The 576,716-nt window shown below is 42.2% G+C and overlaps 2 protein-coding genes, 2 non-coding genes and 1 pseudogene across 12 annotated transcripts; 4 read left to right on the forward strand and 1 right to left on the reverse strand.

Annotated features, from left to right (window-relative positions):
* The first annotated feature begins 2,010 nt into the window (after positions 1-2,010).
* KCNJ6 (potassium inwardly rectifying channel subfamily J member 6) lies at positions 2,011-265,601 on the forward strand. 3 transcript variants are annotated; one of them, XM_032865328.1, is made up of 5 exons: positions 2,011-2,076; positions 2,885-2,925; positions 83,659-83,710; positions 197,124-198,044; positions 263,774-265,601. In XM_032865328.1, exons 3-5 carry the CDS (start codon positions 83,686-83,688, stop codon positions 264,097-264,099), a joined length of 1,272 nt encoding a protein of 423 aa, XP_032721219.1. In that variant the 5' UTR covers positions 2,011-2,076; positions 2,885-2,925; positions 83,659-83,685; the 3' UTR covers positions 264,100-265,601. The 3 variants fall into 3 exon arrangements, with proteins under 3 accessions (XP_032721219.1, XP_032721216.1, XP_032721217.1); XM_032865325.1 differs by lacking the exon at positions 2,011-2,076 and adding an exon at positions 2,539-2,689 and having other exon boundaries at positions 2,727-2,925; XM_032865326.1 differs by lacking the exon at positions 2,011-2,076 and having other exon boundaries at positions 2,539-2,925.
* LOC116872426 lies at positions 147,289-147,485 on the forward strand (annotated as a pseudogene).
* A 98,774-nt stretch (positions 265,602-364,375) lies between the features above and the next one.
* On the reverse strand, positions 364,376-509,575 carry DYRK1A (dual specificity tyrosine phosphorylation regulated kinase 1A). 7 transcript variants are annotated; one of them, XM_032865330.1, is made up of 12 exons: positions 509,460-509,535; positions 456,936-457,021; positions 405,408-405,604; positions 398,971-399,090; positions 396,713-396,901; positions 392,352-392,499; positions 387,567-387,853; positions 384,919-385,065; positions 382,942-383,082; positions 373,397-373,703; positions 372,792-372,916; positions 364,376-367,686 (listed from the first exon to the last, which is right to left on the reverse strand). In XM_032865330.1, exons 2-12 carry the CDS (start codon positions 456,943-456,945, stop codon positions 367,066-367,068), a joined length of 2,292 nt encoding a protein of 763 aa, XP_032721221.1. In that variant the 5' UTR covers positions 456,946-457,021; positions 509,460-509,535; the 3' UTR covers positions 364,376-367,065. The 7 variants fall into 7 exon arrangements, with proteins under 7 accessions (XP_032721221.1, XP_032721222.1, XP_032721220.1 ...); XM_032865331.1 differs by lacking the exon at positions 509,460-509,535 and adding an exon at positions 508,745-509,438 and having other exon boundaries at positions 398,971-399,063; XM_032865329.1 differs by lacking the exon at positions 509,460-509,535 and adding an exon at positions 508,745-509,438.
* A 58,646-nt stretch (positions 509,576-568,221) lies between these two features.
* Positions 568,222-568,329, forward strand: LOC116872433. The gene has a single exon (XR_004383639.1). It is a non-coding gene; the product is annotated as a U6 spliceosomal RNA (small nuclear RNA).
* Positions 568,330-571,548: 3,219 nt separating this feature from the next.
* Positions 571,549-571,734, forward strand: LOC116872435. The gene has a single exon (XR_004383641.1). It is a non-coding gene; the product is annotated as a U2 spliceosomal RNA (small nuclear RNA).
* Positions 571,735-576,716: the final 4,982 nt, after the last annotated feature.

Genomic DNA, 576,716 nt, shown 5'->3' on the forward strand with positions numbered 1-576,716 from the left:
GAGGGAGCTAGATTGGGTTGTAAATTGCCACAATCAATAGTGAAGAAAAACAAGATTAAACACAGCACATGACACTCAGTTGGGATATTTCAGTTTGTCAACTCTGCTAGCCCCCGTTACAGTCTGATGTGTTGGGGAGACTCCAACCTCGTCCGTATAAAAGAGTCGATCAATCCTAGAACCCACCATCTTGGTCAGCTTTGGAGTACTGACCTACCTAGAGGCGGGAGAAGCTAAGGCTTAAAAGCCCCCCTTGGTACCCACCCAACACTCCCCCACCCTGCGGTCTTGGCTTCATCAGAAATCATAAAATAGACTTTTAAGTGAGATTCCAGACATGCTGAACACAGTGTAGCCTAACAGGGCTCTTGGAAGCTCAGAGAAGCTGCAACATGTGGCTGGGAAGGACAGCTTGCCTGATTTCCAGATGCCACCGAGACTCCTCTCAGTTAACACCAGTGACAGTCACTGCCTGAGATCTCTCATGAGTAAATGAATTCAGTTAAACCTATTGCTCTTGTCTCTGGCTTTGGCCAAACCGCACCCCTCCTCCCCGCCTTGTCATGCTAGTATGATCTGCCTCATTCAACACAAGCTCTTGCCCATGTGCAACCCACAGCACTCTAGCCAGTTTCAAATTAAGGGAGAAAAAGGGGTTATTATTCTCTCTGGACTTACCTACTTAGTCTGAGGTCTTGTAAGAAATAAATCTTGAGATATCCTTCTGTTGGTAAAAATGTATCTAGTCAAAATTAGGCGTATCCAGAGCATCTCCCCAGATAAAGAGAATGCTATTTAGGCAACTAGAGTCAGTGTGAGCTGTTCCTTTAATGCTGGAGGGCTGTTTCCACCGAAATCCTGCTTCTTTCATACTTGCTTGGGGATTCCTCAGGAACTGTGGAGTCCCACTCTAAGACAATGACTAGATCTGGGAAGCACTATGGAGCGTAAAAATCACATATTAACCATCCTACTAAGGAAGTAAGGGCAAGTGAGATCACAACCTCTCAGGGAAAATCAGCAACAAATACAGGCTCACAGGCGTTTGCCCTGTTGGCATGGGTGATTTGTGTATAGCCGTCGATGCAAATTAAGGCAAACACCTCTCCACACCGAAGTCATTTTTAGAAAGCAGACAGCATTCTTGAAGGGCTGAATTGCTGTGTAACTACAATGCATAAATGTAGAATACAATGATCTTGGAAATAAGAGGTCTCAACCAACCCTTTCTCTGGAATAGGGTCATCTTGGAGATAGAAATTCTGTGTCTTAGGAGAGGAAAACCACTTTATAAAGTGGCAAGAGAAGAGCCAGATACGAAACTGTTGTTAAAATATTACTAGTCAGTGGTACTCGTTGCTCTTAAAATTTGTCAATCGATTTATTCTCAGAGAAAAGATGGCATAAAAGAGTGGAGCTTACAGAGATAGAAGCAAGTTGTGGAAAAGCTTTGGAAACGTGGTAAAACTGTTTGCAATGACCATAAGAAAAAGAGCGTGTGCAGAGGGGAGCTATGTGAGGTGATCTCTGGAATAACAATACAGAGCGAGTTAAAAATCAAGGGACGGGATCGAGTAAGCAATTACCCAAATCCTGACAAAATTAACTTGAAAGGCAAGCTGGGTTATGCATGAAAAAGGTCAGTGTCCCTTTCTTTGTTTCCAGTGCCCCCGAGAAACATCGGGGTGGGATGGGATGGAGCAGCGGCGGGGCCCCCAGCTGCGGTGGACAGCACGGACTGAACGAAGCAGCGGGCTGGGCTTCCTCGGGATCCACGGAATACTGACCCCCCAACCCCGCGGGGCGCGGCCCCTCACGCGCCACCCCGCCCCAGGGGCTCGCGGCGCCCCCTCCTGGGCACGTGCACACTGCGCGCTCCAGCTCCTGAACCCAGGCTGACTCGGTAATTTCAGCCCAAGGGAGACAGAGGCAAGACCCTCTTTCTGGTGCTTTCACGACACCTGAAAGATGGAGCCCCTCCAAGCAGCAGACACAAAGTGATCCCAGAGCTTCGGCTCTTTGCTGCTGTCCAGGCTCTTCACCGGGAATAACTTACTTAGTGGCAGAGGAGGAAAGGTGGGAACGGAGGCTAACCCCAAAGTCCCCTAGCGTGGAGCGCCCCCACGTCTCCAGCTTCATTTTGGAGGGGTGGGGTTTGGTTCGGTCGCCTCCGCTCCGGCGCGGATTTGGGAAGGGGCCCGTGCGGTGTCCCCCACCTCCGCCCCAACCCGGGGAAGGGTATGCGCGGTGGGTGGGCGTCTCCTGACCTCGCGCTCCTCCCCTCCGCGTCCCTGCCCCCTGCCTCTCCGGAACACACTGTGTGGCCGCTTTCCTCCAGCACGCGGCGCTGCGCTCGCTTTTATCCGCGGAGCCGCGCGGGTTCGTGCGCGGCCAGCGGGCTCAGCCCGTCCGCTGGAATTGAGGAGCATTCATTGAATCTGCGGCTTTCATGACGTCTCTCTGCGTGGCCCATCACTTTTCTCCCAGCCGGGATTTTTTTTTTTTTTTTTCCGCCACTCTTGCTTTTTTTTCCCCTTCCCTCCACCGGTCTGCCGTCCGCGTCCCTTCCCGACGCACACCCCTCCGCCCCTCCTGTGACCCCGCGCCCAGCCCTCCTCTCCGCTCGCGGCCAGAGGGAGCCAGTTTGCAGACGGCCGCACCTGGCCGGAGAGGTTGGGCCGGTGGAGGGGTGGGGATCCGCGGGAACCGGGAAGCCAGACCCAGAGCTGGGTGCACCGCCAGGAGAATGGAGACTCCTAACAGCCTCCCGGGGCTGATGTGAAATTTGACCATCTGATTCCAGCTTGTCTTTCCTTTTCTTTTTATATTTTCTCCCCTCACCATCCATCGTGTACTCAATTATCAAATCTTGCTCCGTTCCAAGAGGAGATCATGATTGAGTGAAACCACCCTGTCCGCAGCAAGGTAAGCGGTGCGCTGAGTTGCTCGAAGGCGAGAAGCTGGCACAATCTGGGCAAAACGTTCCGTGCCCTCGGGTCTCCACCTCCCCCTCCCCAGTCTCCGTCGCTGCATGCTCCACGCTGATGAGAAACATGATGCCCAAGTCAAGGGAAAGGCGAGGGAGAAGCCGGTTACATAACGGAAGGGAAATCTGTTTCATAGGGTTTTCATTAGCAACTGAAAACTCGCAAGGGGGGCGGGGAGAGGAGGGGGTCTGCATGCCCCGGGCACAGAGAAACCCAGGCAGTCATTGCAGACATCATTTCAACATACGTTGGCAAAGAAGAAATGCACTGATTAACTGGTAGGGGCGGCTTGCGGTGTAGTCATTTACAGTTGGGAAAAGCCCATTGTCTTTATGGAAAGCTGTATCCTTGTTCTTTGCATAGAGGAGAGAGACGGAGACGGAGACATAGAACATGAGAAGGAGGAAAAGGAAAAGTGAGGGGTGGGGAGAAACCGGCAGAAAATGGGAAACAATAACTTCTAACTGTTGTCTATCAGTAAAACCAAGGATGTGATATGATGGCTACAAACAGTGAATAGGAAGCTCTCCCCAGAAGTAAACTGAATTGTTTTGTAACTGGAAGGGGAAAGAAACCCTCAGATGAAATGAGATGTTTATGGCATTTAGGGGGTTAGACTAATCCGCTGACTTGCTTCCTCCTGGGTATATTTTCATTTGCATGAAGACATTAAGCCTGAATTAGTTTTTTAACAGAAATAACATTAGTATTCCCCAAACCCAATAAAACCTTGGGTCAATCCACAGGTATATCTCTTGTACCAACCTCAATATGGAGAGATGCTTAAGGAGGAAACATGGTAATAGGAACAGCCACAGATATGGGGTGAGGTTGATGGAGAAACAAAATACCAGAATTTTCCAAAGAATCCCGCCTCCACTCCCAAAAAAGGAAGAGAGAGAAAAAGGGGGGGAAAAACTCCTGTGTTTAGGAGTTGGAAATTCATTATATGTTTAGAGTGTCTCCTGCTTGCTTTTATCTAAAGTCTGATGGTTCAGGGGACCCCCCCCCCCACCATATAGGTTGTAAATCACATCTCTACTAGCTCCTCACCCTGCCTACCTTTCTTTTGCTGAAAAACAGAGGAGTGGGATACCCAGGAGCTGATTAGAAAGAAAAAGGGGCTTGCTGTAGTCAGGGCATAGCTAACTAAGCTTCGCCCATTTTGCCTGGAGAAAGAAAAGAGCTGAGTCTCCATGGCGACCCAGGTGGGAGGGGAGAAGGCAGCTCCAATTACAACAAAAAACATTGGACAAAACTTTCCCAGCTTCAGGCGAAGGAATAAGCCAGTCAGGTATTCTGTGGAGGGTCCCAGGGTATCAGCAGTGCCCAAGTTCCTGCCCGCCACCCGCAAGGGGGCTTCGAGAACTGGCCGGCACCCTCAAACCTCCCAAAGTTGTCCAGAGGCCACGGAGATGGTTCAGGCAGCAGGTTTCGGATTCAGCACCAAGGCCAGAGCACAAGAGCCAGGTTCCCACCTCCCAGTTGACTACCCCTGCGAATGTTATTAGCTCCTTTGGTGACAGAAGCGATCACTTTCTGTAAATGAACGGATGTCTTGCCCGTGCAGAATCTGGATATCTGATTATCCACGGAATTGCGTGGGACAGAGAAGCTTGCAAATCATCCATTTCACGCATGGCGGTGCATCAGAGTAACTATTCAAAACCGAGAACACTGAAGCAGCAAAAGATCCAGGTTGAACTGAGAATGGAGAATGATCCTGTCCTCAGGGAAGCAGAGGGGTGCGGGGTACCCACGCACGCATGTACACACACACACACACACACCCCAGACCAGTCTCTAATGAGAGTTGTCTAGTTTCAGCCAAGTCCCTTTGGTTTCAAAAGCATCCATTCATTTCTTACCCTCTCACTGTCCTCTGTACTTTTTGTCGGGCTTAGATGACAGAAAGACTGTAGGAGTGAGACAGTGAGACAGCAGTTAACCAAATCCTTTCGAGGGGTCCTGGAGGGCAGAGAAATAAAATACTCTTAGTCCAGACCTGACAGACTTTCTAAAAGAGCTCATGAGCTCCAGGAAAGGGAAGAAAGTATGCTAGTGAGGTGAGAAGCAGTAACTGTATCTTTAAGGCAGCATGTGAGTAGGGCAGCTACATTTCGAAGGTTGTAGGGCATAGGAAACTGGGAGACGAGACGGAGTCACTTCTCTTAATAGAAACAAGGAAGAAACTGTGCAAGAGGGGAGGATTTATTTTAACTCAAGTTCTGTTTCAGCATTCATTGAGAGAAAACAGGTAAGTCTCTCTTGCCATTCTGCCTTCACCTGGGGCAAAGCTGGTCTCTGTCCTGCTGTCCTCATCTTTGGTCTTAAATCCTCAGACCCCCAATACAGATGAGGAAAAATAGTGGAGGAAGGTGCAGTCACATTTCTAATAGACTGTTTTTGTGAATAGCATCCAGGTGTTACAAGGTACGGTTTGAATTGCAGAGCCCAGTCAAAGTTTGACAACTGGTTGGAGATACTGAGTGCCTTTACAATACACTGTGTTGCTTTTCTCTTTTGAAGATGCCCTTGTGTGTGTGTGTGTGTGTGGTGTGTTTAATCTTGAGCTGGTTCTGCTTTGTTCTCTCCAAACGAGAGCAATCCTGGTTTTCTTGGCTGGCTTTTGCAACTGTGGCTGTGCCATTGCTTTCTAAAGGTGATGTGTGCAGAGCACTCAGGACTTGGTTAAAGCAGTGTGCTTATACCTTCCAGTTTTTGTTTTTTATCGTTTGTTTTTCATGATCTCTATTGAAGGCAGAAGCAATCTATTCCAAACCTGGTTAAAAGACGAGATGTTACACTATTTCTTCCATTTCAGTTCCTGATGGATATTGATAAGTTTATCCGTGATGTAATTTATTAAAAGAGTTGCTATCTAAAGTAGAGAGAAATGGTGCATGGAGTACTGTTAGGACTTGAAGCAACTATACCTTGGCTTTTCTCCATCTCATATTATCAGCAGAAGAGAAGTAGAGATTAGTTATGAAGATAAAGCCATATAAGAATATAGGTCATTCAATAAAAAAGATCATTTATCATGTATTTGTGAGTTCTAAAGCTCAATTTCTCTCACGAATTAAAAAAAAAAGATGGGAATATAAATGATCTAGGTATAGAAAATTGTTTAATCAATTATCTTCAGTTCTGGTAGATTCTATGTTCATATATTCGGTGCTAATTTTTCAAACTAGGACTTGCTTTCTTCTTCTTCTTGGGGGGCTAATTGCTAAGCAAAGCATCATTATGTCCTAATGACAGTCAATGGCATACTCCAAAATAATTAGTCTACCCATTTCAAGTAAGATTTGTTAAGGAGACTTAAAATTAATCCCTGTGCACTGGGAACATTTTTTATAATATTTTAAAAATAATTTTGACACCTAACCCTGGTATTTCCTAAGTATCATTAAATAAGGTATATTAACTTTTATGACCCAGGTCTTTATTTAATACATAGGACTTATATAGACTCTTTCCTTTGAGTATAAAGAAATGTTTTAATTCACTCTCAAATTTCCCCCCATCTTACAAACTATATCTGCTTTACAGAATAAAAGAAAATAATACATCAGAAGAGCTGTTTAATAAGCAATAGAAAAAAAATTTATTGGCAATTAAAAATAAATAATATGCTCTTATTGAAGCTTAACCCCATTCACTGATTTTCATAGGTAGAAAGTGCTGCTTTTTTCGAATGTTGAATCTTGGTTATGTGAATCTTCACGGAAATAAGATAAAGCCTCCTTATCAATATGGGCAAGTAGGCAAGGTGAAGCCCTTTTTCAATAACTCTTACAAATGATATGTAAGAATATGTAGATTAATAAGGGAAAGAGACCAGAGAGCATCAGAACAAGGGGAAGGAAGCTAGGAGGAAAGGCTAGCATTTAAAGCTACTATATTTTTATCAGCATTAAAGTAATGACACTTCTGAAACCAAGGATTTTTTTGTTTGTTTTTTAATTCATTGTAATAGGACTTCAAGGTTCGTGGAACTGAGATGTTTAAATGTAAACAACTTTGGATTTACAGCTTATTGAGATGGCATTTATTGTTTCTTTCCTTTATTTCAAATGTCATTTTAAATATCAAAGGAGAATTGATTCACTCTGGATTTTTTCAGAATTATTAAATTTAATATCAATTAAAGGGAAATGAGTAGTTAAGTTGAAAAATCATCAAGACACTTATCGAATTAAGGTTTTCTTTCTAGTTGTAGTTTGAGTGTTCAGGGAGATAAAAAAAAATAAAATGCAACCATATGGGATAATACATTTTATAACATATATTAAATAATTAGCTCTAGAAATAATTAAGATCCTTAAAGAAAAGATCATCATAAGCATAGTTAGTGCTCTAATGATACTCTGATAAAGTACTAGAATATACACATACTTGATATCATTTTATTAGCACTAATTAATAACACAAAGTTATTTCTCTCAAATAAAGAAGGACAACGCCATCTTCTTTTTTCTGAGGTGTAATTGATGTATAATATTGTATTAGCTTCAGGCATACAACATAGTTACTTGACATTTGTATACACTGTGAACCAGTCATCACAGTAAGTTCACTTACCATCTATGACCCTACAAAATTAATACAATATTATTGATTATATTCCCCATGCTGTATATTATACAACCATGACTTACTTATTTTATAAGTGGAAGTTTTATTTCTTAATCCTGTTCAGCCAGTTCATTCCTACAAACCATCCCCACCCCCTGCAACCACCAACCTATTTTCTGTATCTATGTGACAAGGTTTTGTTGGTTTTGTTTTGTAGATTCCACATGTAAGTGAAATCATGCAGTACTTGTCTTTCTGTGTCTGATTTATTTTGCTTGCAAAATACACTGAAGACCCATCCATGTTGTTGCAAATGATAAGATTTCATTCTTTTTTATGGCTAGGTAATATTCCATTGTAGATATACACCACATTTTCTTTATTCATTCATTTATCAGTAGACACTTAGGTTGTTTCCATATCTTGGCTTTTGAAAATAATGCTGCAGCGAACAAAAGGGTGCATATGTCTTTTCAAATTAAAATTTTGGATTTTTCAAATAGGTATCCAGTAGTAGAATTGCTGGGTCTTATAGTGCTTCTATTTTTTATTTTTTGAGGAAGCTCTGTACTGTTTTCCACAGTGGTTGTGCCAATTTTTGTTCCCACAACAGAGCTCAAGAGTTCCCTTTTCTCCACATTCTCACCAACACTAATTATTTCTTGTCTTAATCATATTAGACATTTTGATTGGCATGTGGTCTTTATTTGCATTTCCCTGATGATTAGTGATGCTGACCACCTCTTCTTGTGCATGTTGGCCATCTGTATGTCTTCTTTGGAATAAGTCTATTCAGATCTCCTGATCATTTTTTAACCAGATGATTTTTGTTATTGAGTTATATAACTTTTTAAATACATTTTGGATATTAACCTCTTATTGAATAGGTGACTTGCAAATATCTTCTTCCATTCAGTAGGTTGCCTTTTCGTTTTGTTGAAGGTTTCCTTCACTGTGCATAAGCTTTTTAGTTTGATACAGTCTCATTGTTTATTTTTGGTTTTGTTTCCCTTGCTTTTGGAGACAGATCTAAAAAACATTGCTAAGACCAATGTCAAGAAGCTTACTGCCTATGTTTTCTAGAAGTCTCATGGCTTCATGTCTTAAATTCAAGTTTTTAATCCAATTTGAGTTGATTTTTATATATGTTATAAGATAGTGGTCCAGTTTCATTCTTTTGCATGTAGCTGTAGCTCTTCAATTTTCCCAGCACTTTAGTGAAGAGACTGTCCATTCTCCATTCTATATTCTTGCCTCTTTTCTTACAAATTGACCATGGATGTGAGGGCTTATTTCTGGGCTGTCTGTTCTGTTCTTTTGATCTATATGTCTGTTTTTATGCCAATACCACACTGTTTTGATTAATACCAATTTGTAGAATAGTTTGAAATCATGGAAGATGACACCTCTAGGGGCATCTGGGTGGCTCAGTGGGTTAAAGCCTCTGCCTTTGGCTCAGGTCATAATCCCAGGGTTCTGGGATCAAGCCCCGCATTGGGTTCTCTGCTCAGCAGGAAGCTTGCTTCCTCCTCTCTCTCTCTTTCTCTCTCTCTCTCTCTCTGCCTGCCTCTCTGCTTACTTGTGATCTGTCAAATAAATAAATAAATAAAATCTTTTTAAAAAAAAGAAGATAACACCTCTAGCTTTGTTCTTCTTTCCCAACATTGTCTAGAATTATTTGTTCTAGTTCTATAAAAAATGTCATTAGAATTTTAGTAGGTATTGCATTGAACCTGTAGATTGCTCTGGTTATTGAACATTTTAACATATTAATTCCTCCAACTCATAGGCATGGGAAATCTTTGCATTTATTTATGTCTTTTTAATCTCTTTTTTTATTTCTTTTTAAATTTTTACTTAAATTCCAGTTAGTTAACATACAGTGTAATATTAGTTTCAGGTGTACAATACAGTGATTCAATAAGTCCATACAACACCCAGAGCTCAGTATACTAAATGCTGTCGTTAATCTCTATCCCCTAATTTCTTCCACCCCCCCACCCACTTCCCCTCTGGTAACTATTAGTTTGCTTTATATAGTCAAGAGTCTGTTTCTTCGTTTGCCTCTCTCTTTTTTCTTCCCTTTGCTCATTTGTTTTGTTTCTTAAATCCACATTTGAGTGAAATCATATGGTATTTATCTTTCTCTGGCTTATTTTACTTAGCATAATACTCTCTAGCTCCGTCCATGTTGTTGCAAATGGCAAGATTTCATTTTTATGGCTGAATAATATTCCATTGTATATAGAAAGCACATCATTTTTATCCACTCATCAATTGATGGACACTTAGTCTGTTTCCATAATTTGGCTATTGTTGATAATGCTGCTATAATCATCGGTATACATATATCCCTTTGAGTTTTTTTTAGGTCATTTTTTAATTTTTTAAATTTTTTTGTGTTATGTTAGTCACAATACAATACATCTTTAGTTTTTGATGTAGTGTTCCAAGATTCATTGTTTACCTATAACACGCAGTGCTCCATGCAATACATGCCCTCCTAAATACCCACCATCAGACTCACCTATCTCTCCATCCCACACCCCTCTAAAACCCTCAGTTTGTTTCTTTGAGTCCATAGTGTCTTATGGTATGTCTCACCTTCTGAATTCCCCTCTTTCACTTTTCCTTTCTTTCTCCTAATGTCCTCCATGTTGTTCCTTATGTTCCAGAAAAACGAAACCTTATGATAATTGACTTTCTCTGCTTGACTCATTTCATCCTCCAGTCCCATCCATGTTGATGCCAAAATTGGGTATTCATCCTTTCTGATGGCTGAGTGATATTCCATTGTATATATGGACCACATATTCTTTATCCATTCATCTGTTGAAGGGCATCTTGGATCTTTCCACAGTTTGGCTATTGTGGCTATGTCCACAATATTGGGGTACTTATGGCCCTTATTTACACTATATCTGTATCTTTGGGGTAAATACCCAGTACTGCAATTGCCAGGTCAGAGGATAACTCTATTTTTAATTTTTGGAGGACTCTCCACACTGTTTTCCAGAGTGGCTGCACCAACCTGAGTTCCCACCAACAGTGTAAGAGGATTCCCCTTTCTCCACATCCTCTACAACATTTCTTCTTTCCTGTCTTGTTAATCTTTGTCATTCTAACTAGTGTAAGGTGTTATCTCAATATGGTTTTGACTTTAATTTCTCTGATGGCTAATGATAATGAACATTTTTTCATAGGTCTTTTAGCCATTTGGATGTCTTCATTGGAGAAGTGCATGCTTATGTCTTTCATCAGTGTCTTATAGTTTTCAGTATACAGGTCTTTCACCTTACTAGTTAAGTTTATTTCCAGGGATTTTACTGAGTTGAAGAACATTTCCTCTATACTAACTTTGTTGAGAGTTTTTATCATAGGTGGTTGTTGAATTTCATCAAATGCTTTTTCTGCATTTTTTGAGATGATCATCTGATTTTATCCTTCATTTTGTTAATGTAGGTCTATCACACTGATTAACTTGCAGTTGAACCATCCTTGCATCCCTGGAATAAATCCCATTGATCTTGGTGTATGATCCTTTTAATGTATTGTTGACTTTGGTTTGCTCATTTTTTTGAGGATTTTTCATATATATTCATCAGGGATATTGGCCTATAATTTTCTTTTTTTGTAGTGTTCTTGTCTGGTTTAGGTATCAGGGTAACACTGGCCTTGCAAAATGAGTTTGGAAGCTTTCTCTCCTCTTCAATTTTTGGGAAGAGTCTGAGGATAGGTATTAAATCTTATTTGAATGTTTGGTATAATTCACTAGTGAAACTGTTTGGTCCTGTGCTTGTGTTTGTTAGGAGGTTTTTAATTATTGATTTAATCTCCTTACTGGTAATCAGACTCTTCAGATTTTCTATTTCTTCTTATTCAATATTGGAAGATTGTAAATTTCTAGAAATGTATCTATTTCTTTCAAGTTTTTCAATTTGTTGGTGTATAATTGTCCATCATAGTTTCTTATGATCCTTAGCATTTCTGTGCTACTGGTTGTAACTTCTCTTATATTTCTGATATTATTTATTTGAGCCTCTCTCTTTCTTTCTTGGTGAATCTAGCTTGAGGCTTGTCAATTTGTTTCTCTTTTTTAAAGAACCAGCTCTTAATTTCACTGATTTTTTTAAATTGTCTTTTAGTCTCTATTCCATTTATTTCCACTCTGATCTTTATTATTTTCTTCCTTCTACAAACTCTAGTCTTTGTTTGCTCTTCTTTTCTTAGTTCCTGTAGAAGTAAATTTAAATTGTTTGAGATTTTTCTTATTTCTTGAGATAGGCCTATATTGCTATGAACTTACCTCTTAGAACTGCTTTTGCTGCATCCCATAGATTTTAGTATGGCATATTTCTATTTCCTTTTGTTTCCAAGTATTTTTGCATTTCCCCTTTGACATCTTCTGTGACCCAGTAGTTCTTCAAAATATATTGTTTAATTTCAGTGTTTTTATAGGTTTTTCAGCTTTCTTCTTGTAATTGATTTTTAGTTTCATACCATTGTGATTGGAAAAAATGCATGACATTATTTCAGTCTTCTTGTATTTATTAAGATTTATTTTTGTAACCTAACATGTGATCTAGGCTGGAAAATATTCCATGAGCACTTGAGAAGAAAGTCTATTCTGTTGTTTTTGGATGGAATTGCTCTGTATATATCTATAAGTCCATTTGGTCTAATGTACCATTTAAAGCCAATATTTTCCAAATTATTTTCTATCTGGATGAGTTATAAGTTCATTGATGTCAATGGAATGCTAAAATTGCCTACTATTGTTGTATTACTGTCACTTTCTACCTTTAGGTTTGTTAATCTTTTTTTAATATGTTTTTATACTCTTAAGTTGAAGATATAGCTATCTATAGATAGAGAGATATAGCTATCTTTATCTATACCTATAGATAGATATATCTATATATCTGTCATAATGCCTCTCTTTATCTTTTATATCTTTGTCTGATATAAGTACACCTATACCAGCTTTCTTTTCATTTCCATTTCCATGAAGTATCTTTTTTCATCTCTTTGCTTTCAGTCAATGTGCATCCTTACTTCTGAAGTGTATTTCTTATAGGTAGCATATAGATATTTTTTTAATCCCTTCAACCACTTTATGTCTTTTGATTAGAGAATTTAGTCCATTCATATTTAAAGTAATTATTGATAGATATGTACTTATTTCAATTTTGTCCATTGTTTTCTGGTTGTTTGTAGTTCTTCTCTGTCCCTTTTTTTCTCTTTCTCTATTCCCTCATGGTTTGATGACTTTCTTTATCATTGTGCTTGGATTCATTTCTCATTTTCTTTTGTGTATTTACTCTAAGTTTTTGGTTTGTGATTACCGTGAAGTTCACATATGTCATATATGTATAAAACAGTATTTTAAGTTGATAGCAATTTAAATTTGAACACATTTCAAAATTCTACATTTTGACTCCCTTTCTATGTTTTATGTATTAATGTCACTTTTTATATCTTTTTTTACTTTCTGTATCCCTTAAACTATATTGTAGTTTTAGTTAATTTCACTACTTTTGTCTTTTAACCTTTTTAGTGCCTTTATGAGTAATTAATCCACTACTTCACTGTATATCTACCTTTTCCAGTGAGGTTTTTACTTTGTGGGTTTTTTTTTTTATTATCAATTAGTGCCATTTCTTTTCACCTTAAAGAAGTCCCTTTAATATTTTTATAAGGCTGGTTTAGTAGTGATGAACTCCTTTAGCTTTTGCTTATCTAGTAAACTCTCTCTCCTTCAAATCTGAATAAACTTAATATTTCTGTTTCCTCATTTTTTTTTTTGACTGTTTGTTTCTATGTGTTAGGCCAAATAGCTACTTCTCATAGGCTTGAAGGAGTGGCCTTATGGAGATGATAAAGCTTCTTGTTCAACCTTGTCCTAGTTCTTGGTTGTTCCTTGAAACTTTGTGATGGTCTAAGCTGCCTGAGTTATTATTAATATGCCCCTATTCTTGAGGATGCACTGAGATTTGTCAGTGTTCTAAGGGGAAGAATCTGTTTAACATCTAGTTTGAAGCTAATTGAAAGCCAGACCCCAGGCAGTCATTTTTACAATATGTAAATATATACAGTTTTGTGGGAATACAAGCATAATCCCTGTTGGCCTCCAGATCAAGAGATCTGGAAGTCTCCACTGAGAAACAGTTGCAAAAATTGGGCCTTCAGACAAGTGTATAAGCTTTCCAGGAAATCTCTTTGAGCTGTGGGTAAGCTAAGGGAGTGCATGATGGTGGTGTCTCTCTGCTTTTGTTCCTTTTTAGCCCCTTGGATGTGTAGGAAACATGAGGCCTGTCCCTCAGACTGACGCTCCAGGTTTCAGTAAATAAGCCCTTTTCACAGGAGGACTGAAGTGTTTCTCTGCTGTCTGTGCAGTACCCTAGGGTAGTGGCCCACCAAAAGCTATCTTTCTACTTGTTACAGTCTTATAGAGCTCTGGAATGCCAATTCTTGTGGCCACCAAAGTCAGGTGATCAAGGAGTGTCCCCTGTGTGGGTTGAATGTGCCTTCTGACCTTAGCAAGGCAGTGGAGATTGTAGTGTCAAGCAAACCCAATGGTTTCAGAAAGGTAGTGGGAAAATATCTTGTCTGCACAATCCTTGAGCTTCAGCAGTGCAGCAAGAATGTGCCTTCTCTGAGTGCACGTATCAGCTTTAGGCTAGGAGTAGGAGAATGCTGTGACCACCAGCACTGCCAGCCCCAGCCAGGGAGCAGGGGAGTGTTGCAACTGCCTGCACTCTCTAGTCTCAGCAAGCAACACAGCAGCTCACTCTGCCCTTCCAAGCAAGTTAGTGGGAGGGTGCTTTGTCTGATTTCACTTGCCTGTACTAGCAGGCTAGGGGGAGTGTGCAACAGTGGTGTCCTCCAGCACCTTCATTTCCTGGGAACATCTCAACTGTGCCCTGCCCCTCTAGCAGATGTCTCCAGATCAGCAAATGAATCTCCCTCACATATAATCTTGGTACTTTTCAAACTGCTGCTTTTTGCTTGGTCTGGAGTGATTGAGACCATACCCCAGCCCTCTAAGAGGGGAATCTCAGTTTCCTTATAGCATTTTGGGACTTCCAGACATCAGCCTGGTTGTTCCCCAAGCCAGACATTCTAAGGGCTGTCTTTCTGGTACAGCTCCCAGAGGTTAGGTTGCCCCATGTGGGGCACCAACCTCTCACTCAAAAAGAAATACCTCTCTGGTGAGATCCTTATCCACTGTGTGTTGCTGCACTGAGGAGGGGAGTAGGGGGGGGGACCGTTCTTCAAGACTGTGTCTCTGCCTCTCTTATCCATCTTAACATGGTCCTTTTATTCCTTGTTGTGGAAAGCAGTTCACCTAGTTTTGAAATCTTTTTTCAAAAGAAAATGATCCATATGTAGCTGTAGATTTGGTGTGTCCATGGGAAGAAGTGTGTTCACAATCTTCACATGCTGCCATCTTGGTTCCTATGTTCTTAGGACTATGTCATCTTAAAAAGAATAAAGAATATTCAGTATTCCCTAAACTGTCTGTAGCCTTGATCTAGCCATACCTCCTAATCAATTGTAGATATTTGTTTATTTATTACTGAACTGACTAGTTATTCAAACAAATCTTGAGAGAGTGATTTTGCATCATGTTCAAATGACCATTCAAATCTTTATCTTGTCTGGATGCATTAAGGCATCAATCAACTTTTCTAATTACAATATATGACGTTAACCCCACATTTTTAACAAATAGCTCTTTAAGTCATGTCTCTACAGATTTAACCAAGTCAGATTAAGCCCCCAAGCATCTTCAGTCTATGTGCTTAGAACCAGAGACTATACAGTACTTGTTGTTCTTTTAGAGAACAGTTTTTGACTGATATTCACCACCAGTCAGATTCCTGGTCACAGAGACGTGGCTTCTAGTGTGAACACTTTACAAAATTCACCAGTAAGTGGATCTATGGATAAAAAGATCCAGATCCTTGCCAACAATTGTTTTGTGGCACTAAATCTGAACATATTATATGCAAAGTGAGAGACAAATCTATAAATAAAGTTTGAATCCTGGTGCTGTTGCAGTTTCCTCTTTAAACTTATAGGCATCCACTTTCTCTTTACCCAGGATGAGAGCTGATTTTTTTTTTTTATGATGCTTTAATTTTCCTCATATCATCCAACAGGAATGTATGTGAATGTGACATTGTGCTTGGGAGGTGTTATTCAGTGATGATGAACACAGGTTCTAGCATCTAACTGCATTTGCATCAAGCTCTAAGTATTAGTCAGCTTTTACTAGCTTTGGTGCAGTAACAGCAATCTCAACATCCCAGTGGCTTACAAAACAAAGGTTTATTTCTTCCTCAAGCTTCATACCTTTGCTGGTCAGCTATGGCCCTGCACTCCTGTATCTTTCTCATTCTGAGATCGAAGCTGAGAGATCAGTCTGATTTGGGGCATTCCATGCTAGCCTCAGAGTGGAAGGAGAATGCCACATTAAGCAATGACTCTTAAAAAGTCCTGCTCAGGGATGGTTCAGGTTATCCACTCACAGTCCGTGGACCAAAAGCAGGTCACGCGTCATACCAGTGCTAATGGACAATGAGATGGAGATGCATATGTCTCCCACTGAGGCACCTACATTTAACAGCAGGTACAGACATATAATCTTCTTATGAAGAGGGAAGTCAATAATTGGGGACAATTATATAATCCACTACACTCATTACATGACCTTGCTCCACTTTAATCTCTTGGTTTGCCTATCTATAAAATGAAAATAAGGGTGTCTACTCCAGAAATGTTATGAGGATTAATGTGATACTGTAAGGTTCCTAGAATCATGTTCAGCACAAAGTATGCACTTTATAAATAATAGATGCTGTTATTCATTTGCTACAAAGTGGCATTAAATGTGGTCCTCAGTGAGGCCATGTAGACTGTATTAATTAGATAGATGTTGTAATAGAAAATCCCTAAATCTCAACAGTTTAGCAAAATAGAAGGTTATTTTCATTCTGGTAAATCTAACTGCCTGGTACCATAGAGGAACCACACACAGGAGATTATTCATGATCCAGGCCCGGAAGTAACATATATCACTTCTGCCATGTTCTGTGGCCATACCTAACTGCATCAGTAGCTGCAAATTGTAGTTTAGCTCTGTGCCCGGGAGGGAAGTACACTGGTGGGGTAAGCATTCTAGAGTCTTTGGATAGATATCCATTTTTGTTTTGTTTTGTTTTTTATTTGTCAGAGAGAGAGCACAAATGGGGAGCATCAGGCAGAGGGAGAACCAGACTCCCTGCTGAGCAAGGAGCCCATTGTGGGACTTGATCCCAGGACCCTTGGATCATGACCTGAGCCAAAGGCTGATGCTTAACAGACTGAACCACCCAGGCGTCCTGATATCTAATGTTAAATATGCCGATTTGACTATTTTATTTATTTATTTATTTATTTATTTATTTCAGTGTTCCAGAGTTCATTGTTTATGCACTACACCCAGTGCTCCATGCAATACGTGCCCTCCTTAATACCCACCACCAGGCTCACCCAACCCCCCAACCCCCTCCCCTCCAAAACCCTCAGTTTGTTTCTCAGCATCCACAGTCTCTCATGGCTCGTCTACCCCTCTGGTTTCCCCCAGCTCTCTTCTCCTCTCCATCTCCCCATGTCCTCCATGTTTTTCCTTATGCTCCACAAGTAAGCGATTTGACTATTTTAATACCAGTGTCTGGCTTCAAAGAAATATAGCTAGTGTGGGTCAGGAAAAAGTGGGGCAGGACAAATGATTTGTCCCAGTGGTGAAAAAATCCAAGGTGGAAAGAGTGTTTTGTTGAGCTCTTGTTCATTCCTCAGTGAGTACATTTTTTTTTTTTAATAAATTAGTTGGGGTCTTTTACTTTGGAATGGGTGAATTGGATGCTTACAAAAGAAATGTAAATTTATATTGTTTGACTTCTATTAGCTGAGCCATTAAAGTAGACACAAAGAAGAGTTGACTTCACAACCCTTGCTTGGGAGCAAGTTTCTGATCTTAACAGTTATATTCACATCGTGTCTAAGAATGCTCAAGAATTAATGTGCTATGGTGAGTGCTGTGAAGTGTGTAAACCTGGTGATTCACAGACCTGTACCCCTGGGGATAAAAATATATTAATGTTCATAAAAAATAATTAAAAAATGAAATTTAAAAAAAAAAGAATGCTCAAGAATTAGATGCCGTCTTCCAATATCTCAAACTTGCTGTTGATTAGCAATTTGCATTTTGTCTTGAATATCATAAACATCTGTAAGTTAGACACATGCTCTAAGTTTAGGGTGAATTAACATAACAATTGTTTGCGTTTTCCTCAAAATAAACCATGTAATTTGTAAATAGTCTCTGAGAATTCCTGCTTCCCTCCAGGAGAGCAGGTACCCTTGGAAACTAAAATCTACACCTTCTCCCTGGAAGGGAGACACAATCTAGAAAAGATAAGTATCAGGTGAAGACATATAAGAAAGCTATGAGAGAAAGAGCCAGAAGAAATATGGTGGCAACCCATGATGCTTCCAGCTGTCCTCATTCCCCACCCTCCAGGGTGGGTGACAGAGCCAAAGTCCATTCATGAAGGGCCCAAAGTCACCAACCTGGAATAATGACTATCCCTAATGTGTGCTAGTCCTTCTGTGGGGCAGCTATACCACATTAGAGAACTCTTGAACACTCTAAATATCTTGCCCTCCTAACATGAATAATGTCTTAGAGTAGAGCTTCTGATTAATGAAGAGAGTGTTTTCAAGGTATATTTCACTACTATCTCCTTTCATTTCAACTTAAAATGGACATAACCCAACTCAGTCATGTGCAGAGAGGAGCAATCAGCATGGTAGGGAAGTCCAAACCATGTAATGTGGGAAGAAGATGAAGGAATTGTGGATGCTTCCCCTAGAGAACACCTAGGTGTAGGGAGGCATGAGAGTTGTTTTCAGGTATCCTGATATTTTAAGATAAAGGAGGGATTAGAATTAGAAGGGTTCTGATAAGCTCTAAGAAATACAAGTAGGACCCAGTAGTGGAAGCTACAAAGTGACACATAAAAAAGAATCTTCTGCAGTCAGAGCTGGGAAGAGGCAATAGGATCTGCCCTCTCCACTGGCACAGCTGTGAATTCCCCATCACTGGAAGGCATAAAGAAGCTGGGGGAGCATTGGAGTGCATGTCTTTTGAAATCTCTGCCTCAAAAAGTACTTGCAATTCTCCTGACAGTGGTGACCATCTTCAGGTCAGTCAACATATCACACTGGACCTCAGCACTCTATGTGACCATGGCTTTATTATTGGGGAACTACCATTTCTCTATAAAAGAAATAAGTTCTATTTCGCCAAATGACACTTTGGTCCATACATGAAATGTGTGGTCAGTGAGAGCAAGCCTGGAACATAGTGATCACGTGACTAAGCTACAGGTCTGTTGAACTCCCCACCCATGGGAAAGACTTACCTCTGCTTTATGTTTTCCATACAGTTCTACTCTCAGTCAACATACAGGGAATGAAATAGCTCTTTGGAGGCTTCTCACAGTGCTCTAAACTTATTTGTGAATAGCCTTATGTTCTTTTTGGAGTTGGGACTCATGACACATCAGCCAGAGTACATTTCAGATTCGTGGACATCTCTTATGTGCCAAATATGATGCTAGTAAGATAGAATTCCCACTCCAAAAAAATCCAGTTTCGGTAATAGCAAAGAAGGGATGGATTTCTTTTTCAGCTATATCCTGAAATCTCACCAGTGAATACTAAATATATACACACTGCCTTGAATTTTCATCAGCCCACCTGGTGTGTCCAGGCCGACAGCAGGGAAGTATCTAAACAGAGAGGACACAAATAGGGAGGCAAATAAGGAGCCCATAATAGGTGTGCTGTCAAAAAATGTACTCCTTCATTGAGAAGGAGGCTGAATTAGGTGGCTCCCAACCTCAGCAGCAGCTAAGGAGTGTTGAACCCCAAACCAACATCACTCTTGCCTCCTCTCTGACCACAGGTGAGTCTCTGGACAGAGAGAAGCATCAGAGCTGACAGAAGTCAGTTTAGGCCAGTGGTTCCCAAAGTGTGTCCCTGAACCTGCAGGAGCAGCAGTGTCACCAGGGAAACTAGTTATAAATACACATTCTCAAGCTCACCCCAGACCCCGTGAATTCGAAATTCTGGGGATGTGGCTAACCACTTGAATATCACCCTTAGGAATTCTGAAGCACAGTAAAGTTTAAGAACCACTGCCTTAGATTGTCTTCAAATTTGCTTTGAGGAGGAATCATAGAAATTTTCCTCAAACTTCTCCCTCTTACAGGGTTTTTCCCATAGTTTAAAAAAAAAAAAAAAAACTTGCTCTTCAGAAGGCCTGCACAGCTGGAGACATGACATGCCTGCCCTTATCTTCCACCCCATGAGCAGACCTAACCTGGACTCAAAGCCTAGAGGAAAAAGACAAAAACAATAGGCTTTTGTTCCAACAGATAAAATATGCACAATCACACTAAGTGGCAAAGATTATGGACACAAAGCAAGAGCTTCTCTGTTGCTCTCATTGTATAAATAAACTGCTTAGTCTTCTGGAATTCCAGTTAATCCAAGCAGAAGTTTTCTAGTACTTATTGTAAATTAATAGTCTCATCTATTATCCTTTGAATAAAAGACGCCATCAGTGAATAAGAATGGTGTACCCTCGAGAAAAGCGACATTACAAAACACTGAATAGAAGGATTACCATGGCAAACCTCTATGCAGTCAAGTGATGAATAATAAGGTTATGTAACATTCACTTTTACTTAAAACCTCTCTTGACCATCTGCATATTTCCATAAACTGACCTTTAATGGCTACACCCTGAATGGTCATGCCTCCTTGCACCAGTCAGTCAACAAATCTTTAATGAGTATCTACTGTGTAAAGAAGACTGAGGCGGAAAAGGGAAGGAAATTTTCTCTTAAAAAAAGAAAATCCTAAGTCCAGCCCTCAGAGGCATTGGACTTTAAGGAAATAAGAGTATCAGTGAAACACTGTACAACACAAAGAAGCATAGCATTAAACAAGAGAGTGCTGGACTTTAAGTAGAGACTATTGTCAGTAGGGAATCATCCAAGGATATGGTGAAATGTGAGGAGTCTTGGAAGAAGTAGGGTTTTGATGGGAAAATGGGAAGAGGGCTTTCCAGATAAGGATTCCCATGTGTATCCAGGGAGTATTGGCAATGAGGGTTCATCAGGCAGAGGTATGGTCCAGCACACCAGGGAGGAAACAGAGAGCCATGCTTTGGCATAGAACTGGATGTTGTAGATCATTGAGCATTAACTGCTTTGATTAGAGGCTGAGGGGCGGGGAGGACACACAGTAGATTTTAATCTGGCAGGGTGGACTTGAGTGGAAACAGTGGGATCGGGACATGGCTGGACACTGACAGGAAGAGAAGAAGACCAGAATATGCTTAGAGTAGTAAACTGGCAACAGTACAATCGCTTCACTTTAGTACCTTTAGTGGTGCCGAATCAGATTCCTCATGAGCTGGGAGACCAGGCTGATGATGGGTTCAGCTCAAAGAAAGCTCTGCCATCACACTCCATGACCAAGAGGGATCACATGTGGCCACAGTCCAGGTGCGGAGTGTTGAGGTGAATAACTAAGAGAGAGCTGCCACTTGTTACCCTCATGTGCAGGCAAGGAGCTGTGGCATTGAAGAGCATGTCTTCAGGGATTTGTCCTTCCTGAAGCACTGAGGGGGATGCCAAGCATCACAAATTGGTTGCTTGTTAATCCTGAAGATGAAGGGACCATTTTATTTTGTGATATATGATGTAGGAAAAGACATTAGTGTTCAAAGCCAATGGCCAAAAAAGAATTCTTGAGATGTCTTTGGTGCAAAAAGGTGATTTTATTAAAACATGGGACAGGACCTGTGGACAGAAAGAGCTGCACTGAGGTCATGAGGAGTGGCCCATGATATACTTTCAAGTTGGGAGGGGGTTAGGGATAGTGTAAATCTCAAAGGAATTTTGGAAACAAGGTTTCTAGGACCTTGAGGGGGGGCTAGCTATTGTTGGGAAAAAGTCATTTATTACTGTATAATAAAACCTTAGTCATGAGACCCTTCAGATGTATATCAGTGGGCCATACGCTTGTGGGATGATTGCCAACACGCTTGAGGGATTTGGAGAAAAAGGAAATTTCTGAAGGAATTTTTATATTAAAGTAGTCTTATAGGATCCTGGGGGTCAGGCTAAAGTTGCCTTTTGCCCTTAGCAAAATATTAACATCAAAGCACTTGTGTCCCTAGAGGAAGGTCGCTCTGCCTGTTTCAAGGACTTGACAATGGGCTTTAGGTCGTAAGGAAATTTAATACTTTTTCTTCTGCCTTTGTTTCCCACATCAATGTTGAGCAGAGAAGGGACAGGACTCCTTTCTCATTTACAAAACCAAGGTGCTTGATATTCATCTGATAGTCGTTGGCAATAGTGTATGTCAAACTGCAACATTTTCTTTGCCCGTGGAGTAAAAATCACTTAACCATTTATGGAAGTCCCCGAGGAATTAGCCTGGCTCTGAACGGCAGGGATGGAGGCTCAAGGCATGTGGCGTCTTAGATGAATCCTCTCAGTACTTGTCACTAACCTGGAGCTCCCACTGAGCTGCCACCAAAGAGAAAACATAAAATGGGTTTTACATGGACCTACCTTAGTCTAGGAATAACCTGAACGGCATGACCCACTTCAGCACAATATGAGATGTGGGTCAGATCCAGAGCTGCAAAATAAGGGAAGACATTTTTATAAGACCTCAAAATCATAAAAATGATGAGCTGTAATATCTTTCTTTCAATGAATTTTATTTTTCAGGGAAATAGTTTATTTAGCGTGCACCATGGAGATAACAGGCTTCATTCTCTGTCCCCGCTATGCGCATCAGTGAAGTTTATGGGAAATTAGCAGGGCTGAATCTTTGTGAAACTTGGCTATCGTGGGGAGAACAAAGAGGTTATATTGGGCACTGGATAATAATAGTAATTATGTGGGGTTCCCAGATCAGGAAGTACATCTCTCTTGAAAATTCCTGGTTATAAGTAATCACCAAAACAATACCAAAGTCCTCCATAATAGCTCACCCATAAAGTGTATGAAACCTGGATTTTAGAGCAGCTGATAGAGAAGATGACACGGGGGTTATAGTGACCCATAGAACTAGTCTGGGATAGGAGAATTTAATTAAAATCCACTAATCATTTTCAAATAAACTAATTTTTGTTACTCAGTTAATAAGATTTTCTTAAAATAACCTATTGTTAAACTATTCTCAAGCTTTTTTTGGTTTCCTCTAACTAAAGGAATGTAGATTTTTAGTAGTAGTACTACTAGGAAAGTGGATTTTCCTTCTGTTGTTAAAGAAGTACGGGGAGGTTCTTAGCATTGAGGATGGACCCTGAGTGTCTTTGTGAGAACCTGTAACCTTCATTCAGCTGCCCAAGCTCTTACGATTGAAATTACTGTTGTAGTTCATTCCTTTAGTCATATAAGGAATCTGGACTCAAGCACTAAGTCCCTTCTTTCCTTGTTAAGTTTCCAGAGGAGTTGTTGGTATTGCTTGAATAAAGTGACCCCGGATACATGAGGAATGGTAAACAGAGCACCCACTTACGTGGTAAGCTCTGCACACCATCCTAGCTTCTTCCTACACCCAGTTCTGGACACAGGGCACCTGGCTGAGCCATTTGTGCCTCATATGCCAACCACAAAACAGATCAAAACACTTCATGCTTTACAGCACCCACAAGAGTTTATAAATGACCAACAGCATGAGAAAAGACAAGAAAATCCTACTGAGTTGGCAATGAAAGGGAAAATGTGGAGTAGGGCCTTAAGCATAAGAGAAGGATCTCAGATAGTGATGGGAGGGGGAATGGACAGTTGTTTCTAGTAATAAAAGAGAGAGAAAAGAGCTCTCAGATATGTGCCCAGATCAGAGAATCTGACACCCTAAATTTGCTTTAATAGGAAGGGAGCATCAATTTTTTGTTGTCATCTCAGAGAAACCAAAAGGATAAACCAGTGGCTTCTTGAGTTAAATGTCCATGTCACTAAAACTGAGATGCCACCAAAATTCCAAGTCATGCCCTCACCTGAGTTTTTCCCTGTCACTTTGGCACCATTCCATGGGCCTCATCGTGCAGCTGTCTACACAAGCTGATGTGTACATGCTGGCTTACTTCTCTGCTGGGCTCAGACCTCCTCCCCAACAAGGGTTAGTCTTAGACATTACTGCACCCCCTCTGTGTTGCTCCCCAAGAGTTTCATCAAAAAACCATTCAATAGGTGGCGCCTGGGTGGCTCAGTGGGTTAAAGCCTCTGCTTTCGGCTCAGGTCATGATCCCAGGGTCCTGGGATCGAGCCCCACATCGGGCTCTCTGCTCAGCAGGGAGCCTGCTTCCTCCTCTCTCTGACTGTTTCTCTGCCTACTTGTAATCTCTGTCTGTCAAATAAATAAATAAAATCTTTAAAAAAAAAAAAACCATTCAATATATGGTGTTTGAGTATTATTTTTATAATGCCTCCACATTCTGATTCCAAGGAAGCTGTTGGACACTATTAAAATTGTTTAAAAAAAACAGGGTTTGTTTGTTTTTTTTTTAAACAAACACAGATTACATTATTCTGTGTAGTCTGATTGTAGCCATCTCTAAAAATTCAGCAAGAACCCACTGAACAAGAAATAAAATGCCCATATTCTGTATTTGGAGGCCAGAGGGGACACATAAGAGGGAAAGAGTTTTTTCTTCTCTTGGAAACCTTTACCAGTGAAAACATCTATTTTAAATGTCACTCAAATGCAATATTTGAATGAAAGAGGGAAAGGAATGAAAATGTGTTTGAGATGGGGCAAAGTGAGTGACATGTACTTCTCTGAGTCATATAAAACTTTGGAGCTCAGTCATTTCCAGGTCACTGGTTTCTGACATGTCTGTATCGGTATTTATATTCTGGATTGCTTTGAAGATCTTCAAAACCTAAGCCCTCATGACGTTCACCACAACCACATTTCCCTTCAAGAAGCCCGAAAGACTGGAGTTACCTCTGAGTCACACGGTAGAATGAGATTTAACAGACACTGAGCTCTATCAGATGAGTTATTTAATTTCTTTCTATATCAGGTTCATAAAAAGGGATGATTCTAGGGAGAAAGGCAATAAATTAGTAAGCTGTCTTTCCCATCCCCTGAGGAAATGGGAAATTATAATAAGCGACATAATGATTTGACACTTTTTTAAATGCCAAGTATACAGGGAGGCAGGTGCTACTTAAAGCTTCATTGGTAAGCCTTTAAAGGAGGAATAACTCTATGGGTAGAATAATACCTCAGCGACACCAAGGGCTCCCAGACCAGAAAGAATGAACTGTCCCAGCCCCGCTCACTCATCAACATAGGGAGGTGAGCTCATGGTTTAGAAAGGTCTTTCACAGCTAAGCTTGAAATCCTAGAAATCCTAGATTGAAATTCTGTTTAATCCTGGGTTGAAGAGATAATCAGATAATTCACTTAAAACCAGAACACCCCTGGGGCATCTGGGTGACTCAGTCCGTTAAGCATCCAACTCTTGATTTCAGCTTAGGTCATAATCTCAGGGTCCTGGATCAAGCCCCACATTGTTCTGTGCTCAGCACACAGTCTGCTTGGGATCCTCTCTCTTTTCCCCTCCCCCACCCCTCCTAGAGCTCTCTCTCTCTCTCTCAAATAAATAAATAAAATCTTAAAAAAGAAAACCAGAACACACCATTCTTGAAGTACATTCAACCATTTAAGTCTTACAACGACGTCAGTACTGAACCTTATGAGTACAAATGAGTCTCAAGATGTGGTTAGGCAGACGTGGATGGATGGGGGTGCTCTCTGCGTGTTTGCTTGTATAACCCTGCATGTGTGGCTTCTGTGCAGGCGGCACCCTTCAGATCCACCCTGGGAAAGACTTCTACCAGTGGAAATGGATAGATGGTGTATCTTGGGTTGGCCTGACCTCTAGAAACCAAACTTCTCTTTCTCTGAAAGTTTAAACTTGCCAGTTTTAACTCTCTCATTGTTTTAACATTTCTACAAAGCAAGAAATGTTTACTGCTACTTTAGAAGGTAAATAAATGGTGACATGAAAGAAGTCTGTGCTTATACAGCTGGACTAAAGGCAATCGCTACCATCAATTGATTTTACCCGGGTATTTCTCCCTTATTTGTTGTACAAATAAACTATGCACAATGTAGAAAAATGTGAGAATTCAACTAAGCTAAAAATGGGAGGGGGGAAGGCAGGGAGTCCAGCAGGGAGTTAGGAAGGAAGAAGGGAGGGAAAAAGGAAAGGGAACAACACATAAAGTAAATACTTATTTATTTTTTTAACTAAAAAAAAGGCTTATTTATGTTTTTTAACTAAAATCGGATCATTTTATACAATTTTCATTGCCTGCCTTTGTAACTGATAATACATCCTTAACTTCTTTCCAAGTCAGTAACTGGGAGGGTTGGTACATTTGTTTGGTTTCATTTCCTTCTGCTGTGAGCCTCACTCCCTGCCCCTCAGCCACCTCACTGATGCCCCTGTCTGCTCTTAAACAGGAAAGGTGCTCCCTACCTCCACTCAGGCCTCTCACTCCAGTTTCCCTTTGTTCCACTGAATCCTTATGGAATTGCCACCTTTTCAGGGAGGGCTTGCATTTCCACTCTGTGTATCTATGACCATACAGATCCTCCACTCCACTCCACCATCCCTCCTTCTGAAATTTAATTTCTTGCATAGTATTTACTACCTCCTGAGATGCTGTATAAATTAAATGTTGATTTCTGTTATTTTCTCTCTCCTGTTATTACAGGAAGCTCACTGTTATTACTGTAAGCTCGCTGGGAGTGCCGTTTTTGTCTATTTTGTTCACTGGTTGCGTTAGAGTTCTCTAGAGAAACAGAATATATACATATACACATACACATATATATGTAAAGATTTATTATGAGGAATTGGCTCATGCAATTCGGGAGGCTGGAGAGTCCTGTAATGTGCCATCTGCAAGCTGGAGACCCAGGCAAATGTGTTCTGTGACTCAGGCCAGGTCCATAGCCCTGAGAACCAGGAGAGCTGATGATATAAATCCCAGTCCAGAGGCAAGAGAAAATGAGATGAGATGTCACAACTCAATAGTGAGGCAGGGAAAAGGGGAAAAATTCCCCCTTCCTCTGCCATTTGTTCTATTAGGGCCTTCAAAGAATAAGAAGATGCCCCCCATATTGGGGAGAGCAACCTACTTAGCTGAGTCTACTCAGAGGCTACCCTCATTCCAAAACACCGTCACAGACACACCAGAAATGTCTAATCTGGGCACCCCAGTCAAGCTGATACATAGAATTAACCATCATGCTGAGGTATCCCTAGCATCGCGAATGTTGCCCAGCACCTAGGAAGTACTCAGTATTGCCGAGTATATGTTGAGCATCATTGTCATGGCTGCATTGTATGTAATCCTGAAACAGATTTACTATGTAGTTAGCACATCCTTAGTTTCAGACAGGTGGGTTGTTTTCTGTTTTTGTTGTCAACACTGCTATTATAAATATCCTACACACACTGCATTGTTGTAAACACCATATCAGAACGTTTTATTAGTATAAAGTATATAAGGGCAATTGCTGGGTAAAGGGGTACGTGGTTTTTGAAAGCTCTTGTTACAGTTCACCAAACTGCCCTCTAGAAGGCTGTACCTGTTTATATATCCCCCCAGTGCCTTAGAGAAGGGCCATCACTAATCTTCTGGTTCACTGACCCAACAACCAACCTAACTGGATGCAAGGATATTCAGAGACACTGGGCCAGGGCCTTCTCAGCCAAGAGAACCCGTGCACACTGGAGCCACTCAGACACACAGACCAGCCCGGTTATGAAAAAAGAATTATTATCAGACATTGAGCAAAAACATTCCTGTGGTAGAACTCATTCACCACCAATTTTCAAGTCACGTCCCACTCATTAAGCTGATTGATTCTCACAAGAGCCCGGTAAGGAATGGCGCATGCTGGTGTCCCATTTAGTAGATGGTGAACCAAAGCCAAGTTCATACGATAACCAGAATTTGTGATCAGAGCGGAGAGTCCCAGCATCTGGCTCGTCTTTGAAATTTTTTCAAAATTCTCCCAGATTTTATTAAGACCCACTCTCTTATCGATATTTACCCTGGCTGCCCAGATCCAAGGGGTGTTCTCTGCAGGGGGAGGTTAGAGGGACAGCAAAACTGCGGTGGTGTATTAGATTCTTGAAGTACTATTACAGTGTTTAGATTTGAGGTCTGGAGAGAGAGGCAAGACAGAGAGAAGAAAGGGAGAGGGAGAGAGGGCGGGGAAGAGTGGGAGAGGGAGAAAGGGAGGGAGAGAACAATCCAGTGAGGGGCAGTTTCCTTAACAATAGCTTTTGTGGCATCTTTGGCCATATTTCAGGGCCGAAACACTTTCTGAGTTCACAAACTATTATTAGTCTTGCACGTACAAAATATCATTAGAGAGATGACATGATTTCTCCTGAGATTATACACAAAAGACAAAAATCTCTTCCTCTTGCCAACATGGTTCCAGCGACCCCCTCCCTGCTGCACCCGGAGCATCTCAACATAATATTTTCTCAGTAGACAGAATCATCCCTCCCTTTATTAGTTGATTTCCCCCTCAAGCCATAAGTGCACTCATTAAATGGTAAGAGATTTTTACTTCTTAGCAAAAGAAAAAAATTTTTATTTTTATCTGTCTTATTTTAAAACACTGAAAAATACTTTCTTGTCAAAATAGGATATTTATAAGTTTTGTCTGCATTCAAACTTCAATGAAGAAATAGTGAAAAGATGACAATCATTGTTAACATCTATAAATTATGCATAAACTAATAGAAAAAGAAATCTCTCTCCCTGTCTATGGCTTTCATTTGTAGGAAGCATGGTTACAGAAATATTGTAGTGATTCCTGTCTCCCAATACCCCTGGTATCCAGTGCTTTGGCATTACTCACATTTTACAGATGGAAAGACTAAGACTGAGAAGGAAATCACTTTTATCTTGCAGCCGTGCATGATGCCTGTAGATTACGATCTGTAACTACGTCCACCCTCCATACCCTCTTGAGAACAATTTAAAAAAGAAAAAGCCAGTAATACAATTATTGACATTTTTTTAATTTAAAAGAAATGAAATCTACTGGGAACAACTCTTGAAAGGCACTTTGCAGTGGCCCATCTGGAGTGGAATTTTCCATGATCAGTAAAGACTCTAGAGCCAATATGATGGCCAAATGAAAAACAAGAGATTGCACAGATGCCAGGCTAGAATCAGACAAACAGTGCTCTCAGACAACCCTGGCCACTCGGGCCACACAGCGCTGTCAGGTCTGTGCTACCTCCCCACAAACAGGGGTGCTTCTTTAGAGCCCCCCAAGTGATATCCAAGAGCATCCAGGGTCAAGAACCCACAGTAGCAAGCACATACAGCCCAGGGTTCAAGGTTTTCTTTCATGGCAGTAATGGGCATCTTGTCTTACACTTCTCCACGAGCTCCGGCTCAGGAAATGCCTCCCCCTGAGGCTTCTTTCTTATCTCAGTTCCTTGGCAAACAAGGATTGGGTCCTGCTGGATCCTAGACATGTGTCATGCTTGGGAACCAGAAGACAAAGCTTTTCTTACGGATGGGTGGAGCAGAGTATTTCTGTGGTGCTGAGGGGATTCCAGTGCTGGGTACAGAGCAGCTGTAAGGTCTGCAGAGGCCTCCAGGGAGCCAAAGGTTAGAAGGCAGCAATGCCACTGGATGAACATAGGCATCTAAGGTAGCAGTGGGAAGGGCAGAGCAGTAGGATGGGGAAGCAGAAGGCATTGCGCCAATGAGGTGCAGCCCAGAGAGTGGGTGTGAGGAAGGCACGATGGGGCAGACTCCAGGGACCCACTGCTCCTGGACCAGAACCCTAGATTTCATCCCAGATGCAATGGGGAGCCAAAGCAAGATTTTAGGGAAGACAGTAGATTGGACAATCTCATGTCTAGAAAAATGATCGTTGTGTTTCTCCAATGGTGATATCAGTCACAATATTTAATTTGTCAGTAAGACGGACAGGAATAGAGCTTATTTTTAGAACCAACATTTCCTAGCGCTCCCAGTTGTCCCCGCTCCTGCCCAGAGCACCTTGAAGACCTTGTCTGTGCAATCCGCATCGGAGGGGTTTCTCCCTGAGCAAGCGGCATAAGTTTGAGCCAGGGAGCGCTCTTGACATGGGGTGGCCATTCACTTCTACCGCCACAGCAGCAGTGGCTTCAGGCTTCTCCCTCCCTGTTGCTAGGACCTCCCCTGGCCGAGGCTTGGCTCTCACTGAGAGTTACTGCCCTCACACGTTTCCTGTGCCTGACTGTTCTCCCTCCTTGCTGGGCTGAGACAGTATGGGGGTCCACACCCCAGCCAGTGATCTGCAGGGTAACAGAGGGCCCTCCGTTCAGAGCTGTCGTCCAAAGATTTGGAAGCCAGAGCAGCCTCCTGGAGTGGAGAGAACACGGTCCCGAAAACTGTCAGTGCCAGCGTTTAGATATTCTGTTTAAATCCCTTAGCAAGATGAAGCCACAGAATGTTGGTTCCTGCAGGCACATCTCCGGCTTCCACACTCACTGGATTCCCTCCTGGCTCTGATCCATCCCAGCCGGCTGCCACAGTTCCAAGATGAATTCCCAGCGGTTCCAGCAGCAGACGCTAGCGCCGTCTTTTCCTTTTTGAAGCTCAAGTTCATCTTCCGAGGCTCACCTGTGCTGTCAGCACCGGCTTCGCCCACCTCGGGTTTTGGCAAGGATGTGTCTGCCAGCGTGGTGTTCCCCGCTGCCTCTGGGCCCAGATCTCTTCTCTCTGAAGGCTGTCAGCTTGTCTGTTCCCCTGACAGACGTTAACTCCTGCCAGAAACAAATGCTGAGTGTTCCCACAAGCTTTGGATGAGTTTGCTCACCCCCAAGCCCACATGGTGCCCCCACTTCTCCTCCAGAACACGGTCAGTCGTGCAGGGCTCTGCCCTCCTAGGCTACAGCACTCTCCAGGTTCACACTGAAGCCCAAGAAATGTCACCTGTGCCCTTTCACGGCACTCAAGAAAATGCACGCCCCCCCCCCCCCGACCTCGGACACTGCAGGCACCCCCCCACCCCCACTGAAACATGACTGAACCACCCCATCAGGTCAGTGAAAAGCCTCAAACAACACGCAAGCATTAGCGTTCCGGGTGAAAGGAGGGTATGTGAAGTTGCTGGTCACAGCAAAGTGCTCAGAAGCATCAGCAGCTGTTATGGGGCAACAGGCACTTATCAGACTGTTTTTAGGCCAGCGACTTCACCCTGGGAAGACCTGAGAAACGACAAGGTTGTACTTTGAGGCTTTATCTCTCATTTCCAACTTTTACAATAAAGCACTGGAACAGGGCACCACCTCAGGCTTTGGTGTGGGACTGAGAGGAGGATGGATGCCCTCTGTCTTCACCTCCCACCCCTTGTCCCTCCTACTTCTCTCCACCTCTGCCACCCTTAGAGAACATCAGGACCACTCACTGGGAAGGTCCACATCTCACAAGGTAGAAGGGATGGAGGTAGAAAGGGCTGTGAATTTGTAACAGCAGATCCTGTCCAAAGAATGACCTCCAGGGGTGGAAGATCAGTACCAGAGGGAGGCAGAGGGAAGAAAGAGAAAGGAGGACAGAGATGCTAGATCAGTGAGGAAGGGGTTAGTAAAGCCAGGAGGCCATCATCAGTCAGAAATGAGGCTGGATCCATCCAAGAGTCTGGTAATATTCCCCCACTAGGAGTAGTCTCCCCAAAGGGGCTGGTAATGAGTTTATATTAAGGTTAGCTGTTCCCCACTCTTTCCTGGCTGATTCTAGACCCTTCCGTTTTCTGAAGAGCTCAACTTGGGCAGATGGTTCTTGAGCATTCAAGCCTTGAGGACAAACCATGTTGCCTCCTGAAACCTCAAGAAGAGCCCTTCTCTTGCTCATCTCTAAATGCCAGGGACTGTTATTTGGGACCCAGAAAAGAGCTGTTCTGCTGTAACATGGAGGTTGTATGACTCTTTTCCTTGCTTAGCACATATAATTTTAGTGAGAAAGTAGTAAATATGACACTGTCACACAATTTATAAGTAATGCGACAATCTCTAGGTCCTTTTGAAAAACATAAAATTATAATCATCACTGTCGTGTTAACAAAAGAAATTTGGAAAAAATATTTATATATTGGTATTTTCTTCCCGAAAACTGCCTTACATTTAGTGGACCCAAGAGTGATCTAAAAAGGTGTAAATCAAATTTTCCAGGCAAGCTAACATTGTATGTCAGAGCTGAAGTGCACAAGTATTGACTTTGTGCCCTAAATTAGTGTTTCTCAAACTTTAACATATACAGGAACCAACTGTGCTCTTACAGAATACAGATTTTGGGCTGGAGCCTGGGGTGGTGCATTTCTTTTTTTTTTTTTTTTAAGATTTTATTCATTCATTTGTGAAAGAGAGAGACAGAGAGAGCACAAGCAGGGGGAGAGGCAGAGAGAGAGGGGGAAGCAGACTCTGCCGAGCTGGAAGTGCAACATGGGGCTCAATCCCAGGACCTGGAGATCATGACCTGAGCTGAAGGCAGACGTTTAACCATCTGAGCCACCCAGGCACCCTGAAATTGTGCATTTCTGACAGTCTCCCTGGTTGTGCTGATGCTGAGTCTATTAAGAACTTCCACTATTTGCTGAGTACCTTGTTCTTGTTATGAGTTTAAACTGACATCAGGGAAGGATGAATAAGCTTCCCAGACCATCTCCCTTGTATTTTTGTGGGGTTGGTTTTTTTGGCTTTTTGGTTTTTTGTAATGGTTTTTTTGTTTGTTTTTATTTACTTTTTAAATTTAATTTAATTTTTTCAGTGTTCCAAGATTCATTGTTTATGTACAACACCCAGTGCTCCTTGCAATACGTGCCCTCCTTAATACCCAACACCAGGCTCACCCATTCCCCCATCCCCCTCCCCTCCAAAACCCTCAGTTTTTTGTAATGGTTAAGGAAAAATTATAATCCTTCTGGAAGTTAAGAAATGATAGAGGATGACAGAGTTTTGATTATACCATAATTTAACAGAACATTTTAGGATTTCAGAGGGCATGATGTTAGAGAGAATCCCAGGGGGAAAAAAAGAGAAAGGGAGAGGCCAGAGTGAGCACGGCTTGTTTGTATCTATTTTTGACACTGCCCTGGGTTGCGTATATAACATCTCTCTGCCAAAGTGGATTACAGGAATTTGGAAGAGGTTATTTATTGAAGTATTTTAGAATTAAGTTCTAAATTTTAAATTTACAATTTAAAAAAAGAACATCTTCAAATGAAACATCTTCAAATGAAAGGACCAAGGAAATTTCTGCTGCTGTCCTAGGGATATAATCCAGAATGCAAGGAAGTGTTTGTTGGACAGAAATGTCAAAAAGCATCGATTTTAAACAAGGGAGGGCAGTCAGCAGACCAGAGCAAAAGAAAGACCTCCCTTTTGCCACCAACGAAAAGCTGCACATGTTGCCCTTTATAGAGAGTTTACTGTAGTAGCTTCTGACGAAAGAAATAAACATTTTTCTGCTAAAAGGGGAACAACACTAAAAGGAATATCCAGGAACTTAATGAAAAGCTGTGTAAGGAACCAGAGGAGTGGCAAAGAAAGCTAAAATTCTTGGGGGTGCTCACCTTCCTGAATAGCGGTTTCTTCTTAAAAACTCCTTAATAATAATATTATAATGTCAATGCCAAGGTCACCAGGAGAACAAGTGGGGATTTCCTTAGACAACTTAACCCTAATGCCCATTCTACACCTCTTTTCCTGACTTATCTACCCATCGTTGCTACTCATCGTTGCTTCAATCACGATCATTGCCTCCACCCAGTTCCCTCATTTATAATAAAGTGTAAATGTCCCTGCAGGGGACCCAAATGAGCAACCTTCCATCTTAGTACAATTGCCCAAATATATTCCACCTTTCTTAATCCATTCATCTCTATCAGATATTTTTTTAAAAGCTACATTTTCAAGACTGATACAGAAATATAGTCTAATACTAATAATATCCATTAAATCTGGAAGTGAGGACATGTGTATTATTTGTCTCTTTCTGAATTTTTTAAATAATTTGTAATAGCTATTAAGAAATGAAGTGGGTGGCTTTATTATTGACCAGGTTGATGACAAGGTTGCTCTCCCAGAAGAGGTGGCACTGAGTCTCTCACCATTACCTGCACCTAATTAGAATGCTGTATTTGACCTGCAGTGGCTCAACACCCTTCCTGCACATTAGCATCTCCTAGGAAGCTTTTAAAATATATACACATCTGCTCCTCACCCCAAACTAATTAAATCAGAACCACAGCAGGAAGCAACTTCTACATTGGTATGTTTTAAAAGCTCTCCACATGGTTTTACTGTGCAGTCAGGCTTGAGAACCATTGGTTTAAAGAATAATAATCAAGGTGCTTTATAAAGGTAGCTGCAAATTCTTAAGCATTTAAGCTCTCTACATGAAAATCTTTTATATTTTTTTAATTACCAGGAACCATTTGAAAGTCATGTGATACATATCCCCATCCTCATTGTCCTACATCCTCTCCCCATCCTACATCTTCTGCCCTGAAGCCACACACTACCACTGCTTCCACCACCCCTCCACATCACCACTACCACCATCATCATCAACACCTCCATCATCACCACCACCATCACCATTACTATCACCACCATCACCATCACCACCACCATAACCATCACAACCACCATCACCACCACCACCATTACCACCACCACAACCACCATCACCACCACCACCACCACCATAACCATCACAACCACCATTACCACCACCACCATCACTACCACCGTCACCATCACCACCACCATTACCACCTCCATCATAACCACCACCACCACCACCACCACTACCACCAACACCACCATCACTACCACCATTACCATCACCACCATCACAACCACCATTACCACCACCACCTCCACCATCACCACCGCCACCATGACCATCACAACCACCATTACCACCACCACCATCACTACCACCATCACCACCACCATCACCACCATTATTACCTCCATCATAACCACTACTACCATCACCACCATTATCACCACCACCGCCATCACAACGACCATCACCACCACCACCACTACCATCACTACTACCATTATCATCACCACCACCACTACCATCACCACCTCCATCATAACCACCATCACCTCCTCCATCATCATCACCATCATCATCATCATCACCATCATTACCACCAATACTATCACCAACAATAACAACCAGGAAAAAAGGGTTAAATATAGAGGTAAGGCACTTACCTTTAATTACCAACTTTTTCATTTGGATATTCAAACCTTTAAAATTCATATAGGAGTGGTCTGGCATGGGGTTTTATAAGCTGGGAGGTAAAACACTTGCAACCTAGGTCCCCAAGGGTATTTTTAGATCTAATTGAGTATAAGAAACCCTAGAAACATTCCCTTTTATCCAAACAGCCTACAAGCAATCAATCTATCAATGTCCCTTTACATAAAATTAAAATACGTGTTTTTTTTTTTATTTTGTAGCATTTAGGTACACATTTCTAAGTAATGCTTAATAATTCTTGGTTTTCTAGCTAGTATGAAAACTTGACAGGTGTAGGCCAATTTTGACCAATGTATAAAAGGTATTTTTGCTACAATTAAAATGGCATACTGTATCTAGTGGAGAGGGCAGAGAAAGAGAGAGAAGGGGGGAGAGAGAGAGAAAGAGAGAGAGAGAAAGAGATGTAGAGATTAAGTTCCCCTGACTTGCTTTTGTAAAACTAGTGTTTGCCTTTTAATTGCCCCAGCATTCTGCTGAGAGGCACCCCATGAAACTATTCTATGAAAACAAAAACGAGAAAAAGTTCCTGCCCTATGCTTCTGCTCTGCTCGTTCCCTCTATAATTCACCTTTCTGGGGTCATCAAACATTATTTACTTAGATTTGGAAGATCAGGTTATACCCTTGGAATTCCTTGTGCTCAACTTCAGGGAGACATTTCTAGAATTTATTAGCTTGAAGTACTGTGACTTGAAGTACACATTATTTTACAGGAAACATTCTTACAAAGTTACCCCCAAATGCCATCTTGCTATATTTGACTTTGTAAAGATTTTTGGGAAAAACACAGTAGGTTACAGCTTCATGTGGGGTCGTTTTGTTTGCTGCTTGCCTGCTGCTTGCTTGGATGGGGGCAAAGTGGGTAGAATTATAGTCTGCATTCTCCTGAACTGTACCCAAATGGTATGCTTCGTGTGTCTGTGGGACATGCAAGGAAAGACCTTTTGACACCCAGAACTGCCAAGTTATATTCCTCAGTGTGTGATTTACATTTGCCTGGTTCCCTTCAACCCCAGGAATCAGAATTCTCAGAGTCCATTTCACACATAGGAGATCTGATTCCCACCAGGAGTCTGCATGCCTCACAGATGGGCACATCTTACCGGGCCAGAGTTCCTGGAGCTGTGTCTTCTGGAGCCTGAGCAGGGCTTGCAGGCAGAAGGATTGTAGGATGTCAGTTAAATACTCTCAGGAAGAAATGGTCCTTTCATATTATGAACAGATTTATAGGGTTCAAGTTCTTTACCTTAGAAAGGTGAATGTGTTGTAAAATATATTTGAGAGAGATGTAAGTTCTGCAATCTGATTTCTCTGAACCTGGCATCCAGAGCCAGGAAGCAAGCAAGACAAATGAATTGCTACAGACTAGTTCACTGATGTGAGTGGAATCAAGTTCTCCCAAAGATATGCCGAATTCCTAATCCCATACCTATGAAAGTAGCCTTATTTAGAAATAGAGCTTTTGGGGGCACCTGGGTGGCTTGGTTGGCTTGGTTGCCTTCAGCTCAGGTCATGATCCTGGGGTCCTGGGATCGAGCCTGGCATCAGGCTCTCCATTCAGTGGGGACTCTTCTTCTCCCTCTCCCTCTGCCCCCTTCCTGCTTGTGTTCTCTCTCTCTCTTTCTCTCAAATAAATAATCTTAAGAAAGAAAAAAAGGAATAGCACTTTTGTAGATGTAATCAAGTCAAAATGAGGCCATTAAGGTGGATCCTGATCCAATAAGACTGGTATCCTTATAAGAAGAGGAAAATGACTGCTGACAGGGAGGGAAGAGGACCTCGGAGGGATGTGATGTATCTATAATCCAAAGAATGCCAAGGACAGCTGGCAACCCCAGAAACCAAGGGAAAGGCACAGAATAGATGTTTCCTTGCAGCCTTCAGGTGGTTCTACCCATACCTTGATTTGGGGTTTTTGAAGCCCCCCCAAGCTGTCAGAGATACATTTCTGTTGTTTTAAGGCACCCAGGCTGTGGTACCTTGTTATAGCAGCTCCCTAGGAAGCAGACACACTATCCAGGAACCTTTTGTCAGGGTCAGCTGCCCTGAGGAAAACCATGAGACACAAGCCTGGGCCTCCCTCCCCATGACCCCTTCTGCAAAAGCCTACCTCCTCCTGGGGAAGCCTTCCCCACAGAACCCAGTGCTGCTCTAGTGAGCTCACCGCACACTGAGCCTTATTTCTCACTGTGAAATGTATGTTAGGAACCACAGATAGGAATCTCAATCACTGAATCACAAAACTGAGAGCGTTCAGAGGTGAGACATCACTTCCCTAGACCTGAACCCTGTACAAGCCCCCATTTCTGGGAAGTAGCAGAGAAACTATTGCCAATTTAAGGTAGACCCAGTCATGTATGATTTGCATGTGTCCTTGAGGCCACCCCCACAGAGAGCTCCTCCCTTCTTGCTTATAGATGCAGGTGGGTTTGGGGGAGGCCAACAGAGTGATGATCTCTGTCCCTGCTGTACCTGCCACCTGGTCCCCAGCAGGACTGGCTCCTCGTCCTAACCTCAGGGTCTCTGCCATCCCACAGCCCTCCTGACCTTCCAGCTCCCAAGGTGTTGGGCTTTCTGGCAGGTTTGCCTCTTCCCTGGGCCCAACCTCAGCAAACCAGGTGAAAAACTGCTCTACCCTGCAATCCCCAGGCTTGCCTTCCACCCACTCCAGGTTTCCGATGTCAAGGAACTGGCTTTTCTTCTCTTTGTGTTGAGCCTCTCCACCTCTCTCCCACCCCAGATAGGGGCTATTATCTCTTTTCTGGTGAGAAAATAGCTGCTCTGTCATCATATCTGCTTTCCAAATCTGAAATTTATAAGCTTTATGCTTCTCTGAGACCCCCAGGCTTTATGCCTGGTGTCTGAAGCCAAACTTTGGAGAACTTAGAAAAAAGAAAAATCTGTCTGACTCTCACATTCCTGAGCCCTGGCTCCCCAGACTGTTTGGATGTCAAAGCCAAGAATGTTGCCATTTGTTCTTACAGTGCTCTTTTGTGCCACCCTTCCCAGAGCCGAGGAGCTTCCACCTGTGGTTTAAATGGTGGCAAGGCAAAGAACAAGGAGGAAAGACTGAGAATGCCATGAAAACATCAGGCTCAGCGGGGAGTGGAGGCTAGGGGAATCACAAAGGATCACCAGCACCCCAAAAGACTGTCTGTAATACCTTCACTGTCCTTTCCCCCCGCTAACCCAGCTGAGCTTGGAGAGCCAACCCCATCTGGAATGGCCTCAGTTTCCACGGACGACCACCCCCCCATCCCTTCCCCAGATTTGCTACACAGTCCCCTGATATCCAGCCACAGTAACCACAAGATGACATTCAGTCTGGCTGGCCCAGCTAGCTGCCTCAACCTCACACAGTTCCTTAATGCTGACTACCCAGGTGGGTTTGCTATTTAAAGCCAAATAAGTGGGAGAGTTTAAGCATCCTCCAACCCTGCCTTCCTTTGCTTTATCCCAGTTTGCCTGACTTTCCCTCCATATTTCCTGGGGGAAAGAAAAGAGAAGCTGTGTCCAAAATAAGGCATTTATTGTGGTGAAGTGTTTGCAACTAACTTCAGGACTACTGCTACTGCTAACCTCAGGACCTTTGCACTTACTGTTCCCTCTGCCCACATCACTTCTTCCCCCCAGGAAATGTGCATTCTATTTCTTCTCAAAAGTTATCTCACCAAAAGGGTGATCTCACCCTAGAATAGCCACTTCATCACTTCCCATCTTCTCTTTCTCCTTCCTTTAATAACAATACACGTGCCATTTCCTGAAACTTACATTGTATTTATAATATGCAGCTATTATTTCTCATTTTTATCTGCCACCAAAGTGTAAACTGTCCATGAGGATAAGGACTTTGCCTTGTTCTGCTGGGTTCCCAGGACCTGGAACAGTAACTAGCACAGAGTAGACACTTAATAAAGGTATGTTGAGTGAATGGTGACAGCAACAACTGAAAATTATATCCAGATTCGAATGGGGCTTGTTTTTGTAATGTGCCGACCTTTGGTTAATAACCGAGGCAGGGAGGGTATCTTAGTAAACACAGAACCTTGTGCTAACTCTGGGGTAAGCTATGATTATAAAACAGTATAATGCCACCTTAATCCTACGGAGTTGGCACAAGTGTTATTTCATCCTGGAGCTCTCCACAAACAGAACTTCACCAAGGGTCTTGCGAAGACCTTGATCATGAGAGGCCCATGGCTGAGCCTAAACAAGCCACAGAACGTGAGGGCACTGGGGAAGGTGGAGGTGGAAGAAACCATCTGTGGGTGAGTTGGGGGCTACGCCAGGGTTGAACCAGGCAGGGGAAAAAGAAAAAAAAAAAAGAGTGAATTTTGACTAATTAAAACAACATAGCCCAAGCGTTTTCTGTGTGCCAACACAGTGTTAGGGGCTTGGGATAGGACACCCAAAAGTCACGATTTCATCCTCAAGAAGCGTAAGCCAGAGGTTCTAGAAATGGCTGTGAAGCTGGAGTGATAGCTAGACTTTGAAGGAAGCTGACATGTGGCGGTGAGCATGGCAAAGCAGCAGGCAGCACTTCCTCTGCTGGGAGGGCTCTCAGCCCTGGTTTCCTCCAGTGGGCACATTCACAGACTTAATCATAGGTTATATTTAAAAGGAGCTTACATGCACGATGCCTTATTAAAAGTGCCTTTTGCTGACTATTTTTAGAGGATATTAATCATGCTACCTTTTGATTTGAAATTGGGACAGGGTAGCTCTAATTACATGAGATTCTTTAATAAGCTTGCAAAGACCCAGGTGACCCAGCTCCAAGCCCATGTTGTTGCTGACCCTCTGCTCTTGCTGTCAGAAGCCACTGGTTAGCAGTGGGGGACACTAGAGATGATGCCATGTCCTGGATGTCACCATGCAGAGCTGGAAACAACAGGTTTCACAGTAAGATGGTGACAGCTGCATACCCTAGTCCACCATTAAAAGCATGACCCAGGCTCTGATATAGAGTTATGTTACCTTGGAGCTTGATAATAAAAGATAAAGGGACTTTCCATACATATAACAAGGCTAGAAATTTTGGCAGCAGGTTGCAAAGTCTTTAGAATGTACTTAGGATCTGCTTTTCTTCTGCCCCACTGTGCTCTGGGAGAATGTCTTGCCCATCACAAGCCATGGTCCCTTGTGTCATGTCATCTCCTGGGAGGGACAGCACTGCCAGGACTCTTCAGTGTGGTTCACGAGCTTGATGGGAGCAGAGTATTTATAAATCAAACGGAACACAATCTCGAGAAAGGGTAGTTTGGAGTATGCAATAGTCTCCTTTTACTATAGCTGCTCTGTGACACATCACCACAAACCATGCTGAGTACACAACAACTCATTTATGACCCCATGGTGTCTGTGGGTCAGAAGCTAGCCGCAATTTAGCTGGGTCTCTGCTCAGGTTTCAGTGGGCTGCGGTCAAGGTGCTGGTGGAGCTGCATTCCTTCCTGGGTCCTCTCACAGACTCATGTGGCTTTTGGCAGAATTCAGTTCTGGGCACTGGTAGGGCTGGGGTTCCCATTCTTTCATTAACTTCAAGCCCAGGACAGAGTTCCACTCCTAAAGCTGTCTACGGTTCCTTACTATGTAGATACCTCTCACCTGAATCCTTCTCTTGTTTCAAATCTCTTCTGCAAGGAAGAGCCCAGTGGCCTTAAGGTGCTCACCTGATTGGGTCAGGCCCACCCAGCATCATCTCCAATCTCTCTTAAAGTCAACTGATTTTCAACCCCAATTATATCTGCAGATTTCCTTTACAAAAACATATAGTTTAGCATCAGAGTGGATTCCTGGGAGAAGGTGTGTATACACCAGGGATAGGGATCTTGGAGAGCACCTTGGAATTCTGCCAACCATGAGACATAAGCACCTCAGCCCATGTCTTCTAGGGTTCAGCAAGCTATTAAACAACAGCTGTTTTTGAAAATTTCCTGCCCCTTTCTGTTGCCCCTCAAATCCCACCCTGAATGGAAGACCAGCGAGCCCTGCTGTGTGTTAAAGGACCCTTTTCTAGGGACCAGTTTTCAACTCAGCATGAATTCTCACCCATCCCTGTGCCAAGCTCTCCGGGTGCAGTCAGGCTGGGGAGGGTATGGAAACACAGCATAGACAGGATCTACCACATGGTGTCATCTGCTGTGCTCCACAAACATGGCAGAGTGAGTGAGGTCCACAGGTACAAGAACTGGAAGGTTTCTCTGACAGTGAGAAACTCTCGACCAGCTGAAGAATAACGGAGTAGAGACAGGTGGAGGACTGTGTAGCAGAAGGCTGGGAGGCAGGATAGTGCGTGGCAGGGTTCTGGTGATTGACAACTGATGATCTTCACTGTTTTATCCTGACTAGAGGTGACACATGCTGTCATTTAGAAGTTCAAGGACTGGTGAGTAGACTGGTAGGGGTTGAGCAGGCTGTGGTTCTCAGCCCAAGGCCAGCTTAGCCCAGACCAACTGAACCCAGGTCGCTGAAGATGAGCCCCAATGTCTGCTTATGACAATATGTTGAGGGGAAAGTAGAGAGAAGAGTGTGGAAGTCTGAGGTTTAGTGGAGATTGGGTTTTGCTTTAGGCTTTGAGTAATCGCAAACGCTTTCTGAGTAAAGGTAATTTGTGACATCAGTGGGCAAGTCGCCACCTTCAGAAGGTGAAGCTGGCAACAGGACAGACAATGGACCAGAGGAAAAGGCAGTAGGCAAGGGCAGAGAGTTGAGGTAGAAACAGAGAGTATGCAGGTAGGTAAAGGCGCCCTGGGAAGCTCAGAGTGGAGGCGGTGAGACCTGGTCAAGGATCCCCCTCCCCTGCTCTTCCATTCACTCAGTAATGAGTGACTGCCGGACTTTCCCCAAAGCCATGGGAGGCATTTACATCACTGACTTTTAGTGCTTTCCTAAGAGAGAAGGATGTCGAGGTGTGGACCTGCATTGACAGAGTCCTGACGATGCGCCTGGCATATCTGGCTCTGTCCAGACCCGCTGGGGATCAAGAACCCAGACGAACAGTTACCAGAGTCAAAAGGTTTCCACTCCAGCAAAGTGGCAATGTGGCTTTAGGCATTTTAAAAAGATGACAACTCTCTGGAAAGTCTTCCTTCCACAGACAGCCCATGAGGCACAAAGTCAAAGAACAGGTGAACCAAGGAGCATCTTCACCCCTGTTGGTTGCAGCTTGACTTCCGGCAAACAGGCAGCTTCCTCCAGGGCCAGGCCTCTGAGGTCACAGCCCAGGCAGCCTCGGGGCTCACGTAGGCTGCCAAATCAGAGTGACTGGAGGGATTGAATGTTCACCTACAAGGACCTCCAAACTCTCCGCTATCAAGCATCGCTAAGGATACATCATACAATTTCAAATCTAAAAGGATTCTGAACAGCTTTGAACACAATTGCCCAAGCAGCCAGAGAAGCGCCTGAGACCACACCACTGGGAAGCCATAGAAGGAGGGTCCAGACTCCTCCTTTTGGAAAAGAAGCAAAGACAGTGCTGGCTTCCCAGCCCTGGAATCAGAGCTCTGACCCTACCTCCCCTCTGTTGGCTGCTTGGTCAGGTGGGACCATCAGGTGACAAGCTCCCTATCCATGTTGGTGGCAGCTAGTTCACCAGCCTGAGACCCGGTCCTGCCAGAGCTGTGGGGTCTGGAGCTATGCTGGGACGACAGTGCCACCTATTTTTATAACGCCTGAGCTAAGAATGGTTTTACATTTTTTTAAAGGTTGAGGGGAAAAAAATATTCAAGAGAGACAACATGTGGTTTGCAATGAATAAATTACTATTAAGTGCTCTATTTAAGAAAAAGCTCGCAACCCCTGAATTCCAGGGCAAGCCTATATTTTCAAAGAATTGCCAAAGGTCGGGGTAGGCGAAGAGACTTCTAGAATATCATGCAGCTATTTGGAAACAGACCTGGAAACTAGGATCCCAGTCTCTTATTCTACTATCTAGAGTGAGGGGTGTCACAGTGTAAAATCATGTGAACACACACAGTCATAGGCACATGCAGACACACACACATACAAACACAGGCACACTCACCCATGAGTGTTCACACATATGCACACATATTCACACACGTGTGCATATCCACACATGATCATACACATACACATAACACGCACATGCACATGCGCAGATCCCACAGACCCTGGGAGGACTTGGCATCAGGACCTATGATCATGAACTAATGACACTGACTTTTCTTTGGAGCCTGTAAAACAGTCTAATATGAAAGCAGTTTGCAAACAAAAGTGCCTCCAGGCAGAGGTTGTTTTTATTAGAGTCGGACTTCTACAGTCCGATGGGTGTTGGCCATGGACTATGGACTTGAGGTGCCCCGGTGACAGCGCCATGACAGATTCCTCCATCAGTAGCAGCTTGTTTATCCTCAAAAGATGGCCTCTTGCTGTTAACTGCAAATTATGGGGCGCCTGGCCAGAGTGAGGAAGAGCAGGGCCACACCGTCTCCGTACTTCCATTAATGAGTGACTTTGCAACCGAGAAGCCTGGGGACACCTGTTTCCAGGAGACCAGGAGGGAGAGGGATGGGGATTCGCTAAGTGTGAGTGGCACAGGCAGCAACACGGTGAACAGAGCACCGAAGTGTGCAATAAAACGTATAGCCGAGAGCAGTGGCTTTGAGACACCGCGTACGCATGCGCTGTAACTTCCGGTGCACATGCGCCATAGCTTCCAGTACGCATGCGCCGTAGCTTCTGGTACGCATTCGCCGTAGCTTCCGGCTCCCATGGCGGACAGGTTTTATCAAACTAGATTTGGACAGAACAGCCCCATTTCCCCAGCACACATATTGCTTATTCAGCACGCTCTGTCCACCCACGTCCCCCTCCGCTATGGAAAGAGGGTAAAGAACCATTCTGGACACACCGTGGAGAGTAGAAAAGGAAGAAAAAGCTTGTGGAGTGAACCTAGATGAAATTTTAGGAAAGGAAGGTATGGGAGCCTCTAAGTGAATTATGTCTATATAGGAAACCCACCTGCAAAAATCACAAGGAAAAGCCTCCAGCCTCTGTTTGGATGTTTCCAAGGACAGGAGGCTTGCTACCTCACAAGGAAGTCCTGTTATTTTTAAGGAGCTTTACTTGTGAAATTCCCCAAAGCACGTTTCTGAGACCTCCTTGTTTGTCTTAGCACTGCGCTGTCACTCCGCACCTGAAGCAAGTCTCAGGATCCAGCTGTCTCCTCATTCACTATGCAGCGAGTGGTGTGTCCTTCCAAAATTCATGACAAAGCCCTAACCCCGAAGTGATGGTGTTTGGAGGTGGGTCTTTGGTGATTAGGGCTGGATGAGGTCAGGACAGTAGGGCTTCCTGATGGGATTAGTGGGCTTGAAACAAAAGGAAAAGAGAGTTCTGACTGTCTGTGCACACACACCGAGTGAAAGCCCTATGAGAGCGCAGCAAGAAGTTAGCTGTCCACAGGCTGGGCACAGAGATCTCACCAGAAACAGAACCCTGCCAGCACCTTGATCTTGGACTTCTCACCTCCAGAATTGTGAGGCATAAATATCTGTTGTTTAAGCCCTCCAGTCTGTGGTATTTTGTGATGACAGTTGGAGCTAAGACACAGACTAAATAGACTTACTTTCTACAACCTTTCTCTACATCGGGATCCCAGACCTTTCAAGTCTCAGCTACTTTCCCTTGGATGTGCTCCAGTGTGTCCACGATGCATGCACATTTCTTTGCCCAGAAATGACACGTACTTCAGTAATTCCCTGTTTTCTTCTCTGTCCTCCCAACTGAACCAGGAGCTCCTTGAGCACACATGCAGACACAGGCTTGCATCCAAATACAGACAAACACAAAACTGTGCTTATTTCCAATGCACCTCGAGTGCTAGGGTCAGTACCGGCTGCAGGGAAAGCACTTAATAAATATTTAAAGCATGCATGAGAGAAGAAATACAGCGGGAAGATGACCTGTCTTACCCACAGACTAAGTAAACTCAAATTTTCACCAGCGGTCTAGGCTTTAAATCATCCTCCTTGGTGTCATGCAAAGGTTGTTTGTCAGGACCCTCTTTTTCTCCTGAGCCATCTCTGCCCATGAGTTCTTATCCATACATTCTCAGAAATCTTTTGGAGTTTGCCTTCTAAAAACTTAGAGGCAGATTCTTGCTTTCCTCCAAGCACAGAAGTCCGTGAGTTAGCAATATATTTCCCACCAAAACACTTCAGGGTCAAACCAGTTTGGGAAACACTACGAGTGGAGAGGCCCAGGTGAAAACACCTACTTTGTGGGACCCAGAATTTTCTAAATGTATTTTCCCAAGGAACTTTGTTGCTGTGAGCAATCTATTAGCCTTTGAAGGGCTGGTATAATGTGGAATCTATGATAGGCTGCTTAGTCTTGCTTAACTCTCTGTTTCCTTCTTCCTCCTCACAATTGCATACCCCCAGTTGACAGGACCACATTCCACAAAGTCCCAAACACACCTAATTTTGGGTGTGTGACTTCAAGTCCAGTGGAGCATCCTCCCCACCCTCCCCACCTCCCTTGAGTAGGCAGAAGATAATGACTTGGCTGATAGCCCTGGAGTGGTCCAAGCTCTGCCTGTACATGAGAGTCTGGGTCTCCCCCAAAGAGGCACTTTCACTGAGTCTCTCTAGAAGTGGGAGCTGGTGTACAGGTGCTTCACAAAAGTTCGTATGACTCTTTTTTCCTGGACAATGCCTGCATTTTGTCTTTTTATGACAGGAAATGAGATATAAATGTTAGGATCTCAAGAAGCCTGTATAAATGGGTCAAAACATCATTCTCCTGCTGCTGCTTGGGCTCTCCAAAGACCAGACCATCCAAGCTTGCAAGAGTTCTGTTGGTTTTTTTTTTTTTTTTTCTGAACATGGGCTCATCCAACCTAGAACTACTGCTTGTCTTTGCTCCCAACCCAGCTTGCATACATGTGCATACACACACAAACACACATCTTTGTGCAAGGCAGACATTGATTTTTTTTTTTTCTAACGGCTAGGCATCTGTGTCAAGCTCTGTAATTTTACTTTGCTTATAATGCTAAAACACAGAGCCCACACTATAGCAAAGGGAGAAGGTGATGTGCCTTAGGGTAACAGGCCTTCCTTGTACCTGGAAATAACCTCAGGTGAACCATGACACAGTGAGCTTAAATCTGTCCTATACTTAAGTGACCAAGTGTGGAGTTAGGAGCAGCCAGTGTTTGTCATAGCTGATCCCCTCACCACCTCCCACTAGGCTACCTTGTTCCAATACAGGGAAGCCTCATAATTAAGAGCTTAGCATTAAACAGAGCATCCTGGGGAAGTCATTAGGAATATAAGTGACACTCAGTCCAATAAGGAAACCCAGCTTTGTTATGGAGATACTTCATGCTCCCCTGTCCTCGGAGTAAACTGTGGTTAGCACTCTAACTTGTGTAAATTTTCTTTAGAGCTGTTCATATATCTGCCATGGCCGTGAGAGAAGGAACTGTGTTTTGTACTGGCTTGCCTCCCATCACTCAGTGCTGATTGTCAATACTGGGTGCCTAGCAGGAGGCAACCAGCATTTATTGAATTACCTTGTTGCTGAAGGTTGGATTCCTTTTGCCTTTCTCAATCATTCCTTCTACAGACTTCACTGAAGAGCCTCCTGTGGGTGAGAAAGATGATTACTATACAGTGCATGTCCTCCAAGGGTTCACAGTCTAGTACTACATTTAAGCATATACACAATCAGTTATAAAACTAGGTGGTATGAGCAACAAGTGAATATATCAGGAGTGCTGTGGAGTACCACCATTTTCAGACTGGGCATGTGAGAGGGACGACAGCTCCCCACCTCCAACTACCATGAAGTCAGAGCTGGTCTTCAGTATGCCCGTAACCTCCTCCCACTTGCCACTTCTGCCTTCCTGTTCTTCCCTCCTCCAATACCCCCAGCCCTGCCCGACCTTTATTTATCCTTCTGTGGTTCAGTGGCAGGTAGAGTTTACAAAACACGCTAAATGCCCTGATAGGATCTCAGCTAAGTAAAAATGCAAACAAACAGACATGATTGGGACAAACATGTTCCCTGGTTTCTGATGCTGGGCACAGCCCCTGGGGAGGGCCCGATGCTACACTTTCTACCTTCCTAGCCAGTTCTGGCCTCCTGCCTGAGCTGTGCTTGGTAAGAGGTGGTTGGTTGACCAGCAAGCCTGCTGGCAGGCAGCCCAACCCATTCAGGGATGCCTAGAGAGGTGTGCACTGAGCTTGTTTCATCACTTGCTGATTTAAAATGCTGCTAAATAAATCACTGCAATCTCACAAAGCTATCTGCTTGGAATTTCAAGTCACAGTGTAAGGAAAGAGATAGAATATGAGCATGTGCGCGTGCTTGTGTGTGTGTATGTGTATGAAACACTCTGTTCCTCTCTGAAGAAGGTAATTCTTTTTAAAAAAAATCCCCATCAACACAGCAATAGTCACAATGGGGTGTGATATTATAACTCCATGCCCAGAAATAATTCAATTATCCTCCAAGTTTACTTAAGTTGAAACTAGCATTTTGTTGTGTTTTCTCCCTCTTGCCTCAGTTATTCAATGCTGAATGCATAAATTCTCACAATGCAGATTGACGACAGGCAGAAAATCACAAAAAGAGCTCAGTCCCTAAAAGAAACCATTTAGCCACGTACTCCTATTGAGGATAGATTCAGACTTGTCCTTTTTTTTTTTTTTTTTTACTTACGCCTTCTTTAAGAAAATCTTGTAATCCCTTTTCTTGCTCTTTAATTTTCTCTTCTCTGACTGGTGTTTTATCTTGCAAAATGTCAAACAAATTAAGTGTATGAATTTCTGGTGTGCTCCAGAGAAAGAGACAGACAATATACACCCACTTTTGTTCTGAAACCTGGTATTCTATTAAGTTCAAACTAAAACAACAGTGTCCAAATCCATAGTCCCAGGAAATAAGGCTCTGGAGAGGGAGGGCAGCGGGGGAAAGCAGCCTCAGAGCACACCTCTGGTCAGTGAGCCTGGATGGGTAGAAACACAGGAGGGTCCCGCAGTGCTTCTGTTCTACCTTCTGTAAGGAAGAGCAAACTCACCTGTAGGTTTAATCTCAGGGGCCTGTCAGCCTAAGCAGAATTAGCTGCCACTCACTCCACATTAGGTTTAGTATATTAACAAAATATCCTAGCTCTTTTCATTTACAAAGCAAGTTGTTTGTGTGAATTTCATACTTGTTCCTCAAGTTTTCACATTTGGGGGAAGAGGCGTCTCAAAGATCAGTGATGTTTTTCCTAAGCACGTTCCTCAGAGACCCATTTTGACGTTATTAGATAAAAATCACAAGGATATTCTTATGTGATCGGTTGTCCCATTGATTATTGACTGGCAGAAATTGCAGATAATGCCAGTGGACCTGCTTTAGACTTTCACAGTCATTGAGATAGACCTGGGGCAGGGGGCGGTGAGTGAGAAGTGTCTCATGGTTTAGTCATCGTAACTGAAGCAGAGGTTGCTTGTTTTCAAACCAGGCGTTGGTCCATTCCCTTTCTTACTCAATCCTGCCACTGTGAGTTCCCTGCCATAAAGGTGTAGCACATGCAAATAGTGTCTGCTTGGCACACAGGTGCAGAACAGTTTCCATAAAACCATTTAATATCAATTTAGGTGCTGAGCGCTTTGGAACATGACTTGCAAGAATTAAATGTTCAGTTTGCTCGGACTTGAACCATACAAGATCAATTAAACAGTGAAACTATTGGTGTTACAGGTGGATGGGCCAAGCCTCCAGCCCTTGCATGCAGTGGTTTCTTGAGTAGTTGAAACGAGGCCACCCCAGATCTGATATCTTTGGTCTCTTGCCCAGTCTTTCCAAAATATATGATTTCATGGATTAAATCATCCAAAACATTGCTTTGAGCTTCAACTTGTCCAACTTCCCTGTTTCCTGTTGGGTTATCCAGACTGTGTACACATGAACCTGCCCATGTACATTTCAGAGTGTGTGCTTGCTTTTTCACCAACCCTCACACATGTACTACTGTGACCAGTGTTTAGTTCTCATGTAAATACATAGGTTTGTCTCTGAAAGCTGTGACTCTGAGGTCACTTCCTTGATTTGAATGTTGGCACTTGTGGGGTGACTTTGGTCCAAGCCACTTAACCTCTGAAAGTCTCAACTTACTCATCTGTAAAATAGAAATAACAATTCCTATCTCAAACAGTTTTTGGTAGGAATGAAAAGAGATTGTGCATGTGACCAGAGCGTCACAGTCTGGGCCCAGTTGAGGGCTGTCATCCCACACGTTTGCACACAGGTCCAGGCTCCAAAGGGCCCCACACTTGGTTTAACACTCTGCTGTCATTGTGTTGAAATTCTTAACGATGTTGAACAAGGGGTCCTGCGTTTTCATTCTGCACTGGGCCCCTCAAATTATGTAGCCAGTCCAGGACCCAGTAAATATTAGCTGATATTATCAATCATTGCCATGGGTTCTTTATTATTTCCAAGCTGAGCACACAGTCAAACTTACAGTCTTTACTCTTATCTTTTGACTGGAGATCCACTCAGCAACACCATTAGGCCTCTGAATTAATCAATAATAAAAAAATATATGTTAGGGCTGAGAGTATCCCACAAGATGAGACAAACGTTGCCTGCATGTCCTGAGGGGCTCCTATGGAAACGGCCAAGGTCGTCCTTCTACCTTTGAGTCTGGTTCAAAGAGAAAATTACTCAGCTTTAACCTCTCATAAGCATTGAAGTGTGAGGCTGGTGATAAGGGAAGACCCAAACAATCAACTGTGAGCTGCCGTATAACCAGCAGCAACTTCAGAAGCATGGAAGCACCAGCCGCTAAAGCCAAGGAAGCTCAGGGCAGAAGCAGGGGTCCTGGAGAGGCTCTACCCTCCACCCTGCAGTCTGGGCTCTTCTGGTCAGTGGGCGATGCAAGCACAGGATGGAAGTAGAGGAGGAAACAGCACGAGAGAGCTTGGCATCTGGACCTCGCAGGAAAGACGGTGCTCTGCACCACTGCCTCTCTGAGAGCAAGGCAGACAGCAGTACCGCTCTTGGACAGCAGGCTTCTGCTTCTAGGTTCTTCTTCCTTTTATAGAAATAATGCCTGTTCATTGAGAGAGCTGATGTTAACTTTGGAGGGGTGACCACGTAGGAGAGAGCTCCACAAACCCTGCATGCACATTTCTAGAACTGCTGGTGGAGATGGAGCAGGCCCACAGGATGGACCCACACCTCCTCTGGGTGGCCCAGTTGCTATGCTCCCCAGCTAATGCCAGAGACACAGGGAACACTTGCCCTTTGGGCATCCCAAATCCAGACCCCATGTGGCCAGCCTGCTCAGCCTCATCCGCATATTCTGTCTGGGATGTTATTGCTCACGGCTCCTTTCACGTCCCAGCAGCTTTGATTCGATTCTGCGCCTGGTTCGTGCCACTAAACCTGGAAGATGTATTCTTTCTTGATGCTTCCTCAGATGTTACTTCACATGTTAGGTAACGAGCAAATTAACCAGCTTCGCTCTCAAAGGACAGCCTCAGACAGCTGCCTTGCCCTGTATTGTCTGTTTAGAGCAACGATGAGGGTATTCTTGCTTTATACATATTTATTTTCATTTGCATGTAAACATTTGTTTGTTTAATAATTAAACACCCTCCCCCCCTTAAAAGAAGCTGAACTATATTTTTGTGGGGAATTCACCTTTTATTTAAAAATCCACACATTTAATTTAAGAAAAATGAAATCCATATGTTTCTGACTTCACTTATCCTAAATCTATCAAAACATTGTAACAGCTGCCTAATGCCCACAAACATTTTGATGTTTCTTAATAGGTTTTTAAAAAGACTTTTCTTAAAAAAAAATAAAAGAAGAAACAGGTGGTTTACTTTGAGAAAGGGAAATATATCCAAACACCAAACTTCTGCTGCTTTGGACACATTTCATGTTATAGACTCACCTCTCCAACACCATTGATCCAGCAGCCTCGCCATCTGTCTGTTTACTCATCTGTCTACTAACACACATTGTTCTTTGAGTGACTTCTAGATTTGAAGAGGGAGCATGACTCATGTATAAAGAATACCCAAGAGTACAAATTCTGCAGGTGTTATTCAGGAAAAAGTCTCAGCCCTGGCTGTTATTGTGCCCAGACTTCTGTCCTCCTGTCAAGGGTAGAGTTGGCCTTGGGGCCTCATCTGGCTCTCTTCCAGCCCTTCCACCTGAATATTCTGCTGGGAAGGTGGGCGGGAGGGGCACAGGGTCTACATCAGCCTTGCACTTCACACCTCAACTCACATGAACCCAGAATACCCAGCCCAGACTTTGGTTTGAGCTCTAGCCTTCATCTGAGAATATGGTGCAAGGGAGAGAACACCAGGGTCAGAGGGGTGAACAAAACTCCCATTCCCTGTCAGCTGTGGCTATGACATCCCCCAAGCCATATTCTTAGTTTAGAAGCCACAGCTGGCCTGACTTCAACTGTCCTGTCATTCCCCACATTAGTTCTTATCAACTCAACTGTCCCCTGTGTTGTTATTCAACTCTTATGCCAGTGACATGCCAGTAACTGTCTTAGGAGCCCTCAATGTCAAAAGGGGACCATGATAATAGGAAGTGGAAAGTAGTGAACAGGAAAGAAGATTCAAGATAGTAGGAAGAAGCCTTAAGCACAACAAAGAAATCCAGGAGACGGAGGTTAATAGTGCATATCGCAGGACTTGGTCTTAGTCTGTGAGACCAGCGGAGAGTTCCCCTGACCCTACGATGAGGCTCACACAAGCATCCAGGCCAAGCTGCAGTGTTTGGGGACCCAGCTGAGGAGTGGGTATGGTGGATATTAGGAACGAGAAAACCATGATGAATAAGGGCATCGCCAGATCACTCTTTGATCTTGGTGGGATGACATCCTCAAAGAGTCATTCCAAAATTTATAAACTTTTTCATCAAATATAAATATGGGATAATAAAGAAACCAAAGCATTCTGGTGTACATTGTACCATGTACACACTCTCCCTCAAATGGCTTACAACCATTTTTAACCCTTCACAAGAGTGGCCCTTGAAGACACAATAAAACAGAATATTACTGAATAGTTTCACTATTTTAATGCACTATGTGGAATATCCTGGAATGATTCTAACAGCGCTCTGAAACCCAGAGAGGCAGTTTTCATCCATGGCAGACTGGGTTAGATTCCCAAGAGGCAACTCGGGAGTGAGTTTGGGTCCCTGCCAGCTAGGTATTTGGGCTTGAGCCAAAGAGATAAATACTGGGCTTCAAGTAAAACAAATGCTTAAAAGGTCTCTTCCGCTTCTGCAATCTCTGTTTAATGGTGGCTGTTGCTAACATTATTGCTTTCAAATCTTTAATTTATCTAACCAGACGCATAAACTTCCTTGTCCATCTGTTTTTTCAGCAAGCCAGGGAAACTCATGAAGTGTATGCCCTCTTTGTTACTGCAACACACATGAGTTACAGGGAAGGGTTAACTCAGCATGTAGCAAAATCTCATTTCCCACACATCCATATAAGAAGTTGCTATGCAAGATGCCCACTTTGGAGACCTGTGGTCTCCTTTTTGAATTCCCCACATCCTCCCCAGGACCTATGTCATTCTGTTTTGGCTTGCCTCTGCTTATGCAGGTGCATTGGTCAACCCCTACTGTCCACAGCACCTCATCCCTCAGGCCTGCCCTCAAGAGAACACAGTCCCTCATCTACACTGTCATTTCCTGAGCCCCATCTTTACTACTTAGTCGCTACTAAAGAGGCCACAGCCATCTGGTCAACCAACATCAGCTTCTTAATGGAAGATGAATTGGCTTTCCAAGATGAATTAGCTTTTTAATGGATCTGAAACAGCACTTTGCTACCTTGTTTGGAAGTATGAATGACATAGGAGTTTTAAAGCACAAAGAAGGACAAAGGTTCTGTGTTACCTGAAGGATGGAATGGTGCTAAAAGCATAGAGAGAACTTACTTACTTACTTCCAGTCATGGTTAGTCATCAACCACCACATCATACTTACACATTGTTCCAACTCTTGATTGGGTTTGAAATTAGCAGAGTGAGCTAAACCCAAATCACACAAACATGTAAAGGCCTAAGGCAAATACTCTTATCAGAATCCAGCTTAACCAGCTCCAAGAATTATTGAAACTGACAACTTAGGAAAATGATTATACATTTAAAACGCAAGCTCCAGCCTACATACCTGAGTTTTTACACCCAAGTCTATAAAAACTTCTCTTGGAATATGTCTATGAATTCATACATGAAAAGCACAGAAAGCAATGCCTGGCATATAATAGGTGCTTAATAAATGTTAGCCATTCTTCAGATCAGAAGAGGGGTCCCATATGAAGAATGTGACCTGGAGTCCATGGAAATGTTGATAGCAACCCTATACCAAGAGTAGTTCATCACAAGCAGGAACTCTGGTTCCTTCCAGGCCCCCACAGTATGTGATTCATTATTTACTCCCAAATCCTCCAGATTATTGACTCACAGGCTGGTTTGACAGTCCCAAGGAATAATTCACTGCCTAGAGCTCTGCTCGGGGACCCACAAAACCTCATCTCCCCTCCCTCCACCCATTTTGGGGCCACTGTGGATTTCTAGCAGCACATGCAAAGTGCACCCTGTCATCATTCCCTCCTTCCACTTTCCCTCCCCTAAACTATGAAAGAGACATCAAACACACAGCTTGAGAACCATGTTTTAAAACTGTCACCCTCATAAACAACTTCCAAGAATTTTCTGTACTGTGAATTCTCAAGAACATTTTTGCTTTATTTGAAGACTGCCAGCTCCTCTTTCCTCCCCACCAGTCTCTGCCCATCATGGGAGCCCACTGTCATTCTGCTTAGACAGGTCTTGGGCTGTATGAGTTCTGTATTGCCCCCACATGTCCCAGACAGATGTTCTCCCTTGGTCTGGAGCTCAGCTTCAGTCTGGACCTTCTCTTAACAGCAGTCCCTAGAGAGTAAGAGAGTCAATACTCTATCTCACTTTCCCAAATGCTCTTCTTGATAATGTGTGCAATTTATTTCATGAAGGCTATTTCTAACACAGCATGCACATATTCAATTTAATTCTGTGATATTGTCCTTAAAAAGACCTTCAGCGAAATTTTTTTAGAATTATGTTCTGGATAGCATAAATCACTAATCACAGATCCCATACAACTCACTCCCAAATTTGCAGATTTCTTTCTCTACATAGCCATGTAGATTAAGAAAATGTAGGATGGGCCCCCCTCACTGACCCCTGACACTGTCACCTCCACTATCACCACGGCTTTAGAGACGACTTGGCCAGGACACCATACTGGTGGGAGACTTGCACTTTCTTCTTCCTTCCTGGGGAAGGCAGAGTCCCCTCCCCTGCCCCAGTGTTTCCATCCACATCCACACAAGAAAGTTAGCAGTGTCTGCTCCCCGGAGCCTGCACTTTCCTGCCCGACCCACCCTCCACAGGAAGGCCAAGTGATGATGAAAATGACCTCCCCCCTTTGCTCTTTGGAGACCACTGACACATAAATCCAAAGTGCAAAATACTATTAATATCTCAGAGCTGGTGACCTTGAATGACCCCCTCCCCTGGCTTTCCTCTCTGTTCCTCTGTCTCATTAGCTGCCTGCTTGTTGTCGTAATATATTTACCATGCAGCCTTCTGTTATTTTTATCATATGGTTTTTCATCATCTGCCGTGTGGTTCTACAAGTGATATTGCTCTTTGCAAGGTAAGGTCTGACCTGCTCTTCAGTCTATTATTCTCCCTCCATTTACTGTCTAATTCACTTCAAATGTAGCTTTTGGAAGCAAGGAAGACATAAACATACATGCATAAACAAGTGTGTGTAGAAATATGAGAGACAGAGAGGGCAGCTAACTCTTCTTCAAAAAACTATAAAAACATCTCTGATATCAAAATCTCGAAGGGTAAGAAAGAGATCTGTATGTCACCCAAAGTAAAAAAAGAAAAAGTAAAGAGTTTCCTTGTATTGATGCTGTCCCTGCTGCAAGCACTTGGCTCAGGCCTTCCAGGGGCTGGTTACCCCTCAGCTGCTCTCACGGGGCAGATTCTTGTCCCTTTGATCTGAAGACAATGCGGCCAGTACTGTTCTTCCCTGTGTGTATCCAGGACACCTCAGCTGTTGTTAGAAGATAATTTCTTTTTTTTTAAAAGGTAAAATTATGACTCTTGTACAAACATAAAATGAACATGTGCCAAAGATTTTATTGAACTCATTTATTAAAAAAGGAAATTGTACAGATGTCACAACAGGTTCAAAGAAGTCAAAGAACCACAAATTTACTCAGAGAACAGGAGCGTTGAAATGTTTTTTCAGTGGGGAGGAAGATCGATTAAACCTCTGTGGACAGAATTTATTTGTGGGTCTATGCAAAAGAATTATTTTGCATTGGTAATTATGATTGCATTGCCATTGGTTCTCTACAATTTACAAATTATAAAAATAGCTCTGTGGCAAAAAACAGCTAAGCAGGAAGCGTAGAAGGGTGTGCTCTAAATAATGCATAGTTTTCCATTGAAAACATCCAGTATTCTTCTTTGTTTATTCCTAAATGTTCACACACAAAGACTGGCTGCCTATTCTCCCTCTTCCATTCTCCTTCTGGCAGCCATTAGCTGTCTTCACTCATCCTGTGACCTCCCACCTTGGCCATGGTGTGACAGCAGATGAATCTGTTGGTGCCCTGTTTGACCAAGAGTCCCCAGTTGACTACTCAACTCTTTCCTATACTGTGTTTCTGGTCTATACTTCACTTACCCATCCTCCCTCTTCCACCCAGTTGCTGCTGGGCAGTGAGCCAACATCCGATCAGCCATTACATCAGAATGTCCCCGACCTCAATGTCCAGCTAAGACCAGCTCTGCTCCTTCAATAAGAACTGCACAAAAGAATTTAAAAGATTAAGGTCCTGGTTCCATGAGGCCACACAAAGCCTTACCTTCTCTTTCCACCCATATATGGAAGCCTCAGGATATGACCTGATTAATTACAACTTCTCCCTTGGGTATCAGTCAAGGTTCAACCAGAGAAGCAGAACCAATAAAAGCATTTATGAAGAAACTTATGGCAAGCTGTTGGCTTCCATGATTGAGGGGCTGACAAGGCATGTCAGAATTCCACAGGGCAGGCTGTCAAGAGGGGGAGACCAAAATTCTCCAGCATGGGCTGAAGTTCTGACTGCAAGTGAAAATTATTTTTCTTAGAGAAGTCTCAGCCCCACATTTAGGGCCCTTTATCTGATTCAATCAAACCCACCCAGGTTATCTAGGAGAAAATCAACTGATTAGAGACTTTAATCACATCTACAAAATACTTTCACAATACTTCAGTTAGCATTTGAGTGAATAACTGGGCACTGTAGCCTAGCCAGATCGACGCAAGATTTGGAAAACACAAAATTGAGTTAAAGACACAAATCAGGTTATGCTGTAGTGGTAAAGAAAAAACACTTGTTTTGTAGTAGTCACAAATCCTGGGTTCCAGACCTGACACTGTCACTGGAGCCACTCAGCTTCCATGTACGTCCTTCATTTGTAAAATGAGATCTCTAGTCTGGGTAAGATACCTGACCCGCTGAACTCATCAGATTGTGTTGTTTTGTATTTGTGAGGGATTGCTACTGATATGTGTATGGGCAACTAACTGGAAACTGGTGTGTGTCTTCCAGGTTACTCCTAATAAAACATCTTCAGGTTTTAACAAATTACTTTAACATAACCTGTCACAGAGTAGAAGTAAATTAGCAGAGAAGACCCTGGGAGGGAAGGTAAAAATAGGAAGATCAAAAGCAGGTGCATGTTATTCCTTTGTCTTCTGACACGTTCAGGGTGAAAACAGTGTTACATGGGATTATGAGAAAAAGTTTAAACACAAGATGTGGAAGTTCATTTCAATTCCATGTCATGGAAATATGAACCAAACACAGAAAGAAGATTACTTCCCAGGTTCCTGTTCTGAAACTCGAAGGCTGTGAGGATATGCCCTGCGAAATAACAGACTCTCACTTTGGAGAATTTGCATGTTACAAAATTTGGCTTTCAACAGAGAGGATGACAGGTTTTGTTTTTTCCTTCCATTTCTTTAATCATGAAAAAAATCACAGCTAACACTTCCAGTATACAGTTCTATTAACCTCATCAGATGGCGGTGAAGAGGAACTGGAACTTAATCATATTGGAGGATATCCATTCAGTGATCTCTAAGGTACTGAGAGAATTCATCATTGAAATACTCCCTAGTTTGATAAAACACACTTATCTTCAACATAAAAAAAATCACTCCCTTCAACACAGGCCCTTGGGTTTTCACTCAGCCACTAAATTCTCAGACACACCATAAACACCAAAGAAACAAGAACCTGAGTTTTCATGTTACCATGTCAGCAAGAACATAGACTCTTAAAGCCCTTTTAAAGATTTTTTTTTTATTTATTCATTCATGAGAGACAGAGAGAGAGAGAGAGAGAGAGGCAGAGGGAGAAGCAGGCTCCCCACTGAGCAGGAAGCCCAATGTAGGACTCGATCCCAGGACCCGGGGATCATGACCTAAGCTGAAGGCAGATGCCCAAACATCTGAGCCACCCAGGTGCTCCTCTTAAAACCCTTTTAAAGGGCTTGCATCAATATAATAAGGTATACAAATTCCTTCTAAGATGGCTCCCCCATTTCTAGAGTGATTAATTTCATAAGCCAGGGTTGCTGGTTCTACCTCTGGCTCCTAACAGAGGTGCTGAGATCTTCAACATGAAGAACAAGTGAGTTCTGAAAGGTCAAATACATTCCCACCTCCTCCACCCTGGGCCTCGGTCTTTCCTCTTCTCTTCTTGCGCCCTACAAAATGGCCAAGAACTGGACATAGATGTGGATGGCACCTGAGCATAAAGAAGAATATCCACAGTTACCTAAAAATGTTTGTGCCTTTCCTGTTCCACATTTTTCTGTACAGTGGTCATTTCTGGTTTTCATGTGAATTGAAGTAGATTATGCCTTTCAGTATCACTTTGAAAACACAGCTCTCTCTCACTTAACACACACTCTCTAACAGTCTGAATATATATTCAAATTCAAATATTCAAATTATATGTAACAGTTACTCCAGCTCTTCTAGCACTCCTATAGAGATATTCTGTGTATGGGTCAGGTTTGGGGTTAAGGATAGGGCTCAATCCAGGACCCACTGAGGGTCTAGCTAGAAGCAGTGAAGGCAAAGAAACCAGGGTCCTTGATCCTCCATGGAATCATGGGGGTGCTAATGACCCCAAAAGCACTCTTGGTTAAAGGGAGATAAAATGGTGTTGCCTGCATTATGAGAGGGGGCATTGACAAGGCATATATCTCCAGGAAGCAGGTACCTTTGGGGAGACCTCTCCTGTAACAGTTCAAATTTAATCATGTGACTTCAGCAGAAGGGTCTCTCTGTCACACCTGAGCCCCAGTCATTTCTTCAAGTCTTTGTCTTTTAAGATACTTAATCACAAACAGCTCGCATGTCTGGGTACATTGTTGTTTACTTCTCTGGAGGCTACATCTCTTCCCTGGGTTGTTTTACAATGCATCAAACAGTGACAAAAAATTGTTTCACTCAACTTCTGACGTTAAAAAAAAAATACCAATAAAATTACAAAAAAAAATTAATGAATTGGACATCCCTTTCCCTCGTCTCTGTCAAACGTCAGGTGCAGGCAGATGTGTGGCTACGGACTGCTGTTCCATCAGCCCCAGAGCTCCAACGCGGTCAGTGCTGCCAGTGACACACTGGCTATGACAAGCCCACGTTCTCAGAGGTTGTCTCTGGGGCTCCCAACATTTCAGGCAGTTTAAGCTCAACCTCCAAACTGTCAATATTGTATAAGCTCCCACTTCCCTGCCAAAAAAAAATAACAAACTCCATATTTTTTAACTTGCTTAAAGAAATAATACTAAGGCAGTAAGGCTTTTATAAATCATAGAACAATTTGTTTCTTACACAAGTCTTAACATATTCCAGAAGGGGAGCCCTTTGTAGAGGGGTTTATAAACTCACTAGCTCTTAGTTCCTGCTAATTATGTGTTTTGTCACACATAGCAATGTACCTATTTTACTTTATTTTTTTAAAGATTTATTTGTTTATTTTGGGGGGAGAGAGTGCAAGCAAGGGAGGTAGGGGGAGGAGCAGAGGGAGAGGGACAAGCAGACTCTGCAATGAGCAGATGGAGCCTGATGCTCAATCCCACAGCCCTCAGATCATGACCCGAGCCAAAAACAAGAGTTGGATGCTTAACCTACTGAGCCACCCAGGCACCCCAAAAACCTATTTTATTTTTTATTTTTTAAAGATTTTTATTTATTTATTTGACAGAGAGAGAGACAACAAAAGAGGGAACACAAGCAGGGGGAGTGGTTGGGAGAAGCAGACTTCCTGCTGAGCATGGAGCCTGAGTGGGGCTGATCTCTGGACCGTGGGGTCATGACCTGAGCTGAGGGCAGATGGTTAGTGACTGAGCCCACTCAGGTACCCCACAAAAGCCTATTTTAATAGTACAGTTTCCTTATGCACAAAAATCGATTTTAGATGTCAACTGCACACTATGAATAAAGCAAAATAGAGTTGAAAAGATTAAAAATATGAATGTCTGACACAAGATGTACTTCCTGAAGATAAATTCTCAAGGACTCAATGATAAAATAGATAAGGCTTCACTCAAGTCTAAACCAGATCTCCAAACCAGATCTCTGAAACATCTAAGTTAGAGTTTGCCATGTAGCCACCACAAGTAAGCGTTGAGGGTACAGCATGTGGCCAAAGAGCCATTCAATTTCTTCACATCATCAAAGGTCACTGCCACGCTCACTTTTGGGGACAGAGTCCAGGTATTAGCAATTGCCGAATTTCAAAAGCTTTGAGCCTAAAAAATTTTTAATTCGTGTTCTTAATAATTTGAACAAAGACAAACAGATCAGGAGCTACTCCTCTAAAATATTAATGAATAAAATAATACAAAATAAAGCAAAGTTTTTATTTTTTTAACTATTTATTTGAGAGAGAGAGAGAGCCCTCACATGCACACACACACACACAAACACACACATGCACACACACACACTAGAGGGAGGGACAGAGGGAGAGGCAGAGAAAATCCCAAGTAGATGCTGCGTGGGGCTGGATCTCATGACCCCTAGACCATGACACAGGAGTCCGATGCTCAACCAACTGTGCCACGCAGTCACCTCCAAAATAAAGCAAAACTTTTAAAGAACACAAAACCTGTTTAACCCCACCCCTCAATTTTACTGGATTGATCTTCCACAATGGTTTTTTCCCAGCTGTTAGTGTCAAGAGCCTAAATTCCTCATGGATATTGCTCTGTGATTAGATGTCTTGAATTCCCCTTATAATGTTTTTTGCCTTTTTAAGAGACTCTTTCTACCTCCTAGAAAATCCCCCAGCTGTGGTTATTGTGTAAATCTGACCCCTTCATCCTTGACTCAACGCTGCTTCTTTTTACAGTGGCAACACATGTGTCACACGCCAGTCAAGACATCCACCCTAACTCTTTCCAATTAAACCCTGGGTCACTTTAAGGTAGACCAGAATTTAAAGTTCACAATCAACATTTGGAGAATTCAACTGTAGTGTAGAGTGAGGTTATCTGATTCTAAATAAGCAAAATATAGCCCTTTTCTACAGCTCCCACAGGAGAAATGCCAACTATTGGCAATTCTGACACCTTATGTAAGATCGAAGCCTATTCTAAGAAAGGCTGTCTTCCAAACTTCAGTCAAGGTGTTGAGGAACAGGGCCAAGGACTGGTTGTTTGATTAGAATGGAGATCCGTCCTTCTGCAAGGCTTGCTTGAACCATCTGCTTAATTGGGTGCTGACCTGCAGCTCTGTTACCAAAAGCCCTGGGAATTCTGCCTCCCTTTCCTTTCTAGTCCCTGGGTCACCAAAGTCCAACATCAGCTCCTCAGTGAAGCTGGTGGTCCCCTACTTGCCTCTGGACAGTGAAGGGAATCATTTAAATTTGGGGGGACAAAAACCAAGATGGAAAGTGTTCTCCTGTTTGGTACTTCTCAAGGACTCAGCACGTTCCTCAAATGTCTCCTCCTTCCAGTGCTCAGCTGCTCTGTACTTTGTGGATACAGGATGGATCGAGGATAGGTAGGAGGTTCCGTCATGCTTTCAAGAGGTAGTAAGACACTGAATACACTGGGCGTAGTAAGAGGGAGGGGATAGGAGGCTCTCCTATCCCTTTGAGAGAGTTACTAAGACACTGAAGTATGCTAACCACACTTCTAACTCCTGCGATAGGGAGTCCACTAGCTCATAATCTTTTTTTTTTTTTATTTCTTTTCAGTGTACCAGAATTCATTGTTTATGCACCACACCCAGTGCTCCCTGCAAAATGTGCCCTCCATAATACCCACCACCAGGCTTACCCAACTTCCCACCCTCCGCCCCTTCAAAACCCTCAGGTGGTTTTTCAGAGTCCACAGTCTCTCATGGTTCGTCTCCCCCTCCAATTTCCCTCAACTCCCTTCTCCTCTCCATCTCCCCGTGTCCTCCGTGTTATTTCTTATGCTGCACAAATAAGTGAAACCATATGATAAGTGACTCTCTCTGCTTGACTTACTTCACTCAGCATATTCTCTTCCAGTCCCGTCCATGTTGATACAAAAGTTGGGTATTCATCCTTTCTGATGGAGGCATAATGCTCCACTAATTGTATATATGGACCATATCTTCTTTATCCATCCGTCCACTGAAGGGCATCTTGGTTCTTTCCACAGTTTGGCGACCATGGCCATTGCTACATGGCCATTGCTACAAGTAGATGTTATGAATTTTGTTCCCCCAAAATTAATATTCTGAAGTCCAAAACCCCAGCATCTCAAGTTATGACAGTATTTGGAGATGGGGTCTTCACAGAAGCAGTTAAGTTAAAATGAAGTCATTGTGGCGGGCCCTACTCCAATATGACTATAAGAAGAGGTAATTGGGACACAGAGAGGCACAGAGGGAAGACCAGGTGAAGACACATGGAGAAGACAGCCATCTTCAAGCCAAGGAGGGAGGCCTCAGAGGAAACCAACCCTGCCAACACCTTAATCTTGACACTTCTAGCCTCCAGGATGGAGGAAATTTTCTCTGAGGAAATAGGTTACTGTGACTTAAGGCCGCTCAGTCTCTGGTGTTTTGTCACCACATCCCTAGCAACATAAAACACCAGAGTGACAGTCCTAAGTGCAAGTCATGAAACAATGAGTAGATAAATACCAATTTTATAAAAATAACAAAATGTTATCCTCATCTTCTGCCTGTAAGCCTTCTAAATGTTTTTCATTCCTCACGATGTTCTCATAGGCTAGGTGTCATATCACCCCCATTTTACAGATGAGAAAAGTGAGTCAAGCAGAGGGAGGTGAAGAACCTGCACAGTGTCACACAGCTTATGTGGTGGAGAGGAGATGTAAACCCAGGCAGTCCGACCCCAGGTTACATTTTCTGTTCCCCTCCACAGTGAAGATGAAAGTTGCCAAGATAAATAAAGTGGAAAAGAAGGCCAGAAAGTGATGGGGGCAGAGGGGATCTCTGTACTGGGTCAGGTGTCAGTAAGGACTTGGAGGAGGTGATGGAGAGAGACATGCAGGGACACAAAAGAAGAACTTCCCTGACAAGGACAATGGCCCCAGGAGGGAATGAGTTTGGCGTGCAGAGGTTGGTATATGAAGGAATGAGTAATACAGGGAATGAAGGAGTGAGTAATACAGAGCGTGCTTAGAGATCCTACTAGGGCTTATAAATCACCTAAAGCTTAAATCTTTTCACAGGCATGCTGGGAAGCCCTCAGAGGCTTTTAAGCCAGAGAGTAAGCCCATCCATCTGATTTATGCTCAAAGCCAACAATCGCTCTAGCTGTCATGTAGAGAATGAACAACAGGATAGCAAGGACACAAGTCAGGAGCAAAACAGGCAAAAAGGGCTAGTGGCTCCAATTAAGGTCAATTAAGTTCATATCTAGGAAGATGATAGGAAATGATCAGTTCTGGGATTTCCTTAGAACACAGAGCACCATGGTCTTCCCCCTGAAGGGGTTAAACTTGTAGAAAAGTGATCACAGAAGAGGTCATGGAAAAACAGGTAAAGGCTAACTTGTGAGATACTGACTGTGAGTGTAATAGGATTCAGGAAAGAAAAGAATCTATGTGTGTCTAGGTTTGGGATTATTTCCAACTGGGGAAGCAACAGGAACAAAGATGGAAATAAGCATCATGAATGTGGTGAGTGGTCCACCTGGACAGCATGGCAGGTAGCCTGGTGCGATGTTGCCCTAGGTGTTCGGAGCCCGACAGCAAAGTGTGTTGGATGGAGTGCATACAGGAAGCCATGGTGGAAGGGAGCAGCAGGGTGAAAAATGAGAAACAATGGGAATTGAAAGACAGAAGCCAGAGCCTAGGATGTAAGCTAAGTGTCTATTCTGTTAGTTCAGGGGAATTTAAATGAAGACACTCTAACATTAAGAGACAAATATAAACGGTAACATAGATTCCAAAACCCCAGTATATTATAACATCATAATTGAAATTTTTGTTTTTACCTTTTCTAAGTTGACTATAATCTATTAAAACCAGGAAATTTCAGACACAAGTAAATCAATAAGACCATTTGTTGGTCTGCCAAAACCCCACATGAAACAGAGATAGCAATCATCATCTTTATCCCTACCACTAAGATACAATGAAACAGTCATCAGGTTGTCAGAAGCCCTAAAATGAAAAACCAGGGCTGCCCCCGATGTAGGTTGCCTGTGGAGATTTAGAAGTACTATATGTATTTTGAAAAAAGTAATAAAAATCCATGTAAAAAGCATAAAATCATGGACAGTGAAAAACCTTCCGTAGCCGCCAGTTCCCAGCCTTCTGTCCCAGAGACAACGCCTGTTAAGAGTTTCTTGTGTATCCTTCCAGAGATAGTCTGTTCATATGTATACACATATGTGTGTATGTGTGTGTGTTTAGATGTACTTGGTTTTATACAGTATAAAAATATAGAGTATATATACTGTCTTAAACACAAGTAGAAGACTACTCATACACTTTCTTTTATAAATAGCTTTTTCACTTAACCACATTATCTTGGAGATTTTTCTATAATGGTTACCTAAAGCTTTATTTTCTTTTTTTATTTCTTAGTGTTGTTACTTACATTAAGCCTTAAAATTATACAAATATTTTTATTATTTTTTTGCCTTTCATTTTATGTTCTGTGTTTGCTTTGCTTTGTTGTGTGTGTTTTTCTGAAATTTGCAAATTTCAGAAGACTAATGGTCTCATTTTGTTCTCTATAATATATACTATTGATTGAATCTATTAACTCTCCACCATAAACTTAATTTAAATTCAGGTTCTGTGATTTTCAACTACATTTCCTCCTATGTCACTGCCTCCTTTTCCTTCACAACAATGTCAGTATTGTTATTATTGTCAGTATTGTTATTTCTAGTTCATCTAGGGTATACCATCATTCCCTTCAATAACGTTCTTGTAGTTTCCTATGTGAATTTTTTAGTTTTAAATGTATCTAATCTTCCTGTCTCTGTAAGGTAAGGAACTGAACTCTCTTTTACTACTATCATCTCTTTTTCTCAACCACCTGAACTTTACTAGTTATACTATTGTCTTGCTTTTCACTACTCTGTTCTTTTCTATAATCATAATTTCCATGCTTTGTCCTTAGATCTGTATGTAAATGAATTCATCATTTTCTGCAAACTTTTATCACTGTTTCTCCATTTTTCTTTCAGGTAGCTGAGTTTTGTCTTCATGAAGTGTCCAAAAAGGCTCAAGGAGAACTATATTCCTTGAGTGCTTGCATCTTTAAAAGATATCTCTTGGGTATCTTTTTGTTTGAACACTAATGTGGCTGGGTATAAAATAGTTTTGCCTCACTTTCTTTCCCTAAGAACTCTAGACCGTGTTCTGTGTCTTCTACCATTGAATGTTTCCAGACAGAAGTCTCAAGACAATCTGGTTTTACCCCCTTCTTAGTGTGTGCTTTGATGCCTATAGAATTATTTCTTTTTCTTTAAAGTCCAGTAACTATATCAGAATATATAACAATGTCCTTTGTTATATATTATATAGACATATAATATATAACATTGTTATATACAATGATGTTATATACAACAATGAATCCTTCCTCCTCCAGGGCATAGTATGTCCTATCAATGTGAAGAATTTAGCTTTATCTGAATTTTTTCTTAAATAATATGCTCAATAATTTTTCTACTAATTTATTCTGTTTTCTTTTCCAAGGACATAAATTATATGTTGAGTCATTTTTGTCTGTAATCCATGTCCATCATGTTCTATTCAATCTTTTTTATAACTTTTTGTTTGTTCATTTTCTTTTCATTTTGCTCTATTTTCTCAAGTCTGTGCTTCATGTCCTTAATTGTATTCACACTCATATCTTTGCTCTTTTGGCCAAATCCAATGTTGCTTCTCTTAACATAATCACTTTACTTTCCTTTTCTAGAACATTTTTATTTTCATACTATTAATTTACCATTTCCTCCTCAAGCAGCTCTTGAGTCTCTGCTTTTAGTTCTTGAAATACTGAGGTTAGTTCTTCACTAGTTATCTGAGTTTATGCAGAATAATTTTGTTGTATTTTCATCTACTCTGTTATAAAATGTTTCTTTGTGTTTCTTTGACAGCTTCTAGTTTGTTAGTTAGTTAATTTGTTTGTTTGATTGTTTGTGGCAATATTTTGGATTGATCCTCTGCTTACTCCTAATGAAGGGGGGAGATCTTCCTGAATCAGCTATCCTTGAAAGGATGGTCTTGATAGCAAGCAAGAGAGCTCTGCAAGTTAGCAGAGAGTCTCTCTGGCTCCATGTGAAATCTAATAGTGGGTTTTGTCAGAGAGTTTAATCATTACATTGCTAGAACTAACAAAGATTGACAGCCACAGAAATGCAACAATCACAGTTTCTCCTTTACTCAGCCATACAGAGAAATTACTTCTTGCAGATTCAAACATTTTCTAATTTTCTTCTGCTTCTTCTAGCCCCTCTGTGGTGTCACACACTGTCCAGGAGGCTCCCAAAGCCAATCATAAAACTTTATCTTGTTGTTCTAAACATCAGTCATACCTTGGATATGCCCCCAGCATGGAGAAGGCAATCCTGTCCAGGCTCTGCCATAGATCTCCAGCATCAGTCCTCCTTCCTCACTGACCACCTTCATCCTGGCCCAATTTCTACTGTATATATTGCATATCCCTATAGACATTTCTTAGTTTCACCAAAAATAATAATTTTTTTTCTGTTTTTTGGTCTCTTTACTATTTTCTAGAAGAGGTGGAGAAGTCCTTGTCTTACCACCTTAAAATTAGTTATCTCCACAGAGAATTATTTAAATAAATGCCTATTCTTTGTTTCTACACCCAGATTTCAATTTAGTGCCTCTTCAAGGGAGCATAGGCATCTCTAGGCTTAAGGAGAGCCAGCAGGCAATAAATATTTTAAGTGCATTTAGGGAAGCATTTAGGGTGCCACCTAATGCTGTTTCTATCCAGAGTATAGACTGATGAACCATGTAAGAGGATCTCAGAATGGAAAGAAATCAAGTAACCATATACCAAGTTGCCATTTACCTCCCCAATGTGGAGACTACTATTGAGATGTAAAGCTGTAGAGAGGAGGCTTATCCTCACTGTGCTGGTTTTTCACAATGGTTTTTTAATTTTGAAAATTTTAAATCAACAAGAAAACAAGAAAAGTCACAAGACTAATGCAGCATTCGGGCTTGTACACTTCACCTAGATTCCTCAACTGTTAACATTTGCCTTATTAGGGTAGTCTCTCTCTTTTGAACCATTTGAGAACTAGGTGTAGATGTCAGGGTACTTCACTTCGCAATAACTGAGCATGTATCTTCTGAGAACAAGGACTCTCTCTGCCTGGTGCACAGGCTGACTTGCTCATCTAGGTAGAAATAGAAAGCCAGGAACAGAGAATCTGGCTTCCAGAAGCACAAAATCACCCTGAGTTGAGAAAGTAAAAGCAGGGAGTAGGGAAAGAGCAAGAAAGATTAGAGCATCTCCAGAGGAAAGAGTTCAGGCCACAAGTTGAAAATAAAAATGCTTAAGCTGGTTGCTGCCTTAAGCAGAGTAATTTTGTCCCCACCCTCACACTAGGGAATATGGCCCAGTGAATGCCACAACATTGTATAGAATCGCCTCTGTGATATTTGAAAGCAGAACTATGTGATTTTAAAGTGCAAGGAGCCTGAAGAACTTCAAAAAATGATGTTTGGACACCCCCACCACCCAAGCTTCTGGCCATGGCTCCCTGACTGATGGAAAAAGCAAACACCATCTGCCCCAGTGCCCAGTCCCAGGAAGGATCCAGCCTTAGGAAAGAATTTTTGCCTTGAGTTCTCTGAATCCTACCTCCACTCCCTCCCCCTTGCCTTCTGCTGTCCTCTGGGACAAAGAGCCTGAACAGCTGCTGCCTGTCAGAGACCAAGGCTCCTGGCCATGCTTGGCCAATAGCCTACCTTGTAATTATTATGGTAGGAGTCATTCTCCCTTTCCTTTGGATAAATGTCAAACAATTAGGAACCACTGACTTGTCAGTGAGCAGCTCATTATTGGGAATACATGCTTTTGAGAAAGATTCACTATGTTTGGGCAGAACTGGGTTTCATGGCTCAGCAGCATGAGAGAGCCATATGAACACAGCACATGGTTATGCAATAACTAGTCCACAGGGAAAGAGGGTCCCCAGCAGATGCAGTCACTCTCTGTTTCTGCCTTTTGAATTGGAAGTTTATGGTTGAATTTTTAGGTCTCATAAGGCATAAGGAAAGCTATTTTTTCTGCTCTATTTAATTTTTTTTTGTCACAAAACCACTTAAACTGCACAAATGATGCAAGCTCACTTTATTCCAACACAGACTCAGAATCGCAACCATCCTCCTCCCTCCCCTTGTTTTATATAGGAAAGTCCCAGGGATAGTCTGAACAGAACAAGGTGAGGATCATCAGAATTCTGCAAGAGGAAGGAGAGAGAGGGTTCTATCAGAAAGGCTTATGAGAATGAAAAATCCATTCCTTCCTTTCCTTTATAGCCCTTGGGTATGAAAACCACATTCCACTCCAAAACTGCATCCTCCCTGAAACACTTAGAATGAGGGCAGACCAGAGTGGCTGAGTAGGAAGGAGGTGGCACAAAGTAGAAAAAGAGTAAAAGATTAAAAGGATAGAAAAAAAGAAACAGAAAAATAAGGGGTTTTTACTTTTTAGTTTGATTCCATTGTGGTCAGAGAATACAATCTGTATTATTTCAATTATTTTAAGTTTGTTGAAGTTTGTTTTTTTAGCCCAGGATATAGTTTATCTTGGTATATATTTTGTGGATAACCAAAAAGAATGTGTATTCTGCTGTCATTGGGTGGAGTTTTCTGTGAATGTTGACCAATCCTATTGGTTGGTGGTGTGCTTGAGTTCCTCTATATCCTCACTGATTTTCTCATGAATTGTCTTAGCAATCTTAGCAATCATTAAGAGAGGGGTGTTGAAGTTTTCAGCTCTGTTTATGGGTTTGTTTATTTATCCTTTCAGTTCTGTCAGTTTTGTGCCACATATTTTGCATTTCTGTTGTTTGGTGCATACACATTTAGGATTGTTATGTATTCTTAATTGGTTGATCCCTTATCACTATGTAATGCTTCTCTCCATCTCTGGTATTTCTTTTGTTCTGAAGTCCACTGTATATAATTATATATATATATATATATACATATATATATATATACACATATATATATATATGTATATATATATAAAGTTATATATATATAACTTTATATATATATATAAGTTATATATATGTATATATATATATATGTATATATATATATAACATAGCTATACCTGCTTTCTTTTGATTTGTATTTGTGTGGTAAATCTTTTTCCATCCTTTCACTTTCAACCTACCTATACCATAATAGGAAATATAAAGTCTGTTGTATTTACCTATATATTTTCTGTTTCCATGGCTTTCCTCCTTATGGTATTCAAAATTCTTTTTCATTTCCTTTTGTTTAGATTGCTTCCTTTAATCATTAGTTTAGCATAGGTCTCCTAATGACAATACCATTAGCTTTTAGACAGCATATAGTTGTGGAGGTTTGTGCTTTATAAACTCTGTCTTTTAATTTGTGCATTTAGACCATTTACATTAGTGTAATTATTAGTATGTTAAGGCTTAAGTCTGCAATTTTATTTTTTGTCTTCTGTTTATTTTCTGTTTTTTGAGTCTCTGTTTACTTTTACTTGAATTTCTACACCTTACTCAAATATTTTTTAGAATTCATCTTTGATTTATCTATAGTGGTTTTTAGTCTATCTCTTTGTTTAGCTTTTTCAGTGGTTGTTCTAACCATTACATTACATCTACATTGCTTGTCTACTAGGACCAACATTTACCAGTTCCAGGAAAGTGTAGAAACCTTACTTCCCTTTGTGACCATTTATACTCCCCACTTTATAACATAATTGTCTTAAATATTTCCTCTATATACATTGAGAATCATGTTGCACTATGCTATAATTTTTGTTTCAACCATCAATATAATTTGGAAAACTCTAGAGGAAAAGGAAAATCTACTGTATTTATCTATGTGTTTGCTCTTCCCATATCATTTCTCACCTTATGATATTCCAAAATCCTTATTTTATTATTTATATTTATTTTTATTTATATTTTTTAAATATTTTTATATTTTATTTATTTTATTTATATTTATTTTATATTTATATTTATATTTATATTTATTATTTATATAAGTTCCTTTCACCATTACTTTAGGATGGTTCTGCTGTTGATAAGTTCTGTCATTTCTTTCATCTGAGAATACCTTAATTTCCCTTTAATTAATGAAAAAAATTTTTTTTTCTGTAAGATTCTAGGTTGATGGCTTTTTTCTTCCAATAAATTTAAAAAAAAAAAATGTTACTACCTTCTGTCCTCCATGGTTTCAGATGGGAAATCCACTGTCATTTGAATTCTTTTTTCCCTAGAGGTAACATGACACATCTCTGGATGCGCTCAAGATTTTCTCTAGTTCTCAGAAGTTTGATTATGATGTGTCTTTGGATTTACTCTACGGGGGATACAGTCAGTTTTTTGAATCTGTAGGTTATTTTCTTTTTAGTAATATTGGGGAAGATTTCAGCCATTATCCCCTTGAATACTTTTTCAGTTCCACCCTCATTCTCCTCTCTTCCTGATAGTCTATGACATGAATACTACATATTTCACTATAGACCCACATGTTCTTAAGGCTCTGCTCACTTTTTTTTTCCAGTTTATTTTCCTCTATTTTTCTGATTGGATTGCTTCTATTATTCTATCTTCAAGTTCACTGTTTCTTTCCTCTGTCCCCTCCACTCAGTTGCCAAACCTACTCATTGAGTTTTTCATTTTGGTTATAAATTATTAGTTCTAAAATTTCCATTTGTTTCTTCTCTATACCTTCTAAACATTTTTTGCTGATGCATGCTATTTCTTCTTTTTTTATTAATTATTTTTATTAACATATAATGTATTATTTTCCCCAGGGGTACAGGTCTGTGAATAGTCAGGCTTACACACTTCCCAGCACTCACCATTTCACATACCCCCACAAAGTCCATAACCCAACCACCGTCTCCATACCCTCCTTCCCCCCAGCAACCCTCAGTTTGTTTTGTGAGATTAAGAGTCTCATGGTTTGTCTCCCTCCCAATCCCATCTTGTTTCATTTTTTCCTTCCTTACGCCCCAAACCCCCCACTCTGCCTTTCAAATTCCTCATATCAGGGAGATCATATGATAATTGTCTTTCTCTGACTTATTTTGCTCAGCATATGGAACTAATACTATCTAGTTCCATCCACGTCATTGCAAATGGCAAGATTTTGTTTATTTTGATGGCTGCATAGTATTCCATTGTATATATATATATATATATATACCACACTTTCTTTTTTTTTTGCTGATTTTATTTATTTCAATTATTATTTTTTTAATTTTTATATACCACATCTTCTTTATCCATTCATCAGTTGATAGACATCTAGGTTATTTCCATAGTTTGGCTATTGTGGACATTGCTGCTATAAACATTCAGGTGCCTGTGCCCCTTTGGATCACTATATTTGTATCTTTAGGGTAAAAACCCAGTAGTGCAATTGCTGGGTCATAGGGTAGTTCTATGTTCAACTTTTTGAGGAAACTCCATGCTATTTTCCAGAGTGGCTGCACCAGCTTGCATTCCCACCAGCAGTGTAGGAGGGTTCCCCTTTCTCCACATCCTCTCCAACATCTGTCATTTCCTGACTTGTTAGTTTTAGCCTGGTGTGAGGTGGTATCTCATTGTGGTTTTGATTTTTATTTTCCTGATGCCAAGTCATGTTGAGCATTTTTTCATGTGTCTGTTGGCTATCTGGATGTCATCTTTGCAGAAATGTCTGTTCCTGTCCTCTGCCCATTTCTTGGTTGGATTATTTGTTCTTTGGGTATTGAGTTTGATAAGTTCTTTATATATTTTGGATACTAGCCCTTTATCTGATATGTCATTTGATGCATGTTATTTCTTTGCTGAGACTTTTTAGTGATGGCTGATTTAAAATCCTTCCCAGATAATTTCAAAATCAGTGTCTTTTCTCATTCACTTTGATCTCTTTTTGATTCTGTAGCAACTGATTTTTTAAATTGAAACCTAGACATTTAGGTGTTATGTTATAAGACTCTGGATCTTATTTAAAACTTGTATTATGGCAGGACCCCTCTGACACCCCTTGGGTGGCTTAAGGAGAATACCACCTTATAACTGCTTATTGGGGTGTCAGCCTCCATTGATAGGGTAGGGGAGGATCCTTGTTACTAATGGGTTGGAATGAGAGTTCAGGCTCCCCCATTGGACCTCCAGTGATGCCACCGTGGCTGCAATAAGAAAGGCAGCCCATTATGCTTCCCATGTGGTCTCCACCATACTTTGGAGGAGTTGCATTGTTACTGCTGAGTACTAATGGGAGTCCTGACTCTAAACCAGAATTTTTTTAATGCTACCTCAGTGAGAATGGGGAAGCTGCCTCATTACTGCTGAATTTGAAGATAAGATCAAGCTTCCCATGTAGTCTTTGGGGGACCCATTACCCCTCAGCAAGGATGAAAATCTGGGCTTCTTTCTCCATCTTCTCTGACACCACCTTGGAAGGCATTTTGGAATCCCTTCTTATAGCCTGGTGAGGATGAAAGTCTAGCCTCCCCACTCATCCCCTACTCTTAGGGTAGGGAGGCAGGGGCTGGGAGAGGGGTTGCAATTTTTTCTGTGGAGTTTGGCTAGAGTAGAAAAGTTAAGGTCTTAAAGTTTTATTTCTAGGCTGCCTCTTTCTCTGTCCTTTCACTAGAGATGGCAGACTTCCCTTGGGACATTTTTGTCTGTTACCCATTGACATTTTTGAGTTGCTGGTTTCTCCAGTATCCACTCTGAGATATAAGAAACGAACAAACAAACAAACAAACAAAAAAACCCTGGAAACTCAACAGCATTTTGTTCCTAACACCCCAAGATCTCTGGGTGGTTTGCCTTCTTCTCTCCACCTTTTTAGTCTCCTTATGTTTGTTACAAAATATAAAATGTAACGTTCAAGAATTTTTAGTTGTATTTAGTGAGAAGCATAGGGAAAACTGCATCTACTTCATCTTCCCAGAAGCTCAAGTCAGGAAAATAATTATAGACAGAAAGAAATAAAAAACAAAAGAACAACAAAAAAGAAGATTGGGATGGTGTTTTCTTATTTTCTTTTCTTCTCAGATATCTGTGCTACTGAGAATCAGTTTCAAGGTTGCAAAGAAAGAGTCACTTTCTCTCTCTTCCCTCCTCTGCCCAAACAGAAGTTCAAGCCGAAAATATGTGGCAAGAGCACAAGAAAATGATATGATGTCTATCAATAAATGTTCCACATTCTCCAGCCCAGGAAATGTCACATTTGGTTATGAAATTGAATTTTGCAAAGTAACATGTTTAAAAATATTCCTCTGGCTTAATATTTGTTATAATGATTGACACAGATAGAGATTGAAGAATCAAATCATATGTCCCCTATACACTTTCTCAGGTGCATAAGTTAACAGGCTGACTTCCTGAGTGATTCCAATAACTAGGATTCTCGGTTGCCTTTTGGGCTCCATTGTAACACAGTTGAGAGAACAAGCATCCACACCACTTCCCTGGATGCTGAAAGTGCCCACAAATTGCTTGGCTTGGGAAGGAGCTACCATTGTGCTCCACTTGTCACCCATATGATTGCGGGATCACCACATGGGTTTTATCCAATGTCAGCTTAGTTTTAAATTACATAATTGGATTAATATCCTATCCAAAAAAACATGATCACAACCCTCCCAAAATCTGTGCATTATCATAGCCTCACAAGGTTGAGCCATGAATGAATGAACAAACAATGATGAAATGAACCACTTCCTTTTCATTACAACCCAGCCAATTCTTGAGGGGAAACATAACAAATGGCCTCATACAGCACAGTACAGCACAGCCCCAGAGGGAGAAGTTGGCTCATTCCTGCTAATGGAAACTAGAGGAAGACAATAAAAGGCAAAAACAAAAAAAAAAAAATCTTGGGCACTGAGCAATTACTTTCTCCAGATAACGAAGAGCCTGCCACAGTACCTTTGCACTAGACTATTCGATAAAATGTTGCATCATTAGACAAACATAAGGTATTCTAGTGACCATGTCAGTCCCACCATTTGACTTGAATGAGTCCATAAGACAGGGTCAACCTGCTGGGTCAAGTGATTATTTTCTAAATATCCCTTATATGTAACTATCCATTTACTAGTATCTCACTGGCCTGTCCCAATCATATTTCTACTTCACCTCCACCAGTACCTCTTCCATCCCTATCTGATTAAATAAAGAAAACATCTCCATACAAACAAAAATAAGAAGAATGAGAGGGTTGTTTTTTTTTTTTTTAAATCCTTGAATAATGACCACAGTTCCTAAACAATTTTAGAAGAGCTCTTATAGATCCGACATTGCACCACTTTCTGGACCAGAAGTCCTTCCAGAATGCTCTGTATAAATGATCAATCAGAAATTCATGTCTAGAAACTCATGACTACTCAAGGAAACCCTACTCATCCTACTCATACTTTACTTTTCTCGACAGATTTTGGTTTTTCTTCTTTGGAAACAAAGGGATCAATCCTCTTTCAGTTTCTTGCTATTCCTGAAGTCATGACTACTGCCTCTGACTTGCTCTGTTTTGGCAGTCATGGTTCCAGGATTGAGAAGTCTTATGACAGAAGTATGCACAGATGCTGAGGTACAAAGAATGGTCACTAGGAAAGGGATAACCAGGGAAAATGTCAAGACAATGTCAAAAAAAATCTGAACTGAGCTCACTAAGACAAGTAAGAGTTAATTATGTAGGCAGAGAGAGCAGAAAGAGGGATGAGGGAATTCAGAGGCTTGTTAGGCTGGAGCAGAGGTTAGAAGCGAGGGGGGTGGGAAATGGGCCTGGAGAGGTAGATGGAAGTCAGATCTTGAAGCTGAGGTCCTGACTTAAAATGGAATGAGGTAGAGCTGGGACTGCAAAAAAGTTATTAGAGACTTAGCATGCCCAGAACTTGGATTGTGGACAAACCAGAAGAGTAAAGGGAAAATAAAGGAAACAGTATGGTATCTGTTCCCCTTCTGGTGAACAGAGAGGGTTTAGCAAAGCTTGTGCCTTGATGAAGGTAGGTGAGAGAGGCATTGGCCACTGTGAGGTTTCAGATCCCTCCAAGATAGCCCTGGAGGCAAAATGAACCCTCAAAATGCTGCTGGCCCAGAAGGGAATCAACAGATTGAGTGACATGAGATGAACAGAGGAGTCTTTGCTACTTCCAAGATTCAGCACTTAGCAGTTGAGTCCTGGGGAGACGGGGGGCAAACCCAGTGCAGATGTGTCTTGGGAGCAAGAGTGCCTGCCTAGGAACAAGTCCACTGATGGTGAACAGGCTCTGCCTACTTCAGCTGCCTGGAAATCCTCTATGCCTTTCTGCAGCCTGGCTCAATATCTTCTTTAAAAGAAACTTCTTGATATGACTTTGGTGATAATGCTTGTCCTACATTTTATGATATTTCCAGGAGCTCTAGGAAAGGAGGAATGAGTCACTCATCCTATTCAAGGAAACCAGCCACACTGGGCATTCATGAAATGTTTCTGGGATGTTGGTGCTGGGAATCTAGAGGTTAGCCTACAGAATTTCAAGCAGGGAAGGACACACACAGAGGTGGCGTTGAGGGAGTTCTGCAGCCATACAGCCCAGCAGTTTTCCAGTTGCTATCCTTCAATCTGTTCCTCTTGGCAAGGGAAGTCCATGTGTTCAACATACTTCCAAGAAGGCATCGGGGAGGTGCTCTAAACCTCTTCTTCCCACCTAAGAGCTAATCCAGAAAGCATAGGTGAATTGAAGTAATTTAGTATAAGCACAGCATTAAATTTGATTTCATTTATTCCTATAAGATATCCTAATACCTCAGTTGCATTAAGGCCCTCCCTAGTCTGGTCAAGATGGCCAGTGATTTCCTCATAAGGAACACAGCAGGGCAACCTATACAGATCTTAGAAAGTGTGTCTGGGTAAGGCAAGGGAGCCCAACCTTTTGCAAAGAGGGCTGTATCACCAAGGGCATCCTTCATGGTCCTCCTTCAAACAATCCCTTCCAGACTTTTTACTGCAAACCAAGAAAAATTTAGATTACTGCAGGAGCCTTCCACTGAGTAAATCAAGGACAAATACTAACTTTCTACATGAAATTGTATTACACTCTAATGGGTGAGTTTTCAATTCTTCAAATCCCTCTGTGCTTGGCTTCCAGGAGAGAGTACGCACTGCTTCCCCAGGGTATTCATGCAGGTTCAGACTTTGGCCCCCATCCTCCTTCCACAGCTTCTAACACCACCCCATTCCCAGTCACGGTCTCCCTCCTGAGCAACTCAGCCTTACACCATGGCACCTGACACCATGGCTCTCCACAGTGTACACTTTAATTTTCAGAGTCAGTCCCCTACCGTACTTCTCATACTTAGCTGCAGTTCACGAGCTACCTTCCATTCCTCAGGCACCAAAGTTCTCCATCCTTACTCATGCTGCTTCTCCACCTAAAATACTCTGCTTTGTGTTTCCCTTTCCCTCATTATTCTTCCTTCCTTCTTGACACATTGAAGCTCTTCCTCTGTAAGTCTGCTCTGGTTCTATGAGTTAGAATTTCCTTCTCTCCTATCTCTTTCTCTGTTCTCTCTCTTTCCTCCTCTCCTCTCTGTTCTCTCCCATCCCACTCATTTCTCTTCCTCTTCCCTCTTCCCTTTGATGTCCTATGGAAGTCTCTTAGTAGCTTCCCCTCAATACCATGTATTACAGCTATGTATGTGTCCCTCTGAGCTCCCTGATTACACTGGAAGCTCCCTGAAGGCAGGTAGAGAGACTTCCCTCCTGTTATATTTAGTTCCCACCTTGTGTAAATCAGTAAATGTTTAAGTAATGGGTGAGCCTAGGAAGGATCTTGGACCTGGGTCCTTACCACACTGCCTCCTGCTCTAGCGGCCTTTGTTTCCAGCCTGTCACTAGTTCTTAGGATTGCAGGAGGCCGCATGGTGAAAAACACAGGTGCTAAATGAAGACTTCTTGTGCTTGACACCCAGCTCTGCTCCTCTTCCAGCTGTATGGCCTGGGGCAATTTGCTCAACCTCTCCAGGCCTCAATCTTTCCATCAGCAAAATGAGAATGACGGTATCTATTTCATAGGGCCACTGTGAGAATAAGTGAGGTAGATGGTCCAGTAATGCACTCAACCATGTTGCGGTTATGTGAAATAAATGTTAGGGATTACTGTTTTTATTGCCCCGAACCATACTTGCATGCTGACAAAAAGCTAATATGTGATTCTTAAATCCTCTGCTTTTTATTTTTCAGCAGCAACTCAAGGCAATATATATGGTACCATTTATACGAACACTTATCTAATTGGCTATTTGAGGATGTGGCATTTTCCTTTTAAATCAGTCCTTAGGTGACCTGCAATGGCATCATGTCAGGAAAGAGGAAGGGGGGTGTTGAACTGGAGACCACAACTGGCCCGTTTATTGAGAATCCTAAGAGCGGGGTGTGAGATTGGAGGGGCTCGGCTTTAACTGGGGGTGAGGTCCAGTTGAGGATACAAACTCATAAAATAACATTACCATTTCCCACTAGATATAAATGTTCCTTTAAACAGTTACAACTTGAAAAAAATCACAGTTTTCTGACGAATATAAGGACATATTTTAGAGAGATAAAAATACCCTAGATGTAAATATGACTGGTTTGAAATATATCAACTATGATGAGTTTTCCCAACGTCCATAAAAACCCTGGGTAGCAGAAAGCAAGGCAGGAGTGCTGCTAACATGCAGACCTCACTCAGCCCTGCCATCCCCTGCCCTCTGTGCAAGGGAGCCCTTGGCATTGGCAGAAGAGCACCCCCTCTACCTTCTCCAAAAGCTTTGCATTATGACTCTCTCTCTCCCTCTCTCCACACCCCCATAAACACACACACACGCGCGTGCGCACACATACACATGCACGAACACACACACACACGTACTCACACACTTCTTAGTCCTAGCTTAGAGCTACAGTCAGTCTCAGTTATAATTGCCCTCATTAAAAACCTCTCTGTCGTTTCAGACAGAAGTATATCTCTGGCATGGTCCCAGTAGAAAGCCACATACTTCTTAGCTGAAACAGAAATGTGGGTATAAATATCTCTCTCTCTCTCTCTCTCTCTCTTACACACACGCACACACACACACATACACACACACACACACACACACACACGCACACACACCAAATTGTCGAGCTTTTATTTACATTCCCAGTATCAGAAGAACACAAACAATAAGGAAATGGAATACCCACTGTCCCTGAGGGTCTATATTCTACCTGAGAAATCCGTATGATTTTAACAACACACACAGAATTTCTTCCAGTGTGTGTGGGCATGTTTTGCTCAAACATGTCATCATGATTCCTGCAAACTTTAAATGTTTCTGTTATTCTATTAAATGTATGACCACACAATTGTAAGTGGAATGGCTTCTAAAGCAAACGATTTCAGCTCTTCAAAGAGGAACTTTGTATTCTGGTGGAGGGTTCTGGAAAAAGGGGTGTGAGGTGCATTGCCACAAGCCATTGACATGATGAGTAGTCCCTGGGAGACAGGAAGACTTGCAACTTCTTAGCCTCAGGGAAAATTGCACTGTTATTTTTGGCACACATGCCAGAGGTCACTATTCATGCTCAAATAGCAAGAACAGGCTACAACCCTCGGTCCTCACATGGTAGCCAAAGGGAATGATGACACACACAGACACTCACACACAGGCATATAACCCTTGGGTGGATTAACACACACTTTCTCATTGGTTACTCACAACAGGCCTGGGAATGAAGAAACACAGACACACTACCTATCCCATCTTACAGATGAGCAAACTGCAGCTTCCAGAGGGTCACAGTAACTGCTTAAGAAATGGCAAAGCCAAATCAAACATCTTTCTAGACCTAGGCTCTTCTCTAGACTCCCCATCTTCTGTACTTCCCACTTGCTTGCACTGTCTCAGACACAATAAACAGGACAAGGTAAATAAGAACAATAAATTTTCAGGCCCCAGTAAGCTCTTTGCTTCAGAATAGTAAGATTCTTGTATTTCTGGTTTTCTTTTAATTCTACAAGGGGTAAACCAGTTGATTATCTCAAATATCAAAACTCTTGCCTCCAAGAGGAAAGATATTTCTTAAGGAAAATTCTTGAAGTGAACACATCTGGTTTTTTTTTTTTTCCATCTTAAAATATCACCAATACTCATAAGCATTTACATCCTCTTCACATAACGACTAGTCTTGGGAACACCTTTGCATACATCAAACCAGGTCAGAAAGAGAAAGTCCAGGAAACTAACCTAAAATGTAAAATGACTTGCTCAGGACCACAGGGCTTTTCAGGAGCAGAGAATTCTAGTCTACCAAGCAGTGCCTCCTAGCTGTGATGGTGGCATTGGTAGGGGCCTCCAGAGAAGGCTACTGGGAGTCAGGGCTTGACTTTTCCAAGGGTCCTGGAATAACAAATGATGCAATGTGATACAAGGATGCATTTGAGCATGAAGTTGTGTAGAAGTAAAACTCAGGAAACATAGTCAGAAGAGTAGGGGAAAACTGCAAAGGTTGTTTTATAACCAGTGGAGTTCTTAAGGATAAATTTGAGAGCACAAGGAAGAAATAAAGTGTCCAGGCAGAGGGAATAGTGATTGCCACAGAAGTAAAGTAGCTGTAACTAGACTGTGAGTGTGTAAGACAGAACCATCCAGCCATGTGGCCTTGGCTAAAAGACAAGGATTGCATGTCTACTTGCTAGACAAGGACTAGAAGATTTCAACCTGGAAGTGCCTGGGTCAAGTCTGCATTTTAGATAGATCCCCAGGGCTGTTTCAGGATAAATCCTCAGTGTTGCAGGTGTGACAGGTGGTAGGTGCAGAGGCAGATGGAAGAGACATTAATAAAACCTTTGAGAGACAGCAGCTGAGGGGGTTAAGATTTAAGATACGTGAAATACTGGAAGCAAGGAAGAAAGAGAGGGAGATGTGTTCTCAGACTTCTGGCTTAGGCACAATGTGGGTGGTGATCCTATAAACTGAAGACAGAGAATGGAGGAAGAAGGCCAGGTATGAAAGCTGGTGGAAGTCTGTGAGGGACAGAGTAGTTTTGAGCATGTTGATCTGGAGAATCGGTTGAACGTCTGGGTGGGGCCATCCAGTTCACAGCAAAGGTTCAATGGAGAGGTCAGAACTCGGTATATAAGCTAGGAAGTCATCGGCCATTTGTGGAATCAGGGATATTTTTGTGGAATACAGAAAAGGCAAATCCAGAAAACCCTGACATGACACTAGGATTGCCATTTGAGGAATCTTGTCTCAATATACCCACAGGTGGTGACCTTGAACATTTACAAGGGAGTAGAGGTTGTTGACAAAAGGAAGAGCCTGGCATGGTGGAAATTACTCTCTGGGCAGGGGTTCCAATTTCCTGGACCGTATCACCATAGGGCCAGACTTGACACTATCCAAAAGGATCTCTTCCAGGTTTAATATGCTGTAATTATAAACCTCTCTCTACTATTGTAAATCTGGTAACCAGCACATTTACTCTGGAGGAAAAATCTTACCTTAAGAAAAGGAAGAAGATTTGCCCGAGACTGTGAGTGGAATATCAATGCTTTATTGGCTCTATGTGCCACGCGGTTGCAACTCTCAACTCTCTGATAATGAGGGAAGGACAGAAGAAATTTAAAGATAGCCATCAGAAAGGAGGAATACCCAACCTTTGCATCAACATGGATGGGACTGGAGGAGATTATGCTGAGTGAAATAAGTCTAGCAGAGAAAGTCAATTATCATATGGTCTCACTTACTTGTGGAGCATAAAGAATAACACAAGGACATTGGGAGAAGGAAAGGAAAAGTGAAGGGGGAGAAATCAGAGGAGGAGATGAACCATGAGAGACTGTGGACTCTGAGAAACAAACTGAGGGTTTTAGAGGGAAGGGGGTGGGGACATGGGGGAGCCTGGTGGTGGGTATTAAGGGGAACACATATTGCATGGAGCACTGGGTGCTATATGTAAACAATGAATCTTGGAGCACTACATCAAAAAGTAATGATGTATTGTATGGTGACTAACATAACACAATACAAATTTAAAAAATAAAATAAAATAAAGACATTCTACAGAATGACTGAACTACTTAAACAGAAATGATTTCTACAATAAGTTATGGTATAGATGAGTCAAACTGAGAGAGCTAAATTTAGGGTTTTTAAGGACCCCTCCCCCGTTGATGTCAGAAGTTTCCATGTAACTATAGGGAAGAGAAAAATGCTGATACAGGCTGTATTTTATTTCTCAAGGACTAGGATATTCAACACATCTGAATAAAAATAGCTGCATTTTCCACCCACTAGCAGGACTGGGGTACAAAAGTTGGCAGGGTCCTCGTATCACAAAAGTAAAGTGGTGACACACATAGGAAGATGGCCAAAACTGACAAGGCCTTATAAGGATATAATGCCTGGAATCAGGGTGCCTGTACTGTGGGGACCTTCACCACATAGGGCCGTCAAGCTGAAGCGATCAGTGATCCAGGATGAGGACCTACAAGCACGGAGACAGAGAATGAAGGAGAATCAGGTCATGCATCAGGATACAGGGAGAGGCCATGCAAGCAGAGGGGTTAAACCAACAGCATAGTTAGGCTAAGAGCTGCAGTGGAGAGTCAACACAGAGCCAGCAGAGACAGAACGAGGTTTCTACAGGTCAAGGATGAGTGTCATTAAGTTCTCATCATGGAGTTGCTTCTCCGCATGAATTGTCAGAAACTGCTAGAGTGGGCCCGTTTTGAAGCAGCCTTAATGCCCTTTCCCGTGAACCTGTGTTGCTGTGACAAGTCCCTTTTTGCCTGTTTTCATTGTCTCCGCTACAGGGTGCTCTTAACCTATCCATAATCATGCTATCTATGCATCTCAGTAGAAACCAGATGGCAGGCTAACTATGAAGGGTTGGATGCCACTGCGGGTAGGATGGTAGATCATGGGTCCTTAGGTCTTTCTGTTCTCAAGGGCACGTACCAGTTTAAGTAAGAGGCATCACACTAATTTCATTGCTATGAATACAGGGCTTGTGAAAATCAAGTGTACTTGTGATGTACAAAGTTGTTTGCTGACTCTCAAAGAGAGTTCTTCTGGTTTGGGAATAGTGGTGCCAGAAGGATGAATAATCATTTTGTTAGCTATGCTCCAACACCCAAGTCATGACACATCCTCTCTAGTGCTAGTTGGGCCACTGTAACTTACTTAGCACTGTACCATGGCCATCGGGAACAAGAAACGCCACCTCTGGCTTCTAAGAACTAAAATATTGATGGCAGAGGAGCTGCAGCATGACCACAGGAAGCCAAGAGTCAATGACACACGTTTCCAGGGACAGAATGCTACAGTTGTTGCTCATAAACAAAAGGTCAGAGGAGGAATAATGACAGTATAAGATAACAAGAAAATATTTTTTGCCTATTGGTTTGGCCAAGATTGAAGGGGAAGAAGTTCTCATGCCACTGGCAAGTTGGCAAGAATGTAAGGAAATAAACACTTTTATACACTGTCAGATCCGATCTTTGGGGGGGAACAATTGAGTAATACATGTCAAAATTTTTAATATTCACACTTTTTGATCAGTCTTAACCCTAAGATTTGTCCTCATTATTTAACAGGACAAAGGCACCAAGATGAGTTCAAGGAGGCTCATCACAGCATTTTTATAAAATAGTGGAAAATCGTAAGTGAATTAAATGGAACTGGCTGAAGAAATTATGGTGCATTTACCCATGATGAATGCCATGCAGTCACTTAAAAACGATGGTGTATTCTACCTTAATTGACATAGAAAGAGTGTGACACGATGTTAAATGAGAGAGTAGCTGACAACATTGCACATATAGTATAGATACACTTATAAAAAAGGAATTATATTTCCATATCCATATGTATTCACAAGTACAGAAATGGGAATGAAAAACATTCACTGAAATGTAACAGGGGTTTCCTCTGGCAGTTTTTGGGAGAGAACTCTATGTTCTGATTTATAATTTTTCATTATTTTTGGAGTTTTTAAATGATGAGCATATATTAGTTTCATAATCAGAAAAAGAATAAGGTTACAGAAAAGTAAAATAATAGTGGCCAATGTTTTGGTTACTGAACATGTTAAGAACCCAAGGAAATCAAAGAAATATGAAGAAACTGAAGAGAACTTTTCAGTAGAAGTGACCATTATTCTTAACAGCTCCAAAGTAATTTTTTTAATTAGGACAGATCTAATTTATATATGTATCACTCTGGCTCTCAAACTCAGTGGGTAATAACCTATATCCCAGTTGAAACAAAATGTTTTCAGCCCAAAATAGATAAGGATATAAACCCATCAAAAGTGATAACTTTCAAAGACAACAGGAATTCAAAAAAAGTAAGACAAAGGAAAATGTATAAAATCTACTTAGCTTTTAGGGAAAAAAGAAATCAAATGATGACAAAAATATCAGCTCCAAAAATACCAAAAAAGCTTCAACAGGAGAAAATAGAAAGCAAAGATTGGCATATGGATGTCAAGATTCTAGTGTCAGAGAGGTTTTGAAAATTGGTCGTGCATCACCAATTATATATATCCAAGATCAGTGTGACAGATACTCCCTTCCAAGAGCAATGGCAAGTTTTTTTTTAATGCCCTAAAAATCTCTTTGCAGTGATTGACTGATCGTGTAGCCATAATATGAGATTTTTAAATTCAGTTCATGATTGGTGACCAAATTCTAATGTCGGAAAAAGAAAGGAAAGAGATAAAGTTGTATTAAAGCCACTGTGTCTATTCCCATCTCAGAGGTATCTTACACATAAATGTCTTTTCTTCTCATCTCCAGAAAAAGCACAAAGAAGAAACCGCAGCAATGGCCAGGTTGACAGAATCCATGAGTGAGTAACGTGAAATTTATTTTTTTAACTTGAAATTTATTCTTTATTTTTGGTTTTTAATGGGAAACCATAAAATCATGCAAAAAAAATCTCTTTCTTCGTGATTATCTCTCTCATCTAGGCCTGTGATCACCAAGGCCAATTTCATATATATTATACTGTGCTGACGTTACAATATGCATTACTTGAAATTCTCCTTGTCTGGAGTTGAACTCTGTGCTGAAATTGTTATTCAAAGTATGGGGTTTTATTTGTAGGTCTGTGTTGAGGATTGGGACCCACAATAATTCCAATTAGTTAAAGCAGATATTTCACAGGCTGGGTAACCTAAAGAGAAGAAAGAAAGGTTTGTCACTGTTAAACCTTTCAGGTGTACTTCAGAATTTTAGGATACAATGATTTAAAAATGGAGTGTTTGATGTGGAAGTAGCTGGTAATGATTCAGGTTTGGAATGGATCAGTGGCATAATGCTCTAAGCTCTTCAGTTAAATAAACAGGATACACAAAGCATTTTTAAAGGAAAGAAGAATTAATTATAATAAATCCCTTCTGCAAAATGAGAAATACAGTTCCATGCATTGAAGTTTGAATATTAAAGACCATGTGGATATGAAATACAGACAATGCAGTTTCTTCCCTTTGGAAGTATACATTTTCCTGGTGATATAATTCATATCTGAAGTTACAAGGGAAGCTTGCAGACACTTCTCCGTCATCATTCAGTCCATGAACACCTTATTAAATTTGACCTGCATAGTTAACCATTAACCTTGCCCACATTTAACTGGGCCCCTGCTTCCTCCTTCTGCTGTTCCTCAAATCATGAGGAACTATTAAATCATGAGACTATTAAAATACAAGTGTTCTCCTGTAGCATACTGAATGAATCCCCTAAAAATCTTCCCCTTTCAAGAAAAAGAGTAATGTTAAAAAGATCTTTACATTGCATATCTTTAATTCCTGGCCCAAAACTGTGCATGATTTCATTTATCTTGAGCATTAATTTTAACCATACAAATGGTGATTCCAGGGGCTGCACAACCCCCCCACAATGTACATGCCTTTCTTCCAATAGTTTCTGTATCAATCCAGCCCTATCTCTGCCCCACCCTTCTTCCTACCTCAAGTCTTGCAGATTACAACATTCCAAAGCATTGGTGACTTGGTTTGAAGAACCCAAAATTGGTTCCCTGTAAGGGAAAGGACCTTAAGTCATGGAATGTGCTCTTCTCAGACTGAGAAGGAAATAGTGAGGTGACCAGTACCATCACAAAACTGACAAACCTGTGTTGTCAAACTATGCAGTGGGACCGTGGACAACACCAACTTACTCACAATCCATGGCACATTCTCAGATTTAGCTCTAATCTCTAAGTCCAAAGTCACCAGAACAAAAGACCCACACAAATTCTCCGAACGCTAGAAGGATCAGTGGCCTGGAACACAGCATCACTGCCAATGAATGGAGTCTTGAGTGTGGGAGAAAATTGAACTGCATGGTGTTGCATGTGAGTTGGGATGCTAACAGTTTTCACAATGAGGTCCATGTTAGAAACTGATGTTCTAGTTCAGTGAACTTTTCAACTCTTCTAACTGAATTGTAAAACATTAAGGGCACTATAAGAGTCAATATTTTCAACATGGTCAGTATTTCTGATAAAGGTGGTCTAATTTTTCTATCTCTATGGGATCCTGATGCATTTAAGTTAGAATTCCCCCCCCCCAACACCACCACCACCACTGGACTACTGATTTCTTGAGTTCCGGTTTCAGGTTTACTTCTGCAATAATTTTAATGACTTTGACCCATGAATCTATTGGCTTAAGAGAATTCTGTAAAAATTGAATTCCAAACCCTTGCGTAGGTGAAACGGTGGAGCCATTCTTCTAATTTGCTTTGTCTTTATGAAAAAGATTACATGGGTATGTTCAATGCACAAGGAAATTTAGAGAGTGAAAACAGATCTTAGAATCCTACTCAACATTCCAGTTTACTGACCCTTACAAAGGTAAAGAACACTATTATAAAAAATACCTAATTCTTGTAGGCACCTGCTATGAAAGTTAATCATGCAGTCACCACTAATAAACATTTCATCAAAACTAAACTCATGAATAATGTTACAAACAGCTATACGTTGATGGTACATAGGAAATCTACAAGGAAGTAAATACATAATTACAAGTAGGGAGATTCTATCCGTAGGCTAAGCAAAGAATTAGCATGCAATTACGACACAATAAGTTTGATGGGAACATCAAATCCATGGCCACTGGGGAAAAGAGACATAAACAGAACCACAAATGCCCAGGACACAATGCTCTGAATGGTTTTCCAGAGTCAGTAAACACTTTGCTTGTTAATCTGCCAAGCAAAAGCCATCTGGTTACTAGAACATCTCTATGTTTAACCAGAATCAGATGGAGATTCTTCTCCTATCACCATGGGGGCCCAATGTGATCAATGGGTATGCAAGTACCACAATGGGGATATGGTATCTTCTCCATCTTCTAGACCAGGGATAAGGAGTATTTTTTCTATGTGCCATTAATCACCACCTCAAAAAAAAAAAAAAAATCTGTGTTCATCTACCAATTCTTTAAAAGGGCAAGCAGAAGACACAAAAATGTTAGCAGATTTTTAAATGTTTAATAAAAGGAAACTTCATTTCATCAAAGCAAGATAACTCTTCAAAATAGTTTTATGCCACATTGTTAAAATGAGGAGGGGGCATGAAAAGGAAGAAAAAAAAAACAGAAAGGAAGAAAAATGGATGTGGAGGAAGAGGTAGACAGTAAAAGTAGACCTGAGAAAAATACAAGGGAAAAAGTATCTATGAGAAAGACCCAGAGATGGAGCTGTTAAAAAGGAAAGGCATCAAATCACAGGGAGCAAAAGAAGACAAGTAAGCATAAAGGAGAGGAGGTGAGGAGAGGTATTAACAGAAAGAGGCTTAGTGGGGTCTGAAATTAGTGGACTGCAAACTTGGATTAACCAGTGGTGGGCTTTCAACCCTTCAAAAGCTATTGATTTTTTACCGCTGCCAGTTGACATTTTAGGCTCTGTCTGCATCTTGGAAATGGATATATTCATACTTACACCACCAGAAGCCCAGTTCCAAATGGTGCAAACAAAACCCACTTTGGAAGAAATTACTCTGAGCTTGCCCATCAGTGACCAGCACTTTACTACCCCAGGCACTAATTGAAACTGAGCTGAGCCTGACCAGTGGAGACTGCCAACCTTGTCTATAAATCATCATCTGGTGACCCAAACAAGGAAACCACACGCTGCACTGTGCTGTCAGTAAAGGTGTCATTGGGGAGGGCAGGGTCTGTCCTGGTCACTGGGATCTAGGTCAGACAGTGACGGTCTAGAAATGTCCCAAGGCATGCACATGGCCTGGGGGCTCCAGAATCTTGGTCTGTATGAGGTACCTCTGTATGTTGTGCTTACATAAGTTTCTGTAGGTAATTCACTTCATAATCAGTGCATGCTCATGTATCATTGCCACACCTCGAGCTCCAGTAAACATGTCAAATACAGCATGGGGAGTCTCACCACATGGGTCCATTCATAATGTGGATTATAACCAAATATCCATCTTGTGCATGGTGATGGGGTTGCAAGGATGGAACAGGTAGGGACGCTGGCCCTGTTGCCTTCCAGGCTGCAGGGCCCTTCCCGGGGCCCCCCATCTGGCACTCTGCTGGCACCCCACTCCCACCTCTTCCTGGAAGCAACAGCATGTCAATGCAGTAGCAAATGGTGCCCAGGGCCAGCTAACCCCAAATGCTAACCCAGGTTGACTTCCTCGGCTTCCTTTTCCACCTGCCCACCTCTCTCAGCACATGTTCCCTAAGCATTTCCTCTGCCATCTGTAGGATCCTTTCCAGTCTTCCCCAGGAGCCACCCCATCAGGCTGCACCCACCCTACCCGCCCTGTTGTCTCCGTGGTTGTCACAAACATCACACACCTGCACAGGAAAGACAAGAGCTGCTCATTTTCATTCTTAGATACACAGTCTAGTGCCAACTATGCCCTGAGTAGCTCCAGGGAGGTCCCTCCCAGCCTGGACAGAGACAAGTGGGCTGTGGTTCCTCCCACTGCCCATAACCAGAGCCAGGGGCCTGTTTTGTAGGTGCTTAAAGATCTTAGCTGTCTGCATTAATGCAGAGGGAATTCCTCCTGTGATGAAAGAAACAGCTCAAATTTAGCCCAGATTTGAAATTGTTTAGTGTCAAAAGAAGTGAAGAGTGAGAACCCGCTACAATCACTGCACATGAAATTAGCTCCATTCAAGCGCAGTGTTTTTTTAATCATTTATTCCCTCCTTATGGAGATGCTATCATAACCCTGGCATTGTGTTAAGGTGTGGAAAGACCAAAAAACAGGGTCCCTGCCTACACCATGTGCAGTGTTTTGGGGAGGCAGGAAACTCACTGCCACCATGCAGAGCAGCACATCCTGGCAGAGGCTGCTGGACAAACATTGCCATTTGAAGGCAGATGTCCAGGCAAGATCTCCCTCAAAGGACTTCCATAAAGGTGCCCAAAGGGTGTGCAGATGCCACGAGGCAGCCAGTGGGCATGTGAGTGCCAGGACCTGCACCCAGCACAGGGAAGGACAGAGGTGTGAGGATGTGGCCAGTGGGGGGAAGAGCAAGGTGTCGATGTGGCCTCAGCAAGGAGCTGGGGCAGGGACACAGCAGATGGCTGGGCACATGAGCCAGTCGGACAGTGAACAAGGGTGCAGCTTGGGTTTCTCCTATGGGGGAGGAGCAGCACTTAAGATTTTTAAGCAGATCAGCCTTTTAGAAAGATTGCCAAAGACCTCACTGTGTGCACTTCTGATCTGGGCAAAGGCAGACAGAGGCAGCCAGGAACTGAGACCGCAGACGAGGGCAGATCAGAATGTGTGAAAGAGGCAGTGATCAGAAGTGACAGAGAGGAGAAGGGGGGATGTGGGGATGCAGCATAGGCTTTGAGCTTTGGGAAGGGAACAGGTGGAAGCTTCCAGGAGCCCTCCGTGCTGGAAATGCCCACAGGAGAAGGAGTGTTTTGAGGTGTTGATGATGCAGTGGGTTCAAATTTGAAGGTACTGAGCTGAGGAGATGTACCCTAGTAGGGCACAGGCTCCAGCTGTTCGGAGTTTCTTTGTCAACACGGTCAGTGTGCCTGTAGGAAAGGTGTCCCCTCTCTCAGGGGTGCAAATGGGCAGCCGTGAACGTGTTGGGAGTGACCAGGATTTCTGCCACCCAACACACACACCCGCACACACATACACACACCCAAATGTGCACACATGTGTATTTATTGCTCCTCTGTGCCACATGTCCACACTGGTCAGGCATGCACTGGGCACTTCAGGATCACCCAGAGGTTCTTTCTCCTCTGTGGCTTTAGGTTCACCGCTATGATGGTGAGAACATGGCATATCAACACTACACCTTAGAATTCCACCCAGAAGTGACACGTGTCACTTCTACTCTCATTGCATTAGCCACAAGCCAACACCACACCCAACCTCCAAGATGGAAGGGGTGCTTGGAAGGAGGATGTACAGCCAGCTCTAACCAAAGATGGAGGGACTGAATGAACTGTATGGTGGAAATGTTGAGAAGCCAGAATGAGAGGCAGGGAGACAACTGACTGCCAAGCAAAGGCAGGGGACCACCATCACCCTAGGTCATGAGGATGGAAGAAGGCGGCATCTGGGAGCTACACAGGAGATGGGATTGCTGCCAGAGGTTCCTCCTGAGGCCTAGAAGAGAAATAGAAATATCCTGAAGAAATATCTTCGAAAAGGAAATGTGGATGGGAACAGCCAAGACAGAGAATTCAGGAAAGCAGGTATCAGAATTTTCCTTGAGAGTCTCTTTGTCCCTTGGTTCCAGGGTTCCAAAGAGGGAGAATGGAAGCATGATCCCCTTTCATGTTCAGCCCATGTGTCCTGTCCTGCTTGCTGGGATATCATAAGCTGCTTACCACGGTGGAGAAAGTGCCCACCTACCCTCTCAGACACGTCATTTCCAGTGCCCCAGGCCAGACCCTCTTGGTCAAGGCGTAGGATTTTAGCACAATGTAGCACACTTCTGCAACCCCCTACCGCATGGGAAGGGACCAAAGTTACAGGTTCAGGCAGACATGACACACAGGCTTGGCCTCCACTCATGGCCAGCCCAGACCTCGCAGCAGGACTGGCTGTCAGGGGCCATGGAGGACAGTTCAGATGGGGGCAGACCTGTTCTTGTATGAAGTCGCTGGGGTGCTAAATGCCACTTTATCCTCAGAGACTAAGCTCCACGGGACCCACCAGATAGTGCTTTTTAAGGCATACCTTCTCCTTTCCAATAAAACTCAGACACTTCGAGATCTGTCCCCGAAGTTTACACTCACACAGGAAGTCACAGCATCATCTCACAAGGGACCAACTTAAAGTCCAGCTCCTTGCTCCTGACTCCTCAGTCCTGCCATTACATGGTCTGTACCACGCTTCATTACTTCATTCTCTAAATGAGCTCCTCAGTGAAAGCCAGCGAGGCAAGCATAGCTGCCTCTCATACCAAGGCAGAGGGTCTTTCTAACAGGGAAGTTTCGGGTCTTTGTGAAGCCCCCAACACTCTGCCTCCATCAGCCCTCTCTAGCAGTGTGCCTTCAGCCCTTCCTGGCTGCCTTGCCCTTCCCCCTCTTCTCATCTGCCTTCCTCTGTGACAGAAGGTGTGTGTCACTGTGCCCATCTAGTATCTCCTCTCGACTCTCCTCCGGTAGTTCCCCAGCTCCCCTCCTTTCATATCTCCCAGCCTCCTGGGTGGATAGGAAGCCAGCCTCAGCCCCTCCTGCAGGTGCACAGATGCTGAGGAGCTACAGGGCTGGGTGTGGGCCGGCACTCACGCTGACGGCTCCAGCCCTTGCCGAACTAAGCCACTCAACCATGTGCTTCTGGGGGTAGGTTCTGGAGGCCCAGCCTAGAAGCTGGTTCTCTCATTCTCCCTTAACCCTGGGAGCTATAGCATATCCCTAAACAACTCACCCAGTCACACTCGCCAGATTGGCTTTGTCATCTTGACTAGTAGCTCGGACTGTTAAAGGTTGACCTACAGCACGAGGGGAGGGAGCCGCAAGGGTGGACGCCAAGAGGGCCCAGCTCCAAGGGGAGCAGAATGTAGATATATGTGGAAGCTTAGGTTGCACATTCAGTCTCCAGGCAATATACCATCTCAGTCCCACTGCTAGGCAGAAAAGCTTCCTTTGATCCAAAGCCGAAGACAGTCAGCAGGCGTTTCCCTGTCTGTGTTCCTCGGAAAAGCTGTTATTTTTTTTTTCCACTATGAGGCACGTGCTTGTCCTTACTGGAAAGCATCTTTTAAATTCAAGGATAATTGCTCTCTAGTTGAGATCAGGGGCGTGTTCAGTGGAATCAGAGCTCCTAACTCTGAGGCCAGAGGGCCAGGAACGGACTTTAGTCCTCCTTCTGCTTAGCGGCCTGATCCTAGTCTCCACGGGGATGGGTTCTTGGCCACCCCTCCTCCCCTTCCCTGTCCCCTAAGGTGGGACTTCTTGCTCCTGTGATCTCCATCTGCCTCTCACTGCAGAGCCTGCCTCCAACAATCGGCTCCTCCCTTGCCATCCCCGGAACAGCCTGTCCTGGAACAGCCTATAATTTAAAGGATTTCACTGGTGGAAACACACACAGCAATGTTCAAAATGGCAAAATGAGTGAATTTCAGCATAGGGTGCCCGACATTTGTATAAGTTATTACTGGTCTTGGTGCCAGTGGAAATGGGGCTAGACCTGTTTTCTCAAGCTTATTTCCAGAGGTCACTTTGACCCCCATCTTCTGATGAATGTCAGACTTGGTCACCAAGACACTCTTCCCTGACCCCTGTGCCTCCTCTCTGGCAATAGGAACACTGTGGCTGGGGTTTCTCAACTAAGGCACCTTTCACATTTGGAGCTGGGTAATTCTTTGTTGTGAGGTTTTGTGCATGGTGGGGTGTCTAAGAGCACCTTTACCTCAACTCACCAGATGCCAGTAGCACCTTCCACCAGTTGTGACAACCAGTGTCTTCAGACATTCTCTGATTTGGCCTGGGGAGAGGCTGGGAATCACTGTTCTAGGTAAAAGCAGGAGGAAGGTGAAACAGACACTAATTACTTTTCTTCCGCAGCAATGGTGGGATTTGCTAGTGGACGGGCAGACCCTCCTGAGACTTTGGTCTCCAGTGTCTGTCCATGTCCCAGCTTCCCACCACTACTTAGTTAATGCAGGAATGGTCAACCTGAGCCACTCCTGGAGGCCACCAAGAGAGTCTGTCTGCCTGGGCTGCCTGACTTTGGGGACAACCAAGCCATTTGTATTTCTATTTTATTGATGATGCAATTGAGTCTCAGAAAGATGGAGTGATTTTTCCACTAATGTTCAAGAAGAGAGCAAGAAATACCACAGCTTTTGGCACTGGCAGAAACTGGAGGGGTGGAAAGTGGGCAGGGGAGGAGGTGGAGACCAGAGTTCTTCTGGAGACTACCAGGGGTGTCCTTCTTTCCAAACAGCAGTTTTTAGGACCTCCCCCTGGACTCTCTTAATAATAATTTTTCTCCCTCACTTTGTCCTTCCAAGCCATTGGTGGTGGAAAGCCCAGCTCTGGGGCAGCCACATCCTCTCTGACCTTCTTCACTGGTTTCCATTTGTCCCCATCTCAGGGGACACCAGTGTCATTGGCATTTCACTGGAGTGGCTTCCTCCCTTGTTTAGGATCACTGGGACTTTGTTGCTTTTACAGAAGGTAATCACACACAAGGCAGATGTTGGAGGCATGAGTCACCATGGCAAATTGGAGTCAGCTGCCCAAGCCAGGATGCTATTTACCATCCACTGCAGCCACAAGCAACCAAAACGCTTTACCTCTGTCTTCTCTTCCAATTCACACATGCCGCAGCAACAGGCTGTGCTCCTCAGGCCCTCTTTGCCCAGACAGTGGGGTGCTCAGATGACATCCCAGAGCTATGGAAGAGCCATGGCTCCCACTCAAGACCCAAGGGCTGAGCTACTGGTCCAAGATGGGGACCCAGATCCCATAGGGAATGGGAAACACACCCACCCCCACTTGCCTTTGCTCCAGCCCAAACTAAAAAAGTAAACAAATACATTTTTAAACTCTCTTCCCTCAGACTTCCTCCCTTGCCTCCTGCCTCCCACCAAATGCCACCCCGTCTCATTGTCCTTCCTCTCCCTCCTCCCACATGCTGCCACCTGGCTTCAAGAGCCTGCTCCAGCCTCCCACCACCTGCCACCAGCTCATGATCCTTCCCCCCCCCCCCCCCCCCCCCCCCCCTTCCCCCCCCCCCCCCACCATCAACTGCTCTGCTAACAACAGATCTCATCAAGGAAGACAGAGGGGGAATGAAAAGATGTGTCTCTCTGGGGCTGGGTCACCTCAAGGCAGACTGTGGGGTTGGGAGTTACGGTCCCAAGCTTTTTTCTCAGGCTGCAGAGCAAAGGGTCCCCTGCCCAGAGATGTGGTCACGAGGAAGTCTGGAATGTAAGGGACAGATGCCCAACAGGACAAGCAATTATGGGCAACCAAGAGTAGGAGAATGTGTGTGTGTGTGTGTGTGTGTGTGTGTGTGGTCTGTGCATGTTTTAGGTAGCCTGAGATAAGGCACTGGAGATGTGAGTGAGCAGATAATAGGAGGGAGCAATGGAGAATAGTGAATTCTAAAGGCTCCAGCTTGAAAACAGAGCACCAGGACTGGCAGGGGACCATGTCCATGACAAGTGCACAGTGTTTTCTCACACCCGGATCAATGTGATCTCTTGGGCAAAGGAATTTGCTTTTCACCTTGTGCAGCCCTCTTTGCTTCATTGATATTCCCAGGGAAGGGAACCCACTGGTCCCTCTGCAGGTCTACTGTCCCTCCCACTCTCAGCCCTGCTCTCCCTCCTGATGACAAGCTGGGACAGGCTGTGGGCTCATCACTTCCCGCTGCCTCCCTGAATTTGTCTAGGGAGGGGAGGCAGGCAAGGGAAACACCTGGCTTCTGGCACTGGGGAAGACTAAAATCAGGTGGAGGTGGGTGGCACCTAGTGGGAGAAAGTCACTTCCAAGACCTCACCAAGTCTTGGCTTCACCAAGAGGAAAGAGCTAAGGGAGTCAGCAGTAAAAACATTGCTGCCTACATTTCTCGTGCACTTTTCTGCTTTGATTTAATCTCCCTCACAAGATATTAAATTTCAGACTCAAAGGCTTTAAGAGGAGGGAGGCATCTTGATTTTAAATATTGACTCAGAGAATTGCTTTGCAGCCCAGAACTGCATTTATAAAAGTTTCTACACAATTAGCAAACATCCCTGACATGCATGCGGGATCCCAAAGAGAGGTCTGTCAGCCACTGTGATCCCTGGCACTGCTGAGTCTAACTGCTCCACATCCTAGCCATGAACCCACTGGCATATTACCCATTCTTCTCTGCAACTGAGCATAGCAACCACCCGGCACTGTTTTAATAATGGGCATAGAATTAAAACTATATATGTGCGTGCATGTGTGTATGTGTACACACACAAACTAATATGTATATTTATGTACATAATATATTATATAATGTCTATAAATAATTGCATTTAAATATGAATCCACATGTGTAAGTTAATAGGTACATTGAAAGTTTATGTATATGTAGAATATATGTTCTTATACTGAAAGCTAACCTAAAAGCATTTAACACAGCAGTTGTCCCACAAAAGGTACTATTATCGCCATACCTCATTTTACTCTTCTCTAGCTGTTATAAGTATATTTATATTGTCCATTTTCATCACCTTGTACTATATCCAAGTCTCTTAAAAAATCAAGGATTATGACACGGTTCCATGATTTTATAAATTGGCATTAGGTACTAAAAATTTATTATTGAATGATTTGGACTACTTGGAGGGTTTTAATATGTGGTGTTTGTTACCTGTGTTACATCTGTGCCCAACATGTGACCTTATGAGAATCTCCTTATGGGCTTCCTTGCTATACATCAGTACTCTTTTCAACTCAATCTACGGACTCTTCCCTCACATTATCATCTGGCACAGATGTGATAATGATGGTGTCCACTCCCTGGACTCATACAGTCCAGCTCTCAAATTTAAGAGAGAGAAAACTCACTTTTGATTTTCTGAAGTCAAACCCAAACCAAACTTCACTCCCTTCCAGGTCACTAGGGATGTTTTTCACTAAGTATTTATTTAACGCAGATCATGGTTCTAGTTCTTACCTAGAACTACATGTCCAATGAAATCAAAGAAAAGAACCCAATGATCTGTGTGCCCTGAGTGCTAAATAATCCCTTTCCCTAGATAATTTTCTCCTCCAAGTTGCTAAGCCCTAGCCTGCAGGGATAGGCCTTTTCTGTTTTCTAGCACACAAGAACGTTCTCAGTTAGATAATGGCTAGGAAGAAACAAGTCTGGATTTTTCTCCTAAAATCCAGGATGCTGGTCTGGATTTTTTTTTTTTAATTCAGAATGCTCTCCTCTTGTATATGTTCCAAATTCTCTTTCCTTGGCTTTAATGAAGGGAAAGGTGTCAGACGCATCTCCAAGACTCTCCCATGGAGAAGGTTTTTTACCATCCTTTCCTGTCAAACTTAGAAATATCACTCTGTGGCCACTGAGGAAAGAAGAAATAATTTCTTGGACAAATCGAGTTGCATTCCTCAATTACTTTGCATGATCTTTCTCTGCATCCTCTTAAAAAAATAATCTGATTTTTAATGTAAATCAGGAGTGAGTCCATCACAAACAATTAACCAAGTAATAGCGAAGAGCTTACCAGTAGGCACCATGAGTGTATGTGGAGGGTGAGGTAAGCTATAAGAGCTCTTGTCTTGTCATAAGAAAGTAAGTGACAAAATTCCAAGTGAGTGGGGGATACCAGAAGACCCCACCTTTGATTTTTTTTTAAACCATAACACATCAGATGAAGTACAACTCAACTACATACTTGTTGGAGGAACCAAGTGTACATTGTGATTTACCAAAGACAAGATCATCCACAAGGATAACTTTGAATCTACTCGCTGTCAAACAAAATGGTAACCATTTGCTCATTTCTGGGCTTGAGTATTATTGACCCCAGAATTTCTCAACACAGAAGCTGAGGTGTGAAAAAGGAGAGACTCATTTGTGGGGGTCCAAGAAGGCTCCAGGAAATCTGGGCCTTGGAGAATGGACAGGCTTTCTTAAGGAGAGAAGAAAGGGTTACAGTGCTGTAGGTTAAGGGGGTGTGGAGAGAAAAGGGGGTGGACATGAGGTGGGTAGTCCTTCTCTTGGAGAGCACAATGGAGGCAGAAGAGCACAGGGGTGTATGGAAAACAATGATCAGGATGTATTGACAAAAGCTGGATATTTTAAGTGGGGAGATAGTTAAAGTCTAGGAACAATGGATGGGGTCAGTGAGGCATTGAATGTTGGATAGGAAGTTTGTAAGTTATCTGACAGACCAACATTTTCTGAAGTATATTCCTCAGGACATTAATCCCATGACATCCTCAAAATCAATTTTTAAAAAGTAGAGTTGATGCAGGGTGTTGGTGACACAATTAATCCAGGAAGAACGTGTCCCTCCACTTGAGATTCCCAGTGCCTACCAGTATTAAAAAAGCTGCAAGGTGCCCGTAGTAAAGAAATCTGCCTAACTTCTGCAGTAGGGTGAAAAATGGACCTCCAGAAGAGATCCACATCGTAATCCCTGAAGCTGTGAATGTTACCTTGTATGGAGAAAAAGTGCGAGGAGGTCTTGGCAAATGTAATTAATTTAAGGTTCTTGACTTGGGTAGATTATCCTTCATTACCCAGATGGGCAATGACATGTACACTCCTGGGAAGAAGGCTAGGGGAGATTTGACGTCACACAGCAGAGCTGGCAATGTGAAGACAGAACAGAGAGATTGGGAGGTGCTTGTCTTAAAGACCGGGGTAATGCAGCCACAGTCCAAGTAGCCCCTAAAGGCTGGAAGAGGCAAGGAGGACAGTCCAGAGGGAGTGTGGCAATGCTGATGCCTTGCTCTCAAGATCTCTCAGCTCCAGAACTGTGGAGAAGGCATCACTGTTGGTTCGTGACACTCAAGTTTGGGTAAATTGTTACGGCAGCCCCAGGAAATGAACACAAGAGAGATATTAGTTGAAGGACTGCTCTGCTTCTGAATTACATTTGTCTAACAGCTATATCATCATAAAGATTACAAAGGTGTCAAACATGACATTAAAAAAAGATTTGGCTAGTAGGAAATGCAGTAAATGTATCAATGGGAATTTTGAATTTTCCTGAAACTCACTGACCCTCTAAGTTGACCAGAACCAAAATATTCACTATTTTGTACAAGAGCCTCATTTTGATGTCAATTCCAATGGAGTAATTTGCACTGTTATATCAGACATAGCTGAAATGTTCATTTAGAAATGGCTTTGACTCTGTAGCCCCTAGGCAGGGCGGCCATCCCTCAGGGAACCTAAGACCAGTAGAGGGTTTTATTATAAAACAAAAATTAATCCATGGAGACTTGTTCTTTGAGAAGTCTCCCATGGTCTTTGAGAGCCTGCTCTGGCAAAGCTGTGGACTCCTACATCTAAAAGAAGGAAAAACATTTTCTTAGGTGAAGCATCCTCTCAGCAAAAGCCTGCTTCTCAATACTGGGGAGGAAAAGACAGTTAAGGACTTTCTTTGGACAGACAAAAGCAATCATGCTTTAGAGGCTATGAAGCAGAAGACTCTGCAGACTTTCAGAAATGAGAGCTCTCAGGTCGTAGAGGCCCCAGAGCTGGTCCAGGGATGCTGGCTACCAAGTGGGGTCTGGCAGAGGGAACCAGGCACCTGGTTGCACCCTGCCTTCCCACCCATAAGGAGTGGGGTGACTGCTACATTCTGATAAATTCTTCATTGTGAAAGAAGTCTAAGGGCCACTCCCCAACTCCCAGACCTTCCATAATGAGAGACTTGTCATCGTCCATGTGCATCTGGATTGTTCTCACAAACGCCTCTCAGAAGGCAAATTCAGGGCACCTGGTTCACCCAGGTATAGTAGCAGCAGGTCACAGTTAGTTCAAAAGGTCTCATCTGAAACACTGTGAGTGATGCACATTTTTAACAAACAGGTGTGACAGTTTCTTGTTTATCGATTCTCCCCTCAGTCTGAATCCTAGTACTGACTCAGATATGCAATCTTAGCTCTGGTTGCTCCTGACTTATGCTAGCCTAAAGAGGTCTTTAAAATGATAATGGCAGGTGCCTCCTTAGCGCAGTAGGTAGCGCGTCGGTCTCATAAAATGATAATGGCTGTATGATAATATAATTCTAATCCAATGTGATTACAGTAAAACTCTGTCATTCAGCATTTCCTGTGTATTTGTTGTGTCTGCCCTTTTGCTGGACGACATGGACCCTATCTATGGAGTAGAATTTACCAGTTGATTAACCAAATCCAACTGACTAGAATCTTCCCATACCTATATACGATACATTTGGGGAAAATAAGAAAATGACAAAGAAGTAATCAGCATGTACCCCTAGCAGTGTGGGCATAAATATTTCTTAACTGAATCCTGAAAACAGAAAGTTTGTTTAAAAATAATAAAATAATTACCCTCTGGTGAGGAGTAACTTCCTGGTTAAGCACAGGGTTCCTTTTTGGGGTGATGAAATTGTTTTAGAACTAATAGTGGGGATGGTCACACATTACAAATATATTAAATGCTACTGTATTGTTCACTTTCAAATGGTTCATTTTATGTTATGTGACTTTCACTTCAATTTTTTTATTTATTTTCAGCATAACAATATTCATTGTTTTTGCACCACACCCAGTGCTCCATGCAACCCATGCCCTCTCCAATACCCACCACCTGGTTCCCCCAACCTCCCACCCCCTGCCCCTTCAAACCCCTCAGATGTTTTTCACTTCAATTTTTAAACATTAAGTTACTTTCCATATTAAGTTCTGGTGTACTGGGGACAAAATAAATTTAGCCATGTCTTCATAAAACTGTGCAACAGAACAGTCCATAAGCCAACAAATCACTGTGTGAGAGAATCCTCTAGGTGGCCATACCAGTTGATAAAACAAAAGTATTTCCAGAAAATTCCATGTGTCCCATCAGTTTATGACCTTCTCAGTTAGAGTATCCATTTCTGTGTCTGGACTGCTTGAAGCCTTTCCCTTAAATATGAAGCCCTCAAAATGCAAAGATTAGATCCTTCAATTCCCTAGGGACCATAGTTCTTTCCATAAGATAAAAATGTCATATAATTGATGAAGACACTGAGGTAAATAAACTACTGGATAATTTATTGTTGAGGTTGGAGGTGCAGGAGGGCAGGCAGGGGTGGACAGAAAAAGCAAACCTGAACCAGAAGACTCCAAATTTCTATGTTGAGGGAAACATTTTTTTTTATTTCTTTTCAGCTTAACAGTATTCATTGTTTTTGTACCACATCCAGTGCTCCATGCAATCCGTGCCCTCTCTAATACCCACCACCTGGTCCCCCCAACCTCCCACCCCCCGCCCCTTCAAAACCCTCAGATTGTTTTGAGGGAAACATTTTTTACATAAAACTCCAAGTTAGGAAACTCAGAATCAAAGGATAAAAATAATTAAGACTGCCATTTTGAAAATGGGCAGAAATCATGTGTCATGATATTTTGATGTATTTTGGCAGGAATCAGGGAAAATCATCAGATAAAGGATTAGGTACTTAACAACAATGCTAGAGGGAGAGTGACAAACTTGTCAATGACAACACAAAGCAGCCTGTGCTTGATGCTGGGGAAATAAGAACAAGCATCAGGAGTGATTCGTCCTGTCAGTTATGCAGAACTGTGTTGTAATGAAACTGGTCTTTGTCCCTGGGTCCTGGCCCAGAGTTTCCTGAGTAATGAATACCTTTGCTCTGACAATAAGGTGACTCTTGATGAGCCCCTAGGTAGCTTCAGGATGGGAGCTGATCCCCTAAAATACCAGGCCTGACCTGAGTGGGGATATGGGGCTGGAAATTGAATTTGTCATGTAGTCAATGATTTCATAAGCTCAGTGGAGCTTCCGGGTGGATAAAGACCTTGACATCCCAAGACGGTGATGTGCCCTGACTTTCCAAAGAGGAGGCATGGAAGCTCAGCTCTCCCAGACCCTGCCTATGGGTTTCCTTTATAATAAAACTGAAATAGCAAGTATAGTGCTTTCCTGAGTTCTGTGAATCATTCTAGCAAATCATTGACTCTAGAGGGGTCATGGGAACCCCAGAATTTATAGTTACTAGTGTAATCAGAAATAAAGATCAAAAGTGCAGGTGGTCTGGGGGCCTCCAAAATGTGAGTGGCCTCTGAAAAAGGGCAATACTGTAGACAACTGAGTGCTTAACTTGTGGGGTCCAATGGCATAGCCAGGTGGTTAGTGGAAGAATTGAATTGCAGTACACCCAGTTAGAGTAGAAACAGGTTTTAGGTTCTTTTCCTGGAAATCTTCAGATTTTTTTTAAGTTTTTATTTAAATTCCATTTAGTTAACATACAGTGTAATATTGGTTTCAGGTGTACAGTATAGTGATTCAACACATCCATACATCCCCTGATGCTCATCACAAGTGCACTCTTTAATCCCCATCACCTATTTAACCCATCCCCCCACCCCACCGCCCCTCAGGTAACGCACAATTTGTTCTCCATAGTTAAGAGTCTGTTTCTTGGTTTCTCTCACGCACTCTCATCTTTTTTTCATTCTGTTTATTTGTTTTGTTTCTTAAATTCCACATATGAGTGAAATCATATGGCATTTGTCTCTCTCTGATTGACTTATTTTGCTTAGCATTATACTCTCTAGCTCCATCCATTTTGTTGCAAATGGCAAGATTTCATATTTCTTTATGGCTAATATTCCATTACACACACACACACACACACACATATCTTTATCCATTCATCAGTTGATGGACACTTGGGCCATTTCCATAATTTAGCTATTGTGATATGCATGTATCCCTTTGAACTAGTATTTTTGTATTTTTTTAAGATCTTAATTATTTTTATTTGAAAGAGAGGGTGAGTGTGATAGAAAGAACATGAGCTGGGGGAGGGACAGAGAGAGAGGGAGAAGTGGACTTCCTACCAAGCAGGAAGCCTGACACAGGGCTCCATCCCAGGACTCCAGGACCCCAACCTGAGAAGACGACAGAGGCTTAACTGTCTAAACCACCAGGCTCCCCTATTTTTGTATTCTTTAGGGAGGTACCTAGTAGTGTAATTGCTGGATCATAGTGTAATTCTAATTTTAACTTTGAGGAAGCTCCATACTATTTTCCAGAGCAGCTGTACCAGTTTCCATTCCCACCAACAGTGCAAAAGTGTTGCTCTTTCTCTGGATCCTGGCCAACATATGTTGTTTCTTTTATTGTTGATTTTAGCCATTCTGACAGGCATGAGGTGATATCTCATTGCAGTTATCATTTGCGTTTCCCTGATGATAAGTGATGTTGAACATGTTTTCCTGTGCCTGTTGGCCATTTGTATGTCTAAGTGCCTTTTCATGACTTCTGCCCATTTTTAATTAGATTATTTGTTTCATGGGTGTTAAGTTGTATCAGTTCTTTATATATTTTGGATACTAACCCTTTACCAGATCTGCAGTATCTAACCCTTTACCAGTATCTGCAAGTATCTCATCCCATTCCGTAAGTTGCCTTTTAGGTCTTTTTATATTGCATTATTTTTTTATTTAATTTTATTTTGTCAGTGTTCCAAGATTCATTGTTTATGCACCACACCCAGTGCTCCATGCAATGCGTGCCCTCCTTAGCACCCACCACCAGGCTCACCTAACCCTCCCACCCCACTTCCTCCAAAATGTTGTTTGTTTCTCAGAGTCCACAGTCTCTCATGGTTCATCTCCCCCTCCGATTTCCCCCAATTCACTTTTCCTTTCGTTCTCCTAATGTCCTCCATGTTATTCCTTATGTTCCACAAGTAAGTAAAACCCTGTGATAATTGACTCTCTCTCCTTGACTTATTTCAGTCAGCATAATCTCCTCCAGTCCCATCCATGTTGATACAAAAGTTGGGTATTCATCCTTTCTGATGGAGGCATAATACTCCATAGTGTATATGCACCATATCTTCTTTATCCATTCATCTGTTGAAGGCATCTTTGCTCTTTCACAGCTGGGAGACTGTGGCCATTGCTGCTATGAACATTGGGGTACAGATGGCCCTTCTTCTCACTACATCTGTATCTTTGGGGTAAATACCCAGTAGTGCAATTGCAGGGTCATAGGGTAGCTCTATTTTTAATTTCTTAAGGAATCTCCACATTGTTTTCCAAAGTGGCTGTACCAAGTTGCATTCCCACCAACAGTGTAAAAGGGATCCCCTTTCTCCACAACCTCTCAAGCACCTGTTGTTTACTGTCTTGTTGATTTTGGCCATTTTAACTGGTATAAGGTGGTATCTCAATGTGGTTTTGATTTGAATCTCTCCCTGATGGCTAATGATAATGAACATTTTTTCATGTGTTGTTAGCCATTTACATGTCTTCTTTGGAGAATTGTCTGTTCATGTCATCTGCCCATTTTTTGACATGATTATCTGTTCGGTATGTGTTGAGTTTGAGGAGTTCTTTGTAGATCCTGGATATCAGCCCTTTGTCTGTAGTATCTTTGCAAATATCTTCTCCCATTCTGTGGGCTGCCTCTTTGTTTTATTGACTGTTTCCTTTGCTGTGCAGAAGCTTTTGATCTTGATGAAGTCCCAAAAGTTCATTTTTGCTTTTGTTTCCTTTGCCTTTGGAGACACATCTTGAAAGAAGTTGCTGTGGCCAATGTTATGTTACAAGTTTTATATTTATCTATTTTGTGCTTATTATATAATCCTTATTTTATATGTCATATTTCAATTTGCCCCTCACCAAACAAGGTGAAAAGCACACTTAAACAGATAAAATTCTGACAGTTTAACTTTGGGATCCAAAACAAGAAAACCTATTTCAGAATTAAAGTAATTTATTTTCATTCAGAATTAAGAATTCTGATAGATCCCTAATGCAATTTTTTGTTCTTTTTTTGTCAAGCAGAAGAAATATTACTCCTATTCACATGAAATTAGGAAGGTAGGTGGGTTTTTTTAACCTATTTTTCCTCTCATCATTTATTCCAGATTTTTCTGGTAGGAAAATTACTTAGAATTTAATTAATGCCTTCTTGGTGACCTGGCTTTCTTGACAGCCAAATGTAAAAGATAAATGAATCAACTTTCAGCAATTTTAAAAGGCATACCATCATTCTTTTAGGAGCCTTTACTTACATCAGAATGAGCAACATTCTGATGAAATGAAAGGCCAAACTTAAGAAGTCCCATAGATTTATGAAAAAGCATAACCACACAATTTTATAATTATACAAATTGACCCTTGTTAAGGGTTGACCCTTGAACTACACATGCGTTAGGGTCATCAACCCCCACCCCTTGACCATACACAGTGAAAATTCACATATAACTATTGACTCCTCCAAAACCTTATGAATAGCCTACTGTTGACCAGAAGACTTGCCAATAACACAATTAACACATATTTTGTGTGTTGTATGTGTTGTATAGTATACTGCATTCCTACAATAAAGTCAGCTAGAGAGACAAAAATGTTACTAAGAAAACCATAAGGAAGAGAAAATACATTCAGAGCACTGTACTGTATTTATTGAGAAAAATCTGTGCATGAGTGGAACCACACAGTCGAAACACATAGTGTCCAAGGGTCAATTGGAGTACATTATTTAATAGGGAATATGGCTTCAGACAAGATTTTCCCCATAAATACACATTTCCTTTCAAATTTGTCACATAGAATTTCAATCTACAAACATTCTCAAACTGCAATCTCTTGCCATGACCACGTTAATAAGCACTTACCATGGTTCAGCTTACAATTTTCCTACTTTACAATGGTGCAAACACAATGTGCATTCAATAGAAACCAGACTTTGAATTTTGAATTTTGTTCTTCATGCCAATAGGAGATACCGCCCTCCCTCATAATGCCGGGCAGCCCCAGCCACAGCGGCTCCCAGTCAGCCCACCCTCAGGACAGTAACCACTTGTGCACCAGCAACCATTCTCTACCCAAGCAGCCATTCTGTTCTTCACTTTCAGTGCAATATTCAATCAATTCCATGAGATGTTCAACCCTTTATTATCAAAGAGGCTTTGTGTTAGATTATTTTGTCGAACTGCAGACTAATATACGTGTTCTGCGCCCAGTTAGGGTGGGCTGGGCTAAGCTGTAGTGTTCAGTAGGTTAGGTGTATTAAGTTCATTTTCAGCTTATGAGATTTTCAACTCCTGATAGCTTTCTTTTTTTTTTCTTTTTTTTCTTAAAAAGGTTTTATTTATTTATTTGACAAAAAGAGAGAGACCACAAGCAGGCAGAGAGGCAGGCAGAGAGAGAGGGGGAAGCAGGCTCCCCGCTGAGCAGAGAGCCCAATGCAGGCCTTGATCCCAGGACCCTGAGATCATGACCTGAGCCGAAGGTAGAGGACCAACCCAGTGAGCCACCCAGGTGCCCCTCCTGATGGCTTTCTTGGGGTGTAACCCTATTATATGTTGGAGACGGGTAACAATGGTGTCTAAATGCCAGGAGTAAATGAATCTAAGAAGCAAACAAAAGAACAACCTTCCATTTTGAGGCAATGACATTCTGAGGTCAGTTCTAAAATCACAGACAACTTAGCACAATTTGCTTCTCAAATGATCTCATCCTCCATTGTTTTCCCAGAGAAATGGTCCAGGGAAAATGTCAAATTAAAAGGTCAAGTTGAAAAAAAATTGGAATCTTTCACTAGTTGCTGCCAGAAGGATCCAGAACAACAGAAGGAACTATAAACAAACACTTAGCCATAACCACTGAAGGCAAATATCCGGTTGGCCCAGGGTGGATAAGATCGTGTGATTTGAAAAACCGTTCAAATATTCAGACAATGATAAAAATACAAAGAAAGCTTTAATATTAACAGTGAGGTAAAACAGACCTGTGAATAATGCCTGTGGATTTAATTTTTTCACCTCACCTAATATCTGTTTTATCCCATCTCTTAATACTTAAAAGTTTCAAACAGACCTTGGAAGTCTCATACCCAACAGTTTAGCTCTCTTATCAGTGGGATGCATGACAATTTTTATCCCTGTCAGAAACAGGTTGAATATCCCTGTCAGATTGAATATATATTGTTTAGAGCCTTAATACCCATCCTCTAATGGGTAAAACTTAAGAGGAGGTGACAGAAAGGTTAAAAAAAAAAAAAAACGGGAATATTTCTCTTGAAATCACCTCCCGTTTTTCAGTGAATTGAAAAATATCATTGTGACAAAAGAACAAGGGAAAACCCATTAGGACCACACAGGAGACCCAAAAAGAAATGGGGTAAGGGGCAGGGGTCTTAGCACTATGGAGAAATTATTTGAAATTGGCCGTATTATAGGTCACCACAGAGACCTGCATTCAGTGGCATGATGGGAGGTAGTGAACCCATTCAGAGTTACATGACGGTCGGAACTTGTGCACACTGAAGCTCCCATGGAGTAAAAACATGGGATTCCCTCATCATTCAGATGCCTCTGGCTAATTAGGAGTCCCGAGGAAGGGGCACTGCCTTCAAAAATGGCATGTTGTGTGTTCTATGAAGGGCCTCGTCAGCTCCCGCCCACCTTTCAGATGATGCATTCCACACAGCAGAGGCCGATGGATTGAGAGGCTGGTTTCCATGGAGATGTTCTGCAGCTTTGCTGGTATTCCCTACAGAAGGGAAAGAAACTGCCCCAGTGCTCAGCGTGCGCACACATACAAACACGCCCGCACACACACTCTTCTCAGCTACACAAACTGGCTATATATATAGCAAGAAATATAAGGTAATTGAAAGGGGCAACTGGTGTTTGAAAAATAAGGACACGATTGGGGGATGTTTTGCAGGAAACCTACTTTTTTTCTTTTTTTTTTTTAAGCTTCTGTAAGCTTTCGATTATGTGTTTAGCTGAGGATGAAAGGAGGTTGCCATTTTGTCTCCATCCTGGGCTCAGGCAGATGGGCCTTCTACAAAGATCGCTGTACCCAAGGGGGCAAGATTTCTCTGAGGGCTGAAGGGCCTGGCCTGGTGAGGAGTTAAAACCTAACCCCATTACCCGCCCCCCCATGCAGGGAGCCAGGGAGACAACAGGATCACTTCCCACAGTAATTGTGTGCATCAACATATCCATATTGGACCAGAACAACATCCATGGTCAACAATCCCTCTCAGGGCGTTCTGGGGGTTTATTGTCAACAGATTTGGAAAGAGCTATGCACAGCCTGAAGGGAATTTCTGGCCTGTGATAGAAACACCCTTGCTTTCTCCATAGAGAAAATGCTTTAGGGAAATGAAAGAACATTTCCCCTTTTATTTGGGATTCTGGTCTCCCATGGCCTCAGCACCACGGTGAATTAGCTGTGTGACTTTAGGGAAGTTACTTGACCTCTCTGTTTCACCATCTGGAAAACAAAATTAATGAATTAGTATGGGTATGGCACTTAGCATGTATCAGGGGCTTTGCCAAGCACTTTATTTTCCCATTAATTTATCACAACAATCCTCTGGGATGAATTTGGTGTTATCCCTGTACTATGGGTGAGAATACAAAAACACAGAGCAGTTAAGAAACTTGCTCAAGATCACACAGCTAGGAAGGAAAAGTCAGTATTCAAACCCAAGCTGTAACCTCAGCTGCTACCCCAGCTGCTTAGCCTCCACACTGTAGCACCTTGTGTAATGCTAAGAGTACTGAATCATTTTTATTCTAAGTGTCTCACGTGCATTCATGTATTTCATCTCAACAATACTATGAAGTCAGTGCTAACAGACTTTCAGATGAGGAAATGGAGACACAAAGAAGTAACATAACTTGCCCAAAGCTATACAGCTAGAAATTGAGGGCACTGGGATTTGAGCTCACGCATTCAGGCTGGAGAGCAACTGGAACCGAAAACCCCAAAGAGTGGCAGAAGAAACCTTTTAGAAACATATGTGGCCAGTGGCTGGGTCTGAGACACATCTCTTGGGTTCAGCACATTTGTGTGAGTTAGCCTGGGGAGGTGGGAAGCTTGACTCTCTGGACCGAAGCTCTGGGCCAGCACTGAACAGAGTGAGAAGGCCCCTACCCCGCACCTCCCCACTCTCTACCCTAAGCATAAATGGCACCTTCTGCATCCCTTCCTGTTGGGGGATCCATGGTCAGCAGATTTCACTGCAAGAGCCACCAAGGAGGCCCCTCTGCCAACCAGCACCACCCTGTCCCCCACCCCTGAGATCCAGGCCAGAGCTACCTGTTTCCAGCATCGAGAGTACTTTGTAACCTCAGACAGTTCAAGGATTCCCACAAGAGTTAGGGGAATGCATTATGACAAACAGTTAAACCAGCTTGATCCCTAAACGTCTCATTTGTGATCACCACAGCATACATTCACACTGAATAAGAACAACACAGATATGGACTGGAAAACCAGTTATTTTATCTCCAAGACTTAGTACACAGAAGTTTCCTCAAACCCGTGACATAACTTCTCCCCCACTCTCCAGGAGGTATTTTAGAGTTGACTGTCACAAATTTAGGGCAGCCTCCTAAAACATCGGGAGCCTCATCTCTCTCTGGTCCCTGAGGCAGTGCCCAGCCCAGAGCAAGGGTCTGAAGGTATTCTGGGAAGGGCTGATACTGGGCTTCCAGCCCCTGGGTACTCCCTGAAGACCCTCCAGAAGTCCAGGTGGGGAAGCCAGTGCTGCTCTGGGCTTGGCTTCTGCACCTGGCTTTGTCCCCTTCAGAGGCCAGCATGGCCACCACCTTTTTCTGTGGTCACCTCAAATGAGGAAGCAGGGGACAAGGACTGGAGGTGGGCATGCAGGAACCAGAACCCAAGTTCCCCGAGATGCCCAGACCCCTCCTCGCTTTGCCTTTGCTCCTGCTGGGGACTCATCACCACCTCCTGGTACCATATATAAGGGGTCCATTGGCCCCTGTGAAACACCTGAACTATTCTGAAACATTGTGTGTGCTCAAGTTTTTAACATGGTGAAGGCTGAAGCCAAGGAAGGGCTCAAAGCTTTTATCAGACCCCCATCCCAAGGAGAACAGTTCCAGAAAACTAAGACCCCTATTCCCTAAAGTCTGGGCTCTGAGTACTCTTCAAAGTACTTACCTGACAGAGTCAAAGGGGTGCTGACTGCTCCACCAGAGACCACCCCAACTTCACCCATGCCCACGCTAAGCTATTGGCTATGTGGAGCCCACAGCCCTTGTCATCGTTTCCTTACCATCCATCCAGATTTATGGGGAGCTGACCGCAGACTCACCATCTGTGTTTCTTAACCTTCTGCGGCTGTTTTATAGACGGGCATTGTCCTAGGCAGAGCAGATGGAGTTAGATGATCTCCCCAGAGCACCAACTTCCTTTGACGTCCTCCAGGGAGGACGTAACCCCATTCTGGATACTTAACCCCAATACCTGACCTAGGTAGCTTTGGGGGCTGCTGAAGGCAAGATCCAGAGATCATATCACATGGTGCCAGCCCCTCCCCACATCACATTCACATTGTAATGACAGAGTGAGGTGACCCTTCCGTTGAATTCCCAGCTCAATGCCAAATTAGATGGACCCCTTTCTTTTTTTTCTTCCAGCTAACCATTTGCAAGAAAATATAGAGTCTCTGAGACTAAATAATGCTTACTCTGCTTAACACTCATCTCTAAGCGGAACACCGGCTGTGACTCTCCAGTGTGACCAAGGGGCTAATGGGGCTGACAGAGTAAGTGTAGCCAGGAGGATTCCCCAAAGGCCAGAGAGACAAGCATTGCTTTATAATTCAGAAAGTAATGTTACTTTCTTCTCAATTTCATGGGAAGGAGGGACCCCACGATGGCCATTTTCCCCCAGTACCTCAGCTCTTCCAAAGCAGGAAACTATTCCTCTCTCTCCACCTGAGTGGTATAAATAGCATTGCCGTCTAATTGTTTTGCCAAATTGGCAGAGTTGCCATTTATCCTTCTGAGACACCTTTCTATTTGCAAAATGTTTTACCAGTGTTGTGTCTCTTGGCTAGTCTACTGTATCCCCTCTGCAGAGTCGCCTCCCAGACTTCCCCAGGTGAGCACTGCCTTATGAGCCATGAAACCGCAAGGAATTCACTGCTTCCTGGCATGTCTGACGTTGGGAGGAGGCTCTGCTAAACCCCCAAAGATCACTTAAGTTCCAGTGCTTGGTAGTTATTAGTTCCAAAGCATATTACACTGGCAAAAAAAAAAAAAAATGGATTAATTAGGACAAACTCTTGCTAATGTATATGAACAAGATAAACTTCCCAATACAAAAACTGGACAAAATCAAACAGGTTATGCACAAAAGAAGACATACAAGTTGTCCATGATCAATGGACACGTGAACAGAAGGCCAGCATCTCCACTGTGGTCTCTCCTTGCCTGTTAAATGGACCAAGATTCTTTTTTTTTTAATTTTTTATTAAAATTCAATTTAGTTAACATAGAGTGTATTATTAGTTTCAGGGATAGAATTCAGTAATTCATCAGTTGCAAACAATACCCAGTGCTCATTCCATCAATGCCTCCCCCATGCCGCCCTTAATCCCCATCACCCGGGTATGCTACCCTGCCACCCACAGCCCCTCTAGCAACCCTCAGTTTTTTCCTAGAGTTAAAAGTCTCTTATGCTTTACTTCCCTCTGTTTTTATCTTATTTTATTTTTTCTTCCCTTTCCCTGTGTTCATCTGTTTTTTTTCTTAAATTCCACATATAAGTGAAATCATATGTATGATATTTGTCTTTCTCTGACTGACTGGTTTCACTTAGCATAGTACAAAGGGGTCAAGATTCTTAAGATTAACAATCCCAGTGGATGGAAGTGGGGAAAACAGGTATTTTCACTGCCTGTTAGATGACAAGTGGATTACCTTCCCACACTTTATCCTGAAGTGTGGAATTGGACAAGTGCACAAAGAGGTATATACAAGGTTACTCATCTCAAGGTTGTTTATAATAATGAAATTTGGAAGCAGACTAAATTTCCGTTAATGAAAAGTTAATTTCTTTAATGTGATATAATTATTCAATGGAATAGCATAAAGCCCTTTATAAGGGTGGTACATATTAATGATCACAATATACAGACATATCCACACCATATACACGAGTGGAAAAGGTATCATGTATAGTGTGATCCTACTAGGAAAAAAATGTGTTTGTATGCATGAATCTGTGTGTGTGTGTGTGTGTGTGTGCACACGCACACACACATGTGTACATATTCACACACCCCCATTGGTATGACTCATAAAGAGATATCTGGAATTATATTTACTGAAATGTTACATTGTTGTCTCTGCTAGTAAGATATTGTACTAGTCAGGGTAGGATAGGCTAAGCTGCATTAAGAAATAAACCCCAGAATGTAATGATCCAAAACAATGGAACCTTATTTTCCATTCATTTAAAGTCCAAATGATAGGGCTAGCCACTCGTGGAGGGAATTCAGGCTCCTGTCATTCTACGCTTTGCCACCTCCAGTTTGTGGAGCCCACAGTCACTTTGGTGGAACTCTCCATTCCAGTCAGGCTGGAGAGGAAAGAAAGACTATGCAACACTGCAAGGAAGGCTCTTAATGAGTCAGCCTCAGGAGGACTACTCATTTCACTTTCACAGCCTCACTAACTACAAGAAGAACTGACATGTCAGCACAGCTGTGTCCCCACAGGGAAGAGGAAATATGTTGAATGAATACCTCATATCTAAGATATACCAAGATTTTCACTTTCTATATTTTTTTCTGAATTGCTTGAATTTTCCAAATGAGCTTGCATTACCTTTATATGCAGAAAAGATTGGAGCACATTTCTTTTTCATAGTCATATTGTCTTCTTTTAAGAGAAAGAATGATAGAAGAGAGAGAGAAAGGGAGACAAGTCAAGACAGTTTGGGAGAGCCAGCCCAAGAGAATGCAGGGGCTATGAGTAATGCAGAGCCAATGTAGCTGCGTATCTGGCTCTTATTCCAGGGGTCAGGGGCTTCTCTTCCTAGGTGCTCCTGCCTCCAACCTCAGTCAACAAGCACTTGGAGAATGGAATGAGCTCAGCCTTCAAACGCTCATCTTTCTGTTTTGATATCTTAGATCTCTAGGGCAGGAAGGAGGATGATAATTATTGAATTTGATCTTTGACACAGTGAAAAATCAACTGCATCATTAATGGATTAGCCACTATCTTTTTTAAAGTGCACAGAAGTCCAGGCACAATCTCATAAAAGTAAATGATTCATGTATTTCCAGAATGGAGCATGGGACAGCTTACTAAGACTTCCTTTGAAGTTTCCAACAGTCCGTCTTTTAGTTATTATTCTTACTCATGACTTTTTTTTTTAATTTCTATTTTTTATTTCTTTTCAGTGTTCCAGAATTCATTGTTTATGCACCACACCCAGTGCTCCATGCAATACATGCCCTCCACAATACCCACCACCAGGCTCACCCAACTTCCCACCACCCTCCCCTCCAAAACCCTCAGTTAGTTCCTCAGAGTCCATAGTCTCTCATGGTTCGTCATACTCATGACTTTTGTATAAGGCAGACTGGGATCCTTTGGCCCCATCTTCAGAATTACATGGTGAAGCTAACTTGATAACCCATCACCAAAATACTTAGCTCTTTTGGGGTCATGCGTGGTATTACAATGAATACTTTTAACATAATGTTCCCATGCCCTATGATAAGATGAATTCCACAAATTTCAGTAGACAATTAAAATATACTCTAAAGTCATCTCACTGACCGGTATTGTTTATTATTTAATTCATGAAAGAATTCACGCAACTCATGCTAATCTTATCAAAAAGCAAAGATTTGCCTACCTTGAATTCTACAGAGAAAGATTTTTGCAAAAGGGAGAGTCCAATGGGCATCTTCTTAAATGTGACAGCTGCCATTGAAAGTCCTACAATCCTTGACGATCGGAATCAAATATTTGCGACTTTTAAGCTTGAGAGACTCATTCCAGGGCTAAACTGTTGTATTTCTTTTCATTGGCTTAATTTAATTATGGCATGTAGTTTTATGTTCATTTCTCTGAAAGCTGTAGGAAAATGGACTAAATCATCCTCAACTACATTAGCAATTGCTCTAATAAAAGTAATTTTTTCAAAGATTATAAAACATTAGTTCAACTACACTCAATGCTCCTGACACGAGGGGTAAGCATACGTCATTAGATCTTAAAAGCTGTTCCCAGTTGCACAGATTGTTAGCAAGTTCAAAGTAAGCCAAACCTCATAAAGATTTAGTGGGAAAATGAAAAAAGAAATAGAAAAGCAATCCTTCTAAATTGTAACAAAAGATTTTTATTTTTTTAAGATTTTATTTGTTTTTTAGAGAGAGAGAGAGAGAGAGCACAAGCAGGGGAGAGGGAGAAGCAGGCTCCCCACCAAGCAGGGAGCATGACGTGGGGCTTGATCCCAGGACACTGGGATCATGACCTGAGCTGAAGGCAAATGCCTAAATGACTGAGTCACCCAAGCACCCAAAAAGATCTTCATTTTTGAAGAAATTATGCCAAAAAGAAAACATCTTGCATATTCTATTAAAAGTTATTTCCAGGGATGTCTGGGTGGCTCAGTCAGTTGAGCATCTGACTTGAATTCAGCTCAGATCATGATATCAGTGTCCCAGGGTCGAGCCCTGCATCAGGTTCCATGCTCAGCAAGGAGTCTGATTGAAGATTCCCTCCTTCGCTAAATGCCCCCTCCCCCACCCACACTCTCTGTCTCTCAAATGAACAAATCTTTTTTAAAAAGTTATTTCCATTTACTACTCCCAAAATAATAAAACAATATAGTCTACAGATAATTTTATGCCTTTACCAAAATGTTTGTCAGCCACTTCACCTATAAATATTAAATACAAAATCTCCTTGGTTAAGTTTAAGGTTTCACTGACTGGTCACAGGATTTTTCTTAGCAATTTATTATTCTCAAAAGAGCTAAAGTACACTATATACATGAAAATATTATTTTTGTTCTACGGATCACAGAAAATGTTTATATTTGTGAATTTATAATCATTACAATCAGTGACTATAAAATAGGGAAATTGATTCTTTTCTTCCCAAACTTGATTTTATAAGGTAAGTAGATCCTGGTCATTTTCCAAATCAACTTGAAAGGACCCCCTGAAGTTTGAAAGTTGTCTGATCAATAGATCCCCTTAGCAAGATGGGGGAAGAAAAACCTTGAAATCCTAAAGATCTGGGTGCTGCTTTGGGCCTGTCATTTACTAAGTGATCTTGGGTATGAGTCCTAATCTGTGTTTTCATGGTAATTACCTAATTCTTAGAAGTGCAGGTAAGAATACTTGTGGCATAAGCTGTGTAGAGAATTAAACTGGACCATATCCCCAGCGCCTGACTCATAGCAGACTTGACTAGCTCATTTCTGTTTCCCATCTTCCTTAGTTGACTAAGGGTTGACAGAGCTAAACAGAATTTTAGATCCTCCACTCTGCTCCCTACAAGGGAGATATCACTTCCTCTCTCTCTGGATCCCTCATTTGTAACAACATTTCCATTTTTTATCAGCCAGTTGCTGGGGCCTTTCAGCCATGACAGTTCATGTGGAAGCAGAAGACTCATTTGTGGGGCAGACATGCCTAGGTCTCTGTGTGTGAGGTTCTCCACTAGGGTTGTATATCAGTTTCCTAGGGTGATTGTAACAAATTATCACAAAATGATTGGCTTAAAATGAACAGTTCTCTCATAGTTCTGGAGGCTAAAAGTTCAAAATGAAGATGCTGGCAGGGCTGTGCTTCCCTGAAACATGTAAGGGAGCATCCCTTCTTGCCTGTTGCAGCTTCTGGTACCCACCGGCAATTCTGGGCAAACTTTGGCTCATAACTGCAGCATTCCGTCTCTGCATCACACATCATGTGATATTCTCCCCATGTGTCTGCACATTGTCTTCCCTTCATGCATATTTACGGGTCCAAATTGTACCTCTTCTGAGGACACCGGTCAATGGATGAGGGCCCACCCTAGCCCTGGGTGACCTCATTTTCCCTTGATCACTTCTGCAAAGACCCTGTTTGCAACTAGGGTCACATTCACAGATCCTAGGAATTAGGACTTGAATATATATCTTTTTAAGAGACCCAATTTAACCCTCAGAAAAGGGGGAATACAGTGGTGACAAAGGCCCTTGGGGGACTCGCCATTAGAAAGCCAGGCTCAGAAAGCAAACATCACATTCAGATGGCCAAGGCCTCTGCCTTGGTATTGAACACCAACAGTGGAAGGAGGCAAAATCTGAGATTGGCAACGTATATTTTCCTCCTGCAAATATCAGATCTTCATTAAAATAACACAGTTTTCAAAATTCTAGCAGAAGAATAGGACCTCCTTGGAACCCTGGTATCACTCCTCAGAGGTGACTTTTTTGTCATATAATTTTTTGTTGAAATATGCCATAAAATTTACACTCCCAAAGTGTACAATTTTGTGAGTTTTTTTTAATGTATTCCAAAGTTGCAGAATCGTCACCATTACCCAATTCCAGGACATTCTATCACCCTAAAAATAAATCCTGTGTCTGTTAGCAGTCATCCCACGTTCCCCTCCCCAGGCAATCACTAAGCTCTTTTCTGAAAATCTGTAGATTTCCTGTTATGGGTATTTCAAATAAATCATATTGTACAATATATGACCTTCTGTGTCTGCCTTCTTTTACTTAGTATAATGTTTTCTAGGTTCATTCGTGTACATACCTTTCTATAGCTGGATAATATCCCACTGTATGGATGTATATTTATCCATTCGTCAATTGATGGACATTTAGTTGTGTCTATCCTTTGGCTATTATGAGTAATGCCTGCTATGAACATTCACGTAGTAATTTTTGTGTGTACATTTGTCTTCTGCTCCCTTCAATATGGACCTAGGAGTGAAAATGCTGGGTCATTCGCTAACTTTGTATTTTAACTTTCTGAGGAACTACTCATGCAGCTGCATCATTTTACAATCCTACAAGCAATGAATGGGGGTTCCAATTTCCCCACATCCTCACCAATCCCTGTTATTGTCCGTCTCTTTTTTGGTGATAGGCACCCTGGTGGGTATGATGTGCTATCATGTGTTTTGATTTGCATTTCCCTAGTGACTAATGAGGTTGAGCATCTTTTCATGTGCTTATGGGCAATTTTTATATCTTCTTTGGAGAAATATCTATTCAAATCCTTTCTCAGCTTTTTAATCAGGTGCAGAACATTTTTGTTCACACAGATTTTCAGCCCAGAAATAAAATTCAGAAAGAGAGATTTGGAATGAAGTGCAGGGCAGACAACATTAGGTAGAGTTCTCTCCGGAAGCATCTTCACTAACGAACACCTTGTCTCCTCCCTCCATACTGGTCCCCATGAAGTCAGGTCAGGGGTTAAAATGGAGAGAACCCAGCCAAAAGGTGAGCCCGATGCAAATGCTGTGAAGGAAACAGAAGTGGATAGAATATTGTTATTTCTTCAAGTGGAGAGTAGATATCATGTGTTCATTTCAATTTGCTATAAGATACCACCGTCTTGTCGCTCTGCCTCTGGTTTGCTGTCTGCCATGGGCAGGGCAATGCCTCTCCGTCAATTTGAGGGATCAGTCATCAGCTGCAGTGGTGATTTTCTGTTACAAATCACTCCAAAAACAAATTCCCTTGATGAAATTCTGTCCAGCACCCTGCTAAGTAGAGACCTCAGCCTATTAGAGTGGCAGGAATGTTGACAGATTTTGTGACTGTGGCCCAGGCAGACTGACTCTTGCCCATGAATCTTCTGCCCACTCTGGCCCCGGCATCCCACAGACTTATTTCTATGGTGGAAGGATGTCTTGTCCTATTAAGTACATTTTGAGATAGCTCCAATGCTGCGTTACGAGACGTGTGGATTTGCGGTCATAGAATCTCAGCCAGAACTGTCGCCGGAAGGAAAGCACTAAAAGGAAGAAATTAAGCCCCACTGTCTACTCAGCTGTTCTGTGGCCACTAAGGAAGAAGGACGGTCCCTGGCAGGATGATGGGTTGATTTGTTGTTCCCCATCACATTCCTGGTCTTCCAACTGGCCCTGGAGAGAGAAATGTAATTTTCAAAATCATTGTCAAAGGCTTAAAGCTTGACTACCTCCCAATGCTGGGACAACAGTGAGCAGAGAAAGCCAACTACTTGAAACTCGACCACCTTCAAAAGGTTTTTGAAATTCTTACTGAGTCTGATAGAATTGAAAGTCCTGTGGGCACTCCTGGGTAAAATACGTCAGGAGTGAAGGGTCTAAGTGGGCGGGCACAGGACAAAGGAGCCCACTGGCCTCTGGGTGGGAAAGTCCAATGTCTGCACACGCAAGTCATTGTGGCCCTGTTACACTGCTGCAGATACCACGTCTCTTCCTCCTGTGCTTTCATTTCTGAGCATCTCTTTCCGGCCGTGGTTTCCTATGAATCTCTAAATGATTAAAACTTTATTTTCTAGTGGGATGATTATAAAACACCTAAATTTGTGTTGTTTTCAACCACTAAGTTTGTAGTAACGTGTTATAGAAGCAATAGGAAATTAATATAGATTCATCCTCTTATGGTTGCTGTGGCCAGAAATCTAACAAGATTGGCCTAGCTGAGTTTCTTGTGTAGATTCTAAAGAAGAATCCATTGTCTTGTGTTTTCCAGCTTCTAGAGTCACCCTGTACTCCTTGGCCTATGGCAATATTCTGCATCTTCAAAGCCAGCAGTGTAGCATCTTTGAATCTCTCTCCCTCACCTCCTTATCGACACATCACCTCTTTCTTTTTCTGGTGATGCTGACTTTCCCTTTTAAGAACCTATGTGATTACAATGGTCCCATCCAGATAATCCGGGGTAACCTCCCCATCTCAAGATTCTTAACTTAATCCTATCTGCAAAGTCTCTTTTGTCCTGTAAGGTAACCTATTCATGCATTGCAGGATCAGACATGGACATCTTGGGGAGGTCCTCTGTTCAGCTTGCCAGTCTCCCAGAACTGAACACCAGGGGATTAGGGACTTTTCCCCTGCAAAAAGTTTGCTTCTTGTTTAGGAAAGAGACCAAAAAAGACCATCTGATGAGTAAATAATGAAAAGATGCTTAGATACCTCATCCTTGTCTTGAATGACCCTTCTCACTAGGGGCAGTAGTTAGCCTTAAAACCCACGCAAAGCCCTCAGCATGCTTTGTGCCCATGAGTAGCTCTGAGGCTTTGGTGTCAGCTCCAGCTGTACCCATTCACAGGCCATATGACTTTGGGCAAATCACACCTTCTCTGAGAATAGTCACGGTATTATTTTATTAACCCACTGGGGTGACAGTATCTTTCGTACCACAAAAGGTGGCTGGGAGGAATAATTTTGAAATAATTTACATGAATTCCAAAATAATTTTAGAGAGAAAGTGTCAAATAAATGTGGGCTGTTCACGGTTATTTCCTTTGTCCTGACCACACCCCTGTGGGTTAGGGAAAAGATGTGTCTCCCCTTCGGTGGTGTGGAGAAAAAAGTCAGAGAACCAGGGTGGAGATCAGCTGTTCAGGCACTCAGGCTTCTGCAGCAGGGCAGTTGTGGGGTGAGGACACATTTGCACATAGGCAGCTGCAGTTGTAAGAAAGAGGTGCATCCTCTGAAAAGTGCTGTGGGTGAACTCAAAACTAAAAAAAAAAAAAACTAAGCTTCCCAGAGTGCTGCTTTGATTTTGAGTAGGATGGAGCTCTCCAGACACTCTCCAGGAGAAAACACATGGGCAGGGCTTACATAGAATTCTAGTGGTCTTCTTAGAGCTTTGTATGCAGTGGATGTTCAGAAAATGGTCATTTAAGTATCAAACCACAAACAGTAAATAAAGCAGAAATTTGAGACTGTTTTCAAGATAACTCAAAGAAAATAAGGACCTTTTGATACACAATATCTAGGAAACTGAGTCCAGATACTATGAAAGAGATCCTTGTTATCTGAGTCCGAGAAGTTGAAAGGTGGAGTCAGGAAATAGTTGTTGTAGTAAACAAGAACACTTTCCAAGGAACTGGCTGCTTTTAGCAACTGTTTCTTCCTTACACACAGCTCTCCCTTTACCACCAACATCTCTCTTCTCTATCCCTCATTGACCCCCAACCATGGCACTAAATCCTCTATAGGTTCTATCTCTGGGTCACAGACAGGTGTAGTAATCCATTGCAAGGGAGTCACAAATCTGAAGTCTTGTAACAGATGCAGGATTTCATGAAGTCACTGACAGTGATCAGGTTGGGGTCTCCTCTGATCTCAGGGAAAGTTATTGATGTATGTTGACCACCCAGAGGTGGGCCCCTGACAACCAAGGAGGTTGTCAGGGGAGGAGGAAATGATGAGGAATGTGGTAAACAGGAAGTGCCTTCAAAGAGAATGACAGCAGATGCCCTTGGGGAAATATAGCCCCTGCACATTTTCGTAAAACTGACCTTCTTTATGACCATCCTAATAAGCTCAGTATGTAAGAAGAAGGCTGTCTGATTAGTGTTTCCAGAAAAATCACCCAGAAGAAAAACAACACTTAATTCTTACTTTTTTTCCAAAAAACTCATGCACAGTTGTAATTACAACCAAAAGCACATCCAAAAGAAGATAACACAAGCTTATTTTCCTAGTTTTTGTCTCAGTTTTCAAGATAAAGTCCCAACAGCTACACCTTTCTTTTGTTTTTGTTTTTCACTATTCAACATGAAAGTACCCCTTTTATGTAAGTAGATTCCCTTGTGGACTCTCCCCAGCCTAATGAGGGCTGCACTCTGTCTTCCCTGTCCATGAATCAGTGTGGAATAAGTGGCCACCTTGCTATGCCACTAGCTCATACCCCTTGGAGATAAGAAGGGTGCCACAGCTCATGTCATATCCTGCCTCAACTAGGTTCAAAGGCAGGACAGAGCAGGAAGGATCTTCTCTTTCATTTTGCCTCCCCTCATGTCATCTTCTGACTTTTCAGGATCAGAAAACACAGCCAACCCCCTAGTTGTAAGGGAGGCTGGAAAAGCAGGTATCTGGCGCTTGCAATCTCTGTTATGGATGGTAGATGGGTTTAAAAAAAAAAAAAAAAAACAGAGAATGCCCATTAGTAGGGAGTCAATAGTGTTGCCACCTTGTTTTTTACAGCTGTTATAACTGTGGGTTAGGGAAAAGATGTGGAAATACAACCACACAAATTATTCACTCTGAAACTCAATATTCTATTGTCCATTCACTCCAGATGGGGTTTCTACAGATTGTCATGATTACAGAAAGAATCTCTTTTGTTTCACTCTTTATAGTCCACACCCAAATCCTTCTGTATGGTAACTACAAAAGGCACAAAGGAGAGTCCAGAGAGGCCACTTACTACCAACAGCAACCATAAGGACTGAAACTTAGGTTATATGGTAAGGAAAGCCACATGTGGGCAAATGGTCTCCAAGAAGACCTGATTGGGGTGAGGATTAGGGGTTGGGGAGTGTGGAAAGTTCTATGTTGACTACCGTAAGTCTCGGTTTTAGAACAAGGAGGGATCTCAGAGACCATCTCATCCAAGCACTTCACTTTGTATAGGAAACAACTGAAGTTAGAAAATGAATTAAGACTCACGTAATTCTGAATTACATGAAGCTTGGTGCTATCTCTGGACACTCAGGTCAGGCTACTGGCCTTGAACTTGCCACCTTACACTTCCAAAATAGCCAGCTGCCTTGCTCCTTGACACTGAAGTTAAACTTTCCTTGCATTCACAGGATTAATCCGTTTTAATATCCCTTTAATTTTGCTTAGTTTTCAGTACACCAAGCTCCTAAGAAAGGTTTGCTTATTTGTCTTGACAGCATTGTAATCTTTTCACCTCCATGCAAGGAAATTCCCTTGTCCTTCGTAAGAAGAGACACCCGACCTCTTTTTGTCCTAACTTCCATCATCCCAACACCTCATGCTGTAGAAACTGTAAATCATAAATGGGAAAGATTCCATAAAACAACCTTTCACTTACTCATAGGTATTGTGGGGAAAATGTCTCCTTACAAATAGTCTTCCACATAACAGACGTTTGCTCCCAACAATGCCAACACTTTGGTTTCATTTTATTATCTTCATAGAAATTCTTGTAGGAAGTGTTACATTTTTCCCCCACCTTCTTTATGTAGAATTTAGACTAGGTGTAATTTAGAACCTTCTGTCTATGACTTTGTGTCTATACTATGAAAATACTTGAATCCAAGACATAGTTATGTTTGAACTTTAGTTCTTCTGTTTCCTACTTTATATCAGTCATATCTGCCTTTAAGTCCTAGAAAAATGGGGTTTGACATGATCATTACCAGACCTCTCACTTGTAGACAGAATTATATGGCTCTTAAGAGACACCCACTGCCTTAATTTTTTAAAAGGTGTTCAACAGCATATATGGAAGCCAACTTACCAAAATAAATATGTTGTTGAAAAATCATGTGTAATAATTAGGAAATCATAATTAACATTAATCGGATTTTTTTTTTACCAGTCTCTGGTTTAAGCACTTCGTCATCAGCATTATTTTGCCTATTGGTTCTAACATTTTTTGGAGGGTGTTATTTTATTATGTCCAATTTACAGATGAGGAAACTGAAGCATAAGAAGATAAGGAACGTTCCCAAGGTCAAGCAGTTATGGAGTAAAAAATCTATAGTTCCAGCTCAGTTTGTTCCAGACATGCAGCCCCACTAACCAGGTCTGTGACAGGAACCAGTTTGATGAAATGGATTTAATCAACACTGTAAAAAAATTGAAATAGAAAAAAAGGAAGAGAAAGTCTTTCAGCATAGAGTACATGTTAAAGAAGAATTATTCCATGGAAATTTTGGGTTAAGTCAATACACACACACACATACACATGTGCACACACACGTATGTCCACTGAGTCACAAAAAATATGTATTTCTACTGTGAGATAACATCAAAAAAGCTGAAGAAAAATGCTAAACTACAACTTCTTTTTTTTTTATTTTATTTTTTCAGTGTTCCAAGATTCATTGTTTATGCACCACACCCAGTGCTCCATGCAATACGTGCCCTCCTTAATATCCCCCACCAGGCTCACCCAAACCTCCACCCCCCACCCCTTCAAAACCCTGATTGTTTTTCAGAGTCCATAGTCTCTCATGGTTCATCTTCCCCTCCAATTTCCCCCAACTCACTTCTCCTCTCCTTTTTAACACATGGATTACCCTTTATTTACGTGGTGTGTGTGTGTGTGTGTGTGTGTGTGTGTGTGTGTGTGTGTGATTTCCTGCCTTCTGTTTATGATAAAAGCGGTGATATTAATTTACTTCCAGTAAATTCCCACTTCAAATGGCAAGTTACATGCCAGCCCTGTCTAAGCTGTGTGACAATGTGTTTAAGACCCCAGGCTCTGGGATCAAACAGTCTAAACCCCAGATTCTGTCCCTGAGTGGCTCAGGTGGTCAACATCTGACTCTTGATTTTGGCTCAGGTTATGATCTCAGGGTGGTGGAATCAAGTCCTGGGTCGGGCTCCGTGCTCAGAGGGGAGTCTGTTTGGTATTCTCTCTCTCTCTCTCCTTCTGCCCTTTCCCCCACTAGCAAGCTCTCTCTCTCTAAAGTAATAAATAAATAAATAAATAAATAAATAAATAAATAATATTTAAAAAAAAAAACAAAACCTGGCTCTTGAACTTCTCACTTGCATACTTTGGGCACACTACCTAACCTCTCTAGCATTAGGTCCCCTTGGAACCAACAGCTCCCTTGTGTTGTTCTGGCCAGAGCTAAAGGTGATAATGCACATTACATGTTTCTCAGCAAGCTTGGCACTTAGGAAGCCTTTGCATTACAGCAGCTCTTGCTCCCTTAACTATACCTTTCACTTCAGAGCAGATGTGCCCATGAAGCGCAAGGTCTCCCAGCCCACAGTGGGAATGAGGGGAGGGGGAGGGAAGAAGAAGGTGACTCCTAGTGTCACAGATGTGGTCTTCTTCATGGGGCGGTCCTTCTGGTTATATCAACAGCCATTACAGCCTACATTATTCCTGCATGTATAATTGAAATAGCCTACTTTGCTTGACAAGCCATGAGAAACCAGCCCCTCAAAAAGGAGCTGTTCCTTAACAGCTAGGGAACATTCTAGAAATAGCATCTAAACCATGAATATTTTCCAACCCCAAATCCCTTCCGGCTTCCTCAGGATTAGCCATTCTACTCAATCCTAATAAATGGAAAGAATGACTTTTCCCAGGCATTAATGGGGTTGACAGTTCTTAATCCCTAATAAGACTCCCAGTAACCCTGAAAGGGACAAGCAAAGTTCCCCACAGGACACCCTTGCCCAGTGCTAATAGCACCACCAGAGCAGCAGTTCATGGCTTTGTGACTTAGCATTTTCGCCAGGCCTCACACATCACAGGACCCTGGTCAGCCTACTTTGCAGAAGTGGCCAAGTGGCTAGGAACCAGTGGATTACCAGGCAGAGACAATAGTCATTAGCTTTAGTAGAAAGCTCCAGAGTTTAGGAAGATGCCTCATGTGTATTTTGTTTCATGTAACTGTGCCTGAAAACAACCCCTATTAAAGTGGACAGACAATGTCACTGTCAAGAAGATAAAAGGGTACAGGAAGAGTGAGAGGAGCCTGGCTTTGGTGTCCTGGTGAGATATGGGGGAAATTACCTATCCTCACCAGAACTCATATTCTCATCCACAAAATTCAGTAATGACTGAACCCAGTGTGAGGTTAAGTGGGACAACCCTTAGCATATGGTAGGTTCTCAATACATCTCAGCCACTGACTCCCTCTCACTTCCTCTTCCTACCGTACTGGAGCCCAGAATCTATGTGCTTCCCACAGTGTAGTATGAAGGGTTGATTTGTTGCTTGAAAATGTTTAGCTCTTTTAAGAGATGGGCAAAGACAGACGCAGTTGTCTTTTTCACAGTAAGTGTCAGGGATGGATACAGAGAGGACAACAGAGTTCAAAGGAAACAAAAATCATTAACTTGGTGATTGATCTGGGCAGATGATGGCTCTGCCGGTGTGGAACCGAGACCACAGAACCAGCACCACCTAGAGTTGGGCGGGGCGGAGTTTGCTGGAGACCCAGGGTTTACATCAGAGGATGATTTACCAATCACAGAGCAGTGAATAAGACAGTGATTGTGGATGCACCAGTGTTTGTGCCCATGGATGGGGGTATTTCTCCACCTGCTTTCCCTTGTTTCATCTTCCGATGAACCTGCTGGTCCAGGAGGGTGCGCATCACATGACTCAACCACTGAAGAATAAAGTCACATCTCTCTGATATCAATAAAAACTCCTGTTCCGTTTGTATAAAGAAAATCAGGTGCAAAAGATAAGGACATTTTTAAAGCAGGTCAAAACAAAAACAAAAACCAACACTTCAATCTTTGCCAATAGATTAGGAAAGCAAGGCTACTTGTCACCTGGAGAACTGTAAAAGCAAAGACAGGGGGGCAATAAAATCTCCCATCAAGAAAAACTTCAAGTATTAGACAGTCATGGTCAAAATCATTCTAGAATTACATGTTCTTTTATATACTCTGGTTCCTGCTTTAATTAGAAGTAATTTATGCCAATAAAAATAACCCTGTCCAGACTGCTGGTCCATCTCTAAAGCTGTTCTTGAAACCTTTCTTCTTCTAGAGGACAACATGTCCATCCCTGCCAACACCCTAGCAAGCCCAGCCACTTGCTCAATGCCCCAGTCACCCCAGCATGGGCTGCGAGAGCCGTGATGGAGGATAGTCAGATGACGATGCAAGCACTTGTTTTTCCTTGGGGCAAGTCTGGGTTCAAGAGCCCAGATCAGAGGCATTTGGGAGTAATGCTATCATTTTTCTTCATTTTAGAATGCACAAGGAAAGCTCCTTTTTTTTTTTTTTTTTGGTCTTTTAATGTAAGGTTAATCAGAAACTGCCCTGGAGGAGTGGGTAAGAGCTGGCGCTGTATTCAAAGACAGAATCCCTCCCCTGACCTCGAGACTGGTCCAGAGGACGCTGTGTGGCTGGAGGACAAGGTGCCTCTCAGGGCTGGCGTTCCAACAGCATCATGGAGCCAACACTTCCTGATGAGGCACCCAATCGGATTGTGAGACAAATTTAAAAATAGACAGCAAAGATCCAGCAAAGGAGAAATCACAACACAAATTGGCTTTTGCAATCCAACTGTGATAAACAGTGGGAAGTAATGGAAATGTAATTGTGGAGCCCTTGGATGAGGCATTATACTTTGAACAGAAAGGATTCACATTAGCAAACCCCAGTATGATCCTCTGAAGGGGGGAGGGTGTTTAGATTTGATTAGCCTTACTGTTCCAGTCCTGTTTACAATTTTCTCCAAATGCTCACAAAAGGGAAGGAAATGAAGAAGTTATCTGGCAAGATTTATTCTTGCCATAATCCTTTCTGTCATATGTAGGTCACCCACAGGTATCAGAATTCCAAATTGCTTGGTTTCGTCATACAGCCTATGTAGTATGATGATGCTAGACGTTTTAATCCTGACTCTGCCACCTGAGGACACCCAACCTGGGGCAAGGAATGTAATCCCTTTAAGCTTCAGGCTCCTCATTTACGAAGTGGGGATCGTAACTTGCAGGAGCATGAGGTTACTTTGAAAACTCAGTAAGAGAAACAAATAAAATATTCAGTGACCCTGCCCAGCAGAAGGAGGGCACCTATAGGTGCTCAGGATTGTTTTCCAGGCTTGCGCAGCATTAAGTGACAGAAGCCCCTATTCCTTCCTTGCTGCTTCCCCCATTTCCCTTCATCTTCCTTTGATGAGAGCAGCCTGAGAGTTGACATCTTCTCCCCAGTGCAGTCAGAGCTGAAGAGGGCATGTCTGTTAGTCACAATTTAAGAAGTCACAACCCATGACCCAAAAATCCGCAGAGAGATATACTGATCCCAGATGTGGTAATCCAAGTTGGGAAGAGGAGACTGGACACACTGGAGACTAGACTTTCATCTATCCCAGACTCACCAGGATGTCAGGATGGTCTTCCCCACCCTGAACTGACCTCTAGCCCTTCCCCCACCCCATCACCACACATTCAGATCTGCAGTGGCCTTTGAGTTCATGAGAGCTATACCACTCTCTAGAGCTGTTAGTCTCCACTCCAACCACAAACCAATGGATATGTGCCCAAAGGGGCCCAATACATTCAAAGATCTGAACCAGAGGAGAATTATATCTACCTGCATCATTTAGGAATTGCTTTGGGCTGCAAATAACAGAGAAGCCTGTGGGCAGTATGCTTTTCTCACATAATATGAAATTGGTGGTAGGAGTGATTATTGACCCAGTCATCCAAAGATGCCATCCAAGTCCTGGATTTAGGCCTTCCTTTCATCTTTGCCAACCTTAGTAAACTAAACTTACATCCTCAAGTTTTTCATCTCAGGGGGTGTCTTGGTCTGCTTCAGGTGCCCTAACAAAATACCGTAGTCTGGTGGCGTAAGCAACAGGAATTTCTTTACTGGAGGTTGCAAGTCCAAAATGAGCATGGTTGGGCTCTGGGAAGGGCTCTCTTCCTGACTTGTAGACTGCTGCCTTCTTTTCATGACCTTTTTTCAGTGCATGTTCATGCAGAGAAAGACAGAGATGTCTCTCTCTTCCTCTTCTTATAATCCTATCAGATTAGGACCCCGTCCTGTGACCTCATTTCACCTTAATTACCTCCTAAAAGCCCTATCTCCAAATACAGTCACATTGGGGATTAAGAATGGGACATATGAATTATGAGGAGAACACAATTCAATCCCTAGCTGGGAGGGAAGTCATTGCCATAGTCTAGGCATTGCCTCAAAGATAGAAAGGAGGAAAGGAGTATAAAAAATATGTCCCTTTTTCAGGAAACAACTCTTTGATGGCCTTCCATTGCGTCCCGGGGTCATCCACAGTTGAAGGAAGTCTTAAAATTAAGAGAGGGACTGTTGGAGAACTGGCTGGGATTGACTGTGTATGCAGCACACCAAGTTTGATATAACTGTTTACCATGACTTTCTTGAGATTGTGAAACAGTTAGTCTTCCAGAAGAGTTTCAATCTTTTTGATGATGAGTCTACAGTAAGAGTCATTTTTGTCTTTAAGGAGTTCTTGATAGACTAACAGAAGAAACCTTGCTATGCACCATATTAGTTAGCTTTTACTATATCAAAAAAAAACAAATCCCAAAAGTTGATAGTTCCATGGCTTGGCAATTTGAGTTGGGCTCCTCTAGATGATTCTTCTAGTCTTGTAAGGATTCAAACATGTATCTAGGCCTACTATAAAGTTGGCTGAGGCTGGCTGAGATGGCTTGTCTCTGCTCCACGTGGTTTCCCTTCCTCCTAGCCTCAGGAGGCTAGCCTGGGCTTATTCACAAGGAACCTGGGCAGGTGTCTGCAGAGGAAGAGAACTGTTACATCTTTACTTCTGTCACATTTGACTGGCCCAAGCAAATCACCTGGTCATCCCAGATTCATGGGGTAGAAGAGCAGACACTACTTGCTACTAGACAAAGCTGCAAGTCACATTGCAAAAATCATGAGGAAGGCAGGGGGAGAACTGTGGCCATTTTACAATCTATCACAGGCCATGTTAGAAGAAGTATGCTGCTGGGGTGCCTGGGTGGCTCAGTCAGTTAAGCATCCAACTCTTGATCTCAGCTCAGTTCTTGATTTCAGAGTTTCAAGTTCAAACCCCACACTAGGCTCCATGCTGGGCATGGAGCCTACTCCTTGGAAAAGAGGAAGAAGAAGAAGAAGTATGCTGAACAAATGTGGAGTAAGAGAAAGAAGGATGCTCCAAATCAGTATTTTGTTGAACTATGTTAGTAATCACTCCCAAAGCAAATTTAAGTGAACTTTCTACACTATATCAAAATAAATGAAGAAAGAAAGAAAGAAAGAGAAAGAAAGAAAGAGAGAGAGAGAGAGAGAGAAAGGAAGGAAGGAAGGAAGGAAGGAAGGAAGGAAGGAAGGAAGGAAGGAAGGAAGGAGGGAGGGAAAGGGGGAGGAAGGAAGGAAGGATTCCAAATTCCATAACTAGCTATGGGAATTGGGCCCCAAGTCTGTTAAATCTTCATGTATTCACCTTCCATCAAAGCAAAAATGACAAGCACTTTGATGAATATTATTTGTCTAAAATTAATGCAGGGCTCTGGAGGAAAACTGGAAATCCATGAGCAGCTTCATTAAGCGATCAATAAGCACTGAATGGTATTAAAACTGCATGAACAAATGCCTTGAGCAATAACAGATCTTTTTCCTCATGTCTGCACATGATTAGTACTTGAGAAATGTGAAAGGCAGACCACAATCCCATTAGCTTTCTGCTCACAACCTGCAGAAAGAAATCTCTCCACCCAGGATGGTAAAGACATGGCAATAAGGTAGAGAGGATCCAACCCCATTATTCTTAATTAAAGGCACTGCTGATGGACCTGTGACCTTAAGGAAAACATTTCTGACCTTTCCATGACTAGGCTCAAACCTATAACTTTAATTAATATCCCTCAGAGTTCTTCTGCCAGTTCTTTCTAATTTTATTGCAGAGTAGTATGCTAATTTTTTTAAGCAAATTCCCTCATGCTTTCAAAAATAATCAGTATCAGATTCCCATGGGCATCAGGCATCACCTTGTCTATTTTATTCCCAGCATGACTGTGTTCATTAAAATTCACTGCAAGTTCCCAAACAAATATGTTCATGTATTTGGGGATTCCAAGACAAACCAGTGTATCTATCCTTTCAGATATGCTGCAGAAAAAAAGCTCCACATATGTGGCTCAGAACGGAGAACACTGTCAGAGACCATGTCCTTATTTCAGAAGAAAGTGAAGTTTCTTGACATTCTTTGGTATTCCCTGATGTGAAAACAGCCAGCGTACTCTGTTCAAGAATCCCCATTACAGGAAGGATAAGCAGGCCCTGATTCTGTCTCCCAACAAGCATGCTGTGGGAATGCTGCATGGAGGGAGGCAGAGATCCATGCAGAACACAAAGCTGCTTGCTAATCAACCACCCTCCACTCCAAACTCCTTCCAGCCTCAGCTCTTCCCAGAGAGGCTTTGGGCGAGTTTTTATACAGCTTTAGGCATTTAGTTTCATACACAGACAATGGGAGATATTTAAGATCTAAAATCCTTTTCATTTGTTGTTTTATGAACTATTTTCCAAGATGCTGGCCTGGATTCAAGGTTGAAGACAAAAATCAGAAGCCAGGTCAACTGAGACCAGAATTTTTTTAAAAGCACATCAACCATGACTCAGAGAATATGCTTATTAGGTCCTACTATGTGCAAACAATCCCTGGAAGGTGCTCTGAGGGAAGCTCTGCTTTTAAGAATCTTACTGTCTATTCAGGGAAATAAAATCTAAATGGAAAGTAATGCTTAACAACCATAGCTAAAATGTTTACCCATCATTTACTCAGTTCCTTTCATCTGCCAGGATCCATGGTGGGCACTTTGGCCATTTCACAACGGCTAGTCCTCCCAACAGCTGATTTTAAAATAAAGAGACCATACCACAAAGAAATTAGGTAAGATGCCCAGGGCCTTAGTGCTAATGAGAGGCAGATCCGAGAATCAAACTCTGCTCCCGTTCACTCTAGCTTTCCTCCACACTAGAAACAGGTGGCATTAGCCAAGTGGAAGTGACGATAGAGAAACGTGTCCTGGTTGTGCATGTGGCCTTGAAGGCTCCCGCAGCCGGGACAGCTGCACTCATGACTGGCCTATGCCTGGCCCTAGTCCCCGATGTGATGGTATTGAGAGCCTTTTGGAGGTGATTAGTTTTAGATGGGGTCATGACTGTGGAGCCTCCAGGATGGGATTAGTGCTCCTACCAGAAGAGGAAGAGACACCAGTGAGGACATAGAAAGAAGGCAGCAATCTACAAGTCAGGAACAGAGTCCTCACCAAGAACCAAATCTGCCAGCCCTTGACCTTAGAATTCCCAGCTTCCAGAACAGTAAGAAATAAATGTCTGTTGTTTAAGTCCCACGATATGGTATTTTGTTAGAGCAGCCCGGGCCGACTAGGACAAACATAAAGCACTTCGCACATTGCCTTTCTACTCTCTAGTGTAAGCACTCAACAATGATAGATATTGTTTCTATTTGTTAAGAGTGCATCCGGGCTAATGCACATGTTTTCCTGTGTCAGCAACACAGAAACAAAATGAAACAATGGCGAAAACCACTCCACTGAGATAAAGCAATTCCCTGGCACTGTCATTCCCTGATGTTAAGATATGGATGCCTACTAGTTATGGGAGTACAACAGTGGGTCTCTGGAAACTGCCATGGGATTTATTTACATCGACCAATGTAAATTTTCCTTGGCTTATACAGTGGTAGTCTAAAATGTCCTTTTCAGTGAGTTTTGAACATTCTCTATAATGCTCAGAACTCACTTGTAACCTGTTTTCCTGGTCCTCCTCACTCTTGGGTGCATGCAGAGTCACGCTAACAATAATAACCTGGTTCTACTGGTTCCTACTGCAAGGCCCCATGCTCGGTCTCAGCCTCTACCAGTGCCCCTTAAGGTCTCCAGGAGACAATCAACAATCTCAGGGCCAGTGCTGTCCCTGGGGCTCTGTGGTCTAAGAAAATGCCTCCTTTGCTCCTCTTTACAGAAATACCTGCCCTCGAAAGGGGCCAGACATGAGTCTGAGGGTTCTTACACCTGAGGAGGTATATCCATAGGCTAGTCCCTAACGATGCTCAGAATCACACATCACCTTGATGGTTGAGTCTTAGAAGACCATATAAACCTACAGTGAGTTTCTGGAGGAAAATATTAAATTCACCCAAAAGAACCATTTTATGAGAATCCTGAGAACATTTCTAAGAGACAAGTCATAACAAGCAGATGGAGAAACTGGGGTACTGGTTGAGAATCTTAACATCCAGCTCTGCCAGCAATTCACACGTCTCTGGAGCCGAGCAGGCATGCTCTGTGCTGAGAAACAGACTCAGCCACTGGACCTCTGAGGAGCAGAACCAGTGACAGCAACCAGAGGACATCTACTGTGATGCAGCACAATGTAACAGTTTGAAAGCTCTGTGCTAACTAGAATGGGGCACCTAGCCTGACCGGCAGGTGTGAAATCACATACCTGTGATGCATGAGGTATTAGCTTCCTGGAGCTGCTGCAACAAATCACCACAAGCTTAGGGGCTGAAAACAACAGAAATGTATCATCTCACAATTCTGTAAGCCAGAAGTCTAAAATCAGGTTGTTAACAGGGTCATACTCCCTCTGAAGTCTCTAGGGGACAATCTTCCCTGCCTCTTCCAGTCTCTGGTGGCTCCCGGTATTCTTGGCTTGTGACCACGTCACTCCAAACTCTGCTTCTGTCCTCACACGGCTTCTTCCCTCTGTCTCTGTGTTCCTTCCTCTTCTTATAAGGACAATTTAGGGTTCACCCTAAATCCAGAATGACCTCATCTCAAGATCTTTAACTTAATTATATCTGCAAAGACCCTAGTTCCATAAGATCACATTCCAGGGTTCTAGGTAGACATGAATGTGGGGGACCTCTTCATCCCTCTGCACATGGCAGTTGGGAAGCCCAAACTTCTCCAGCATCAGAGGCAGGAGGATGGATATGGCTGAGGATAAGAAGGGCCATGGACAAAACAGACTTCCAGCAGGTCCTCACAGTGGGGTGAGATTTTAACATGTGGAGCTGGGAGCAGTGGCTCCGGGCTGGGAAACCACTGACGGTCAGCAAGAGCAGTGCAGGTCAGGCCACATTTTGGACACATCCATGCCCTGTTTGTCAGTGGTGAAGAGTTATGTGTGGAAACAGAATTGTGAGTGGGATGGCAAGAGAAAGCTGCAAAGAAAGGAGGAATCCATGGAGGGCATAAAGGCTGGGTAGAGGCAGACTCCAAGGGAGGCTGCTGTACTGGTCTGCTCACACTACTGCAACAAAAATCCACAGCAGGGGGCTTAAACAACCGGTATTTCTTTCTCAGAGTTCTAGAGGTATCAAGTCCAAGATCAAGGTGCTGGCTGATTCCATTTCTGATGCAATCTGTCTTCCTGGTTTGCAGATAGCTGCCTTCTTGCTATCTGCTCTCCTCGGTACATGTGAGTCAGGAGAGAGAGCTCTCTGTATCTCTTCTTATAAAGACGGTCACCCTACAGGATCAAGGTCCCACCCTTATGACCTCTTTTAACGTTAAGTATTTCCTCAGAGGCCTTAAATACAGAGGCTCCAAATACAGTCACACTGGAGGTTAGGGCTTTTAACATATGGATTGGGGAGTAAGAGAAGACAAAAACGTTCAGTCCGTGACAGTAACAAAAATTATTGATCAGGGAAAAGATACCTTCAGTCAGGAGACCAAGTACTCCAAGTGCTCAGGTGTCAGGCCTGGCAGGTTACCTAGTTGTCTGGTGCATAAGCTCCTTCCCTGTTGGGTCTTGTTGGGTCAACAACCACTCAGTGTGCACTGAGCTCTGTCAATCACTAGGGAAGATTCCTCTCCTAGAAACATCACTGCAGGATTCTTGAGCTCAAGGCACAGCTTTGGCACTGACTTCATGTGACCTTGAGCAATTTCCTCTTCTTTTTTTAATTTTTATTTATTTTTTAATTTCTTTTCAGTGTCCAGAATTCATTGTTTGTGCAACACACCCAGTGCTCCATGCAATACATACCTTCCATAATATCCACCACCAGGCTCACCCAACCGCCCACCTCCCACCCCTCCAAAACCCTCAGTTTGTTTCTCAAAGTCCACAGTCTCGCATGGTTCATCTCCCCCTCCAATTTCCCCCAACTCCCTTCTCCTCTCCATCTCCCCATGTCCTCCGTGTCCTTCTGTAGAACCCAGTGTCTTCCTCTAAAAAATTAAGATGTTGGGCTTGACAGGTTTTTTTGGATGATCCCATGTTTCAAGGAGGTGGTATCTGGGATTTGCTGGGTGACAGGAGGAGGCTACCTAGAATTTAAAATGTTCAGGGCATAAGTCATAGGCAGGCAACCAAGAGGTGGGTTGAGATGGGACAACCATATCATTTATCACCCAAACCAGGTCCAGATTAGGGCCCTCAGGGAAGCAGAGGGGAAAGTCCTGGGCATAATGGAAGTCAGCCACTCTGGGGATCCAGCGCTTGAGAGGAAGGCAAAAGGGCTGAGAGTCAGTCAGCAAGCACAGCCCTATACGTGTATATGTGTGTGTGTGCGAGTGCACCATAGTGCCTCTCCTGTCCACAATTTCACTTTCTTTTGTTTATTTTATTGTGTTATGTTAGTCACCATAAAATACATCATTAGTTTTTGATGCAGTGTTCCAAGATTCATTGTTTATACACCACACCCAGTGCTCCATGCAATACGTGCCCTCCTTAATACCTGTTATGGGACTTACCCATCTCCCCACCTCCTTCCCTCTGAAACCCTCAGTTTGTTTCTCAGAGTCCACAATCTCTCATGGTTCATCTCCCCCTCTGATTTCCCGCCCCCCTTCATTTTTCCCTTCCTTCTCCTAATGTCCCCCATGTTATTCCTTATGCTCCACAAGTAAGTGAAACCATATGATAACTGACTCTCTCTGCTTGACTTATTTCACTCAGCATAATCTCCTCCAGTCCCATCCAGGATCACTTTCTGAGCTTTCCATTGTCCATAGTCAGTCTCGGTCTGGAAGTAGATGATCCTCCCTCTGATGTGTCATCAGGAGGTAAATAGTAGCCTAACATTAGGTTACACGCTTACGTCATTCACCTCACTTCATTGCATCATACAGGCATTTTATCATCTATCATCACAAGAAGGGCAAGTATGATGCCTAAGATATTTTGAGCCTGCTCAGCAGGGAGTCTGCTTCTGCCCTACCCCTGTTCCTTCTCTCACTCTCTCTCTCTCACTCACTCTCGCTCTCTCAAATAAATAAAATCTTTTAAAAAATATTTTGAGAAAGAGACCACATTTATATAACTTTTTGTACAGTAATTATAATTGTTCTATTTTGTTATTCATTGTTGTTAATCTCTTACTATGCCAAATGTATAACTTAAAAAAAAACATAGTATGTATAGGGTTCAAAGCTATTCATGATTTCAGACATTCACAGGAGGTCTTGGAAGGTATCCCCTGCAGATAAAGGGGGACTTCTGTATTATGTATGTATATTAGCTTCCTATCATTCCTGTGACAAATTATCTGTGGCTTGAAGCAACACAGATTTAGTCTCTTAGAGTTCTGAAGGTCAGAACTCCTCAAATCAAGGTGTCAACAAGGCTGGTTCCTTCTGGGGGCTCTCAGGGAAAATCCTTCTCCTCATCTCTTCTGGTTTGTAGAGGCTATCCACATTGCATGGCCTATGGCCTTGCTGCATTCTGACTTCTTTTCCTCTCTCTGACTTTGACCCTCTTCCTCACTGACCTTTCTGATTACACTAGGCCCACCCAGATAATTCAAGATAATCTCCCCATCTCAAGGTCCTTAACTTAATTAAAGGCAAAGTCCCTTTTGCCAAGCAAGATCAGGTACTCACGGTTCTGGGGGTTAAGACATATACATCTTTAGGAGGCACTATTCCAATTACAGCAGGGTGAGTGTTTGCATTAGGTATCCTGTAGGTGGGTGTTTCCAGACAGAAACCATCTGCTCTCCACTGCGGCTGGCTGGGCAGGGCTAGGCTCACAATTGTCACCTGTTAGCAGGGCCTAATCACAGGCCACGTCGTTGGGCAAAGTCCACAGAGTCTTGAGCTGGAAGACTGGATTTGAATTCTGTTCTGCATCTTATTATTCAATCATATGCAAGTGACTAATCTTTCTAGTATCAGTTTTCCAATCTGTACATTGGGGTAACAGCAGACTTCACCCCTGTTGCTACCATAATTAAGTAAGTTTGTGCTTATAAAGGGCTTAGACTGATGCCTGGGTCATGGAAAACTTTGGTGGATGGCACTCTGATCATGTTCCATCCCACAGTCATCATTAGCACGTCATTAGCCCCTCCATAAGTATGAGTTATCCCCTTCTCGTGAGTAAATTCCTGTTCTGATCTCTCAGGGCTCCTGTGTCAAGAATGTAAAAACACTTTCCTTCTTTCTAAACCTAACACTTCCAGGCTCTGAGAACACTTCCCTGTCTGCCTCCACACCCAGCCTCTGGATGATGCTTGTGCGTGAAAATATTTGTCACATAATCAAGACAGCTCAGATACTCTGCAAAAGAGGGGGCTCAAACTTGACATCCCCAGGAGAACATCTGCCATGTCAAGAAGCTTCCATCACCATCCACAATCTCAGACACTCCATCTGACTAAATGCAGGGTTGCTGGCTTGGAAAAAATTGGGCTGTTCTGAGCCTGGTTGTCTTGTGTGACAGACCAGTGCATGAAGGAACCATGCCCCAACCAGCCCCCAAGTGACTGTCCCTCCCTAAGTCACTTCTTAACTAAGGCCTTTGTTGGAAGGTGAGACAGACTTACCTCTTTCATCCTTTCTTACTTCCTTTCGGTCTCTCTTGTTCTTTTTAATCAATCAATATACCTTATTATTTTAGAACAGTTTTAGATCCACAGAAAAACTGAGCAAAAAGTACAGAATTCCTTTTTATCACCTTGCTCCCTACCACAGTTTCCCTGCTAACACCTTGCCTCGGTGTAGCATATTTTGTTAACAGTTTTAACAATGGGGCACCTGGGTGGCTCAGTCAGTTAAGCTTTCAACTCTTGATTTCAGCTCAAGTCATGATCTCAGGGTCCTGGGATCAAGCCCCATGTCAGGCTCCCTGCTTAACAGGGAGTTTGCTTAATGATTCTCTGTCCCTCTCCCTCTGCCTCATTCCCTTCCTCGCTCTTAAAAAAAAAAAAAAAAAAAAAAAAAAAAAACTGTAACACTGTTGATGAGCCAATATTGGTACATTATTATCAACTGAAGTCCATAGTTTACATCAGGATTCCCCCTTTGTGCTGTACATCCTATGAGGTTACACAAATGTGTAATGACGTGCCCACCACCACCATATCACACAGAATATTCTCACTGCCCTAAAAATCCTCTGGGCTCTGCCTGTTCCTCTCTCCCTCCCCTTAGCCCCTGGCAACAACTGATCTTTTCACTGTCTCCATAGATTTGCCTTTTCCAGCATGTCACAGAGTTGGAATCACACAGAATGTAGCCTTTTCAAACTTAGTAATATGCAGTTTAGGTTCCCCATGTCTCTTCATGGCTTGATGGCTCATTTCTTTTTATTGCTGAATAATGCTCACATGCCTTCTTTATCTTATTCTCTCAAGGTAATAATCCTGGTCCATGCTCTGTCTCTAATCCTAAAACAGGCAGAATGACTCCACTAACAAAGGAAGAGCCAACAGTCAGGGACGCGCTTACCCTCTCCCTAGCTCCCCCAACACACACACACACATACACACACACGTGCAGTGAGATGACACAACCTGGTAGGATAAGAGCCCAGCCATCAGCCAACCTGAACTGCACCAAATCCAACAGAACCACATTCTAAAGTCACATACCACACACTGTTACATTTGTATTTCAAGAGCAGATGCTTTGGATGGATAAAGAAGAGGTGGTTCATATATACAATGGAACATTACTCGGACATCAGAAAGAATGAACACCCACCATTTGCATCGACATGGATGCAACTGAAGGGGCTTATACTAAGTGAGATAAGTCAGTCAGGGAAAGGCAAGTATCATATGGTTTCACTCATATGTGGAACATAAGGAATAGCACAGAGGACCAGAGAGAAAGGGAAGGAAAACTGAATGGGAAGAAATCAGAGAGGGAGACATACCAGGAGAGACTCTGGACTCTGGGAAACAAACTGAGGGTTACAAAAGAGAGGGGGTGGGGGATATGGTGACTGGGGGATGGGCATTAAGGAGGCCACGTAATGTGATGAGCAATGGGTGTACTATATATTGCTAATGGAATTCAAATTTTTAAAAATTAAAAGTTAAAAATAAATAAATAGATGCTTTGGGGGCACCTGGGTGGAGGTGGTTGAGCATCCCTTGTCCCTCTCTGCCATTCCTTCCCACCGCCCACTTGTGTTCAGTCTCTCTCCCAAGTAAGTGAATAAATCTTAAAAAAAAGAAAAGAGTTGGTGCCTTTAAGTATATACACTTTTATTTGTGGCTCTAGAAAGTTCTTCTCAGTGCCACATGACTGTGTAGGCAAACCTTCAAAGGTTAAAGCTGTTCCAGAATCAATAGTTTATGTTCTTTTATGGAAATATTAGCCTCTTTTTAAGCTTGTTCCTGCTTGCTTGACACAGAAGCTCCAGGGACCCAAGCAATCTCTGAGTTCCCTCGGGACCCTTGACTGTGTTTTCTTGAGTCAAATCCCTCTCTCCCAGACATCCTCCATGACCGTTCTGTCAAATGAGTGCTAAACCTTTGAAGCAGAGAAAATTCCCTCCCTGTGTGTGCAGTGGGGTCTACAGGCAGGCACAAGGGCAAGGACTGGGCTTTGCACAAGTTCATGGTCCCCACATGGCCAACAGCCAGCTTCTCCCAGTCCTACTGCTGCACCTTGAACTAAACTTGTCAACAGATACCTCAAGATGCTGACCCAAAAGGACTGGAAGAGTATCACTTGCCCCCCACAAAGCTGCACCCACAAAGCTAGGACTCACGTGTGAGAGAGGAGTTGGTTCTGTGTGAAACGGGCCCATGGTACCCTAGACACCCTTTACAGGGCTGTTAAAAGACTCGGTGACTAGGGGTAGGACCAGCACCCTAGCAGGTGAGGTGCTTGCCTCGAGGGCAAAGTTCAAGAGGGCACCAAAAACTCAGGAATCAAGACAAATACCATCTTGAGCCAATAGGTTTAAAAATGAAAATGAATGCCCCCAAAAAATCCATGGTGAACAAAGTATCAACATTTTAAATAAAGGCAGACTCCAACCCAGCACTCGCATGACCCTAAAAATCCGCCTCTCACTGTCCTCACCCTAATTCCAGCCCTAGGATTAAATAATGGGTGTGAACATGCTTTGAAAACTGCAAAGAGCTGTCCAAATGCAAGGCAATATTACTACGAGCATATAATTATTGTAGATAATAAGGTCAGTGACAATTCGGAGAAGAGACAGCTGTGTCTAGATGGACCCGGGTGGTTCAAGAAAGTGTCGTGAATCAGAGATGAACTTTGGCAGACAGGTCGGATTTACAGAAGCAGAAGGGAGGATGGGCCTGGGCCAGCAAGGGAGCCAGAAACAGGCAGGGCCAAGCAGAAGAACACTCACTGCATGTATACCAGGAGGCAGTGGAATACGGGAGATAGATATTGTCGTGATTCAAACAGAAGGTGTGAAGAATAAAAAGAAAGATGGTGGGAAGGGGCCAGAGTCCAGAGGCCTAAAAGAGTCACCAAACAGTTTGGGAAGGATTTAATAGGAAGAGTAGTTTCATGAGCACAGAGTTCTAAAGTCGATTCAAAAGCAAGAACTAATGAGCGGAAGCAATGGTGTTACTGCCTTTTATGTATATAACGTACTGCTCCCCCGTAAAACTAACACAAGCTCATTCTATAAAATGGGAAAAATACAAAAAGAAAGAGAGAAACACATTCAGAATTGTGATATGCTGTATTTCCCTATTCTCTAGAAGGGACTGTTCTCCAGGAAGAGGTAGTTCGGTTAGACGGGTATGTGCAACAGTCCCAGAAACAGAGGAGACTGAAATTCAGGTATATAGAAACTCAAGACATTGAAGAAACAAAATAGTGATAGGTGGGAGGAACAAGGTCTTCCTTTGGGGATCCTCACTCAAGCAAGCCCTGACTGAAGACAAGATCATACCCCAGTTCTTTTCTAGCATGGAAAAAGGTGAGTGGCCTTGACGCTTTGGGTCAGATTTCCCCCTCTTCTTTTCAAACAGCTGCCACCAAACTGATGGTTAAGGACATCAGGAACATTTTCCTGTGCTCCACAATGGGAAGTCATTCCTGGGTCTCTGCCTGGCAAAGAGTAGACACACGCTGGGCTCCTGACAGAGTACAGCCCACTCCCGGTGTGCAGCTCTGTATCACTAGGCTGGCGTTCCAGTCCCAACCAGGGCGACCCTTTGTTTTCCTTTCTTCTGTGAAGGTGAAGATTCCTTCCCAAGCACACATAAAGCATCTCTTTCTATCAGCGGATTCCAGGACCCCTGACAAAAGAGCCAGACTGAGAAGTCAGCACCAGATGCTTGTTTTCCTTTGAGTGAATAGGCTAGATTTGGGTTATATTAGTCCCAAAAGTGACAGCAGGTATGTGGCCATTAACCCTACTTGATGGTAATCCTTAAAAATGTAATTCAACTTATAGAAAAAGATGCCAATTCTTCACTTTAATTAGCTGAGTGTAATACTTAGTATTTAGTTCTCAATAAAGATACTAACCATGAGCTTAACTCTAACTGCAGGACTGCAGCACCAACCATGTCTGCGAGAAGAAAAAATGCAAGTAAAAAGTCTAACAATCCACAGGTTTATATGAAACTACTCTTTATATGAAACTACTCTTCCTATTAAATAAATTTATCTGTACTACTTTATCCACAGGTAAAGTAGTACAGACCAGACATCGGTCCTAAGGGTGAACATGGGAGCGCTGGGTCCACACTGAGCTACATCAGCCAGAGGATGCAGGGAAAGGGAACTATTCACTGGGAAAAGGACAGCAGAGCTAGGACTGAGCAGACGGGGAGCGGGAGCGGGGGGAGGGGGGGAGGGAGGGACAGAGGCAGACAGCAATGGCCTTCATTTGCTAGGAGAATAAGAACATAACCCTGTAAAACTATGAGCTACTTTTATTTCCTGAAACACTCACCACAGACAGTTACTTAACATCTTAAATAATCCTATAATGTAAAAGCTCTATTGTCATTTTACAGATGAGAAAACTGAGACCCAGAGGGATTAAGAAAGTTGCTTGGGGTCACACATTTATCAGGGGCAGAGCTAGGTTTCAGACCCAGTCTTCTGATTCCAGAATCCCTGTTCTTACCTGGTATGTGATAAAAAATGATAAGACATGAATAAGTCATATTGTCATCACATGGGATACGTTTGGTTTGATGAGCAGGGTATGTTGTGGTAAAAAACAGCTTTTAGGAAAATGAGAGAATGACACAGAGGGGTCCAGAGGGTAAGGTAAAGTAAGGAGTCTGGCACGAAATAAAGAGAGCATGGCCAAGGGGAAAAGGCAGCACAGCTGGAGGGGATGTCTCAGACTAGATCTACAGAAAGTAGCCCAAGAATGATGAGGGACTGGTTTCCCAGTGCTGTTAGCCCTGATGCAGGTGTCGGGCAGGAGGCCTGTTTGGTGCCCACATAGGGTGGCTGGAGAGAACTAGAGGTAGGGTCTCTGTGCACAACGTGTTAAATCCCAGTTTCCACGCCAGAAACACAATTCCAAAGGAAAGTCCATCCTCCCCTCCAAAGAACTCACCTTCACGTGGGTGTGCTGTCCCATGTCACCTGGGCACAGAGTGGGTACGTGAAGGGGGTAGGATAAAGGACAGCCTGGACAGCCTTAGTGTTTTCACACCTGCCTCTACCCCGACTCGCTGGGAGGAGAAAATAGCAGCTGTATTTTCTTTACCAGGAGCTATGCTGGTATTGGGAAGACCAAGATAAATAGGACCTTGGGGAGTGACTGCCCAGGACGCGCCCTGACTGGGACCCAGCAAGCTCCAGACATCCTGGACAGCTTTCTCTGGCCCACCTGTCACCTCCCGAATTCTCTTCCATCCCAGGAAGCCAACCCACCTACCCAACCTGAGCTGAAGAAAAACAACAAACAGGGATCATCACCCGCAGGCAGTTACTTGGCTCCTACTGCCTACAGTCGTTACAACATCCCAGGGATACAGAAATCCATAAGGCCCTGAGACTGCCCTAGAGGGGCTACAACATTTGTTAGAGCAATAGTTGGGCACAGAAAAAGATAGGTTTTCTTGCTGATTATGAATTTGCTAATGTATTATGGATGAAAAAGATCTTTCCAGCAAACTCATCATTTTTCCCCAACAACATGCAATCATTTCACAGTATCCTTATTGAGTTAATGCTGGGTTATGGCATATATAGTATAACATAAGGAAATGGCGGCAGAGATCTTCATACTACCAAAATATGTAAATTATATATTTATACTGTTTTAAATGTACTTTATCAGATTTAGTGAAAAATAAAATTTTTTGAATGTAAAGTAAAAGATGTAAAAAGTAAAGATAAGAAAGCCAAATAAACTTCCCCAAATTTTTGGCTGGAAGATAGTAAAGAGCAAAAGAAACATATGCTAAACAGATAAAAACTGGAAAATACTAAGGTGGCAGCATAATCATGAGATATTCTACCCAAGCTTTAGAATTTTGTCTTTTAAAATTAAACCCATTTAGAATATTTAATTCTGCAACATGGCTTTACTTTCTCTTTTTTTTTCACTGTTAGAAAAATCATAGAGTACAGTTTCTGAGTATGATGATTTTAAAATAAATATTAAGTGCCTGAAAACCAAAACAACAGGTGACTTCCATCTGTTGTAACCTATAAATTGGTTGAATTTCTACTGTAAAATATGTATGTAAACACACGTGCAAGTCATGTGCACATGTGTGTGTGTGTTTCTATCAAGAAATCCTAAGAATACAAACCAGAAGATTTCCACTTCACCAACTAGGTATAAACATAGTAATATGTGCAACTAATGATAAATTCTCTCATAACACTGTGTTTCCACTGGGCATCCTTTTGAGATTAGCATACGAAAACTCCTCTCACCTATAATTTTAAAACACTCTTTCATTTTTGATTCTTTGTTTTTATGATAAAATGTCTTACAAAGTAGGGACATTTTATTACCATGAGTCAAGTAAAAGGCAATCTAATATGACAAGATTCTTCCCATTCAGAATGTTATTTATGGACCATAGACATATGAATAAATGTTTCTTAAAATATCTCTCATGAAATTCTAGTGTTACAATACCTGGAGGGGAAAAATGTTGCATATTCAAATAAAATTAGTAAACACCTCGTATTATGTCCCTTTTGGACCTTTGTGCCCAGAAGCATTGTAAAGGCTATGAGAAATCCTGAAACAGACACAGCTCTCTAAAATCATTTCATAAACATACCTGCCCAGAGAAACCCCTGCCTTTTTTTCCCCGAAAAGCATAATTTGGAAAGTTTAAGGTGATGCACATAGAACTCTACCTACCTCAACCAAAAAACATTCACTATAAATGAGGTGATCATTACATTATTTACTGTATATAAGAACTAACCATCTGCAAAATCTCCTTGGATCTAGCAATGCTTCTGTTCCCGCTTCTGAAACTGATGAGCAAATAGCCATCCACGCTCCTACGAGAAGGTTAGAGCAAGTGTATCAGTCCAAGTTTGCCAGAGAAGCAGAATGAGTAGAAGACATATATTAAAACACACTACAAAGAATTGGTTTGTGTAATTGTTGAGGCAAATCTGAAATGGGTAGGGAAAGCTGTTGGTAACAGCAAGGTAGCACTTGTGGTGAACAGAGCATAGAGTATAGAGTATAGAGTGGTGGAATCACTATGGTGTAAACCTGAAATTAACGTAACATTGTGTGTCAGCTACACTGGAAAGAAAGAAGGAAGGAACGAATGAACAAATGAATGAATGGATGAATGAATGAATGAACAGAAGAAAGAAGGAGAGATAGAGGGAGGGAGGGAAGAGAGGGAGGAAGGTGGGAGGGAGAGAGGAAGGGAGGGAGGAACAAATGAACGAGCAACGTAGAACTTGAGCACAGGCAGAGTCTTCTTCTCTGAGGGAAATTTCAGCCCTGCTTTTAAGGATTTACATGAGAGACTGTGGACTCTGGGAAACAAACTGAGGGTTTTAGAGGGGAGGGTGGTGGGGGGATGGGTATTAAGGAGGGCACGTATTGCATGGAGCACAGGGTGTTATACGTAAACAATGAATCTTGGAACTCTACATCAAGAACTAAAAATGTATTGTATGGTGACTAACATAACATAATAAAAAATAATTTAAAAAAGGATTTACAACTGAGTCAGTCCCACATAATCCTTTACTTAAAGTCAAGTAATTATGAAATTGAATAATATCTAAAAAAAAAATACCTTCACAACAATGTCAGATTAATATGTGAGTGAATAACTGGAGACTGTAGCTTAGCCATGTTGATATACCTCAAAGATCCCCACTGTCCACTCCTTGTCAACTTGGCAGTCATACATGTCTCCTTCAACCATACTTGATTTCTAAATAAAGACACAACAATCTCATTTCCACTTAATTGGACACACATATCCTGCATACAACCAAAAACATATTTACCTTTTCCCCAGAAAAGGGTGCAAAGCCCTGCATAATATTCAGTGGTTTTTTGATATTCTGTGCCTTAAATGCTGAGATAGAAAGTTAACTACAATTAATACTTCTTATGTTAGAGGATAAGAGGAGAAAAAAGGGAAAATATTTGTGTTGTATATACATACATATAGTCATTAAAATATTAGGAAGAAATACCCTTAACTATTACAAGTCCTCATTTCTGCAGTTGGTCACACAACCAGAATATCTAGGATGGTCTTAAAGTTAGCTGATTATGAACTGTAATCATATCTACAAAATACCTTCATAGCAACTTTGAGATAAGGGTTTGAATGAAAACTGGGGACCATCATTTAGTCATGTTGATATATCTAAGAGACCACCATCTTTGCTGAGCAGGGTGACCCAAATCTTCATTCATAAAGAGTCTAGATCCTTATCAGTACTGCAAGTATTGGGTTTTGTAGTTTATCGACTTTAATCACACTAAAGACACTGATTTAGAGCATGTACTGCATCTTAGAGTACAAGGTATCTAGCTAGTGTTTTAACTGAATCTTTAGAAGGTCATTCAAAAACCTTTTTTTATTTTAAATTTAATATTTTTAAGAAAAGGCCATTCTACCATTTTGTCAGGCCAGATACTTCAGGATGATAGGGGAAAATGGTAAAATTAGTGATTCCATGAGCATGGGCCCATTACCATTTTTCATTTGCTGTGAAGTGAATTCCTTGATCAGAAACAATGCTGTGTGGAATACCATGATGGTGGGAGAGCCATTCTCTAAATCCATGAGTTCCAGCTTTGGCAGAAGCGTTGCGCATAGGGAAGGCAAATCCAGACTAAATATCTATTCCTGTAAAGGCAAAGTGCTGCCTGCCCCTTCCGTCCAATGTAATCAATCTGCCCCCAGAGAGAAGACTGATCACCCCCCATGAAATGGTGCCATGTTGCAATCTGCTTCTCAAAGATTGGACACTCAGCAGTGGCCATAGGCAGGTTGGCCTGGTGAGTTTCTGACTCATGCATAACCTCCATCCCAATCACCATGGCCTCTTCGTTTGTGGCAATGACAGGAGAACTGGGGAAAGAAGCTGCTTGACATCCACAGAACAGATCATCCTACCTACTTGATTATTAGGGTCTTCCTCTGCTGAGGCCACATTTGGTGAATATTTGCATGGAATACAAACAACTCCACATCCTTTGCTCATTCAAAGAGATCTATCACATACCTCTTCCCCGACCTCCCTGTCACCAATTTTCTAATCATGTTCTTTCCAAGTCCCTGACTATGCAGCCACACTATTTGTCACAGTTCCTGAATCTGTATAACCTCATACCTCTGGCCATTTCTCCTTCCAGGACAACAATCAGGTGTGCTGATTGGAGTTTATACCACTCTCATATATGCCCATCTCATATTTATCACTTCATTTAATAATAGAATGAACGTTACTGTGCATGCCCAACTTTATGGTTTGGTAGATTGGACAATAACCAATTCATGATGTGTACATGACTTAACACAGTAACTTGGTGTCCCATAGTTAAGTGTTCAGTTTCTGCTAAGTAGTAAACCAAAAGGCTTTTTTCAGAAGGAAAATAGTTATCCCAGAGGATGGCAGGGCTTGTTACAAAACGGTAAGAATTCAACTGTGATTCAACTATAGAAGACTGCCAATAGTTTCAAACAGCATCTCTATCTGCCACTGACACTTCAAGCATGATAGGATCTGCTGGATCATATGGCCCAAGTGGCAGAGCAGCTTGCACGGCAGGCTGGACTTGTTGCAGAGCCTTCTCTTGTTCTGGGTCCCACTCAAAACTAGCAGCTTTTCAGGTCACTCAATTAATTGGCCAGAGTAGCATCCTCAAATAAGGATTATTTGCTTTCAAAATCTAAAAAGGCCCACTAAGCATTGTGCCTAATTTTTGTTGTTGGAGGGCCCTGATACAATCATCCATTTTTCACCTTAGAACAGATATCTCAACAGGCCCTGTGCCACTGAATCCCTAGGTATTTCATCAAGGTATAAATCCCCTAAACTTCTTGTGGGAGTTATTTCCCAACCTCTGGCATTCAAGTGTCCTACCAACAAGTTTAGAATCATTGCTACTTCTTGCTCACGAGGTCCAATCAGCACAATATCATCAATTTAAGGAACCAGCGTGATGTCCTGTAAAGGGAGGGGTAATCAAGGTCTCTGAAGACTATGTTATAACATTAGGCTGCAGAGTTGATATAGCCCAGAGGTAGGACAGTGAAGGCGTACAGCTAGCCTAGTTCAAAGCAAGCTGTATCTGGTGGTCTCTATTAACAACTACAAAGTAAAAAGCATTTTCCAAATCAGTAACTGCATACTAGCATACAAGTAGCTACCAAGGGATATGTTAATTTGCTCAACCAACAAAACCGCATCTGGACCAGCCACTGCAATTGGAATAACCATCTGATTGAGCTTGTGATGATCTGCTGTCATTTCCCAAGACACATCTGTCTTTTGTACAAATAAGCAAGTTAAATGGCAATGTGGTGAGAATCAACAACCCTGCATCTTTCAAGTCCTTAATGGTGGCACTATCTTTGTAAACCTTTCAGAAATGCAATTTTTTTTGTTTACTATTTTTGTAGGTAGAGGCAATTCTAGTGACTTTCATTTGACCTTGCCTACCATAATAGCCTTCACTCCATAGGTCAAGGAACCAAAGTGGAGATTCTACCAGATGCTGGTGATATCTATTTATATGCACTCCAGAACTGGAGAAATAACCACAGGTTGGTTTTGAGGACCCACTGAGCCCACTGTGAGATGGACCTGACATTGACCACCTGACATCCATAAGCCCCTACTCTGACTAGACTACTCTGATGGACCGTGGTGATGTTTTGAGTCTCCTGGCATCAGTGTTGGTTCAGACCCAGTGTCAAATAAACTCTAAAATGTCTGTTTATTTCCTTTCCCCAATGCACAATAACCTCAGTGAATGGCTTTGGATCCATCTGGGGAAGACTGGGAGAAAGATTAACAGTATCAAACTTTGGCAATATGCTAAGATCCTTCCTTAAGAGGATCTGGCTCCCCTTCATTTAAGAGGTTCTGGATCTAGGGGACCCTGGGTGGCTCACTCAGTTAAACACCCAGCTCTTGATTTTGGCTCAGGTCATGACTTCAGGGTCATGAGATCTAGCCCCACACTGCTTAAGATTCTATCTCCCTCTCTTTCTGTCCCTCTCCCACTGCTCTCTCGCTCTCTCTCTCTTTCTCTCTCTCTCTCTCTCTCTCTCTGTCACACACACACACACACACACACACACACACACACACACACATATGTTCTGCGTCTATAAACTGGCCCAAATCTGGGAATTGATCAGGGGCCATGATTCTGTTTTGGTAAGTCCAGTTAGATTTCTGTTCATTGACCTAAAACTCTTCCACTCATCCAGATCAAGTAAGAATTTGATAGACTATCCATCTATTTTTTTTCCAGAGACATCATGATCAATCAGACAGTGCCATAGGTCTCTGTGAGTCAGAATATATGATGATCACTGCTTTGACTCCCCGGCCCATTACAGTAACCATGACCATCTTGTATTTTGCAATTAAGTACCCATACTTGGCCCCTGCCACCCTGGGATCCAATTATCCTCACTGCACTTAAGGATTTCAGTTCAGTGGTAGCAGTTACCACTGTAATTTCTGTCCTGCAGAGAACAGTGAGAACACAACTCCTCCGGTATGTTGTGCTTCCCCACACCAACTGATTTCTCATTCTCACGGTGAAGGGAATGTCCTATGGACTCTCCCTGACTGAATAAACAGATCTTGTGTGGTAATTCCTCTTGAACATTCCTATCTATCCAAGCATTTGGTTTCCCTCCTCTACATTGTACTGAGGCAGGTATGACATTTTAACTTCATTTGGTTTAGGCCACTTTTGAGTCTGTGTTTCAGCTCAACAAACCAGCAAGGCTTTGGAGTCCTTTCTAGCTCTCAGATAAAAAACTAAATTCAGAATTTCTGCCTAGGACTAGATCAATGACAGGGTATGTCTTGAAGACATTCAGCAGTGTCTTGAGGCAACCACAGTATAGAAGCAAAGCAGGGCAAACCTCCCAGACAGTGGCAGGAGGGCTCTTTTACTAGCAAAGAAGACTGGGCAGAATTTCGCGGTTGGATATTCCCAGTTTCGTAAGGATCTGCTCATATGTCCCCATTCCAGCTCTCAGGACTCAGTTCTTCACAATCAATTTCCTACTTGCAGCAATTTTCAAACTCCTTTCTCTGGAGTTCTGCAATTTCTCAGGGGAAAAGGAGCGGTAGAGCTCTGGGTCTTACTACTATCTCATCCAGAGGTGCTTGATTTTTACCTATTACAAACATCGAGTTTCTACGTAAAATTGTACTTGGAAAAAGAAATTTGAAAAAAAGACCAAGTCAGGTCGTGAGTTCCTCAGCTAGGAAAGTCTAGAGGCTGGCATAGACACATTAGCACCTTTTGCCCCAACCATGCATTTTCAGGAAGAGTAGACAATTCAGTTTTCAGTTGTAACATGGATGAGCCCTTGGGGTAAACAATTTTTACATGCAGTGCTGTCCAAACCGACATAACATGAGCGCAGCTTAGCCTCAGCCTAATGCCCACACTCCACCCCATACTGCCCCATGCCCTTTGGGACCCTATCACCCACCTGTTGGTCAAGCTGGTCAGCATTTGGTTTGACTTTGGAACAAGCCAACCATACACTGCGTTGGGGCCTAATGAACCCCAGGTTCCCACAAAGGAGGTCACAACACTTAAGTGCACTAACCAGGTAGGAGACGAAGAGCTGAACAGTGCCCTTCACCTGGATGGAGTTAAATCTGTTCCCATCTGTGCAACACTCACAGTCACTTCCTGGGATGTAATCCACAGGCTGATTCTTCATGATTGCTGTTTACCTGTGCTCAGGTAAACCTCTACCTTCAAATAGCTGGGCTTCCCCAAAACATGTTTCCACACCAACTCAGAAGATAAGTGGCCTTTCCATACAGTTGTGTTTTACCATCTCCCCACATCATCCATCTTGTACTAAGAGGCAGTGGGATCTACAAAGCATAGAGAAAAGTCCTGAGTGTGTAGCTTTGCACAGTGGCAGTATCGTAGCCAATGAGGTTTATCTGAGGCGCGATTATTGCTAAAAGTCCTGAGTGTGAATTCCAAGCCAATTTCATACTAGAAGCACTGGGACCATTCTGCTCTGAGCCTGTCATTCCATGTGCTTCTTGGAGATATACCTGCATCAAGAAGCACATATATATTAAATAAATCAAGTGTAACAAATCCATAATACAGTGCCTGTAGCATATCATCAAGATCAGTTCTTACCCTTTTACAAAACAGCAAGAAAATGAGAAGCCTCAAGATTCTGTGTATTATGTAACTCCAACGCCACCTTCCATCTTTTAAATTCAACTGCTTTATTTTGGTTGCTCAGTTTTTCATTTCTCGTCTTCCTTCTTTCTTTAACTTGATAATTTGGTAAGAATAAGGAACTGCCAGAAGTTTTAGAGATACGAGTATAATAACTCCTAAACTAGCTTAGACATTTTCCTGTAGTGTTATTATTATTGTGCAGATTCAGAAGCCAAAATAAAAGCACATGATCCCTCAGAGGGTTCCCCGAATGTCCCAGATGTCCCTGACTGCTGTGTCACACGGTAGACGTCCCTGAGTATCACATCACATCACAGAGATGTCCCTACCAAGTCACATGGCAGACATCCCTGACTGATATGTCACAGAGTACTTGTCCCTGACTGCTGTGTCACAGTGACCTGTATGTGTGGCCTCAGAAAATCAACTTTACTAACCAACCACCTCAAGAAGGATGAAGAGGCTGACATATGGCTGAGACAAAAAAGTCAGACAACTTGCAATGACTCATACAGATGCTTGAAAATAAAAAATCCATACACAGCCACCTACAATATTTTAATTTAAAAATTTTACCCAAGTCCTTTGGAAATATAATTTGCATGAAAACCCACATTTCTAAAAAGGTTTTCAGTTCTCACATATGATTTCCCAGACCTCCAGACTTCTGTGTCTCCTTCTAAGTACAGATCATTTTCAAAGCTTTGGTGTATAAAATACGAACACCGGTTTTGAAATCTAATCGATCCACTACTTTCAGTGGAAACAGGAAACTTAAATTCAAATTCTTGTCAGAGTATTTTTAAAGGCAACTTCAGGATTTGGGGAGGGAGAGGAAAAAAAATCTTTTAGCCTACCATCTCTTTTGTCTGTGTTTCTAGTTTCCCTGCCCTCTCCCCATCTTCCCCTCCTGGCCAGGAAGTGGTGGTGAGAGGCGGGTTGGCAGCCATGACTCAAGTGTGGGAAGCCTCTCCCATGGAACAGTGGAATTTTAGCTAGAGGGTTCAAGGGTCTTTTGCATACCACAATCCTACTCTCTGTTTGACACTTCTACCCCAAAATGTGTTGTCATTAGTAGATTTGAAAGCCAATCTGGAAACAAATGAGGACACATACCTAGGACTTCTAGGGTGGGAATGAGGCCACCTGTATCGCTTTCTTACCCACCTGAACAAAAAATGTGTGCACAATTCTGAAAGCTATCAGATATGATGTTCGGAATTATTCTGATCCCGTACACAGAATACCCAGCACTAAGATATGGTATATAGGGGGCAGGGAGACCCTCAGAATAGTGAGGTTGACCTCAAAAGACTTGAGTCCTGTTTTTCTAGATTCTATCTTCATTTCCTTTCATGCAACAGACAGGCAAGTAAAGCATGCCCCTTCCCTTTGTTGGGAGCCCTCCTCAAATTCTCTCAAAGCTATGTGCCCTTTGGATGTTTCCACTGCGTGGGATCTTGTCACAACACCCCTTCCTACCCAGGGCTTCCCATCCTGTTTTTGCTACCAAAGCTTACTATTCCTGCTTGTTTTTCCTCTGGCTTTTACTCCACATGGACTACAATGGGATCTAATAGGTTAAATATATGAACAAAATCCTGTCAAAACTCCAGACAGGTACTGTGTTACCCACCCCCATGTCTTCTGCCCCTGTGCCTAGTGACAACCCATCTGTCTCCAAAAAGTCCTGTGTAAAACACTGGAGACAGGCCCCTGGAGCAGATATTTAAGGAGAGGTAGGCTGGCTTCCAGTGTGGCCAAACCACACTGCAAGAGAGGCAACCCAGTCCACCCACCCATGAGACCAGCCATGCACACATTTGCATTCATCTCTATCCCAATCCCTCTCAGAAAATAGCTTCCCAGAACTATGCTGTGCTATCTCTAGAGATAAGACTCTTGAACATACTGTGTAGGACACAGAATGAGGGTGTTACATTTAACATCAGATAACTTTGCAGCTTCTAAACAATGGTGTGTTGGTAAACGTTTATCAACAGGCTCTTTAGGAAAAAGAATGTACGCGCATACACACACGTGCATATGTTTATTAGAAATCTTGCTGAACTAAAAGAGGTATAGACATAATTTATGATTAATAATATACATAGTAATTTTTATCATAAATGCCCCAAAGCCAACTGATTCTTACAGAATTGTTTTTAAATTTTTGCTGGACTCCTGCTTCTGCAGCCAACCTAGGGCTGCAACTGACAAACACATATAGATCCAACATGAATATTGGTTGAGATCTTCATTTAGTGAAACGAAGAAGCTGAAGACGCATGTCAGCCTGCCACTCATTCATCAACGTCTTGAGCAACTTCTTTGCTGAATTGAGGCATAGTTTTCTGTACTGAAAGAGCATTTCCTCAGTTTCTTTGTGGTATTCACAATGGAATGGGTAAGGACATGTCATACTTATAAGTATAACCCACATTACTAATTGTTGCCTTAAATGCAGACCAGGATTTCTCAACTTCACACTTGACATTTCAGACAAGAGAATTGGATTGTTCTTTGCTGTGGGCTTGTCCTGAGCATATGGAATGTTTCACGGCACCCCTGGCCTCCACTCACTAGATGCCAGTCCCACTGCCACCAAACCCATTCGTGACCATCTGAAGTATCTCCAGACTTTGTCAAATGTCCCTAGGGCTAAAACTGCCCCTACTTCAAAATCACTTATCTTGACGATAAACAAAACAATCAATCAAACCTTGAGTGATCATGTTTGACAAATTCCATGTTATAAATAAAAACTCCCACTCTGACCAGTTTCCAGCCATCAAAGTGACGTCAGCCTTGGGAAAAGATGTGCAGTGGCACGTCAAAATGCAGTGTTTTTACCATGCAGATGCCAGAGAGGTAAATAACCTCAAGAAGACAGACATGGAAAAGAAGTAGGAAGGTGATGAGTTTTTAGGGTTGATTACATTTGCCTTTAATTTAATTAATTTAATTGTAAGCTCACATAATTTAATCTTTAACAATGACTATGTTTGACAACAAGCTCATAGAAATTCCTGAATATTTATATCAGCCCTCCAAGCCAGGATAGCCAGGACTGCTTCTTCCTGTGAGAAGGTACAGTCTGGGAGTGAGATATTTGTGGTGCCTCTAGACCTGCACTTTGGAGTGGAGTTTTGGGTTTGTTTGCATGATCTGCCTCAGTTAAGGCATGTTCTGAAAACTCTTTCAAAGGCGGAGATCACTCAGTGACCAAGCACATATTCCCCCCTTAAAAACACAACCGGCCAGCAGACTGCCTGGAAATTCATTTGGGGGAGTCCCATCAAAAAGTAACACATTCCTTCAATATTTTCTTCAGAACATGCCAGGCTAACGGCTCCCTGCTCCTTTGCTCCCTCCCTCATCTGCTGTGCTTCCCAGATACTCTGCTAATGGCTTACGCGGATCCATGTTCTCACCCTATTACTTCGGGAGGAGAAAGTCCCTTCAAGCCAACTGCTTTTCTACTCATTTCTACAAGACAACAGGTAACACGGAAAGTAAGGGCGGCAGGTGGCAGCTCACACCAATACCCAGCCCCCATGCCCAGGGGCCACTCCCTCCTGCAGCAGAGGGCCCCAGGGGCTGGATCAGGGGGCTCAAGCAGCCTCCTTGCACTAAGGCTTAGTCCATGGGGCTGCTCAGTACTTCGGGCTCCACCATCCCCTCAGTTGGGACCGAGATGCAGTGAAGTGAGGAAGACAAAGAAGGACCCAGAAGTGGGCCTGGCAAGGACCTTATGTCACACAGAGCCACCCACCCTGCTGGCACACCCTAGCCACACAGAGAGCCAGCAGGGCCAGGATGGGCTCCACAGCCCTCCTGGGATGAGGAGTGGGAAGCAGGACAGAAGGATGTAAGAGGGGTAGCTGTTCAAATGAGAATCATCTTACCACATAACGACAGTTCCATTGCATCCATCAAGCTCCACCCCTGCCTTCAAGTCCTGGGGGCGGGAGAAGAGGTCTGCAGGGCCCCTCCTACAGGGAGCAGTGCAGGCCAGGTGGGGCCAAAAGGCTCTGATCCTCAGGATGGATGACACCAGTCCATGTGCTCTCCAGACACTTTGGAAAATTCCTCTATTGTGATTCCATCCTGTCAGCGGATCCTGCAGATCAGTGGTTTTCGATGACTCGGGGCTTCTCAGAAGCCTGGGAAACCACAGGGAGGAGTACATCATTCACAGAAGCCTGTCCTCATCTGTCATGTTCATTCCTCTGAACAGATTCTGGGGGAGAAAGAGTCCCCTGCTGGAATGAGATTTGAACATCTTCTCAGCCACTGCCCGTGAGAAAGAGCTGGGGATTTCTAGAGATAGGCCCTGCTGGTCCCCACCCCAGAGATGGGTTCATTGCTTTCGGGTGGGGCTTAGATGACACAATTTTTTTTAATCTTCTGGGATCCAAAGGTACAGCAGGCTGGGGATGCTGGCTCACCAGCACTAATCATAAAATGTAGCTACATGCATGCCCAAAGACCCAAGGGTGTGCGACTCTTTTCTAGACAGGGTGCCCATGGCCGTGGTGTTGTCAGCTGGCTTCCTTGGGGCCCCACCCCACATCTTGGTGGCAAGCCCTCTCAGCTCTTGTCAGCAGGTGCGCAAGGTGTGGGCATTGTTGGTGTCCAAGTGTTGCTCTCACCAGGGTCCTTGGGGGCCTCTTTTTTGGAGCACCAGTGAGAGAGGCCAGCAGTCCTGCATGGTCAGCACCCAGAGGAGGAGGAGCCCATTTGCCCCTGAGGCTTGGGCCCAGCCAGCCTGCCAACCCAGGACTGGAAATCTTGGTCTTTAGATTTTCTTAATTTCTAGTAACTTAGGCAGGAAGCCTTGTACCCTTTTCATTTTATGAGTTGCCTTTCATAGTCCAGATGTCTGCCCCCACCCCCAGAAGGCACTAGAAGCGTGGCTCTGGTTGGGCAGTATAGGCAGGGACACCCAGGGCCACAAGCTGAGCAGGGCCCCAGGAAAGCAAGGAGGCCATTCTGGATGGGCTTTTACTCTCACTTAAGCTTCCATAGAACATTAAGCTCTTTCCTTGGGGTCTCTGGTTGAAGGGCAGGGACACGGAGGGAAAGAGGTTGTAGGCTTCTTGCTGTCCACCGTGTACCAACTGTGGACAGATGTTTTTCCAGAGAAAAGGGGAATCTCCTTGACAGAGTCAGACTGAGGAGTGGGTTCTGAACACTCCTGGCATGGGGACACTGCCAGGCCATGTTTTATGGCAGCTACAGGGTCATTATATCCTCCAGGCAACTGTCCTGCTCACTGGGAGGAACAGAAGAGAGAGTTCAGATGGACGTCACAGGTCTCCTGGTGAAAAAGGAGGAGGGTGTGCAAAGTTCTCACCAGGAAAAGATATGAACATTCAGTTTCTCAGATTCTAGGTCAAATCTTGTCCACACATTTGAGAAAAACTAACAGATGGCAAATAAACCATCACTGACCTCATGGAGCTCTAAGTTTCCTGGCTATCCCAAATCCCTCTTAGCTTCTCCTCTTCTGTTCCTAGTGAACCCAGGTCAGGCACACCTTGCTGCCTCCTCCCTGGACTTTATCAGACTCTGAGGTAAAATGTGTCAAAAGTTCAACACAGTGAGCCTGTGTGTACACGCAAAAGTGTACACACACACATGCACATTCACATACATGCACATGCCACACACATACCACACAGAACAGCAACATTCGCTTGCCCAGTTTCATGAGCCTGAACCCAGATCCCTAGGAACCACGGCACATGCCTTTCTTCTGACTCCTTCACCACCTGTCTTTGTCTGAGCCAAGTGTGCCTCTTTCAGCCCAAACACTCCACCCAAGGACCTCTGGCCATCCCCTTCTCAACTCAGGCCTAGCAGTGCCCCCATGCCAACTCCAGAAAATCATGCTGGAAGGAAAGGAAGACTCACTGCTGGCACAGATAAGGAAGAGAGGGAACGAAGCCCTCTCCATTCTGGACCCCTGGTTTGGGACAACAGGACCAGGCAGGCTCTGGTGAAAGGCAGAGGGCTGACCTCGCCAAGTCTGAGAGGAGGTTCCTGTGTCCAAAAGGCTGCAGACAGGGATAAAAGGAGAAGACAGGTGGTGAGCTCACTGGAAATTCGAAGTAGACACAGAAGCGGGGACCCCAGCACATGACATTGGGACCGCCGGCGACCATGAGGCAGGGCTCTGAGTCCCTGCAGGTGGAGTGCTGAAATGAGTCAGAAGGCTGTCTCCCATTGGTAGGGCCCAGATTTGCAACTGGCTATGGAGACGAGCGCCCTAGGCTTCCCTACCGCCCAGTCAGTCCCTTGTTTGGGGTACATGGTCCACAAGAACAGAAGGTTTGGGGGCAGCATGGTGTATGGTTAGGGGCATGGGTTACACAGTTCAACTCCCTCTGTCTGAATTCTGCCTCTCTGTGATCTTAGGTGAGTGTTTTCACCTCTCTGTATCTCTGTCTCCTTACTCACAGAACAATAACAGCCCTCGTTCTGCAAATGCTCCCAAAGTTAGTGACTTGAATAGCAGGAGGCATTATCTCTAGCAGTTTCTATGGGCCACAGATTTGGGGCAGGCTTGGCTGGGAAGGCCAGGTTGAGGACAGCTTTAGATTCCAGCTGATGCTGGCTGTGGCTACAGTCATCAGAAGGCTTGACTTGACTCCCAGAGGCTACAGTCATCAGAAGGCTTGACTTGACTCCCAGAGGCCCCGGGCACAGAGCTGGCCAGTGGGTTTTGGCTGTTGATGGAATCATGAGTTCCTCCTGACATGAACCTCCCTGTAGACCTCCTTGAGCATCCTCACGCCACAACGTCTGGCTTCCTCCAGAAAGAGCAACATGAAAGAGAAAGAGCCAGGCAGCAGCTGCCCTTTCATGACCCAGCCTCAGAAGTTCTGACAACATAACCCCTGCCACATTCTCTTGTAAGAGTCACTAAGTCCAGCCCACATCCAAAAGGTGGGGAATTAAGATCCACCTTATGAAGGGAAGGCTGTCAAAGAATTAAGGATGTAGTTTGAAACCACCACAATGTATTTGATCAGATGAACACATAGTGAATACATAGATAAAATGGTTGTGGGACCATATAAAAGCCAGGAAGGAAAAAAAAAATAGGATGCTATATAGGAAAGACCAGGAGAGCTGCTTATATGGTTTTATTTGCGAAGGCTTTCTGAAGAACCAGGAGAAGCCCATGATGGGGATAACCAAGGCAAGAGCATTCCAGGTGGATGGAACTGCAGCTCAAGGGCCCAAGGAGAGAAAGACCTTCGAGGCTTGTGGAATATCTGTAAGGTGGTACCAGAACTTCCTGAGGCTGGGTGCAGGTGAGTGTTGCCAGACCCAGGGCAGAGAGACAGCATTCCATCTCCCTCCCCGGTGGCATCCTTCCCTTGGACTCCATCTCCAAGTTCTCAAATAATCTGCCACTGCGTGCAGGGTCCTGGCTTGCCCCAGAGCGGCACATTCCAGAACAGTGCGGGGGAGGAGGAGGGCACCAGGATACGTCAGGGACATTGAGGGTGAGACAGAGGCATGGCAGCAAGCCAATTCAGAACCAGCAGAGAAGAGGAAGGCAAGAGCGAGCCGAGGACAGTGATGTGCCTAGAGCCAGTCATCACTCTACGGCCACTGGCCCTGCCTGACCCGCAGAAGTGGGAAGCCGGACCAGGGGATTAACTCCTCCCAGGCTTGAACTCAGACCAGTTCATCACTGGGCTGAGGGCCACACGATGGCCAGGAGGCTGCGAAGAAGAAGGCTTAGACTAGGGTTCTATTCTTACCACATGAGTTCTACACCTCAATTTCCTCGCCTACAAAATCTCTAATACTTAGCAAATGATTCTTAATTATCCTCTGGCTCATGAGAGCTGCCTGGTAAATATTCAGTGATTTTGTGAACTGGTTAAACTGCTAAACTTGCAATCAGCAGCAGTAGGAACATTTATACAATGAAAATCGGCAAACAGTACAAATCAGGGCTTCCCACACACACCCTCCTCCCCACCCCGAACCCCACACCCCCAACTCCACACCCCCTCCACAGAGCTGGTTTACCAGCCTGCCTCTGTGTATACCTTTATTTTAAGAACTGAAGGCAGGGATTGTATTTACAGCACCTGACACAATGTGTCCCCAAACAGCTCCTATTAATCTCTACACTCCCACCAATGCAAACATGACCTCAGCACACCCTTTGGGTCAAAGACCTCAGAGAAGTCACACTGTATCAGCCCTGCAGACATCTGCACACAGCCACCTTCATGGTGAGCCTGGCTCCACACCCTCATGATCCTACTCCATTAAGGACTTCATGCCGAGGAGTCATGGCCAGGTGAAGCATGCCTCCAAAGCAGGCCTGGGGACTCTTTCTTTACCACCCTACACACCCTCCACCTGCCCATTTAGGACCGGAAACTGCCACTTCTCTATATGATGCTAGACTGTCATTCACAGGAGGTGAGCAAATGCAGACATGTAAAGGAATCAAACACCAAGATCTAAGATTCTGAGGCCGTGAAGGTGGTGTTGGTGGTTTTTGTTTTTTCTTTTTTTTAATTTAACTTCAATTTAGTTAACATATACTGTATAATTAGTTTCAGGAGTAGAACTCAGTGATTCAACAGTTGCATACAAGACCCAGTGCTCAATACACCACATGCCTGCCTTAACGTCCATCATCCAGTTATGCCATCTCTGCACCCCTCTCCCCTCCAGCAACCTTCAGTGTTTCCTAGAGTTAAGAGTCTCTTATGGGTTTCCTCCCTCTCTGTTTTCATCTCATTTTATCCTCCCTTCTCTTCCCCTATGTTCATCTGTTTTGTTTCTTAAATTCCACATATAAGTGAAATTATATGGTATTTGTTTTTATCTAACTGACTTATTTTGCTTAGCATAATACCCTCTAGTTCCATCCGTGTTGTTGCAAATGGCAAGATTTCATTCTTTTTAATGACTGTAGCTGTTTTAATTAAGGAATCATTTGCTAAGGGAAGCATTTTGTGGTAGAATTGGATTTTGGGTCTGACAACATGGGCTCAAGCCAGCCAGTTACTAGATGTGTGACTTCATACAAGTTTGTAATATGGGATGATTGCTTTGAAAATAAATGAGATTATCCCTGTCCTTAATACTCACTAGGGGCTACACACACCCACCCCACCCCCCGCCAGTGCTTTACATGGTGCATAGCTCCAAAGCAAGGCAGGCATGGCCTCTGCCAGGCAGGCTGACCTCCCGAGGGGTAGGTAGAGAGCTGTGGGTGCACTCCGAGGGCTGGATGCCCCGCCCAATGGGCCTCCATTTCCACACACGAGTGGTCTTCTTCCTGGGGCAGCAAGCCAGCCATATTCCAAGGACGTATCTCTAACACTGGCGTCTGTGGCCTACACAGTCCATTAAGGAATGGTCTCACACTCGGCGGTTCCATGGTGTAATGGTGAGCACTCTGGACTCTGAATCCAGGAATGGTCTCGCACTCCCCATGTTTATTATAAAACAGTGTTCAAGCTTTCGTTTCTGATGGAATGAACGAACAATTGTCTCTGGTATAGCTTATTTTCTTTGAGTCAATTTTATGCTTTTATTCATTTTTAATGACAGTTCTGCCCAGGTCATAACTGAGGCCAGCAGGTGCTGCATCAAGGATTAGGAGTTTCACAAGCAGATCTCACTAAATCCCCCCAGAGTCTTCAGATGCATGCCACCATTCCTGTTTCCAAACAAGGGAGCTGCACTGCCATCCATCCATCCACAGAACCCAAAAGAGCTTTAATCCAAAATAATCTCAATGAAATTAAGCCTGCTGGACATTTATTTTCCCTCTCAATGTCTACCAAGTGACCACATACAGACACTGAATAAAGACCTCAGACAACCTGTGTGTCCTGCATGAAGTATTCACCCAACACAGAGATCTCCAGAAGTTGATGGCTCTGCCAAGGCCCAACAGGTGCTGTGTGAGAAGTGCCTGGACAAACCAGCAGCCTTCTCTCAACCAACACTGAGCTCTGCATGCCTATACCACTTTCCTTCTCTCCATCCCTCTCACTCCAAGGCTAGACCCTTGGTAGCACCCCTGCCCAACATGGCTCTGGTGAGCTGATCAGGGACTCAAGATAGCTGTGCTTTCTTTCTGGTCCAAGGCAAAGAGAGGACACCTTTGCTGTATCTCCCAGTTATGAACATCTAAACCACGGATGGTGCAGGTCCTCCACCACTTTAATTGCCGCTCGTGACAAAGTGCACATAGATTTGCTTCTCCAAATCCAAACCCAGTGTGTTGTTTTAAAGAAAACCTGGCCTCTCCCTACTTTATTTTTGGCTTTGCTGAAAAAAAAAAAAAAAAAAAAAAAGACTTTCAACTACAGATGAAAAGCGCTCAGGTAGCATTTGAAGATTTGCAGGACTTAGAAAGAAAAAGTCTCAGAAAAGCATCTTCCATTCCTGGGGCCAGCTTTTCCTTATCTTCCCTGAGAATCTTTGTATGTGTGTTTGTGTATTTTTTTAAATTTTCATTATGCCACTGAGCATAGACATTCCAGAAATAGACAACCAGAGACTATAAAAGTTAGCCAAGACCCTTTTGATTCTACTCCTTCTTGATTGTCATTTCTGCTCCTTCCATAACACTAGATAATTCTGTTTGACTTTTGATCAACTAAGCCAGTTGCTTCTTTTCTTAGAATTACGAGGGGGTCTCACGTGGGTCTTTGAAGAATTAAAATTTGTTTCACAGGCAGAATTGCAGTCTATGTGTTTTATTACTGAACACATATTAGAACTGGCTGGAGTTTGCTACCTTGGGAAGCTAGAAGTCCTTCATGAAACTTTGGAAGCTGTGCCATTGCCCAGAGGTGCTCACACATACCCACCCTATTGACCAGGCAATGGTCACATAGGGTCACATACCCACCCTATGACCTGTGATCCTAAGCTGAGGCTGAAGTCTTGGAGACAACTGCCAGAAGGGGAAACAAGTCTTCCCTAATTCTCAGGGATGAATTCCAGGCCTTTCTTCCACCCATCCCAAACATCTTAGGCAAGAAACGTATCAAAATGAGGGATGAGGTAAACCCAGCCACAGCTTCTCACCCTGCAGCAGCAACACAGTGCCTTGCGTCTGTGCTATGATTCCTAGTGTGCACAGCCCCTTCACGTGCATCCCCACTGGAATCTCACTCAACCAACTGTATGGGTGAGGAAACTGAGTCATGAAACAGCACCAAATCCAGTGTCCTGTGGTACAGCACAGTCTTAAACCAGATAAGCCAGAACCACTGGAGATAAGGACAAAGTATGTTTCTTCCTTTGTTTTAAACCTTTACTTATATCTTCAACAAAGTGACACATGTTGGGTGCCCACTAAGTGCCAAGCTCTGGAAAGATACACAGTTCATACCAGAAGCTTTGAGCTATTGTGACCAGACTGGTGTTCTGCTAACAAACTGTGGAATTAGGAAAAAAAAAAAAAAAAAAAAAAAAAACATAAAAAGCCTCCTGCTTATTTAGCTGCCTCAGTTTCACAAAAAGCCAGTTTCATTTAGCTCAAGCAAACAATACTGTAGAGTTACAAAGTTTTGTCTCATTGGGATTCCAGAAGCTCTTTCTGGGGAAGCATCACTATCCTAAAACAAACACAAGGAAAGACAAACAAACAGGAACAATTCTCAGTGACAGTCTGGCATGGACCCTCCTTGCCCTGGAGATTCTCTTCCTCCACAACTGCCTCTTTCATACACCAGACTTAGAGGATGAGTTTACAGATGACATCCATGTCTAACCCTCTGTTGGCTGCAGAAGGCTTATCTATTTCCCAGGCCCCAAATTTTCTTAAAACATTCATGAAAACTAGCTACAGGCATGCCATCTTTGATCTCAGACCTGAAAAAGCAGCCTTATGCTCTAGAGTCATTTAGCACACTCAAGTGTCCAACCGTATTCCCAGTGGAATAAACCAGCCAGGGAAGATGAGATGAGGAGTGACAGTAATGATATCAGATGGCTCAGAGGCTGAGGAGGGTGAGGACTGAGGCCAGGCCCTGCTCTGACAATCGGAGAGCCCCAATGATTCTTTTGAGTGTAGTGTCTTATTTTGCAAAGCTCACCTGTAAAACACATTACAGTGGCAGTGTTCTTTGTTCTGCAAGTAACAGGTACCTCAAATGATGAAAAGTAGAAGAAAGTAGAACAGAGAGCCTTCAGAAATTCATTCTTTCTTAACATCATCCAAGTAGGCCTCCACCTACTTTTTCTCCAGATTTCTCTTTCAGCACCGGTTGATGAAACTGGCGAGAACTTTGTGGTCCTGCCTGATTACCAGGCAGACTGCTGTCCATCTCTCCAGACTTGGCCCTCTGCTTCTATTTTGTTTATGAGGCTGGGACACAGCCTCACCGTGAACTCTGTGCCTTTGCCATTTACAACTAGTGAAGCTTCTTACATCATAGTTCATCTTCCATCAGAAATCTGGGGGTCCCATGAAGAAACACACAGGTACCCTCAGTGTTCTGATTACAGGGCACCAGGGAACATCCAGGATCACAGCCATCATCCAAACCAGGAAATGCTATCTGGGTGCCCCTACTGTGCACTCTGGTTGTTTCAAAAGTTCGGAGTGCCCTGCTTCCACCTCTGGGCATCAGGAAGCCCCCACAGATTTGCAGACACCCAGGCTGCCTTCCTCAGCACGGTACAGACCTATGCCACCAGTGAGCATGTGTTTGCAAGGCAATTTCTGTGTTGCCATCTCAGCCATATTCAACATGCAGCCTGGCCTCTGGGGCTGTCTTCTCGGAGGCCCTGCCCATGCTCCCTGCCTGACAATTTAATATATACCACCTTAGGCTGCCTCCCGAACTCGAGTATAAATTCCTTCCCAGGCAGAGAAAAGTCTTACAGTCCTCCAGAGTCTCCTGTCCCCCACAGTTTGCAGAACTATGAGGTCACACCTCAGTGCAGCTCCTAGACCAGGTTGGCCCGCTGCATAAACGCCAAGGCCCGGAGAAGTGAAATGTGGGTGTCGGGTTCCCTGAGATTGCAGGAAGGCGGTCTGGTCGCCCGTGGCCATCAGGCCAGGCTTCCTAGGAAATGAAGCCTCATCTGTCATCAGGATTTACCAGCACCGATGGGGTCCGGTGGCTCCGGTGATGCAAGATCAGTGGGTCGGCCCTGTCTGCGACCCAGCCTCTCCACCTCTACAACTCTGCCTGCCCATGTCTGCTCCCTGCCCTGCTCCTCTCTCATCCGCCCGCCTCCTATCTCAAAGCTTCCGCTCACTGCCCTCTCTCCGACCCTCCCTCTTCCGCCACACCTACTACCTCTCCAACTAGCTCACACTGACTTCCCCGAGGGAAGACACGAGGTGATCGGCCACCATCCAGTATAGTCATCTCCTATTGGACAGAGCTCCATTTCAGGCCTCCTCATAGGCGTGAAGGTCAGCCGATAGCAGCTACTTTCTCAGTCAGGTGTCCATCTCTGCTCCAATCAGCTGTGAGCAGAGTAGCAAGGCTGCTTGGGAAGGAAAGCGTGTGCTGGAAAAAAACCCTAAAGGGGGTGGAGGGCTTTGCAGGCTCTGATTTCCAGTCTCGTCAGGACGCGGAGCAGCGTGCGTTCCACATGCAACGCTCAGAGGCCAGGAGAGCTCTTCTTCGGGTGACTCACCTTCAGTAGCCATTGAATGTTGAACTGAATTTGCGAAGTAGCGAGAGTCCCGTGCACTGGCCGCCCAATCTTTATGCTAACACGCTCTTCTGAACTCGATGCATTCTGTTCGCGCAGTGAAAATGCCTCCTTCCTTCCCTCCTTTCCTACCTTCCTTCCGCCACTAAGAATACACTGAGGACTTGCCATATGTCGTTGTGCTGGGGCCTGAGAATACAGGAGTCAAGAAGACACAGTTCCTGTCTTCAGAGACCTCCTAACCGTAGAGAGCTTACAGTACAGTACGGTGGTTTGTGACATGTTCCTGCTCTACATCATTCTCCCTTCTGGTGAGGATTTGGGAGGAAGTGTTTTAAAAGGTGCCACAGTCACACTTTTAAACTCAGTACACAGGAACTGAACCGCTTTTAGTCACGACCCTTCTGTGGCACCATAAACATCACATTTCAAGTGAAGCCTATCCTCGGAGGTGGAGCGCCCAGGGACAGCTGGGTTCCCCACAAAGGTCCAGTACCCTGGGTGAGCCGAGCGAGGAAGCACTTCTCACTGCACTCAGCAAGAGCAGACTCACCAAACATGGGAGCAGCCAAACCTGCACTTCAGTCCCAGAGCACTCTCATGTGTGAGTGAGTGTGGAAACAGGCACAACCTTGTACCAGGGTAAGTGCCCACTTCCCACCTCCTCTCCCTGGACCCTGCACTAGCACAGGGGCACACCAAGCCTGAGCTCATCAGCAGTTCAGCAGGTCACACTATCCACATTTTGCTCATAGAATGCCCAGCAGTCCAGGAAGGCTCGCAGAACAGCCACATCATGAATTATTTCTGCCCTGAAGAATTCCAGTGAGAAATTGGACAATTAGCCAGTGTTCTTGACATCGAAGACAAATGCCATGGTGTTCCCCCTGTGTCTGCAGCTCTGTCTCTCTGGTGCTTGGATTTGCTCAAGCTGTCCCGTCCAAATCACAGTATTCCTTCCTGGCTCTCAAAGATGTTCTTTCAATTGTTCACACGTTTCTTCAAAAGGACATCATGGAAACCCAAGTAAAAACAGGGGTCTCTCATTTTAGAGGGTTTGTAGTTAGTTTCATTGATTTTACTAACCCCAAACCCATAACAAGGACTTCTTTGAGTGTGTAACAAGATCACAGCTTTAAACAACCAGTTCTTACCAAGTTTTAGTTTCTAATAAAACTATTACCAAAATGTAGGCTTCTGTGTTTTGCTACCAATAAAGCAGCAAATAGTTTTAAATATATAAATCCAAATGTGTTATCCCACTGATAAAAGTTCAGAGCCGTGACTTTTTAGCCCAGCCCTTACCTCTCCTAAGATAACATCCTACCAATAGTCAGTTCGCACTGGTTGGAGCTCCTTTGGTGACAGGATGAGGCAGAGCAGGCAGGTAAGATTATTGCCCTTTAACAAATGTCACTCATCCTCTGGCACACTGGCTCCAAAGGCAGCAGTTTGTCCTGTTTCCCCTGCTGTCTCAATCCGTTATTCCTTAGCAACAAGATAGAGGACTTGCTTAAGACCATTTTTCAACCTCCAAGATCTTTTAGATTCAATCTTTTTTTTTAATTTATTTATTTTATTTTTTTATTTTTTTATTTTTTTAATTTGATTTATTTTTTATTTTTTTATTAATCATTTTTTATTTATTTTCAGCATAATAGTATTCATTGCTTTTGTACCACACCCAGTGCTCCATGCAATCCGTGCCCTCTCCAATACCCTCCACCTGGATCCCCAACCTCCCACCCCCCGCCCCTTCAAAACCCTCAGATTGTTTTTCAGAGTCCATAGTCTCTCATGGTTCACCTCCCCTTCCAATTTCCCTCAACTCCCTTCTCCTCTCCATCTCCCCTTGTCCTCCATGCTATTTGTTATGCTCCACAAATAAGTGAAACCATATGATAATTGACTTTCTCTGCTTGACTTATTAAGCTAAGAGACTAGAAGTCACTTAGGACCGTGACCCACAAACATGACTTTCCTAGTTCCTTGCAATACAATGAGCTTAAACATGAAGACTCCCTTTACACTGGCCTCTAAATCCTCTTGGAAGGTGGCCAGGACGGGCCTGACATCTTGACTTTGTCTCACAGCACAGAGAGTTATGGCCAGGTTCTGGGCATGGGTGAAATAAAAGTTCCATCTCACACAACCTAGTGACAAATCAAGTCCATGTGTGTTTATTAGGCAGCTCCTGAAGGGTTCCTGGCATGATGCCACATTCCATCCACTGCTAGAAGATGTTTCTTCTAGTTATGTTGCTGTTTGCCCAGCCTCACCCACATACACATCTCTGCCCAGCTGTTTCCCAAGCAAAGTTGCTCCTGGGTCTCCTACTGGCTGCATGCACAAACGCAGCTTTCTCAAAAGAATTCCAATGCCTGCTCCTGCCCTCTCTCCTTGGGCAAATATGCCCTGGAGCCAGCTACATACTTGCTGCTGTGCTACCCAACATAACACCTACTTGTCACCTAAACTGCCCATGTCCCACCTCGAAAACTAGAAATTAAAGGGATTGATCCACACATTTCTAAAATTAATGCCTCCTATCAAAAAGTGTGTGTGTGCATGTATGTGAGAGAGAGAGATGGATGTGAGGGTTAAATATCATTGCCTACTCAGGATTGATGGATTGCTCCTTACCTAGTAAAACAGCACAATGCAAAGATTACCTTGAAATACATAATGCTTAGGTCCCTCCCACAGCTTTATCCCTGGACCTTCCCCTTGTCATTGCAGCTCTGTGGCGTCCAAGTTTAGATCAATAAAACCCCAGTGGGGGCACTCAGACCCACTGAGTTTATCCTTTGTACTACAAAGCTGAGTACAAATTTGAGTAAAGTGGGCAAGAATTAAATTAAACTGCGAGTTCCTAGAGCAGGTGTCAACCTCAGCAGAGCATGTTGGGAATTGATAGCCAGTGGCTGAAGCAGAAGCCCCAGACTAATACTGAAAGAAATCACCTCTGAAACCTTTGGCTGAGACCTGACCTTGTGATTCTGAACAATGCCGTTATCTATTATCAGGATCCAATGCTGCAGTATTTGCATCAACATAAAGCCAAGCTCTGAGAAAAGTACTCAAAAAAACAAACAAACAAACAAGCAAAAAAAAAAAAAAACAAAAAACACTTCTGCAATTTCTAGGGTTGGACTCCTGATGTCAGTCTCTGAAAGTCTTGTTTTCTCCTGTCCCTAAAGCTATTGAGCCCGGTCCCCACCTCCTTGCCCACCACTCCAACCTGTCCAAAACACAACTGAAAACCCATCTCTTTTACAGGCTGGCTCTGACAAGTACGGTTCTGTAATAATTCACATATTCTTTTAGAAAAACTTCAATTAGCCCAGCAGCTGTGGATCGGCTCACAGCTCTCAGGTGCAAGACTTATCACCTAGATTTCCCTCCATGGCACGAAACTGGCGCTGAGTGCCTGCTGTCCAGGGCTGGGGAGCCATCCTGTATCGGGCATTATGGACAGGTTGTACAAATGGCCCAGGAGGCTCACATGGTTCACAAAATGTGTGAAGGGCCTTCTGGTCTACACAGTCCATTGGAAGGTGTGAGAATGTTTGAGCATGGGGTTCACTCCTTCATATCCAGCAAAACCACCAAGACCTTCACTGTGTCTCCCATGTCTCAGCACTGTGACTTAGTGCCCAGGCATTTCCATGTTCTCCTGTGTTAGTTTCCTCATCCTGCTCTAGCAAAAGACCTTAAACTTGATGTATTAAACAACACAAATTTACTATCTTACAACGATGTTGGTTAGAAGTTTGATGTGGGTCTCAGTGGGCTAAAATCAAGTTTTCAGCAAGACTGCCTCCCTTCAGTAGATTCTAGTGAAGAATCCATTTCCATGGCTTCTCTGTCTTCTAGAGATGGCTCACATGACCAGCAACATGGAGCTGAATCTTTCCTGTGCTACAATTTCTGGTTGTCCCTCTTTGACCTCCAAGGACCCTTGTGATGTTATCCGGCCCACTGGGATAATCCAGGATAATCACTCTATCTTAAAGTCATCTGCTTAGTGACCTTAATTCCATCTGCAATCTTATTCCCCCTTGTCATGGAAGCTACCATAGTCACAGGGTCCAGAGATTAAGACATGAATATCTTAGGAAGCTATTATTCCACCTGCTACACACTCCTGCAGAGATCCTGCCCATTCCCTGTGTAATGTTCAGACACTCAGTTCCCCACACTTGCAAACCAGCCACCGTCTCCAGGTCATGGTGTCTCTCCCCTAAGCAAGGCCTCTGCCAGCTTTTCCTGACTAAACCCCAAACCTTCACCCCTTTGTTCCCTTTGGGAACAACCCAACTCTTTGCCTGCCACAGCCAAGGCTTTGGAAATCAAAAAAATGTACTTCTTTAAGTACGAAAAGAAAGTACTTCTCTAAGGCAAGACACAAATCCTTTCTGGACCTCTCCAGAGGGGACAAATACCTGCCCCTTTCAGAGAAGAAGAAAGTTCAGCCAATTTCTTGGTTGTCTCCTGCAATCACCTTCTTGTGTCTGAACTCCTTCAGTATGCCTCTTCCTCCCATTATGCTTGTTTGGGTCTGGAACCACATCCTATTGCCCTGGAACCATCCACCAGGGCTCACACAGTGCTCTGTGCATATGTTCAAATGTTCCATTGATTTCACACCAAGACATGCAACAGTGGAGGCTTTATCTGGGCAAGTCTCCAAAAGTCATAGAAAATATAAAAGAATGTAGAGCTTTGCCACCAATTCCAATAGCCAACAAAATTCTATCACTGGAAAGCTTAAAACTGTTGCTTGGGTTCTATTTGGACACAGTGTTAGAACATTAAAAAAACAAAAAGCTATAGAGCCATCAAAGAGAATAAAGGACAATTTAGGAAACATGAAAAACTTGTAGACTACCACTCCAAAAGTTTGGTCTTGAAGGAAATGACATCATTCATTCATTTATTCATTTATTGAGCTCTTCAACATTTATTGAGCTCTTCTTATGTGCCAGCCCCAGTTTTAAGCTCCTAGTTTAAGGTCACAAGAGACCTCATGCCCTCTCCCCCACCACTCACAGTTTAATCAGAGGGGAATTACTCAGTGCAAAGTGAGTGTTGTGGAAGATAAGGACTTTGACCTCAGTCAGGAACCTGGGCAAGTTAGTGGACTTTACAGATCACCAACCTGCTGGGCAGAAAGAGGGAAGTGGCTTTCTCAAAATTCCATACTTTCTTTGAATCCTCATTTGTGATGACCACTACCCAGGGGAATCCCAAAACCCTCTCCTGCTGCCATGCCTCCAACACGTACCTCCTCCCCACCACCACCACCATAAGCCTGGTCTCTAGTCTTGGGTGTCTTGGGACTCTTTCTGAGAAACATTGCCTAGAAGAGAAGTTGCTAATCCTGTGATGCCCAAGCTATTTCTTGCTGTCCTTACTTCAGGCCCCTCTGCCCCCTTCCCAAGAGGACATGCTTGGTGAGACAAAAGCCCCAGATGAGGCCTCTGAATTTTATCAATGGGACCACTGAACGGTTTATGGCAGCACAGGCACATGGTCAGGTCTAAATGGGAGAGAGCTCTGTGGAAAAGCACGTGGAAGGAAAAGAGCCTGGAACTGTGGCCCAGTCTTGGATGCAACTGCACTAATCCAGACAGAAACTAATGAGGGGGTCATAAAATACCAGAATGGGCTGATGGTTTGCACATGAATGTGTGTTGATGTACAGAGATAGCCATAGAGATGTTCACTGAAATGTTAACAGTGGCTACTTCTGCTGGGAGTGCCCAGAGTGAGGTTTTTGCTCTCTTCTTCATACTTAACACTTTTCTGGGTTGCTTAGAATTTTCTCCATGAGGATATATTATCTTTATAATCAAGAACAAAAAAGCTTTGTTGCTGTTATTTAGTAAAAACTGGCAATGACCCTGAAGAGACTGACTATATAAATGGGTGATGGCCAGACCACATAAATAAAAATAGAGCTCTGACCCACAGCCTGCAGCAACACGCCTGGGAAACCAGCTCCTCATGGACAGTAAGCAACCCAGGAAGCCAACCCGCTATAAGTCAGATGCATCTCTAGTAACAATCCCGGAAGCTAAACAATGAGTTCCATAACAGTTGGCCCCAAGTGGCCAGGACTTGATTAATAACTGAGAGCTTCCCTAATATTTGTTTCTTCTTCTATCTTAGTGCCAACTAGAAAAAGCCAAATATGCACCCTAATTAATCACATAGGATGTCCCGCTGCTAGCTGGCTGCCTACAGTGACACCAGACCTATAGCCTCCATTAGCACCTGCCTGAAGCCCTTCCTTCTCTCCACCATGAAGCTTTCCCACTCCCCTGCTTGCCTTTGGGTCTCTGCCAAAATGCAAGTGCCATGGCTGAGTACCTTGCTGTAGCCGTGGCTGAGTACCTTGCTGTAGCAAACTCTAAATACATTCTAGTCTTGTTTTCTTATTGATTGTGCTTCACTTAATTCCTCAACCTGAACAGTTCTGTTATAGCAGGGATAGCAAAGAGGGACTATGAGGAAAATCTATTAGAAAGAAGTCGTGGGACTTGGGATCTACTGGCAATATGGGTGAAAGAGAGAGGCAAGAATGCCTCTAGCTTCTGGCTTAGGGTTCTGAGCACATGCTGGTGCCATCTCTGGGGTCCTATAAAGGGAAAGAATACATGGGAGAGGTACATGTCAGAGTCTTTAGGAGACAGGAAGCTCACATGGTGGCAGGGGACAAAGGAGGCTTAGAAGACTCTGGAGGTATGGGATAGGCTATGGGAAACCAGCCAGGGATGGAAAGGCACCCCGAGCTGGGAACAGCTGGAGCTATCATCACACTGAGCCAAAAGGTGCAAAGAGAGGAAATTAGATAGAACTATTGAATAAGAATATGATGGTAAGGGTAGGAACTCAGTCCATTTCAGCTCAGCCTGGGGCCTAGAGGAAGATTCCATTTTCCACCTGTCCTTAGATCTCCTGTCAGTGCCTCCCAGGAGCCAAACCCACCAGGAAGCCAGAAGACATGAGAAACCTAACGCATCTATAAGAGCCATTCTCCTGGTATATAGAGCATCAAAGGGGTGCAGGGAACCTCTCTGGGGGCCCGTGGAAAATTGTTAGCCCAGACAGCATGAGGATGATGAGTTACATCTTGAAAATGTTCATTTTGAGGATCCTATGGGAAATCCAGGTGGAGATATCTTGCAAGCAAGTCAACATGACAGCGTAGAAATTAAAAGAAAAATTTGAGTTGCAGAGCTAGTTGTGAAAGTCATCTAAATACAAGGAGAATTTCAGAACAGGTGACCTCTCCCTAAGTGAGGCATGAGAAGAGAAGCAGGCTGAGGACAAACTCTGGGTCTCCTACACTGAAGTGGGAAGACAGGAAAACTTACAAAGAGGAAGAACCAATCAGAGACCTAGGGGAACAAACAAGAATGTCTATCAGATTTTCAGTTATACTTTTCAGCAGTGAGGTCTACCAGTAGATTAGGCAAAGATCTAAATCAAAGGTATAGAATCACACCAAACATAAATAAGACTTGAAGTACATGATGTTTGGGAGCTCTAGGGGAAGGGCAATGAGGGGTTACTGGCAATCACAGGGTCTGCACATTCTTGAACATACTTTTTAAAATAATCCAGCAAGGATTCTTTACAAGACAACCTAGAATAATTGACTTGTGGGAAACAGCAGGGTGACAGACTGAGACTATCAACTCTCAACACAGGTGGTGTCTCCGGTGCTTTGAAGCTGGGACCACCACTCATTCCTTCAGCAATAGATTCCAATTCCTAGTAATTATTGTTATGGAGGAGGAGGAGTAGGAAAAAGAGTGGAAGGGGAAGAAAAAGAGGAAGAAGAAGAAGATGATGATGACAGAGGAGGAGGAGAGGAAGAAGGAGGAGGAGGAGGAAGGAAGGGAAGAGGAAGAAGGAGGGAGAGAAGAAGAAGGAGGGGAAAGGAAGAAGAAGAGAGGAGGAGGAGAAGAAGAAAGAGGAGCAGAAGAGGAAGAAGAAGAAAGAAGAAGAGGAAAAAGAAGAAGAGAAACAAACAAAAAAAAAACTTTTAAAAAACCCTTTTAAAAAATCTTAAAAAGGGGTACCTGGGTGGCTCAGTGGGTTAACCCTCTGCCTTTGGCTCATGATCTCATGATCTCAGGGTCCTGGGATCGAGCCCCGCATTGGGCTTTCTGCTCAGCAGGGAGCCTGCTTCCTCCTATCTCTCTTCCTGCCTCTCTGCCTACTTGTGATCTCTCTCTCTCTCTCTCTCTCTGTCAAATAAATAAATAAAGTAAAAGAAAGGAAATAATCTTAAAGGACAAGAAATCAAAAATAAATAGACAAAGGTATATTTTCCAAATTAAAAGGCTTATTTCTGTTTGCAAGTATTCATTTTCCCAAGAGCTGCCTTCCCCACCTTGCTGTGCACAGCACCAGCATAAAATGTGATCTGTATCTAGTTTCTCCCGCCAGGCATAAATTAGGTTATGGTTGGTGTGCAGAGAGCCAGCACACTCTGGAACAAGCTGGTTAAATGGCCACAGCTTCCAAACTGATGGAAAATTGTTTACACTCATAGGTCAGCAATCTCCCAAACCTTTTCCAATTAGTTGTGCTCTTTTCCAAACCCTTATTAATTTTTTTCCCAATTACAGAGTACTCAAGTTAGCCCCTTCCATAGGCAATCCTTTTTTTTTTCTGACCTGGGACAAGAAATCGGCTGCTCCTTGGCATTAATTCCATTTCCAACATGCTAGAAGGAATAGGCAGAGCTGACACTGGATGTACTCTAAACAGCCCTGCCAGTGGAAGTATCATGCCAGCCACATGTATTCTCTTACATGCTCTAGTATGCAAATTTAAAAGTTTAAAAAAAAAAGTGAAGTTAACATAAGGGTATATTTGATTTAACTCAATATGTACAGAATATTGTCATTCGAACATGTAATCAATATGAAAATCATTGATGAGATGTTTTCCATAATTTTCACATTCTAACTTCAAAATCCCATTGAGTTCACACTTACACCATTCACTTACACACTTGCTCGTTTCAAGTGCTCAATGGCTACCCATGACTGGTGGCTGCCACAGTAGCCAGCACAAATCTATGAGGTCACAAGAGACCAAGAAGCTTCCTGTGCCTTCCTCTGGTGACCAACAAAGGATTCTCTCCAGCAACAGTCACTCATTTTTTTCCAGATAAAACAAGCCCATCAGCCCAACCAGACTAATGAGGATCTCTTTGTTTTGTGTGGATCAAGAAGTTTTCAAAGAGTGCTGGGCTTGGAAGAGGGTTAGCGGCATGTAATCCACATGCCTTCCTGTGTTTTCAACATTATCAGCGTTATCCAAGTCAATGGAGGGTCCATTTGAAACAAACACACAAAATTTTGCCTGGTCCACCTGAGACTTTATTTGAAGAATATTTCTTGGGGTTCAGGGAAAAAGATACAAATAGGAATATAGTGGACCCTTGAGCAACACAGGAATTAGGGGCATTGATCCCTCCATAGTCAAAAATCCACATATAACTTTTGACTCTCCAAAAATGTAACTACTAATAGCCTAATGTTGACTGGAAGCCTTACCAATAACATAAACATGGAAGCCAATTAATATATTTTGTTATGGCATACGTAGTATACACTGTGTTCTTACAATAAAGTAAGCTAGAGAAAAGAAAATGTTATTAAGAAAATCATAAGGAAGAGAAACTACATTTACAGTCTTGTACTATAAAAAAAAATTTTTTTTTGAGTGAGGCTTGGATGGCTACGTATTTCCCCCTTAGGATCGCCTTTGCCATATCCCATAGGTTTTGGACTGATGTGTCTTCATTCTCATTGGTTTCCATGAACTGTTTAAGTTCTTCTTTGATTTCCTGGTGGATCCAAACATGCTTAAGCAGGGTGGTCCTTAGCTTCCAATTGTTTGAATTCCTTCCTAACTTTTTCTTGTAGTTGAGCTCCAGTTTCAAAGCATTGTGTTCTGAGAATATGCAGGGAATAATCACAGTCTTTTGGTATCAGTTGAGCCCTGATTTGTGACCCAGTATGTGGCCTATTCTGGAGAAAGTTCTGTATGCGCTTGAGAAGAATGAGTATTCTGTTGTTTTAGGGTGGAATGTTCTGTATATATCTATGAGGTCCATCTGGTCCAATGTGTCATTCAAAGCTCTTGTTTCTTTATTGATTTTCTGCTTGGATGATCTGTCTGTTACTGAGAGTGGTGTGTTAAGATCCCCTGCTATTAATGTATTCATATCGATATGAATCTTTATTTTGATTAACAGTTGGCTTATGTAGTAAACAAGAAGTGTTGGAGAGGATGTGGAGAAAGGGGAACCTCTTACACTGTTGGTGAGAATGCAAGTTGGTGCAGCCACTTTGGAAAACAGTGTGGAGATTCCTTAAGAAATTAAATAGAGCTTCCCTTATGCACTACTGGGTAAATACCCCAAAGATATAGACATAGTGAAAAGAAGGGCCATCTGTACCCCAATGTTCATAGCAACAATGAACACAATCACCAAACTGTGGAAAGAGCCAAGATGCCCTTCAACAGACAAATGGATAAAGAAGATGTGGTCCATATATACTGTGGAGTATTATGTCTCCATCAGAAAGGATGAATACCCAACTTTTATATCAACATGGATGGGACTGGAAGAGATTATGCTGAGTGAAATAAGCCAAGCAGAGAGAGTCAATTATCATACGGTTTCACTTATTTGTGGAACATAAGGAATAACAAGGAGGACATTGGGTGAAGGAGAGAAGTGATTTGGGGGAAATCGGAGGGGGAGATGAACCATGAGAGACTGTGGACTCTGAGAAACAAAATGAGGGTTTTGGAGGGAAGGGGGATTAGGGGATGGGTGAGCCTGATGGTGGGTATTAAGGAGGGCACGTATTGCATGGAGCACTGGGTGTGGTGCATAAACAATGAATCTTGGAACACTGAAAAAATAGAACAAAATTTTTAAAAAACGTGTTAAATAAGCACACTTGATTCAAAACTCTGTCGTTTACAGATCAACTGTATTAGATTTAAGGTTAGGAATACCAACATTTGTGAATTTATGATATAAGTCAAAAGTTTGCAAACTGGATAAAACATGACTTTTCAAGGACACGCCATTTACAAATGTTGAGTTTCACAGGCAAGGCAATGTCCAGAGAAGAGCACAGATTTCTATTTTTCCTTTTTAAAAAAGAGCAGATGTAATTATTTCATATGTACTTGTGTTGAGAATTCGATCAACTGACTTTAAAGAAATCAAATAAATCTTTGTGAGAGAACTAAAAGGCAAGAATGATTCAGTGCAGGCTGACCAAAGTACACAACAGTGTCAGTGGGCCTCAGGGGAGGAGCACAGAAGCAGGAGAAAATGTAATTTTAAAAGGACTAGATCCCAACTGCATGAAACCCAAATAGCATTGCAGCCCACAGACCACAGGGGCAGAGAACATGAGGCCATTTGTAATCTATGGGCTATTAATAAGTCAGCTCCAGGAGATACAGAAGCTCAAACTGGTCATCATAGTTACCCAGGCTGCCTGTCACCGTTGCCCACGCCAGTTGTCTGTGTGAGCAGAGAATCGGAAAGCTCACAGTCTCACTTGAAGAGCACCATGTAAACACTGAACTAGAATACAGCACTAGAAAGGCCTGGAAGCCCCTGGCCTGAACTCATATTCCCAGCCAGGCCTCCTGGAGAGCTCATCAGATGCAGAGGCTGGGGTGAAGTTGTACAGGCTGAGCTGAGAGTTTTCTGCATTTCTGCTGGAGGCATGTTCCATAAGAAGCACATCTCAGTCACAGATCCTTCCAACCTCAAGCCAAGCTCATTCACCACTGGCTCAAAATGGAGACTTGAATACCCTGTGACCAGAATGGCCTTGATACCCCAGAAAGGGCCACCAGAGTGCTACAGAGGTTCATTGTGCAGTAATTTGTCCCTTTCTGTACAGAAACAGTCCCATCCCAGAGCACTGAGTTTGGGGGACAGAGAGAACTAGCCAGGGCCTTTGCTGGTGCTCAGACCTTGTTCCAGAGCCCACTCAAACTCATGCTCATGAGGCTATGAAAGGGCAGGAGGGAATCAACAGACCTTTCCAGACCTCTTTCCCTTCCAGGACTGGAGACTCAATTCAAGATCAGCTGTGGTCAGACAAGGCTATCACTAGGGAAATTTTCCTCCTTCTAGCAAAGTGACACCAGAAACAAACTAACCAACCAGCAAAGAACTGCAGAGAAAGCACCCTCTTGATTTTCCCTCTGCTTCACTTTATAAATGCATTTTATTTTCTAAGAGAAACCTGCCACCTGCCCTGGGAGAAGGACGATGCAAATATTTCCATTGCCTGTCCAACACCCACAAAGTATTGTAGGTTAAAGTGAGGTACTGCTTTAAGGAGTGAATGAATGATGGGCACAAATCCAGCTGATTTCTGGCCATTCTAACCCCGAATGTGACTTCCTCATCCAGCAAGCCTACCCAGAGGCAAACAGAAAGGGTCCTTCTCTCAGCATCAGGCTCTAACATCGAGTGGGAGCCCCAAGGAAAGAACAAGCAAGTGTTTCCTAAATAACTTTTTAATTCCATCCCTGACATTCCAGTGCCAACCTAGGAAGAGAGTGTTGAGAAATAGAAGTAAAAGTCCAATATCTCAAAAGGGAAAATATGATGCACCCAAGTAATTTGTTGGAAAGTTGATCTCAAAAGAAAAGCTTGGTGTCATCCCGTCCACTATAACAACCCAAGGTGACAACTTGTGCGCAACTTGCATAAGAACATCATTAAGGGTGTTACCTCCAGTCCAGTGACCATGAAATGCTAAAGTCGGTTGAAGCTCAGAGGCATTCATCACACCCACTGGTTATTAAAACATCTGACTTGCCCAATGTTCTAGCCTGGCTCTGGGCACCACTACTGGTGCTCTAGCCCATAAAGATGAACAGCAATAGGTGTCCAGGGAGAGCCTTCCCCAGGTCGGTGATGCGGGGTTCACCTGCCCGGTGCCCTCATCCCTCTCCATCTCCTCATGAGGGTGGTGGCCCTGGGCAGATGTCTCAACATGTTCTATCTCCCAGCTATGCATGTGGTTCTCAGGCTTAGGCAGGTGGAGGGGTCATGACCTTCTCGAGATATCAGAGTTCTGGATTTTTACCCTCTAAAGCAAATTCTTTTTTAGGCGAAATTCACATAACATTAAAATGAATCATTTTATAGTGCATTTCAATAGTATTTAGTATATTGACAATGTCGGACAACCCCTGTTCTCAAACATTCTTACCACCCCCCAAAAGGCCCCGTGCCCATTAGATTGTCACCTCTCTGCCAAAACAACTTTTAAAAGAACATCTTATTTAATTCAAAAAAGTATCTTCCCTCCCCCACCTCCTACTCTGACCTCAGACCAGTTTTCAGCCACAAAAGAACTTGGAGTTCCCCTGGTAGAGATTTATGTTTTATTTATCCTATTGTCCCCAGGGCCTAGTACAATGGTTGGCATATGGTGGGCATGCAGCTGAAGTAGGGAGACCAAAATGGCCAAGATAGAGCGCTAAGCCTGCACTGGGACATTGGGAAAGCATATTTCAGCTCATCTGCTTTAAAGCGAGCTCTGAACTGCATTCTGCTTTCTCACATAGACTCTGCATGAAGTTCATCCATGGCCTTGCTGCCTAGGAAGCCAGTGAGAGGCAGGAGGAGAGAAGGCTCCTTCCATTATGGAATCCTGAGCCCCAAGTGCATCCCTAATGATGCATCCCATCACTGAGGTCCTTGATGCCATTCCACCTCCCCTCAAAAGCCCAGCCATACATGGCCCATGGGACACTGTGATGGGCAATACCATCCCAGCAGAGATAGCAAGCATTTTTCAGGGAAGGGCACTTGATTGTAGCATGTTTTTCCCCTAGGAATTCCATGCAGTTCCAACAGCAACAGATGCTGCTCTGGAGATGAACTCTTTGCCCCTAGCCTCCACCAGCGAGGTGGCATTGGGCCTCATTTAGAGTGATGTCCCTTTGTCCTCTGCCTCCAGCTCTGGGTTTCCACCAAACAAGTCACCTCAAGGACTGTCAATTAATGCAGGCTTTCAGTACCCCTTCCTTCCTGTGGCCTCACACTGTGCTCTCTGGGAAGGGTCAGGGACTTGCTTGGATCCTTTGGAATGGAGTCTGATCTGGATATTACACCAGGATACTGGCATCACCTCCCTAATTGCCAAATCAAAACTGGGTGCGGAGGTCCAGGCGCTCCCTTCCATCCTGAGAGGGGTCGCCACACTTGTGGGTGATGATAAGAGAGATGGGTTGGGTGAAAGTAGAAAAGCACCACCAAGAGCCTGTAGGTAGTTCCCAGCCTTGGGCTGCCCCCATTTCTGATTCTGTGATTCTATTTTAGAATCTTTACTTTCATCCTCCTCTCCGAGTCTAGCAACAGAGTCTAAGCTAACCTCCCATTTGTGTCAGAGACTCTGCCTCTATTTGGATAATATGTCACTCTCATCTTTACTCCTGGCTGAGTGACTGAGTCACATCTCTTTATACGAAGGAGGCAGAGGAGGGCGCAGGTGTGTGCGTGTGCTCATGGAACAATAGGGGTGCTGAGAGTCATGTTGGCAGCAGCATGGGATTCTGTTGGAGGCAAGGGGAGAGCAAGGCACTGGCCCTGAGCAGGTTGTAAGGACAGCAAAGTGTGGGCCTGACTCTCCAATTCCATGTGTATTCCACAAACCTGCAAACCATACATATTTCAAAAACATATTTTCAGAACCTGGCTGTCATGGTCATCCCGAGCTTCAGTGAGTTAAATGAATTCTGGGAGAAACAAATTTAAGCAATTTTATGTAATCATATTATTACCTATAATGATAAAATTTATATATATATATATATAAAAGGATGTCTCAGAACCATTGCTATGCTAACCTGTTCTAGAACTCTCCAGGAGGGAGGCAGAGGAGGCAATGTTTCCTAAACCCATTATTTTATCATTTCCCTTCCCCTTCACCCTCTCTCCCCACCAGCTCTCAGGTACAATGGGATCGCATTGCCCTCACTTCTGGGATGCAGGATTTGATCCATGAGGGTGTTAAGTAAGCTCATTCCAGCTCCTGAGAGCTGATTGTTCAATATTCAGGAATTTTGAGAGCTAGTCAATAGTTGATGGTTTGAAATCAGTGATGGTGAGAGTTTTTAATACCATAGATACTGGTAAATGCTCAGATCAGGGCTCTTTTGTGGGGTTTTTCCCCCACTGTTCAGACACCTTAGTAGCACACCAGTAGACTTAGCCTAATTTATAGAATCTCCTGAACTTGGAGGGGGCTTGGAGGCTGAGGACTCCTCCCATCTTGCTCCCTCCCCCATGCAGACCTTGCACTTGGCCCCCTTTTCAGAGCCTTTGGAGGCCTCAGGCCCCTTCTTGTTTGCACAGACTAAAGGAGAGAAACACGTGCAGGCAGCCACATCCCACGCAAGGCCGCCCCAGTGGGAACACTTCAAAACCATGCCCCCACTCTCAGCCCTAATGCAAGCAAACCCACCACATGCTGTTCACAAAGTATCCCCATCCAGGGAAACAGTTTTCAGAAGAAAAATTACATCCTTGGAGCCTGGCAACACAGAGAACCAGAAACTCACATCCAGCCTAAGGATTCAGGCCCCTGCTTATCAGCATCTCAGAGCCTTTGGTGCACAACACACAAGGATGGATACAAATGAGAAAAACACTTAAAATATAAGAGACAGCTACAAGGGAAGCCGGTGAGGCTGAATGCTCTCTCAGGCAGCTGGCGGCCTGCCATCAGTCAAGTCCCATTCTGAAGACAACCCAAAGTGCTGACACACCCTTACAGAAAACTGAGTTATCCAAGAAATGAAGGTGTAGGTAATGGACCTGAGTGCCTGATGCAGGAGGAGGGAGGCATTTTCTTCCCTGGCACCTGAGGGAGCTGCAAGCCTCATGGAACCGAATCATACATGTAAGTCAATGGTGAGACAAGGCTCTCACCTCAGCTGAAACTTTGCCGAAGGTTTTGAGAACTTATGGCTAAAATTGTATGTCATTTACTCTCCAGAGTAAATCAAGTGCAATTTACTTAGTCGAACAAAACACACCAAGCTTCCTTTTTAAAAGAAATTTCTAATTTCTCCCTAGGGAAAAAAAAATGTGGATAGTAATATTGTTTAGGGTGGAAGGTGGTGGGGTAGGGTATCTAGCAGCCGTCTAAGGACACCAAGATGGCAGGGAAGCTAGGTCAGTGGCTCAAGATAAGGGACTAAGTGGTTATGTGACGACTTGGATCTTGGGACCCCAAATCCAGTGCATTCCCCCCACAGAGCCCCAGCTAAGGGGTTTATCCGAGTGCTAAAACAATGACTGAGGGGAACCTGCTTCTCTTCAAAAGACTCTGAAATACCAACTGCACTTTTCTCCAGAACAGCACAGATTTTATGAGGTGCAAAATGCAGGCCTTTTACATTCTGATTGAGTTTCACTAGGAATTCAAACCACATCTTAGTAAAAGTAATTCTCTTTTATTGATGCAGGAATTAGTGTAATCAGTGAAATACATTCAGAGAACAAGCCTTCGTAGGAAGAGAAGAAGTCGGCATTAATCGGTTCAAAACACGTAAATTTCAAGTGCAAAGTTAAACAACATGATGCCTATAGTTTGTGCATTAAATGTGAAGTCAAGGGGGGGCATGATTCAAGGAAATAACACTTGTCTTGTAAAATGAAACTTACCTTGTTAGAGCGGGTAAACACCCTCAGTGCCTGATTCTCTGCGCCCTCTCCTTTTTTGCCAGTAGCAGGTGGAGTCTCCCAACAGGTGTTTCAACATGGGCACTCTTCATGTCAAAACCTCAATTATGTGGTGACTGCTCTCAGTGAATAACCCAGAACCCTTCTTCTCCTTCTGAAACCCAGTGATTGTCATCCCCAGGACAGGGACAGCAAAGGAAATGAAATTCAATTTTCCACTCGCTGGAATTCTTAACAGAAAGGGATTTGTGGGAAGTGGACTGAGACATTTATCTAAAATTGTAACTCTGGCTAACGTGAGCACTGGAGAGTGTTCTCTCCTCCGCTGCGAGAGCCCATAGTGTGGTGTGGTAGAAGCAAACCTCAACTGGTCTGGCCCCAGAGAATTTACCAGGACACATCACACCCACCAGTTACGAGGCCAGTTGTTCTGAAAGAGCATCCCCTCTCCTCACTGTAGAAGATTTGATTTTCCACAATTTTAGATTCTGAGGGAGGGGGTCTCATTTTTCGGCTATACTGGGGAAGTAAGAAACCACTTGTTCACTTCTCCCTGTCACTCCTCATGCCTCCTCAAAACTAGAAAATCAGATTATTCTGTGAGTTCTCCTAGAGGAATGACCAAATCCATTGGCAGGAAGAAGAAAGGACTGGAACATGTGTCACCATTCTGAGTTGGGCACAGCCTTGTCAGCCCCTCTGGGCCTGGCATGGTGTCTTCAGCAGATAGGATGGGGCTGGTCTTCCCTCTGAGGGCAATGCTTGGCCTCACCTTCCATTCCTTCCCAATCCCCCAGGAGATCCTGTTTGCATCCCTTCCTGAATTTCCCATGGCTCCTTCCCCACCTCCCCATCATTTGGAAAACCAGTCTCCACACTAATTGTTCCCAGCCACTCTACCACCTCCCTCCTTTGCATGCAAACAGAATGCCTCTAGCAGCTTCAGCCCATCATTACCACCTCCCTGGCAGCCCAACTTTCATTCTGACCACCTACTCAGAGTTGCCCGTGCTCTCCTTGCTGCCAGACCCAAGGGCCTCTCCTCTGCCAAATGCACTGCCATGCCCCCCCACCAGTCTGGACTCCTGCTTCTTACTTCCACTGCTCGCTGCTCCTCCCAACCTCCTCCACCCTCTGCTCCTCCCGACAGCCATCTGTGAACACTCCTTGGGTACCCGCGGTCTTGATTCCTTGGTGGTCCCTCTGCACTCTCGTCCTCCGGGCTAGCTTACCCATCCACCCAGTGCCACTGGCTGGGTTATTTCCCATTTCTGTGGTGTTTGATGAACGGAAAGAGTCCTCAAGTTGGAGTCAAACACCCCGGATCAAACACAATTCTGACTGTAAACTTGGGCAAGGAGTTCAGCGTCTCTCAGACAAGATTGGGCACGTTCAGGGTGGTATGGCTGTAGACAGTTCAGCCTTTCTCAGATTAGTGATCCACACAGCTGTATGGAGGATGAGAAGACAGAGAAATAACATGGAGAACTAGAAAGCTCACTGCAGGCACAGAGTAAGGAGTCAATAAACATTCATTCCGCCCTGTCAGTCCCAAAAGACACCAGAATATTCCAAACTACCAGACAGTTAGCTGACACAATAGGTCCTAGAAAGGCTTTTTGAAACCCTATCCCTTCTCCAGCTCCACCTTCCCCTCTCTGGAGTTGGCCCTTACTCCAGGAGCAACCACAAATCGGCCACTCCTCTGGTTGCCTTTCTCTACCCACCAGGGCCATCTGCTGCCATGGCACATGAGCAACAGGTGGGGGACCCTTCTCTCTGCCACTCTTTCCTTCACACACACCCAACATGCACATGAGCCTACCCATGCACAAACACATGCACACACACCACACACATGCACATACCCTTCTTCTCATCTGTCTGCAACAGCAGAAGAGAAACAATCATACCAACCTAAGAAGCCAATGCCTACTGTAGTTTAGATGTGTACATTTCAGCAAGTAGCTCAACCCAATAGACCTCCATTGCCTCATCTGTAAGATGGGTCAACACTTCCTGTGTGGCTCTTGTGTCCAGCCCAGTACTTGGCACACAGTACATGTTCAGTGAGGGTTGGCTTTCTTCTTTTCACACTGAAGGGTCACAGTCATTTCTCACAACCCTCATGATACCTTGTCCATTAGTCCAGCCCCTGCTGACCTCTGTCTCTGGCATGCTGGAACATTCATAATCCTTGCCCACAGTGTAGAATGTAACTGCACATTATACAGGACAGTGTGTAGGTCTGATGTTACCAGGCGGCTCTTAACATCCAGATGGGTCTACCCATCTGTGTCTCAGATTGCTTCTGAATTTCCCACAGTTTCCAGGACAATGTTGAGCTTATAAAACTAGTGATTATTATAGCTGCAAGTTATGTACCTTCTTCGACCCAGACCCTGTCATAATTGCTACCATTTGTTCAATGTCTGCTATGTACCAGGTGCTACATTTGTTTGATTTATTTTTTTCTCACAGTAACCCTGAAAGATAGGTCTTACAATTCTCATTTTCTAACTGGAGAAAATGAAACTCAGAGACAGAAATGGCCTGAACAAATGCACACAGATTGGAGGTGGGAGAGCAGGTTCCAACCCCAGTCTACCTGGGCCAAACACCATCGCCTGTCACCAGGCTACACTGCCCCACATGCATTACGTCATCTAATTCTCCCATCAACCCAGCAGGGTGGCATTGCACCTGTTTTGCAAACAAAGAATCTGTTTTGCAAAGAACGGGTCTCCTGGCAGGGATTTCCCAGGTCTGGCTAACTCCAAGCCCACACAGGAGTAATAAAGGATTCATGCTCCAGAAGGAAACCAGCAAGTCAATTTCCCTGAGGGAGGGAAAGCCTGAAGTAGCCACCACTTCAGAGAACAGGGAAGACACATAGATATACAAGGAGAGCCCAGGCTAGAATCCAAGATCTCAGAGCTCACTCTGGCTCTGCCTCCTGGTGTCAGCAGGCTTCCTGGGTCCTTAATTTTTTCATGTATATCCAAAACAGGAAAGGATGAAATAAATGATGTCCAGGGCTCCAGGACCGCTGCTCACCTGTAAATGCTTTAGAGCAAATGCCAAGGCGTCCTTTCCTCTGAACAGACTCAGGCCTGAAAAGGAGCACACGTGGGTTGGCAGACAAGGCACAGACTGGATTTAGAGCCCTTCTGTTCCCCTTCTGTGGGTACCCTTGCGCAGTGGACAACCCACACAACTGTATGAGGTGGTCCTAGAAGGTTCCCAGTGGTTCTGTCTAAGGTTGTGATTCTTGAAATCCTTTGAGAAGAAAAATCAGTTTTTTGGATGTCAGTCTCCTTCATCCAGACCAAAGTAACCTGTCACTCCTCTCCTCAGAGTATTGAAACTGCACATTTTACAAAGCCATATCCATGCACAGAGCAGCCAGCATTAGTCCTCTGACCTTGCAGTGGGTACTAGACATTCTAAATTTAGGTTCATGTTGTGGAGCCCCCAAGCTAAAATTTTAATAAGAGCCTTTGTCCTTTGGTAGTTGTCACATGTTGCCAGCGGGATACAGGAGATGTTCTTCCACACAATGACACTAAACTCTCCAGTCTCTCTGGATTTCTGACTACAGTTGCCTCCCAAAGTCACAATAGCTCAAAGTACCAGACAAATAAAACCTACCTCACCTTCTCATGACATATCAGCATCACCAGTCCCCAATAAAGCAAAAGACAGGTACTTATTCAAGAAGATGAGCACTGGGACAAGGGAAACTGATTCTGAACTTTAGGCACCACTTAGAACCACACCTCTGGGTTATCTGTCACATGTGTCTCCGTCCTAAATGGGAACAGTAATCAAACAATGCAGGAGTGAGTAAGGCAAGAAAATCCCACCCCATCCTCAGGCTGTAGCATTTTAGAAAAGCTAATTTTCTCCTCTCATTTAGCCAATATATGTGCTTTTCTTTTTTTTTACACAGTTTACTTTTTTATTGTGGTAAAATATACAAAACATACAATTTACCATTCTAACCATTTTTAGGTGAATACTTCTATCTCACTGAGCACATTCACATTGTTGTATGTCTTTCTGAACTGAAACCCCATACCTATGCAACACTAACCCCATCCCCCCACCCCAAGCCCCAGTAACCACCACTCTGCTTTCTGTCCCCAAGGATCTGACTGCTCTAGGGTATAAGTGCAATCAGACAGTATCTGTCCTTTTGTGTCTGGCTTGTTGCACTCAGCATAATATCCTCAAGGTTCATTCACATTGTAGCAGAATGTCCTCCCTTTTTAAGGCCAAATAATATCCCTTCGTATGTGTGTACCGCATTTTGCCTCTCCATTCATCCTGGTGGACACTTGAGTTGCTCCCGCCTTTTGCCTGTTGTATACAGATAGCTGTGTTCATATGATTTTCCTGACTAGTAAGCACGGGGAAAATTTTGCCTGGTCTGTGATGACGCCAAGTTTAGTTATTTGCATTGCTAGATGTCGATTTAATTCAATGTGTCTGCTGAAGTACGGTTTGAAATTCACACTGGAAAAGGAACCAGTTTGAATCTCCTTCACCACAGAAAACCTATGAGAGATGTCTCCAACACCTTCTTCCCATCTTTCCCTCCACTTCTCCATCCCCTTATCCTCCCCACCTCTCTGGGATGCAGTTTTGTCCCTTTTTCTGTATTTATCCAGCCCTCCCCCTACAGGACCTTGGATTGATCTCCAGTCTTTGAAACACCTCACTCAACCACTGCCCCCTTCCTTATAAGGGCAACCTCTCCCCTTTGGCTTCTTCTCAGCACATAGAAACACACACACACACACACACACACACACACACGCACACACACACACACGCACAAGGTCCCCACTCCATCAGCTCCCTCCAGCCCCCTCACTTTAAACACATTGTGTATACTTCTTTTTTCTCACCCCCCTCCCTGAACAATCACCCCTGAACCCACTACAGTCTGACCTTAAACCCCATCACTCAGATGACACCACCCCCCAACAAAATCACCAGCACATAATAACTAATCCCTTTGACCTTGAGAGTGAGAATTGATACAGGAAAAGCAAACAGTAGCACAAGGAAGACTAAGGTGAATTCTGGGTGGGAATGACTGCAATTTTAAAAGGGGGGGGTAAATTTAGTCCTCAGTAAGAAGCTGATCTTGGCACAAAGAGTTGAAGACCCGAAGATACTGGAAAATCATTTTTAATGGCCACTTAGCATTCCACTGATGCTATCTGCAACAGTATGTTTAGCCAGTGCTTGTGGACAGACATTTAGGTTGTTTCTAATTTTTCACTATTATGAGAGAGGCTGAAATACAGCCCCTGCATACAATTGATGGACATTTGTGGCATTGTTCCCTTAGAATAAATGTCTAGACCCTGAATTGCTGATCCAAGGCATCTAATCACTCCTAAAATGTGAGACCTCCTATCCCCTGACCTCCAGGAAGACCTTGTCAGTTACACTGCCCCAAAACACGCACATTCACAATTCCACTGCCTCTCACTTCACATACTGTATTTGCCATTCCTTTCTAATTGCACCAAGTTTAGAGTAAAAAAAAAGTTATTATATTTGCATTGCTTTTACTTGGTTGAACAGTCTTTCCATATGCTTTTTAGCTCTGTATATTTCTTCTCTTATAAAATCCGTATTCATTTCCTATGATCGTTTTTTTTTCTACAGAGGTATTTATTGCTTTTGTAAATTGGGACTATACATGTTATGTGTTGCAAATATTTTTCCTGGTTTGTCGTCTTACTTTTTTAACAAACACTTAAAATCTTTGTACTGACAAAAATACCAGTCTTTGAAAATAGTTTCTGGATTCCTATCATGGTTAGAAAGGCTTTCTCAACTCTTACAATTACAAAAATACATCCTCTACGCCTTCTGTAGGGTTTTTTTTTTCTTGGCATTTAAATCCTTAATCCACTTGGAATTTATTCTGATATAAGAAATAAGGAAAGGACTCATGACTTTTCTTCCAAGTGGGCTTACAGTTGTCCCCACAGTGTGTGCCGAATAACGCCCCCTTTTTCTGACCCCTGGGCTGGAGTCCTTCCTGGCTTCCTGCCCTGCTCTCTCCTCCTGCCCCTCACACCTCTTATCCCTTCCTCTGCCCCTCTTCTTGCTGCTCCTCTACTTCTGACTTCTTCATGTAATCAGTTTCCAGGATCCTCTCTTCTATATCCTCTTCTCACCCTGCACAGTCCCCTCGGGGACTTCTACCCACACCCACAATGGCAGCTTCCCCTTGTGTGCTTGATAACCTACCAAACCTGGAGCCCAGTCCATTACCACTAAGCTTCACACTTGATTTCCCTCAGAAGCACCCACCTGAGTGTCTGCAGACATTCTCAACCAAACAAACCCAAACCAGCATCTTCTTCTACCCCTATGCCTCCAGCACCATCCTGCCATCCCCCAGATGATTCCCTGCCCACACCCCTCCACAGTCACTAATCTCCAAATGATCTTAATCCTGCTTCTTATTCAACCCTAAATCCATTGCCACCTCTTCATCCTCATGACTGCTCCCGTCATCCAGCACCTAGCTCTTTCTCCTCCTTGCTGGTACCCTGTCTCCAGAATTCAGCAGCTCCAGCCTGTGACCTCTTTTTGTACTGCTCATGAGCTAGGATTAGTTTTACATTTTTTAAGGGTTATAAGAAGTTTTTTGAAAAAACAAAGAAGAATATGCAACACACTTATGTTGCCTACAAAGACTAAACTATTTACCATTGGCCCTTTATAGAAAAAGTTTGCCTATGCTTCCCTCTAATCTCTACTCTGCATGACTACCCTCCAGAGGGGTCTTTATAAAATACGTAAAATATTCAATCATATCACTCCCCATTTTAAGAACAATCTCCACAGCCTGGTATAGAAGACTTCGAGGTCCAGCCTGGCTCCCATCCACGGCCCTCCTGGCTCCCTCCATTTCCCCCACACATGCTCTCTATTCCAAAACCTCTGTCATTCCCAAACAAAACTGTTTCATCCCTTCTAGACGTTCACACATGCTATTCCTGCTTATCAAATGTCCCACTATCCCAGCTTTTGTCTACCAAGAAACAAACACACACTCATCACCTCCTTGAGCAAACCCCTTCTGCGCTCCACCCAAGACAGATTTAGGTTTGAGCTTGCTAATCTCTTCCCAGTTCCCCTTCCCCTTATCTGGTTTCACAATGTATTTTAATTTACTGCTTACTTCTGACCAGAGAAATTCCTTCCCAGTGAAGTCTTTTTAGAGCTCCGTAGTAGACCTCACATGGCAAAATGCCCCGCATTTTTTTATTTTATTTTTTATAAACATATATTTTTATCCCCAGGGGTACAGGTCTGTGAATTACCAGGTTTACACACTTCACAGCACTCACCATAGAACATACCATCCCCAATGTCCATAACCCCACTCCCCCAACCCCCCTACCCTCATCAACGCTCAGTTTGTTTTGTGAGATTAAGAGTCACTTATGGTTTGTCTCCCTCCCAATCCCATCTTGTTTCATTAACTCTTCTCTTACCCCCTTAACCCCCCATGTTGCATCTCCTCTCCCTCATATCAGGGAGATCATATGATAGTTGTCTTTCTCTGATTGACTTATTTCGCTAAGCACAATACCCTCTAGTTCCATCCACATTGTCGCAAATGGCAAGATTTCATTTCTTTTGATGGCCGCATAGTATTCCATTGTGTATATATACCACATCTTCTTTATCCATTCATCTGTTGATGGACATCTAGGTTCTTTCCATAGTTTGGCTATTGTAGACATTGCTGCTATAAACATTCGGGTGCACGTGCCCCTTCGGATCACTATGTTTGTATCTTTAGGGTAAATACCCAGTAGTGCAATTTCTGGGTCATAGGGTAGTTCTATTTTCAACATTTTGAGGAATCTCCATGCTGTTTTCCAGAGTGGTTGCACCAGCTTGCATTATCACCAACAGTGTAGGAGGGTTCCTCTTTCTCCGCATCCTCGCCAGCATCTGTCATTTCCTGACTTGTTAATTTTAGCCATTCTGACTGGTGTGAGGTGATATCTCATTGCAGTTTTGATTTGTATTTCCCTGACGCCGAGTGATATGGAGCACTTTTTCATGTGTCTGTTGGCCATTTGGATGTCTTCTTTGCAGAAATGTCTGTTCATGTCTTCTGCCCATTTCTTGATTGGATTATTTGTTCTTTGGGTGTTGAGTTTGCTAAGTTCTTTATAGATTTTGGACACTAGCCCTTTATCTGATATGTCGTTTGCAAATATCTTCTCCCATTCTGTCAGTTGTCTTTTGGTTTTGTGAACTGTTTCCTTTGCTGTGCAAAAGCTTTTGATCTTGATAAAATCCCAGTAGTTCATTTTTGCCCTTGCTTCCCTTGCCTTTGGCGATGTTCCTAGGAAGATGTTGCTGCGGCTGAGGTTGAAGAGGTTGCTGCCTGTGTTCTCCTCAAGGATTTTGATGGATTCCTTTCTCACATTGAGGTCCTTCATCCATTTTGAGTCTATTTTCATGTGTGGTTTAAGGAAATGATCCAATTTCATTTTTCTGCATGTGGCTGTCGAATTTTCCCAACACCATTTATTGAAGAGGCTTTTTTCCATTGGACATTCTTTCCTGCTTTGTCGAAGATTAGTTGACCATAGAGTTGAGGGTCTATTTCTGGGCTCTCTATTCTGTTCCATTGATCTATGTGTCTGTTTTTGTGCCAGTACCATGCTGTCTTGATGATGACAGCTTTGTAATAGAGCTTGAAGTCGGAATTGTGATGCCACCAACTTTGGCTTTCTTTTTCAATATTCCTTTGGCTATTCGAGGTCTTTTCTGGTTCCATATAAATTTTAGGATTATTTGTTCCATTTCTTTGAAAAAAATGGATGGTACTTTGATACAAATTGCATTAAATGTGCAGATTGCTTTAGGTAGCATAGATACTTTCACAATATTTATTCTTCCAATCCAGGACCATGGAACATTTTTCCATTTCTTTGTGTCTTCCTCAATTTCTTTCATGAGTACTTTATAGTTTTCTGTGTATAGATTCTTAGTCTCTTTGGTTAGGTTTATTCCTAGGTATCTTATAGTTTTGGGTGCAATTGTAAATGGGATTGACTCCTTAATTTCTTTTTCTTCTGTCTTGTTGTTGGTGTAGAGAAATGCAACTGATTTCTGTGCATTGATTTTATATCCTGACACTTTACTGAATTCCTGTACAAGTTCTAGCAGTTTTGGAGTGGAGTCTTTTGAGTTTTCCACATATAGTATCATATCATCTGCGAAGAGTGATAGTTTGACTTCTTCTTTGCCGATTTGGATGCCTTTAATTTCCTTTTGTTGTCTGATTGCTGAGGCTAGGATTTCTAGTACTATGTTGAATAGCAGTGGTGATAATGGACATCCCTGCCGTGTTCCTGAACTTAGCGGAAAAGCTTTCAGTTTTTCTCCATTGTGAATGATATTTGCAGTGGGTTTTTCATAGATGGCTTTGATAATAATATAGGTATGTGCCCTCTATCCCTACACTTTGAAGAGTTTTGATCAGGAAGGGATGCTGTACTTTGTCAAATGCTTTTTCAGCATCTATTGAGAGTATCATATGGTTCTTGTTCTTTCTTTTATTAATGTGTTGTATCACATTGATTGATTTGCGGATGCTGAACCAAACTTGCAGCCCTGGAATAAATCCCCCTTGGTCATGGTGAATAATCCTTTTAATGTACTGTTGAATCCTATTGGCTAGTATTTTGGTGAGAATTTTTGCATCTGTGTTCATCAAGGATATTGGTCTTGTAGTTCTCTTTTTTGATGGGATCCTTGTCTGGTTTTGGAATCAAGGTGATGCTGGCCTCATAAAATGAGTTTGGAAGTTTTCCTTCCATTTCTATTTTTTGGAACAGTTTCAGGAGAATAGGAATTAGTTCTTCTTTAAATGTTTGGTAGAATTCCCCAGGGAAGCCGTCTGGCCCTGGGCTTTTGTTTGTTTGGAGATTTTTGATGATTGTTTCAATCTCCTTACTGGTTATGGGTCTGTTCAGGCTTTCTATTCTTCCTGGTTCAGTTGTGGTAGTTTATATGTCTCTAGGAATGCATCCATTTCTTCCAGATTGTCAAATTTGTTGGCGTAGAGTTGCTCATAGTATGTTCTTGTAATTGTCTGTATTTCTTTGGTGTTGTTGTGATCTCTCCTCTTTCATTCATGAATTTATTTATTTGGGTCCTTTCTCTTTTCTTTTTGATAATTCTGGCCAGGGGTTTATCAATCTTATTAATTCTTTCAAAGAACCAGCTCTTAGTTTCATTGATTTGTTCTATTGTTTTTTTGGTTTCTATTTCATTGATTTCTGCTCTGATCTTTATGATTTCTCTTCTCCTTCTGGGTTTAGGATTCTTTCTTGTTCTTTCTCCAGCTCCTTTAGGTGTAGGGTTAGGTTGGGTACCTGAGACCTTTCTTGTTTCTTGAGAAAGGCTTGTACCGCTATATATTTTCCTCTCAGGACTGCCTTTGCTGTGTCCCACAGATTTTGAACCATTGTGTTTTCATTATCATTTGTTTCCATGACTTTTTTCAATTCTTCTTTAATTTCCTGGTTGACCCATTCATTCTTTAGAAGGATGCTGTTTAGTCTCCATGTATTTGGGTTCTTTCCCAATTTCCTCTTGTGATTGAGTTCTAGCTTCAGAGCATTGTGGTCTGAAAATATACAGGGAATGATCCCAATCTTTTGATACCGGTTGAGACCTGATTTATGACCGAGGATGTGATCTATTCTGGAGAATGTTCCATGTGCACTAGAGAAGAATGTGTATTATGCTGCTTTGGGATGAAATGTTCTGAATATATCTGTGATGTCCATCTGGTCCAGTGTGTCATTTAAGGCCTTTATTTCCTTGTTGATCTTTTGCTTGGATGATCTGTCCATTTCAGTGAGGGGAGTGTTAAAGTCCCCTACTCTTATTGTATTATTGTTGATGTGTTTCTTTGATTTTGTTATTAATTGGTTTATATAGTTGGCTGTTCCCTCGTTAGGGGCATAGATATTTAAAATTGTTAGATCTTGTTGGACAGATCCTTTGAGTATGATATAGTGTCCTTCCTCATCTCTTATTATAGTCTTTGGCTTAAAATCTAATTGATCTAAGGATTGCCACTCCTGCTTTCTTCTGATGTCCATTAGCATGGAAAATTCTTTTCCACCCCCTCACTTTAAATCTGGAGGTGTCTTTGGGTTTAAAATGAGTTTCTTGTAGGCAACATATAGATGGGTTTTGTTTTTTTATCCATTCTGATACCCTGTGTCTTTTGATTGGGGCGTTTAGCCCATTAACATTCAGGGTAACTATTGAGAGATATGAATTTAGTGCCATTGTATTGCCTGTAAGGTGACTGTTATTGTATATTGTCTCTGTTCCTTTCTGATCTACTACTTTCAGGGTCTCTCTTTGCTTAGAGGACCCCTTTCAATATTTCCTGTAGAGCCGGTTTGGTGTTTGCAAATTCTTTCAGTTTTTGTTTGTCCTGGAAGCTTTTAATCTCTCCTTCTATTTTCAATGATAGCCTAGCTGGATATAGTATTTTTGGCCACATGTTTTTCTCGTTTAGTGCTCTGATTATATCATGCCAGCTCTTTCTGGCCTGCCAGGTCTCTGTGGATAAGTCTGCTGCCAATCTAATATTTTTACCATTGTATGTTACTGACTTCTTTTCCTGGGCTGCTTTCAGGATTTTCTCTTTGTCACTAAGACTTGTAAATTTTACTATTAGGTGACGGGGTGTGGACCTATTCTTATTGATTTTGAGGGGGGTTCTCTGCACCTCCTGGATTTTGGTGCTTGTTCCCTTTGCCATATTGGGGAAATTCTCTCCAATAATTCTCTCCAATATACCTTCTGCTCCCCTCTCTCTTTCTTCTTCTTCTGGAATCCCAATTATTCTAATGTTGTTTCGTCTTATGGTGTCATTTATCTCTCAAATTCTCCCCTCATGGTCCAGTAGCTGTTTGTCCCTCTTTTGCTCAGTTTCTTTATTCTCTGTCATTTGGTCTTCTACATCGCTAATTCTTTCTTCTGCCTCATTTATCCTAGCAGTGAGAGCCTCCATTTTTTATTGCACCTCATTAATAGCTCTTTTGATTTCAACTTGGTTAGATTTTAGTTCTTTTATTTCACCAGAAAGGGCTTTTATATCTCCCGAGAGGGTGTCTCTAATATCTTCCATGCCTTTATTGAGCCCGGCTAGAACCTTGAGTATCGTCATTCTGAACTCTAGATCTGACATATTACCAATGTCTGTATTGATTAGGTCCCTAGCCTTTGGTACTGCCTCTTGTTCTTTTTTTTTGTGGTGAATTTTTCCGCCTTGTCATTTTGTCCAGATAAGAGTATATGAAGAAGCAAGTAAAATACTAAAAAGGTGGCAACAACCCCAGGAAAATATGCTTTAACCAAATCAGAAGAGATCCCACATCGTGAGGGGGGAGAAAGGGGATAAAAAGAGGTTCAGAAAGAAAAAAAGAAAAAGAAAAAGAAACAGGGGCACCTGGGTAGCTCAGTGAGTTAAAGCCTCTGCTTTCGGCTCGGGTCATGATCCCAGGCTCCTGGGATTGAGCCCCACACTGGGCTCTCTGATCAGCAGGGAGCCTGCTTCCCCCTCTCTCTCTGCTTGCCTCTCTGCCTACTAGTGATCTCTCTCTGTCAAATAAATAAATAAAATCTTAAAAAAAAAAAAGGGAACAACTTAAAAAAGAAAACGAATAAAGAAAAAAAATATAAAAAAGAAAAATATATATATATTCGATAAACTAGTTATAAACGTTAAAAAAAGGTAAAAGTTAAAAAATTTGGCAGAAGAAGAGAAAAAAATTGAAAAAGAAAAAAAAATTAAATTAACTGCAAGGCTAAAGAATCATGGGGAGAAAGCCATGAGTTCTGTGCTTTGCTTTCTCCTCCTCTGGAATTCCGTTGCTCTCTTTAGTATTGAAACTGCACTCCTTGGTAGGTGAACTTGGTCCTGGCTGGATTTCTTGCTGATCTTCTGGGCAAGGGGCCTGTTGTAGTGATTCTCAAGTGTCTTTGCTCCAGGCGGAGTTGCACCGCCCTTACCAGGGGCCGGGCTGAGTAATCCGCTCGGGTTTGCTTTCGGGAGTTTTTGTTCCCTGAGCGCTTTCCATAGAGTTCTGGAGGACGGGAATGAAGATGGCGGCCTCCCAGTCTCCGGCCCGGAGGAGCCGAGTGCCCGGGGCCCCACTCCTCAGTGCGCCCTCAGAGAACAGCGCCCAATTACTCCCGTCACCCTGGCCTCCAGCCGTGCTCCGAGCTGACGGAGCCTGCGACCGGTTCAAGGTAACCCCGAGCTGTGAGCTCACTCCTCGGCTCCGTCTCTGTAGCAGGCTTCCCCGTTCTAATACCTGCAAGCTCTGCGACACTCAGACACCCCCGATCCTTCTGTGACCCTGCGGGACCTGAGGCCACGCTGACCCCGCATGGGCTTCACCCCGGTTAAGCCTCTGGAGCGATGTCCCTCAGCAGAACAGACTTTTAAAAGTCTTGATTTTGTGCTCCGTTGCTCCGCCGCTTGCCGGGAGCCGGCCCCTACCCCCGTGGTCTATCTTCCCATCGCTTTGGATTCACTTCTCTGCCAGTCCTACCTTTCAGAAAGTGGTTGATTTTCTGTTTCTAGAATTGCTGTTCTTCTCTTCGATCTCCTGTTGGATTTGTAGGTGTTTGCAATCTTTAGCTAAGCTATCTAGCTGATCTGCTACCTGAAGTAGTCTCAGCTGCTACTTCTCCGCCATCTTGACTCCTCCTCCAATGCCCCTCATTTTAAGTTGCCTGTAATCAAGAATGCTGAAACACATTGACCACATTCTTTTGATGCAGGGGTGAAAAAAAGAAAGTAAGGTAAAATAAAAATGATCCACATCTGATAGACCATCTAAGGACTCAAGGTAATACATGAAATATTTGAGTAATTTTTTTAAGTTTTGGAAAACATAATGTAACATAAAATTTACCATTTTAAACACTTTCAAGTGTACAGTTTGGTAACATTAAGTACACTCATAATGTTGTGCAATGGTGACCACTATCCATTTCCAGAATTTCTTTTATCATCACAAACAAATAATTCCCCATTCCGCTCTCCACTTAGCCCCTGATAACCTTTCTGTCTCTATGCATTTTTTTCTCCTAGGTACCTCACGTAAGTGGAATCATACTATATTTGCTCTTTCATATCTGACTTTTTTCACCTAACATAATATTTTCATTTCAAACCCCAACAGTGGGGGTTTAGTTATGATTTTCTCCGATTCCTTAAATCATGCACTAAAAGGGTCTCAAGGTTTTATTTGAAATTTTCTTTTTCTTTTTTATTATAAAAGTGATAGAAACTCATTCTAGAAAAACCAAAGTATTTTTTTTTAATTTTTAAATTACCCATAAACCACCCACTCAGAGTTACCCTGTTAACATCGGTCTGCACGTCCTTCCAGCGTCTGATTTTTGCACAAGGGTTTGAGATCTCTCCTGCTTTCCTATTGGGTTTTCCGAAAAGCGTTAAAGATTCTTGAGGTACTTTCCAAATATTTCCCTAGTCGGTGGAAGCATCACCCGAAGAATTCATATGTAATTTAAAATGTAACAATTTCCCATCAGGAGAACATTTATACTGACCAGGGCACCCCAGCAGCCTTCCCTGGGCGAGAGCGGCCCTGCAGATTCCACAGCAGGATCCCAACGGTTCAGGGGTCGGGCCCCTCCAGCTTGCGGCTCGGTCCCCTGCTATTATTTCTCTCAGGTTAAATTTCAACACGAGGCTATTTTGCACCTTGGCTTTTTTCCCATCAGTTGTTCACCTTTCTAAAAGAGAGAGAGGGATAAGAAACAGCTGCTTTAACACACAGACCCACATTTACTTTAAGCCAAAATCCCGTAAAAAGCGCATGAAGGAAAGCATGAGGATGTTCTGCGTTGCCGCCGCGGTCCTCCTTCCCACGGTCCAACACTGCACAGGTAGCAGAGAGCTCCTCTACGTCCTCTCTGGTCAAGCCACCGGCAAAAGCACGCGCAAGGACCAGCAGGTGCGGAGGGTGGGTCTGACCATACGGCCGGCGTTAACGTCAAAGTCTGCGCAGGATCCCCGAGCGACAGGTCCCCTTTCCAAATGCGGCTCTGAGCAGCTCCGAGGCTCTTGCAAATGCACTTCACATTCCCCCTCAAATCCACACCTGGGATTCCAGGCGCGAAAGGAACATTAGGAACCATCATTGAAGCTCCCTTCTGGATCTCCCTCACACGCATTTGCATTCCTGCTGAGGGCTGCTGAGCCTCGCTCCCTGCTCAGCCTGGGATGCCCTGCTTTCCCTCATCTAGGGTTTCCCGCAGTTACTTGGCACACAGCCTGGAGGCTCGGCCCTCCTTCTGCGCACTCCATACCCCCCTCCCCATTGGCCTCACCCTTTCTGCCCCTTGGGACTCCTCCACCGGTGTCTTCTGCTCCCCAAGTCCTTTCACATGTCACTGGCTTTGTGGTTTCTCTCAATCCCTCGCCTGCCCCTGCCCTGGGCCCCTGTGAAGAAAGAGGCCCCACCTTAACTCCCACTGCCCAAAGCCAGCACTCTCCTCTCTCCTTCTTGCTCTCTGGCTGGGCCTGAGAATCACTGAATCGCAGGAGAAAAGCACACACATGTCCATGGGAGCCCGACTGAAGAGCACAGACAGGACGGGCGACAGAGCAGGAAGCTGTCTATTCAGAGAGAAAATGTGTGAAGAATTGGCAAGACAAAGGAGTTTGGGCCGTGGGTCATAAGTCGTGAAGAAGGCATGAGGAAGATGCGCATTAGTTTAACAAGGTTTGTCTACACAGCCTTCTCAGCCCCAAATTCCCCGTCTCTTGTGGTGCGAGCGTCTTCTGCCCTCTCCGTAAGGGAAATGCTTCTGTCACGTGGGAGATTAATCTCCTGCTTTCAGGAGAACAGGGGGGTCGGGGGCCTTGCACTAGCTCTTTTGTAAGTATCTTTAATTCAAAATAATCAGTGTGCCAAAGTGGCATGTTTGGGGGGGCGACATATTCTGAACCCCTTCCCCATCTTCCCATGGATGCAACTTGCCTGCAGCCACTGCCTCATCGACAGGGACACCCTTAAAGACCACCTTCCCACCCCCCTCCCCAGGAGGTTTGGCTTTCTTTGTTTGATTCCATTTTTAACTGTTTTAAAAGGGCACTTAAGCAGCATATGCATTTACATTTTCCCTAATACCAAACCCAAGACCTCAGTTAACCATATGCTAGTTCATTGTACAGGCCATACTCAAACAGTCCCTCTTCTCTACCGGCTCTTTCCCATGTCAGTCCCCCAGATGACACTTCTTTCTGCTTCTCGGAGTCAGTATGGCTGCCCATAAAATGAGAGCTAAGGCTGGGTTTGATAATAGACACAAAATACATAATGGCTCAAACATGATCTTTTTCTTTCTTGTTTCTAGTCATATGGCAGCTCTTTGCCACTGACTAGGGACCCAGGCCCCTCTACCACCTCCTGACTCTTCCATAGAAGGGGCAAGAGCGTAGGAGGGGACACATTCTCTATTTAAAGCCTTGAATTGGCAAGACATACCAACTCCAGGCAGGCCAGGATTCAATGCAAAGGAACCTGGGAAATGTGGCCCAGTCCTGAGCTAGAAAAAGAGGAAACAACAACAACAAAAAAAAAGAATTTGGTGGATCAACTGGCAGGCTCCCAGGAGTAACCAGAGCACTTGTCTCTATTCACTCATTAACCATTCAGACAGGTTCCTCCATGTCAGGTTAAATGCCTGAATTTGAAGGTTATGGCCTAGCCAGGAAAAGCAAGGAAACACCTTCAAGGGGGAGTGGGGGGCGGGGGTAGTATATTTCCTCTGTGACATTTTAAAGTGTGAAATATCACTGAAGACTGTTAAGAGTCATCTAATCTGACAAGCCCTCTTCTTTGGGTTGGAAGGACTGAAGGACTTGAGGACAAAGGACTCAGGTGGCTCTGTATAGTCTGAGAGCTTACCACCTGGGTCACGGCAAAACCATACACCAGATCCACCTGGGCCCTTGTGTCCTGCAAACAAAGGCTCCCCACCGTGGTAGGTTTGAGTCCAGAGTTCATCCCACATGAAGTCGTATTTAGAGACTCCCAACCAGGGCAAAATTAGTAGCTGGAGCTCAGGCATGACCACTCTGGGCCACACACATCCCCACCTTATAGGAGTGCAGGCCTCTGCTTCCATTCAGATACCCCAACCACCTCCATCCCATCCTGAGTCTTGAGCCCAGCTGCTTCCCTTTGACTCCTGTCCTGGTCTCTTTGTTGGAAGAAGGAAACGGACAAGCAAAGTTTCTCTTTTACAAATGAAGGCTATTGGGGGCAGTGATCTCAAAGTCAAGGTTGTCAAACCAAACAGGAGGTTCTGCAGACCAGGTGCTGTCTCTTCCTTGTGCTGAAATATAAAAACAGATCTATGGGATTGATTTTTAAGGAAACTAACCAACCATGAACAAGGTTAATCTATAACTGAAGTTGGTACCACTCAGGTCCTCTCTGCAACTATTTTCTTATTCAGGTAAATGTTTTCTCAGCAGACTGTGCTTCTCCTTTAACCCAGGGGAACAAGTAGTTACCACAGAGAAAAATGCATGGCAGAGTCAAAGACTCAGGATGAAAGCCTGGGGTAAGAAACGGCTTATAAAACTTTTAGGAAGCTTTAAAATTATTGACTGAACAAGTAGTTTCATACAGTGGCTTATGTGTTTACTAGCAGTATCATTTCCAAATTTCCCTTGCACTCAGATTCTAGAAGAGTTTTCCTAATGCACTGTTAGCTAAAGACTGTACCAATGCATGAGTCATGAAGGCTGTCAGAAAGGAAATAACCATGAGCCAAAATTGCAGATGTTACATGTTGAGGCAGAAACTAAATAAAACGTGTAACACATAGAAAGAGAGAAAACTTTTCCCCCACATCTTTTTTTTTCCTAACCTTGGCATGAAATCAACCATTAGAGTATAAGGCATGCATGCTTATCAATATAAACCAGAATTTTTATTTTTCAGCTCTGAAATTCGGGTCACAGTTTGAAGAGCTCATTCAAAATTCTTTCCCTATATAAGGGGAGTACTACAGGCACAATTTAAGACAAAGAGATATTTATTATAGTCTGTTCCATGCAAGCACATAGCACATACATGGTTTCATTCAACTTTATAACAACCCTATAAATCTGGTGACATGATCACGATTTTGTAAATGTGGAAACTCAGGCACAAGGAATTCACATGATGTGTTAGTCTGCTTGGGCTGCCTGCCGTAACAGAATATCAGAGTGGGAGGTGGGGTTGGAGGTTTAAGATTAAGAAGCTGGCAGGATTCCTTTCTGTACACCTTGCTTGGTTTGGAAGACCTCTCTTCCTAGTTTGCAGATGGCTACCTTCTCACTGTGTCCTTACATGAGCACCTGTGTGCACCTACCCTGATGCATACCCCTGGTGTCTCTCCCTCTTCTTCTAAGGATACCTATTCTATTGGGGCTCCAACTTTATTGTTAGTTATCTCCTTAAAGGCCCTATCTCCAAGTGCAATCACATTGGGGGCTAGGTCTTCAACACAGATGGGAGGAAGGGCACAATTCAGCCCATAAGAGATAGCATGCCAAGAGTCCACAACAGCTCAGTGGCAGAACCAAGACAGTTTGAATTGAACTATTTCTTTATCCAGGGTGTGTTGCCTCTCCCATGTGATGACATCTCAGATGGAATGTCCCATGTAGGGGCTGACTCTTAGAACTTGCTGGAGGGAGACAGTTTCACAACAGTAAGCTCTGTCCTGGTGGGGAGGGTGGCGAAGTATTCACATGAGCTAGATTACAAGGCACCGGAGTCCATGTCAACTAAAGGCCTGTCCAGAGATGCCAAATAAAAATGGCTTCATCTATTCTGTTAAAAGCTACACAAATGCTATTTGGTTTCACTCCCATACACCATACACAGTGGTTTCCATGATCCCAAAAGAACCAGCATTTCATTCCATTTTTCTTTTTTTCCTTCCAAACTAACTAGCTAATGTCCTGGAGGGCGACTCCATGGATCAGGATGTTGAGAGCCCTGTGGCCATTCACCAGCCAAAGTTGCCTAAGCAGGCCAGGGATGACCTGCCAAGACACATCAGCCGAGACCGGACCAAAAGGAAAATCCAGAGGTATGTGCGGAAAGATGGGAAATGCAACGTCCACCATGGCAATGTGAGGGAGACCTACCGCTACCTGACGGATATCTTCACCACCTTAGTAGATCTCAAGTGGAGATTCAACCTGTTGATTTTTGTCATGGTTTACACAGTGACTTGGCTCTTTTTTGGGATGATCTGGTGGCTAATCGCATACATCCGAGGAGATATGGACCACATAGAGGACCCTTCATGGACTCCCTGTGTCACCAACCTCAATGGGTTCGTCTCTGCTTTTTTATTCTCAATAGAGACAGAAACCACCATCGGTTATGGCTACCGGGTCATCACGGACAAGTGCCCAGAGGGAATTATTCTCCTCTTAATCCAGTCTGTGCTGGGGTCCATTGTCAATGCATTCATGGTGGGATGCATGTTTGTAAAAATATCACAACCCAAGAAGAGGGCAGAGACCCTGGTTTTTTCCACCCATGCAGTGATCTCCATGAGAGATGGGAAACTATGCCTGATGTTCCGAGTAGGGGATCTCAGGAATTCCCACATCGTTGAGGCTTCCATCCGAGCCAAGTTGATCAAGTCCAAACAGACCTCAGAGGGTGAGTTCATCCCCTTGAACCAAACAGATATCAATGTAGGGTATTACACCGGGGATGACCGTCTGTTTCTGGTATCACCACTCATCATCAGCCACGAAATTAACCAACAGAGTCCTTTCTGGGAGATCTCCAAAGCCCAGCTGCCCAAAGAGGAACTGGAAATTGTGGTCATCCTTGAAGGAATGGTGGAAGCTACAGGTAAGGTGTGCTCCATCCTGGGTTTTCTGTGGGATCAATGTTCATTTTAAGCTGGATCTGACATACTTATTTATGATAAAATATGTAAATTGAATTTCATTCACTATTCACTCCATCCCCTTGTTTCATGAAATAATATGCCTATGTGTCCTCTAACCTTGGTGTACCCACCAAGAAGTCTAATAATTTAACTTTTTAAGAACCTTTGGAAAAAAAATCAATAAATAATTTTTTGAAAGCACCACTTATTATATTTTAAATTTCCAAGTATTTCCTTAAATTAAAATCTTATCCATCTCTGAAGACATTTTTAAGTGGCTCTAAAACATTGGTTAATTTAAATACTTGAGGTTATTTATTGGCAAGCCTGGGGGGAAAAGTTAAGCCTTTCAAAGGAAGCCTGACAAATTGCTTTAATAAAAATGTAATTTCACCTCTTCTTTGGAAGCCATTTGCAAGACCCATAGCACTGGCTTTTCTTTTATATCAAGTGCAGGTGAGGTGTCTTTCCACGTACTCTACCCGCTGAACCCCCAACTGACGTAACATTGTGGATCCAGTAAATAATTCTAGCAGGAAAGGAAAAAAATTGAGGATCCATTCATTGCAATCCTATTGACCCCTCTGCTATTAATGGCTGATCATTTGTGTGACCTGTCGTCAAAATAGAGAAACAGTCTGTTTTATTGATGTCTTCACTCATATCTGAACTTATAGTGTTAAACATCCCAACAGCAAGGCAGGTTCTGCCCATATTCATCAGTAACATTCCACAAAATAGATCCTTACATTCTGACTTAAGCTAAGAACAGTGCCCCACAGGAAAAGTATTAACTGGAACCCAAATTCATTATTTTCTTTCCTGTTCTTTGGAGTTATCAATATTAGACTTAAAATCTTCTTTAGATATGCAAGATCTGTGCTTTGAAGTCTGCCCTTCTGTGCTTTGAAGTCTGCAACCTGAGGCTCATGGTTCACCTATAAAATCCAAAAATACCCAGCCAACAACCTGGCCCCAGAGTCTTCTTCAGCCCATAAACTGATCTTGATCATTCCTTGAAAGTCATTTATCCCCTATTTCCACCTCCCAGTACCCAAAAGGCAAAGTCATAACATCTAACTAACTTCTCTTAGAGTGGTGGAAACATTTGTGCTAGGTTTTTTTTAAGTGCAGCAAACAATGAAAATGTGAGTAAAAGTCTTTGTATGGAGCTCAATGGTTGGCATGTGCTCCTTTCCATAAAACAAAAGGAACATGGACCTAATTTGAAATGGCTACAGAGAATAACAAAATAATTCATGTGAAATACTAAGAGCTGCTCATGTGAACAGGGCTATCTGTACCCTGAGTCTGACTGTCCCATGTACTCGTGAGGCAATGATTGTGTGTGAGGAGGAAGAAGAAAAGAGAGGAGAAGGAAAGTGAGAATAGAGGGGAGGAAAAAATCCAAAGGGGGAGCTCTGTCATTTTCTCACAGACCAGAAACTTCTCCCACCTCTGCTGAGCACAGGGACTCTGGATCCCCCTAGTGGTAGCCAGTGTGGTACACCTGCCAGCAGCATAAACTGACCACTCATGATGTGGTTTTAATATCAAATTTCTCACTATTAGTGATGTACTATATGTTGGCTAATTAAATTTAAATTTTCAAAAAAAGATTTGTCACTATAAACTCTCCCAGTAGGACATGAGGGAGGGAAGTGGACAAGCCTTCTTACCATCGTATCTCTGATTTCAAAAAGCAAAAGCTCCTGGAAATGTACCCTCCAGTTACTGGTGTTAATCTGAGCTTCAAATCGCAGGAGCTGAGCTTCATGCTCCCTCAAACCAAAGCCCGGTCTCGAAAAATAAATGAATCCAGAATAAGCAAATTATCTTTGTAATGTCCCTGAGTTGGAATTCTCCCTGAGGCAGACCCTGTCTTTCTGATGACAGCTTGTTATGAGTGAGGCTTTTTAAAAGGAGGAACACTGTTCTCTTGGTAATTAACAGTGGTACTTGCCTCAGAGCATTCAGAAGTCTTTCTTATTGCTTTCTTAGAGAAAATTTGGTAGTTGCCAGCAAAAAGAATCAAAATACTTATCCTGTGTCTGGGGAAAGGCAACTACTGTTAATTTTCTTTTAAAAAAATAAATAAATAATTTTCCAATTTCTGTTAAGTGGAGGGAAGAGTGTTCTAGAAAGTTCCGGGTTTGTCTGGAAGCTGGATATGTCTTTATCTTTTCCTGATGGAATTCATACAGTTCAGTACTCCTAGAATATCTGATCTCTTAAACTTCAGTGAGATGCTTTTTCTTTGTGAATGAGAAACCCAAATGGGATTTGTGGGTACCAAAAAGGCTTTTGAGGGATGGCAGAGGGAATGCTTCAAGGAGTCAAAGCCACAGGAAAAAAATAAATGTGGACCAAATGCACACCAAGGAAAACAAATTCACAAGGATCTAATTATTCATTGTAGCACTAGATGGGAAATCAGAAGCCTTGAAAACAGCAAGATGACACAAAACAATTTCCATTTTATTCATTCCTTTCCAAAATGTCTTAGTTGGCCTTAAACCACTATCACCAATCCCAATTAGCAGGCCTCTTCCAAGGACGAGCCCCACACCGCAACCTCACCACAGCGCTCTCTTCCTGGCACGCATGTTGTGATTACACAGTGATCCCAATATGGAAATCTGAGCTATCCTGCAGTAAGCTGGGTATCCACTGGGGTCCTTCAGTCTGCTGAGCGTCCTGGCCTAGCATAGGTCTGTTGGTGTTCCCTTGACATATTATATTCTCATGGCAGCTGTACTGCAGCAAACCCGCTGTGTTCTATCAGAGTCAGGTATGTTTTTAGCAAATGAGAGCAAGCTCCTTGAAGGCAGGACATGAGTCTTGCCGAACTTTAATGCCCTGCACATCTGGCCTCAACCCTCCACCTGATAAGTCCTCTAGCCTCATAAAAGACAGACTCACAAAAGACGCAGATAAGATACAGATAAGATAGACCCACATCCTTGGTGGATGGCTTCAGTCTGGTCCAGCCCCGAGTCAGAGGGATGTGCATGGTGACCTCTCAAGAACCTTCCAGTCATGTGATTCTATTTTTGAAAATGAATCAAACCCTGGAAAATTCTGACACCAGCCACCCAGACATCTGGGAACTGGCCGTATCTCATCCTGCAAATATATTTTTAAAGGGGGCCCTTTATGTTCCTGACACATGGGCAATTTTGAGATAGTGATGTTTACAGAAGGGTTCACAGCTACGTAAACAAACATGCTCAGCAGCTGTGGCAAATGCGCTTTAAAATAGTAAAGCATTCATATAGACTGTTATTTATAGAGGGCAAATTGGCCTGGAGGCTAGATGACAGCTACACAGAGCTGGGCCCACTGCCAGCCAGCTCCTCACTATAGCCTTTCTGATTGATGAACTTCCATATTTACCCCCAATGATTATGCAACTATGACAAGCAGTCCTTTCCAACACCTCAGCAAATGTGCCTGTTAGTTAAGATGAATCCCCATTAAGCTTTTCTCGTACACTTTTTATTATGGCTATCATAAAACTTATACAAGAGTAGACCCGACAGTAGGACTAACTCCCATGGACCCATCCTTCAACTTCTGGAGCTGGCGGTTCGCCGTCAAACCTGTTCCATCTGTACCCCCGCTCGCAAACAGCCCCGGGCATCAGACCGTTTGATCGACACATCTTTCCGCGCGTGTTTCTAAAAGACGAGGCTTCTAAAATAACCAGAGCACCGTTGTGGCCCCTAAAATATCTAAAATAATTAGATCTTTTCCTTAAGATCCAATACCTAGTGTCCGAGTTCCAACCGTCTCATAAATGCCTTTTTTTACTGCTTTCCCATCTGCTTGTTCGAACCGGGATCCAGAGGAGGCTCACGCGCTGCAACTGGTTGGGATCCCGGTCAAGCCTCTGAGTCTCTGAGCTCCACCTCCGTCTCCGAGGGGGGTTTCTCCTTCAACTTGTTCTCGAAGAAGTCCTCTTCACAAAGAAGAGAACTCAATACTTAAATTATGAAATTATTAAAAAATCATTAAATTTTAATAAATAAATAATAAATTGAATAATTGAATTAAATTATTAAGTATTAAGACTTAAATACTGCCCAGAAAACTGGGGGAAGTGGAGGGTGGGAAGCAGCCAAGTCAGGGCAGGTCTGTGAACACTGCAGATGAGGAAACAGGGCTGACGGCGCAGCAGCCTGCCGCCCGGGGTTACTGAGGAGGAGAGGAGTGCGCGTTCGAAGCTGGGGAGGGCAAACCGGAAGTGGGTATCCGCAAACCAGAAGTCGGAAACCGGAAGTGGGGGGCGCCAAATCGGAAGGAGTTTCTGTCTCTAAAGAAACGTGCTTGTGGAGAGGGTTTTGTTATCAAAAAATCAGACCGCCCATCACAGGAGTTCGAGCTGGAAGAATCTTCACCCAGTTCTTACATTACAGTAAGATGAGGAAATGAGACCCAAGCAAGATGAGTCGCTAGCAAGACTAGTACTTGGCTAAAGCCAAATGGCCGCTGTGAGAGTAGGAACTTGAAACCTAAGCTCAGTGGCGTTTACAGCCTCCAAGCCCAGTGCTTTCTGTGTGTTGAATGCTGCTGGCTCATGAGGATTCAACAGAAAAGCGCGCCCAAAGAAAACGGGGCGCTTCTGTTTGCACAGTGTGCAGTCAGTCTGTCCTCCCTTTTCCTGTACCATGAGTTCCTGTGTTTCTCTAAGGCGTCTCTGTTGGTCTCCAGTGTTACCATTTCGTTTTAAAACTCCTTATGCATTCACGTGGATTTTTAACAGCCGCATGTTAAAATGAGACATGCTACAAAACAGCACTGGAATGCAAATCATGTAAGTGGTGTCTACACAAATACCCCGGAAGAGTGCGATGTTCTGTCAGATCGGATTTCCAAGTGCCATTTTTCTTTGCTGTGATCAAAATGCCACTTCATTATAATAGAGGAGAATATGAGATCACAGATTTTGAAAAGGTGGCACTTCACAGATAAGATGATTGAGTGTGAGCATTACAGTACTCTTAAGCTATTTCTAGTAATGATATTTCATACCCATTACATTTTTCAAATCTTATTTTCTCCTTTTGATAAATTACAGCTAATCTCTCCATTGACAAGTCATTATCTCGGGATTTACCATTTTTGTCTTAAGAGTTATAACCCCAACTACCTAACCTAGGAAAAGAATTAATTGATGGGATCTGAAGTGTTAAGAACTTGGGTGAAAACCTCCTGGTAAATCTATATAAAAAGGAATTTTAAAAAAAACTTCAAAGACACATGAATTTATTTTTCCTAGGTAGAAATCTACCATTCATCAACATCAAGAAATCCAACTATCCTTTCTCCCTGGAGCATTAGTTCAAGTGATTTATTCAGGGCTTCTTTCCAAAATGTCTACTTCAATATCCCAGTAGTGTCATTGGCTGGATAAAAACTAATGGTAATTGCTTCCCAAATAGAGTAAACTTTTTGTGATCCTCAGTAGTTTGAGAACACTCTGTACTGGTTCACCAAATGTCCCAACAATCTGAGGTGGGATGCTACAGAGCATGCACAAGGTTTTAAGCTTTTCCACAACCCTTCTAAAGGGAAGACTACTGTAACTCTGTTAAGTACTATAACTCTGTTAAATATTTCCCCTAACTTAAGAGGCATGTAGGGACCCATAATTTAGAAGGTAGTACATCAAAGTGACCATATATTATTGTGATTGTGATTAACAAAATACAAAAAATTGACAAAACTGACCCAAAAAATTTCATTATTTAAATGCCCATACCCAACAATCCATTGTTCTTCCTTTTCTAAATAGGCCATGAGGAACTACTGAAATAGATGTCCCATGGAAGTCAATGATGGACACATAATACATACAATTTAGATTCAAACCCAAGAAAAAATATTGAATTAGCATCTAGAAGTTACCTCTGGCTCAAACTCTAAAGTCAATATTCATGTTGGGAAGAAATAGCTCTATGAATATTAAGAGATGAGTGTCAAATAGTGTGAAGTTTCTAATTAGCATATCCTTAAATCAGTGGAGCTTTATTCTTTCTTAGGACATTCCACAATATGAGTGGGGACAGCGTGTTGCCAGTGAAACAGTTCTACTGGACAATTTCTAATGACCAGGAGCGAATCACAGGGGGAAACCATGTAAATTATTAGTACACATACACACACACTACCTACTGAGCTAAACAGTCAGAGTGCTTCTTCTCCAGTTAAACATGTCCCTTCTCTTCTCTTACACCAACCACTTGCAAATTCTGTTTGTTATATTAATTTAGTATGCCTCTTTTTTAAAAATAATCTCTCTCAGCTACAGCTAAGCTTGAGTGTTTTTTGGTGTCGAATGCCAGACCATCCTGGGTTCAAACCACAGTTGCTCCATTCACTGGCTACCTTAATCTCTCAATGCCTCAAGATCTCCACGCTAAAATTGGAGCAATAATGGTACCTACCTCACAGGTAACTTTTGACTTCCTGATTTTGTGAGAACATATCATTTCTTCCCCCATAGACTGCACAGGTGAAAGGCCACAGAGAACAAAACTTGGAGAGGATGGGAAGTCTGGCAGTCTAAAGGGCCAATCACGGAGAGTGGCTCCATTGTTTTCAGGGACCTTGCAGCTGAAGTCTCGACAGAATAACAAATGACCCTCTGAAGGCCCTCTGAATAGTCAAAACGGCAAATGTTAACTTGTGATAGCCAGTTCAAGAAATGCATACTCACAACTGAGAGTGAATGCCAGCCTGGCCTCTGCCCCAGTTACTTACCATGAATTACAAATTGTTGGGATGTGAATTAATGAGGATCACTGGACTCAGAAAAGACTTTGCATTCCTATAGATAGTAACATTTCATCATTATAATTTCTGCCCAAAGTGGGCATGAATATAGATTATTCCCGGGTCTTCTAAGGCAATGGCTCAGTGAGGACAAGGCCAATAGTCTGCATTTGAAAATGGTATTTCCATGTTCCCAGTTCTCCTCCTAGGTTTCTCATAAGAACTCTAAAGTATTGGGTCATGTCCCAATTTGGAGAATGTAGTTTTATGCTTTTAACTGAACTCAACTAAATAATATTGACTTACATGATAATTCCTTAGAGATACTTCTGCTTTAAACTATGGATATACTTCAACAAAATGGATAGTCATTTCACCCTCAAAGATATAGGGGTTGGGGCACTGACCCCCCGCCCCATGCAGTTAAAAATCCATGTATAGGCACCTGGGTGGCTCAGTCGTTAAGCGTCTGCCTCCGGCTCAGATCATGATCTGAGGGTCCTGGGATTGAACCCCTCCTCGGGCTCCCTGCCCAGCCAGCAGGAAGCCTACTTCTCCCTCTCCAACTCCCCCTGCTTGTGTTCCCTCTCTCACTGTGTCACTCTCTGTCAAATAAATAAATAAAATATTTTTTAAAGATCCATGTACAATTTTGACTCCCCAAAACTTAACTACTGATAGCATGCTATTGAACAGAAGCCTACCAATAACATAGTTGATTAACACATATTTTTGTATGTTATATGTAATATATACTATATTCTTATAAAGTAAGCTAGAAAAAAGAAAATGTTAAGGAAAGCATAAGAAAGAGAAAATACATTTACATTTAGTATTATACTGTAAAAAATCCACACATAAGTGGACCCACATAGTTCAAACCTGTGTTGTTCAAGAGTCAAACGTAAATAGTACTTTCTGTATAGCCAACTCCATTGTTCTTTATTGACTAAGAAGAAAGATAAAGATACTGTAGCAGTCAGATTTCTGTAAGTTATGCTTCAGTAACAAACAACCATAAGCTTAAAACACAAAGGCTTATTTTTCATTCACACTACATGTGAGCTACAGCTCTGTTCACATCGTGTTTACTCCAGGATGCAGATTGAAGAAGCAAGCATTCCTATGTAGGACTTGCCATTCTTACGGCAGGGAGAAAAAAGAGAAAATGGCAGGACGCCTCACCACTGTAGCTCATCATTTATTAGTCACAACAAGCCATATGGCAGTGATTGCCATATGTAATTGCCTCATAGGATGTGGAATAAACAATTGAGAACAGAATAATACAATCTACCACAGATAACCAAGTAGTTTTGAAACCAGGAGACTGAGTTAAAAACTTTCTGTGAGTTAAGGCTTAAAATGGACAGAGTCATTAGTGTTGTGCACCAAATATGTCCAGCTTTCATCCTTCTAGACACATTTGGATCCACATTTCCCTGTTTCTGTTGAACATGTGATGTGTATTCTTCCAGACGTATACACATAAGCCCCGCATATCACTCTGGTGGAAAATTCACAAGCCATGTGTAATGTTCCCTTCCACTTCTACAGTACTCAAAGTGCATGTCACAGTGGAGCTTCTGTCATCCTGGACTATTGACCGGCTTTGAAAAGCAGACCCCTATCAAGTCACTTGGATCATGTAGCGTGACTGAGAAATAACCTCATGTTATTGGTTAATACTGGGTTAAGGCACTGAAATTTGGGTTATTACCATGATGAAATCTAGCCTATCTTCTCTGACACAAAATATGACACTAATATTTTGACAATTTGGCTGTTGTACATTGCTAATAGCTCTAGATTAGCCATGAATTGAATCTGTATTTAGTTACTTTGCAGAACTCCCCTCCCCACTTTAAGTTCTCCCTTCACAGGCTACGCCTTTCAGATCAGACAGGCTGACTTCAAATTCTGTCTCCACTCCTGACTATCAATGAAATTGGTACATCATATTCCTTAATCTCACCAAACTTTCTTTTCCATTCTGTAAAGTGAGAATGATACTTATATCTACAAGAAAATTCCATGAGATAATATATGTAAGTCACTTACCATGGGACCTAGTGCATAGTTAAGTGCTCAGTAAATTTAGAGAGTGAATCTGTAATTCTGTGAATCATGCTATTCTCATCCATCATTCTTATAGTGTCTATCAGATACCAATTACTTTAGTACATTGTTTGCACACAGATTATTTTCAATCCTCAAAACAATTTGGTATGCATTTAAATTTAAATGGTTAGCCTGTTCATGTTCCCATCTATAAAAATCTACTTTCTCCTCTCTTTGATCTAATGCCACTTCTCCTAGATAACAACCTGGCTTCAAACTTAGTTGAGAAAATGGAAGCAATCAGGATGGACCACTGGTCCTCCTTTACACAGCCATACCTACCACCCTGCCTAGGCCGTTAACCCCTATCTGTCTTCCCTCCTATTCTTGGAGAGCCCTGCTCAACCCAGGGCCAGCTCTGATCCACCCCCTTTGGTCTACTCAAAGATTTTCAGACTGCACCATCTTTCTCTTTCTTCTGTCAACAATTTTTTCTTAATAGTCTATTTCCATCAACATAAAAATATTCCCTGATCTCTGCTATCTTCAAAAACAAACAAAAACAAAACTATACATCTTTTGGCACCATGCTCCTCTCCAGTATTGTCCCATTCCTTGACTCTCCTTCCCACATTACTTCTAGAAGGAATTATCTGACATCCCCACTGTCATATTTTAACTTCTCATCCCAAATGGGCTTGTATTCCTAGCACACCACTGAAACTCCCTGGCAGTGTCCATCCTGTTAGTTGCAAAGGCCACCCCATCTATTCCTGTTCTACTTGGCCTCTCCACATAATTACCACTGCCTCTTTCCCCAACCTTTCTCCCCTGGTGTTTATCACTTCTTCTGCTTTCCCTCCTTCTTTAGTGCAAGCTCCTTTCCAACCTCCTTTGTAACCTATTTCTTCTTGCCTCAGAGCCCATTCTATCTGGAGTCCTATTGTCCACTTTCCCTCTGAGCCATTTCAGCCAGGCCCTTGACGTCAATTACCATCTTTTTTGCATGTGACATCAAATTTCTATCTCTGGCCCTAACCTCTCCCCTGAGTTCTGCACTCAGAAATCCAGCTGCATACTTGGCATCCCTATTTAGATGCCTAACAAGCTTGTATAACTAATGTGGCCAAAGCAGAAACTAGAGATTCTAGAATGTGCTACAATTTCTTTCCCTCTTTGTCTTCTCCATGTTCATAAATGTCATTATCAGCCATTCACTGACTTACACCAAAAACTGCAGCAGCGTCCTTGATTCATCTCATTCTCTTATCATCCAGAAGTCCTACAGATACGATTTCTAAAATTTATCTACGTCTGTGGCTACCACCCCAGATTAAGTTGTCATATGTGAAGGGAATGACATTCAACGGAGTTTCCCTGCTTTACTTAGACCATCCAACAGAAGTCCATTTTGCACATAGCATCTAGAGTGCTTTTAATAAATGTTAACCAGAGCAAGTCATTCCCATGGCACTTGAAAAAATCCAGATTCATTGCCATGGCCTACAAGGTCCTTCTGGACTGTCTCTAGCCTGATTCTCTGCTTTTAACTCCAACCACTTTCCCAACTGACTCACCATGCTGCAACCACATGGGTTCTCTATTCTAAGTACAGGGAATCTTCCACACAGAGATCTTCTCCAACCACCTGATAGAAACTGGCTTCAGTCACTGTGCATACATTGTGCCATGTGGAATGCCTCACCAGCTGACATCTGTTTATGTGTTTATTATCAATCAGAATGTAAGCTCCATGAGAGCAGCTCCTCATCTTGTTCTTTGCTGTAGTCCCAGCACCTGGAATAATTCCTGGATTGCAGTAGACACTGGGTAAATATGTAGCTGCCAGAATAAATGAGTGGAGGAATGAATAAGATATCCTACATGGTCACAAACTAGATTAGTCCCTCAAGCACTAGAGGAAGTCTGGAATTATTTAAAATTGAAAAAAAAAAATCCACCTGGCCATGGTTAGCCTAAAGCTTCTGCCTCCTGACATGGAGAATCACTCTGGGAACTAGCTCCAACCACCCCTTCTCAGTTTTCTTCAAGTCTCCCTTCCATTATCTGCTACTGACAATTTCAGTGGCTCAGGGTGCCTGGTTGACTCGACAGTTAAGTGTCTGACTCTTGGTTTCACCTCAGGTCATGATCTCAGGGTCATGAGATCCAGCTCTGCATCAGGCTCTGCGCTGGATGTGGAGCCCACTTGGGATTCTCTGTCCCTGTACCTCTGCTCCTTCTGTCTCTTTTCCTCAAATAAATAAATATTTGCAGAGTGTGGGAGATAAAATTTCAGTGACTCCCCAGGGCTCTGTCTTAAGCTCTGATCACTTCCTTCCATACATCCTCCCAAAACAACCCATCCCTGCCTCTTGGCCTCACCTCCTATCAGTGGGCAGTGGTTCCCACAGTACAGCCCCACACCTGTCTCCTGAGCTACAAGCCCAGAAGCTAACTATGTCCTGGATACCTCCATCTGGGTGGCTCTCAGGTCTCTTAAATATAATTTGTCCTAAATTCATATTTCCTATAGTCTACACTTTGATGAATAAAACCACTAGTTTCTCAGTTTTCCAAGCCAGAAAACTTGCTGTCATTTTACACTGCCTCTTCCCTTGGGCACTACAGTTTTCTCACTCCCAACCATTTCCCTGACCCCTGGACTGCTGCTAGCCCATCAGTCTCCTTTGTGCAAAAGAGAAGGCATCCCTCCTCAAGACACTCTACTGCCATCTGCTGGGAAATTTCTGAAACAAACAAACTTGTACTTAGATGTAAATGAGTTGTGCAGTGTACAACCTGCACAACCATATGTGGCAGCACTGGCTAAGCTTGCCCATTCCATCTCATACCTATCTGGAGTATCCAAATGTCCTCTCCTCTTCCTCATCTTGGCCTCTGCATTGATTCACAGCGGCACTCCCTCCCCCTGGACTATTACCTGCTTCCATACTGTCTTCCCTAACTGTAGACTCTTGTTTCTGCAATTCCCCTCCTCACAATTGTCAGAAAACACTTTGTAACCTACAAATACCATCCCTTCACTCCTCAGTTAGAACATTTTCAGCAGCTTCTGAGTCATTGAAGAATAAAGACCAATCTTTTGTATGTCCCAGTCATGCACCTGTCCAAGTGCCCTATGACTTTCTCCACCACCTGCCTATGCAGCTGAAATTCCTGAACACACGATGGGTTTGGTTTTTTGCGGGGGTTTTGGGGGATTTTCTTGTTGTTTTTGTTTTGTTTTGGTTTGGTTTTTTTGGGGGGGGGTTGGCCTCTGGACTGCCTCTGAAGTTTCTGTCAAGGAGGGTCTCACTAGAAAACCCTTGCTAGCTACAGTTATGAAGGATGAGGGGCGATGCTGAATCAGGACATACCACCACACTCCTGACACCTCCAAAGAGGCCTTTCTGAAAGTAAAAGTTCAGTGGGCAAGGTGTCTTAGGCTGAGTTGTATTCAGTCTGCAGGCAAGAAGTTTCCAGAAACTTCCATGTGCCCAGGATTGTGCAAAAGGAAACACAGTCCTGTCCCTAGGGAACTCACATTTTAGAGCAGGGATTTGGCAAAATGTTTTCTGTAAATGGCCAGGTAGTGAATATTTTAGACTTTGTGACATCTCTGTCACAATGACTCAACTCTGTTGCCGTTGCATGAAAGCAGCCATAGGCAGTAAGGCGAAAAAGGAGTGAGGCTCTGTCTCAATAAAACTTTATTTATGGGCACATAATTTTCATGTGTCATAAAATATTCTTCTTTGGGTTTTTTCCCAACCATTTAAAAAGGTCAAAACGACTCTTAGCTCTCCCTTGTTCTAGACATTGAGACAGACACAAACAAATCACAATATGATACAAAATGGAATAAAGTACGTAAGGAAATGTTTTAAATGGGGAGGTGGGACCGTGTACATGAGCTCTTCTCTAGTAATTCTGGTCAGAACTGCACTTCAGACAGATTCTACATTCTCACTGCCAAGGAGAGCAGCAAGCATGACACCTCCCTGGAAAAGGAGAAGCAGCCGTAATCCATGGAAAGATGAAATCATTCACATCTGCATCCCCCAGAATGAGAACACAATAGGGAGCAGAGGTTTCCTGACCGTAAAGAGAGAGCTAAAGCTAAAATTAACTTCTGTTCAAAAGCAGAGATTTGTCAGTAAACAGTACCATTATTAGCACCGTGTTTAAAAGAAAAAAATAAAAAGACATGAAGAGTTTTGTTTAACGAGGGTTTGCACTGACTTCCCGTTTCCTTTTTTGCTTGCTCTATTTTGCTCTTGGGTGAAAAGTACTCCCACTACTTCACGTTTTCCGACTTTTCTCATAACAACGTGTATTCTTAACATCAGTCCATTTGGAGGATGAGGATTTTAAAATCTATTCCACCCTCCAAGAGATGTTTTTGGTCCAAAGGCCACTCTGCCTTCACCCCATTTTTTGGGGAGGCTGAGTGGAAAATACAGTAATTAGCCATCAACAAAGACACACAACCTTGCTATAAATTACACCTCCCCCCCCCAACACACACACACACACACACACACACACACACACACACAAAGAAAAAAAAAAAAACCCTGCACTCTATCAGGCAACCATTGTACAGAATCTATTGTGGATAGGTATTTTGAGACCATGTGAATATCTTGTTCCTCCTCAAGCTTTCATTTTAGCACTCATTGATGATGCTTACCTAAATCAACTAGACATTACTAACATGGTTACCAAATGGTGATTTTTTTTAGCTCCATGAGTCTTTCTTCATTTATGTGTTGGCTTTCAGCTATAAGTAAGAGCTTTTCTCCCTCCATTATCTAATTATCTATCTACCAATCTATACCAGTTTGGACTCACTGAGTCTTTTTTTACTCAATGGATTACAATCTCCTGTCATTATTTATTCAAGACGATCTAATAATCCTAGATTTGGCCAGTGGAATCCTCTTCAGGCAGACTTATTCTTTGGACATTTCTTCATCGTTTTTTTATACTCTTTCTTCCTTTATGGCAGAAAAAGATATTTTAGGCTCCTCTTATAGTTGCCCAATCCCTGTTATGAAATGAGACATTCTCCAGAGAGTCTTCATTCCCTTAAGTAAAGCCTGGTCTTTAGAAGCCAGACCTAGGTACTAGGAGAACAGAGCAGATATCCTTACTAGACTCCTTCAGTTACAAAAGAGAAGATCAGTTCTAACCCAGCTCCACTCTGCTAAGTGTTTCTATCTGACCTAAACCAGTAGTTCAAAAACACTCCACCCTAGGAACTTGTCAGGAAAAAAGCCCAAGCTCATCATCTCCAATATTTATCAGAAAGCTGATTTGGACTGAAACACATGGAGAGGCCTGCATGTGACCACACAGTCCTTAAATTCTTCCAGAAAGTCTCAAAACCGAGCTTTCTCACCTACCAGAGAAGCAGAGAATGACCCTGTGCTTTGAAGCCTGCTGCATGATGTAAGATTGTCTACCAGAAGGTGGTGTTGACTATAGTTCAGAGCCCCACCACCTTGTTGCAAACTCTTGGGGGAAATTTCCTCATGTCATAGCACTATGAAGAGCTGTACTTTTGCTTAGAAATGTCTTTCCTTGAATGTGATGAATGCTATAAACACTGTAACGAGCCAGGTCTCCCCTGCAGTTGCAATAATGTCTAGAACCAAATATGTGGTGCATATAGCAAGGCTTCACATCATTATGTGTGTGTTTCACAAAGCATCAACCCTACTGGTTCCCACAGCCCCAACCTTAACGGGTTCCTCTCGAAGACAATCACCCCCATCATGGAAGTTGCTGTCTACATGCTCTGTGTGTTAGTTGCCTAGGCCATAAAGCACACCACAAGCTGCATGGCATAAACAGCAGACATCTCACAGTTCTGGAGGTAGGAAACCCCAGACTGAGGTGGTGGTAGATTCAGTTTCTAGTGGGAGGTCTTTTCCTGACTTGCAGATGGCCACCTTCTCTCCATGTCCTTACCTGGCTCTTCCTTTTTGTGCTCCAAGAGGAAGCTCTCTCCCTCTTTGTAAAAGGACACCAGTCCTATTGGAATAAGGAATTATGACCTCATTTAACCTTTATAACTCCAAATAGATGCCATCTGCAGGTACAGTCACACTGAGACTTAGGGCTTCCTCATATGAATTTGGAAGTGGGACACAATTAAGCCCATAACACTCTGCAAGCTGCTTATAACCTTTGTGGACCAAGTCAGAGTAATAAATAAACACAGTGTTTTCATCCTCACCAGGAGCTGACAGCTTCACAGAAATTCCCCACACTTGACTGACATGTAGAATGCAGAACCTGCCATTCTGTAGGCTCAAATGGAACAAAGGCCACATCTATGACTTGATTAATTGTGCTTTATCTTAAAATTACATTAAGCAAAATGCACTGGAACTAGGCTCATTATTCCATAGTCAAGTGGTATGGAAAAATCCTGAAGTGTCCCATTGTCCCTCCCTCAATGCTGCCCGTACCCTTCTCTCTTTATTGAAACATCTGAACTGTGGTTGCTAGAAGAGCCCTCCAGGATGGGAAGGTTGAGGTCTGGGCAAAGATGCTGCATCACTGTCCTAGTGAGAACTGCTGGCAGAGACACAGAGCAGGGCATCCATGTGTACAATGGTCTTCTTCACAGAAAGTGTCTTCAGGAAAATCCTGAGGACACATGGCTACACACCACACATGTTCTCCCAGCTTGGACTTTTCTCTAGAAACTTCTCTACATTTACCTTCAATGCCCTTTGAACAGGAAGGTTGTGCCTAGCACAGCACCTAGCATTGTTCATCTGCAGGCCTGGGAAGATGTTTTTCCAGCTCAACCCATGGTGTTTCTGAGTTTAGTCCAAAATCATATATCAATTCACTTTGCATTATCAACTCTGCTGTGTCACCCACCCTCCCCCAATATTTCCTGCCTACGGTTGTCTGAGGGGCCCCACATTCTCAGAGCACCTGCCCTCTAGAAAGGCCCAAGGGCCTCGTATGAGGCTCCCACCCACCCATATGGTTGCCCTTCCTATCTCCTGTCCTGGCCCAGAACCACGCAGCCTGCTTTGCCTAGTATCTCCTCCTATCTGTCTCTTGCCCACCAGATTTGGCCTTTTGGACTAAAGCTGTCATTTCCAAGCCGTGACCAGGGACTCTCTCTTGTGGAGTCACCCATCATAACCCAGACCTACATGTTACTTCATTCTTCAGCTCAAACAGACCCTGGGGGCACCCTCTTGTGAAAGAGGAAATTCAGCCACCAGCCTCCAATAGGTGACATTAATCAAGAGACAATAGCATATCTGTATACCCCTGCTTATGTATCACTGAAGTCATCGTTTCTTGAGTACTTCCTACAACACCAATTCCCTTTTCAAGAAGCAACATAGCATTCAGTACCACCTATTTCAGAAGAGAAAAGTATCACCTTTAAATAATTGATCTGATTGATTTCCAAATTGGATTAATGTTATTAATTTCCTGCTGTCGAAATAGAAATTATCACAGGAATGTTTCTCTCTACCCATTAAGCCTTTTAATAAAAGCTGAAAAACAGAATGAACACAAATAAAGTGTAGCTAGTCATTACCAAGACCTTCTTTACAAGGTTGCTTACAGAATTAGTTTCACTGTGCTTATTTACAACACAAATAAAGGCTTATATAACAAGCCATCCCTTTTTGGTACCTATATTAAGAGCAAAATTTATCTAATCCAGCTCTTTAATTTTAACGTTAACTAAATAACCATTTGTTTGAAGAAAATTACTTTGGAATTTGGGCTAACTGGTTGGTTCCTCAGCAGGTCACTGGGTGACTATGGGTCTCAGTGGGAGATCTGTGTCTTAGAGAATGTCCACTTGTCAATATTCTGTATCTCTTTGAAAATGAATTATAAATGTTCTCCCATCTTTCTGATTCAGTCCAAAGCTGGGTATAACTCTGCATTTCAGAGAGAAGGAAGGGCTTGACCATTAGGTCCCAAAGTCCTACCACAATCAGGAGAAGGTAGTATGTCCAGTGGAGACATGACTCATATTGACCCCCATATTCCCATCAATTTCCAGACTTTTCTACTAAAATGAGACACGTGGGTAGGGAGGTTATTATTACAACAAGTAAGTGTAGGAACTGAGACTGGTATAGCTAAAGGGATTATACTTGTTCTTCTGTCTACTTTAAACCAACAAGCTGTTTTTTTAAACTTTATTTTATTTTTTTCAGTGTTCCAAGATTCATTGTTTATGCATCACACGCAGTGCTCCATGCAATACATGCCCTCCTTAATACCCACCACCAGGCTCTCCCAGCCCCCCACTCCCCTCCCCTCCAAAACCCTCAGTTTGTTTCTCAGAGTCCACAGAACTCCATCCAGTGGGTGTCAGCTCCGGCTACCAACAAGAGCTGCCAGGTGCCACATGGGCTGTCCAAAGCAAGCAGTCAGAACGCAGTTTGGAGGCCCAACTCTTCACCCATACTGATGGCAAAGAGTCAGAAACTTAATATAAGATAATGTGATTTCAGACAACTCCATCCCCATAACCTGGCCAGCTGATCTTGTGGTCACCTACTGGACTAGGAATCTATGCGGACAGCCACCACATAGTGCTGTCTCCATCCTTCCTCCTCAAAGGTATGGCTTAAGATTGGCGTGAGATTGAAAATAACCTGGAGTTCCACCCATGAAATATGTTACTTTGATCTATATGCGTATGATTCATTTTCTGTTTGGGAAAGGAAAGGCTCTGTGGATTTTTTTTTAATTTATTTTCAGCATAACAGTATTCATTATTTTTGCTCCACACCCAGTGCTCCATGCAATCTGTCCCCTCTCTAATACCCACCACCTGGTTCCCCCAACCTCCCACCCCCCGCCCCTTCAAAACCCTCAGATTGTTTTTCAGAGTCCATAGTCTCTCATGGTTCACCTCCCCTTCCAATTTCCCTCAACTCCCTTCTCCTCTCCATCTCCCCTTGTCCTCCATGCTATCTGTTATGCTTCATAAATAAGTGAAACCATATGATAATTGACTCTCTCTGCTTGACTTATTTCACTCAGCATAATCTCTTCCAGTCCCATTCATGTTGCTACAAAAGTTGGGTATTCATCCTTTCTGATGGAGGCAAAATACTCCATAGTGTATATGGACCACATCTTCCTTATCCATTCGTCTGTTGAAGGGCATTTTGGTTCTTTCCACAGTTTGGCGACCGTGGCCATTGCTGCTATAAACATTGGGGTACAGATGGCCCTTCTTTTCACTACATCTGTATCTTTGGGGTAAATACCCAGTAGTGCAATTGCAGGGTCATAGGGAAGCTCTATTTTTAATTTCTTGAGGAATCTCCACACTCTTCTCCAAAGTGGCTGCACCAACTTGCATTCCCACCAACAGTGTAAGAGGGTTCCCCTTTCTCCACATCCCCTCCAACACATGTTGTTTCCTGTATTGCTAATTTTGGCCATTCTAACTGGAGTAAGGTGATATCTCAATGTGGTTTTAATTTGAATCTCCCTGATGGCTAGTGATGATGAACATTTTTTCATGTGTCTGATAGCCATTTGTATATCTTCATTGGAGAAGTGTCTGTTCATATCTTCTGCCCATTTTTTGATATGATTATCTGTTTTGTGTGTGTTGAGTTTGAGGAATTCTTTATAGATCCTGGATATCAACCTTTTGTCTGTACTGTCATTTGCAAATATCTTCTCCCATTCCGTGGATTGCCTCTTTGTTTTCTTGACTGTTTACTTTGCTGTGCAGAAGCTTTTGATTTTGATGAAGTCCCAAAATTTTATTTTCGCTTTTGTTTCCTTTGCCTTTGGAGACATATCTTGAAAGAAGTTGCTGTGGCTGATATCGAAGAGATTACTGCCTATATTCTCCTCTAGGATTCATGTTGGTGCCCTGATGGCAGCCATAGGCTGTTAACTGGGCCAGTTGCCATTCGTGGTAACTGTGGTACGGTCCCCAGAACTCACAAAGATATTCACACACCTTGGGCAAACTCAAAAATCTTGAGGTTCCCTAAGATTCCCACAGCCAAGGCCTTTCCTCCTACTAACACCAGTTATAAATGCAAAGATGTATAGCTCCCCTGTGGACAGTTGCTGAAGCCAAAAACTCACCCCACCTAGTGTCCACTGATTTCAATGCAAAAATACATTTTATCAAAAGTCTTGTGGTAGACAGACTTTAAACTTCTACAAATTAAACAAGATTCAAGGGGGAGATGGTTGGGGGGGGCATGCTGTATAGTGCAGAGAGGCTTGAATGTCACAAATAATAATAATAAATGGAAATGATAAATATCTGGACATAGAACAATTCATAGCAACGATATAAAAATTACAGTTGGTGATTTTTCATATATACTGACAACTTAAAGTGAGTATATCATATGTAACTAAACTCAATTTTAATTACTTAATACTATATTGAGAAGGAAAATACTTATAAGGATTGTCTCTAGTTGATTGCAGTGGATGTCTTCTATCCTTCCAAATTATTTATCCAAAATTAAGTTTTCTAAGGATACAGTAGCATGGGCCATTCACGATGAATACACTGATGGCTTGGCCTTCTGAAATCCAACTTTGTGTGTGTGTGTGTGTGTGTGTGTGTGTGTGTGTGTGTGTTATGTTAGTCACCCTAAAGCCCATCATTAGTTTTTGATGCAGTGAAATCCAACTTCTGACTCAGGCTGAGACCCCAGGCAGCTTTGTTGATGAGGAGGAGCTACTGCTTCCCTGAAGTGAATTAAATGGTGTGAGGAAGGGGGTCTTAGGCCACTCAGTGCCTCCCACCCAACTCCTGACGCCTGGCATGAGAGAAGTAAGAGACTAAGCCTTGCCTTTCAGATGTCATCTGTGCTGACATTTGGTAGTAACTGTTTGCTTCTTCTTACTAATACACTGTCAATTCCTTTTTTTCTTAATATTTATTCATTTGAAAGAGAGAAAAAGCATGAGTGGCAGAGGGACATGGTGGGGGGAGAGAAACTCAAGCAGATTCCCCAATGATCATGGAGCCCCACATGGGTCTCAATCCCACACCCCTGTGATCACCACCTGAGTTGAAACCAAGAGTAGGATGCTTAACAGATGAGCCACTCAGGCACGCCCACTGTTAATTCTTGAAAGAGAGGGGAGGGATATATTGATTTCCCACAGTGTACTAAGAACTAGGGACTGTAGATGGATAAATAACTTCCTCAAAAACTCAACCTGAGCTGGAAATTCCCTTTCTTGGGAGGAACAGGATAAGAACACCTGAGAACAAGGTAGAGCCCCTTGGAAGGGAAAGGTGAGCAGAAAAGGAAAAGATACCGACCTGCCAACGTTCCTTGTCACCCTTCTCCTCTACAACCTGTCAGACCTTTTAATATTTGTGATTTTGAGGCGATCCCAGAGCAGGAAAAATCATCCAGATTTCACCTCACTGAGAACGTTGGCAGGTAGGAGAGCAAAATTTTCCTTGTTATAGGACCCTGTCCACTGGAAAAGCTGTGGGCCAAAAAATATTATTATTTAATTATAATAAATAAATAAATAAATAAATAAATAAAATAATTTTAAAAATAAAAGCTGTAGACCCTGAAAGTTCTGGAAACGGGACTTCTCGCTCCATCCTGCACTTCAAACTGTACTTTCAGGAACTGGACCTGAAATATACACAATGGTGATAATACATAGATTTAATATCTTCACAGCAGTTGAATTGCACTGATTCAATATATCCTCAAAGACTTCTCCATTTGACCTCTGTCATGGCTTCTTTGCCAACCCTGCCATCCATAATATCACTGTGTCTATTAAATACCTTTTCTGAAACAGTAGGACAAAGAGAAATACTTACTAAGCAACCAAGTCTGGTTTTCCAGCCAATATCTGCAAGACGGGTCTCATTAATAAATACTCTCAGGCATCTTAGCTGACACCTGCCTCCCTCTTCCCCACCTCTCTGCTGTTAGAATTCCATGTCCCAGAACAGGTTTAGCCAGTGTTAAAGAAAAACCACAGCCTGGCAGTAGTCAAAGGGGTAAAAGCAGATTTTAATCAGGAGCTATTGCAATAGGGAAAAGAGACTTCAGTCCAGAACTGGATTTAAGGCCAAATACAGCACGGATAAGCAAGGATTCTAACTAAGGGGGAGCCAGTGGATGGGAAAATACCAGGAGGAGGTGAGGGGCATTCTAGCTAAACTGACCTCACAGGGTCTTCCTGAAGCCAAGCAAGGTGATCAGACCTCATTGGGGGATGGAGGATAAGGATGAGAAACCTGATCTGATATTGAGGGTGACCAGATATCAGAGTGGGAGATTCTGGCTAACCAGACCTTGCAGAACTTTTGCTAAAATTGGATGATGCAAAGACAAATACAGAAGTCCAAATGTCAAGGCCTCATGGGGAAGAGGGTTCAGAGGAGCCTGACTGACATGGGATCAGGAGTGCCTTGGTCACCAGGAGTGAGTCATGTTTCCCATACTTATATTACTGTTAGGTTCCATTAGGCTGACAAAGGAAGGTGAGGTTCACAGGGAAAGCCCTGGGCTTTCTACCTGGTTAGAGATGCTAATAACTGCCTGGCTTGGTTTGGGTGATTTTTAAATGAGATAATTCAAAAAAATCTATCATAAAATCTGAAATATAGTAGACAATTGAAGAGAAAAAGGGGTGCTTTTATTTTTTTATTAACATATAATGTATTATTTGTTTCAGGGGTACAGGTCTGTGAATCATCAGTCTTACACAATTCACAGCACTCACCATAGCACATACCCTCCCCCATGTCCATCACCCAGCCACCCCATCACTTCCACTCCCCTCCACTCCAGCAACCCTCAGTTTGTTTCCTGAGGTTAAGAATCTCTTATGGTTTGTCCCCGTTTCTGGTTTCATCTTGTTTCATTTTTCCCTCCCTTTCCCTATGATCCTCTGTCTTGTTTCTCAAATTCCTCATATCAGTGAGATCATATGATAATTGTCTTTCTCTGATTGACTTATTTCACTTAGCATAATACCCTCTAGTTCCATCTATATCATTGCAAATAATGAGATTTGGGGGTTTTGATGGCTGCATGGTATTCCATTGTATATATATATACAAATCACATTTTCTTTATCCATTCTTCTGTTGATGGACATCTAGGCTCTTTCCATAGTTCAGCTATTGTGGACATTGCTGCTATAAACATTCAGGTGCACGTGCCCTTCAAATCACTACCTTTGTGTCTTTGGAGTAAATACCCAGTAGTGCAATTGGTGGGTCATAGGGTAGCTCTATTTTCAACTTTTTGAGGAGCCACCATATTGTTTTCTGGAGTGGCTGTACCAAATTGCATCCCCACCAACAGTGTAGGAAGGTTCCAAAAAGGGTGCTTTTAAAATGCTGGTGTGTCTCTAGCGCTCAGAGGTTCTACTCACCTGTAAAATGGCAGACAGTTTAAAGATCTAGAAGTGTCATATTAGAAAAAGCACTCATCCCCCTTATTAGCAGGAGATTCTTAGATTTAATTTAATAAGATGAACTGGGAATCTCATCGCATTCATGTATGTTAGAACACTTCTGCTCTGAAATTATACCTTTATAAGGGGAAAAAATACCTGTCTGCCAAACCTTTCCAGAAAAATCCACTAAACTGAAAATTGGAGAGTCCTCTTCTTCTTGTTCAGGCCTTTTATACAACTGAAACAGGTCAGACAAGAGGGACACCTTCCATCTTGGATGGTAGGATTCAGGGAACAACAATAAAAAACTGTAATCCTCTGCGGAGAAAGGGGAACCCTCCTACACTGTTGGTGGGAATGCAAGCTGGTGCAACCACTCTGGAAAACAGCATGGAGGTTCCTCAAAATGTTGAAAATAGAACTACCCTATGACCCAGCAATTGCACTGCTGGGTATTTACCCCAAAGATACAAACGTAGTGATCCGAAGGGGCACATGCACCTGAATGTTTATAGCAGCAATGTCTACAATAGCCAAACTATGGAAAGAACCTAGATGTCCATCAACAGACGAATGGATAAAGAAGATGTGGTATATATACACAATGGAATACTATGCAGCCATCAAAAGAAATGAAATCTTGCCATTTGCAACGACGTGGATGGAACTAGAGGGTATCATGCTTAGCGAAATAAGTCAATCGGAGAAAGACAACTATCATATGATCTCCCTGATATGAGGGAGAGGAGATGCAACATGGGGGGTTAAGGGGGTAGGAGAAGAGTAAATGAAGCAAGATGGGATTGGGAGGGAGATAAACCATAAGTGACTCTTAATCTCACAAAACAAACTGAGGGTTGCTGGGGGGAGGGGGGTTGGGGGGGATGGGGTTATTATGGACATTGGGGAGGGTATGTGCTATGATGAGTGTGGGGAAGTGTGTAAACCTGGCGATTCACAGACCTGTACCCCTGGGGAAAAAAAATATATGTTTATAAAAAACTGTAATCCTCGAGAATCTTTGAAAAAATAAATAGAATAAGGAGACTTTTTAATCAAGCATTTGCTTCTCTGCAAACTCCATCCATCTAAACTGTAGAACACAACTAAGAACCCAAAAGCAAGGACAGGGATGCACCCTCAGAAGATACCACAAGGTCCATTCATTGAACACCACACACAGAGCACAAGTGTCTGAGACTGATGTGAAGATAAGCAAAGCATGTTTCTTTCATCTAATATGAAATCCTAATGAGTTCAGTTGACTGGAGTCCCAGACCACAATAGCCTGGAAACAGCAAATAAAGGAAGGCCATGGGTTTACTAAAAACTGTTTCATGGAAAGCAGTAAGGATTGAGTCTGGCAGCGAGTGGGGAAAAAAAAATTTCCAGAACCCTACATCAAAGAAAAAAGAGCCCAAATGTGTAGCTGTCTGGAAGCACTCAGGAGAGAGGGCAATGCTGCTGCCCACCTTGCAGTCTCCTGGGGATAGGTCTGCACTGCAGGACAGAATGATATTTGAGGTTTCAGCAAGACAGCCCAGAGACATAAAGAACATAGGTTATATAAGGTGAAGTCCGCTTCGAAGCTGTGTTTGCCACAATATACAAAGATTTCTGAGAAGTGGTCATTATTTATATTGCAACTTAAAGGGAAAAACCTCAGTCATCTGGGGAAATCATTGTGTAGCATATGATCCCACATTGCTGAGACTTCCACTGGGGCCCAACCAATAGCCTTCCTTATTCCCAGCAACCAACTTCTTGAGCCCAGTCTGTCCTGAAGGAGAGCACGCTGTCCTGCTGTTGGATCCAAGCCAGCAAGCAAAGCACCTCCAAGGGCCTGGAAACTTTGTTTTAATTGGTGTGAGTGAAAGATGCCCTCAGCCTAAAGGAGTCTCCCTAGATACCCCTGCCCTCTGGGACACTTGCCTGTAGGGACAGCTCTCCCCCACCACATTTCCTAGCTCCTAAAGCCAGGGGAGGAGGAATGACAGGGTAAACAGTGAGAGGTCAGCAGGAACCAGAGGAAGGGGGTCTTGCTCTCAGCATGGGCACCAACCAGCCAGCACTGAATGCATAGGCCCGTATCTCCATTTGTGTCTTGATGGTCTCTAATGCAAGACAAGGGATGCATGGCAATCACAACTTAGGAATGCCAGATTCACCACATAAGTTTTTTAATTAACATACAATGTATTATTTGCTTCAGGGGTACAGGTCTGTGATTCTTACACAATTCACAGCACTCACCATAGCACATGCCCTTCCCAATGTCCATCAACCAGCCACCCCATCCCTCCACTCTAGCAGCCCTCGGTTTATTTCCTGAGATTAAGAGTCTTTTATGGTTTGTCTCCCTCCCCAGTCCCATCTTGTTTCATTTCTCCCTCCCTCCCCACAATGAGCCCCACCCTGCCTCTCAAATTCCTCGTATCAGAGAGATCATGTGATAATTGTGATAATTGTCTTTCTCTGATTGACTTATTTCACTCAGCATAAACTTCTAGTTCCATCCATGTTGTTGCAAACAGCACATTATTTTTTTAAAGCATAGTAGCTTTTTCCTTTTCCAGACAGCAGCCACCTTAATCTTCTGCCTGCATCTCCAATTTGACCTGTGTGATGAATCTCTCTTTATTTGCTTCAGTCTAAAGCAATTAAATTTTGCTTCTCACTGTCCTCAACTGTGTATTAAAGGGGAGCATCGAACAATAGCCCAGAGCAAAACCTCTTTATTGCCAGAGAAGAATCGATTTCTTATTCCTCATTTTTTATTGTAATTTTGATGTTCTTGCATTAAAAGTGATACTTGCAAATGGTGAGAAATTCAAAGAGCATAAAAGAATGCATAATAAAAATGCATCCCACTCCTATCCTCTATTCTACAAACCCTTCACTGCTCATAGTCACATGGATGCCTTCCAGAAATAGTTGATACCTATTCAAGCATACGTCCACACACATTAACATATATTTATATTTTGTCACACAAATGGGAGCATGTGTTTTTGCACATGGTTCATTGTGCTTTTTTTTTTATGTTATGTTAGTCACAGTACGGTACATCATTAGTTTTCAATGTAGTGTTCCATGACTCACTCTTTGCTTGTAACACCCAGTGGTCCATGAAATATGTGCCCTCCTTAATACCCGCCATTGGGCTAACACATTCCTCCACCCTCTCCCCTCGGAAGCCCCTGGTTTGTTTCCCGGAGTCCACAGTCTCTCATAGTTCATCTCCTCCTCTGATTCCGCACCCCCTTCATTTTTCCCTTCCTTCTCCTAATGTCCTCCATGCTATTCCCTATGCTCCACAAATTAGGGAAACTATATGATAATTGACGTTACCTGCTTGACTTATTTCACTTAGCATAACCTCCTCCAGTTCCAACCATCTTTTTGCAAAATTTGTGTATTCATCCTTTCTGGTGGCTGAATAGTATCCCATTGTATATACGGACCACATCTTCTTTATCCATTTGTCCACTGAAGGACATCTTGGCTCCCTCCACAGTTTGGCGATTGTGGCTATTGCTGCCATGAACATTGGGGTACATGTGGCCCTTCTTTCCACTGCATCTGTATCTTTGGGGTAAATACCCAGTAGAGCAATTGCTGGGTCAGAGGATAGCTCTATTTTTAATTTTCTGAGGAACTTCCACTATGTTTTCCGAAGGGGCTGCCCCAACTTGCATTCCCACCAACAGTGTAAGAGGGTTCCCCTTTCGCCACATCCTCTCCAACACTTGTTGTTTACTGTCTTGTTAATTTTGGCCATTCTAACTGGTATAAGGTGACATCTCAATGTGGTTTTGATTTGGATTTCCCTGATGGCTAGTGATGATGAACATTTTTTCATGTGTCTGTTGGCCTTATAAATCCTGATTAACGTATTCTTTTAAACTGCAGAATAACACTTCAGGACATGCATGTGCAGCTGTTTACAAAAGTAGGGCTCTACTGAGGAATACTTAGATAGATTCCCAAACCCTTTCTCTTACACTAACACTGCAAGGATCCTCTTTGATGTCCATAGGACAGATCTGTAGCAGTAAAATGGACAAGGTAACAGAAGATATGCATATTTTGCTTTAAAAGACAGTGCCATGGTAGCCAGGGTGGCTCGGTTGGTTAAGCATCTGACTCTTGGTTTCAGCTCAGGTCATGATCTCAAGGTCATGAGACTGAGCTCTCCATCGGGCTCCATGCTGGGCATGGAACCTACTTGGGATGCTCTCTCTTCTTCTGCCCCTTGCCCCCGACACTCTCTAAAAAAAAATTTTTATTACAAAAATAAGAGACAGTGCCAAATTGCCCTACCTAGGGTTGTGTTGATTTATAACCCCAACTCCAGAAGGGAGCACACCTGTGGGACACACTTGCGTCCACAGTGGAGACGGACAACTGGTTGATCTTTGCCCATAGGTAAGTGAAAAGGAGGTGTTATTTACAAATCTTAGAGTACAGTTGAGCATCTTTGAACATAATTGTTGGTGGTTTTTTTAGGCCCTTTGTCCATTTTTCTAGTGGATTTTTAGCATTTCCTTATCAATTTGGAAAGTCCTGTTCTGTACAAAGGAAATCAGACCTTTGTTAGTTATATGTCTTAAAAATATTTTTCAGTCTGTCTTTTGTTCCATGGCATTCTTTGTTCATTGTAGTCTTATGTTTTGTATCTTTTTTCTGCAGAATATTTTTATTTTATGCAGTGAACATCAATATTTTCCTTCATGAGATCTCAGCTTTATGTCGTTGAGCTATTTGTGCTTTAGGACTAGAGAAATAATTTGTGTTATAGGAATAGGCCCTCCCCATTCCTATATTATGAAAGTTAAATAGCTGTTTTCTTGTACCCTTTTTAACAGTTTAACTTTTGGGCTGACATCTTCGAGCCAGCTGGACTTAGCCCGGGAGCCAGCTTTCACTGTGCTCTGCGTAACCAGCTGATTGGCTCTAACACTGTCCACTGTGGAATGATCCACTTTTCTCCATTGACTTGAGTGTCCATCAACCTTCCACTTTGTGATTTTGCCTGACCTTTCTTCAGGAAAGAAAGAAAGAAAGAAAGAAAGAAAGAAAGAAAGAAAGAAAGAAAGAAAGAAAGAAAGAAAGAGAGAGAGAGAGAGAGAGAGAGAGGGAGGGAGGGAGGGAGGAAGGAAGAAAGAAAGAGGGAGGGAGGAAGGGGGAGGAAGGTGGAGGGGAGGGGAGGAGAGAAGAAGGAGGAGAGGAAAGGAAAAGAAAGGAAAGGGAAGGGAAGGGAAGAGATAGGAAAGGAGAGGAGAGGAGAGGAGAGGAAAGGAAAAAAGCCAATAAATATTCCCGACCTTTGGAATATGGCAACTCTTCCAAACATCAGTCTAAGGTCCTGTCGGTCACCTCTGCCAACATCACTTTTCACAACTGTTACTGTTGAATTGTACCCCCCAGAATTCAAATGGAGAAGTCCTAACTCGAAGTACCTAAGAATGTGGCCTTACTTGGAAATAGGGTCATTGCAGATGTCATTAGCGAAGATGGGGTCATACTGGAGCAGGGTGGGCCGTACTCCAGTATGACTGCTGTCCTTCTCAAAGGGGATACAGGCACATGCTCAGGGAGAAGGCCATGTGCAGAAGAAGGCAGAGACTGAGGGATTGCAGAAGAACATCAAAGATGCCAGCAAACCACCAGAAGCCAGGAGAGGGGCGTAGAGCATATTCTCCCTCATAGCCTCAGAAGGAAACAACCCTGCCCACACCCTGATCTTGGACTTCCAGCCTGCAGAGCGTCTAGACAATATAGCTCTGCGGTCTAAGCTGCTCAGCATGCAGCACGTTGTAATGACAGCCCCAGCAAGCAAATACAACAATTACAGGGAACGTTTCATGATTTCCTCTCTATGACTGAAACCAGGTCATTAGCTGTCAGGGAAGGTACAATGCACAGCCCATCTCCTCTGTGTAGGTGCAGCCTCCCAGACAGGGTCAGTGTGCATTGTAGACCAGCAGGGAAGAAATGCATGCCCGGTCCCCCTCCACCAATCCCGCACAGGGCAGCCCCTGCTCCACCTGCCCAAGGAGTAGTTGCCCCCACCCGTGATCTGCCAGGAAAGAGCCCTGGCTCCAGAGCAAGACCACCCACCTGCATGGCCTCCTCTGCTGTCACACCAGGACCCTGCCCCCTCACTTGCTGGGATTGGCTCTGAGCATTCTTTTCCTCTTCCTGCAAACCAACAAACATGCTGAGCTGGGAAAACAGACCATTCTGACCCTCAGTGAGACAGTGCATCTGAGGTTCCTCAGCCAGGAAGCACTGACTGCACACGGGGCCGGGGGGTGGGGAGTGGCAGGCAGACAGTCACTTCAGGGAAGCCTGAAGAAGGATTCATTCAAAGCCACTCTCTTTGAATGCTGCTTTAAAAAAGGAAAAGCCTTGAAAATCTCTCTGGGAATGGGGGCTTCTCAGCTGCCACATCACACTGGTGTCCATGACCACTTCTTGTCACCGGGGACTCCACATTTGCAACACTGGCTCCCTCTTTTTCCTGCAAACATGATTTTTCTTTTGGGACTTACTTTGTGCTTCTGTGTGAATTTTTGGTGATATCTTGTAGCTGATTTCCTCCCTCTGGGAATGCACAGCTGAAGAAATTATAATGTGAATCAGGATGGCAACATGATTCAGAGGACATACTTTTCCAGGAATGCATCCCTCACTGGAGCATGGTGGGTGGGAGCAAGCAGGATCTGCCTGGGAAAACAAAAGCAGGTCTGAACGCTGGAGCTCTGGTTTAGTGTGAGCACCTCTCCCAAGGGCCGGTGGCTTCCTGAAGCAGCCCTGCTTTTTTCGCCACCACTCCAGAGCCTAGGGCAAGTGCGGGGCTTGGGGCACATTCTCCACAGGCTGCAGGGACAGGAGCACTCCAGACATCCTTGGGTCAACAGAGAACCACTCTGGTCACTGCTTGGGCACCAGTCCCTCGGTAGTGGGTTGATTAATGGCTTCCAAAAGGATATGTTCATGCCCTAAGCCCAGGACCCTTGAACATGACCTTCTGGGAAAAGGGACTTCACAAATGTAATCAAGTTAAGGATTTCCAGAGGAGATTATTCTGGATTACCCAGGTGGCTCCTAAATGCTATGACAAATGTCTTTAGAAGAAATATAAGAGGAGGGGTGCCTGGGTGGTTCAGTCAGTTAAGTGTCTGCCTTTCAGCTCAGGTCATGATCCCAGGGTCCTGGGATCGAGCCCCACTTCAGGCTCCTTGCTCAGAGGGGAGTCTACTTCTCCCTCTCCCTCTGCCTGCTGTGCCCTTGCTTGTGCTCTCTCTCTTTCTCTCTCAAATAAATAAAATCTTTAAAAAAAAAAAAAAAAAAGAAATAGAAGAGGAAAAGACATAGGTACACACAGAGGAAAGGGCATGTAAAGACAGAGGCGAGACTGGAGGGATGCAGCCACAAGCCAAGGAAAGTCCTTGGAAGACGCAGGAAGGCTTCTCCACTAGAGCACTGAGAGGAGCACAGCCCTGCTGACACCTGGACTTCTGGCCTCCAGACCTTGGAGAGTATCAAGTTCTGTGGCTTTAAGTCCCCCCAGTTAGTGGTAATTTGTTAGGGAAACCCCAAGAATCTAATATACCATCCCTCCAGTAACCCTGTCCCCTGCTGTCTCCTCAGAGACCACCAATATTTGTGGAATGGGACCTACACAACGATAAGTGGAAGGCCAAGACAGTCCGTCAACATGCCAGCACGCCAGACCTCTTTCCCTTCATGAAGTAGAGCAGCCAGTGGTCCTTGCTGTCAGCACTCAGCCAGGTCCAGCATCACGCTCCTTGATATAAAATGTCACAGGAGTTCTGTGGTGGGTGGTCTCAGTGGGCCAAGATGGCTGCCCAGAACCTTGACCTTTCAGAAAACTTGCCTTGGGTCACTCCTTCCCCTCAGTTCTTTGTTGTTGTTGTTGCCAGCTGACCTCACTAGAGGAATTCACCAGCACATACACATTCAGAGAGAGGAAGTTTCATGAACAGCAAGATGAGAAAACACTACTCAAGTTTTCACTTCCTTCAGAAGTTCCTAGTCAAATTGCATGTTTATATTTAGCCCCAGACAATGCAGGATCCTCTGCTAAATTCATCAGTAGGCACCTGTCAGTCTCCTCTCAGGCAGAAACCAACACAGGAACCACCCACAGAAGATGAAGGGAAGGGCCCAGTCAGAGAAGCTCAGCTTCTTATCACATTGCCATCTGGCTACTTCTAGATCATCCTTCATTATATCACATTATCTTTGCCTACACCTTGGGGATCTGCTCCCCTAATTTGAGAGTTTTAAGTTATTGGCACCAAGTGAAAAATTCAAGGAAAAGTAAAGCATAAGAACTCTCAAGCCCTGGAGAGTTAGAGAAGAGTGAAGTTGGTCTTTGGCATTGTTATTTCTGACCAGGGCCATGGGGACCTAAGCTTTTTACTCCTCAATAGCTAACAGAGCAATTCCCTAAGATTAGTTAAAAATTGTGCCGTCAGTTCCAGGGCTCATAGCTCCCTCCACAACCAGCATGATCCTCAGCCTGCATTCTGGATTAGAACCTCTGCAGAAACAAGATCAGCAAGTAGCCATGGGTGGTGTTGCTCTGGAGAATGGACCTTCTAGTGAACAGTGAGGTCCCAGAGGTGTGCATCAAAGAAGCTCCATGATGGGTCACAGAGCTGGTGGCTACAGCGTTTTATGTAGTATGTGTATTTGTCTAGGTTCTCTAGAGAACAGAGCCAACGGGATAGAGATAGATTGAGGATGGATGGATGGGTGGATGGAGAGATGACAGATAAGTAGGTGGGTAAGTAGCTAGCTAGCTAGCTAGCTAGATAGATAGATATAAGAGGTTTGTTATGGGGGATTGGATCATATAGCTATAGAGTTGCAGTTGGCAAGCTGGACACACAGGAGACCCAATGGTGTAAGTTCCCGCTCAGGTCCAAATCAGAAGGGAACAGAACCCCAATGTCGCAGCTTAAAGAGAGTCAGGCAGAAAGAGCAAATCCTCCCTTCCTCCACATTTTGTTCTATTCAGGCCTCCAATGGATTAGATGAGGCCCACCCATACTGGGGAAGGCACTCTGCTTTCCTCAGTCTACCAATTCTGGATAACCCAAAACACCCTCACAGACACACAGACACAGTAATGTTTGTGACCAAGTATCTGGGCACCCTGTGGCCCAGTAAAGTCAACACACACTAATCACGATAGTATGGATACCTCAGCTTTCAGTGGTGGCCTCACGCAACCCAGACTTGGCCAGTCAGCTCAGGCAGTGCATGTCCTCAGATACTGGTGCAGCCTCAGAACTTCTGGTATGGTGTAGGAGTGGGTGACCACACTGAAGGTCATGGGAAGCACAAGTTGGAGAAAAAGCACGTTTCATGTGCCCTTGACAGCATCTAAATATTTTGGAAGCCAGTGTGGCCATGCATGCTATTTGCATTTCTTGCAGGTGCTTTTAGAAATTCATAGGCAGGGGGTACCTGGGTGGCTCAGTCCATTGAGCTTCTGCTTGAGGTTAGGTCATGATCTCAGGGTCCTAGGATCGAGCAGCATGTCCATCCCTGCTCAGTGGAGAGTCTGTTTCTCCCTCTCCCTCTGCCTGCCAGTCCCCCTGCTTGTGCTGGCTCTCTCTCTCTCTGTCAAATAGATAATGAAATCTTTAAAAAGGAAGGAAGGAAGGAAGGAAGGAAGGAAGGAAGGAAGGAAGGAGAGAAAGAAAGAAAGAAAGAGAGAGAGAGAAAGGAGTGAGGGAGGGAGGGAAGAAGGAAGGGAAAGGGAGGGAGGGAGGAAGAAAGGAAGGAAGAGAGAGAGAGAGAGAAAGGAGGAAAGGAAGGAAGGAGGGAGGGAGGGAGGGAGAGGGAGGGGAAAGGGGGTGAGGGCGGGGGAGGAATTCAGAGTCAGTTGCTCACCTGGGCCCTGGCCAATCAGACCAGAGTCTTAGTCCTCATTATAAAATTCTGTTACCTTCACACACATCATTCTTAGCCACATATCTCACTCTACAATCTGTCTTGAGATGGCTTGCTTCCTTAGGAATTTCTCCACTGAGTGGGAATCTTCCTAACCTTTTTACTCCAAAAGGGGTAAAAATGAGTAAGCAACAACTAAAAACAGGCTGTTATTTATATATACTTCTGGCCAATCAGGGAAACCATTTGAGAGAGAGGGAACAAGATACACATTTTGCTTTTGTATCAGAGATAAAAAGCATGATTCACTGTATGGCATTTATTTTTATACAAATATCTAGTTATAATCAAATAAAGATTTTAATAAAAATCACCCTGACAGTAACTGGCCCTTGTGCTAATTCAGGGCATCCCTGGGCACCCACGCTCACAGATGCCCTTGGTTACTTCAAAAATGAGTAATGAGGATGCTTGGTAAAGCTTTTTAAGGTCAACATACAGGGTTCTTTCAAGCAAGAATAGAGGCAAGTGTGATAATGCTGAATCATGGCAAAAGCAGCTACGAGTGACCCAGACACAGGGTGTGGGGCTTGGCACTGTCCCTAGCACACAAGAGGTCCTCCTACGGGGAAGATGGGCTCCTTTCTTTCACCCCCTCATTGGCCAGCAGACATCCTAACCCTTGTGCTAAGTTTGGATTGTCAGAGCTTGCAAACTGGTGAAGATGAGTGTTGATTTCCATCTTCCATTCATCCAGCAAGGGCTCTGTTTCTTCCCCATCTTCCTAACTTTGCCCAAATTCATGCAATTACCACTAATGCTAGTTAAAAATAATGGCCATTTCTTGAGCGCTTACTGAGTGCCAGGCACTAAGAACTCTATGTGTACTAACTCACAAAATCCTTACTGATTCTCCAAGATGGAGAACCGTAACTGTTAACCCTATTTCTATGGGTGAGGAAACAGAGGGACTCGAGAGTTAACCAGCTCACCCAAGGGCACATAGCTTCTGTAATAGTTGTCTACTGGTACACAAAAACTCACCTAAAAACTTAGTGGCTGAACCAACAAACATGTGTTGTGTCACAGTTTCTGTAGGTCAAGAATCAAAGAATTGAAAATAAATTCTCTGCACCAACCTGCTCTCTGGGGGGCTGCGGGGGTCCCACATGCCCAGCATGCAGCCAGATCAGGGTCTGGGGTTGGGAGAGCTACACACCCAGCACTGAACTGTTGCCATGGAAAAGCCACTATCTCTGGAGCTGTGCTTAGAGGAGTCCTGTCCCTTCCCAACCCCAGGCTGTCACACTGCAGCTGTGTTAAGCCACAGGAGGGTCCTGCAGTCGGAGGCAATAGTCCAAGGCCAGCAGGGCAGTGGGCACTGATGGCATCGGCCATCTGGGGAGAACGAGTGATGGAAGTCTGCCACTGGACAAATACAGCTCCTAAGAGCAGCCTCAGCCCAGCCAGGAGCCCTGCCCTACAGTCAGCTGGGACCAGCACTGTACTCACTCCTAATAAGGTCTCAGGTCCCAGCACTGGGGACAGTGGAGATCATGAAGAGCTACTACAAGACTAAAAATTTCCAACAATGCAGGGAGAGCCCCTGTGCTTTCTCACACCACTCGACCTTGGCACTGCTGACATTTGGGGCTTCTTTGCTATGGGACAGTCTTGTAAGGTGTTTTGCAGCAGCATCTCACGCCTCTACCCTACAGATGCCAGGAGTACCCCTCCCCCAGTTAGGACAATCAAAAGTGTCTCCAGACATGGCCCATGTCCCCAGGTGGGCAAAGGGACTCCACTGAGAACCACTGCTCCAGCAGGAACAGAACCCCTCTGCATTCCCACTGTTTTGTTCATTTACTTGTCACCTCTCAGAGGGGATGGCCCTGAGCACAGCCCCTGCAGCAATCTGCCTGTGCCCTCAGGCAGACCCCACTGCCCAGCACCCTGTACACCTGCCCACAGCCCTCAGTGCCCCTCCTCTGTGGCCCTTCCACAGGCACTGGGATTGCCTGTCTGCATTCTTTTTTCTTGGTTTTTTTTTTTTAATTTTATTTATTTCACAGAGAGAGAGACACAGTGAGAGAGGGAACACAAGCAGGGGGAGTGGGAGATGAAGGAGCAGGCTTCCAGCTGAGCAGGGAGCCGGATGCAGGGCTTGATCCCAGGACCCTGGGATCATGACCTGAGCTGAAGGCAGATGCTTAAAGACTGAGCCACCCAGGCGCCCCAACCTGTCCGCATTCTTGTTTCATTCCACGATTTACCAGCTGCCTGTATCAGCTGGTAGTGCGGTACAATGGTGAACAAAGTGCATGGCCCACCCTTCGGAGCTTAGAGCCCATCTGCCTACCTCACCCTGGATGCCCTGAGGTCATAGGACACACGCCTGAACCCTGGCAGGACCATCTCTTAGAGTGAGCTCCTCCAGGGCTCCCACTCAGCTGCTGACCAGTGATCAGTCCCCTGTCCAGGTCCCTCGCCCACCTTGCTGGCTGCCCTCGGACCACAGGTCCTCCGGTCTCTTCTGCCAGCACTTGTCAAGCTCTGGAGCACCCAGGAATCTCCTGCGGATGGTATTAAAATGTAGGCTGGGATCCAGCAGGTCTGGGTTCTGCTTTTCCAACAGCTCCCAGGGCATGCTGGGGCTGCTGGTCCAGGGGACCCCGTGAGCGGTGGAGGGCCAAGCTCCAGTTGGGAAATCGGATAAATGCACCAGCAGGGTTAGTGCTCTGCCTCCTGAGGAGGGACCTGGGGACTGCAAGGGCTCTCGCCCTAAAGGTTCTGGCAATCAGAACTTGGGAATGTGGTAATACCGTGAGGCCTGCTCAGGGAGGACCCTCCAAGTTCTTCCCAAACACACAAAGCCATGTAAGAGTCTGCTCGCGGACTTGATACTGCTTCCGGGACAAGAGAAGTCCCCTAGCGACAGCCTCCAGAGTCAGAATCTAGAGGTCGGCCCGGTCAGGGTGCTCACTCCTATCACACACCCCTCCTCGGGCTGGAAAGTTCTGCGCAAGTGGGGGCAGAGCGCAGGCACCAGGGACTAAGGCGCACCGCGGAGTTTAAAGCCCTTCCCCTCCCTAAAAGAGGGTCCAAGGAAAGGGCCAAGTGCACCCTCTCCCAGAGCTGCTGGGGCTCTGGGGCCAGAGGAGCAGCGCGCAGAGCCCGCACGAACGCACCTTTTCTACCAGGTTCCCGGGGACGCCGGGTGCTTTTTCCCCAGCGCAGCCAGCAGAGACCAGAGGGACCTGGGCGCCCCATCAGCCCCGAGAGACACGCGGGAGCGAGCGCCACCGCGTGGTGCAGCGGCCACACAACCCCGCCGAGCCGTCCTCAGACTCGGGGTGCCTGGGGCATTTTGTTAAACCAGCACAAGTCACTTGTTGAAAAACATACCTTAATTTTATTCCTCTCCTCTGAGGTTTAATCTTCGTGGCGTTTATATATCTTAAGTATAGCCATCATTCCTGAAATCCCAGAAAACTAAAGAAAAGCTTTTGGAGGTTTGCACTGACCATTAGTTCAGATGTTTATTGAGCACCTACTATTCCCAGACAGGGCAAGAAAGCAGTGAACAGAACACAGTCCGTGGCTCACGGGTTCAGTCCAAGTGAGACACTTAGAAAGTGGTGTGAAGGGTGTCTACTGAGTAAAGCCCAGGGCACCAGAGGATCCCTGAGCAGGACTGCCTGAGCCCACCTGGGAGGCTAGGGGACAGTACAGGGCTGTCTGGGAAGAGCTCCTCCTGCCTCTCCTTGGCCACTCTAACTGAGCAGGTCATCCAGAGTTTAGGCATTCATTCGTCATTAATTGAGCACATACTATGCTGTGTTCTAGGTTATGGGGACACAGCAGTGAGTAAACCAGGCCCCGCTTTCATGTTGACATGCAAGTGAGCAGGAAAGAGACTAAGCCAGAAGTGAGTATATCAGAGTCTGATGTGCACACAGGAAAGGGAAGTAAGGCCCGAGCAGGTGGTGCACCTGGGGAGCCAAGGAGTCCGGTAAGGTCTGTCTGAGAAGTTAGTGCTAGAATACGCCTGGATAGGAGAGGATGTGAGCCACAGAGACAGTGAGGGGAGAGCGTTCCAGGCAGAGGGGATGTCAGTGCAAAAGTCTTGTAGCAATGGGCAGCTTACAGAAAGGCTAGGAGACCGTGTGGCTGGTGAGAAGGTACACGAGCTGTGCTGAGGAAAGCAAGACCGGGAGCCCTTGCAGACCATTATAAGGACTGCAGCTTTTGTTCCAAGAGGGGAGCCACAGAGAACATCGAGCAAGGAGTGGTGAAGTATTACGTGATTTTAAAAAGATCGTCTGACTGGTACGTGAGCCGGGATGACCAATGTCTAGGTTTGCGGGGACTGACATGATAGGTCTTTCAGTGCTAAATCTGAGAGTCACGGCAAGCCTGGATGAGTTGGTCACCCTATATGTGGACAGCAGCTGGAAGAAGAGGAAGAATCTGGAGACACGCAATGTGGGGGCAGGTTGGCTTGAAGATGGGGGAGATGCCGGGGAGCCCCACCATCTGCTGCTGGGCATAGACAGGGACTGTGAGTTTCCTCCCTGGTCTCATACTCCAAAATAGCCTGTTTTCACTGTCTCCATCATCCTTGGCTACAAGGAAGGTAGACTTCACGTGGGCAGAATGTGCTCTAATCACTAGAGGGAAGCACCAGGGTTGATAGGCGCACCATGAAAGTGGACAGGTAAACCCTGCTCTCCGGCCATCTTCTCTTCTAAGGCTCCTTCAGGCATCTGCAACGTGCAGCTAAGACAAGTCCTGATGAGAGCTTATTCCCCTTCTTGCTTCCATTGATCCACCTAGTAAACTCCTATTCATCCTTCAGAGCCCATCTTTTTTTTAATTTTTTATTAACATATATTATTTGCCCCAGGGGTACAGATTTGTGAATCATCAGGCTTACACATTTCACAGCACTCACCATAGCACATACCTTCCCCAATGTCCATAACCCAGCCACCCTATCCCTCCCCGACCCACCCTCCACCAACCCTCAGTTTGTTTTGTGAGATTGAGTCTCTTATGATTTTTCTCCCTCCTGATCCCATCTTGTTTCATTTTTTCCCTCCCTACCCCCACGGCCCCCCACCCTGCTTCTTAAACTCCTCATATCAGAGAGATCTTATGATAATTGTCTTTCTCTGATTGACTTATTTTGTTTGGCATAATACCCTCTAGTTCCATCCACGTCATTGCAAATAGCAAGATTTCAGGTTTTGATGGCTGCATAGTATTCCACTTTATATATACACCCCACTTCTTTATCCATTCTTCTGTTGATGGCCATCTAGGTTCTTTCCATACTTTGCAGAGCCCATCTTTCTTGAAAACTTCCCTGCATCACTCCCATCTTCCAATTCCCTCCCAGCTTTCTGCCCCTTCCAGTCCTGAAGGTGCCTCTAAAATTAAATGCACCCATGTATCTGCTTACTATGCATGTCAGTGTCTACATCCTCTTATCTGACATCCCCCCTTGCCATGTCCCAGTGTCAAGCACAATGTCCAGTCCCTAATAGGCAGTGATGAGTGAGTTGGATCCAGTCACAGAAAAAAGTGTGTGTAACCATGGAACAGGGAAAGGACTGCTCTGAGATGCACCCTCATTTTGGAGGTTTGGAAATGAATCCTGTGCCTCAAGAAATGAAACCAGTAGCTCCAGGAGCCAGGGTGGGTGAGCTCAAGGAGCTCCTACTTGGAAAGAAGCAGGAAAGGGGGAGGAAGAGGAAGAGGAAGTTTCCCTCTCAACAGCCTCTCTTGGGCTCAGGAGTGCCTTGGTAGTAAGTGCTCCCCATGTTTGTAATACACGTGGGATGCAGCTGAGCTCGGGCCACCAGGAGTGTGGATTCCTGTCTCCTGGGAGTCTGTCCCCAGTGGCTCTCAACTATGGTTGCATCACAGCCATCTGGTAAGCTTTGAGCAAGACCAACACAGGCAATGACATAAGATCTAGGGGTGGAGCCCAAGGACCTGTACTTTAGAGAAGCTCCTGGGATAGCTGGTGTGCATCCAGGACGAGAACCACCACCCTGGCAGGCATGCTTATTCTCTCTGTCCATACCTAGTTTGGCTCTGGCCCACCTGCACAAGACGAACCTCGAACAGTGTTTGTTAGGGCCAAGTTTGTGCCCCAGAGACATTTGGCAATGTTTGCAGATATCTTAGTTATCACAATGAAGGATTGAGGGGCACTGGGTGGAGGCAGGGATGCCTCTTGACATCTGACAAGGTCTATCCAAAACCCCCATCTCTTGCTTCCCACTGAGCTCTGTGAAGTCTGCTGCCGTCCCCCCACCTAGGGTTCTGTGGGCTGACTTTCGGCTGAGCTGGACCCCTGGTCCAGAGAGGATGGATGTGGTTTGGGGTCTCTCTGTGCAGGAGGGAAGAGTTGTCAAGTTCCTGACAACCAAGAATTGTCCAGCTCCAAATGCCCAGGGCATGCAGCTGAGGAGCCCTGACCTAGAGGTTCTAGAGGTAAAGCAAAAGGGACCAACACTTATGGGTATTTGTTATACTCCCAGCTCTGATTTGGGTGCCTCTGTTGTCTCTTGATTGTCAGGGGAAACAATGGATGAGAAACAAGGTCTTATCCCCATTTCACAGCTGAGATGACACAGTAGCGGTGGAGGGCAATCAGCAGCCTTATTGACAGCTCGTTCTCTCATCACACAGCAGCCCCTGCACCAGGCTGTCCTGTCCAGATCATGAGGGTCCAGCTCCGCTAGGGCAAGCCCAAAGAATATGGGGCAGAGACTTAGCACTACCAACAGGAAGCCAGGACTAGAGGCTCCTGGGTCAACAGAAGCTGGCATTGCTCATTCCTGAATCTATCCTTTATCTCCCTCTTCTCCCCTCTCCTCTGAGCCCCCACCCTGGGTTTGAATCCCTCCACTCCTGGCTGTGTAGTTTGCAGAGAAGCACTTAACCTGTGCATGCCAGTCTTCTTACCTACAGAAGGAGAGTATTACCTACCTCTTTTCAGGGTGGCTACTGGGTATAAAATAAGATCCCCCATGAAAAACAACCAGCAGAGTCCCCAGGCATCACAGCACACTCACGTGTGCCCACTTGTCTCCTCCTTCCACCCACAGGCAATCCATTCTCTGGACTCATGTGCCCTCCAGGAAGGCTGCCCTAACCATGTCTGACAGTTCTATTCCCTGGATAACTAAACCACCAAGCCTTCAGCACGAGCTCACACATCACCCTCAACTGCTGTCCAACTCTCCATTGGGATATTTTGTTTCTTAGATAGACTTTAAATTGCTAAAAAGCAGTAACTTTGAAGTACAAAATTGTGATACTTGTTGGTTGGATGAATGATTTCCTATCTCAGTCTCGTTTCTCCCCCCACACACGACCTTGAACCACAGGAAGAGGCAGGAGAGGTACCCTCTCCTAGACAGAGCTGTATGAATCCTAGCTCTCTCATGAGCAGGGAGGCTCATCCACCAAGATAACAACCTTATTCCCCCTTCCCCCACTCAGAAATTAGGTGGGATAATTAAAAGTTACCTTCCCACCTGATCTCACTATTTCCCTTTACAGTTCAGAACTGCCTTTGATTCCTGTGAGGTTTGTCTGTATCCTGCCAATTGCTAAAGGTTTACCATACAACTAGAGTGAGTAATGATTACCTCTTCCCTGGAGAAATGATGACTCCTGGCAATGGAGACATCCATGACAGACGTCCCCCTCCATGGGCTGCCTCATCAGCGAGGCTCTTGGGAACAGCCTCCCTGTATCATCACTCTGTTTTACTGTTGCATGATCCATAACCATAATAACGGTCACCATTTATTGAAGGCATATGCCCCCAAGTGACTTCCATGTGTGATCTCCTTGAATCCTCACAGGGATCAAACCCACGGGGTTGGACCTATTGCTATCCCATTGAGCAGATGACTAAACCAAGATGACTAAACCCATTGAACCATGACTAACCCTTAGAAGAAGTATTTCTTCTATTTCCAACCTCTGTAGAACTAGAGTTACCTACCCTAAATGTTTGAGAAAACCTAGAGTAAAACCATTTGGGTTTTCCCATCCACTGTTCTCCTTTTTATGAAATCCTTCAGCTATAAATCTAATGTCTCTAACAGTGGTGAGACTATTCAGGTTTTCCCATTTCTAGTTGAGCCATTTTAGGAAGCTATATATTTTTTAGAAATTTGTCTACCTCACGAATTTTCAAACTTACTGGTATAAATTAACAATATCTCTTGTTACTTTTTCACATCTCTACTGCATCTTCAGGTGTGTATACTTTTGATTCCTGATGCTGTTTATTTAAATCATCTCTCTTTTTGACTGTATTATCTCATGAGGGGTTGGTCATTTTCATGATTTCCAAAGAATCCACTTTGATCCTTTTTGTTACATTTTTATTTTCTATTTCTTCTTTTTAAAGATTTTATTTATTTATTTGACAGACAAAATAAATTTATTTATTTATTTGACAAGAATGGCAGAGAGGCAGGTGGGAGGAGAGGCAGGCTCCCGGCTGTGCAGAGTGCCCGATGTGGGGCTCAATCCCAGGATCCTGGGATCATGACCTGAGCCAAAGGCAGAGGCTTAACCCACTGAGCCACCCAGGCGCCCCTTTATTTTCTATTTTAATTACTACCCAGTGTCGTCTCGATCGTCTTTCTGCCTCTGTTTCTTTGGATTACTTCTGTTACTTTCCCTCCTTAGTATCTTAAAGTGGTTGCTTTGCTCATTCTTTTCTACTACAATTTAGAATTGATTTTCTAAAATTTCCTTTAGTTTCATCTCACACGTTTTGATATGTACTTGTTCTTAATTATTAATTTGAAGAGTTATCTCATTTCTATGATCTTATATTATTAACTGATAAATTATTTAGATGGGACTTTATTTCCAAAAGCATGTCATTTTATTAGCCTTGTTGTTGACCCCTAATTTAATTTCATTATGGTTAGAGAAAGGGAACTAAAAGACAGTTCTTTAAGATTTATCCGTTCTTGTTTGCTTTGTTCATGGTCCTTTTAATGAATATTCTGAATGTGTTTAAAAAGAATGCAATCCCAGTCATTGGATGCAGTATTTGACATGTGTTCATGATGTGTCTTTTGTTGTCTACATGTATTTATTTTTAGACTGAGTGGTGGGGGAGGGGCAAAGGGAGAGAGGAAGAGAATCTTAAGCAGACTCCATGTTCAGCAAAGAGCCTGACGTCGGGCTCGATCTTATGACCCTGAGACCATGACCTGAGTGAAAATCAAGAGTCAGACCCTTAACTCACTGAGCCACCCAGACTCTGTTCTTACAATGGGTTCTTACTCATGTCTTGTCTGTTTATCAGTCATTGATAGAGCCTTCATGACAATAGTGATGTGACTCTTCTTGTTACGTCTAAAAACTTTGTGAAGGGCACCTGGCTGGCTCAGATGGTTAAGCATCTGTCTTTGGCTTAGGTCATGATCCCAGGGTCTGGGATCGAGCCCTGCATCAGGCTCCCTGCTCAGTGGGGAGTTTGTGTCTCCCTCTCCCTCTGCCCCTTCCACCCACCCACCCACCCCTGGCTCATGTTCAATCTCTCTCCCTCCCTCAAATAAAACAAATGAAATATTTATTTAAAAATTAAAAACAGGGGTGCCTTGGTGGCTCAGTGGGTTAAAGCCTCTGCCTTCAGCTCAGGTCATGGTCCCGGTGTCCTGGGATCGAGTCCTGCATCGGGCTCTCTCTCTGCTCTGGAGGGAACCTGCTTCCCTTCCTATCTCTCTGCCTGTGTCTCTGCCTACTTGTGATCTCTGTCTGTCAAATAAATAAATAAAATCTTTTTTAAAAAATAAAATAAATAAAAATTAAAAACAATAATAAAATTAAAACTGTTATTATTTTATTATTGTTTTTAATTATCATACAGTTTTCAATTATCATATGGCTTCGCTTACTTGTGGAGCATAAGGAATAACACAGAGTACATGGGGAGAAGGAGAGGAGAAGTGAGTTGGGGGAAATTGAAGGGGGAGACAATCATGAGAGACTGTGGACTCTGAGAAACAAACTGAGGGTTTTGGCGGGGAGGGGAGTGAGGGGCTGGGTGAGCCTGGTGGTGGGTATTATGGAGGGCACATATTGCATGGAGCACTGGGTGCGGTGCATAAACAATGAATTCTGGAACACTGAAAAGAAATAAAAAAGAAAAAAAACTATGTTATTAGATGGACTTAAATGTAACACTTATATATCTTTCAATGAACAGAACCTTCTGTCATTATGAAGTGACCCTTTCATCTCTTATAATAACTTTTGCCTTCATCCATTTGTCCCATATGAATATTGTTACACAAGTGTTCTTTGACTACTATTTGCCTGAAAGTTCTCTCCCTACAATTTTTCTTCTACCTTTCCATGTTCTTCTGTTCGAGGAATGCCTCTTACAAACAGGATGTAGCTGGATTTACTAAAAATTCACTAGGACCATCTTTTTCTTTTTACTAGAGAATTAATTGAGTGCTCGAGGTCAGTGGTGTAAGGGGGATTTGTCAACTCTATTGTTCATACAGTCTTTAACAAATTTGGCAAACTATTGACTTCTCACATAGTTTCAAAGAAACATTGAAAATTTTTATCATAAGTTCAAATAATTGCAAAAGACTTTTTGGCATATTGTAAATACTGGCATTAACTATAAAATGATTATATAATTCATTTAAATATGTCCCATGGAATATGAACATCTAGCAATACACTACTCATCATCCATTTAAAAAACACAACACAAGCCCTATGTTGGGCTCTGCACTGGGTGTAGAGCCTGCTTGGGTTTCTCTCTCCCCCTCTCCCTCTGCCCCCTCCCTGCCCTGCCTGTATGCTCTTTCTCCCTTTCTCTCCCTCTCCCTCTGAGAGGGAGAGAGAATTTTCTTCAAGATTTTATTTGTTTATTAGAGAGAGCGTGCATGAGCAGGAAGAAGAACAGAAGGAGGGGGACAAGCAGATTCCATGTTGAGCACAGAGCCCAACGTGGGTTTGATCTCACAACCCTGAATCATGACCTGAGCCAAAAATCAAGAGTTGGATGCTTAACTGACTGAGCCACCCATGTGCCCCAAGACAAGCTTTTCTTTACATGTCTAAAATGTTAGTGTCCTTTTTCCCTTGAACTTCTATCTTCATTGACCCTCCCCCACAAGATTTTATCCTAATGTCTTACATTTTTACATGATTCAAAATCTTTTGATGCTAAAAAAGACTTCTTTGCAATAAGAATATGTATATAAATTTAAATTTTTTTAAAAATCTTCTGACCATAAGACTGCAAGAATGAAATTGTTTCCTTCTAGATAGTTTTCATTACAACTTAAGTAGAACACAAATGATCATAAAATAGATATATTAATTTCTGGCTAGTAATTATTAAGTAGAAATAGCAAAATTTTAATAGATATGTTTATTTTGGGGTGGAGTATTTATTTTTGATATGTGACTATAGATAGTATTACTTCAGTAGTCTGAGAAGGAGATCAGCACCCACTCTGATACAATTTTTTTATTAGTTTAGCTACAAGTGCTGATAAACATCATTCCTATAAATAAATAAAAGGGACTAGAATGAGTATCAATATAGTAAGTCATTCAGTTCTTTTCATCTTCTTTGAAGTCATTTGTTTTAAAAATTGGATATTGATTAATCATCAAAAATTTTTTTAAATGACCAATAGGCTGATAAATGGGTTAGGTCCTGTTTCCGTTTTGTTGAAAGCAAATCATTAGAAACCAGCTGACTTACTAGGAGATTATGTATCATAGTCAATCACATGTGCAGTTTCAAGGAATTGTGTACAAAAAAGGGCTTTCATCAAGGTGTATCAAATAGCTGTTAATTACCTCAGTTACTCTTAGAACTGGAGGCATCTCTTTTAACCTGATATTTTCAAAAAATTTTAGAAAAAAATTGAAATATTATTGATTTCCCTACACCTTGCCAAGGAAAAGTTGAATATGGAAATGCTGAATAGGGTTTCAATTAAATCTTAGCAAAAGACAATAAAAATATTGTCCCTATAAGTGTGAATAGATGTAGAAGAAACTCTTAAACAGTATCTTATCTCTGATAAATAGGATCTTCTCTCAAAGACATGATAATCTGCTAACCGTGGTGATTTTCATCTTCTTGTTCTTAAAACCAAGCAAATGATGCACAGACAGAGACACCCATGAAAGACGGGACTCACCAGGATTAGTGGGGTTAATAAAGACAAGGTGTTTGACTCCTGCGGCCAGTACCTGGTGCCATAAGTTGCTTGCTAACGAGCTCTTCCTCCCTCTGAGGAGACTGAACAGGCAGAGGGGCAGCTCTGAAGCCAGCGAAGCCAGATTGTCTTCTTGAGTCCCAAATACTTCTTTTTTTAAAAAGATTTTATTTATTTATTTGACAGACAGATCACAAGTAGGCAGAGAGGCAGGCAGAGAGAGTGGGGAAGTAGGCTCCCTGCTGAGCAGAGAGCCCAATGCGGGACTCGATCCCAGGACCCTGAGACCATGACCTGAGCTGAAGGCAGAGGCTTAACCCACTGAGCCACCCAGGTGCCCCCCAAATATTTCTAATGCAAGTGTGGAGCCTTGTACGTGTCTGCTGTGTGGGCGACGTGAGGCACCTCAGTCCAGGACTCTTTGTCTCGTTTTCATGGGAACAATACATTCTGTGGCCATAGTAGGGGGTGGAAGCAGCAAGGTGGCTAAAGGAAAATCAACATCCAGTGGATTAAGCGGGATTCCAGCCCAAGCTACAACACATATGACTTCAGAACATTGCATCTTGGGTCAGAACCTGGCTTCCCACTCAGGGAGGGCCCGGGGAGACAGGGATTGCCTGGAAGCCCACCTGCGGCATGGAAAGGGCCTCCACTGCACTGGGATTTCATGTGGTCTCGGGCCTCTGGGGGTTTTTGCACTGGTGCATCGAAGCTGGTGGAATTTGGTTGTTCGGAGTCAAGTGCAACGGGACCAGCCACAAAAGAAAGGGAGAACAGAGACTGCAGGTGGGCAGCCAGACAGACATGCTTGGGAAAGGCTACCTGGAGGCTGAGGCTCTACAGGTGATGCTGTGCTGAGCTCCCCAGGAGAGTCACACATCCAGGTGGGCGCAGAGCAGTTGCCTGAGGCTGAGGCGTGGGGTCACCGCCTGCCCTGGGACCGTCTCACCCCTGTGCTCCTGCAGCAGCCTGGACCTCCATCTGCATTTCCTCTTCTGGCTTCTCAGCGTTTCCTTCATTTTTCACTGCCACCTACATTTTCATCGTGCATTCGGGGTTTTAAGTATTTTGGAAGGTGACAATTTTTCAGGTCCTCTGCACAGCCGTATTGCCAGAAATGAAAATGTATCTGTAGCTTTACAAAAGGTTTTCAATCACTGTGCATTGGGGAGGGCCAGGAGGAGCCAAACGCCTACAAGACTGGGTCCCAAAGCCACAAACTTGAAGAGGCATCACAATCCCCATGTGTTGGGGATGACGGCGGACCCCGCTTTGGGTTGAGGCTGGAGAGCGCCAGTTCATTCGAGCCGCACCACAGTGAGGAAGTTGAGAGGCATGCCCAGTCGGTCCTGAGACAGTGGTCAGTGCAGGTGCCCCCGACCACCTCCAGGGGGATTTCACACCCAGTCGTTTCTCAGCAATTCGCCTCTTTTATTCCTGTTTCTTTCTCTTTTTCATGCTTCCTGTTTTCCATGCTCACATTCTTGACCACAACTCAGACCTGCCTGTACACCCCAAGGAGTACTTAGAGAATCTTACACACCTGGCGTCACCAAAGATCTGCCCGTGTGTGAGCAGGCGGCAGCTGTCCCCTACCCGACTCTGAACGAGGGCTTTGTTGCCAGCGAGTGTGTCCTGAGAGCCGAGGCTCACCCTTGGAGGGTTTTCTCCCCTCTCTTGGTCACAACAGTTTGGTTCACATCGATGACTTATTGGGTACTGAGTTCATGGTCAGGAATGCAGCTTCACAGTTACACATTTTTCTCATGGAACAGTGCAATCCGATCGTGCTGCCGTTTCTAGGAGTGCCTGGAAAAAAAACAAAACCAGAGACAGCCTAACTCTTCCTCCGAGCTCCACCAGGGGCTCTGAGAACTTCATGAAGTGAGCTGTAACCAAATCAAGTCCTTACAAAGCAGCAAAGCATTTAAGCCCAGGAAATTTTATTAAAACACATCTTGTTTGAAAAGTGAGTTCGGAGCATTCCCACTCAGTTTCCGCTAACGCAAGTGGTGAGAACACATTCCCCATTTGGGGAGTGAGAACAAGGAATTTTCTGTTTTAAGTGTGGGAGCCAACATTTCTAGACAGATACTTAATGTTTTTAGGGCGGTACAGAATGGAAAAAGGACCAGCCTAGGAACTGGGGGGTCCAGGCAAGCCCCAAGCTCTGCAACTAGCTTGCTGGACAGCCTGCAGCCAGTGGTTGCTGCCTCTGTTTCCCCGTCTGTAGTAAGAGGAGTGGGAATGATCTCTGAAGTCCTTTACACCCCTAATGAGCCAGGATTCCAAGCCACAGAGAATTCCTTTGGCTTCAGCTCCCTTTCCCTCCCGTAAGTCCTTCTTCTGGTGTTTGAATTGCCTGGTGTGCCCTTGGGAATGGGCTCAGTATTTGGGTACTTTTTCTTTTTCTATCCATCCTGCAGACAAGCCAAAAAAATAAAAAAAAAAAAATCTATTACTATCACCCACTTCTCCGAGGCTTTTTAAACCATCAGAAAGTTGCATACAAACATCCCTTCTGCCTGCTTCCTGCAACGTTTCAGCAAATGAAAAGCTCTTCTGAAATGTTCTGCACTGCAGATATTTTAGGACCAATTTAAAATGGCTGCACAGCAGCAGAAATTGACAGGGACGCTCACACATGGGAAGGCAAATCCAAGAGATCTCAGTTTTCTCTTCCAATTTAAATTGCAATGTCATGCTTGTCTTTGGGGACCAAATGCTTCCCTCCCTCCATTTTAATTCGCTGCGCTTTCCTGCCGTATGCTCGCAATGCACCGAGCTCGCTTTTATTTTCCACTTAATCTCTAAAATGAATGTCTTGGTCATGCCGTGGTTGCTATGAAATCAGTTCATTGGGCCCTTACCGCAGACAGCTCTGTGCCCTGCCCCCACCACGTGCAAAGCAATGTCTTTGCATATGTGTAATAAAACAATCCATAAATGTTGACTGGAACAGGAGCCTCATTGTAACAGAAAACACCCAAGTGACAGAATGAATCTCTAAACCTGAGTGTAGTCCAGCATGAGGCAATGAACTTGGGTGGCCAGCAGATCTGAGCTCCCAATCCCACTCACCACTTCACTCCCACTCCCAGCTCCCAATCCCACTCATCACTTCATGATTTGCAAAGCAATCATGGGAAAGACACCTTCATGAAACACAGATCTAACGTGTCCCACCTCCCCAGAGATACACTTCCTGTTGCAGGGACCCTTCCAAACCAGGTGGTGGCCCACACGGGTCAGTTATGAGAAATCACCACTTCATTCAACTGTCTTTTCGCCAGGAATGATACAGCAAAACTAGAGCAGTGTGATTTTCAGCAAGTCCAGAAAGTGAGGGGAGCCCCTCTGGTTTCTTTATGGTCACCCCAAAAGACCCCCATTCCAGTAGATGGGTGCTTTGGGAGAAGAGAAGGAGAGAAGAAGGCCTGTGGTTCCCCACTGAGATCTGACTGGCTTTCCCACTGCTAGCGGGGAAGAGGGGCTCTCTCCTGGGGACAGTGGTGCCGATCCCCACCCATCTCAGAACCACTACCTGCTTATGGGAGCTCTACGCCAGGCCCACCCCTAAGGTTGGTGGGGTTATAGCAGAACATGGGCAGAACCCTCAAGACACACCTGTTCTCTCCTGTCCCCATCTCCCAACTGGTCTAGTGGAGGTCCATTTCTGACTACCACTGATGTCATGTGAGCTGCCATGCCTGCCCTGCCCCCCACCAGCTGTGTCAAGTTCACCAGCAAAATCCCTAAGTCCACAGGGGTGGCCAAGAACTCCCCACGTGCCATGGGAATGCTGAGAGAAACCCAGTGACAAAGGCCATGTTGTGACCCAGGAATCCCCCCGTGCAATCCTCCTCAGGACAGGCCCGTTCCTGAGTCCGGGTAGGGGTGTCAGCAACAATGGAAACCAGTAGAAGAAGGTGGGGAAGCAATGGAGGAAGGAGGCAGGTTGTGCCTCCAGACTCCTGCTCCCAGCACCGTGCCCACCAGCTGGCACCATTGTCTTATGCCTCAGCGCTGGGCTCTAGGTCCTGATCTCTGAGGAAGAAATCACACGGGAGCCACTGCCGCAGGAACACCTTCCCCATCACCAAGAACCAGAGGAAGGCCCCCCATGGAACACTTTCAAAGGCCAAGAATCAACTGAATGGTAGTTGACGCTCATTTCATATTTGAGAGAGACTTGTAACTTCACAAAGGATCCTCACATCACTCTCCCTGTCCATCTGACCCGTGTCCTGCCTTCTCCCCCGCACACACACATTCTCACACACTCACACAGCCTGCATGGAGAGCCACATAAAATCTAGAATTACTTCTTCCTTGGAACAAGAGTCTGTTGAAATTCTTATAAAGAACAGTCAGTGAGTTCATTCAGCTTCTTTATAAATTATAGGGATTTTGTTTTGTGGGTCACATTCAGAGATGCTGTCTTTGAAAGATAGAATTTTTGAAAATGTAATTACTTCAGAAAGTAATCAGGCTACCACCGTGGAGGGTGTTAATCTAAGAGCTCCAAGATTCGCATCCCAGCCCTGGGGATCAGTTAACCCCTTCGCTGCTAGGAGCTCACACACACAAGTGCCCATGCATGCTCTGCAGCACAGAGGAAGTGTGTTCAATGACCAGGAGAGCTAGTGAAGATATGGCTCAACCCATGAGTTCAATGTTGTAGGCCCTTACCTTCTTCTGTCTCTTGGCTCTGCTGTCTCTGTGCTCCCTCTGCCTCACACCCTCTCAGGCTCAAGTTCATTGGGAAGGGCTGCACTCCTTTCCTGTAGATCCCAGACATTCTGAGACTCCCAGTGGCTGACGTGGGTCCCACCTGGCCAGGAGATGTCCACATGGCTTGGCAGAGAGGATGAGGAAGAATGTGCTGGGAGGCAAACCACACACGTCCACCACCTCCAGCCTCTTCCATGAATCTGCCCTATCCCTCAAGTGAGACACTTCATATCATACGTTTGCTCATCAGTGGAGCAGGAGTGGCCAGCCCGCTGCTTCCCAGAGTGGCTGAGAAAGTGAGAGGAGATGACTGTAAGTGGGAGGGAGGTGTGTGCTGGTCCTGACTATGAGCAGTCACACGACCTACCCAGGGACACAGTCAGGGCTCTGACACGGCCAGACCCAGGCTCCTACTCCTGCTACATCCAGGGGCTATGAGGCAGGGAATCTGTGATTGTCACCAACAGAAAGCATGTCAGGAGGAGTTATCAGGAGATGCCCACTCTTTTTCTCCCATTTATCAATCCAGCACAGAAATGTGAAATCGGGAAGGCAGAAGACAGCTGGAGTCACAGAGAAGAGCTTCCAGTAGCTTCACTCCACTGAGCTCACAAAGAGGGGACTCTGGACTCACACTCACATTTCATGTCACCAGCCCCGTCCTGGTGCCTAGACCATCACGGCACTGAGAGACATGTGCCCACTGATGCCACCAACAAATGAATGAAAAACCAAAAAGATGGAGGAAGAGATAACACAGCAGGCCCTAGGCTTGATGCTTGACATCCACAATCTCTGATGCTCATAAAAATCCCTCGAGGTGGGATATCAGGTTCTGAGTGGTGGCAAAAGTTGCCTGAGGACACTCTCGCCAGAAGTGCTTCCCAAGTATCTGGAGCACCTGGGTCCGGATCCCTTCGGAGTCTCCAACGCCTGAGCCACCTCATCATCATGGGGTCTGGCTGGTGGCCTTACTTCACACTCTGAGGACTGTCATTCATAGTTTACATTCATCTGACCTAGTTTGTCTGCAAGTTGTTATAACTAAGAGCACGCCTCCGACTTTCTGTGGAAAGTCTTTCAGTATGTAAAACAGGTCGTATATTCTTACCTAGTGCAGTCCGGGTTAAGCATGAAAAATATCACACTGGAGAATAAGAAAGACAAGGTACTTAAAGGAATGCTAAACTAGAATTATACCAGAGCTGGAGCTGGAGTACAGGAGGGACGCGGAAGAGGAGAATGCAACAAATACCGACCCAAGTCCCATCACCGCATAGGTACTTGTTTCCTGCCATAACAAAGTCCCACAGACTGCAGGTCTTAAACAATGGGAATGGATTTTCTCTCAGGTTCTGGAGATCAAAAGTTGAGACCAAAGTGTGAGCAGGCTGGTTCCTCCCAAGGCTGTGAGGGAGAGTGCATTCCCAGCCTCTTTCCCCACCTGCTGGTGGTTGCTGGCCATCTTCGATCTTCGGCGCTCCCTGGTTTGTAGCCGCACTGCCCCATCTCTGCCTGCGTCTTCCATGGCGTTCTTCCTTTGTGCATGTCTGTCTCTGTGCCTACATCTCTCCTTTTTATAAGGACACCAGTCATGGGAGATTAGGGCTCACCTTGATGACTACATTTTAACCTGATTACCTCCCCAACAACCCTATTTCCAAATGAGGTCACATTCTGAGGTTCTGGGGGTTAGGACTCCAACATGTGAATTTTAGGTGGACACATCTCCACCCATAACACCATCCATCCTAGAATGGAAAGCCAGTTGATAATAATTTCCCTAATGCATCTAACTGCATTTGCTTTATTTCTAAACCGTGCTTGAAGAGCTTGCCCCAGCTTCAGTCATTCACTGTCCTTTCCCCTAGGAGTATGTTCATCCCTCCCTTCCTCTGTCCTCACGTCCCATTAAGAGCACATGGATTTACAGTCGTGCCTGCACCCTTCACACCCTCGTGCCCCAAGGCCCCTGGCACTGATGGTGACGAGGCACACATCCAGCTCAGCCGCAGCCCTCACCCTGTCACCTCAGAGCCTTGCCTTCCTCCTTACCAGGAATGCCAACCCACTGATCTCACTCCCAGTGCATCCTCAGCTCCTCTCGTCCTTCTGTCTTCACCCCACCTAAGGTACGTGGTCTGCCATTTCAATAAAATTCTTGGCAGTAAGTTAAATCTTCCCTTCCCAATCTTTCCTTACTGTTGTGGTTACACTTCTTGGAAAAATGTCAACCCTACAGGAAGGCAACGACCAACCTCCCCTGATTTGCACATCTCTGATGGACGATCCCACATGCAAAATGGGTGAATGGGCGTCACTTTAAAGTCAGGGTGCCCAACCTTGCATGCCCCTTCAGCACCATCCAGCAACGCTACACGATTTCTCCAGTCAACTTGCTCTCACAGGCTCCACATAGGCCATTTCCAACTTTCTGCCCCCATTCTCCTTCAGCAGAGGGAAATATCTCTTACTTTATAAAAGAAATAGAAAATTCTGGGCAGCCCCCAACTCCCCTCAAACACATCTACAAATGCTCCTCCATCTCAGTTCATCCTTTCTTCTGATCCCTTTGCTTTGGAAAAGCTGCCCTTCCCCCTGTGGATGTCGGTTCCTGATCCCATACTTTGGATCTCATCCCCTCTGTCCTTCTCCATAATCTCAGGTGAACAACCATCTCAGTTTACCCAAAGCCATTCTAGTTTCACACTGAGAGCCCTATGTGCCAGAGCACTCCTCTGACCTGCACAAATGAGGACAGATATTCACCCTAAAACACTGCAGATGATACCTTCTTTCTCCTGAATATTCAGCTCCCTCTTGCTAAGGAATCCTTTGCAATGGATGTAAATGTGTTAGAGTCTCTCTTATTAAAATAAAACAAAACAAAACCTTCCTGCTTCCACAGCTCCCCATTGCCCTTTCTCTCTCCTCCCCTCTTTGAGCAGATTCTTCAGAAGTGTCTCTATCGGCTCCCTCCCTCTTCCTCTTGCCCATTCATGCCTCAGCAGACTCCTGTGGTGTCTAACCCCACTGCCCCACCGGTGCATCTCTTATCCAACTCCCCGGGACCTCAGTCTACCAATACAGTTAGCTGGCTCAGGTCTTCATTTAATTTATCCCAATACGTTTTCGATGTTGACCACACTTTCCTTCTCTCTCTTCACTCCTCTCTTTCCTAGGCTGTTCTTCCCTTGTCTCTTTTTCTCAGGATCTCATCCAAAGTCATAGTCCCATAACCAGCATGAAATATCAGAGCTTCTCACAGCTCAAGCTAAGACCTCTGGCCCCCTCACTCTATTCTGTCTTCAGTTCTCATCCCACCACCTTCAGCTGCCATATGCCAGTGACTCCCAAACTTACCTCTAACCCAGGCCTGTGCTTGGAGTTCCAGAATGTTCTATCCAACAGCCCATTTGAAAGCTCCTGTTAGAGCTTGGGTGTCAAAGGCATCGCAGTCAACATATCCAAACTAAACTCACAAGCATCCCCAACTCCAGTCCCTTCCCTGGAGTCCACATGATATTCAGTTACTCAACCCAGAAACCCAAGAGACAACCTGCATCTTCCCCACCACCATCTCCAATCCAGTATCAAGCTCAGCCCATTTCAACTCCTAACTATCTCTTGAATCCACCCACTCTCTCCCTCTTGTGACGTTTACAATCCAGTGACTCTTGCCCAGACCATCAGCAAGGCTTCTAGTTGCCCTCCCCATGTCCACCCTCATTTTACCCCAGCACACTGTGACCCTGTAGCCCTTTTCCCAAGACAGATCAGGTCTTTCTGTCTCCTTAAAATTCCTCAAATAACTTCTTACTCATGAAGCTCTTGGTTGTGGCATGTCCCTAGCTCACAGAGAAAATACTCATTGAATCAAGTTCATGCCACATTGTCACCTTCCTATTAAGTGACACAGAGTAAACCTATAGGAAATTAATGTGGCTAAGTTGGGACCCAGGCTGGTTCATTCGGAAACAGCCCCTTCAAAAACATCAGCAAGAGGCACTTGGTCAACCAAAGGCAATCAGGAATTTATGGCTGCATCATCTGTCATCTCTGTCCACCACCCAGCTCATCCCTGGCTACTTCCAGCTGGAAGGGCCTCCTGGCAGCCTCAGAACTGTCACGGACAACATGCCTGACATTCGACATGGGGCTGGCTTGACTGCAGATCTCAGTTTGAGGTTCAAGAAACACAGGCACGGCTGGGGGTGTAGCTACTTCCTCCCACTGCATCAATGTAAACGAAGCCATGGACACTGCTCTCTGTTTCTACCTAATGTTAACTGTTTGATTGGGTTTTTTTAAGATTTTATTTATTTATTTGACAGACAGAGATCACAAGTAGGCAGAGCAGCAGTTAGAGAGAGGAGAAAGCAGGCTCCCCGCTGAGCAGAGAGCCCAATGCTGGCTCGATCCCAGGACCCTGAGACCATGACCTGAGCCAAAGGCAGAGGCTTAACCCACTGGCCACCCAGGTGCCCTGGTGTTAACTATTTTAAAACATAGTGCATCAACAGAAAATCTGAGATTCAGTAAGGCCAGCAGGTCAGGAGACAACTGTCCTTGCAAAGTTAGTTTGCTACAGATCTCAAGAGGACGAGGCCATGGCACATAGGACCACAGGGGAAAGCACCAGGGTTGGTCAGGAGGCGGAGGCTGGCGGAAACCATGGGAGGAGCTTTTACTGTGGTTTCTGAGGGAAGAAGGGAGAGAAGCAGGGTAATTTGAATAACTTCAGTGGACTCTGGGCCTAGGAGCTGTCCCTAGCTATCTGAAACCTGGCCCCAGTGTGAGAGCCCTAATCACCCTACCCAGGAGTGTCAGAGCCTGGAGGAGGTTGGGTTGTGGGCTCTGGACTGGTAGGTTTGTGTTAGAAAATCACTCTCAGACTCTTAATCTCACAAAACAAACTGAGGGTTGCTGGGGAGAGGGGTAGGGAGAGGTTGGTGGGCTTATGGACATTGGGGAAGGTATGTGCTATGGTGAGTGTTGTGAAGTGTGTAAACCTGGCGATTCACAGACCTGTACCCCTGGGGCTAATAATACATTATATGTTGATATAAATACATAAGTAAATTAATACAGACAAAAAGAAAAAAAAGAAAGAAAGAAAATCACTCTCAACGGCAAGCTATTTACCATCTATCTGCAGGGATTGGCCCACACTGGGATGGGCAGTCCCTCCAGGGGCATCAAGTCCCCAGGTGTCAAAACATAGTTAACACAGAAGATAAAAGATATGGTTAATACATTAACTGAGAACCAAGCTCTTTCTGAAAGAGCCATGAAGTATTGCTCCCCTGTCCCACCCCACCTGTTGCGTGCCTGCACAACAACACACACACACACACACACACACACACACGCTCCTTAGCCAGGTCTATACATTTAATAGGACATTTTCAGAAAGACCAAGACTCACAGCATCTGAAGAAATGAGCTGAAAAGTAAGAATCCCATCAGCACCTCTAGGATTCAATAAAGGTAACTACAGTAACTGAGCTTAATAAACGGTGTCATGGGCTGTGAACAAATTGAGTACTTTGCACCGTGCTAGAGAGTCATGAATTATTCCCTCTAAGGGATGGCTTGTCTTCCTCTTGTGCAAGCCCCACTGTTAGGACTAGTCTAAATGGATTGCAAACATGCCCTGACCCAGAATCCTGGTACCTACTGTTCCTGCTCTCAGGAACGCTGCTGAACATCTCCGGCATGCCTGCAGGAACATACCGGCTTCCCTCCGGGAGGAACAGTAAAATGAGATGGCAGAGATTAGCCCAAGGAGGAACACTGTGTCTTTCTTTGGTGCCTCCTTGCCTTAAAAGGCGGGGTCAGGTAGATGATACAGATGCAAGAATATGGTATCCGCCAGGGAGACACCGCAGGGGACTTTGTGAATACAAACTGGTGGGCTGTTCCTCTCATCCCCGGGAACCAGCCTCGGAGCCAGAACAGGGGCACCTGCTGGTGATTTGTGAGCCGAAGAATGAACCAAAGTGAGGGTATATTTTGCCACACCGAGTTTTCATCTGTTCTTCGGGGATGTTTGATTCTCCTTAAACATCGAAAATCCGTATTAGAAACATCTGTCCTCCTGGACCACATTTTTCACCCATAAATGGGTTGGAATGAGGAACGTAGAGATTAGGTGGTATATTTACTTTAAATCAATACTTCAAAACCAGACTTGGACGAAACCAGGCTCTCGTTTCTAACGGTATTACGCATATGTTTCCAAGGCTGGGCTCATTCAGAAGGCTTGCCTCACCCTCTACAAACCAAACCAAGTTTTTGACAGGTCAGGAAAGATTCCAAGTTTGAAGAAAGGGCGTAGGTTCATTAATAGAGTTGTAAGAAGAATTTGCCACAATTTCGTTAACTGTTTGCAGTTAGTTGAAGAACGGAGACATTTCAACAGATCGCAAGAAATGCTGTAGCTATTGTGAGGTTTACGGACATCTTGGGACCTTTCTGATAGTAGAACAGGACTGGATTTATGAGGAAGCTCTAGAAAAGGCTCCTAAGTGCCTCCCACATAATGTTTTCTAGATTAACAACCACTGCCATCCCTTTTGTCTGTCAGGCAAAAGCTCACTTATGGCACGTGTTTCAGTCAATCCAAAGTCACCAACGTCCAGACCTTTATAGACATGCAGGGTGCAAGCTACACTTTTCCAAAACTTGCCCAAAATTTCAATTTAAGACTGCATTTATTAAACAGCCCATAAGAAGATGTATTTGCTTTTGTAAATACATTGCCTCTGTTATACCACCTTCCTGGCAATGGATTTGTGAATCAGGCTCTAAAGAACTTTTTTTTTTTTAAGAACTCCGTTGTTGGGGCACCCGGTTGGTTCAGCCGGTGGAACATATGATTCCTGACCTCGGCATCATGAGGTTGAGCCCATGTTGGGCATAGAGACTACTTAAAAAAAAAAAAATAGAAATAAATGAAAGTCCATTGCTTTGGCCAAAAATCCTTTAAAGTCTGTTTTTCTGAAGAAAAATATCTGTTTTCTTTCAGTGGTGGGTTCTCACACGTGCTCCATCTTTTGTCCATTGTTTCTCCTCCCCCATGGGAAGGGCACCTTGGAATCTTTCTGAGAGTTAGAAGACAAGGGGGTAGGACAGGGAGTTTTGTTGCTGTTTTTCAGACATCTTGTCAACTTCAGGAAGAGTTTCAAACATGCTCAGGGCATTTCCTTATTTTTCCAGTTCCACTGAGATAGAGCTGATGCGCAGGACTGTGGGAGTTTAAGGCTGACATACGTAAATTGTGGGATGTTCACCAAAGTTTAGTTAACATTCATCATCTCCCATAGATAACCTAAAAAAAGAAGGAAAAGGAAAAGGGTGGGGGGAAAGGGTTTTCCCTTGTGATGAGCATGCTTAGGATCTACTTTTTGAACTTTCAACCACTCCATACAATGGTGGTAACTGTAGTCATATTAGCATTACATCCCTGGTACTTTTTGATCTTCTAACTGCAAGTTTGTTCCTTTGGACCACCTTCCACCAAGTCCCCCTTTCCCACTCCACCCCTCTGGTAACTGCAGATCCAATCTTTTTTTTCCAAGACCTGGGTGTTTTGTCTTGTTTTCAGTCCACATTTAAGTGAGATTACAAGGTATGTGCCTCTCCCAAGGCACTTCCCAAAGCAAGGCACAAATGGGTCCTTCGAGAAAGCGGAACCTGTATGAGTCCACAGATGAATCAAACGTGGCTCTGGAGGTGCAAAGTTAATGAACATAATAAAAACATAGGCTATTATGAAAAAGCAATTAAAAAATGAACTATGGCAGGCCAAGTCCAAGCTCTCCTTAATTTTCAGCTACTGTTCTCCAGTCTCTGCCTCCTCCTGAAACTCAAATCCACAGGCCTGAAGGAAGACAGGAGGAGGGATTTTCCATGTTCTGTTCCCTTCCCACACGTAAACCATCCAGTTCTTAAAAAGGGTCATGTTGTATACGTGTGTCTGAGAGGCAGAAACAAATCTCAGCTTGGGAACTAAAGCTTTTTTAATAGCTGTTGATGGCTTTGTACCTCTACCAAATCAAATGCACATCAGCTGAAGGTCTCCCCTCACTGTGCTGCCTTCACAGACACCCAGACAGCTGGCCAGACACAACTCTGTGGCAAAGAGTGATCTAGATACCTAAGTGACCTGAGGCCAGGAGTGTCCAGAGGAGGCTGATTTTAGCTTTTCTGGAAGTGTCTAGTTCTACTTCGATCACCTTAGTCCAAAACTTGTGTGCGAGCAACACATGGAGGCTTCCAGACCCACAGGGGGCCCCACCAACCTGAAATCCCCTCCTGCCTCTTCTTTGGGGCACAGTTAAGGGAATCTTTCTCTGGGAGCCCTCCCAGGTGGCCAGTCTCAGGGTCTTTAAACTGGGGTTCTCCCTGGGATGCTTGTCTTAGCCTTGATCATGTGCTACCTTGACCACCCATTATATTTTTCACAGTCAGGGGATCCATGCCGTTGTAAGAGATATCAGTGCAAGAAATATTGGTTATACTTTGTAATTCCTTCTTATTTCTTTAGGTCCCCAAATCTTTATGGAGCACTTACCATGCCCCACATTGCCCCCAGCTCCAGAAGCACAAGCCAGACACAGTTCCTGCTTGTCATGGTATTTATGTTCTATCAGCAGAATTCTCATGGGGGACCAGGTGGGGTGTGATAGGCAAGTATGACAGAGACCTAACTTGATGCAGACATCAGGAAAGGCCTGCTGGAGGAGGTGATATGACCCCTGAAGAAAGTGTACAAGTCATGCAGGGGAGCAGAGCCCCAGAGAGACTGCATAAGAAATTTGGGCCTTATTTCAGGAGTGATAGGGAGTCACTGAGAGCCTCCAAGCCAGACACAGATATAATCATATCTGCTTTGTTCCAAGGTCACTCTAGTGTCAGGAGAAGAAAAGAGAGGAGAAAAGAAAAGCAGAAGGCAGAAATCGCTGCTGGAGATGAGGGTGGTGTGGGCCAAGGTGGCAGCGATGGCAAAGGGGACAAGAAGAAGCTGAGATCCAAGATATATTTAAGAAGTAGAATCAACCATGTGCATGAAGGGATTGGATGTCAGTGGTACCGTTGACTGGAATGGGGAACCTGGGGTGAGCGGCAGGTTTGGAGAAAAAGGTGAAACACATTGCTCATGTTCAGTTAGGGGCATTGAATGAGACTCCCCAAGGAAAGCTGCCCAGTTGGCAGGTGAGTGTATGGGTTTGGAAATCAGGCATGAGATTTGGGTTGGAGTCAGAAAGTGAGCAGCTCATGAAATCACATGAATGAAGGAGATCAACCAAGGAGAAAGTACAGACAGAGGACCTCGGAGCCCCAGAGAGAGGCCGAGAGGACTTAGAAGGAGGAAATGGCCAGCAGAGTCAGCAGCAGAACCAACCCAATGAGTTCGCACGTAGTAGCAGCTCAAAGACCTAACAGCTAATCAGTTACCTGTTGTAGTAGTAGTAGCCCCACCTGAGGTTTTGGTTCTGTGAAGGGCTAGTAAGTAGGATGAGATCATCATCTAGGGTTTGCCTCAACTATGTTTAACTCTTGATGGCCCCACCAAGCGTGTAGTCAGTGGTTCATGGAAGTTTTAGTCTTCTCAAAAACACAAACTTACTTTTAACACCAGTGAATTAACACACTGAGACAAGAACCCATCGGTCCATCAGAATGGCCCATCTGGATGTCCTTTACTCATCAAAAAGATCCTAAGTCTCTTACTAACACTGAATCCCATCCGCATCTCTGTGTTGTTCTAATTATCAAACTCAAGACTTAAAGGTCTGAGTTTTTCACTAGAATCTTAAAGTCAGTTGAAATAAGATGTTTATGTTCAATGATGCAAAGAGTAACAGAATCACATGAGCTTTATAAACCCTCCAGAGGGCACTCTCAGGGTCACAGACTGCTTTTTTTGTTCCAGGATGAAGCCATTTTCATTATAAATGTCATTTTCTGTTTTATTGGGGAAGGATAAGTTCTAAGAATTTTAAGCCAACTTTTTAAAACTATGTTTGATGAAAGATAATTTATAGACATGATACTCAGATAAGTAGAAATAGAATTAACTTTGTTTCTCTGCTACTGAAATTAACTCTGCTCTTAAGCTCCCTTTCTGTTTCCTAGTAGAAAAAAAACACACTTTTCCAATTAAAGGTAACTTAGTCATTTCCAGCTTTCAATGTGGTTGATTCAGATCTAAACTGCCACTCAAAAAGTTCCCCTCTCCAACCCTAAGAGCCATCTGAATTGGAATGGGTTACTATGGTTTTGGCATTGGTGAGGGGGGTGTGGCACATGTTCATCCTGCCTCCTGGCTCTCCCCACAAGGACTTTGGGGTGTCACGTGGCCTCACTGCAGGGCTCCAAGGGCTCACCAAGCTCCTGGATCAGGAACTGCTGGGTTCTTCTCCCCACTGGTCCTGCCAGTGCCTCCACTCTGTCCACATACACTCCTGCATACACTCAAGAGCACATACACTTGCACACACACGAGGGTAGCTCGCACAAACACAAAAATGCTTGTGCATAACCAATAACATACATGCACAATGCGCTCATATGCACGTATACACACATCCACACGCACTCACTCGGGGACCAGCCCCAGGCCACCAACCAGACACACTTCATTTATTTTTTTTTTAAGATTTTATTTATTTGACAGAGATCGCAATGAGGCAGAAAGGCAGGCAGAGAGGGAGGCGGAGGCAGGCTCCCTGCCGAGCAAAGAGCCAGATGCGGGGCTCGATCCCAGGACCTTGAGATCATGACATGAGCTGAAAGCAGAGGCTTAACCCACTGAGCCACCCAGGCGCCCTGACACACTTCATTCAAATAGTTTAAAAAAATTTTAAAGGACAACCAAAACAAATCCTAGAAGGAGATAAATACAGAAACAAATGAACCTAACTAGACCTAAAATAGATGACATAGCCACATAGAAAAAAGAATGAATTCAAGTAACTTCTGAACACAGTACTTTGATCATACTACTTTGGTGGGAATATTCTAAGATGAAGAAGAAGTGCAAAGAAATTTTTAATTTTACCTCACAAGTTTGTGGTGGATAGTGTCAAAAGGGCAGCAGCACCTGGGGAGTCCTTTTTAGAAATGATTTATTCAGATCCTGTGAGAGAATCTGCTACCATCACTCTCCTCCCTTCCAGAAGCAGCTCGGGTGACTTTAAAAGGAAAGTGAGTTTTATGGAATAAAAGGAGGACACCTTAAGAGGGTTTTTCATCCTGGCTTGTACACAGCCACCTTCTTGTGGCATCCTGGCGTGGCCTTTTCCGTATGTATCTGCAGGAGAGAAAGCTCTCTTCCTCTTACCCGGAAGATAAGTGTCTCTTCCTCTTATCCGAACACCAGTCCTATTGGATTAGGGCTCTACCCTTATGACTTCATTTAGCCTTAATTACACCTCTGAAGTCCCTAAAGTCTGAATACAGTCACTTATTGGGGGGTTAGGGCTCCAACATATGTATTTTAGGGGCACACAATTCAGTCCATAACACCACGTTTTCCAGGAAAGTTACTTAACCTTTCTTTGCCCCAGTTCACTCATAGGCAAGGTGGACATCATAGCAGGGCTGCTGTATGGATTGAACAGTGGGTGCACGTAAGGCATGTTGTGCCGGGCAGGCAATAAACATTCAATAAATAGCATTTATTATTTAATTCAATACTTAATCTGTGAATTTTATCAACTACTTCAGTGAGAGTAGAATTAGGAGCACACACATAGAATGTCTTCTTTTAGACATTAAGAAAATGCACACTTCCATTTATTTTTGCATAGCTGGAGGTGAACCTCACTGCCCCTCCAATATTTGGGTAACAGAAGAAGTACAACTGTTTATTGAAGGGACTTTCAGCTTGAGTGTAAGGCAGGGCTCACTGTTGTTTAATAATCAGCAGTTGGCTTAACCTACTGAACTAAAATTATTATTATACTATGGCAGAAATTATACTATAGTGCTTCTTTTTGACAGTGGGCTTGGTAAATTACCAACATTCTTCTCCCACACAAACACTTACAAACACAAGTGCAGAACACTTTATTACTGTGTCAGTGCAGTTCTTACCGAGAAGAGCAAGGAGAAAAGAGAAACATCCCATCACTTAGGTTCTAAAATAAAAACCCAAAGTATCTACAGTCAGTTCTTTGTTTCAGAATATTGACAATCTATACTGATTAATTTTACAGTATTCAAAGGTGGTGATGGTGGTTTATATCCATCTTGTTTTACTGGAATCATGTTCTCCAAGCAGTTTTGATGCATTATCTGTTTACAGAGTGAATACCTCTGGTTTTCGGCAGGGGGCTCTCTCCCGAGGGCGGTATCCTGCTCAAAATCCTTCCCATCATAATTTGCTGCTGGGAATCTAAAAACAGGGCTTTGCCTGTTAAATCCTCATCTTGCTGGGTCCCACCTTATGTTGGCTCAGTCGCTACAACGGATTTCTTAGCTGTGCTACAGTTTGGTTCCGTGGCTTCTAAATGGACTGGGCTTTGCATCCACCACCGATAACATGCCCTCCCTCCCCTCCACTCCTTACTCTTGCATAGTCTGACTCAAAGATTGAAATGGCCACTTAAAAGATGGGTCATTTCTGTTCACTTCCCTGTGGGTTAAACTCTTAGAGTAACCAGAGTTCCAAACAAAGAAGCTCTCAGTGGAGAAATTATGAAATGAAATAGTTTGTAAAGGGTACACACACACACACACACAGAGAGAGAGCTTTGGGCTTTAGGGAAATATCGTAGACCAGACAACACTGCTATGAAAACCAAGCATTGCCTTCCCAAACACAAAGTCGAAGGTATGCCTGGACCTGAGATCGCTCCAGAAGACCTCTGCATGACCTCTGCATCACTCAACATCTTCTCCTTTCTTTTGAGACTGTGAGGACAGATTCCCCAGGGATGTAACTTGGACCAATCTCACCAAAGCTGTGTCTCTTTTGTTAGACTTTTCAAAAAAACAATGTTTGCCTTTATCGATCCTATTTTTCATTTGTTTTCTATTTTATTCATGTATCCACTGATCTTTATTGCCTATGCCCCATGGGCTCCTGCCGACACACAATGTCACAATAGTTTCAGGTGAGCAAGGTAGCGATTCAGCATCTCTACACCCTGTTTTTCTTTTTCCACTTTAAGTTGGATATTCTGCACATTCATTTTCAGACTTCCTTCTTATCTAATGTAAGAATTTAGACCTATACATTTTTCTCACTTTCCATGTATCCCATAATTATGACATTTAGAATTTCAATATCATTCAGTATCAAGTATTGCTGAATTTCAGTAGGGTTTCTTCTTTGATGGTAGCTGTTTCAAATGTGATTGTATATTATGTATATTATATTGTATATTATGTATATATGAATATTATTCAGTAATTTCTAAAATTCATCTTTTCTTTTTGCTTTCTGCCCTGTGCATGCAAAGCTCAGGACTTGCATGAGCTCCTGCACAGAATTCTTTTCCCCAGTTCTGTCCTCTGTAGGATTCCCTACCTTTTTTCAGCTCCCAGACCCCTACTGCTCTGTCTTCTGTCTAGAAAGACAGCATTTCCCTCTGAATGCTAGCCTGCTTGGGCTCTGTGTGGTTGCACACACTCAGGTTACTCTCAGAGTAAAGCAGTGAGAAATGAGAAAACCACCACCACAAACTCTTTGTCCACAATCCCCTTTCCCAGTCCTCTGGCCAGAAAAATTGGAGGGCCTGTACTATGTTGCATGTGGAGTAGTTCCCCATGGGGCAGCCCTGGGGGATGGGGTACCTGAAGGGGACTTTGTCTCTCATCTTCTGACTCAGAGGGCCACCTTGTCCCAGTGCTCTGGTCAGAAGGACAGGGTTTCTCCCCAAGACTGTTGTCAGCACCTACTGCTCAGTTCTGTGTTGGGTTCATTCTCAGGTTAAAATCAGATGATGGAAAAGGAAAATGGAAAAACAAGAAATGTACCCCCTGAGAAGTCAATCTTCACATTCGGTACCCCTCCCCATCATCGTGCCAGTATTACTTTCCAGAGTCTTCCTGTAAAAGGTTTCGTCTAGAGGAGTTAGTTGTTTGTAATCAACAGGAGAGAAACCCTGTATTTATTCCATCTTCACCAGAACCAAAAGTCCTATCCCTTACTTTTTTAATTGAAATTACTTTTGGTTAAATTAAGTTTTTTAATTTTCCAGCACCTAGTTTGTATTTTAGCTGAGGGTCCTTCACAGATAGAACAGCATAATGCTGGAAGCAGAAACCTCCCACTTTCCTAAGGACTCACAAGCCATCTTTCTATTTAATAATACATATCAGACATTTCTAATCAACCATTTTAATTAAGCTGCTTCTCTGTAGTGTCCCTAAGTTGAGCTTTTTCACTTGACAATGAATATTTACTGGGAAGCTACAATGTCAAAGCGCTGAGATAAAGGCTAGGAACATGGAAATAAACAAGACCAATGAGCCCTAGTGTGATCACAACTCAACAAGGCAAACACACACTTAGAGGTAATTTCAACTGATGGTATAAGGTGTCCCTGGAGTGTTGGAGCTAGGGACTGGTCAGTAACAGAGTGCTCCAGAAAGGAGATGACAAATTAGTTAGCTCTTCACAGATGAGCAGGATCCCACTCAGGACCCCAAGAAGGCTATTCAAGATAAGGCAAGAAGATGAACATGGGCATAAATACCCAACTTTTGTATCAACATGGAGGGGACTGGAGGAGATTATGCCAAGTCAAGCAGAGAGAGTCAATTATCATATGGTTTCACTTACTTATGGAACATAAGGAATAACACAGAGGACATTGGGAGAGAAAAGGAGAAGTGAGTTGGGGAAAATCAGAGCGGGAGGCGAACCATGAAAGACTGTGGACTCTGAGAAACAAACTGAGGGTTTTGCAGGGGAGGTGGGTTGGGGGTTGGGTGAGCCTGGTGGTGGGTATTAAGGAGGACACGTAGTGCATGGAGCACTGGGTGTGGTGCATAAACAATGAATCTTGGAACACTGAAAAAATAAAATTAAATTTAAAAAAAAAGAAGAAGAAGAAAAGCATAGGGATGGAGTGAGGGCAATGCTGACTCCAGCCCTGACAGCTGAGTGGGGTAAATTGCTTAGGTCCCTGGCACCCCAGTTTCTTCTTCTGGTCACAAGGAGCAAGTGCAATGCTCTGAGCACATCCCATGACTCTGAAACTCTGTGTATAAACACCCACATGTGTCCTCTTCCCCCCACTCTTCCTGCATTCAGCACAAAGCAGTGCCCACTACACCTTACTAGCTGTCCCAGTGAATGACACCCTGCCTGCCTGGCTGTTTTCTTGAATTAATGAACAGGGCCCACAGGATGACTTTTGTGAGTCCTGGAGAGTTTTACCTTTATGGACCCCAAAAATGGTTTAATTATATTACATTTTACAATCAGATTAGTATAAAGATGACTATATTAACATTTTCTTCTACCTAAGAGTTTATCTTTTTTTTCTGGTTTTAAAAGAATTTTCATAGGTCCTTGAAAGCACTGTGGGTCCTAGATCCTGGACATGCCTAGCTAAGGGGGAAGTCGTCCCTGTAGGAACTAGTCAGTGGATGCTTCCTCATCCTGAGAAGTTTTATAAGAGAGCCCTTTGAGCAGTGCACTAGTGCATTCCCCAGATTTTATGCCAAGCCAGTTACCTAGTTTTCTTCTCTAAGGACATGGGTGGAATTTCCCTCATTCTGTCATTTCATATTAAAATAAAGCTGCTCCTGACTCCCAGGCTCCAGTAGCTCACATGGCATTTCTGTGCAAATTAGGAAAGGGCTTCTTGTCTTTAAGAAGAAGGGGGAAAGACTAAAGTATTATATCACTGCACAGTCTAAATAACTATCTCCACTGAGCCTGGGGAAAATGTGAATCAGGTGGGCATACCTTCCAACTTCATCTGGGGGCTGCATTCGTGGCCTGCATGACATGCCGGTGGGACAGTAAAAGTAACCCATGGCATTCAGCTTAAAGCCATCCTAGCTGTAGATCCATAAACCAATTTCATCCTAAGTCTGTGGCCAGAATGGTCAAGTCTCAGTAGGACTCAGGCAAAGCCTCTAAAAACAATCGGATGCCAGGGTCATGGTTTCTCCCAGGGCAAAAAGTGGACAAGGCACAATCACGTGAGTGTGTACCCATGTGCATGTGCACACACGCCTTCCTGTGTGTGTGCATGGCCTTGCAGGCAAGTGGGATTTCATGTGAGCCAGAACTCAAGTTGCCCCCTGGGACGACCCCCGGAAGGCAGGGAAGCTCCTCCACACACTCCTGTGTGTGTTAGTGTATGTCTGCAACGGGAATGACGCCCCTCATTTTGCAAGGGGCAGTCTGACCAGCTGCACCCAGCAGCCATGCCCAGCTCACTGAGTCCCCTTGCTGATGGAAAGCCCACACTCACACATACTAAAGCCTCTATCTGTTCCCTTCTGTGCAGGGATGACATGCCAGGCTCGGAGTTCCTACATCACGAGTGAGATCCTGTGGGGTTACCGGTTCACACCTGTCCTGACGCTGGAAGACGGGTTCTATGAGGTCGACTACAACAGTTTCCATGAGACCTATGAGACCAGCACCCCATCCCTCAGTGCCAAAGAGCTGGCTGAGCTAGCCAGCAGGGCAGAGCTGCCCCTGAGTTGGTCTGTGTCCAGCAAACTCAATCAACATGCAGAACTGGAGACCGAAGAAGAAGAAAAGAACCTCGAGGAACAAACAGAAAGGAATGGTGATGTGGCAAACCTAGAGAACGAATCCAAAGTTTAGTCTCCTAGCTGGGCAGCTCCTTCTCCTCTCCCCTCGCACAACCTTTTCTTGTCTCTCATTCTCTTTCTTTTTTGTCTCTCTTACTTGGTTGTTTATTTATTTATATTTAATTTTGACATTATCAGAAAACAAATCTTCAAGGTGTAAAATATCTACCTGCCCTCTCTCAGTTATTCAGATTGATAAGGTAGACGTGGATTTGGTTAAGGTGCAACATGCCCTCATTTGTGGCCCAAGCTTGCTCTCTTCCCGAAATACAACACATCCGACTCCTAGGGATTTAAGCTACTTACCTGCATGTCTTGTACAATACCAGATCACTCAAAGAGTGTGTCAAAGATTTTACCTGGGATATGACAAGTTAGGTCTCTGGTGCCTATTATTCATGCAGTGAGACATAGCATATAACCCTCAGTTTTATAGATTCAAATAAATTTCATCTACAGGGTGAGGTGCTTGACCCATACCGGCATTGCAGTTATAGGACCCAGGTCAGGTAAAGACAAAACACTGTACATATATATGCCTTATGTAATTACTTTCTTTTCGCAGTTAGTAATAAAGCCCAGCATGTACAAAAGTACTGTAGAACTTCTAAATAATGTACATAAATGTATAATTATTATAGGTTTAGATATATAACTTTAGAAATAAGATGCAAAAAAAAAAAAAAAAGATTCCCAGTGTACAGTAGGCATTTCTGTTCTGATGTCTTTGCTTCCTTAATTTCTTTGGTCCCATTGACTCCGGCCCTTAGTGCATGGCCTTCGTTCCGTGTCCCAGACTGGTAGTGTTTGGGTACCTCACTGCTCCCTTGCTGATTCCTTCATTGAATCTAATAAGCCATAGGTCTGGGGGAAGTTAGGTGGTCTAGTACATGGCAAAACCCACCACCATTATGCTGATATACTGTGAAATGTTTACAAAACTGAGGTCTCTTTTTTTGGTAACAGGAGCCTCACTGATTAGCCTGTGGGGATATTCCAGGGGGAGGACACCCTCTGGCATGTCACCAATGATGTGTTTATGCTTTTCCCATGAGCTGCCACCCTTTGCAGTACAAGAGTTTGGGAAACTCTTCTACAAAACCATGGATTCTCCAGCTGTTCCACTCTGTAATCATGAGAAACTACAGACTTTAAAAAATGAGACATGGTAATTTAGCAGAAGATGGTTTGGGTCTAAAGCCATGACATTCATGAAGGCATGTGGTAGGAGACATGTATTGTAATCATTCTCCTTACAAACTTTGAATCCATCTGGCTCTCTTCCTGTCCCTGCCAGCTTATCCATCAGCATTTCCTGCATTTGTATTTATTACTATTCTTATTCTTCTATTATTATGAAATGACCAGAGTTCAGTAGTAAAGATTAGATCAACAATCTAGGTGACTATGAAATCTTTCTAGAGAGTGCCATGGGTGAAAAATCAAATCCAAAATGTCTCCCAATCAGAAGAAAACAAGCAAAAAACTGCAGCCTTAATTCATTTTAATCTGCAAAGATAAAAGGAGAGAGAGAGAGATTAAGAGAGAAAGAGAGAAAGAAGGCGTTTTGTACTAAAACTCTAAATTCAAGATGAAAAATTTTCAAATAAAAAGATAAATGGAAGAGAATGTCAGACAAAATCTCAAGGGCAGGTGGAAATTTTGCACTGTAACAGATCTTTCACATTAATTTCACAATTTTAAACTATTTGTTCCCTAAAACAGTCGCCCATCATAAATATTCATCGACCAAACTCAAGTTCCTTTTCAGCTGCTATGGCTGTGCTCAGTTTGAGGCTTTCTGCCATGAAGGTCGAAGAACTCAAACTAGCTATCACTCACTCCCTGTTGCCCTTGACTTCCTTGACCAGATCGCGCAGGCCTTCTTTGTATGTTGGGGATCTTATCTACTAAAAAGCATGCCCCAGATGTAAGGAATGTGACTCCTCAGTTTAACACAGGGGGTCTCTCTTCTCCCACTTCTGAGACCTCACATCAGGACACCTGCTTCTTGGCACTTGGACTTAACTGGAAATGAAACTGTTGGCCATAGCCCTTTCCTGTTTGCCAACATTTCACATTTTGCATTGAATATCTGTTGAATCATTTATTCATTCCACACAATCCAAGGAGGAGGTTGTAGTCGAGGAGGAAGAGGGAGCCCCATATACTTCCTACCAGGCTGTGGGGAGGTGCTGTGGCCTTACCTCGCTGTAGCCTTATGAAAGGCGCCCTTGACTTGGGGGTGCTAACCCTGCAACATCCCCAGACTTGCAGGGCAAAGCATGGTAGCATAAAGAAAGATGAAGCATGGGCTGCAAAAAGTCTGCTAGTTTAGCTCTTGGCGACTCAGTGGGCCTTTTTTAAATCCATTACTAAGGCTCAAAGGACAACACACATCCTGTTGTCTGGTTGGAATAATAGTTTGGGGCCCTCTAGCACAACTAAACAAAGAGCCTTGACAACCCTTTGGTCATGCACACGTGTTAGTTCTCTATCTGTGACAGGGCACCCAGGGGTGAGGTCTCGCCCTATTTCTCATTGTCTTTGGCGTCAATGTAGTTGGAGACAGAACATGAACCAAATCTCGTTTTTGTAATGTGAGCCTCTGAATCTTTAAACAAGGATGCTCCAGAAGAACCTTTTACTAGAATGTCCCTATCAAACATGTCTATTTTTCTACAATTATTGATAACACAGTTTAACAGTGTATTTTGTGTCAACTGTTAAAATTTGGAATTGAAAGAAGCTCATTAAGACTGAATTTTCTAAGCAGCAAGTATTGAATGGTGTTTTTCATTAAGACTGTACAACAAAGACGAGCCCACAATTTCTGCTCGTTCTTTTCCATCCTATCGAGTTCCCATTCACACAGTCACTTTGTTAGGAAATCAAGTGCTATGAAAATAAGTCAGCCTATTGGAATGCAACAATATCCATAACTAATGAGGATCACTCTCAACTTGATATTTTGATCTGTTAGTTTGGTGTGTTTGAGTCACCTTCCATAAAAGCATGGTGGGATCTGATAGCCAGATAAGAATTTTGAACCATAGGGTTATGGTTTGCCACAGTTGACCCCAATCTGGAGAAAAGGGCAGACTCAGCTAGAAGCACGACCTCCCCAAGGGCTGATGAGACCCTCAGATTCTCACTTCCATTCACTCCAATATGCTTTCCAACTGGAAAACCAATTTGTTTATGAGTCAACTTTATGTAACTAATAAAATTATTTATGTTTTGGCTGTTCCCTTGGCAAATGATACTCTTTTGAATTAACATATTTACAATCACTGTACTGCTAGGTCTTTGCTTATCCATTTCCTCAAAACATGGCATTCCAGCCTGTTCACCCAACATACAGCCACTCCATGTCCATGAGAAGGAACTCCCTCTTCCCCCACTCCCTTCCACTGTCTGTCTCTCTCTTTTGTGCTGTTCGTAGTTCCCCAGTGCCAGGTCCATTGACTTAGTTCATTATCTTATGTTCTCTAACAACAATCCAGCTGTTGTCTCTAAAAATGTCAACCTATTTCTTAAGCACAATTTTCTCTTGCAGGTTTAACCAAACTAGGGCTCTGAAATGTCTATTTCTCATTGTACTCTGATTAAAAAATTATTTACGACTTCATTCAAAAGCCTAAATTTTGAAGTTTCAAGAGCAACATCCTTATGCTTTCCCTCCCTACATTTTCTTACATTTCAGGTTTCTTACTTTTTCCCCTTTGCTTTTTAATTTAGATTTAAGCCAATGTCTTTGGGATGTCCAGAATCTGTTTAGAAAGGTGGGAGCTGGTGGACAGAGAGATTATAAAAATGCCATTAGAAAACTAGTTGAACTCACCCAAAGAATGTGAAGTCATTTGATTAGCTGAGTAATTCAAGATTAAAAAAAGAATCAAAATATTCATAGTCATCTCCAAGATAGCTTGCTAGTAGTCTGGACTAGTTTTCAGTCTTTCTTTCCTTTACTTGGATACTACTCTATGTGAGTCAGAAAAGTCAAAAGGGTAGTTGGAAATTAAACACCCTACATAAATGAGAAACAGTATCTTCTATGATTATCTTTCAATGGATGGCTACAAAGTTGAAAACATAGTCACTATATGCATAATAGATGATTCATTGATATTGTATTACAATATAGTAAAATCATATTATCTTATTTTTAGATTTTATGGTCAGCCTGTTTAAGGAAATGTAATCCTTTCATTTAAAATGGAGTAATACATACCTCTTCCTAATATTTCTGCAGTTAATGCCTCGGAGAATTTCTGATGCAGTCATCTAGAAGTCAAAAGCCTGTAAGGCTACGAAGAAATTTTGACAAAGCACAGTATCAGTACATAATACATTAACAACAATATTACATTCTACACTGTGCATTGTTTGGGAACATTCAGGGCACTTGCATAAATTATGTCATTTAATTCTTATCTACCATGAGAGCTTGTGTATTATAATTTACATTTTATAAAAAGAAAACTAGGGTTTGGGAAAACTGAGTAACTTCCCCAAGGTTACAAGTCTAGTAATAATAGATCCCAGTCTCAAATCCAGGGCCAAATCTTAAGCCATGGTCTCTATTTACTATAAAAAGGGTTGGCAAACCAAATCTACTCAGACTCCAGACCACTGCCTGTTTTTACATCACTTGTGAGCACAGAATGACTTTTACATTTTTAAGCAGTTGGGGGAAAAAGACAAAAGAATATTTTTTGACATGTGAAAATTATGTGAAATTCCAATTCCAGTGCCCATAAATAAAATTTTATCAGAATACAGCTACACCCATTCATGTATTGTCTATGACTGCTTTCACACTACACTAGCAGAGTTGAGTATTTAAGACAGAGACCATATGGCCAGAAGACTGAAATATCACTATCTGGCCATTTACAGGAAAAGTTTGCTAACCCCTATACTAGGCTATTAAGTACTGTTCATGTATTAAGTAGTACTAATTATTAAATGTTGTACTGCAGATATCTTAGAATGATGACACTCTTTTCCAATATAAATGCATTGCAGTCACTCACAGATCTGTTCCAAGAAAAAATATCACAGTCATATAGTCAGGTATCAAAGGAAGTCTCCTTCTTTTTCATAGCCATGCCCCCAAGTGCTAATAAATAACCAGCCAAGATTGAGCAGGCAACTCAGAAAGTGATAAAGTAACACAACTCCTTAATGAACAAAAGAAGAAATGGGAATCCCCAGTCCAGTGACTCAAACACTGCGTCGTTAAGACCTATAGGTGTTTAAATAAGTACATAGTTGAGACACATGTCTCCAACCAGTGGGGTGAACTGGATTTTCAGTGGTTGCTACACATCAATCCAGCTTGACCTCCCTAAACTGTCTTCTCTTTTATGCCCCCTTGGACTATGGAGTTGTACGTGGGTTTTCTTGCTAGTTCTCTCTGGCCTGCAGTGGATCAACATGATAAAGATGAACCGATGGCTCATATCCAGCTGTCCTAGCTCTGGCTCTCTCCAGCAACTTGGCCAAAAGTTTAACATGAGGATTAAGAACTAAATGCTTCTCTTGGAAAAACCAAGAAGTTCTTTGAAAAGAGCTCAGGGAGAAACAGAGTAGTAAAGGGCTGCCAGATTGTCTGTCACTTCTGAATCTGAAGCATGAGATAAAGATTGGTAATTACAGAAATATTTAACCCAAGAAATCCAAACAATGGAGGTTTTAGACAATATTAAGGGACATTCTTTAATATCACTAAGCTGACCTCACTGGTGTTCCAAGAAAGTGTTTCCAACACCAGACATAGGTCAGACAAGGGAGGTTCTTTATCTCTTTAGTTCTATTGGAAAAAATATATATCAGGTTTTCTTATGAGTGCTTTCCTGGAAATTAGGTGGGGGAAAAATTCTGTCGCAAATCATTGTGATTTACTACTGAAAGATAAATGATGGAAACTGAGATAAATTTGGCCCTCTGTCTAAATCTTAATAGTAATAATATTTGCAGTACAGATGATGCAAAAAGCTCATGACCCTGGCAACTGCATGGAGCAGCATAATAGCTAAGTGAGGGGAAAAAAAAGAAATTTCAAAGTTCAACACTATAAAACTGAAATAAATGTAAAAGGAGTCAAACTTTTACTTGGCCTCATTGCCTTGGTAAAAGAAAGTTTGATGCATCCACCTAATTCAAATAGGAGAGTCCTAAGAAGGAAACAAGGACAAAATGCTTTGAAAAATGCAAAAATAGCTCAGTGAGATGGGTCAACATGATTAAGTGATGAAGATTTATCACTAAAGAAAATGGCTTTTATAAAGTTAATTTTAGATACTACCCCCTAGTCGTGAATCCTAATGTGCTCTGTGGTTGGCCAGAACATTGCGACCACATAGGCAACAGATCTTGATTTCAGAGAATGAAATGTTCCTATGATCAAAGGGTAATTGACCATTTCAAGATTAAGACTCTGTACTCATTGTATTAACACTGATCATAAATGCTTTGATATCAGCCAGCCAATCTTTATAAGAATATGGAGGGCTGTTTTTCTCAGGCAGTATAAATATCCACTACCAACAGGCACTAGTGAAATAAAAATGCAATGCATTATTACTTCTAAAATTCTGATAGAAATCATAAAATATCCGTCCAAAGGAGCAAGAAATGGTAGGATCCCAAGTTCAGATCTCTGTGGTTACTAAAACCCCAGTCCAGGCTTAATGCCTTATGGAGTATATCAATGCTGGGTCTATCAGCACTAAACACAGCTACAGAAGGGATTGACTAGAGCACAGAGAGCTGAGCTTCCATCTGCTGGGCATGATCAGAGCCTCTGGCTCCATGGCCACTATTCTTAGAGAAGGAGATGGAACACTGTTCTCAGATCCGGTTGGTGCCTTTTCTGGCATCATCTCTCACCATTATTGCAAATGGAAGTGGGTGTGAGCAACCCTCCCTTGGTTCAGTTTGGCATGCCCACCTGCTACAGGCTTTCTGGATGAGCCTCTCCCTCCAGGTCTGCTTCCTACTCATATAGAAAAGGACACTCCTCCTCAGAAGACAAAGGGACTCTATCTTTTGAGCTTGGCCAACATCCTTCACCCTACAGAGCACACACCTGGATCAGGGGTGACAACTCTCCCTAGAAGAACTGAAATAAGACCTTCTGAATCCCCTCTGCACAAGGGTGCCCCTCCCATACCAAAGTCAAAACCAAACAATACTACTGTATAAATGGAATAAGTGTACGGAGTCCAAAGAAAGTTCTCTGTTTCCCATGGTGATTACCTGGGTGATTTTTTTCACTTTACATATCTAATTCTTAAACTTTGTGAAATTCTCACTTTTTAATATCATGATGCTGTGAGCACAAACTCAATTGTTTCATCAAGCGATCCCAACCATCACCCCAGATGGTCTGCCCCTGTTCCTTTTTTTTAAGTAAGAGGGTCTAATTTGTTCAAACCTACCCCTGGACCAATCCAAATGTTGCCCTGGCCAAGAAATTTCACATACCCTCTCTTAAACAGGGACAACATTGTCAAGAGTCTCCCCTTTATTTGCAAGGAACTCCCCAGGATTATAACACATGGAGATACAACTTATGTTGTCCCCAGGTGCCCACAGGTTTGTCATGTCACCACAGGTCATCATCCAAGCATTCTACCCAGTTCCTCTTTCTGAATTCCTCCCTTGGCTCACCACCAAAAGACATCTTTCCAGTCTTCTTCCTCTGAGTTTCCACTCCCTTCTGGAGTGGTAGCCAAGAACCCATTATTGAGGGCAGTGCCGTCTCTTACCACCTAATTGTCCGCCATCAATTTTAACTGAGCATGTAATATGCTTACAGTCTGACTACCTGAGACCAAAAAGGTAGAATTTTTCATTTCTGTCCCCATATACATCTTGAGACCCCATGAGTGATGGTTGGGCCTTATGACATCAGCCCATTATTGAGGAGAGTGTAAAGTGAGATCTGTGCCAAATGGACAGCTGGACTTTTCCAGGAGAATCTTCTTGTCTCCTGCAATATGCAGTTAGGCTATCCAGCTTGCCAAAGACGATCCTGAATATCCTTATTCAGCCCAGTGGATCAGCTTCTAAAATGAGAGTTATACAGGAACAACAGTGAACTCCCACACGTGTACAGAACTCTGAAATGATTACCTAAATATATGCCTATGTTGGCAAAGTGGTCTTTCCTCCCCCACTGTCTGCACAGACTGTGCTCTGGGGAAAAACCAAGTACCCATGTGGTGCCTGGTTACCCAGGCCTGCATGGCTGCTGCCATGGCAACATGCAGTCTATCAGCATAGACCTCTATATGGAGTATCTGAGGAGAGCTGGCAGAGGCCGCAAGGGGCTGGAGTTCCCAAAGGCTGGTCCACCTGCAGACAGCGTTCATGGAATCCTAGAAGATACAGGGTAGCGCCCAGGCAAACAGGTACTCATTCAGTGGCCAGGAGTAGGCTATTGCTACCTCTTCTTCCTAGAATAGTATGCACTTGGTGCCCAAACTGCTCCTAAAAAAGCTAATCTTTAAGCCATCATCCCTATCCTACATACACCCCCACACCCAAATCATGTCTGTCTTTAAGAGAGAGAGAGACTCCAAAACTAAATTTCCCATTATCTGGTGTAACAGTTAAGGAAGTGCTGCCATTTTATTAATCATTAAATAAGCTCTGGCTAAACAGTGTTTTAGTAATAAGCCCAAGTATAAAGAAAAGCAATTTAAAATTTTTACTTAGAAATATTTTTAGGGAAAAAAAAAGAAAGAAATTCTTTTTAGAAAACCTGATTTCAAATGTTCATGTTTGCCCCCAGGATGCAAAGTCTCCAGAATACCATTTCTCCATGAACTTGTTATCTTCCATCTGCCTTTGAACCTGAGAACAGACTCCTTTAAATTGTCTTGAAAAATTAAGTAGAATTTAGCACTGAAACTTTCAGAGTTCAGTTCGCTCTGAACCTATAAACCCAGGTAGGAGTAAGCTCTGCTAACCAGGAACAACTCTGCATCAATCCCCCCAGACACCAACCTCAGAGAAATTGGACATGGAAATTTTGCTCAAGATGATAGCTTGTTTTTGGAGAGAGTATTGTAGTGTTCAAATCTCTGAGTCATGCCCACAGCGTGCAAATCAGACCAGATCAGATTACCTGGTCTATAGCTTGCCCAGTCCACTGGCCATGTCCATAGGGGGCATTACTGAATATGTAAGAAATTTCTGTGACCTGAACAACCACACTGGAAGACTTTTCTTCCATCTTATTTTCCAGTATTTTACAACAGACATCAACAAAACATGTGGTTTGTTATTCCATGGTTCTCCTCTACTTGTTTTTTTCCTTTTCCAAAAGAAAGAAGGCTCCTCCGAATGTTGCATGATGTGGTGGTAGTGTTTCCAGTCCGTTGTAACTAACATTTTAACTAACAAATGCAACAACCCTCTCTCCCCATATACACACACATATACACAAGTATACATGCTCTCTCTCTCTCACGCGTGCGCACGCGCACACACACACACACACACCTCCTAATCAGTTATGAGTTAGTCCATGTAAGTGAATTTCCAGAAAACCAGTCTTAAGAATAACAATAATTCTCGCCCTCAGCCATCACAGTGGTATTCTTTCTAAAATGTACCATAGGCTTTCCTGAACTCACAGGCAATGGGTTATAAAGCAACCTTTTTTTGTTTTCATTGTTTTGTAGGAAACTTGGATTCAGTCTGAGGTGAACAGGATTCTGATACTGTTTTATCCCCAGATGAGTTTTCTCGTCTTCAATCAATCATTGGACTTCTCAAAAATAGTTCTCATCCTTTTCTTTAACTAATAACCTTTATTTTTTAGCACAGTTTTAGGTTCATAGCAAAATTGAGTGGAAAGTACAGAGTTCTCATACAATCCCCTGACCCCACACATTCACAATCTCCCCAATTATCAACATCCTGCACCAGAGTTGTACACTTGTTACAACTGGTGGACCTACGCTGACTCAGCATTATCACCCAAAGTCCATAATTTACATTAGGTTTCACTCTTGGTATTGTACATTCTAGTTTTGACAACAGTATAAGGTATAACGACACATATCCACCAATGTAGTATCATGCAAAATAGTTTCACTCACCTAAAAATTCCCTGTGCTCTGCCTATTTATCTCTCCCTCCAACCCTTGACATGACTCTTGACAACTAATGATCTTTTTACCATCTTTAGAGTTCTGCCTTTTCCACAGTGTCATATAGTTGGAATCATACAGCATATAGTCTTTTAGATTAGCTTTTTTTCACTTAGTAGTATGCATTTAAGAGTACTTCATGCCTTTTCATAGCTTGATAGCTCATTTTTTTAGGGCTGAATAATATTTTATTGGCTGGATGTACCATGGCTTATATTTACGTGCTGTTGGTTGCTTCCAAGTTTTGGCAATGATGAATAAAGCTGTTATAAACATTTGTGTGCAGGTTTTTGTTAGACATAAAGATTTCCATTCATTTGGGTAAACACCAAGGAACAGAACTGTTGGATCATATGATAAAACTATGTTCAGTTTTGTAAGAAACTGCCAAACTGTCTTCCAAAGTGGCTATACCATTTCGCATTCCCACCAGCAAAGAATGAGAGTTCCTGTTGCCTCGTATCCTTGTCAGCATTTGGTGTTATTAGCGTTTTGGATTTTGGCCATTCTAATAGATGTGAACTGGTATCTCATTGCTGTTTTCATTTACATTTCCCTGGCTACATGATATGGAGCATCTTTTCATACCTATTAGCCACCTGTACATCATCTTTGGTGAGGGGCTTGTTTGGGTCTTTGCACATTTTTAATCAAGCTGTTTGTTTTCTTATTGTTGAGTTTAAGATTTCTTTGAATATTCTGGATAAGATGCTTCTTTTGCAAATATTTTCTCCCAATCTATAGTTTATCTTCTCATTCTGTTGAGAATATCTTTTGCAGAGCAAAAATTTTTAATTTTAATGAACATTAGCAAAAATTTTTAATTTTAATTCTTCCCTTCATGGATTGATCATGTCTTTGGTGTTGTATAAGTTCATAGCCATACCCAAGATCATCTAGGTTTTCTCATGTATTATCCTCTAGGAGTCTTATAATTCTGCATTTACATCTAAATCATTTTGAATTGATTTTCATGAACCATTTAAGGTCTGTGTCCAGATTTGGTGGGGGAGAGGCATATATGAATGTATATAGTTTTTCCAGAACCATCTGTTAAAAAGACTATATTTGCTTCTCTGTATTGCCTTTGCACTACTACCAAAGATCAGTTGACTACACACTTACAGGGTTTTATTTCTGGGCTTTCTGTTATGTTCCATTGATCCACTTGTCTATTCTTTCACCAATATCACACCACCTTGATCACGCTATATAATAAACCTTGAGGTTGGATAGTGCTCGTCCTCTGATTTTGTTCTTCTTCTTCAATATTGGTTACTCAGGGTCTTTTGCCTCTCCATATAAACTTTAACAACAGTTTGTTGATATCCACAAATTAATTTTCTGGGATTTTGACTGGAGATGCATTGAATGTGTAGATCAATTTGGGAAGACCTTGGCAATATTAAGTCTTGACAATATTGAGTCTTCCTATCCATGAACATGGAATCTCTCTCCATTTATTTAGTTCATTTGCTGTCTTTCACCAGAGTTTTGTAATTTTTCTCAAAAAAATCTTGTACATATTTTGTTAGATTTATACCTAAGTATTTTATTTGGGGGAGTGCTAATGTATATGGTATTGTGTTTGTAATCTCTGATTCCACTTGTTCATTGATGATATACAGGAAAACGACTGACTTTTTATATATTAACTTAGTATATATAGCAATCTTGCTATGATGTTTTTTGTTATTATTTCAGATTTTTTACATGGACATTCTCATCATCTGCAAACAAAGATAATTGCATTTCCTCCTTCCCAATCCTTCTAAGTAATACTGTTTTCACTGCATCCCACAAATTTTGATAAATTGCATTTTTATTTTCATTTGGTTCAAAATTTTTAAAATTATCTTAAGATTTCTTCCTTGACTTCTCTGCTATTTAGAAATGTGTTGTTGAATCTCTGAATATTTTGAGATTTTTCCATCTATCTTTTTGTTGGATTTTTAGTTTAATTCTATTGTGGACTAGAGAAGGCATTATATGACTTCTATTATTTCAAGTTTGTTAAGGTATGTTTTATGGACCAGACTGTGGTTTATCTTAGTGAATATTCCATGTGAGCTTCAGAAAATGTCTGCTGTTAGTTTCCCTGTCATTTTCAACAAGCATTTAAATCCCCTAGTCTCTGCTTCTATGATTCTCATAGCAGTTCCAGTCTGTACTACCCCTAAACTAGATAGCCCCAGATGGTTTAGCTTTAACTCTTTGCTGTTTCAATAGTTTCGCTAATTCCTATGCCTGTAGCAATGAATTTTTACCACCATTCGTATCCTTGTCTCCAGGATCTCTCACCAAACACATCCTTCTCTCCTCTCCTCTACTACCACTAAACCCCATAGCAAATAGACAAGTTATGACTTAGGTGCCTTCTAGACAAACGAAGTGTTACTAGACAGCACTATAGTCTCCTCTATAGTAGATAAAAGCCCCCAAACAGGTTGGCATCTTTGATAGAAAATAAGTGCATGACTACGTCTTGCGGGATCATCCATCAATAGTTCAACCAGCTCCAGAAGGTTATTGGCAAGTTGCTTTATACCTGAATACATCTTTACCTTCCCTGAAACATGTATCTAGGATTTCAGGACAAAAAAAAATTATACTAAATCAAGTGTAACATAATTAGGAAAGCAAAGAGCTTAACACATAACATATTTTTTAGACCATAACATTTTAGTTCAACTCTTTTATATTAGGCATATCATTCTTTTTCACTATTAATAGAAAGATAATTCATTGTACTTTCCTTTTCTAATAAAGTAGCACAATACTAAGGCCTGATATATTTAATAAGGCCCGATAAAATCTGAGTCATTCTGTGATCCATTTCCTGAGATAGAAAGAAAATTATTCTGGAAAGTTCACTAGTTCAAAAAGTCCAAAGCAGTAACTAAACTTCAGTAGTCTTTTTAATCCTGAATCTATGATACTGAGGATAAGCCTTAATCTGGTTTGAGGGCTGCATGCCTTCTTTCCATCAACCTGGAAGTTCTCATTCCTACCATCACACATAACTGTTATGAGTTATTTAAAAGAAACAAATCCTAGCCATTCTTAGAAGCAAGTCATCAAGCCGGGGTGTCATTGGGCTACATGTTGGTGTTCCAGTTCCAATAACCACTCTTAGAGAATAAAAGTCTTCTAAAACCTTCAACATTGTTCCCAGAGTTTTAAGAACTTGAGTTTCTAAGAACTTGAGTTTTTGATAAGATACTCACATTCTACAAAGAAATAAAATGTTTGGTTTTCAAGGTGCATGAAATTCACTAATGCTGGGAGTAGGCATATCCTTGTATCTCCATTCTCAGGGGTCTAAGCTACCAACTAAAATTAGACAAGGACAGAACTCCATTCAAAATATTCTGAAAGCTAGTGGATGTCCCACACTTTATTGTTCTAAGTAGACATTTGTTTGACTGAGTATTGACCCATGAACACTTGCAGTACAATGGACAATGTCCTAGACAGTTTGCTGTAAAGTCCAAGAAATAATGACATCATCCTCAGCCTTCAACAAGCCTATAACTTCATGGCAACCAGCTCTTACCATGTAACCACACTGTGCTGAGTGAATTGAACCACACAAAAGCCCTGTGATCAAATGTTGACTCACACTTTATAAATAAACTGAGACATAAAGAGAAATACTCTAGTTTTAGAAATAATGCAACCTAATAGGGAAGGTACAACAACTGTTCTGAAATTTAAAGAAAGCAGATCAGCTTCTGTGTAAGTAATCAGGAATGGTTTCCCAAGAAAGAGAAAGACATTTGTCCTGACATTCCAGGAGACTGGGTGGAATCTGGAAGATACAGACCCAGGAAGGAATCTTCCTTTCAGTGTGAGGAACCAGCATGGCAGAGAGTCCAAAGATCAACACACACAAAGCAAGACTTGGGGGTGGTGCCTAGGCCAGCCTAGATGGCTTGGGATGGCCTATTGTAGAATTTGGTAAAATATTCATTTTGAAAACTGGTGCTAAATTGTAGAAGACTTGAGGTTTCAAGCTAAGGTAGATAGATTAAGGTAAATAGTAGGGCAGCATGTATTAATAAATCCACCATAGCACTTAAAACATTCTTAATTCTCCAGAATTGAGTTTTTAAAAATAATAACATTCACTGGAAAAAAAAAAAGGAAAACATTCTTAACAAAACTATCAAGCACTTTGAAATAATTCAGTGAATCTGTGAAAAACAGAATAAATCATTGGTGGAATTTCAATATCAATTAGTAGTGAACTACATGCCCAGCAAAATCATAAAACACAAGGGTCATTATAGGAGAGAATTATAGACATTAAACAACACATGTACAAGATAAAGTTTTATTCAGGCAAAACCTTTAGATGATCCTTTAGATATGAACAGAAAGAAAGTAAAAAAGTGCATCTTTCAAAAAGTCTTACCAAGGCTTCTGACTTTTCCTTGTGATGAGTAACTAATATTTGCTTCCAAAGTCAGTGTTGTCAACCTTCCCACCATGCTTTTTGGAAAGGAAAGCCAGGAAGGGCTCAAGTACTGGTTTGGCTCCTGACCCACCTTTTGGTCTTTTTGTAACTCCCTTTACTCAACTCCAAGTACGTATGTGCACGGACAATGAGACGAAAGCATGCTACATGCGAAAGCACAAATTATGTATTGAGAAATCACTACAATGCCAAATTTTTTTAGAATAAAAATATATCTTTAAGAACTCGCTGTGTTAGGGAAACTGTTTACATATTGAGGTGTTCCTCTTTTTTTTGACTGGAACAATAAAAAAAAAATTTGATATGGCCTTGGTTTCTTCTGTGTGTGTGTGTGTGTGTGTGTGTGTGTGTGTGTATGTGTCCAAAGAGTCAGCCTTTTCTACAGGTAGGAATATAAGTTGTTTCTGAAGCACTATATCCTGCCACAGGACCAGTCAGGATGTTGACGTTCCCACCGTATAATCCAAGGAGAGTATCACAGGTTTGAAATTATCTCCTCTCACGCTCTCCTCCCCTCTCTCTTCTTTTCCCTCTCTCCCTTCCTCCCCACCTTCACCTCTCCCCAGGCTCTGTCTACAGCCAGATCCCAGCAATGAGTCAGCTCTGCTCCTTCCCACAACTGCCCACCCAAGCAGGGTCCATCTTAAACACAGGCCCATTTGCCATTTGTACCTTGTAGCACTTTAAATAATGAAAGGGACCTACAGACCTTCCAGGCAGCTCATCTTGCCACTTGCCACAGCTCAGAGTGTCTCAGTCAGAGGGGTTTAACAACACATGATGAAGTCCAATGTTAAACTAAAGAAATATTTATAAAAGAGTTTTCATGTTCTCAGTTGTCCGTTTTGCATGGGTTGGCTTTGCCTGACCCCAGCACCTCAGCTCCGGCTCCTGGAGAAACCTGGTAGCATGGCCAGCCAGTCTTCTCCAGGGAAGCATGAGGAAGCCTCTGAGTCATGCTGACCACAGAACACTATAAAGTGAACAAAAGACGTAACATAAAAATATACCTAGGTTACCTCCTTTCCCAGATGCTGCCAGATGTTGAGAAAAGACAGGACACCATCACTGCTTCATCCCACCTTTCCTGGGATCCCTGCCCAGCATCGATGTTGTGCCTGACAGAGTTACTAATCCATCATCTGCATTCATGTAGCCCTTTCTGCATCTGTTCCACTTAGCACTCATTATGCCCAACAGAAACCCATGGAGATGCATCCACTCCATCTCTGCTTCTTCAGGCACCAAAGGAAGAGCCCCCATCTCTGCTTCTTGCGGACTCCCCTGGAACTACCCTCCACATCACCCCAGAGGCATTGTCTAAACTAACTCCCTGACTAACTCTATACCTGGAGCCTCATCATCCACTCCAGTTGGTCTCAAACTCAGCAGCAAAAACTTTTCTCTGCAGGAACTCAAGCAGAAGCTCAGCATTTAAGTCAGACAAAAGCAAAGTTGTCCTGATACAGCAGGGGTAGAGGGTCAGAAGCCTGCACCTCAAGCCCAAGTGCCCTGGGGCCCCTATTCTTAGAGCACAGGTTAATAATCACCACTGTGAGTTTCACAAGGTACATTGGGGAGGGTATGTGCTATGGTGAGTGCTGTGAAGTGTGTAAGTCTGACGATTCACAGACCTGTACCCCTGGGGCTAATAATACATTATATGTTAGTAAAAAATTAAAAATTTAAAAAATAAAATAAAATAATCACCACCGTGAAGCATTATGCCCAAACCCCTTTGCCCAAACCTATAAGGAATTGTAGGTTCTGGGCCCCAGGACCCTCTCCAGATCAATATTCCGCCTCATTACACTCCTTGTTAAATGTCTGCATTCTTCTGACAGGATGCACCTTCCCAGGCCACCTAGACTCTGAAAACATTGTTCCTTCTTCATGGAATGTGAATCCAGAGCCACCGGAAGAGCTCAGACATCTTTCCCGAACTCCTCCTGATTCCATGTGGCTTCTGAAGATAGGTCTTCAGAACTCATAAACTAGCACTGCACTGTGTTTTAACTCTCCCTGTCTGTCTTACTCAGTAGACAAACTCCTCACAGCCAAAGATTATTTCACTCATTCATGTCCCTGACACCTTCCACGAGGCTTAGCACTTAGTTGGTTCTTAATGGTTATTTGTTAGATGGGTGGATGGATGGATGAGTGGGTGAGTGGATGGATAAGTATGTGAGTAGTGGACGAGTGGTGGATGGATGGATGGATGGATAGGAAGATGGGTGGGCAGGTGGATGGATGGAGACACAGAGGGATGAGCAGATAGGAGAGTAGATGGAGGAAGAAAAAGAGTCAACATTCAGAGTTTGCCATTCAAGTGACTACAGCAGTCACTGAAACACCTATTACTGGCTCAGACTTACATTATAGTTTGAAAATCTCTCTCTTTGCTAGCTGGAGTAACCTGGTATGTTCTTCCATATATGGTCAAGTGGTTCTTCTACCAGATCACATCATCTGACATCTTGGCAAAACATGACACACTGCTCACATCTCAGCACAACCTTACAAGTGATTTCTATGAAATTTATTAATTTACATTTGGCAAAGAAGTCCTCATCTCTTATCATTACTCATTACTGTGATGCAGATACTCAAAATCAGGCTACAATTCAGCCACCTAAGATCAATATATACCCCACAGAAAGGCAAGTGCTCCCACATTCATCGCTTGGGCAGGGCCCATCAGGAGGAATGGACATTGTAGCCAACAGGACTCAGAAGGACACCATAGAGTGGGGACTCTAAACATCCAGCATCTCTCACAGCTAATGCTTTCCTGAATGTCACTCTGAGCTTTCTTTAGCAAGCACAATGCACACATCCTTTCACAAGTTTTGCTCAAACAATATGATCTTTCTTTTCTTTTTTTTTTTTAAGATTTTATTTATTTATTTGACGGACAGAGATCACAAGCAGGCAGAGAGGCAGGCAGAGAAAGAGGGGGAAGCAGGCTCCCTGCTGAGCAGAGAGCCCAATGCTGGGCTCGATCCCAGGACCCTGGAATCATGACCTGAGCCGAAGGCAGGGGCTTTAACCCACTGAGACCCAGGCGCCCCTGATCTTTCTTTTCTTATAAAGAAATATATTCTTTTGGGTCTTCTCAACAATTGCTTGGGTTATAATTTTCCTAAATCATAACTTCATGCTTTATTTTCCCAAAATCCTGAAGTCATATCTAGAAAGAAGACTTCAGAGCTAACTACCATCCCCAAAGGATGATTTGAGCAGACCAGGCTCTTCCTCCCTGCATTCCGGCATCAAGGAATCCCAAAGGCAAGAGAATGAGAAGACCAGCTCTTCAAACCATGCTTGTCCTTACCAGAACGGATAAACCGACGACAGAGAAGCCTTGTTGAAGGCCGTAATCAATACATTCTAAATCTCATTTCCAGCTTTGTTCCCACCAGGCTAGTCTCATAAAACACTGTTTTTCCATTTTTATAGACTCAAGGCAAGCAGATGACTCCTCCCCTTTCTGGACTCTGATTGTATCATGGGCACACCCACAGTAATAACAACAGCCGCTCATTAGCATATTAACATATAGGTTCAGGGTATTCTGGATACATTACCTTTAATCCTTACAGCCCTGCACAATCAGTAATAATAGTCCCGTTTTCTAACTGAGAAAACAGGGGCACAGAGATTATAATATTTAGTCCAAAATTAGATTTTTGCAATTTGCTGTTTGCTTGCTATAATTGCAAGCTACAATTATAATCACTCAATTATAATGCTGAATTGGAAGTTATGCTGTCAATTACATGTCAGACATTCTGAGATGATCCAGGATATTCATCCATTCAGGACGAGAGAAAGAATCCAGCACCAGCGGTCATTACCCATGTGATGACAGGGTCCTTAGGATCCAGCCAGGAGGGGGCAGCATAACATTAGCCAAGGAGTCAGGGCCAGCAGGGGCTCAACACTGGCTAACGTTAGCTGGGGGTGTGTCAGTGACTTCCGCAGCAGGGTCACTCCACTAGGCCCGCTTGGGTCTCTCTCCAAGCTCGCCATGAAGTAGGACGTCCCAGAACACTGTGTTAGAGGGCAGAGATGGTTCAGACAGACCAGCGCGTGAGCAGGTGTGAAGACCAAACTCCCAGCATGCCCACCCCTCCTCCACTGCTACCCTACGTCTGGGCAGTGACTCCACTCTGCATGGCCTTCCTCTCCGGAGGACATGCAGGGATTTCTTGAGACTGTCCGCTGCACTGTAAGTTCCTGAGAGCCCAGCTTGTGTCTGTCTGGCCCTCTTGTCTCAGTGTGCCTCATAGGTGCATGTTTAGTAGGCATTTGCTAAGTGGCAAAACAAATGTTGAGACCTTGAGGGTGTGGATCGTGTATGCTCATTGTTCCAAGTGCCCTGCTCATACCCGAAGGCAACAAGATCAGGGCCTCATCAGGACAAGCAAGATCGGCTTCACTTTTACCTGGAGAGCAGCTGAAATCTTTACCTACCATTTCATCGGACATCTTTTCTTATATAACCTTCTCCCCAACCCAGCTGTGTGACCAATCTTGTCTTGACTAAATATCCCAGTTAATGCATTGCTACGTGAAGCCTCTCGAACTTAGAAGTTTTACACAATCATTTATTTTGCTCACAATTTTGTGAGTCAGGAATTTGAATAGGGTATGCCAAGATGGTGTGTTTCAGATCCTTGGGCCATCAGCTGGTTGCCTCAGTTTCCTTAACTTGTTCTATCTCCAAGTGGCAGCTCATGGCCTAGGATATCCAGAGGATGTGGGCTTTTCACAGTGCAGACATCTCCAGGTGACTCACCTCTCACAGGACAATGCTCCCAAGAAGTGAAAAGCCCTAGCTGCTCAGTGAAGGGCAGCTCCAGGAGCTGAGCCTTTTGTCACCACACTGGGTTGGCCACAGTCCCCATGCCTACCCTAGGAAGCCAAGAGCCTGAGACCCCGAGACTGAGGTCATCTCAGGAAAACCCCAACCGCCACATTGAAGGGCACGGCAATCCCTTCCACCCTGATGTTGGGCTTGGAAGGCGCAGTGAAAGGCTTAACTCTCTCTCCCCGAGTTTGGCATTGTCCCTGCCCACTTCTACACCTGCCTGGGCAGCATTCACCAGGCCTCCCCCACTGCCACCCCTGTGGTTCACATACCTCTTCTCCCACAGAAAAACAACAGTGAGAAAAGCAGAACCTCACCATATTGATAACATTCCAGTTAAAGCAGGATAGTGACTCCCCGATGACAACACAACAGCTTTTCCTGTCATTCCTGAGTTTCTACCTGTGTGGAAGCCACCGCAAACTTGCCCTATAAAACAATACACTCATAAGAGACGAACAACCAGCTAATGGGCCTTAACAAGCCTTGGATGGGAGAAGCCCGAGGTGAGAAATGCAGTCGGACAGCTGTTCAGATGGCCCTAGAATGCAGCTTGACCAAGGTAATTGGTGTCAAGTGGAATCCAAACAAACAGTCTCTGGGGTCTTGTCCATACTTTGAAATGCAAAAGGAAGGCTGCCAGGGCCAAAGATCCAGGAGAAACAAATTAGGTGGACCTTAACCTGCCACCCCTGCCCCATCCCCCTGACAAACCATATTGCCAGAAACTGGAAAACCAATACCTTGAGCTGTACCTTCACCCACCATGGGCCAGGCCAAATGGGACACTTAGCCACCTGCAACTAACATATCTATGCATGGGGAGCTAGGTCTCTAAGTAACAAACTCTACCTCTAAATATCGATGAGCTGCATAAGCCCATAATGGCGTATGAGCTCCTAAAAGGATGGGGGCCTGGGCCATAATTACTAGCCAGAGCCTGGTCCCTAAGGACTGCCAAGACCTGGAAGCCTATTATGTATGCACAAAGCAGGCAGCATGAGATCCCCACAGAGCCCAAGAGGGGTGTGGAGACATATAACAGAGCTGAGAGGGGGCAGAACAGAAAGACCCCAATGTAAGTCCCCCACCAATTTCTCAGTTTATATACTGCGACTGTCTCAATGATATTTTTGAATCAAAAATATTTGCTTTTACCTTTTTTTTTTTTCATTTTCATCTTCTCAAGAACCACAGAATTCAGGCCATGGCTTTGGTTTCATTGCAGGCTACTTGAAATGACAGAAAAAAGGGAAACTCTCAAAAGATATGTCTGCAAGAAGAGTTGAGAGATGACAAAGGGGAGCAAGAAAGAGCTCAGGGCTTCTTTGGTGCTGAAAGAGGGGAGTAGAGGGACATTCTCCTGTCCGGTCAGCATCAGTGGGCCTGTCTCAGGGCTAGAGGAAGGAGCTTCCAGGCCACTGAGACTTGAATGTCTTGCTACCCCATGCTGACCCCAACACTAGCACCTGTAGTAGGTTGGATCATATTCCCAAGAAATTTATGTCCACCCAGAACCTCAGAATATGATCTTATTTGGAAATAGGGTCTTTGCAGATGTGATTAGTTAAGGATCAAGTTGAGAGTATAGGGTGGGCTATAAATCCAATGACTGGTGTCCTTATAAGTAAAGGAAAAGACACACACCAAAAAGAAGGCCAAGTGAAGGCAGAGCAGAGACTGAAGAGATGCAGCCACAAGCCAAGGAACCCACGGAGGCACCAGAAGCTGGAAGAGGTAGGAAGCATTCTCCCCTAGAACCTGCAGAGGAAACATGGGCCTGTCAACACCTTGATGTCAGACTTCTGCCCTCCAGAGCTGTGAGAGAGTAAATTTCTCTTGTTTTAAGCTTCCCCATCTGGGATGGTTTGTTACAGCAACCCTGGAAATTGAATAGAGAGCTCAGACCCCCAGTGTCAAATCAGCAAAGAAAGAGAAATTCAGAAACAGAACCACACACACAAAGGCAGCAAGATGGAGTTGGCCCCACTGCTGGGTCCAGGACTGACCGTGGTTTCCCTATCTCAGGAGACTCCAGATCCTTACTTCTCCCACCTGAGCAGGAGGGATTTGATCTGTGTCTGGGCTCCACCAAGACATAGCTGTAGCATCCTGAACTGGAAGGAAGGTGTCAGGACAATAACGGTCCACCTCTGTAGCTTTCCCTGATAGCCACTGTCCCTCATGGCTCACAGGGAATAAAGTGAATGAAGAAGCTCGTGTTAGCTCATCAGCCTCGACAGCAGGCGAGGCGGGAGCTGGTAGCATCCACTGTAGGCGAGGATGAAAGCTCTGAGGGATGAAACGACTTGCCCACCTGGAGCCTATGCTGGGGTCAAGCCCAGGGAAGGAATCACAGGGCACAAGGACTTTAGGAATGTGGCATGACCCACCAAAGAGGGTGTCGTGCATCCCCTGGATCACAATCTAAATGTCAACCACTTCTATAGCACATGGAGGTCTTCACTGTTTGGCAAATAAAAGGCTCTAAATTTTGCACACCGCCATCCTTCAGAGTGAGAATGAGAAGACTAGAAAGGTCAGCCATGCTCGGAAGCACGTTATGAAAAAGAGAAATGAGCCTGTGGAGTGATATTTGTTCTTCATATTTAGTTATACTTTCCCAATACATTTTTTAAAGGAAAAAAAAAAGCATTAAGATTCATTATGCCTTCCCTTCTGGCTTCACCCTGTTCTCTGGGGGCCACAGCCTGTCAGCATGAAGCCCAAGCACAGGCTCAGGACGGGCTTTCTGCAGGAAGCAATGGCCCCCTTCTTATCCAAGATCTTAGGGGGTCACATGAGGGAGAAGGGGGTCTGGGGTCCTTCCTGAGTTCTTCATTTCTAGGAGGAAGGGGGATGTCTCCACGAAGAAAGAGGTAAAGTCATCCATATTTTGTGCACTGGAAGCAGAGCAGGTCCTGCTGGATTGCTGGACCAACTCACCCTGCTTAGGTGGCACATGACAGCCTTCTCGATGTTCCCCAGGGGCTGTGCAAAGGGTAGGCCCAGGGTTCAACCAGGTAAGTACCAGGGATCACCTGGAGTAGGGTCAGGGCTCCGCTGAGGGGCAGGACCAGGAAACACTTAGGGCAAGACCAGGGCTCATCTGGAACAAGACCAGGGCTACCCTGGGGCAAGGCCAGGGCTTACTGGGGAGCAGGGTCAGGACTTACCCAGAGGCAGGGCCAGAGCTCATTATGGGGCAAGACAAAGCCCATAATAGTCTAGAAAACATAGCATGCTGCCTTTCGCTTGGCAGAGGACACTAACACATTCTTGACTTCATCTAGTTATATATGGCTTCCTTTTTTCCTAAAACCCTATAGTACACAGAGTTCTAGAATTCTAAGGGTTTACACCAGGAGGAGACAATCCCATCCCTCACCCCATAGCTGAAGGCCAGAAGGAGTTGCAGGTGGCCAAAAGTCACCTTTGCAGCAGTGACAGTCAGAAGCAGGACCTGAACCTCCTGCCATCGGTCCACCAGCATGCTTCTCTGCACCTTGCACTCACAGCCAGGATGACAGGGTTCAATACCACCCATGTACATCGACCCTCCCAGCTCTTCGAACACAAAGTTCAGGTGGCTCATGGCCCAGGAAGGAGGCCCAGTGGTCAGTGTCTGCTCTGAGTTTACCAAGGTCACCTGGGAATGCTGACCAGGGGGAAAGCTCTTGAGGACTGACACAGCACAGAGGCTATATCTACCTGCTCTGGGCTCAGGGAGGAAATAGGCTCACATTTGTCATACTTGGTGTATCTCTGGGCAAGTCACTCAATCTCCCTGAGCCTCAGCACCCCAGCAGAACCTATATCAAATTGTGTTGCCATGGTGGATAAGATACTATGAGAAAAAAGCTTAGTTGAGTGCCAGGACCATACCTGGGTTCAACAATTATAGTCAAGAAATAGTATCATCAATTACCTTCTAAATTCCTGCACTGGAAAAATCCAACTTGCCATCCTGAATTTCCACCCAAGATAACCTAAGCAGAGAACCCCAGAGACAGGACAGAAAACCCCAGTGACCCATGGCTACTACTTCATCCCAGAGCCGGCCTGCCATCACCCATATTTCTAACCTTGTTGCCCAATGAGGACCAGGTCAAACCATGCTTGGTGTCATTGCTCGCTCTCTACCGCAGCGCTGCCCCTGCATACAGGGCTGGCCTCTGCACTCACAGCATGGAGGAGGAAGGCTGCCCAAGTCAAATTCAAAGACAGATCCTTCTTTTGCTGACCCTGAAAAGTTTGGGAACACATCCCCAGAAGCTAACTAGCCCCTTCTGGAAAGTGCGAAAGGAGAAAGCAAATCCCACACCCTGACCTTCTGGCCTTCCCAGACTTTAATATTATCAGCCTCCTGGAGGCCCTGCTTGAAACAAGCAACTACCTCTAAGTCTGGAGTCTTAAGTTCTTTACTCCTCCTTCCTTCAAAGAAAGTCATTTGGAGGAAGAAAAACAGACTGGCCAATTGACTGCTTAACACAGGAAGTTCCACTTGTGAGCGTTTATTGTGTAGAGTAAAAACAGTGGCCACCAGGCCTCCCACTGCTGGGAACTGAGCTATGTGCTTCATGAACATTAATTCATGGGATTCTGCACAACACCTGATGAGCTAGGCTTACTTATCCCTGTTTCCAAGATGAGATAACCAAGATCAGAGGGTTTCGGGAACTAGTCCCAGGCCTTGAGGGTAGCAAGTGTGGGAGCCAAGCGTCTAGTCTACATTCTGACCCAGCATCTACACAAAGCAACTGGGAAGCCCTCCCCATGTATGTTCAGACCCTTCTAATGACTGAAACTAAGATTTCCACGCACCCAGTGCCCACTCATTATCAGAAAGTTCTGGAAGCTTTGAATGCCTGAATGGCAATAATTTATCTGTAAAATAATTGTTTCTGGTGGGTTTGGCTGTCAAAATGCCTGTCAGTCTCATCTGTCAGACCAAATCAAGAATGTCAGCATTATTAAGACTGGGAAAACTTCAAGCAGCAATTTCCAATTATTTCATTAGCAACACTTTGCTGCTTATCACCTCCCTGAGACGAATATTTTGGGCATGATTGAACGTTATCATTTCTTCCCCGGAGTTGCTCTCGCCTTTGCTAACTCAGCCCCTAAAATAAGAATATTATGCACATCAGGTTACAAAGGACTGAAATAAGGAGCCCCTTCTGCTTTCTAAGAGAGCTCTCTTCTCAGAGAGATGTGCCCCTCGGTCCTGCATGGATGGTGCATAGATGGCAGGCATCTGAGAAATCAGAACGCTCAGCATTTCATCACTGAGCTCGGTCCAGATTGCTCAAAGTTCCTGAACCCAGCGGTGTTACAAGCGTGGGGCCTAGTGTATGGTGGTACATCCCCGAAGAACCTGAAAGCGAAAGATCAAAGACTGTTCCTGAGCACTGAACCGTGGTTTCAGCAGGAGAGGGGAGCAGAGCAGAGCCCTGAGGACACCCGCATCCTTACGGGGCACGGCAGGGTTGAGCCAGTCTGCAGGATCCCCACTTGGCCACCCCATCCATCAATTTGGCCAATTTTCACTGGGGGAAATTAAGGCCCAGAGAGGATGAATACAGGGCAGGATTGGGATGCAGGGCTGTCTGGCTCTGAAGTCCACTTGTCCTCTGAGGCCAGGTGGAGGGGCCCGGGCTATGACAATCTTTAGAGAAGGGGCTCCCGTGCTCGTGCTGTGTGTTGAGAAGATTCCTGTGAGAGCAGAGGCTGAAGCTAATAATGCTGAAGGTAGACTCGCCAGGACGTGGCGCTGCTGGCACAGGGCAGGAAAGCAGAGGCAGGGGTCCAGGTGACACAGACCCAAGAAATGGGAGTGATTTGACAGGTGCAGGGAGTCTCACAATGATTTGAGGTCAATTTGGGACAGGGCAAAAGCTCGCTGAGCATCTGATATTTGAGACTCCCTCTTCAGATTCCATTAACCAGCCCTCCCTCTCGAATTTCTAAGCACAAACCGTGTGTTCACATAAATCCCTGGGATGTGTGTTGTTGCAGCTCTGTATAGAGAAAGCCTTCCTTAGATCGAGATGCAGTGTGATGCTTTGGCTTTCAAAGAGAACCACGCCCAGGGCACCAACCTCCCCGTAAGGCTGAGAGCCCATCGACACAGGAGACACTGGGGGAGTTTCCACGACTTGGCCAAACAGCAGCTAAAGACCGTGGTCATCATACTAACCTGTGGCTTTCATGTTTCATTTTTAAATAACTGATTTATGGAAACTAAGTAAGTTTCCTCATTTTGTCTTCACGGCCAAGAAGTTCAGAGTTAAGGAGACAGTGAATTCAGTCTTTGGTGCATTCTTAGGGCCAGGAAATAATTATTTCTCAGTCCTTTGATTGGATGTTTGTAATTGTCCTGTTGCCTGTGCACTTAACTTTGTAAGCTGTGTCCAAGGTTTTCTGAAAACAGGCACAGGATGTATTTCTAGAAAGATTAAATGCACTATCCCAGGCAGCTGCCTCTGTGCATTGAAGGGTACTAACCAGGAAACAAGACACACAGGAATGCCTACTGTCTAGAGGCCCCACCTCACAAAGTAAGGGCAAGGTCCTTGTGTGCCTCGTATGGTGCCCCCCCCAAAAAAAAGTTATGCTGAAGTGCTGACCCCTGGTGCCTGTGAATGTGACCTGACATGGAAACAGGATCTTTGCAGATGGAATTAGGATGTCAACTGGGATGAGGGTACACTGGAGTAGGGTGGGCTCCTAATCCAATATGACTGGTGTCCTTATAAGAAAAAGAGATTCACAGACACATAGAGAGGAGCTCCATGGAAGGACAAAGACCCACACACGGAAGGTGGCCATGAGATGGTGGAGCCAGAGACCGACTGCTGTGTCCAAGAGCCCAGGGGAGTGGAGGATTGCTGATGACCACCAAAAGCAAAGAGAGAGAGCATGGCCCTGCCAGCACCTTGAATTCAGGCCTCTAGTCTCCAAAACTGGAGAACAAATTTCTGTTGTTTTAAGCCACCCAGTTTGTGTCCTTGTTATAGTAATGCCAAGAAATTAATACAGTTCTTCATCTGGGAACAGACACCTCCATGACCTCACTGGCCTTCTCACTGTCACTCCCACCCCTGCAAGGGTCTCGGGTCTCCCACCTGCTTCGGCTGCTCTTCTTCCTGACAACCTCAGGATTTACTCCCTCCTACCTTTCAGGTCTCGGCTCTGATACCACTTTTTAATACCTCCCTGACCACTCTCTCTATTTACAAAAGCCACTCTTGGCTCTCCATATTCTTCTCCAGTATTATGAGCTGAACAGAGTCTCCTCCCCATGGCCAAAAAAAATTATGTTGGAGTCCTAACCCCCAATTACCTCAGAGAGTGACCTTATTTGGAGATAGGATCTTTACAGAAGTGATCAAGTTAAAAAGAGCTCATTGAGGGTGGCCCTAATCTAATATGACTGGTGTCCTTATAAAGGTGAAAATTGGACAGAGACGGACACAGAGAGGGGAGACAATGTGAAGACATGGAGAGAAGCCAGCCCCTGACAAGCCAAGGGAAGAGGGCTGGAATGGTTCTCCCTCACAGCCCTTAGAATCATCCCTGTGGATCTCTTGATCCCAGACGTCTGACCTTTAGAACTGTGAAACAAACGTTTCTATTGGTTTCAGCCAACTAGTGTGCAGTGTTTGGTTAAGGCAGTCCTAGAAAACATATACTGCCTGACTTGTTACATGCTTATTTATTTTTTCCTTCCACCCTATCAGGATCTAAGCCCATATGGGAAGGGACTTCTTATATTTTACTCACCACCCATTGTCTGGTGTGAAGCTATTGTGCAATAAATATTTGTGGAATAAATGAATGAATTTGTAAACTGCTAACTCTGGGACTGGCCCCACACATACAGGATGTACAGTCCTGAGGTTTTTTTCCTCCTGATACTAAATGTTTGATGTCTTTTCTAATACCACTTCTTTGATCATCCAACACCAACTGGGTGTCCAACAATTTAACTCAATTTGACAGCATCTACCTAGCATTAGCATCAGATCCCACAAGCTAAAGGTCTCAGTTCTGTTCCCCTGTTCAGACACAAAGCTTCCCTGCCTTCTCCAGGTGTGTCACCCTCCCAACACTTCTATGTTCTTCTACATGCTCAGCAATGTGGACGGTCCCTAAACCCCATTGTTTAGGGGATTTCGTGAAGATTCCATTATGTAGGCATGGCTGATTAAATCACCGACCATTGGTGATTGATTCAACCTCCAGTCCCTCTTTCCTCCCTAGAGGTCAGGGATTGAGGCTGAAAGATCCAGGCTCTGTGTCTTCCTGCCCCCTTGCATCTCTCCTATTTGGCTGTTCCTGAGTTAACTCCTCTATAACAAACTGATACTAAAAAGTAAAGTGCCTTCCTGCCTTCTGTCATTCCAAATGATTATCAAACCTGAAGGGTAGAGGTCTTGGGAACCTCTGATTTATACATCTGTCAGAAGATGTGGGGGCCTGGGATTTGTGACTGATATCCGAACTGTGGATGGCTCGTGCATCCATCAGAGGGCTCAGTGCTCATTTCATGCCCAGCACCCTCCTGTAACTGTTTCTCCATCAGTTGTGATTGGGCTATGCCAGTTGGAAAATAAGAAGCGTTTTCCTCCAAGAGCATCTTACCTGCTCAGAATGATGCTAGAAATGAACCTACAAAGCATGTTGTGGGTCTGAGATATCTGCTTCTACCAAATTGCTCTCACAGGTGCTAAACCACAGAGCTCTGGACAATACTAGCATCATCCTGGGGGACCACAGAAAGGTGGGGATTTGCCTGGGTCCTTTGTCTCTTTACAGGTTGAGAGGGAAACTGTATTAATAAGGGTTCTCAAGAGAATCAGAACCAATATAGGTAGATAAACTTATTATAGAAATTGGCTCACATGATTATGGAGGCCAAGCCCCACAATCTGCTATCTGCAAGCTGGAGAATTCAGGGAAGCCCATGGCATAATTCAATCTGAGTCCAAAGACAAGTGGATGGTGTAACTCCAAGTCCAAAGGCTGAGAACCAGGAGCACCAATGTCAAAGGCCAGGAGGAGATGGATGTCCCAACTCAAGGGGAGAACAGATTCAACAATTCTCTTTCTTTTTGTTCTGTTCAGGACCTCTATGAATTAGATGACGCCCACCTGCACTGGTGAGAGCAGTCTTCTTTACTCAGTCTGCTGATTCAAATGCTAATTTCTTCTGGAGATACACCCAGAAATTGTTTCTCTAGCCATCTGGACATCCCTTAGCCCAGTCAGGTTGACACATAAAATCAACCACCATAAGAACACTGAACTAAACCTACTGTCCTGAGGGCCCTGCAGCCCTGGCTCTGGTTCCTCCAGCATCAGGGATTTGAAGTGCTAATATTTTTAGCCTCAGAGACCCCAGGGATGGAAGCACATCTCCTCCTGCCTCAGCATCACCTCCCTTTTGAGTGAGCGGGGGACCCCACTCAGAATTGGTGGGCATCCCCTTGTTCTCTTGGTTATAGGTAACAGACATCCAGGGACAGCTTTGAAAAGAAGAGATTTTACATAGTACATAATAGTAAGTTGTTCTGATAATTATTATCGTTGCTGTCTTTGTTTTTGTGCTAGCAAAATGGGTCTTACAAGGTTGTGCAGGTAACTGCAAATTAGGTTTTCCCATTAAAAATCCACAAGGCACCTGCATCCTTAGAATCAGGAAGGTGGCAGGGTCTGCTGCCAAATCCTCACCCTCATCCCCATTTCCCTTCTTCCCTTCTACCTCTCTAAGTCACAGAGGCTCTAACTCCTGTGTGAACCATGTCTTCTGAAGTTAGTCATTTGGGATAGTGAACCCATCTGGACCTAGTGATGTCTTTGTGAGGACTTTTTTTTTCTTTTAAATTGAGGTATGATTGACAAACAATGTGTGAGAACTTAAACTGTAAATTCAGTATCATATATATATTTTTTCTTTTTTTCCTATTTCTTCTTGTGCCATATTTTGAAATATATAGCTATATATAACTATAATTGCTGCTTTGTCTATTTCTTCTTAAGTTCTCTTATTTTTACTTCACATATTTTTAAACTTTATAATTGATCATTGATCATATTTAATATCATTATGGCTTCTTATGTAATTGGTCCTTTTATCTTTATAAAATCTCTTTCTGTATCTCAGGTAATTCCTGATCTTGACATCTACTATGTCTAATTTAATATAATCATTTCAGCTATTTCATGATTAGTATTTGCTTGGCATCCTTTTTCCAATTTTTTTAATGTTTCACTTATTTGTGTCTTTATATTTTAAAATTCATTTTTTGTTGGGTTCTGCTTATTTTATCAATCYGATAATCTTTACTTTTAATTGGTGTGTTTAGATCATTTATATTTAATACAATTACTGATGAATGGGTTTAAATCTATCATCTTGCTATGTATCTTGCTACTTGTCCCATCTGTTCTTTGTTCCTTTTTTCTTCCCTTTCTGCCCCATTTATGTTTGAGTATTTTTTTTTAAAGAATTTTGTTTTATCTCTTATATTGGTTTCCATATACATTACAAACCAATAAATCTGTCAACCCAGCATAGGTGGTATCCCTCTCCTGTTTCAGAGCGGGTAGGCTTTGACCTCTTGGAAGTAAATACATATCAGTAGGGTGAGGATTTGGCAGCAGACCCTGCCACCTTCCTGATTCTAAGGATGCAGGTGCCTTGTGGATTTTTAATGGGAAAACCTAATTTGCAGTTACCTGCACAACCTATATCAAATAGAAATAAAATGCCAGTCTTTTTTTAGAAATATAGGAGGAAGCAATTCCCTACTCATTTTATGACAAAGATAAGATGAGAAAAGAAAACCACAGTACAATATCCCTCATAGGTTAGATCAAAAAATCTGTAACAAAATAACACCAAATAGAATCCAGGAAAATATAAAAAGTAATAATACATCATGACCAATGCAGTTCATTCCAGGAACACAAGGTTGCTTTCCTCCTCATATTGGTAACAAAGCAAAGATGTTCACCCTCACTGTTTTTTTTTTTTTCTTTTTTTCTTTTTTTCTTTTTTTCTTTTTTTCTTTCTTTTTTTTTTTTTTTATTTTCAGAGGTAGAATTTAGTGATTCATCAGTTACACCTAACACCCAGTTCTCATTACATCACTCAGTGCCCATCACCCAGTTACCCCATCACCCCACCCATCTCCCCTCCAGCAGCCCTCAGTTTGTTTCCTAGAGTTCAGAGCTTCTTAGGGTTTACCCTCCTCTCTGCTTTCATCTTATTTTATTTTTCCTTCCCTTCCCCTGTGTTCTTCTGTTTTGTTTCTTAAATTCCACATATGAGTGAAATCATATAGTATTTTCTTTCTCTGACTGACTTATTTTGCTTAGCATAATGCCCTTTAGTTCCATCAACATCATTGCAAATGTCAAGATTTCATTCTTTTTGATGTTTGAGAAATATATATAATATATATGATATATATTATATATAAGATTTTATATATAAAATGGATAAATAGAAAATAAATGGATGAATGGAGAAAGAAGATTTTATATATATAAAAAATCTTAATATATATAAAATCTTAAATATCTCATATATAATATATATTATATAATATAAAATGTATTTTATATTATATAACATATATTATTTTATATTATATAATATTAAATATTTTATATTATATGATATATATTATATGATATATAAGATTTTCTCCATTCGTCTGTCAGCTGACATCTGGGTTCTTTCCATATTTTGGCTACTGTGGACATTGCTGTTATAAAGCTAGGATGACCTTTCAGAGATGTCCAGAAGTAACATGGTAGCTGGGCTTTTCTATCATCACATCTACCATTCACTGGGCCTAGGCTGCCACAAGGCTGAGGGTATATGGTCTAGTCAGGCAGCTCCTTTCAGCTGAATGCAATGCCTGTGGAAGGCCTCAGCTGAGATCTATTAACAATCAAACTCCTGACAAGTGGGATGAGTGTTCAGTCACAAAGGGGGGATCCAGGTAGTACCCACAGCATCACTACAGGAAGCATTTACTAAAGCTAAACATGTGTAAGCCCTAGGAACTAGCATTTCCTCTCCTCATGCACCAAAAGACATGCACCAGAATGTTCATGGCACCATTATTCATAATTGTCCAAAAATGGAAATTACCTAGATATTTTTAACAGTCAAATGGATTCATGAATGTAATATATGCATACAATAAAATACTAAATAGCAATGGAAATTTTAAAAACCACTGCTACACTCAATATTATAAATGAATCTCACAAAAATACCATTAACTGAAAGAAACCAGAAATCAAAATGTGTGTACTGTAAGATTTCATTTATTTAAAGTTCAAAACAGGGCATTACTCAGAAATCTACTTAGTAGTTACCTCTGGGCCATGACAGATTTTGGAAAGGTCCTGAATTGTGAGCTAGTTATATTCTAATTCATTATCTGGGTGGTTATATGTTAAAAAAAAAAAAATCACTGGCCTCTATATTTATGATCTGTGCATTTTGTGTACCTATTAAATAATTCAACTTTAAATTTTTACTAAAAACCTGTAAGTCATAGGCTGGGAGAAGATGCTTGCGAACATATAATGGAAGAAAGGGATTCATATCTGGTGAATAAATAAGGAACGCTTTAGAATCAATAAAAAAAAATCCAATGGGACTATACAAGGCAAAATATATGAACAGCCCATTCACAAGAGAGCAAAATACAGGGCCAAAAACCATATAAAAAGACACCCAATATAAATACTAATTAGGGAAATGCAAATTCAAATACTGTGAAATATTTCATAACTATCAACTTTGAAAATATTTCAAAGCCTAACAATTTCAGTATCATTGCAGATGCAGAGCAATGGGGACCACCTACACCACTGGGTAATTTGGTGAAGAGTAATTTGGTACAATGACCAAACTGAAAAGTAATTTGGCACAATCTCTCAGGAAAGAAAATACTTACTCTTCAATCTACTTCTAGGAAAGTAACAGAAAAACTCTTGCAGAAGTTCCATAGGGAAAATGGCACAAGAAAGTTATTACATTACTGGTTTAAAGTAGAAAAAACATATCCATTATGACATCAGTATACTTGGAAAACATACAAAAATATGGATTCACACATGGGATGTTAGCACAATTTTTAAATGTCATTAAAGGCAAACATCATATTTGAGATGGTGGTTACCTCTGGGTCTCCTCTGGGAGGAGACAGGGATCCTAGAAGGATATACTGGGAGCTGTGCCAGCATTCATGTTGTTTTGCTTCTTAAAGAAACAGGATAAAAATGTGCCAAAATGTTAACACTCAGTAGAGATGGCCAACAAATGTACTGATTTTTATTAATTTTTCTGTATATTTGACGTATCTCGTATTTTAAGAAAACCATTCACCAACATGCCTCCTAGTCTGATGACTCTCTCTCAAGCAGAACTTCTCAATCCCACCGTTCCCACAACACATACATACCTACTGCACCCCCTGCCACGTTTCATGCTTTACATGACCTGGGTCACTGCAAATGGGGAGAAAAGGATGAACAGATAATGATCCTTCAGGCTTCTGCCGGCAGAAGATAATGTACATTGCCTTTCCTCTCTTTTTGAAATGGGCTATCCCCCACTGACCACTAGGTGGGACACCAGCTTGCCAGTCACAGAATAAATATGCTGCATATAGGATTCTTGAAACAGCCTCTGTTTCTGCAGAGAAGGCCACACTCGGGATGCTGTGAATGGAACAGCTTAGTGATGTGCTTCTTGAGTTTGGAAGCAGCACCTCTTTGAATTTTTGCCGGTGGTATTTATTGTGGAATACAGTAAGTAATGTTTCTAATTTATACAAATTTAAACCTATATTCAATTAACAGGACTTTTCTTTGGTCTAGAATTGATTTTTTTTTTTTTTTTTTTTGCTAACTATGGTTGGGAAAAGGAAGAGAAAAAATGGAAAACGGCATTTATTTGAGGTCCATTACGTGTCAGGAAGCAAATTACAGCTTTATCTCATGTAACCTTCACATCCAACCTTCAAAAGGGAACATCATTTCACAGTAACAAAGGAAGAAGCAAAGGCTCTGAGACGTTAGGTGCCTCACCAGCATCCCACAAGTGAACAGCAGACTCAAGGTTTGAACCCACTCCTCTCTGCCAACAAAGCTCCCTTTCTTTCTACTATGCTCCCTCTCCAGAAAGCCCTTTGAGTGAAACTCTAAGTGGGGTTGGAGAGGAGAATGCAGAGAATATATTTAGTAAAATTTAAACACTTTTAGGCATAGCTATAAGGAGAATAGGTAATAAGAAAACATGAAAAGTCAAACACCTCCTAGTTCTTGAACCAAGATCACAAAATAGAAGAAAAATTATTGCAACTTATTCTTTCCACAAAATGAGTTTTTAAAGAAGTGAAATGTCTAGAGAGCTATTCTTAGATACCAAAAGTGAAAATAGAGCCCTCGTATAATCTTTCAACACAGGGTTTGGTGAACTGAGAACAGATTCTCACAGCAGTGAAAGATTCTCCCCAGCACCGTGTGTGTGTCTGTGTGTATGTGAGAGAGAGAGAGAGAGAGAGAGAAAGAGAAAGAGAAAGAGAGAGAGAGAGAGAGAGATTGAGAGAGAGAAAAGACAGAGAAAATTAGTTTGCTAACGTTGTCATAACAAAGTACCCCAGACAGGGTGGTTTAAACAAAAGAAATTTATTTTTCACAGATCTGAAGGCCAAGAGTATGAGATCAAGGGGGCATCAGAGTTAGTTTCTTCTGAGGCTTCTCTCCTTGACTTGTAGATGGCTATCTTCACCATGTGTCTTCACATAGTCTTTCCTCTGTGTGTGTCTGTGTCCTAATCTTTTCTTCTATAAAGATACAGTCAGATTGGATTAGGGCCTACCGATATGACCTCATTTTAACTTAATTACTTCTTTAGAGAATCTACCTGCAAATACAGTCACAGTCTGAGGTACTGGGGGTTAGGACTTCAGCACCATTTGGGGGAAACACAATTCAGCTCATAACAGAGAAAACACAAAATGTGAAGTAACCAGATTAAGAGATTTATGCAGGGGAAGGGCCATTCAAACAGTCATAGATGGTGACATGGCCTTCCCTAGCTACCACACTGGGAGACAAACATCCTCTCTAGAATTATCCCAAATGACTAACATCAGAAGTGAACCATCACTAAACTCTCTTTTATTGTTCTCTTATAATAATCGTTTAAAGATAATTATGACAAGGATTCTGGAGAAATTATAGGGTATATTTTAATACCCCCAAATTCCCACATAAAAAGAAGCCAAGCAACTAGTGTATCAAAATCAAAGACCTGGAATTCCTACAACAAAATAAGTCTCAAGGTTTCCCAATGAATCTCACAAAATGAGCATGTAGGGTAAATCATCTACATCCAAATGACCTGTGTGGTTGAGGATCTGAGTAGGAGGAAAGGAGGGATTCCAACAGTTCAGAAAACAGGAAAACCACACTGATGACCCATATTCATTGAAAACACAGAGGTCCAATCTGAGACTAGCAGGATCCAATTCATGGGTGAGACAAGAAGATCATGATACACTAATCTGGCCATGGTGGAGCAGTCTATACACCCTCAAAAACAGCAGAGTAAAGCTTGCTTTCAAGACAAACTCCACAATGAGCAGAACAGGAACAAATGGTGTAAAGAAAAGAGAATCACAGAAAAAAAGTGGGGGAATTGATCAGAAAGTCAGATCTCAGAAAACACAAGGGAGTAATTTTTTCATCACTTTGCAAAAGCAGCAGAAGAGGGAGTGGTAGAGCCATGAAGCTAGAAAACCTATCATGACCTATCTTTCACTCTTATAAATACATAAACACTCATTTCACTTGAAAGAAGGAAAGAAAGACTAAGGAAGGGAGGGAGGGAGGAAGGAAGGAAGGAAGGGAGGAAGGTAGAAGAAGAGAAGAGATGAGAAGAGAAGAGAAAATAGAAGAGAAGGGAAGAGAAAAGAAAAGAAGAGGAAGAAGAGAAAAGAAGGGAAGGAAGGGGGAAAGAAGAAAAGAAAGAGTAATGGAAAAGGATCATGGACAATTCTTATATAAACTTATTATAAGAGAAAAGAGAATAAGAACATAATACTGGGGGCGCCTGGGTGGCTCAGTGGGTTAAGCCTCTGCCTTCAGCTCGGGTCATGGTCTCAGGGTCCTGGGATCGAGCCCCACATCGGGCTCTCTGCTCAGCAGGGAGCCTGCTTCCCCCTCTCTCTCTGCCTACTTGTGATCTCTGTCTGTGAGATGAATAAATAAAATCTTTAAAAGAAAAAAACATAATACTGTCCCTATAGACAACACAAGTATAACAAAAGATACACTATAAAATGCAGATACAAATGTAACTTCATATTTGAAATGAGATGAAAGGAATTAATAAAATACATGTTATTAAATCATAACTTCAGTGTGCCTTGGTGGCTCAGTAAGTTAAGCATTTGACTCTTGGTTTTGGCTCAAGACATGATCTCAGGGTCATGAGATCTAGCCCAAGGTCAGGCTCCACCACTTAGGGCAGAGGGTCTGCTTAAGATTCTCTCTCCCCTTCTCTCTGTCCATTCCCTCACTTGTGCTCTCGCTCTCTCTTCCTCTCGCTCTCTCTCATTCTCTCAAATAAATAATATCTTTTTAAAATGTAACTTAAGGGCTCCCGGGTGGCACAGTCATTAAGTGTCTGCCTTCGGCTCAAGTCATGATCCCAGGGTGCTGGGTTGGAGTCCTGCATCAGGCTCTTTGCTTGGTGGGAAGCCTGCTTCTCCCTCTCCAACTCCCCCTAATTGTATTCCCTCTCTCACTGTGTCTCTGTCAAATAAATTAAAAAAAAAAAAACTTTTAAAAAATAAAAATGTAACTTAAATCACCATTAGAAACATTCAGAAATATAAGATTTGAGAAGACAGATGACAGAATTCAGAACAAAATTGGACGTACAAGGGAAATTTTTCAGAAATAGAAACTAAATTAGAAGGCACATTAGAACTAAAAAACAAAACAAATAATGGCTTAAAAGAAACAATATGTAAAAGAGGGAATTTTAGAAAATCAAAAGAAATTCCAGCTAGGATGTGAAAGATCATAAAAGACTAGCACTGAACAGTAAGCAAGCACTGGATAAGCTTTTACACTGTATTTTTCTTTAAAGTCATTGAAGAGCTATAGATTCAAAGTTTAAGCATGGGAGCATGGGTGGGCAGAAAAGCAATCTGCTACAAGCAGAAAAATATTGTTGGGGATAAAGGGAAACTAGCTGAGAAATTAATGGCTGATGAGTAGACTTGAATCTGAAGGAAACCAAACACAAAATTGGACACCACTGGCTTCCAACTCTCTCCCACAGAAATTCCCTCAGTGAATGGTGGCCAGGAACTCAGGAGATGACACAGAGGAAAGTAGAGAGGTCATGTGCTTAGAAAGTGTCATGGTGCTTAGATCTCACAGCCATGCTAAAGGAAGGGTGATCCCATTCTCAAGATGTTTGAAACCAGAGGTAAACCTAATTAACTAGAGTGGCAACCCAAGTCCTAACTTGGCCCAACTGATGATTTGATTGTAGAGCTCAGATCCTGATCCAAGATATCTGACTCACAAAAAGGCAAGCACTTTCTGGAAAAATTATTACTTCTCTCAGTCTCACTACTCTGTCGTATATAAACTGTAGCACTTAATATAAAAAACAAACAACAAGAAACTATGAGACATGTGAATAAGCCAGAAAATGTGCCCCACAATTAAAAGGAAAACAAATAGCCAACAGAAACAGGCCCACAGATGACCCAGAACTGGCATAAGCAAATAAAGACTTTATTAATGAATAAGTGTGAGCATTTTCAGTGGAAATATTGGCAAAATGGAAAAAATACAAAGAATTTAAGCATAGAAGTGAAAACCCCGAAAAAGAACCAAATGGAAATTGTAGAACTTAAAAAAAAAAAAAAAAAACCAGTACCAAAGTATTCAATGAGTGGGCTTAATAGCAGACTGAAAAAAAGTCCAGTGAGCTTATATCTAGTAGAAATGTCAGTAGAAATACGTCAGCAGAAATTCTCTAAATTGAAACACAGAGAGAAAAAAAGAATGAAAAAAGTGAGAGAAATATGAGAAAATATGGAACAATCCAATGTGTATGTAATTGGAGTCCCAGAGGAGGGGGGTGGGAGAGAGGGAAGGGCAGGGGGAGAGAGAGAGAGAGAGGGAGAGGATGAGTCAGAGTAACTATTTGGAAAGATACTAGCTAAAATTTGTTTCCAAAACTGATGAATGACATCAACACATGGACCCAAGAATTAGACCACCTTCACTGTCCACTTCTACTTGTCCTGTATCATACTTCCCTTCATGACTGATAGAATAGGAGTACCTCAGCAATTTGGGGGATCTCACTAAAGGGGGGTTGGCTTTACCATGAGTTTGGGTTTAATAAAATAAATGTATATGAGTCACAATCACTTCCATGTAAAGTTAAGTTGTTGTTAGTCTACTGCATGAACAATTTCCAAGAACACTCCTCCTGCCCACTGTAACAACTCATCTGGTTTGGTGACAAAATATCACAATATCACAATATATTTGCCTTGTGCATCTCATTTCTTTAGCTTCCTAGGAGGAAAATCTGCCTGAACAAGACCTAAAGTTGTGAACTAGTATGATATTTTGCAAGAGTTATATGTTTTCTTTTCAGGTGCGTTGATGGAGTATGTTAACCACACATATAAACTGGCTTTTGTTTGAAGAGTCTAAGTATAGAGAAATGCCATTATAAATCTGTTCAAGCCTTGCAACTTGGATATGACACTATCATAAGTATTCTAATATATGTTCTGTTCAAATCTTGCAACTTGGATATGACAATATTATAAGTACTCTGATATATGTTTTTAAACATTCAAGAGAGAAACCCAAACACAACAGGAATGCAAAAAAAATTCAAAAAATTAATGAAGCTTGAATATGCCATTTAACTGCAATTTGAAAAGACGTTTTGGAATGTTTCAATATGAAAAGTGAGAAATTATAGACATGTATGAAAAATGCTGCTTTGTCACTTTAAAATTTGTTAAATCATTAAGAGAAAAATGCATTTAAAAATTAATAGAATATTTTTAAGCTATACGGATGAAAATGAACAACAGAAATTATTTCAATATTGAATAGAGAATTTTAATAACAAAAAGTTTAGCTTATATCAAAATAGCATATCATTAAGACAAGTAAATTTATAATAGAAATAATAGATTTTTAATAATTTGATATCCAATTAATAATAAGTGAATCAGAGGAACACATTGCAACAAAATTTCAATTTCTTGCTTATGTGACACTGAATACTGACAGTAATAAAGATAGTCTAAAAGTCCTAAGAGACTATCCTTATCAGCATCAGTATTCAGTGTCACATAAGTAGTCCATATCACAACATAAGTACATAAGTAGTCCACATCACAACAAGGACATTGATGACCATCTGGTTAGTGACAGATATCAAATCAAAGAATATTTAGAAAGAGTCACTCACAAGAAAACTTAAAATGCCTTGAAATCATAAAGCTCATGTGTAAAAGAAACTCAATAAATATTGTCCCATTTCAACAACAATCCTAAAACTTTACCTGACATTACCAATAATGAGTTGTAAAGCTAAAAGTCAATCAATTGCTCAATCTTTTCTCAACTGTCAATGATTAATGCATGCTGGTCACAGATGATAGAGGAAAGATTGCATTGCCAATTTATTCTCTCTGTTTAAATATATTTTATACTGTATCTTAACACCTTGTCTTATGAGGAGGAGAACAAAGAAAATTCAGCCCAAAAAATAAAGAGAAAAAGAGGGGTTCAGGCAGTTAATTAATAAAATATTAGGATAAAAAGCTTTTGCACAGCAAAGAAAACAGTCAACAAAACAAAAAGGCAACATACGGAATGGGAGAAGACATTTGCAAATGACATAACAGATAAACAGCTGGTATCCAAGATCTATAAAGAACTTAGCAAACACAACACCCAAAAAACAAATAATCCACTCAAGAAATGGGTAGAAGACATGAACAGACATTTCTCCAAAGAAGACATACAAATGGTCAACAGAGACATGAAAAAATATTCAATATCGGGACGCCTGGGTGGCTCAGTTGGTTGGACGACTGCCTTCGGCTCAGGTCATGATCCCGGAGTCCCGGGATCGAGTCCCACATCGGGCTCCCAGCTCCATGGGGAGTCTGCTTCTCCCTCTGACTTTCTCCTCGCTCATGCTCTCTCTCACTGTCTCTCTCTCAAATTAAAAAAAAAAAAAAATATTCAATATCACTCGACATCAGGGAAATACAAATCAAAACCACAATGAGATACCACCTCACTGCTGATGGTCCATGAAGGGACTTTGACAATGGGAGACAGAGACGAGGACCCACAGGATAGATCCTCCCCGCCTCCCTCCTAAGGACAGTTCTGAGTCCACACAGATGGACAGTCCACTTCCTGATGAGTAACAAACCACCTTGTCTGCCTGCCTTCCTGCCCTGCTCAGCCCCTTTATCCCTCCCTCTGGCTTCTTTGGGATTTTCAATCACACACTCCCAAAAATGCTGGTTCATTATATCTGTTCTTCAATTTAAAAAATGTTTATTGGGTGCCTGGGTGGCACAGTCAGTAAAGCATCTGACTCTTGACTGCAGTTCAGGTGTGATCTCAGGGTCGTGAGATCGAGCCTCAAGTCAGGCTCTACACTAGGTGTGGAATCTGCTTGAGATTCCCTGTCTCCCTCTCCCTACCCCCAGCCTCTAAAAAATAAAAAATATAAAAAATGTTTTAAAAAGTGTATCAAGAAAACTGAGTAAGGAGTATAGATAGAAAGTGTAGTCAAATCTCTAATCAGTCATGAAATCAGTCATGAAAAGCGTGATGATCATATAATCAGAAAACGGTCCCTTGCTCTCTTCAGCTGCAAGTGGAAAATAAAGTGCCTGTGTGTGATACAGGCTTGGGAAGAAAGACCATGGTTGTGGGGAGGCAGGAGCCAGCCCAGACACAGAGAGGCAAGGGCCAGGAGAGATCCACTAGCAGTGGGTGGGTTGGATTAGGATGGAAGCTAGCTAGTCGTGAGCCAAGAGTTGTGCAAATCTGAATGTAAGCAATATAAAAGTGAGTTTCAAGCAAATGCTGACAAAAGGTTCTGCTGCATGTGACAGAAGATTGTCAAGAGCAACTTTTTCACAACTCTGGAAATTAACCAGACTTGCAACAATTCGAGATTTCTTCAAGAAAAATGACTGAATCTCAGTAAGAAATATGAGCTTTCTTCCTCCTTCCACCAGGGCAGTGGGGGCATGGAGCTCCCCTCAAAGCCCCATTCCCAGACTCAGTCCTGTCTGGAAGTTCCCTAGAAATCCCAGTGGCACACATGACAAAAAACAGAACCTACACACTTAGTTCAGGGAAGTCAGTAAACAAACACAGCCCAGCTGCTGCCCACAGAGCCTAGGAGATACGATTTCCAGAGCCACCACAGCATAGTATTTGGTTATGTCTGGTTTTCGTCAAAAAAGTTATTGGATGTGTAAAGACACAGGAAATATCGCTCACAGGAAAAACAAAAAATCAGAAACTGCCCCTGAGGAAGCCCAGATGTTGAACTTACAAAGTAAAGATGCTATCCCCACTGTTATAAATAGATTCAAAGAGCTAAAGGAGGGGCACCTGGTGGCCCAGTTGGCTGAACGTCTGACTCCTGATTTCGGCTCACATCATGTTCTCAGGGTCGTGGGATCAAGCCCCACATCGGGCTCCACACTCAGCATGGAGTCTGTTTGAGATTCTCTTTCTCCCTCTGCCCTCTCTCTCTCAAAATAAAATAATAAAATCTTAAAAAATTAAAAAAGAGCTAAAGGAGGCCACATCTGGAGAGTGATAGGAAGGTATGAGAACCATGTCACACCCAATAGATGACATCGATCAAGAAATGGGGACGAATATATACATCTATACAGTACAGTCACTACCATTAAAAGTGGGTCAGTGGGGCTCAGGTCTGAAGACAACTCAGATATGAAGACAGTTGAGATCACTCAGGCTGAGGAAGAGAAAGTTCTCCGTCAACTCAGGCACTATGACAGAAGACCACAGGCTGGGTGGCTCCAACAACAGATAATGATTTTCCATTGTTCTGAAGCCTGAAAGTCCCAGATCAGGGGACCCACATGGTCGGGTTCTTGGTAAGAGCTCTCTTCCTAGTTACAGACAGCTGTTTCCTTGCTGCGTCCTCACAGGGCAGAGAGAGCTCTGGTTCCTTCATCCCTTTATAAGGACACCAATCCCATCATGGGGCTCTACTCCCTTGGCCTCATCTAAACCCAGTTACCTCCCAATGGCCCCATCTCCAAACACCATCACACTGATGATTAGGGCTTCGATATCTGCACTGGAGGGTTGCAGGAGACACAGACATTCAGTTCACAGAAGAAAGGAGACTTTTTAAAAAATGAATAGAGCCTCAGAGACCTGTGGGACACCCTCAAGTAGACCAACAGACACATAATGGAAGTCCCTGAAGGTGTTTTATGCCACAGGACATTTGCACCTATTGCTTCCCTGCCTGAGTCGTTCTCCCTTACATAGTGTCAGCGCGGCCCCCTCACTTCCCTCTTCCAGCTATCTGCTCAGATTTCACCTCAACACTGAGGCATTTCCTAAGCTCCTCATATGAAACAGGAATTCCCTATCCTTCCTCACCGCCACAGGTATTTCTTATTTTTTAAGAATTATTTATTTATTGGAGAGAGAGGAGAGAGAGAGAGAGTGGGAGAGAGAGCTAACACAATTGGGGGTGGGCAGAGGGAAAAGGACAAGCAGACACCCCCTTGAGCATGGAGCCCGATGCAAGGCTCAATCCCAGGACCCCAAGATCACAACCTAAGCCAAAGGCAGACACTTAACCAACTGAGCTCCCCAGGCGCCCCAACCCACAGATACTTCAAATCCTCCTACACTGCCTTGTTTTTCTCCGTAGCCATCACTTCCGTGATATTCTGTGTATCTACTTGTTTATTGGGTCGTGGTCTTCACCCCCAACTGAAGGTCAGTTCCAGGAAGGCTGAGAGTTTCTGTTTGGTTCAGTGTCACACTGCCAGCTCCTGGCACAGTCCTGTACCCCAATAGATGTGCAACAAATGTTTTCTGAATGAATGAACTCTGTCAGCCATAAAAACATCTGTTTTGATCCAGCAAACTCACTCTTAGGAATTTAAGCAAGTAATTCAAGAGAAAAGTTACATGAAGGCAAATGGTCATTGCCATCAAATTGTGCTTGTCAGACCTCATTTTACCAGCCACATAGGGAAAGCTAATTATAAAAAATCAGCATATGGAGCCAGGTTTTTAGGGAATGTTTCTTGGAAAAGAGTTTTGAGCAGAATCTTGAAGAAGCAGATTTGGCAAAGCAGAAGAAAGACCCAGGGGAGCAATGTGGCTGACAAAGGAATGAAATCCAGAAGATACTGGTCAGTCATCTACATCAGGGGTCCCAGAGGGAGTGGAGTTCCAGAACCAGAGAGAAGCTGGTAGGTGAGAGAGCCCACCTGAAGTTCAGTGTTAACATGACTGAGCACTTCTCTCAATAAATATTGGAGAATCCCAAAATATTATAAATGTAGTTTGCACCTGACCACAACTATTTTTAAAATGCTTGCAAATGTGTAGCCTATCTGAGATTTGCTCTTCCAGATAAGGAAGGTCAGGATCCTGGCAGATCCTGTCAAACACACGCCCACCTGGGCTTCTGACATAGAACCTGCATGGATAAGAAAGGACGGGTCTTCCCCACCTGCCTAATGCCTCCGCACCTATTAAAGGTCCCATATCAGATCATTTGGGGTCTGTCAGCATGTCTGCAGCTCTGTCAGAAAAGATCTGAGAGCCATTTCAACAGAAAGGACAAAAAGTCATTCCTCTGGGTGAGGAAAGCCCTTGGACAGGAAAACTCCAACAAAAATATTTGAACACATTAATAACAACAAAATGCTCAGGGCATGGGCCAAGTTGATCAAAGGACATTTAAGGGCCTCTTAGTGGGTGAGCAAACTATTTAGGCACATGTAAATCTGAGCAGTCACGTGAATGGACAGCACCCATACGTTCCCTCGGTGCGTCTTTATGGGGCTCTGTGTCGAAACAGGTCGCAGATCGGGTGGCCTCCTGGAGCCCACAGAGCAGTTTCTGTGCTCAGCAGGTCTAGAGACATAAAAGTTGTACAGGTCCCAAATCCCTTACCTGAAATTCTTGGGTGCTCTGTAATTCAGAATGTTGCAGATTTCTAAAGGACACTGGCACAGACCTCATATTTACAGCAGTCTAGGCAAGTCCCAGCAACACCCTATCACCAAGCACATTAGCATTTCTATAGCAAAACATAAATATTCACACTAATTGACATAAATGAAGCTATATGTAGCCTCCATGCAAGTCAAAGATTTGCCACAAAACGAGCTTGCTGCACGGTTATAGAACACTTCCTTTAAAACACAGAGCTTGCAAAACATAATAATAATAATAATAATAAAAACTACAGCTTTCTGGATTTGAGGATTGTGAGGGGCGGTGGATTGTGGAAACGAGCTGTTTCCAGAAAGGCTTGAGACTATGGGAAACAACGCAGGTGGTGCAGCAGAATGGAGGTCACGGGACGGCGGATGTTCAGGCTCTCGGCCTCAGACTCCACACAACATTCACACACAACACACATGTGGTCAACCGAGCCAAAGAAACATCTGCAGTCATGATCACCGGGAGGACCTTGGGTTTGCTAGGAATCGAACTGGAGAGAACAGGGGGTTGTGGCCACAGGTCTGGGGAGGGGAAGGTCAGGACTGGCTCAGGCGGGAGGAAGGTGGAGAGCAGCAATAGATCTCAATCTGGGAGAGGACCCGGAGCAAGACCGGAAGCCAGTTTTCATGCAGTTTTGCTTTAAAGTTTGCAATGTCAGACCTTTCCTGCCGCCACACAAAACTATCCACCCACTCTCAGTATCTCACTCATCTGTGAGTGCGTTGGATTTAACTGCAGGATGCATTAACCTGCTCAGACCTGCCTTGGGGTGAGTGTAAGCCAAGGTCAGTGTCATCCAGCCAACATCCGGGACACACCCACCCACCACCTGCACCCCACGTCAGTGACCGCAGTCTACACCCCAGTCCAACACCCACCACAGGAGCCCCTGGCTGCAGGAATGGTTTGCAAATATACTCGGGAATGGGAGGGTGTTGTCTTGTCTCCTAGTATAAGCATGTCAAAATGAGTTTATCAGCAACTGCACACAGAAAGCTAGGCAGGTGGTTTAAGTGAGGCAGATCACAGCAGTTACTGGATAGCAGCTTCTGGGTACTTTACAAAGATTAACTCACTAGTCCTCACAACAGTCCCGCCACGTGGACACTGTTAAAGTTCTGTTTTACAGATGACAAAACTGAGGGGTAGGGAGGTTGGATGACTCAGAGAGGCGGGCGCTGGGATTCACACTCTGGTGCTCATGCTATTAACAAATACGCTAAATGAGGTTCAAACACCTCCATTCATGCACTTTCCCAAAGCTTCAGCTGGGTTTGCTGCCTGCACACCGACGGACGACAGAGATCAAAGATTATGAAAGACTAGTGGATTTTCAAAAATATTCATGAAGAACACAGTGCTATTACTGTCTTCTGCCTCTTCTTAGCAAACCCAAAACTATGACATCCAAGCCATTTGGGAGGGTCTCCATTTGCCAGTCTTCAGAGTCTAACCGCAGTCGCTCTTCAGCACAAGCCTGGCCTCCGTTGTCACTCCCTGGACCTTCCTTCCAACCCATGGCCTTTGCACATTCTGCTCACCGTAGCAAAGCAGCTCCAGACCAAGCTCCTTGCAGAGATGCCAACAGCACAGTCACCGTGCTGAGCTCCCTAAGAGACCAGACACTGGGTGCTGCGAGTGATCCCAAGCCGAGCTGGCCATACATGTCCAATTGGACCCTTTGAGGCTGATTTTGCAGCACTGCTTTTTGTAGATGAGGATTTCCTACCCCACACACACACATACACACACACATGCGTGCACAGACATAACCCCTCTACCCAAGTATAACAAAGCAAGTCTCAGACAAATTCTGCTTCTTGTACAGCCAATGATCGTCAAGCAGGTACAAAGAGCCCGCCACAGCCTCGTGTACAAATGCCACGATATCCCAGCGACCGGTCTTTCTAGGTGATCAGAAGACACTGTAGGGAAGTCTGTCCTGCGGCTGCATCTGGGCGGGATCCAACTAAGCATATCAGCGCGGGTGGGAACTCTGGGGCCCAAGGGCAGACCCAAGACTATTGGAGGGAGGGTGAAGTCTGGGCCCCAGGTCATGGCCAAGCGAGAATGGCCTGCTTAAATCTAATGAAAGCAGAGCAGTCTTCCTCAGCTCTCCCTCCCAAGAAGCAGGTACCCTGTGACAGCCCGGAGCAGGGGCGGAAGCCGGCTTTGCCACCTGACTCAGCCTCTTTCAGACCCTGGGACTCCTGGCAGAGCATTTAAGCTCGCTGCCGCCTCAGTTTCCCTGACAGTAGAATGGGGAGCCACTGCTTGCCCTCCAGGCCGGATGAGGATACACTGAGATAAAACACAGCGCGTGAAACAGCACCTCCAGCAGGTGCTCAGTGCGAAGCTTAGTCACTCTGATTACCCAACACGCTCCAGTCCTGGCCTCGGGGCAGAGTTTCTTTCTTTTTTTTTTTTTTTAAGATTTTATTTATTTATTTGACGGGCAGAGATCACAAGTAGGCAGAGAGGCAGACAGAGAGAGAGGGAAGCAGACTCCCTGCCAAGCAGAAAGCCCGATGCGGGACTCGATCCCAGGACCCTGAGATCATGACCTGAGCCGAAGGCAGCGGCTTAACCCACTGAGCCATCCAGGCGCCCCAAGATTTTATTTATTTGACAGGCAGAGATCACAAGTAGGCAGAGAGGCAGGCAGGGTGGGGGTCGGGGAAGCAGGCTCCCTGCTGAGCAGAGAGCCCGACGCAGGGCTCGATCCCAGGACCCTGGGATCATAACCTGAGCCGAAGGCAGAGGCTTTAACCCACTCAGCCACCCAGGCGCCCTTCAGGGCAGAGTTTCTTAACCTCAGCACTGCTGACTCTGGGGACTCGGTAATTCACTGCAGTGGGGGCTGTCCTTCGGGTTGTAGGATCCTGAGCAGCTCCCCTGGCCTCTACCCTCCAGATGCCAGTAACACTCTCCTCCCACTTACAACAACCAAACAGGTCTCCAGACTTGATAAGTGTCCCAGAGAAGGGGAAGGGAAATGCCCCCCACTAATCCCTTAAGAACCACTGCCTCAAGGGACAGAAGCCTCAGGGCCAGAGGCAGTGGTGGACTTCCACTCCTGGGGAGAACGTGACGGGCAAGAGAGGAGAGCCGGGGGGAGAAGGAAAACCTACCATGCCTGAACAGTGCGACATTTGAGAGGAATGGATTTGCTGAACGTGCAAGTCCCCATACTGTCCTTCCCTCCCCCAACTTGTACCTTTGTGTGTATAACAATGGTATGGTGTTTAGTTTACACGGATACAGATTTCTTTCATTAATCTGTTGTATCAAAGAGAACATAAGCTCTTTGTCTCCGAAAGGAACACGTTGTATTTACTGTCACCTGCTCAACACAATGAAATGCAGCTGTTGGCCAGGTGCTCAGCTGTGGAGCAAGGTGGACAGGTCCAGGGGCACTAAGGATCGCCCTGGGAGGAAAAGGGCCAGCGTTCCCATCCAAAATCAAAGCAACCTCTGTGTGACTACTAACTGCTTTTTTTTTTTTTTTAAGATTTGTCAGAGATAGAGCACGCATGCACACAAGACGGGGAGAGGCAGGCAGAGTGAGAAGTAGGCTCCCCCCCCACCCCCCCGATGAGCAAGGAGATGCAGGACTCAGTCCCAGGACCCTGGGATGATGACCTGAACCAAAGGCAGACACTCAACTGACTGAGCCACCCAGGTGTCCTTACCATCAACTTTCTTAAGCTACAGTTCTGGTCAGCCAGAAAACGACAAAGGGGTACGGAAGAGAGAAGCAAGAAATAAAAGGGAGAGAGGAGCACCTAGAGGTTCAGTTGATTAAGCATCCAACTTCTAGCTTCAGCTCAGCTCATGATCTCAGGGTCCTGGGATGGAAACCCTAGGGTGCTCTGTGCTGAGCAGGGGTTCGGCTTAAGCTTCTCTTTTTTCCTCTTCCTCTGCCCCTCCCCGCCCCCCACCCCATGCACTCTCTCTCTCTAAAATTAACAAATAAACCTTAAAAAAAAAAAAGGAATAAAAGGGGGAGAGCATGGGGCAATAAAGGACTACACCAGAAAACCGTATTTAGAGTCTTTCATTTGGACAAAGAATTTTTTTAAGCAGTCATTAGTTCTCATTTCTTCTCTTCTAGGAGATGACTCTGCTTTCTCTTGGTTGTGAAGAAAGTAAAGTGGAAACATGAGGCCATCAGAGAAGGCTGCGGTGGCCTTGCAGAGTGAGTGGCAGTGTGGTGTGGAGTCAGCCAGAAGCTCCTGACCTTCACCACGGTCACAGCTTGCCTTCCACCTTCCACATCCTAAACCACACGATCAAAGCAGTGGCCTCCAGAAGCCATTCTCTGACTCCGCTGCGGAAATGGTGCTTCCACAGCAGCTGGTAGCTTGTGAAAATTGCAGATTTCCAAAGTCTGTCTCCAAGGAGTCTGATTCAGTGGGTCCTACTGGGGTCTGGGGACCCACCTTCTGAGGCAGGTGTGGCCTGCACCCACACCTGGAGGATGGAACCTCTGCTCTGTTTCTTCCCAGAGCTACTCAACTGTACTTCACTTTGAGAAGAAAACCAACTCTACTCCAAGGTTTTGAGATCTATTTCAATGCATTTTAAAAGTTGTATTCTAGAGACACCTGGGTGGCCCAGTTGGTTAAGCGTGTGCCTTTGGCTCAGGTCATCATCCCAGGGTCCTCAGAGCGAGTCCCACATCTGGCTCCCTGATTAGCAGGGAGTCTGCTTCTCCCTCTGCCTGCCGGTCCCCCACCTTGTACTCTCACTCTCTATCTCCCACGCTCTCCCTCTCACTCTACCAAATAAATAAATTAAATCTTTAAAAATAAACAAATAAAGTTGAATCCTGATAAATTTAGGAATCAGACTATAGCTGCAGTGTCTTAAAGTCTTCCTCTAAGGGTTGAAGCAAAAACAAATAAAATAATAAAATATAAAACAAAATAAATCAACCCTAGAAGTCTTGAAGAATAATGTAGACTCTTCTGAAGGAATTTCTGAGGATACAACATAGCACTTTACATTGTAAATATTCAAAATTCCCTCCTCTCTCTCTCCTTCCCTCCCTCCCTCCATGGAGCTCCCTTCTGGCCCTGCAGCCCCTGCCTTTTCCACCTCTGCCCCCGAGCTGGTCTGCCTAGACCCTATGTCCTGGGTCAAAGACCTCCCCACACCCTGCCATCAGCAGTCCACTGGGAAATGTAGTCCGGTCTCCTGCCCAGCTGCTTTTCTCACATTGGAGGCTGGAGTTCTCCAGAAAGAAGTAGCCGCTGTGTTACCCTTAGAGTCCAATCAGAAGTTCCAGAACCACATCTTTAATGCCTCAGAAAAAAGCCAGTGAAAATGGGGATCCCCTGGAGTTTTGAGGAAATACTGGTTTTTGATTAGAAAGTGGAAGGGAGGGGCACCTGAGTGGCTCAGTGGGTTAAGCCTCTGCTTTCAGCCCAGGTCATGATCTCAGGGTCCTGGGATCGAGCCCCGCATCGGACTCTCTGCTCAGCCGGGAGCCTGGTTCCCTGCTCTCTCTCTCTGCCTGCCTCTCTGCCTACTTGTGATCTCTGTCTGTCAAATAAATAAAATCTTTAAAAAAAAAAAAAAAAGAAAGAAAGTGGAAGGGATCCCAAAGGACTTCAAGCCACTTAAAACTAAAGCAGGATAAACCTCAGACATTGTCAGAGTGTGAGGAAAAGTGAAATGGAGGCTTCATAAAGGCTAATCAATGCAACTCCTTGTAAACAAGTAGGTAAGAATAGAGCAGAGCCTAGGCACTTCTCCTGTGGGGACACAGCCCTGTGCTGGGGGGCTCAGTCAGGAGACTGATTCTCACAACCTGGCTCACGCGGTCAGTCGTCCATGCCCCCAGTGACCAGCTGCCATGCGGCAGGCAGCGTGGCAGGCACCACGAAGAGCACAAACAGGCATAAGGTCTGGATTCTGAATCAAGATGCCTGCTCAGACGACCACACGGGGCCCAGGGGACAACGCAACTAAATGCACCTGGGGACGATGCCACTGGAATTTGAGCTGGATACTCAAGACAGATATTCCAGTTAGTAGGTATCAGCATGAGCCAAGACCTGAGGCAGAAAGACAAGAGGTCAGCTTGAGACAGAGCAAGCATCCCATGGGGGGAGGGGTGACATAGACTTAACACGTGGAGAAGTTTCGAATGTCGGTGTGCTGCTCCTTACTGTGCTCTTGTCCCTCAGCTCCCAATGCACCTCCTTCTCCTGGGCTTTGTGTCGCTGGGGTTGGAGGTCTGCAAACCACATTCTTGCTTTGTCAGCTGCTCCCGGTGCACTAGAGGGAGACTGCAAGGCTGGAGGAGGAGGCCCAGAAGGGCTGTTTCCTGTCTGCTTCCTCTTCCTGCCCGCCCCACCCCAGCAGCCCCTCCTCATCCTGGCAAAGGCTGCTGTTGCTTCCCTTTGGACCCAGTTTGGGAGCTTTTGACCGTTAGAACCAGCCTCACCCCGGCCTCGGGACCCCCTCCTTAGAACCCTGAGGTTCACCTCCATGGGGCCCTCTGCCAATCTCCTAAAAGTTTTAACTCCAGTTTCTTCACATTGTACCTCCAACTTGAGGGAAGAAGCAGCTTCCTAGAGTTGTTTCCTCCATAATCTGGAATTTTTACCTTCCACTTGATCTTTGCCAAAAGGCCAAGAAGCAATTGAGGTTTTAACTTTCAATTACCTACTTTAATAAACAACACCTATTTGACAGAACTTTATATTAAATTATACTAAAATAGCTGCTTTGATTTCTGTTTCCTTGTTGGATCCTGACTAATAAGACCAAAAAGGGAAATTAAATCTCTATATGATGAGAACTCTTACTCCACAAATTTAGAAGTACAAAAATATCCTTTCATTCTTTTACTTAAAACAAAGTAAATCCTACCCCATGTGTGTTCAACCCATCAGGCTAGACATTATGACGACTCTGGCTTCCAGCCCAGATGCGAGTTAGGACCTTGCTTACACAGCACCAAAACATCCATCTGTGGGGACAATCTATGGTACAACCTGGTCATTTTGAGATTCCTGATGTCGACCCACTACCCTCATGAAAGCCCATGCCCTAGAATAAAGGCTAATCTGGTTAAAGAGTAAAGGCTACTATATAGATCTGCCACAACAAAGATTATAAACAGGGATTGAAAAAAATGTAGCCAAACTACAAGCAGATTAACCACTTGCCAGAATAATCACCTGCACTATTCAAAGGAAGACAACAAAATCCAGATACTCAACAATATAATATTCGCAATCACAAATCACAGCAAAATCTAATGGGTGTGAGGTACCACCACACACCCATTAGAACAGTAAAAAGTAAAAACCTGACAATACCAAGTGGTGGTGACATTTTTACTGCTAGTAAAAATGTAAAATGGTACAACCACTTGGAAAAGTTTGTTTCTTATGAAGTTACATTTACACTTAGTATATGACCCAGATGTCCCACTTCTGGGTATTTATCCAAACAAAATGAAAATATGCTTACAAAAAGATTCTTCTTCATGTGTTCCCAGTAGACTTACTCATAATAGCCAAGAAATGCAAACAATTCAAATGTCCATCAATAGGTGAATGGATAAACAAATTTTACTGCATTTACACAGTGTGATATTACACAGCAAAAATTATTTCTAATATACAGAAGAAACTCACAAACATGCTGAGTGAAAGAAGTCAGGCACAGAAGAGTACCCTTACGCTGACCCTTAAACAATAGAGGTTAGGGGTGTCAACCCTACATGGCAGAAAATCCATGTATAACTTTTGACTTCCCCAAAACTTAACTACTAATAGCCTCCTGTTGGTCAGAATCCTTACTGATAACATAGTCAATTAACACATATTTTTATTGTTATATGTATTATATACCATATTCTTACAATAAAGTAAGCTAGAGAAAAGGTTACTGAGGAAATACACTTACAGTACTGTACTACAAAAAATCCACATATAAGTGGACCTCTGCAGTTCAAACCCATGTTGTTCAAGGGTCAACTGTACATAATGTATGATATTTATGTGAAATTCACCTGCAGTGGTAAAAATCACATGGATTATGTAGGTCCAGGAGGTGGGGGAAACTAGCTGGGAAAAGATACTAGGGAATTTGGAGCTAGGGATGGAAATATTCTATATGTCATGTGGGTAGTGGTTACCACAATGTGGATAGTGTTTTTTTCTTAATTCATCAAATTCTACATTTAAAAGAATGCATTTTACGTATACATTATATCTCAATAAAGTTAAAATGTATGTTTAGAGTTTAAAAAAAAGTACTGGGGGAGAATTTGTCATTTTGGTGTGTGGAAGATGGATCAAAAAGGCAAGAGACCAGAGGCAAAGGTCTTAAGCCGTCTTCTGAATAAGCTGGAAGCCCAGGTGTTCTTGTAGGTTTGGTCTTTCAAACCTAAAGCCCAGGCTCACAGTGTAGAGTAAAAGGAAAACAATATTAGCATTCAAGGGGTGGCAAGGTGGCTCAGTTGGTAAAGCCCTGACTCCTATTTCAGCTCAGGCCATGATCTCATGGTCACGTGGGGCCCCAAACTCAGTGCAGAGTCTGCTTCAAATTCTTCCTCCCTCCCCGTCGCCCTTCCCTGCTCACACACAATCTCTTTCTCTCAAATAAATAAATAAATAAATAAAATCTTTAATTTTTTTAAATTAGCATTCCGGAAAAAATAAATAAATAAATAAATAAATTAGCATTCCGGGATGAAGGTGGTACAAATGCCCAACAAGAGAAACAGGATGAGCAAATTGAAATAAGTGCATTCGATCCGTCACTGATAGACCCACCCAGGCCCTAAGGGCACCATGCGGGGTGGATAAGTAGGAAAACCAGTTCGCAAGGTATGGCAATCGGCCAGATGCCACAACGTATTGGGAATGGAAATCGCTAGAGTTTGGCAAACCAATGGATGCAAGAAGGAGCTTCAGAGACCATCTAGTCTTGGAAAGCTGGGTTCCTACAAGAATACTGGGGTGGGAGGAGGTCATTAACCAGAGAGACCCACTCAGAAGGATAGGCCAGATGTGGCAGAGAAGGGGAAGTATTTAGCCTGGAAACTTCAGAGCTCAAGGTGCCTACAGGACAACCCCAGGTGATCCCAAGCAGTGGTGAGGCATGTAAAATGCAGGAAGGACAACACATGTGGGTTTCTAAGTCCACTGGAATAAGCCTTGTTCTTTTATACTAAGTACCTCTGCACCTGCTGCTCCCTTTGCCTCAAACACTTTCCCTAGTGTTTAGTCCACTTTGCCTAAAAGACCAGTTCAAAAGGAACCATAAAAGTGATCCTGGACTCCTGTAGGCAAAGCAAATAGCTTTGGCCCCCTCCCATCCTACTGTGCTAATTGGGGGTGAGTGGAAAGGCTGGACTGAGAAGGGCCTAAACTCTGGGGTCCGAGTGACCTGGATTTGAATCCTAACGGCCAATCCTATCAGCGGTGTGATCCTGGGAAAATCACAACGTCTTGAGTCTCGGAGTCCTCCTGGGTGAAACGGAGAAAACACTGAACTCATAAGGTCATTTTATTTGACAAATAAACGCTCAACCGCGGCCGCTTGGCAGTGGAAACCGGACATATTCGCTGCACTTGTTAAAAGACCTGATCTCTCACCCTCTAAGCGGTGAGCCCCACTGGGCAAGGGTACCTTTTTCTCCGGTGTCCGTGAGCCGCGTTCACATCATGCTACAAAGAGCCGGAGGAAGATGTGGACGACGGACACGCGGGAGCCATTCAGGCAGGGTTTGGGGGATCCGGAGCAGGCTCCGCTGTGAATTCACTCAGAAGTCCCATCTGCGACCTGGCGGACGCGGGAAGGAGGCCAGCAGCAGCCCGCCACCTTCTGCCAGGAAGGGGCGTAATCACATCTGCAACCGTGCGTCGCTGTAGAGGTTTCACAGCAGAAGCACCTGGGGGAACCCGGAGGCGGGGCCGGGAGCGGGGAGGGGTCTTGGGTACCGATGTGTGTTCCCAGGGTGGGTGCCCAGGGTGGAACGACAGTGAGAGGCGACTCGGGCTGAGTTCGGATACTGCGGGGAGAAGATGGCCTCTGCAAGGGCTTTCCTGAGAGGGTGCCCTCGGGGCGGCGAGAACCCGCCTCAAGCACCGCGACAGTGGGGACAGCGAGGACGTGACCCTGCGTGGCAGGCTTGCCTCCCTAGAGCACCTCCGGGGCCCTGGAGCCTTCCGGGGAAAGCCCCACTCTGGAGAGCGACCATGCATGCTGCTGGGGAACAAAGAACAGAGGCCGGCAGCGCGCGAAGTTCAGCACAGTTAAGGTGACCCGCTGCCGGAGGCCGGAGAACGGGCACCTCAGAGGCCGGCTGTGACCTAACAGCGACACGCCCAGGGCGACCCCACCCAAGCTCCCGGGAGGACGCTTCTCCGCCAGCGGCCGCACTGAAGAGAGAGAAGGCCCGGCCCTCGAGGCGTGGCCCGGAAGCTACAGACCAATCTCGCCGCTAGGCTCGGTCACGTGGCCGCCGGCCCGCAAGAGTTTTCCTCCTTCCGCCCTGCGGCTCCGCCCGACGTGGTGAAATGCGGCGGGCACCGCGCCCTCGAAGATCTTCTCGCGAGAGCAGCCCAAACTGCCTGTCCTCTCACCGGTCCGACGCTTCCTGGGACTGCGTTCCGGAATAGGGGGCTGCGAAGCGCTGTGTTCCCGGTACGGGGTGCCGGAGGCTCCCGCCGGGACAGGGCAGAAGGGTCGGAGGGAAGGGGCTGCAGTCGGCGCGCGCCTCCCCGCCAGAGCGGCAGTTTTCAGCGGGGCTGCCTTGGCTTCTGGTATCAGCTCCGGTCCGGTGATTTCCCGCCTTCTCAGTCTTTGTCAGCACTCCACGCACTGCAGACCTGAGGCACGGGAGAACATTCCAGCAGGAAGTCCGGGGTCGACCTCATCTGAGGAGATGCAGCTCGGTTTCGCTCACCGCACGAGTGCCCAAGCTCCGCAGAAGGGGTCGGTTATCCTCCGGCTCCCCGGCAGGGCGCGCTTTGTCCTCCCCGCTTTAGAGATGGGGGAACAGGTTCCGACAGGTTTGAGGAACTTGCCCAGGGTTGCGCACAGCCAGGCTTTTCCCCTCAGTATCTCGGACCAGAACAGCCGCTACTGCTTCTGAACGACCAGCCTCAGGACTGGGGAAAGGCTTGGCCACACGCCTCCGTGCACTGGTCAGGGAATGGGCTGCACACTTGACCCCCTGTCCCGAGCCGAGCCTCGGGTAGCCAGCAGGAGACAGCCTGTCACCAGGACCCACCAGAGCCCCTTGCGTGTTTCTGGTCCCAGCCTTCGCGCCCCGCGCCTTGCCGGCGTGGATCCAGAGGCAGGAGGAGGCAGACCGCGCGGGCCCCGGCTGTGATGATAACGCTCTGGCCTGTGAAAGGGCCGCTTCTGAACCGCAGGGCCGCCGGGAGTCCAAAAATGGGCTTCCTCAGATACACTTCTCTGAGGGAACTCCTAAGGAAATACTAAAATTGTCCCAATTTATATTCACTCATGTTAAATGAACATTTGTCTCGGGCGCAACATGATCCCTTCATGGAGCAAACATCTACTTCAGCCACCTGCGGGTGAGTCGGAGGCCACCGTCACCACCATTCATGTTCCCTGGAATTGCCTGGAAGTCTACCATTAGCAGTTCTGCAAATAAGAATCATCCTCTCTGGGTTCATTGATAGATGAAATATTCTAATTCCTGAATTTCTGATAGGAGAGGTGGTGCATTCAAGCACTGGGCTCCTAGGGAGAGGGAAGAGAGGACGCGAACAAAGGGGAAGGGGTTCCCCTCCCAGGAGGGCCTCTGGTTAGGGAATCTAAGAGGGGTCTTTCCATTCAGTGCAAATCCCTGAGGAAGTTAAGACCCGGTATGTCCCACTCACTTAATACTCCCCAGGCCTTAGAAAGGTGCTCTTCTGCCCTCCGTGAGGTTCTGAGACCAGGTGAACCTACTGAATACAGCCACCAGTGGCCACATTCTGGGGAGATAATCTCCGTGCACTCTGCAAGCCAGACTTCCCTCGGAGCGGCAGACATGGGAACTGTTTCTGGTTTTCGTTCTGGGAAGCAAAGCAAAGCCATATTCAGAAAATAATGAGAGAGAACCATTAAGTCAAAAGGGAAACAAGCCAATAAATCAACTGTGTATGACACTACAGAACCCAAAGGTGACATAAGCATTAAACATTATTATTAATGTGGGGAAACTTGATTCTAGTCACAGTATCCTTTCCCTTCCCAGGCAACACGCACCTCTACGTGAATTAGGAAAAGGCATCCCTTCCTCAATGTTACTGCTGTCTGCCAGATAAAAACCTAGGATGATCTTAACAAGAATGGTGTCCCTGAAATTGCTCAGTGCATGATATACACCACTGTACAGGTTGGCCTGGACTGCAAAGCACACTTGGATATCCTTCATGGCAGAGGGTCACACAGGCCACTGATCAGGCTGAGGCTCCCCAAGCGCCAAATACAGTTTACTTTGTCATCAAGAGCTAAGATAAAAGCCAGCGAGGTCCCACAGATGTCTGAGCAGCCCCTACATCTGTAGAGCTCAAAATTTAGGGCTTCCTTTGATGATGTCAGGGACACTCACAATACATAATCATACAGGGGCCGTGCACCCTGGCTCATATGCAGCCACTGCTTGCCATCACAGGATACTTACTACTGTAGGTACGGCAAAAAAAGACATAATTTAGTAGGTTTGCTTTTTGCCAAAATAATCTGGGGCTCTTATTTGATGTTGATTTGGGTCAACTGGTCCAAATGCCATGTATTGTACTATAGTTGTGTTGCATAGAAATCTATTTTCAAGGGAGCAGCATTTGAAACAAGAACAAGGCACACGGGTGATGGGGAGTGGTTACGGTTTTGTATGGCTGTTGACCCATCATCAGCCTTCTCGTGAAACAAGTCTGACAAGAGTGCTTTATATTTTCCAGATGATTAGCACGAATTACTACAGGTTTTCAGAAAGTGCATTTCTAGATGTTTCTTTTGAAGGAAAAGATTATTTTAAAAGTGATTTTTTTAACAGTAAGGAAAGAAAAAAGATGAGATATAAAATGAAGATAACGGGAAGGGGGCTAACCTGGGAGACAAGGTCTTCTAGAAGCTCGTGACAGGGTTGTCTGCATACACTGAACCACATGCTATGTTTCAGTATACAGTGAAAAGCAAGTGCAGGGGAGTAGAAAATAATTTTTTATTCAGCTAGCAGTAGTGTACTAGAGAACGAATTTCTTGTTCAAGAAAACAACTGTGTTATCCTGTATGGTAAATAAATATTTTCCAAAATTGGCCATTGTAATATTTCTGTTCCGACATGTTTTTCCTAGATGTTGCCTTACAGGATGGTGTCTCTATCTGCCCATGAACCTCAAAGGGCCTTTGCGAATAGAATTTGATGTCTAGATACAGCAGAAGCAACATGGCCGACTCCTGAGGCCAGGCCACAAAGGTGGTAGGGGCTCCACTCAAGTGTCCTCCAAGTGTTCTGGAGGTTGTTTTCTCTCCCTGACCCGCTCCACGCATCTCTCTCCCTTCACCTCCCTCTCCTACCTCTCTCCTCTCTGCACCCTCCCACCTGTCTCCTCTCCGCACCCTCCCACACACACACCTTTCTCTCTCTCCCTTCATCTCTCTCCTTTCCCCCTCTCTGTCTATCTCCCTTGAAACCCAACACCTTGCTGTGAGGTGCCCAGAGGACAGCCTGGCCCTACAGGAGCCCAGATCTGTGGGCTGTCAGAGGGAAGGGTCCTGCAGAAACATGGGACTAAGTCACAGGACAGAGATTCAAGGCAACTAGAAGTCCAGGAGAAAATGTTCTACAAGAAAAGGAATGAAATCTCAATATATGAGTTGGCTCTGCAGGAAGTAATTATTGTCTTAATAACATACTGAGAGCACATGGGGAGGAGGTGGGGTAAGTAGAAATTCTCTTCTCGTAATAGAAAATCAACAGATGATGTGAAAAAGAGGTGTCTCAGGAAATAACAGGATAAGCTCATGTGGATGGAAGTGTGGTTGGCAGATTCTTGGTCTCCAAAGACGTCCCAGCCCTCCTCCTGGGAAGCTGTGGATATGTTACCTCACAAAAGGGACTCTGCAGATGTGGTGAAGTCAATGACCTTGAGGTGGGGAGATGATCTCTATCATCGCGGTGAACCCAGTGTAATCACAAGAATCCCTTGAAATATGGGAGAGTCAGAGAAGAGCCATGGAAGTGGAGATCCAAGGGACATGCTTGCTGGCTGTGACAATGGAGGAAGGGCCACGAGCCACGGAACACAGGTGGCTTCTGGAAGCCGGAAAAGGCAAGGACACAGCTTCTCCTCTGGAGTGTCTGGGAGGAACCAGCCCCACCTACACCTCAACATGAGCCCAGTGGCTCTCCTATTAGACTTCTGGCCTCCCGAACTGTAAGCCAGTCAGTGTGTGTTGTTTTATGCCACCAAGTTTGTGGTAATTTTAAAAGCAGCCACAGGAAACCTACACAAGAGGTAATGTCCAGAAGGAAGAGGGGTTGGAAGGGTGTCCTGGGAAGTGCAGCCATGTGGGGAGAGGAGTGGCAGCAGGGACCACGTCAGTCTGCTACTCTTCCACTGTGCCTCTGTTAGTTTGGTAAAAATTGCACAAATTCAAAAGGGACCCTCACAGGGGTGCCTGGGTGATTCAGTGGGTTAAGCCTCTGCCTTCGGCTCAGGTCATGATCTCAGGGTCCTCGGATCGAGTCCCGAATCGGGCTCTCTGCTCAGCAGGGAGCCTGCTTCCTCCTCTCTCTCTCTCTGCCTGCGTCTCTACCTACTGGTGATCTCTGTCTGTCAAATAAATAAATAAAATCTTAAAAAAAAGAAAAGGGACCCTCACATAGTAGTAACCTAGAGAGAGGAAGATGTGAGAAAACTGTACTCGCTATAGGGATGGAGCTTGAACCGTTAACCCACGGGGGTTCCACGTGCACCTACTGTGTGCCCACACACACACACACACACATGCGAGGTATTACGAGCGACTTTGAAAGATGCTCAGACCTCAGCACTCGGGTCCATCAGTCTCACTTGCCTCCCATCTCAGAAGACCCGGAACCTTGGCGGCCAGGCCCCAAGGCCAGTGGGCACTGGGAGTCAGCAGAGATGGCAATGAGTCGGTCATCAGAACGAACTGCTGGAAGTGATCTTGAGGAACTGGAGGACTTTTGATGAGGGGCAGGAATGAGAAGACAAAAGCCAGGAGAAGGAAATGCGAACCATGTGTGTTGGGGAACACTGGAGACCAATGGAAGGCTCCACGTGGAAGGGATTCGCTCCCAGGACGAGGTATAGAAGCAGCATCCAATCCCCAGCTGCAGATTTGCACACCTGTTGTGTGCAAGTAGGCTTGCCAGGGACTCTGACATGGCTCAGACTCTCTCAGAATGTTACCTTGGAGAGAGCCAGCTCTGGTGAGCAGGTCCCAGCTTAAGCTCATGGCTCTTCCTCTGAGATACCATCTACCAAGAATTCATTCAACCAACACCTGGAGGCCTTGAGAATCCTATGATGAGCAGCACAGCCCGGGAGCCTCCCGGGGGCTCAGGCCTCAGAAGGGGATTGGTGAGCACCTGCTTTTATGCCAGAGGGCACTCTGAGGAAAAGAAAAGGAGGCAAGGGAAGAGGGGGCTCTGTTTCAGTTGGTAGAACCAAGAAATGACTGAGAAAATGGCATCTGAGCCAGTGGGCATGCCAGCTAGCTGCTTGGGACTTGCCTCAACTTACATATTGTGGCATCTTGGGTAAATTTCCACGAGAACCAAATGAGGTTCCTTCGTATCTGTCAGTAATACAACAGCCCCCTTGCCACCAGAAACCATTCCAGATGTTTGCTCCCATTTGCAAAAGTTATGGCTCAGCTGCCCAGCTCCACTTGCGACGCTTCCAAGCTGTTTGCCACCCTGGGCTGGGCCATCTCCAAAGACAGCCGCAGACACATGGTGACCTTACGTAGCAGGGCTCTGAGAACATGGCACACTCGGGAGCTCCCTGAACACACTGTTCTCCCGCAGATCCTCCCTGGAGCCCCCACTCACTATATAAGGCTGCGCAGCCACACACTCCTAGAGATACAGTCATCAGCACGGGTTCGCTGTTGCTATCTTTGGAAAGAGTTCACGTCTTTTGAGTCTCACTGAGGGCATGTCCACCTGTGGTTATCTTTTGGCAGGACGTTAGCCTCATAGAGGCATGCACATGCCCATGCCACTCAGCAGAAGGAATTCGGGCATGTGGCCTTGGAGCCCTGAAATGATCCTCCCCCTTTTAGGGACTGTGGAGGTAAGACTGGGTTGAGAGTTCAGCTCAACTTTCTGAGTGGTAGCAGCTATGACTCCTAAATTCCACTGTGCTGGAAAATCAATTAGGTGTGTATTGAAAATGCAGATCCCTAAGCCCCACGGCCCAGAGGTCCAGATTCAGACAGTCAGTCTGAAAAGGAAGCTGCAATTCTGTAATTTACAAGCCCCTGGAGCTTAAGATGCTGGTGGTCTGCAAAGCACACTTTGAGAATCTGTTTTACAACCCAAACCTAGTTTTGGAGGCAAGAGTTTTGAGATGCCACCTCTCAGGTGACACGTAGCTGTAAAGAACACAAAACGGGGCGCCTGGGGGCCTCAGTCGGTTGAGCGTCTGCCTTTGGCTCTGATCATGATCTCGGGATCCTGGGATGACGCCCCGCATCGGGCTCCCTGCTCAGTGGGGAGCCTCCCTCTCCCTCTTCCTTTACCTCTGCCCCTGCCTGCTGCTCCCCCTGCTTGTGAGCGCACTCTCTCTCTGACAAATAAATAAATAAAATCCTTAAAAAAAAACTATGCTTAAAAAAAACACACACGCACGAAACAGCTTCCTGTTAAAGCTAAACACAAAGCACAACCATCACCCCCTCCCCAAACACACACACACACACACACACACACACACACACACAGTTTAAGCAGAGAAGAGGTCTAAAGAGATGCTGGTAGAGAGAGGTGAATTTTTCAACTTAGGTCCCTGTAAGGGCCTACTTAGCCAGAGTGAGCCATTTTGTTGTTTATGCAGTAAACTTAGATTGACCCTGCCCCTCCCAGAGGAACTTACTTAAAAGCAAGTCTGGGGAAACCAGTCCCAGGTAGCAAAGCCCAGATACAAGGGTGGGTCAGGCCAGGTGGAGACAGCCAATCAGTGGGGCACGCATACTGTCTCCCTAGCTACCAAGGAGAGTGGGCCCTGCCTTTTGGGCACCAGTTCTGACCAAGGTGATAGGCTAGTTCAAATATCTACTAGGGTAAATTGAAATTCAATTGGTTGCCCGTGCATGACCTAGCATGACTGTGCAGTTTTCTCTGTGTATTGCAATCTCATTGGCCACCTGTGTGTGGCCAGGCTCAATCACATGGCCTTTGCTCTATAAAAGTAGTCTGTGAGGCTGGGAGGGGTCGCCTCTTTGTAAGGCGACTGGTCGGTTTGATTCTCGATGCTTGGCGCGAAATAAAGCTTTGCTTGACCTTTGCTTTGTATCAGTCTCACTCCTTTGATCACGGACCCATTATTGGGGGACCTATCAGTCCCGGGTTCCCAAGCTCCTCTCTCCAAGATCTGCCTCCCCCTTGGAATGTGGTTTGTTTGTTGGTTGGTTTTTAACTCTGATTTCCACTATGCCCACCAAACTTCCAATCCCAAATCGAAGTCTCTTCCCTCTTACCTCCTGAGTATAACCAAAATTAGCTGATATTTGCAAAAGAATGTTAATAAAACACTACAGAAAACTGGAAGAATCCTTATTGAAAATGCAATTAACTATGAACATTCAAGTTTCCAAAAATGTAGGTTTCTGGTGCTAAGATGAGCATTCCTCCCCACTGCCACCCTCACTCCCAGTGTCCTCACCTCCTGGACTCCCGCTGGCCTCCATCCTTCTCCAATGCAACCCTTACCTCCTCTGAGAACCCAGGCAGGAAACAGAAAAGTGGTTTCTTATCCACATGCACACCTCCCTACCCATGCTGGTGCCCTGAGGGGCTGTGGTCTCTCTGGCCCCAAGCTCTGCAGTGATGATTTCATGCACAGCCTATTCTTTGCACACCTGTCACTGCATGGGGAAGCACGACAAGCCTACACAATAATCTGCACACAGAGCAGCTACACGCGCGTTCCCTGCAGACCCACTCTGGTATACCATGGAATACCAAGCAAAAACTTGAGACCTGGCCCCTTGATTCACAACCAGTAAAAAATGTGAAGGTCTCCAGGCAAGAAGTTTAAGTCTACTCTCCCCTTCATACTCTGTCAGGGATCCCCACTTCTAACACACACTTGCCTGAATTCTTATCCTCAAGACTAGCTCTTCTTAACCTCTGCAATGACTATGTTTGCATAACAAAAAAGAAAGCAAATGAGTGTTGACATGATCAGATGTTTATTTGGATGACTGAACTAATTCATGGGTAACATCATATAATTTCCTAACATTAAATTGCACTTAGATGTTTAACAGATCACCTTTACTAAAAAGAATCAAATTCCATGGAATGGAGACTGTCCTGGAAAATCTGGGATGTGTGGTTGCCGTAGTAATTGACGCCTTCTAGAACAAATCCATGCTTGGCTAATTACAGCCTTCTATTTTTAAACTCATTTACATTCTTGTCCCCCACCCCAACATTTCTCACACTACTTCAGCAATAATACTATTACTGTTATCTGTACAGCCTGTGCTGATCTCAAAATAACTCGTTTCCAGTCAGCCCCTGCGGGAGGCAGAGGCGCTCGTTCCCCAAGCACGTGGAAGGCCAATTAGACACCTTAGAATGACCTCCAAACACTCCACACGAAGAGGGTTAAAACAGCAGCACAGATTCAGAGCTAGAGCCTCCCTGGGAGGGTCTGGGGGTCGGGGTGAGGCCAGCTCGGGGGTCTGCCCACCTCGTCCCTGAGCCAGGCCCAGGGAGGTCCTTTGGTAAGAAGCCCCAGAGGGGAGGGATGGCAGAGAGCACTGGGGCCACCTGAAGCTCGGTCCGGAGCCTGTCCGACTATGTCAGGACATAGCCCCAAAACCTGCAGCCTAAGCAAAGGCTTCCAGCTGCTTCCACTCTCTGGCTTCTGACCCCCAGACTGGCTGCCTGGGGTCCTGCTCCCTCTGTCAGAAGGCCTGTGCTTTCCACAGAAGGCCACCCAGTGAGAGCAAGCCAAGGCTATTATTTAATTTATCAGAGTTTGCTGGAGCGAGGGACTCAGCCACTGTCCCTGGCTCTACTCTGTGCTAGGTCTCTTGTAATAAAGTCCCATATACCGAGGGCTTTAGACGGTTCTGGAGGGCAGACGTCTGGGGTCATGGTACCCGAAGAGCCACGATCCCTCTGAAGGTGCTGGGCAGAATCGGTCTATTCCGAGACTCTCTCCTAGCTCCTGGGGGCTTCCTGGCACTCTCCCATGTTCCTCAACTTGTAAATGCCTCCCCCAGGCCTCTGCCTTCACGTCCACATGATGTTCTCCCTGGGAGCCCATCTATGTCCACATGTTCCCCTTTTCTAAGGATACCAGCATGCTGGATGAGGGGCCCTCTCCACTCCAGTATGACCTCATCTTAACTAATTACATCGGCAGTGATTTTATTTCTAAATAAGGTCAGATTCTGAGATGCTGAAGATTAGGACGTCGACATGTGAGTGTCTGAGGGACACAACCCATAACACTTGCTCGGGCTGAAACTCAAAAGCAAGCCACACAGGGAGTGGGGATGCTTTATAGTGTGCAAGAGAGAAGGTGTCTCTCGGGCCCCGATGGGTGGGGGTGCTGCGGGCACGGGGAAGCGAACTAGAACAGGACATTCTATGTGGCTGGTCGTGAGTGTGTAAAGGGAAGTTAGCTGTCGTTGACCTAGTCCTGGTGTTTGGGGACGGGGTTCTGTGTTCATATATGCCGTCTCTCCATTGTCCATTTGTATGTTCATGCTCCCAGCACAAATGGTACCTCCTGAAGGCCTCAGGGTGCTGCTGGGGCTGGTGACCTGGAAAGATCTGCAGAGAGAGTCTGGAGCAGGTCGTCTGCAAGGCCCCACCCTGGAAAGGCTCAGTGCCCCCCTCCAAGAGCAGACCCACGATGGGGCAATCCCACAGTGCAGACCTGCTCAGGCCCTTACCCAGAGCAGAGGCCAAACAGGGGCCCATCCTGCAAACTTCTCTTTCTCTTTCCACCAGGCTGAGCACAGCTGTGTGGTGGGAAAGTGTAGGCACACGGACCCCAGAGCAGCTGTCCTTGGGCTTTTAGGTCTTAGCACCCCATTCGGGACTCTGAAGAGCTTTCGTTCACGTGGGAGATACCTATCGATATTCACCACATGCGAACTGAGAAATTTTTAAAATATTAAACCCATGACATGTTAATGTAAATAACTGATTTTTATGAAAAATGACTAAATTTTCCAAAAGAAAAAATGGCAAGGACGGCATGATTTTTTTTTTTTTAAGATTTTAATTACTTATTTGACAGAGAGAGATCACAAGTAGGCAGAGAGGCAGGCAGAGAGACAGGGGGAAGCAGGCTCCCTGCAGAGCAGAGAACCCGATGTGGGACTCGATCCCAGGACTCTGGGAGCCAAAGGCAGAGGCTTTAACCCCCTGAGCCACCCAGGCGTCCCATGGGCGGCATGATTTTAAACTTTTGCAAATCTCTTCAATGTCTGGCTAAATCGAAGCCAGCTAGAGTCTTATGTCTGCTTCTGCATTTAAACTATTATGATGTCACACACCGTGTTGCCTCTGGAAAACCCCACCTTACACTCACGTGAACAAAAGCTTATAACATGGTAGAATTATCATGAAAAATACCTTGACTTTGCAGAACCACTGAAAGGGCCTCGGGGACCCCCAGAGTCCCCAGGCCCCTGCCACAGACTCATGCTTAGGTACGGAATCAGGGATCAAGTCCACGACAAGCCCGCACGCAGGGAGAAGGGCCCCTGGGGTTATGAGAGAAGGATTGTAAGCCATCCCAGTCAAATAGACTCAAATCTCACAAATTAGGAAAATGCCCCAAACCTAGGCGAAGAGATAAGAAGTTTTAGACCTGAGTTAAAGTCGAGGACTTTCAATATCTTAACTTCCCAGACTTCCCTTTCCAAAAAAAATGCAAAGGCAAAAAGAGCAGAAATCAAAGTAAATGATGTTTATTAGTTCACTTTCTCCTCCACAAGATTATATGCATTTAGAAACTGATTTAACTGATGGATGCTGGGGTGTATCAGGACCCCCAGCCACCCAGAGAACAGAGCCTTGATTAGACCCACCATGGCCCATGGAACACAGGGCAGTGAGATCAGCCATGGAATAACCATGTGGAAGTGCCTTTCTTTTCCAGTCTTCTCTCTTGTTCCAGCCTTCTCTCCTTCTCAAATTCCTTTTGGCATTTTCTTTTTCCTTCCCCTTCTGGCTCCAGCGTGTACGCCAAATTGTAGTTTACCCTGACATTCAATATGCACGAAGTAGCCAGCCACTTACTAGAGTAAATTAAAATTAGAGGCCTTCTTTATAATGGTTGGTTCCTTGTTACATAAATTTTACCTCATTAAAAAATACATGAATGCCCTTATTTTATGCCAAGCTTATTTTTGAAATTTTTTAATCCTTCAAAAACTATTTCAGCTTTTAGTTTAAATAGGGAAGAGAGATTTGGAACTTCTGAGTCCATAAAATATGACACAGGATATATGTGTTAATTTTTAAAGAAAAATTAGTGAATTATCTAATATTTCCAGAGATTATGTTCCAAATTATTTTAAAACATAAAGAACAACAAATTAAGTGTGGACACAACCATAGAGAATCAGAGCTACTCAGCTCCATTCTCAAAATGCAGGCTTGTGTCCCCAGAAGTCACCTGCTTGACCAACCTGTCACTACAAAAAATAATAATAATAAATGTCTAAGAAGAGCATCTATCCCTATTCCAAAAGCACATAGACATTCATAATGAATTGTTGGGGAAAGTAGATATATACAAGGATACAATTAGAAATTGGAAGTCATGGTCACCTATTGCTACAATAATTCTGCATAACAAACGACTCAACAGCCAATATCTTTTCATTGAGTTTTATCATGGTGTTTCAGGGTGGTGTGCTGTGGCTGACCCAGGCCGCAGTTTGGGTTGTGGTCTCTTCCCCACATTCTTTGCATGATACATAGCAGGAGCACAAGAGGCATGAGAAACCACACAGGCACATTTAAGACCTTTGCTTGCATCGCAGCGGCTAACATTCCTTTGGCCAAAGCCAACCTACCTGGCTGCACCCAACATCAGTGGGTACACTGTGTCCACAGTGAGAGGGGAATTGTTGCTGAATGATAGTCCATCAACTTGGGGCAGAGAGAGAGCCAAAATAATATTTGTAGAGCAGTATTTCCAGAAAACTTGAGCATGTTGCTTTGATTTCAATTCTGGTATGGAAGAGAACCTGTAGGGGAACAGTTCAATAAGATTCTTCTAAAATAATAGTATCTTAGGAAAATGAGATTTATTTCTAACTCTGCATTTTGGAACACATATATTAAATTATATCAATAGAAAGAATGTACTTTTTATAAGAAAAACTCTAAATCAAGTCATTGTGCCTGAAGGCAAATAGTGAATAGTAGCCATCTTCACTCATTCATTTTTCATCCACATTTGAGTGTTACTGCGTGAAAGCCGTGTGCCAGGTGCTATGCTGGGGCTGTGGGGGATACAAGGATGAAAAAGACACCCTGCCAAGAGTCCTTAGTCCACTTGGGAAAAAAAGAGAAAGAAAGAAAGAAAGAAAGAAAGAAAGAAAGAAAGAAAGAAAGAAAGAAAGAAAGAAAGAAAGAAAGAAAGAAAGAAAGGAAGAAAGAAAGAAATGTTCATAAATAAATGGAACTTGAGACACAAAATGATAAAGGCCAATTTTTAACAAATAGATAAAATGCTCTGGGGGGTTAGCAAAGGGAGCATTACTTCCAGATGCTGAATAATGATGATATCATGGTTGACATGATTGAAGGAAACTCAAGAACATTCAAACAAGCAGATAAACAGTCCAAACTCTTTATTTTACAGAAAAGGAAACAGAGGCCCAGAAAAGGAAACAGAGTCATAGAGAAAGAGGGGAAAACTTTTCTCTCCTTCCCTTCTAGGTACTTTGGCTGGTCTAATAATTAAACTGATATAAGACAGGAGATATTAATAGGAGAAAATCAAAGTTTAATAACATTTATACCTCCTGGTTACATGGGAGTGACCCAGGAAAGCTGAGTAACTCTCAGAAATGGCCAAAGCCATCACCTTAAATTCCATCCTCAGCTGAAGACAAAGGATGCTGGGTCAGTTATGGGAGGTGACCAGGAAAAGCATAGTGACCCGGGTTAGGTTGTTATGCAGATTTAAGTCCCAGCCAAGGGCACCAATAACAATAACCCACCAATAACCCTCCCCCGCTTCCTGGTACTGGGAAGCAGACACCTTACACACGGAGATTTCCTGCAAGCACGCAAATGTCTCTTATAAATGGGGAAATTCTACTTGGTTTTCAGAGCTCTCCCAAGTCGGCTGATTCTCAAAAACAACCAGCCTAAAACACTCCCTGCGCCAAAAAGGCACATTCGGGGGGTGGGGAGGCATATTTTGCTCCCCTTCAGTCCCACCTTTGAAACTTTGAAGAATTTTCACAGTCCAGAAGCTGAATTGATATATTATTCCCTCCCTATCTCACGGAACCTGTCACTCAGTCCTGAGAACAGGTCAGTTCAGGTAATCAGTTGTGTCTCACTCCAGGAGGCCATCCTAAAGGTGAGCTCCCAAAGTTAGGAGGAATCAGGTATTTGATAGGGCATTGCTATGGAAACAAAAGAAAAACAAAGGTTAGTGATTGGAACAAATTCTGAGCCCAAGGGACAGTCAGTCAAGAACATTTCCCGAGCTCAAGCTGAAGCGTCTGCAGATAGTGAGGGCAGGTGGTGGCAATCTGCCAGGTCTTCTTGCAGAAGGGTTTGCAGTTTGAATATCTGGTGATCTTCTGATCTTCAAGAGGCATGATGGTTTTCTAACATGACCTGTTGCATTGATTTCTCTGAGGTTTATGGCAAGTTTGTATTCCGTTTGCAGGACTTTGGGCAAAATTTCGTTCTTCATGATTCTAAGTCAAAAAGATGGGAGAAACTTGGAAATATGAGTTTGGAGATTTGTGGTCAGATATTTGAGGAAACTGGAAGAATTCAGGATCCAGTCCAGTTTACAGGTAAATAACAAAACTCAAGATCAATGAACACAGTTGGAATTTAATGTCCACCAGTTGTATTAATAGATCCTATTGAAACATAATTTTTCTCTCTAAAATGACTCCCTTTCTACCAAAGATAATTACAGTAAAATTTGTTTACAAAATTAGTCTAGTCTCAGTAAAGTTGATTATTTACATAAGTCCAACAAGAATAACAATTAACCACATAGACTCTTGATCCGTTTCACTGTAACTTTTCATAAGGAACCTTATGGGACTTTTAAAAGCCTCTCAAGGCCGGAAGCCAAACTAAGGACTTGCCAGACTCACCTGCAATACTTACAGATTTAGGTGAATTCCTCTCCTCCTAAGGATCCCAAAATATCCTGATGTTTCTGCACCTGCCATGAAGTGACCTTCCTTAAGCACCTGACAAAACTGCTGGGAAGCCTGTTAGCAAGGTACTAGGCTGTTCTTCCAAGAGACTTTGTTGGTCCCATAAAGTCAACTTCAGTTTCTTAAAGCTGTCTGTTCATATCCGAGTATGTACATCTCTCTCAAATATGACAGTCTAGTCAAAGCCTTGGTAATATAACCAATTTCCAATTGTGTCCAATTCCAATTACAAGGAGGACAGATTGTTATTGAACTTGTACAAATAATCATATTGCCATAAAAATAAGAACACTTACTGAGAGTTTCTGAATTCTGGAAGGATCCGGTAGGCAGAAAAAGATAAATGTTTCATCTTTGTTCACAAAGGTATATTTTACCAAGTTGCTCTAAGATATAGGCAGCTAAATCAATAGTATGATCTTAAAGTTATCAGATACCTGCATTCAAGAGTTCTTTCCCTGAGTCTCACTAAAGATGAAGAACTTTTGGGCGCCTGGGTGGCTCAGTTGGTTAAGCAACTGCCTTGGGCTCAGGTCATGATCCTGCAGTCCCAGGATCAAGTCCCTCATAGGGCTTGAGTCTGCTTCTCCCTCTGATCCTCCCCTTTCTCGTGCTCTCTCTCTCATTCTCTCTCAAGCAAGTAAATAAATAATCTTTAAAGATGAAGTACTTTTGCAAAGACATCACAGTAAAACAATAACTGTAAATGGCAAAAGATTTTTAAATGGCCATGGTTAAAAATTTGATGAGAGTTCATTATAATACAATTGACAAAGAAATTTGCTTATTTCTGTAACATAAATAATAATAGAATTACAAGTGATAACATTGTACTGAGACATATCAGAATTCTGGAACAACAATGTGAATAACATATATCCACACAAACATCACAGACCATTATGAAACAAAACATAATTATGTTTTACCAAAGTGATAATAAAAGATTTCAAAGGCAAATACAGAAAGCTGTATAGCTGTGTGCAAAATGTAGCTCTTAATATTGAGAAGACCCAATTTTCTTAAACAATCAAAGACCTGATGGTAAGGAGCACATGAAATCATTCTGGTAAAAAACACAAAATCTTTGCTTTTCAAAAAAGGCAGATTACTTAAAAGGTAAAGAAAAACAATCTCTTATCAGGAGGAGATCAATGGTCCATGAAAATTTTGTCCTTTTAGTAAATGAAAGAAAATCAAGTTTTGCTTTACATAAATACACTACTGATTTTAAAGCTTAATTTTATAATTCTTGTCATAAACTCATTGCATTTTAGCCAACTTGACCACACAAAGTAAAATTCTCTTTCTCTTCCCAACTTTTTACACTAGTTTTACTTTAGGACAATTCTATTTTCTTCTCCCTTAACAAAAATGCATCTTCATATCTCCTACATTTCCTGATCCAAAAACACATCTTACTTTTCTTGCATACAGAAGAAAACAAACAGAGTTGTTTTCCTTATTACCTCTAGTAGCTTTAATTACATATGTTAGAATCCTTAACCCTTAGAAACTTTCATTTCTAGCAAAACTAAGAAGTAAGCAGTTGTGAACAGCCTGTTACACCCACATTCTTTAGATTGGCAAATTTATGAACACATTTCATAATTTCTAGAAGCATATGCCTTTTAAAAAAATAGTACAATCTTTCGGTATGGCACAAGACATGTTTACTAACAGACACAAATATATTCAGTGCCTCCGTAATAAGAAGCCAAAAATAGATAAACTTATGTTCAGTAAATGATCTAGATACTCAATGAATTTCTCATCATCTAATTTAATTCAACACAACTTTAAAGTTCCAAGTTACCAAAGAGAATTGAAATTATTTTTAAGTACACATACCATAAAATATAATTATTTCTAAAATGTTCACCTAAAATCTCTTTGCACACTTGTAGCTATCTAACTCATTTGCTCCCAGTGATGATGCTTGATTACTCACAAAAACTTCACAAGCTATTAGACAAAGTCAGCCATCATCCCAAGTTATTCTTCTTCTGATGAGTTTTGTAAGAGATAACATGAATTTGATTAGTCAACACAGGTAGTTGTTTATCTGCTTTACATTTAATGTCTTCACAAAGACACAACTATTTTTAATTAAACTAACAAACTGCAACTAGTTTCCATTTACCAAAGATTATCTCACATCACATGAACTTGAGAAATATTTGGCTTGGTTTCTGTATTTCTGAAAGTTTTAGAATGCCCAATCCTTAATTTACATAAGTGCTTGTTTGTTTCAAAGCCAATTAAATAGAACTCTTTACAAATGAATTTTGGCAATTCCATTCAGAGGTAGAAAAATGTCACACATCTATAGCATACCTATGTAGATGCACATGAACATAAGGACACAAATTTTATACCTTTCATTTTCAAATTTTAACCATGAAATGGATATAATGCAAAACTCACTCATTTATGAAAGAGAAGTTGGATCCAAACTGTTTTTCTGGCAGATGGAATAAATTAAGGTTACCTGTTTAGCTGGCTAAAGCTTTCTCTACTAATATATCTGGAAAAGGCATCTAAGATTTTTCATTAGTCTAATTTCCAAATATCTCCCCTTTTCTCTCTTTCTTCTGGTAAGAAACATCTCCCTCAAGTTTGAAATTCAAAAAGTGGCTCTTCAGTCCTAGACAAGATGGGGGTAGAAAGTTTACATCACAGAGGCACCTGGGTGGCTCAGTCAGTTAAACTACCAACTCTTGGTTTCTGTTTAGGTCATGATCTTGTGATCCTGGGATCCAGCCCCCTATTAGGCTCCATGCTCAGCAGGTCTACTTGAGATTCTCTATCCCTCTCCCTCTGCTTCTCCCTCTGCTCCTGCATGTGTGTGTGCACTCACATATAATTTCTCTCTAAAATAAATAAAATCTTAAAAAATAAAATATAATGACTCCTTCAAAAAAAAAAAAAAAAGCTTATATCATAAAGACACAGAGAAAGTATCCAAATTTCCTCCAACATGGCGTTTGGGGGAATATTTCCCTATAATTAGAGGTCTAGGATAATTTAAATTTTTCCTTCTTTTTCTTAAGTGCAGGACAATTCTGTTTCCAATGTCCCACTGTCTATGAATATTCTGAGATGAAGATGTGAGGTCCGGGGATTGGTAAGGATAGGTGGGATTGAATTGCTTCTAGAGCCGCATGTCAGGTTTTGTAGAGATTTCCAAGACAAAGCAGTTGCTTCCAATTCCCCCCAAAATGGAGTGGTATATTGAATGATATCAAAAGAGTGATATGCCCATCCAACTACATTTCTTTTAATTTGTTTATCTCGGGGAGATTTCCAGCTAAGATAGAAATCAAAAGATTTTTTTTAACATTCTAGAAATCCAGGGCTTAATGCATTGTCTTTAAGAAGCCTGTATGAAGTGTTTAACAAAGGATTTCAGATGCTCTCCTTCTTTCCGAGTGCATAATTCAACATTAGACTAATTTATTTCCAGGGAGGGGGGCCCTCTAGTATTGCTTCTAAGAAGGCTTGAATATGAGCCTCCATCTGAACCATTTCCTGGTCCTTTGTAGGAGGACCTGAGAGGTTCAGGCCATCTGTATCCTCTGGGAGGGAGGTTCCCCCCAGGGAACTATCTGGCTTGCCAGATAACCATAGTGTAATCATGGGAGGAAAGAGCAACCCTTAGCAGCCACTCCAGGTCCCAGTGAATGGGGTTGTGAATGGCCACTAATGTTTCCAACTCCACTCCGAATTTGGTAGGATCTTCTGAAAGTAGAGGTAGAAGGCTTTATAATTAGGAGATCTACCGCTATCCAGGTGACATGAAGTCTTAGTAGTGGGGCTCAGGATACATCCATCCAGAACCCTCTATGGGAAGACCTGGTGCAAACAGAGCTTGATCACAGAGCCCTGGAAAGGAGGAGGACTGTCACAGCAGAGCAAGCCCTACCAGACTTCTTGAGCGCTTCTGCTAAAGTCATTTCCTGGCCTTCAGTATTTCCATGAGTATCTGTATACCTTGAGCCTGGAGAGCAGGCCCTGCTCTCTATAAATCTTATGAAGAAAGGGAGATCAAAACAGGCAGCTGGGTGTTTATGGATTTTCTGGGGGAGTGACAGGAGTCTTGGGATATTAGGGAATTTGCACAGGTGGTGGGGCTGGATTTGAGAGGGGGCTTAGGCCAGGGGCTCAGAGTTTCCAAAGATGATCTGGTGTGTCAAGGACAGGGATTTGGGAATAAAGGGGTGTACAGGAGGGAGGAAAAGGGGATTTACATTAGATATGAAGGCTAATTTTTGTTCTAAGTCTCATTTCTGTTCTTCCATCTTCTTAAGGGAGTCCCTATGGCGAGCTGTTACACTTCTTTGTGTCCACTTTTAGTTTGGTCTTTCCATAGGTACCAAAAAAACAATTGTTTAGGATAAGAGCTCTGTAAAAAAAATATTTTTAAAGTATAGAAGTTTGTCCAATAGTCGTCATCTGGGCTTTGACAAGTAGGATCATCGTTTTGTTTTTTTTTTTAGTAGGATCATCGTTTAATCTTGATAGCACCTGAAACCAATAAGCCTTTTAACCACTTAACCATGGATGCAGGATGCAGCCCCCACAAGATCCAGACAGTAAGATCCCAGCATCAGCCTCAGAACCAAAGATGTCACAGGCAGTTAGAATGAGTTAGTGCAAACAGTGTCTCCGGTGTCCCATGAGAATGTGAGAGGCCTTCAATCACAAACTCACTCATCTGTGACGCTGGGTGGGGACCACTGGTCTGGGACTTTTCCAGCACCCAGCAAAGGTTGAGACAATGGCCCTTACAGACAGGACACCTTATGACAAACTCCCCTGAGAGCTGATATAGTCAGAGAGAAGTGACACCAGCCTCAAGTACAGGTTGTTACCTGGCTAAAATCAAGGGTTCCTGTGCTCCCTCTTTTCAGATCCGGTCGACTGTCTGCCAAATGCACCCCCTGGCTGGCAGAGACCGGAGAGAACATGATCACTGGTCACAAAGCCAGGATCCCAAGACATAGAACAAGACAAAAGGGAAATCTCATCAGGCTTCTTTTATATGCACATTAACAGCGCATTAGCCAAGCCTTGGGTCTCTCTCCTCAGAAGACTGTGCCTTTTGAGTTGAGGATTGTGTGATGTTTTATGGAGAACCTCTTTGCACAGAAATTTTCTTGAGATTGTTGGGTGACCTAGTATCAATCTAACCCAGTCCATGGCCAACTTACCCTAACATGCCCCAGCAGCTCTTACGTGCTTGACCCGTGCCCACCAATTTTGTGGCTTGGCTCCTAAGATGGCCCTTAGCCACGGCCTTTACCTCACATGCACATGAACCCGCATCAAAGTTTGTCTGAACAGACACGGGTCTGGTGAGGACCATTAACCTGTCAGTCTGTGAGGCTAACTCAAAGAGCAGGCCATGACAGGGCCTAGGCCTGCGCTCTGCCCTGTGGTTTTCCTCCTAATGACAAACGACACAACAGAGACAAAAACAGTGCCCATTTGTATAGGGAATAGGATCAATAAATAAGACTTTTTTTTTTTTTTTTTTTTTTTTTAGCAGAGTTGCTAGACCCAAGGAACTAGTTACACAAATATTTTCTCCTGCTGATCTAAATTTGCTTGCTTCCACTGCACCCTTCAGGAGGAGGGCCAGGAGATGAGCAAGGTCAGAGTCCTTACCTTCTGCTGACTTTTGGTCAGAGGCCCAGGATCTCCCAGCTGCAGCAGCCCCACCAGGGAAAATCCGATCTGGGACCCCAGAAACTGTAGGGATGGAAAAGTTTTCCCTCCTTCCCTTCTAGGTTCTTTGGTTGGTCTAATAATTAGGTTGATAAAAGACAGAGTAGCAGGAAACCAACAAAAGTTTAATAACATGTATACCTCCTGGTTACATGGGAGAGATCCAGGAAAACTGGGTCTGAAAACTGAAGTCTGGAAACTGAAAATTCCATCCTCAGCTGAAGACAAAGGATGCTGGGTCAGTTATGGGAGGTGACCAGGAAAAGCACAGTGACCCGGGTTAGGTTGTTATGCAGATTTAAGTCCCAGCCAAGGGCACCAATAACAATAACCCACCAATAACCCTCCCCCGCTTCCTGGTACCGGGAGGCAGACACCTTACATGCGGAAATTTCCTGCAAGCACGCAAATGTCTCTTATAAAAGGGGAAATTCTACTAGGTTTTCGGAGCTCCTCGTAAGTCGGCTGATTCTCAAAAACAACCAGCCTAAAACACTCCCTGTGCCAAAGAGGCACATTGCAGGGGTAGGGGGAGGGGACACATTCTGCTCCCCTTCAGTGACATTCCTAGAATCACCCAGCCTGTAGTACAAGGGCCAGAATTCAAACTCCAGCTTCTACTCCCATTCTGGGAGTCCTTCCATTGTTTTCTATGGCATCATTTCTGTGATCCCCGAAGCTGCTTTCCTGGCAACAGTTCAAGTGCAGACAATGAAAAATGACACTGCTAAAGAGGATGGCATTTATAAGATGGGAGGGGAGGCACGAAGAACAAGAACGTGGTTAAATAAATACCGACCCATCAGAAAACAACAAAGAAAATATCAGCCGGAAATTTATGACCTGCAAGTGTTTTCCCTCCTTCTTCTGCCATGTAAATTCATCCAGAATCCCTGTTCTTTGACCAAAACACCCAGAAACACGCTGGTTTTTTTTGTTGTTGTTGTTTTGTTTGGGGCGGGGGGGGGGTTGGCATGAGGAAGGAGATGTTTTGAATGATCCAACGTGTCTCTTGTTCTAAGAACCCTTTAAGGATGTGAGTTATGGGGCCTTTCCTCCTGCCTTGGTTCCTTTAAATTATGCTCATAGCTTGGCAAACTCTTAACTGCCTGGCCCATTAATCAGGCCCCGCCATAAATTTCTTGCCTTGTTGCCCTGTGGAGAATCCGTCTGGAAGATGTTCACGCTGGAGTAGTTTGGGAAGCTCCCACATCATCAGTGGCCTTGTCGGGTCGGCCATCCCCTGCACTCTGGAACACAGTGGATGGGCAGGGCCTGGACCCTGGGCGGTGGGACACACGCCTCGGCCCTCCCCTGTGGCTGCGTGGGCCGGACAAGCCACCCGAGCACTCTGGGATCCTCGTCTGCAAAACGGAAATAATCACATTTCTCTTTCTGGATGGCTTTGAAGGGTCATAAAGTGCATGAACCAGGTGACATTAGGTCCGGGAATAGCAACAGTAGATCCAAGGACACAGCCCAGCCTCCTTAGCCTGTGTCCCTGCTCCACAGGAGAGGCCCCCTCCTTCCCCGCCTTGCTCTAGCCTCCACCTTTGTATTTCATGGTGCTGCTTGAGGGCACCTGGCGGGCTCAAGCAGTAGAGCATGATCTCGGGGCTTTGAGGTCAAGCCCCATACAAGGTATGGTGCCTCCTTAAAAACAAACAAACTGTGGGGCTTGAATGGGGAGCCTCTGCTCCATAATGGCTGAAGAAATGGTGGGCCTGCGTTTTGCTGAGGGCCGAACAATTCTGTCCCTTCCTGTCTCTCCGAAATGCAAACAAGGTAGAACGCGCCCCCCAGAGGACCCCGAAAATTGCAAACCCCAGCTTGAAAGGCTGGTCCCGGTTTCCTAGGGCACTTTCCTGAAGGAGCACCACCCATCCTCACAGCCAGAGGGCACTGTTTTTCCTTTTAGATCCGCATCCTCGAGTGTCTTTGGCAACGGCCCAGGTTTTCCCCCAAGGTGAGTCTTCCATGGTTGAGGTATCATTGCTCCATTCCACACTAATAGCAAGATTTCAACCCAGGTGTGGAGCGCATGAGTCTGAATCCAGGCTGAATCTGGGTTCCGTCCTCAGCACCGAATGGCCACCAGCCCGCAGGAGCTACCTGCTTCCAGGAAAAGCTGTCACACATCTCAGGACCCGAGCCCTTAGGGACGTCTACCTGGCACATCCTTAAACCTAGAACTAGATGGGTGCGGAAAGCAGGGCCAGAATGAGCCCTGACCGTGTCTAACACCAGTGGATTAGGTTGACTGAGTTTGAAATCTCTGAGCCTTCCGAGCTGCCCGCGCTTGCCCGTCGGCAGCAAGGCTGCGGTCCCCCACTCTCTCCACATTCCAGGGTTAGTCTTTGGCCGGAAGCTCTGGATCTCTCTCTCTCTCTCTCTCTCTCTCTCGCTCTCTCTCTCTCTCTCTCTCTCGAGTCCTCAGACAGGATCTATCCAACGATGCTGGGATACGCAGCCATCCTGCAGAGAGAGCACCTATATAACACCTATCAACCTTAAAAATAAAACTGCTAGTGAGTTCACCAGCAAAAAATAAATAAATAAATAAAAATTAAAAAATAAAAAAGGAAAAGAAAAATGAGTTTATTTGGGATTAGCTGAGAATTGCTATCTGAGACAAGCAAGCCACAGCAAAACTATAGGCAAATCCAACGAATAAAGGAGAGAACCACTCTTTATAGAGGAAAGCAGCTGTTCTCAAAAGAAAGTCCTTTGCGGGAAAGTGGGAGTTTGAAGTATAGTGGCTTCTCATTGGCTGAGCTGTTGCCAGGGGAGGAGAAAACCTTTCCTACCGCCGGGGGAGCAAAGTAGTATCCCTGTGCAAAGTACCTCACTTTCTGCTGGGTCTGCAATGGATGCAGAGTGCTGGGCATGAAAGCTTCCCCTCACAGCCTCCTGACTCCATCCTAAATGGGGTTTCCTTTTATTAAGTTTCACGCAGACATCTGAAAATTAACGTACTGTGAATTTCTAACCCTGCCTCCAGGAAAAGTGTGGATAGCACAAAACAAAACAAAACAAAACAAAAAAAATAGGTTAGTTATATATTGGTTGTTCTAGATGACTCTATAGTAAATGTAAATGAAGTAAAAGACTCCTTCTACTTTATTACATGTCCGAAGTCAGTAAAGCAAGTGTAACATGGTTTGCTGTAGACCTCTGACCTCTCAAATTTTTCTCAGAATGTACTCATAGTCCTATATCCCTTCTTAATTTAATTCCTGCTTCTCCCCCTAATTATTGTGTAACTCAGTGGTATCCCTTTTAAAAATCAAGTCATTATTATACCACCAGCAAACACTAAGAAAAAGAGGGGGGAGGATCACTTTTTGAAAAGCATATTTTGGTGCCCCTTGCATCTCAAACGTGGCCTTACTAAGGATTATACATTTGAGATTTTCTTTCTTTCTTTGATCTTTTTTCTTTTTTTAATGTGTTATATCTTTTCCTTACCTTTTAGTTTTTAAGATAAAGTTTATATAAAGTGGGATGCACGGATCTCAAGTACACCATTCAGTGAGTTGTGACAAATGGATAAAGGTGCATGGCTCAAGCCCATACCGTAACACAGAACATTTTCATCACTGAGAAAAGTTTACTCATATCCTCCTGATTCATCTTCCTGCCTATGCCCAGCCCCAGAGACACCCACTGTTGTGACTTCCACCAGCATAGTTTGTCTTATTCTGGAACTTCATAGATTGAACCAAACTGTGTGTACTCTATTGGGTCTGGCTTGTTTCACTCAATGTATTGCTTTTAAGATGCATTCAGTTTCATATATCAGGAGTTCGTTGTTCTCTGAGTAATAGTCCATTGCATGAATTCATCACAGTTTCTTCATCCACTCGCCTATGGATGGAAATTTGGGTTGTTTTCAGTTTTTAGCTAATAGGAATAAAGCAGTTATGAATGTCCTTATACATATGTTTTAAAGGGCATACATTTTTACTTCTCATGGATTTATCTGGAAGTGAAATTGCTTGGTCACAGGGAAGGTGAGTGGTTCACTTGATAAGAAATGGCCATTTTCCCTAAGACCGTGCCCATGGCCACATATGACAGTTGTGGTGACCTCCTGCTCCGTAACACTGAGCGTTGAGGGTCCTTCACATCAGCTGTTCTCCTGGGGTGTAGAACTTCATTATGGTTTTAATTTGCATATTATTAATGAATATTGAACACTCTCTTATGTGCTTATTGGCCATTGACTTTGTTTCCTTTGTGAATTCTGTATCCAAGTATCTTGCTCCCTTTTACATTGGGTGGTTTGTCATATCATCATTGAGTTGTAAAAGTTCTTTTCCTAGAAGTTTTTTCTTTGATGCTTTCTTCTACAGATTTTATAGTGCTAGCCCTTATATTCAGGACCAGGATCCACTTCAAGTTAATTTTTTTGCATGGTGTGAGATACGGGCCGAAGTTCATTTTTTTTCCGCATGGAAATCCTCTGGCTTCAGTGCCATTTGTTAGAAAGACTACTTTTCCACCACTGAATTATCTTGTCCCCTTTGTGGGAAATCAATGGACCATGTAAGTGGGGAATCTATTTATGGAGTCTATAGTCCATGCCAATGACCTATCTGTCTACCTTTCTGCCGACATACAGTCTCAAGTGCGATATGGTGGAGACAGAGATGAATCAATAAGCTGACAGTAATAACCTTAGTAATGGGCACAGGTGGTAGGTTCATTACACTATTCTACTTTTGTGTGATAAAATGCTTTCAAAAAGAGACAGCTTCAAAAAGCATGGGGGTGGAATGTGTAACACCAGAAATGTAAATTAGGGCAATCTATTTTCACATCACCAATCTGATGTTTAACAGCAATACTAAATTTGTCTTGATAATACAGAGTTGTATTTTTACCTCAATATACACATAAACCCATATCATCTATTCTAAATAGATGAAATATTTAAATGCAAACATCATACAAGTAGAGGAGAATTTTGGAGCGTGCTTACATTATCCTGAGATGAAGAAGTCTATTTTAGCATGACAGAAAAGTCCAAAACATAAAGGAAATGATTGACATCTAAAAGCATGAAGACATATAATGTTCATTGAAAAAAAAATCATAGACAAAAGATAAAGGACAAAGGGCAAAACATTTGCAATATATAAAGCAGCCACAGGGTGGTTGTTATAATACATAAAGGCTCTTTAAAAATCATTAAGAGATGGGGAACCTGGGTGGCTAGGTCAGTTAAGTGTCTACTGTCGGCTCAGGTCATGATCCCAGGGTCCCGTGATGGGCTCCCTGCTCAGTGGGGTGTCTGCTTCTCCCTTTCTCTCTGCCCCTCCTCCCTACTGGTGTTCTCTCTCACACTGGTTCCCTGTCTTTCTCACTCCTTGTCTCTCAAATAAATAAAATCTTCTTAAAAAATCATTAAGGAAAAAAAATCATTAAGAGATACAGATTTCAACTGCATTAGTAATGGTATTTTTAAGTATCTGGTCAATCAATAAGTTTATTTGTGGAATTTCTATACCTTTTTGGTTTTTATTAGACATTTTATAATAAGTTTAGGATAATAAAACCAAAACAAAACCATAAGAAAAAGAGAAGCAACCCACTAGCAAATTGAGAAACGGGTAAATAAATGCTCATACCACTAAGCAAATGTGAGATGGTGATATATAATAAGAAATATATATATCCGGCCTTTGTCCACTGTTCCTGGCACATAGATACAAAACTTGGAATTTCCCATTTAAGAACCATATGGGCATCTTTTGTTACAATATTTGGGTTTTGGAGGGTTTTTTTTTTTTTTTTTTAAGATTTTATTTAGGGACACCTGGTGGCTCAGTTTGTTAAACATCTGCCTTTGGCTCAGGTCATGATCCCAGGGTTCTGGGATCAAGTCCCACATTGGGCTCCCTGCTCAATGGGGAGCCTGCTTCTCCCTCTGCCTGACACTCCCCATGCTTATACTCTTTCTTTCTGACAAATAAATAAATAAAATCTTTAAAAATAAGTAAATAACGATTTTATTAAAGAAAATCCCAACTCACTACCTCAGAACCACTCTTCCCTTCTCTCCTCACAAAGAGCCTTCAAGCAGGATCTGAAGATCTGGGTCAGCTTCCCCTGCCACGTGCCTCAGACCCTACAAGGGCACCACCACCCACTGTCTGAGCACACAGCTGTTACCCAGGGTCACCTGGAATGAATCAGGAGGGCTGGGGGGGCTCAGTGTCCATTCAGCTTTGACCTCACGATGCACAGTGTGTCATCAAGAGAATTTCAGTCAGTTTTAAAATGGCAAATCCAAATAAGGAGTGCACGGAAAGGCAAGACCCACTACAACTTAGAGAAGAACGTTTGCCTAAAACAGCAGCTCCTAGAGCTGACGGGGCTTTTAACAGAGCTCTCTCTGTGACCAGATAGCAAACACTCATGTTGCTTGCTGTCGGCAACAAAAATCTTTTGACTGAAGACAAAAATAATTATGTGTTGACCTGCCTAAACCCTAGAATTAATTAAATGGGTCAGATGAGCTTTAGACAAGAGACATACATGTAATAACTATAATAATACAAGCCATCCCCCCTTCACCACAGGGAGTACATTCCCCGACTCCTAGTGGATGCCCAAAACCGGGACCGTGCTGACCCTACCTATACTACCTTTTTTCCTAATTATACATACCTATGATACAGTTTAATTTTTCAGTTAGGCACAGTAGGAAATTAACAACCATAACTAATAATCAACTAGAACAATTAAAACAATATTTTGTAATAAAAGGAGGTGAATGTGGTCTCTGTGTATGTGTGAACGTATCTTCCTGCACTGTCCTTCAGTGATGGGAGATGATAATATCCCTCTGCGATGAGATGTCAGGAGGTGAGGGATAGGGCAGGAGGCGACTCCTGATGGTACACACGAGGATCCCCTGCTTCCAGACTGCGTTGGACTGCGGCTAACTGAAGCTGTGGAAAGCAAAACCACAGGGAAGCATCATAACCAACCATAAATTGGTCGATCCTAGCCAATAATAATTTGAATATTCTTATCTTTTTCTGTCACAAGGGAGAGACCCCCTCTGTCATCTCTGCAAAGGGGATTTCCATGCACTGAGACCCTGGGACCGCAGCAGGGATGGCGGGCATGGGAGAGGCCCCCGAGGAGCCTGGACTCTGGGACCATTCTGGGGAGCACCTGTCACCGTTAAAGTGTCCAGGGGCCTCCAGTCCCTCCCTGCATGGCCTCCACTCCTCCCCCTCTCCCCACCCGAACTCTCTCCTCCTGGTGGATCCCCCTCTGGCCTATGACACCCGAGTCAAGCCAGACCATAAAAGGGGAGTGGGAGTTAAGCCAAACTTGGTGGAAACCCTGAAATAAAAAGGATAGGAGGGGCTGGTGACATAAAGAACACGTGACCCTTCCCATATGATGACGGTAATTTCTGGAGATTGTTCTAAAGAATGAGGTCTCCGATATGAGGTCTGTGTCACTGCACGGGAGAGGATGCACTCCATCACGGCCTCTCTACCACGCGATGACCCTCATTCAGGAGTCACAGTCCTCCCCTGTGGTGTCAGCCCCTCAGAGGACATCTGAGGAACCCATGGTCTGGCTGCTGAGCCCCACTCAGCCTTCGCCTCCTCCCATTTTCACTTTGGATTTGGCATTCCACCAGCCTGACTCGGTGCTTGAACTGGTTTCCTGCAGAGACTTGAACAAATTAGGACAACTTTAGGGACTTTACGCAACACCAGGGCATCATCTTGTGGTGCTGTAAGTCACAAGTCCAAAGTGGGACTTGTGGGGTTCAAATCAAGGTGTTGGCTGGCCTGTGTTCCTTTCTGGAGGATCTAGAAGAAAATCCATTTACTTGTTTTTCCAGCCTCTAGATGCCACCTGTAATCCCTGCTCTGGGGCCCTTCCTCCATCTTCAAAACCAGCAACTCGGGCTGCGTGCTTCTCACAGGGCCATTTCTTGGGCTTTCCCTCTTCTGCCTCCTCCTCCACTTACAAGGACTTTTATGATTATGTTGGATCCAACCAGATGACCTAAAACAAAGCTCTGCATTTCAAGGTCATCTGGTTAACCTTAATTTCATATTCTACCTTAATTCTCCATTATTCGTAACCTAATATATCAAAGGTTCTGGGGAGCAGGATGCAGATGCCTTTGGGGCTGGGGGGCATTATTCTACCTCCGTAAAAACACCACAGCATTTGCATCTCTCTGCCTTTACCCACACAGTTCTTTCTGCCAGGAATGCCATCTCTGTCACTCCTATTCCCATTTCTCAGACAAACTCATTTCTTATTCAAGATCTTTCTCAAGTGTCACATCATCTGTTAACCACTCAACTCTTCTTCTGAACCTGTAAAACCTTGAATCAGGCCCACACTATGTTAAGACAATTATCTGTGCACTCCAGTCCCACTAGATTGAGAACACCCAGTATTCTCCATCTCAGGAACCTTTATCATTCAACAGAGCTGCGGCATTGCTATGTTTTAAGTTCCCCTTTGTCAATGAAGGGCTGTATTTCTAGTTTGTCGACTCTTCCTTGGATCTACTTCTCTGTTCCGAGACCAGCACCACTCTGACTTCATTCAGTGGCTTTATACATGTTCTAATACCTGCTAAATAAAGCAAGTTCCCCACCATCACGCCTCTGTGCGCTATCACTCATCTTCCTCCTGCCTCTCAGGGCCATTCTCTCCAGCACTGCTTCTTCTGTCCTGATGAAGGGGGCTACACAGGTGTGTACCTGCACCAACACTGATCAAACCATACACTTTAAATATGTCTATCTTTCAAAACTGTCAGGCATTTGTAACGCAATTGCAATCAAGATACCACCAGCATTTTTCACAGTGCTAGAACAAACAATCCCAAAATTTGTATGGAACCACAAAAGACCCTAATAGCCAAAGCAATCTTGAAAAAGAAAAGCAAAGCAGGAGGCATCACAATTCTGGACTTCAAGGTCTCTCACAAAGCTACAGTCATCGAGACAGCATGGTACTAAGCAAAAAGCAACACATAGATCAATGGAACAGAATGGAGAACCCGAAAATGGAGCCTCAACTCTATGGTCAATTAATCTTCGATGAAGGAGGCTTGAATATCCAATGGAAGAAAGACAGTCTTTTCAACAAATGGTGTTGGGAAAACTGGACAGCCACATGCTGATGAATGAAAATGGATCACTTTCCGATACCCATAAATAAATTCAAAATAGATGAAAGACCTAGGAAACAATCACAATCCTAGAGAAAAACACAGGCAGCACCCCTTTGACCTCAGCTGTAGCAATGTATTCTGCAAGTGAAGGAAATAATCAATAAAACTAAAAGACAACCTATGGAATGGGAGAAGATATTTGCAAATGGCATATCTGATAAAGGGTTAGTAACTAAAATGTATAAAGAACTTATCAAACTCACCCAAAAAATAAATAATCCAGTTAAGAAATGGGCAGAACACATGAACAGGCACTTTTCCAAAGAAGACATGCAGATGACCAAAAGACACATGAAAAGATGTTCAGCATCACTCAACATCAGGGAAATACAAATCAAAACCACGATGAGATACCACCTCACACCAGTCAAAATGGCTACAATTAACAAGTCAGGAAAAAAACAGATGTTGGCAAGGATGCAGAGAAAGGGGAACCCTCTTACACGGTTGGTGGGAATGCAAGCTGATGCAGCCACTTTGGAAAGCAGCGTGGAGGGTCCTCAAAAAGTTGAACATAGAGCTAACCTGTGACCCTGCAATCACACTACTGGATATTTGCCCCAAAGATACAGATGTAGTGATCCGAAGGGGCATGTACACCCAAACGTTTACAGCAGCAATCTCCACAATAGCCAAATTATGGAAAGAACTCAAATGTCCATTGACAGATGAATGGATAAAGATGTGGTATATTTACACAATGGAATATTACTCAGCCATCAAAAGCATGAAATCTTGCCATTTGCAACAATGTGGGTGGAGCTAAAGGGTATTATGCTGAGCGAAATAAGTCAAATATCACATGTGGAATTTAAGAAACAAAGCAGATGAACACATGGACATCTGAACAGATGAACATGGGGAAGAGAAGAAAAAAAAAGAGAGGGAGACAAACCATAAGAGACTCGTAACTACAGAGAACAAATTGAAGGTTTGATGGAGGGAGGTGGGTGGGGGATGGGCTAAAAAAATTAAGAAAAGAAAACCATCATCAGGTGATTCTTAAGCCTCTAGGCTGACTGCAAGTAGCACTTCAGGAATTTCTCACAGAAGCAGGTGGTTAGAATGAAACTAAGAATGTTTCTTTTCCTTCTTTAGGAAACGAAACACTTGACCCCATATTAATAATTTGGCTCATCTGGTATGAATTAGTGCTGCTAGCTAAGCACCTCGCCTTGGATGGCTGCCCAGGTATGCCCAGCAGCTTGCAGGGAGTGCCCCACAAATGGCTTCCACGGCACACCCTGCTCCGGGGGGCTCACAGGGGAGACCCAACCACGGGTGGGTGCCTATCAGTCACCTTCCTTCAAGCAGTGCGGTGGAAGGGAGCGGCCAGCCAGGCTCCCCCTCTTACCTGGCTTCTGATTCTGCAGCACCTCTTGGGGCAGCCTCTGGGAGTCTGAGATGTGGCCCCTTCCTTTGGATAGCTTCCCACAGCACAGGGCGGGTCTCAGGCCCATGCCCTGGTGAGGCACCGCTGTGAACTTGTCTGGTGTGCAGTGACTCATGGCCGTACCCTCTCCAGGTCTGGAGGTTGGCTCCGGAAGGGGCTGGCTCTCGGCCCCAGGACTGGAGACTGCTGCCTAAACCCTACCTAGAGTTCTCTCATTGGCCAACTCTCCATTCCTCCGGTTAGTAATTCCTTTTTTTTTTTTTTAATTTATTTGACAGACAGAGATCACAAGTAGGCAGAGAGGCAGGCATAGAGAGAGGAAGGAAAGCAGGCTCCCTGCTGAGCAGAGAGCCCAATGCAGGGCTCGATCCCAGGACCCTGGGATCATAACCTGAGCCGAAAGCAGACGCTTTAACCCACTGAGCCACCCAGGCGCCCCGGGTTAGTAATTCTTTACACTGAAGTCTCCCTGTACCAACTACTGTGTGTTTCTTGTCTTCCAAGATGGACACAGCTGAGAAAACCAGTCTGAAGGACACGTGGGCAGTCTCTCATGGAAAAGGCAGGATGTTGGAGCGAGTGGTGCCAGGAGCTCAGAGGAACCAGCACCTATGGGGATGGCCACCAAGGATCCCCGAGTCCTGGTTCTCCTGCTGCTGGGTAGCCCCCTCCTACACTGACTAGGGCTGACTGGGGGACCAGGAAGACATTGTAGAAAGGGCAGATCGTCCCAATGAGCCACAGAACTTTGTGGTTTCCCCCTCAAGCTCCTCATCTGGCCAACGTGAGGGACTATGTCATGAGGCTACCTCAGGAGCCCTCTGGGGAGTCTCCTCTCCAAATTCTGTGAATGGTGGAGGCCTCCCGCCAAGCGCCTATAAGGGAGTTGCCTCAGCAGGGAACCTCCAGCCCCGGTAAATCTTCAGATGACTGCAGGCTCCACGTGAGTGACCCCAAACCAGGGCCATCCAGTGGAGCTGCTCCAAACTCCTGGCCCAAGGAAACAGAGCATAATAAGTTATTAGTATTTTAAAGCCACTAATTGGAGTGCGGGGGTAATTCTTTACATAGCATTCAAGAACAAATACACACGGTCTCAACGTGTCTCCAGCAAAATGCCTATTACTTAGGAAGGGAAAATGAGTAACTTTACAATGGAGAACATTGAAACATACCACTTCAGCAAAGCGATCAAAATTAACATCACCAGTATGGAAATACAGCAGCACCTGCCTCCCAAAACGAGCTACTGAGAACAGTCCATGATCACTTCCTGCTATTCTTGCCAAAAATGTATAATCTTAAATTAATCACAAAAAGCATCACACCAACCCAAACCGAGGCAAACCAAAACTGAGGGAAATTCTACAGAAGAAGTAGCCAGAGCTCTTCAAAAATGCCAAGGTCATCAAGAAAGAAGAAGAAGAAGAAGAAGGAGAAGGAGAAGGAGAAGAAGAAGAAGAAAAAAAAAGACCAAGGAAATGTCTGAGCAGGAGACTAGGGGCACGGGAAAAATCAGTGCAGTGTGTGGCCCTGGCTGGGACCTCATCCAGAAACCTGGTGAAGTTTAAAGAGGTCTGTAAGTTAGTGAATCATAGTGTCATCTAGTTTCCCGGTTTCATGATTGTATTAATGGTTACAGAACGTGTTCACTTCAGAGGACACTGGATGACAAGTATCTGGGATCTCACCATCTTACATTTGTAACTTTTAAAAAACCCTGAAATTATTTAAAAAGTAAAAGTTAAAAATAATATCTTTCAAGAATGAAGGTAAAAATGGTTTTCAAGTATCAAAAAGCAAAATAATTTACTACCAACGGACTGCAGTAAAAAAGAAACTAGAAGGTGGTCTTCGAGCAGAATGAAAATATTTCTAATTAGAAGCTCAGATGTGCAGGAAGAAATGAGTACAAAAGAGAGTAAATCTGAATTTGGGTGATTCCTATTATGGGCTGACTGTATGAAGAGTGATCATAATCTATGGTGGGTTAAAGTTATATGGAATTAAAATATGGTAACAGCACATAAATTGAGGAACGCTCACAGTTTAAAATATTCTGAAACCTATGCATTGTCTGGGAAAAGGGTAAATGTGCTGAAATACCATTAGTCTTTGATAAATAAATGTCACACTGTTTAATCTCTATAGTAACCACTAAAAATAGAGTAGAACGCTGTACACCTTATAGACTAATGGGAGAATGGGAAAATTGAAATGAAAAATAAAATTGAAAATAGAATTGAGAAATGTACAATCAATCCAAAAGAAGAAAATGCCATAGGAATGGAAATAACTAGGGGGAAAAGAACAGATGTAGAGTACAACCCCCAATAATAGATAGATCCAAATATATCAGTACTTATATTAAATCTGAGTGGACAGAAGGTCCAGTTAAAAACAAAAAGACTTTCAGACTAGATAAAAATACATCCATGAGATACACTCTACACTGTGTGGCAAAGGCACACCAAAAAAATAAGGATATAAAAAGGCTAAATATGAAAGGGAGGCAAAACATACATTGTACAAACTCTAATCAAAAGACGGCTGGTACAGCAGGATTGATGACAAAGTTTAAGGCAAGAAGGGTTCCCAGATAAAGACGGGGCGTTTCCTTCTTGGAGGAGTAGCGCTGGAGGCAATCTCAGTGAAGTCAGGAAGAAGAAAGACATGCACTCTCTCACTTCCGTAATTGCACTGGGTGATGAGCCAGTGTCGTCGGACAAAGGACAACGACAAAAAGATAAGCACAGGGAAGAAAGTGTAAAATATACCTGTCTGCGGGTAATATCACTGCATTCTGGAAAAATACAAAAGATTCCATGAACAAGCCACTAAAAACAATGAGAGAACTTAGTAAGAGAGCAGGATCTAAAATTAACCTAGAAACCAATAGTCTTCATATGTTCATAGAACCACCAGCTAGAAGATACACGGAAGAGGAAAAACCCCACTGACGACAGAAACAAAAAAGCAAAACAATTTCAGTGTGAAAAGGACAAGAAGAACTTTAAAACACTCTTGAAAGACACAGAAGAGGGTTTCACAAATGAAAAGACGTATGTACCATGTTCCTGGATACAATGATGACTCAACATTTTGAGTTGACTCAACAGTTTGTTCTCAGGGCGCCTGGGTGGCTCAGTTGGTTAAATGTCTGCCTTCAGCTCAGGTCATGGTCCAAGGTCCTGGGATCAAGTCCCAAGTCAGGCTCCCTGCTCAGTGGGGAGTCTGCTTCTCCCTCTGCCTGCCCCTCCCCCTGCTTGTGCTCATGTGGTCTATCAAATAAATAAAATCTTTTTTTAAAAGTCAGTTCTCAAGTCAGTTCATAACTTACAGACTTTTCTACTGAAATTAGGCATATTCATTCAAAAATTCATTTGGAGAAAATCAACAAGGGAGGACGACCAGGACAACCTGCAGGGGAGGGAGCCGGCCTGCCGGATGGCACTTACCACCCAGCCTCATACTCAGACAACAGGGCTGTGGCTGAGGAGGACCTTTCGAACCAGCGTCTGGAAGACCCAAGATGCTGGGTGACAGATGATAAATGTGGGATCGTTAACAAATGGGGAGAGATGGGCTTTTTAATGCATGGTGGGGGAACACCCAGGTAGCCACTTGGGAAAACAGGCCTCATGACATACAATAGCATAAATTCCAAACAGATCAAAGATTTCTTTTAAGATGTTATTTGTCAGCAAGAGAGAGAGAGAGAGAGAGCATGCACACGAGCTGGGGGCGGGGTGCACAGGGAGAAGCAAACTTCCCACTGGGCAGGGAGCCTGATGCGGGACTCGATCCCAGGACCCCAGGATCATGACCTGAGCCTAAGGCAGATGCTCAACTGACTGAGCCACCTGGGCGCCCCCAGATCAAAGATTAAAATGTAAAAAATGAAACCATGAAAAAATATTAGAGTGGGTAGAATTTTTCTATTGCCCCAAATATAGAGAACAAATGGTTCTAGACTTGAGGGGACTTAAGTAGCAGAAGGAAATGCGGTGCCTGCCCCCTCAGTGGAATCCCGCTTGGAACAAACATGGGCATCTTATACCGACTTTCCCCCAGCACTGGAGGGAGAAGAGGAGAAGCCACTTCTGGGAGGAGGAGAGGCAGATGGACATTGTCCACTCTGACTCGGGCACCGGGGCGCTGCCCGGGGCACACTCAGGTGCCACGGAACAGAGGATCACAGGTCCTGGAGGGAGGGGACACTGTGAGCACCAGAAGCGCCTCACAGAAGGTCGAGCCGGGAGCAAAGGCCGAAGCGGGCACATTTGAGAGGTTCGTGAGTCTGGAACTCAGGAGCCTGTGGGTAGGTGGGGGGTGAGTGTCAGGTCTCCAGTGAATTTTCCAGAACCTTCGATTATATCCTGGCAGTGACAGAGGTAAGGTTTTAAATAAAGAGGGCAAGGCTTATATGGGAGAATGTTACTGGGGAAGAACGGGGGGGGCGCAGGGCAGCTGGGAGACAGGCCTGGAGTGGGTGGGGGCTGGGCCTGAAGGCAGTTGAGGGTAATGGCGAGTAAACGCGCTCAGTCGACAAAACTAGGTCTGAACCCAAGGAGGATTTCTGACTCCAGAGCTAATAGCTCTGTGTCCTTGGGCCAGTTACCAGGACTCAGGGACCAGTCCTTACCTCCGGGGTGGCCAGGACTGACAACCGATGCCATACACTGTGGTGAGAGCTTCAGGCGTATTTGCTCAGGTAATACCCCAAGAACTCACAGGCTGGGTAATACGGTCATCCCTGTTTTAAGGATGAGGAGGCAGAGACCCAGAGAGGTTGAGTACTGGCCCGAAGCCCCAGAGCTAGGGAGAAATGCGGTGCTCAGCCCCGACTGGCTTGTAAGGACACTTGATCGTGGGCGCCACCATGACAACAGGCCGGGCTGAGACGCGGACGTGTCGCCTACCAACGGAGAGTGCCCCTGTGGACTGCTGCCAGCCCCAGGAAAGGGGTTTCTACATATTCTAATAGCAGGGATGCCACCTTGGCTTTCCAGACTGCCTGGCAACTCAGCCGTCTTTACAGTTCCAGACTCACTCACCCTCTTCTTGCCTCTGATCTTGCCAGCAACACTGGCGGGGAATTCACTCCCAATGCCAGACAGTCTCACGGTTCGGCCCCCCCCCCCCCATCATTCCTGTCCCGGGGGAGATGAGCAGGGGGCTTAGTGAGTGCTGACATACACTGGCTGTGGGCCTGGGTGAACACAGAGAGCACCTCGGCTTCCCCACCGCCCTGTCAGTCCTCACCCCGGTGTGACGTGCTCACAGTCCACACTAAGGATGCTCCAAGGTGGATGTTACTGTCCCCATTTTAGAGTTGAGTTAAACTAGCACTCAGGGAGGCTAAGCAACTGGCCTAATGACATAGAACTCGTATAGGACAGGTCTGTGATTCAGAACAGGGTCTTCCTGACTCCAAAGCCTCTTTGCTCAACACTTACTTTGTGCTGGGAAGAGAGAAGTGCCTCCCGTGGAGGGCACTGGTTTTGAGCAGTCCCTGTAAAGGAGTTGGGCAGAGGGGCCAAGAGCAGTTTCTGTAGTCGGCCCACCGGGGGTTGGGAGCTCGTGGACACTCTGGCAAGTTACCTCTCCGTGGGGATTCAGTTTCCTCCACTGGGAAGTGAAGATGAGAACAGGATCCATCCAGCCCGCCGGGCTGTGTGCACTAGAGGCAACGCGCCCTGAGCTACTGCTGCTTCTAAATAAAGACTGCGGTGGTGTCATAGAAAGATGTTTGGTCTCTGTCCCTGGTCGCTGACACAGAACTCCTCAATCCCTGGTAGTTTCTGGCATGATAGGAGTGTCTCTCGTTCTAAGGAGATGACCCTTGGTGGGCCCTGGACAGCTTTAGGACAGGGGTTGGTCACCACAAAGACCAAGCTTTGATTAGAAGCCTGGAACTTTCAACTCACCCCCTAACCTCCAGAGAAGGGAGAAGGGCTGGAAATGGGAGTTAAAATTGACCATGCCTATGTAGTGACACCTCCATAAAACCACCCAAATGGCGGGACTTGGACCCTCTGTGTTGGTGAACACGTCTATGAGCAATGACATCCCCCAACTCCACGGGACAGAAGTTGCTGTACTCAGGACCCTTTCGACCTCACCCTACGTACATACTTCTTCATCTGGCTAGTCATTCGGATCTTATATAATAACCAGTACACAGAAATACTTTATTTGTGAACTGCTCTAGCAAATTATTGAGCCAGAGGAGATCATGGGAACTAATCTAAAGCTGGCCAGTCCAGGGAGATAGTGTCAGAACCGAACTGATTTGCTGGGACACCCAGTTGGTGTTTGGAGAGGATCAGGGAATTGGTTGGCATCAGGAGAAAAGAAATGTCCTTACTGCCTTTGCACAGGCAAGCTGATGAGTAGCGACCAGGAATCCGAGGGCAGACAGCTTCAGCAACCAAACTTTGAGGCACCAACTAGCCTCTGGGCCATCACTCCTTGTAATTGTCCGGTGGGTGGTTCTCTGCATGGAAGAAGGCTTAGGAACCAACAGACCAGGGCACAAAGGGGCCCTCCTCCACCTGGGTCAGAGACTCTCTGAGGAGCAGAGCCAAAGGATCCTGGATCCCTGCCCCAAACTTTGTCTTTTAGGGGTACTGATGTGGGAAGCCAAACCCACCTACTCCTCTTTTGCTACATCTATTGAAGGCATAGGTGGATTTTTTCTTAAAAGGCCAGGTCTAAAATGTTTTAGCTTTTCTGGGCCAAGAGGCAACAATCTAGGATACTGTGGATTTATATCATAAAAGAAAAAAGTTTAATTGCTGAAATTCAAATATAATAATAATTAGGTAATTTTTTTTTTTTAAATACAGGTCTACTAATGAGAGAGAAAGCAAACAAGTCCAGGGGTGGGGACGAAGGGAGAGGGGGAAGAGAGAATCATCGAGGAAGCTCCATGCTGAGCGCAGAGCACAATGCGGGGCTCAGTCCCACGACCCTGAGAGCATGACGTGACCTGAAATCAAGAGTCAGATGCTCAACCAACTGTACCATTCAGGCGCCCTGAGAATAAACTTAATTTGGGGGCGACAACATTTCACTGAATTGAGGTTAAAGCTAGAGTTGCCTGTCGTCAAAATCAATTGCCCGCGTTTCTGTTAATGCTGATCTGTAGTAAGGTTTTGCAGATTTCATCTTTGAAAAAGTCTTCATGGGGATAGATCCTCCATTGACGTTGAATGGATGTTGCAATACAGAGAGTTCTCTGGGGTTTGCCTCAAGGTCTATAAAACACTTCTCGAACTGCAGTTTGAGCCCAGATACCATGTCTGCTGCAAACATGGGTGGGAATGGAACTCTTGGTTCTTGTGTTACCTTCACAACACCGGACGTGTAATGATGCAGTCTATCGTTCGTTGTGATTCCAACACTAGTTCCTGTTGAAATGAGTCTACCACAGTAGGAATTCCACATATAAACCTTGTTTTGCCTGGTGATTTTAGATAGAATTCATTGAGAAATGAAGTCTCAGCTAAAACTAATTTCCAAAGCCTTTTGGGGTTTGAGGACAGTTCTTCTCATTCATAAAAAGTTCAGTCTTGGTCCAAAGCTCAAAAATTGAAATTAAACTTGACCACGGACTACACCACTGAACTGCTGTGGGATAGACCACGTCAGGATATTCAGCTACTGTTGCTGATGAAGATTCATGGACCTGTTGATGGTTCAGTCCACAGCAGCAAACAGAGTTCACTGTTGAAAATATTGGTTCAGTAACATGATTCAAGTGTTTCTCCACAAAATACCTGTTGACTTAAACGATGCAGTCAATAGCCATAGGCTCTAACACCTCTCACACCTCTCACAAGCTCTGTGCATTTGGCCTAGTAAGCCTTTTCTATTCCACGCGTATTTTTTCCAACATCAACTGTGACACATCTTAGCGGATTCCACTTCAGGTTGTACTGAATCCGTTCTCTCAACTTTGAAAGCACTTCTGCCTGTGGTTCTTCCGCACAGAGTGTTGACAGATGAAGTCGTCAGTAGCTCCTGGCTTGGCACAGGTTCGTCAAATGTCTGAACCACACACATGACATAGGTCAATTCTTGTAACAACTGTCAGGGACAACCACTCAAAATCACTTGCTTGGTTTGTTAATGGACACTTGATGTTGCTCATAATCCCCTCAACACCTGGAGCAGCTGCTGTCAGTGAGAGGCTGACAGTCCTACACAAACTGACTTTCTCCAGGCAAGTTTCTATAGCTGCTTCATCGCACGTGACTTCATGAAATCACCCCAGGACAGTGGTTTCTGTGCTCGGCTAACAGAGAAGCCCATCAGAAACCTACTTTGCTTGTAGCAACATTTTCCTTTATTTGTGTGAAGAAATTCTGTGATTAGATATTCAATTTTAAATTTTCTAATTTTTCTGGCCATCGCTTTCTTGTTAGAAATATTCCAGTGCAGGTTTAGATGGAGAAGGCCAACATCTATGGTACTCTATGACAGCTGTGACATCACTGCATGCTACCACCTAATTTGGTGACGAAAAAATCCACCCCCCACCACGCTGGAGAAGCACGGAGAGACCTGAAGTCTCCTGTCCTCCTTTCTTGTGTTGACGTGATGGGTGGACATGGGCGATAAAGAGTACAACACGGAGGCACGGTCACACGTGTGGCACTCAGACGCTGCTGAACTATAACCGAGTCGCAGCCATCTGTGGTCCACCACGCAGCAGAACGACGTGCCACACAGCTCTCTGTGGCACCTACTCAACTCTGCCATTGTAGTCCAAAAGCAACCACAGAACAATGTGCAAATTTTTAAGAATGTGATGGTATTCCAATACACACTTCATTTATAGCTACTGAAATTTAAACTTCATAAAATTTTCACATCATAAAATATTCATTTGATGTTTTTCAAACTTATTTATTTATATTTATTTGGGGGGGCGCAGAGGGCAGAAGGAAAGGGAGAGAGAGAATCATAAGCAGGCTTCATGCCCAGTGCAGAGCCGGACACGGGGCTCAGTCTCATGGACCTGAGATCATGACCAGAGCTGAAATCGAGTCAGAGGCTTAACTGACTGAGCCACCCAGGTGTCCCGTGATGTTTTTCAACTATTTGAAGTGTACAAACCATTCTTGGCTCTACGGGCCACACACGCGTGCGCGCGCGCCCACACACACACACAGAGATGAGTGGCTGTGATTTGTTGATATGACATCTAGGACAATGGACAGAAAGCAGGGGTCAGTCAGCCCTGCCCTTCTAGAGCTCTAGATGGCCCCTAAAGGGCCCATCACTGTGGAAGGATGTGCCCAGGGTTTGCTGCTGATAACAAATGGAAATGCAGGTAATGGCAGCGTGAAAGCAAGCTGAGAGGTTTCAGAGAGACAAGTGAAGCTTCCTGGCAATCACTAGAACAAAATGCATCTATTTCTCTTCCATTCTATCCCTATTTTTACCTTTGTTCCAAGTCCTAGAGGGCCTCCCAAACCCTTGGTCCAGTGCTATGGCCCCGGGGCCCTCCTCACATGGAAAGTGTCTAACTACAGTGCATCTGGATGGAGACTAACTATGGGGCATGGAGTTGGGGGGACAACAGGAGAAGACAAGGGGGACTGAATGCCACACGCGATAATCAGTTGCTGCAAAGGGCTACCCAGCGTTTCATCACAACATCCCTGCAGCTGCTGTTGGGGTAGGAATTCTCTAACCTTGTAAACTAGAAGGGACGAAAATGACCTAGAGAAAAGGGGAGGGGAGAAGGGAGAGGAAGAGGAAGCAACACGGTCTCTGCTGGATTCTTTAGAGCCTCCTGGAAGCTATTTTAGTTGCCCAATGAAATGAAAAAAAAAAAAAAATCAGAGATATATCAGCTCACTTCCAAATTCACGAAAAGCCTGTCAAAATAAAAACTCTTTAGGCACCACAGTGGCTCAACAGGATGACAATGCAGTCATTCTTAAATAAGTAAGCTGACTTGAGCCCCTAAGCTGAGAATCTATATTCATTGAAATTAGTCTCCCCCACAACTCCGCTTCTAGGGGTCCATCCAGCTGTCGGTTGTGCTAGGTGATCTTGAAAGTCAGGGTCAGCACAGAGAGCTGAAAGCAGGCTGCACTAGAGGCCAGTCGCTGACTAGTTGTGGACTCTTGAACTCAAGTTGCTTAACCTCTTAGGTTTTCTCAAATGTAAAGGGTGATGCTGACTGGTGCTTCTCGAACTCGATCACACCTATGCACTGCCCAGGCCTTGTTCAGATGCAGATTATGAATGTGGGCGGGACCTGAGATTCTGAGGCTGATGTTGCCAGTCCCAGACCACCCAGAGTGGCCATCTCCACCCTCCAAGAGACCCCGAGGGTCAAGGAAGCCATGATGGGGTTAATTTAGGGAACAGATAGGCTGCTCGTGTTGAGGTGCCCAGGCTCTGCTCTCAGCCCCCTATCCATCACCTTATCACCATCACCTGCCTGAGAGGCTCCCAGGCCTACCAGCCCCAGGCCTGACTTCCCTACCTTCAACCCATTCCCTTCTAGGAAATTACCCGCTGGACCTCTTCACTTAGATGCCCTTAAGCCCTTCACACTCCACGTCCTGTATCTGAATGCACAGGTAGCTGGCACACCTGCTCCTGGTTGAGGGCCCCAGGTTGCACAATCAGCACAGGACCATCTGCGAAGTTGCCCGAGCTGAAAGCTGGAAGCAGCCCAGGTCCTCTCCACCACTTCTCAGTCCATCCAATCAATCCCTAAGATCAATCAACTCTCCCTCCAAATAAGTAAACCCTAACCACTTACAAACTTACATTGGCAAGGCCTTCTGGTTTCTCATTACACCAGGCTTTGAACATGTTGTTGCCTTCTTCTAGATTCTAGAACATTCCCACCAGCACTTAAGCCTCAGTTCCTCAGGGAAACTCCTGTCCGCCCCCACACCAGAATACACTGGGCTTATTTGGGGTTATTCACCAACTATCTGCCCCTACCCCCAAAACCAAACGGTGATATACAGGCTGGTGTCAATCCTAGGACACAGCTAAGTGCCTTGCACGGGGCAAGTCTCGTATTAGTCTCGTATTCCGTAGTCCTTCTATCAGCGGCCCCAAGATCCCCCGCAATGTTCTTTCTCTTCAGAGTAGGACTTTTCCATTTTTAAACTGTGTCCAGGATTAACCACTTCTTCTGCAGGAAGTAGGGTAGGTATTTCAAGTTCATGGTCTTAACCCGACAAGTAAAGGAGAGCGCAGCCTCGCTCCTTGTACCCAGTCGCCGCTGGCCCCCAGAGCGAAGGAAGCAGAGCTCGCGTCAGCAGGTCTGGGCTGGGGAGGGAGGTTGGTTGGCAAGTATCCACACAGGAAGGCCTCCGACTTGAATCTTCTTGGCCACTGCACAATGGGCGGGAGGCGCCTTCAGAAAAGCCGGTCTCTGCCAAGGCCGGCCGGCCCGAGGGGGAAGGCCTAGGAGCGAGCGGCCGTGGGAGGCAGACGAGTGCCGTGTAAGCAGCCCGCAAACAGCGAAACTCTGAGACCAGATGGGAGGATGAGACTGGGCCGGGCCCACGCGACCCCAGGGGTGCGCGGCCTGTGCGGGACTCCTGCGGCCAGGCCCGCGCACCGGCTGTGCCCAGTGCAGCTCGGGCGGCCGGGGCAGGCCGAAGCCGGAGAGCTGCCCGGAGGCAAGGAGGCCAGCCCGGTTTGACTCACGAGTAGAAGGCTGTTACCTGAATTTCAGGTGTGTGCTGGGGGGTGGGGGGTAATGACGGCACCTCCCAAAAGAATTTTATCTACCTCAGGTGAACACTTAGATCCTTTATTAGATCATTTTCATCTTTTTCCAAAGCCACGGCCCATGTAACGCACATGTCCCCATGAGGGAACGTCAGTCCTGTATATTCTAACGCAGATGAACGGGCCAAAAAAAGCCCTAAGAAATGTTTGTCCTGTTCGATCCAAGGAAGGGAGGATCCCCTGGGAATGGAAAAGAGATCACACCGAGGGCGCCTGAGCGGGTGGAGGTACACACTCCCCTAACATAGCAGCAAAGTAAATCAAAAAGCAAAACACAGCAGCTGCTAGTTCCTTAGTGCTTTCGAAGTGTGGATTATAACCAAGTACGTTCTGAAAGCTTCCCCAGTATTACCGGGCCACTGGACTCAGGACGGCCAGGTCTAACCACAGCGCCGTTCCATGGTTACTCCTCGAGACAGCCTCCCTCGAGTTGCAGAGAAAAATTCTACTTAAGTCATCCTTTATAAAACATTTAAATATACGTTGTATCAAAGCGAACTACAAAACAGACCTCAAAATTCTAAAAATAGATGGAAGTAGCAATTTTAAGTGGTAAAGTTCGCATCCTGTTACAGACGGAAAACTGAAAAATAATCCCGTTTAATCATTCACAGAAAACACTGTACTCACCCTGTTTCCCATGGTGTCCGCTGGATTCATACAGAAAAAGCAGATTCATTCGTGCTGCAGACTCGGGCTCTACATTTAGTCACGGACTGTACTGACGGAGCGCTCCCCATACTGTGCTAGGATCTGTTGGCCAGCTCACGGACGCCTGCCTCGAGTCCAATCTAGTGGATACTACAGTTATTCCCAGTAAAGGGACTGGCCCAGGATTAGACCCCAATTCTAGAGCGGAAAACCACAGTCGCTGCATCACGGAGCCTTGCCAGACGTTTGCTCGCTCAGACCAGTGCCCTGAGAAGCCTCCACTGTTTGAGAGGCTGAGACACTGAGGACCAGGTCCCAGGCCCGCTATTGGGAAGCTTGGCTCCTGTCGTTCTCAGGGGACCTCTGAGAGCTACCAAGAAGATGCCACATCAACCCGCTTCAAAAAGGGAAGATGACAAAAGACACAAATTGTACAAGTTTTATATATTTACAGCTGGTAATTTCTGCCTCTCTTGGGGGGGCTTGTTTGTAACATTTTATAGTGAATGCAGTGTAAGTTGTGAATTTTAATTGTCCATTTATGTATTTTACCTTGTTCAATTATATATTAACATCTGTGTATAAAAACTTCAAATAAACTATGCAAAGCTTCCGTTCAGACTCAGACGAGCCACATGCATCTTCCTGCCCTGAATCACGCAGAATCCCCCGCAGAGATGCCTTAAAAACGTGATGTCCAGGCCCCACCCCCATTTCCTCCATCCTCCGCCAGCAACTTTCCCATTATTTTACCTCCCCATTTAACAAATGCATTTTATTAGCCAAGATGATTCCTGCTCTGGCACCCCACTCCTCCGAACCCAGGTGAGCCTGGACACGCGATGCCCGGTGAAAGCAAAGGGAAGCCTGCGGAAGGTTCACCTGTGCCTCGGCGCTGCCCTGAAGCAGTGTTCCCAGGTTCTACCGTGGAAGGCAGGCAACTCACGACAGGCCAAAGCTGAAGTTCACACACTCCACTAAATTTTTAATCGAAGGACATACTCTCACAGCGGGCAACCATGAGAGACCGCATACAGAAACCCGTGGCATCCAGGTACAGGTGGCCGCGATCTAAAAATAGAGCATTTTCTGAAAGCTTCCGTAAGCCCCAGCAGCCCAAGACTTACATCAGCACTTGTTCTCACTGACTGCAAGAGGATTTTCGCTCTTAAAAGAAGCTGATACCATACTAATGTCAGTCTGTCTTACGAAAGTAAAGGCAAACATTTGGAAAGCACGGGATCCTCACACCTGGTTATCATGAGTGTGCTTAAATCTGAATGTTTTCGTTGGGGAAATAGCTTTTTGTCCTTTGAACAAGATTAGGGTAAGAAATTGGGAAAAAACTAATGACACATACCTCGTGCTCTCCAAAAGTTACGAGGAACACCCCGGTTCTTTGTCCTTCCTCAGCTCAAGCAACTCGAACCTGGGACCGTGGGTGTCCATAACTCCAGCCAGACACACACACACACACACCGCCCACCCCCTTTCCCCCCTCCCCCAATGGTCCACTTACCTTACTCAGTGAGTCTGGCACAAAAACACCTAGTGTTTTGAACACTGCTTAAATACATAATAACGATCAGTACAGGGTGAAGGCCAGACAACCCGAGGACGACTCTGGTGGGCACACTGACAGGGAGCTGCTATCAGTAGAGGGACAACGAAGAATAAAATAAGCTATTTTCTTAGGCTTTCTTTTCTTGTTCTGGCTCCTAAAAATGACTCCGTGTGTATTCTCACCCTAGAAAATTAAGTCTAGGGAAGGAGATCCAAGATTAAGAAAATGAGAACGTCTGCTCTACTCTGACACCTAAGGCTTCTCAGTGCTGGGCTACCAGCTATCCCAGGGAGGGTTCTACGAAATCTAAACACAGTCTCAATATACCAAAGTCAGTGTTACCCCAGCCTTTATCTTAAAATCGCAAATGGTCTTCATATACGGCACGAAAGCCAGCCTATTAGTTATGGTCGCTATGACAAGAATGAATATAAAAATGAGTACTGAGCTTGGTGTATTCTGAGACTGAACAAAGCAAAGGCCAAAATGAAATTGGGGGACCTGGAAGAAACCGGGCATTTGCTATCTCGTCTTTGTAGTTTATGTACTTCCCTATTGTAGGACTTATTTTAACAGTAAGTTAACACAGGAACTGGAAAGGAGGGTATGGCGACAAACTCAGTAGGCATCCTGTGGTCCTTCTAGAATGACCGCAGCCATAATGATTTTTTTGCAGAGAGTTCTAACACTTATCAAAATAAGCCTAGGGTTTTTTGAAATCTGATACCATACAAAATGTGCCACTTACCTAAGTAAGTAAGCTCATAGCCTAAGAAAAAACTAAAGTTTTTCTTTCTTACATGTTAAGTCTAACTCTGTGTGATCAACCTGCATTCTACACAATCGGAATGAAAATTTTAAGTAAGGGTTTTTTGGCCTTCTTGACAGGCACCTTAATACACACTTACAGATTAGTTTATAAAAAGAGAAGACTTTAGATCAGACATGTGTGCACTGTGGCAAGAGTTTCAGACTCTGTACAACAAAGTCCCTGACTCGCCCCCATACGCGGACCTGGGCAGAGGAACAAGACGTGTATTTCCTCTTGCTTTCCAGCAGGTCAAAGCCACAAAGAGAAAACCACTGAACCCCCACAGCCATTCTGAACACTACAAACTATTAGCACTTTGAATCAGAGAGAAAATGAATATAGTTAATCACTCACAGAGAGAATCCATCTTAAAATCAAAACGTTCAAAATCAAGCCCTCCAATCTTGACCTCCCGAGATCTGGGACGTCTACCTAGGTCAACGTAAATACTATTTTCCTCTTCACACCTCTGACCGAATTTACAGTCAATATACCTACCAGACCATTACCTGAACCAGGTTAATTGCATAGGAAGATTTTTACTATGTTTACATTTTTCTTAATTTTAAAAAAGCATAGTAAAGAGTCTGAGGACAAATTATTCAACTGTTTATCATACATAAGACCGCATGACTATGATACAAAGGGGGGTTCTTTTCATTTAACGTTACAATATACACAGCAAGTCCGGACCAGATCTTACAATCTGCACACAGGTATTTAACCTTTTCCATGCTGTTTATGTTTTACAATGCACAGAAGTCCTGTAACCAAACCGTGTAGTAAAGCACACAAAACTGGACTGTAACATAACACAGTATGCAGAAGCATTGGATTTTATGATTTCCTTTATGTAAGTAGCGGTTTAAAAACTGCTTTTGTTTTTTTGGTGCTTGCTAAGATGTGGCAACCAGCACAGAAAAAAATGACCTGACCCAAAGAGTGTCTTCCCCTTATATTCCTAAACAGCAGTAACTACTGATTCCTTTTGATATTGCTATACTCAAGGTGGTATCCTTTTATTCACTGTAAACCTTTATGAACTACCAAGTTCAAAAATCATCCACAGGCTTGACATTTAATTACAAAATATGGATTTCCTGATTAACAACAAAAAAAAAATTTGTGGATTATAAAAACGGGTATTTCCAAGTTTCCATTCACATTCACATAGTTTTAAGCCTTTCTTTTGTCACTGTTTACATATAAAAACCTGTTTTTGTTCAGAAAAAATTGACCTAGTCAGCCACATGGAACTGACCAATAAAAAGTAATGTGGTGTTCTGCTGAGTTGTTTTGAACAGGGTTATCGGCAGAGGTAGATTACTGCTTCTTTCCTAGGCTTCTTTTGATCCTGGACAGATAAATTACTTATCTTCATTCTCCCAATTCAACCGCTCAAAAGTATAACACCCTAAAATTGGTCAATTTAAAATGGGAACACAAATTTAGCAACTGCCAGACTGTGTTACATTAAGGCAGCGTAATCTCAAAACTAGGCACCTGTTAAACACCAGCCTGTTCACTTCAGGTCACGCATGAGAGTTCTGCTTTACTCGTGCTCGTATTCTGGACCTGTTGGTGCAATCGAGGTCTTGCTTTCAAGTTTACAAGTAGGTTAATCAGGAATAAAGAATCAGCTGCTGGTTCCATAGCTTCTGGATCCAGTGTCCCTTTACCTTCAGAAGCCTGAACACATTTAGAATGTAACAGATGTTGTAATCTTGAATTAGATGTCAATCTATTATGCTCAGTACACAGATTGCTGTAGATGTATTGGCTATGGATTCAACGACAGTTCCAGTTTTGTTTAAGCAATAGTACAGCCATAATTTTCAACTGACATTTAAAAATGGTCTAGTTACACCTTGTGTCAAAGTGCAGAACTGCTACATTATTGGTTACAGACATCTATGTGCTATAAAAACAGCTTTGGTACAATAAATTATCAAAAAAGAAAATAAATTTTTGTAAAATTCACAGCATAATTGTGAGGCAAAAAAGCAGTCACATAAAATTCTGCATTTTTTTTTTTTAAATGTTCAGGATGAACAGAAGACATCTTTGTGCAGAAGAAATGGTGGAGATACCACGTGCCGAGGAAAAAAGCAAAAAAAAGGAAAAAAAAAAGAAAGAAAGAAAAAGGGAAAAAAAAAGTAAAAAGCAGGAAGGGACACAGCTGTAGCTATTTCCATCAAAGCAAACCACTACTTCTGTGACCTTCAACCAATAAGGAAGTCAACTATATGACACACGCAAAGTGACCTTGCAATACCTTACAATTAGTGGGTCACAAAAGTCTATTTTAAAAGAAAGGCCTCTTGAATTACCCATTCTCTGTGTTTTCAGCATTAAGGACTGTCTGCAAAAGCATGTCCAAAAGTGATTGCATCTGAAATGGTAGGCTCTTCTAATTTCGAGTCCAAATCCATAAGGCCAAAGGTTATCCCAAAGACCACCACTCAGACCTCCCCAGGACTGGCCACAACTGACCCGTTGATTGCTTCTCAGTGCACCTTGGTTAGGAGACCGGTCATGTTCCATTACTATCTTACTGTGGCCTCTACAACAGGAGACCCACAGGATCCCATGTAATTGCTGCTTTGCTCCTCAGTAGGTTCAGACAGGAGAGTTCTGATCCCCGCCACTTAGCATGCTTACTGTGCCTTACAAACTCCAATACAACTGTCCCTTCCACACAGCTGAAGGTGATGTCTGTGTAAGCTGGAGGTCCCTCTTCCTTACAGTACTGCATTTCTGTGCCCAAGTGTGTTTAGAGGACTTAAAAACCCAAATTTCCCACCCCCCCGCCCCACCCAAAACAAAACAAATGAGGGGGAAAAAAAAAAGAGGAAAAAACAAAAAGGAAAAAGAAACACCCTCAAGGGGCCCTTTATGCAAATTATGTGCAGTGCCTTTTTATTTTAAAATTAGTTGGCAAATGACCAAGACCAACATCTGAACATTAACTTTTGTGGAACAGAAGACAAAAAAACCCACTATGACTGGGGTGTGGCAAGTTAAAATGGGGGAGGCAAAAAGAGGACACCTCTGCGCTATCCATAACGATGGGTTTGGACATGGCTCTTTTAAAAACTTCATTGTCCCTTTGCAATCTTTTCAAGTTAAAAAAAAAAAAAATAAAGTCAGCTTTGCCCTCTTGTAGCGGTTCAGTGTGTTAATCTCCTTCTGATGCAAGCAGCTTTGCACTTTGTTTTTTGGAAAAAAACACCACTTCTATAAAAACACACAAGAAACAAACTCAAGTTTCAATTTAGTCACGAGCTAGCTACAGAACTCTGTTGCACACAAACTCCTGTCATGGGGGACTCTTCTCTATCAGCCCCTTGCCTCATTGTCAGATGTCCTTCAGTCATGTAATGTGTAGGACCTGTATTAGCAGAAAATTGGTATGTTGGATGTCCAGCTATGCCAGTCTCTTGGCGGGGATTGGAGTAGACGGTTAAATTAACGTCCATAGCTCCATTCTGTCCAAAGTCCAAGGTATTAGCAGCCACTGGGCGATTCTGGTAGGCCTGATTGCCTTGATTACCAGTAGAGGAGGAAGATGTAGAGGAAGAAGTAGTTGAGGAAGACAGGGATGTCATGGAGTGGTGACTATGGCCAACCTCCATAGAATCCTGGGTAGAGGAGCTATTCGTTGGAGAATTGTAGACCCTTGGCCTGGTCCGGTTACCCAAGGCTTGTTGTCCATGGTGGTGGTGGTGGTGGTGGTGGTGGTGATGGTGATGGGAACTGTTTCCATGGTGATGATGCAATGCATTCTGTTGAGGGGCTACATGAAAGGTTGTTTCTTGAACGGGATGAGTTTCAACAGTGACCTGTGTAGGAGCTTCAGTGCCTGACCAACCAAGGGGAGCAGGAAACTGCTGACGCACCTGTAAGAAGATTTTTAAAGGGTTTATTCAGAGTACCGGTCCAAGACTTAATTCATCTTCAACCAAAAGCCACGACACTAGCATTTACACGAATTAGAGAGAGGGGATATTGAAACTTTTAATGTGTTAGTTATATAATGCAAAATTCCAAATCTATTTGAGTGAAAAAGTATTATACTGTGAAAGCTGCCGATTTTTAGCAAGCCATATCCATAAACAAGCTCATATATTTCACTGGCTATTTTCTTTCCTTGGGAGCACTGTTTATGCCAGGGATCAGCGAACTTTTTCTGGCAAAGGCCAGACAGTGAATATTCTTGACAGGTTCAAAATGAATTCTTTACTTTCCCTCTACGAACCCTCTTCTCTCCATCTTTCCTGTTTCAGTAAGAACACCCATTCCGTCAGCTGCTCAGCAACTCCTCCAAAGAAACCAGCAAGTACAAGAGCGCCCCACCTGACCTCTCCCCTCCCGTCCACCATGACCCTGTTTCTCCCAGGCTCCTCCCATTTCTCATGGATCTGCACTGGGACAAAAGCCCCCTCAATCAGCTCCCAGCTTCCATCCTTGTGCCTTCTTCCAGTCCATTCTCCATAGTAAAGAATACTGTTTTTTAAAACACAAATCTAATCACTTCCCTATTTAAAATCCTTTAATGATCTCTCTGTGCCTTAGAAAAACAAAATAAGCCAAAATCCACACAGCAGCCTGCCACATCTGGCCAATGTTTACTTCTCCAAACTTCTCCTCTAGCTAACCTTCCTCTCGCTGCCTGGGCTCCAACCACACCAGCTCTTTCTTCCACTCTTGCACCTGGCAGTATTTAAATGTCTCAGGGCATTTGTGTCTACTGTTCCTTTCTGCCTAAAATGCTCAGGTTTCTAACTTCCGCCTGGATGCTTCTTTCTCCTTTCAGTTCGAGTCTTCTCTGACCACTCTGGGTAAGGCTGCCCCAACTCCTGTGGCACAAGCTCCTAGCTGTCCTCACCGCTGCACTACACTTCCCAGCCTCCCCTGTACTTAGCTATGGCCACAGGACTAAATTATAGTCAGTGGAACGTGAGTGGTAGCTTTCTATCATGGCCAGATCTGGCCCACAAATACCTCCCAAGGTAGGCCAGGCAGGTAATGCCCTGCCTGGTGGATACAGCAGACAAGTAGGTCCTAATGGATGGAGGAGGCCAGAAAATAGGAGACAGCCATGCCACTAACCTCAACGCCCACAGAACCATTACATAAAAAAGAAACTTTATACTCTTCAAGCATTATTTTGTTAGAAATAACAATACTTAGTAATAAATAACAATATTTTGTTATAAATAATACTCTAAGTATGATTTTTAAATTATTACTTTTAAGTATTTAAGTATTTTTAAGTATTTTAAGTATGATTTTTAAATTATTCATTTTATTTTGGGAGGTCTGTTATCAATTCAGCCTACTCAAATTGTAACACATCCTGCCCAAAGAACAGCTGTTCTGTATCACATTATCCCACCCAGTTTTCATTTTTATCAATTAATGGTATCTGCAATTTCTATTAATTTGATTTTGCTTATTTACTGCAGCACTATAGGCTTGAAGAAGGCAAAGCCTGTGTCTCTTTTACCAGTAGCCAGCAAAAATTGTTAGGTATTTACTCAATAAAGGTAGTCTAAGAACCAAACTTCAAGAAACACCACTGAGAACAATCCAGTAGAAAAAAAGGCAGAAAGTTCTCAGGCAATACTAATGGTTCTTAAACTAGGAAGCTATTCAAATTTGTGGATAAAAGGAACTAAGCAAAATAAAAACATCCTCTGTCCAATACAATTTTTCATTTCACACTGATCAAAGGTGATCACACCGACTGTTTCTCTAGAGTCTTGTTAGTGGAAGCCTATATGGGCAAAACTAAACAGAGAGCAATCTGGCAGCAGGTATAAAAAAAAAAAATCACAGATCCCATCGCTCTCTGACCTGTGATTCCACATCTAGGGGGTTCTATCACAGTTACACTGCATGTGTGTGAGTGCTATGTGTGTCGCACTCCAGCATCATCTGTAACAGTCGAAAAGGTTGGAAGTTAACTAACCGTCCATCAGCAGGGGCCTGGGGAAATGACTTATGGCTATCTAAACCGTAGAGTACTGTGTGACTACAAAGAAAGAAAGAAGAAAAAGTTGTCCGTGTACTGATATAGGAGCTCCAAATATATGTTAAAAAATACATGTAAAACATACTGGAAAAAAAAAACACTCAAGATGTGAAAAGTGTGCATAGCATGCTACTCTTTGTGTACAAAGATTAAGAATATAGATCCGTATGTGGATATGTGTAGAATATCCCAAAAGGATACAAAAACCAGTTAACACTAGTTCAGAAACTGGGTGGCTAGAGGACGTGGCAGGGAAGTCTTCACTGAATCCCCTTTTACATTTACTTATTTTTTTTAACGGTGTATCATCTACTCAAAACATTAAATAAAGAAAGGCTTAAGGCAGATAAGCCAAAATAATGACTCCTGTGAAACACAGGCGGGAGGTACACAAGAATCTCCTGTTACTCCTGGTCCGTGGTGGTGGCGGCAGGATTTCACGCATTTGGAGAGCAGAAGAAAGGTAGGTCATTCTAAAGATGGGACATTTAGGCAAAGATCTGAAGTATAAATGGTAGTGACTACAGCAAAGAGAAAGGAAAAGTGTTCAGGCTGAGCACAGGATATGTGAGAAACATGAAAGAACACAGTGTCTTCCAAAAAATGGAAAAAATCCAGTAAGACCAGAGCAAATAAAGAGGAGAAAGAATGCCCTGGAAAGCGGTCAGACGATGCTGGTCACTGACCTCCTCCTGAGAGTCTAAATTTCCTTTTAAGTGCGAAGGAAAACCAAACGCCGGTTTAAAGCAGGGAAAGGCCGCATCACACTGCTCTACTGCCTTCACAGGCCTGCAGAGAAGAGAATGGTGTTGACGCCGTATGGAGTCAGATGCCGCAGGACCAGCTAGAAAACTCTTTCTAGCAAGACAGGCTGGAGATGGCTCCAGCAACGGGGCGAAGTAAAGAGAGTAAGAGCTACTTAGAATATTAAGAATACACTCAACGGACTATCTGATTCAACTGCAGGATGAGGGAAAGCCGAGTCAAGATTCAGCCCCCTATAGCCCCCAGGCGCGTGGCTGGAACAAATGGGTGAATCTCGGGCCATCGTGCGAAGAAGCCACACGGCTGGGGAGCTGCGATCAGCGCCAGCGCAGTTTATACGACGCATCTGCAGTGTCCTGTTGTGGAGACTTTGGAAGTGACGGTTCCGGTCAACAGAAATAAAGGCTCTGCGCATAGGAGGGAGGTCTGGGTGAGCAAGGAAGCTGGAGGAGTGTCCCGCATCAGGACGGCACTGCGGCGGGGGGCTGGGGGACTCCGTCGGTTGGGCGTCTGACTCTTGGTTTCCACTTGGGTCGTGATCTCGGGGTCAAGGGATCAAGCCCTCCATCAGGCACCAGGCTCAGCGTGTGGTCTACTTGTCCCTCTCCCTCCTGCTCTGCCCACCCCCCCACCCAACACTCTCGCCAATAAATGAATGAATAAAATCTTAGACTGAAAAAAGAGGACAGTACTGCAGTCATGGGGGGGGGCAATAGAGAACCCCGAAGAGAAGACAAGGAAGGAAAGGCCAGAGGAGCGCGGGGTGGGGGCGGCGTCAGGAGGTGGCCTGTCGGGGAAAAAGGACAGTGCTTCAAAGGGCAGGCGGGAGCCAGCACCGTCGGCGTGGGTGGCGGACGGCGAAAGGCGAGCGTCGGGGCGCCACTGGCCTCCTCGGCAGTGAGCCCGGCCGCCGCTGAACGGCGGGAGGCAGCCTGACCGGAGCAGACTGAAGAACTCTTCGGGGTAACACAGAGCTCCCCTCGCCCCCACCCCCTAAAATCGTAGGGCCGGACAGACACGGGCCAGGCAAAGATTTAGCTCCAGCGGGGAGAGACGTGGGGAGGATCAGCCGCTGACAGGAAGGAGAATCAAGCTGAAGAGGAGAGGCGGCAGCCCCGGGAGCCAGAGGCTGAGCAAAGGGCAACGTCAAACGCAAGGAGGCGGCGCAGGCAGGAGCTCAAGACGGGCCGGCCGGGGCGGGAGGGAAGACGCCCACTCTGAGGAGAGGCGGAGGCGCGAGAGAGACGCAGACAAGCGCGCCCGCTGGGTGAGGTGCGCCTTCTCGAAGACTCTCCTCAGGCAGTAAGGAGCTAGGTCCGTGAGGGGCAGGGCAGCGGTTTCTAGGAAGAGTAGAAGCAGCAACTGAACAATGACTGAAGAGACCGCGGAAGACAGGAGGTGACAAGGAGCGGTTAAGACTGCCCAGAGAGGCCGGGGCACACTAACTGACGGTGGTGCCAACTGTCCGCACGTGGGCTTCGCTCCTGCAGCAGCAGCAGACCCGCCACCAGAATGCGGGGTGGCCGTCCACGACCTCAGCTTTGCTTCACGCATCAAACACTACCCTGGCCTCTCACTACAAAACATCGTAATGCAGTGCTTGGAATGAACCACGAAGAGCAGTTAGTAAGTATTTTACTACCACCATCTGCTTCACCCATTTTTTTTTTTATAAAAATTAATCAATTACAGCCTCTTCTTTAACAAATTTTAAAAACAAAGGAACAAACAAACAAACCAAAAAAACACAAAAAAAACAAACCAACAGGGAGGTGAAAATCAAATGCGAACTGACTCGGAATCAAGGACTGCCCGCGATGACAGAGCACGGGGCGCAGTCGGGGCACGTAAGCAAGATCACAAGCCAGGGAGTGCTACTGAACCCCTGAAGGGACAGTTTTCAATGTAAAATGAAAACTCGACCAGTGTAAGACTCCACATGCTGCTGTAGTACAGGAGATACACACAAGAAAACAAACGGAGCAGCGGCTGGGATGCACCCAAGAAACGTTAGCAGGTTCCGAAGAATAAGAGCGCAAGCTGCGGGTGTGTTTTCGTTACAGACACATCAGAATCCCCTCTAAATGAGGAAGCTGCCGTGACCCTTCGGAAGAAACAACACAACCATCCGAGAGGCCCTTGGCCCCGCCGCTGCTGGGCCGGGACACGGTGGGGGACGGTGGGAGCGGTGTGGGAGCTCACCTGGGGACTGTGGGTCTCACAGTCCATGGCCTGGACGGCAGCTGTGAAGTGCCCGCCGCTGTGCCGATGCTGGTGCGTCGGGTCTGACCTGGCTCTCCCACTGTTGCTCGTCCCCGACGATCCACCTTCAGTATCACACACAACACAGCACGTTAAGTCTCAAGTTCACTCTGCTCGGGTATGCATTCTAGAACTCAAACACTGAAACTGAAAGTGCTTCGCACACAAAAAGCTCTATTAGTCTGAGAGCGTATCAGACAGTTATCCAGTTCTCTAAGTTCTTCCACATCAGCCACTTTGGTTTTGGTTACATCAGGGAAAATTTCAGGCATGTGAACAAAGTAGTTCTATTTAAAAAGCAATTAAAAATTTCGGTTAATAAAGAGTTTTGTTTCCAACTGCCAAGTAGAATTTATTATGCATAATTAAGTACTGGAGCTTTGGGGCAGGTGGATTTTTTTTTTTACTAACTACAAAGAACAGATTTAGGCCAAGTAATTCCTCCCGATCCCATCAACAAGTTTTTAAGATACTTTACAATAACCCCCACTTTGTAAAGAAAACAGTCAAGGCTCCCAAGCCTAACCCAGGGTTGGAGAACTGACCTGAGCTTGAAGACGTACTAGAGGTGGTGCCCGAAGACTGTGACTGCTCCATTGCGGGGCTGGTGGACACACTGTTACTTGTATTGGTGCCTTCGTCAGCTGTTTTCTTGAAAAAACTGTGCTGCAGGGCATAGTAAGGTTGAATTCGAGTTTTGGGGTCATAATCAAGCATCCTTAAAATGAGGTCTTTGAACTTCAAGTAGTCAGCTACAGTATGACCCGATTCCCCAGCACGACGCCCACCAGGTCCTCCTGTTTCTACTCCGAGAATATTATGAAGTTTACGGGTTCCTGGTGGTTTATACTCCTAAAGAGAAGAAAGATAAAAAGGCTTTCTCTAAATTTGATGGTTATGTAAAAGCCTACGTAACTTCAAATATGCTTCAATCTATTATAAAGAGGTCCTTATTAAAAGGCTTGTAGTTAGGATCCTCTGTATTTTCATACATTACCATCGCAAATGCACTTATAATAGAGAAATTCAAAATAGTTTTGAGATCAAAAATGACTTTAAAGATCACGCAGCCCAGGACTCAGCAAACAATGGCCTGGTCTCAGAGGTGTTTGTGTACAACCTCAGCCACACACGTTTTTCACAGTTCTGGAGGTTGTAAAAACCAACCAAACCAAGTTAAGACACCAGAAGCCCACAGAGCCTACAGACTGTACTCTCTGGTTCTTTACGTGAAGGAGCTGTGCCCGCTGCTGCTCCGGCCACGTGCTCCTGAACCTCTTTTCTGCCTGATGCCCCACCAACCCTGGCCGCACTTCCTTTCACAATGGCAGCTCTCCAAAGCTGTGGTAATCACTCCAAGTAGGCTCTACATTACACTGGTTTAAACCTACCTACTCGTATTTTTTTTAATTTTATTAACAGTTATCTCTACACCCAATGTGGACTTAAACTCACAATCCCAAGATCAAGAGTCATAGGCTCTACCGACTGAGCCAGCCAGGCGCCCCTTGCTCATATTTAGATAAAGAAATTAAAAACAAATTATTTATGCCTCCCTTTAGAGTATGTTGAATAATAAATTACCTTAACATGTTGATATTTTCTGAAAACTAATTTTTAAACAGATGACAGTATAACCCTTAAAAATCCTATGAATACTGAATTTATTCAGAATATCATCACTGGATTTTTAGTTCTGGTGACAATGTACAAATTTGCAAGAGACTATTGCTCTCATTCTAAAAGCAAGAACAAACCAGGAAGGTAGGCCAGAAAATCATTCCATTTTTAAAAAACCCGTTATAGTGCCACGGCCTAAACAAACCAGAATTAACTAAATTCCAGAAAATGAAAAGCCCTTCTTGGGAAAGAAGCATCGTAAGGTGGGAGAGGAAACAAATGCCAGAGATCTGGGTAAGAATCCAGCCCAACTCTGAACCAACTTGTGGGGGTGGAGGAGGACCCCAGGCCGAGCAAAGGCCTGCCGACAGTCCAGGCGGAGCCCGCGGGGCACTCCCAGGCTGGGGGCAGAGCAGCAGGACGGACAGCGACTGCGTAAGGCACAAACAGGAGCGGGCTGCTGGCACTAAAGTACAGAGAGCGCTCAGGTCTCCAGAGACAGGGCTCAGAACCTATGAACACCGTGGAGAACAGAATCTAAGCTGAGCAAACAGACAAAGCGAAGCCCAGACTCAGCTTAACTACAAAGAAAGCTGACTCCGTCCCACTCTACTGCCTGACAGAATGAGAGGTGGGTCTCTTTCTGGAGGAAGGAAGATTTACTTCCCTCTCAAGTGTTCTTAAATACAAAGTCTGGCATACATTTAAAAAATGAGACACAAGAAATTTAAACAAGATGGGTCTATAATGAATTGAAAAAGATAGAGAGAAGACCCACATAAATAAATGACCCAAATGCTGAAACTGGCAGATAGGCATTATCAATAATTATGACAAACAGATTAAAGAATTTAGTTCAAAAGGAGGACAACATGTATGAATAGATAGGGTGTTTCAGAAGAAATGAAAACTACATTAAAAAAAAAAAAAACAGAAAAGAGGGGTGCCTGTGTGGAACAGTCAGTTGAACGCTGACTGACTCTTGGTTTTGGCTCAAGTCATGATCTCAGGCCCCATGTTGGGCTCCATGCTCAGCATGGAATCTGGTTAAGATTTTCTCTCCCTCTCCTCCACAATGTATTTTCTCACTCTCTCAAATAAATAAATCTTAAAAAAAAAAAAAAAGTGGAACTATAAGAACTAAAATATGCAGTATCAGAAATAAAGAATTCACTTAATCGTTTTAACATAAGACTGGACTCAGCAGAAGAAAAAAAAAATCAGTCAATCAGAAGACAGAGCAAAGAAATTATCTAAACTACAACACAAAAAGAACACAGAATGAACAAACCAGAGACCTCTAAGATAACGTTATTCACTGTAACAAACATTTAAGTAGCAAATAAGACTGAACAGAACAAATATTTGAAAAGACAAAAGTCTGAGGATATTCAAAACTTGGTGAAAGAGAATAATCCACAGACCCAAAAACTCCGCAAACTCCAAAAAAATAAATACAAAGGAAACTACACCAAGGGACATAAGAGTCAACTTACTGAAGAATTGAACATAAAGAGAAAAACATCAAAATCAGCTGGGGGAGAGGGAGACAAATCACATATGGATAATGATGCTTAGAAAAATTATTGGCTTCTCTTCAGAAACAACGTAATACAGAAAACAATGTCAGTAACATCTTTAAACAATGTTATAATTTCTTTTTTCTTTTGCTAAAATGTCAACCTAGTATTCTATATCCAGGGAAATTTCCTTATCTTCCTTAAGAAGGTAAGTAAAGACATTTTCAGATAAACATCTGTTGACAGAAAGTACCACCAAAAGTTATTCACCCTAAAATAAAAAAACTAGACAAAGTTCTGTTCTGGAGGAACATAATACCAGCTAGAAGCCAGAAGTTGCAGAAAGGAAATCAAGATCTACACAGGTAAATAGAAGAGATTATCTTAATATCTTAATTCTTTGTTTTAAAATTTCTTTAAAAGTCATTTTTTATTTAGAGCAGTTGAGCTATTTGTGGTGAGGGCTGTAACATATGCAGAAGTGATATACAATGAAAGTGCACAGAAGGTGGAGGGTTAGGCAAAAGCACATGGTTAGTTACATGCTTTTCAAGTGATATCAGATGAATGCCAACTGATCAGTTTAAGATGCCTATTATACTAAAAATTACACACAGGGACGCCTGGGTGGCTCAGTCAGTTAAGCGTCTGCCTTCAGCTCAGGTCATGATCTCAGGGTCCTAGGATGGAGCCCTGCCTCAGGCTGCTGGCTCAATGGGGAGTCTGCTTCTCCCTCTCCCTTCGCCTCTCCCTCCGCTCATGTGCTTGCTTGCTTGCTCTCTCTCTCTCTCTCTCTCTCAAATAAATAAATAAATAAAATCTTAAAAAAAAAAAGAATAAAAATTACAAAGTAACAGCTACTCAATAGAGGAGATGAAATAAAAGAACCAGAAAGTATTCCATTAACCCAAAAGAAGGCAGGAAAAAAGGAATGGGGGTAAGGAGGTAAGACGAAGAGAGTACAAATAAGACAACATTTTAAAGCCCAAACTTGAGGGTTTTTAAGGAATAATTAAATGAGTTAAAAATTCACCATGAAATAAACAGACAAGCTGAATGGATCAAAAGGCATGACAACTTAACACTGCATAAAAGAGGCATACTTCATATATAAAAGTGCGGACAGATCTGAAGTTAAAGGGTTGGGAAAATACAGACCATGAGAATGTGAAGAATAAGAAACTTGGTATAGATATAGTAATATCAGACAAATCAGACTTAAAGACAAAAATGAAAAATATTACTTGAGATAAAGAGGGACATTTCCTCATAATGAAAAAGTGAATTTACCACAAAGCCACAACAGTAAATGGGTACACACGACTAAGAGAGCTTAAAAATACATAAAGCAACTAAAGGGAGATTAAGACAAATCCAGAATTAGGAGCACCTGGGTGGCTCAGTTGTTAAGCATCTGCCTTCATTCAGCTAAGGTATGATCCCAGAGTCCTGGGATCAAGCCCTGCACTGAGCTCCCTGGTTGGCGGGAAGCCTGTTTCTCCCTCCCCCTGCTTGTGTTTCCTCTCTTGCTGTCTTTCTCTGTCAAATAAACAAATACTAACCACCCCCCCCAAAAAAAGACAACTCCTAAATCATCACTAAATGTTAACATTCCTCTCTGTTAATGGGAGAACAAACATCCACAGATAGACATACACACAAAGTAAAGGATATAAAAGTTATGGGGGAAAAAAATCAAACAACCCAACCTATGCTGACATTTGTAGACCACTATACTAAATAAACGTATAAAATACAATTCCTTGCAAATATAGACAGAACATTCACCAAGAAAGATTACCTGCTGTATCATAAAACAAGTCTGAATCAACTTTAAAGGAGTGAAATCATGTTTTCTGACCATGATGCTACTGAACTAGAAATCAGTTAATAAGATGTTTAGAAAATCCTCAAATATTTTGAAATTATGTATCAACATTCCAAATAACAATGGGTCAATAAAGAAATCACAAGGGAAATTAGAAATGTTTCAAAATCAATGAGTTAAAACATATCACAAGTCACTGCATGCAGCTAAAGCAGTAATCAGAGGGAAATTTGTGCCTTTAAATACTGTTAAGAAAAAAGTTTTACATAAATGATCTAAGCTTCTCCTTCAAAAAATAGAAAATGCAAATTTAACCTAAAGGAAGGAGAAGAAAAAGAAGTAATAAAGAAAAAAAAAATCAATGAAATAGAAACAAGACTAAACAACAGTAAGAAAACAAAAACCTTGTTGTTTGAAAAGATAAGTAAATTTGACAAACCACTAGAAAGAATAACAGGGAAAAAAGGGAGAAAACAGAAATGACCGACATTAGGAACAAAAGAGACACTATCACTACAGATCCTCAAGAAATTACAAAGATAATAATGAGATACTATGTGTAATTTTCTGCTAACAAAGCCAACAACTTAGATAAGGACAAGTTTCTTGAAATCCAAACCTACCAAAATTGACTCAAAAAGAAAATCTGAATAGCCATATATTTATAAAAAATATGAGCTATAATTAATAACCCTCTAACAAAGAACATCCCCAGTTCCTGACAGCTTCATTAATGAACTCTATTAAAACATTTTCAAAAGAATGCCAATCTTATACAAATTCTTTCAGAAAAATCAAGAAGGAATACTTCCCAATAGTTTTATGAGACCAGCAGAATCATGATATCAACATCTAATGAAGGTATTATATAAAATTTTAGACAAAAATCCATTTAATGACAAACTTCCTACCAATACAGACAAACTGAACCCAGCAATACTTAAGACAGTATATCAAGGCCAAGTGTGGTTTATCTTAGATTGAGCTTAATATTCTAAAGTTAATTAATGTATTTTACTACATAATAGGAGAAAAACCATATGATCATCTCTACAGATGCAGAAAGCATGTGACAACATTCAAAACCCACTAATGATTTAGAAAAACAAACAGGCAAAACACTTGTCTAAAAACAAAAGAAACTACTCCTTCAACCTGATAGAGGGCTGCAAGAAATATACAATCCGTACCATACTTAAAAATATCAGATAAATGTATGCTTTTCCCACAAGACTGGGAACATGGGAAGATGTCTGCTCTCACCATAACTAATCAACATATGGAAGTTCCAGTCAGTATAATAAGATAAAAAATCAATAAAGGCATACATAGTCAAAGAACAAGACTCCTCATTTGCAGAGGACATGATTAAGCAGGAACTCCTATAGAATCTAAAAACAAACAAAAAACTAGAATAGGCAAATTTAGCAAGGTTTTAGGATATAGAGTCAACATAGAAAACTCAGTTCTATTTCCACATATTTGCACTGAGAAACTAGAAGACAATACTTTAAAAAGGACACTTAAAATTGCATCCAAAAAATTAAAAATTAAAATACAAAAGATGCCTGCGATTGCTGCACAAAACACTACAAAATGCTGCTGAGACAAATTAATGACTAAATAAATGGAGAAATGTTCACAGACTGGAAGATTCAATGCTGTTAAAATGTCCATCCTGTTGGATGAACTCAAATGCAATCCAAATAGAAATTCCAGCAAGATTTTTTGCGTACAAATTTAGAAGCAGATTCTTAAATTTATATGTAAATAAAAAAGACCTAGAGAAGAGGAAAAAAAAAATTCTTGAGACAGAAGACAAGAGCTGGTGGCTTTATACTACTTGAATTTGAGACTTACCACACAGCTACAGTAACTGGCACCACGGTACTGGTTCAAGGACTCATCAACCAAAGCAACAGAAGAGGGTGCAAATACAGACCCATACATAAAAGATGAATTTTTCAGACAAAAGCTCCCAGATCAATAGGGAAAGGCAACAATTCAACAAATAATGCTGCAATGCTTAGGTAAGGACCTGGGGACGTGAACATCAACTTCTATACCTCATTCCACATTCAAAACTTAATTCCAGATGAACCACAGAATTCGAACCATAAAAACTCGGATCAAAAAAATCTTTTAAAAAAAAGCACAGAAGGCCCTCACAAACTTGAAGACAGCAAAGATGTCTTAAGATACAAAAACTACTACTATTCATAAAAACCAGCTGACAAATTTGATTTCATTGATATTAAAAATTTTCCACCCATCAAAAGATACTAGCAAGAAAAGAAATAGATAAACCAGTCTGGGAAAAAAATACTGACACATAATGTGACCAAGGACTTAGATCCATTATGTGTGTTAAAAAACAAACAAAAAAAACCTCCTACAACTCAATAATGAAAGAACTCAGTAATAAATGAGTAAAAGACTGGAAAGATGGTTGCAAAAACACCCAACAACAACTATGAATGGTTACTAAGCACATACTATTAGCCATGGAGAAATGCAAACGAAACCACTATACAGACCCGTCAGAATGGCTGATTTCAAGAACGACCAATCATACCAAATGGCGAGGACGTCATGCAACTGGAACCCTCCTCATATACTACAGGAACGTAAAATGATAAAAATTTGGAGAACTGTATTTTCTCGTGAAGGTGAACACACATATACCCTATGACCTGGCAATTCTACCTCTAGTGATCCCAGGGAAAGGGAAACACACACGTACAAAAGACTACACAAGAATGTTTCCATACCCTTATGTATAATAGATCCAAATCAAAAATAACTCAAACGTCCACTGACAGGTAAATGTAGATAAATTACAGTAGTTTTTACTCAACAGAATACTATTAAGTGATAAAATGAAATAACTTTTGAAACACACAACAATATGGATGAATTTCCAAAAACAGTGTTTGTTAAGTGAAGGAAACAAAATAATAAATACTATAGGATTACATTTATACAAATTTTGCCTGTAAGTAGGCAAAATTAGCCTATGATATAATAATCAGAAAGTGGGGTGGGGTGGGATGACAAAAGGGTCAAAACAGAACTTTTAGGGTGGTGGAAATATTCTGTATCTTGTTTTAGGCAGGGTTACACTGCTGTACATAAGGTTAAAACAAAAATAAGGTATGCGTATGTTGTTGCACAAAAACTATAACAAAACAGATCTTAATTCTTCATCCACTTTCCCCACCAAAAAAATATACATATAGTAGATAGAGTTCATCACCAGGAAACTAAAATGGGCTCTTGAAACATAAATGAAAAATTAAAAGAAAGAATAAAATCACTGAGAAAATAAAACCTATAGTTAATGTGTATTAAATATAGGTCAATGGGGCGCCTGGGTGGCTCAGTGGGTTAAAGCCTCTGCCTTCGGCTCAGGTCATGATCCCAGTGTCCTGGGATCGAGCCCCACATCGGGCTCTCTGCTCCACGGGGAGCCTGCTTCCTCCTCTCTCTCTCTGCCTGCCTCTCTCTGCCTACTTGTGATCTCTGTCTGTCAAATGAATAAATAAAATCTTAAAAAATATATATACATATAGGTCAAGATACTCTCAATTTTAAAAAGGGAAAAGATCCATCTACTCTTTTCTGAAATGCCCCCCCTTTATTTTTTAAAATAATAATTATAGCTCAATTTGGGAGAAATGATAGGTTACAGCCCATAGTGGTTTAACTATGGTTTTAGAAGACAGAGATATGAATGCGATGGGATGAATGTTTTATTTAGAAAAAAAGAAAAAACTGGAAGAAGAAAAAAACTTCAAAATGGAGAAAGTAGTAGCCTGTATTGAGAGATAAAAAACATAAAGGAGGTTTCATATCCTCCATGCTAATTCAAATCGACTGGTAGGAGCTATTTCGAATGCTGGGGAAACTAAGAAGGATTCCCAAGGCTGTGTTTTGGTTCAAGGGGAAAGGGGCCAGGCCTGATAAGCTAGTGATGTGGATAAAGGCAAAAGGATTCAGGAGACCTGCATAGTATTTCCCACCTCCTTCTTAAGGGGAGTAGGCACAATCTGGCTGCCAGATATTATACTGCCTCGAACTTGAGAGAATCAGGCAGGATGCAGTAAGTTACAAATCAGCTGTGAAAGATACAATCACGGATACAATTTTAAACATTCTAAAGGAAATCTTCCAATATTAAAAGTTGAGACTCCACAGCCATGTGAAGGTGAATTAAAGCAAATAACCATCATCTTCAGTTCACTGGAAATAACACCTGGTGGCAGCATCGCTAAAATCCAAGGGCAAAATTAAAAATGGAGCAAAAATAAATCCCCCAAGTGTAAAAATGCAAAACGATCATCCCAAGGTGTCTGGTATGTACATATCCCAAACAATCAGATAGTTATATATTACATTCATTTTATACTACCAACAAGCTAGATTACAAAACGGGATTATTTTTACGAGGTTAAATCAAGATGCAAAGTTGCCATCATGTACTCTGTTAAACGGACACTGTTTAGGTATCTGAAAAAAAGTTCTCAGCTAAAAGAAAATTACTAAAACAAACCTAATGATTTGAAAACCTCACGCTGAGGATTTTGGAGATGTGACATTCCTGCTATCCATGCCACTAAGCTAAGAACCTGCACTGAAATCGATCCAAGGACTCTAGTCAGTTCATATTCTTGTCACAAACTGCCCAGTCAAAAATCTTTTTCTCCTATCTGAAATTTAAATAATAAAAAAAGAAGCATGATGTACTGCAATTATGACCTCTGTGGCTCACAGATGAAGTACTATTAACTGTGACTTCATTACAGACCCACACTGTGAGGGAAAAAAGGTCAAATTTCCTGATTCTACTGCTGTAACGAGGCCCGGTGGTTTGATCGGCTGTCTCACAAAGCAGACACAGAGTTTGCAAAATGAAGTCTTAACTCTAACCGGGAAACAAACACTGGTCCAGACAGCTCAGGTCAAACTATACCCAACTTTTAAAGAAATACACACCTAAGTTATTAATGAAACCGTTAACTAAAACACGGATGTCAAGTAAACATAAAATGAGCTACAGAAAGACCGCTCCAGTAAAATAAATAACAAAGGCTTAAAAAAAAAAAAAAAATCCCTATTTTACCCGTTTTCCATCTTTGGTCTTCTTTAAGTTCCAAGTGCCATCTGGCAACTTCTCAAAGAACTTTCTTGCTTTTGGTGCTTGGTCAAGAATATGAGCAGGTGGAATATTCAGAACTTCCACTATTTTATTCATCTGATCTACCTGTATTAAAAATAGAAACAAAAAAGCCTGTAACTTCTACTGCAGTACCTCCTACTTCGGCTCATCAATTCACCCATTCGTTCATAAATTATAAATAAACAGAGCATCTCCTGTGTGTCACACACACCTCCAAGCACTGAGCACAGAATCATGAACAAAACACATGAAGCCCCCCCCGTCCGGCAGTCCCCTCATTCCTCACAGGACAGGGCGGATAATTCAACAAACAAATAAAATCAAATAACCATCAAAAAGGAAAAATTCCAGAGGCTTCATCAAGCGTGGACCGAATAAAGTGTTCTTTTTTAAGTACAGATTCCGTCACTCAAATACCAAGTGTCTACCACATGCTAGAAACCGCGCTCAGCAGAACATAGCAATAAACAGAACAGACAAAAATCTCTGCCAAAAAGTTTATATTACAGGGGAAGAAATCACTACTAGACAAATATATAATTAACTATATTATGTCGATGCCAAATAAGAACTACGGAGAAAATTAAAGGGATGGAGAGTGACAAGGGACACTGCAACAGGTACTAGAGGATCACAGAGAAGATGTAGGGAGAGCAAAGACCTAAGGAAGTGAAGGAAGGAGCCATGGTGCTCCCTGGGGACAGGGACTTTAAGGCACAGGAAAGAACTAATGCAAAGGCCTTTGGTATGGGCCCACAGTATGGGCCTAGGTCTACTGTTTCCAAGGGACCACAGAGCAAAGCTTTGAGCTGGGACTGAGAGAGTGAGGGGAGGCGAGGTCGCAGAGAGATAGCAGGAGTCAGAGGGAGTAGGGGATTTTCGAGCCACTCAAAGGACTTGGCTTTTACAATGAATGAAATGGAAGCCACTGAAGTTTCAGGGGATTTAACCGAATATAGTTAATTATATTTTATCATATTTTAATTATAATTAATACAATAGAATTTAATTTCACACTGTTTAAGCCCATGAAAAAGATACTACTTTACAGGGTAATATTACTGATAACAAAACAAAACCAATCACACACTATGCAAGTCACTGCCCAGGAGTGGCTCACTGGCTATAGTTCAAGTGAATTAACAAGACAGAGGGGACAGGTTTCCGACACCATACTAATAGTTGTATAACCCAGTGTAAGTTAAGTCATTAAATTTTGTTGGCCTTTCTTTTCTTATTTATAAATGCAATGGACTGATTAAGATCTGTAATGGTTAACTTTCCTTTTTAAAAAACGACAAACCCCATAATGTTTTAAACCAATGAAAAGTCCAATTTCTCTGACTGCCAGAGAGCGTGGCCTCTCCCATGCCCTCTTAGGCACTGCCTCTGACCTCCAAACACCTTCTAAGAACAGACTGAAAACCCATGAATTAGAAGAATTACGTATCATCTGTAGCTGTTAAATTCTATAATCTTAATTCACCCTCAATTATTCAGATCAAACAGCCCTCCTCAAGGCCACTGGTCATCACTTCTTAAATTCCAAATCATACTTTCAAAATTTACAGCGATGTTTACATTGTTCTTAGGGTGGCTCTTATGCATTTTTATCATCATTTCTGTTACATTATACATAAAATCTGTAAAAAATTTAAACCAGAATGCTTAACTTTTATTAACTTACTATTCTTCTCAGTAGCGAATTGAAAGATCTCATTTCCCACCTCAAATCCTAAACTCACCATGATAACTGAAAAAACTTTAAAAATGGATAAATTCAAAAGTGTCCCAACATTTGAATATTTAAATTAATAGGCATATTTTCCTAAAAACAATTTTCAGGTTACTGTCATAGATTAAAAACAAAAAGAAATTATGAAAACAGAAACAGAATTTTAAAAGCAATCCATCATATACCTCATTGGCTCCACTGAACAGAGGTTCTCCAGTGTGCATTTCAACCAAAATACACCCAAGGGACCACATGTCAATAGCAAGGTCGTAAGGCATTCCCAGTAGCACCTCTGGAGACCGATAAAAGCGACTCTGAATATACTGGTATATCTGAAATATATTTCAATATCGTATTAATTCCAACATAAGTTTTGTTTAATTATGCTCCACACTGAATTAAGTACATTTAACTAATATTAACAGAAAAAAATAATCGGCTAACTCCTAAATTTGGGTTCCATTTACCCATTTCAACCTTCTACTACAAGTATTATCTAAACAACTAAACATTTCAAGAGTGGTTACTCTGACTGTGAAATGCAAAACACAACACAACAAGTCCTTCCATTTAGTGCAATCCTAACTGGTAATCAAGATCCACACCCTAAAACAAATAATTATGCCTTATTAGAAAAAAGACATTATTGAGAATAGTTTGTTTCTCTATTATTCTTTCCTGCTATGGCTGGCACTTGGTTTACCATTAATGGAAGGACTAAATTGTATTTAAACTAACCTTAAGAATGTATTTCAGCATTAAGTCAAACAAACTCTGTACACCGTAAATGACAGTTCAGGTATCTACACTGTAGTAGTCTCATAGATAAATGTGAGAAAGGCTGCTAGTAAAATCCAAATGAGAGTCGATTCTGACCAATCACTTCTGCCCTGCGCTCCTCCACCTCAGTCTAAGACTTCTTAGGAAAAGAAAACCTTGAAATGGATAATTTTCAACAAAGTAATCGGAGAATATCTTAAGAAACCAATTCATCTTCACTTAGCCATTGTAAATTTGTACCTAGCAATATCGTGAAAGCAAAGAAAGTTTTATGTAAAAAGAGAAAGAAAGAAACAAAATCCTCCTAACTAAAACTTCCTCACTTAACACTCTCGACTAGGCGGCCAGCAGTACAGTGCTGCTTTCTCCTGAATGTTTCTGTGGCTCCCACCGGAAACTCCAGCCAAATCTCCAAGAATAACCTGAGGCCCCCATAAGCAGGTCAACCCAACTTTAATGCCTTGTCAGAGTAAAGAAACTGAAATTCACAGGGACCGAGAAGAAGTATTACGTTTCTAAGTTTTCACAAGCCAACAGCACTGGTAAGCCCAAAGACTCCCTACTAGTAAGATTGTCTCATTCCCCGGCTTACGCAAGAAGTTTGTCAGTCACCTATACATTTTGGTTAAAAGCAGTGGTTGGGTCATCTACAATGTTGTGCCCCAAAATCCCCCTGAAATACACCTGCCCTGCCACCTTCTGAGACTGAGACTAGGGTAGGGTCACTGCATGTGTATTTTAGAAAGGATCTCTCATTCTATCTGATACACCGAACACAGTTTAAAACCTCATTAAGCCAAAGGGATAGTTGTCTCAGTTTGGCTGGAGAGACATTGTAGTGTTTGATATTAGTACAGAACATAGGATTTTGTTTAAATGGGGGGGGGAAATTATTCCAAATCTAAATCTATTCAAATGACTCTCAAATGGGCATGTATTTTCCATTCGCAATATACTTTATCCCACATTAACAACTATGAACAGCTCCTGATTTTCAGAGGCATCTGAAACTGCAAATTTTGCTTCCTACTCCTTCAGTTTATTTCAGTGATCTACAACACCACTGCCATGAAGAGAGCTGCAGAAAAGAACAAGCCTGATAATCCTGTTAGCTGACTATAAATCTTCACGACTGAATTAACCAGCCATGTCTAAAACACGAAAAAAAGTTGCATAGGACAAGAACTCTCACTCACTTGGAAAAACAAAAACTGGAAAGCCAGTATGAAATATTATCTGAATGTTAGTTGTGGTTTTTCTTTTTCGCCCCAAGAAATGCAGCTTCAGTAATTACAAGTAAACAGGAACAGTGTTTAAAGTGAGTACAATATTATCAAATGATTTTAATTTCTTTCAAGAAAGAAACCTATCACTTCTATGTTATATGTGAAACACACTGTTAAGAGAAGCTTTCATAACATTAGAAAGAATAGTGGGAAAAATCTGCTTTCTTAAATCCGCTAAATCTCAATCTGTATTATTGCTACAGACAGGTCTGTTTTTAGCAGTCCGAGGAAAACCAGTGTGGACCCGTGTCAGAATTTACAGAGGGAGAAAAAGATTTAAACTTATTTATCAAAAACAAGTATGTCTAACCAACTGTAATTTCTATACTGTATCACCATGTGGAATGCAAAACTACCTGTATATTTCTAAACCCATCAGTTTTTGAAGAAAATCATTTATCTTGATCTATCTTTGGAGAAGAATTTCACAGCAAGGATTCAATATTCTAGTACTGGAATATCCCCAAATTCATACTAAAACCTCTACTTGCAAAATATAGTTTAAAACCACCTTAGGCATACGTATAATTTTTAAAAAACTACTTTTAAAAAAGCCCAATATCTTCTAATCCAGAATCTTATATTTGCATTTGAAGAGATATGTCCCCAAAACATGTTTCAACACAATGTGATTAGCGTGCTGTATTTTAAGGGTAACTATCCTATAATTACCCCCAAATCGTAAACACATTAATAACATTTCAAGTATCTACGGACACTATTTTATTTAATTCTGTTTTAATTCACAAGTCCTGAAATATACTTACCCTCTGCCCCAACTGACAAGAACTGCCAAAGTCAACGATCTTGATTGCACTGCGTTTGGGGTTACAAAGAAGGATATTCTCAGGTTTTAGGTCACAGTGAATGATACTAAGTTCTGGAGTCGCAAGGAAAAGCAGTGCAGTGCACATCTGCTGTGCAAACTTTCGTGTTAGGTTCAAAGAGACACCTCGAAAATTGGTGTTCCTCAACAAGTCATAGAGGTTGTAAGACAGCATTTCAAAAACTAAACAGAGATGGTTTCGAAACATAAAGTGGCGTTTCAAATGCACTGAAAGACAAAAAAAGTTTCATTTTAAATTATACATGCCAATAAAATGAGAATAATGTATGCATGAACTCTCAAACAATCTACAACATTTCAATGTCAAATGTAGAGTGAAAATCAAGTTAAAATTTGGAGATCAGCATTCTGCAGTAACAGCACATTCTATAATCAGTCGGGAATATCTAAATTGTTCGTCTGCTGAGTTAAACAGGTGTGGTGTCTGCCAATAAACAATATAATGTAAGAAGTACCACCAAAAGACTTTGCTTAAAAAAAAAAAAAAATGAAGTCAGGTCTGAAAACAAGTAGCAAAGCGACAAACAGTACTGAGAATATTTCAGTAACTTTATGCTCACTTCTACGAGAAAGCATTTTTTACTTCCTCAGAGCCCAACCTCACAACTTCACCTAAGCTCCACCCACTGGGATCTCCAAGTTGTGACAATGCGGGACTTGGCATTGTCTCTGGGAAGGTTTTCAGGCTCTGATACATATTCACATTCTGCTCTGCTGAGCCTGAGATCTCCCTAGTAATTTCCTGCAACAACTGTCAAAGGAAGACACAGATCTTTTTTTCTTTTAGGAAAACAAATCAAATATTTGAAAAGCACGCTTTACAAGATCTTAAAAGAGTTCATAATCAAGTCATTTGATTGTGTTCACCAAACTGGTAAATGGTGTATCTTGTACACAACTGAAGGTCTGGGAAAACTTGAAAATAAAGCTCAATCAAAAGAAGAAATTACAAGTAGGCTTATGAATGAGAAAAGCGTATAGAAGCCATTACACGCTATCACGCTATCACTGCTGACCCTCTAAAAATGCCTAATACTCACTAAATCGCTTCAAAGACTGTGCTTTTAGTACTAACACTGCCCATCAGATGAGGTCATTCAGTGAAGCGCTGCCCTTCACTGTAAAACTCTCATGTACACCAAACTGAACACTCAGAACTCAACTGGAATGACATAATACCACCCATCTGTCAAGGTTACCTTCATTTTGGGTCTTTTAGTTTCATAAAAACAGAGGCTCCTCTACAGATCTATCTGGAGTAACCACGGTGGTATTCAAGGTCTGGTCCCTGAGAACGGGGAATACACTGTGTTGTCCCGCACCGCCTCCTGGGGAGCAGTGCACATCAACACTGTTTTTACATCATCCTGACACACACGATCCAAAGTTAGGATAAATAACGATACAAATACTTCGTAGCTCTATCAGAGCCTACAGTACAACTCAACACTCTACCAATAAAAGGAATCCTTAAAGGTTACTGAAGAATGTATAATATCTGCTCTTAATCACCGAAGTTCATATGTTTCATACCAGAAACGGAGCTCCACATGCAAGAGAGACACCCCACAAACTTGGTCAAGAGTTTTAATTTGATTAAGCAATAGCCACAAAAAGAATGCAAAAAAGTAAATGATGCCACAATTCCAGTTTAATTATGAAAATTCCTTTAAGAAGCTCTGTGATTAGAAAGTTCCTCCAATGGGGGTGCCTGGCTGGCACAGTCAGTAAGCATACGACTCTTGATCTCGGGGTCATGAGTTCAAGCCCCACACTGGGCATGAAGCCTACTTCAAAAAAGAAAAGAAAATTCTTCCAGTGGAAGATCAAGCCAGTTGGTTCCACTTGACTTCCCAATTCATTATTCCTTTACTATCTACAATGTACTGAGCACTAAAGACGTTGTCAAATCTCCAACACAAGTATATTTATGTATCTTTTAAAACTGAACTTTGGGGATAATGGAGGGTCAGCAAAACTTTGTTCTAGACCTTAACTGAATTTTCTTCTGACTAGATCATGACAGGTACCAAATAATCCAGGTGAGAAATTATGCTACATGGTCAAGTAGTAGTTTTTTTTTTTTTTTTTAAGTTTCAAAGACTTAAGATTATAAAACTCATCAGAATAAATTATATTTATCTATCACACTAAACAAAAGTTATTTATATCAGAAAAGAGCAATATGACTTTGAGACATCTTAAATTTAAGTATTAAATCTACCTGCAGCACTAGGTCTAAATCTAAAGGTTTTATTTGCCTTCCAATAGAGAACCTCAGTTCCTTGACACACTGCATTCACCACCTCCCTAAATAAGAACTTAAAAAAAATTTCATCTAAAAAACATCAATCATGATTAATGCAACTTTCATAATCATTTTAAAGTTTGCTAAAAAACAAACTTTATTTATTAAAATTTATTAAATTTTTTAATTTACTAAAAACAGTTTATTAAAAACAAAAATGACAGGCATTATTATATACAACCAAGTGGCCAGCATTTATTGAATACTTACTATATACTTGCCATGTTTTCTTTCAATAAGGCAGAATTAAAATATTACAGTAATGCTATCAACATATTCTCTACTACTTAAGCAAACACTCAAAATACAACATACAAAAATGAGGAGGAAGAAGTGGAGAGGCATGTCCACAGATTACTTTGTAAGTCAAGTATCCTTCGAATGTCCTTCTTGTGCTTCTATGTCCCTTAAATGGAAATACACTCAAACTTACAAGAAGTTATAACTGACACTGAACAATAAGTGTTCAGTGAATATGAAAAGCTTTTAAATACAGATGTAATTACAATGAATTATATCAGGTATCTACAGAGAAGAAACTAAGAAAGAAAAATTAATAGTATAAAAGCTCATTTTCTTGCAATACTGGGGAATGAAGTGTGTTCATAAATGAAATCTGATCTTGGTATCTGAACCTTACATTTTTTTTTAAAGTGTATTTATTTACTTGTCAGAGAGAGAAAGATTGAGAGAGAGAGAGAGAGGGAGGGGCAGAGAGGAAGGCAGAGGCAGAGAGAGAAGCAGGCTCCCCGCTAAGCAAGGAGCCTGATGTGGGACTCGATCCCAGGACCCTGAGATCATGACCTGAGCCGAAGGCAGAGGCTTAACAGACTGAGCCACCCAGGCGTCCCAGAACCTTACATTTTTAAACACGCATTTTTTTTCTTTTCTGTTTCCACCGTTTTGGACAAACTAAAAAACCATATTGCCCTACTTACTCATAAAAAGGTATTTTATTACATAAAATTTAACCTCATGTTTATCAGGTAAAGCCAACATTTCTGAACAGGGTTGCTATGTATACATGCCTACAGGGAACTTCCATAGTTACTTGATCCAAAGGCCTCAATCCTAAAATTGATGGCATCTTGTATTTATATGAGACGGCAATTTATTTCTCAGTGGCACATAAAATAATGGGGTCTTACAATCATCAGTATCATAGATTTGACTGAGAATAGTATTAAACAAGGCATAATTATTAATGTTATGCCCATGTATCAACTGATCCTAGACTTCACTATTTGTTTTTAAAGATTTTATTTACTTATTTGAGAAAGAGCACAAGGGAGGGACAGAGGGAGAGGGAAAGGGAGAAGCAGGCTCCCTGCTAAGTAGGAAGCCCATCACGGGGCTCAATCCCAGGACCCTGAGATCACGACCTGAGCCAAAGGCAGAGGCTTAACCAACCGAGCCACCCAGGCACCCCTAGACTTCACTATTTTCATAATTATTCTATCTTCTTTCTGTTTTCAGGAAAAACACTGTAAGACAATGAAACACCAGAGTCTGACTCGGGCAAAAGTAGGTTCAGATGCTAGCTGCAGAGGCCTGGGAACTTGGTTATGTTATTCTTTGTATATAAACTGTCTATAATAGGGGTGCCTGGGTGGCTCAGTGGATTGAGCCTCTGCCTTCGGCTCGGGTCATGATCTCGGGGTCCTGGGATCAAGCCCCACGTCGGGCTCTCTGCTCAGAGAGCCTGCTCCACGCCCCCACTCTCTGCCTACTTGTGATCTCTCTCTCTCTCTCTGTCAAATAAATAAATAAATAATTAAAAAAAATAAACTGTCTATAATATAAGGATTTCCTTATAAGTATATATTATTATTTATCGAATGTAAGTTTCCTTACAGGACTGCTATTACTATTGCAGATGATGGAGAACACAAGAATATGACAGGAGTTTGTTAAAAAGTGGCTATTACCACTTTTCTGCTATAGTTTTTAAGCCTTAACAGCTTCTAATGCTGCCAAACTGACAGAACCTGGGGAGGAGTCTGAGATCTTGGCTAAGATATTCCAAAACTGGTTCTATAATATATTAGCTTACTTCTAATTTCTAAGCTGTATTAGAAATGGTTAAAGTTACCAAAAAGAGGACCCCTGGGTAAAATTGCACCATTAAAGCAAAGAAATGGCACTAGTAACTTGTAAAATATGACACTATTCTTGATTCTTTCTAAATTATATGCCACCTGGAATGCCCATTCCCCAAGATCTAGAGTGTTACTGCCAACTCGAGTAACATTTAAATCTACACCCCCCAACAGAAGTAAACAGTTGAATTTTTAACCTAGCACTTTAAGATAGAATCAATGTATTTTCATACATAAATAACCATTAACTCAAACTTCTGGTCCAGATGAGGACACGTGGCTTTATTTGTTCGTTTACCTATGTAGTATTTCATTTCAGTGTCATGTTTGTTCATGAGCTCAAGAAGTCGCACTTCTATCTGGGCTTGATTCAGAAAAGCCTTCTTGTTCTTTATTATTTTAATGGCAACCCATTCTTGCTCCACACGATCATAAGCCTTTACAACCTGAAAGAGAAAAAAATAGGAATAATTCTCTATTTCATTAGTGGCCAAAATTTCACATTTTCCAATTCACCTTAATTGTATATTTACCTAATTCTCACTTTTCTGACCTCCCTAAGCAGAAGAGGTCCTATTCATTTCCATTCAGTATCATTCATCTATTACTTTACAGTCAACTTTAAGTCAATCTTTTTATTTCTTTATTTGAGAGGTAGAGAGCATGAGCAGGATCAGTGGGAGAGGGGGAAGCAGACTCCCCACTGAGCAGGAAGCCCCATGCTGGGCAGATCCCAGGACCTGAGCTCACCTCAGATCACAATCTGATCTAAAGGCAGATGCTTGCTTAACCGAAATGAGCCACCCAGGCGCCCCAAAGTCAGTCATTTCAATTAACTTTCTTTTGTATCCTTACACGGTTTCTAAATATCCACAATATCGCTTTCTTTTTAACAAAAGCTAGATTAACTCTTTTCCTCCAGAAGTAAGTTATAAATCTTGTCAAGTGCTTTGGTTTGGAAGAATCTGATTTAAATCTCAAGTATACATGTAAAATATTTAAAAAGTTCTAAGTCATTTGAAAAATGCAGATAACTTCCTAACCTTAAATTAGATTTTCAGAAATTAAAACACAGGTATTTAACAAAAGACAAATCTAATACAAATTACCAGGGAAGTTCCATGATAAAAGTCAAAAGCCACAATGAGATGGTCTCGATAGTTATAAAATCAACGCCAAGAAAAATGGAGTGCTCATAAGCAAATCACTATGTACACCTCTTGTTTTAATTCTACTTGTGGAGCATAAGCAATAACACGGAGGACATTGGGTGAAGGAGTGAAGCGAGTTGGGGGAAATCGGAGGGGGAGACAAACCATAAGAGACTGTGGACTCTGAGAAACAAACTGATTTGGAGGGGAGGGGGTAGGGGGGTGGGAGAGCCTGGTGGTGGGTATTAAGGAGGGCATGTATTACATGGAGCACTGGGTGTGGTGAATAAACAATGAATCTCGGAACACTGAAAAAATAAAATTAAATTAAAAAAAAAAAAAGAAAAAAGGAGTTTCATATTATTAACAAAGATTTACATAAAAATTAGAAAATCAATGCACAGATAAAACTATCCACAAATCAGAAACCCACTATAACTGATTAAAAGTTAATTTATAATCTATGTAGTCTGAATAGGCAATAGCTTTATCCATTTTCTAGCACATTCACAAAGTCTGGAGATGTAGGGAGAACTCCTTGTGATTCCAATGTGTAGGCTGTCCCACTGGAGAAGAGAAGTGAATGGAACGCATGTTCCAAAATTTACATCAGTCAAGGTTAGATATATTGTCAAGGATTATATATGCTTCAGTTAAAATCAAACTTGGAATGAAAAATGCAATTATTTTTGGTTTCACCCAATTCTTAAAAATACAATCTATTGTCTTTAAAATCAGAGATTACCCCGGTAAACATCTGACCAAGTGGTTTTGATATTCTTCTGTTCACTGACTATACTACTGGCACCAAGAGCTGCAGTTCCATGCCCAGATCCCAGTGGTCTCCAGGACAAAGGCCACCAGCAGGGCCCAACTATTTAATGACTTAGCAAATAGTTAACTGGCTAAATGCTAAAGCAATGGTTTTTGACCCTGAATTACACGTTCAACAGGCAGTTTGAAAAATACAAATGCCCAGGATCCAGTCACAGAGATTCTGATTTAACTGGTCTGGAGCCTAGGCAACAGTCCTCTCCCCCAAACCTCCCTGGGAAATTTCAATGTGCAATCAGGACTGATAACAACCACTGGCAAAAGAAATGAAGGAGTCCCTTATATGACAAAGATCTGGCAGAGTTTAGAGAAAGTCTGACTAAGACAGTATGAAAGACATTACTTGGTGAGTGACAGGTCCAGAACCTGAACACCCTTCAGCTTAAGGGAGGCATCAGTCTGACCCGATGAGATGGGGTGTGATGTCAAAAAGGCCTCTATTTTCAAAGATCTAACTACGCTCACTTGCTCTTAGGAACTGAAGTATGAGAAAATTAAAGTGAAGAGGAGGAGAAAAACATCACTCTGAACACAAAGACTAAATATTTAGCGAAAACTTTAAAAAAAAAAAAAAGGAAAACAAAGTTTAGCATCTGCTGTATGGCCACAATTTTCATGGTGGACAACATATTAGTTAGAAAAATGTTCTGCTGGGGGACCTGGGTGGCTCAGTCATTAAGCATCTGCCTTCGGCTCAGGTCATGATCCCAGAGTCTCGGGATTGAGCCCTGCATCGGGCTCCCTTCTTGGCAGGAGGCTGGCTTCTCCCTTTCCCACTCCCCTTGCTTGTGTTCCCTTCCTCACTGTGTTTCGCTCTGTCAAATAAATAAATAAAACCTTAAAAAGAAAGGAAAAAAAATATCCTGTTGAAGGCAACTGCCTGAACAGGTGGTATAATTTTTAAGATGAAGACAGCAATCCCTCTATCTAGGGTGTGCATCGCCTTACTAAAATCTGGGCCTCAGAAATGCCTCTCCTTAAGAGACTGACAGAGAAGTAGAAGCTGCTTCTCACAAAAAAGTAGTATTTCATAAAGTGGGACTCCCAAACTACTGAGAAACCCTAACTCAAAGAAAAAGAGCTATGAATCAAGGAAAAGTTCTCTGAGTTATGTACAATTATCGAAATTCCTTGAAATCATGGAAAGGGGGAGGAATTTTATGCAGATGACAGGAGGGCCTTGTAAAGCCACAGTGGCATTACAGCGGTCCTTTAGCAACCTCGTGCAGATCTCCTTACAGGTTTAATAGCTGCCATCCTTGTGGGTCTACACCTGTGGCTGCTAATGACCTACCATATACTTTTTGTCCTAAGTATGATCAGACTGACACACGAAGAATTTTCCCTCACAGGTTGAGAAGAGGCATTTTTTCCTATCTCAGGGCAGGAACAGATCAGTAAGAGCATGTGTTCTGTACTTTTTAAAAAAAAAAAACCCCAAAACAAACATTTTTAAAAAGTAGTTCAGGAAAAGTCATTTTAAACCGCATTCTATCCTCATTACTGAGAAGTCAGAAGTGGTGTTTGGACTGCAGGTTAATAATGGACTCCGCACACAAAGTCTGCAAGGCAAAGGAGACTGGAATCAACAGTAAATCACACCTCAAACCAAACCAAACCAAACAGAGGGACTGGATGAGATAGGATTGACAAGCGAGAGTAGCTGGGGGTCCACAGCCAGAGAAAAAGTTTTTAAAAGAGCAAGGACGAAGGTGTGATGGCTCGCGGTCTGAGCATAGCTGATACAGCAGAGAGACGTATTTAGGGTTTTGTGCTTTGTAGCAAGGCCAGGTGGGCAGGTGAGGAGGGGAGAGCTTTGAGCGGAGAAGCAGCCAGAAACAAAGATAAATATCAGGTCTCTTGGGGAGCCCTTTCCTCACTCTGCCTGCTCGAAGCTGCTGAATGAGCCTTTCCATCACAAACAGCCCCATCACAGTACCAGCCATGCTGGTGCTGGGAGAACAGGAAGAGGAAATCCTAAAGACCATCTGCCCACTTCAAGGCCTGATAACAGAAGGTGACACAGCCCCTGGCTTTCCCAGACTCCAAAAAATAACAGGGCACCTGCTGTGCCAACGGAACTCTTATCTTTTTAAAAAGGATTATCAGGGGGCGCCTGGGTGGCTCAGTGGGTTAAGCCTCTGCCTTCGGCTCAGGTCATGATCCCAGGGTCCTGGGATCGAGCCCCGCATCGGGCTCTCTGCTCAGCAGCGAGCCTGCTTCCCTTCCTCTCTCTCTCTCTGCCTGCCTCTCTGCCTACTTCTGATCTCTGTCCATCAAATAAATAAATAAAATCTTTAAAAAAAAAAAAAAAAAAAAAAGGATTATCAGGCAGGAAGGTAACTACTTCTAGCATCCACATCGAAGAATCATCCAGACTATACGAGGGGGGCAATATCACGTATTAGTGATTACAACCCACCACTCAGTCATTAGTAAGATACGTACTAGAGAGCTGCTCTAGAAAGTAAATACAGACAAAGAAAGTCTAATGGAGTTTTAGAGCTGATGTAGTTTTACTAGCTTTAAAGAAGTATGATAATCCAAATGCTCACATATCCACTGTTTACAATATATTACAAACACTGAAAGCATACCACTGAGGGAAAGGTGTAACAACATGATTCACTATCAAGTTCTAATTTAGGAAATTCAGCATTTTCCATTAAATTACCTGTCCAAAGGAACCTTTGCCAATCAAGGAGTCGATTTCGTAACGATCCATCCACTTCTCTCCGTTTTTTACAATATAATCATAGTTATCATCATCATAACCATCATTGTAAACCTTCCGCTCCTTCTTATGACTAGAATCGTCTCCCTGGCCCTGTTGGTGTCGTCGCTTCTTTTTTGCATAGTAAACCTGAAATGAGAGTATACAGTGTTTACTCTATAATTTAAATCTTTGGCGGTTAGCAGGAGGCATATACATATATACATACACACATACACACATATTATATGTATCGAGAACATGTATGAGACAAGTCTGCCATCAGGAGGAAAGTGATGAATTTTTATTCTTTATAACAAATACCAAAAAATGAAATAAAGAACTTTCTACAGTTGCTATTAGAATTGCATAATAACACGGATATATAACCAATGAAAAATGTCTACCCTGAAATTCACTTTTCAATTATACTGTTTGCACATTTTATAAATAGATGTTAAGTGACTAGTCCAAAGTAGCCCATTCAAGAAGACTAACAGGGCCCAATTTACATTTATGTCTTAAACTAGGGTATAATTTCTATACAATGAGGGGGCACAGCTCTTAAGAGTGTAATATAAGGGATTTGGCGGGAAAAATATATAGAGATGCCAATGTAATCAGCAAACGCCAAACCAAATAAAGAGCATTTTCATCCTCCTCATGTCAATATCTTGCATGCCCTCTGCCAGTCCATCCCAATTTTACATTTGCTCTGAAGGCAAAAAGTTTTAAATATGAAAGTCAAGATAAATATGAACTGAAGTTCTACTAATACAAAAGACCCTCTGAGAAGTGTCCACTTTTTTAAGTCTCTAACAAAGTAACAATTAATGAAAAAGCAGCCACTCCCTCCTCCTCCCCACACTAAAGGCCGTAAATCCTGTGACTGATCATAACTGAGTTATTTTCCTTACTAAATTGTTTCTAAGACCAGTAAGAAATAACAGGTAGACTAGGGAATAGCCCAAGTAACTGGTAACTAACTGAGGAAACCATAAATTAACACTGCATAGAATAACATCAGAACAACTCTAGTTTACAAGATGGCAAAAACGGTTTAAAAACAAGCTTCAGCAAAGCTACCGTTTTTGGTGAAACTCTTGTTTCACCAAAGCTTAACAGGAGCTTTGTTAACAACTTCTTTAGTTTTGTTAACAGTTAACCAGATATTAACAAACTGACATGAATAAATTGTTAATAATTTATCAGATTTTTCAGGTAATCCAAAGCTAATTTGGCACATCTTTTCTAAATCATCAATTGTGTACAAAATCCAACTGAAAAGTGTTCCTCACGGAGTTCATTCTAATCATATCTTTCCACATTGCCACAGTAATATAACAATACTGGCATTAAATGGCATCAAAGTGCAGTAAAATTTACACATACGTAAGAACATCCTTTTAGTTAAACAGCTCTAGAGCTGCTAGAGCATAACCTTTTAGTGTGACAGGACATAGGGCTCCCATGAAGCGGAAAGGAAGCACAGGCAAGTCTACTCTTCTCCAGAAAAGCTCATTTCATAATTAATTACAAAGCTAGAGCTGAGGCTAGAAGCAAATGGCAATCAAGTCAAAGGTCTAAGACACCAGAAAAAAATTTATGCAAGTGAAGAGCCAAGTTGGAATAGGAGTAATTCAAAGTGCTAAGTGGGTTTTTTTTTTAATCTATTTACATTCACCAAAAAGGTTTTTAAATATCTTACAACAGAATAACACACATAAAAATTTAAAAGACAATTTAAAACCCTAGGAATATATATATATGTATATATATATAAAATAAATTAGGATAAATGCCTCTTAACTGGGTATAAATAGATCTCTGAGCTTCCTGATATCCATGGCAAAAACAGAAAGAGATATATAAAATTTAAGCAAAATTTTAACATATACATAATTTTACAGTGTCCTTATTCCCTTCCTTTCTTCTTTCTTGTTTTGGAGAAGAGTTATTACAGAATTAATATCTTATCATATATTAAAAACAACTTTGAAAAAAGGGAGAAGTTATCCCCAAATATCTTAATTTTTGGCAGTCTCTGTTAATAGATTTTTCTTCTACAATGTAATTATATTATCTAAAAATCTTTAACTTACCAATAATCATCAATATTACAATCACCGGGAATAAAGTTTACTATGTTTAAAAGGGCCACAAAATAACTTTTCTTTCCTGCTCTATTGCAAGATATGCTGTTAAATCAATGGTCTTACCTCATTAATATGCTTATATGTTTTGATCAAGTCAACAGAAAGTTTTCTCAGAGGAGCAGTTGCTGGATCACGGAAGCTTTGGGGCATCCGCCTCTGTAACATGACAATATCAGGCATCACCTTAAATAGACAGAAAAGACTAGCACTTTAACTATACTTCACTGGTGCAAATCCCCTCTCTTCTGTAACCTGTATGTATGTATTAAAAAAAAAAAAAAGATATCTACATTAGAACATTATACATTCTCTCTCAGTTATCTCTTTCAACCAGATTCCAGCGAAGAAACCACTGGAACAAATCAATGAAATGAGAAGATAATGTGCCAGCTGCCCAAGGCTTTCGAACTTGTTCCTCAGATTAAACAGTACAATCACAGACATGGCGGGGGCCAGGAGACACACAGGATGCTGCCCAAAGAGGGCTTCTCCACCATACAAGGAATAACTTCTGAATTATTCCTAAAGTCCGACCTGCTTGACAACAGAGAAACCCAACATGCAGCTTCCTAGGACAGGATTTCAGGCCCGACTTGGCACCACGAAGCAAAGCAAGGAGGCCACGGTGCAGGGACGGAGCACGGCACTGCTCCACTCCTGAGATCAAGAGTCAGACACAACCAACTGAGCTACCCAGGAGCCCCTGCAACTTGTTTCTTTAACACAACTGAGGAAATCATGCTCTCCACGGTAACATGCCTGACCTTACCCTCCACATTCTCATTCCCCCTTATCACCCAGCACCACCTGATATACTGTGTATTTACTCATTTACTGGCTTAGGCTACTCTCCTTCTCCTTCCACTACAGGAAAAACTCGGTGAGGTCAAGGATTCCTTTGTTCAGTGTTGTATTCCCTTTGCCTCAAACAGTGGTGGGCACATAGATATTTAATAAATATTTGTGGAATAAACAAATGAATCCATTATACCAAAATCTCTACTTACAATTACACTAGGAGCTGACCACAGGTAAGTTCCAGAGAACACCTTAAAGCTCATGGAACTCTTTTAAAAATGAATTTCAACCACATTCCATTAACAACCCTCCCCCCACCAATCCTAAACTGCATGTCCTTCGTCATCTAATAGGTCGTCAAGAGTTCAACCATGAGCTTCCTGCTAGACGGGGAATGGAGCAGGGACACCCTCCATATACATACCAGGAATGCTGCGACTAGCATGTCCATGATCCTAGACTACTGTTCATACCCCACTCCTCCACCCGTAAAGAGTTCCCACCAGGCGTCAACAGATCCTCAAAACCAATTAATTCTATCAAGGTACCTATAGTCACCAACACTAGCCATCTGGGTTCCTATCTAGCTCCCACAGACATTGAAGCCAGTTAAAATCTACTGAGCCAAAAGAGCCCCTAGCAGAGCTCCTCTCCAAGGACGCTCAGGTCAATCTGAGGGGCTGAGACAGCAAATGCATCATACCAAGGCCTCACTGAAATGTTTGGAGTCTTGGGATAATTAACCAACTTAACCCACACTAATAAAAAAGAGAGTTGCGCTGTAGGGTGAAAGTGGACATAACAAGAAAGAATCTCCATCCCCTTGGTATGAAAAGTTGGAGTGACCGTAGAGCAGTTTCCCAGGTGCATGTTCTCTGAAACTAATATTAACATTAGTTTCCTCTGCCTCTATACTCAAAGTCTAAAAGGCTGTTATCCAGATGGTAGATTTACTGAATTACTATAGTAAGTTATTAATTATCTTTTCCCATGCTCCTCTCCTCTTTAAGGTTCCAAATAAGGTTTAAGGGGGTAAAAATCTTCAATGGGAGTAACTATTTGTCTGAAAAGAGAGCAGCAATTAGTAAGAAAATTTGAATTGCTGAATTTTTCAAATATATACTGTTGCATTTTGCTGAATATAAACAGTATGTACAGTAAGGTTCACAGGATATTTTATTCTTATACTTTTCCTTAGAGATGTAATTTAATGAATAAACAATATTGGTAATAAGCATGTCAATTATCTTTATGTGAATGAATGCTATAAGCATTTAAAATAATGGAAAAGGTTTCCCTTCACAAATTTCCTTTTTCATTTTTTAATGCAGGGAATTTATTCCAACAAGACCCTTCTTGGGAGTGCTGGAATGCAGCTGCACCCCACAATGAGGGTCTCACAGAACCTCAACCAGTGAGATATTATGTTATAAATGTAAGAAAAGTTGATGGAAGGTATAACTGTTAGAAACAAATGAATTACTGAAGTAGTTAATAATAAAATAAGAGTAGCAGGTATTTGCCACGCACTCTGTTAGGAGCATACATATTTTTGCATCTTTCATATAATCCTCTCAACAATCTCCTGAGAATGAGTTGATTTCTTGTCACCAGCTTACAAATGGGGAACCTGAGTGTCGGATGTGAGCTGCTTGCCCGAAGTCCCACAGCTCAGAGGGCACAGGTAAGATGGGATCCAAGACCCTGAAAAGTCCCAGGCTCTGAACCATAATACGGGACAAGAGGTCCTGGTCACATTTAGGCTTCAATTCTACTCTTTTGATCAAGTCATTTTTAGGTTACTTGTAGGACAACAAAATTGAGTTATCTTTAATAAACACCAACAAAATAAGCATATGAATGTATTAAAAATTCACTTCATTAAAAATAAGTCATATACAAAACTTCAAATGTGTTTTGAGTTTTTAACTTGCCCATCTACAATTCCACTGATATTTAAACATCTGAGAAACAGAACCAGTGACTACATCTTTCCAGGAATAATTATGCTCACTCAAAACACAAAAATCACACAATCAAGACACCAATTTTGAATATACAGACATACAAGAAACTGGATAGGAACTAATTCTGACTGAGTAACGATGGTTTTCCTGCACTCAATACGAGTCTGTGCTGTGTGCCTGGCATTTCATAAAATATCACTAACCTCTTCCGAAGTTGGCCAACTTGGCCTATGAGGCCCAACTGATGAGCTAATTCTAAACACCTTACTTTTCTTACATACTTCTTGCAAGAGAAATTACTACCTCAGAAGAATCTGTATATATAAGTCAGATACATTCTACCCACAATCGGCCTTCATACCAGACTACATCTCATTGCTTCAAAATGGCACCTTGTACAGACCCAAGTGCCCAAATTATATGGCAAGAGCAAACTCAACTCTACACACTAAGTAACACTCCCTTCACTAACTTTCATTGCGATTTCATGTTAGGTAGCCAAATCTGTGTTTCGATACTGTGCTGCTGTAAGCACAATTAGGAAATAACATTTCCAAACACTCAGGTAAAAACCTACACTAGACTCAAGGCTGGCCCCGAAGAATTTGAGGCTTTCTCCCTTTCCCGATACTTCTCATCAGAAAGCCATGAGAAGGCAGAGGAACAGAGCAAGCTCCTTTCTTCCCTTCCACAGTCAGAAGAAAACCCGTGGTGTTCAGAGAACCCAGGAAGGAGCTCATCAGGCTGTTCCCGTCCCTCAGCCTCCCCACCTGTCCTCACAGCAAAATGGTCAGTTGATGAGCTATCCTCCTGTTGCCTCTAGTTTTTAGAGGCAACAGGAGCTCTCTGGCTCTGGAACTAGAAAAACCCACATTCCCAGTGCTCACCGTTCTTGGACCTTGCTGGGTGAAAACACAGATCACAGAGTGAAGAAAAGCATAGTCTGCATACCCTGCTTAAAAAAGTTACAAGAGCTTAAACAATCTCTGTGTTTTTTTCCTGTAAGGATTCCAGAGTGTACGCTTCAGGAATTTATTTAAAACCTGTCTTTCAGCTTAATAATACCTACTCTATCCATTTTTTATATTCATCTCGTATTTTCATATATAACGAAGAATTAGAAGCACTGTATTTTGCCTTCCTTGCTATTCTGAGAGTGACCGCTACAGCTGAAAGCCACAGGTAGCACACATCCAGAGTCCCGGGAGAGTCTACGAACTATGGAAGGTACTGTGAGAATGCTCACGGCGCAAAAGGACCGAGCATTCCTAACATCAAGCCTACTTTTCTATGATTCCTTCTACTACATCTCTCCTGCTTCCTAAATTTATCTTTTGAACAAAACTGGGTTTAAAAACCTATATAAGACACAGCACTCATATAACCAGAAATAAAATGTTAACGTTCGCTCATTTCGATTATTTGTTCAATAAATCTTTTGGGGAGAAAAACATACTGATAGGATGACTATTAAGAAACCACTGAAATCAAGTAATAAAATTATAGAAGTTTACAGCTAGACTTAAGTTTAGAGAAGCTTAGGTTTAGGGGGTTACAGTCTAAGGTCCCAATCTCACCTGCAAGGAACAGAAAGAAGGGCCCATGTGACCTGACTCACCTCACACAACCACATCGTGAGTCAGGACCTTGAGCCCGTGTTTTAGGACCTCCAGACCATGCCGTATCAGTGCAGTTTTAGTGTTTTATACTTCAGTAATAAGAAAAACCTCTTCTAATCTGCCTCATTAGGTTCAGAAATTCCCTGGGGCTGGCAGAAGTATCTGGCTGAATACTGTTACTTAAAAGACATTCTTTTTGTATCGTATGAATCCTTAAAAATATTTTATAACTTAAAATGGAAATACTAAATGGACTATTTATCTTAAAATCACCCCCAAATAAGATGTTAGCTGTATCTAAAAACAGGTACTGCGCTAACTGAATTACCTACTACAATAATAAAACCACAAAAGTAACTGTAAAGGACTGCAATGTTTTCCAGCACTCCACAGGCCCCAGGAGCTACAGAACAGAAGAGCGCTGTGTCTAAGAAGAAAAAAACCTGGGCTGGACCTCCAAGTCTACTGCTTGAACACTTGGAGAAGTCACAGATGGGAGCTCAGTCTGTTCAGCTGTAAAATACTAAAAACAGGTACCCTGCCTAAGAGGCTGCTTTTTGAACTGAGAGTTTCTTTAAAGTACTGGTGACTCTTGACCAATGCGGGAGTTAGGAATACCAACCCCCACCCCTGCCCCATGCAACTAAAAATCTCTCCAAAAACTTACTTACTGATAGCCTACTGCTGACCAGAGCCTTGCCAATGAACTGCTGATTAACACATACTTTGTATTTTATATACTCTATCCTTAACCATAAAGTAAGCTAGAGAATGGAAACTATTACTAAGAAAATCCCAAGGAAGAAAAATATATTTACATTACTATACTCTATTTATCAAAAAAAAAAAAAAAAAAAAAAAATCCACGTGTAAGTGGGTTTGCTCAATTCAAACCCATGTTGTTCAAGGGCCAACTGTACAATACAAATGATTCCTTGTGCTATTACTACTTTTTGGATGTCCACAGAACTTTTTTCTGGTATATACACACTTTCCAGCTTTAAACATTCAACTGCTCCAATTCTCAAACATAAACCTTCTCAATTTACTACATAAAACAAATTCTTAAGTCTTGTCATAATTCACCTTACTATTAACTGTGAATGTTATTCACATGCTACATACACTTTATAAATGTAAAGCCAGATCAAGTGCAGACAAAAATCTTAATAAATATAAGGGGTGCCCCTCATCATAATGCTAGTTTACTCAGCCAACTGCCTATTAAAGCCACATGCCATTGAATTAAAAATAAAGAACATTTCCTATAAATAATCCAGCATAAGAAATACACTGAAATTTTCCAAGTTTTTGATCATCACTTGATATATTAAACAACCTAAAGAAAACAGTGGCAACCCCAATTCCAAAGTGCATGGAAAAAAATCCTTGGTCGGCGTTCATCATACCCTCCCATCCTGGTGGAGAAAGAAATTTTACCTCAACTATAGTTAGTAAAAAAAAAAATTCTCCCAAACTAAAAAGCAATGCAGTGAGTGCAGTTAATTCAGGAAATATTATGAATGCACACATACACACAGGCACACACGTATACATGTATGTATAGCAAGAGATTTCCACATTTATTGTTAACTATCCATTAAAAAAAAAAAAAGGCTGACTCTCTAGTCTGAATATGAAAATGACCAGCAAGATTAATTTGCTTTACATTCTTTTTCATTTTAAGAAGTTTCATACATGCTGTGATAAATGTGCACTAAAGTAGTTTAAACAGCATAAAATCAGCTCTGTAAGTCTGTGATAATGGAATCTCACTTGTTTTCCTTTAACTTTATTTTTCTTACCCACCTTTTCATAAAAAAAGCTTTCAGTTTATTTTAATTAATATTTAATTATTTAAATATTATAATAAATAACTTTTCTCCTCCCTATTACAGAATGAGAGAATGTGTCTGTGGTTTATGAGTGTTTTTTAATTAAGTGGGATACATAGAAAAAAGAAAAAGCCAACAAACTTTTGAATGCATACTTATCATCCCTCATGTGGCATGTCGAACTGAAAACCACTCAATCATTTTTGTCTGTTTACTGTTGTCCCACGTTAAGGAATAAACCACCACACCAACAAATCATTTCTGCTACATCGTAAACTTACCTGGTTAGTTAGAGGTTGCTGAATCTGGTCAGAATAAGATAAGGCAGAAACCTGTTGGTCACTTATGTTTGGCTGGCGACGGTCACTGTACTGATGTGAATGGGGCATCTGTCCAGCCATCTGAAGGCCAGCAGCATGGAATGAAAATGACGGTGCGAGCCGAACAGATGAAGGTTTGCATGCTGAAGTCTCTCCTCCTACAAGAAGACAACAAGGGAAGTTGAAAGGATGTATTTATAGCCTAAGGTCTCCATCTTTTGACCTATCTGATAGTTCTTCCCTAAGGACCTTAGGATGTTTGGTAATACTAAAAACTTTTAAAACTACAAAGTGCAAACAAGAACGTGCACTTGACAAAACAGTTCTTTGTTAAATGTCATAAAATATAGTGATTCAAGTGTCTATAAATCTGTAGTCAGAGAAAACCTTAAGGAAATCTTTTTGTAAAGCAACAAGATAACCACCCTTAATACTTATTTTCACGTATGAGCTTTTCATCACGCGAGAACTGTTCAAGTTGCACAAGTCATCTCTGATTTCTCGAGAAAGCCCTCTCCAGCGGATCAGCTCCTTAGAAACCAGTGCAAAGAAACACTGCTCAGATACTGCTTTGTACCTGCCAGGTGTATGCAATCAATACTCCAGCATCCCGCAAACCAAGTGAAACTTCTGTCTTCATGGTGCTCACCACTAACACCGGTAATTCAAAGTTAAACAGACAACATACAGGCACAAATTCACAGGACGCTGGATTCCTCCAAACTCTTCTGACACAGTGCTAAGAGTACCCAGAGCAGGTAAGCTCACCCCAAGCATGAATGGCCGATAATGACCCCACAGGGAGGCTGGGACCACAGCCACAATTTTCATTGTAGACACAGAAAATTAACACTTGGTCAAAGTTACGCGGTAGTCAATTAATAAAAGTTAATTCTTCCTTTAAAAAAAGAAAGAAAAAAAAAGAACTTTCTTCTTAAATTCAACCACACTTTTAATCACAGACTAAAGCCAAAGGCAAAGTGTCAAACCCTGGTCAACGAACTGAGGACCCAGAATTCTCGAGCTTGTCTTCCTGGATAAACCAGCTACCTCCAACCATAATTTCCACACCTAATTTCCTAAAAAATAATAGTAGTATCTACCTCAAAAGCCTGTGGTGAAGGTTAAGTGCTTTCATGTGTAGAACACTTAGAACAGCTCTGGCAAACTAACAGATGGTCCAACACCGGCTGCAGCCGCTGCAGTGCGATGGGAAGGACGACGGAGAGAGCACCCGCTTCTGCGGCGCTAACAAGCTCTACCGGAATGTCGCACAGACTCCCCAAACCGAAGAGGACAAAGCTCAATTCTCTCAAAATGCAAGTTCCACTTCTATTTTCTACCACAGAGAATGACACCGCCTTCCTCCCCATCAAGCAGAATCAAGGCTCCCGGAGTCGAGTGCGAGTTCTTGTCCACCACAGACCAACCTCATGCAAACAGCTGCCCCACCTTGCTGCTTCCACCTCCTGCGGAACATCCAAATACAATCACTTCTCATCTCCACCAACCCCTGTCTCACTTAGAGGACTAAAAGAGATTCCTAAGAGCTCTTTTTATCTTTGCCCATTTCTGGACTCCTTCAGTAAGATACTAGAGTGACTCTTCCAAAGCGCACATCTTGGGTCCTCCTCCCTTACTGAAACGTACCGATAACCTGCCTTGGCACTGGCTTCAGACCTTAGCTTCTGTCTCCCTCCATTACAGAGTGAGCTCCCTAACGGACCCGCAGTATATGATCAGTAAGTATTTGCTGAATAAGTAAACGGACAGTGTTACCATCAGGATAGATGGGGTAATTTTCTAAACATTTCATTACTTACACTAAAAAAATACAGTCAACTTAATTACATAGAATAACTGTGTTCAGTTAAAAAAACAAAACAAAACCCTGGGGGTGGGGAGACACCTGGGTGATTCAGTGGGTTAAGTGTCTGCCTTCAGCTCAGGTCATGGTATCAGGGTCCTGGGATAAGCCCCGTAGCACTGGGCTCTCTGCTCAACGGGGGAGTCTGCTTCTCTCTCTCACTCTACCTCTGTCTCTCTCTCTCTCTCAAATAAACAAATAAAATCTTTTTTTTTTTTAAACCTGGAAATTTTATCACAAGGATATATCGAGGACGCTCACAAAGACAGGGAAAAATGTTTAATCTGGTATTGTCTGCAATAGCAAAAAAAAAAAAAAAAAAAAAAAAAGAAACCTAAATGTCAAGTAAGAGAGGAAAAGGGAGGCTTTACATTTGCATGTTAAAAATCACAAAAAAACTGGGAAGGAATATAAACATACATAAAAAAGATTGAGTTCTCGGATATATAAATAGCTCTTATAAATAAACAGTAAAAACAGTAAGGCCCTAAATGACAAATTAACCACTTTAAGGTCTTGGTTTCCCCATCTATGCAGCAGAGCTATTATTATCCTAACCTATTCCCTTAGGTATATTATGAAGTTTTTAAAAATAGGATACCACAAGTAAGTCATGAATCCTAGTACTATAAAAAAAATATATTAGCTTCTCTATTATCAATGTCATTATTATAGACTATGTTTAAACTTACTTATAATATATAGAAATAAGTACAAAAATCATTAGTATATAGATTAAATAATTATAATCAACTGAACCTGTGACAAGGAAAAAAAATGGCCATCACACCAGAAATCCCCCCAACACCACTCCATGACCCGCCCAATCAATACCCAAGCCCCCCAAGTTACAATCTTGATCTCCAAACCTGATTAGTTACAACTTTACAAGTTCACTTAATGTTACATTTATAAATTGTGGTTTGTTCATTATCATTACTTTATGGTATCCCATTATGTGAAGATGTTCTGATTTACTTATCTCTTTGACTTTTGACTTACATTTGGGTTATTTCCAGTTTCAGATATTATAAATAATGCCACTTGGGGGACGGGGGCGCCTGGGTGACTTAGCTGTGAATCATCTGCCTTCCACTCAGGTCATGATTTCAGGGTCCTAGGATCCGGTCCTACATTGGGCTCCCTGCTGAGCAGCAACTCTGCTTCTCCCTTTCCCTCTGCCTGCGGCTCCTGCTCCCCCTGCTGTGCTCTCTCTCTGTGTGTCAAATAAATGAAATCTTTAAAAAAAAAAAAAAATGCCACTAGGAAGAGTCTTGTTCTCTTTTCGTACACACAGAGATGCTGTTCTGCTGTTTTTCCAGGTTTTAAAAATTGCTGTTTTTCCCCTAGCAGTTTATGAAAAATCTCCTCTGCTCCCTTCCTTCACTAACACTTGGAATCATTATTCTTTCTGATTTTCAGCCATTGCTGGAGGTGTGTAGTGGTACTCCACTAGGAGCTGAACTTGTATTTCCAGTGACTATGATCTTTTCATTTATTTAAGGCCAGTTAAATATCTACTTCTGTGAAATGCCCATTCAGGTTGCTTTTCCACTATTCTATCAAAAAAGTCGTTTTCTTTTACATTCTAAAACCTAAAACATTGAATTTTAACATATTTTGGGCATGAGCCCTTTATTGGTGCTAAGTAGTTTACATTATCACCCTTTTTTTTTTTTTAAAGATTTTATTTATTTATTTGACACAGACAGAGATCACAAGTAGGCAGAGAGGCAGGCAGAGATAGGAGGTGAAGCAGGCTCCCCGCTGAACAGAGAGCCCGATGCGGGGCTCGATCCCAAGACCTTGAGATCATGACCTGAGCTGAAGGCAGAGGCTTAACCCACTGAGCCACCCAGGCCCCCCATTATCACCCTTTTAATGGTGTTTTTTAATCAGCACAAACTCTTAATTTGATCATCTTTTGTTTTAGAATTAGTATTTTTGGTGTCCATTTAAGAAATGTTCCCTTACACCAAAGTCATCAAGAAATTCTGTAATCTTCTCGAGTTTCACCATTCGCATCTAGATGGACAAATGCTCTTAGATTGGATTTCTACGCATGTGTGCCAGAGAAAGGTTGCATTCCTCCCACCAACCCCAAATGGACATTTGATTTACTCAGGACCAATTATTAAAAAGATAAACTTTCCCTGCTGCTCCACAAGGCCATCTTTATCATAAATGACATGCCCATACGTCCTTAGATCTGGTTTTAGATTCTCTATGCTGTTCTACTGGACACAGGCCTACCTAGATTTCTTAAAACTTTGTGTAAGAACCAGTTTTACAAGTTTTAACATCCAGTAGAGAATTCTGTGCTTTCTCAAGAATAGTTTGGTTATTCTTAGCCCTTTGCATGCCCATGTATGATTTAGAATTAGCTCATCAAAATCAAAAAACAAACAAACCTATGTTGGCACTGTGGCTGAAACTGCACACTGTCCAATCAATTGATTGCAACTGATCCAATCAATTACGTACATCAAACTGAACAGTGGACTGTTCAATAACAGAGTTTCTTTTACAATGATGAACTTAACAGCATTATCTAAAAGGCAGCTACTAGCACTACTGGGCATTTGAACAGTTTTATTCTTTTCCCTCCTAATCCTTATCCTTCCTTTCACCTTATTCTACTTGCTGTTGTCCCTCCAACGTAATGATGATCAGAAGAGGCGAAACAGGTACCACTATCTTTCTACTGTTTTACTCCCAATCCCAGAAAGTAAGCTTTCAACATTTCTCCAGTACTGTGGTTGCTGCAGGTTTTTAATTGATAACCATTATCAGATGAATCAAGTTCCTTTCTAGTCCTAGTTTGCTAAAACGTTTTCCTCATAAATGGATGCTGCATTTTACTAAATGCTTTTTCTGCACCCACTAAGTTGACATCAGTTTTCTGATCTACACTGTTAACATGGTGAAATACACTGATTTTTGAATGTTAAACTAACCTTGCATTTCCTGGAACACAGACTGGTCATGATTATCCTTTTGTGATAGATTCACTGGCAAAACCATCTGGTCTTGGGAGTTTTCTTTGTGGGTAGTTCAAAGTTAGTAATTAATTAAAAGGTGTCTTTAATAGGACTACTCAAATTCTTTATTTCCTGGCGTGTCTGTTCTGATAAGTTGTAGTTTTCTAACAGTATGTCTCCATCTACATTTGAAACACACTAGCATCAAGCTCTTCATTATACCCTCTAAGCTTTTCTATCAATGCAGGTATAATTGTAGTAATATCCCCTTCAATTCAGCTCTGGTTATTGAGGCCTTCTCCTACCTTGTGATCAGTTTAATCAACGGTTTACTAATTATTAAGTATCCTCTCTTATATAGGGTTTTCTATTTCTGCTCTCATCTTATTCTATCAGTCAGCAAGAGAGGTTTATTAAAAATATTCCGTTTAAGCATGTTACTGGATTACATCAATTTAGAGTCATTCTACCTCCCTGATGAATAAAACCTTTAATCATCATAAACAGCCCTTATTTATTGCCAATAATACTTCCCCTGATGGCCACACCACACTTTCTTATTCTTTCTGTGGAATGCCTTCTGTCCAGCCTTTACTGTCAATCCCCTGTTCCCTTCATAGTTTAGATTTGTCTCATATAAACAGTTTGCAGTCTACAAGTTTTTAGATTTACAAATGTACACTAAGATGTGCACATAAGTACACTATAACTATACTAGTATAGTGCACTAGAACACAAAACTGTAAGTTTATTTAATGTATGAATGTACACTAATAACCCTTCTATTTATTCCAACTGTTTTATGTTCCTTTCTTACCTTCTGCTGGACTGAAATTTCAATACCTCCCTGACATGCAATTATTTTATTACTTTTTAGTTACCTTATAATTATCATATAGATCACTATCTTTGACTCATCAAAATCTAATTATTGTATACTATTGTGGACTTGGGTATGTACAACCCCCCCCCCACACACAATCACAAGATATCAACTAATCATCCAGCATGGGTAGAATCAGACTCAAGGATATATCAGGAGGGAGGGAGGGATGGAAGAACAAATTTTGTGATATCCAGATGGCTATGAAAGAAATACAAAAAAATGGCTAGCTGCTACTTGATTATTACTGTGATAACTATCCTCCTAAAATATGTTTCATTTTCTGAATCTAGATCCAATCAATTATGTGCATTAAATTCAATAAGCACTGAGAGGTTACTATGGCACTGTTTGAGAGTGACAATGATACCCGTGATCTGTAATAGTACCTCACAAACTTTAATGTTCTTACAAATTGCTTTTGGAATCCCATTAAAAATGCAGATTCTGATTCAGTACATCTACGATAGGGCTTGAGAGTCTACATTTCTAACAAACCACCAGATGATGCCAATGTTGCTTCGAACAGCATCTAAAAAACAATATAATCACTTAAGTTAATAAAAGAAAGCTATTTCCAACTAATCCAAGAAGCAAATAATCCAAACAGAAGCTATAATCCTAACTACCCAATACACCACAGGGCAGTCCCACCCCTCAAAAGATTTGCCCTCCTAGTTAGATTTTGGGTTTTACTTTATTATTATTAAAACACCAATACACATTCCTGTGCAGAAGGATGGTATGCTAGGTGACAAAGAATCCAACGTCCTTTTTAAATCCAACGTTCTTTTAATTTTTTTTTAAGATTTTATTTATTTATTTGATAGAGATCACAAGTAGGCAGAGAGGCAGGCAGAGAGAGAGGGGGGAAAGCAGGCTCCCTGCCAAGCAGAGAGCCTGATGTGGGGCTCAATCCCAGGACCCTGAGATCATGACCTGAGCCGAAGGCAGAGGCTTAACCCACTGAGCCACTCAGGCGCCCCCAACGTTCTTTTTAAATGTTACTGTAGGTCATATGAACACAGGGCTAACAAGAAATAACTTTATATTTTTCGCTTATAGAGCCTTTCTTTTAGATGTTTACTATAGCATCTATCACAACTCCTCAGTAACATTCCCAGTTGCCAGGCTGCATACAGGTGTATTTGCCACATGCTGTCTCCTCTCTTAGCTAAACTGCTATGTGCGAAATCCAGAAAGATACTCAAGTTTAACTTCTTCCCACAATGCCAAAAAGTATTTAAGTTATCCATTCATTCATTCCTCTTTATGATAAGACTCCAAGAAGGCAAACTAATACAAGAATCTGTCAGCCCGATTTATTAATTAGGCCCCATCACCACGGCTTTTGGCTTTTATTCTTTCTGAAGTTTCCATTTTCCCTTTTAATTCGAATATTAAAAAGAGCAAGGACTCAGTTCATCCTATGATGTTAATAAAGTATTAGGCTGAACTGCAGGAAACTAATATTAGACCTCCTTTGGCCTACAAAACAGCAAGTTCATATGGTTTAACCTGACATCTACACCATACCAGATAGAATTCTTGTCCAACTAAACTAAAAACTGGCTCTAGGATTTTAGCCCAAGAATGTATCAAAATATATGCTCCAACATCAAGTCTTGTAATTTAATGATCATCTTATAATATTTAACCCAAAGTATCTTCATAATCATTATTTGGAGTCCAGTTCCCAAGTAAGTTTAAACTGCTACCAAAATAGTGTGAAAGACAAGCTGGAGAAAAGTATGCAAGGAGGGTCCTAGCTCCAGTTCTTCTATCTTTCTGTACTATATGCATTTTTTTTCCTTTTTTTTTTTTTTTTACCATGAGCATGTTTCTAAAATTTCTAAAAATTGTGTTCGTACATAGCTTACTTAAGAAAAGAACAAAAAGTGCGTGTGGGTGGTTCAGATGGTCGGACGTTTGTCTTCAGCTCAGGTCATGATCCTGGGGTCCAGGGATCAAGTCCTGCATCCAGCTCCTTACTCAGTGGGGAGCCTTCTTCACCCTCTGCCTCTGCCTCTCTCTCTCTGCCTCTCACGAATAAATAAAATCTTTAAAAAAAAAATGAAGTAGCTTTTTCATCCACTCAGGTTACAGGTTTCAGCAAAAACCTGTGATAACTAGAGACCATAACACTAGTAGAGATTAGCAGTGATTCTATAGAGAAGCACTCCAGACACAGATCTGAGACTGGGAGATGTCAAGCCTCAAAAGGCAGAGGTAGACACAGACCAAACATCAAACAGAAAAGCCTGGGAGCAGACCCAGAATGAAAAAAACCGCCATTTAATTTAGCTCTGATGTAAGACCAACAAGTAACTCCACCTGTAGCTAACTTAAGTTTCTTTTTTTATTATTAATATGTGGAGAGAGGACCATTCTTGTGGTTACTTTAATCAACCTTTGATTTCAAAGAGAAAGAACAATATTAAAGAACAAATGAAAGTAATTTGAGTTAATTAAAACTGTAACATCCAAAAGGTGGAAACTCTTATGAGGCCAAGCTTCTGAGACAGACTCCCCTAAGAAGGAAGGGAGGACAACCAAGACTACGTGGGGAAAATGTACCATGTCACTAGCAACAAGACATGTCCACAACGAGGGAGAAGACAAATGTCAAAGGAACAGTCGACTGCACTTTAAATGAAGTGTCGGGAATACAGGCACAGGATTAAGAGGGTGACTAAACAGAAGTCCATGAAAAAAGTTTGGTTCACCAAGATATCATCAGTACCGAGAACAGTGCCTGGCACATGGCCTGCATTCAATAAATATTTGTTCAATGAAACAATGAACTGAATCCATCAGGAATATTTAGGATATGAAGAAATGGTTGAGAAAGGGAGAGAGAACACCAAAGGGGGTAAACGTAAAAGAAGTACACCGAGGGGCACGTGAGTCAGAACTACAGAGCTGTCTAATCATAGCACGGGCCAGAGCTACGGATCCACAGTCCGTTTCTCCTGCTCAGTTTTACATCCCAAGCACACAGCACACTGCGTGGCTCCACAGGAGGTGTGAAATAAATACAGATTACAGTCAAACTATGTTCGGACTCTGACAATTACCTAATGATAAGGACAAATAAATTGATTTCTTATTATCCTCTAGTTAGTGGCCAGTATTTGTCAGAATGGAATGCGTGCGCGTGCACACTCACACACACAGTCTGTTTTAACCTACTAGCCAAAACAGCATATTCAGTTATCTACAAACACTACGAAACTGCTTATGTAAGATCTAAATAAATGTTCAGGTTTTCCAGTCTGAAACTTCCTAATTAAATTTGTACATTAAATGAAGAGTAACGATGGGATGGGGTTAAAAAAAAAATGTATCTTTAAAAGCCTGTAACATCAGACTTCCACTTCTGAGCACTTCTGAGTGCCTTGTAACTGAACGACCTCACTCACCATGAAGAGTCCTCAACCTGGTCAGACACACGAATTAACTGTTCTCAGACACTACCCAACAGGCAGCGCAGAGCTGTGATCACGGAGAAGAAGGGAACAAACCTGTAGGGAAGGGAGCCCAAATACAACAGTAGTGGTCTTGCTGAGTGGGGAAGACACGGACCAGAGTTCAAGGCTAAAGAGCTGGCAGGAATTTGTGAGGCAGGGCACAGAAAGAAGGAAGCTTTGCAGAGAAGTCGCTCCATTAAATCTGCACCTAGAAATCCCCTTGGCTCATTGGCCAAATGCTAAGCTGCCCAGCTGCCAGGTGCGGGTCTGGGAGGCTCGGCGGGAGGCTCGGCGGGAGCGAGGGGCTGAACGACTAGAACTCACATAGGACTGGGAGACAGCAAGCGCTCCAGTCAGCAGGCCTAGAAAAGCCCCGAAAACACCGACATTCAAACCAGACCCCCCAAAATTCACAACTCAGGAGTAGAGCTATCCTGGCCCTACAATCAAGGCTGCCTTCGGCCTGTCCCTGAAACATACCTCAAAGGAGGAGGATGGTGTGCAGTCTTCCAGGACAAAATTCAACACTTTTTAAAGGACAACAAAACCCTTTAAAACAAAATAAAACAAATCAACTACCTCGCACTAATGCTCATATCCAATCAAAAAATCACTAGGCACAGGGTGCGCCTGGTTGGCTCTGTCCGTAGAGCATCCGACTCTTAATCTCAGGGTCGTCAGTTCAAGCCCCACGTTGGGCATGGAGCCTACTTTAAAAATCAGTATGCACACAAAGAAGCAGGAAAATATTGCCTGTCTGTATTCAGGAGGAAAACAAATCCATCTATAGATATAAAATGATAGAAACAATGAAGTTAACAAAGAAAAAACGGGTATAGGAAGGTTTTAAAAGGAAAATGTAAACAAAATAAGACCAGCAAATCTTTTAAGTTTGTTTATTTATTTATTTAAGTAATCTCTATACCCAACATGTGGCTCAATTCACAACTCCAAGATAAAGAGTCACCCGCTCCTCCAACTGAGCCTGCCAGATGCCCCAAAACAGCAAATCTTAACAGATACACAGAAACTATAAAAAGAAACCAAATGGTAATTCTAGAAATGAAAAATAACTGTAAGCAGGGATGACTGGCTGGTTCAGTTGGCGGAGCTTGCAACTCTTCATGGGGGGGTCATGAGTTCAGGCCCCTCATTGGGCACAGAGTTTACTTAAAAAAAAAAAAAAGAAAAGAAAAAAAGAACTGAAATGTAAAATTCACTGAATGGATCAAATAGCAGTTTAAACACAGCAGAAGAAACTATGAGTGAATGTAAGAACAATGTACTTATAAATTAACCAAACTGAAAATAAGTATAAAATAAATGGAAAAAGTATAAACAAAGCCTCCAAAACTTTCAGAATAAAATCCAGCTAACGCTGGTATTTAGAGCAGACATCAAAAGGGAAAGAGAGAGAAACTAGGGAAGGAAAATTTATGAAGAACTAAGTCTAAAGTTTTCCAAATTCAACAAGAAGTATCAATCCACAGATCCAAACGCAATCAACCCGAAGCAGTGTAACAACACACACACATTAAGGCACTCAATTGTTAAAAACCAACGAGAAAAAACCCATAAAAGCAGCAGGGGAGGGGGGGTGGATACACATTTAAATATAGGAGAACCACAGACTTCTCATCAGAAATCATGCACACCAGAAAAAAAACAGAGCAACATCTTAAAATGATAAAAGAAAGACCTTTAACCCACTATTCTATATCCACTGAAATAAACCTTCAAAATGAACGCAAAACACTTTCAGACAAATGAACGTGAAAAAATTTTCCAACAGCAGACTTGACACTCCAAAAATGTTCCCAGTTCACAGAAGGGAAATGATCCCAGAGAGCAACTGAGATCTATACAAAGGAATAAAGACCAACAGAAATGGCAGAAACGCAGATAAACAGTAAAGACATTTCTTATCAGTAATTTTAAGAGATAACTCATTGTTTTAAAGCAGAAATGAGAACATACTGTAGAATTTATAACATATATAAAAGCCATACAGATGATGACCACAGCACCCGGGACAGGAGATGTAAGCGGAAGTATACAACAGCAGAACTTAATGAAGGCTGCACCTGGTAAGCCCCTAAGCAGCCACTAAGACAGACCAGATGGACAGAGAACTAGAATACAGAGAATCTTACTTAACACCACTGTAAATGGGTCCTTAACCCTTTCAATTACAAAAGGCAAACCAAATTCTTGCAGCTGAAATAAGAGGTCAAGAACTTATTTTAGTAATAGCATCTGGAACACAAAAGAGATTAAAATAGTCACCCAAAATACAGCTGTTGGATTCCAGAAATTATTATACTGTACACAGTGTAACGTGTAATGTTGTTATATTTATGTGGCTCCCAATATTCTAAAATTATAAAGTATTTTTAAATAGTAAAAAATAAATAAGCAGATAACCTATAAAGTTATCAGTAGTCATGAAAATTCCAGGTAAATATTTCTTTCTTACTGTATCCATAATATAAAAATGTTGTATCAGTAATAAGCCCATTTAAATAAAAATTTTCCTCATTTCACAGAAAACAAGGGTGTTCAAGCAACCTTTGATCCTTTAATTTCTAGGAGTGAGGGAAAGGTGCTTGAAACAAAAGGCAGATACACAAAGATAGATGATGTCTTTAGAGATACTTCTGAGGTAAGATTAAACTTTTTATGAATTGTAAGCCCCACCAGGACCTCCCCCTTCATCCTGCTGTGTTCACTACTGAATCCCTGGGACTTAGAACAGTGTTCCGCACACAGAAGCTCTGTAAGGAACGGATACCCGACTGACTAAATGAGTAGTATATGAACAGCACAGACATTCATCAACTTATAAAGGTGAACCCGCCATTTGTAAAGTGAGTTTGCCATTAGAAGATTTAGAAATGCTACCACAAAATGGAAGATTACTAACATGCCGCAATAAATAAACATACAAGCTACTGAATTTTAGGTATGAATCGCTAAATAATGATTTCAGAATAACTGCAACAAAACTTCTAAAACACTGAAAACAAATACTCCAGAAAAGGTATATGCGAAAGAAAGAACTGTATTTAACACAACTAAAATAACAGTCACTTGTACAAAGTGTTCGCCAACGTACTTTTGAGACAAACACAAGACAAAACGGTTTAACTTTATGATTGTAGTCGCACGATCCTTGCTGGCTTCTAACGGTCTTAAATTTATATATGCTCTAACCCCCCACCCCACACACACACACCCCAGTCCTTTGGGGGAGAAAAAAAGCAAAGCTGTTTCTAACAGAAGTTTAGTTTTAGATGTTGTTTCACTGGGCAGCCCTGCAGAGGGGCAGAAAACAATGCCTTCCAGACCAGCGGAATCCAAGCAAGAGCACAAGGGAACAGCAAATGAGCCAGGACCTGCTGAAGCAACCTTTTCGGGAACATCAGTGCCTTAATACAAAACCAGTGTGCTGCTCATATATACAGGACCTGAACTACAAAAGTTTCTTTCTAGCAGAGTATTAAAGTAACATCATTGATTCAAGCAGTTACTAATCTGAGACCAAGCCCCTAAGAAAAACATCTACAACCACAATGATAGTATCTAGGAGATCTACACAGGATGCCATGGTTGCTCTACCAGGCACCCAGATTAAGACCACGAACACGAGCAGATAACCGGAGTCCCAACTAGACCGTATGTATGAACCGCCAGCCTCTTCTCTAGCTGAAGGAGGCGCCCTCTAACGGCAGCCACTCTGACAGCAGCCATTGGGCCTTCAGTGAGTCTGTCACACACACGTCAAGATTTCAAGAGTTTTACAAAAATGACTTGTCATTCAAATCAACAAATTATATTAGTTATAATCAAGAAACCAGTTCTTTCAAGCAAGCTAAGAAATGATCATCACTCAGATTACATGGTATGCCAGATCCTGAGACTCCAGTGTCTTTCAGCAAGAGAAATGAGGACCGCAACCGTACAGCTCGGCACTATCAGTCTTGATTTCAAAGCTATGATACAAGTACCTGTGGGATGACAGCTCCTTACTCGTGGTTTAGCAAATCCAGTCCCCTGAAACAGGGTTAGCAGTAGCCAGCCTAACTGGCAGTAGCAATGGCAAGAGCATTCAATGAATGACACTTTCTATTTTCAATGAGAAGACAGAGTTTCCGGGCACCTGGGTGGCTCAGTCATTAAGTGTCTGCCCTGGGCTCAGGTCATGATCCCAGGGTCCTGGAATTGAGTCCCACATCGGGCTCCCAGCTCAGCAGGAAGCCTGCTTCTCCCTCTCCCACTCCCCCTGCTTGTGTTCCCTCTCTCGCTGTGTTTCTGTCAAATAAATAAAATAGAAGAAGAAGGAAGAAGGAGGAAGGGAGAAGGAGGAAGGGAGAAGGGGGAAGGGAGAAGGGAGAAGGGGGAAGGGGGAAGGGAGAAGGGAGAAGGAAGAAGGAAGAAGGAAGAAGAAGAAGAAGAAGGGGTTTCCATGCACTTCTTCCCAAGTTAGTCATCTGTGGGGCAGTTAAGGGGAAGCACTGGAACAATGTAGACAGGATAAGCTCAGGTTTCAAGCTGTTCATAATCACCTTTGTGAAATCTTAGGATCCAGGGTCCTGCTTTCCACAACCCTACAGATTCCTCTGTAGCGTGCAAATAGCATATTCATTTGTAACACAGGAAAAACGAGAACTACATCTGGAACATTCAGCTCGCTATGTAGAAATACATTGGACTAGGATTTAAGACCTCCTCTCGCTTGCCTTAGCACAAGCCTAAGTGCAGCACGGTGACAAACAACTCCGTCTCCTCACACATGAAAAGAGATGATTCATCATCTTGTCCAATCATGTAAATCCGAAGCATTCCGTCCCTTGTAAAATGCCATGGATCTGAAATGTTATACAGATCGTTGCCAGAGGAAAGAAAACACGGTGCTCAAAAGTCTGTTTAGCGCTTAAAAGACACATTTTAAATAATGTCAGTTATATTCTTAGTTCTTTTTTAAAAATCCATACAAAACATAGTAAAATGCTACTTATCTAAAAAATATTAAAACGTTATGAATGTATACACATGCATGCACACATATATATTGTATATATACGCACATATATAAAAAACTTGAATTACCCAAAGATATGCCCTCTCCCACCCTGTTCCAGGAGTTTTCTTCAGATCTCCTAATGGTAACTTTGTCAAGGCCTATGTAAGCACACTAAAGTTGACTTCCCAAAACCTGAAGTACAAAAAGAAAAATCACATATTGTAACACATCTAAAAGATGAAATATTAAGAAGCCACTGAAAAGCTGAACAATGCTGCTTAGCTGTCTTTCCCTCGAGGGGAGAAGGATCCCAACACAGAAAGAGGCAGCTAGGAATACAACACAGGCAGAAATGTCACCTACCACAGGCCACCAATCACCTTCAACTATGCCATAACCATGGCATTTTAAGAAATGTCTGAAGATGCTACTAAGTTTCAGGCACCTAAGTTTTCTTTGGAAAGAAAGTGGCCTCAAACCTTCCCTGATCTTTACCTGTTTTCTCCCAAAGCAGGCAGAGCAACAGCAGCTGAGAAGGGAGGGCAGGGTGGGGGGGGAGAGAACGGGACACAACAAAAACCAACATATTCCCCCTGACCTGTCCCAAGCAGAAAAGAGAGCCATACACATACTCCCCACTCATTTTTAGTTCTGGCTAAACAGCTGTAACACACAAGATATTTTTAAATCTAGTTAAGTACTTGAGTACCTATATTGAATTGCAGCATAATACTTAAAATTATCCAATGAGGCAATCATTTGGCTTTGTGATTCCAATTAAAACACTGTATATTTACAGGGATTTTCCATTACAAACTGCCCAAAAGGCAAGATATTCATCTGACCAAAGACACTTTAAAACTTAAACATTGAGCAAACTGTTAACTGTTCAACAGAGGTTATAAAATTTAGTAATATAAAAAGGTAACCCTTCATTAGAAGTATATTTATGTAGCAAATAAGCACATCATTTCAGAGTTCATAGTTTTCCTTCTTCCCTGTCTACTGGGCAAAAGTGCTTAGAAGTTTTACCTTAGTGCTATGCCACATGGAAACAGCACCGAACACATTACTGTCCAAACTATTATACAGTATCCGTAATACATAAGAAAGTTCTCTAACAATACAATTAAAAACACAAGAGATGCCCCTCACTTCAGGGAAAAAAAACAAGCAAAAGATGTAATTCTTACAAACCAATAATAAGTATATAAGAAAACTTTCAAACTCACTAGAAGTCAAAAGGTTAGTTGATAAAACAAGTAAAACAAGCAACATTTTCCGGAGTACCCTCAATAATCACTGTACAGTTACAGCAGGTTTCTCTGACCCTTTACCGGAACACTCTGAGCAGTCACACAGTTCAAGCTAAAGTAATCAAAATAAAGTTAGTAATAGTCACTGAACTTTATTCCACGCCAAATATTGTTCCAATATGTCCTTGTACTCCCCCAAAGCTCTGTAAATGCGGTGGCATTATCACATTTGTTGTGTTTTACACAGAGAGAAGCTCAAGTCAAGCAGCTGGAGAGGGGCCCCAGGAGTGGTGGCCCCATGTTCCCAGGCTCACAGAGGCTAGGACCAGAGGCTCCTGAGTGGTTAGGAAAACCAAAGACTGGCCGTTTGCAGAGAACACTCCCTTCACTACTCTTTGAACTTGGCCTCCCAAAGCCAGGAGTGAGCGGGAGAGGGCTCAAGAGACATGAGGAACCCCTCCTAAAAGCTGAGACAGCTGAAACCCTGCAAAAGGAATCAAGATAAACCGAATGAGCAAGGAAAAGAGACTGGGGCTAGGAACAGCACCCAGCTTCAGAATGTCCCTTCCCAAATACACCCTGCACCAATTCAGGTAAAAACGGGACACGCAGGTGGCTGTGGCAGAAGAGAGGTGAATTTAAAAAGGAGTCTAGGAAAAACAAGTCAACTTCACATCAAATTTTAAGAAGAAGAAAAAGCAAGTTCTCTAAGTATCCATGAGTTTTGTGAAGAGCTTATGCAAATGTCCTGTGGGAGAAGACAAGACTAGGAAGTGGGCCACAATCTGGGCCTGACCTCCACTCACAGCCTCATCTTGCGGCATTCCCTCGGTGGGACTCTAGGCCCTCAGAGGTGCCCCCATACTCTCAAGTGCGTCCCCCTGCTCTGCTTCAAACATTACTGCCTTACAGCTTTGCCTGATCAACTCTCCTTTCTCTTCCAAGTAGCAGTTCAAATGTTGCCTCAAGGCTGGCTGGAGAACACAAAGGAGTAGGTTAAGGACAGGAAGGCAAGCTGGGCCCAAGAGTCTTATTAACAGACTAAGGATTTGTATTTTGTAAAACAGTTAAGAGGGTGCCAGGGAAAGTGTGCCAGGAGTCATATGACTCCAGTTGTGGTTTTAGTTATAGTAATTAACACTCTACAGAGTGTCTAGGTGCAATTTTGCCACTTACTACCTAGCTATTGTGGGACTTCAGGTAAGTTAATAAAATCTGTGTGTCCCTTTCTCCCTGCAGAATGGGTTAACAACAGTAATTGTACCTTAAGATTAGGAAAATTAAAGAGTTAATGTTTAAAGTGGTATATGGCACATGGTAACTGCTCAATAACCATCCTATTACTTAAGACTGTCATAACAGAACTGACAGGTAATACAGATTGAAACAGAGAGAGACTACTAGCAGAGATGAATTGGCAGCCTATTTCAACAGTCCAAGCAAAGACTGTGAGAGAGTTTAGGAGCGTAATGTTAGAAAAGGAAGGAGACATATGAACAGATGCTGTAAAGTGGAAGGCACAGGACCTGACCAGCTGCCCAAATATGGAAGAGGGGAAACCAGCTGGATTCAAACATGACTCAGAGGTTTTGAGCCTAGGTGACTTGGAAAATGGTGGTGACACTTAGAAAGTCAGGCAAGGGGACTAAGCTAAATGATGCGATCTCCCTAAATGTATTATGATCTGAACTTTAAAGACTGACGTCTGGTATGTCACTTTATCAAGCATATGACAGTTTAAAAACTTTATTGAAAAAAGAAAGGAGAAAAAGTCCAAAAGTCTTAAAGGAGAAGGAAATGGGTGAAGAAGAGAAAAAGAAAACTGGCCCTGGGAGCAGAAGGCTGGGGTGCTAACCCGGGCTCGGAGCTTAGTGCCATGACTGTGGGGAAAACATGCCCCACGTGCAGATGACCCCTTTCCACCCCTTCCAGCAGAGGTAGCACTATCCATCTGAGCCAGCTACGAAGTATACACACCAAGCTCTCTCGTCTCCAAAGCACTCTCTTTCCAACAGCAGTAACCTAACCTGCTCCAGATGCCTGGGCAGAAAAAAGGATTGAACACTCCTGAATGACCACCCCACAGTCACTTTCAGTTCATAACACACCACCATCAGGAGTAAGGAGATCTCCCCTTCCCCACTGAGTTCAACATTGCATATCTATCTATAGACAATGTAAGGAACACCCACCTCAGGACAGGGAAAAGACCACTTCCATCTTCAATACCAGTGACTTTGTGGTCACTGGATTTTCTTTAAAAAGTCATCTAGGTTTTCTAGGACATATAAATCTTAACTTCTATGTTGTTTTGGACACCACATTTTTTGAATCCCTGTATGATGCCATAGAGGGACACTGTAACAATGACATAAAAATTTTAACAATTAGCACAACTGATGTTTTCTATTAATCCTATGTATATATTTGTAATTTCTATTGTAATACTTTTAAAAATGATCTTTAAGAGTTTCACTTACAACATCAACACTTGGAAACATGAGGTCATAACCTCAAAAATTGGCGTTACATTTCTCTGACTCACTTTGAACACATTCATTACATGCAGTACCTTCATAAGCACCTAAAACCACTATTCAAAGAGGCCGCACCATGCCTATGTCTTCTCCTCAAACAGGTTTACCTCACAGGAACAGTACACCCCATAACATGAGAGACTATGTAAGGGGGGTGGGGAGAGACGGTTTAAGAACTCAAAATACGTAAGGGCTGAGGGATAATTTGGGGAAAATAACCTCTTTATATTCAGCATGTATAGTACATAATTTTATAATGCCAAGTATCACACAATGCTAAAAATCAGACTTGGGTAATTTTAATACAGAAATTACTTCTTTTTAAAGTATTTTGAAGTATACTAGTTGAATGACCCCAAAGTAAAAATACTGATACATGCCGATAACACTTCTCCCCACCTCCCATCTAAAAAGATATTTTCCTTTCTTTTTAAAACTTTTTTCTAATTGAAGTATAAGTGACATATAAATTATTAGTTTCAGGCGCACAATACAATGATTGGATCTTTTCTAAGTCACAGGGAAACAAACCACTTTTGAGACTTTTACCTATAATGAGGAAAAGAAATCGCTGTAACATAATTCAATTAGAGTTTACGCTAAACAAACTGGATTTGGATCTCTTAAAATGTAATTGAAGAATACATCTCTTCAAAGCAGATGAGACAGCAAGAACAACTTCATCCCCTACCTGGCCTTCAGAATCCACTCCTAACCACCTCCTCAGAGGCCTCTGTCCATCAATTAACCCCTCTGTCTCCTATTACTAACTACTAACACCTCTCTTTCCGGGTCTGTCAAACACATAACATGCTCAATTTCTTTACTGTAAAAACAGAAGTCTTCATTCATTCTACATGCTCCTTTAACACCCAATCGATCTTCTAACTCATTCATTCAACCAGTATTTACTGGGTCCCTGCTATGCTCTAGACCTGAGCTGTCCAGTACGGTAGCCACTGGTTGCAGATGGCTAATGTAGCACTTGAAATGAGGCTAGTAGGAATTCAGATGTGCTGTAAATAAAAAACACATGCAGGATTTTAAGGGGAAAAAACAGACTGTAAAATATCTCATTTGGAATTTTTAATTTTGAAATAACATATTTTAAATACACTGGGTGAAATAAAATGTATTAGTAAAATTAATGTTACTGTTTGTATTTACTGTTTTTTAAACTGTGACTCCTAGAAACCTTTAAATTACATAAGTGGTTTATACTGTTATTTCTCTTGGACACTGTGGCTCCTGACAAAGTTCACAGCATTGAAGACAGACATACATAAGGTGGTGAGCCTTCGAAGTCTCTGGCCTCCTAGGCTGGTACTTTATTGTCAGTGACAAGGGAGCTCTCAGATAATAAATAAGCAAATTTGAGAATGTAAGAAAACGATTAGTGTTTTGAAGACAATAAAACGCAGAAAAGAGAAACTGGAGGCGGGAGGAAGGACCACAGAGCAGGGTATGCCTCTTCCCCTTCCCTTTCCCATCCCTTACAACAAATGGGCAACCAGGCTTCTGCTCAAGTACAAACTCAACAGACTGGCAGTGGCTGTCTGGAGCACGCACTATTGCAGATTCCAAGGCTAATGTGAGCGTCAGCTGGAAGGCACAGCATGCTCTATTAGCCATGTCTGCCCAGGCTAGAGAGCAGGAATGAGTGCCAAGTGCGACCCACTTCTACAAATGGTATCTCACCATCCATCCATACACTCAAGATAGAAACCTCAGTCTTATTCACTCTCTTATTTCCACCTTCCTACACACACACACACAATCTAACTACATTCTGTGACACTGGCCTCAGAAATGTCTCACAAATCTGTTCACTTTCATACTGACAAAAGCCTAATTCAGAATCAAGTGATGAGGGGGGACTCTACAGTAACTGCACCTTCTGCAGTCTCCATGCCTTAATTCTCCCCAATGCTGTCCAATTTGCTTCCTTAAAAAGTTTCAAAATCACAAACACTTTAAAACACCAGAGCTTCCAGGTTGAAGTGTCTACTCTTCTCGCCTCATTCTCTCTCCATCCTGTCCCTCCAGACCCATCCTTCCTCTCGGGTACATTGACGGTGCCTGCACAGAACTGCTCCCTGCCCAGAATACTGTCCTTGTTCGCCTCTTTTCTGCTCCTAGAAATCTTGACCTCAAACTTCAAGACCCAGATCTACTGTCCTCTTCTCTAAGGCATCTTTCCAGAATCTCAGAGCGAACTACTAACCAGCTTCACCCTTCCCTTACTCTTCTGCTATGATCAACAAAGAAGCACGCTCTGTGCTGAGGTAACCAGTACCCCCACACAGGCAGTACGCGTGAGGGAAGGACTGGTCTGACCTGTGTATCCTCCAACGCAAAGGCTTCACGCAGACACGATTAAACGAATGGGTGCACGAAGCACACAGTGACCTCTGAATCCCCTGCCCACAACACTCTCGCCTCCTTGTCTGGATGAGGTTCTCTTCACGAGCTACCCTACCATGCTGGGCTGAGCTACTTAGAGCACTTCACCCAAATCCTACTAGAATGATTCATCTGCTCACCCACTGAACTATGGGAAGGCCACGGTATCTTACTCACGTCTATGATGCACTCAGTCAATGTTTATTTAATGAGTGGATAAAACAGATAGTATTAGATATCAACTTCCCCACCTCAATTTACAGAGGGGACACTTGCTGCCCAGAGAGGTTTAATGACTTGTCCAAAAAGGTCAGTGGCAAAATCAAGACTGAAACACAGTCTCCTATCTTATACCACAGCACGGGACCTCTTCTCCTGATTGAAAGGTCCTCAAGTGTTTGTCATTCTTTGGTCACTCAGTATCATAGTTTGTGGGTATCACGAGAGACCAAGAAAAGAAAAAAAAGCATACCTCCTACTATAAAAGCCAAACAACAACAAAAATTCACTCTTCCTTACACCTTGGTAACCAGGGCTTGCTAGCAACTCAAGTCTGAACAGCCAAATGTTCCTGCTCGGTCAGAGTTCAGGAACCTGAGGGGACATCCCCGCAAGGCGCAGGAACGGAAGGAGCGTATTCACACAAACTCACGGTGAAATGCCAGTGGCGTCCTAACCAGAAGGGCCTAAGGCTTAACCCTGTGTTCTCTGCAGCCTGCCTCTCTAGTTCCTACTTATTTTTCTAGCAGAGTCTCCAGCTTTCCAAGCAATTGTGTGGCAAACTTCTAGCCCTCCATCAAACTCATTGTCTTCTGCCCAAGTTAGCCAAGGAGGAATATCTATTGCCTGCATCCAAGAAACCTGACTATCACACATAAATGAACAATGAGGGGCCATCACCTCACCCCCAAAAAAGATCACAGGTGGGGGGGTTGGTTGTTTAGCAGAAACATGGGAGAATGAGTAAAGGAACAATGAAAGTAACTGTGTAAAATAAGTCAATGTCTTACTGATGACATTTAAGGTGACTGCATCTGCCATATGAACCAGATTGCTCATCAATAACCGAAGGCTTTCCTTTCTCCTGACGGATGCAACCGGCTCCCTCTCCAGCTAACATGACCCTGTGATTAAGATCTGGCCAATGGAGCATCAACCTAAGTGTTGTGTGGTACTTATAGGCCTTAGCCCATAAAAATCTCCCATGTAGGGGCACCTGGGTGGCTCAGTCAGTTAATCATCTGGCTCTTGATTTTGGCTCAGGTTGTAATCTCAGAATCATGAGATCAAGCCCTGCCTCAGACTCTGCACTCAGCAGAGAGCCTGCTTCTCTCCGTCTCTGACTCGGTCCCTCCTCTCTCTCTCTCTCTCTCTCTAATACATAATTAATAAATAAATCTTTAAAATAGAAAAAAATAGCCCATGTATACATACTTTTTTCCCTACCCAATGACTGTAAGCTAAACCCCAAGATGATGACTTAAAATAGTGATCATATCACACAAGTACTTTAATATTGGGATAAAGGATAATTTTAAAAACGATAGTGTCAACTCATCAATGGACAGAAAGGTTTCTATTAAAATTCCTTCTAAAATATTTTACATTAATATAAGTAACAAATACTCAACTGTACAACCATTATTCTTTGCATTTTGAAGAACCAAGTCAACCAAAGAAGCCCCAATGGGAAAAAAAGATCAAAAATACAGATTTTTGGGGCGCCTAGGTGGTTCAGTGGGTTAAAGCCTCTGCCTTCGGCTGGGGTCATGATCCCAGGGTCCTGGGATCGAACCCCGCGTCGGGCTCTCTGCGCGGCAGGGAGCCTGCTTCCCCCTCTCTCTCTGCCTGCCTCTCTGCCTACTTGTGATCTCTGTCTGTCAAATAAATAAATAAATAATCTTTTTTAAAAAATACAGATTTTTAAAGAATTATTTGGAAGAAGGTAATACTAGATAGAAAAATCCATCTCTTTAACAGCTCTTAATAACTAATACTTATGAAGAGTGGGACTCCAGGAAAACAAGAGCAACTTTCATTAATTACTTTACATAAACTTTCACTACTTTATCATTTTAACGTACTGTTGTTAAATCACCTTACATAATTCACACTTAACAGAAAACGCCAACAATAAATATTCTCTCAAAGTGTAACAGGCTCCCCACCTCAAAGCAAAATTAGTTACCTCCACTTCTTGATTTACCACAGAGAGCCATCCCACACCCAGGGGACAGAAACTACCTCTACACCCCAAAGTTCCAACCATCTGTCATCACTGCTGGCTACTCAAGTCAATCTTTATTTTCTAGCTTTGAGGCTGACCCATACCTTCAAATACAATGGCTGTCAAGGTCTTGAGCAGGGGTCAGCCAACTTTTTCTTGAAGTCAAAGTGTGAGTGTTTTAGACTTTGTGAAGCGCGCAGTCTCTGTTGCAATGACCAACTATGCCCCTGCAGCACCAAGACAGCCACACACGTAGCACGTAAACCAGGGAGTGTAGCTGTGTATTTATCAAAAAGGCAGCAGACTGGATTTGAGGTCTTGAGGCTTGAGAAGCAACAAGGCACTCTGAAATTATCATCCCTGTGCGTATGCAAATGTATACCCATGCCAATGTATCTATGTATTACACACAGTTATAGAAGATGAAATATTATGTACTTATATATATTTTGTATTTCTACAGTACATGTGTTTGTGCTATTATCTCTTTCACCCCACTACGATACAAGGTTCTTAAGGATGGAACTGTTGCTTCTGGTCACTGATAAATCTTTGGTGAATGGGCATATAAAAGCACTCAAAAATTATTACGGCCTGACTCAATTAACTCAACCTCATGAGACTCAAACACCGACTGAGGAAGGGGGATACAAAAGAACCAATTTCTCCTATTAGGAGAGCAGGGAGATTATTATACGTAAAAGTCTGCCCTCTCCTCCCCTCCCAAGCCGTCGCTGCCACTGATGAGGAGGACAAGTGCTAACAATGAGAAATGGTCACCCAAGACTACCATCTCAACTGGTAGAGCAGTGAGTCTTACCAAAAACTGCACGTACCGGAACTACAGAGAGAACACCAGCGGAGCAGAATTCCTTCTGCCCATCTGGATATTGTGCTTTAACGACAGGAAGTAGGGGTGCCAGCCAGGCCTTGCTAGTTTTAATGGCTACAATGCCTATGGCATACAAGAGCACGGAGTAAACACCGAGTTCAAAAGCACAAATTCTAGCCTCAGTCCTACTAACTCACAGTATGACCTTGACCTTCTCCAAGGCTTAGTTGTCCTTTCTGTAAAGTGGGGATGACAAATAATTCCAACAGGTAGAAGAGGGTCACATTAGCTCACACATGTGAACATACTTTATAAAGTCTAAACCACCACACAAATTCAAAACTGAAGGATTTGAAAGCTGCTTTCATGCTATGAATTCTCAAAAGTAAAGACAGTAAAATATTTTAATAGCTGGAAAGCAGTGCCAATTTTCCCATTAACTACTTAATGACAATTTAAATGGGGAAAAAAATCCCCCCCGGAACAGAATAGGCCATTTTCTTTTTGAATTTCTGAAAAATGCAACCTGATAGCTGAGTTGCACTAGCTGTAGTGAGCATTCAATAGTTATGCATGTAGTTCAATACGTTTTAGAAAAAAGGTTAATTATGCCTTTGTTTTCAGAAATACTACAATAAGGAAATAGATAAAATGAGACAGTTAATGTAATCTATTTTATGCAAAATAAGTGAATTGTGAGGCCTAGTGCTCAGAAACCTTTTCAAAACTTTCAATTTTAAAATGTTTTTCCACATTAACTATTGAGAAATATGGATAGTATATATGGGTCCCTAGCAAGGATTTCATCAATGAAATCTTCCACATATTACTACTTTCTCTTCTTGATGCCTGAGACATTTCTGGTGGCCAAATCTACTCACTGTTTTCAAAGCAGAGAAGCCCTTACCCCTAAGTGAACAACAGTAAGAATGTTAAGACTGCCAATATTGAGATCCACTAAATCCCCACCTCTTTCTTGGCTTTGTGACAAAATGGACGGTGATTACAAACCACTACTTTCTTATCTGGAGCTTCCTGGGCTTTCATATGGACTACTGTCATTCCTCTACTCCAAATGGAAAGAAGTGTGGTTGTTCAAGATACAAGAATAGGTTTTCAAGATCTTAAGCAGGACTGTGATTGCCACTATAAACTGGAATAACCAATGGACACATATTCATCTGATACAAGTCAAATGAACCAGAAGTAAAGCACTTCCTTGGAGAGAACACCCCTGACCCTCCTAGCAAAAACTGCAGCTCCCAACTCTCTACTTGTTTGGATGTTTACTGTGTATCTCTATCCATTAGAATGTAAGTTCCATGAAAGTAAGGACTCTGTCTCACTCACTAGTACCTACCCAGCACCAAGAGAAACACCTGGCACTATAAATGCTCAGCATTTGTTGCTTGTAGCACACACCATTCCATTACCTTCAACAACCTGACATCTGCCAGAATATTCCTTAGTTCCATTATTTTCATATATACAACCTGTACATCTTATTAATTTAATAGAATTACTCTGGTTTTCTTACTTTTATTCCTATCTTCCATCAGTGACAAGCCAGGCTGAGGTTCTTTCTAATAACATTCCAGTTTCTTTATGAAAGAAACCTGAGATATTAAATAACTGAGTAGATTTAAAGAAAAATATTAACGACAAGCACAGAGTACTGCCTAAACGTACAGAACGAAAAACCCATACTACCCAGGTCTGAATTCTAGCTCCATTACACACCTATGTCTTGAGCACCATTCTTAAGCCTTCTGTGCCCCAGTTTTGTCATCAGTGAAACAGAAATGATCATCCCAGCAAACCCTCCCATGTCTCTAGCCCTTTCATTCCTCCTTCAAACATTCTGAGGATATCACCTACCCAGGAAGCCCTGCTCCTGACTCTACCATCAGCCCCTCCATCCAATTAACCGCTCATGAGTTCTCTTTCATGGGAAAACAAGACTCATGTCTACCAATTCACTATGTTTCTGAATTTTCCGCAAAGTGGAATTTTTACTTAGAGTTTCCCCTCATTTTATCTATCTTTTAATCTAACTTTTATCTATCTTCCTCCATAAAAAAGAATGCCTTTACCTGACTTCCTATTTCTACAAAATACTCTCATTCAGCCAGTCTTGATATCCTGCTTCTCTGACTCTTTTCCATTCTCTATCCTGAAAGACTAATCATCCTTCACGTTTTGTCTAAGGTTCCTGCGGAAATCCCTTTGTTTGCATCTTCTCTGTTCTCGTACCTCCTAGCTCTTCATAGACAGTAAATTTCGTAATAGAAGGCAGATTCTAATATTCTCACAGATCTATTCCTAACACCTATTAGAGGATTCTGTGTTTAGTAAGCGCAATGAGTACCTGTTTAATAAATTCATGCATGCCTGGCTTATCAGGAACACCTCCCCAAGTGGCTTCCCTAAACTCCAGATTCCTAAGCCTCCAATCCTTCCTAAATGTTTCAGTGTTTCACTCCTACAACTTGTCTACTCAGACAAAACCCTTAATACATTCAGTTCAAGAAACCACTAGTTATAAAGTACTACAGAAGGTACTAGGGTGCGAGCAAAGAACTAGGATGCAATTCCAAAACTGAGTCATCTCCAGTTCTTCAAAACTATCACAAGTCTGTGCAACAAATAGCCATGTAAATACTTATAATAAATGGCACAATAATAATGCCTTCTGAATACAGATTCATTATGATTAGTACGGGGTTTTTAAATAAGATATGTAGAGGAAAGGAAAATGGGCAACCTAAGAGGAAGAAAGAACAAAAGACTCTAATTGGAGCATAAAAGTGGTATGTTGGGGGTGGTGGATATTACAGGTTTAATTGTGTCCCCTCAAAATACATGAAGAAGTGCTAACCCAAGTACCTCAGAATGTGACCTTATTTAGAAATAGGGCCACTGCAGATATAATTAGTTATGATAAGGTCATTAGAGTTGGCCTTAATCTGACTGGTGCCCTTACAAGAAACAATCTGGACACAGAGACAGACATGCACACAGGGAGTACATCACGTAAAGATGAAGGCAGAGATCAGGATAATGCACCAGAAGCCAAGGAATGCCAAAGATGGCCAGCAAACTGGCCATAGTTAAATAATCATTTAACTATGAGAAGCTAGGAAACAAACTGGTTAGCTTAGCCAATAAAGCATGCAACTCTTGCTCTCTGGGTTGTGAGTTTGAGCCCCACGTTGGGTGTAAAGAGTACTTAAAGATAAAATCTTAAAAACAAACCAACACAGCAACCAGACTGGTAAGCAACAAGATAAATGATACAGGATAGTATCTTCTCAGGAGTGAAGAATAATTAGATTAAATACTTGCTGGTCTCACCTATAAAATCTCAGAAGTCTGACTGAAAAGATCAAATTATTTTCAAATAACCTGTCCCAGAAAAAAAGGTCAAGAAAATTTATAAAAATGTAAAAATACTCAGCACTCAATAAAGTAAAAATTCACAAATGTCTGGCACACAATCAAAATTACCAGGAAAAAAAAATCAGGAAAATACAACCCATGATGAGAGAAAAAAAAAAATCAATCTGGAATCAACATAGCCCTTAGAATTAGCAGGTAAAGACATTAAAACAAATATCATAACCATATGCCACATATGCAGATAGTTAAGAGGAATCATAGAAAATATTTTCTAAAAGACACAAACTGAACTTGTACAAATTAAAACTACAATAAGTTAAATTAAAAACACACTGGATGAGATCAAAAGATTAGACACTGTGGAAAAAAAGACCAGCGAACTTGAAGAGATAGCAAAAAAAGTACTACAGTTCCAAACGACTACTCAACAACTAAATTAGCTGTTAAAACAAAAAGAAATAGAAAGGATCCAACTCTTGGTTTCAGCTCAGGTCATGATCTGAGGCTCTATGCTCTACGTGAGGCTCTGTGCTCAGCAATGGGGCTCTGGAGGATACCTCCCCCTCCCTCCCGCTCTGTGCCTCCCCCTGCTCAAGTTCTCTCTCTCTCTCCCTCCCTCTAAAATAAATAGATAAAATCATTTAAAAAATTAAAATAAATTTAACAGACATTCTTTGAGTTCTGGGACAATCTTAAATACCCTAACATATGTAACCAGATTTCCTGATAAAAGAAGGTAAACAGAAAAAATGTTGGAAGAACAAAAGCCAAAATTTTCCCATTTTGATAAAAACTACAAATCCTTAGTCTAGAAATTCAACAAATTCCAAGACCCAGAAACATAAAGAAAGCTACCCCAAGGTACATCATAATCAAGTTGCTTAAAACTGATAAAAAGAAAATCTTAAAAGCAGCAGGAAAAAAAAAGTACATAGATATAGCAAGGAACAAAAATAAGGATGAACAAACTCTTGAAAGAAACAATGCAAGCAAATAGAGTAGTATCTTTAAATTCTTTAAAGCAAAAAGTATCACCAAGAATTTTTATACCCAGTGAAAATATGTCAAAAACAAAAGTAATATAAAAACTTTTTCAGATATACAAAAGGTAAAGGAATGTATCACTGGGAGACCTACACTACAAAACAGGTTAAAGGAAGTATTAAAAATGAAGGAAAATGAATTCAGATGGAAAGAGGACCTAAATAAAAGAATGACAAACATCAGAAAAGGTAACTACATTGGTAAATGTGTTACAATTTTTCTAATTAAATCTCATTAAAAGAGAACTATTTAAACAAAAATACTTATAATGTAGTGTGGGGTTTATATCATATGTATAAAAAAAATCTATGTAAAAACAGCTAAAAGACCAGTAAAAGATAAATGGAAGTACACCATGGTAAAATCAATACGGTATATTGTGAAGTGATGTAGTATCACTGGAAGGTAGGTGTGATAAAATAAAAGGCCATCACTAAATTTAAAAACAAGGAGTTAAAACGAATAAGCCAACAAAGGGGGAAAAAATCAAATCATTAAAAAAGTTAAATTAATCCAAAGAAGGCAGAAAGAGGAAGTGGGACTAAAGAACTGGTGGGGAAAACAAAAAATACAGAGCAGTGTCATTTAAACCAAAACATACTACATCAATGACTTGTTTTCTAACTTTATAAAAAAAATGCAAATGAAATCTAAAGTTAGAGAATAAAAAATAAAGAATATCCAAAGTAGATAGAAATCAATGAAACAGAAAACAAAAACAACATAGAAGTCAATGAAACCCCAATCAACTTTCATGAACATAAGATATAAAAATTCCAAATGAAGCTGTAGTAAACTGAATCCTACAATCTAAAAAAGGGGGCAATATATCATTACCAGGTGGCCTTTATTTCAGAAATGCAATGTCAGTTAGCATTCAGAAATCAATGTTATTCAGCAAATTAACTTAAAAAAAAAAAAAAGGTAATCTCAATAGAAGCAGAAAAAATTGCCTGACAAAATCCAACATCCATTCTTGGTTTAAAAAAAAAGAAAAGATTTTCAGCAAACTAGGACTAGGAGAGCTCTTCCTCCATCTGATAAAGGACAATGACAAAGACTCCTCAGTTAGCCTCACTTAGTGGTGGTGACTGAATGTTTCCCTCTCTAAAATAAGGAAAATGACAAGAAAGTCCTCTTCCATCACTTCAACACTGTATTCTACGTTTTATATGTATTATACATTCCATGGAATTCCAGCCAGTGCAGAAAGGCAAAAAGTAAAGAAAGAAATACAAGATAACCAGACTGGAAAGGAGAAAGCAGAGCTGTCTCTCATCAGAAAACAGAATGATCACACAGAAAATCTGATGGAATCTACCAAAAGCTTCTGGAGGGTGCCTGGGTGCCTCAGTCAGTTAAGCATCTCAGTCAGTTAACCATCTACCTTCAGCTTAGGTCCTGATCCCAGGTTCTGGGATCAAGCCCCACATCGAACTCCTTGTTCAGTGGGGGGCCTGCTTCTCCTTCTCCTTCTCCCTCTGCTCCTTCCCCTGCTTATTCTCCCTATCTCTCTCCTCTGTCAAATAAATAAAAGTCTCTTTAAAAAAAAAAAAAAAAAAGCTGGGGCGCCTGGGTGGCTTAGTGAGTTAAGCCTTTGCCTTTGGTTCAGGTCATGATCTTGGGGTCCTGGGATCCAGCCCCGCATCAGGCTCTCTGCTCAGTGGGAAGCCTGCTTCCCCCCCTCTCTCTGCCTGCCTCTCTGCCTACTTGTGGTCTCTTTCTCGGTCAAATAAATAAATAAAATCTTTAAAGAAAAAAGTTAATAGAGTTAACAAGTGATTTATAGCAAAGTTGCAGAAAACAAAATCAATGTACAAAAATCAGTTGTATTACTATGTACTAGCAACTACAATCAGAAACTAATATTTAAAAACCATTTATAATAGAGGTGCCTGGATGGCTCGGTCAGTTAAGAGTCCAACTTTTGATCTTGGTTGAGGTCACAATCTCAGCATCACTGAGTTTGAGCCCATGTTGGACTCCCTGCTGGGCATGGAGCTTACTTTAAAAAAAAGAAAAATAATAGGGACGTCTGGGTGGCTCAGTGGGTTAAGCCTCTGCCTTCGGCTCAGGTCATGATCTCAGGGTCCTGGGATCGAGCCCCGCATCGGGCTCTCTGCTCAGCAGAGAGCCTGCTTCTCTGCCTACTTGTGATCTCTCTCTGTCAAAGAAATAAATAAGTAATAGTATCAAAAATATGAAATACTTAGGTATAAATAGAATAAAAAATGTCAAAGACTTGTGTGCTGAAAATCAGAAAAATTAAAGAAATTAATGAAAAATCTAATTAGAGGGAGAGTTATACTATGTGCATGAATCTGAAGACTCTTATTATTTTGGATATCAATTCTTCCCAAAATTATCCATGGATTCAACACAATCCCAATCAACAACCTAGTAGGCTTTTTTTTTTTTTTTAAGATTTTATTTATTTATTTGACAGAGAGATTACAAGTGGGCAGAGAGGCAGGCAGAGAGAGAGGGGGAAGCAGGTTCCCTGCTGATCAGAGAGCCAGATGCGGGGCTCGACCCCAGGACCCTGAGATCATGACTTGAACCTAAGGCAGAGGCTTTAACCCACTGAGCCATGCAGGCGCCCCCTAGTAGGCTTGTTTATAGAAATTCACAAAATGATTTCACAGTTCATATGGAAATGCAAAGGACACAGAATAGTTATAATTTTAAAAAAGAAGAAAACCGTAAAACAAACACTATCTGACATCAATACACATCATGAGGCTATAGTAATAAAGATAATACAGCACTGGCATCAAGACACACCAAGAGATTAATGAAACAGAGCAGAAACAGACACATAACTGATTTTCGACAAAGACACAAAGATAATTCAGTGGCAAAAGAACAGTCCTTTTGCCAAATGGTTCTAGAATAACTGGCTATCCATTTGCAACTAAAAAAAAAAAAAAAGGTGATCTTTTAGCTACCCCTCTGCAGAACCATTTATAAATATTGACTCTAAATGGATCATAGTTAAATGTAAAATCCAAAACTGTACAAAAGGAAACCTTCTAGATCTTGGGACAATCAGGCAAATGTTTCCCAAAGCATGATCCATAAAAGATCAAATCAATAAACTACACTTCACAGAAATTTGAAATACCTGTTTTTCAAAACACTTTTTAAAGAAAATGCAAAGATAAGCCACAGACTACAAGAAAATCTTTGTAAATCACGTATCTTATAAAGGACTTGTATCCAAAAATAGATGAAGAATTCTCAAGGTTCCACAGTAAAAATAAAAGTCAAAGATCTGTATAAACATTTCACCAAAGACGACATGTAGAAAGCAAATAAACACAAAGATGTTCAACATCATTAAACACCAGGAAGCACAGTGAGATATCCCTACACACCTATTAGAATGGCTAATTAATTAAAAAGACTGGCCACACCAAATATAGAAAGATGTGGAAGAATGGAAACTCCTATACACTGCTGATAGGAATACAAAATGGCACAACCACTCTAGAAAACAGTTTCGCAGTTTTCTTAAAGTGAAGCATATACCTGCCCTATGGTCCAGTCATTTCATAATTCGGTTTTTACCCAAAACAAATAAAAACATGACCATGCAAAGACTTGTACTTCAATATTCACAGCAACTTTACCTGTAACATCCAAAAACCGCAAACAACCCCAATGTGCTCTCAACAAGTGAATGGATAAATTGTGATATAGCCACACAATGACTACTCAGTAATAAAGAACTACTGATAGGTACTATACCACAGATGGACCTCAAAGTGAATGCGCTGAGTGAAAACAACCAGACAAAAAAGGACAACACAGTGTATGATTCCATTTACCCAAAATCCTAGAAAAAATGAACTAATGTATAGTGAGAGAAAAGTCTGGTAGTCACTAGGGATTGGGGGGAGCGGAGGGGGTAAAGGAACAAGAAGCAGAATTAAAAAGAAGTACAAGGAAACTTTTGAAGGAGGATGGATATGTTCATTATCCCAGGTGTGGTTAAAGTTTCATGCGTGATACATGTCAAAATTCATCAAATCATACACTTTAAATAGCGGGAAGTTTATTACATGTGAAATTACTATATATCTATTACAATACAATAAAGTTGTTAAAAAAAAGTTGCAACCCATCCAAAACATGACTTTTTATAGGTATCCCTCCCCCCCCCCGCCCAATCTGCTTCTCCTATAGAATATCCCATCTCATGTGATGGCAACTCAAACCTTCCAGTTGCTCAGACCAAACATCTTGAAATTACTCAATATCATATCTTAGTATTTTAAAATCAAGGTAAGATCTATTTTGAAATTTGTAAACATTCACAGAAGACATGTTTTAGTAAAACTGAAATCCTGCTGAAAGAATTTTTAAATCCCCAACTTTTTATAAGAGAAACTTCAAAGTCTATGCTGTCCATCCTTCATGGCCCTCAATCACAGTCTCTTTACCATCAACCTCAGTCAACAAAATGTTCTAAACAGGCCTCCACCTTCCATTAGATAGCATCCTCCACACCCTGTAGACTTACAACATCACTTGCTAAAATCCTATCCATTTCCTAAGACCATGGAAAACAGCACTTCCACCACGAATCTTTTCCTACTCCCAATCCAAAACGGATCACTCCCACTTCTGAATTTCCACTTCTCTTATACTGTGGATACTCTACCATGTAGATACAGTTTAAAGACATGTCTCAACCACCTTCATTAGATTTTAAAATTTCCTAGGTCCAAGAATCTATGTTCCCTTGACGATGTAGGTGAATAAAGTATATATGCCTAGGAAAATATTTTAAAAATCAAATGTTAATGTTTAATTCTTTTTATTCTTTGCAAGGCTATAAGAGTGTCCAATTAGCTTGTCTATCTAATTTAACTAGGCTCTTAAATAAAAGAAAATTAAAGGGGTAAAGTTGGTAGACTTGACACAGACCTCTAAATTCACATGAATTATTTTCTGTTGCCATCCATCCTGTGTTTCTCTGCTCTAGGGCCAGGAGGGAGGGAGGCAAGAAAGTTAAAAAGTCCTATGCTTTAACCAACAGACACAAAAAGGGAAAAGCACTGGTTGTCACAAAACAAAGTAAAGAAAATGAGAATCAAAACACTAAAACTGCACCTCGTATTTTAAGGGAATGACAACCAGCCTGCTTGGAAGCCCAGGCACTGAAATAGCTAAGATACTGGGGGCCCTGATCAATCAATGTGACTACCTATATTGGACAAATGAATAATACCAGAAAGATGACTTTTATTCCACTGCTATCTATTCTTCACTCTAAAATGTTCTTCCTTCCCTATGACTCTCCAACTATTTGAATCCTAAGCCATGTTTAAAAGCTTAACACAAGTTCTATGGGTTCCCTCTTTAAGCCTTTCCCAGACTACTCAACCCATTTCCCATGTCCCTGTCCTTAAAATGCCAGATTTTTTTCCCCTTACTCTTCTAGATAAATCCTTATGGTACTTTCTGTACAACTATTTTGTATTTTTATCTAACTTTGCAAGTATTTATTCTTTACCTTTCATGTTCCTTGAATAAAGCACTGAGTTTTCTATTTCCTACAAAATCTCCCACTAAACAGTACCCAATAAAGACTTAATGTAAACCAAAAATAATATAGTACAAGCAATAGTTAAAACATATGACTTAAACAGAAAGGCAGCAATAGCAGGAGGTGGTGACTAACACCTGATCTTCCATCTGAACAGAACATGAACCAGGAGCTCAAGTTTATGCTCCTATTTGCTAGATTACATGGGCAGTACAAGATAAATTCTGCCCAAAACCTTGCATCAATTTATTAAAAACAAACATGTACCTTTATAAAAGGTCAAAAGCATGAGAAAAATTAATATGCTACTTACTGCAACAGTACTATTTCTAATCTGGAAAAAAAAATGATCAATTTTACTGAACAGGGTTTTAGAAAACCTGTGCACAGTGCTGTTACCTGAGTTTTATATTTTTAAGACACAAAGCTAAAATATTTCCCTTTAATGTTCTAAAGTATTTAATTAGATAAAAATTTAATACAAGTTAACTTCTGTAATATAATACACATATTTTGGTTACAGGTATTTAACAGAGCAATTAAATCCTTATTTCCACTTCTGTTCTAAAATCCGCCTGCCCGCAGTGAGTGGGAACTGCTGCAGATCATTAAACACTCATTTATCAATGTCTCTCACCAGGCAACACAATGCCGCAGAACAGCACACAGAAACCATCCTGAACCCCAGCAACAGCGGCTAATTAGCATAGCCTACCACTAAACCGACACCATATGATTGGAACTGTTAGTCGGAATGCTAGCCAATCAAACTAGGTTATGCAAATAGCCTATTTTAGTTGCCAGGGCAGAGCTACTTCCAATTGTCCAATAGGAAAACAAGCAATAAACAAGAAATGAAATTGAGCTTTGTCACATTTTCAAGTTGCTGTTAACACTTTCAGGTTTAGAGCAAAATTAACAGCAATTGTAAAGGATTAAAATCATATTTTACCTTCGACTCCAAAAGCAATCCAATAGTAATACACCCAGAATACAGTAAAAGTAGTGTATTTGTTGTAATTTTAACTTTTTACTATATAGATACGAGTTTAACAGAAACTGCGATCAACATTTCAACTTTTTCCCCACCTACTCAAAAGCAAGCATTACGTAAATGTCTTTCTATACATTCAAATAGATTCTCAAACATTACATTTTAAAGGAATCCTACAAAGCGAATTTATTCTATTATGGAAAGACTAAATAAAAGGTGGGCATATAACAGAACACATGGCTTGCTGGAAGTCTTAAGCTTTATCAGATTTAAAAGAAATAACATTTTGTTTTTGATTATGACACGTTAACATAAAATTTCAACAATAATTTAAAAAAACAAAACTCAAATTAAGTATTAACCTATAGGGCTTCGAATACGCAAACTGAACAAGTAAGTAAGATTCATCTTGAAACCAAGTTCAACTAAAATATAAGCATAATATAAACACATTATATTCATATGTAAATTTTCTAATAATGAATAAAACATTAAAGAAAACCTCTGTCATACATACTAACGGCTACAAAGATAGTTTTAAAGAACATCAGTGTTCAGACAATTCTTAGTGGTTGAGAGAATTTCTTTAATCTCACATATTCAGAGAAATGCTTTGAAACATGTCAAGGAGACACAGTTCTCATCTGTGCCTTATAATTCCAGCTTCATAAAAGATACAATTTTATTTTAAAATAGATCAACTTGTCCCACCTATCGTAGCAATTATCTCCTTCTAAATGGGAGTACAGATTCATCCCACACGGTGAAGTTAGCAATTTTTAAATATGTTTTCCACACAATGTTTGTAAATGTCTCCAGAAAGACTTCCAGCATTTGTAAAATATATTGAATTAAGACACAGAGCAGATTTTGAGCATCAGATTTAAGGAAAACAGCATGTTGGTACTCTATCACTGCAAATTATCTTCCCCTTTAAGAAAACTGAAGCCACTTCACCATCTTCAAGCACCCACCACCCACACTTGTTTTCCTTATTTCTTCTCATGTTCTCTCTGCTGAGGGATTCTGGATGAAAACCACTTGAAGTCCAAAGAAACCAAACCAGAGTCAGCTTCTTAAGAGGGAGGACAGGGATCAATATCTGAACTTTAAAGCTGAAAGAAACCTTAAAGATCATCTAATACTATTAAAAAAGAAACTATACTTTCAGAAAAATAGTGCATAAGAGAAAGATCCTATAGATGAAAATCAAAGTCCTTCCAAACAATCTTCAAACACAGTATCTATGAATAATCAATGTATCAGTCAGATATCAATGTCTTGGTTTGTTGTACATATGAAAATAATATTTAAATATACCTTCAAAAAAGATTACTCAGAATCATTTCCCATGCCACTACCTACAGCATCTACTAACCAAGGCTTAAAAAAGGTGTGCAAATCACTCTAACCTAAAGCCTTTAATCCATTCCCTGAAAGAGTCAATCTCCATTTACTTCTAACTTTAGATATCATTTGGTGTTTTTTTAAACAACCTAGAATGCTTACAAGCCTCCTTTAATACTAGGATAAAGGCAAAAAGAGAAATAAAAAGGAAAAATTTTTAAATCAATTTAATTCACACTCTTATCCCTAGGTTTTTACTATTCTGGCTAATTCTCCCAGGGTCAGGCTTCTCTTATTCCCTCCACATTGATAAGGCAATCCTAAACCTGTATTCCAATCAGCAGCAGTCAACAAAAGGCATTTTCCATGTACACAAAGGACTGTTTCCTGGTCCATCTCTTAACCATTCTTCATACCACAAAATTTTCCCATCCTTGAAGAGGGAAAAATTAAAACCTTGGCACTCTTATTTTCTTTAGGGGCCTAGAGACACAAGGAAACATCGTCTGCCTGGTGGCAGGTGCTCCAGGATAAAACATCCTGAATTTAAATGTTGTTTTGTTTATCATCAATTCTTTTTAAAGCTACTTATATTGTGGAGTTTAGGAAAAGTGTCAGTGGGTATTACTGTTAGAATCTGAAATTAAACACATAAAATGTTTAAAAATAGTTAACTTGCTAAATAAATCTTCATTACATAACACATTTTAGAATTCCTAGGAAAAAAAATAAATTTTCTCAGTATACAATTAATCACTAATGTTAAGTAATGTCAATCACATTCTCCCTTATAATGTAAAAAGAAAAATATTTAGAATAAGTAACTGAAAACTTCTCATCCGCACATGATTCCGTGTGTGTGTGTGTGTCTGTGTGTGCATGTGTGTGCATGGCTCTACCCTCTTCATGTCTAAACAAGCCATTATTATGCTAAGTAATCATCCAAGATTATCTGAAAAGACAAATCATACCATACTGATTTATATTTTATGGAGATACACAATGCACCTTTATAGTTTTGGAAAACAGCAAGTAGAGAGAAATGTGTTCTCATTTTTTTAAACTTGAAATCTGGAAAATACTCAAAAAACTTTAAGCAACTACTTTGGTCAAATGTGTAAAAACCACATTCCATAAAATAAGCCTGCCACAATTTTGTTTTGCTAAACCCCTTTTACAAAAGATTAAACCCAGTAGGTTATCTGTACTCTCCAACTAAAGAACTATCCTGATGTTTTCCACACACACACACACCCCCCCCATTCTCGTAAGTCTGCTTATGAAAATAGAAGGTAAACTTTATTTAAATCTGTATTAGAGACATAAATTTTTAAATCTTGGACTGTTCTTTACTTCTGTGGATCAACTAATTCAATCTGGGGTATGATTCCATCTTCTTCCGCCTCCCCCTGAGGAAACAAAAAAGACACCTAGAACATTAACAATACTCAGTTATATATTAAACATATTTTTTGCTCCCTCAACCAGGTATTGTGGAAATATAAAAAGTTCACTGATCAAGGCTTTATTTAGCTAAATGTTATCCTAATTAATGCTAACACAAAAAAAGATTCTTGCAAATTAACTTGAGGGTTAAAAACCCATTTTGTCTTGTGCTTATCAAGGCAATAAAGTTGAAAGTCTCATTGTTCTTAAGTGCCTTCACCTGAAGCTGCATTATTTCTTTTTAAAGATTTTATTTATTTATTTATTTATTTAAGAGAGAGAGAGAGAGAGAGAGAGAGAGCGAGCGAGCGCGTACGCGCACAAGCAGGGGGAGCAACAGGCAGAGGGAGAGGGAGAAGAAGGCTGGGATCATAACCTGAGCTGAAGGGACACACTTAACTGACTGAGACAGCCAGGCACTCCCACCTTAAACTGTATTAAATACTCACTTGTCAATTTCCATACTGTATGAAAACAAGAGGACAGATTCAACATATTTAGGGAGTATATTCAGTCTGACTTAAAAAATGAACATTACGAAAAATTCATTTTTTAAAGCTTTTTTAATTTTAGTAATCTCTACACCCAACATGGGGCTCAAACTCACAACCCTGAGATCAAGAGTTGTGTTCTTCCAAGTCAGCTAGGTGCCCCTAGAAAGTTCACTTTCAAGAGCCTTGTGTGGGAAGCACCTCAAACAGATAAGCAGCCATCCTCCAAAAACAGGTAACAAAGAGAGGCCATTTGTCTATCCATGGGAAGGTAAAACATGTGGACTGAACAAGGGCCAGAGAAAAAAGTACTTCCAGAGCCCAAATCAAAAGTCACAAAGGCAGAAACTGAAGAACAGGTGCTGAGTTCCAACAGAGCTGCTTCTCACCTAGACGTTAAGTGTTCACTTCGAGTATACCACGTACGGGAGGAACATTTTACTGAGACCAAAAAGGCCACCTACTTCTTAATATATACAGCTAACCTCTGAACAACATGGGTTTGAACTACACGAGTCCACTTATATAGGTTTTTTGGGGTTTTTTTTTACATACATACAGTAAGAATACTGTGAATGTATTTTCTCTTACAGTTTTCTTAGTAACATCTGCTTTCTCTAGCTAATTTTTAAAATACAGTATATAATACATACAACATAGAAAATACGTGGTAATTGACTGTTTTTATTATCTGTAAGGCTTCTGGTCAACAGGAGACCATTAGCTAAGTACTTGGGAAGTCAAAAGTTATGCTTGGATTTTCAACTGCATCATGCAAAGGTCAACTTTGCTACCAGAATCCACTAGTAAACAGAGTGGGAGTAGTGCCTGAAAAAATGCTTTTAGACCACCAGCAAGAAAAGGAACCAACACCACACCTAGCAGCTCAGTTTCCTGAGGTGGAAGAAGAGGGCGCGTCTAAAAAAGAAAATCTTAGAGCACTAAATAGACGAAGCAAACTTACTCATATTATCCATAATATCCACCAAAATAGTAGCAGAGTCACAGAAATAAAACCAATTAATTAAGACACAGGAAAGGTGCTTAACAGTGAACCAAAGATTCTGATAGATTTCTTCAAGACAAAAGACCAATGCAATCAGACCAATAATCAAAGGAATGCCAGACCTACAGCTGAAAGCTGGCACTAGGAGCCACAGCAGATGTGGCAGTGCCATTCTGGATGAGAAAGGAAAACCGGAGGAGAAGAAGGGGCAGAAGCTGGCTGGATGCACTAGACAGCTCTCTGCCACACAGCCAATCCTCTCCTAATGGCTTTAAGAAGTACCCACTGCGGTCATGGCAGCCACTAAACACAGTCACCCCCAGGCAAAAGCCAGAGAAATGCCATGTAAGGATGCTAAACCACAGGCCTAGAAAGGCAAAACAGGCAAGAGCAGCAGCCCACAGTGCTCACTGGGGCCCCTTCGACCTGGCAACGGAAGGATGCGAACCTTCCTGCCAGGACCCCAATTCACACTCACTGAACTGAAGCGCGCCGGTCCAATGGCTCCCCACACACACCAGATCTGCATGCGGTCCTCTCACTCGGGAGGGAAGCTAACAGTGGCAGATGAAGTTCAGACTCGAGCGGGGCAACAGGGGCTCACGGGTATTTATTACTGGAATACTAGAAAAAAAGGGTCATGCATCGACCAAAGGTGACAAGTGTCATAAACAATTACTCTGCATCTGAGACTTTTTAAAAACTTTCTAGTGAAAGCTGAATGCATGTAAACTCCTACAATATCACACAATTAAATCATTTCTCCAAATCAACCCTCACACTGCAACACTACAGTTCAGTCCCAGAGTTAACATTTCTCCTATGAATGGAACAAACTTAATGACACAGTATTACATCTCCCTCTCTATAGGTCTTAACAGACTGTTTTTCCAGTACAGGTTTTTTTTTCCCCCAATATTCAAAAGAATCTCAAAGCAAAACATGAAATTCAATTATAGTTAAGGAAAGGTGTATAAGAGCATTTACTTATGTACATACTATGTAAAAGTAACTGAAAGGTAAAGTCTGAGGTAGGAAGAAATATGAAAGGTACTAAAACCCTCACTGCAAGTCTTGGGAAATCAAGAGAAACTGTTCAAAAGTGACAGGTCAAGAAAGAGAGGTTTTAAGTCAATTTTATAAAATTTTAATAATAATAAACAGAAAAAACTTTAAAAGAGAAACAAATTGGCAGGAAGAGAAGTAGAATAGAGAGCTCTTTGATGTCAACTTTCTGGGAGGACAGTCATTAGTTTTTTAAATAATAAAACAGAGCTATAAACACATTACTGTATTTAAAGTGACAGAAGTAGCCAAAGGAAAAATTTGAAAATTTAAGATTAAAAGCAATTTTAGGAGTGCCTGGGTGGCTCCGTCAGTTAAGCGTTGGTAAACATCAAGCTCTTGACTTCAGCTCAGGCCATGATCTCAGGGTGGTGAGAGCTAGTCACGCATCGGGCTCCAAGCTGGGCATGGAGCCTGCTGAAGACTCTCTTTCCCTTACCCTCTCGCTCTCCCCCATGCACTCTCTCTCTCCAAAAAAAAAAGAGATTTTATCACTAAGGAGTGAGATTATAAAGTAAATTTTACTAATATACACGTAAATAAATTGAGTAATTAAGGTTTATATAGAAAAGTACAAATATGAATTTAACATGTCAGCTGAACATAGTCTGAAAAATACTACTTTCTGAAAGAGGAAAGAAGGCTAGTTATAACAAGTAGATTAGAGAAACAGGAAGCACCAAACACATTTTTTTTGTTTGGCTTTTATAACTTTATACAAAGCAAATCTAGATTTGCATTAGCAAGATAAATATTTACATTTTAAGTGTCTGCTTATTGAGTAACTGATGTCATGGAGTATATTTTGTGGATGGTGTGTAAAAATGGAGATAAATTTGTGTTTCTCCTTAACATAATCTCTAACACAGATCCATTTAATAATATAGATTGCTACACTTTTTTTTAAAAGACTAGCGTGAAGGATACACAAGTCTTGACCAAACTAAAGAAAGACCACAAAGCAGCCTGATGTCAACCACTAAAGGAAAAGGGAGAAAAAACCTACAAAGAAGTAAAACTTAAATTAACTGATCAACACTATCTAAACCTTAAACAGCAATAACTTCTTACTTCAGCTTTCTTAGTTGGGGCTTTCCTTTTAAAGGATTTTACTTCTTAAAGTAGATCAAAATTCATTATTCAAAAATTCATTCTTTTGAAACAATGGCCAAATCTACCAGTTTTTCTAAAACTACAAAACCCAAACTCCATCAAATTATTCCTAGTACCAAAACACGTATTTTATTTCACTTCAATCCGTAATTCACATCACCGTCAATGATACATATTCTTCACAACTCGCACTTGCTCAAGAACACATGGTCCTTTATAAAGAAGCAGTTACTCCCATAGACTTTCCAGAAAAGCTAATACAGATAAACTTACTGCATTTCATCAAAACCAAAGAGTAAGTTATTTACGAAGCCCTTGGGAATCCATTTACAAGGGGATATATAATACAGAAAATAAAAGGTCACCACCATCAACAGATATTAATGGGTTTATTTTCATTTCTTCAACAAACATTTGAGAAACTAATATGTTCCACATGTTACACTAATAAATAATATGTAGTTTCTCCATGCAGAAACTTTAAAATCCTATATAAAGTGATACTGAAACAAAAATTTTTAAATTTAATTAAAACTTAGAAACACAAACTGGAAAATGTATTACTAGCAGTAAGTCAGCAGGAACATACTGGTTAAGAGTCTGGAATCATGCTTCTGGTCTGCATGCTAGCTCTATCCATACTAGCTTTGTGACCTCAGCTCTGGCTGGGTTAATCATCATGCCGATCTCAAAGTTACCATGAAGAGTAGATGAGTTAAAAAATGAAAATTGCGGGCACCCGGGTGGCTCAGTCAGTTAAGCATTCGCCTTTGGCTCTGGTCATGATCCCAGTGTCCCAGGTCAAGCCCTCCATCAGGCTCCCTGCTCAGCGGGGGAGTCTACTTCTCCCTCTCCCTCTGCTTCTGTTTCTCCCCCCATGGCTCCCTTTTCCCTTTCACTCATGCTCTCTCAAATAAAACAAATAAAATCTTTTTTAAATAAGTAAATTGCTTAGAATTGTTCTTGACATTATAATAAGGATTCAATAAAGAACTTTTACAAATTAAAAAAAACTAGAAGAAATACCAGCAAATATTAAAAGGAAACTCACAGAACCTATACAGTCTCACTAATATTCAAACAAATAGAAATTAAATATTAAGTTGTTGTGTCTATCAAACTGACAAACGTGTTTAAATACCCAGGATTGTGGAGCCTGGGAAAATTCTGATGTGTAGCTGGTAGAACCATAAATTGCACTTTAAAAAGATATTTGAGGGGCACCTCAGTCAATTAAGCCTCTGCCTTCAGCTCAAGTCATGATCCCAGCATCCTGGGATCGAGCCCCACATCCACATCTGCTTCTCCCTTGGACCCTCCCTGCTCACACTTGCTCTCTCTCTCTCTCTGAAATAAAATCTTTAAAAAAAAATACATTTGAAAATATATATCAGAAGTCTATAAAAATGTACATATCCTTTAATTCAACAACTGCAACTTTAAGGAACTGGACCTGAGGTAATAAATCAAAGAGGAACACAAACTACACACTAATGTTCGCTTAAACATTATTTATGAACTAATTAGCAACAACAGGGAATAGGTTATATAGTAACTGGTTTGTAGACTACTAATTAGCCACTAAAAACAATACTATAAAAGAATATTAATGATGGAGAAATGTTTAAATTTTGAAAGATTACAAAAAGTAAACTATTACCCCAATTTTGTTTCTTAAATATGGTCTGAAGGAGCCATATGCACATAAAGTAACAGGCAACATATATACCAAAAAATTACAGTGATTATTACCTGAATGTTAAAGGATTACTACTGATTTACTGATTTTCACTTTCTTCTTCACATGGAAGTTCTATGTGAACTTGAGCTATTTTTAAATAAAAATAGGTAAACTGGATTGTGGTGGTAATAAGTGCACAACTGTGTGAGTTCCATAAAAACTCAAATTTATTCATAAAATGCCTAAATTTTATGGTGCATAAGTTGTATTTCATAAAAGAGTGATGCATGCATGCACGTGCACACACACACAACTTATAAAAAAGATGAGGGGTCGGAAAAGACCCTACTCTCAAAGAAAGAAAAACATTACAAACGTATCTCATGTTAATGGGGAAAAAAGAGCTTAAGGATTTCAGGTATCTTTCACATCTGCATAACTGCGACAAGGTATTTTCTACTATATTCAGATAAAAATGGATGTTATACAATCCTTTCATAACTATGAAAAAGCAAAATGTTTATTTTGAGCTAACTTGCTTCCCCAGAAAAAAAACCCTTTACCCATCACATTTTTTCCCTACTAACCTGCCCCTGGAAATGCTTTGCCTAACTCCAAGTCCAAACTGTAGGCCACAAAGTTGCATAATTCTAATGCCTAATAAAATAAAACAGCCCTTCAACACAAATTTTAAATTATGTAAATGACAGGAAGTTGAATTGACTGTAACTCTGATAATACAAGAATATAAAAATTTGAGACATTAACATGTTATTTGAGAAGACATGTCCATTTCTCAAATACAGGAGAAATTTGAGAAAATGCAAGCCCCTGGGGCACCTGGGTGGCTCAGTTGGTTAAGCATCTGCCTTTGGCTCAGGTCATGATCCCAGGGTTCTGGAATGGACCCCGGCCCACATCAGCCTGCTTCTCTCTCTCCCTCTGCTGCTCCCCTTGCTTGTGCTCTCTCGCTCTCTCTCTCTCTCCCTCTGTCAAATACATAAATGAAATATTTTTAAAAAGGAAAAGAAGAGAAGAGAAAAAAAAGAGAAAAGAGAAAAAAAGAGAAAATGCAAGCCTGAAATATGCATAACTAGTACGGTAATAATTGGATGGAGAGATAATACTAATAAAAGAGCACATTTCTTGGGCAAGTGAAACATACACACCCTGCACTCCATGTATTATGAAGTATTATTATACATCATTATGCTTCTTATTCTCCACAGGAAGAAACTGAGATTTGGAGCTTGTACTTTGTTCTCATGGTTAATTCTATATTAATGTATTTATATCATACCCCCAAATCTCTTTTCTTTCCCTTTCTTTTCATTACGTGTCTTGAGGTGAAGAAGTATGCCCTACTGATTACCCCTAACTTTCCTCTTCTCCAAGCCTCTGATCTGAAGTAATATCCTTTCACTCCCCATTAATAACTATGAGGCAAACAGCAACTTTCTTCTCCTTTTATTTTTCTGGTTATTGGTACTGCAGAGTATAGGCATTATGTATTACACTCACACATATCCTCACTTAGTGTCACACCTTCCCAACATCCAGTCCCTAAAGTCCTCCTGGTTGCCAAAGTTTACTCTCTAGATGATTCCTCAAGAAGTGTTCAAAGAAACAGAAGTTCCCCAACTTCGTATTTGTGTTCATAACACTTTGTCTGTTTTTATACTTTAGTCAATTTAGCTGGTTATAAAACTCCAGGTTCTCTTTTGTTTTCCTTGAAATACTAGGCGTTACCTCCATTGCTTCTGGCATAAAGTGTTGCTATCAAAATCAGATACTCTAATATTCTTTACTATTAATAATGACTGGGGTCTTTGCCTAGCTACCCCAAGATTTTTCTTTTCTTTCAAATCCAGTAATTTTTAAGAAATATGCCCACCTATTGGTCATTTCTGGATCTATTTACATAAGCATACAATATACCCTTTCCAATTGTGCTGGCAAATCTTTTTTTATCTCAGGAAACTTATTTCAACTATAATTATTAGTATTTATTTTAATTGCTTTGGTTCTTCCTCAGGATCTTTTATTACTCTATAGTTGATCCCTTATGGTCTTTAGCAACTATCACCTTTTTCTAGATGGTTCTTTACTTTCCTTCAATTCTTTTAAAATTTTTTTTTCTCCTATTTCTCTTCAGTTTCTCTGAATGTCTCTACTGTGCTTTTTCACTCTTGTGTTCCTTCTAGATTAGGTTTCATTTTATTAGTGACTTTTTAAGAAAATTTCTCTTTCCTCAGTTATCACATTTCTAAGACTTCCCTGTTCAGATTTATGTTGCTCTTTCATGTTTTTATCACTTTCTAAATTTGCTTGGGTTTGTTCTGAAACACTAGGTTATAGTTTTCTCTAGTTGCAGGGACATTTCTTCCTGGCATACTTTCACGGTCTGCACGAACATTATTCTGCTCCTATTCCCTTCTTCTTACAAAAACTCTGTGGGAGGGGCGCCTGGGTGGCCCAATCGGGTAAGCATCTGCCTTCCACTCAGGCTGTGATCTCAAGGTCCTGGGATGGAGCCCCACCTCAGGCTCCCTGCTTCTCCCTCTCCAGCTCCCCTTCCTTATGCTCTCTCACGTGCCTGCTGTCTCTCAAAAACAAAAAAGAACAAAACAAAATAAAAAACCCTCTGTGGGAAATTTGACTGTGATCCTTGTCTGTGGCTCATTTTCACATCAAATAAAAAAACTTCTAGAAAACTGGAGGAGCTAGCTTTTCTGTTTAGTAACAGTCTCCCCTGTTTTTATGAAAGGTACTGAAATACAGCCTCATAAATGAGATCTCCTGTGTGTTCCCCTTCTCCCACTTCATCTGACCTTTTTCCCTTTGCCTCCCTTGCCTCTATCATGCTTACTGTGGATTCTATTCCCAGCAGTGTCTCCTGAGGTGTGAGGCTTTGGCCAGGAAGAGAGCTTCAACTGGCTTTCCAAGTTCATAGGGACGAGACAGCTCTGACCCCAAAGAACTCCTGTGCGCCCCTCGTATCCTGGGAAATGAGAAACCTCTTAGTCTCTGCTGCTGTCCTCAAACTTGCTTGACACACTCCGCAGGGAGTTTTGTTGGCTATCTTGAGGTTCTCTCTTGTTCTCAGGCCTTTCGGATAGCCTGCTGCTTCCTTCTGCATCCTTCCATACAAATGTTGACATCATGCAGGTCTTGTAGTTATTGGGGACTTGCTCCCACCCACTTATATTAGGGTCTGCGGGGATACCGTTCACCTAACCTTGTAGAGGCCGTTGAACATGAGTTTTTGGTTTTGCTGTTCTAGCTACCCTGTTTTTAGAGAAAACTGTAGAGATTCAAAAATCTATGCCCTGCTATCATCTTCTTAGAGCTCATTCTTTTGGAGGTCCATTTAGTAGGTATCCCGAAAATCTAATATTAACAAATATGAATTTATTTGCTTTCACTTTAGAATAAAGGCACTAAAGACTAAGAAATGCAACTTTGCAATGTGGCTAACCCTGGGTTTCCCATTCATTTCCACACATATCATATGTTCTCTTATGTGATATGAACAGGATGCAATCATTAATTGCTTCCACTTAAAAATCAGAAGCTGAAATAATTAAAATATGAAATATAAGAGGAAAAGAATGTGGATGTCTTAAAACCGTTTTAAGAAATTTATTAGAGCAGACATTCACATTAAGATATTTTTAGGGGTTGAGATGGCAAAAATTGCTCTTTCTGCAAGGACTCGCTGAGCCACCTTTATGTCCCAAGAGCCCTGCCGCAAAGACGCGGGTCATGCAACAAAGATAAGCACCTCGCTCTGATCTCGAGGAACTGTCGGACCAGCTGGAACAAAAAAACAGTAAGCAAATGTATGCAAATGCTATAAAGGCATTAACTAAAAATGATTGCTAGAGAGAAATAATCCTGGAAGGAGAATATCTACCAAGGTGTTAGGTTTATTGATTACTTTATGCATTCTTTTATTCCTTTTTTAAGTTTTATCTAAGTATTCTCTACACCTGACATGGGGCTCGAACTCACCACCCTGAGATCAAGAGTCGCATGCTCTTCCAAATGTGCCAGCCAGGCACCACGTACTTTATTACACATTTCGGAAGCATTGGGAACTCTTTCCTCCACTGAGTATACTATTACTTTTCTATTTCCCAAAATAGGAGATTCTTCTTTTTGCCAAGTGAATTAGAGAGTTATTTTTAACTAGAATACTCAATGCTCACAAAGATATATTAGAAAACACACATTTATGTAACACTAGTGTAAACCTGTACATATCAACAAAAAGTTTCCTGAAAAGTTGTTATCAAGGGCCTTAAAATTTTCCAAACCCTATAACCCAGTATTTACACTCCTAGGAATCAATCATAAAAAAGTAACTTAACATACAACCAAACATTTATGAACAGATGTTAGTGTTTTAAAAAAACGGAAAGGAAAATTTTAAAAAATAACAATGTCTAATTAAAAAAACCCCAAACTTAACTAGTAAATGATCATATTATGAAAGAGTCTCAAATCAGCACACTTTAAAATGAGTTTCTAGAAGTAATTCACCCTCAAAAGACAGTTATGGTTCTGAATGCTCTACACTGGCTCACGTTTAAAATGACAGCAGACCACTACAGGTTTTGATGACATAGGGAAATACTTATGATATAATGCTAAGCCAAAAAAAGAGAAAATACAAATAATATAAAATACATTCTAACCCAAGCATACCATCCTGAGTGTCAAAAATGGCACAGAAAACCAAAAACTGAGAGAGAATGTGCCAGAGTGAAGTACACAGAACTTTGCGTATATTTCCTTCTACTTATCTATATTCCTACAAATTTCCAAATTTTTCCAGTAACTGTGTATTACTTAATAAACAAGGAGAAAAAGTAAAAGCCTGAGAGCAAAAATAAATCTAATGTGTTTATCATTCACCAAAACCAATAAATCTGTTGAATTATTAGAATGGAATCTGATAGTCCTGGGTTCAGAAATGAGTGGAAAACACATAAAGACCAGATGCACAGGCCCGTGTGAAGAACAATTCCAAAAGGAGTCAATCGGCAAGATGTGCCAAATATTTAAAGGTACACACCCAACACACCCTGCATCTGAGTGAGATCTGAACGTTCTTTTCTGAAATTTATAGATCTGGCTTCTAACTGTTCTGTAGTAATATACTATACTTCTCTGATAGCTCAACTATGCAAACCTTGCCCTATAAAACTCACATTTTAAAAATAAATTAGAGAATCTAAAATTTTAAATTCTGCCGTATTAGTTTTAAGCACTTAAATTCATACATTTAAGAAATACGGGGGCGCCTGGGTGGTTCAGTGGGTTAAAGCCTCTGCCTTCAGTTCAGGTCGTGATCCCAGGGTCCTGGGATCGAGCCCCGCATCAAGCTCTCTGCTTGGCGGGGAGCCTGCGTCCCTCTCTCTCTCTGCCTGCTTGTGATCTCTGTCAGTCAAATAAATAAATAAATAAATCTTTAAAAAAAAAAAAAAAAAAGGAAATACAATAACAACTCTATGAACAAATCGGCACAACTTAAAATAAATTTCCAATGCATTCCTCCTAAAAAAGTGGTATTTCTTTATGTTCTAGAACTATTTCAAGTTTTAAAGTGACTAGCTTATCACTGATGTCCAAAGACAATTTTAATTGTTAAAGAAGCCCATGTCAACAAAATAAAGAATGGCATCAACTGCTGTATCCCACAGCTTTTCAGAAATTACATTCCATTGGATGCTAATGAGCACAAATAACAAATAAAAGGGTGGGGAGTTCCTTTTATCAAGTAAACTGAAAAAAATACAAGAGATTTTATGTTAATGTACACAGTAATCTCTGAGGCAGTGCATCTTACAAATGCAATCTCAGAAGTAAGTCATTCTACATCCTTTAAATAAATGAAATCTGGTTACCTCTTAGTTCAAAGGTGTAAAAAATGCTACTAGGTTCCCAGGATAATGGTATGCTTAGGTAGAATGTCACTCATCTCTCACAGGAATGAACAGGAGTGAAAGGGTGTGTGCAGAAGAGACATCCAGGAGGCAGCCAGAGTCTGGAGCTCAGGAGAAAGGAGTGGGACACAAATGTAGATTCTGATAACAAGGGCATGTGGATGTCAGGTGAGGCCAGTATTGTGAATGCTATTAACCAAAAAGTATTTTATGTTTTTGCTCTAGGTGTCTTAAATTCAATACATAAGTCTTAAAAAACTTATCATAAATATCCACTGAATCATTTCTTACGTGTCTGCCCCCTCCTCCAACTAAACTGTGCTCCTGGATTCCTAAGCAGGAGGACCCTTGTGAACAGAGCACACATATCATGTATTATATATATATTACATATATATACCTATATTATAGTACCTGGTACAAATTAACCAAATAAATGTTTGGTCACAAATAATTTTTCATCCAAAAATTTAAAAATAATCCAATTTAACTTTATTTATATTCTTATTTTTAAATATGCAAAAACCACCACAAATTAAACAAGTACAAGAATACCTATATACACAAGTATTAGAAATGCATCAAAGTTGGACTTTGGCTTGGTGTTCAGTAAAAATCTTATTATTAAAGCTTTTGCTTTTGAAAGACCAATCATCAGTCAATACCTACTTCAACATGCTCTCTGGCACCCCTGTACCTGCACTTAATCGATGAAATGGTATGAGAGAGGACGGTATCATCACGTCTCACCAACATAAAGTCAGTACCACAAAAGCCCAGGGAAAACAGAATATTCACTTTCAAGTATGCATAAGCATTCTAGAAATAACTCTCACTGAAAAACTCCTTATGAGCGTTTATGTGTTAAAGTTCTATCAGTTGAAGTATAATAAATTGTGTGCACAGTAGTATAAGAGCAAACTGCTGCATTAATTAATGATGATTAGGACAGCTGCTAATTTTATGTTCAAAAACAATTATTAATTTGCAAACTGTTAAAAGGGAAATACACCAAGAGCTAATACATATATTAGAGAAAGCTAGATAATCCTTCTTGAGTTTTTTTTCCTTTATAAGCCAATAAATGTTGACAGTTTTTAAAGAATACAAGGCCAAATTAGAGAGACTGGGTTATATCATAAATCCAATCTTTTTAGAATTTTTTTTTGGTCTCCTAGAACTCATAAAATTAACTAGGTAACCTTTATAAATGTTATTCACTCTTTAGGTATTTCATTTCATCCATAGGCCTTTCCAGAAAAAGAGCTATTTAGGAATGCTTCATATCATTAAAAATTAAAGTAGAAATAAAACAGCAACTGTGCCACCTCCAAATTTCACTAGAGAAAATCTCCAAGATCATTAATATCCACGGATCAATCTATGAGATAACCCCCAAAACACTTTGTTCCTCTACTGACCTCAGTTGAAAGTGAGCATCTACTTGGTATAGCCAATGTGCAGTATAGTGCCCAACGAGCAATCCGGGAGCTGACAGTGCTGAGAAATTGTTCCTGCACCAAAAGGTCAAACTTAAAAATCTGACAACAAAATTTTCATAAAATTCTAAAATATTTCTATTTATTTCACTATGACGGTGCGATTCAGCCTCAGTGTCGTGTTCACTTTCTCAGCCACTCGGCCAGGATGCATACCTGGCACAGCTCTAGTTTTGCACAGGCAGACACACATGTGCCCATTTGAGAGACAGAGCACAGAGGATGACTCAATCACCTTTTACTTAAAAAAGAAATTACCATCAAATTCTTTGAATCCCTCATGAATGTAAAATATTATTTGATCTATAATTTAATTTAAAAATATACTCAAACATATACCTTCATTCAAAATAGTGGAGACATGTTTTTAATTCCCACTCTTAAGTCAAAAAGGTAAATTTTTCCTTTAGAAAACAAAGCACCAAAAAGAAAAACTAGTCACAAAAACTTTAACAGCTACACCAACAATATAATTAAATATCTATATGAGGTTTATGTAGTTACTTCTTTTCCAGTTAAAGACCACATTTTCGAACAGTTTATAAATATAATCCAATTAAGACTATCCTGACAAAGTCTGCAGATACAGACTACTTGGTTAAACAAAACACCTCACAATCAGCCTGATTTACGGAACATACAAGTTTGAAAGTTAACACGTTATCCATTAGCTACCCTGTATTTTCAAGAATCCGAACATAGTCACAGATGAGCTAGCTTCCAATTTCCCATTTTCCATCACTAAGATCACCTCAACTAATAATAAAGCAATCCAAAAACTTCTTTCCAAAATGCCTTTATAATGCTTCTCCTGCATAAATACAAATAACAAAAAGATGAAAGGAAAGGAGAAAGGGAAGAAAGAAAAGAGAGGGGGATGGAGGAAAGGATGAAGGAGGGAACAAGGGAAGAAAAAACAAAATCCCAGGCCATATTATTCCAAGGAATCATACACATGGGTGTAATACCCTTAATTTGTCAGTCTTATATTAGATACACTACTAACACCTACTCCACATGCCTTTAAAAGATTTGCTCTATTTTAATGGGGATCTGAAGGACACACACATTCAACCATAAAGGTGAATATTAGTGAATTTTTATTTTTTATTTTAAACAGAAACGCTTCAATTCTCACGAAAGTATTAGCCAACCAACCACTTTCAAAAAGGTCAAGACCAGCAATCCTAACAATCACTGTGCTGTACTTGTATTAATACCACACTGTAAGTCACTAATTATCAAACGGATTCCCAAAGTCATTTATTAAATATCCCAACTAACTTTGTATTTATTGATCTAAATATAATTCCCCCCACTAATGCTGTTTATCAGAAAGCTCCCGCATTCAAAATATAGCACCAGTTCCCACATTCGCTCAGACAGCCACAGCTTTACTGTATTTCAAAACTTGAGTCACCTGTATGCATCGTCTTCTTTCAAGTCTCATATCATCCTGATGGGGTGGGGGGAGGGAGGGAAGAGTCCAGCAGCAAAACTATAACACTGTGTGAAGAAAAACAGATTATGATAAGAGATAAGGATGCAAGACAATTACCCCTATTGAGGAACATCTAATGCAACTACAATCCCCAAAACAGAGATAAAATTATCTGCAAATTTGTTTACTAACATTTATTCATGCTTACTTGAAAATAATTTCCATTAATGACAATCAATTATATATATAAAATGTAAAGTAGTCAACTGTCAGGAAGAAAAAGTTTCAAAAACTGCCTACTACCAACGAAACTTCAGGCATTTCTAGGTATGAACTAAGGGGGCAATATTCCACTATTCTATATAATGTATCTGGGAAAAATTTACCTTTTCTAATATCCACCAATTCACAAATCAGTATGAATATGAAGTCACTTTTCATCGTGGCTTACTATCAGGTAAGCAGAGGTAATGCAAGCTGCTTTACAAGAAGGATAACATATCAATCTGCCAATGTTATTTGTAAATTAAGTTCTAAGACACTGCTCATAACTGCTCCCCTAAGCCCACAAGCCCTCTTTTGCTCTGCAAGTGGCTTCTCCTACTTTACTGTAAGCCTTTCACTGTATTTCCTACTTACTGCTTCCACTGGTATTTCACAAATGACCAGCAAAATTTATAATGACTGATGGGAAAACAAAAACCACCTGAATGTTGTTATCAACTGAAAGTAAATGATAAGAGACTAGGACAAGCACAGGCTACAACCCAACTTATTTATATTCAGTCTAAAAATGTCCTTTTTATATTGATACTATGGAATTCAATAAATATTATTAATGAAACAATGTTGCTTATGTTGGCCAAGTTCCCAAGCCAGCCAAAAGAAACTTACTGATACCAAAAGACATTACTGATCATGGGCACTGGGGACCACTGAAAATACAGAAATTAAAGGTGTAATACCCTTAATTTAATTGTCAGTCTTATATTAGATACACTACTAACACCTACTCCACATGCCTTTAAAGATTTGCTCTATTTGCTCAAAGACTAAAATAGGTTGTTTTCCTTTGTTAGTACTCAACTCCTGATGTCTCTAATTCCCTAAATTTTATCTTAGGGAATCCCAATCATCCAGCTTTGTAATCCTTTCTCCTAAGTAGTCCTGTGTTCCTAAATTACCATAAAAAACTCCTATTACCTCACTTCAGGTATGTGATAGAAAGAAGTCAAGTGGACTGAAATAATTTACTTTCATGTCTGCACTTCTCAATAAGGATGCTACTAGTTAGTCCAAATGAACTCCTAACTGGTAGAATTCTAATCACATTGTAAAGTTTACAATGACCAAGGTAGCTTGAAGAAAAACATTTTTAGGAAATGGTCATAATACAGATTCAAATGTGTATTTATTGCCCCCAAATATTTCTGCTCTTCATTCATTTCTCCATTTGTGCACTCCCAGCTTCTTTAAAAGCTGGACGTTTGTACTCCAAAGAGCTGTAACTGGAAGTGCAGCTCGGGGACAAGGATGTAAATGTATGAATTATCTGTAACTTAGGAACTGCCTGTGTCTAAAAGCATTACCTATATTCCAGATCCCATTCCTAAGAAGCATGCTTCCAGTTTAGATGCTATGGTAAAACCTCAGACGTGGGACCAACTGATACCCATTCTGGGGGTTGTGTGGACAGATGGGTAGATGAATGAACACTAAAGTACTGCATCAAAAAAGTTTTAATTCCAAAGAGTAAGTGTATTTGAACTCTCAGGAGTAATGATTTTTACTTCAAAGACATAGTTTTCTAACCATTTTTCTCCCATAAATCATCTTTACCATTCTAGCATGGACCATGGGGACAGAAAATGTGAATTAAATCTCTAGCTATGAATTATATATTATCAAATCTTTTAGGTTCTCAACATCCCATTCTTCACCTATAAAATGTTACTTACAATGCTATCTATCTACACTTTGCCAACTTGAATGGTTTCAACAGCATAGATACTGCTGATACCAAAGGACTTCATAAGAAAAAAGCAGAATCAGATAAACCATTAGCATTTTTTATCCTATTAAAAGCAGTTAGAAATTAGCAGATTATCCTTACTGTACAAAATATCTAAAGGTAAGAATATAAGTGGGCCGGTGGCACAAAGGAGAGTACATGTGACTGAGGGTCAGAAGAAGCATACATCAAGACTGTCTGAACCTAAAAAGGACATCTTTTAGAAAAGTCAACCATTCCTCACTACTCATCTGAAAAGTAGCCTTTAGCAAAGGGTAAAGCAAAGCTACAAGTTACAAAACTTGCTGTTGACATATGCAGCAACTAAACCATCATCTACTGAGCAACGCTAAAACTCCTTAAGTCTTGACCTTGGGCTGCTTTAAATTAAGATTCTAGTGATAATTCCATATATCCTTTAGGCTGCTCACTTTTCAAAAAAAAAATATGTTTATATCAGGTCAGTGTTTTATGACAATAAGCAGGTAACAGCAAACACCAAATGTACTTTGCAAACTATAAATACAATTTTCTTTCTAAAGAAGACTAAAAATCCATCATATTCTAAATTTTTCTGAGAAAAATCTACAGTGAATTTTTAACCTTTCCCCCCACAAATGGAGTCATTCACAATTACAGAGCTAAATTAGATGCTAATGAAAAGCATCTACTATCCTTACCACAGGAACCTCCTATAATCCTCTAAATCTTTTGCTGTATGCTTTAGCTCACATTTTGCCAAAGGCAATATAACAGTCTACAAACAATCTATAAACTGAGCTTAACTGGTTTTTAAAGCTAAACCTACAAAGCATTTTTTAGTTGTCTGAAAATCAGTGCATAACAGTAGTAACAACCTACAGCAGCAGGGAGAAAATTTCAACAGGCTGAGTTTAAACACCTGGAATTCCCCCATAGGTATCAGATTCAGTCTCCTGGCACCTGTCTCTACGTGGGGGGGGGGGGGGGCGCGCCGGTGAAGGAGAGAGGGGGAGAACACGGAGACAACTAATTAAAAGCAGTGATGGACCGAGATTTATATAATTAATGCTAATCCTCAAAGATGAAGACTGGCAAAACAGTGATAGAAATGAATGCGTTAGCATGATATGGCAAATCCAGATTAACTCAGGAGTTAATGAACTAAATGGTAGCTGTGACGTTTTCTCTCATGTCACAATGTTTTATAATGACATAAAACTAGAAATTATATGAAGCTTCAAAATAACTAAATTAGTAGGTAAGTAGCAGCAGGTAAAAATAATCAGTATGATAACAGGCTTCAGTAATACTTATAGGTACTGTTCTATTTCTTAAACTGGCGAAGCACACAGCTGTTTTTCACTCTTTTAATTTTACAGGTTTTGTATAGTCTTGCATGTATATTTCAAGATTTAAAAATTTAATCCACATTAAAAAAAATTTAACGCACAATAGTATTTAAAGGGACAATCAGATAGTTTAGAAGATGCCAATTTAAGAATAAGCTACCCACTCCCAAAAAGAATAAGCTACAAAAATGAAATCAGGGAAAACTAAACTGATAGATCTACAACTTGATTCCATGCATTAAAATTACAACATGATTATCTAAAAATTATACTGTGACTGGCTTTCCTTATAAACTTTTATTCATTTACACTAACATTAAGGAAGTAACAGAAGTGTCCTCTTTTTCCACAGAACAATTTTAGAAACAGACTTTCTATAATTACAACAGCCAAAGAAGTCAAAGCAAAAAAGAAATAGAAAAAACTATGGTTTTATACCTAACAAGGAAAAAAAAACCTCTATTAACGCTAATTCCCACTAAGATGATCAAATGGCATACAGAGAAAAGGCATTTTCACTAACTAGAGATTTCAAGTGAAATTCTTAAAACCAAGATGATTTAGGACTCCTCCAAAACCCCTAGAAATAGTCCTAGCTGTAAAAAAAATTAAAAAGGAAAAAAAAATTTTAAAAGCACAAGACTTCAGAATGGGATATGAAAGGAAATTCTGAGTAAAACTGCAGGGAAAAGAACATTTGCCGAACACTTACTATGCACCAACTACTCTACTGAGATATTTGAGAGAAGCCGACACATTTACTCTCCTAACAACCCTGTAAGCAGGCAGTGTGATTTCCATTTCATCGCTGGGGAGAGCAAATTCAGAGAGATGAACCCGCCTGGACTAAGGTCACAGCTTGTGAACTCTGGTCCCACACCAAAGCTCGTATTTTCTACCATACCAAAATGCCTCTTATTAATAAGCGCTGAAACAGTCATGGGAAATTTTCAAAGATCTAAGAATCTACATGTGTCTAGGTCTGATTTTAAGACCCCATACTCAATCTTTCACCTCAACCATCCTAAACAAAAAAGAAGGTTCCTAAGCAATAAATTAATTTGTAAAAAGCACTTCAGTTTAGGAGAACGGTAAAGAAACTCTCAAGTCAGTCTAGCAGAGAAAACTGGATCACAGCAAAACAGACTGATACATATATTCCCTCTACCATAAAAATTAAAGGAGACAAACTAAAAAGAGGGTAGACACCAAAAGCAGGTAAGTCATTACTGCACCAAAGCCTTGGAGAAAATTAAAAAAAAAAAAAAAAAAGGATTACAATTACATGACTCCAATGGCATGTTGGAAGTGGAAACAGCTGATATAAGTGTTAAAGAAAATAGAAAGATGTGATTTCTCATGAAATTATGTGGGAAAAAAAAAACAAAAAACTAACAACCCTGAGTAAGCAGTAAAGAGAAGGTTCAAGAACTAAGAGCTGAGTGGATTAAATAAATGTTGCCCCAAAGTTTTGCTCCTTCAAGGACCAAGTTACTTGACCTCTCTGGGACTGCATCTGGGCTCAAATATGACAAAATTAGGCCCTAAGTATTTGTATACAACAATAAATACAGGAAAACAGGACAGAAATGCCCTCTATGCGTGTTACGTGTAACATAAGGCATTGCCAAATATCCTTTTTAAAACTAGAGGGAAGAGACTATAAAGTTAGGGGTAAGCTATGATCAGTAAATGTAAATTACTGTTACCCCATCACTAATTCAAAATATGTCAACTACCAACATATTTATATGTATTCTTTTGTATTCTGAGCTCCTCGAACATAAATTCTCAGACCAGAGAACATTTTAGGAACCTAGCTCCCACTGTTGAGAGTGACTACTACATAAAAGAGATACTAAGAAACACCTCATAAGTGAACCTAGGTTCCAGAAGGCTCATTTCTAAAACAGCTGGATGAAACTCAACATTAATCACTATTTTAGTTAAATGTGCAACTAAACGGACTTTTAAAAGCTGGCTTGGCCCACCTCTGTCTGTAGAGTTCCAGGCCCACACTTCCAAGGGCCCAGCGAACCGAGCTTGAATGTCCCAGATATTGTTGTTTCCCAGTTATTACCGAAGAGATGTCTTGTCTTTAACGGATACATATTTACTTTCATTCACTTAATTCCCATAAATAGTTATATAAGGTAAGTAATACTATTATCCCCATTTTACAGGTGAGGAAACTAAAGCCCAGAGAAGTGAAGTCGCCCCAAGTCACACATGACTACTGGTGAAGAGAAAAATTTCAAATCCAACCAAAATGACTCCAAAACCAATGCTTTCAGGCACATGTTAAATTGAATTTACTATCTCCTCACCCTTCTCTCCTGCCCCCCAAAAAGGGGAGGAAAGACCAGGCAGGACAAGGGAAAAAATAAAAAAATCTGATTCTCCTTTCTGTATTCCCAGTCTTGGGTGACAGGTGTCACTATCACCCCCATCTCCCAAGGAGAGCCCTAATCACCCAGAACCTCTTTCCTAGTGCTTACACCACATCGATTTGGCAAATTCTTGTGCTGGATTCACCTCAGAAAGGTCTTCCCAGCTGGCCTTGTGCTCCATCTCTACTGTGCCTGCCTCAATCAATGCCCCTACTGTCCTGTCAGCACTCCTTCCTCAAATCCACCAATACAACCCACTCTCACTCAAACTGCAGGCCTCAAAGCACAGGCTGGCACCATTCCAGCCCAATCGTGTGCCATCAGGCTGTTCTGAAGCTGGAACTCGATCATGGTCTTCATCTCCATTTAAAATTAAAAACCTATGGGGCGCCTGGGTGTCTCAGTGGGTTAAAGCCTCTGCCTTCGGCTCAGGTCATGATCTCAGTATCCTGGGATCGAGTCCCACATCGGGCTCTCAGCTCAGCAGGGAGCCTGCTTCCCCCCTCTCTCTGCCTGCCTCTCTGCCTAATTGTGATCTCTGTCTATCAAATAAAGAAATAAAATCTTTATTTACCTCAAGTATTTCTCCGATTACTTCTCTGAAATAAACACACTCCATTCTGACTGTAACACATTACAAGTTCCTTATTATTAAAAAAGGGAGTAAGAAGAAACTGAATAAGAATAAAGAGCCAAAGGTCACGCAAACTTCCAATACCCTAAGGAGCGTCTGCTCCTATTGTTTATTTCACATCTTCCAATCAACACTCTGCACCTGCAGCTCCTTTCACGGTTGTAAGTACCCCGCTACACACAGACCCAAGTTTACCTGAAGCAAATACCTACTGGGGGATATTTGGGTTGTTTCCAATTTTTCACTACCATAAATTCTGAAGCTTGGAGCCTGCTTTTACCCATCTGCTAATAGGAATTAAAAGCAAAGTAATAGGAACACCAAGACTTTTTGAATCTCTGTTGTGTTTGCTTAAATACATTTTACATCACCTACACATAATGTACTCAAAATTCCTATTATTCAATCAATCCTACCTTCTAAAAGGAATTAAATGACTTCAAAGACTCTGAGATTCACACCAGAGCAAGAGCTAATGTGGAATGTTATCCCGAGTTACATTTCCCTACCCAACCTCAACATCTGGGTTGATCTCATTCATTTATATGTTCCTATAAGACAGAGGATACTTAAAGAATATGTTCAGTCGACAGCCTGCAAGCCCTTCTAGTTTTTAAGGAATGCACCACTGGAGGGGTACCTGCGTGGCTCAGTCGGTGAAGCGTCTGCCATCAGCTCGGGTCACGATCCCAGAGTCCTGGGATCAAGCCTTGCATTGGGCTCCCTGCTCAGTGGCGAGCCTGCTTCTCCCTCTCCCTCTGCCCACCCCGTGCTCTCTCTCTTGCTCTCGCTCAACCGCTCACTCTCACTCCATCTCAAATAATATTTTTTTAAGATTTTATTTATTTATCTGACAGACAGAGATCACAGGTAGGCAGAGAGACAGGCAGAAAGAGAGGGGGAAGCAGGCTCCCTGTCGAGCAGAGTCCCATTCAGGGCTCGATCCCAGGACCCTGAGATTGTGATCTGAGCCAAAGGCAGAGGCCTAACCCACTTGAGCCACCCAGGCGCCCCTCAAATAAATAAAATCTTTAAAAAAAAGAAAGAAAGAAAGAAAAAGAAATACAATGGAAAACCACTCTGCTCCATCCTTTCTGATAGCACTAACTTTTCTAGAGTGGTCATATATATTTATATGCACACATACATATAATTTTACTTATAAAATATAGATTATGTATAATTAATTTACCTAAGTGCATGCACACATATACTTAGTTGGTTGTATGTACTTTTATACATATATAATTGTATGTAATTTTAGAAACCACTGCTTTTAATTATCCTTGCATTTCAAAAATACAGAAAAATAACCAGGCCAGAAATAATCAAAAACACACACTGCTATTAGCAGCTTACATCTTCCTCCAACAAGCCTATTACTAAGAGTAGTAAATGAGTTTAGTTTTACTTATTTTTCCCAACTACACTTTTGAAAAACTCAAAAATTCTTAAAATGTGTGTGGCCTTGTATCTCAGAGTATCAGTTATCCTCCAAATATCCCATGTCTCTCACTTGTAGCCCCAGCCTCAGGGGTTACCTCCAGTTCCATCCCTTAGCCCCTCCACTCGTTTCTCTATCCATCTTTCCCTCCAAAAGAAGTATTTCTAAGTTTTACTCTGAACTAACAATGCTGAACTACTCTTTCCTCTACACTAATCTCTAACTCAGTATCTAGTCCAACTGCTGCTAGATGTCACCTACAGCACCATGACTACCTCAACTTCCCATGGCTCAGACACATCCTCCCCTCCTTCCTCACATAACTCCCCCTCCCATCTTTATCCCCATATGCCACCGTTCTTCCAGCGACTTCACGAGAAACTGCTGGCTTCTTCCTTTACTCGAGATGGTCTCACTAAATCCTGTACATTTTCAAAATGCCTACCTTAATTATTCTCCAGGTCCACTGTAATCACCTTGGTCTAGGTCCTTATTTCATACTTGATATTACAGATCCCCCTAGAACTAAGCATGTCCTGGGCCAGGTGGTGTGTCAGAAACACTATGGGAGGTTCTCAAAACCGGACTGCAGACTCCACACCCAAAGATACTGATTTAGGAAGCATGTGGAAGAACCCAAGAAGTCCCTATTCCCCCCAGTGATTTTAGAGCACTGCCCGGAGTGGAAGCTACCAAACTTAAAGGCAGTTTATCCCTTGTCTTAATTCATCTGGCATACAGCTGCCACATGTATCTTCCTGAAGCATGTGACTTTCCACATGGATTTAACTTACCCTCTATAACTTAAGAATATTTGACCAAATTTTAATGCCCTGACAGAGAGTTTAGGACGGCATTCTATAAAATGCCATTTAACCCCAATCTGCACCAATGCTCAAATGATTTTCCCTACCTAGTTTGCCTCTTCTTTACCTGTTTACGTAAATCCTATCCATCCTTCAAGATCACCAACCATAACTCCCCCTCATCCAGCTTTACGTCACTCCAGCCTCTCTGAATTTGCATTCAATGATCCACCACTGTATTTTTTAATTATTTGTTGTACTGTTACTCCGTGACATTATCTCCTGCTTGATGAGCTTCCCATTTCTATTCCATCAAGAGTAGACGTGCGGGGCGCCTGGGTGGCTCAGTGGGTTAAAGCCTCTGCCTTCGGCTCAGGTCATGGTCTCAGGGTCCTGCGATCGAGCCCGACGTCGGGCTCTCTGCTCAGCAGGGAGCCTGCTTCCCTCTCCCTCTCTGCCTGCCTCTCTGCCTACTTGTGATCTCTGTCAAATGGATGAATAAAATCTTTAAAAAAAAAAAAAAAAGTAGACGTGCAATGAACGCATTGGTAAAGTTGAGTAACAACATGGAAAATACTGTTCTATGTAGAAAAAGTAAGTTATAAAACACTATGCAAAATCCTGTTAACCACCTCCTGCCTGCCTCTCTACTCGTGATCTCTGTCAAATTCCTGTAAAAAACAAACAAACAAACAAAAAGTATGCAGACACCATGTGATAACATTTGTTTTTTTTTTTTAAAGGAGAGAAATAGTTGTGTACATTAAAAAAAAAAAACTGACCAGTTATCCACAAAACGTAAATAGTAGTTCTCTCAGGAGAGAGGAACTGAGGGAAATTGTTATTCTTATCTTTTGTATTTTCTAAATTTCCTAAAAGGAACATGGATTCTATAATGAAACCAAATCCTCCTAGAATCTTAAACGTTAAAATCTTAACCTAGAGTTTTTGTGACCAATGGAAATCCTGTAAAAATGACCGGCATGGCTGTCAGCAGCCATACTGTCACAATCTTAACACTTAGGATTTATTTGTTAATGTTTACATTTCCCAACCTCTACTTCAAATTCCACTGGCCTCACGAGGTGGATGTTCAACTTCTAGGACCCTGTTCAGGGCTTTGCAAATCAATTTTATACACGAGCATACTACTTCTCTAGCTGTACATAAGCAGAGTTATACTTACTCTCTTGGTTTGTCCTTTCAATCAAAACTACAAATCTTAACATAGTATTATTGCTCTTATTTCCACATAAGACCAGGAGACATAGAACAGGTGAGAAAACTGTAATTAATATTAAAATAAATCTTAGGAACGAAGCTCTGGAAAAACCTTTAACATACCATCTAAAGCACCATTTCCTTCTTAAGCAGAAAAAAGTCCTAAATACAGTGAAACCTACCCATTTCAAAGATTAATTCTCATGATAAACTACAAGAAAACGTTCGATCCTTAGTTACAAATTCTAAGCTAAATTCCTCGATCCCAACTTAAGTTCATGATGTTCCTCCCGCACACTGAAGAAACAGGAACTAGCTACGCACAGCCTACAAAATATTCTTCCTACCCACACTCCTCAGCTCTTCTCCAACAGCACATCAAGACTCTCAATGGGTCTTCTCAAACTGAACTGGCCAGCTTCCATCCTTTTTTCCTGCTCAAGTCTCCTGTTTTCTCAATTTATGTTCTCCAAATTTGTACACAGTATACTTAAACACTAGCCTTGCAACACTAAGTATTGTTTCTATACAGTTTTCCTTTCTTCATGTAGTACTGATTCATGGGTCCACTTGTGGTCTATTATACCTCATGTTCAAGCTCAGAAATCCCTTTCATGAAAGAAAACACAAAATTTACCATTAGAAGTGTATCATTAAAAATAATTCAAAAATCAGGAACAATAAAAGTTTTCAACACTAAAAAGAAAAGGTGACAGAGATTATAGTACATTCCCCTAACAAAATATGACATAACCCTTTAAGTTCTTACAATAACTGCACGGCATGAAGGAAAATGTTATACACTATGTCAGAAAGATCTCAAAACCTTCCCCAAAGCAAAATCTCAGGGAAGTAAAATAAATACACTGAAAAAACTCTGGGGGAAGATATGTAAGGTTATTAATAATGAGTGTCTTTGGCTAATATAATTCTGGGTGATTTTTAAACTTTCCTCTTTACATTTTTCAGACATCACGACTTTTGTAAGTAAGCACATCTCTTATAATCAGGGAAAAAATGGTCCAAGAAATCCAAACCTCCATATGAAATATAAAAGTCATGGTATCTGGCTAATAGCCACAACCATGAGAACAACCTCTAAGTGCATCCAATTTCTAAAACTCCAGTATAGGTAAAAAGCTCATGAAAATAAACTATTAAAGATCTTTGTTTAAAAAAATCAGTTAAGGGGCACCTAGGTGGTGCAATCAGGCATCTGACTCTTGCTTTTGGCTCAGGTCATGAACTCATGGTTGTGGGATCAAGCCCTGTGTGGGCTGTGCTCAGTGCAGTCTGCTTGATATTCTCTCTCCTGCTGCCCCTCCCATTCACGCTCTATGAAATGAATAAATAAGTCTTTAAAAAAAGTCTGTTAATATATCGCTAGGTCACTGTCCACAATAGGACCAAATAAAGTACTTATTTAGTGTCCCTTCACCCAACACTCAAGGCCCTACAGCCATCAGACTCCCAGGTCAACCTGCCCTAGTTTAACTTCTGGTTCCACAACTTACTAGGTGGGCTCACACAAGGTTCTAAACTCCAAGATGACTAAGTGTCTTCACTACAAAGTGAGGATAATCCCATAAAATTGTTGTATTATCAATGACATAGCACACATAAAGCATTTATAACATCGTATTGTTCAATATACTACACCAGCATATTTTATACTGTCCTTACCTTCACCTTTCCAGTCTTATCTCCTACTATAAAAACTTTTCCCAAATTGACACTCCAGCCACAATGGACAAAAGCCACTTTTTTGCTCCGGCTATTCAATGAGCTTTCCTCATCCTTCCCTGCCTGTCAACACCAAGCTCCAAGCCCAACACCAACCAGTGCTGCCTTCACAGAAGTCTCCAATCAGCACCGCCTAGAAACATCAATCGCTCATCAACCCTGCATAGCAGAGTTTACACCAAGACTACCGCCTTCACACCACTCACCTTGGATGGTAGCTAACTAACTGTATGCATGCCAGCATCCAGCCCCAGAAAATATTAAGAGCCTTCTTTGGCATCCTGTTGAGGAAGGCCAGCTTCCTCTACTGCAACAGACTCTCAGGAAAGGAGAGAAAACCGTAATCATCAAACCACATCATTGCCTAAAACATCTGCTCTGGGTTGTTTTGTTGAAACAAGTAAGCTAAAATTCTTCAGTATCTGGGGCACCTACCTGGGTGGCTCAGCTGGCTGGGCATTGGGCTCTTGGTTTTGGCTCAGGTCATGATCTCAGGGTTATGGGATCAAACCCCACAACGAGCTACACACTCAGCATGGTGTCAGTCTGCTTGTCCCACTCTGCTCCCCACCCCATCCCTATCCCCATCCATTCACACACATGAGCCCATGCTCTCTCTTTCTCTCGCAAATAAATTTAAAAAAAAAAAAAATCCTTAAAAAAAAAAAAAAACCTTCAATATTTAAGACAAGATAATGACAGTTAAGTCGTACCTGCAACCTACTGGTGGAGCAACTGAGTTTGCCATGGTTTAGTTCTAGAACTCATTTCAGTGAAAAAGGCAAAAACTCTAGTGTTTTGCTACAGATAATATTATATGAGCTAAAAAATATTTTATGTAATTATCAGCTCATATAAAGAGCCATAATCAAATAAAGTTTGGGCATAGTTGAGGGTTTTTTTTTTTAAAGATTTCATTTATTTATTTGAAAGAGAGAGAGCAAGGGAGTGCACGCAGGTGCACAAGCAGGGGGAGTGGCATGCAGAGGAAGAGGGAGGAGACTCCCTGCTGAGTAGGGAACCCAATGTGGGGCTGATCCCTGGACGCTGGAACCACAACCTGAGGCCAAGGCAGACGCCTAACTGACTGAGCCACCCAGGCGCCTCTAGCTGAGGGGTTTTATTCCTGTTAAATACCAAGCTTCCTTTTTTAAGAAGGATAATTTTAACCATAGTTATTACTTATACTTAAAATGCTAAAAAACAAAAACAAAAACAAAAAACAGGTGGCCAAAATACTGACAACTGTGAAAGCAAGGATGATGGGGACACAAGGGCTCCTTATGTCACGCTCTACTTCTGTGTATGTCTGAAGCTTTTGATAATTAAAAGTTTCTTTGAAAAAATAAAAATGTGATATATGAAAAAACTATTAGAAATATAATTCTTTAAACCATAAACTAAGTGACTGTTAACAAAAGAAGCTAACGAAAAGGGGCCCACGGCAGGCTCCCTGATCAGTGGGAGCAGCAGGGGGGGACCCTACTCCCCCTGCTTGTGTTCTCTCTCTGTGTGTCTCTGTCAATAAAATCTTTTTCAAAAATCTTTAAAACAAAAAAAAAGCTAACTAAAAGAAATGTGAAGATTCAGTAACATTTTATGATAATAGAACTCATAAACAAACCATGACTGAGCAAAATTTGCCTTTTTTCATTCTCCTGTTTGTTTCTCTTTGGGGAGAGGAGAAAGGGTCTAAAGTAACTTGGGAAACTATTTTCCATACAGTATTTTCAAATAAGACACTAACAAAGATTTTCCTATGTAAGCTTTGGTTTCTATACATTTTTCAGAAGCAGTCACGTGTTACTAAATGTACAGTTGTGACATGAAAATCCAGGGAGACAGGCAAAATTCCCTCTAGGATGTCTCTAGCTAGCACTGCAGGATCAATAAAGTACAAACTCCCTAGAGCCAAAGTCCCCAAGAGAGACGATCCCAGAGCTAGTTTCAGCAGCTGACATACTCTAGCCAATCTTGAAGGGCAAAAACCAAACATTTTAATAACTTACCCCAAAATTTCCTTTTGCTACCGAAGTCATATTTGATTTTTATCTTCCTATTTTTTCATATTATGCAGACAGTACATTTCTCATGATATCTAATACAGATGACTTATACAGTAACATTAAATTTATTATCAGATTGAGAGCTAAGAGGACTTCAATTTTACTTAATTCAAATCAATCCTTTGGCAGACATGGAAACGAAAGTCTAGAGGTTAAGTGCCTTACTTACGAGTATCTGAAAGTAAAACACTGGAAAGGTCTGGTTATTAAACCAATGACAGAAGCAAAATAATATTTAATTGCCATTTTAACTGAACATTTAAACTCTACTGCTACAAAGAAGTATGTACAAAAACAATATTTATGTATATAACAACAACATAAGCATCCTTACATAAGAATGAAAATATACAGGAAAATGTCCAGAAACTGCAAAGCTTTAAGAGCAGTATCTGGGGCTGGGACAACAGGACTGGAAAGGAGGTGGGAGAGGAATGGGGAGAAGGTGAAGAGAGACATTCATACATCTGTACACACTGCAAAAGTGTCATCAATTACGCTTATTGAAACAAATGAAAAGTTATGTGAAGTAACAGCATATGGGCAAATAATCTCCTAAAAATCAGATGACGTCTTGACACAGACTTTAAAATTCACCTTTCATTTCTTCAACAAGTATGTGCTGAGTACTGGAGACATAAGGGCAGGATTTGTTGTCACTGTGCCTGCCCTCAGAGAACTCAATCCAGACAAAACAGACAAAAATCACAGTAATGCTAAACTACAAACTGTGCTCCCAGTCATAAGGGAAAGGACGAATTACTAAGAGAACAGAATACAAAGGGAACCTATTTAGATTTGAGAAAAGCGTATCAGAAATACTCTTTGCAAGAAGTTGACAGGTAAGATCTGAATTTGTAGTCTTTATGCCTGTTTGGCTTCTGAAGCTTACAATTCTTTTAATTTCTAGATCCACATAATGAGAGGCAATGAGACAATCCAAAACTTCTGAGAAAATAATAGGTGGATGGGGATCTGGAAGTACCAAGGCTGATCAGTCAAGACTGTGAAAGGCCAGAGCAACAGTGAATAGATGCCTTCAAATGAAGCAAGTCTCACAAATATGGAATGAATTAACTAGCGTCCTGTATTTCAAGGACAAAGCGCTCGAATCAGAAATAAGTAAAATGTTACAAGAGAATATGTACAGAATAAAAGGAAGGCATCCAATAATGGGACAGTTGCTCCATGAACGGCAGCCCTTGACCACCACACGTTCCCGCGGGGCCTCACATACGTAACACCTACCCCAGTCATGATTCTAACACTAAGCTGGAAATGGAGTTCAGTTACCCCAGAGCCCAACCCTCTGGCCCAAAGGCCCACATCATTACATTGTTAAAAAAATTTGCCCACTCCAGGGGGAACAGCTGGTATTTTGTAAGAAAACTGTCTCCTCCACTGACTTGTTTTTGCCCTCTTTCCCCGAAGACAGCGTCTCAACATGGCAGAGGGAGCTGGAGCCCACCAAAACATGGTGGTTCTACGGAGATATAAAGATCGGAGTTCCAAAGAGCTGAAGTAGCCAGACAGGGTAACAGAGAGAAGGAAGCCGTGCAAAAGGGGGGTCTCCAAAAGTCTGTGTGGGGGGACTCAAGAGGACAAGAATGCACATGAGCAGGGTAAGACTACACAGCCTGGCAAAGCCTAACTGCTAAGAGACTGGGAACAGAAGCGAGAGAGAATGAACAGGTCTGGGGACTTTGGTAGTCCCTGCCCAGGCACAGTGGAGGGAACGCAAAGGTTCATTTAATGTGCCAATCTCACTGGGCCATGGGAGTCCAGACATTTGTCCGAACATTTTTCTGGGTATGCAGTGATGGCGCTTCCAGAATTACTGTTTGAATCAACAGACTTCTCTTCTCCCTAATGTGGCTGGGCTTCATCCAATTAGCGGAGCGCCTGAATAGGATAAAAAGGTTGACCCTTCCACAGTAAGAACAAACTTCTTGTCTGACTGGGACGTCAACCTTTTTCCTGCCTTTAGACTCAAACTAAAACATCGGTTCTTCTTGAGTCTCAAACCTGATGGTTTTCAGACTGGAACTTAAGCCATCAGTTCTTATGGTTCCCAAGCCTCTGGACTCCCAACTGAAATATACCATCAGCTCTCCTGGGTCTCTAACTTGCCAACTGCAGATCTTGGGAATTCTCAGCCCTGATAATCATGGGAGCCAATTCCTTATAATAAATCATGTATCTCCTACTGGGTCTGTTTCACTAGAGAACCATGACAAACACATGCTTTAACTTCCTTTCTCCATTTCAAAAATTAAGGACCACATCTTGGCATACAGCCTATGCACCAATACTAATAATGTCTAAAACCAAACCCAGGACAAGATCCAAAGGAAGACTCTGCTTATAAGTCGTGTCCCGTATTAAAGGGGCTAGGATTCATCTTGAGCTCCCATAGACCTTGCATAATAAAATATAAAACCAAATATATATAAATTCAAAGTAACGAACCAGCCTTCTAGAAGAAACATTAACACTCTTAAGAAGAAAAAACAAACTGTATTCAGTCAAATATTAATAAACAAGAAAGAAAAAAATATGCGATCCATAACCAAGGGCAGGGGTGGAGAAGAGTCAACAGAACACCAACCTCAGGATGGACCAGAGGTTGGATTCAGCAAACGAAGACTTTAAAGCAGCTATTTTACACCAAGAATTAGAAGAAAATACATTCAAAACTTTAAAGAACATATGTTCTTTAATGTGTAAACGGAAAGAAGATGAACACAGAAAAATTAAAACTACAAAAAAAGAACAAAAAGGAATTCTATGAGTGAAAAATATATAACTAAATGAAAACTGTGTTGGACAGATTTAACAGCATACTGAAGATATTAGGGAAAAAAAATCAGTAAACTGACAGAGCGACAGAAATTATCCAATTTAGGGGCACCTGGCTGACTCAGTCAGTGAAGCATGTGACTCTTGATCTCAGGGTTATGAATTTGAGCCCCATGCTGGGTGCAGAGATTGCTTAAAAATAATTTAAAACTCTAAAAGTATCCAATTTTACTACAAAGGAAAAAAAAGACTGAAAAAAAAGAGACCCTCAAAGACCTGCAGAATATAAAATGTTCTAACACACATATAAGTGAAATCATAGAAGACTTTGAGAAAGGGAAGAAAAATGAAGTGAAGAAATCATGGCTAAACACCTCTCAAATTAAAACTATACCCAGGCACATCATGGGCAAAGAGCTAAAAACCAAAGATAAACAGAAAATCCTTAAAGCAGCCCAAGCACAAAAAGACACTACACATACAGAACAATATAGTAAAATCAACAACATCTTATAAGAAACAATGGAAGCCAGAAAATAGTAGAAGACCACCATAAGGTACTGAATGGGGGGGGGGGGGACTATCAATCTGGAATTCTACATCCAGTGAAAATAACCTTCAATCACAAAAGCAAAATAAAGACATTTGTAAGATTTTTAATAATCTGAAAGAATTCTCTGCCAGCACACCTACACTATGAAAGATGCTAAAGAATTTCTGACTCAAGGGAAATGACAGTGGATGGGAACACAAATCTACACAAAGGAATAAAAGGGGTCTGAAATGGTAAATAAGTGGTTGAATTTTCACAAATATATTCTCCTTCTCATAATTTAATTAAAAGACTACTGATTAAAATAAAAACTTTAAGTTGGAGTTTAAAACATGTACTTAAAGCAAAAATCATAAAATCTTAAGCTGGAGTTTATAATGTACAATGTAACAAATACGTAGGAGTAAAAACCATGACAACAATTGTACAAAGTGGGAGGCAGGTAAAGAGACTGATAATGTTTATGGTCCTCACATGTGGGAAATGGGGAGTAAGAAGTGGAAAGTCAGTGACTTTAACATTTGGAAACAGAGATGCACCGCCCTCAAAATACAGAACTTGAACAGTTTCATGATGATTCATACACAGCAATTACAACACAGAAAAATCTAACCCTCCATCACAAAAGAAATCCAACAGATAAGCCAAGGAACTAGAAATAATAGGACTATCTGAAAAAGATCTTTCAAATATGTATGTTGAGGGATGCCTGGATGGCTCAGTCAGTTAAGTATCTGCCTTCAGCTCAGGTCATGATCCAGGGTCCTGGGATCCAGTCCCAAATTGGACTCTGCTCAGCAGGGAGCTTGCTTCTCTCTCTACCCACCTCTCTGCCTGCTTGGTGCGTGCTCTCTCTCTGACAAATAAATAAAATCTTAAAAAAAATAAAATATGTATCTCGAGATGTTTAGAGAAATAAGAGAGTCTATTTTTTTAAAGGGTAACAAAAATTCGGCAGGTTCAAGAAAGAATCAGACATTAAAGTTAATACACACACACACACACACACACACACGTTTATGTTCATGACTCACTCACAACTTCAAAAACCCTCCACTGGTACCTTCCATTCTAAGTGTGAACATTTTTTTTTAATTTTTAAATTTTTTAATGTGTGTATTCCTATCTTATCCAAAATAAGCTAGCTACAGTTGTCCAAAATTAGCTAAAATAAAGTATAGCTTAATTAAAAAAAAAAAAAACATAGTCCAACTCTATTTTCAAGTTTGACACAACCAAGCAACTTTAGAAAAAATATAATCATAGCATATTTTTCACTACTACCCTGCAATCTGTACCTTCTCAGTCATTAAAATTCCTATATTGCTAAAATAAGTGCTAATAATTTAGGTTATTTTCCTAAATTTAGATTCATTTTTAATAAACACTTGATAAAAATTACCACTGTCGGCTTGAGCCAGCCCTAAAAGAATAACCTCCATTATTCAGAGACAAGTTGCTCAAAGCCATTATTATAATGACATGCAAGGTGGTGTAAACTGGATAACAATATTGGATCATCAAGCTAACATTGAGAAGTTACAAGACAAGTAAGTAAGATGAATTCTTACTGTAATGGGGAGCATACTCACGATATATCTGAAAGTTACTCTTTCAAAAGCCACCTTCCTACTCTTCCAAATAACTTATAGGAGTGTAAATTGAAAATGTCACCCAACCCCCCCACAAAAAAATTCACATTCTTATCTCTAAAATCTATAGATATTATCATATTTGGAAAAGGGTCTTTGCAAACGTAATGATGATTAAATGAAAGATCTTGAGATAAGGAGATACCCAGGTGGCCGTAAATGCCATCACAAGTGTCCTTGAAAGAGAGGGTCAGGGTGAGATTTGACACACAAGAGAAAGTGATGTAACCGTGGAGGGAGAGACTGCAGTGATGATGTGGCCAAACGTTAAGGAATGCTGGCAGCGACCAGAAACTGCAAGAGGCAAGAAGATTCCTGCCTGAGGAAGCACAGCCCTAGCCCTCCAGATACTGATTTCAGCTTAATGGCTCAGATTTCAGACTTCTGGCCTCCAGAACTGTGAGAAAATACATTTCTATTGTTTTAAGCCATTAAGTTGTGGTGATTTGTTACAGCAGACATAGCTAACGAATACAAGACAGACATTTTCAAATTTTTTTAAAAATACATATATTCTATAGATGTCGCCTAGGAGAAATGTTCCAATCTTACTTGTATTCATAGGTGATACAAAAAAAAAAAAAAAAATTAAGTGTGCTTAATCTATGCCAGCATCTCGTTTGGAATGATCTGCAATCTTACTGCTTTCTGAGTTCTTCAAGCTTTAGAAAGACATAATCACTGGGAGACACAGAGTATAAAATCCACCTCCAGCCCCCAACTCATATTCTTTAACCCTAATACTGAGCTACCCAATCTGGAACAGTTCAAGAAAGTTCTCATGTACTTGAACGTGAACAGCAAATGTTAAAATGCTGTCAATAACAAGAGAGCACCAACCGTATTTTTCTTTTTCTCTACCTTTAACCCTAACATGTGGTACATTATTTGTCAAATCCACCTTCCTATTTTCTGTAAAAATTTACTGCTACCAAAAAGTTTCATGTTTTCCATATCACTCAACCCCTTAATATATCCTAGAGCTTCATAGTGAACCCACAGATCTCTAGTCGTAATATCGTTAACAGGTTAGCAGAAATCACGCGCTTGTCAAAACCGAAGCAAACCTAACAGGCTGAAACAAAGGAAAGGTCTGTTATGTCCTGTGAAGCTACTTCCCCAGGAAAATCCCCTTTTTTATTATCTATGCACAAGCCAGGTTTGGCTCCAACACGACCATCTGCTTCTATGTTTTAAAATCCCATACACCTTCCAATACTGCCTCTCTCAACCCACAGAACCACTGGAACTGAGTAAGGTGACACACAGCACAGAGTGTGCACCATGGAATTCAGCTCTGCTTCCCTTTACTTCAGGGAAGGGGACAAACCCTTAAACCCGTGCGAGCTTCTCCATCATCTTAGCTGCGTACAAGGTCCTGGCAACTGCACCAGGGGAGACAGGAGCCCTGCGGATACCTCGCAGAGACCGGTCTCTCTCAGGGAAAGAGAAAAGGGGAGTCACTCCTGTCTCAAGCTATGCTCTTCACCTGGCATGACCTCTCCCTTCCTCGGAGCAAACGTCATATTCAGAACCTGCCCTGTTCCGGTTGTAGGATTCATTCTTTAAAATGAAAATGTTTTAAGAACACGATCCAAGTTTGTTTTGAAGTCTTCTCTTCTCCACTAGGTTGTAACTTCCCTATGGGCAGAGACTAGGTCATATTCAGGCTGGCATGGCCAAAGAGCAAAGCACAAAGCTTCCCACACAGATGACACCGAAGTCATCAAGCCGACATACGGTATCTTAATCGTGTGAAACAAAAGTACGTCAATAATTTGGCTTCTTCTGCCACTGGTAGTTATGCTGGGCAGGTAACTTTTTCTGAATCCCTGTTCAATTATACAGTATCAACAAACCTAGATTTCTACCTTCTAGTTATTTCCCAATTTTCTTCTAAATGAAGAGAGCACCACTTACCTTTCAGGACCATGGTACAAATAAATTAGTTTAATACTGGGTGCAGACCTGACTTACACCACCTAAAATTCTTTATGCTACTTTTTAGTGATGAAATAATTATAAATACAGCACACTTCAGGCTCTCTGAACCCTATAAAGCCTCGTAGGTATAATTCTGCACTTTCACATGGGAGGCAATGGAAGTGTAGACTATCCAAAGCAGTGGTTCCCTGGCCCCTGACAGCTACATCAGAATCACCCTGAGGGGCTTGTTAAAAATTCAGATTCAGAAACATAACCATCAGCCCCTCCAGAGGGCAGAACCTGAACATACATTTTGAACAAGGGCCCCAAGGCAATTTTGACACATGGCCAAATTCAGGAACTTATGATAAGAATTCAGAGCCCAAGAGGCCTAATGGTATTTAAGGAGCCTCCTCTTATTGGACTAGTTTACCAAAATGAACTATGGGCTACTCCACCAGAAAAGAGAGCCATGGCTTGTGACTGAATGTGTACCCTAAGTTTTCTACGAACACAGACTGCCCCAAAGATTAAATGACTCTTTCCGAGCTTATCCTTTGAGGAAACAAAGGTACCATCAGTTAGAGCTGGTTACTTTTATGTTTCTAATTAATTTTAAAACTTGTCTTTTGAGATATTCTACTTAGCATTTTAACCTATCACTTGCCAAAATTGACTATCTTTATATAATTTTAATGTATTTTTTTAAAGATTTTATTTATTTGACAGACAGAGATCACAAGTAGGCAGAGAGGCAGGCAGAGAGAGAAGAGGGGAAGCAGGCCCCCCGCTGAGCAGAGAGCCCGATGCGATGTGGGGCTCGGTCACAGGACCCTGAGATCATGACCTGAGCCGAAGGCAGAGGCTTTAACCCACTGAGCCACCCAGGCATCCCTTAATGTAATTTTTAATAAACAAAAAAGTGAAGTAAAAAAGCTTCCCCCAAAAGTATACTGAGAAAATTAAATAGCTTCACCTGTACTATTTGCGGCAGAAACAATCATCTCGTTCTTCCATAATTAGAGCCCAGCACACGGCTGCCCAGTTGAGGTTATATTTCCCAGCCTCCGTTTCCCCAGGGTATGGCCATGGGACTAAGTTCTCATGGGCAAAATGAAAGCAAAAAAAGAGTGTGCTGTGACACCTTCGGGCTTTAAGACGAGCAGTGAACACTCCAGTCTCTTTGTAAGCTAGGGAGAGGACAACACAGAGAGAACCAACCATACCTTAGTGTATGGTGGGAAAACAGGAGAGAAGAAATTTGTGTCTCTGAATGATAAACTGACACAGTACCCCTCACTAACCAAGCCATTCGCCTCAAGACAACTCTGTTCTTGCAGACACCCATTATCTAGCTCTCAGTCACACCAGCTTAACTGTGCCCCCTAACACACAGCTGTTCATCTGACGAGAACTAACTCCCTCTCACACCTCTGACAGCTGAGGATGTTTCTAATGTGGTCACAGTATTTGGTAAAAAAAAAAAATCTGGACCCTGAAAGGCTCTTAAGAGATCATCTACGAGGGAAGACTGGGTAGGCTCAGTCGATTAAATGTACAGCTCTCGATATCATCGTCACGAGGTTCATGCCCCGCACTGGGCTCCACTCTGAGCATGGAGCCTACTTAAAAAAAGATCATCTACAAAACACCTCAAAAGTCTGTAGAGAAGAACACTTAAGTCTAGGGAGATTGAAAAACATGGCACTAGGAAGAACACTGGACCCGATCACTCCTAACTTCCTAGTTCATTTTTCCTTCAATATTACACTACAGCCTAGACTCTAAAATCACAGAAAAGAGAACGACACTTTTCAGAAGAACCTTTGGATTAATTTCATTCACTGATTCAGCAAATACTCTATCCTAACATCTTGTGTGCCTCCAAGCCATGTGTTTTCAGGTAAATGCAGATTTTAGAGATCTTCAGCTTTCTGGTTGTACTATACCTTTAACTCTCCTGAGCCTGCATAAATTACAGAGAAAACAAAACAAGTACACATAATTTTAACACTACTTTGAAGGACCTAGAAATACCCACATCAAAATGGGAGTTTTCTTTACAAAATTATATTGCAAATTTCTCTTCTACTTCTCCTACTACTATCCTCTCATAACCTTCATCCCCAAAACACATTTTTTGGGGGAAGACTTTAAGTAATCTCTACACACAATGTGGGGCTCGAACTCACAACCCCAAGATCAACAGTTGCATGCACTACGAATGGAGCTAGCAGGCACCCCCGAACAACGCCATTTGCATTTGTAACCAGCCCAGAGCAAAGGAAAAAGCCAGCAGAGCCAGAAAACAGCATTATTCCTACACTCCTTCTCCTTCCGGTGAACAGGAGCACTGGAGGGTCTGGCTTCTACCTTGCAAAACCGCCCCTGCAGCCTGCGCGAAATAGGAAACAAAAGCAGAGGGACAGTCCTCACGCCCAGGAGAAAGAGAACACCTCCTCTCCTGTGGCATATGAGGGATCCTGGTGAGTTTTATGTTCACAAGCTAAAGAACATGAAGAGTTTTTGCTAATATAAAGCTAAAAGGTTTCTAAATCCCAGAACAGAGTCCACTCTAGCAGTGCTTTGTTCAAAAAGACAAAAATCAATCTGCTTGGATGCAAAAGGCCAGAGTAAAATGTTTTCACTCTCTATACATTTTAAAAGAAACTCCATTTAAGGTCAGTAAAATCTTAGTATTAAAAAACATGAAGCAAGTCACATACTACAGCTTCCCAGGATGGGGGGGGGGGGCGGCACAGTCCTGTGCGGCAGGTATGATTCAGAGTAACTCTTACAGGACAATGTTTCTCAATCCCTTTAAAATTATTCCCATTTGCGGGGGGAAAGACTTAATTTAAATTTCTCCTTAATAAGAAAAATGAAACATTAGTATTTCGTCAGGTAGGGTTGACTTTTTTAGAGGGCCATAAATCACTGTAATACCTGATTTTTTCACTCCCTCACACCCAAAAACAATTTTTTACCCTTGTGGGGGTGATATTGCCCCCATGGAGAACGCATGCTGTAGGGCCTAAAAATACTGCTCCTCAAACTTTACATCACCCAAACCCCTTCTAACACTTCTAGATATGCTAAGTCTGGGGTCAGCTCCCCAAATCTGCATCTCATATTAAGCTTTGCAAAGAACTGATGATACAGTCTATGAGCCACAATATTTCTGACATATTTCCATTGTAACACCTAATATCTAGTAACAGAATGACCTCAAAATGGAATCAAGATGAAAGCCACTTCAATGAAATAAAATGCTGTTACATCCAGGGCGTTAAGAAAAAAGATCTGTTTGGGGGCAAACTAGTTGTAATTACAAAAGATCTGAGATTTTCTCTTTTCCTTCTCCTGTACACAGAACAATCACAGGATTACTGGAAGAAAAAAAAAAAGCTTGAGATGTTTTATGGATTGTAATATGTGACCCAAAAGGAGGTTCATGTCACCTACTTCCACAAGTACATATTCGGGCTTTCTATCTAGTAATTTGCTTAGGTGTAAATTGGATCTGAGCATCATATAAAGTACTCAATATCTTTTCTTCCCCATCCCCAAATCTGTATTTAAGAACCCTACCAAATTACCAATACATGATCTAACTGAATTTGACAAATTATATTAGTACTATACAGCTATCTGAACACTTACAGCAAATACTGCATTATAAAATGAATTAAGACAGTAAGATTAGACAATGAGAACAAAAAGAACAGAAAAGTAATCTTTTTTCCTTTTTTCCCTTCATAAGATACTTGGAGGGCGCCTGGGTGGCTCATCTGGTTAAGCATCTGCCTTCGGCTCAGGTTATGATCCCAGGGCCTTGGGATGGAGCCCCACGAGGGGCTCCCTGCTCAGCAGGGCACCTGCTTCTCCCTCTTGTGCTTGTTCTCTCTCTCTCTGGTGCTCTCTCTCTCTCTCTCAAATAAAATTTTTAAAAAGAAAGAAAGATACTTGGTTTGTGTGGTGGAGTGTTCCTTGGTGGCCCCAATAAACCACTCTTGCCAGTGTCCACACCTTGTACAGTCTCCTCTGCTTGAATCTGGACTGGCCAATGACTCGCTTTGGGCCTAATCTGGCGAAGATGATACGGTGCCAGTTCCTCGCAGAAGGCTTCGAGGGCCCAGCAGTTTCCGCTGCTGGCACATCTAGAATCCGGTCACCACCTCCAAAATCTAGTCACCCACACATAAAGTCCAACTATCCCAAGATCATACTGTGAGAACGCCCACGCTAGTCCGGTAAAGCAGCCACGTGGAGGAGGAGGCAGCAGACACCGCATGCGTGAAGAAGTCAGCTCAGACCTTCCAGTCGCAGCAGGGGCCGCGTGGAATGCAGGACCAAGTTCTGCCGAAATTGGAGAATCGTGAACAAAGAAATAAAGCCACCAAGTTTTGCCTTGGTTTGTTAAATAGCTATAGATAACCTCAACATTTTGTATGCAAACAAATCTAAAGGAAAATTACAATATATGTTTGTAAAATGTTTGAAAGTAAATATTCTACATCTTCTGAAATAATTTATCTTCTTAAACAACTTGAAAAAGGGCTGATAAATTCTGACATATTGTATTAGCACATTTCTTTGGCAAATAACTCAAGAGTCCCTACCAGATGGTTAGTAACGGAGAGAAGGGGGTCAAGACTCCATCTCCAGACTAGAGACCTGCAAACACACCCACAAACAAAACAGTTTACTTATTAAACTTCATGGAAAACCTACCCATAGATGACCCCTTTCAGAGTATATCCACCTAAGAACAGAATGGAGATTTTGAAACTGGTTTGTATACCTACATAGAGACAGTAGTGAATAAGGAAGAGTACTGTTACCTGCTATTAATAAATGACAATCATGGGTAAATGTAAATCTCCATTAATGAGTTCAGAGACTGAGAATATTATCACTATGTGCCAAGCATCCTGGACTACCCCACCCCCTCCACCACCAGAAAAAGTCCTGCCCACAGTTCAATTTAGCAAAAGACCCCAAATATACATAATGATTTTATAAATACTTTCTACAATAAAGCTGTGCACAACGTAACACAAAAAGGAACTAATGAGAACACAGAAGATGGAGCTATTCTTCTCACCCCATTCCTGCCTCCTTCCAAGAGGGTAAAGAAGACATGTGGGATGAGTGACTGAAGGTATGGAAGACCTCCCCTGAAACCATTCCACAAGGGCTGGAATTTAAACATTTCTAATATGGGTTCCAGTAGGGCACATTTGTCTGCTTTTTTCCCCCAATGATCTCTAGTATCTAAATTGAGGCCTGCCACATAATAAGACATAGAAACATTTCTCAAATTTAGGTATGACCTTGGGCAATTCATTCAGCATCATTTATAAAAGATGAATAGTAGTGTACAGTTACTCTGAAAATTAAATAAGATAGCATACGACAGTATTTGGAAATGATAACGGGCAAAAACAGTTTGGGCAGCATTATTTTAGAGGAAGTATTATTTGCTTATTTAATGCATCAAATATGCCAGGATCTGCGCTCTACAGAAAATGTTATAAAAGTGCAACGTGCTGAAAGGAGGAGAATGTAACCCATGTGGGGAAATGTAAGCTACTTCAAGAGCTCTACATGCAACAACTATAGGAGGCTGCAGAAAGAGATCTGAAAAGCAGAGGTACGAATGTAAAGAGAACCTAAATACTTTAATAAACTATGTCTTCATTCCATGGAACCGAGAATCATGGAGGATGACAGGCTGTGGAAGAGCAGAATCCGGGTGGAAGGGGAGCAGTACAAAAAGTCATCACAGACGACACCGATCTGAAAGGGAAATATTCTAGCCTCAGTAAATACACATTCGACATAGAGGCTAATCCAAGCATTTACTGCTGTTCTCTCACGAAACTCCACTGAAAATAAAATCTACCTAAAATCAGTAAAAAGAGTAATGAAACAAGAAAGGAGACAGTGATGGGCAAACAGGTTTTTTGATAATGCAGACAACATGGACTGTGGTAGCAGACTCAGCAAAATGAAGCTACAGACAAAGCGCTGACCCTTGGACATCCCAAGGAAACCAGCTAATGTACACCAAAACCTGGGAAGGCTCAGGGCACACACGTTCTCTGGCTCTGATGAAAGTCAGGGAGCTCCATGAAAGTCAGGGAGCACGCACCCCGTACCAGCAATGCACGTCCCTAATACATCTCGGCTGCTAAATGCCATTTCCATGAAAAAGAACCAGAGCTTCAGGCAGAGTTCTTACACCGTCACACCAAATGCACAAACCACAGAAGAAGAATTTACTAAACTGAACTTCAGGGAGGCCTGCCTGGGTGGCTCAGTCAGTTAAGCATCCAACTCGATTTCGGCTCAGACCATGATCTCAGGGTCTTAAGACCAAGCCCCAGGGCAGGACCCAAACTCAGCGGGGAGCCTGCTGGAGATTCTCTTCCTCTCCCTGTGCCACTTCCTTCATTTTAATGAATGAACTTCATTAAAATTCAAAACTTTTGCTCTGGGGAGAAAAAAAAGACTGCAAGGAGGATGAAGCAATAAGCTACAGACTGGGTGAGAACATGTGCAGACCACATAGCCAACAAAGACTTTGCATCTACAATATATAAAGAACTTTCATAATTCAATAGCAGAAAAAAAACACTCCAATCAGAAAATGGACAAAAGACATGAGCAGGTATTTCACCAAGGAGGAGACAGCATATAAGAACAACAACAAAAAAAATGTTCAACATCATTTGTCATGAGGGAAATGCAAATTAAAATCACAATTACGCTATCACTACACCTAACAGAACACTAAATGAAAAACATGGATAACACCAAATGGTGAGAAGGATATTGAGAAATGGGATCCCTCATACAATCCTGGTGGGAACAGAAAGTAGTACAGACGCTCTGGAGAACAGTCTGGTAGCTGCATACAAAATTAAACGTGCATTCACCATATGACCCAGGATTCACACTGTCAGGCATCTAAAAGAAAACGTTCAAAGTGGCTTTATTCATATTATTATACAAAATATTGGAAAACCTAAATGTCCTGCCATAGGTGAATGGCTGAACAAACTTGGTCCATCCATAAGATGGAATACTGCTCAGCAATAAAAAGAAATTAACTACTGACACACTCAACACCAAATGGGTCTCAAGGGCATTATACTTAGTTAAAAAAGCTAATCTCAAAAGGTTACATACTATATGCTCCCATTCATGAAACATACAGAACGGAGAATAAACTAATGGTTGTGGGGTGCTGGGAATACAAATGGGTTGCAGAGCAAAAAAAAAGAGTTCTTTCAAAGTGATGGAATGCTCTGGTATCTTGATTGTGGGAGTAGGTACATAGATCTATACACGGTATAAAGTTATGGCACTACATGCACATGCACACACACACACACACACAAATGCAGATTTAAAGAATAAAAACTGAATAAGGTCTGTTGTGTAACAGAAATGCACCTGATATATCAATTTCCTGATTTTGCTATCTTACTAGGGCTATATAAAACTCACCACTGGGAGAAGTTAGAGGGTACCTGGGACTTTATACTATTTTTGCAACTTCCTGTGAGTTTATTTCAAAATAAAGGATTATTTAAAAACAAACACAAGGCTCTGCAGAAAATGGCCAATTCCAATTCCAAGGCTGAGACAGAAATTCAAGATAAGTCTGGAAAGTGCTCAATATGATGGAGACAGGCCAAAAGGACAGAGACACGAACAGTGTCTACCACAGTAGAAGGAGTTTCTACTGACAAAAGCCTGGAGAACTGGAGCTTTAAAGTAAATAACTACCATTATGGATTATCACTCAAGGCATAAAACAGAAAATCAGGTACCCATAGTGATATAAAATGAGTGAATAAATTAGAAGTCTGATTACTAATGGGATATTTTTACATAGTCTCAAAGTACCTCTACACAAAACACATTAATTAAAGGAAGTAACTTCAAAATAGAAGAATTCTGAAGCCACCACCGTAATCAAGTGATCAAAGTGAACATTATCAGAATTAGGACGACCTGAAATCATATGCCACGTGTAGTTGGCACAATAAAATCAAACCCCCCCCCAAGATGACCACATTCTGATCCTTAGAACCTATGAACAGGTTACTTTACAGGGCAAAGGGGAATTAAGGTTACAGAAAAAAATAATTTGCTAAGCAAATGACTTTAAAATAAAGAGGTTATCCTGGATTATTCCAGTGGACCCAGTAAAATCACAACAGTCCTCAAAAGTGAAAAGGAAGGAAGGAAATGGCAGCATGAAATGAACAAGGCCCAAAGCTGCTGCTTTGAAAATGGAAAAAGGGGCCATGAGCAGAAACAGGTAGCCTCTACAAACTGAAAAAGCAAGGAAAAACATTCTCTTGCAGAGTCTCCAAAAGAAATGCAACTTGGTTCGTACCTTGATTTGAGCCCAGCTGAGATCCATTTTGGATTTCTGAATGCCAGAACTGTACTATAACAAATCTGCGGTTTTTAAGCCACTAAATCTGTAGTAACTTGTTATAGGAAAAACAGAAAGCCTGTAATACACGACATAACAATACAATGAGAAAAGTATAGCATCACTTGTATGATATCCCTGCAAAGATGCCTAACATACCATCTAATATCAAGACACATCAGGGGCACCTGAGTGGCTGAGATGGTTAAGCCTCTGGCTTTGGCTGAGAGGTCCTGGGATCAAGTCCCATATTAGGATCCCTTCTCAGTGGGGAGTCTGTTTCTCCCTCCACCCTGTCGCTCATGCTCTCTCTCTCAAATGAATAAAAATCTTAAAAATCTTAAAAAAAGAAAAAGAAACAAACAAACATCAAACAAACTCACAAAGTGGGTGACTATAAAATAACTGGCCTGTATTCTTCAAAAATATCATGGTCCTAAAAGAAAGAACAACTGAGGAACTGTTCTAGATCAAAGCAGTTGAAAACATGTGACAATAAAACGTTTAAGTAATCCTAGACTGTATCTTTTTCCCATAAAAAACACTCCTGGGACAACTGCCACAACATGAATGGAGTCTGAGGGATCAGACAGCTGTAATGTATCAATGTTCACTTCCTGTCTTTGGTGACCGTATGGCTGTTGTGCAAGAGAATATCCGTTTATAGGAATTATGCATTACAATATGCAAAAAAGAAGAGACATCACGTCAACAACTTTCTCTCAGTGGATCAGGAAACAGAAGTTATTTGTATTATACCTGCAACATTTCTGAGTTTGCTTCAGTAAAAAAGTAAATAAAGGTAGGAACATCTCAAATTGCAGCCCAAACTCCATGCAGGCTGGCAGCTACCACGTCTCCAAAGAGACCAGGGCCATACTCTCTGGGGGAAAATGAAGAGAGCATCTCTACCTGGAGATACCAAGCACAAACAAAGAACAGTTTTGAAGCACAAGACTAAAAAGAGAATCCATTAAGAGACTTCACACAGAATGTGGACTCCAGTTCCCTTCGCCAGTTCTGCCCGCAGAACACCAGCAACAGGAATATACACGTTCTTCTCCCCCAGGCGTGGGATTTATTTTCAGTCTGTCAACATCCAGAATGTTGGAACCCTGGAATGAAAGCACTGGGGATACTCACATTCACAGTTTCCCAACCTCCATACTAAGCTTTCTGTGAACCAGCAAGCCTCACCCTCACAAAGAGCTTCCATCAGCTTTATCACACCCTACTCTTAAGTAAAAGCCACCATCCCCAAAATGGCCAAATATGTGAGGAAAAGTGCCAACATTAAAGACAGAAATCAAAACAAGCAGAAAAACCAGAATCCATAGTAAATGGAGACAAAGCCACAAAGGGGGAGGGGGAGGTATTAAACTATTATTATCAACGTGCTTGAAGAGGTAAAAGAATACATGTATCCATGAAGTAAAAACAAAATGCTAATAAAAGGAAAAAAAACAAGGAACGAAAGACAACCCTGATGAAAGATAAAAGTTCAAAAACATCTCCCAAGAAGGGTGAAGAATTAGAACTAGAAAAAGACAAAACAAACAAACAACAAAAAAAGAAACTACTAGAAAACAGACAAGATAACAAAAGTGTATGTCACTTGAGAAGACCTAAGTAGTTACTAAGGAAAGTATACAAGATCTAAAGTACGCCAGATCTAAAGGGTATGTTATCTCCAAAGTAAAAGGTTGTGTCCTACACAACGAAACTACCCATGCCAAAGCACATCACTGCAAAACTTCAGAACACCAGAGATAAAGAACAGATTCTTCAAACTTCCAGATAGAGAACAAGAACAAAAAAGGTGGGGGAGGTGTCACATTTAAAAAAAAAAAAAAAGAAGTTTACTAATAAATTAACGGACGCATGCAATACTTAATGGCTGCTAACATCAGCGAATCAGATCCATGACCCATGTAGTATTCTCTCCCACCTACCACTCCCCTCCCCATGAAAAAACAGAAAGACTTACAAATGGAATTTTGTCAAGCCTCTACATTTTACTACAAAGTACCAGAAAATCCAAGGGACAGGGGAGCCTATCAGTGAAACCACAGGGATTCACTCAACAACATCCAGACTATAGGAAAGACAAGACAGATGATCAGTTTCTTCAACAAATAAAGGAGGAAAAAAAGATGCAGAGGGGCAGCCAACACACTAAAAAGGACTTAAGAGATCTGTCAATCAATGACAAGTTATGGACCTTACTTAGATCCTGATTTGAACAAAGTGTTTAAAAAACATATAATTATGAGGCAGTCAAGGCCATCTGAACTCTTACTAGATATGTGAAGAATTATTGTTAATCTTTTTAAGATATGACAATAGTACTGAGATTATAGTTTAGAAATCATTCTTCAGAAATACATACTGAAAAATTCACAAGTGAAATTATGTATCTGGGTTTTCCTAAACACTCAAACGAGGAGGGGCAGACAGGAATATACAGTTTTTTCTGAAAGTGGCCATGAGTTGATAAATGTTGATGCTAAGTGATGGGTACATGGAAACTTATTATGTTCTCCAACTTGTCCACACTTTGGGTTTTAATCGAATCCAGAATACAAATTCTATCTGCTATATGAAACTAGAAGGCCATGAAGTAATTCAATTCAGAGTTCTCAGTAAAAACTATATTCAAACTGCAATTCTGTACCCAACCAAAACTTTTAATCACCAGGGAAAGCAGAGGAAAGATACTTTAAAACAATGTCTCAAAAATTAACCTCTCATGCACCCTTTTTCAAAGGAAGTACTGAAAGTTGTACTCCAGCAAAATGAAAGATAAAAACAGGAAAGATAAGGGTCAGAGAACCAGGAAACAGGAGACCTGAACTTGCTGGGAGATTTGCAAAAACACCACTAAGCCCAGAGAGCAAGAATTTCATACAAGTGAGGCTTGATGACGGGTCCCCTAGAAGATTCCTTAGGGGGAGAGGAGATGAGCAGGGGACAGGACAACTAGCTACCTGGTATGTCTGTGCAGAAAACTATATTGAGAGGTTACTGTAATGTATGGGAAAACTTAGTCACGAGGACCTAGAAAACAAAGCAAACGGAAATACTAGACAATTGTTAATTCAAGGAAAAACAAAATTATACAAGGAGGGAAATGTAATCATAGTATACAATGCAGCTCCATGGTGAATGTACATAATCATAATTAAACACTGAATACGCCTAATGAAAAAATGTTAATGATAATGGGTAGATGGAAGAAGGAAAGTGTATAAGGCAGGTAAAATTTAAAATTAAATATTTACCTACCTTAACAGAAAGTCAATAAATAATATCCAAATTTTAAGTTAATTACAAAAATAGGGTCAGGGTTGCCTACTCAGCCTCCAACCTCCCCCTTCCTTTGTAACAGAAGACGGTATCGTTCAGGACCCATTCGCACACCACCTCAACCGGGCATGTGCTCAGGGAAAGTGCAGCCAACTCCAAGATGATGCCCGACTGGTCTAAACACAGTCCCACTTCCTTTCTAGTGAGTGTTTCAGAAACAGTCACATACCACCCCCCCTACCCCAAGAGACAAGTCTGCCAAAGAATTTTGAGGCAGAATTTCCACATTCTCATATAGCTACAAGAAGTAGTTCTCTCTTCTTTCTCTGGACACTGCTGAGTCTGGATACAACTCCTCAAACTCCTGCGACCTTATCCCTCTGTGCATGTAGCCAGCCAGGGACTCGAGGGGAGAAGGAAAAACTGGCTACCTGAAGACATTATTGCGCCACCAAATCGATTAGCCCTAGAGCCCATCCTATCCCTAGACTTCCACCTTTGAGCTAAATTCTCTTATTTAAAGCCAATTTGGATAAGGGCCTCCATTCCTGCATCCAAAAGCATCCCAGTCTGGTACAATAAGGATATTAGAGAGGTAAATACAAGGAACAGCTCAGGGTTGAGGTAAAAGAGCTTACCAACTAGTGGGCAGAGCACACCATGCCATCAATGTTTCCAACATACCGAGATCCTCTAAAGACCTCCGGACAACAGACGGCCTCCTCTATCCTACCATGTCCGTGCAGACCCTGCAGTGACAAAGTTTGGGAAGACCTGCTCTGGGGAAAAGGAGAGAACTACTGAGGGGTATGCATGGGGACAGCTTTTTTCATTAGAAACCTTTCAGCAGTATTCAGTACATGTTAAACTGAAAATTCTTAACAAACACTAATGCAGTAAGCAAAAAAGAGACAAAAGATCTGATTGATGGAGAGGCCATTAACAATAACACGAAGAAAGAACTTAATTGAAGACTATTTCAGAAACAAAACTCAAGAGGGGTAATAGAGTAAACTTAAAAGTGACAGGAGACCAAGCTGCCTGGGTAGCTCAGTCAGTTAAGCGGCTGCCTTCGGCTCAGGTCACGATCCCAGGGTCCTGGGACCGAGTCCGCTTGGGCTCCTTGCTCGGTAGGGAGTCCGCTTCTCCCTCGCCCTTGGGCTGCCGCTCCTCCTGCCTGTGTGCACGCATGGTCTCCCTCCCGGACAAGTAAATAAAAATCTAAAAATAAATAAATAAATGAAATAAAAGTGACACAAAGGAGAGGCACAGAGACTACAGGGATGTTTCTTCTGAGGAAAAAGAACTCCATTAAATCACACAGAGTGAAAACCTAAGATTACTTTCTGTTGTGCATGTCACTGGTAGGATTACACTAGCTGCTATCTACCAAACTCTGCTCAAGTTTTAGGCGTACGGCTGACCCTTGAACAACACAGGTTTGAGGTGCATAGGTCCGCCTACCTGAGGATTTTTTTTCCGATAAATATATTGGAAAAAGTCTTTGGAGATTTGCAACAATCTGAAAAAACTCAGATGAATTGCACAGCCTAGAGATACCGAAACAATTAAGAAATAGGTATAAGAATACAGTATACAATATATAACATTCAAAACACCTGTCATCAACTATTCATGTTTTGTGTAAGGTTTCTGATCAACAGTAGGCTGTTTGCAGTTACGTTTCAGGGCAGTCAAAAGGCTCATGCGGATTTTCAACTGCACGGGGGTCAGCACCCCTAATTCCCACACTGTTCAAGGGTCCACTGTAATTCAACCTAGGAAGCTGAGACACAGTATAAGTCATACCAGAAACCCAACAGTCAGCCATGTATCGAGGGCTATGCAAGATTCTAGTGGTAGTCACAAAATGCACAAAAGTTACACGGTTCCTGCTCTCATGAAACGCATCTAGTAAATGCTAAAACATAGCCACAGAAGCAATACAGAGTAATAGTTAAGAGTGAGGGCTGAGCCTGGTCTGGATCCTACCTCACCAACCACTAGGAGAAATCACTTCATCTCTAACCCTAAATGTTATCATCCATTATCCGTCCTCCATCCCAGCACCTTACTAGGTCGTGGTATGTGTACATTTACAGTGTACAGAGTAGTAAGCTTAATAAAGACTGTCCTTCCTAAGGTAACAGGGGAGAAGGGGGTTCGCTATGACATGCTAATGTGCACGGTGAAGCTTCAGAAGGTAGTTTCTCCAAATCTACTTCCTGCACGCCACATCATCTCAAGCAGCGGCCAGCAGAGCACATTTACAGAGAAGAGGTGCTCCCTACCATGTTTTCTGCTTCTGACCCACTAGGACTCATTTTTATTAATGGCTTCATCCCTCCAGCCTCTAAGTTTGGGTGTGTCTTTTAACTACTATTTAGTGTCCATTCTGCAAACCCTTACAATCAGTTTAAAGACTATTATGCCTCAGCCTCCCCTGCTAGACCCTGACAGTCTAAGAAAAAAGAGGGAACAGTTTTTGGACTGACTGCTCCAGAACCTGGGAGAACACAGATGGTTCGGTGACACTGAAAATGCCCCCTGAAAGAAACAACACATACATCTCAACCACGTTCTTTGTCACTCAGCAAACACTTACAGAGTATTCTTTGTGCCAAGCCCTGAAGACACAGCCGTGAACAAAACAGATACAACCCTTGCTCTCAAGCAGCTTAGTCTCAAGGAGGCAGATACCAAATAAATAAATAACCCCACAGCTATAAAATTCAGGTGGGACATGTGTGAAGTGATGAGAAGGGAAAGTTCAGGGTGTTTTAAACCTAACCTAGACAGGATGGAAGGAGGAGTCAAAGAAAGCAGGGAAGGCCTCCCTAGATATAGATAGGACATCTTAACTGAGACTGAAAAAATGAGGAGTTAGTAGGACAAAGTCTTAATCATGTTATATGCATTCAATTCCTCTTCACAATACTATAAATAGTAGGTACCTTATTACATAAATGGGAAAACTGAGACTCAGAAGTTTACTGAGCTGGGAAAAGGGCTAAATTCAAAGCCTGGTATCTGTATCAGGCTCCACCAAACTCACTATGCACAGCTACATACTACGGACAAATTCTAAGATGGGTCCTAGGACACAGACTCCTGCTGTTTGTGCCCCTGTGTAGACCCTTCCTCTTGACCAAGGAGAGTATATAGCAAAGGAGACAGGATGTCACTTCTGCAGGTAGCTCCATCTGTCCTGTGAGAAGACACTTCACAGTCTCTGATAAGTGGCATTAGAAAGGACCACACAGCAAGGAACTAAGGGCTAACAGGCAGTAACAAACTGAGGTCCTCAGTCCAACCGTGCACAAGAAACCAAATTCTACGAGCTATGAAGAGCTATGAAGAGATCTTTCCCCAGTCATACCTCACATGACACCACAGCCACAGCCAACATCTTAACAATAGCCCTGAGACCCTAAAACAGAGAACCCAGCTAAGTTGTACCCAGGCATCTGACCCCAAAAACTGTGAGATCATAAATGTATGTTTTAAGTGTCTTTATTTTTTATTACATATCAAAAATAACACATTGTTGCATAATGAACTTCTTCCATCATATCCCAGCGCTTTACTGAAATACTGATTTTCAACTATTCTTAACTACACATCAAGACAAATTCAGGTAGCAGTCACATTTTGTACAAAGATGTCAACATTAACCACAATCTGATCCCACGTTTTACAGCAGCCACTTGAACAACCTGTCCGTTAATTCCATTATCTCTGTCAATTCTGCCTGTTTGTTTTCTCTTCTGTGTCTTCAAATTCACTGATCTTTTCTTCTGTAATATCCAATCTGCCATTAATCCATCCAGTGTATTTTTCATCTCACGTATTAGTTTTCATCTCTAGAAGTTTTATTTGGGTCTCTTTTTAACCTTCCCTGTCTCTACGTTTTTGAACATACTAAATACGGTTAAATAACTGCTTTAATGTCTTTGCCTGTCCATTCTAACACCTGTCAGTTCTGGGTTGGTTTCAACTGACATCCAAATTATAAATTATGTGAACCTGCTTTTACACATATTTAGTAATTTTTGATGGGATGCCAGACATTTTAAACTGTTAAGTGTTGGGTTTTGTTGTATTTCTTTAAAGAGTGTTGGACTTTGCAGGTAATTACATTACTTACCAATTAGTTTGCTCCTTTCAAGGCTTGTTTTCAAGCATTTTCCAGCTGTATCTAGAGAAGCTTTTGTTTTAGAACTTAGCCCCACTACAAGACATGATCCTTCTGGAGTCTCAATGAACACAGCATTTAATGAGTTCTACTTTGGCTATAACGTACTCAAATATTTCCCAGCCTTATGTGAGCTCTGAGAATTGTTCTGCTTACAGTTTCCCACTGGATTCCTTCAAGAACTGCTCCTTTATGAAACTATATCCTACGTATGCACAGCAGATTAATATTCACTCAAACATTTAAGAGGACCACTAAGAAAACTCATGGAACTCTTTCTCTGCATAGCTCCCTTCTCTCCAGAAGGCTGCTCCTCAATACAGAACCATCTTGGACTCCCCCAAATCCAATCTTTGCTTCCTCAACTCAGTGAGGCCAAATAGCTGTATTTGGGATCCCGCTCCCTGCACTGAGATCTGAAAACCGCCTCCAGGAAGAAAGCTGGGCCATCACAGAGCTCACCTCATTTGCTCCCCCATCAGGGATCACAGTTCTGCACTGCCTGTTGTTCAAAAGCTGAAAATACTTGTGTCATGTATTTTTGTCCAGTCTCCTAGCTGTTTATGGTTGGTGGGTAAATTGAGAATGTTACTGCCTTATAGTCAAAAACCCACGTCATGATTCCTCATAATTAAAGTAAATGTTTTATAAGCTACAACTCCTAAACATGCAGACAGACAGACACACACACACAAATATATCATTATCTATTACATTATCCCATCTTTATTTTTATCATGGCATTTATCACTCTTTGTCATTGCTAGTTGCCTTCTTGCTTATTCCACATTTAAAACAGAATATAAGCTCTGTGAGTGCGGGGATCCTGTCTATCTTGGCACTCCTATATCCGCAACACTAGAACATACCCAGAACAGGCACTCAGATCAGCAAATTCATTGTATCAATAAGCAAACTGCATATAACTATTTTACTTAATATATATACTGTAAACTCTTCCTATTAATAAATTTTAATCTAGATGCAGGTAACCTTGACCCTGCAGAGTTCCTGAGAATTGTCAATTATCTTAATTAGCATCATCTAAGTAAAGGTTCTTAGTTATGAACAAAAAACTAACTCTGGCTTTGTTGAAACTGAAAAGGAAGTTATTAAAGCGTATTAGGCAACTCACAGAAAACCCCAGGTGGGGCAAGCTGAAGGCTACGGAATCAAGAACACCCAAAATTCAAACCACCGATCTGGTCTGGTGGAGACAGCATAGGATTCAGTCACTGCAGCCTGGACAGACACCAGTGACACCAGGAACTAAATGCCACAGCTGAATCTTTGTCACTGCCCACCTCTGGAAAACAGAAGTAGCTGCCATCCCCCTGCACTGCAGAACACACATTCTACAAAGTGCCTACTTCTGCAAATTACTAGCTTCTGAAGCAGTGGAGTAGAGGCTCCAGGTCACATAATTGCATTCCAATTCCAAAAGATGCAGAACAACTGACTCGCAAAACTGAAGATTTCTACTTCCCATCAAGATCCTTCAGGTAAAGAATTCCCCAAACACAGACAGCTTTTGGACATTTTTGTTTATTATCTGAAAAATTAATGAACCAGCAGCACAAGGTATTAGTCCCAGTATACCAGAACTCTTCTCTGTTTCTTCAATTAATGGATTATAGAAGCTCTAGTTTTCTCTTTCTTTTCTCTCTCAATGTTTAACTTTAGGGCACTTAACTCTTCACTGTTTTTTTGTTTTTGGTTTTTTTTTTTTATTATCTGGAGACAGCACATGCAATCTGCTATGATTATCCTTAAGCAAATTTACTTCCCTGCATCTCAGCTTTTTAGCTGATAAAAGAGAAATACCACCAACCACCTAACAGAGTTGCTGGGAATATTAAAATAATAATGAATATGCATAGTGTCTGGTTCATAGCAGGCAAGCAATTAATAATAGCTATTGTTACTATTATTATTAAATGCAAGCTTATTTTTTAAGAGGATAAACTCACTGATCTACATAAACTTTTTTTAAAATTTGCCAACAAGTTGAAGATCCAAAGTTTCCATTTTACATGGTATTATATTCTCCCCTTTAACTCCTGTGTTACCAAAAATAAAGCAACAAGTAGCTTAAAGTAGTCTAACATGTTGCCACCAAACTAAGGTCAAAACATAAACAAGCAAATAAATGGAAGGAACCAAGAACTGCTCACCTTGAACACAAGCCTGTTTCCTTTAAGTTTCTCCCAAGCAAGCTCCTGACTATACTGAAAAGGTTCATTATGGCAAGGACCATGCATGCCCAGGTGACTCACAACTATGTCCCAAGGGCCTAGCATGGGGCCAGGCAGAGAGAAGAGCTTCAATACCTACTGAATATTTGCTTTTCTAAAGATTTACTGTAGAAATTAGTCACTGAGAAAGTTTCAGAACTGTTTTAAACAAATCCCTTATAAGCTTTTAAAAGCTCATTCACCTGACAACATCAACAGCTTCAATAATTTTCTAACTACAAGACTCATTCTTTTGAAAAATCCATCCTCAATCGTTCTCATTCTGTTGTCCAAACCTGGAAAAGTTAAACCCAGTGGCACCTGGGTGGCTCAGCCCGTTAAGCTTTGGCTCAGTTCATGATCCCAGGGTCCTGCGATGGAGCCCCAAATTGGGCTCTCTGCTCAGAAGGGAGCTTGCTTCTCCCTCTGCCTGCTGCTCCCCCTGCTTGTGCTTTCTCTCTCTCTCCCTCTCTCTCTCAAATAAATAAATATTTTAAGAAATTATTGAAAAAAAATAGTTAAAGCAAAACACATAAAAACAAACCACCTTCTCCCCTTTTCTGTCACTTTTTAGATGAAGTCAAAGCTAGAGCTTATTTTAAATGTGAACCTGACAGCCACTGCAAAATGCTAGACTGACATTCCAGAGGTCACTGGGGAATGCACCTCATTTTACTGGCTAAGAATCATGAAGAATATCCAGTCTAATTCCCTCCACAATTTAAAGCCTCTCCAAATGAACACTAAGGAATGTGTCTATTTCCACAAACTACTAAAACGATGTGTTCTTTTAATAAAGAAGGCACAATCTAACACAACACTGTCAATTATACTTTCATAAAAAAATAAAGTTTAAAAAGGCACACTGTTTCTACTCCATATTCCTAACACCTGGCTTCTCCCACACAGTAGGTATTTCACATGCATTTGTGAAACTAATCCAAGAGTAAATAATTTTTTTCTGGTTATACAGTTTTCCAGTCCTATCTTTAAAAAGAAAGTCCTATGGGGCGCCTGGGTGGTTCAACTGATCTGACTCTTGATTTTGGCTCAAGTCATGATCTCAGGGATGGAGCCCCACATCAGACTCCACACTTAGCATGGAGCCTTCTTGGGATATTCTTTCTCTCTCTCAAATAATAAATAAACTGGGCGCCTGGGTGGCTCAGTGGGTTAAAGCCTCTGCCTCTCACTCAGGCCATGATCCCAGGGTCCTAGGATGGAGCCCTGCATCCGGCTCTCTGCTCAGGAGGGAGCCTGCCAACTCCTCTCTCTCTCTGCCTACTTGTGATCTGTCTAATAAATAAAATCTTTTTAAATAAATAAAATTTTAAAAGATAGTCCTTTGGTCCTTGAGACCAACTAGTCAAGATCAAAACATGTAGTTCATTAATTCATTCAATAAATGTTTACTTAGTGCTTATTATGTGCCAAGACTCTGCTGAACCCTGTGACTGGGGGAGCAAACCACTACCCCTACTCTCTGAAAAGCATTAATCAAATAAGCATTAAAAAAATTATCAACTGCAAGGGGCATGGGTGGCTCAGTCGGTTAAGAGTTAGACTCTTGCTGTGAAGTGTGTAAACCTGGCGATTCACAGACCTGTACCCCTGGAGCTAATAATACATTATATGTTAATAAATTTTTTTTTTTAATTACTAAAAAAAAAAAAGAGTTAGACTCTTGATTTCGACTCAGGTGGTCATCTCAGGGTTGTGAAATGGAGCCCCACACTGGGCTCTGTGTTAAGCATGGAGTCTGCTGGAGACTCCCTCTCCCTCTGCCACTCCTCTCCTCACACATGCTCTCTCTTCCTCTCAATAAATAAATTTTGGGGGTGCAGTGGGTTAAAGCCTCTGCCTTCAGCTCTGGTCATGGTCTCAGGGTCCTGGGATCGAGTCCTGAGTTGGGCTCTCTGTTCAGCAGGGAGTCTGCTTCCCCCTCTCTCTCTGCCTATTTGTGATCTCTCTCTGTCAAATAAATAAATAAAATCTTTAAAAATAAATAAATAATTTTTTTTTTAAATTATCAACTGTAATAAGCACTATGGAGGAAAAGTGCAACCAGACACTAGATACTAAAAAAGAAGAGGTGACAGGGCGAAGGGTACTTTCCCTGATAAGCTGCCATCGGGGCTGAAAGTGCAAGAGGAAAGAAGTTCGCTGCAAGAAAGCGGATGACTCCGGCTGAAGAGGCAGCACATGCGAAAACAGGTAAAGTAAGACTGTGTAAGTGAGCTGGGGCCACATCATTCAGGCAGAGGGTCCTGTAACCAGTTTGGTCTTTACCCTAGAAGTCACAATGTATCATTAAAGAGGGGGTTTTTTTTGGTTTGTTTTTTTTGTTTGTTTGTTTTTTTTGTTTAGGACAAAGAATTCTCATTCATCATTTGCTCACATCACTCTTCCATTCCTGTCCATTCCACTGAACTTTCCTTATTCCTTGACTTTCCTTACATGCCCACATCCTTTATTTTCAATGTCTGGATCTTTGTCTTACTCAGCAAGAAGCCTTCCTCCAAGCCATCTCTCATGAATCCTACGATTCCTGTCTTCAATTTCTTCCCTCTGCATAGCTGAGTCTAATACTGCTGAGTAACTGTGAGCCTTCAAGCCAATTCTTAGGTAAACTCACCTAGCTTCACTGATGTTTTGAACTGCACCACAGGACGATTACAGGGAAATTCAAAAGTAAAATTAAATTATAATATACCCAAATGAGGCCTTAATAATTTCCCTACCATTGCTATTTTGAAAAAACTCCTACAAACTCTTTTGTACCACGGAAGTAATGTCATTCTGTAACGAACATGTTTGATATAAAGATGAAGTTAAAAAAAAAAAAAAAACCACTACTGAGATGACAGAGATGACAGTTGTTCTTTTCAAGGGGAAATGATCAAATCAGAACCCATTTTTCAGCACACAGTATTTGTCTTAAAGACTGGAGTCCTATTTATACCCAAATAAATGTTAACTCAAAATTAACTGTCATAAGGACTCTGAGACAAAAATTTGACCTTCAAAAAGCAACATCAAAATTTACTCAATTCATGGGCTCTGAGTTTCCTTCAGTAAAAATGTATGTCCACTCTAGAAGAAGTCCGTAAACCTACTCTGGGGATTACTGAAGACTCCCCCACCAGATCCTAACTTCCATGATGGCACAGACCGTGCAGACTTTGCTGGAGCACGAATCCCAGGCCCTAGCTCCATGTTTGGCACTGTTAAGTACTCAATAAATAATTCTAAACACCTCATGAAATAAATGTTTTTCAGATTACTGGTCCTACAATAAGGAAACATGAAAATAAAGAGAATATGGTATTTTTTAGGACAAATACAGAGAGACTCGGAATAAACTCTCTCCCATGCTCAGTCACTCTTTTTCAAACCATGTATCATAATACATCCTTTTTTTCCCAGATTCACACCTTCTAGCATTGCCGTCTCCCACCGCCCCATTTTTAAGCTCATCTTTAATGGTGCTACAAATGACATCCACCTATCCCTAATGGAAGTCTGAACTACAATAATTCTATCTTCTGTTCTTTAACAGTTCCTTCAGGCCCTCAGGAGGAAAAACTGTCAACTGTCCCATTAAACATATCATTCCCATACTATACTGCTACCAGTGTTCAATTCTCTCCTTCCTATATCCAAAAATTTGGCCACATTGCTGTTTGAACCCAGAAATATTCATTTGTTCTGTCGAAAATTAAATCACTGAGAATTTTTTAAGGTGCTCCAAACTTGCCTCTCCCATTTGACTTCCTACTTTTTAATCTCTTACTCTTTCACGCCTCTACACCTAGAATGAGCCTGCCTTCTAGGCCCTCCTTCTTACTGTCTCCTCTCCCTAACCAGACTTGTCATCACAGTCCTGCGGAAACACCGTCAATTGCCCCAATCAAATGCTTCATAATATTTAAGACCCATCATTCTCATTTCTCAATGTAACTGTCCCTATTCCTCCTCCAGCATCTCACACACACTCACTCTCTGAAACCCCACATACATGAATCTATCTATCATTCTCCTAAGGCACCCCTCACGTCGCCTCCCACCACAGGACACCCCTCCACCACAGCTGACTATCAAATCCCCAGCTTCTACCAAGACTCAGTCCCTCCTCCTCAAGGCACACTCAAATCCCCAGAATTCTTACTTCCCTGCTTTCTTCTGGTTCTTCATAAATCAATACCTCTCACTGTTAGCAGTCAGGATCTAACCCATATTAATGGCGCCTATATACACACAACTATCTCAACACTAACAGCACCGGTAACCAAATCTTTCTCTGGAGTCAAAGCTTCTACCACCACAAGGGCACATACCTCATGTAAAGGGAAAATGTTTACTCAAATGAAGAGGAGTTAAGAATTCCCTTTTACTATTTATCAAAGCATCTGCAATTCCAAGCATCTACAAGTTATCAAAACATCAGTTTTTCATTCAACAGAACAAAGAAATACAGGAAAATCAGAAAGTATTTTTAATTATATATCTGACAGAGAATGAATATTTCCTCAATAAAGTGTAAGACTTAGAGTACAACTTAAGATGTTCAAACTCACTCTTAATTAAAGAAATGCAAATCCAGACAACTAGACATCATTTTCACCTACTAAACTGACAGAGATTTAGAAGTCTGATAAGACCAATGTTGGTGAGATCTGGGAAACTACGAACTCTCAGACACTGCTGAGGAAGTATAAACTGGTTCTCCTTTTGAACATATTCAAATATGCATATACTTGGCGAACCAGCAGTTTCCCTTAGAAACATATCATGTGGCTACGGCTCACAGAACACGGTTATATGTACAATGATGCACACTGCAGCATTGTTTAAAACAGAAATACGAGAACCATTTAAATGTTCCTTAATGGAGACTGATTGAATTGTGGTACATCCATAACATGGAATACTTCCTAGCCATTAAAAATAACAGGGAAAACTATGAGCTGATGTGGGACTATTTCTAAAAATAGATCAAGATGCTTAAGATACAAATCTGTGTGCTTAGCAAGATTCAGTCTGCTTCTAAGTGCACAGACACTGTACACACACCCATCACAATGTCTAGGACCAGGGGTGGCTGACTCAGTCAGTAGAGCATATGACTCTTGATCTTGGAAGTCATGAGTTCCAGGGCCACACTGGGGAGAGTTTACTTGAATGAATGAAAGAAAGAAAGAAAGAAAGAAAGAGTAATTAATTTTTAAAAATAAGTTCATACTGAACAATATTGCTTAACATACACATGATAAACGTTTAAAATAGATAACCTGCACATATATGCACAGGACATTTCTGGTAGGAAGAACAACTATCAGCTTTGGAGCATGAGGCAGGGGGGTTGATACGACTGCATTCTATAGGGCCTGAGCTTTTTTTTTTAAACCATGAGCCCATATTACTTGATGATCTTTTCAAAACTAAAATTCTCGACCAGAAAATTCCTTATTATGTTTGATATGGTGTCAGACTGCTCAAACAGGAATGAGAACCACTAAGAAAAAAAGCCTTCTACTCCCAATACTCACTCAATCAAGTGGGTCTTCAGCTAAATGATCCACAGTCCCATTACCAACTCTTTCAGTGACAGGAGGCCAGAAGTCCAGTCTAATACTACCACCCTCTGGCCACAAAAGAAGCCCCCCGTGAACTTTCCAGGACTATACTACAAGCTGACATTTCTCAAACATGCCCTTCATCTTCCTTTGGGCAAGGGCTCATGTGCGACTCTTCCCTCCACTTCCCACAAAGTTCTCTCTCTTTTTTTTTTTTTTTTAAAGATTTTATTTATTCATTTGACAGAGAGAGACACAGTGAGAGAGGGAACACAAGCAGGGGAAGTGGGAGAGGGAGAAGCAGGCTTCCTGCAAAGCAGGGAGCCTGATGCGGGGCTCGATCCCAGGACCCTGGAATCATGACCCGAGCCGAAGACAGACGCTTAACGACGGAGCCACCCAGGTGCCCCCCCACAAAGTTCTCTTATTAGTGCAGGTGCTATCTCCAATTCTTAAAATGACAGCCAGCTAATTCATAAAAATAGAGTGTTAACCTGATATACAGATAAAGTACATTCCTCTGGGAATATTTCCATTTTAAATCAGGGAATCCAACTCTTAGCTTCATCTAAAGGAATGACTCAACAGTGAGAACTGCAGATGAAAAACAAAGTAGTAATTTGGGGACAAAACCTACCTTGGTTCCTTCTAATCATGCCAGGCTAGCACCTACCTTATCATCTACCATCACGCTATAGATACACTACCCTATCTACCACAGCGCTGACACTAACGATACCTTTAAAACCTCAACTTCCCATCCTTAAATGTTCATTTGACTATTTGCTAAAAGGACAATTAAGTGACCCAACTATTCACTACCAATGAATTCACACATAAAAAACAGCTATTTGAGAATGAGTAATATCCCTATAAAATCCCAACACAGTTGGGACTTGGTCCTCTTTTGCGTTCATATAAAGAACGAAGAACTATGAGTCAGAAAAACATACACTACTTACTTACTCCTTACTTACTTACAGCCGCTCACTCTGGAGTATGACTAGTCCTTTAGTTTCTCTGCATGGAGATAAACTACATCAATGTTTTTCAAAGTCCTTCTTCAGTACCAGGACTACCTGGAGTCCAAATCAAGAAAGTAGATTCCAGAGCATCACCCCAATCCTACAGAGAAGTATGTGAGTTTGGGAGTCCCACAACTCTGAACCCTATTCGAGAACCATTAGTTTCTCAGGTCTCCACTAGATCTAATAACACTCTAGTTCAAAAGAATCCTAGATCTTCCTCTTTGTTCAAACCCACAAAACTCAAGAGGGACATACTTGGATAGTAAATGTATTTCTAAACATCACAGCTATCATCCTCCTTGCAACGCCAGTGACTCAAAACATGTACTGAAAACCTGACAAGATGAAAGTGTTATTCCAATAGTTTGCTGGGATATGAGTATGAATACATACACTACGAATACATTCTAGGAAACTATTAAAACAAGATCCAAATGCTTGGACTCCAAATGCTGTTTATATACAGTATTGTCATAGCAATCAAGAACCATGTACCTATCAGAAAGTGTCAGTAAAATAATGTGCTATTGGAGCCAAAATTCATTCACTACTAAAAGTTTAGCTACATTTTTTCTAATCAGACTATATATTACAGATACTGAATGGTGATCTATTTAAATTTGCACACCACAGTTCAGAAGACTAATGACCAAATATGGAAAATAAATCTTATTAATAAGCACAGTAAACTGCCTTTCCAAGATTTACTTCTGTATGTTTCTTCCAAAACATTTCAAAGTGAGACAGGAAACGTTTCATAATTCCCCATTCTCCTCTTCTTTCGTAGAAACAGATTTTCAACCAAATAGCCAACCTACCGGAGACCACATATCCCAGCCTCCTTTGCAGCTATATGTGGTCACCTGACCAAGTTTTGACCAACACATGTGAACAAAGTCAGGTATGCAACTTCCAGGTTTGTCTTTTAAAAGAGGGGATGTGCTTTCCCTACAACTGTTTCCAGATGGTGGATATGGTGGGAAACAGTCTTGTATCACACAGAAAATGGTGTTTCCTAAGTAAAGGAAAGCAACAAGACAGAAGGAACCAAGGTCCCTTCCAGCACAGAGCCACTACATCAGCTTTAAAATTACTTACATGAGAGAAAAATAAACTTGTTTAACCTACTGTATTTAATCAGAACAAAGACCCAATCTTGTGTTCTAATCAATGCATAAAGAAAGTCTAAATTTATAACAAATATTAAGTAATAGCTACTTACTAATTCAGTAAAGTTGAAACTCTATAAATTCTTGGGTAACCCCACTACTAAAATTATTGCTAATGTACCAACTTAGGTTTATATAGCATTTTACACCTCTGCAAAGCATCTCATTCTAGTTTCTCACTCCACATTCTCAAAATCATGGGCAGGGCAGCTAGTGCTATGCACATTTGGCACATAACACACTGAAGCCCAGAGAAGCGACTTTACCCAACACTGCACAATTATGGAGTGGTACTAGGACAGGAGTCGGCGTAGAGGTTCTTCATTCCATCCTCTGTGGACATACACACTTATCTACCCCTGCTGTCCTGAAGCATGATCAAAAAAAGAATTATTCCTGTCTAGATGGACTTCACAGACACAGACATTAAGTCTATCTGTTAATATGTATGACTAACTACACAGCTATTTAAAAAAAAAGAAAAGCAGAGTCCTATAAGAATCCATAGCTAAGGAACCCTTACCTAGACTGAGGTTTTGGGGAAAGCCTCTCTCAAGAAGCAGCATTTATCCTGGGACCACAAGGATGAGTATGAATAGAGAGGAAGAAAAAGGGAGAACAGAGAGGAGGAGGCTATAAGAAATGTATATGTTACCTCAATCCTCACAAGAGCCCTACGGTAAGCACCACCAACCCCATGTTACAGATAAAGCAAGCAATGCTTGGCAAAATCACACTGCCAGCGAGTGTCAGGCCCTGTTGAGACTCCAGATCTGCCTGACCCTGGAGCCTCTGCCCAGCATCATCTCACAGGCCTGTACTCTCTCTACAGCATCACGCTGCCTTAACTGCCATCTACAACTAGATATTATGCAGATTTTGGATGGGTATCACAGCATCTTCTTACCAAAACACATATTACATATTACAAATATTACAAATATACATATTACAAATATTACATATTACAAAACACATAGAGGATGCCAACTCTAGCCACAAATATCCATAAAACTTAAAAAAAAAAAAGATTAAATTCTTGTCATTGGAAATCTGATATACTTAGAAAAATTACAGGGTTGTTTAATGAACAGGGATGTTGTGTAAAATAGAGGTGATGTTGAAAACCAGATTCATTCCATGTTAAACCAGTTCCTAAGCTCCTCCCACACTGATTTATACAACCATTTTAACTATGGGAACATAAAATTCACAACAATTCATCAAGAATAAAAATCTATTTTAAGCTATCATGCACCATGTATGTTAGATACATGCATATGTCCCTCAACCAAAAAATAAATGTGTTGTCAAAACTTTAATAGTATTACATAAACTTTAAAAATCCCCTTCTAGAGGAGAGGGTATGTAGCTCTGGTATAAGAATCAAGAGTCAAAAAGACCAAGTGGTTGCACATTAGCGAAAAGTATGTCTACAAGGAACCACATCACACTCTAGATATGCAATGTACTGTAAGTTATCACCTCCAATAGAAAATTCTACCTTGTTATGCAATTCAGAAAGTAGGATTTCAAAGCCAAAGCATAACTTTTGAAAAACATTTAGCTGGCCTACACAATGCAATACTTCCAAATCATGTCATTTTTCATATAATTAAAAAAAAAAAAAAACTAAGCTGCCTGTAGCCCCTAAGAGGAAACAAGACTTGCCTTTAATTACTTAATATAAACCTTAGATTAATTACTTTCTTCCCGTGAACCCAAAATCTCATTTTCACGTAACCAACAATAAACTTTACGGCTCTAGCTTAACATTGCAGGCAAGATTTCAAAAGATTTCTTCATTTAGGGCCAACTGAGGAGAAGTTTTAGGTAACTTAAAATAATCTGATGTTTTCCAAGTAATTAAAAATTTGCAACATCCCCCTAAATTTTTCATCAAAAATTGTGCAAGCCACAGATTATGAATTACAACTTCTCTAGCCATTGAAACATTGTCCAACGGTTAAAATAATATGTGGTAAGAAGCCTTCTTAAAAACATAATCACTATGTATACATAAGGTGCTCTTAAGTCAGTTATACAATACCTTTGACAGGGCAAACTGTGTTTATACCAAGTTTCAGGGGTCCATGTTTGATGACTTCAGTAGTAGCTTTACTTCTATATAGAAAATATGTAAAACTATCAAAACATTCAACAGAAAGTAGAGGCTCTTGGCTCACAGTTGAAACTACTACAAGGAATACAACAAAATGGTGAGAGTAATAAAATTTTGTGAGGGAAGAACTAAGTTCTTTACAAGGACTCTTCCTGGAAGTTTTCGGGTTGTGCTGGGTTCAGATGGTTCATTTCTTTCTTGGAGGAATGAGAGAAATTGCTGGGGGTGTGGGTGTAGGAAATGTGAAAGTTCTTTGAGGAAGAGAAGCTAACGCTAAAGCAGAAACAAGGACACCTTTATCACATGTGCCAAGAAAGTCACAAATGAAGCCCCCTCTTCTATGCACCTTACTCTTAGTCTCATATATAAGGCAATTCCCTTCACACTCATAATAATGCTACTTCTTTCCAAATTTTCTTCCCAAAACTAGGTATTTGCCAACCATAAACACACATGAAAACACCCCAGAGTAATCTAACTAGCTAAACTAATTCTTATTTTTTAAAAAAACAAGTTTTCAAGTAATACCCAAGATTTGATACAAATTAGCATTTTCTTTTAGTTTCAAAACAAAATGCATACCAAAGGTCACTGTATATACCTTGGTTGTAAGTCATCCTGAATTTTGCGTTTGCAGGGCAATATTCATAGTACTATAAAAACCTATGTACGCAAATTCTTTAACTACCAGTTGCTGCACTTAGCACTCCCTACACCCCATCTTTAAATCATAAACACAGTAAATCTCCATAACTAAAACTAACAGGACAAACATCTAACAACATTCTAGAGGTGGAAAAGTATGTAACCAAGGGTTTTCTTCACTATATACGTTTCCAAACAAGACACTGCATTAAAATGGAATATTTCCATTTATTTTGAATGTTAGTTCCCCTAAAGACTGGACTGATTACTTTTTTAATTCAAGCACACAGTAATTCTAGCTCTTAAGTTTCTAACAGGTTCCACCAAAATGTTTTTAAAATATGCTTAAGAAGCTGTCTTATACCTATTTTACAAACTCCTAATAACAAAGATCTCACTAGCTCATTCAATCCACTTCCCACCCCTACCAATAATGACCATCCATTCATTCAAGTCTATTCCTTCGAATCAAAATCATTTTTAAATTTTCAAGTGTGCCTTCCCCTTAGACACGGGTGACCCCAGAATAATTAATTTCTGAGCTTATGCCTCTTATCAACTTTTTATACTGTTTTAGAATAGAACTTGGTAAACATGTTAACAGGAGTCCTTAACTTTCTGATAAGGTTTGAACTCTAAATGAATTTGGGCAGCCAGCGTAAGCACCAGGGCTATTTCAAGACCAATCCTCCAAAAGCACTGGAGTACTTGAAGTATAAGTCATGTGCACATTAAAAATTTTAACTGTAACCAAGTAAACTTTTTCTTAACTGGTGTTTCTTTGAAACTATCTTCTTCAGTTTAAAATCTCAGCACAAGAAATTTCAGTTCTAGTGTCACATTTACAGTCTATCTGAAAATACTCGCTCAAGGTAAACAATCAAGATGTGAGAATTTAAGAATTTTAACAAAACTCCCCAAAATCAAAGTATTAAATATATCCATTCTTAAACTCTTTGTATATGTAAAGCACAAGGGGTCATACAGGAAATCTAAGTATTCAAAGATTTTTAAATGCCTAAAAATAACTTTTACACAAAACTTTGCTATGACTCATCAATACTTAAGCAGTGCCTACAATTAAAATTAAGTGTTAAGAACAAAACGCACCAAGAAATATCTTTTAATTCCTTCTCTTCAGTAACTGTCCACATAGTTTGGGGGGTGGGAGGAATGACAAGTTTCATTAAGAGGGGCCTCTTTTCCATCTTTCCATTTCCACAAACGACAAAGTTAATTCCATGCTCAATACTGTCAGGGTCACAATCTCTAGGTTAGAACCCTGAGTCATTACACACAGATCGCTCCAAATCTGCCAGTGTTTATAATAATCAGTTATAACCTAGTGATTATGAGCCCAGGCTAGCTACAGACTCTGGCTCCTGGAGTCCCATCTGTATGACCTTGGATGAGTCACGGCTCAGTTTCCTCATCTGTGAAATGGGTTAACAGTTCCTACCGGTAGGAAATGCGAGTTCATACATGTGAAGCCCTGAGAAGATTGCCTGGCACTCTTTGTCCTCATCTTTAAAAAATCCGTGTGAAAAAATGCTATAGAGGGTATACCCTGACAACTTGGGCAGAATTCAAAAACCAAACGGTGCTGGCATTCAAGGGCTGCACCTAGATTACAAGGTTCGTATAATCTAGGGTTGGACGAAAAGCACAGACCAGTAGTCGGAATCACTCACTGATTTTGCCATTTTTAACTATTTCAGGCTAGGGAGGGGCCTTTCCCTAGGCGCTAAGATATTCAGCAGCTTTGGTGGATCTAAGCGAGAGCGGGTTTGCGCCTGTAAATAGACTTGTGAAGTTTTGTTGCAATAGCCAGGTATCAATTATAATTTACGCATTCTCAACCACCAACTCCTCCGGTTGCTAAACAGGTCATTACTCCACCTCCACTGGCCGGGATCACTTGCACTCACTGCACAACTTCGGAGCACGCCGAGTGCCCTCGCTCCAGCACACACCCCAAAGGGCCGCTGAGGGACCCGGCTCCCGACCTTCCCCGGCGCCTCGCCCAGCAGCCAGCCCCGTTTTCTTAACCCGTGCATTGTCCTTGCGGAGAACAAGGTTCCCACACTGGTGGGGACCGAGAGGAGGGACGAGGGAGGAGCTGGGGGAAGAGGATGAGGAGGAAGAGGAGGAGGAGGAGGAGGAAGACAACCTCCTCCCCTCCGCTCGGGCGACCAGTGAAGGTCTGGCGCTTTCTCCGGCCCCCATGCCCCCGGCTCCCGGGAGGCCGCGGCCCCAGCTCCCACCCTCCGCAACTTTCCCTCCGCTCGCACCCGCCTCTCCTCCGGGACCGGGCCTGTCGGGCTCCCTCCCCCGGCGGCCGGCCCCGGGCCGCGGCGCCTCCTCCTAAAATGGCAGGTCCCTCCCTCCGCCCGGCCGGCCTCGGCGCGGGCCCGGCTGCAGGCCGCGGGGGGAGCCGGGCGCCGGGCCGGGCGGGGCCGCGGCCGGGCCGGACACTCACCGGGACGATGGCGGGGCGCTCGCGCCGCTCCCTCCGGTGAGTCTCAGCCTCGGGCTCCCGCCGCTGCGCTCCCGCCGCGGCCTCCGCAGCCAGCGCCGCCCCGGCCGCCTCTCTCCGCCCCCGGCGCTCCCGGCTCCGCGGCCGAGCCGCAGCCTTCTCAGTCTCTCTCCGGCTCCGCGGTTCCAGCGGCGCCCGGGGCCGAGGAGGCGACAGCCCCCTCCCCGGCAAATACCGCAGTCCCCGGACCCCGACTCCCGGCGGCGGGGCCGCGCGGCCCGGCCCGGCGCGGAGGGCGGCGACGGCGAGGCCGGGCGCCGAGTCGCGGCCGCTCCCGGCGGCTTCTTCCCGAGGAGGATTTTGTAAATCTCACAAAATGGCGCGCGCTCCAAACCTGCGCAGCGAGAAGCGCCGGGGCCCGAGCGGCGGCGGCGGCGGCGGCGGCGGCTTCTCCGCCAGGAGAGCCCGAACCGCCCGCCCCCGAGTCCCCGCACAGACAGACACACACACACACACACTCACACACACACGCACGCACACTCGCCCTCGCACACGCTCACTCACACACACACCCTCACACTCACACCGGTCCCGCCCGCTCGCCGGCGGCGGCAGCGGCACCAACAGCAGCAGCAGGAACAGCAGCAGCAGAAGCGGCGGCGGTGGCGGCGGCGGCGCCCGCACCCCCCGCTCGAGGTGTCCGCTCCCTGAGCCCGACCTGGGCCGCGATCAGCAGCAGCGACGGCAGCAGTCTCCCCGGATCCCCCCGCCGCTCTTGCCGCCGCCACCCCCGCCTCACTCCAATGGGGCTTTTTATTATTATTCGGGCGGGAAGCGAAAGGGTTTAAAAAAAAACCAACCAACAAAATGGCGACGGACCGACCCGGTCGCTATAGCAACTGTCAATCAAAACGCAAAACCCCGGCTGACGTGCTGACGTCCTCCTCCCGCCCCCCGGCCCCAAGCCGGCGGGCGGGGCCTGTTGCTCGGGCAACGGCAGATTCCGTTCCCTCCTTTCCCTCTCCCCCTACGTCCCCAACCAACCACCCAACCCCCTCAGGTCACGTGAAGGATAAATTCGGAGCTCGAGCCCGCTACGAGTGTCAGAGGAGGGCGCGTGATTCGCTCGGGGGAGGGGAGAGGAGGGGGACGGCCAGGCCGAGAGAGGAAAGGGAAGGATAGGGAAGGAGGGGTGAGGCGGCGGCCCGGCGTGTGCGCGAGCGCCCGCCGCCTCCCAGGCCTCCCGGCCGCGCCCCGCCCCGCGCCCGCGCCCGCGCCCGCGCCTACTGCGGCCCGGGAAGCGCGCGCGGCCTGCGCGCCGCCGCCCCCGGAACCCCGCGCTTCCGCGTCGTGCGCCCGCAGCCCCGCCCGCGCCGGGGGGGAGGGGACGGGGCTCTGCGGCCGCGCGGGGACCCGGGAAGCCCACCCCCTGGCTCCGCAGCCGGTGCTCTCACCTTCATCTCCGGGGAGCGCGCCGGCCGCGGGAGGGAGACCGCAGGGCCGCGCGTTTCAACTGTTCTTCGAAGGGCTCGCTTGCCCCCCCTCGCCGGAAAATGCCCACGGAGGCCGCGGCGGGGGTGGGGAAGAGGCCGCCTCCGCGTTTCAGACATCTCAGGAATTCCGGACGCTTAGCCCGAATCCGGGATGCCCCTGCGGCTGACACCTTGATTAAATCCTGCCTCTCCATTTTTGCAGCAACCAATGCCAACGATGAGATTTTATGCACGGAACCATCATAAAAACTTTTTTAGGCTGTGCACCCTCTCTTAGGCTTTACCACCTATTTCAACCCCTCCCCACTTCTCCGGCGAAGCCTTTCCTTCCCGATCGGAATGCCCCTCACATTAATCCTCCTGAGCTCTTACTGTACCTTTGCTGCCCAACTCCCTGGTTTTCTCTTTGATGCGCCAGCTCAGCTTCCCGATTCTTAATTCGCCCACCATTCAATATTCTGGCTCTCGTTTATTTGTATTTTATCTACTCGCCTGCCTGATTAAATGTCGCTAGGTGTGCTTCCCAGGCGTTAAAATCTAGGTATGCTAGTAGCCATACTGTGCTGGCTACTTTGTAATTAGTAGACAACCACTGGCTAAGAATTGTGCTCTGTACCACGGCTGATAAAATGGCATTTAACAAATGTTATGCTGAAAATGATAATGTAGATATTATTTTACACCAAGTCACTAATCTATTGACTGATGTCTAAGCTTATTTCCCCATCATATAATAGCGTTCCTACCAGCTTTTTCTTAAGCTGTCCAGGAATACATTAGCAACAGATAGGATCTCAGAGGTGTGAAGAAAAGCCCCCGTAATAAATACTGGTCTCTATCCTATATGACTCAAGGAAAGACACTTGCTTTAAATGATTTAGAAGTGTTTTCCTCCTACAGTTATTAGAACATTGATATAAGGCAACATTTCAAATTAGCACAGGCCTTAAATCAGACTAAACTTAAAATAAATTAGCTAAAAAGTAGTCAGGCAAATAGCTTACTTCAGACGGATTCTCCATGTTGCCCAAAGTTCTTTTGGATTACTGCCGCCCAAAATGCCCAGGTAGTGTAATTAAAATCCACTTTGGTTTTGAAAGAAGTGACCAAGGGTGGCCCTATTAAGACAAGAGATCCTACCTTGACTCCTCCCAAGCTGACACTTCCACTTCCACAACTTAAACAATCAAGTCCTTCCTCACTGGCTCCTCGGTCCCTGCTCCCCACCCCAGCCCATTCACCACAGTGTCACATCGAGCAGAACACAAGCATTTGCAGCCTGTAACACTATATTTGAGTTAATTTTTTATTACTGGTAATAAAGGAGACTTGCATAATTAAATTTCTAGGTAACCTGGAAAAAAAAATATGACAATGTCTCTGGAAACATGCCCTTGTCTTCTGTCAAATCAATCTGGAAGATCCGGTTGAGACAGAATCTTGAGCTAATAATCCTACATAATAGAAGGCATTGCTGGTTCCATATTTCTAGGGGGCTGTACCACTCCTCCCCAACACCCCCCCCTGCAGCCTGACAGCTTTATACAACATTGATCAGTGAATGCTCATGTCCAGGTTGGAATGCTGTAAATTCGTTTTACGGAGGCTTCACCTTAAAAGTCACCTGTAGGGACGCCTGGGTGGCTCAGTTGGTTAAGCAGCTGCCTTTGGCTCAGGTCATGATCCCAGCATCCCGGGATCGAGTCCCACATCAGTCTCCTTGCTCAGCAAGGAGCCTGCTTCTCCCTCTGCCTGCCTTGTGCTCACTTTCTCATTCTCTCTCTCTCTGACAAATACATAAATAAAATCTTAAAAAAAAAAAAAAAGTCACCTGTAAATGGTACTGGCTCCATACAAATGAACACAGGTAGGCAAGGACTCTGGTAGAAAAGCCAGTTTAATGTTGCCCAGGTCCACCAATGTCACCTGAGACCCTCCCTATCAGACCCAGTGGCAGATGTATCTATCCAGAGAACTGAACCTCTAAAAGCAAAGACCCCCTCCCTCAACTCACACAAACAGCTTCCATTTACCCAGTAAATGCTAAGGTATCTCTGATCTCATAGCAACATTACATCCCCATGGTACAGATGAGAAAATAAGTCCTGAATAATTAAATAACTTTCCCAAGGTCATACCACCAGTAAGTGATAAAATCAAAATTGAAATTTAGGTGCAATTGCAAAGCCCATGGTCTTTCCACCACAGCACATACACCACAGTTCAAGAGTGTTAAGAGAGGGGCACCTGGGGGGCTCAGAGGTTTAGGCCTCTGCCTTTGGCTCAGGTCATGATCTCAGGGTCCTGGGATCGAGCCCTGCATCGGGCTCTCTACTCAGCAGGGAGCCTACTTCCCCCTCTCTCTCTGCCTGCTTGTGATCTCTCTCTCTCTCTCTGTCGAATAAATAAATAAATAAATTTTTTAAAGTAAATTTTTTTTTAAAAAGTGTTAGGAGATTGGGTCTTACCAAAGGTAATCAAGATGAGGTCATTAGAGTAAGCCCTAATAAAATATGACTTCTGTTCTTACCAAAAGGAGAAATTTGGACAGAGACAGAAGTACGCACAGGGAAGACGAAGGAAAAGTACAGAGAGAGAGCATTCTACAATCCAAGAAACACCTGCCAGAAACTAGGAGAGAAGTTTGGGACAGGTTATCACAACCTTCAGAGGTAACCAAACTTCCAACACCTTGATTTTGGACTTGTAGCCTCCAGAACGGTGAGATAGTAAATTTCGGTTGTTGGAGCCCCCTGATGTGTGGTACTTTATTTTGGCAACCTTAGAAAACTAATAACACAGATCCAAGCCATGATGCCAGGTCTTCTTATTTGATTCCACATGAGTTAATGACCAGTCTTGGCAGTGCATTATACAAAGCCCAAAAGTTCAGTAGTTGGAGTCTTGCTGGAATTATAACCCAAATTTTCCAAAGACAAACTAGCAACTATTCCCATCTCTGGCCCCTCACACCAGCTGAGAAGGTGAACAGTTGACAATTCATCCCTGGACAGTGGTGTAGCTAGAATCTGACACCCTTCCTCTTCTTACAGACTTCTGAGTGAAGGTCCTTGATTGATCCCTTTATACAAGTTTTATTGTTTGATCTGGATTAATAGTAATTCAAGTATATCAAAGATTAAAAACAAGCAAAATAGGGTTCCTAGGTGGCTCAGTCCATTAAGCATGGACTCCTGGTTTCTACTCAGGTCATGATCTCAGGGTTCTGGGATGGAGCCCACAACGGGCTCTGTGCTCAGTGGGGAGTCTGCTTGTTCCTCTCACTCTCCCTCTCCCCCTCATGCTCTCTCTCTCTCTCTCAAATAAGCAAAATCTTAAAAAAAATAAAACAAGAACGGGGCACTATTTAAACCGACAACGGTAGTACGTTGTGAACCAGGAAGTTAATACAGTTGACCTTGATCGACACAGAGTTGGGGTGCTGACACCCCCTTCCCCACTGTAGTCAAAAATCGTGTATAACTTTTGACTCCCCCAAAATTTAACTTTTAATAGTCTATTGTTGACCAGAAGCCTTACCAATAACATATAGAGATGATTAACACATATTTTGTATGTCATACAGATTATGTACAGTATTCCTACAATAAAGTAAGCTAGAGAAAGACAATATTTTAAAAAGTTATAAAGAAGACAAAATACTTTATAACCAACAAAAATCCACATCTAAGTGGACCCATGCAGGCAAACCCATGTTACTCTAGGGTCAACTGCACTCAGTTCTCTATACCTGAGGTCCAAAACCAAAAAAATAAAAGTAATATACGGTCTTTACAAATGGTTTTACAATATGCAAACAATAAATAGGTACAGATTACTCATAGATACCACCCAGAGATAAACCTTATTAATATTTTCATACTGTCATGTATCCTCCCAGATCTTCTTGGGGAGACATGAGTGCAAACACATACATATGACACATATAGGTACATTTTATGCCTCCTTTACTCACAATTATGAACACATTTTTCTGTTAATCAAGTAAAATTTAGGTAATTATTCTAACAACTATAAGTATTCTATCAGTTGAGTGGATCATAATTCATTTCACTGCTTCTCTATTTTTAAGGAAGTTTTTCCTTGTTTTATTACAAATAAAGCTGCATAAACATCACATATATACATTTTACACACCTGTCCAGCTATTCCTTAGGGTAAGGGAAGGGCATGCATGCATCCTTAAAAAGCTGATTCTCATCGTCGAAATATCCCTCAGAAGTGATTTCACCAATTTGCAGGCCTAAAAGTAGTGAGAATGACTTTTCCGCACACCCTACCACTCTCTTGCTTTAATTTGCATTTCTTTGACTATATAATATCTTCTGTTTTTATATAAGTTTATTAAAGGCTACTTATGCCCTGCCTGTGTATATTGCATGCTCATTTGCGAGAGAAATGAGATTTTTATTGACGTTATTTTAATTTTTTTATTTTTAATTTTGAGTTTTTAAAAATTTTACTGTAGAAAAAAATAAAGGAAAAAAGAAAAGAAACACTGTTCCAAGTGGATCTAACCCGGATCTTTTCCCTGCCTCCTCCTCTACCCTCACTCTCCTACCTCCTCCCTACCAGGCACCTGACTGAGTGCCCTGCCTCCATCCTCCCACCATCATGAGGTTGCTTACAAGGTTGTTCTATGTCAAGATGTGGCTCTGATCGTGCCATTTTTTTTAAAAAGGAGGACAATAGGAATGCCTGGGTGGCTCAGTCAGTTAAGTGTCTGTCTTTGGCTCAGGTCCTGAACCCAGGGTCCTGGAATTGAGTCCCACATGGGGCTCCTTGCTTAGTGGGGAGACTGCTTCTCCCTCTGCCTGCCACTTGCCCTGCTTGTGCTCTCTCTCTCTGACAAATAAATAAAAATCTTTAAAAAAAAAGATTTTAAAAAGGAAGGAGGACATATTCACAACTTTCCTATCATATAAGAATGTTTACTAATATTTTTTCATGACTTATAGTTAACATTTTCTTTTCCCATGACATCAAGGTAAATGTTAAATAGAAAATGTGAAAGATTAACTTAAAAATGTAATAGTATATATTTTGCCCTGTTTTTGGAATAGCTTGAAACAGTATTTTGCAACATTTTGGCAAGACTTGAAAAGAAATACACTTTAATATATTGATTCATACCTATATAATAGCTTCCTCGAAATTAACAGGTTGGGGAAAAAATGCCCTAATGAAACTGTGAAAAACAATTAAGTAGATGGAATTAAAAATTAGGTAGAAGGTACAGAAATCTACAAAGGTCACTTACTTCAACGGTTCATTAGCTCAACAGTTCTTGAGTTTTTACTTCTTTTCATGACTTTCTAATGTAAGTATGTAATGGACATCATGTGATATTCCTACAATGTTTATTAATATGTGCATTTACTGCTACTATCTTCAACATTTTTGCTATTGTGCTTCAACTCACTTCAAAAGACATTTATGTGGTTGTCGCAGTGGTATTACTCTATTATCTTGTGTTTGCATGCCTGTTTCTTCCCTATCAGTACTCTAAGGGCAAGCATCCTATATTTTTGCCCTAACATAACTACATCACATCTGGCACACCATACATACGATTTTGTTGTTGTTTTTTTTTTAAATGAATGATGAGCTCCTGCTATTTGCTTCCTCTCTTTTCCTCCATCCCGTATGACGTTTTAGGCAATCATAAAACTTTAGGGGAAACTGTCCAATGATTTGTATAGAAGCAGGAAATGTTCTCTTCTGATCTTAAAATGGCTGGCATTCCTCTAGCACCAGAGGAAAGATTGTTTCAGTCAGCAAAGCCAGAAGGAATTTCCGTGGAAGGGATACAATACTGCTAATGATTACCCTGTAGCTAGTTAGTTCTACCACTGCAGTATTTCCCAAACTAGTGTTTCTGCACAGTCTGCAGTTCACCCCAGGTACCTCCAGTTTGAGAAACTATAGCTTTGGGCATTCTTATTGGATGGAGTATCTAAGGAGGACCTCTGTGTTGCTAAGTCTTTTAACTTCTTGTGTGTGTGTGTGTGTGTGTGTGTGTGTGTGTGTGTGTGTTCTAGTATTACTTTTTAATTAACACAGTAAAATTTACTTTTTCTATATATATAATCCCACAAATTTTAACACATGTATAAATTCATGCAACCACCACCAGGATTTAGATACAAACCAGTTCCATCATCCCAAAAAACTCTCTCATGTTATCTCCTTGCCATCACTGTCTCCCCCAGCCCCTAGTCCCTAAAAGATCTCTAATCATTTATCTGTTGTCCATCGTGATAAACTTGTTGAGTCAGTTACCTTCTAGATCCCCAAAGTAAAAATAATAGCTTTCTACCTTCATGTACTATTAGTAGATTAAGGGCAGGGCCAAACAGTCAGAAGTCCATTTATGGAGGAAAACAAACATGTCTGTCCATTCCCACATCTGAATTTACTTCTAGACTTTTAGAAGCAAAAATTATTCATTACATCTTCTTCTTAAACATAGAACATCAAGAGTAGAGAGCATAAGACAAAAGGAGCCACTAATCCCATTGCCCAGAAAACAAATGTTTAATTTTTAAAATAAAAACGATCCAAGTACCTGGGTTGAAAATCCAAACAGAAGAAAAAAGAATAGAGCAAAAGCTCCCTTCTTGCTTCCCTGTTTCCTTGCTTTGTCACCCTCTTGCTTGGGGCTGCCTCGACTGTTTCACAAATGCAGAATCACAACATTGCCTGCTGAACCACCTGAAGGAGGCCCATTGTTTGGGGGATAACAGTCCTACCCGTTGGTTTCTCACCCAGTCATGATCTGACCCCTCAGTCCTTCTCACCCTGTTGAGCCCACAGAACATGACTGGTTCATTCCTGTGCACTCTTCTCTCCCCTAGAAGGCCTTATTCCCTGGTCAAAGCTTTTATCAAGACTTTTATCTCCCTGCATTTTCATTGCAAGTTCCTTTTTCCCTCAGCCAGGAGAAAAGGGCCCTGCAAAGCCAGAGACCTAGCTCACTTGGCTTTTTTTTACCCTCAGTGCTTGGCATATACTGGGTACCCAATAAATATTTGAGTAAAAATAAAGCCACCATAGAATTGCAAAACAGCAAGGGCTGGCTTCAGTAGGCAAGCAGCTAAAAGCAGGAAATGGTTAAAAGCAAGAGGAATATACTTAACTCCAGGCTTGAAAGGGGGTGGCCATCTGCTTCCGGCTTTCCTCTCTGTCCCACAATGGGTGGGTTTCCTGAAGATTTGTGGGGAGCCTGACTGGGAGCATTGTAAACCCAGAGGAACGGCTGTAGTGGCTTTAGTGAAACTCTGAATGAGGTGACTTGGGGGACAGGGATGTCATTGATTGTCACAGGACCCTCTGACTTGCTCTGGCTGGAAAGACTGGTGGCCGGGGAGAGGGGGTGGGGTCTGGAGGACAGTAGGGAGCTGGTCACGCTCAGGTGTTGCCAAAATGGGACCTTGAAATTTCCTTTTAGACTGTCTACTCCAAAAAGGACAGGGATGAAGGCAAGAATTCAGAGTGGAAGCAGAAAACAGGAGTAAATGCCTGGGCTATGTGCTTTGCAGCTAGACAGAGTGGAGGGTGGAAGCCCAGTGTTCCAGGGTCCTGACCTGAAAGAGTCCAACATACTCAAGGTACGTTAATTCAGACCACTATAGAAAGGGGCCCTGTCCTCAGCAGAAGACACCCGAGACATCATAAACTCATAGACTGTTAGAGTGAGAAGGATCCTAACCCTCACCTGTCAAAACCCTAATCATGAAGTTGCTGCTATGGGGTAGAAAAGACACAGGAGACCTTATCTGTTAACTGTACAGTGACATTCCATTCACATTAGTCATTGAGAAGATTTTCATTTTCTTTCAGTGACGCAGGGCACAGGAAATGTCCTGTAAATGTGAGCTTTCTAGAAGGGATTGGCGACCTGAGGAGTCATAATAGCAATTGGTTAAAAGGGTGTGGTGGGATGGAGAATGTGGGGATCTAGTCTAGTGTCAACCACATTCTAGCTGTAAGGTCTTGAGTGGTTTACTGAGCCGCGCTGAATCTGTTTCCCTATTTCAAAAGGGGATTGTTTATCATCTTTATGACCATCATTCTTTATGCAAATATTAGGCCCTGATGTAAATAATAAGAGAATGCAGTAAGCGTATACATGAGCTGAGTTCAAAATGGCAGAAGAGTCGGAGACCTTAGTTTGGTCTGGTCCCAGGAGTTCCGCTAGATAACTATCAAATCATTCTGAACACCTGCGAACAGCCTGAGATGGAAGAAAAGAGTAGCTGCAACTCTACAAATAGAAAAGCGACCACTTTCTGCAAGGTAGGAGATGCAGAGAAGTGAATCCGAGGTGATAGATGGGAAGATAAACTGCGAGGGGAGGGAGCCTCCATGAGCCGGCTACCGGAAAGTGATAGAGCAGCAGAGCACAAAATCAGGACTTTTACAAGTCGGCTTCGTGAGGTGTGTCCCTGCCTGAAAGGCACTCAGGCAGCAAAGTTGGAGTGGAATCCTATGTGGGACAGTGTGGTCCCTGGATCCTTGGGGTCACAGGAAGATCGCAGGTGCCTGAGTGCAGCAGACTTCCCAGGTATTGGAGCGGGGAAGCTGGCTGCAATCAGCAAGCCCAGGAGAGCGCTCTCAGCTCGGGGTTGCCATAAACCACAAACCATAGCATGGTTGGGTGACTACTCTCCAAGCAGGGGCCCAAAAAAATCGCAGAACCAGCAAGAACCCCCTTCTTCCACAGGAGGAGCGATATGGGAGCGCACCGCAGCTCACTGCAGGGTAGGAGACTCGAAATGGGGTCACAAGCCTGAGATAGAAACACTCGAGGGGCACCTGGGTGACTCAGTCATTGGGCGTCTGCCTTCGGCTCAGGGCATGATCTCAGGGTTCTGGGATCTGCCGGCATCAGGCTCCCTGCTCTGCAGGAGGCCTGCTTCTCCCACTACCCCTCTCCCTGCTGTATTCCGTCTTTAGTTGTGTCTCTCTCTGTCAAATGAATGAATAAAATCTTAAAAAAAAAAAAAAAAAAAAAGCTTGGTCACGGTCCAGGTGAGCATCGAGTGCCTTCAGGGAATAAAAGCCACATAGAGCAATCAGGGGCAGATTAGTTAGCCTGGCCCCTAGCAAGGGTGGTACAACTCCGTCAGGGGCAAAGGCACTTGAGAATCAGGGTAACAGGCTCCTCCCCTAGAAGATCAGCAAGAACCTCGGGCTAAGACCAAGTTTACATGTTACACTGAACTGCAAAACTCCAACCCTAGAGGAAAGCAGTATATAGAATTCATGTTCTTTTCTCCACGATTCTTTAGTCTTCCAATTTTAATTTTTTTCCTCTTTCCTTTTTCAATAAATTTCTTATTTTATCAACTCTATTAAAAATGTTTTATAGTTTTTGTTTTTACAGTTATATTCTAAACTTTCATTATATTTAACTTTATTTTTGTATACATAATCTTTTCATTCTTTACAATTTGGGGATGCAGTTTCTTCTAAAAAAAAAAAGGCAAAATACACTGAGAATATAGTGTGTGGCTTTGTTCTCTTCACCTCTCTAATCATATTTGCTCTTTTTTCTTTCTTTTTTTTTTTTTTGGTTTTACTTTGTTAAAGCCTTTTTAAATTTTCACCATTACAGTTACAATCTATTCTTTCAATGTATTTAATTTTATTTTTGTTTATATATAAGTTTTTCATTCTTTACAGTTTTGGGATCTACTTTCCTAACACACAGACCAAAATATACACAGGATCCAGTGTATTGCATTATTCTGTTCACCATTCTGATTAAATTCTCTTTCTTTTTTTTTTTTTAATTTTAATTTTTTTCTTTGGTTTTGGCTCTCTTCTGATTTGTTTAGTGTATATTTCTCTGGGGTCATTGTTGCCATTTTAGTATTTTGTTCTCTTGTCCATCTATTCTTCTCTGGACAAAATAACGAGATGGAAAAACTCACCTCAAAAAAGAAAACAAGAAGCAGTACTGACTGCCAGGGACATAATCAGTATGGAGATAAGTAAGATGCCAGAACTAGAGTTTAGAATGACAATTATAAAGATATTGGCAGGGCTGGAAAAAAGCACAGAAGACACTATAGAATCTCTTTCTGGAGAAATAAAAAAATAAAATCTAATCAGGTCAAAATCAAAAAGGCTATTAATGAGATGCAATAAAAAATGGAGGCTCTTACTGTTAGGATAAATAAGACAGAAGAGAGAATCAGTAATATAGAAAATAAACTTATGGAGAATAAAGAAACTGAGACAGAGAGAGATAAATACTGGACCACAAGGGGAGGATTCAAGAGATCAGTGATACCATAAAATGAAATAATATTAGAATAATTGGGGTCCCAGAGGAAGAGGAAAGGAGGGGACAGAAGGTATATTTGAGCAAAGTAGAGCTGGAACTTCCCAAATCTGTGGAAGGAAGCAGGCATTCAAGTCCAGGAGGTACAAAGAACGCCCCCCCAAATCAGTAAAAATATATGACTACCCTGATGTATAATAGTGAAGATTGCAAATTTCAGAGACAAAGAAAATCCTGAAAGCAGCGCTTGACAGAGGTCCTAAACCTACAGAGGTAGAAACATAAGACCAGCAGGAGACCTATCCACAGAGATCTGGCAGGCCAGAAAGGATGGGCATGATATATTCAGGGTACTAAATGAGAAAAATATGTAGCCAAGAATACTTGGAGACATTCAGAATAGAAGGAGAGATAAAGAGCTTCCAGGACAAACAGTAACTAAAAGAATTTGTGATCACTAAACCAGCCCGATAAGAAAAATTAAAGGGGATCCTTTAAGTGAAGAAAGAGCCCCAAAGTAATATAGACCAGAGAGGAACAGAGACAATACACAGAAACAGTGACTGTACAGGCAATACAATGGCATTAAATTCATATCTTTCAATAATTACCCTGAATGTAAATAGGCTAAATGTGCTGATCAAAAGACATAGGGTTTCAGATTGGATAAAAAAGCAAGACCCATAAATGTGCTGCATGCAAAAGACCCATTTTAGACCCAAAGACACCTCCAGATTTAAAGTAAGGGGATGGAGGATCATTTATTATGCTAATGGACATCAAAAGAAATCTGGGATGGCAATCCCTACATCAGACAAAGTAGATTTTAAACCAAAGACTGTAACAGGAGGTGAGGGAGGACACTATATCATACATAAAGGGTCTATCCAACAAGAAGATGTAACAATTATAAACATTTATGCCCCTAATATGGCAGCAACCAATTATATAAATCAAATAATAACAAAATTTAAGAAACATATTGATAATAATACAACACCATTAGGGGACATTAAACCACTCACTACAATGGACAGATCATCTAAGCAAAAGATAAACAAGGAAACAAGGATTTTGAATGACACACTGGACTGGATGGACTTCACAGATGTATTTTGAGCATTCCATACCAAAACAACAGAATATACATTCTTCTCTAGTGCACATGGAACATTCTCCAGAACAGATCACATACTGGGTCACAAATCAGGTCTCAACAGGTACCAAAAGACTGGGATCATTCCCTGCATATTTGCAGACTACAATGCTTAGAAACTAGAACTCAATCACAAGAGGAAATTTGGAAGGAACTCAAATACAGGGACGCTAAAGAGTACCTTACTAAAGAATGAATGGGTCAGCCAGGAAATTAAAGAAGAATTTTTAAAATTCATCGAAACAAATGAAAATGAAAACACAACTGTTCAAAATGTTTGATGTGCAGCAAAGGCAGTCCTATGAGGGGAGTATAGAGAAATACAAAATATTCAAATACACAAACTAAACTTTCACCTAAAGGAGAAGGAAGATCAAATAAAGCCTAAACCCAACAGGAGACGAGAATTAATAAAGACTAGAGCAGAAAACAATGAAATAGAAACCAAAAGAACAGTAGAACAGATCGACAAAACTAGGAGCTTGTTCTTTGAAAGAATTAATAAGATTGATAAACCCCTGGCCAGACTTATCAAAAAGAAAAGAGAAAGGACCCAAATAAATTAAAATCATGAATGAAAGAGGAGAGATCACAACCAACACCAAGGAGATACGAACAATTATATGAACATATTATGAACTACTATACGCCAACAAATTAGGCAATCTGGAAGAAATGGATGCATTCATAGAGACGTATGAACTACCAGAACTGAAACAGGAAGAAATACAAAACCTGAACAGACCCGTAACCAGCAAGGAAACTGAAGCAGTCATCAAAAATTTCCCAACAAGCAAAAGTCCAGGGTCAGATGGCTTCCCTGGGGAATTCTACCAAACACTCAAAGAAGAATTAGTACCTATTCTTCTGAAGCTGTTTCAGAAACTAGAAATGGAAGGAAAACTTCCAAACATATTCTATGAGTCCAGGATTACCTCAATCCCCAAACCAGACAAAGAGCCCATCAAAAAGCAGATTTACAGACCAATATTCCTGATAAACATGGATGTAAAAATTCTCACCAAAATGCTAGCCAGTAGGATCCAACAGTACACTAAAAGGATTATTTACCACAACCCAGTGGGATTTATTCCTGGGCTGCAAGGGTGGTTTATCATCCACAAATCAATCATTGTGATACACTAAATAAACAAAAGAAAGGACAAAACCCATATGATCCTCTCAATAGATGCAGAAAAAGCACTTGACAAAGTACAGCATCCTTTCTGGATTAAAACTCTTCACAGTGTAGGAATAGAAGGAAGATACTTGAATATCATAAAAGCCATATAAGAAAAGCCAACAGCAAATATCATTCCCAATGGGAAAAAACTGAGAGCATTTCCCCTAAGGTCAGGAATACAGCAGGGATCTCCACCATAACCACTGTTTTTCAGCATGGTACTAAGCAATCAGACAACAAAAAGAGATAAAGGCATTGAAATTGGCAAAGAAGTTAAACTCCTGCTCTTTGCAAATGACATGATACTTGATGCAGAAAACCCAAAAGACTCCACCCCAAAATTGCTAGAACTCATACAGGAGTTCAGCAATGTGAAAGTATACAAAATCAATACACAGAATTTATTTGCATTTCTATACACTAACAATGAGTCAGAAGAAAGAGAAATTAAGGAATCAATCTCACTTACAACTGCACTCAAAAACATAACATACTTAGGAATCAACCTAACCCAAGAGGCAAAGGCTGTGTATTCAGAAAACTACAGAACACTCACAAAAGGAGTTCAGGAAGACACAGAGAAATGGAAAAATATTCCATGCTCAAAGATTAGAACAATAAATATTCTTAAGATGTCTATCCTACCCAGAGCAATCTACACATTTAATGCAAGACTTAACAAAATACCATCAACTTATTTCACAGAGCTGAAACAAGTAACCATAAAATTTATATGGAACCAGGAGAGACCCCGAATAACCAGAGGAATGTTGAAAAGGAAAAATAAAACTGGGATTGGAAACCCAGTTTCTTAGTTCACACCTTTGAGGACACTTTCGGCCTCAGACCCACAGTCACCTGCCTGCCCAGAGTGACCACACAGACAAGGGAGGGAGCCTCAGAGAAGGGACAACCTGGGAGCTTTGCAGTCAGGACCAGAGTCCCTGCAGCAGAGGGAAGTGGCAGATCAGGAGAATGGGACTTGACCGGGGAGGAGGCCTTCACACTCTGTCTGCCCTGACTTGTCTGGTGGGCACAGAGCGAAGGGACCCAGGCTGCCTCGAGCCCCTAGGTTGGCTGGAGGGCCAGGTGGGCCTGGAGGGGCTGAGCTTAGGCGGGGAGGCGCCCTTCCCACCTCCCCTGGGCTTGTGTGATTGACACAACTTGGTCCTGGACAGCAAAGTCAGGAGGAACTCTTGCCTAGAACCTGGCTGGCCACCCCTCCCCCGCGCCAACTGCTCTGACCTGGTTGCCACGCACAGGTTGGCAACAGACACGGAACTCTCCACAGGGTTCTGAGTGGCCATTTGGGGCCCCAGATGCTGGCACTCAGAGGCGTAGCTGTGGAGCCCGACGCAGCCATGGAGGCCCCTCCTTCGGCCAGCGGATCCACGTGCCAGGTGGTCCTGGAGCACGTGTGGGAGGCGCTGCTGCTGACGTCCAGAAGCTGGACACGTATCCCTGGGTGGCCCTGGGCGGTGCTGCTAGGGACCGTGCTGCTCCTTTTCCTCCTGAGGAGACGACTCCCTCCGAGAAGAGTGAAGGCGCCGGGACAAAGGTGCTCTGCCCGCCCCCAAGTCTGCGGAGCGGGCCGCCAGGATATGGGCCCGACCACCCAAGCCCAGGATGGCCGCGGGCCACCCGGGATGCTGGCCAGTCCTCCCTCCTTACAGACCTTGTGCTTGGCAGCCATGAGTCACCAACTGAGCAGGCTGGTCCTCTGGGGCCCTGCCGACGTCCTGAAGAAGGACCAGAGGTCACCATCCAGGGCAGGACCCGGGCTGCAGGCCGGCCCCCCGCCTGACCTCCCAGCAGGTGACGCCCGTGCTGGGACCCGCGGAGTCCCGCCAAAGAGCGGAGCCCGCGATGGCGACCACCCCGCCCGCCGGGCAGCCCTTGAGCCGCAGGCTGTCCCCGAGGACGCTGGCTTCCCTGTGTCCCCTCCAAGGCCCGAAGCGGGTCCACAGGACAGAGCCACACGCCTGGAGGCAGAAAGGCGAGAGATCGCCGAGCTGGCCGGACACATCCACCGTCTGCACACCCGGGAGGCGGCTCTGCAGCGCGAACATGCCCAGCTGGACCGTGACCTTCAGCAGCGGAGGCGGAGCCTGCAGGAGCGACTGGACGAGCAGGACCAACGCGCCCTGCGCCTGCACAAAGCCCTGTTCCGAGGGGCGGCTCAGCGCGAGGCCCTGCGGAGCCAACTGGCCCGGCTGCGTGGGGACCTGGAGCTCACGGGCCGCTTGCGCAGCCTCCGCCAGGAGATGGCCCGAGACGTGCGCCGCGAGCTGCAGAGACACAGCTCCCACTGCCGCGAGCTGGTCCTCTTCCAGCACAACAGAGCCGCCAGAGGCTGGGAGGCCGCTGTGTCCAGCGAGAGGAAGTTCTGGGAGCTGAGCAGAGAACATGACCGCCTGAGGCAGACGCTGGCCGGCCTGGAGTCCCACCGCCGGCCTCTCCCGAGGGACCCTCTTGCTCCTGCGGCTCCGCCCGCAGCCCGCACGGCTGGGGAAGTGTCGGGGGGTCCCTGGGGTCCTCGGGCCCCCGGGGAGCGGGGAGGTCCCCCCGTGAGGGCCCCGGGATCCGGGGTCGCCTGCGGGTGGGACCGGGCTCAGGGCCGCTGGGCGCTCAACAGCCGCAGCCCGGCTCAGCCTCTGCGGGGAGGGCCGGGAAGGATGTCCGCCGGCTCTCTCTCTAGGCCAGCGCCTGGGTCTCCCCTGGGGCCCCAGGGACGCTCAGCCGTGTAGCCCGCTCACCTGCCGCCGCACATCCAGACAGACCTCCGGGCATATTGTCCTCAGTACGGACTTTCCCCATCAGACCCTCTACAGCTGTGCACTGTCGGATCGTGTTGGCATTGAAATCCCTGTCACTAGGCCTGAAGACATCCTCTCTTGTGGACATGGACAGAGACTCCAAACGCGACCATTTCTGTGGGCCAGGACTAGCCTCACGGATGTGCAGAAGGAACCTCGTATTTACGGGAATAACGTGGAATTGCTTGAAAGAAAAAGAGAAGAAAATTTCAACTAGACAACATCCCACAGAACTCAAAAATCGTTAGTGTACTTCTAGATTCAACTCTAGTCTGAACTCATAGTTTAGTCCTACATCCAAATTTTAGTCCTTCATTCAAATCTTAGTCCTCAGCTCCAATGTTAGTCCTCCATTAGGTTAGTCCTGCCTTGGTCGTAGTAGTGTAGTCTTCCATTGATTGCTGGGAAATCCTAAGAATTTCCAGCCATTTCTTCCCTGTTCTTAATACATTCCCTTCATCCTCGTTAGTTTGTTGAAGATACTGTTTCTTGTTTACCACTTAGGAATTTTAAGCGGTCAAAATACCAAGGGTTCTCTGCATGACAGACACACCGGCCCATGCACGAGGGCATGGGCACATGCTCATAACCCATGACACCAAATCTAGATGATGGTAGTTGTTTTGTGAGGACCCGAACAATGTAAAAATACAGTTGGAAATTTTAAAATAGATTCATTTTCAATATTAAGTAAATTCAAAAATGTATCTATAGATCAATAAATGACTGAAAATGAACGTCGTGTGTGTGCCGTAAGGAGAGGAAAGCCTCCGTGCTCCTCCTCCCAGAGAGCAGAGTGCCCTGAGGGAGCAGGGAAGGTGGCAGGAAGGACCACTGTGCCACAGGCTGCAGAGGAGCTGGTGGCCGGGGACAGTCCCCAGCTGTAGCAGGGGGTAGGGCAGGACCAAGGAGAGGGTTCCCAGGCTCCAGCCACAGGGGGAGGTGGACCCATCCCTGGGCCTGGTATCTGGGGACGCCTGCCAGTGGGCCTGGGCTTAGGGCTGCTGAGTCTACTTGACCCAAAGTAGGCCTGGGGCTGACTGCCTTCCTTTGCACCCACACATGGAGTATCTCTGTAGGTTCTCCGATGTCTTTGGCGCTGTTCTGGCGGGTGTGGGGCAGTGGTGGAAAAAACAACCCAGGGAGACTGGAGGACCCCCAGTGCTTCTGTCCTAGGGAGGGGCAAGGCCAGGGAATCATGAATAAGGGGACAGGGAAGAGCAGTCATTGCTCTGCAGAGAATTCCTATAGTGTGATGGTGAATGGGGTCAGGGGCCAGAGCTAGAGGTGACAGTCAGTCTGAGATGAGGGGAACTGGAGGCAGTCTGGGGGGCAGACTGATCTAGGCAGGGAGCACAGGAGGATAAATGCTGAGGGCTGTGCTCCCAGGGGGATTGGGGAACCAGGGCCAAGATGACAGGGCAAGGGGCAGGGAGCAGGGCTGCTGCACTGCCCTTCCCTAGTGCAGGGTAGAGACACCAGGGGAGGGTGCAGACCTGGAGACATAGGGCGCTGGTTGGGCACGGGTGTCATGTGTATTCTGCACAGATCTGCGTGACTGTGGGGAGAGGGGAACGGGGGTGGGGGAGATGGGGAGTATTCTGGGAGGGGGCTCAAAGGGTCAGCATGGAGCACTGGGGGCTGGCACTGGGGTGGTCATCATGGAGATGGAGGAGGAGGACAGACTGGGGCTGTGTTTGGTCAGTTGGGGGATCAGAGGAGAGGCAGGAAGAAAGACTCCCACCTTTTGTAAGAAGCCTGTGTGTTGTCTCGGCATCCTCGAGAAACGCTTCGAATCTCTGCGCGGGGCCCTGAGAAAGGTCAGCGAGGCATGGACCCATTCCACCCAGCGGGCAGCCTGCTGTCTGAGGAGATCGGCGTGGAGGAGGCCTGTGTGTTTGGGCTGCCACCAGGTTTCCACCATCCCTGAAGGCCCTTGTGAGCAGGTGGTCTCACCTCCCAGCTGCTCTCAGCACAGAGACCTCTAGGACACCTTCGGGAGCAGATGGAGTGCAGGGAGAGGATTCCCAAGGGGACTCACGTCCTACCTGATCACGTCGACGCTGCTACCAGTGGGAACCCCGACAAGTAATATGTCCCCCGACAGAGTCCCAGGCAGTAGCAGACAGAGGCTCATGGATGGGAAGTGCTCATGAATGTGGCATGTACCCTCATCGCTGGGTCATCCCAGCTTTCTAATTGTCCCTGCTACAAGCTGCTGTGGGGTGGCAGGAGGGCTCCCTAGAGGAGGTGGCTTCTGAGCTATATACTGAGCAGGAGTTACTGATGGTTCTTTCAAACCTTAAAGACCTTAAGAATCTGGACGTCTAGGTGGCTCAGTTTGTTAAGCAGCTCTTAGGTTCAGGTCATGATCCCAGTGTCTTGGGATTGAGTCCAACATAAGCCTCCTTGCTCAGCAGGGAGACTGCTTCCTCCTCTGCCAGCTTCTCCCCATGCTCATGTGTACTCTCTTTCTCTCAAATAAATAAAATGTTAAAAAAATAAAATAAAATATAAAGAGCATGTGAATCTCTTAGAGACCTTGTCACAGAAAGATTCAGATCCCTCAGGTCATGGAGCGGAGACCTGCACAGCTCCCATGTGTTGTCTCTGCTGGGACCAGACAGGGAGGAACATGGATCCTTAGATGAAGATAGGATAGGAGCGGGGGCAGCTGGAGGGGGCAAAGGCATTTCTGGTACAAAGCACACACAGGCAAAAACAGCACCAAATAGCCTAGTGTGAGTGAGCAAGGCATATTTGTGCGGTTAGCTTTCTGGTGTCCATGCTTATAGGCTGGAAGGACATATTTTGTTAAAATGGTCTTGCTACCTAGACAATCTACACATTTAATGCAATCTCTATCAAAACACCTTCCATTTTTCCCCACAGAGCTGAAACAAATAATCCTGCACTTTGTATGGAACCAGAAAACACCCCTAAAAGCCAGGGGAATGTTGAAAAAGAAAACTAAAGCTGGCTGCATCAGAATTCCAGACTTCAGCCTCTTTTACAAAGCTGTCATCATCAAGACAGGATGGTTCTGGCACAAAAACAGACACATAGATCAATGGAACAGAATAGAGAACCCAGAAGTGAACCCCCAACTCTATGGTCAACTAATCTTTGACAAAGCAGGAAAGAATATCCAGTGGGAAAATGACAGTCTCTCCAAAAAAAAAAATGGTGTTGGGAAAATTGGACAGTCAAATGCAGAAGAATGAAACTGAACAATTTCCTTACACCATATGCAAGAATAGCCTTAAAATGGATGAAAGACCTCAATGTGAGACAGGAATCCATCAAAATCCTAGAGGAGAACACAAGTGGCAACCTCTGTGACCTTGGCCACAGCAATTTCTTGCTAGACACATCTCCAAAGGCAAGGGAAACAAACATGAAAATGAACCATTGGCACTTCATCAAGATAAAAAGCTTTTGCACAGCAAAGTAAACAGTGGACAAAACCAGAAGACAATCGACAGAATAGGAAAAGGTATTTGCAAATGACATATCAGATAAAGGGCCAGAATCCCAAGACCTATAAAGAACTTATCAAACTCAACACCCAAGGAACAAATAATCCCATCAAGAAATGGGCAGAAGACATGAAGAGACATTTCACATCACTCGGCATCAGGGTAATACAAATCATAACCATAGTGAGATACCACCTCACCTCAGTCAGAATGGCTAAAATTAACAAGTCAGGAAATAATAAGTGTTGGCGAGGATGTGGGAAAAGGGGAAACCTCTTACACTGTAGGTGGGAATGCAAGCTGGTGCAGCCACTCTGGAAAACAGTGTGGAGATTTCTCAAAAAGTTGAAAATAGAGCTACCCTACTACCCAGCAACTGCACTACTGGATATTTACCCCGACAAAACAAATGTAGTGATCTCAATGGGCATGTGCACTCCAGTGTTTATAGCAGCAGTGCCCACAATAGCCAAACTGTGGAATGAGTCCACATGTCCATGAACAGATGAATGGGTAAAGAAGATGTGGTGTATATACACGATGGAATATTACTCACCCATCAAAAAGGATGAAACCTTACCATTTACATCACCGTGGGTGGAACTGGAGGGTATTATGCTAAGCAAAATAAGCCAATCAGAGGAAGACAATTATCATATGGTTCATTCATATGTGGAATTTCAGAAACTAAGAGAGGATCATAAGGGAAGAAGGGGGGAAAATAAAAATAAAACACGATGAAACCAGAGAGGGAACAAACCATTAAGAGACTCTTAATCATAGGAAACAAGCTGAAGGTTGCTGGAGGGGTGGGGTGTGGGAGAATGGGGTAAGTGGGTGATGGACGTTAAGGAGGGCATGTGATGTAATGAACATTAGGTATTAATATAAGACTGACGAATCACTGACCTCTACTTCTGAAACTAATAATGCATTGTATGTCAATTGAATTTTAAAAATTCAAAAAAGTGCAGATATTAAAAGAAATTTTATAACATTTATCACTGGGTCATAAAATTACAAATGATATTTTTCTTCTCTGTCACTTTTCCTCAAATTATTTACAATTGATTATTTGTAATCAGCAGAAAAAAATTGGCCCTATATCCCTATAGTTTTCCATAATAGTCCAGATTCTAAATCTTTGGAATATCATAAAATAGGCATCTTCCCACTTCTCATTTCTGAAGGAAAAAAAAACATGTAACAGTGAGCGCAGAATGGCAGGAACCTAGCAGACATCCAACAATTATTCGTTGCCTTGCTTACTTCCCTGTGTTCTTAAGAACTACTTTCCTATCATCCCTTCTTAGTAAACTTTCTCTTATCTGCTTTCTAGGACTTGATTTCAATTTTACATGTGACATTTCCATACCTCCAGCTTTGTCCAAGTACTGACTGGAGGGCCCTGATAGACACTGGCTCCAACAACTAAAAGCAGACACGTATTTCTATAAGGAGAAAAGTATAAAAGGAATGTCAGCTCTAGCATTGTGTAATATTAAGCCAGAAAAAAAAAAGACAGAATATATAAAAGCCAGTCAGGAGTTAATCATTCCATCAAAACCATAATGTTGTATTAGAGTACAGCCTACTTTCTGATCACTGGATCTGCAAAGGGACTGCAGCAACAAAGCAAGTATGTATACCATTCACAACTTAGTATGTTATATTTTTTGTCAAGAAGGAAGTCCAGACAGTGAGTGGTTAAACAGAAGTAAATGGAACAAAGAAACCAGAGGTCTCAACTTATCAAACCAGAACTTACCTTTCTTCTATATTTCTCCCTTAGAGGTCACATTCATGGATATAGCTGCCATTTTTTACAAATTGAGTTGTAAGTTTCCTAGAGTGAAGTGAATAACTGTTCATTGACTCCACATGTTTCTGTTGAATGTCTGCCCCCTATCATCTGCCTTAAAACAGCTCCTTGGTCATCATCAATCCCCTCCTAGGAATGTCTTCAGCAGAGAAGATGGACTCTCATCATAGAAGATGAGACTAGAAGTCAGTACCCCACCCAGACACACTCTGTCCCAAACCATCAGAACCCCCATCAAGTCTTCTGAGGGCCCCTTCTGCTTTCCCACAACAATTTGTTCTCCCCCAAGTCAGCTACACCCCTCCCCTTCCCCTAGGAAGACATCTATAAACTTTCAAATCTCACCCATTCTGGCGTATTCTCTTTTCCCCTATGTTGCCCCTGAGTGTGTAATATTAAAGATGAATACACTTGTCTACCTTCTCTGCTCTTAATGTGTCTGTTGTCTGTTTATTTCATATACTCAGCTATGGAGCCTAGGAAGGTAGAGGAAAGTTCCTCCTCCCCTCCAGAAGAACCTCCAGGTTCCTGACTGTTGGTGGTATCAGGTTAGCTCCATGGCTGGTGTTATTTCCTTCAAATGGCTGCCAACATTTTGTACATTCTCTCTCAAAACCTGACAGAAGGGAGGCAGGAGAGTGGAGAGCACCCTGGAATGGGCCTCAGGTGCCCTGTGTGTTAGCACTCCCTCTGCAGTTGACTGGCTCTTCGACTTGGGGCAAATCTCATAGCCCCTCTAGGCTGCCATTTCTCATCTGTGAGAAGGATGGGGCTGGGGGTGGGGGGAGGACAGTGAGTCATCTCTCAAGTTCCTTACTGCTCAAAACCCTCAATGAGCCAGTTCCTGAAACGCTGGTGGAAGCAAGAGATCAGATCTGTTGCATCATTGGTACTACGGTCATATTGACTAAGTGGCTGGATACCTACTGGACTGGTGCTTCTCCATCTTCCTTTCTCTAAAAGATCTGCTCTTGAATTGCTTTTCCTCTCTTAAGTGGGTATTAGGGAAATAACCATTGTTTTCTTTCTTGGCTTATAGCCATGGCTTCTTGTCCCAGAGTTTTCTGAGCTTGTGAATAATTACCTGGTTTTACTTATGGATACCCTGAAGTTAATAACAAAGACTACTCCTGACTCACTTTTGTTTATACTTCCCCATGCAAAGTTCTCCCTGTCTAGAACACTCTGGAATGAGAACATCACCAACAATGCTACTTTAAATGTACACAAAAATTTCTACTAGAGCGTTTTTCATGTCCCTTATACCAGTGATCAGTGCGGGCTTTAGCAGGGAGTGAGGAAAAGTAAGGATATTCAGTAATGTTGGAATGCCTCTTTAAAACAGTTTTCTCACTTTTTACATTTCATTTTTCAGTTATTTTGGTGGCTAGTATATAGAAACAATTGATTTTTGTATGTTGGTCATGTATTTGCTGCATCACAGATTCATTCTAATAGATTGTGTATAAATTTCTTCAGATCTTCTATGCATATAATCATGTACAAATGAAATTTTAACTTCATTTTCAAACTATATGCTATTTGTCTCTTTCTCCTTTCCTTCTTTTACTGACTTGAACCTTCAGTATTATGTTCAATGTAAGTGGTGAGAGCAAACATTTTTTCTTCTCTGATCCCAGAGGGAAAAGCATTTGCTACTTTACAATTCAGTATTTTTTTGTTTTAGACAGAGAGAGTCGTTCTCTCTCTCTCTCATTTATTTATTTATTTGACAGAGATCACAAGTAGGCAGAGAAGCAGGCAGAGAGAGGAGGAAGCAGGCTCCCTGCTGAGCAGAGAGCCCTATGCGGGACTCGATCCCAAGACCCTGGGATCATGAACTGAGCCGAAGGCAGAGAAGGCTTTAACCCACTGAGCCACCCAGGTGCCCCACAATTCAGTATTTTCTATATTAGCCAAAGGCCTTTATAGGTACTTTCATCAACTTGAGAAATACCCTTTCATCAACTTGAGAAATACCTTTCTCTTCCTATTTTTGTGGTGAACAGGTATTGATTTTCATTGAATGACTTTTCTGCATCTATTGAAATGATACTTTGTTTTTATCTTTTTTATCTTTTTTCTTTTGCTAGGGCTTTTTGGTTAATAATAGCTTTTTTTCCCTTTTATGATTTTTAAAATTTTTTTATTTTTTATAAACATAGAATATATTTTTATCCCCAGGGGTACAGGTCTGTGAATCGTCAGGTTTACACACTTCACAGCACTCACCATAGCACATACCCTCTAGTAATAGCTTTTTAAATGTTAAATGTACTTGGTAATGATGTGTTAACCCTTTAATAAATTGTTGGATTAATTTGCTAATATTTGTTTTAGGATCTTAGCATTCATCAGGGATATTGGTCTTTCTCTCTTTATAATATTTTTGTCAGATTCTGTTATTAAAGTTATACTGCCCTCATAAAGTGAGTTAGCATATATCCCCTTTTCCTCATTTCTATGAAAAAGTCATATAAGATTAGTATCATATCTCTCTTAAATTTTTAAAAGAATTTGCCAGTGAAGTCATCCTAGCCTGGAGTTCTTTTAGAGGGACCATTTTTAATAACAGATTCCATTTCTTTAAAAGATATGAGAGGGGTGCCTGGGTGGCTCAAGCGGTTAAAGCCTCTGCCTTCAGCTCAGGTCATGGTCCCAGGGTCCTGGAATCAAGCCCCACATTGGGCTCTCTGCTCCTCGGGGAGCCTGCTTCTCCCCCCACCCCCGCACCCCGTCTGCCTCTCTGCCTACTTGTGATCTCTGTCTGTCAAATTAAAAAAAAAAAAAAAAGATATGAGAATACCAGATGTTACATTTCTTCTTGTATCAATTTTGAGAAACAGATTTTTTTCAAAAAATGTCTCCCCTTAATCTAACCTGTCAAGTTAACTTTGTTTTGAATTTCCTTCTATTCTGTTCCCATATCTGTAGGATCTGTGGTAATATCTCAGTTTTCAAGACAGCTATTGATAATTTGTGGTTTCTTTTTTTTTAATTCATCAGTCTGATAAATGGTATATCGTTTTTATTAAACTTTTAGAAGACCAGCTTCTGGTCTTGTTGATTTTGTCTATTGTCATTATATTTTTCTATTTCACTGATTTCTGTTCTTAAGTATTTCTTTCCCTCTAGTTTCTTTGGGTTAAATTTCGTCATATTTTTCTAGCTTTTTCAGATGGAGGTTTAAATAACTGATTTTCAGTGTTTCTTCTAATGTTTTCATTAAAGCAATAAACTCTTTTTTTTTTTTTTTTTACTTAGGTTCTAGGCCCAATGTGGGGCTCAAACTCACCAAAATTCACACATGTTTTATCAACTCAGCCATCCAGCAACTCCATAAATTCTCTTCTAAGCACTGCTCTAGCTACATCCTCCACATTTTGCTAGATTGTATTAGCAATTATTATTTGAATTAAAATATATCTACTTTTCATCCTGCTTTTTGCTTGACTCATGGGTTAGTTGGGAGTGTGTTGCTGAATATTCAGATATTACTGGTTATTTTTTGTTATCTATTTTAACTTTAATGTCACTATAGTCAGTGACTATATTCTCTGAAAATATTCTTTGTGTGATTTCAGTCCTTAGACATTTGTTAAGACTTTTGCATCATCATACAGCTCAGTATATAGTTTATTTTGGCGACTGTTTTATGTGTGCTTGAAAATAGTGTTATTAGGAGTGCCTGGATAGCTCAGTCAGTTAAGTGTCCAACTTATTATTTCTGCTCAGGTCATGATCTCAGAGTGGTGAGATTGACCCTTACATCAGGCTCAGAGCCTGCATAAGATTCTCTCTCCCTGCCCCCTGTCCCACACCCCACCCCCCATCCCATCACTGCTTGTATGCATGCTCTATCTCTCCTTCCTTCTGAAAGAAAGAAAGAAAGAAAGAAAGAAAGAAAGAAAGAAAGAAAAAAGGAAGAAAAGAAAGAAAGTGAAATGATTCATAAATGTCAGTTAGGTCAATTTGGCTATTAAGGCTGTTCAGATCTTCTGTGTCCTTACTAGTTGTTCTCGTTTGTTTGTTTGTTTGTTTGTTTGCTTTTATCAGTTACTGAGATCAGTAATTGTGGATTTATTTATTTATTTTTAATTTCAGCCAAATTTTGCTTGTCACATTTTGAAGATATGCTATTAGATTCACATGTTTATGATTCTTCTGTCTTCCTGTTGAATTCACCCTTCTAGTATTATGAAATCTCCCTCTTTATCACTAATAGTATTTCTTGCCTTTCTACCTATTTTTTTCTGATATTATTTTGCCAGACCGACCTTGTATTGCTGGCATTTCCATAATATGTGATTTTTTATCTTTATACCTCTGCATTTGTACTTAAAGTGTGACTCTGTGAAATAGTACATAGTTGGGTATTTTCACATAGAGTCTGACAATCTTTGCCTTTAAGTTATAATTTGATCCCTTTTATTTTCATTTAATTTCTGACATGACTGAGTTTATGCCTCCATGTTGCTATTTGCTTTTCCCACCTGTTCTTTGTCCCTTTGTGTTCTTCTTTACTCCATTCTTTTAGATAAATCAAATAAATTTCTAAATTCCACTGTACTTAGTATTTTTCAACCTTACATTTTTCTAACTTTAATAGTTTAAATGGACACAGATTCTTGATTGGCAAGGAATATGGTACTGAATAAAAATCACACAGAAAGGCCATATTTGCAGGACAAGCAACTTGTTGGTGAGAAAAGGCAGAGCAGAGAGCCTCACCACTAAGAAGAGCACTGCAGAGCTGACCTTTGATGACTGGGACAAATGAAGGCAGAAAGAGTGTACTCAGATACACTATCCAATGTTCAGGAACATAACCCTGGCCCCTCCTCTGTCTGAAACTTCTGAAATTTTCTTGCTGATAAAAAATTTAGTTTACTTATATAAAATTCATAGTTTAAAATAGAATTGATATAATTTTGTCAGAAATACATGATAAAAGGAAAAATGTCAAATGAACAAATGATGAACATTAACTGGAAAAGTATTGTCATAAAGAAGATGAAAATTGTGACAGAATAGATGAAAGCTGAACAGATAACATTGAATCACAAAAACTCAATGAGTTTGTTTTCCCTATAAGGCAAAATCATAAATAGAAATACAAGAGACCAGAAAAATGCACAGACAAGCCCCAAAAACGAAAGCTTCAAAAGGACATTAAAAAATAATCCTGGAAATGAAGATCAAACTGAAAGCAACATGAAAAAGAAAAAATATTGTGGAAAACATAATAATGGAAATGGAGCAAAGGAAAGAGAAGAGCAAGAAAGAATTAAATAAAAATGAATAAATACTTTAATGGAGTAGAGAGAATATGTTTTATATATAGAAGACCAATAAGATCCAACATGCATAACCTTCATCCCATTAGAAGAAAACAACAACAAAAAAGCAAGTGGAGAGTGGATGAGTATAGGAAAAATATTTAAAGATACAATTCAAGAAAACTTTCTTTTTTTTTTTTTAAGATTTTATTTATTTATTTGACAGAGAGAGATCACAAGTAGACAGAGAGGCAGGCAGAGAGAGAGGAAGGGAAGCAGGCTCCCTGCTGAGCAGAGAGCCCGATGTGGGACTCGATCCCAGGACCCTGAGATCATGACCTGAGCCGAAGGCAGCGGCTTAACCCACTGAGCCACCCAGGCGCCCTCAAGAAAACTTTCTAAAAATAAAACAGAACTTTAATCTATAGATTATAAGGAAATAACTTATTCCAGAAAAAAAAAAAAACCTCTCATAAAAGGGTAAACATTAAGATATTATCTCAAAGTTTCTGTTCTTCAAAGATACTTTGAAGGCATCCTGTAAAAATACCAAGTTTTCCAAAAGTAGGATGATCATATAATTTGTTGTTTTAACTGGAACAACTGACAGAGTGAAAATGGGTATTATTAGTCATTACACTGGTACAACAGCTTAAGCTGGGGTTGTCCTCAGCAACCAGATGAATAAATGTATAGTCATTTTCCCTGTAAGGAGGAAGGAGTCAGGCTAATCCCAGACTTTTCCACAATGGCAATCAATGAGCATTCCTGGCATTCTCAAGAAATTGTGTGTAACCTCGGAATTTCACACCTGGACTACAGTTCCCATAGATACTTTCTATTTTTTACTTTTAAAATGTGTTTTTATTTTTAAAATTATTAACTTTTAAAAAGTTTTTTAAAATTTATTTTTAAGTAGGTTCCACACCCAGCACAGAGCCCAGTGTGGGGCTTGAACTCACAACCCTGAGATCAAGACCTGAGCTGAGATCAAGAGCCAGGTGATTAACCAGCTAAGATACCCAGGTGCTCCCTCATGAACACTTTTTTTTTTTAAAGATTTTATTAATTTATTTGACAGAGATCACAAGTAGGCAGAGAGGCAGGCAGAGAGAGAGGAGGAAGCAGACTCCCTGCTGAGCAGAGAGCCCGATGTGGGGCTCAATCCCAAGACCCTGAGACCGTGACCTGAGCCGAAGGCAGAGGCTTAACCCACTGAGCCACCCAGGCGCCCCACCTCATGAGCACTTTTTAAAGAAATTACTACAGAATGCAATTCAGCCAGCTAAGATAATGTAACCACATATTAAAGCACTAATGAGTATTAAATGCATTTAACAGTATGATAAATTGGGAGATTGTGTTTACCAACCAGAATAATAAAACTAAAACTTCTGAGAATGTAAAAATGAAAAAACTCAGAAAAACTGTGGGCATGTGGAAAGAGGGTGGAAAATATTTCTTTTCCTTTTTATAACCACAAATAAAAAGATACCATTTAAAGCCAATAAATGAAGTTAAAGCATAAGTTATAAAAGTAAGCTTCAAAAAACAAAAAAAAACAAAAACCCCTTCATAATGAAGTAGAATTGCTTGGTAGACGGGAAAGGGAAATAGGATGAAGTGGAAGTATATTAATTCTAACATTGCTTATGGCAAGGAGTCCAAACATGGTATCTAAAGGAAAAAAAATCACCTCAATTTGGATCACTAAGCCAAAGGAGAAACATTTAAAATGTAGTGACTCAGCAAGGTTTACCTGTTCATTAATAAGTATTTATGGTCCTACTATGTGCCAGGTGTATAGTAAGTCCTGGCAAAATACCCATGAACCAAAAATGACAAAGCTCCTATCCTAAAAATGCTTCATTTTAAGAGAAGGAGACGGATAGGAAAGAAAGAAACAATTAATATATGGTGTGCCAGATGGCAAGGAGTCCTACAGAGAAAAATTAAGCTGATAAAGAAGTGCCAGCAGGTAGGTGGGGGACAGAGGAGGGCTATTGTATATAGGGTGGTCAGGGAAGGCCAGACCACATAGGACTCTGCAGGCTGTCAGAAAGACTCTGTGAGATGGAACACTCCGGAGGGTTTTACACAGTGATCGCAAATCAAAGAATCAATAAAGGAATATGAGGTGAGTGCTGAAGAAAGATAGCAAGTGTCAGGATTTTTATATCACACATTGGTCAAGTCAGGGCAAAAAGAGACAATAAAGAACATTTTTAAGAAATTACTAGCACTCACAAACCAAAAATTATGAGAAACATAAGGAATGAGCCAGGAGACTCTCTTTGTCCATGACAGGTCAAATTAATAAAAATGAGTAAGTATGTAAAAGACCTAAACAACATAAATATTGAGGTAGATGAAGATGATACATATACCATATTGTTAAAATAAGCTGCTTTTTAAGTGCTCACAGGACATTCACAAAAACTGATAACATATTAGGTCACAAATAACATCTCAGTTCTTCTCCCCATATTACCAATAATTCGCCAAAATAGCAATAACCCTCCCCCCAAACCATTTCCTAATCACAATGTGATATAACTAGATTTAAGTAATAGAGTAAAACCCCAAAAGGCTTCTACTTCCAGGAAGTTGAGAAATTCTTTCATAAACATTTGTGTACAAGAGACACAACAATCTAAATTTTATCTCTAGAGAAATAATCACAATAAAAAATTAAGTCAGAACTTCTGAGCTACAGCTAAAGCACCAATCACAGGAAAAGCATAACTTTAAATACACTGCTCAACTCTGTGCAAATACATAGAAAACCAGGATGAAATGGATACTGTTCATGGAAAAGATAAATTACCAAAGTTGACTCCACAAGAGACAGGAAACCAAAATGATAAAGCCTCTCACAAAAAATTGCCAAATTGCCAGGTAGTTTCACCATACACTTGGACCCCATCTTTTTTTTTTTTTTGACCCGATCTTTAAGAGACAGATAACTCCAGTGCTATCTAAATTGTCCCAGGTTACAAACAAGATCTCCCCCAATTTTTTTGTAACATTAGCTTAATGTTAAAACAAAACCCAACTATAATAGCATAAACACAACTACAGAGTAGTATCATTAAAAACTGACAAGAGGGGCGCCTGGGTGGCTCAGTGGGTTAAGCCGCTGCCTTCGGCTCAGGTCATGATCTCAGGGTCCTGGGATCGAGTCCCGCATCGGGCTCTCTGCTCAGCAGGGAGCCTGCTTCCCTCTCTCTCTCTCTCTCTCTGCCTGCCTCTCCATCTACTTGTGATCTCTCTGTCAAATAAATAAATAAAATCTTTAAAAAAAAAAAAAAAAAAAAAAAAAACTGACAAGATTGGGGGGGGCTCCGGGGTGGCTCAGTGGGTTAAAGCCTCTGCCTTCAGTTCAGGTCATGATCTCAGGGTCCTGGGATGGAGCCCCGCATCAGGCTCTCTGCTCAGCAGGGAGCCTGCTTCTTCCTCTCTCCCTCTCTGCCTACTTGTGATCTCTGTCTGTCAAGTAAATAAATAAAATCTTAAAAAAAAAAAAAAAAACTGACAAGGTGGGGCTGGATGGCTCAGTAGGTAGAATGTGCAACTATTGATCTCAAGGTCATGAGTTCAAGCCCCATGCTGAGCCTTAAAGGAAAAAAAAATGACAGAAATTCTACATAAAATATCAGGTAAACATTACATGACTCTTACAATGACCATGTGGGATATATTAAAGAAAATGAATGGGTGTGGCAATATTAGAAAATCTATTAATTCACAGTATTAAAATACTAAAACAGAAAAATAATTGTGTGTATTGACTATGAAAATCCATTTGACATGTGCCATTTGAATTGAATTGCTAGATTGCTGAAGAAGAAATGAGTCAGAAGCTGAGTGGTATTTCCAAAGGCATGCTGCTGCTAGAGCTGAGTTTTCTTACACTCATCGCCAGTCCCTGTGCTATCCAAGGTGGAGAACACAATTGATTGTTTACTATGGTCTTTTGGGAGGACTTAGAGGGGGTCTCGAGTCCTGCTCCCTACACCACTCCAAGCAGCCACCACCAGCTAAGCAGACTGACACACAAGAGAATAGATCATACCAAACGATCCCTCTCACATTTCGCTAGGTTCTCCTCATCCCCATCAGCCACCCAGAGGTGCCATTCATTTCTACAGGATGCACCTGGGCTTGTCCCTGCCTCTCCCCTGTACCACTGCCACCATGGGGCTGAACTTTCCTCTCCTGATGACCTCATGCTTCCGGCTTGGCCTTCCTGCATCCGAAGGTTGTCTCTGTCCAATTAGTCCTGCAAACAGCAGCCTTCGAGCAATCTTCTGGAAACATACATATATATATTTTATCATATTAAGCCAGTTCAGAAATCTTTGGTGGCCCCACACTGCAAACATAGGAGTCCAAAATCAAGAGCCCGACAGGGACAGCCAGCACCCACCTTTCCAGTCATGTCCCTTGTTCTTGCCTCATGCAGTCTTCAGAGCCAGTCAAACCATGGACCACAGCCAAATTATCTTCATACTTTCTCACCTCTATTTCTTGTTCCTATTGCTCTCTTTCCTGCCTTGAAAACTTCAAGCCCAAGTGAAATTCTACCCATCTGTCAAGGTTAAGTTGAAACCCTAAATCTTCTGTGAAAATTTCCCCAATCATCTCTACTCTGGTATTTTTTTCTGCGATATATTAGCACTAATACTCACTAGACTTACCATCTGCATCATCTGTCACGTACTTGAAGCATATTTTTTGATAAATCGTAATTACACTGTAAACTCATTCAGGACAGGACACCTGTTCCATACTCCTTTGTGGTCTTCACATGAAGCAGTACCACACCTTATTCACTGTAAACTAGCGAAACAATTTCCCCATAAAAGACTTAACATATAAAAGAGCATTTCTTTTTTTTTTTTTTTAAGATTTTATTTATTCATGATAGGGAGAGATAGCAAGAGCTATCCAGCATGGGAGAGCTGGAGAGGGAGAAGCGGGTCCCCCACTGAGCAGGGAGCCAATATGGGGCTCGATTCCAGGATGCCAGGATCACGACCTGAGCTGAAAGCAGATGCTCAACTGATGAGCCACCCAGGCACCCCCAAAACTGCATTTTCTAATACTTCTTAATGTCAGTGAATCACTCCATATTCTAACTGTAGTTCATAATGTGAAGAATCAAATATAATCTTGATCAAAGAATCTGAATTTTATTATTTCTACCATGATATCCCTTTGGGGGAAGAAAAGAGGTTTGAAGTATTTAAATGTAAAGGTTACATCCAATTCGTCAATAGTCAATTGACTATTGTTACATCAATTGTTACATCAATTGACAATAGTTACATCAATTCGTCAATTGCTCTTTTATATCCTGCCAGATGAGGGCTCATAACTCTTTGACTCTACTATTGGATGTCAGCTTATGGCCAAGCCCACTGAACTTAAATGCCTGTTTTAAATGTTTTCATGATGAAGTAATGAATTTTATAATCAACATTCACAAAATACTCCATGCTCACGCTGGAAATTTTTCATTAGTGAATCTTAAAGCAGGTTAGCTTAATTTTCTTTTTTTTGAACTAAAGGAATAACAGACACCTGGTCAGCCCACAATTCTTCAGTGGCCGGCCTGATGAATTTTCACATGTGTGTCTCCTGTCTGACCACCACTCAGATGAGCACATAGAGCATTTCCAGCATTCCAGAAAGCTCCTTCCTTCCCTTTTCCAATCGGTATCTGGGTACCCACCTTGCTCCATTTTCTGTCATGTTTTTGAGCCTCACACAAATGGAATCATACAATTTGTACATTTTCTGTCTGACTTTTTTCACTCTATGCTGTGTGTTTCTGTAGTTTATTGTTTTATCATTGCTGCAAGTCATATAGCCTTTGTTACTATCTACCTTTTGTAACTGACAATTCTCTATTTTAAAAATTTTATATATATATATATTTATTATTATTATTATTATCATTTTTAGTAGTCTCTACACTCAACATGGGGCTTGAATGCACAACCTGGAAGTCAAGGTTCATGTGCTCCACTGACTGAGCCAGCCAGACACCCCAGTTACTGTGTACATTTTTACTGCAACCAATGATAAATCGAATATATATTTATTTAATTAATATGTTGATATTTCCTTTACATTTGCAACATTTATCTAAATTTTATACATTTAGCTGTACTATACTTGTGGGTCTAAAATTTCTCATTTTGGGTGGCTGGGTGATGGACACTGGGGAGGGTATGTGCTATGGTGGGTGCTGTGTATTGTGTAAGATGGATGAACCACAGACCTGTACCCCTGAAACAAATAACACAGTATATCTTAATAATAAAAAATAAATATATAAATGAAATTTCTCATTGTATCCCCAGGTAACTGCAGCTGATCAAATGGATGCTTCACAGCAGTGATAAAAAGCACAATCTGGGAATATTTTAGAACAACATGATCAATGGTTTTTACCTTCATGAGCCAAGAAGAGACTTAAAAATATTGCTAATATGGCCTTTAATGTGTATGCTAGGAAATGTTGGTGAGTTTTGAGGATAGGTGTCTGTAGGTGTTATCTTAATTATTGACTGATTAGGTAACATTAAACAAGATAAAATATGTAACTCACCTTCTTTCCCACACTGCTTATGTTTGGCCAGGGGAATGTAATATTGCTAGTGCTCTGAGCATCACAGAACAATCACCAAAAATTCAAATTATCATCATATTTATTGGCTTTCATTAATAACAAACCACCCCATTGCTACAGCATCACTTTGTTGTCACAAATCTCAGCGCCTTGCTATAACTAATCTCTCTTTTGTAATGCATGTCTATCATATACGGCTTTGCACCGCATGTTCTTTATTCCAGGACCTGGGCTAAAAGCAAGATCTATTGAGACATGAGAGACTCTAGACAGAGGGAAAAGAGATGGATGGCTCTGACTGCTTCTTCTGTGTGACACACATTCCTTTGGCTGAAGCAAGTCTTATGGCCAAGTGGGCTATAAAAGGAGAAAGAAAATCTTCCTGTAGGAAGAGCCCTACAGGAAAGGAGATGAATACACTGTCCAAGAATTCAGTCTACCTCAGGAAGTATCATAGTATCATCGTCAACATCACCACCACCATGCATGGCTATGTCATGTGAGGTTTTATGTGCCTACTCAACCAAAAGTCTGTAGAACTGCTTCATTAATGCTGACAACTCCCCACAAGAATGGATAATATAAGTAACATGTAGATACCGCAACACGTAAAAACATTAACTCATTTTCTTAGCATTTGTGTTTTCATGAAGGTGTACAAATCCTGAGTAAGCAGCCATTGAGGAGGACAATCCATATCCAAATCCACAATTAACATCAGCAACTGGTCTTTACAGAAGGAGAAATAGTACATTTGAACTAGCAGAGCTCCTACTGCTTAGGTATTACTTGGCTATGGGTTTGAGAATAAATGAGCTGAATGAGTCAGAGTGACTGTCAAACAGCCTAGAAGATGTTCCTGTTCAAACTGACACAAGTCTATCCCAATGGAGTGATATTTATGATGATAAGGTGTGGATAAGCACCTATACCACCTGTCCAAAGTGAGACTCTCAGCTTTAGAGAGAATGAACTCGAGGTCATCGCATTGTTTGAGATTAGTTGATCACTAGCTGCTATGTGGGACTGATGGGTAACCTTGCTTGACTTTGTTTTTCAGGAAGCCTAGGCTGATATGGATAAGGATGCTCCGTATTTGTCTAATTCCCAGGTTGACACCACGTCTTGGTTCTTCCAGTTGGAAGCTATATTGTTTAAAAGGCAGAAAGAAGCACCTTTGAGAAGTAGTCAGAGATCCTAAGGTGTTGGCATTTTGTTATAAATAGAACAGAATGTACCTGATCTTTTATCCAGTTGTACTTTTCTTTTTTAAGTAAACCTCAGAAAGGAAGAGAGAAAAATATGTTGGTATAAAACCAGCTGTGGTCTAAGATAGGGGTCAACAAATTTATCAGCAGAAGACCTGATAGTAAATATTTATGGCTTTGGGAAACATCCAGGCTCACTCCCAGGAATTCAGCTCTACAACTGGAGCGTGAAAACAGCAGAAAAAAAAATGCATAAGTGAGAGGATGTGGTTATGTTAAACAAACAAACCAACAAAAAAACACTTTATTCACAAAAAGAGGCAGCAGGCTAGATTTGACCTGCAGGTTGTACGTTTACCCATGGTTGTTATAAGATAATGTGTGGAGGGCTGGCAATACAATCACCTTTGGAAGACAAAGTTTTAGGCAGTCTAGAACTCTAAAATAGGGAGTAAATGCATGAAAGGAACTCTGAGTCAAGTGAGGATGGTGATAATAATGCCTGTGGCCCCATCAAGAACACCGTCCAGGGAATACTCCTAGAAGGGAGAATACCTTTTCTTCACTTTTGTTTTCCATAATAATAGATCTTCCTCTAACATGTGGAGCTATTACTTTAATTAGCAAACTTAAGAAGATAACTTAGCATGCTCAGCTCAGCTCTGCCCTATCTCTTCTTGGGAGGAAGTTGCTTATGAGGATGAACTATTTTCTGCTCAGTTCTCATGCCTAGACAGTACCTCCCCATAGGAGGCTCAATCCTATCCAGGACCCCCTGGTACTAGGTAAGAAAGTCTGCCCTATCTGAGATTTAATATTGCAAAGCTAACTTGTTGAACAAGTCTAAAGCCTTGTCTGCATTATTAAAAAAGGTAACAGTTTGGTCTTCCTTGTTTTTCTTCAAACTGTTTAAAAGCTAAGTAGGGGAGGGTGGGATTCACTGGGCACCAACTAAGAGGCCCCAACATATAAAACAAAAATTTAAATTTAATAGTCTCTTTTGAGAGAAATGAAATACTATAAGACAGGTTGGGGACTACCAAGATAGAGAGATGAACAGAGGTCAACTGAATCTTATTGAACCTGCAACCCAAGATTGATCCATCTCAGTTCCTAACTGGATTGAGGTGATTAGCTCCTCAGCCTGCATATTTCACATATGGAAAATAAAGTCCTCTGTGGTAGAAGATTATATCACTTGGAGAGTCTACAGTCCTTTTACATACAGTGTCTGACATAAAATTAAAAAAATAAATTTTCAAAGAGACAAGACTATCTGGTTAATGTGTGGAGGATAAAAATATTAATGAATAATTGAAGCAAGATCAAGAAATAGTCCAGGTATTGTAATTAACAGACAAGGGCTTTAACTATGAATACTGTGTACAAGTAAATGGAGGAAAATATGGATAAAATGGTTGAAAAATGGATAAAAATGACTTTCAGTGTAGGATTCATTTATAGATTGAAATCTATAAAAAGAAACATGGACATTTTAGGACTGAAAAATATGGCTGAAATTAATAACTTAAGATTTAAGATTTAAGAGAAGAATTTAACAGAAGACTAGATGTAGCAGAAGACAGAAATAATAAAATCAAAGTGAGAGCAGTAGAAAAAAAATCCAAACTGAAGCTCAGGGAGAAAAAAACAACAGAACCTGACATATGAGACTTGTGGGACACAGCAAAAAGTCTCACGATTATACAGCTGGAGTCTCAGATGGAAAGGAGAGAGACAACAGGGCAGAAGATACAGTTGAAGAGATAATGCTTGGGCATGAAAACATTAATCTACAGGTTCAAGAAGCTTAGAAAACTGCAAGCAGAATACATACAAAGAAATTCATATTCAATTACATTATATCCAGACTAGTGAAAACCAAAGACAAAGAGAAAATACCAGTTAGAGTAAAAAACAACAACAACAACAACAACAACAACAACAAACCAACCCATATCATTAAGAACCTACAATTAGACCGACAGCTGATTTTTCAATGAAACTATGGAATCCATAAAATAATGGAGCCACATCCTCACAGTAATAAAATAAGAAAGCAGACTTTGACAGCAGACTTCTATACCTAGTGAAAATATCCCTTAGAAATGAAAACAATGCAAAATCATTGTCAAACAAAAAATGGGGAGACTTTGTCACCACCAGTTCTATATTCAATGAACTGTCATATGAACTTGAAATTGAAGGAAAATGATCCCTGAAAGGAGACTAGAACTTCCAGAAGCCCCAAAAATCACTGGAATGGCTAAATAAAAGAAAATATAGGGGTGCCCAGGTGGCGCAGAGAGTTAAGCATTTGCCTTAGGCTCAGGTCACGATCTCTGAGTCCTGGGATTGAGCTCTACATTGGGCTTCCCTCTCAGCAGGGAATCTGTTTCCCCCTCTCTCTTTGCCCCTCTCCCTGCTCATGCTCTCTCTGTCTGTATCTCTCTGTCTCAAATGAATAAATAAAATCTTAAAAAAAAAAAGAAAGAAAACAAAGTGGTTTTGACCGTATAAACCAGTAATAATCCTGTCTTAGGTGTCTTCTGCCATAGGAGGACAATACATGACCACAATAGCAACAAAGAGCAGGAAAGTAGCACAAGAGTGAAGGTATCATGAGGTTCTTGCACTATTCATAAATGGGAAAAGTATGAATTCAGACTTAACTATGGTAAGTCCAGGATGAATGATGTGACCTTTCTCTAAAAATTATATAAGAATATCTAACTTAAAAGATAATAGAAGAGAAAAATGGAATATATGATGGAGATGGTGAGTGTTCATTTCTGTGGGGAGAGGGGGCACAACTCAGGCTGATGGTACGCTGGAAATGTTTTATATTTTGATCCGGGTAGTAGTTACAAGGATATTTTTAAATTATAAATGTGTGTATGTTATACATGATATACATCTTTTATTCTACTGTAGCATATAAAATTTAATATATACAATTATATAAACTTAAAAATTCATTATAAACATATGCACATATATGTGACATATACTATTATATTTATATTACATATAAATATTATAAAGTGATATGATATTTAATAGTACCAATAGAATAGATTCATGGAGCTGTATCTTGTGGATTTTGTGTCTTATTATGTGCAAAATAAATTTTAATAAATTTTTTTAAGTAGATTGGAAAAATAAGAGAAACCTTGTATCCATGAAACAAGGATAGAATGCTTAAAATAGATAGACTGGAGAATAAAAATGAGTCTTTGAAAACTAAAAATATGATAGATATAAATATATATAAGTGCAAAAAATAAAAAAACAGTAAAAGAGCTAAAAGATTAAGTCTAAGATATCTCTGTGAAAGTAGAATAAAAAGAATATGTCCCACAGGAGAAAAAGGTAAAATTTGAAGCTCAATGTGGAAACTATCTGGCTAACAGGAATCCCAGAAAGACCAGAGGAAATGGGGAAAAAAGGAAATTATTGAATAAATAGTTCAGTGAATTTTCCCAGAACCAAAGAACTTGAGTGTCTGAATGAAAACTTCCACTGAGTGTCCAGTACAATGAATGGAAAAAGACCAACATCAAAGAACACCATGGTGCAATGTCAGGACATCAGATAGAAGAAAATATCCCCCAAAGTTTTAGACAGAAAAAGAAGGTCACATACAAAAAGTCAGGAATTGGAATGGAATTCAACTCCGCAACAAAACAGACAGCCATAAGATAAGGAGGCACAAACAATCCAAGAACTGGGCTCCAACACAGGAGAGGCCCTGGGTATTCCCAGCGTGGTGATGGAGGAAAGTCCTAGTTAATAACTGTGCAGTAGGCCTGGGGGCAGTAGTATATACCAACTCAGGTAGTCAGAGAACTCCACACCAGCTGTCCTCACAAAGAAAATGCTACTGCTAGAGATTACCTGGGGAAATATGGCATTGTGTGGGATTTTATAGAGCTGTTATTTTTAGGTGAGAAAACACTTAATATCTCATATTAAGCAAAGGAAATGAAGAAATAAACCAATCAAGTCCAATAATAAAGGTAATTTTTACAATACAGGAACCGTAATCTTATACACTCTTTTGTTAATCAGTATATGGTCCTAGTTATAATAGTGAAAATGTTGAACAAGGTACCTAACACAAAAGAGCTAACATTTTCACCTACTATACCAGAGAGTTATTAGATCTAAAATTGTAGGACTCAAGAAATAGCAGTATCAGCACTTACTTTTAAATTGGGAGGTAAACACCAGAATTAGCAGCTAAATAACATTGAGAGCAGGTATCCTGGAACAGGAAGCAGGTAGAAAGAGAAGACCACATTCATTTTTTATTTATTTATTTTTTTTTGTAATGAGACTTTTTACAATAACCTTTACTCTCTTTTATTTTGAAAAACTTCAAATCTATATAAAAGTTAATAGTACAAGGAATACCTAGATACTCTTAATCTGGATTCTACATTAGCTTTATCTCTCCCCTATTTTTTTCTGAACCACTCAAAGTGAGTTGAAAACATCACAATGCTTCCTTCATAAATACTCCAGCTGGTGTCTCCTGAGAACAAGGACATTCTCCTCCATGCTCAGAATATCATCATCCAAAGAAATGAACACCAAATCCCTGTGTTCCCCTACATGGTCTGATATACAATCCACAGTCAAATATCCTCAATAGTCCTCCAAATGCTGTTTCTATATCTTTTTTTCCAACAGGATTTAATCAAATCTCAGTTTGCATTTGGTTGTTTTATCTCTTTGAACTTTTAAATTACAGAATAATCCCCACCCCCTCCTGTCTTTCTTGTTTTTCATGATGACTTTTTGGAGGACAGGACAGGACTCTAGTTGTCTTGTAGAAGGGCTCACATGCTACATGCTTCCTCATGATTGGATTCAGCTTCCTATGGAACTATTTCCATGTACATATATTACAAATTCAAACGGGAAAAAATGGCGATGGTATTTGTTTACATTTATTGAGAAGACAACTCTCTCAGGTCACCTTTGGCTGGAGTTTGCTGCCTTCCCTGTGTTAACTAGGTCAGCAGGTGCTTACTAAGTGTTCCCTAACACAAGTCACTCCAGGAAGCAGGTTAAACACCTTTTCTCAGAGAGGCATACATTTTCACCGCTTTTCATTTTAAATTTGTTCCCAGTGGGGATTTTTTCCCATCTCCTCAAGAAATTCTGTGACTGAAAATTCATGTGTCTGTTATCTCAATTGCTACTGAAAGTTGTTGCTGCCCAAATCCCTCAGAAGCTGAATAGATTTGATTCTCCTGTGTGATAAAGCAAGACCCAAAGACAGTGCTACAGAGACGTGGGTTCTGTGCCTGGATCGATCTGCCACGGACACCTAGGGTGACCTTGAGGAAGCCCTCCACCTCTCTAGGCTTCAGAGTTCTTATCTATAAAAAGAAGGGGGCAGAACACATTGATAATAAAAGGTATCTTTCAAAGCATGATTCTAAAGTGAGTAGGGAGTTCAAGGATGGGTAGTCTTGGTGATGGGTCAGTTTTTACCCTCCTGCCGCTCAACTTAGCCATGCCCTGTACCCAACAAGTTGTTGGGGGATGGCACCAAGAAGAGCCAACTGGGGGCAAGAGTGCAAATTACCAGCACTAAGGAGGATGGCAGGAAACCCCAATTTCAGGGGAATCTACATGATGATAAACTGAGAGGTAGAAAAATATTCTGAGAAACAAGTCTAATGTTAATATATGTTCTGTGAAAGTGAGCATAACAAGTCTAATGTTAAAAGTAAGAGAAACCTCAAAATATTCTTGTGACAGAGAAGTACGCAACAGACACTTAATAAATTTAATGGCAAGGGACTTCAGGACACGCCACCCCAATACATGCTGTTTGGTACGTTGATTACTGTGAGCTGAAGGCACTGGAAAACAGTGGATGGGGGTGAGGTTATCTCTGATCTCCCTCATCTTCCTGGACACAGCTCCTCCAAAAGGACCTTGGGGTCATCATCAATCCCCTCCTAGGAATGTCTTCAGAAGGGAAGATGGATTCTCATCACAGGAGAGGACAGACTAGAAGTCAGCACCCCACCCAGACACACTCTGTCCCAAACCATCAGAACCCCCATCAAGTCTTCTGAGGGCCCCTTCTGCTTTCCCACAACAATTTGTTCTCCCCCAAGTCAGCTACACCCCTCCCCTTCCCCTAGGAAGACATCTATAAACTTTCAAATCTCACCCATTCTGGCGTATTCTCTTTTCCCCTATGTTGCCCCTGAGTGTGTAATATTAAAGATGAATACACTTGTCTACCTTCTCTGCTCTTAATGTGTCTGTTGTCTGTTTATTTCATATACTCAGCTATGGAGCCTAGGAAGGTAGAGGAAAGTTCCTCCTCCCCTCCAGAAGAACCTCCAGGTTCCTGACTGTTGGTGGTATCAGGTTAGCTCCATGGCTGGTGTTATTTCCTTCAAATGGCTGCCAACATTTTGTACATTCTCTCTCAAAACCTGACAGAAGGGAGGCAGGAGAGTGGAGAGCACCCTGGAATGGGCCTCAGGTGCCCTGTGTGTTAGCACTCCCTCTGCAGTTGACTGGCTCTTCGACTTGGGGCAAATCTCATAGCCCCTCTAGGCTGCCATTTCTCATCTGTGAGAAGGATGGGGCTGGGGGTGGGGGGAGGACAGTGAGTCATCTCTCAAGTTCCTTACTGCTCAAAACCCTCAATGAGCCAGTTCCTGAAACGCTGGTGGAAGCAAGAGATCAGATCTGTTGCATCATTGGTACTACGGTCATATTGACTAAGTGGCTGGATACCTACTGGACTGGTGCTTCTCCATCTTCCTTTCTCTAAAAGATCTGCTCTTGAATTGCTTTTCCTCTCTTAAGTGGGTATTAGGGAAATAACCATTGTTTTCTTTCTTGGCTTATAGCCATGGCTTCTTGTCCCAGAGTTTTCTGAGCTTGTGAATAATTACCTGGTTTTACTTATGGATACCCTGAAGTTAATAACAAAGACTACTCCTGACTCACTTTTGTTTATACTTCCCCATGCAAAGTTCTCCCTGTCTAGAACACTCTGGAATGAGAACATCACCAACAATGCTACTTTAAATGTACACAAAAATTTCTACTAGAGCGTTTTTCATGTCCCTTATACCACTGATCAGTGCGGGCTTTAGCAGGGAGTGAGGAAAAGTAAATATCTTCAGTAGTGTTGGAAGCCCTCTTTAAAACAGGTATCTCATTTACTCTTAGACCCTAGAATTTTTCCTAGATCCTCAGAGCCATGAAAGCCTGGAGAAAAAAGAAAAGCAAGGAATTCAGATGTATAGCACTTTTTCAAGCAGACGGTAAAATGCTGAGTCAAGTAGGTGGTCCCTGGTTCTAGGTCAGACCTACTAAAGGGTGAGGATTGAGGAGAGAAAGATTTATCAGGTCAGTGCCCCTGGATTTAAAAAGTCATAAGAGAGGAAGACAAACCATAAGAGACTCTTAATCTCACAAAACAAGCTGAGGATTGCTGGGGGGAGGGGGGCTGTGGAGAGAGCAGTTGGATGATGGATATCGGGGAGGGTATGTGCTATGGTGAGTGCTGTGAAGTGTGTAAACCTGATGATTCAAGGACCTGTGCCCCCGGGGCAAATAATACATTATATGTTTAAAAATAATTAATTAAAAAAAGTCATAAGAGATACATAATCAATCACAATGAATGGACCTTTTATTGAATCCCATTTCCAACAATGTGTTTAAAAAATTATATGATCACTGTGAAGCCTCAGTGGCTCAGTCATTTAAGCATCTGCCTTAGGCTCAGGTCACGGTCCCAGGGTCCTGGCATCGAGTCCTGCATCAGGCTCCCTGCTCAGTGGAAAGTCTGCTTCTATCTCTCCCTCTCCCTGCTACTCCCCCTGCTTGTGCTCTCTTGTGCTCTCTCTCTGGCAGATAAATAAATAAAATCTTTTTTAAAAATTTATATAATCAGGAGAATGGAGCACTGACTAGACTTTGGTGAAATTTAAAAATTATTTTTATTTCAAGAAGCTATAATGATATTACAGTTCATGTTCTTTTTGAAAAGTATGTATCTTTTAAGATAATTCCAAATGAAGTGATAAGTGAAATGATAATGAGTTCTGGCATTTGCTTCAAAATAATTTGAGTTGGGGGACTGGGTGGGGTTATAGGTGGAAAAAGATGGGCCAAAAGCTAATGAGCACTGAAGCCGCGGAATGAGTCTAGGGAGTTCATGCTATGATTCTTCATTATCTGTTTGAAATTTTCCATAACAATTTTTAAATAACTGCCAGGAAAACAGATCTTTTCACAACTGAACAATAAGAGAAGAAAGAGAAGTCAGATTTTGCATGTTCATTTTACACTAGGCAGCCCCTTGGGCTTTTGGGTAGAAATAAAATCTTGTATTTTAAGGTAAATGTGAAGAATGGAAATGGGAGAAGGAAGAAGAGAGAGTCCTGATGCTTTTATTTTCCCCAATAATGCTAACATCGCCACACATTTTAATAATGTTTTATAGTCTCAAAGTACTTTATATCTCATTTGATCTTGTAAAAAGCCTGGCATGTATATTTGTTGTCATATGTGACATCTGATAAAATATCATCATTGTGTTGTTTTCATGTTTGTTTTTTTAATGATTTACTTCAAAAATCTGAAAATATTCTTATTCTTTTATTAGTCTCTTAGTTGATACTTAAGGATTTATTTCCTGTTTGAGTTTTGCATGGAAAACTCAGCCTGAATGTCTATTTACAATATTAGAATTCTTAAATGCTCCCCTATTGTGATTTGGAGCCTTTTTATTTTTCCTCTTAGTTCCTATTTAGGGGAATGTAGGGGGGGAAAAGCCATTCTTATTTCCTTTGAGTCCACCCAGCTGTTTTATTTTGTGTTCCCTTATTTCCCATGCTTCCAGCAGGAGTGTGAAGCCATCAGAAGTGTTCTGTTCTTTTTAATACTTTTTCAGCTTTTTCTTTATTAGCCACATTAACCGTCATCTCTTTCCTGTGAAAGCTTTTAAAATACAAATTGATGAAGCCATGTCTTTTGTTATTTAAATACTATACACATCAACATTTACAAGTGTTTTACAAGAAGATTTAAACACAATATCCTACTTAATTGTGACAAACCCACACATTTTTTAAAATACCACTTTCTTTTTTCCTTTTTGTATACCTGGAGTTCCAGGATTCCATCCTCTTGGTGCAGGAAACTACCAGAGGCTCTGGTTTTAAAAATTCCAAACTGGTCACATACCTTCAACAAGGTCACGAGCAGTAAAGGCCTTATCTTTACAAGGGCAACACATTCTTAAGTTAATATGAAAGACCTAGCAGGCATTGGTCTTTATGCAATCACAGGACCGCCATTTAAGCGTGCAATGAATTTATATGGCATACGAATATCAGCCTTTAAGGGTCTCTAAGCCAAGCACCGGTAGAGAAGGGATCCCTTGGGTGAAGGTTTCCCTGGGCTTAGACAGGAGTCACTCTATGACTCTGCAAATATTAAATATAGCTACATGAATCACACCACAAAATTCCAGCCCTGAAATCTGGTGTCAGCCGTAACAATTTGTTCTCCCTCCTTGCTCATGAATAACAAAGAATCAATTGAAGAAATTTTGGTCTGTATAAAGAATACTCTGATGCTTTTTTCCTCCCTCTGTGTTTGACATGACATATGCTTCTCAAGTGTTATTTTGTGTTTGTTAATCTTTGAATTAAATTGTCACTCCCTGTAACTAGAAAGACATTTCCCCAGAACCCTCCTGACTCATGCTAAGGGTATACAACAGCTGATAAACTCTAGTGACCTCTGAGGAGACAGATGGGCAGTGTGGCTTTCAACACCCACATGGCTTTCTGGACCATGGGTGACAGCATAACCCAGGTTAAAATGCTTGGCAAAAATGCTCAGACCTTTTTTGTATGTACCAAGTCGATAGCAGGGGTTAATTACCTGTTCTATTGTTCTATCAAATCTCTTAATTTTAACTTTCCTAGTTACTTTTCTTTCTCATTTGCTTATGCCTGTAAGCAATTCTCTTTTAATTTACAAAATAATCCATGCTCCTTGCAAGATTAACAACAGCTAATATTTACTCATTGCTTCTCAGGTGCCAGGCACTCTACTAAAAGCCTAAAACTGTTCTTCATTTAATCTTCAACAACTCTATGGGATAGGTAATATTATTACCAATTTACAGATTAAAAAAGCATGGACATACAGGATTCAGAAAGTTTATTACCCATTCATCCTTCCTGAAAAAATATTCTTCAGGAGAAAAAAACAAGGACTCCAAGAAAGGGAATAAAATTCAAAGCTTGTAGAAGTGGTGAGAAAAATAAACTAATAAAATTCATACTTAAATCATAAAGTTAAGACTTTTAAGAAAGAGTTTTAAAAAGATGAAACAGAGTAATGTGAAAAGAACCGTGGTGATATATTGGAACTAAAATTTCAGATTATTGCTACAAAACATGAGTTGCTTAAGATCTTATCTTGTCCCCTACCCCCCAAAGTTATACTGACTCATTCTAAATGCTTGTAGAAATCATGCTTAAAAAGTTTTTTTTTTTTTTAAGATTTTATTTATTTATTTGACAGACAGAGATCACAAGTAGGCAGAGAGGCAGGCAGAGAGACAGGAGGAAGCAGGTCCCCTGCCTATCAGAGAGCCCAATGCGGGACTCGATCCCAGGACCCCGGGATCATAACCCGAGCCGAAGGCAGAGGCTTCAACCCACCGAGCCACCCAGGCTCCCTAAAAAGTTTTATTAAAATTAAGGACCATCTCCAAAAATTGTCAAGGTCATCAAAAACAAAGAGAGACTGAGAATCAGTCATAGCCAAGAGGATTCTAAGGACAACTGAGGAGCAGATAAAGGACAGTTTAGAAAAGCTGAAGAAATATGAATAAAGTATAAATTTCATTTAACAAATGTATCAATATTTGATCATTACTTTTGACAGATGTGCCATTTGAGTATACAGGAACTCTCTGTACTGCCTTTGCCATTTTTCTATAAACCCCAAATTACTCTAAAATGAAAATTTCATTTAAAAAATAAAACCAACCTCATAAAATTATTGTAAGGATTAAATGAGATAATCAAAATAAAACGACCTACACAGAGACTAGAATATAGTAAGTATTCAGTAAATATGGATTTTTAATAATGATTTAAAAATTAAGGGCTGTCAATAGACAATAGAATGTCAATAGTATGTATACTTTTCCAAACTATGGGAGGAGGAGGAGGTTTAAGAAAAAGAAAATTCAATCTATCCAATTAAAAAAAAAAAAAGGAAAAGTTAAAGGGCAAAGAAAACAATATAAATAAAAAACATATGGACCTTGAGAGGTTGTTTGGAGGTTCTAGCAGGGGAGCACAGATACTCTTATACCCTTGACCGAAGAATGGTCCTCTCCTCTATCGGGGAAGGTCGTCCTCTTCGACCAAGCGCTCAGCTTCGGGAGGGATGCACACGGAGCGGTGAGGGAGGAAGGGGACACCCGCCTAGCCAGCCAGATCAGCCGAATCAACCCTGGCGATCAATGGAGTGACAGATGTCGCAGCCAGATAAGACATAAGAAATCAATTACTATATTAAATGTGAGTGAGTTAAATTCATTGTTAAAGAGTAAGTTTCCAAACTCAATAGGATGGCTACTATCAAAAAAACAGAAAATAACAAGTATTAACAAATGAAGTGTTCTGTGCCCAGTTGCAATGTAGGGCAATGTGGGGAGGGGTTCCAATAGAACCACCAAGTAATTAACTCAATTCTAATAGTATCTACCTGGAGATAGTATCAGATCCCACAGTTTAAGGGTTCAGTCCCATAAGACTAGCATCCCCTCATTTAGATGCCTATCACAAGACCAAGTTGTCAACTGTGCTTCTGATCTATTGGCCATAGATGAGAGGTTCCAATGATCCTCTCCTTGGGTTCTATTACTTAGCTAGAGTGGTTCACAGACTCAGAGGAACATTTTACTTACTAGATCACTGGCTTATTATTAAAGGTTAGAACTCAGGAATAGCCAAGTAGAAGGGCAAAGTACCAGGAAAAGTCTCAGAGCTTTCAGGCTCTAAGAACACCACTCTCCCCAAATCTCCAAGTGTTCACTAGCCAGAAGGTCTCCAAACTCAGTCCATTTGGATATTTAATGGAGACTTCATTATTAGGCATGACCAATTAAATCACTGGCCATTGGTGATCAATCAGTTCAACCTCTAGGCCCACTCCCCTTCTTGGACACTGTCATCAGGAGTATAAAATGATGCTACAATTATGGAAAACTGTATGGCAGTTCTTTATAAACTAAAAATAAATTTACTATAATTCTATATACCCCCAGAGAATTGAAAGCAGTCTCAAAGAGATATTTGCATACCCATGTTCATAGCAGCATATTCACAATAGCCAAAATATGGAAGCGATCCAAGTGTTCATTGATAGATGAATGGATAAACAAAATACAGCATATACATACAATGTAATACAATGGCTTATACATAAAGAATTAAAAAGAAAGTATATTCTGACACATGCTATGACACAAGTGAACCCTGAGGATATTGTGCTGGTTATTACTCAATTATTAATTATTCAATGCTAAAATAAATAAGGTATTAAACATGAAGATATATGGAGGATCCCTGAATGCATATTACTAAATGAAAAAAAAAAAAAGCCAATCTTAAGAGGCTATTTATGCCATGATCCAAATATATGACACTCTGGAAAAGACAAAACCATGCAAACAGTTAAAAAAAATCAGAGTGAGTGTGCCAGAAAACAAGATTGAAATGAAGTCACCATTTAGGACCACCTCTGGAAGTCACATAGTAAAATTCTTCCATATCTGTTGGTCAAAGCCATCCTAGACCCACTAGGTTCAAAGGGAAGGATAGACCTCACTTTCTGATGGGAATACTAGCTTGGTCGGATTGTTAGAATATCCTGTGAGAAGGAAGATATTTTTGGAGCTATCTTTGGAAAATACAATATGTGACATAAGTTAGAAATCAATAGTAATAGAGAAGATTTTAACAATGCAATTAAAATGATGTAATTAACTCATGTAGATCGTTGTATATACATGGCTGTTAAGTACAAAATACCAACCTTCTGAAGTATCCATGGTATCTTTACCAAAAGTGATAATATTATGCTGAGCGAAAAGGCAAATCTCAACAAATTTCAGAAGATAATGATTATATAGAGAATGTGTTCTGGCCCTCATGAAATTTATCTCTCTTTTTTTTTTTTAAGATTTTTAAAAATTTTTACATAATCTCTACACCAAATGTGGGCTCAAAACCAGACCCCTGAGATTAATCACATTTTCTACTGACTGAGCCAGCCAGCTGCCCTCTTGTGAAATTTATCTAGAAATTAGTAACTAAAAGATAACCAGAACATCCCTATATATTGGAAAGTAAGCAACACACTTCTAAATAATTAATAAACCAAAACAAGAAATCACAAAGAATTAGAAAATACTGTAATTTTAAAAATCTGAATCACTTCAGTCATGATCTTACAACAAAGAGTGCATATCAAAACTTGTGATCTTTCTGCATCATGCCATGATGTAATAAGTGGTTCCAGTCTTGTCTTCCCAGTCTACCATAAGGGGCTAGAAAACTTTAAAATATACATAAACAAATGCTATCAGATATCACATGACAGAGCGTACTGGGCTGTGAGCTCTTAAAAAAAAAAAAAAAAGAATAGAAAAGAAAGAAAAAAAGCTTGTTATGAACCATGGTGCTAAGAGGGGGGAAAGTAGGTTATGATGGCCTTGCTGTGTTGAAGGAGACATGGATTGTAATTCAGGAACGCTGAAGCAAGGGAAGAGCACTGGATAGGAAGGACCTATACACAGAAAGAACTCCTGAGATTTGTGTGAAGGCCTTGTTGAGTCTTTGTTGAGTGCTAGACTGAATCCCCCTACTACACAAAGAGTGGCCAGAAAATTATAATCTGAACAATGCCCAGAGCCCACACAGAGCTGGAAGACATATTCCTCAGCCAGCCAGATTAGAAACATCAGCAGCATTCACCACAGACTCAAGAGCAGCACTGGGGCTGAACTAGTTCTGGAAGAAACCTAATCTAGATAGGCCAAGCAAAGCTTAAAAACAGGCCTTGGAGGGTATCAAACTGATAGCTTCAAAAAAACCTGCCTGCTGAAACAGCCTTTAAAGGTAACTCAATCCAGACAATATCCACCGTTCAATTTAAAATAAGATATGCAAGAAAAATGTGACCTAAAACTGGGAACAAATCAGTCACTGGAGACTTAACAATGACAGATACAAGGGAACTAGTAGACATTAAAACAGATAATATAACTAAGTTTAAGAATTTATATGAAAGAAATATTTGATAAATGAGAAATTTTAAAAAGGAAACTTCTAGAGGTAGAAATGCCATAAACAAAATTAAATTTTCACTGTCTTGGATTAATGCAAAATTAGACACTGTAAAAGAAAAGATCAGGAAACTTGAAAACACAGAAACAGAATCCACCAAGAATAAAGTACATAGAGAAAAAGACTGGGGAAATAATGAAGTTTTAGGATCTGCAGGGAATATAAAATATAAACCAGTTTAAGACACATTTAATTGGAGACCCTGAAAGAGAGGAAAGAGTAGTGGGTTGAAAATACATTAGAAAAAATAATGGCTGAAAAATTTTCCAATTTGAAAACTATTAACACAGAGATCCAAAAAATTCAATGACCTCCAAATAAAATTCACTCACACACCACACACACACACACACACAAATGCATCAAAACCTAGTTGCTAAAAACAAATGATGGAGGGAATATCCGAAATGCAGACAAAGGGGGGAAAAGACAAAAGATAGAAGGTAACATTACAGCAGACTTCTTGTCAGAAAATAGAAGTCAGAAGGCAACTGGAAGACACCTTTAAAGATTTCATTAATTATTTATTTGAGAGAGAGAGAAAGAGATGGGAGAGAGAGGGAGAACACAGGGCAGGAGAGGGATGGGGAGGGGTAAAGGTAGAGGGAGAGGAAGAGGAAGAGAGAATCCCAAGCAGACTCCTTGCTGAGTGCAGAGACTGATGCAGGGCTCAATCTCATGACCCTGAGATCATGACCTGTGATGAAACCAAGAGTCAGAGGCTTAACTGACTGAGCCACCCAGGTGCCAGGGAAGGTAACTTTAAAGTGTTTTTAAAAACTATCAATGCAGAATTCTACATCTTGCAAAAATATCCATCAAAGATGAAGGTGAAATAAAACTTTTTCAGGCAAATAAAAGCTGACCAAACTTGTCACCTGCACACCTGCATGAAACGTTTAAAAAGAAAGCACTTCAGACTAAAAGAAAATGATACCAGATGGAAATTGGAATCTACACAAAGGAATAAAAAGCACTGGAAATGGTAAATATGTGGGTATTAATTAAACATGATTTTCCTCTACATTTGAATTTTCATTAAAAGGTAACTGACTGCCTAGAGCAGTGACTCCCAACTTTTTCGTTACCACCCTCCTAAGTTACCTTTTCAGGCATTTTGATCTAATCACATGACCGGGGAGCAACATCACTCTTGTGAAGGATGTATGGTCTAGCACAAAACTGATAACAATATATTGTGAAGTTAATGTACACACAGAGGCAAAATGTAGAACATTAAGAGCACAGAGGATGGGAGGGGGGAAACAGAAGCTTCTTTCCATAAGAGTCTTACATTATAGGTGAAGTGGTATGATATCAGTTGAAGGTGGGCTGTGATAAGTTCAAGATGAAAATAGTGACTTTCAGGGGCACCTGACTGGTTCAGTCGGTGGAGCATGTGAGTCTTGATCTCACGGTCATGAGTCCAACCCCCACATTGGGTGTAAAGATTACTTAAAAATAAATAAACTTAAAAAAAAGAAAAGAGGGATGCCTGAATTGCTCAGTCAGTTAAGCATCTGCCTTCAGTTCCAGTCATGACCCTAAGGTCCTGGGATCAAGTCCCACAATGGGCTTCTTGTTCAGCAGGGAGCCTGCATCTCCTTCTGCCTGCCTCTCCCCCTGCTTGTGCATTTGCTCACTCTCTCTCTCTCTCTCTCTGTCTCTGAGAAATAAACAAATAAAATCTTAAAAGAAAAGAAAAAAGTGAGCTTCAGATATCCACTGAAAAGAAGGGATGCATCCTCCAGAAATACATAAAAAGGTAATATATCATTACTAGGTTTTATTACACATAAATATATTATCACAGTACATTCATGAGGCATAGGAGTAAAAATAGTCCTGAGTTATATTTTATGGTACTTTGAAATTTTTCATCTACATGTATATATGATATAGATCCACATATTTTTACTCTTTCAGCTTTGAAATTAAATATAAGCAACATATAAGAAATAACTTTTTTTTTAAGATTCTATTTATTTATTTGACAGAGAGAGAGAGACAACAAGAGAAGGAACACAAACAGGGGGAGTGGGAGAGGGAGAAGCAGGCTTCCTGCCAAGCAAGGAGCCTGATGTAGGGCTTGATCCCAGGACTGTGGGATAAGACATGAGATGCTTAACCACTGAGCCACTCCAGCGCCCCCAGATAAGAAATATCTTACACTATTACAATTATAAGGAATCTTATATAATAATGAAAAGTTTAGATTAGTATTTCCCAAACTGTTTTGCTTTATAGACCAGAAAAATATGCTAACCAAACATTGTTTGTATTGTTTGGTATTTGCTTATTAATTTTTACTTTGCCAGGTATGACATTTTTCTAAAGCAGGCTCCACGCCCAGCATGGAGCCCAGTGTGGGGCTTGAACTCACAATCCTGAAATCAAGACCTAAGCTGAGACCAGGAATCAGATGCTTAATCAACTGAGCCAACCAGACACCCCAATTATGACATTTTAAAAGTCATAACAATCACCTATATCTCAGGGTTTCATTTTAAAAAAAGATATTTCTAAAGTTTTAATTCCAGTATAGTTCACATTCAGTATTATGTTCATTTCTGATGTACGGTATAGCGATTCAACAATTCTATACATTATTCAGCACTCATCACTACAAGTGCACTCCTTAATCCCCATTACCTATTACATCCTTCCTCCTACCCACTTACCCTCTGGTATCCACCAGTTTGTTCTCCATAATTAAGGGTCTGTTTCTTGGTTTGTCTCTCCCTCTCTCTCTTTTTTTCCCTTTGCTCATTTTTGTTGTTTCTTAAATTCCACTTAGAGTGAAATCTTTTGGTATTTGTCTATCTCTGACTTACTTCACTTAGCATTATACTCACTAGCTACATCTTTGTCATTGCAAATGGCAAGATTTCATTCTTTTCTATAGCCAAATAATATTCCATTTTCCATCTATATACCACATTTTCCATATCCATTCATCTATTGATGGACATTTGGGCTGTTTCCCTAATTTGGCCATGGTAAAGAATGATGCAACAAATACAGGGATGCATGAATCCCTTTGGATTAGAATTTTGTCTTTTGGGGGGTATCTACCCAATAGTGCAATTGCTGGATTGTAGGGTAGCTCTATTTTCAACTTTTTGAGGAAACTTCATACTGTTTTCCACAGTAGCTATAGCAGCTTGTATTCCCACCACCAGTGCATGAAGGTTCCTTTTCCTCCATATCTTTGCCAACCCTTATTGTTTCTTTTGTTTTTTTGTTTGTTTTTGTTTTCTTTGTAATTCTGACAGGTGTAAGGTGATATCTCATTGTAGTTTTATTTGCATTTCCCTGATGGTAAATGATGTTGAGAGTCTTTTCATGTGTGTGTTGGCCATCTGCATGTCTTCTTTAGAGAAATGTCTGTTCATGTCTTTTGCCCATTTCTTGACTGGATTTTTGTGTTTTTTTGGTGTTGAGTTGTATAAGTTCCTTATATAGTTTGGATACTAACCCTTTATCAGATATGTCATTTGCAAATATCTTCTCCCATTCAGTAGGTTGCCTTTTAGTTTTGTTGTTTCCTTCTCTGTGCAGAAGCTTTTTATTTTGATGAAAACTCAATAGCTTATTTTTGCTTTTATTTCTTTTGTCTCAGGAGACACATTTACAAAAATGTTGCTATGGCCAATGTCAGAGACATTTTTGCCTGTGCTCTCCTCTAGGATTTTTATGGTTCCAGGTCTCAGTTTTAGGTCTTTAATCAATTTTGTGCTTATTTTAGTGTATGATTAAAAAAGAGACATTTTAACTTCAAAACTTTTCACAACAAAAGACTATCCTTTTAATTGCCCTTTATGATAATTTCACTTTGGTGCACTGATTTTTCTCATTTCTTTTTCCTAATGGGTGAATACTTTGGCACAAATTGATAGTGGTTCACACTGTAGAATTTGTTTCCTTGCATTTGACACTTCTCTTTCTATGAGTAGCTGGTTTATTAGCCAGGAACCAGGAGAGGTGCAAGTGCCCACTGAAATGTTCTTGTTCCCCCCCAACAAAGTACCCTCCACCTTTATAGATGGTCTTCTTGGTCTTCCCTGCCTTTATCCATGTTTCTTGAGCCTTGCCTTTTCCCAGAGACCCACCTCACATCTTTTATTCTATCTTTCATGATCTTCTCTTCAAGAGTTGCATTTCAGAGAGTCTCCACTCCACTAAGTTTTGACTCCTTGTATTCACCTGTCTCCAACCTTATAGTAGCAGTTTGCCCTGTGTTGTCCCCCTTTTTTAAATTTTTATTTTTTAAAGATTTTATTTATTTATTTGACAGAGATCACAAGTAGGCAGAGAGGCAGGCAGAGAGAGAGGAGGAAGCAGGCTCCCTGCTGAGCAGACAGCCCAATGTAGGGCTTGATCCCAGGACCGTGGGATCATGACCTGAGCTGAAGGCAGAGGCTTTAACCCACTGAGCCACCCAGTGGCCCCGTGCTGTCCCCCCTTTATTTCTTTTTAAGATTTTATTTATTTGACAGAGAGAGATCACAAGTAGGAAGAGAGGCAGGCAGAGAGAGAGGGGGAAGCAGGCTCCCTGCTGAGCAGAGAGCCCAATGCGGGATCATGACCTGAGCCAAAAGCAGAGGCTTTAACCAACTGAGCCACCCAGGCACCCCTGTAGTCCCCTTTTTTATGGATCCAAGAAGAGTTGTTGATTTTTTAGTCTGTTCAGCTTTTTACTTATTAGGAAGGAAGGATAACATGCAAAACTGGAAAAGCCCCACTCTCACACTTCTAGTACTAGTAATGTGTGTCTTCTCTCTTTTTGTCTTGGTTGGCTTGGCTAGAGGTTGATCATTTTATCAATCTTTTCAAAGAATCAGCTTTTGGCACTGGTGATTCTATTGTTTACTTGTTTTCAATTGCATTGAATTCTGGTCTATTTTTATTATTTCTTTTCTGCTTCCTTTGGGGTAGAAGCTTAGATTATAGATTTTAGATTTTTCTTTATTTCTAATATATATAGTTCATACTATAAATTTCCTTTCATCCCACAAATTTTGATAAGTTGTATTTACATTTTTATTTTGTCTAAAATATTTTAAAATTTCTCTTGGGACTTCCTCTTTAACCCATGTGTTCTTTAGAAATGTGTTGTTTAATGCCAAAATATTTTAGCTATTTTTTAAATTTATTTCTAGTTTAATTCCACTGTGGCCTGAAAGGACACTTTGTATGATTTTTATTCTTTTAAATTGGTTTAGGTCTGTGTTATGGTCCAATACATAGCCTATCTTAGTGAATGTTCCATGTGAGTTTGAAAAGAATATGTATTCTGCTATTGTTAGATGAAGCAGTCTCTAGTGGGTTTAGAAATAAACCCAAACACCTATGGTCAATTTTAACAAGAGTGCAAAGTCAATTTAAATGAGGAAAGAATAGTCTTTTCAACAAATGGTGCAGAGAAAAGAATGACGTTAGAGCCCTGACTCACACCATACATAAAAATTAATTCAAAATGGATCAATGAGCTGAATGTACAAGCTAAATTATAAAACATCTAGAAGAAAACATAGGGATAAATCTTCATTACCTTGGATTTGGCAATGAATTCTTAGATATGATACCAAAAGCACAAACAACAGAAGAAAAAACAGTGAAATTTTACTTCATCAAAATAAAAATCATTTGTGCTTCTAAGAACTTTATTAAGAAATTTGAAAGACAACTCAGAATGGGAAAATGTACTTGCAAATCATATATCAAATAGAAGACTTGTACATTGAGTATGTAAAGAACTCTCAAAACTTAATAACAAGATAAATAACCCAACTTTTAAAATGGGAAAAGGACTTGAATAGACATTTATCTAAAAAAGATGTACACATGACTGGTAAGCACATGAAAAGAGGCATGACATCATTAGTCATTAGGAAAATGCAAATCAAAACCACAATGAGATACCACTTCACAACATTAGGATGGTTATAATAAAAAAAAAAAGGCAAGTAATAACAAGTGTCAGCCAGGATGTGAAGAAATTGGAACCCTCATAATTTACCTATGGGGAATGTAAAATGCTGCAGCTGGTTTGGAAAACAGTCTGGCAATTCTTCAAAAAGTTCAACATAGAGTTACCATATGACCTAGCATTTCCCTTCCTAGGTATACACCCAGCAGAAATGAAAACAATATGACTGCAGAGAAACTTGCACATGAATGTTCATAAAAGCATTATTCATAATAGTTGAAAGGTGAAAACAATCTAAATGTCCATCAATTGATGGATGAAAAAAGAGAAGGTGGCCTATCCATACAGTGAAAAATTATTCAGCCATAAAAAGGAACAAAATATCCATATAAAGTACAACATGGATGAATCTTGAAAACATGGTAAGTGAGGAAAGCCACATACTGTATGATTCCATTTATATGAAATGTTCAGAACAGGCAAATGCATAGAAACAGAAAACAGATTTGTGGTTTCCAGGAGTTGGAAGAAGGAGAGATTGGGCACTGACTGCTAATGGGTACAGAATTTCCCTTTGGGAATGATGGAAATGTTCTGGAATTAGATCATTGCAATAGTTGCACAGCTTTGTGAATGTACTCTGAAATTAATTTTATTTTTACTTCGAAAGGATGATTTTATGGTATGTGAATTATAAAAATAAAATTTTTAGTTAAGAGAATATACCTCTGGTAATTCTGTGTGCCATATGGTGATGCTCACATGTATGGGACAGGTGGTTTCTCTGAACTGTTTATTTGAGTCAGATTGTATTTCAAAAACCACATCCCAACAAGTGTCTCTTAGAATGTTTTAGGAGGGTAGCAGGAAGAGATTAAAAAGAGCACAAGGAAATTTTTTGGAGTGAGGCATATGTTCATTATCTTGATTGTGGTAATTGTTTCAATGGATATATACTCATGCTGAAACAACATTTTATACTTTAAGTATTTATAGTTTATTGTCCACCAGTTATACCTCAATAATGCTGTTGAGGAAAAACTAATGCTGTGAGGGGAAAGAAAGAAGAAATTGTCTACCACAGAGGAGACACTAACAATCAAGTCCAACAAAATTACTCAGCTTGTTGATGTTACAGAGACTTTGTCACTGGTCACTCCATCTGGTGTGATGAGTGTCTTAGTTCCAGCTGCTATAACAAATTACCATAGGCTGAGTAGCTTAAACAACAAAAATTTACTTCTTACAGTTCTGGAAGCTGGAAGTCCAGAATCAAGGCACTTGCATATCCAGTGTCTGGTGAGGGCCACCTTCTTGTCAGAACTTCACGTCAGAGAGAGAGAGAGAGAGAGAGAGAGAGAAATCCCTCGTGTCTTTTCTTTTGAGGGCACTAATCCCATTGGTAAGGACTCCAACCTTATCACCTCATTAACTGTCAGAAGCCCCACCTCCAAATATCATTACAGTGGGGACTAGGCGTCAACATATGAATGTTGAGGAAACAGTCAATCCGTAGCAATGGAATCTGAGTAAGAGTGCCCCTTGTGGAAGCCTCTTACACTGTTGGTGGGAATGTAAGTTGGTACAGCCACTTTGGAAAACAGTGTGGAGATTCCTTAAGAAATTAAAAATAGAGCTTCCCTATGACCCTGCAATTGCACTATTGGGTATTTACCCTAAAGGTACAGATGTAATGAAAAGAAGGGCCATCTGTACCCCAATGTTCATAGCAGCAATGGCCACAGTTGCCCAACAGTGGAAAGAACCAAGATGCCCTTCGATGGATGAATGGATAAAGAAGATATGGCCCATATATACAATGGAGCATTATGTCTCCATCAGAAAGGATGAATACTCAACTTTTTTCTCAACATAGACAGGACTGGAGAAGATTATGCTGAGTGAAATAAGTCAAGCAGAGAAAGTCAATTATCATATGGTTTCACTTATTTGTGGAGCATAAGGAATAACATGGAGGACATTAGGAGAAGGAAAAGAAAAGCAAATTGGGGTAAATCAGAGGGGGAGACGAAGCATGAGAGACTATGGGCTCTGAGAAATAAACTGAGGGTTTTGAAGGGGAGGGAGGTAGGGGGATGGGTGAGCCTGGTGGTGGGTATTAAGGAGGGCACATATTGCATGGAGCACTGGGTATGGTGCATAAACAATGAATCTTGGAACACTGAAAAAATAAAATTAAAACAAAAAGAGAGTGCCCTTGCTCATACAGGATTTACTGTATAGATTTATAAAATATATTTCTTTTTGAGGGTCCTAGACCAAAATCTTCCAAAACCATTTGTTTAATATCTGAAGTTATTGTGCAAACATACTAACTAGGTGACATCAAATTTTTCTTACACCTGACCTTAACAATTTTACTGTGTTAGTCTTAAACAATTAAATATGTATAACAATATTAAACTTTGTTCCATAACCAGTCATATCTACAGAAATACAACCCACAGAAGAACTTTTGATTTGAAAAGCCCTCCTATTTTTCTTTAAAACATTTAAATTTATTAAATATGTAAATAAAAGTTTAAATATATTTAAATATATACTTAAATATTTTATATTTTTAAATTTCTTTAAGACATCATTTTAAGGTCTGAAATTTGCAATTTACCTAAAATTTAGCTTGGCTTGGGGTGGAGGGGGCTTGATATAGCTTTTACTTCTTATTATATCACCATGTCTGTAAAAAAATATGGCTCTGTGGAAAAATGATGCCAACTATTGATTGGTTTATTGATTCAGCTATATTATTTGCCTTATTTTTTGTGGTGTAAATATTTTATATTAAGAAAAATATTTTTAAATGCCATCCTCATAATTCTAAAGCTTTAGCTTCATTTAATTCATGAACACCTGAAGATGTAATAAAGGAGGTCATTAGGTTCTTGAATGGAGAAATGGTTTTGTTTTTTAGTCTTGATGCATTTTGATGAAAAAAATGTTCTTACAATGACTTCTTGTTTCCATGAGGTAGAGAGTGGGTTTTTAGTCCTTGGAACCGATGGAGCTACAACTTAGACCATAGAATGCATTGCTTTGAGTACACAGGTGTTATCAGAGCAAAATCCTACCATGGAAAGATCCATTGGGAGTGGAGTGTGTGCAAAAGTCCAATCAAAGTAAGCACTACCGTCGATCTAGGAAGTCGTGCTGTGGATGGGAAATGATAAAGGAGTGGGCACTCAGAGGCTAAAAGGGAAGCTGGGGACTTCTAGTCTCAGATGTGGGCCCCCAAATGTGTCCACAGTGTGAGAGTAATCATAAAATCAAGACAGCTGTGGGTCATGTAAGGAGAAGATGGTCCCCTTGGATCCTCTGACAGAGAACATACTTTGGTCCCCTTGAAAATGGGTTGGCATGGGGTGAAATGGACAACCACAGTTAACAGGAAAACTAAATATTTCTCCTAAGATCCACACCCCCCTGAAAAGACACTCTTAACCATAATGAATATATAAAGAATCATCAGCCGCTCTTGAATACTCAACAAGCATCCTCCCTCCTCCTCCCTCCTACTCGCTCCTCTAAATAAGAAGGTATGCACAGACACAGTGAGCTTTTTGGAGACATTAGAGAATTCACAAGATGCTTTATTTTCTGACACACATGCTTTCAACCTATTTGGAAAATGTTCTACTTTGAGCAATGTTTCTTACTCTGAAATACACCAAATAATTTTTAATAAAATAAAAACTACTAAGTATCTTGTGCTCGTTTTGGCAGCACATAGACTAAAACTGGAACGATCCAGGGAAGATTAGCATGATCTCTGTGCAAGAAAGACATGCAAACCTATTCAGTATATAGTTAAATGTGCTTTGTTTAAATTTAAAGGAAATCTATAGATCTTAGAATATTTTATTTTGGATGGTATCATGAGTTGAAGTTGATAACATCATGATGGTATCTTGTGACGAGTTGAACACAAGATGCTATTTTCATTCAAGGGGGTCATACGCACATGGCATGTTTTTACTCACATACTAACTACATGCTGCATGAGACCCACTCCCGCTGTGGGTAACTGACTTTAGAGTCTTACTTTTAGATCGCTAATTTAAGAAGCTTCTTCTTACTTTTGAATGTTGATAGTTTCATGTTATTTCAGAGGTATTCCCCTGAAAAAATTTCCATCCTTATTTTTAGAGTTTCTTATTATGGAAAATTTAAAATATATGCAAACGCAAACAGACTAGTATGATGAACCCAAGTCACCCGTATTCAACAATTATCAGCTCAAGGTGAACTTTGTTTTATCTATTCCCTCACCTACTTCTGGCCCTCTAGTATTATTTAGAATCAAATCCTGCCATCTTATAATTTCAGGCATAAATATTGCAATATGTAACTCTAAAAGATAAGGATTCAGATTCTTATGTATGTATGTATGTATTTCATTAATTTAGTAATCTCTATTCCCAATGTGAGGGTCTAACTCATGACTACAAGATCAAGAATTGCATGCTCTTCGGACTGAGCCAACCAGGCACCCTGACAAGATTATTTTTCTTCTTTTTAAAGATTTTATTTATTTGAAAGAGAGAGACACAGTGAGGAGGGAACACAAGCAGGGGGAGTGGGAGAGGCAGAAGCAGGCTTCCCACCAAGTAGGGAGCCAGATGTGGGGCTTGATCCCAGGACCCTGGGGTCATGACCTGAGCCGAAGGCAGATGCTTAATGACTGAGCCACCCAGGTGCCCAAGGATTCTTTTTCATTTTTTATTTTATTTTTAAAGATTTTATTTTTAAGTAATCTCTATACCCAATGTTGTGCTCAAGCCCACAACCCCGAGATCAAGAGTTACATGCCCCCCAACTAAACCACCCAGGCTTCCCAAGTGTTCTTTTTTAAATAAAACAAAACCATAGTTCCATTTTGCACTTAAAAATGAATAATATTTTACAATTTTGAACATAGTCAACGGATTATATTATAGTCAGTGATTCAAACCAAATCAGTTTTTGAGGAATGCTCTCATTTTGTACTGTAAGTAAGACAATGTGGTCTGCCTTCCTGTCTATAGAAGAAAGGGATTTGAGTTAAAACAAGGATAGAGATAAGCAAAGGGAAATGTGATCGTACCTGGTTGATACCTGGATTAGTGAGGGCTCTGACTGCAGGTCAGAGCTGGAATAAATGGTAAAAGGACCCTTTATTTCAATGATACTGGAGTATCTGATGTATCCAAGGTGCAGGAAGTCAGCAGGGGCCTGGAAGGGATCTGAACTGGGAAATGGGGTGGAGTCACCCCAGGGGAACCCTCTCCGTCATACAACTCTCCTCCCTCTCACCTATATTTCATTCCTCATGTGTGGGAAAAAGCTATGCTTAAGCCCCCCAATTTTCTCAACTTCTCTGTAAAAGAAACCAGCCAATGCTGGGATGAGAATATTTTAGTTATAATTGCAAGTTTCCAGGAAAAGGGGCTCTGATCGGGTCAGTTTGGGTTACATGTCCACTCTTGGTCTGGTCAGCAGTGACTGAGGGAGTGGGTCACATGTCACAAACATGGCTGTCAAAGTTTACCCATGTGGTCTGGTGAGGAGTCAGAATCTTCCAGAGAAAGCTAAGGGCCATTGCTCATGGTACGGGTTGTTGCCAAGGAAGACTGAGAGCAGGAGCATCTCTGGAGCTAAGGAGTCAATGGTGCATGACCATGTGTAGGGTCTCAGGCAGGAGGGCATTCCTCTCTCCCATCCAACAGTGGACAGGTGTCCTCACTAGGGAAGGGATTCCATTCGGGGATTGGTTGTCAAGTTCAGCCAACTCTGTGCTTCTCTCCCTGAGGGTTTTAGAACACAGACTCCCCTGCAAGTTTTTCTCCAGGTCCCAAAGTGAGAACCACCCTACAGGCCAGTGAGTGAACTAGGATTAGTCTGCCTCTAGCTCAGTCTTGTCCCATGGCAGGTGGGGGCTGTGGGGTTGCAAGAGAAAACCCTTTAAAACTAGGTCCCCCATCCACCACAGGACCTAAAAGCAAGGCTAAGAGGCAGGAAAAGATGAAGGCACAGTACAATATGTAGAGACGAGACAAAGTTAGAGGTTGGGAAAGAATCAAAGACTAAATTCAGCTGAAGTGCTTGAGGCAAGGCCTGACTAGGTGTGTTCATCTTCTTCACTGGGCCCTCCTTATTCTTAACTCCTTATTCTTTCTCTCTTTCCTTCCTTCCTTGCTTCCTCCCTCTCTCCTTTCATTCCCTTTTTCTACTACTTTCTTGCTCACTTTCCTTCCCTCTTTCTCTCCTTCTTTATTCAGTGTTCCTCCATCTGTGTTTTGAAGACCATCAACACAAATCACTTCAGAGGCTCCTTCAAGATTCAGATTCTAGACCTGGTTCCCAGACATTCAATCTGGCAGTCTTGGGGCCTGGCCTGGGAATTTGCCTTTTTCACAAGTCAGGAGATTTTGATACACACCCAAGTTGGAGCACCACTTGCTATGAGAAGAAACATTAGTCAGGTTGACCCCAGAATATTCCATTCATTCCTGTGCCTTTAAACAAGATGAATTTTCCTAATATAATTTCCTTACATGTCTGTGGTGATGGAGATGTGTGTAGGCAGCATACCGCAGTTGTTAGTGGAGGCATTTAAGTCTACACCCTAAATACCTCTCGTCCTGCCCCAGGAGCTGCCGTAACAGCTGTCTGGTTCAAGAAAAGCTCCCGAAGCTCTCCTGGGCTGCCAGTCATGCCACCATCTCCCCAGATTAGGAAGTGGTTTGTTTGCTTCCCTCGATTCAATAATGTATTCACACTCTTGAACATGGCATTGGTACCTTGAGTTGGCTAACAAAATAATAATTCTGTTTACATAGAAATAGTAAATTCTAATTTTTGAAATGTCACCAGCCTGGTTTGATATAACGGTATCTAGATTCGTATGTCAAAATGTTCTTACTAGAAAAGAGTCTCCAGTGTGGAAAGTACAATAGCTACCCTGGGCTTACAGATGAGTCAACCTAGGTGTATAAGGTCATCTTGGGCTGGTCCTGAAAGAACTGTTTCTTTTTAGTTCTTATTTTCAGAAACAGCTTTATGCTCAGTCTTTTGGCTAAGATCTAGCATCTGTTCTTATCAGTTTAATATCTGATATGTCCTTTATCTGAGGACAATATATTAAATGGATTTTAGGAGCAGGGAGATGGGGTAGGAACTTGCTCTGTCCACTCCATGCATTGAGCTGGAATTGCAGGGCCTCCAGGAACAGTGTGCCCCCCTCCTGGGGCTTCAAACTTGTGATGGTGTTGGGGAGCCTGGCTGACGCAGTGAGTAGAGCACATGACTCTCCACCTTGAAGTCATGAGGTCAAGCCCCATGTTGGGTATGGAGCCTTCTTAAAAAATAATAATAGCGTGGCTCAGTAAGTTAAGTGTCTGCTCTTGGTTTTGGCTCAGGTTGTGATCTCAGGGTCATGAAATCGAGCACCGCATTAGGCTCTGCACTCAGTGCGGAGTCTGCCTGAGATTTTCTCTCCCTCTCTTTCTGCCCCTCCTGTTCATGCTCTCTGTCTCTTTCTCTCTAAAATAAATAAATAAATCTTTTAAAATAATAATAATAATAATAATTAAAACAATAAATTAAAAACAGCTTTGTTGAGATATAATTTACATAGTAGGGGTGCCTGGCTGGCTCAGTCTGTAGTGCATGAGACTCTTGATCTCAGGGTCATGGTCATGAGTTTGAGTCCCGTGTTGGGCACAGAGTTTGCTTGAAGAAAATTGACATACAGTAGACTCACCCCTTGTGAGGTTACGGTAGATGCGTTTTAGCAGATCTCTGTATTTACATGTATATTATGAATGAATCCCATTTTCCAACACTTCCACCCATCCAAAAGGCTCCCTTCACCTGTTGGAGAGGAAACCTGCTGGTCATTTCCACCCTGTCAGCTGGCAGAGAACAGGAGAGGATAGTTTATGGAACGTTGCTTCAACACTCAACCTTTGTTCTCAGATTTCAACTGATGATACATATTTTTTAGAGAAAAGGCATTGCATGTCTTTTACAGGATGCAATTGTTGAAAACAGGTTTTTTCTGAAACTTGCTAATGTCATTGATCAGGTAAGATTTATCATATGCCTGTGAGCTTAATCACAATTTCATATGTATTTTACTGTATAGGAAGATCCATGTAAAACTACATGATCTATTGCAAGCATACCAGTCTGTGGCACACATGTTTTATAATCACCTTAATTCTTGGGTTCACAGGAATGGGCTGCAGCTCCTAAACGTGATAAAGATGTGATATTCTGTGAATGTGCTCAATGCATCTGTTTTGGAGTGCATAGCTTCTGGTTCAAATATCTTTGTGTGTATATTGCTTTGGAATTACTTTCTCAGCTTTGGAGGCATTCTCCAAACACTTTCTGACATAGCCCACATTCCGGGGTATTTGCAGAAGAGCTACCGCTCTCCCCCCATGATCCATTTCCGGCTGCACAGCTGAGTGGCCCAAAGAGGAAAGAGTATCTAGTGGTTTGGAGAATTTAGTTCAGTGGGCCCTGGAGGTCTTTATTTTTAACAGTATGATTAAACAATATTTCTGACAGCACAGGAAATTAGACACATGTTTATGAAGTGCTTCTTTGGAAAAGGGCACAATGCCAGGGTATAAAGCAATGATTTATATACTTCATTCATTAAAAAGAAATTTTAACAACAACTATGGGCTAGGTGTGGTGGGAGATAGGAAGTTGAGTCATTTTCATCTTCAAGCGTGTACCATCTTAGGAGGACCTGGGTGTTATTCTTCAGGCGATCTGTGTTTGCTGATGAACTTTGGAAACCTACATGTTCTTTCCTTGGTTGGGTTTGGCAGAAAAATCGTTTCTGAATTACTCTGGAGACAGAAACCTTTTGCTTCCCCTGAACACAAGTTTCTTTTGACCAGAAGAGCGTGAGTTAAGTGGATCCAGTTGATTTTGTGAAGGTGCATTTGCAGCTTATGAGATCTTTCATCTTAACCTTGATGGTAGCAAACTTCTGTACCCGTCATTGAGGGGACACAGCAGGTTCCGAAGGGGCCCTGACCGGGAGCCAGACCCAACCTGGGTGCTGATTCTGGCTTTGCTGTTAATCAGCAGGGTGATCTTTGGCATTAACGTTGATTTCCCCAGGGTCTTGGTTGTTTCATCTAGAAAAGGAGGGCACTCGTGGTGATAAGTTTTTAGGTCCCTTTCAGCAAGAAAATTCCATGAGGCTTTTTTCACTGAGGAAACAAATCCCTGGCAAGCCCTTGTCTAATAATTACTGTTAGGTAACCCTCCTAAGGCTTTATGACTTTTCCAGTCTGCAGGTGGTGCACATTTTTTCTTTCCTTAGGTTTATAATGGAGCAAAGTTAAGAAACATGTTACTGATATGTATTGAGGTTTTAAACATTGATTTTTGCCTAAGTAGTAATGAGAAAATTAACTTTTGTGTTTTCTGTTTTTTTCTTTTTTGGTTTGGGTTTATTGACCCAACCCCCTTTAAAGATTGATTTATTTGAGGAGTGGCAGAGAGGGAGTCTTAAGCAGACTCTGCACTGAGCTCAGAGCCCCACCCAGACTCGATCCCATAGTCCTGAGATCAGGACCTGAGCTGAAATCAAGTCAGATTCATAACTGACTGTGCCACCCAGGCATCCCAAACTTTTGTGTTATATAGATACACACACACACACACACACACCCTTTCTACCACGAAAATGAGAAAATCAAATCATTAATGTTGCAAATTAGAAGTGAGATTTTTGGAGTTTTAGTGTTATCTCTCCTGTCCTCCTCCAACCTCCAATTCCAAGACTGATAAACCATGAAGATGGTGACAGAGGTCATATGACACCCGCATCCCAATGTCCCACATTCTTAAATAAAAAGGATAAAGTCCCTGTTTTTATAATGTAAAAAGTAGTATTTGTTCATCTTTTAAGTTTTAAGGATTACTTCTCAGTTATCTGAAAAAGCTGTGATACAGTCTTCGTGAAGAACAAAGGATGTTCTTCATAACAAAGAACCACAGAACACCAAAAACATAAAAATTGAAGATTTGGTGTTTTTCCTGCTTTCTGGAAACATGATGTGAAGCAACTGGGCATAGGGAACCCTGGTACATTTTGATAAAATTCAAATATCAGATCTTAGAAAGATCTGTAAGTCTTCATTCTCATGAAACAAATAATCTGTTCTTCAATTTTAAAAAAGCGTATCAAGAAAATCAACCTCAAAATTTAGGTAGAGTTTATGTGTTAAGTCAAATCTCCAATTTCGTTAGTCGTGGAAAGTGTGATGATCATATAATCAGAAAACAGTTCCTTCCTGTCCTCAGCTGAAAATGGAAAATAAAGTGCTTGCATGTGATACAGGCTTAGGATGAAAGGCCAGAATTGTGGGGAGGCAGGAGCTAGCCCAGACACAGAGAGGCAATGACCAGGAAGGATCTGATAGCACGCGGTGATTTAGATAGTAATGAGTGGACATAGAGTTTTACAAGGCTAGATGTACACAATATAAAAGTAAGTTAAAAAAAAAAAAGAGTAAGTTTCAAGCAAATTAGGTCCTGCTGCAAATGACAGAAAACCCAAAGTCCAGTGGCTTAAACACGATTCAAATGTTTTCTTTAAACAGTTGTGTGAAAGGTGCCCCAGCCAACAGGAGCCCAGATTCCTTCTACCTGGTTGCTCACATCCTCAATGTGAAGCTTCACCTTATGGGCCAGGACAGCTCTTCAAGTCCCATCTAGGCAGCAAAATGAATGAAGGGGGAAGAGAACAAGCTTCTCTATTTAAGGATACTTCCTGGAAGTGGCAAATACCAACTTTTACATCCCACTGCCTAGAATTAAGTCACATGGTCACAACCACATGCATGGGAGGTTGGGATTCTGGTGGAGGTTGGGTTTCTTGATTCTGGGTACTTTGTGCTCAGTTAAAAATTCGGGTTCTATTGTCACAGAAGAGTACCTCTGTGTGCCAAAGGCTTTAACCCTGCCCCGAGAGCATTCTGGCCCTTGCCTTCTACTTCCGATAGATTGTCAAGCTCAGTCGTAGTGTCTAGACTGGGAGCTGCCATGTCAGCAAGTCCATGTGATTTAAAGTCATTTAGGGTGGGGTCTTTGGGTCATGAGGTAGTAGTACAGCTTCAAGGAGGGCTCGGGACTGAGAATCAATTTATGGGAAACCAGCAGGACTTATGAACTCTGGTCTTAGCTTGGACGGGCTTTCCTGGTTAGCAGCACTCCATGGATGTTGCCATTCATTGTGACTCCACAGGGAGAGGATAGTGGAAGCTCCACTTTGGGTACTTTCCTGGACTCTGCCCTCTGTACGTCTATCCTTGGCTGATTTTAATCTGTATCCTTTTGTTTTAATTAACTGTAACTGCGAGTACAACAGCTTTTACTGAGTTCTGTGAGACTCTCCAGTGAATGACTGAAACTGAGGATGCTTTGGGGAATCCCACAAACTTGTAATTGGTCTCAGAAGTGAGAGTGGTTTGACGTGGACTGTGTTCATGCTACCTGCATAGTTTCGCAACCATTCCCTGGTAAAGGCACAATGGAACAAAAGAGCTGGCCTGCTTCTGGCCAGAGGCTCTATGCGCACCAGGCCTCACTGTCTGACCCGAAAATAAAGGTTCTAGTATCTGAATAAGCTTGTAATTCAGTCAGGACATCCCAACATACTGCAACAAAAGACATCTGCTATCAAGGAAGGGAAGAACGTTGGAAGAGAAAAGTAAGCCATCACAAAATCGAACTTGCCCTTTCAACCACCCAAATATCTATACACCTATCTTCCAACATGTAGTACTGATTCATCCCTTTTGCAAAAGCAACGACCTCAAAGTCCCATTCAAGCACACCCTTCAGCTCCAAACCTTGCTTCGTGGATGGTGTCCAGAGCTATTCATCAGTGTGGAGGGGCTCCTGGTGGTTTGGAAACCCATGCACCTAAAGAAAAGCTCTGCTTCAAAATGAGCAATATACAAAGGTTCAGTAGGAAAAATAGTTATAGCAAAAACCCCCATTTGGAAAGGGGAGTCAAGAAGAACACCCAGCTGTCCTTGGCCCACAGCAGTGATCAAATCCTATGGGAACAGGAATGGTGAGGACCCCCTTCGCTGGCAACAGAGTAAGTTATTTGGTTGGCCCATGTGAATACCTCTGGCTCTGGAACAATTCTTCTTGCCCAGTATCCTCCTGTCCCTGCCCTCTA

Source organism: Lontra canadensis, unplaced genomic scaffold (assembly GCF_010015895.1).
Source record: "Lontra canadensis isolate GAN:19392208 unplaced genomic scaffold, GSC_riverotter_1.0 scaffold29, whole genome shotgun sequence".
In the NCBI taxonomy this organism is placed as follows: Eukaryota; Metazoa; Chordata; class Mammalia; order Carnivora; family Mustelidae; genus Lontra; species Lontra canadensis.

What these genes read in the sequence shown, in the direction of transcription:
- DYRK1A (XM_032865330.1), bottom strand. An exon ending in TGTTCAGTGGAGCCAATGAG is followed by an intron (nt 383,083 to 384,918) that starts GTATATGATGGA and finishes TTTTTAATACAG; the next exon opens with GTAGATCAGATGAATAAAAT. An exon ending in GTGAGACCCACAGTCCCCAG is followed by an intron (nt 367,687 to 372,791) that starts GTGAGCTCCCAC and finishes ATCTTCTTACAG; the next exon opens with GTGCGTCAGCAGTTTCCTGC.
- KCNJ6 (XM_032865328.1), top strand. Translation starts at nt 83,686, where the DNA reads ATGGCCAGGTTGACAGAATCCATGA. An exon ending in CAGGTTGACAGAATCCATGA is followed by an intron (nt 83,711 to 197,123) that starts GTGAGTAACGTG and finishes CAAACTAACTAG; the next exon opens with CTAATGTCCTGGAGGGCGAC. An exon ending in AGGAATGGTGGAAGCTACAG is followed by an intron (nt 198,045 to 263,773) that starts GTAAGGTGTGCT and finishes CCTTCTGTGCAG; the next exon opens with GGATGACATGCCAGGCTCGG.